Raw genomic sequence first — 576,716 nt, forward strand, 5'->3', positions numbered from 1 at the left:
AGAAGGCCTTCCTTTTAAAATGCTCAGGACAAGTACATTCAGACCACTGTGTTTTCTATTTATATATAAATTCTTTGGCAACAATTTTCTAGAAAGCAGAATGATTTTTTTGCTATATAATACTTTATTGTCTCCCCATGAAAAACTGGTATCTTAGAAAATCTATAGCACTTTCCACTATAAATAGTATTGTTCCAGATTAAGGATTAGTTCCTCCCTGAAGAAAAACAGATTTTAAAAATCTGGTCATTATCTGATAACTGTTTATGTAGTAACACTAAAATAAAACAGAAAAAGAAAATAATTCAGTATGTGGTTTGTTATTGTCTAGAATGTTAGTGTATGTTTATACAATAAAAACAACATAAGTTATCCTAGTTTGTTTTAAAAACTTTAGTAATAGAAATAAATTGCTATCTGCAGATTCATAAACAGAATGCATTTTTTTTCCATCTAAGTTCAAGTATTATTAGAATATTATTATTACTATTATTATTATTATTACAGGAGCTCTAAATCCTTGTGATTTTGCCTGTCTTTATATAATTTTGGTCTTTTTGAGAAATAAGTTGTGATCATTTGTTCAGGAGCAAAATCAACGTGGAGCTTCCAGAAGTTTTGCCTGGTGGAAGACAGCCTGGCAATCCTTTGGCTACTGTGGGTAACTTCAGCATGTTTGAGACTAGTGGTGTGGATACAGCAGTTGCACGATTTCTTGGTTGGCTGATGAACTTAATTTCTCCCAGGTTCTCAACACTCAGTCCCGTTCAGAGGAGAGAAGTAGGAACAACCCAACCCAGGCTTGCAGCACATCAGGAGATGTCGTCCTCGTTCCCTGCCGGTACTGTCAGCTGCTCGTAGGTGGGCAGGGTGTTGTTAGGGAGGAAAAGCTCTGAACTGACGCTGCTGTTGCCTCTCTGAGATGATCTGTTGTTGCCCTGATCCCCCTGCTGACGGGAAACCAGATGATGCAGCATGTCTGTGATGAGGTTCAGCTTCTGGTCCATTTGTGTGACCTACAAAGGCAAAGGGCAGAGGTGTTTAGGAGCAGCATGCAAGAAAATTGCACCAAACCGGGTGGCATACGTGTAATATTAATTAGGATCACAGCAACCTCTGTGAAGATACTACAGCTTCACAGAGATCATTAGAAATTTAATACAATAGGTCAGGGTTGGATGGGGACAAGCTTGCTCATACTCACCTCTGGTGTATGCTTTGACACTCATTTTGTATCTGGCTGAACACATGACAAGTGGAATTTTAAAGAGATCTGCTGGAATAGAGAACTAAGTCCCAGAACTGAATTTCTGTGGGTTTTTTTTTTTGTTAGTATTGTGTCCAATTTTTTCTTTAATGATAAACTTGTAGGATGCTTCTATGCCCTAGTAATACCACTGTGCTCTAGTAAATAGCTGCTTGACTTGCAACTCTTAAGCTGGGACTGAGTGATGCTCTTTGCTACATTTGGGTTCAATTAACAACTCAGGCCACCAAATGCCCATTGGTGTTTTTGCTGCCACGAGTGAATAGCAGCTGGGAGTGGGACATGAGTCAGTTTTATGCTCTCAAAACCCAGTGACACAGCATTCCCTAGGATTGCCATCAGAAGTGACATGATCCCCAGCAAGACAGAAACCAAGAATTCTAAGATGGCTGAAAATTAATTTCTTGACTGGGGGACTCCAGGTTCAGCCCATATCCGTAATGCTAATTTTCTTCTTTAGACAGAGGCTCCTTAAATTATTTAATTTCTCTCCTCCCCCCCCCCTTTTTTCTGGTTTTTCTTCTAATGTTTAGGAGAAAATATAATGGAAAAGCTGATGCCCAAGAGAGATTAGGTTATGGATTTTTTTTGGCATGCATTTGTGGTACTCGGAGGAAAACTGGGAATTAGGTGTTTCTAGGAATGTCACTCCTTTTATCTGGCATTGGGAGCCTCCTCTCTGCACTGAGCAAAATATCCCAAGGGCAAGATGGGCACTTCTAGCTTCAAAGTCCTGCCCACTCTCTGACCCTTGGCGTGGTAAAAGCATTGAAATTAGGCAGTAAGACTCTGCCTTATGGCCTCCTAATTGCTTCTTCAAGCATAATAAGAAAGCCTTGATTTTGTCATTGCAGTCTCTGACCCATTGATCCACAGGGATCCCAAAACACTGAGTAAATTCTAGACAAAGAGATGTAGTACTTTTTAGAAAGGGAAAAGAAAGCAAACAGAAAAAAAAACCCTGTGATAGGAATAAATTGTTGCCTAGAATATCTGCTAGAAAGTAGAGGAAGGCACATAAAACTGCCAGAGAGAGCATGAGTGGGAGCAATTTATATGTGCCTGGCTGTCATCCAAGTATCACACAGGATAGTAAAAGACAGTAAGGCTGAGCAGAACATCAACAAACCTGGAGGATTTCAGCAGAGACTAAAATGTTTTTCCACCATAGAGAAAATGCTGGATTTTTTCAAACACTTTGTACAACTGGTAGGGAAGCAGATACAGTGATTTAAAAATATGAGGTGCCAGAGATTTATACTTTGCAGCTGGTTTTGAAAACATTAGGCAAAGCACCCTAGATGGTACATGAAACACTAGTAATTCTGGATGGAAATGGCTGTTGAAAGATGAGATTCTATGAAATGAGGAAGCTGAAGAACAGATAAGTTCAAGATTTCTAGAAGGAAACACAGATGGAAAACTGAGCATATCATCAGGTTCTCATTTCATCACTGTTTATTCTCTCCCTTAAAAAAAAAAGACACATTTTGCCCAAATGGTGCCCATTACAGATGGCAAACTTGTGATGCTCCAAGTGTCACAGCACAAATCAGTGGTAGTGAAACCTACAAAAATACCTCATTCCTGCATCCCTCACTGACCAGGTATTGTTTGTTTTCTGAGACAGCTCTGCTGGAAGGACTGCAGTGAAAGCCTCCACACAAACAGTTATCTTCAGAATGCAAAAGACAACTTTTCCTTCTACAAGAAATGTCTTTTTGCTAACTATTCTAAATGAAGTGGGGGATTTTTATATGCATATGTGTCTTAATTTGTGATTCCAAAATTAGGGATTACCAGAGGGAACACAGGCTGGAGATATATCTGGAAAACGTGCATTCATGAAACTCTTGCAGTGATGAACTATTGAACATGACAGTAGGTTGGACTGAGATCTGGATAGTCCTTCAACAGCTGTGCATCTTGGTGATGAAGTACTGGGGAGAAGTGAGAAGTGAATATTCTTGCTGGGAAATAAATTCCCAGAGATAATTGTCTAATTTCTTCTAGGCAACAAGGCCTGGCTGCTGCAGCTGTGGAGTGCAGGAGGCCCACAGAAGCAGAGGCAGGAGCTAATTGCTATTGAGCTGAGCCAGATGAGATTAAAAGTAAAGACCTTTGTCGTCCATGTTCCTGCTTTTTGGGGTAGGGCTTTAAAGCCACAAAGATTTTGTGGAGGGAGGTCCAGAAAGCTGGTTGTGTTTAGTTGTTGTTTAACCAGTTTTGCTTTCCGTTTCCCAGGGGTTCAGTGCCCCTGAAGGGCTTGCTCCAAGACACACTGGACTCAGTGGTAGATTTTGGCAAGCACAGACTCCCAGTGGCTTCAGTGGGCTCTTTACCAACCTTGGACTGAATCATCAATCCCAAATAGTAATATGTTCTTTGGATGTTACAAGAGTCTGGATTTCTGTACTTGCATCTTCTGCTTTACGGGGCTCTATCAGAAAGGATGACATTGGCAAATGAGGCAGCAGTGGGCCCTCATTTTTAATTCTGCCAAAGGAGTATCTGCTTAAAGTATGAGATATTTTAAAAGGAGAAGTGAGAGCCACCAGAAGGCAGCTTCTACTGTCATCACAGGCCTCTGATGTACCAGAAAAAGAGGCTTGCTGGTGAACAGCCTGGCTTATTAACGTGCCCAATCTGCCTGTCATCATCCAAACACACATCCTGAAATACATCATTCACTTGCTTGCTGCAGAGATAATTATACCCACTAGAAAAATGTCATTGTGTGCAATATCCTTTTTATTAAGCCAGCTTTAGGCAGTTAGCATGGAGAAATGTATCATCCCCCCTGAATCATACTTTCAAACACATTTACTTGATTAGAAATTAGCTCTGATGCCAGAACGAATAAAAGTAAAGCAAACAGAAAAACTGCTGATGTTGCTCTAATCTTAACCGCTTTGAACAACTCTGATCTCTCTACTTAAAACAGCAAACATTGTTAATTACATAGAAAAATAACTCAGACTGATTTGTTTCCTTTAGGAAAAACGAAGTAAGCTCTTTGTAGCTGATTAATGTTTCATTAGAAACATGATGTTTGGATGATCAGATTCTTTATATGCAAAATAATTTCCTTTGTATTTCACAGTTGTTGGGAAGAGGAAGCAGTGTTTGAAACTTCAGAAATTACACACCACAGTTATTCCTAAGTCTTACTGGAATATTGTATGAATACAAAATCTTTCCATCCTCTGAGTTAAGTTTAAAAAAAAAAGTAAAAATTCAAGGATCATAGATTGAGCACAGATGGAGAGGAGATTTAAACAATTTTGAATCTATCTCTTAGAAATGAATGAAATCCCATCCATGCAGTGCACTGAGAAAAAAAACCAACCCAAAACCAAATAGTTCCTCATGAAGGCTGAAAGGCTAGCACACAAATCCTAAATGGCACATCCTGAGGGAAAATTAAAACATGCAGTTATAATGGCCTCTCTCCATCTCTCCTGTAGGCTCCCTTCAGGTGCTGGAAAGCCACAAGTAGGTCATTCCAAAGCCTTTCTTTTCCAGGCTGAACAATCCCAATTCTCATAGCCTTAGTGACATGAATTTACAAAGGTAATAATATTTGTAAAGGGATCAAAGGCATTCCAGGAGGTGCTACTGAACAAGACAGAGGCTGTTCTTGCTGAAAGAGCAAAATAATTTCCAATTAAATTTGTCTATTATTTTTTATCTATTAAAATTCCACAAATCTTCACGCTGTATTAACTTGAAACACTGATTAATTTTAAGCTTCCATAAAAAGTTCATGGTATGATCTGGAACATAGTATGTAGCAATGAATTTATTTCCTTGATTTTAAAAACAAAACAACCAAAACAAAACAAAACACAGAAGCCTGGTTGGCTCCAGGGATGGCTCCAGGGACAGAAGGGTCTCTTTTAAGCTCCCCTGTAATGGAGAACGAAAGGGTAGCACTTTGGAGACCTACTCCCCAAAACTAATTATAGGAATTTGCCAGGAAAAGGCAATGACAGACACAATTACAGAGCTGAGTGGAACAGTATTTTCAGCCATGGGAAGCTGAAGGACAAAATTTTGAGTTCGGCATAATTTCAGCCACAAAGACCACAAATTATTAATTGGTTATTCCAAGTATTGCTCCATAATCTGCAGAGATCAAGGTTGATTAATACTGTTGGTTAAAGCTGTGTCATCTGCTTGTCATTCTCATCCTCAGAGATTTTAAAAGTAAATATTAAGGGTAAAAATCATAGTCCCTTTGAACAGAATGCTGTTTTATAACTACCTATGTTCTTAACATGGTTCACTGATTAAACAGATTTTTTGTCCATAATGAAGAGAATTCTTATCAGCTCATTGCTCACTCAGTGGGTTCAGGGGGGCTGTCCTTGTTCTCAGTAAAGAGAGCCAAGCATGAAGCTGCTAAAGGAAAAGAGGGAAACCAGGATGCAAGCAACACTTGGCTGAATGAAAATGTGATAAGGGAAGATTTCAGCTGCTTTTACAACATTAAACTTCCAAGTCTGCTGCCCTGACTTAGGTAACATTCATTCCTGTGAGTGCAGCTTTTTGGCTCAAAAAGAACTAATTCTTTAAGGCACTTTTTCAAAACAGCCAAAGAAGATTGGGGAGACCTTAATATATTCAGCACTTCTAGTGGCCTCTTACTAAGGAGGACCCTATTGTTCTGCAGTGTAGCAAACTTCTAGGGGAATAAAAAATGATGCTTTCTTTGAGCATCTCTCCATGTTGTATCAAATCTCTAATGTGTCTGCTGTTCAGTACCATACTGAGTAATAAGGTAGCTTTATCTTTCATAAAAACACACAAAAAGGTCCTTTCCGACAACAGAATAATCACCAGGCACACCAATGACTCAGGTGGAGAGAAGATGAAAGGCAAAAAAATATTCCAGAACTTATTATACCTGGTAATGGCAATGTTATGAAGGAATGTATCAGTATTCAGTGGTACTTAACAACAGTGAGACAGTTCTGGAAGAAAACGTGGTTATAAATCACATTTGTCTTTGGTGGGATTTTTCCTATATAAGTTCTTCAGAATATTGAAGAAGCTTCAGAGAGAAACTCCCCTGGCTCCTCTTCTTGCTAAGTCCTCTCATGTGTTGGTATCAGCATTTCTAAAAGTTAATGCTTTATCCTGGAGCATAAACGTTAATGCTCTGAGGACAGGAACAGGAATGATGTTAGGAGTGGCTTTCTAGAGGAGCTCAGGGATAGGTATGGGAATCTTCCCAGAGAACTGATTTTAAAGATTTCTCTGTAATAGTGGCAGGAGAGACCAATGGTTTCAGTATTATTAAGGAACGTTTCTTTCTTCAGGGGCATGATTCTTCAAAAAATCATGGAATGTGCTTCCCTTCCATTTGCAATGCCCAAGATCCCAGATTCTTGCAAAACCCCCTATCGGAACTTCCACCTTTGATGTGTTTATTTTGTTGCTCGAGATGAGGCAGCAGTTTTGCTGGAGGTTATATTCCTGCCCCTGAGGTGTTTAAAGGAGAATGTAATCTGCATGAAGGGAGATTAGCTCTCCAGACTGTCTGTACTTTCTCTTGAGAGTTGGCCAAAGAAGAAAATATGTGTGTGGCGTCCAGGGGAAGGATAGAAGAAGTGGAGCCAGTGAAAAAACACTCTACTGTAAGATTGATCATTGCTCAGAAAACAGGAGGGCTGAGCTTCTGAGGAACAAAATTGACAGGTTTTGAGGGTTACATGAACAAGTCTCTTTCTAGTCAATGAAAACATTACATGAACTCTGTAACCACTGTCTTAACTGACAAACAAAATGGGTATTTTTCAGGAAAAAAAGCATCTTTGGAAAGAAAGGCACTTGCTACACCCTGAGTTCTAAAATCAGCTCTCTTGCCTAAAGCTATCAGTGACAATCTCTGCTTTGAGATACTAAAAATTGTTCTGTTTTTTCAATAAACTGAGACTGTTGCTGCTCTGGTCTCGCTGTGTATTTTTATAGGAAAATATTTACCTTACACTGCTCAAAAGCATAAAAAACCACTTATTTTTTGTAGTAAGAGCCCTTGAACAGCTGCTGAGAATTCACCATTGATCAGTGTGTGCTGCCTGTGCATTCAACAGAGGGGGATGACCCTGGGGAGAAAATTTTGAGACACTGAGCCAGGATCAGAGCTCAGCAACAACCAGGATTTATAAACCAGTTGCTGGCTCTGATTCTCCAGAAGTTATCTTGATATCAGTGAACTATTACAAAGGGCTTGACTTCTACAGTAAATTTCTAATGTACTGCTAAGGAACTCAGTTTTGTACCACAGTTTTTAAAAATTCCTTTGGGAATTAAACTAGCAACACAGCATGTAGCCATTTGGTTACTGACTGTAATACCTGTAGATCTTTAAAGTAATTTTTGTTTGCTTGAAGAATTTTGTTCTGGTTGTGCAGCACAAGATATAGGGTAGCAAATGTTCAATCTATAGGAAATGGGAGAAATTAGATGGTTGATTTATGCATCTGTTCTTTCTATTATGATTGGGAAAGCAATTTTGATTAGCAAGTAACTAAACTGCAGAGAATTATTTTTCTTTTCCAAATGTTCTTTTTCTCAAAGAAAAGCATGTTTTTCTAAAAGCTTCCTCAAAGTTTCTGGAAATATGACACCTCTGGTTAACTATTCACTCAGCTCCATTTCTTTAATGATTCTTAGGAGAGGGGAGGTTACAACTATAATGTCATTTTTCAGGTTAGGTGTCTCCCCTGAATTATATTTGAAACCAGTGGCAGTAAGAGACATGCTCTGATGGGTCAAAAACTGAAAAACTGATATGAAAAAGTCACTTCAGTAATATGTGATGGAATAAATAATATAATATGAAATACAGCAGAACCAAATAAAGAATATTAGCAGCAGGTTATCAAAACTCTCTTCTATGATACTGCCACTTTTCCCTATGAAGAAACAAGCAGCAACAACAGATGTTGTGCTTATGTAAGAGAGCAATTCCTTTAAGATTTAAAAATTTGAGGAATAAGTAGAAATCAAAGGTTACAAACAAATTAGTTTGGTTTTTTTCAGGTCACCTTCATAATTATTTGTCTGTAACTTGCTGCTTGACTAACAGAAGCAAGGTAAGATGAATACAAACCACTCCTTCTAACAAAGAGGTCAGTAGGATGCTGGCAATTGGGAGAATTAAATTACAGGAGAGTGAAATGCTTTTGGTCATGGACTGTTAGGGAGTGTAAGACCTCGAAAGATTTTGCAACAGCACTTTTAGGAATTTTTTTTTTCTGGGCTCAAGCTGGAAGAGGGGAAATTTAGGCTAGGTGTAAGGAAGAAATTCTTTGCTGTGAGGCTGGTGAGGCACTGGAACAAGCTGCACAGAGAAGTTATGGATGCCCCATCCCTGGAAGTGTTTGAGGGCAGGCTGGATGGGGCTCTGAGCAGCCTGGTCTAGTGGAAGGTGTTCCCATGGCAGGGGGCTGGAACTGGATGATCTTAAGGTCCCTCCCAACCCAGGCCATTCTACGATGATTCCATGATTCTTTCAGAAGTGGAGAGGATTCAGAAAGGCTTGAGGGTAAAAATGTTGGGAAGGGATGACCTAAAATGCTAGTAAGTCAAGACAGAAATGAGAACCATGATGGATGGGGCTGCAGGAGATGGTCAGAAGCAGGGCTGGAAACAGCTGCCACTGAAGAAGAGAGCAGAGAACTGGGGTCTCTGTTCAGCGTTTTGTTGCTATTATTAACAACTTGCAAAAATATTTGGCTTCTTTAAAGCAACCAAACTGTTGGAAATCAGCTTTTCCTGAGAGCCTTTCTTTAGTTCTATGTGTAGTCTTGGGCCACGAGGCCCATCTGCTGCCTCACCACTCCCCAGGCCGGTCCTGCTGGCCTCCCAGTGCTCAGTCCATGCCCAGATGTGTGCAACGCTCACAGATCTATCTGGCATCCAGAAAGCTATAGCCAAGCAATTAAAATTTGTGGTTGACTCTTGTTTTAGATAAATCAGACGAGACTTAAAACACATGGAAATTTTCAAGTTAGAACAGCATCCAAAATCTACAGTCTTTGGCCCAGCACTGCCTCAGGATACAGCATTTTTTTTTTCTCTAAAATATTACAAAGGTCAGATTTTTTTTTAACCCTTTCCTCTAAATTAGCAGCTTATCAGTAGATAAACAAGGGAGTTCGGAATATTTTTCCCTCCTTGCATAAAGCCAGGAAAGAGAATGTGAGGGTCTTGTCTCTAAATATAACTTTCATCAGAAACTACCACAGATGATCAAATCCCCCTATCCTATTAACTGAATACTCTGATATTTTCAAGAATTAGCATATCTTCATTAACTATAGCCCCACCTTCAGGAAAAAGTATCTCTCTGACCAGACACAACTTTTCTCCCTCTCTGTTTAAAGATAAGACATGAGTTGGCAAGAAGGGAGGGATTCTTTCTTTACATGTGAATCAATGATACCAGAAGTATTAGAAGTTAATGTATCTGCAAAAATTGCTGGATATCCATCCAGCAGCATAATCATAAACAGCTTCCCAAATTATGCTTAAATTGAAATCCAGCCTTATGGAGGATGGGAAACAGGCTTGAGATAACAAGAAATATAGTGGAAATATTGATCAAAGAAACCAGGAAAAAAAAGCCCCTTATCTCTGTGTAATAGTTTGAATAGTGTTCTAGAATAAATGATGGTCATCTGCAGGGCCCAGGAGTTGGACCCATCCTTGTGGGTCCCTTCCCACTCAGGATGGTCTATGATTCCATGTTTAGTGCATCTGCAGCACTGTCCAAACTTGGGTGCACCTAAGCACAGCAGATGATTCCTGTTATTGCCAGCACAACGTGGGGGAAACTGAGGCAGCACAGCCAGCAGCCCACCTTCAGATACAATAAACATTCTTAACATCAGCTAGGATGAGTGTCTCTAAAAAAGCCTTAAAAATACTCTCCCTGTCCTGGGCACATCTTCCAATCTCAAGGAAAACCTCACAGCACCTTTCTGGTTTCTATGATTGAGACAAGGGGTTGGGAAGCAGGTTGCTCTCTCATTCTCAATCACATTCTTGTTCACCAAAACGTTTCTCCGTGGGGTCCCTCTGGTTGAGCACCCCGGTACCTATCTGCAGGGTAAAGAAAGGCTCTCTCTTTGGCTAACAGGCACTTGTATTTCAGATGCTTCAGCTCCACAGATGTGAAGAAAACTCCCTGTGGCTCTTGCCTCTGGAGGACCCTTTCTGCTGGCTGAGCCACGGCAGTACAGCCTCTGAATATCACTCCATATTTTCCTTGTCAGGAGTTTGGCTGTCAGACAACAGCTTTCCCCAAGCTGTAGATTCCCGTTCCCCGTGTGGAACAGTGGCATATTTACAGCACTTTGGGGTTAAAAAGTGTAGAGTACAAGACCCGACTGGCATAAAAATATGTCCAAAACTCCTCTCCCCAACAAAATAAACCCCATATCAACCCAACCCCCACTGTCCTCCTCCCCCCAATAAAGAAAACAAAAGTGACTAATCTTGACCTCTCTCCAAAGGGGAATGTTTTGCTTCTTGAATCCTTGGCTCTGGCTCTTGTATGATACTGGGACTATGACTAATAACCTCTTGCCAGAGTACTGCTGATAATTTCACCTTTGAGTAGCTGTTCTCATTCTGGACCATCATAGTATGCACTTAAGTTGCCAAGATTTTATTTAAAAAAAAACAAAGAGTAAGATATACACTCACAATCCCCTGTGTTAGAAATACATTTTTCAGTTTTAACTGTAAGGTTTTGCCTGACAATTTTTCCTCCTTCCTCCAAACTGTTATTTTTCAGATGCCTGCTATGAAATGGTTCCCTTTTTCCTTCCTTTCCCTCAAACACTTTTTCTAATTCAAAACAGATTTGAGACTGCTGCTCTTTTTAAAGCAAATCTGCCATGTATCATGTCGTGTTAGGTCAGCACTGCTTATGTTATGCTTTGCACTTCACCCAAATGAGGCATCCATGCTGCTTTTCAAAGGGAATAAAGCCAGACTAGGTGCAGTGGCTTTCATGGCTGGAATAGATCCACAGGTTAGGGATCTGATCTTACAGCATGGCACTGGGGAGGACATCACTATCTGCCTTTTTGCTCAGAAAGTTAAAAACAAAGATAACTTCAACTGTTATCTCAAAAAAGTGGGTTTTTTTGGCCAGCTCCTTTTTCAGCATCCAGATTCTACTAGTTATTTATAATTTGATAGTTACTATATGGGCAAAATAGGGCATAAACCCCTTAGTACTTAAAATGAGCTTAAAAAATGAGTAACCATATGATGACTTCTGCAGGAATCAAAACTGGAAAGGTAAAAAGAGTGGGGGAGAGAAAGGGAGAGAAGCAATTACAACAGCAGTGAGTTTTGAGTGAGTTTTCCCTGAGGGCTGCTGGTAATTAAACTAACGGCAACATGAATCTCTGTTTGATGTGGTCATGAATTTGTTTTCAAAAGAAAAATCTTTAAAAAGATTCTTTCAAGAGAAATTTTTAGAGAACAAGCTCAGCATGAATAATTAGACCAGAAATACTTTGATAAATATTATTATGGGGAAGTAATTTATGGGCCATGGCATCTGAAGGTTAGAAATCCTGGTGATAAATAAGGTGGCAAGTTTGCACCCATTTTGAACACACAAAACCAGGGCTGTGTTCCTGTTGGCTTGAGCCTGCTCCTCAGAAAGGAGGCGGCCTCTTGTTTTGCCATTGCATTAAGCTTTACAAAGACACAGATGCAAGACAGAAAATTTCAGTGGGAAAGCTCAGTGGAACGAAAGAAAACCACACACAATTCCAAAGGCACTTTTCATTCCCAGGGGCTGCACAGAGATCAGAGGTGAAATTCAGTGGTGATAAAAAGTCTGTGAGCCCACTCTACTCCCCCAGCCTTTCGAAACATCATTCAATTCTGCTGAAATCATATCCCTGGAAATATCTCCTTCAGAAACTTCTAAATATGAAACCACTTGCATTTTGTAGAAATTTAAGCATCCAGCAAAACCCCACTGAAATCCAGAGAAGATGCAGGTGATCTGCACCCTCTAAAATCAACAGACATCCCAAAAGCACATTTCATTTGTTTCATTTGAGCACTTCAAAAAGTGGAGGCAGATACAATCAATCACAAGCCAGCAAATAACCAATGAGTGAACTAGAATGTAATATATTTACCAGTGGAAACTCATGTTTACAAGGAAAAGAAACTGCTTGTTGGCTGTCATGGTGTTATTCATAAAGGCAAACTAGGAGATCTTAGGGATACCAGGAGCAAAACTACAACAAAGGCAACCAACTGCTAATGAAGAAGGGTTTTCAGTCAAATTTCATGGGTCATACAAAGTCATTACCATGCCTGCAGGAGTTCAACAGCTCTGCCAGTTGAATTCGGGGGGAATGAAGTGATTATTTTGTTATGCATTTTGTAGTTTTAGACATTTTTGCTTAACATTTAAAATCTGAAGCCAACCAGCTATGCAAGAATATCAGCTTCAATTTCCAGAATTAACTTCTGACCAACTTTCTTGCAGAGGAAACCTCAAAAACAGGTCTTCTGTATACACCAAGGTCCCAAAAACTAGATTTTAAAGACTCATATCTGTTCCCTTTTTTTCCTAATGCTTAAACAAAACCTTATGGTGTTAAGCCAATTTCCCAACACTTTGGAGGCTTCATACATTTTGAAAACTAAGAGACAGATAATTTGACTGCTAATGGTGGCAAGTTCTGCATGGGTTAACTTTCCCAATTCATTGCAGATTTCCCTCTGGTTTTGAGTCAGTTAAAATATCAAGGCTCTTTTCCATAACATTTTAAGCTATAATGCCTTCAAAAGTAAGCAAATGTTCCTGACAAAATAATATGGTTGAAAAATGTAATGGATGACAAAGATAACAAAAAATCCTTAGTGCATTTCTTTGTCAGTAACTTCTTCTAGGAATACAGCCAGGCTGGGCATTTGTTTGGATGGTAAACCATGACTCAAAAGTAGATCTCTTGGCAGCACAAGCAAGTGCTCTGTGGTGGAAGCAAAAGGCTCACAGTCTTTCCTAGCTGATTAATCATTGTGACAGGCTTGAAGACTAAATGATCTGCCCAGCTCCAGATGTTAGATGTGCATCCACCTCTTACTCTTCTGGTTCTTAGGCAGTAGCCTGAATTGCTCATTCTGAAGATAATGATGACCATTTACTGCTCAAAACTAAAAAGAGCTTTGGGCTTTGTAATATTATATTATGATAGAGGAGGCTACTACACAAGATCACACAGCACATATAGTCTAGACATGATGAAATGCTGGAAGACTCTTCAGGCAGAGGTGGTGACAGTCTTGACCATAAAGCTTTGTGACATTCCCCCTCTCCATTTCCCCCTCCAACCAGGACTGTTGCAGTTGCACAAAGGCAGAGCATGAACACGTGGCTGGCTCTCTCCCACCCAGCCCCTGCCATCGAGGGCTGCACTAACCCTGTTAATAACAAAATGTAGCTTCTCAGTGATGGGGAGGCAGCATCTGTTTCACAGCACAGGGTAACACTCCTCAGCCTTTACAGAGAGGAACAAAAAGCAGTGATACAGTGAAAGCAGGGGAAAGCATCATGGTGGCATAAAGAAGGTACTGAATCCTGTCTGAGACAGCCAAAGAGCTCTACAGGATCTTCAGTAGCTGCAAGTCATGGGAGACACCACTTTAATTGTCACATAAAGGGTGGTCCTTCACAGAGGGACCAAGTTTGCCAGGGAGACCAGTGACAGTGGCACTCCAGGAAGGGAACAGCAGAGAATCAGCATCCTGTGTCTGAGGCAAGCTGCAGCCTGCTCCTCCTGGAGACTGATCACTGGTGTTCACAGGGGCCAGACCATGCTTTACTTGGGAGATCTGGGTATCACCACACAAACTGGTTTGGCTGCAGGCATTTCCTATTTTCTCTTTGCATATTTTCCTTGAATAAGTGAAAGAGGTTACTCTGGAGTAATTTGTTTTCTTTGTTCTGCTAATCTCTTTTGTTAAGTAATATTTTTTCCCCAGTCCAATAGAGAGACTAATCAGCTACTCAGGAGAAATTCATTCTCCCCTAATCATGCAACCTTTGAAAAAGTTGCCACATAGTACCTACTAAGGACTTTACAGATTAAAATGCTAACATAATTCAGAATTAATAAAGATTTTTTCATCCATTTTCATGGATGACTGCATGTGATTTGACTAACAGCTTTAGCTCTGACACATCTGCTCTGAAATGTGAAAGAGCTCTACTTCAGTCTCAAACATTGCAGCTGCTTTAGGGTGGAAGATGCTTCTGCTCATAGTACCTGAACTGTTGATTTTTATTTTCACGGAATCACAGAATGTCCTGGAAGGGACCCTAAATACCATCTTATGGTTCCAACACCCCTGCCACGGGCAGGGACACCTTCCACTAGACCAGGTTGCTCAGAACCCCATCCAACCTGAACTTGAAAAATACCAGGGCCATCATCAAATAAAATTTTCAAGTTATATCTAAGTTTTAAGATAAATCCAGAACAGCAGTGGGAATAACAAAGATTATAAACATGACCAAGTGCTTCTGTTTTCATTTTTGACCTCCAAGCCTCAAAATGTTTATCATACCCAGAACTCGTGGCTGAGGAAATGGAAACAACAGAAAGTGAAATGGCTTGCCTCAGGTTCTGCAGAAAACAATTTCTGAGCCAGGAACGGCACCCACACTGCCTGAGACCCCCACAATAACCACACCAGTGCATGTTTCTAGAAGGGACAAGGACTGTCATGATGACACAAGTGTATGGCACTGCCTTTTAAAAGCTGATTTTCAGAGAGGACGCAGGAGGTCTGGTTGCACTTTTCTCTGGCTCAGGGAGTACTCACAGTGTACATGTGCAAGTGAGTACACCATGTGGGACCAGCTCTGATATGCATTATTTATACAACAGCTCTACTGACTTAAAAACTAATAAATCCACAGCCTGCAGATGATGTGCAGACACACAGACACATCATCACAAATACAATTTTATCTTGATTCTTTGTGTTTTTCCCCCATGTTGCTGCACAACAGAGCATCTAGTACAATAGCAAAATAAGCCTCTGGCTAAAGCTAAGCTTGTTCAAATCACAGCATCTCTCCAATGCAATAGAAATAAATGCCATTTTCCAGGGAACCGTTTCTACAGGAATATTTCATGCAGAGGAAACGCTGTCAAGCTTGTTTGCAATGCATTGCTACAAAATGCTCCACACTTCCCTTACTCTCTGAGTGCCCTCGACTCCCGGGGAGCTTTTCACTGAGGAAGATCCATGTATTTGGATAGAAGTGAAGCACATAGTCTGTAACTTTGCACAATACAAGTGAAAGCACAATACAAGAGGTCAAAATGAGGTTTCTCTCCTTATGTATTGTAATTATGGTCTGTTTATAATTCTACAGTTAATTTAGGGCTTGTATGTCCCCGCTGGACAAAGCAGCCTGCCCTGTGTGGAAAATGACATTAACTCAATCTTTGCAGACTGTCCCTGAGCCTCCAAATGCTTTTGTTAGTACAGTGAACACCTGTACTAATTACGCACTTCACTCACTCGGGGGTCACTGCTCATGGCAAAGGTTTTAAATCAGCCACCCCAGGAGACAGACATCATTATATTTCTGGGGCAGTCATTCCAGTGCTGCAAAACTAGGCAACCCTGGAAACAGATTCACACTCTGAAGTCTCTAAAGGTGAAAGACCGGGATACCCCATTGCTGGACACAAAATATTGGAATGAATAGAGAAAATGAAGAGAGTAATCAGGAACTGCTGAAATCTGTTGAAATCTGAAGTTTAGCACTATTTTTAGTGATTCTGTGATTCTTCTGATTCTCATGTTAACATTTTTTTCCCCATCTCTCATTATATACCAATGCCTGACACAGCAAAGCATGTCCCTTGTAAGCATGGAGGAAATGCCAAATAATTTAATTTTACTCACTTTGTGATTCACATCTGCTATTTATGCACCTACAGTTATGCTGGAACTCAAATGCCAAGGTCAGCATTCATTTCTTTCACTGATGTAGTTCCCCATGAAGTCATGTTCAGTCCTTCCCAGAGAGTCCCTGTTCACACTGATGCTAATCAGCACTGGTACTTCCCTTAGCTCAATATGCAAAACATGCAGAATCAATGGCACATTATGTGAAAACCAGCATCTAAGTGGCTGCAGGGGGCAGAGATATCTGCATTTCACATTTCACATTTCTCCTAATCACTGCATGTAAAAGCTGTCAGCAGGTTTGTCACTGGGAAATCACAGAGCAGAAGGTTACTTTAGGTAGGTGCTGCCTTCAATTAAACACACGCCAAGGTGTCATGCTGCCCCCAGTACCCAAATAACAGCATTTTTCAAAAGCAATGAGCACTGAGGGCGTGGGCAGAGCTCTCCATCCAGCTTTTTGCAGCTGCTCTGCGCCCCAGTGCCATATATGGGGTAAATAAAAGGGAAGCAGAGGCAGGATTGTTTCAGAAATAGCAAAGAACAGGAGCCAGGGCAGAAAAATAATGGAGAGCCAGGGCAGAGAAGGGATCCTTGAAGGATTTGGCATCTTCACAACTGCCTCCTATGTGAATGCTAAAAAGGATGCAAATGACCAAATACACAAATTCTTCCTAAGGTGCCTAGGAACTCTAACATTCAAGCTAAAGGCAATGAATCAATATATTTTCTATCAAATTATCTCCAAACTCTTTAATCTGTACTTCATCTTTACAAGCACACAGCATAAATTTTCATGGACATGTAGATGCAAATTTTTTCTACCATTTGTGTGACCCTTTTCAGCCAGATTCATTAGGCAACGTTGGAAAAACAATAATGCCTTGAGCTCTGTGTACTGCATGAGCCCCTCTCTCTCCCTCGGCTGACTCAGGAACGGGACATGTTTTGCAACAATGTCGCCTAAATATACAATAGTCCCAGTTCACTCCTCTTTCATTCCAGAGTAAATGAGGAGTAAACTTATTGATGTCAATGGGATTAAGGTAATATAAATGCCCTGAAAAGATGGATCACAGTTAGCACTCTGAAGAGCACACTCCAAAGGTTTGTCCACTTGCACGCAACATATCCCCTACAGTAATAGAATCTAGTAAATGACACATGTCACTGCAAAGAACTCCTGTGACTAAATGGTGCATTGTGTAAAGCAAACCTTTCTTCAGTGCACAGAGACAGTCTTTTCTTTTACTTTTTAAAACCCAACCCTGTCATGCAAATTCTAGTCAAGCCTTCACTGTTCTGTTATTCAAATTTCTTAAAACTTCACAGCTTCATAGAAAACATACTATTAAAAAAAATACAACTTAAACAGAAAACACCAAACTTGGCAGGGACTATTCAGACAAACTATAGTCTTGCAAAAGAAATTGCAAGGTTTCTAGCATACACTGTAAAAGTAATGAAAACCAAAAGTTTATCTGAAGTGTAATTTAAAGAAATGTGTTTGCATTGTTTTCAGATAAAACAATCCTGAGGCCATGTGTAAAAGTCCTGAACTGCAGGACAGTAATGAGTTTGTGAATCAGGACTGTAAATTCCCTTGCTGTGAATGTGGGAGCCATCAGGAGCACACAGGATTGAGTCAGCACTTACCAAGGCACATACATACAGCCCAGGCCACTCAAGTCTCCCAACTGCCATTTATCATTTCCTGACAGAACAGTTTCTTGGCAAGCCTCCTTTAAAAACAAATTTTTTCCAAAACAACCAACCATTCCAGCAGGCTATGAATACCACTATAATTTGGTCTATTTTTCATATCAAGTAGACTATGGGCTCTGGTTTTCAGTTAATTAAAGAAACCTTCTTTTCAGATTTCCAAATGTTGTTTGCAGCAGGCTAGAACCCACAGTGAGCCAGTCCTAAAACAGTGCCAGTTACAGACTGAACTGTATGGAAATGGAAGGAAAATCCCCCAAAACATAAATAAATCCAGGGTCTGAAGTTGCAAAGCCCAGCTTACATAACACCAAATTTGGTTGGCCTGCCAAACTGTTAAGTTTGGTCTCGGATGAAAATTGCTGTCTTGGGCTTGACTGTGTTTCGTTCTCCTGAATGTGTAATGGCTCTGAGCTGTCTGTCAGGATTTGAACTCCAAATGTTGTTGTTGTTGTTATTATTATTATTACTATTCCTACTACACACTAATAGTACTTTAGGTCCACACACACAGAGAAGCAGCCCTTGCCTTGAAAAATGCATGATCTAAAGAGATGAGATAAAACAAGGGGTGGAGCAAAATCAGATTTTCATTCCTGTTTTAAACATATGCAACTGAGATATGGAGGGATTAGATGCCTTTCCTGTGCTCACACATAAAATATCTGGGGCTAAACCTAGGAACTGAACCAATGTTTTTCCATTCAAACCAACTTCATCTTCCTTCATTAACCCTTTACTCACAAGTATACTCCAACCTATGTTTATAAGCTGAGATCGCAGAGCTATGTTCAGCCTTTGGGCACACAGGCTCCAAGCACAGAAGGGGAACAGCAGCCCTCTAACCTCTTGCAAGAATATATATGCTCATATAGCAGTAGTTACTCAGGAACTTATCACTTGAAGCTTTAGAAAAATACAGCTTAGGAAATAAAGTCCCATATTCTGATTTCTTATTTGGTGAAGGAAATCTGGATTCTGCTGTTTCTCTGCAGAGTCCTCTATGCAAGCAGCCACAGAAACAACAAACTGTGCCATGGTTCAGGGAAAAAGTAAATAATCACTTAAGGGATTTCTCTAAACATCTGACCTGCAGCTCACACATTCTTACTAAAAATAAGAAGGGAAAGAAAGAGTAGTTATGCATCTTTCAGTAAAGAATTCTATTACTTGGTCTTCAGAAGAGTTTTGTCAGGCTTAGTGATGTGACCATTTAGCTGGGGAGCCTGTTTCAGTGTCCAACTATCCCCTGGGTGAATTTTTTCCTCATGTCCCACTTGAACTTCCCCTGCTGCAGTTTCATTCCATTTCCTTGTGTTCTGACACTGGCAGCCAGGGAGAGGTGATCAGCACCTCCTCATCTGAGCATTCCTAATAACGTCTGATTTTAGATGCTCTTACTTTGGTCAAATAAACAGTCAAGGTGCTGTTGTTTTGTTGTTTTTGTTTGTTTTTTTTTTTTTTTTTGGTTGTGGTTTTTTTTTGTTTTGTTTATTTGTTTTTGTGGTGTTTTTTGTTTGTTTGGTTGTTTTTTTTTTTCTTTTTGTGTTGGTTTTTTTTTAATAGAAAGAGTAAATGTACCAGGGATTCAACTTCCAGATGAATTTCAACTCTTCATTCCAAAATATGGATATAGGAGAACATCACAAAACACTTACTAGGTTTGAAAAATAACTACAATAATATGCAGAAAAGGATGTGTCTCTTCCTATCTTTTTGCTTGGAATAGCTGAAGCTTTTCAGCTGAAACATGCTCAAAATGGAAAACTTCAGGTCAGCTGGCTAAATATGCACACAATTAAAATAAAGTCTTATAGTAGGTAATGTCTTACAAAGTTTTGGTAAGGATCTGAAACACTCCTGGATAGCCAAAAACAAGAGGTGTTTATGCATATTAAACCCTAAAATACAGTTAATGGAAGACAAACTGCATCACTACTTGGCTTCAGTACCCCATTTTTTGGTTACTTTTACAGAAAAAAGGGCTGCCATTACATGCTTTGGTCAGAAAATAGAATTTCTATTGTATGGGAAATTATGGCATATCACAATTGTTTTAACCTCTGAAAATATTGAGATATTTCAAGGAGTGAAACTGGCAAACTATTTTGATTTGGAAATGCATAAATTACTTTAGCTTAATAATGAATGTTGACAATACTGAAATGTTTCATTAAAAGACTAAAAACTATCACTATTGCAAAGGGCCTGAAAGGAATAAAAAGACAATAAAGCAGACTAAGTAGAGCCTTTCAATGTCCTTGGATTAAAATGCTGACCACAATGAAAAAGTCTAAATCAACGATTCCAAGAAGGTTCAATGGAAAATATTATTCAAGTAGTCTTCTTCACATAAGACAACACAGAGGTTTCTAATGGAACTTCTTTTCCCAAAAAGGCTGATTTTTGCCACCTCTAACTAAAACAAGGTGTTTAGGACTTCCTACTATTTGAATAACACCTCCTCTCCATGACAAAGCCCATCCATTTCTCAGTCCTTACTTGCCACCAGCTTGCCCTCCTAAAATGTTGCCCCAAGTACCTGCACACTGGGGAAGCACTTTGGAGAGGCTTCTGAAGAACCACCTGCCACAAGGGCTATCAATTTGAAAATAATTTACAAGACTGCAGATTTTCCTGTTTCTCTAAGTGGCTCCAACTAGCTCTTTCCAGCAGAAATCCCTGGGGAGAGGAACTGGTTTTCCCTGTACCGAACTGCAACTGCTAATGCTGTGGAATAATAAGATTGCCAAAAATCCTTTGAGTTTTTAGATGGTTGAAGTGCACCTTTTGATCTCCAGCTTTGCTCAGGGTGAACAGGCAGCATGTTTTACCTGGGAGTCTGACATGCAGACTGTGCTGTGGGGTCACTGTGAAAATACAGTGGGATGGAAGTCCTCTAAAGCTAGCTAGACATTTGCCATTGACTTTAAAAGCAGCAGAAGCTCAGTCAAGAATAATTAATTTTTATCAACAACACACTTTAGGATTACTCCCAAAAGCATCCAGGTCAGGGCAGACCCTGAAGGTGCTTCAATCTGTACAGTCAATTAGTGTCAGTGTTAGTCTACGTTTTCAAATTTTGACTAAAAAAGTCTCTCCAAGACTTTTAGTAGAAATGGATGGAAAATATAAATCCATCCAGTGATTAGAGGTGAAAATTTTCCATTAATCTCTGGTCTTACTCAGTTTCAGTGACACAAGAAACCATCTTGATCCTATAGCTCAATTTGTTAAGCCAGTTCTTGTACACATTGATCTGATTACCAGGGAAAATACAGAGGGAAAAGAAAACAGTAAGAGCTGGTCATGTGGTTTTATGAGACATGGATCAAAAATCTTAGCCTTGGTTGCCTCTTGAGGATGGTAAGAAACTTGGGTTTATGAAGGATATCCCTGCTAAAGAAGGAATGCAGAGAGATCTGCAGGCTGCACAGGGAAACTCCACGCTCCATGACACACCTGGCAATACCAATGGAGGATCTCAACCACTCCTGACAGGACCAGTGCATGACCAGAAGCACCATGTGAAAGGAATTTAACAAAGGCAAGGAAGATGTTGAGGACCAGTGCATGGAAAACCCACTTGCACAGGGTAATTCTGGAAAACAGAGGGGCACTGCCCTTTGAGGGAACTTTGCTTGTGTTCCGGCACATTCTGGGTGCTTCCCAGGAATACTTGCACCTCAGCTTGCATTCAAAGAGTTAATAAGGATACTACCTATTTCCTGGCAATCAGGATGTGCCTGCTGACTGTCTGAAATGCTTTCTTAATGAAACCTTAACCTCTGCTTCCAGGAGGACTCTTGTATCAGGCCACTGACCCAGCTGCTGCACACCGTCCTCCAGCATCCACAGGAATCTCCCTCTTTGGCTGTAAAGATTTCTGTATAATGTATAATTTCTGTATTCTGTATAGTGTTTAAAATCCTCTTTTCTAGACAGGCCCTGTAACTCTGTGTAATTATGACGCTGCTTCTGACATGAATGGCTCTCCTTGCCACCAACCTCCTCCCTGACTTTCCCCCAAAATAAAAAATCCTGGTTGGAAACCAAAACAAATAGTAGATTTTTATCATGCAGAATTTGTTAATAATACTTTCCCTGAAATAGTTCCCAGGCCTTTTTTAATGCTCAAATAAAGGCCCAAACATTTACAGCCAGCACTCTAAGCCAACTAATAATTTATTTGAGCCATACTGAAAAGCTCAAGGGGGATTTTGAATGAAAAATCTAGTGAATAAACTGATAGCCAAACACTGCCTTGGAGTCCTGCCACTGTAATACACAGGATGCACGGAGCTCTGTCAGTGACAGAGACATACACTGAAAAACAGTCAATGAGAGGAGAGTCAAGTCTTGTCAATCTAAAGCAGAAAAGATTATGTCTTTGAGTAAACCATGAGCTTTAATATTTCCCAACCTCAGTAGCACACAGATATTAGGTGATAAATGTCTACTGCCTTAAAAACTAAAATATGTATATATATATTTAATCATTTAACAATAGGATAAGAAAGGCAAAACTCTACTTTCAGAACTTCATGTGAAACATAATACATGGAGAATTCCCAAAGATTCTACTGACTGTTACAGAATCTGCATGTACAGACCAGGACTAAAACTCATAGAATTAGAAAAAGGCAGAATTTTTTTCAAAGTCACTTCAGAACTATAAAATTGCTTTGAAGTATCTAAGCCAAGCTGATTTTCAGGACTCAGCTGCCATCTTTCCAAACATAAAATAAAATATATATCTAGAAGTAAAAAATTTTAGGGCAAGAAAATAAACTATCTTCTCACTAATTTGCAACATAAACTTAAGAACATGAAAAAAATTATTCTGTAACCGAAAAAGTTTTCCTTCCTCCTTTTGTCTCATATTTTTCACCCGAGTTCATAGCTGAAAGAAAATGAATTCATATAAGAGTAGCAACATGAAAAAATAGTCTTCACAATTTACTGCACAGTAGTTTGTTTCCAATATTGCAATAGATGGGAGTTTGAAGCACCCTGTGGCTTTGGCTGGAGCAAGAGCACTGGTTTAGCCTTGATTTGAACCTGCTGTTTACAACACACTCTAAGCCCTTCCCATATGGCTGACTTTTAGTGAGGTTTATGTGAAAAAAAACCCACTGCCAACCGAACACAGGAAAAAGGAAAATATTTTGCATGTGTGTATTTATTTTTACAATTACTTTGGAGCGCAAAATGAATGAATTTATATTACAGAAAATGTACATTTTACTCTGACGAAATAACTGTGCTGCTCTTTCGCTTGTTACTTGGCTTGCATGCAACACACAAAAAGATGTGGGATGTTCCAGTTGCAGCCTCTGAAGAGACTGCATGTCCAGACTGCTGAGGTTTTTGCAGCTTTCCTGAACTGGGCTCCTGGTGCCTTTTAAACATTTTGCCCCATTAACCACCTTGGGGATATTCTGTGCAAGTGAGTATGCACATGAGTGTATTAAATTGATTGTTTCACCTTCTGAACTACTCAGAAATCTGGAAATTACTTTCAACGAGCAAACAAACCATTGGAATAATCTCTGGAACTTATCTCAACCTCTGGAGACTCCAACGTTGAGCTAAACACACCAGGAAGGCTGGATTTGTATTTCAGCACTTCTGTTTCCAGCTACGACCCAGAATCAGAGATGAAATTTAAGAGGAAAAACAATTTATAGCTAGAAACAACTCAAAGCTAATTTAGCAAGGCTCACTTGTGTAGCATTTCATGTGTCCCAACTGTCCCTTTGCTGCACAGGCTTAAGCCCCAACCAAGACTTATGGCTGTGAGCACATACGTGCACTGAGATCATTCCTCATCCCATTTCTCAGGGAGCAGGGGGACAAGCACAAAGATACGTCTTGGTGATACCTTGGCTCCAGAGCACACTCCATCTCACAGCTGCAAAACAACCCAAAGAAGAAAGATGCTGTCATAATTAAAAGTATACAGCATGGGCTCATGAGATTTGGGTCTGGAGTGGATTGTTTGAGAGAGAGAGAGCTCTGAAGTATGTAAAGAATTTAACTACTAGTCCCATGGTTTCTGTTCCATTTTTCATCCCTAGCTGTGCACGTTTTTGCTGTTGCCACAGTTCCCAAAGTGTAACACACCTCTCTGACTCACAGTGACACTGTTGTGGACATAAATACATCTTCACAGAAGGCAAACAGATTCCAAGCAGCTACAGAGCTGGGAGGAGAACAGATTTACAATTGCAGAAGTGGAGTTGAGCCTCCCAAATAGAAATGAAGGGGATGCAAACTTCTGAACTTTGGGAAAGTTTAAATCTGTCTTTTCTCAACTCACAGCACTCTGACTCAATACTCATCTCAATGCCTCACTGCAGTTTGGGGAGACAGGGAATAATATTTTTATTATTTCCATTCTACAGATGGTCGAGCTGAAGCACTGCAAGGTTTATTGACTTACTCAGAGTTGCACAGCATGCTTGAATGGAAGCAGAACCCCAGCTGGCCTGATTCCTGGGCTTTTAGCCGTTACACTCTCCTGTATTTGCTCCTTTTAACATCTGATTATTTTACTGCTCTAATCAGCTCCCCATTTTATACTCAAATTATTTCCTTAGGTTACATTAAACCCTTTTGTCACATTACCCAGACAAGACTATAGATATATTTTTTCAGCCATGCATAGGCAGAAATTTAGTTTCTTTTGTTTAAGTGCAAACATGCACAGGGTCAGTGAAAGGATCCAGACTCCGAGAAATTTTTCCTCTGCTCATTTTCATGTTCACAACATGAATTACATTAAGAGCAGAAATTAGTCATTAGCATCTCCCTGTATTTACTGAAAAACTAATAAAACATCACATTTTAAATGCTTGTTACTGCATACTTTTGTTAGCATATCACCTCTCCCACTACCAATGACTAAACAACTGACATAGCTGGATCTTGGCTGAGGCTGCTACAGAACAGCAGGAACACTGGTGAAGCATCTTCCAAAACTGAGTTATTTATCTGGCCAGGGAGATTTTCCCCCCCCTTTCTCTCTCTCTTTCTGTGCGTGCTCATGAACCTGACCCAACACGTTTCCAGAAGAGACTCTGCGGTTGTTGTTGCCAGACAATGCCTGCAATCATTTTTCTCCAGCCGTACATCCAAACTCGGGGGGGGAGGGAAGGGGGGAGGAAGAGAGAAAAGCTCTTTTGTTTGGAAGTGTGAAGAGCTCTGTCGAAACACGTCTCTTCAGGGTAGTTTTAAGTTGCAGAACTGATAAGAAAAAAAACCCAACGTAATGATTTCCCTCTGCTTGCTGTGCCTACCCTCAGAGCACTCCCCTCTGCTTCTGGTGCCCATTAGGAATGAGACAACTCTTGAGGAAAAGACCCTCCCTGTAGGAATACATTCACTCCACTTCTTTTTTTCCCTAGGTTTCACAGAATCATAGAACCATTTGGGTTGGAAGATGACCTCTAAGATCATCGAGTCCCACAGAAATCTGGTCTCCGTAATTCTCCCCCTCATCACCACCAGGTACTCCCAAAGGGGCTTCTGTGTCCACAATAAATTGATGGAGTATCCCAGTGCAGCTGACAATCTCTGCTGATCAGGTTCTTGTGTTCAAAACTGATGGACTGTGGGGCTCCCAGAGGGGAAGGCCAGTGCTTATTTGGAGGCTCTCTTCCATGCAAAGTATGAAACTTATGAGCTGGGGGAACTGACTCTGGCCAGAACCCAGTCCAGGGAAGGTTTAAGCGAAAAATAAAAAAGTCTCTTAATGGCTTAGCAATAAAACCATGGGATCTGCTGGAGCATCTGACAGTCAGAGAGAGTTAGTTTACTCATGATTTAATTTGCTTCACAAAATTGAAGGAAAGACATCGTGCATTAGCTTAAAGTGGGTTGCAAAAGTGGTATGTAAGAAGCAAGGTAGCATCCACCAGGGAAAAGCTCTTGATTGCAAGGAGAGCAGGAAAAGAAGCCAAACTGTTCTTTTCACGCTAATTAATTAAATAAATAATATTCCTGCCAAAAAGTTGCCAACTGCCTTCAAACTGCAGAGCAACGTGTTCACACTGGATTAGTCCAGGAACGTAGCAGTTCCTGTCCATTCCTGCTTACAATTTTTTTAATTTTTTTAATAGAATAAAAAAGGTGCCTTTGCTTTGGAAAGAATTTTTTAATGTGTGACTACTGTAATGCATAATAAAACAGCCAGCTTAATCTTTTTATGAAAGATGAACAAAATAGATTGGTCTTTGTTCAAGTTTGTTCTAGAAAAAAGCTGGACTTAATCCTTTCAATAACAATCCCTGAATCTGTTCCTACAGTACTTTAGACATTTTTCCAAGGAAAAAAGATACATACCTAATCTCCAAGGTACCCATACTGCAAATCTGGATCCTGCTATGCTAGGCTACTCTGTTACATCAGGTTTCTTTTCTCTTTAGAGAGAAAAAAAAAAAAGAGAAAAAAAAGGAGGGAAAAAAAGACTAAATAATCAGAGGAAAACTACAGTTAGCTCGGGGAAAAGGGGAATTTTCCAGTTTAAATAGATGTGCAACCAGTAACAAGCATAAGCTGTTTATGCAATGAGCTTCATCATTTTACTGTGCCTCTGCCAGGTTACACTGTCTCACTGTCTAAAACTGAAATTTACTCTGTGTGCGTGTTACTCAGCCTCTCTGGTGAAATGAAAGAAGAACATGTTCAGATCCTCTCAGCTCTTTATCTCAAGAACACAGGTTTGCACTTCTACATGGTTAAAACCAGGTATGAGGTAATTTTCAGCATTCCTCATGTGGTAGAGAGGAAAATACACCTAGAAAATATATCTCTCACCAATCCTAATCAAATAATCAGTTACTTCTGTGGATTAGTGATTTAAGGAATGTCGCAGACATTCTCTTTGTGAAAAATCCTTTCTTTAGGATTTTTCCTTCTGAGAATCTGTAGCCTCAGGGAGAGACATAAACAATAGGTTATTTGCTGCTGTAGAATGCAACAGGTCAGTCTGGATTGGCCCATCTTAGATGTGTGTAGTTGATGGCCAATCCAGAACTGAGCTGTCTCAGACAGAGTCGGAGAGAGCTGCCTTGTTATCATTCTTTTTCTATTCTATTCGTAGCTTAGGTAGCAGCTTCTAGAAATCTCTTTCTTTTTCTTTTTAGTATGGTTATAGTATATGTATATATCTTAAAATAATAAATCAGGCCTTCTGATCATAGAGTCAAAGATCTCGTCTCTTCCTTCACCCAAGAACCCTTGTGATAACCATCACAAAGGAAAAATAGGCAGGCTGAGATAGGGCCTCATAGACAAAATTATATATCACATAATGAAGAAAGTCCACACATTCTTCCTTTACCAAATATGTCCCAATAGTCTGGGGCCATCTGGAAATTCATACACCCCTTTTGAAAAGCTTTTACTTTCACTTTCTTCAAAATTAATAACAATTCTTAGGAACCTTTTTTCTTTTCACTTTCCCAATGCATTAAAAAACCCATCCAAAACCCAGAAAAAAATCTCATGGCTTTAAGGTACAGCCACATACAACTTCACTGGCTTTTTTTGGACATCTGATGCACACAGACCCTTCTCCACAAACAGAGACAGTGAAAGTAATAAGGACCTTTGGCACTAACCTCAGAATGGTTTGGTTTGGAAGGCACACTAAAGGTCACCCAGTTCCAACCCCTTGCCTTGGGCAGGGAACCATCCACTATCCCAGGTTGATCAAAGCCCCATCCAGCCTGGCCTTGAAAGGGCATCCACAGCTTCTCTGGGCAACCTGTGCCAGTGTCCCATAGTAAACAATTTCTCCCTAATATCTGATCTAAACCTCCTCTCTTTCAGTCTGAAGCCATTCCCCCTTGTCTTGTCGCTACATGTCCTTATAAATAGTCCCTCTCTATCCTGTAGGCTCCCTTGAGGTACTGGAAGGCCATAATTAGGTCTCCCTGGAGCCTTCGCTTTTCCAGGCTGAGAAATCCCAACTCTTTCAGCCTTTCCTCATGGGAGAGGCGCTCCATCCCTTTAATCATCTTGCTGACCCTCTCTGCAGCTGCTGCAGGAGGTTGATGTCCTTTTTGGGCTGGGGACCCCAGAACTGGGCACAGTGCTTCATGGGGGGTCTAAGCAGAAAAGAGTAGAGGGGCAGAGGAGCAGAGGGGCAGAATCCCTTCCCTTGCCCTGCTGCCCACACTGCTTTGGATGCAGCCCAGGATACATTTGGCTTTTTGGGCTGCGAGTGCACATTGCTGGCTCACGTTCAGCTGGAGCCAAAGGAATGCATCAGTTTGTACTGCTGCTGATAGCAGCTTCCTGTTCAGAACTTCTGTAAAGAATATGGGAGAGGATTAATGTCCCTATCCCTTTATGCTGATCCAAGGAGCAGATCAGACACTAGGCAGCTGACAAGCATTTCTTGAGGGCGGGGAAGATTGCTTTTGTTTCCACACGCAGCCCAGGGTCCTGGCTTCTGAACAGACCTCCCTCCTGTGACATCTCTTGGGCCAGCGGATCCCTTGCTTACCTAGATATGAGTCAGAGGCAAGCAGAACTCAACTAGAGATCAATATTTTCTTATTCTTAGGTTTTCTGGGAAAAATTGTTCAACAGCTTTGTATATTGGGCTCTGCAGATGTGTCAGCATGCTTCTGTTTTTACACAACATGCAATGATAAATCACTCATCCCAAACTAGCTTCTGTCCTTCACAGCCCTCCTGTGCCTGATAGGTTCATCAGCTGCTGGAGAGATTGTGAATAAACTGTTCTTTATTTATGATGTGCTGTTCACTTCTCTGGAGTTGTGTCCTGCTTTGTTTTACAGCTGTAGAGATCCATCAGCAAACAGATCCCTGTTTAATCATAGCAGGGACAAAAGAGTCCAAAAATACTCCAGGAGCAGGCAAGTGACAAATACAGGGGCTGAGACCTGAGGCTCATAGAGTGTATACCACCCCAAACAAAGCTCATGTATTTCTCACCAAATACTGCCTTTGACAGACTTACATGTTGTGAACAAGCCACTTTGTGAATTTTTGGATTAGCTAAATACGAGAGTGGGAAATAACACTGTAAATTCCCTGCTCACATAGCTAATGGCTAGACATTATGAAGGGAGTTATGCAGATAAGTAATAGCCTCCAGCCAATCTTTTCCTTAAACCATACAGAAGGCAATAACCTCGGACAAGCCCGGGCATGCTGTCCCTTCCACTTAGATCTTCAACTCTCTTGACAGTAAACTTATTTTTCCTTAATCAAAGCACCCCTGACTGACCATTTCATAGGGTCTAATCCAGATACCAGTGAAGTAAGTGGAAATTAAACTGTAGCCCTGCATTTAGAGTAGGAAATTAAAATTAATCATTAAAAACCCCATATAGGAAGGAAACTTTGCACTGAGTACATGCATTAAGCAAAGTAACAGGCACATACAACACGGTGTATAATTTCCAAAGGACAGAGAGGTAGGTTCAGAAGTTGTTCTGGTTCCATGTGATAGCTCAAGCCAAAGGTACACTTACTTTCATCTTAGTTAAAAGACACAGAGGAAAACCCCTTCTTAATCATAAGTGAATAACTACAAGATGGTGTCAGTGACAAACACTTTAGATTCCAAATGCTTTCTTAGAAGTTAATTTCACAGGTATGACTACATGTCAATGTCTGACCTAGCTCTCCTTTGAACTTAGTTTCTTTTGACTACAATGACCTCTTGTTTTGGCAGGCCTGTTCCCAACAACAGTAAACCTGGAGAAGCTGAAGAAGCCACAGAAAAAGTGCTGTATGGAAACACAGTGTGAATGCACACTGGAGGAGACCTTTACACACTTATACCATGTGCATGCGCAACAACAACCATTATAACCACTTGGATTATGTATTCATTATCACCATTTCAGGAAAGAATAATCTGATCAGGATTTAATGCATGCTACACTCCATACTAAAAAGGGAAAGAGAACAAGGGAAAAGAGAGACCCTGCTTCAGGTGTCTTCTAGTCCAAGTAGTATAGAGTGACAGCAAAGGGGAAAAAAGAAGGAAACAATAGGCAGCATGATGGGTACTTTCTCCTGGCACGAGTTTTACAGAAGGATCTGAAAAAGCAGAAAACCTTTAAGATATTTATGGAGACCCTCTCTGAGCAGATGCACATGAATATGTTCGTGTATATATATATTATAGTGTGTGGGATGAAGTACAAATGGGCTTCTCTAGGTGATACAAGCTGGTGTAAGCCATGAGACAAACAGGAAGGATCATGAAAGATCTTTAAAATTAATCTAAGGACCATACACTCAGTATAATGGCAAAAGTGTTAGAAGGATGCAAAGAGGATGATGAAACCTCAAAGCTGAGGGCTTGGAAACGTGCAAACAGCAGCAGATACCTCAGTGAATTAAGACAGGGTGAAATGATTGCATTTACCAACAGATAAAATAATGTTGCAATAATAGAAATTTTGATGCCAACAGCCTAAACAAGTCTTAATATTAATTAAGAACAATAATTAATATGGTTTTACCCAAGTGAAAACAAAATGCTATTTTCAAAACGGGAAATGCTATTTCCCCTGAGTAAATGGTGTAACAGAAATAACCTGTGTCCTCACAGTTCAACAAAATAAGAACATTTCAGAAAAGGTATCAAGCTTTTGAAGAAGTTACTCTGTCTTGCTTGGAAGTGGATAGGCTGAGTATGCTTTTAACATTGTGGAAGAGAAGTCATATGAGTTTCTATGCTGTTACTCAGTTCTGCAGTATTAAGTTCTGGATAATAAAAACACACTCTTTAAAGATTACAAATTCTGGCATCCCATGTCTATAACTCATGTTATAAATGTTTACAATTACAGCTGTATTTACTTTTCCTCTTCAATTTTTCTCCTTACAGTGAAACTGATTTATGTTAGCACTGACAGTAAGACATAGAAAGAATAATAACATTTTTGTAATTAGTTAATCCAGTTTGTGATGGCTATTAGTAAGGGAGATGAAAGCGTGAAAGAATCATCCATGGATTCTTCATAATAAATTGGATTTTAGTAGGAAATGGCACAAGTACTCTCTGGTAACCTGAAAACTCAGTTGTTAAAGATTTGAAGCTCTGAAGAAGATTTCACCATCTTCTTCATGCCTTGTGCTTTGTGACAGGTTAAGTGCAGTCTTTAAAATCATCTGTACTTGTGTCTCAGAACAACATACTCCGTAAGACTGGATTTAATACATTACAGTGTATTGGCCTTTAAAAGCACATTTAAAAAAAAATATTTGCATCCACATGCAAGTATTTAATGTTTTAAGAAATATCTACTTTACTTAAAAAATTACAAAATGTATCATTTACTTAGAAAACACCAATAGTCAAACCAAATTAACTGAGAAAGCTTCACTGATGAAATAGCCAATAAAAACCCCAAACATGATGTTTTTGAAATGTAGAATAAATTTCATCCATCCAACTTTTATAAACTAGCAAATAAGTTATGAAGACTCATTCCATAAAGCTTTATGTTTCAAATCTAAGAAACACTTCTCATCCCACATACTCAAATTCTTAACAAAAATACCCCGAGATGTTGCATGTCTGAATTTTATGTACATTAATAAGTAGTACATATGTCAAACATAAATTAACAAATCTGCAGTTCTCAATGTTGCACAGTGCACGCTTTTTTGTTTCCACACTTTTGAGGACACTGAAAGATTCAGCCATCAGATAAAAACACGGTGGGTTCTACTTGGTACACTATGAATTTGTTCTGAATCTGACAGAATTCAGCACCTTTAGGGGCAGTGCTATATGAATTGTCTAGGTTACTGGCAAAGTTGTATAAACAAGAGTGAATGATTTGCCAAGATCAAATTGGAGAATAACCTACTACTGAAATGACCCAGCATTCAAGATGTAAAGCTGTGCCCTCAGTAACCCCAAATTTAACTAAAAATAGATTGATATTATGACTTAGAGCACAAGCTATACAACTTCTTGCATGGTGGAACTTGTTTTAAAATGGAGATTACCTTGAAGTAGCCTCCGTTCCTTTTATAAGATTGTGTTTCCAGCCACACTGGCTACTACAGTTCACATGGAAAATCAGCAGTGGAACAGTAAGTGAAGATTTGAAAATCTGTGTGACTACTTACAGGATAAACCATCACAGTTTGAACAGGCTATTTTATGTGCCTTATTTACAATACTTGGCTATTCATACAGACAAGACACATAATTATCTACCCAAGAAATCCAACCTACTGACAATGTGAGTTTCTATCCCTTTATTATCTGAAAGAAATTGACTGTGATACATCCTTCAAATTCCTACTATAAAATTAGTACTTAGCACTGTAAAATATCACAGGTCTTTACACCAGAGACTCTAAAGCAAACTTGAGAGTTGAACAAGAGATTTCTTGGATTTAGGGCTCTGGAGTCATATGTTACTTATGGCTCTTAACTACATAATATCTCAACTGATTCCCAAATTCTGAGAGAGTTCAAGCCCAAGTTTGGCTTGTCACCAATTCATGCTTAAAGAGAGAGCATTTATTAAAATCATTGAAGATCTCTCCTTTGACTTCAATCAATTTTGAGTCAGACTTATAATCCATCAATGTCTGGTCTTCCCCCTAAACACAAAATTACCTGCAGGAATACATTTTTGCATCACAGGCCTCTGTTTAGCAGAGCACTGGCATGGCTCCACAAAGCTCACCTCAGAGATGATACAAGTTCTTACCTTTTCCCATCCTTTTATGTTAGAAGAGAAACACATTACTGAGTTCAAGGCCCTCAGAGTAAGAGCTATGACATGCACAAAACAACAGTATATTTACATTTGGTATTGCAGATACCATTTGGTATTGCAGATTTGAAAGTCAGACTGTGCGAGAGACTGGAAGTGGGAGAGGGGAAGAGAAAAAAACCTCCTATGGCCTGAAATACATGAAGAAATACAATATTAACAGTGGGCTCTGAAAATTAGTGTCTAGTCATGGTGGAAAAGTCTAAATGCTATGTATTTCTAGAGATTAAACAAAACCTGGTTCTGTTTTGAAGTTTTAAGTTTTTTGGGGTTTTTTTTGGAACCTGTGAAAAGCTGGGTTTGACAGTCAGTCAATACAAATGAACTGAGTTTCTGAAGTCAAATAGGCTGTGTCAGGACTGCACCATCTTTTTGCAATAAACCATTACCAACTCTGTCACATTACGCGTGACAAACCAAACCCTTGGGTAAAATGGACTTTTTTTTCAGTCACATTTTCTGCTAAGCTTCTCCTTCTTTCTTGGAATATCAGTTTAGTCTTATAAATATTCCACAGCAGAAACAGTTGCAATTAATTACTGGGAAATGGGTATCTGCATCATTAATTCTTTTAATGGCAAAAATATACTAAATGCATTCCTCTACCCCATATGAATATATAACAACGGTCAATTACTCCACAACAGACAGGCACTATAACTTATTTTGGAGGATTTCATTCCTCTTTATCTATCTCTCAAGACTCCTGTTTTGGGGCTGGAAAACAGTGCTCTGTTATCTTTACATTACTTGACAATTTACTTTCCATTTCACCTGTTTCTTCCTGGAGTTACAGCTGCAGGCTCACAACATTGCCTGAGCCTGGAGAGATAAAATCAAACCCCAAAACAAACAACTCCCCCATCTTTGCCTCATCCTGAAATATCTCAGCTTGATAATAATGCAAATAAAGGGAGATAAATCTCTCCCATGAATACATTTTTTCTTTTCTCTCTGTGCCAATATTGGCAGCAGTGACAGATTTTATTAAACTGTGTCTTACAAGATTCAGTAAACAAAGTGACTTGGGCATCATTGCAGCTCAAGGTTTTGAGTCTTTTCAGAGAATCAAAAAGGTTGGAAAAGGCCCTCAGGATCACTGAATCTAAATTTTGACTAAGGCCTTCAAGATCATTAAATACAACTTTTAATCTAACACCATTATATCAACCAAACTATGGCACTCACATCCAGTCATTTCTTGAACATTTCCAGGGATGGTGACTCCACCACTTCCCTTGGCAGCACGTTCCAACCCTTGACAACCCTTTCAGTGAAGAAATACAGTCAATAAGCATGCTTTCCTCCAGGCAAGAAGGAACAGATGAGAAATCCTCTTCCTCCATCTCCTGAAGAAACGCCAGATCTGAGCTAGGGAATGAGCTCAGTTCTGCAGCAGCACACTTCACCTAAGTCCAGACACTAACCTCCTTTGTGACTGCAGCCCCTGAGGTTGAAAGTTTCATTTCAACCATAGTAGCCATTCCAGTTGTCATAAAATTCAGGGCACTGGCTCATTCAAGCAACCGACGGCAGTTCCATGTGGCAGCATATGGTTCTTGGTTTTGGAAAGGAAACTTTCACATTATGACCCTCATGAGGGAAATCAGCCTGGCAGTCAAGAGCACCATTTCCTATCATTATGGGGTTAAGGACATACTAAGTGGGTCTCATGATCTATAGAAATCTCATTAAGTGGACATAGACATAAACATAGGAGTAATGAAATACTTTTGGTGGAAATGTGGCAGCTCCAAGCCACCCTATGTTTCCGCACTGATTGTGATCTTGAAAAGCAACACCTGCTTGTCAAAGAAACCTCTTCCAAGAGAAGTGGAATAAAAGCACAGAAATAATTTAGTGATTCAGTGGTTCGATTAACACAACAATCACCATCACCAGTCATGGCCCCACCTGGTATGTCAGACAAAAGCTCAAACACAGCAGTTTTATAACTAATGTAGACTTCCCATGATCAATTTGTTTCAGTCCTTTGGATGACATAATTTCCAACAAATAATGGGGAATTACTAAAGTGAAGCCAAGAACAATTTGACTTATAGCAGGGTGTATTTTAAAATTTCCAGTGTAAAGAAATAATCAAATTCATAAGTTTTCAGAATATTCCATCCTGACAGAATTAAATTCTGGAGCAGCAGTGTATACTTGCTTGCTGCTTGCATTCCCTGTCCAGCTGGAAGATTCCCTTTCTCCAGGAGAGTCCTGGGAGGTGCAGAAAGTTGGCATAACTGATTATATCACTACAGGGAAGTGCTGTGTGGATGAAGCACAACCAAAATCCAATTATTATCTGTGGAGCAAACTGCTCCATAGCTGCTGCTGCAGCTGAGGTTGGAGGAAGCTCCCTGATGGCTGCTCTGTGCGATGCCAGCTCCAGGGCACAAAGCACCTTCATACAGCTGCCTTTCCACACTTCCAGGCAGATCAGAGGAAGTGCCAGCCCCAAAAGAGAAGTGATAACTTGTTAAACATCACAAAAGATGTTACAGGAGTTATTTAAAAGCAGCAGAGTACAGTACCCGCTTCTTAGAGGACACACAAAGACAGTAAGAAATGATGCTGCTTTCAGAAGGAGCTGGGCAGCAAATAGCTTTCCTGTCTGTTTCAGGGCATAAAATATTTTTTCTGTTTTCCTTTCTGCTGAGAACAACCTCAAAACCTTGCAAATTTGTGAATGTAAAGCCAGAGGGAATATCAACCCCTTTCTCCCTGGGACAGCAGAGTCTACTGGTGAGGAAATGATCAAGATGTGGGGAAGCCAGGCCTTCTGTGTTCTGTGCAGTCCCAACAAAGAATCAACCTTTTGGCATCCCAGGTAATGGCCCTAGTCATTGTGACATTATCCAGTAGCACAAGCTTGTCTTTATGCAAAACTTTTGCTGGAGCAGAGATTTCAACCACAGCCTCCTCCAGTGCATGAGAACAGTACTGGCTCTTTTAGAAGAGGTGAGAAAAGGAGGTCACTTGCTTTCTGTTTTTCCAGGAATTCCAATCTGGGCCCCTGAATCATCTTCCCAGTAAAGCTTTGTCAAAACTGGCATGCTCTTGGTTTTTTTTGGTTTTTTTTTCCCTCCTTATTTTCAGTTTTAACTAATTTGACACTCTCTAAGGAAGAAAAATCAACAATATGTTGCTGGAAAATTTTTGAACAGCTCTTGTTACAAAGCACAGTGGTGCCAAAGCCAGGAGCAGGACCTGGGAATGGTCACAGTTCTAATCACTCAGCTGTGTGCTCTGCTACTACTAATTTGTCATAGGAAAACAGATGGTGATGGTGATGCACAGGGCCAGATTCTTACACCTCTTTAACATTTACAACTTGCATTGCAACAGCATCTTTGGGACCTCAGGAAGCCTGGGGCCCTGTTATGTTAGGCACTGTACAAACAGAGTAAGATACAGTCTCTGCTCTTGGGAGCTTCCTGAGAGACTAAATAGACAAGACAGATAAAAAGGAGGGACAAAAAGCAGAGAAGTGATTTGTCCAAGGTCACACAGGAAGAACTTGCAGAGCTCAGAGTAGGTCTCACATCACAGGTCAGTATATTTCCACTTGTCCAAATCCTGTCTGCAAACAAACAGCTGTGACCATTAAATCACTTGCTGAGCCTCCAACAAGTTCAGTGCAGCTCTCTGCTTGTTTCCTACAGAGATACCACGAGGAGCTCACCAGCACAGCACAGATGGGTGTCATTGCTGCTGGACTCACCCAGGACATACCCAATCCCAGGGCAGCAGCAAAATTCTGTGCAAAGGGTTGGGTGGGGTTTTTTTTGTCTTTATTGTTTTTTCCCCCACAACAGAACAGCTTTGGATAGAAAGTTACATTAAAATACACTTGACACTGAGCACTAGAAAAAATGCCTGCTTCCAGCAGACCCCAAATACTGTATAAACTCATCTGGTCAAAGGCTGAGGCACCCTTTACCTGCTTGTGTTTTGCTCTTATACCAGGTTCACTAGAGAGGCCATATGCGCTTTAACCCTTTCTATATCATGCATTCATAAAAACACTCAGCAGATGCAGAAGCCTGTGCACAAAGCCTCCATCTTTCAAAGGTTAAAAGAACTGTTTCACAATTAAGGCATTCTTTTTCACGTGGAATAACTGAGCTGTAATCTAATGTGAAGCCACAAATTCCAAACTGCAAGGATGTCCATTCTATTCCATGATGCATGCACTCTACTCAGGCTGACAGAAATTATTTTTTACATCAAAATTCTAGTAGAGGTCATTTAACAACTGCTTTTCCAGAACCTCGTGAAAAATACATATATTCTAATGAATTCAAGTGTAGTTCAAATGTTTCACTGTAGGCTTGCTCTGTTCCATGCTGTTCCTGCTGCAGGCAGGACTGTCAGCTGGATGGATTTCCTTTCTGATCAATCCATCCTCTCTCATGTCTCAGGGTAAATAGAGACCTGAGGAATGATGGCACCGAGGCCTGGGCTCATCCTGTCCAGAAGTGGAACTGGTTTAGATGCCCAGTGTGGTCAACGGCCTGACTAAACAAGACACAGGTATGCTCACCTTCTCTCTTTTACCCTTCAGAGTGAGTTTCCTGAATTTGAGCACCAGGGGTTGTCTCTGCCTCAGCACGTGAGGCAGTGCAGGTGAAGAAGATCTCTGCAGGAGAGAAGAGCTGCTGCTGAGGCAGAGCCACCATCATCCCCACGTCCCTCTGGAGCTGGGTTTGCTCCACACCAGCTCCACTCCAGACCCAAGGAGGGAATGCCCCTCAGGGGCAGGAGTGTGCTAAGTGTGCTCCTGTAGCATACACACACAGTTTGATTTCATTCATAACTCTCCCATGTTCCAAGACTGCTCTCAACAAAAACAAAACTCTAATTAATGGGGATTGTCAGATGATTGTTTCAAAAGTGCGTTCCTGTTCTGAGCTAAAGCACCAAGGCAACCAGCAAGACCTACACTGCACTAGAACCATTAATTTTTAAAAACCAAACAATATCAAGTAATTTAGCACTCAAATTGACAGTAGGTTTTTGTTAAAAGCAGAAAGCAAACAAAATCCAAATTCTTAATATCCTTAGGAGTGTTTTCATCGCTCATTTAATTGACTTTCTCCCTAGAGCTTTTGCAATCCCACTGCAGTAAATTGTGAAGAAGGAAAGAGGATCTTCACTATAATAAAGCCTGACAAGTTAAATTCTCCTAAACTGAGCAAGCAGAAAAACTTAAACAAGATTTAAAACAACCGTATTAACCCAGGATATGACAAGGAAAAAAACCCCAGTTATGGGTACTGGTAGCACACCTTGCTGGGAAGTTTATGTTTCCCTGTCACTATACACTGGACTGCCCATCCTAACGTTCCACTCAGCATGTCAAAAGCAGCAGCAAGAGTTTAAGAAAGATCTCTGGCTCTCAGTTAACAGCATTTCATTTCTTCTCCATTTTGCCAGTTAGTGTTGCAATCCTTGCAGCACATTAGGCTATCACTAGACATTCCTGAATTCTTTTAAAAAGGACTGTTCTTGGCACTTGCTAGAAGGCAGCAAGACCATTCTCTTCATGTAAGGACACTGCCACACATGTAGTGCAACTGCTGCACTTTCAGGCAGGGCATTCACCCCATGCTCCACCTTGGGTACACTTTAAAAGCCTCTGGATACCTCTAGTAATGCAGAAAATGACTGGTTGTGCATTGAACAGCTTTTCATGGAGCGAAACATTACAGATACAGATTTTAATCTATAAATTGCTATGCAGCCAGGAGAAAAAGGGGAGGAACAACCATATTCCATAACTGCCTGCAGCCCAAAAGGCAGCTGGCATCTGAGTCCTAGCAAGAAACGTTGCGCAGATTGTGGGTGCTGGCTACGGGGCAGCATTTTCTTGCTGGCATGGAGGCTGGGTGTTGATTCAGTGCTGGCAAAAGCTTTCCTCTGCACCCACAGAAGTTAAATCCTCCATCACCTCTCAACAAGTACATTATGATGGCAGAAGGCTTTTTTAATCTAGCTGATGACAAGGAAGCCTGTGAGGCTTTTTGAGGATCAGAGTTAAAAAAACACAACCTGATAATGCCTTCTGTTTCTCTAAGGTGATCCTCAGCTTCACTTAATCTTGTTTGGGGAGTGGCTGAGATACCAGGGTGAGCTGGCAGGGAGCTAGGCAGAGCTCCTCTGGGGGGAGCAGGGAGAGGATGGGTGGGCAGCATGTCACATGGGAGGCACCACTCACAGACCACGCCCGAATGACTCTACTTCCATCCTGTGCCACTGAAACAAGGCAAGTGCCAGTATGGATTTCATATTTTCAGAATTTATGACATGTGTTTTAAATTTAGGGAGGCAACAAAGAGATGGAGAAGAACCATCCGTTGTAATAAAGCACGGCAAGTCTCTCCAAGAGCAGTCACCTTGTGCTGGCTTAGAGAATACCTGGCAGACTACCTGATACTTACATTAGAACATATAAAAAGTGACTGCAGGGTTGAATTTGATACATGCACACACGGACCATGCCAGGAGCTGTGGTTCTGTGTCCACTGCTGTTGGGACCCAGTGAAACTACTTTCTGCAAAGTGGGGTCAAACTCAATAGCAGAGCTGGGACCAAGAGAAAGATCATGTGGCAAAATGCTGCCTGAAGGAACTAATTAGCCAACAGAAGATGAGACTAGTTTTAGTCTCTTCTGCTACAGCTTAACGTTTTTACCATACGTCTATGGATGATGTAAGACATTAACTGTATTTCAGGTGCAAAATTTCAGTATAATTTTCTGACCAAAAAAATCAATAATCAGGCTGTTGTAATTAAAAATTGATGCTTACAGAGAAATTTAGCTATCTGTCAAATTCAGCACCGAGGGATACAGCCTTTGTGAAAATCTGCTTTGCTTGAGTTTGTGGGCTGAGGGCTGGGTGTCCCTTGTTTGAGTTTGAGATTTTGACCCACAAACCACGTGGGACCTGGATTTTCCTCATGTTGCCATGTGAATCCAGAAATCAGCTCCAGTCTGAGTGCAAGAGGGCCCAGTTTTGCTCAGCAGCCCTGAGAACAGTCACAAAATTTTCCACACACCTGGGCTGAGCTTCGAGTCTGTAACAAAGCTGAAAGCTGGCCAAGTTTCTCCTGGCTTTGTTACCCGCCTTTTTGCACTGATCTATTATTCTCTGCATATTTTTTTTTCTTTCAAACCCAAACCATTAGGGAAAAAACGTTTGTGGAGGGGGAAGAGAGAATGTAAAAGAAACAAGAGCGTGTGTTTGCCTGCAAGAGGGAGATGCAGCACTACAGCAATCGGTATTGCTGCACACACCAGCAGCTACAAACAGGCTGAGAGCTTCAAATGTAGGACAGCTCAGGGGAAGGGAAAAAAAAAAGAAAATAAAAGGAAAAAAAGACAAAGATAGAAGACAGCAGGAGCGCTGTTTGTCTTGGCTGGTTAGCACTCAATGCCCACCTGCATTTGATTCTGCTCAGTCTCTGGACTCCTCCCCTCACTTCGGAGTTAAGGCAATACAGGAAGGCAGGAGGGGAAGGGAGACAGAACACTTTGTACTAGCAGCCAGACCACTGTTTAACTTCTTCAGCCAAAAAACAAATATGAATATGGAAAGATTTTATGGTGAGATACATCAACAGACTGAAGCAGTTCTGAAAATCCTTCTGCAGTTGCTCATTCAAGGTTTTCAACCTGCAGACCTTTCTTGTGATTAATCCCAGTGTTTGCTTTGTAGTAGTAGTGCTAAGTATTTACCAAGTGAGGTGAACTGTCAGTTCTGCCACAGACAGTTCTGTCTGCTGGGAGTATTTTATGGCCTTCATAATTTGCAGTTATATCCATCCCTTGTTGCTTTTTCAGTTTCATTATGGTTTGAAAATGAAATCCAGAAAATAACCCCTGTGCTAACTAGCAAAGAAGCCTGAGTACTGAGCAGTAGGAATACAGCAGCTGTGAGCATTTCAAAATGCAGAGAGCAAGAAAAAATTCTGCTGCAAACTATACTTGCCTATGCATGGTAAACTTTGAATCATTCATTCGTTTACTTAGAAAAATTCTTCTATGTCAGACGGCTTTTGCAGATATTCTCCCTCCAAATTCAGAACATATTTTAGCAGCCCAAATGCTATGCACAGGCCTTAAGCATGCTGAACCTGGCAGTATGCCCCCAAATTAGGCTGTGCTGAGCAGAGAGAACAACAGACATCTTCCTCCCTTGTGCCATAAGAGATTTCAGAAATAAAAGTTCCTTTTTTTTTTTTTTTAATTAGAAATGCTTCATGTAAAGAGACATCATAAAGTAAACTGCTGATAGCACCTGATGCTGCTATGGCAAGCATTTCTTGTGAACCAGAAAGTCGCAGAAGCTGACAATAGCAGCTAGAGCATAACAAGGTGCCTCTGCATCCACAGGCATCACATCACTGAAATATCCTGATGTCTGCTAAAGCCTTGGGGATCGTAAACCACTGTCAACTTTCCATCTCACACAGAAAAAAGTTACAGCCTTTTGGAAAGCTTGAGAAAAACTGAATTGGAAATGTAAAAAGCACTATTTGCATTTTGTACAAAAGTCTGCCACTGTAAAACCATGATACCTAAAAGCAATTTCTTAAAAACTGTTGAAAGTGAATATCTAAATAGATATTCTACTACAACTTTTTAGCTATCCTGTGCATTACAATTATGAATTAAATTAATTAAAGTGTTTTCATTATTTTATTCAGAAGTGAGGGAGGGAATGACATTCTTCATTGGAAACAGCAATGTTAAATTCTAAACATTTGGAAATGGGGGAACACAACACTAAGATAGGAGTTAAATGAAAGCAAAATTTTAGGAACAGAGGAGGAATCAGGAAGACCAATTCAATGCCTTTCTCCTTCTGATCCCTCCTGCTTTATCAGCACAGGGGAGATTGCAAACAGAGGGGTTAAGAACCACAGAAAACCACTCCTGATCTCTGAGTCACTCCTGGGTCTCACAGAGGAGTACTATAGAATATTGCTATATGTACTGAATTGTTGTCCATAAGGTAACAGCACTGGGAAGGTGGATTTCCACCCAAATACCATGGATTTTTTTTTTCATGTAATTTCAGTCCTCTCCAGCAAACGATCTTTCTGTAAGTGTCAACAGAGATGTTGTGTTTCGGAGCCAGTCATACTGATCCTTCTTATAGTCAGCACAGAGAGAAATGGGCAACTACATTGTAGTCCACACAGTTTATTTTAGACGTCTGTTTTAGGATGAGATGCATCATGCTCTAGATATGACTTCCACAATACCCCCCACCCAAAACATTGAGTCTAGACTGGTAAGATCAGAGATTTTAGAGTAAAATACCAAAAGAGACAAGATGAGTCACCTTCACTCTGGCTTGAGTCCATTGCTCTGCTGCAGTGAATGAGTTTCTGCCCTGACTTTGTCACAAAACCGGTATCACACTGATCATTGCTCTGTCTCCATTTCAGCCACCATGCCACACCATGCCCCATCACAGTCACCAGGCCAAGAGTTAACAACCTTTGGAGGCTGTGCTTTTCCATTTGAGAAGATAAGCATGTTGTCCAAACCTGGTTGGGAACAAGGATGAGCTTCTAGCAATAACCTGCCTTGGCTAAGGCAGTGGTTCCTACAGACCTGGACCTCAAAGGGAGGCAACAACAGGGGGTCAATGCCAAGGTTAAAACATCACAGCTCTCAAAAACAATAACGCAAACCTTTACATCTCAGCTGAAACTGAAGAAGCCTACAGTTCTCACCTCTTTTCTTCTCTGTTACAGGAACACTCACCAACACAACTTTCTACTATCTCCAAGAATCTGGCTTTTGGTAGCTCTTTAACTGGAGCAGATTAAATGCAGCAGTGAAAGACACAAATGTGGACTTTCACAGGACAGCCATTTTTGTGACAACTTTCCAAAAAACCATGAAAATAGACTAATTTTTCTCCAATCAAAATATCTATTCTTATTTTCCCAAAAATTCATTATCAAAGCTTTTGTGGATGGGATTGAGCATAAGAAATGTGTGAAGACTGAAGTCTAAGGAAAGTTGCAAGAAGAAAAAGTGGCTTTTTAATGAAAAAGTTTGACATAGTATTCAGGAAAGAAAAGTTATGGGATCACAGTAATACACGATTTTCAGTCAAAATTTCATTGCCTTTCACTCTGTTAATTATGCTTTAAATTGCCCTAGATTGTGCCAGAAGCAGTCATAGAAGTAGAATAAAGGATAATAATAACACCAGTTTGGTTTTGTGGAGCCTCCATAGCTGGGTGGCACCTAAATAAAAGCATTTAAAGTGCCAGAAGCCAATTTGTGGTTTGGTTTTGGATTCATTTACAATTTGGTTTGGCTTTCAAACAGATCTAAGAATGATTGGGGTAGGGTATGAGAGCACAGAACCCTCTTATTTCTGTGAGGTGGGGAAGGCTTCAGTTTCACCATTACTGATTTGTGGTTAGCCTCTTCTTTTGGCTATTAAATTTAATCAAGATTATAGAACTGCTGTTTGCTCAAGGCACCACTAGAGTCAAAGATGCTCTGCAGATGTACACATTTAGGCCTGTGCACATGTGACTGCAGAATAGCCTGTAAGTATAGAACAGAATATAGTGGTATTTACTAAAATACAAGACTGGTACCTCAAGTAAATGCTGAATGCCTTAACAAGGTGACCCAGGAGAAGTCAGTCATTCAAAATATCCTTTTAAGTCTTCCACAACACAGCGGTTTCAGTGCACAGCTTTCTATCAAGAATTTGCAGCTAATGAAATCGGGGGAGTACTGACAGCTATATGAGCATTTAAGCCGTATGCATTTATAGGAGGCTTAAATAATGAAAATTAAAATTAGAAGGGCATTACAGAGTTAAGTGCTTTTGACAATGTTTTAAATATGAATAAGATCCTTATGATTTATGAAATCCCTTAAGATGACTGGAGTATGAAAAGTGACATGCTAACAACATGCCTGGTTCTAGGGTTTCTTTATGCTGGAAGCCATACATGTAGGGGCACATATCAACTTTCTAAAAACATAACTAGGTCAGGTTACGCAATTCGCAGAAGAAGAGAGAAGGTAGCTATTTTTTATTGTATTTAGATCTGCTTTGATTCTCTTTGTGCTGCATCTTCCATCTTGCTACTTAAACTGAGAAGGACTCCAAGAGGTCTTTTGACCCAAGCAGTAGGAGAAGAGCTTGGCAAGAGCCTGAACTTTGATTTTTTTTTTCCAAAATACATGTGTAGAGATACGTGTGAGAGTGCATCATTTATATGTTTTAACACATGCACACAGACAACTTATTGAATGTTCATGGTCTCACGTTTCCCAGATACCCTTCTTCTAAGTATCTTAAGGACAACCACACATTGAAACCAAGTTTCAAAGAAGGATCACAGAATTTATTAAGGGAGAGAAAATGCATCCTTTTATAGGAAAATAGGAGAAGCTGACTTGTTCAGCCTCGTAAAGGAAGGGCAAAGAAAAGATATCATGGCCTGGTGTAACTATGGCCATAGAGCAAAAGATCAAATTGCAATAAAATGGTCATGAATAAATGTAGTTTAAGTTAGAAAAAAGGTTTTTAGCTGTCTGAAGAGTGAAATTCTGTAAGCTGCTTACACATGAGGCTCATGGTGACAAGTTGCCTAAATGGCTTTCAGATGGATTTTGAGGGGATTAGGGAAGGGAATGATTAATTTATAGAGAGAAATTCCCAGAAAGTGGTTCTGAAGCAGATCTGTAGGCATCCAGCATATTGGTGCTAGGGAGTTTAAAGGGGACTGTATCTCTGTTTGTAGTGCAGTTATACCAAATAAACCTCAAGCTTTCATGCCTTGTAAAGAATTAATCACCCTGCTGCCCTTGTTTCTGATATTTTCCTCCCTCTGCTGAACAACTGGATACTGCAATAAGATGCAGACACACTCATGCTTTAAGGCATTACATTCCCTTCAGCATCTAGTTGGCACATCCCACTGGTACTCAATGGAACAGCACACGTTGTTCCTTCAGGTCATACTGGCAGGTACTTTACTGGGTTTCCCTATTTCCTCAGAAGAAATGGTTATTAGTCAGCTTTTTTTTCCACCTGCGAGCTGTATTTCACACACAATCCCATTTTGCAATACCCTTGATCTCTCCTATTAGACTCCTATGGCACATCATAGCATGACTTTTGACCTTCCGCTACAAATATGTATTTTTGAAGGCTAATAAGTAGTGCTTTGTGTGCTGTGATTGCAGGAATGAAAGATCTGTGCACTCCTGAACTGGGCATCTGTCTCATCTGTTGCAACTGTGGGAGATCAGTCTCAAAGGTGGTTCTTTCTAACCTGTTATTCCTGAATACAATTTACTATAAAAGATCTCCGTGCTCATGAGCACAGGGACTGGGAAAAAAGTCAACAGACAAGTTCTTTTTGGCTTGGGTAGCATTTGGTAATTGCATCTGAGAAAACAGCCGAGAACAGGTTTAGCATGGATTCATCTGAATTAAGTAGAACATTCAGTTCCTTCCTCACTTTGGCCTCTTGGAGGGCAATTTTCATCCCAGACATTTCAGAGCCACAGTTTTGAAATGCATATAAAGGGAGATAAAACAGACAGCTATCTGGCAGGCAAGAAATGCAAGTGGAACAGTGATAGGAAGTAGGATAGGGAGAGAGAAGTCTGGTTTGGGAAGAGAAGAAATGAGGTTGGAACTGCAGTACCCTGAGGAATGGAAAAGCCAGGAGGGGCCTGGCATTTTGTGACATAACTCCAGAACAAAAATACCCTTTTTGAATCATTAAAGAAACAGAGAAGCTGCAACTAGTTACATTCAGAGATATGCTTTGAAACAGGTATTTCATTTTAGTGTTAGGAGAAAGCAACAGAGAGATTTTCCTACCAAGACATGAAAACCTACCCAAAGCAAAGATCAGAACTCAGAAGCTTTTTCTCTCAATCCCATATTTAGTCCTCTAGTGGACACTGTCTAACAAGAGCAGATGCACAGTAAATGCTAAAAACACCATTTCTATTTTTTTATAAGACGCATGACCCACAAACATCTGTATCTCAGGAAAGTATCACTCTTGAACAATTTCTGCGGAACACAATTATGTTTCTTGGGATAATAACTTGCTGAAGCTCTAGGTAGGTACTATGAGAATGTTCCTCTCTGTGACAGCATACTGTTACTGCCATCAATAAACCATCCATGGAGCTGCCACAAATACAACAGAGCCTTCTGCCTTCAGAGCACCACCTTGCCATCCTTGTCTTTTTGAGGGGAATTGGGCTGGGTGCAATGGTCGATCCTTTCTGCTTCCCTTTCTAACTTAAAACCGAGCACAATAACCACCTAACTGCACCATGGAAGGAAACGGGTAGAATTTATTAATGGGAAAGAAAAATGAAAGAAAAAGCTTGCAGCTTCCTCAGGTATTAGGGTGGAAATGGGGTGGAGGCTAACTTGGGTACAGCTCTTTAATGACTGAATAAATGGCAGTAATGAGGCAGTTCCAAGGTTTATCAGATGACTGCATTCATTTGCTCTAAATATCATATTTAGTGATTTGTGCTGATTCGTCAGTTTGTGGGATTAGTTACAGTTCATTGTAAGTTCTAACTATATTCTATGTATTGTGTTAAGACCTGATTCAAGAGTAGTTTTATTTGATAAAAACCAGATGTTCTTAAAAGAGAGTCTCTCCTTCACAGTACAAAACATTATTCTTAGCAATTGTATGTACCTTACAAAATTAATAAGCACAGCATCTCCCTGCATGACATATGACATTATTATATTTTTCCCTGTTGAGGGACTTTTAAGCCATTGGGGTCGTGACCTCTGTGCCTTATGAGAAATGGAAAAGCACATGGTTCCAATTTTATCTTCAACCCTGCCCTGCTGCTGACATGTATGTTTACAATACGGTTCATCTGTTGACCCTTCACTCACATTTAAAATATTAGCTAACATTTTTTGGTCCCAATCTCAACGGTGCATGGCGATTAGCTTTTAAGACCAGTTGTTTTCTTTATTGCCTTTTGACATGCACATCTTATCCTAAAGCCCTTGACTGTTTTTCTAATTTGAAAACAGCACCAGCCACGAAAGCAACTCCGGTTTGTCTGGATGCTCCCGCTCTCCTGTGATGCCAGGCACTTCAGATCTTTAAATACACAATATCACCCCACTTGCAGAGATGGGAAACATCCTGCACTGGTCTGAGATATCCCTGAGGAGCTGTCTGGCTCTACCCCTGCTCTTGGCTGCCTCCAGTCCTGGCTGAGGTGGGTCAGGCTGAGCTCAGCCTGGTGTGTCTCCTGGGGGACACGGTCTGTCCCCCGAGTTCCCCTGCACGAGACTCCCTGGAGAGGGCAGCTGGATCATGCTACAGGCAAGTCAAGAAGAAAACTCTTCCAGAGAAACCAGCCCTTTTCCCAGTCAGGCTGGGTGCTGAAAGAACACACTTTCACTTTTCAGCATGCAGAGAAAGAAAGAACAATCAGCTAAGACTGACTTTTTGCAAGGCCTGGGCAGGGGGGGGTGGGGGGTAAAAACTGAGAAAGCTGCTTATTTTTCATTCCAATTTCCCTTACATCAAAAGAAAGGTGAAAGAAAAAGGGAAGAAGTGGGGGAGGAGGTATCTCATTTAAATTTCTTTTTAATAAAGGGGAAAATTTGAACTGGAAAAATAAGTATTTTCCTTCTAAGTTAAAATGACAGACAATTTAGAAAGATACCTTTAGCACTTGAATTTCTTCAAAATTTCCCCCTTTGTTTTGTTTTAAAAAAAATTCTAAATTTTAAACAACAGCATAAAATGTGGTCTGATAGCATGATTGTGAAAAGGAAAAAAAGAGCACTTTCATTATACAAAAAAAATTACTTTGTTATTTTCACCATACTGTATCATATGATACCTTATTAAGTGAGTTCATATACATGGATGTCTTAGCTCAAACTTCATAATAGGGCATCACATTCATCGTTTGCACAGTTCAAAATCTTTTCATAATTCTGAAGCTTGGCACTCTCAGTTTTCCTATAATCCACTGTCCTAGTAGATATTTGCAATGTGCTTATTGATGTATTTGGCTTCCCATAAAAATTCTGTAAATAACTCCCAGACCTGAAATGTACTAAGCTTATTATGCTGCTAAAGAGACCTTCAGAAGTGTTAATGCTTTCTTTTCAGGGACTGAAGCATGGTTTCTTTTCAGTGGTTGTTATGGGAAGATATTTCAGTGACAACCAGGCAGATTCAGGGACACTGTTTCTTGGAGGAAGGGATATGGATATGACAGGCTCTGAAAACACCTACTTCCTTCAGGTTTCGACCATCATACATGTACTCAAAAACCTTGAGAAGGGCCAAATAATGACAGAGTGAAAAAAGCTTCTGACATCCATAGGCTACAGCCACTGCATTGCACTGTGGAAAGAACTGTCAGAGAAAGCTGAAGTGAGATGCTGTCCTTCCCTTAATGAGCACAGAAGCACACCTCAACACCACAGAGCACTGCTGTGTACAGCTATAAGCTCATGATAACTGCAGAGGGATTTCCTCTTCTCTACATTTGGGTAATCCCATCCACTCCCAGGTAATTTGGCTACACACAAATACAAATATCCACATGTACATTTGTTTAATAGCAAGCTGATGTATTCCCAAGCTATCCTGTAAGAGTCCAGTCCATAAATAATCTTGTTAAAGTGTTGAAGTCTTTGCTGTTCACAGGGAGTTGATACTAGCTGGAGAACCAGACCTTAAAATTATCTTCCTTCGTCACTACTATAATTCCTTTAATCTTCTTCCTTTTTTTTTCCTTTTAATTTTTTTTGATGGCTCCAGTTGCCAGAACAGCAGATATTGGCCAGGACACTTGGCAACCCTGTGTCTCAGGAGCTGATGCCAATGGCAGTTGGGGGAACAGCACTGGTGTTCAGCATAATTGGCTTTTTTCCTCTGGGTAATGAAGACATCATACTGCTTCTGCCCTCCCATCCCTATAACCTCTGATCTGGGATGTGGAGTCTCTGGGAATGAAACATGGAGCCTCTCACTGCTGCATAAAATCAGTCAAAGGCAGTGCCACCAGGGAAGCTGTTCCTTGCCATGTTGGCAATTCACTAATCACCTCCATTATCGCGCCAGCAAGGCAGACAGATGGAGGCAGCACTCCTGAGTCATCTGCAAACCGAGGTCCATTTCCACATACGAGTATTTCTGAAAGCCTGTAACATAGCCCATCTTCACTTATTTGCATCTTTGACTCATGCAGGATTTAAAATTTTATCACGAGCATGTTGGATCAGTGCCAGTTAGGCACCACAAAGCTGCATTTTTCCCTTCAGCAGTTGTGAGCAAGTCAGATTTTGAAGGGAAAAAAACAACCCATAAATTCACCTGCTCAAAATTATGCTGTAGTTTATTAATATGTAATTTTAGGAGGCTGGATTTCCTGCCTTCCACTCCACCAATACATAGCAGTGCAAATAGAATGCTTAAAGCTTTCTTAATGGCTCTTTGCCCACAATTCCTGTAACCTTGCAACAATGAAGAGCAGAAAAATTTGTTTCACAACACTATCAATAATGGTCAAATCATTAAAACATGGCCATACAGTAATTCTTTACATCCCTAAAAAAGGCTCAGCCGCAGTGAGGCATAGTAACCAAACAGTAAAGCTCTTCATACTGCACCTTTTCCATGATTTCTGCCCTCACTGTGGAAATACTCATATTTTATCAATAAAGAAAAGAAGACAATAACTTTTTCCAATGTGACTACTTTTGCAGCATGACAATGAATGACTGAGTACAAGAAAATCTGTTATGTCTCAGCATCAGTTTTCTGCTATTTGCTTTCCACTCCACTCCCATAACCATAATTTAATGGTTCAAGATATGCGAGAAGCACTGAAATGTATTTGACCATCCAAATCAATTAAACTTGATTATTTCGGATTCCTCTGACACATGTGGCATCATCACCACTACTTCAACTCTTCTTCTGACCTGTTCCAGCTCACTGTTCTCCCTCTCCATGCCTGATTTTCAACTGATCTTCTGTCTAGGAAAAGACCTTCTCTTTATTTTGTAAGAACTTAGTGAGAAGAGGGCTGGGCCTTGAGGTACTACCATAACTCAAATATTATGATTACTATTAATAACAACAAGAGCAACAAGAATAGGCATATATGTCATATTAATGTTAGAAGTGCTGTGTTGACAGCTTCACTTATGCAGAGGTAAACACTGATGTTTAAAACCATAAAAAGCAAGGGAATGTCAAAGTGTACACTGACTTAAAAGAAGCTTTAACTGTTACAGCATTGTTGAAGACATAACAAGAAATGCTTCATATACTACATACATACAGATTTGTGCACACGTGTACTTCATCCATTTTTGTGTGAATGATTTTCACACAAATCCTTTGCTGAAGTTGAAAAAAAACATTGAGTTTTGTGTTTACTCAGATAAAATGGTTACAAAACAGTAACTCTACTGAGGGTGACTTCAGCAGAGAAAGGAACTCTACAAAGCAAAAAAGCACTTTCAAATTCTAACTGTAGCAGATGTTGTTTTGGTCATTTCTAGCTGGCTGTGAAGTTAGAGCCTCAGAACTGTGGTTTCATGTGTGGTTCAAGCATTGGCTGCATTTATGCTGGGAGAAAAAAAAGGATTGTTGCATGCAGGATCTGGCATGCATTGTTTAAAAAAAACAAAACAAAACAAAACCCCAAACCATGTCTGTCTTCAATTATTTTCCATTACAGCATTGTCTGCATATAATTGCTCCATGTTTTCCATTAAGGAGTGCCAAATAAATGTGCATGTTAGAGTATAGGATGCACAAATTTCAGTGGTGATGCTGCCCTGTATCAGTGAATAAGATGAAACACAATCCCCCTTGACCTGTGTGACATTTTCATTCAATTAATCTGTGCTTTTCAAGTGTCCAGCATTATTTACCATAACTTCCATCAACAGCTGAGACTGGGGACTCAGAGAAAATCCAAGCAATGCAAACTTATAGAGTGCCTTCAAAGATGTTTTAACTGAGGCTAAATGGTCAAATGCCTTGTAAATGGACTGTTGCCAGAATATGCAAACAGGATTTTGGGGTTTGTCTTTTTGGTCTTGTTTATAAAATTTGAGAAAGCTACACCTCACAGAGCATTTTTTGTGTATGTAAGAAAAGCACTGTTTCCACAAAGGCGAGGCCTCGCATGGCAATTTGGTTGCTCCCCAAAATCATCCTTTTTATCATCAGCCTTTCTGCAAGAGGCTTTGCCTGCTTCCATATCCTGGCTATGTGGATCAGACTCATTAGGCTGGGGACAAGAGGAGCCCCCAGGAGCTGGCACCTGGGGATCCTGAGCAGGGCTTGGGCATCCCTTCCCAGAAGCAGAAGGCATGCCGGACCAGTGCACACCAGGAAGGAGATTGTGCCAAACAAGAGGCAGGGTCATTTCTAAGATGGAAGAATTCAGGAGGCACATTGTGATTTGCCAGCTGTTAATGTTGTCCTGCAAAGAGCTGCTCCTGGGCTCAGCTCAGCTACAGTGAAGGTTTGTCTTTTTGCATCAATACTTATCAACACCTTTAATCAGAAAAAAATAGTACAGGGCCCAGAATAATTCCATTGTACAGCAGGAGTTAATATACCTGGTCTGTAGCATACATGTGGCTACTTCTGCCAAGGGGTCTTAGTGAGCAAATTGGTCAGGTTTGGCAGTTCATAAATAAGCTGTAATTATCCACTGGAAACAGCATAGTTAAACCTTAACTACAACACAGCATTACCATTCCCTTATTAGTCTGATCAAGCTATTAAGATAGATACATGTAAACAGAATAAATCCATGACCTTCACATTGCTAAGGCTGTGCTACTGCCTCCTTTCCCTTTTCCTCCCCAGTGCACTGCCCCCACCCCAGCAGTGCTAGCTGTAAACTCGAGACTGCACACTCTTGGGTATAGCCAGCTGTGCTGCTAGAGGGGAAATCTGAGCATATGCACACTCCAAAATGAAACTCAAATAACAGCAGAGAAAACAAAACAAAGCTGCTTGTGTAAGAGAAGACAGAGTCACACTCTTTCACATTAATGAGGGAATGATGCCCAAGTGGAGTCTGACACTCCATCACAGAACATCTGCAGAAGAAGTTTTGAAAAGGTCAAGAAGTTATGATTTGCAATGGAAAAATACTCAACTGCTATCTGAGCTATTCTTAATTGAATTTGACAGAAGACATGTGCACTGACACTACGAGGATATTCAGGAACTGAAGCTGGATCAGCTTCCTAATGGAGCAAGAGAGAAATGTATAAACTGTTAAAGAGGCTGAACTTTCACTGGAATAGCTGTTTTTTTAAAAAAAAAAATTGATGCGATGAGGAACAAAAGCAATTATAGCACACATTGAACAGAATACATTTTAAGTACAGCTGCTAGTTCTTACTCATTTTCAGGGGAAAAATCACTTATTTTGATGGGACAAAAACAAAAATACAAGATAAATGTAGTTTTAAACCTAATTAATGATTGTAGCTGAGTATTTGGTTAATAAAAGCAATTGATTTTTTTGTTCAGGCTACATCCAAAAATAAGTGATTAGTCTGAAAGCAAAAAGCCATTGTACTAAGAGAGCAGACTTTTTCTGTTACCAGTACAGCAGCTTTCTGTGGTCTGTGGGCTTCTGCAGCCAGGGTAACTGCCTTCTAGGCCTTTGAGTAACTCCTAATGGGCTCCTAATGCTTACTGGGTCCTAGAAAAAAGAAACTACAGAGCCTCCCATCCTACCCTTATTAAAAAACCCCATCTATATATATCTATATATATCTATATCTATCTATATCTATATATAGATATATATCTCTATATATATCATCTATCTATATATATATCTGAATCTATTTGATTACAAGAATCTACTTAAAAAACACACTCACCCTGCAAAATGGAACCAAGTCCTATTCTCCTGCCCATTTCACATACAGCTTGCACCTAGTTAGCAGCTAATACCACACTCCTTAAATATTTGCCTTTCCAGAAAGAAGACACCTCCAGCATCAACTTTCTTTAGCCCATACCATAGTGAAGTAGCCTTTCCCAGAGCTTTTAATTCTACCTCAAATACTGTATTCTGTGAGCAATCTTTCCCACTAGAGAGGAAAACTACTGGTACTGCTCAGCACGTTGGGATGCATGCCAAGTGCCTGGTAGCTGTGGGTCTTTGGTGGAAGGTGCTTACACCTGCAGAGTCTTGTAAGAATTTATTCTGAGAAAGGGGTAAAACTTCAGTTTAACTGAAGTTAAAGGAATTTTTTTCCTTTAAGTTAATTTACTTACATTAGGATCTCCCAGTCACAAAATGGGAGTAGGAGAAATCAAAGGGTGGAAGTGTGACTGACACATTTTGAACAGTGCACATAAATGAGTTCCAGTGAAATGCAGAAGTGGCACAAGCAGCATTCCCTGACATGTCTGAGTTCAAACCTGACCTTCAGAATATGGGATTGGAAAACAAGAAGTAAGGAGCTATATAATCCATAGTGACCTAAAGAAGAATAAGAATAAAAGCCCCATGTTTTCCTCAGTAGATGGGAAAGAAGGGAAGTAAAACATGTGCTTCCTTTTACCCCTAGCTCTACCAGTGCCTTTCCATGACTTTTCTGCATGCAGGAACTGCACGTGTAACTGTGAAGTAGTAATTTTCTAGTGCATGCCTTTTCAGCAGCTGTTAGGACATCTGGAGAGAAATCCATCTGGTGCTTAGCATAGCAAACACCACCATAAACTTTCAGAGTCCCCTTCATTTTGCACAGTTACATGAACATGAAACAACAGTGGGGCTCAGAAGTAAGTTTTGCCTCCAGAATAGGAGGTAGGGAGCTGTGAAAAGAAGGAAGATTTTTCAATGTGGAGCTTCAGAAAAAATCTCGATTCCCTTCAAAGTCTCAGGGATAAACTTTTGACTCCCCAAAGACAGCAGCATCTCTGAAGAACTGTGGAGTTTGATTTCATCCCATCCCATCCCTTCCTGGGTATTTTTCCATTAGGGTTTGCACACAGCCTGCAGGATTAGGGAAGTGCCAGCTCTGAGTCTGTCAAGTTCTGGTTCTGTTTTCAGTAGTTATATATATTGTGCTCTGTGTTGAATTAAAACGACAATAAAAGTCCTCTCACTTGTTACTGTATTTGTGTAATGCTCAAATTAGATGGGAAGAGTTATTTGAGAGAAACTAATCCAACGCACATCCAAAACCACATCAGGTTTCAATATAGCAGCTATCTACTAACACACTGCATGGTCAAGTGGGGAAATTCAGCCAGACCTGTCTTGCTCAATGTCAAAGACAGGCAAAAATTGCACTTCTGGCTTATCAACACCCTCACTGCCCAGGACAACAAAAAGAACTCTTAAAAAAATTGTGAAAATCTTTTTGGTAGGATGATTTTGTGCTTCAGTCATTCATTTGCTCTTTACATTCCTAATAGAAATTCCTTGCACCTGAGAAGTGAAATATTGGGAGGTTGCTGGGCTACACAAGAGCTACAGATGTGTGTCACTAGAAGAAGGAGGATCCTGTTTCAGGTTCCTGACCTGTGAAAGAGCCATGGGTAGAAGATATGCAGAGGAGTTTTCAGGCTTCTTGCAATACTTTGGCCCTTCATTTTCTGTGTATGTGTAGCCTGGCCTATACAATTTGGATGATGTGCAGAGTACCATGTAACTGGTTGCTACAAGAGATGCTCCTAACACAGAATCTGTTAATCAATTTATGGTTTTAAGCTAAAAAAAGATTTGCTAATTTTTTTCCAAGACCAATGTGGATTACCTTGTGTACACACAAAGCGTTTGCACTGCACTCACACAAGTCAGGTATGCAGTGTTAAAAATTTATCCTTCATATTTACATTATACCTATTACAACAGTTTTCAATGTTTCAATTGGTACTAAATCACTTTTCACCTTTCATCATTCATAAGGAAGTGGAATGGCAAATCTACCTCGACCCTAGAGGCAGGGATATGTGAGTTGCAAGGAAAAACAACCTCAAAAGGGGGTTCTTCCTGAAAATTGCTGCTTGTTGGGCCAAAGGGCATGGCACTGGGTGGGTCCATTGCATCTCCTCCCATGCACCAGCCTCTAGAAAAATTGAATGATATAACGGACTGTTAAAAACTACACTGATAGTAATGGGTGTGGGGACATTCAAACATTGGGGTACACATTTAGGGAAAGCCACCTGCTCAGTCAGCACTAGGGGATCTGCCAGTTGCACTGGCCATGCCCAAACCAATTTATTACATTCTAAAGAAAGGGACAAAGGCCCTATAATGCACAGAAAAAATATGCTTGGGAGGACAGGCTGGGTTATTCCTGTCAGGCAAAGGCAAATCCATCCATGGGATTGCTTTTTGCTTTTGACCCAGAGGCACATCATGGGTGATTTGGGATGGTGAGGAAGTCTGATATGTTCCTCCAGGGGATTTGGTTTTGGGCGAGAATAGCCAGTGACTTGAATTGTATGATGCTTATTCTATATAATACTATATGCCATCCCTACAACGGTTGCTATATGCAGTATCAACAGCATTACAGTAACAACTGCCCAGATTAATGAAGAATGAAATAATAGAACCAGACAAGCACAATGGTGACAGAACCAGAAGTGGCTTCGGTGCACAACAATCCAACACCACTGACCATTTCTCCTGCCCTTTGGACTGCTATGACAGAGGGATCCCAAAAGCATTGACTAAATAGACTCAATGGAAATTTTGCAGGGATGGCCTAGAAAGGGAATGATGCCTCTGTGTACATATCCAAAGACAGGAAAGGATGCACTGGAAAGTGTGGGGCCTGGGCATGAAATAAATGGTATAGAAGAATGAACAGGTGCTATGCTGGTTTCAGTTCAGAGAGAGTTAATTTTCTTTCTAGTAGCTGCTATAGTGCTGTGTTTGGGATTTAGGAGGAGAATACTGTTGACACATTGTTTTAGTTGTTGCAGTGTTTACACTAAGTCAAACACTTTTCAGGTCCCCACACCACTCCATCAGTGAGTGGGCTGGGAGGCATAAGAAACCGAGAGAACACAGAGCTAGGACAGCTGACCCAAGTGGCCAGAGGGCTATTCCATACCACAGAATGCCACACCCCATAAATAAACTGGGGGAAGCTGGCCGGGAGGAGCCAATCAGTGCTTGGGTGCTGGCTGGACAGCAGCGGCAGGTGGCGAGCAACTGCACTGTGCATCACTCGTCTCTATCTCAGCTCGTGGATCTCACTTTTTCCCCAGTACTCTCCCCCATCCCACTGGGGTTGGGGGGTGAGTGAGTGAATAGAATTTGAGGAGGGCGTGTTCAGAGTCCCATATAGTTGGGGACAAGGGCTACTACAAGGGATGCTTCTAACACAGGATCTGTTAATCCGGTTTTGAGATCAGCTATGTTAAACAACTGACTGTTTTAACCTAAAAACAATTTGCTACTTTTTTCTAGAGCACTGTGGACTGCCTTGTGTACACACACTGGATTTGCATTGCACTCATAGAAGTCAAGTATGTGATTAAAAAAAAATTCTTTATATTTACATAATAGTAACCATTTTTGATGGTCAAATTGGTACTAAATTACCTTTCATTAATAAGCTGTTCACTGCAAGCAGAAAAGAACAGAAATTCTAACTGCAGTGGGAAGCTAAAGATGATTTGGGGGAAGTCCATAAAGTTTAAAGCTGAAACTGAACTGCAAAATTAGGAACATATATGAAATGAGCTTTGGTTCAACCAGAAGACTGATAAAGACTGAGGGGTGTTTGCATTGGCAGTTATGAGTTGAGGATTTTTGTGGACTGGTATATTTGTAAAGTTGGATCAGAACTTCAGTAAATTACTGATATACATAAATATACACACATATACATATTCTGTCTAAACAGTAACATCTCCAACCTGAACAAGCCTTTTGGCAGATCAAAACTGGGAGGGTTTTGTTTTTAGAAAGAGAGAAGTAAAACAAGGGCTGCCCAGGACTACATTCTGCTCTGAAGCTCTGACTGAATTTATTTCTCATAAATTCATTTCTCATGTTATGTAGTTTATCAGGATCTTATCCATGGAATAGTTTGCTAAGTTAACAGCTCAAACAGAATAGATTGCATTAAATGTTGTGGGTCAGGGGAAAACTAATTCCAAAGTTTGAAACTCCCAAGCCCAAATCCTGCACTTACATTACTGTGGATTTACGCCAGTGTAAATGAGAGAAGAATTTGGCCCCTGACCTTCTCCAAGCAGGTCATTATAGTTGAAATAGTAACTGATCTTAGAAAAACATTTTTGCTGCGAGGTATTTATTTCTGTATAAAGGTTTATGGAACATCATATTCTTTGCCCTTTAAGACTGATACTCACATATGTAAACACCACTGGGCCATAGCTTAATCCAAACTCTCTAAATCTGGCTAAAACAATGGAAATATCTTCTGAAACCATTGTGGGTTGTATCCAATATAGTTAAAAACATCTGACTGCAACCGCAAATATGCTGGTATTTGGTTGTGCTATAAAAACATTTTTATGTCAAATACAACTGGGACTAATACAGTAAACTACAAGTATGGTTAACCCTTGGAATGAACCACATTTAGACACATGAAAGTTAAGGTAGTCTGCACTGGTTACATTTTCTTATGAAGAGCATAAAATGAATGTAGGGTATAAAAAACTAATTACTAGTATTAATAGAGTAATTGGCACTTACGTAGCACCTTCCATGCTATACTATAAACATACCAGCAATGTGATCAACTTGGTAGCTACTTGCTCTCCTGAGTGCTCAAGACAAAACCGAGCCCAAATGCTGCTTGTTAAGTGAATAAGCCTGTGCCCCCTTTCCCCTGCACACCTACATGTGCTCAAGTGCACACACACACAAGGAACCATTTCAATGCTCACCAACCCTGGTGTTACCAGAGGGGTCTAATCAGTGCTTGGAAAAGCACCAACGAGGACAGAAAGGGAAAGCTGAGTTAGGTGGGGCTGCAAGGGGAGTGTTTAGCTGGCCCAGAATGGTATTACACAGAAAGGCAGGTCGGACACTTGGTTACTACAAAAAAAAAAACAAACAAAAAACCAAAAAAAAAAACCCAAAAAACAAACAAAAACAAAACAACAACAACAACAACAACAAAAAAAACCCCAAACAAAAAACGAAACAAAACAAAACAAACCCAGAAAGCATTTAAATAGAAGTAATTGAGAACTTTTTCTGAGGAAAACGTTTTCCAACTAAGTGGTGTTCCAGGACAAGACAAAATAGTACTGAGTATAATGCAGGGCCTTGGATTTGCTGCCTGGGCTCTTGTGACAGAGCTGCTCAGCCCACCGTCTGTTTAACACACAAATAATGGAAATGTTTGTGGTGCACGTGTAAAATGTATTTGTAAAATAATGTATATCTTTAAATAAAACTGGTATCTGAGAGTTAAACTCATATAAATATATAATGTAAAATAACAAGAGATGCTCAGGAACCATTAACTAAATGGACTCAAGAACTGTAAATTCTACATCTCATGAAAAACCTTTTGGACAGAGACTGCTGACAAGCCTTGCTATGGTGATGAAGAAGATACTACCCCTAACTGCCCCCTCTGGTGACACTGCTGGACTTAGAGCAAAACAGGCAGAAGGGAGGAGTGTGCCACTGCAGGGACATTTCCCTGTCAGTACAGGCATCATGGCTCAAAGGATCTTTCTTCAGGACAGATTCTCAAATACTTGATTAAGCATGGCTTCCACACTTGCACCATGTCCCTGCTTTGGAAATCTAGATTTGTTCTGTATTATATTAATAAAATATTTATGATGTACAAGATGTTTGTTTCATTCTCTGTGCCCTTCCTAATTCTTCTCTATACAGCATCTGGGGAATGAATGGAAGCTTTCATCTACAGGGACTCCTCATCTCCTCCCTGAATGGTAACAGCTAATTCAGTGCACGCCTTGTAGAGAGTAAGAAGGTTTCTCTGTGTATGCATTGCTTCTCATTTACTGACACTGAATTTCATCTGCCATTCAGTGTCATGCACACAATTAATTTTAAATGCCATTAGCTAAAATAATGTCATGCCACTGTTGTGCAGATCACTCATGAATATGTCGACCAGCTCAAGCTCCACACCAGATCCCTGTGGGAACACACCACTACCTTCCTAGCTATTTCTCCACAGCCATTGCTTCCCATCTTTCAGATCTATGGGGGATCCATGAGACTGTTCTGAGAGGGTTTAAGAGACCTTCAGCAGGGAACTTGTCAAGCTCCTCTGGCAATCCATACCCAGCATTTCAAACGGGTCACTCTTGTCCATGTGAGTGGTGGCTCCTGTATGTCCGATAATTACACTTTTCCCTGGCTGGGAAGTCATTAAAATATTGTTTCCTACTATAATATAAATGTCAGTTTTACACTTTCAAAGTAAATAAACAGGGCTGCTATGGATTTCAGCAGTAGTCATTTTACAGTTATGTGTAGAAACAGTGCAAATAAGATAACCTTCTCCAGCTGCTGGATAATCCAAACCTGCCTAAGTTTCCTTGACCTTCACTAGGAAGTCATCATCAACTTATTTCCATTAATTTACAAATATTAGTGCCATCTGTTTTGGTAGGAAGCAGCCAGTGTTTTTTATTGTACATTCACTGCAAATCTCTTTATCCTCACAGTCTAATTACTTGCATAATTTTAATAAGACCATATATATGTGGCTAAATGCACTAGATACTTAGAGCAGGTCATCCAAGCAGGTACACAAGCAGGTTCCTCACTTGACTGCTGTCCCCATCCAGCCACACACCAAGTCTCACTGACTTTCTCACACATGTACGCCTATGAAGACTGTAGACATCATCCAAACTTGGACCTGATCCTACTCTATTCAATTAAAGGGGAGTGTTTTCAGCAGTACTATAGAAGTATAAATGTAGTACTGTGAAACTTGTCAGCTGCTCAGCTACAACTCTCAGCACCTTTCAGAGTGAAGCCAACATCTTAACAGCCATGCAATAAACCTGTACGCTAATAATTCAAATTGCCATATCTGAAAAGATTAAAAGCAAGCACAGTTAATTGCGACTTAGCTTAGCTCAACATTCAGCCTTTTCCTTCCACAACAACATTGTGATCACATGGTGAGCACTGAGCTCCTGTCTTAAATGGATGGTCAGTATCCACCACAGCAAGATAACAAATAACATCCCTTAATGCACTTCATTATTAGGCATCCTTTTAAAATGACCTGCCAGCATTGTTAGCTTCCAACTCTCTGATACCAGATTGGTCAATCCTTATTTTCCAGGTGGATAAGGTAGAACAGACCAAATGAAAAATGTTCTGAGTTCACATTTTGGTTTATCAATAACTTCAACTGCATTTTGTTACTCAAGAAAATGAACATCTGGTTTAATACACAATATTGAAGAGCCAATGTTATTCTCTACAAAATAAACAACAAAGTTTCAGCAGCCTATTATAGTATTTGGTTATTTCATGTTTTGATCTGAGTATTTAAAATTAGATTGATACATTCCAGTATAGAAAAGCTTTATGAATTAGGTAAGAAAGCATAGTGTGTATTTTACTTTTGGATATCAATGAAATACAGAAGAAGCCTTAATCATGTAACTCCTCTGATCTTCATAATTGAGACCATCCCACTTGTACTGTATCTCATATGTAACAGACGAAAGAAAATGTGTGGGTGTAAATGTGTGGGAGGTGAATTTATGTGTTTTTCAGAGCTACAACAGCAGCTGGTCAGCAGGTTCAGTCCAGTCCTGTCTAGTCAAAGTAGCTCAGGACTAGTCAGATTGAGATCTTTTATTAGGAGAGGTTTGGGAGGAAATGCAAATTGTTATTCAAAAGCAGACAGCTGGAGGGCAGGAAAAGTGGGGAGCAGCCATGAACCATTAATATCCACTTGCTAGTCTGATTAGTTTACCAATGAGAAAAGAGTGGGACACGTTGGGTCTCTTACTCTTTACGCACATATATTTTAGTATGAATATACATCCTACTGTATCTATATGTGTTTTTAAAAAGGGACAAATTACACCAAAATAAAATTCCTGCCAAGTTCTGATGTGAAGTCCTCCCCCTTCCTGCTCTTCTTCCTTCCCTCAAATGGACACTGCCAGCGCGTTACTGCTGAGCAACAGCTGAGAAAGGGACAAAGAAAGTGCAAAACGCCCTCAGTGTGACAGCAGTCAAGCACTCAGACACAGGAGGGACCCCCACAATAAATATCCTTCTGGCTTCCAGAGGAGAAGTTAGGAGGATGAGCTAGCACAGCTGAGCCCATGTACATAGAGGACACCACCACATATCCCTGTAGGAATGGAAAGCATAGCCAAAGCCGTTTCTGCACTTCTCTGATTGCCAAATGCCTTAGTTGTGCAGGGGCACCTTTGGTTTTTCCCCAGGCAGAGGGTAGGAAGCCCACAGCCTTCTGCTGCACCTGAAGAGAACTTTAAAGCAGACTGCTTTTCAAAGCTGAAGGTAATTTTTCCTGTATTATCTCTAGGCTGCCTTCTTGGAGAACATGTACAGAAAATAAACTGCACAGTGGAGGAATACCTTTCATGCCTTCCATACTGGAGTGTACAAAGGCTCCAAAGATTTTATTAATTCAATTCATCCGCACTCCCAAACCTTTAGGCAGTGGGGAGTAAGCTATTTATCTTCTGGTTTCTTGTAAGGAATTCACACTAGACTCGCTGCTAAATCATTTTCCCTGTACTACTAGTACAGGAAATTAACTATAAATGAACTCTGAAAACAAATAATTCTGCTGCAATTTTCCACTGATATTACTTTACAGTTTTAGTACATTTAGGAAAAGCAATATAGATTCAAAAAAAGAGTTACAACTTATTTATATACTGATCCTTAAGTTATGCCCTTTCCTCTTTTAACAGGCCTTACTTATAAGATTTTTCTTGTTTATTCTGCAGAGGTATACTGAAGCTGGAACCATCCTTATGACTACAGCATCATAGCATGGTTTCACAGTTGACACTGAAGATAATTTCATTCTGAGACTACTATTTACTGAAATCTGTGGGGGAGGAGATAAAAGTTAGTTTCTTATATTCTTTGTTATAAAGCAAACAGCTTCTGATGTTTATATAAATGGTGATATCGAGATATTCTATGCTTTTTCAATAGTTATTGTTTTTTTTTATAATTTCCTTTCTGTGCAAACACTACTGCATTTCTTTAGAAAGACTAAGCACCAAGGATTTATGCCTTCATTAGGGTCCATGTTTTGAAGAAATAAGAGATGGTGAGATTTAAAGGACTATGCACTTTGTTCTGAAAATGCTTTTTAAGCAACACATGGGTAATTCTGGTGAATTGCAGTTTGGGGGGGGATCTACTCCATACTGCTTGAAACTCCCTTGATAAAGTCTTACACCAACAGATTGCCAAATTATTTGACAAAGAAAATCTGCTGAGAGATATTTATTGAAATATGGTAACTAAGACTATGTATTCTGCAAGTTGGGGGTTTCTAATACATAATTACTGGGCAAAGAAATTAGAAATAACAATGCTCTGAGCTAAACACAAACAGCAAAACTTCAATTTTGCTCCACTGTAATGTGTTTATTTTAAGAAATATAAATCCTTTAGCAAATCAATGACGTGCATACACATCAGGGCTGGATTCTGAAGCACTAACTGGGAACTGGAGTGGGCAGCAAACTGAGTATCTGACTTGATGGCAAGGGCAAGTCTGTGCTGCAAAAAGCAGGCAGTAAACCTTGTCCTTGTTCTTCACACTTTACAGCAGAAGAGCCATGTAGAAATGAGGTTTTCCACCACTACAAATTGCAGGCTACTGTCATACCCATCAATTTTAATGCAGTTTACCATTTAAATAGCTGGGGCCAAAATCTACAGTAAGGATCTGAAGCTGAAGTCTTTACAGGATGAGTGGGAGTAGAATGTGCTCCTGGCTTTTTTGTAGCAGTACAGTGGTAGGTGTTAGAAGTGAAAAACCAATTTTCTTTTGTCATGAAAACCATGTAAATCTACAAATTGAAATCCCAATTCAAAAGGAGTTTTCTGTAAGAAATCTCAAACCAGCTGTTTTTGTGTAAAGTCCCAGCCTCACTGAATTGAGTGGATAAAACATCCATTCCTTCACTAGAGGTACCACTTCACTTTTTGTTCTAATTTCTTCCAAATTAACATTTCCCAACAGAAAATATTGAAAACAACTGTTTTCCCCCCCTACTTTTTAAAAAAACTTTTAAATTTTTTTTTTAAACCTCCCCCCTCCCCAGTAGGAATCACTTTTTTTTGCCAGAAGCACTTTGGTCAGACCTACAAAGGAGCTGCAGACAGAAGCCATGAACAGATGTCCTCTTGGGAACCCTGCTGTGAGTTGGAAGGGGTTACTACTCTCAGCTGCTCAGCACCATTCCATGCTCTCCTCATTAAGGATCACCCCCACTGATGTACTCATTGAACAGTTTGTATGAGCACTTCCTACACGGCGCAGCTTCAGGCTGAGCCTGTTATCTTGGTACAGACCAACGATGAGCAAAACAAACGGAGCTGAGTTTTGCTTAAAACAAATGAGGGAGCTCCTGCACAAGTGGTGTGAGTGAATGGAGAGGGCAGCAGCCTTTGGCAGGGGAAGTGCAGCAAGTAGCTAAAGACTGGGACTTATTCTGGTGACATGGCTGGATTTAGAGAAGCCTGTCCATGGCTCAAACTAGCAGCACCTCCAGTGTGTAATGGATGCAGAGTTACCCAGACATCAGGAGGAATCTGGCTCCAAGACATTCAACCAAAAGAGCATTTGTCCCAAAAGCGGTATCACAGAAAGCTACTAGGAATTACAGAAGACAGCTACCCAAGCTGCAATTCAATAAGAATCACAAGTAAATTAATGACAGTGTAACTTCCCTACAAAAAACATGTTCTTGTAAATTCCCAAGCATCAGCATCCTCTGACTACAACTCTTGGGTCTATTTTGGCCCGTGAAATCTGCCTGATGTGCTGGAACCCAACTGCCCTCACCAGACAAGCAAACAAGCAAACCTCCTCAGCCATGCAATTCTTTCAGGAATTAAGAAACATTCATAGGGGTTCTCACATCTTCCTAACGACAACAAACAGTTAGTCAAGTTACCTTTGTTAAGCAATCCAATTTTCATTGCTTTCATTCAAACGGCCTTAAAATAGAATTCTTGCCTGCTTTATTTTGTCAGATGCAAAGAAAACTGAGAAACTGTATCCATTGTTCCTTAAAAGAGCTTATTAGTGAAACAAAGACCTTTTTTTTCCAGTGAGTGCTGTTTGTGCAGTTACTTCATGACATTTATTTGGATTCCGTCCCAGGGGAAAAAGGCCAAATTCAGTTTCAGCACTTGCCTACTACAGCATAAACAGTCATTAGTTAACAGATCTTTTTTGGCGGTCTTTATGTAGCCTCCAACATCAAAGCACGTGATATCCATGAAATAATCAAAGCAACATATGTACACTGAAGCACTGTACGTACATTATTTTTCAGTAGCCTAGCAATCCTCAGAAATTTGAAGAGGTTCTCCTAGGCCTTGAGCCAAAGCCCTTGGAAGCTGATGCTGTTTTTTTTCCCCTTTGACTTCAATAGATGCCGAGTCTGGTTGTCAGATAATCACTGCCATGTTAATGGCAAACTACTTTCCATTTTTGTATTAATTTCCTGCTCAAGGAAGATCCAGGACAGAAAGCACTGGAGAATGAAATCATTTGCCCTATTTCTACACAGGGCACAGAAAGCCTGGGTAACAGCAGCCAGATCCTCTCTTAGAGCTTCACTGATTCATCCTAACCGTGGCATGGAAGAATGAGTGGATCCTTCCTTTGCCACAGCTTTTCCCGTTATGAAAAGCAGTACAAAAACCTGGAAAAATAATGGTATTTTTTGTGCTGTGTCCACTAGAATTGGGAACAAGGCCAATTTATTTTTTCCTCTAACGCCAAGCTGCTGGCAGTAATTTCTCCTCTAGGTGCAAGTTTTTAGGGAAATGTTGGGTATCTCAATACTGGCTGTCTCACACCCGGCTTTGCCTCCCATTTTTCTACATCCTGCCACATTACTGGCACTGCCTATACTTTCACGTCTTGTGTAACATCACAGTTTTTCTCCAAGTCCTTAAAAAAAATAAAATTCAACCAAGATGAACAAAATAATGCATTGGCCAGCCCCTCCTAACACAAACAAGTGGCATTATATGAGATGAGTCAGGGGGATAACCTTTTCCTGCTGTTAACAGCAGAGTCCTCCTGCCCTTGCTCTGCATTTGGTCTTGGGCACTGCGGAGATCTGGCTTTTGAACAACAGAGAGATGCATCTGTAAAGCAGCAGGCCAGCAGGCCAGGGAGGTGATCATGTCCCTCTGCTCTGCCCTGGTGAGACCTCACCTGCAGTGCTGCATCCAGCTCTGGGGTCCCCAGCAGGGGAAGGACATGGACCTGTTGGAATGAGTCCGCAGCAGGTCCACCAAGATGATCAGAGGGATGGAGCACCTCTCCTGTGACAAAAGGCTGAGAGAGTTGGAATTGTTCAGCCTGGAGGAGAAAAGGCTTTGGGGTGACCCAATTGTGGCCTTCCAGTACCTGAAGGGAGCTTAGAGGAAAGTCCTTATAGAGAGGGACTATTTATAAGGACATGTAGTGACAAGACAAGGGGGAATGTCTTCAAACTGAAAGAGGAGTTTTAGATCAGATATTAGGGAGAAATTGCTTACTCTGAGGCACTGGCACAGGTTACCCAGAGAAATTGTGGATCCCTGGGAAGTGTTCAAGAGCAGGCTGGATGGGGATCTGAGCAAACTGGTCTAGTGGAAGGTGTCCCTGTCCTTGCCAGGGGGGTTGAAACTGGATGATCTTTAAGGTCTCTTTCAACCCTGGCCATTCTACAATTCTGTCATCCTATGAAAAGTTCACTGTCAGAAATGGTTGTGAGTATACAGCCTGACTTGATTAAATGAAATCTATTTTCAGGAGAGAAATTTGCAATGTGTACTGGCAAAGAAACACAGCAGACAAATTTTGTTGAAGCTGAAAGAGGTAGTGAAGTTGGCTTGGAGGAACATGGATACTTCTGGAGAGTGAAACCAAAAACTAAACCCCCATAAGAAGAGACTGTAAGTAGTTTATTGTTAGCTGAGTAAAAACAGAATTCTGAAAAAGAGTGTGAGAGAGCAGTAGAATCAGTGCATGGGTAAAGGACTGCAATAGGGTTTAAATTTTACAAGGAGCAACTGATGGAATAAAGACAGTATTCAAAAATATATAAAATCCATGAAGGTCAAATAGCAAAACATAATTAATTTAAAAATAAAATAAATTTGAGACATACTTGAAGGTTGAGAATAAAATGAATTCAGTGGAACTATTAAAGGCAAGATCCAAATCCCATTGAAGTTGGTGGAAAGACAATCACCGACTCCTACAGCGTTGGAACTGGACCAAAGAGAACAACAAAGAAATTTCCAATGACTGAAAAAGTATCAAGAAAATCTCAGTGGTTTCTTCACATCTGTGTTTGATAACAAAGAACACTGGTGACATTCATGAAGGATGTGTTCCTGGGTACTAATGAGGACAAAGTGAAGGAATCTGTGAAGTAACCAAGTACAGGAACAAAATAAAGACAGATAAGTAGTAATGGATTATACCCACAGATGAAGCACAACATTTTTGAGTTTATCTGTGCACTGTATAATTTTTCCTGCCATGTTGAGGGAAGTCTTGGAAATTGGTACTCTAGAGCATTTCTGAGTACACTGGGCACCAAATAATTCTATGTCAGTTGCTAAAAATCAAATAGATGGCTAGTATTTTAAATTATTTTCCCTTTTTAAAGGAATTCTATATATTTTGGCCAAATAGTAGCAAATGAAATTGACATTTTGGGCTATTTCTTCTATAAACACTCCCTTCACAAAAAACAAGCCATGACATGATTTGCAATGAGACACAGAGTGTTTCAGCTGAAGGTCTGGACTCTCTCTTGTTTCTGGTTACTTTTATAAAGAAACAAACAAACAAGCCATACCAACAATAAGCAAACTAAAATATTTCTGACTATTAAACACTATGTGTATTGGACATAGAGCATACTCACTGGATTTAAGTATGTCATTATCAGTATGAGCTTAGGCATGTCTGAACAAAATACTCAGTATCTTTGTGTATGAACATACCCACTGGCAATCCATGGTTCCTTGTCTCAACACATCCTTAGGCATTGCAATGAATTGGAGAAGTAGAATTTTCTAGGCTATCACCTTAATCATTCTTTCTTGTGTGCTCGGCTATTTCTTTGTTCTCACAGGACACTGTCACAGCTGAATGCAGAAGTCTGGACTGGTGAATTACTGGGGGTTAGTTCAAGTTGCTAAGGGTGTTTTGTACACTACTTTGTTGTTAATTGTTTTTTACCTGCCATGCCTGTTCCAGCTGGAGAAGCTGGGGAAAAACAGGACAGACACCAGAGAAGCTGCATATGAACTGCAGTGGAAGAAATAAACTGGCATTTGCAAAGTCAGATGCTAAGGCTGTTTAGGAGAAAACCTTCAGTATGTTCTTCCTTTGGGTAAAGCAGATAAAACCAGGCCATGCACAATATAAACATGCAGAGCTACTCCACGAGCCCAAACTGGCTGCAATTCTTCCATCAGTCAGTCTCTGTGAAATCTGCTAAAATCTCATGACCCAGCTGTGAACTGTTCCCTTAAAAAACAATTCCTCTGGGTATTGGGTTTCTGATTATCCAAGACAGCCAGATGCAAACAGAAGACCTGCAACATATTTCAGGTGCTATTGAAATGCAAATACATATAAGGTATATTCTTTCTACTTCTTCCAGAGACACATATTTCAAGCAGTTTCATTTGCAATGCAAATGTATTATGGGAAAATATTGTGCTCTACAGTTTGAAAGAAGTAACTTACTCTTGAAGGTCTACCTGACTTCATCCTAATTTCTGTCTGCTACGAACCAGGAAGACTTTAGACCTCTGTGGTTGCACAGATAGGATTGCAAAAATGCCCTGCAGTACAAGCTCCTATGCTTCAGTCTGAGCTGCTTTTAATGTCCAAAAAGATGTAGCCTCTGGCTCTCCATCGTTTCCTCTGGGAGACAAGTTCTATTATGTCAGAGCTTTTCTCCCTGTTCTGTAATACATAGCCCCTACTGATATTTAATGATATAAACCACAACAGATGGCTGGCAGAGCATTGTGGTAAGTTAATAGCAACTCTTGTAGGCATTTAGAAGCTTGAAAAACCTTGGAAGAATCCTCTAGTGTGGACTGAAACTCAAAGAAAAGGGAGCCACAGAGATAATGTAAGAGATATTTTTGTCCTACTTAAATGTAGGACCTGTCACTGGTACCAAAAAAGAAAGATTTTATTAATAAACTGAGAGTTAAGGAAAACCTCTCCTTTCACATAAACTTTTGGCTTGCTTTCACAAAAAATACACAAAAACAAAACCAACCTCTCTCCCTACAACATTTTGTATATGCTGCTCTTTCAAAGAAAAGCAGAGCAGCAGGTGATAGTATTTCATGGTGTCACATGTCCCATCTGCAAATTCCTGAGGGAACCTCCCAGTCTGGGATTCTAACAGGGAGCACCAGCCCAGTGGCCATTAGCAACTAGCTGACTGTGCAGATTTGGCAGGTGCCAGGTACAGGTATGGGGTTAGATGCCTGACTGAAGAGGCACCCCACTCAATTTGACCACGAGACAAAAGCTTCCAACTCATTTGCTCTGCAGAGGTGAAGTTCAATGTCTCTAAAATCTTTCTCTTGAACTCTGACATTAACCTCTGAAAGGTATTTAAGTGTTCTACTCCCACTGACTACAACAGCATTTAAATACCTCTCAGTCATGAATGACAGCTACTTGCTTGAATAATTTAAAACCCAACACCAAGCACTATTTATGCCTTTCTGTCTTCCCAGCCACTCCAAACCCCTGATATTTCACTTGCTTTAGACCACAGCTACCAAAACCCAAGCACAGCTTTTGCAAATCCTTTTCCCTTAGCTGCTCATGTTCCCTGGCTGTGAAGGAGGACAGTGATGTACGATGTGCTTTGGCTGACGATGGCCCAGCTCTGGCAACAGCCGCCACTTCCCCAGCTGCGCCCGCTGCAGGGAATGCCGCGGGATTTCCCCCATGGAAAACAAACGGTGCCCCCGAGCTGTGCCCCGCTCCCCAGCAGCGATGCTGGCCAAACTCCTCAGCTCAGAGACAGGAGCTCGAGGTGAGTTTTTGTCCTTGTTATGCTAGTGCTGATTTCTGAGCGAGAGGGTATTAAATAGAATTCTACAGCTTAAGGGTCAGGGCACAACGACTTCTGTGAGATTTTAATGAATGAGATATTACAGCTCAGACTATAAATAAGTCACTTAGAGGACTGGTATGTACACACACTAGTGTAGCATTCCTATTGATTTTATTTCCTGCAGTTATGGCCTCAGGGTGAAATGACAACTCCCAGTAATGGGGTGGGGACTGGGTTGGCCAAGCCACCACCTCTTCAAGGTGGCAGCTCTCCTCCACACAGGCTTGGCATACAAAAAGGATGGGCTAAACTCAAGCACATGGAAGGTAAAAAAAAAAAAAACCAACCCACTTCAGTACTTTCAAAATTTCACGGGATTTATAAAAGGAAATATGAAATGCTTGTCTATATTTAGGCCACTTATACAGGGCTGCATTGACACTGGAAATCTAGCACCTCTCTTTTCCCCCCTCCCCCAGGCCTCTCCATTCAGGCCAGAGGCCTTTCATTTTTTCCTTCATAGACTTAAAAGCACTGTTTTGGTGTCTGGCATAATCTTCTGGCACTTCATTCTACCTTAAAGCTTTGGTAGGGCAAGCTGGAAGGATTTCCAGCTAAAAAAGCAAGGAAGTTCCCTTCTATAAAAATCTCCTTTCAAATTCAAAATTTCAGAAAAGTAGCAAAACTTGTATCATATGGGTTTAGATCCCAGGTCCACAGCAAAGGCTGGAGGACCATGGGGTCTGAACCTTCTCCTTGGAGCCTTTTCTCCAAGTTACCAGCTGGGCTAGAAGAATATTCCAGAGATGAGGGGGTAAAGCTGGTGTACTTTGATAGAGATCTCCTCCTTTTTTGTGTTTGCTGAACCCAAAAAATCTAGGTCATGGAGGAATACCAAAATCAAACAGGAAACTGAGTTGGCAAAGGAATCTAGAAATTACCACACCAGGGAAAAAAAGATGTGACTAACACATATACCAGTCTGTTTTATGACTTTTCTTGTTCTTGGGGACACCAAGGTACACGCAAAATACTTGTTTTGTGAGAGATTTGAAACACTGATGGATCAGTAAATACATAGTAGTTAATACAAAGTACGTTATAGGGCTTTTCCAAAATATGCCTGAATTTTTATATGCTCAGCTTTGAGCATATAAATATACTTATATACTGAATACATGACTTATATTTTAAGTAGTTGAATTAAACAGGAGTTTTGCCAGCAATGTCTGACTGACTAGGGCTTGACCACAGCTTTGTCACACATTATTAAAGGCCAACTTTCTAAAATATGGTTTCTTGTGCCTTTCAACATCCATGTAGCCTAAAGGAGTTCCCTTGTACTGTCACTGCATTTCTCTTTGCCACTGACTTCTAATAATTTTCTGTGTTTCTAAAAATTTTTGGACAATATGTACTGAGTATCTCTGAATCTTCCTACAGCTCTGACTGACAAATCTACGGGGAAATCTAAAACCAGTAAGGACTCCATGAGAGTTACACACCAGCTGGGAAGTTTCTTTGTGTCTTGCTATTGCCAAATGTAGGTGCAGTGCTACAAAATATTTAGTCTCTTTCATTTTTATGTTCATCTAATAGATGCCAGTACCCATTTACTCTTAATTTAAAAATAAAACTCATTAACACATGACAAAAGTATTCTTCAATATTATCATGATGTAAAATGCCTTTGCCTTCATAATCTCTGAGCTGCTGCTGAATGTAGTGTGCAGTTTTAAAGCTAGATTAAAAAGAATGAATAGCAGCAAGCATTTAGCTTTAGTTTTAGCAAGGAAAGTGTTGTTTTCTTGGTTGCACGGACAGGCAACATGAAGAAAAGGGAGGTCATCCTCCTAGAAAGTCAAGACATGCTCGGCACACTGCACAGCAGGGCTCTTCTATAAGAAGATAAAATAACAATGCTAAAAGCACAGAATAATGTCCATTATTTTTTTCATTTTAAACACAAAAGTGAACTAGCATCAAGCTAGGATATCAGTGAAAAAAACAATTCTTGTCAATAACATGCAACAATCACTCAAGTAAATTAAAAATCTTGCAGAACTAAGGATTATTCTGGTCAGGGAAACTGTGAGCTGAGGCAGCCTCTCTGGAGCAAACTCAGCATCGCCACCTGAAGCTAGATTTAACAGAAACACAAGCCCTGTGTGCGGTAGGTAGGGCCAGCCTTAGTTTGAGTGGTCTCTTTGATGTTATTAATTTTATGCTGTATTTTAGAATTCATAATAAAATGGTGGCCAGTTGGCTCTTTGATGAGGTATTATTCATAAGCAAATGGGGAGGTTACTGTGAGGATGTGCTGCGTGTGGCTGAGGTTAAACACACCAAAACAACTGTTCTGGTTTCTAATTTGAGCAACACAGCAATTACTTCTCTCTGACCTACCTGGAAACCAAACAGAAGGGTTCATCCCTTCCTTTTATTGACCAGACAAGTTCAGTCACACACTTTACTTATCCTATCATTACCACCTAATTGCTTACAAATCTGCAAAATTAGTCTGATACTCTGACAGACTTAATATGGAAATGTTAACTAAAATACATTATAGAGATGCTGCCTTCATCCAAACTAAACGAAACATAACCTCACTTTAGGGTCTGCACATTCCCTTAATGTTAATGCAAAATTGCTTTTCAAAACAAGACTTTATTCAATTGACTGCTCTATTTTTTGAGTGCAGGATGAGCAGGAACAATCCAGGAGGCAGGTGATCCCACACTGGGAAACTGATCTAGGGGCTGGTAACTGCATGCTGCAGATAGGCAGGATGCCAACAAAACAACAGGCTTTGAAATTCACTTATTCCAGAGCCCTGAAAAGTCACGTTTTCTGAGGAAAGGCAAGACACTGAAAACTAGTGGCTAGTATTGGAAGGCAAAGAGAGAAGAAATCAAAGAACCAAAGCATACCCTTGGATGAGAAGATCACAACAAGCCCTACTCATTTATTGGTGACATCTGGGTCAGTCAACCCTTACCACCTCTGGTCTTTGCTCTTGCTGTTATGATAAATCCTGAGCCCATTATTGCGAATGGTTTTGTGAATGACAGACAGCTGTGGGCACTCACAAAAACCTGTACTTGTTTTTGAGAAGGCACTGCCCACAGGCACATGTACAGGTTTTGGCCCACTTCGCAGCACTTGCTGCTAAGTGTAGAAGACATGTCAGCTTAATTCAGTTTCTAGCACACACATTACTTGTCTGCTCCTGAAGTAAACAATGCTGATGTCAAGGTATGCAACTCTGATGTCCCAATCCTGGAGCTTGAAAAGTACCCAGGGATACTGAAGAACCTTTTCTGGAGGTGCTCTTCCCTCAGAAAGCAGGCTGACATTTTTTAAAGCATTCCCACTCACTACCCTCTTCAAGTTTTAACTCTTCTACAAGCAACAACACTCCAGAAAATGAGCAGCAGATGGACCTGATGTACCACATGGGCTCCACAATGTTGGCCCTGGAACAAATGCAACCCCTTCAAACTGCAGTTATCAGCTGCTGGGGCCAGAAAACAGAGTTCTCTCTACTGCAACCTGCCCTGGCTTGCCCAACGTGGATGTGAGCCAGAGGCTCTCTGCTGAGTGCTAGGGAAGGATGAATAGTGTGGAGGCCAGTGTTTAAGCTTGAACTTAGAAGTGGCACTTCCAATTCAAAGCACAGGTCTCACACTTCTGCTTTCAGAGGCCATTAACAAGCCAAGCCTGTTAGACTTCCTTGGAAATCCAGGCTCCTGATGTACAGAATTGCATTTATGCCCTATTTCTGACCATATTTTCTGCCTTTGTATGACTTGCTTCCAGCCCAGCAGTACCTGTATTAAAATCCTGTTCACTCCGGAATTCACACACTGTGATGAACTCCCTGTGATGTGGACATTGTTCAAAGGTCTTTCCAAAGAAGACACTCACTGCAGTGTGTTTCACTGGTAAAAACAGTGAACTGTGTTACCATCTGACCAATTGCTGATATGCCTGATTTTCCTGTCACTAAGTAAATTCAAGTGTTCTGGGCACAGTCTCAGCATTCTGGCAATTTTCTTACACTTTGGCTTTCTTAAGGAAAAAGTAGAAGAGTACAGAAACTGTTTCATGGATAGAGTACATGGATTCAGTTCTGCAGGTTCAGATGGTATTAACAAAACTAATAAAACAGGAAACCATTTCATATCAGTATTTCAGTACATGCTTCTCTTTTTGTAGTGTTATTTTCATCCTGTGTCAGACAAAAAGGTACTGCAATTCTGAAATGCTGAAAATATTTTCAGAAGATGTGATTAAACAGAAAAGACCCCAAACCAAACAGAAAATAAAATCCACAGAAAGATAAATAAGACAGCATTCCTCATGGTAGACTTGGCTCTGCTGGGTTAATGATTGGATTTGATGATCTTAAAGGTCTTTTCCAACCTTAAATGATCCTGTGGTTCTATGAAGCAAAAACCTTGTTTACCTAGACACCAGAGCAGAAGCTTTACAAACTCAGGAAATGTTTGCATTTTAAAGCCTCTCTTATAAACATCCTTTTCTAATACTATCAAAACACAAAACAGACTCAAATTTTTAAATTAACTTGTTTGCATTTGTGAGATGCTAAGCTAAGGAGAAAAATACAGAAGCTGTATGTGGCCACATACACAGATTTTGTGTATTCATGATGTTTTCTTTTGCTATGTTGACAACCTCAGTCCTTCACTCCTAGTAACCACAAGAGAGATACACCTGTAGCAACTCAGAGCCTGGAAATCAAGCCTTTAAAAATCAACTTCAATTAACGTGCCTCCGTGTCACCTGATGTACCTTGGAGGCGAAAAAAGTGGATATGAAAGTGTGTTTGTTTTCCTTTGCCATGCCTTGCAATAAGAAATTTCATTCAATATTTATCTAAGGATTTCAGTAGTAAGTAGAGAGTTTGTGGCAATTCAGTGAATGTTTTCATAGTGCTGTTGTTACTGCAGTTGTAAAGTTTCACTTATGATTGAATGTTCAGGGCTGGTAAAACCCTGTGTCTCTTTACTGCTCACAGATGTGTCAGAAAAAAATGTACTAAATGCCTGTTTTTTATTACTGCTCTGCTGATCCTTTTTCTGTGGACATTCCAAAATGCAAGTTAAATCCGATGGTGAATGTATCTTCCAGATATTCACATTAAGGAGCGTAATTCATCTAACATAAAACATACTACCATAACAAAGCTGTAAGATTTAAAAACAGATTTTTTTGGAAGCAAGATCTAATTTCATCCCTCACAAATGTTCTCAATTCAATTACTGAAATAAATATATATGTGTGTGTGTGTATATATATATATATATATATATGGTTTTTTATATATTTACTTTATAAAAAGATATGCAGGTAAATGCTATCTGCAAAAGGTACCCAGAAGTTCTGCCAGTTGGATGCAGATGTAGATACCTGAAGGAGTGTGCTACAAATTTTATGTAGACATTGAAGTCTATTTTGGCATTTTGTTCCTTTACTTAATCTGAATCATTTACGTAGTAACTCCTGGCATTTCTTGGTATCACAGCTCCATCTCAGAACGCCTCATACACCCACTGTAAACAGTCCTTTGGTTGGACAAAGCTGCCAGGAATTCTCTGGAAGTCAAAAGGTCAAACACACACTGACTGTTCAAGGTCCTATTTTCATAAACATTGGTGACCAATGAATACTGTGAGTTTCTTTTCCAGGCTGACAGTACACCTTTTTGGGTAATAAGTTTTGGAAGGAAATCAGAGCCTGCCATTCCATCCTATTCCACCAGTGACACGCACTGGGTCACATTTGTTGGGTTTTTAATTCTGTTACAACTTCTGTGGCTAAATGCAGAGAACAGATACAACTGGATACAATTTTTTTTTCTGCGAACAGATGAGGCAGGAAAGAAAGGCACTTTTCTGATAATCAGAGTGAAGAAATGATTAGCACCTTGCAAGAACAATTAATTTAATGTACCATACTCATCTATTACACATATATTGGGAGAAAAATTGATTTAACTGTCAATACAAGTCCTTGGGTTCTTAATTTTTTATATAATTGAGATGAGATAACTGCACAAAAAACAGCAATGTGTTTCATCTGATTAAGTACACATAAGACTGAAACTAAAAAAAATGCCACTACCTCAATTCAGATCAGAAAACGCTGGATGTACCACAGAGCAATGCTACAACCAACATTTTGATTTTATGACTTTACTCTGCTTTTGTGAACGTACAACCAGTTATTTACATTACCAAAATGGATTTTCCTGTGATGTATGACTAATAAACACTGACGCTTAAGCACCTGCAAAAGAAATGTCACTGCTTTGTAGTCTCTGCCATGAACATTTCACCTTCTACCGTCTGAAATGATCTAAAAATTCTTCTCATCAAAGTATATCTTACTGAGGCAAGGAGCCTACTTTAGTACTTTAAACACATGTTGTAAATCCACTCTATTTAATCTTCCTGCCTTTTCCCTCTGAAAAGGATGTTGTCATGCATGAATATACTGCTCCTTTATGCAACTCCTGCCACAAAGCCAACCATATCTTCCACGCAAGCTTTTGCCTTTGTTGTGGTTCACTGTCTTTTAAAATAATCTTTTCAGCTGCACTGGAATTAGTCATCATCCATCATACTGCAAACACAAATAACAGATTTAATGAAAACAAAGCCTAATTTTATGGAGTTTGCCCAGTGGAAACAAATCTGTTTTATGCAGATTTGGTGCTGTTGCTAACCAGATGACAAGAGTCTCAACATCTACTGAGGTGCCAGAAGGGCAGAGAAGTAGCACCTCCTTCCAACTGCCACAAAGACATTCTGTGTTGGGATTATGGGAAGAAAGTAATGCTGACTGTACTGATGTAAACACCATTTCTATAGTGATAGCATACGACAGAGCTGTCTTATCATATTCAGTCTCTGTGATGGAGTACCTGCTTCTTTCAGAGTGCACATACTGTCCTACAACAAAACCAGTTGTGAAAGCCATCAACTGTTACGAGATGAGATCCACCATATACAAAAAAAGTGCTGCAGCAGTTCAGTATTAACTGGCTTTGACACAAATTACATGTGGCATGCACCATCTGGCTTCCAAAAAAAAAAAAAAAAGAGCAGACAAGGCAAGGAATAAGCAGGGAGACCAGTCCCTTTCGTGACTGAGCAGGATCAGAGAAAAGCAAGCTTGAGCAGCAGATATTTGCTGCAGGTAATGGCATCAGGGTATAAAAAATGGCAGCTGTCAGAGAGATCCTGAACTTATTTCAAAAGGCTCAGAAACAGAAGGACCTTTACTAATTAAATATTCTATAAAGCAAAGAAAACGTACGGGACAAACAATAAATCACACAGCTCCTTAGAAGTGATTGCACTTTGAAAAAAAACCTAAAAAACCCAGTGATTTTTATGTAAGGAAAAACATTTCAAAGTGAGTATTCTGTGCAAAGCCATATGCAGAAAGTGTTTCTGTGTCGTGTAAACTTCATAGAGTTCTTCTGTTCTCTGCTCTGTGCCTCTGGGACTCTGTCTGGCACCATTTGACCTCCAAGGAGCTTTAATGAAAAGCACATCAAGCCCGAGTGAGGGACTTTTTGATGTTAGCATTGCACATCACTAAAGAAACCAATACTTTTCAAGTGGTGTTTCACCTCCTCCAGTAAAAGCAGCTTTTCCTCAAGACAGCAGTGTAAGGGCTTGAAAACACAGCATCTAATTCTTGCAGTTCTGACACTTGCACAGAAATGGTCAGGAGTCCACTCATGACAATTCCATGGGAAAAGAGATGATCATTGCATTTATCTTGCAGGCAAGATACATGCCAATCCTGAACAGCAAGTGCCACAATGTCACAAATACAAACTCCTTTCTGAATGAGTAAAATAGACACTGTCAGGATACTATTTCTGGGATTGGCAAGACATTACACAGTGTGCAGCTGGAGCAGCAGAGATGCCCTTGGTAAAAGCAGTTCTGATGGTCAGCTCCCCCCATCATCTTAGACAGATCGTGCTCTTTAGCTGAAATATATTCACTGTAAAGAAGCAGACCAACCAGCCCTACAGCACACAAATCCCTTAGCACAGAAATTCAACATGAATGGTCAACATGATGGGCTGGGAGAATTAAGACACACCTTCCTAACTGCAATTAGATAAGGCAGCAGCTCACCTGCACAGGCCAGCACAGACTTAGCTGACCTCTAGGTACATTCTAAATGGCACTTGCACTTAAGCAGCAGTCAGAGTTGCCTGGTAAACAGAATTTTAGACTGATCCCTCAAATGAAATTTAAGTGTTTTAACAAAAATGTACTTTCACAAATACGAAATATGCATTGCAAAATGGGATTTCACTTTTTGTTTTTTCTGATGGGAAAAATACCACACTAAAACTTCCTGGGACAAAATTCTCAAATAGCTTTCAAAAAAAAAGTAGAAGTAACATAAAATTTGAAAAATATACTGAGACATTTAAAATCAGCGACCAGTTGCCCTCAGAGCTGAATACAAGCCCTGAAATTTACTGGCTTTATAGGTGCTACTGTCCTGAAGTGTAACATTGCCTAACTGCTACTTGTGATCCTATTTCTGATCTTAGAAGCAAGGTCACGATCCTACAACCTTAAAGTTAATTGCCAGTTTTTCTACACACTTTGATGTGAGCTGAAGTAGGGCTCAAAGCAATCATGGATATACTTAAGCTCCTTTAAATCAAAGTGACTACGGGAAGGGGAAGATGGCAGAAGCGGCGCCCTTGGAAACACCCTGTAAAAATGGAAATTCTCCCTTCCTGAAGCAACTCCCATTCTCTGCATATCTGCAGACTTTGTCAGCAGTTAGTAAATTAGCTGTACTTTTTCCCATCTTTCTCTTTTGACTCTAAGACAGCTATAAAAGATCAGAGGTTGAGCTATGAAAATGTTCATGTAATACTATTCAGTGAAAAATAATGAGCATCATACTCAGTATGTATTATCATCATACTCAGTATGTTAAATACATACTCAGTATGTATTTAACAAAACTATTTTTGATGGACAAGGAATTACTACATTTAGGAAAAAAAAAAAGAAACCAACTCATTATCCAGAGAACAGATGGGAGAAATGCCAGATTACGTACAAGCACACAGATGAATGCTTTCACTGCAAAACTATGGTTGGCTTAGGAAGAAGTGACAGATATTGATATAATCACATTAAATGCAGAATTTTCCATTTCATAGCTGTAATTATTATTGTTTTCAATTTTCAGTATTTCAAGCCTTTGTGGGTTGTATCTTTAGGAAGAAGCTCCTGAAGGAACCTCCTATTTTCAGTAAAATAGGGATTTCATTTTAAATTAAGGACTTTTGATGTTCAAACATAAAGTTCACAATAATTTAGCTCATGGGGTTTTCCCCTCCACTGTAAACTTACAGTGACTGCACATAACCAAACAACTCTACATCATTTCCATGAATTTGATGCATCTGGGTTGGGACAATCTCAAGCTCAAATACAGGCTGGGCGGAGAATGGATCAAGACAAGCTCTGGAGATAAAGACTTGGGGCTGTGTGTGGATGAAAGCTCAGTATGACCCAGCAGTGCACGCTTCCAGGCCAGAATGCCAACTGTATCCTGGGCTGTATCCAAAGAATTGTGGCCAGCAGGTCAGGGGAGGTGATTCTGCCCCTCTACTTCATTCTTCTGGGACCCCATCTGGAGCTCTGGGGCCTCCAACACCAAAATGATGTGGACCTGTTGGAGCAGGTCCAGAGGGAAGCCACTGAGGCGATCAGGGGTCCGAAGCACCTCCCCTGTGAAGACAGGCTGAGAGAGCTGGGCTTGTTCAGCCTGGAGAAGAAAAGGCTCCAGGAAACCTTACATCACCATCCTGATGCCTAAAACTCATCTTACTCTAACACTTACACACCCCAAAAGAGTGACTTACTTTTGTAACAGATTTCTTTCTAAGTAGAACTTCACAATTATTTACACCATGAGGGGTCTGGTCCTCAGACTAAAATGTGACAAAACCTTTTCATTACATAAAATAAGAGAAAAATTACACATGCATGTGCCTTGCAGGCACCTCAAAAAGCACTTCCAGCTTTAATCATACCCCATTCTCATCAATCTGTACTGCTATGTGAGATTTATCAGTGACTTCCTAAATCCTATGAAACAGTGCTGATTGGTGAGTGAAGGACGGGAAGGAAATCTCTTGAGTCCTGCATAAATGAATGGGATACAGGAGACTGCTGCTTTTCACCAGTCAACACTATAAGACACAACTTATTGGCACATAAAATGAAGTTGTTTAGCCCCGATTTCATTGCAGTGACCTGGTCTTTGGGAATCTGAAGTTTTTGTCCTGGCAAATTGTCTGGTCCTTATCACCAGAGATAAGAAAGTTAAAAATTTCTAGACATACATGGATTTTTGGGCATGTGGTTAGGGTCCTCTGCTTTCACACACTAAGCAGGGTTTATACATACAGGGACAAAAGGCCATGACAGTTGTGATTCCACTCTCCTTGTAAAAGCTGTAAACTTTTTTTAAAAAAGTAGAGTTGTTTTTAAAGTTAAGGAAAAAAAAAAAGAAGAAACCTAACTACAGATGAGGACCTTTGTTCAACAAGCTACTCAAGCAGAACATAAATCTAAAGCAACAGTACTTCCAACTGAAGTGGACAGTAATCATTTATACTTACACATGGCACATACTTAAGTACCCTGATGAATTAAAGCCAAGTGTGCAACATTAAACTTGGGAACAGTCTCTTTCAAACAAATTTTTTAAAAAATGAACAAATAACCATGAAATGTACTGCACCTTAAATGTACTACACCTTAAACTTAAATGTACTAGACTTGCTGGAGAAAGCAACCTGCTGCAGGGAAGGTCATTGGAGTCCATTGGGTTAAAGAAGCCTAAATAAAGAGATGTGTAATTGTTCACTTCTGCTTCAGCCAAACTTGCAAGCAAAAGCCAAGCAATTCTGTATTATGCTGATGTCCACTCCCTGCCTTTGTTAAATTTTGCCATTCATGTGCATTTTATTTCTTTCATGTTTCAGGGAAGTATGTAAAGAAGAGCATGTCTCCATTAGATTAAGGGTTAAATACAACTATTGCTGCTCAGTTCTTGGTACTTTCCAGAGCCAGTTCCAGACACTTACTGCCTTTTCCTTGAGCCTGCTTGTAGTCACATTGAGATTAATGAGATTTACACACGAGAAGTTGGAGTGAAAACAATCTTGAAAACAGCTGACTGATTCTTAAGCATCACTGCCTTGCATCATCCTTAACTCCAGACAGTTGGAATCAGTGTCCCTAGTGGTATCCTCCAAGTTTCAATACTGGGTCCAGTCTTGTTTGACTTTTTCATCAATGACCTGGATGAAGGGACGGGTGACTGAGCCCTGGAACAGGTTGCCCAGAGAGGTTGTGGATTCTCCCTCCCTGGTGATATTCTAGAATTGTCTGGACACAATCCTGTGCCATGTGCTCTGGGATGGCCCTGCTTGAGCAGAGAGGTTGGACCAGGTCACTCACTGTGCTCCCTTCCAACCTTACCCATTCTGGGATTCTATGAATACTGAGGAAAGAACCTGGCACTTTTACTCAGCTGAATTGTTGTAAAAGTACCCACAACAGTAGCTCATGGCAAATTTGCTTTTATCTTTTTTATGTCCTGGCTTCCCCTTTGCTTTTTAATTTGTGTTGTATCTCAGCCTCCTCTGCAGATGCTGTCTGGCTGATTACAAGCAGACACTTTGTTTTGCTTAGGACAGGGATTTGCTGTCTGACACAGTCCAAGAGGACCAGGACAGATTCAAGGGACTCACAGCTATATTTATTTACTTATTTATTTATTTTTCCTACTCAAACCAAATTCACACTTAGCTAGACATGTATATGCATACACGCACTCTTAGTAGAGAGCGGTTTGTTCATTTCACTAAAACTTCCTAATTCTTGAGCTTTCCTGGAATTAGATCCCTATCTACCCAATGCAGCAAACTGCTTGTTCACCAATAAATAATATCACCTCACCAACAGTGCATTTATGGAAGCAGAAATTATTACAGGACTTAAAAGACAAACAGGAAACTCACTTTCTAAAATGAAAGCCTTAAGAGAGCATTGCCTTTTCTCATTCACTCAGTATTTGACATGTGCTTGATTGGAAAAGGTTTTATAATAATCATCAAAATGTATATTTAAAATTGCACAATGGATCAGATGTTCTCTCAGATAATAAGGAAAGTTGTAACAAATACATTAGGAGTTGTATAGTCTATCCTATGCTTCCTGTGAAATGATAACTCATCAGTAGTTCTGCCAAACTACAACGCTTGGCCTGATTTCCTTAATGCTGAATATCAAGGTTTTTTTGAAACATCAGACAAATTAATTGCCTTTTCTAAAAGCAATGACAACAAAAATTAATTTCTGTCCAAAAAACAAACAAAAGACATTTTAGGGAAAGCTCTATCCCTCAATTTTCTGAAGCAGAAAACTTAATTCTGATAGACAAAATTTTGGGCAAAGGATGTGATTTCTTGCTAATTATGTGAAATCCACAGTATAAGTGTCTGGAAAATGATAGGTTTTACCTTTCCAATACAGAGATGCCAGCAGCAAATATCCCTTAGCAGTTGTTTAGCCCATGCTCCCAAGCAGCAAAACCCCAGGACTTTCACTTTGTGGGATATTAAGGCCTGCTGGGGGTGATGCCAAGACGGAGATCAACACAAATGAGTGCAGGAGTCTTTCCCAGCACTGCCAATTAATCCTGTTTGAGCCCAGAAAACACAGAAAAAACCTCCTATTCATATGTAAACAAGAGAAAAACAAGAGAAAAAAGATGAGCGGGGGAAGTATCTGGAAAAAAACATTATGGCTGAGGTGAGCTTGAGAACTGCATCACAGATCTCTGTAAGAATGTTGCTGTATTCTCCTTACTGAAGCCTTTATGTTGCATTTAATGCACTTTGTGACCAGGAATAATTCCACAGTATGAAAGAACCCTGCATTTTTAAAAAATCCTACTGTGTCAAGCAAGTTATTCAAAATCAACCCTTAGAAAGGCAGAATGATAATCGATCAAGGACTTTCTTTATCCAAAAATTATTAGTCACTTATATCCGCTGAGAATTTCTTTAGACCAACAGAGAACCCCAAATCTAGGTATGTCTAGACATTAACTGCAATAGGCTTTGCAAAATTAAGAAGGAAATGTTTCTTCAACAGGTGATATTAAATTATTTCCTTCAGAAGTCTATTAAGATCCTGGACAACACCATAGTAGGAAGTGACTTAATGGGAGAAAAGATCAGGCCTGTGGTGCCTGCATGTGATATGCTGTGGGCTTTGTCCCCAGAGGAAGAATTTGGAGCTAAACGTGGCATAGTCTGGACATAGCTTGGCTATTCCCACACATCTCTGCCAGCAGCAGGAATGCCTCACCAGTACTTTCCATCCCACTGGTGATCATGTGCATTTATCCCTCCTGTCGGTCATCATTTATCCTTAACCCAGATACTCTGCACTGACTGCCTACAAGACTCAATAAAATACCAATAATAAAGAAGCTGTCTATGTGCTTTCACTTCTTATTATCTATGCATTCACACACTAGAAGAAAAGATTAAGAGCCTGAATTGTGTGACTGACTGATCTCAACTGGACCTGAGCAAAGTCCACAGGCTGCCTTAGAGAAATTGGTGTTGTACAGTGTGCAGCTCAGTATTGGCAAAACATTTCATTATGTTACTGCCTCAGAACAGAAAAAACTGTAGCTTTTTCTAGACAAATCAAAGACTGGGGGGGCCTCCCAAAACTAATAAGAAAAAAAAAACAAACCAACATCAGAAACATTCAGCTAAAGGTTGAAGATAAAAATCTCATGAGTTCTACATTTGTGTAGTTTTTATCAGGATTTTTGCCCAAGAAGAGAACAGCAATAAGAAACAGATGAAGGACAAATTATATATAAGCCAGGGTAGGGCACAGCTTCTTTAATTCCTGGCAGATAGAGGGAAAGGTAGAAAGAGGGTATCAAGAATGATACTACAGGAACTCAACATTTTAATGCAAATTCTGCTAAAGGCAGATCAAAGGCCTTTTTCCCCTTCAACTTGGAAAAGTCATGTCTTTCAAACATAGCAGAAACTCTATTCTGATGAGAAATAATAATTGTATTACAGTTATTGTATATGTGAATTCAGAGTGCTTCTCTAATACCATTATATGTGCTTTATTGAGACAAGTTGTATCATTGCAGAGCCAGAATCCCTTGCCTCTTCCCTCCCAGGGAACTCCTCCTAGCAAGGCATTTACAACATAGGATCAATGTAATTAATTTCATTCATTTCCCAAGGCTGTTCTGACTAGAACAGTTTTGATATTCATATAGACACTAAATTTGCAACCTGAGATGTAGGTAGATACATTAGTGCTGAATAAACATCACTCAAGTGCAAAGAAAAACAGGATGAATTCTAGAACTGGGCCAGAATTCCCTGCTATAAATACGTATATTAACTGTGTGTATATCTAAGAAACTGCTGACACAGCACTGTGGAAAGCACTGCTAGAGGGCTTTCTGCTGCTGCCAACAATGTCATCATAAATCAGAAGGATTCTCAGGAGCAACTCTGTGGTTAACCTGCATGAGGATACTGAACAACAGCCCATTGTTGCCAGAAAAGGACTCTTTGACACCGCTTGGCATCACCTCACACACTTAGTGAACAAGACTTTATACCTATTTCTTGCTTAGCTTAAGCAGAGAACAAAAAAAAGTAATTAGTATTCCATAAAAATCACAACAAAACAGGCACCACTCAATATCAGGAAAACCCAGTGCTCTCACCCCAATGCTGAGCACTTGTCCAGCCCATTTGTTTAAAGACAAATATTTGAACAGCTTTGTATCAGATGTACCTTTAGAAAACCAGAAACTGAGAGGGGAAAGAGCACAAGAAATGCTTACTTCTGGAAAAGTTTCATTGCAAGAACGACCATCTATGGAGATCCCTGCAAAGATCCAGCTCACAATGGAGCTGCCTGTAACATGAGAAAAAGCAGAAAATTGCCAGGACCTCACAGAGACACCCGGCAGTTGCTGCTCCCCACTGCACACTGCGGCAGGATTGGGTTCACCCCACCTTCTCTGCAGAAGCTGCCTTGAGGGTAAAGACTTTCTCAGCTGCCTGGAAAGGGCTGTTAGTGCTATGGTTCAACATAGCTAAGATTACATGAAATTAATGCAGGCCTCAGCCTCATGGTTTCACCAAAAACAAGGTCCCACAAATACTCCAGAAATACTGAGGCATTCATAAGTTTTCTAAATTAACCATGATTGCTTTGTTTCTGCTCAGGTACAGTTTTCTAATGTTTTTTTCTAATGTTTCTCAACATGAGGTTTTCTAATGTTTTAAAGCTACATACTGAAAGTGGCAAAGTTTAGACTGCTGTGCTGGGGGAGTTAACTTGCTGATATTTAAGGATGGACTTACACACATTGAGACAATTTGCAAACTTCCCTAAACTGTGTGGAAAGATGGTCAAAATCAGATGCCTAACATTTTCTTTTCTTCTTGATGGAATTTATTCTGTAAATTACTGCAAGAGAAAAGAATCAAAGAGCATGCTACTGGAAAGGCAACAGTGTACCAACAGATAAATGAGCAAAGCAAACAAATGATGCATTTCCTCACTAATTTGATGGAATCAGGAAAACAAGATTATAAAAACACAAAGCTTCACTACTGCATCTGTCATAATGCTGTTAAGTTTGCTGTTTCTTGAACTCAATATTTCTAAGAGTCTGCTTCTTTTCTTCCTGTCTTTTTTTTTTCTGCCTGAGAGCTTTAGAATGAGTATGATTTACTAATTGTATAGTGACACCTTCAGCATCAGGAAACATGGTGAATATCCTGTTTGCAGGAACGGCTATTGAAGATCCCTAATTCTCAGACTCAAGGTGCATTGGTGCATTTGCCCCCAGAACAACAATGCACCAAGATATTTTGCATGAGATACCACTCTCCATGGGTATGCATGTGAGCAGCCAAAGCACACAGGACTCACTGGGAAGGAAATGAAGACATAAGTAGCTCTCACCTCCTCTGATTCCCGAGAGCCAGAAAACTTCATAAGGATTATCAGACTTGTAGGAATTTTTTTGCTGTTTAGTATTTTCTGAAGCTTTGTTTTGTTTTCTCAAGGGTGGTTATTTTGGCCCTCTGAGGGTTTTTATGAATTTTGCCTGCTCAACACTGTCTTGAGACAACTCACTGCTGGGATCTTAAAGACCCCAAACTGATTTCATTGTTGAAAGAGCCATTCACCCTGCAGCCTTCACGTACCTTGCCTGGTTACCTTCTGACTGAGTACAGATCTCTCTTTATACAGGAAACTTGAGACTCCATGGCCCTGTTCCAGGGACTAAACAAAAAGAGGTTGTAAACTTTAACCAATCTGCCTCCCTACAACTAGCTAGAGAGACTAATTTTCTGAAATCAAATCCTCTTGCCTAGAAACAAAACACACTTTTGGAACAGCTTTGGGTCCACTGGCTACCATGAACCACAACCAAGCTGTCCTCCTCTTCTTGCCTCTGGAAACCAAGGATAACTTCAGAAAGTCTTTGACAGCAGCAGTCAAACCTGAGTGATTAGGGAAAGCATCAGCACCAGCAATCACAGGAAATACATAAATCTAAGGTTAAAAGGAAGAAGAGAAAAAATGGTTGCAAAATACTATGGTAACATTCCTATGGTAGGGAAAAGCCCTTTCATCAGAGTTGAGAAATAAAAAATCACTGACAAAATTGGAACACTTTTGATCACAACCATTTTTCAATATTGTGTTTAAGAGTAGTTGGCTACTGATGCCTAGGAAATAGTTAGAGATTGCCAAAAAAATCCATGCACAGAAAGTTCTCATTTGCAATAATCCAATACTACTGTGGTGGATCTCTAGCAAAAAATCTTCTAATAACAGCTCACTCATTCTCCTTTTTTTACTTTGTATTCAGAAGTTATTCTTCCTCAGTTGTTCATCCTTAATAGCATAGGTAGGCAGCATTTACCAATTTCATACAACGAACAGAAAACAGGAACAGAAAGGTCCCTCCCTCGTGGTTACTTTGCAGTTGAAGTTGGGTCTTCTGTTTGTACTTGAATGGAGCCCCATCCATGCTTATCCATTTCATGCTATTATCATGAGGTTAATTACATCATTATCCTAAATTACAGATTGTTTGAGAACCTTATTGAACTCTACTCTTCCTGTTTTCATAGAGATTAGCAAGGGTAGGTTTAGCTTTTCAGGCGCTCAGTGTCCTCACTGTGAAAAGCTGCTGCCTCTTCAGCCCTGTACAGGCAATACGGCATCAAATTCCTTTTCAGAGCAGAGGTAGGGGCTGACTTCTCAGTGATGCTGAGCCCCCACAGTGCCTGACACCACCTTTGAAAACCAGGCTACTGGGACATGAAGTGGGGAGTAACAGAACTAGATCTTCCCCCTTTACTTTTGCTTCTTTGAACAGCACAAAAAATGGAAACCAACAGAATAAACATTAGACAATTCTCTCAGACTAAGTCAGCTCATCAGAGCACATGCATGGCTTTTCAGGTGTTTCACAGAAGGATTTAATTTATTTCTCACTGTCCTTAGTAACCCAGTCACTTTAGAATACTACCAGAGAACCAAAATCATGGTAGAAAAAAATGACTAACAAAACACCTGGACAGCCTTGCCAAAAAAGCCTCAAAACATTTCCCACAATCATAAAGTTTCTTTTCCCTTTTTTTCTTTCCCCAGTAACTTTCTTTGTTCTTAAACATCTATAGCTGTTGGAAGGAATACTATCAATCTAAAAACAAAGAATGTGTTTGTTGTTGTGTTTTTCTTTTGAAAAAAAAATTCTTATATACTCAGTGGAGCTTTTTGATTCTGTGCCCAGATACCAACATTACAAAACATAAGACAAAATTATAGGTACACAGCATGCCAAGAAAATCAACTCAGCGTGGCTTGCCCAGGCTCTTTGAAAGAAGGCATGCACACTGTGTCACTATTATGATTTAAAATAGCTGGGTCTCCAGAGCCAGCACACTACTGTAGCCCAGCTCAAGGTGCCTGCAGATGCCTGTAGCAGCAAGCCAAGTGATTAGCTTCAGCAGTGCCCTGAAAGCACCACTGTGATTCCTGCTCAGTGTGTATCTCGAAGCTTCATTTGAGTACAAAACAAACCTCCAAAGAAATGAAAGCAAGCTTGGGAGGGGGGAGGAAATAAACCGAGTCTTTTACACTAAAGCTCATTATTATTTACTAGGGAGTGCAAATTTCTTGGGTCCAATGGAGAGGGGGATTTTCTACAGCAAAGGAGAAGAAAATGGCGTTTCTCATTGTAGGACTTCTGCTTCTTTTGGGTATAAAATGGGTAACAGAAGCTTACAATTCCCTGAGCTCAAGGTTTGCTAGAGGCAAGCAAGAGTCTGTACATACATGCACATGCACCTCCCTGCCAAAGAGAGCCCTCTCAAATGCTTTCCATGTTAACTTCTCCCTTCTGCATCACTAAGAATCGGGACAACGCCCAGGAAGATTCTGGATGTGCTCTGACACTTCCCCAGACAAATTTTTTTGAAACTGGAAAGGATATTTTTCTTTGTTGGCATCAGTTGTTGGGTTTTTTTACAATGCCCTCCAGCTGCTCTGGTATCCAGGTTGGAATCAAGGTTCAAGCTGCTGCTAGTTCACAGATGTCACAGGGTCCAATACACCCGGTGTTCACCAGCACAGAGAGGAGACACACTCTGGCCCCAGCTCCCTCAGCCTCCTGTGAGGCTGAAGGAGGGAAGATCCCCATTCCATAACTTATTGCCTGATAATTGCCAGCTCAACTTAGCTAAAAAAATTTCATCCTTAATTAAACCTCTAATTAAGCCAGTCTCTGCCCTTACCTTCATACCACCTTCAATTTGTGTTAACTCTTTTAGATAATTTCAAAGAGATATCTAGCTGTCCCTTAAACTAATGTATACCATATTCTTCCAGGATCTTCCTTGATGCTTTGCTGACTAAAATATTGGTCCTGTTCCTACACTTTTCCACCCATATTCTAAAAGGAAAGTATTTCTGAGTGTGGCCAGTATGCACCTATTCTGCAGGCATCCCTTAAGTTATTTAAAAGACTCACTTTTATTGTGAATTAATAATAGCCTTCAAGAATTTTTTACTAGGAGGAATCTCAATCCCTGTCTTTTCCAAGGTTAGCAAGAGCTTCCCCTAGAAGAAACAGTGATCAAAACATCACACCAAATGTTTGAAATAGTACCGTATATACAGAGATTATATTCTTCTGGACTTACATTTAACCCAATTTACCTGTAATAACTCATCTTGGTAACCGGTTTCCTGTCCCCCCTACCCTCAGTACAATCCCACTAGAAAAATGAATGAATTCACATTTTTCTACAATAGTTTCTGAAGCTCTCTCCTTTTTTTTTTTTGAGTTCTCCTAGCTCTCTACTAGTAATTTATCTAGCATAGAAAATACTTGTTTCATTACTGCTGTATTTACATTGTTTTTATTTCATGTTTAAAAGCCTAGGAATCTATAACACACAAATCTTCTGCTCTACTGTTTCATTGTTTGCCATCGATAATATCCAAAATCCCAGCACCACTGGAAATCAGAATAGTCCCACCCACACACATGAAAAGGCTGGAGCTCTGAAAGCTTTCAGCCCACATGAGCATCCCAGTTTTTACACAGGAGCTGGACCCGAGACATTTGAAGATGTCTTTTTAAGGTTACAATACAGGTCAAAGCTTGGGGGGAAACACAGGGCAGCTGGAGAGAAAAATTAACTTGAATTATTATCAAGTGAGGGCTGGATTAATTCCATTACATTATGATGATTCTGCACTGCAAAGAGGCCATAGATTCTAAAGACTTCAACTCCCTAAGTGCATCTCTGTGTCTCTGAAGACAGAACAATTAAATTTTTTCTGAAGTTTGTCTGCTGCACTTATGAAGTTAACCCTTATTTGCTTCAGTTATTAATCAGCACAAGCCTCTCTCAGGAAGCGTGTATGGAGAGTACAGATGAGGAACTTCACTGCATTAAAATCTGCATCAGTTGTTTTTAGGACTTTGTTTCACAGTATAATTTACACTCCTCTAACATGTAGCTCTTCAAAATATATAAATGTAGCAGTCACTGATAGATCTAATGAATTTGTTTGTGTCCTAATTTAATTATACCTTCAGTTATGCCATACAGAAATACTGACCTTCTAAAGGCTGTGGCTTTCCTACTCTTATCTCACAGCCCTTCCACTGGCAGTAGAAAAAAAGGAGCCATCAAAATACTGAAGCACTGCACTTGGTCAGTTTTTATTAAAGCAGCCACCTCAGGACTGACTAGGGACAAAAATTGGAGGAAAAAGGAAATTATTTGCTTGGTCTTAGGCAAGAGACTATGCAGCAGTTCAGTCTCTCTTCATTTACCACAACCACTCATGACCAAAAAACCCACCCCAAACCACCAACAAAAGTAGTTCTCATTTTGTTTCAGGTCTGATGTGATGTTCTTTAACTGATTTTTCACTGAAATTGTCCAGCCAGTGCAGAGAAAACAAAATGAAGATGACCTTGTTTGTAGGAATCACTGTCCTTTTCATTCTCGAGGGTAGCACCACTAACTGATAATCGTCCTCCTCCCCTTTCTCTATTCAAAGGAAATTACTTTCCACTAGCTTTTTTTCTAGCTGCTATGAGATTCATAAATTCCTCTGCACAGAGATTTCAGAAGGCTTGGATTCAAAACCCGCTTTGTCAACAGCTATCTTGGAGCAGCTTTAGAATGACCCATTGATTGTGAGCACTGTGTCAAGTCAGCTACAGTCAGAACTATGCTGCAAGGACAGCAGCACCAGAGCTGCCCATGCTAAGTCCAGACACAGCTGCATGTTTGCAGAGCATCATGCCCACAGCAGTAAGCCACGTGTGCGTGCAATGCCACCCAAATGCTGCCTGATGGATCCCTGGGCCCCAGGCCAACGTGCCTGCAGGGCATTGTGTTAACCAAAAGAGTGTGAACTCTGGGCTACAGTAGAAACTGCAGTTCTTTTGCATATGGGAAAAGGCGCTGTGCTCCTCCCCATCCACTTCTGATATCAAAATTCTGCTGAGAGATTATGGAGAAATCTCTTTGGGACTGGCTGGTTGACTTCAAAGTTTGGCCAAAATTCCTTTCTGTAACACGGAGCAAACACAGAGGAAGAGGATCTGTGATTATGGCTCAGACAGCCTCTTTTTGAGAAGAAGCAAAAACTTTCCCTTGACCATTTTGTTTCTAAGGTGTTCTGCTGTAAAACTCCTCTGCTTGAAGCTCTCTAGAAACTTGGATAGAAGCAGCACAAAGGCTTCCTTCAGTACCTTGACAACCACAGCATGTACTCACAGACACTGGTGGCACAACTGGAAAGTTTCCAGACAACTTCAGCTATGATGAAGCAAGGACCCCATCTCCATTCAACTTGATATTTTGAATGTATTTTACTCTTGGGGTTTTTGTTTTGATTGCCTCATTGGGCAGGATTATCCTACATAATGGCCAAGTCAAGTCAGATGTTTCTGTTGCCAGCATTATGTGGAGTGGCAAAACTGGTGTTTACACATCCCTCTACCCTGGGACAGATAGGCTGTGATAATCAGAGACAAAGAACTGTCAAAAGAATCTGCCCCAAGTGCAAGTGAACAGGAGGAAAATCATACACGAGTGGTGGCTGCATCATGAAATGATAAAGCAGAAAAAGGACGGCCCAGGCAGGGCAAAGAGCCAAAGCACACTGGGACTGGCAGACATGTACAAACACAGACAGAGATGTAGATGTAACTCCTATTGTCAACATATATTTTTATAGGGATAATTTTAGAATACTTAACAAGACTGTACATATTTTCAGTTTGGAAACACAATCTATTTGTTCACTCTTTTTCTATGACTGGACAAAGAGCAGTATTTATTAGGTGAAGTGCCTGACAAAGCCTTTAGTGCTGTTAATCACACCAGCTTCCTTGATATATTAAGGCTATTAGGACTTAACTAGATAAAGATGCACATGTTACTAAGTGAATCACCTTCTATCTGTCTAATGGAAACCAAGTGTTGATTTAAGTGGAGTCATCTGTTTAAAAAAGAAATTGAAATAAACCCAAGATTAACAGATGTCACAAAAGGGTCAATGGTGAGCAATGTTGGATCCAAGGCTTTTAAAATAGAAACTTATATGAATATTTTAACTCACTAGAATATTGCTCTCTGCTTGACTGTGAAAATACAGCATTTAATATAATTTGTTTAGCTTTCAAAACTACATGCATAATTATCTATATGTATGACAGTTTCTGTGTCATTTAAGCATGTTCAGTCCTCTCCACCCCTAGGTTCCTGGGCTACAAAATGATGTTAGTAGATTAATTTATAGATGATTTAAAATGCACTGTCTAAAACAGTCCCAGTACATTTATATTGGCTGGGTTGGTGTGGTTTATGTGTTTATATATGCTGTTCTCAAGTACTGGATGGTTTTAGTATTAATGGGATATGATTATGTTGAACCCTGCACTGGCCAATATAACTACTCAAAACGAGATGGGTGTTTAAACACAACAACAAAAAGGAATGCTGATTTGTGGTTAAGTCCCAGACATGGCTTAAGTTGAATTCCTGGCTCTGCCACAGATGCCACTGTGATACTTCAGGCAAGTCACTTCCTGCACCTTAGCTGTAAAGGAGGGAAACAATATTTTTCTTCCTTCCCTTCTCTATTTTGTGTGCTTAACCTGTCAGAGCAGGAGCTTTCATGCCATGATGGAAATAACAAAGTTGCCACAGAGGTCTATCCAAAGGGAGGCAGCTGATCAGACTGTTACACCCATGGCATGCAAGGTCAATCAGACTGCGCCAGCTGGAGCTGCTGGATGGAACCACCAAGTGATGGAGCATCATTTAGTTTGGGACAGAAAGAGAGCCTTTGACAAGGGTTCACAGCCCTGTGCAAACTGCTGAAACAGTGGGATACTTAAAAACATGTAAATTGTTGTTGTAATCAACAACAGTGGGTAGGACACAAGAACAGAGATGGATTTGAGAAAACTGTATTTGTCCTCTTGGTTGCCTGAGCTCTAGGAGTGGTAGGTATATTTTGAACCATGTGCTCATATTCTCTTTTCCATGACTGCCTATTTTTCTTATCTTCCCTCTGACTCCCCTAGCCCTAAGTAGGAGTCAGACAGTAAAGGCTTCTTCTCCTATTTCTCTTCCTGGACCAGTTTTGGTTTGCAATTTTTAGCTGAGGGTGGGGAGGGGTGGGGGGAACAGAAGGAGCAGATAGGGTGTCAGAAGCTATGGACGTTGTGTAAGAAAGGGAGTATACCTCCCTTTTCTCTGAATCTTTTCCAAGAGCTGAATAGATTCCAACCCTGAAAAGACTGCAGCCTGAATAGAGTCCTTTCAGTTCCATCCACTTTCCCTCCCTGATACTCAACTGCAAATGAAAATAAAGTATTTTAATGCCAGCAAGATGACTCCAAAAACAGATCTTTGACAAGGAACAATTTCAACTTTGATACATCCAATTTCAGTATAGGTCCATCCTACTGTATCAATTTGCCATTTATGTTGGACTGTGTTTTGGTCACTCATCTGCAACACACATACCAACCCAGGAAAAGCAGAGATGATCTTATGGTCATTTTTTCCCCTTTAACCTATAAGACAGACAAATAAAAGTTGTCTGTGTAGCATGCTGTGCACATGTGCGGTTCACTTAAATGCCTTTTCTCTAATCAGCTCTACAGGGTAGTCCATACAACTGTTCCACATTCTCCCTTGGCATATGCACCATGCATTTCCATTCCACATCAAATGTAAACACTCTCTGCACAAGAATGATGGAGGCTGCGTTTCAAATCTTGCTTGGGTTTATCTTTGAATGTCAGACAAAACAGGCTTTATGTGGTCTGATAAAAGATCGAGTCATCCCCATTTGCAGACCTTACATCCACTTGCATACCTACTCAAATATAAACACCACCAGCAGATTCCCAAAACAGCAACTAATCTGAAGATTGTTTAAAAGATTATTAACTGGCAAGGGATTATTTAATTCCTCCAATTTCCCCCCTTCCCCAAATTCCTAGATTTTATAGGATATATTGCATGTTAGCTAAAATTCCTCTGGGATTTCCACTCTTAATAAGCAAGCAGACATCTGTGGGGATCATAAGCACACAGCCATTGCCAGTGTGAAGAATTATATATATATATATATATATATATGTGTGTGTGCGTGTGTGATGTGTGTCTGTATACGTATGTATATGTGTATGTATATATATGTAACTCTTTGAATTTGTAAAGGTTTACACTCTGTCCTCAGCATTAGCAAGCATTATGCTTCCCAACTGCTGTCTGCATCCAAAAGTGCTAGGAATTTGCAGTAAAATCTATCAAAACTCACTTAAACAGGAATTGTTCTCTTTCGGAGTATTTTTTTTTCTTTTTTACTCTTCATAAAATCTGTAGAGGAGTATCACAGACAAATCATGCAAATGAGTCACCAGAGCTTAATTAGTCATTGCTTTTGAGTACTAGCATAGCCTCTGTGTACTAGCTTGAACTACCTTCAGCCAGTCTTGAGAGTAAAGATCATGTTTTGTATAGCTTAATTGCATTTTTCAGTGCTGAGGAAGTGTACACTCTCATTTCCAGCAAATAAGCTGATAAGGTGCAGTTCTCTCACTATCTGTAGCTATTTATGCTCAGTACGATTTATTTTTTTATATATAGAATCAGATTTACTCTGATCCAAGAGCTGATGCATTAGAAACAGACCATAAAACACAAGTGTTTGTAACACTGCTCTGGAGGCCAGGTAACTATACCTAAGCTGCTACACCTAGAAACTCTCCTACAGGTTATAGAAAGCACTTAACATAGCTTATACTAAACCATTTCAAAATTTATGCAAAAAATTGACTGGTTTGAATTTGTGCAGTGATAGGATCTAATAATCTTCACAGAGATAAAATTGGTGCTAACAAACAAATGCAAGTGAAGGCCACTCCAAAGACCTTGAGGTCTTTAAGGTATGGCTCTGCCAGCCCTCCCAGGAGCAGGGTGCTGCTCACATAGCCTTTGTAAACAGATCAGATCCAAGACACAGCACAGCAGTGTTCCATGAGGCAGTGTGGGGGACCAGATCCAGCAGCAAGCAGCTGTGTATAAAAAGTTAGGATAAAAAGGGTATCCTGAACAAATTTCTTTGCCCCAGTCTTGTTTCTAGTGCAAAGCTTGTAGTAGAGTCTTAAAAATAAAAGCATAAGAAAATACATATGCATAAAATCATAGTTTTCCTTTTTTTTTTTACCAACTCATCCCTGACTATTGTTTAAAGTATTTGCTAAACTGGAGTTTATGTACAGACATCCTGTTTAATAATCTTCAAGTGAGTCTTTCTCCATGGCTTTGCCTAATCTCTCTCTCAGTTTGTTTCTATTCTAGCTACTGAAGCTTCTGGCAGCAGTGAATCCAGCAAGTAATTATTTTTTTTTTATTTTTTACCGTGTAAAAATTTAATTTTTTACCATGCCTGATGATTTTAATTTACTGTAGCTGGCAAGACGGGAAGGGTAGGACACTGGACACAGAAATCTGTAGTTTTCCATTGTTTACCTACTGAAATATTATCAGATTGGTAAGAGAAAAGCTATTAAAACTGTAAGGCTGCCTAATGACCCAGGCTGTTGAAGGATGTGCTTAGTTGTAGTCCAATTTATAGAAAATGGGCATCCTCATCACAAAGTTCAGCATGGAAATTGCTTCCGTATGCTTGTACTTCAGCATCTGGAAAAAGACTAAGGATTAAATTAATAGGGATACTTAATCTTCCATATGCCTCAATATTCCTCCACATCCCCCAGGTTATTACTTCTGCATTATTGCAAGAACTATGAACAAGATGAATAACTACTTGCTGGTGTTCGTTTTGATTTTTATTGATTTCCGGTATCTTTTAAAACTCCCAGCCAAACCCACAGCTTTTAGTTCCATGTCTCAGTTTTGGGAAGGCAAATCCTCACACAGCTATTGCAGAAGCTGACAATATTTAATACCTGAAATGCCTAGTGCATGCTCAGCCTGTAAAGCGCTGAATATTTCCATGCCAGACACTTTCTGAAGCCATCTCTCCAAGTGATGGTTTTAACCTTGCTTTCCAGCACTGGCCAGAAAGTTGGGTTGTTTGTCAGTCTTTGGTCATCAATATCTATTCAATTAAATTCAATCAATTAGTTCATTACTATCCAATTAAAAAGAAGTAGAAAGCCAAAATGTGCAACAAGGGCAACATAAGTCAAGGCTATTCTGGTATTTGCACTAATTGTTCTGCTACGCAAGGAAGCATGGTAACTGTTCCCAGGCTACAGAATGACATTAAAACAGAGGAAAAACCTACCAAGGTTTGATCCTCTGTTAGATAATGCAGTTGTTTCACATGAAACAGCAAAACTGGCTGCACATGAAGAATTATTTTAGGTGAACAAGCTGTCAACATGAAACTTGGTACTTTTGAACTCAGGATGATGTAGATGGTATAATACTTTTCTAAGTAAGAGGTCAAACTAATTTGTGCTCGTTGGGTTGTAAGAATGAAGCTTTAAATAATGAGACATAAATAAGTACAGATCTATATTTTCATTTATGACAGAAATGCTGTCATAAAAGTAACATATCCATGATGCTGAGCAAAACTATGTCACAACAACCAAAAGAAGTACTCTCAAAGGTATACAACTTTAATAAAGCTTAATGCTTCTGCCTAACCATGATGAAGGAAAACTAAAATGTTGGCTCCTCAGGTCAAAGGAATAACCTATCGCCTTTAAATCTCTGCAACATGTTCTAAACTTTTCTGCATTGAATGGGCTGAGAGTTCATTATCAGAAATAGTATTATTAGGATCTGCCTTATGATACACTAAAAAAGTGGATTTATTCACATTACAGTAAGAATCCTCTGCAATGCATAACTCAAGTTCACACATTTTTAAGCAAATCAACAAGATCAATAAATCAGATTTGAAACCTTTTGCAATGGGGAACTGTTAGTTGATTAGAAAGCAAGAGTGGAAAAGAGCAAGAATGAAGTCACAAACTAGACCTAGACTTGTCAATGGTCATTCAGTTCCTTGGAGCTGCCTTCAACATGGTCTCAGTCAAGCTGGTTTCTAACACATGTATATATAAAATCCATACTAAACTGAAAAAATGACAGGAAATTATTTATCTAGAAGAAAATGTCATACCATGTACATAAATGTTGTAAGATACAGCGTTCATCACTTTTTGAAAGCCACCTTAAACAAGCCTTTGCACTTATTTCCCTTTAAATCTTACATAGTCAGCACTCACCACAAAAAAAGTATCAAATATTTATTATATCCTTACAATTTCACTGGCCTCTATATGTTTAGCAATCACAGACATGGTAGATGGAAGACAGGAAACCAAATCAACATAACCAGGACTCAAAAGGCCTATGAGAAGTACACTGCCTTCCAGCTTTGGCTTCCAAGATCAGTTCAAATTTCTACTAGTCAACTCAACAAGCACAGCAGCACCTATTTTAGGGTAGATGTTTTCATGTGATAGATGAGTTTTTAACTGATTTTAAAAGCGGTGCTTTCTGCTTTCCAAGTAAATCTGAGAAAATGCAATGATGTCTATGTTGCCCTTTGGGTTAGTACTGGTTAGAATATAAGGGTTCACCTTCTCAGCTAGAAGCATGCAAAATGTGTAAAAGCTCGGAATGAATATTGTCTTACAGAGCTGTTTGAGTCACATTAAAAGGTATTACATGTCTCACTGTCACCACATATCTCCTGTACAAATAGAAATCTCCATTTAAATCTCTACAATACAAAGTTTTGCAACAGATAACATAACTCCTAATGTTTCATGCAACTGAAAAAGACTATTACAAGGTTTTAATTATGACCTTGGCAATCCTGGTATTAATACTGTACTTACTGTCAGATACAGGAACAATTCTGAGTATATAAGAAGGGATGCCCAGAAAACTGCCTTGGATTGCAAACATTCTTGAAAGGCAAACTTTAAAGGGTTCAAGTCATTGCAGAAGATTAAGTTTTATTTTCAAAACAAAATAACAGAAAGAGAGGATAATGTCTACTGCTCAGAATGGTTTTAAATTTTTTTTGTAAATCTGGGTTGTGTTATTCTACTCTGGGAGGTCCACAGGCAGGACTTACAGACACCTGGGGCAGTCTGGTCTGCAAGGACAACAGGGAGAGTCCAGGGACTGACCACTTTTAGCCTTCACTGCATATTCTAGATGATTTTGTGCAGTGCTCATATTTGAGACTGAATTTCCTTCGGGCAGCCAAAGCAGCAAGCCTGGCTGATCACCTGAGAAGTGCAAACTGCGCCTGTTATAGCTAAATTAATGGCTGGCCAAAGGCTGAAAAAGAACAGATTAATGTGAAAATTAAAAAGCTAGCATTGCAGTCATTTATAGCCAAGCTAAAATTAGTGCAGTGAAAGGAAAATAGGAGCTGCAGGACACAGAATTTCCCAAGTGTGCTGTGGGCTTGCTCCTTGCTGGAGCTGCTGGGCACACCCAGAATTAAGCCCCTGGCAGGCAGCGCTTGCGGCATGAGGATGAAGAGTGCTGTGTGAGGAGGAAGGGCACTGTGCACACACAGCTGGGCCCATCTGGAAAAACTGTTTTTGATTTTGAGCTTGGTAGCAAGCCAGCTGTGGCCAGGTTCCTTGAGGGCAGGCTGAATAGTCACTCACAGATGTTTCAAGGATGAAAAGAGAAGGCTGGTCACCGCAAATAAATTGATTTGCTGCTGCAATCCTGCTCAACCACATTCCCTGAGGTATCTGCACGCACGCTCTTGGACCACTGGCACTTGGCAGAGGGTGTGAGCCCCTCTGGGTGCTGCACTCCTGCTGGTACATTCCCACTGGATCACTGGGCAGCCTCTGCACCCAGCACACCAGGACACCTTTAGGAGAGCACAGCACTTGCCACCCTCAGCTTTGTAAGCAAAAGAGACCAACATCAAAGTCAAAATATGCCGTGATTACGTGCTGGATTTCTTTTCACAAAGGCCTACCAGGCTGTGCAGTCTCTAGTCACATTCACAAAACCACCTTTTCAGGGTCTTGCCAAAATTACAGCATTCAGCAGGAAGGAATCTGCAGGAAGGTTCTTGCAAGTGTGATTCATCCCTTTGGCTTTTGTACGAAACGATCTTTCGGTCCAGGACCACAAACTGCGTATATCACAAGGTCAAAGTTTCAGTGCACAAGAAACTCTATCCCTTAAATGAGCATACTCCTAAATTTACAGCAGAAAACACAACATTTTGCTGATGTCAATACTTGAAAATTCAGTTTTTTGCCATAAAGGATCATAATTCCTGTCAATACACTGCTGTTTAAGCTTTTTATTTTAAAATGTCCCTTTTAGGTGCCATCCCCTCTGTAGTGCTGGCTGTACATAGCCCTCCTCTGACTTACAGGAGATTTTTCAAATGCACAAGAGGTATTTAGATGCTGACACTAGCCTGCAGCACTGAAAATATCTCCTCCTGAAGTCCAAGACTGAAAACTAATTCACAAACCAAATGGGATGAAAATGTTTAAAATATTTTGTCATCTTAAAAACCACCTGATATCCTTAACAGAGTGTTCAGCTCAGGAAGGATTTAACTGTATGTTGAAAGCATACCAAGCACCATGTACTTTATGGGAAAGAGAGGGGGCCAATCTCTGAGAGCAAAAATACCAAAAAATTAGCTTTGGCCACCATCTAGAGCTGCAGCAAAAATGTGATTCTAGCATTGCCTGTGTGTTTTTATGTTAACCACTGTTTGCTGAGTCCAACTGAAATTCTCTATTTTTAGCCTTTCAGCTACTTTCAGATAAAATTCCTGCAGATAGGACTAGCTGTATAGGGCAGATAACATACAACTCTGAAACCACAGATGACCTCATGCAACTGCAAAGAAAGAAGGGTCTGTTACTTAAAACAAGGTTAAAATTTAACCCAGCTATACTAAAATTATACAGGGAGTGTTTTACAGTCCCATTACAAGACATAAAAACCCAGTCACCATAAATTCACGGTGTACTTATTTGTAAGGATGTAAAAAAGAGTAATTAATAACTCCCAAACAGCTTATCTCTGAGCCAGTACAACACCAAGGCTTTCCCAGACTCGCTGGAGATTTTACAAATAGCACTGAGAAGCTGCTTTAGCTGCCATTTGAGAATTATTTGTCCACACTGAAAAGTCATTGCTCTTTGTCACAAGTCACAAGACATTTCTTAGTGTTCCACACTTTTAGTTGACATTATGGAGAGAAAATAAATAAATGTAATCCAAACTTTCTGGAAAGGGCTTCCATGTGTAAGAACACATATTAACCACAGATGTGAGGTAGCACTGCACAGTGATTCTTTTTTGGGCTAAATACACTCTCCTTTCCTCTCTTCTACTTCAACTCTTCCCCTGTGTCCCCCATATACCAAAAGACACCATTTCCTTTAAAACACGATTATTTCCAGGAGAGTAAAGTGCAGTTCTGAGTACTGTCATTCAAGTTTATTAAAGTAATTCAGGAGAAGTGTGTAAGGAACAGGCATGTCACAAGTGAATCAATGCAGATCAGGCTGCTGGATTGTAGTCCTTGTGATGTATTGCTCACACCTCTTTCAGTTTGCAGAATATTTGCTGATACTTCTTCAGAACAAAACCTTCATGATGTTACCAAATACTTCCAGTAGAGGAAGAAACACTCTGAAAGTTTTTTTCCTCAGGAAAAAGTTTCAGTCTTAATAACTAAAGAACAGATACTAAGGTCAGATACATGAGTGAAATAACTCTAAAGTAAAGAAATGCTTTCACTACCTCACCAAATCACTCTAAGAGATCAGTAGAAGATTAAAACTATTCTTCTTAACTCTTCCTTTCTTTCCTACATACCAGCATAGGAAAACCTGTATTTTCTAACAATGACACAACCTCTACCATGACAATGAACCTCTACCTGTCATCTATTTTCTCAAGCACAGCCAGCATTGAAATAAAGGCTTACAACGCACTTAACTGTTGTAATTATAGAACAAGTCTGATTTTTTTGGATTCATGTCACTTGGAAGGAGAAACTCCACTTATCATAAGGAACGAAAACCAGGATGGAACAAGGTTTGCTATTTCCCTCTCTAAGGAATTGTAGGTGGACTTATGTAAACAACAGAACAAAGATCAAAGGCAAATCTTGGGGACCATAATATACTGAGTTATTAAAGGAACAGAGCCTTTTATCTATTGTGGAGCAAGGAAGTAAAGCACTGAGACATATGTAATATATGCAATTAAAAATAAAATACCCAAGCGAGTCCCAAAAGTGACTGAAATCAATTAAATTCAGGTTTTTTTCCTTATTCTGTTAAAGTGATGAGAACCAAAAATGCAATCTGTGACAAAAATTAGACTCCACCACCTGGAAAAGCCAGGCATTCAACTCTATTTTAAGTTGAATTTTCCTTCACATCCTATGAAACAAGCACTGTTCGATCACAAACCATGTCCTCATTCACTGCCAGTTCAACTGAGCCTTACCTTGTCCTCCACTCTGTTCAGCCTGGCACCAATCGTGTTATTTCCTCGATCTTTGCTTTTCTCTGTGGAACAAGAAACACTTTCAAATTAATATATGGTGGTATAACAAAATAGCAGCAAACCACAACAGGGTGTGTTTAACTAGCCCACCAACACCGTGTAACTGAACACCCTTACCAGGCTGATAGATCCATTCCTTAAAAGTAGTTTTCTGTTTCTTTTTATAGCATTGGCCCACGCCAGGGCTTTTAATAGCCCTGAGTTTAAGGCATTTTTAATCTTAGTTTTATGCTTCAACCACGGAGAGCAAAAATGTTCCCAATTTAGTTAATGTTTTAATTGCCACTTAAAAACAATCTGCCACTATGCAAAGGACTCTACAGCCAAGTTGAATAACACATTTGGTAACATTTTCTCTTTTTACCCCCACTATAAACAATACAGAAAGATGAGTTTGCAAATGACATAAACAGGGAGCTTTCATTAGCCAGACTTGTCACAGACTAACGTAGTCCTTTATGCTCCATTTCCAGTGTCTTTTCAAAGCTATCAAAGATCCATGTGAATATTACAAATTTCACAGGAACTCTGTAATCTTAGCACACCAATTTATTGAATATATGGTGAGTCTCAGAAAGACTAGAGCCAATATTTTAAAGACTTCAGTGAAAGTAGGTGCTTTAAGAATCTAAATAAGAACAACCCTAATTTAAAAGTGTTGATGACTAAATATAATTGCCAATGCTTAATCTTCAGAGCACAACCAGTTGGCACGGTTTAGAAATTTGGCAATAAAATGAAAATGATTTGAGCAAGTATTTTCCATTAATTATATGTTCATCAGATTAATTTAGACACATTCTTTGTATTGACTTACCTGAGACAGAGATAAAAAGAGATGGCTTTCCTATGGACTGGTCCAACCTATAAAACAAAAAAGAAACATTTTTGTCTTTTATAAGTCTGAACCAGCATCTTCACTCTCTCTAGATGGAGCAGGAAGGCCTCTTCACAAACAAGCAAAGTGAAGTTCAAATAATTTTGGTTTGTCCTGTGAGTGAAGTGGTTGCTTTATGCTAAGAGTAGCTTGATATGAAAAATTTAGTAGCAAAATGGGATTTGAATTAGATTGCTCTACAGCTTCTTGAACTACTGTAAAGTTTTACAATGCCCATTTTCCATATGCTCAGCATTGATTTGTCTTTTCCTTGTTCTTCTGCAGCTTTCTTTTTGTATCAGTCATGTCTTAGTTGGCTCTTAGGGGCAATTCTTTGAGAGCAGGTGACGGTATTGCACTCTCCAAGTGTAGAACAGCCCCTATCATATAGACATTGCAGTCTATAGTCACAGCTAGCAGGGACTGAGGTAATACATCTAAGTCCCAATCATCAGATTTTTAAGCTTTTTGCCTTCTCCTCCCTGTGTGAAAAGAAAACTTTATGCAAATGCCATTTTATATTCTCTAATTGTGCAGAGTCCTGCCAATATGGCACCTTTAACCCTGGCATTTTTTTAAACATGGGCCCCTAATTTACAAACATCCTCCTGCTGCTGTTCATGGGGGGCTTCATTGACATACCTCCTCTGCAGCTCCTTGATTCGCACCATCAGGTTGAGGTGGCCCTGAGAGTACTGCTCAATAACATCTCGGACATCGTAGGGCTTTCTGGCTTGCTGTAAGAGACAAAAAACGTGCCCTTAAGTGACAAGAATGGACAAAAGGTCTGTGGCAATGTAGATGTTTATGAAGAGTAAACAGTAAGTTCTTTTAGCACTGTGTAAATATGTGAGTTATTTTGATTGTTGCCATGATCACACATTTTTGGTGGAATAATTCTGACAGTTCTCATTTCATCCACCTTTTTGTTACTGCAGGTCTGTATGCCTTCCAAGAGATAATCCATCAAACTGGAGTTCAAAAGGACTTGGAGCCAAAAAAAAGTTTATCTGGCACTTTGTTCAGAAGCTGGTGCACACTCTAGTTTCTTCTGGAAACAAGGTTCATACTCCTTGGCCACTGACAAATATTGGGTCTTGCACATGCACAAACCCCTGTTCTCAGTCAGCACCTGGGGCTCACAGTTCAGGCCTCACCATGGGAAGTTAAAACACAGTCCTAGATGAAGGTGCAGGACTGATTTCCTCTTCCAGAAAGACTGGTTAAGTTTTCAAAACTGCTAGGAAACACTGGTGCAAGAAATGGCCTGTGTTTGTAACTTACTTACATGGGAAAGAATTCATCTGACCTACTATTCATGAAACAACTTTTGTGTAGTACAGAGGCACTAGTATCAAGATAAATGCAATAGTATTTACCTGTAAGACACCAAGACTAACTGGGAAGCAAGTTAATGAACATGTTGAAGGGTAGCAACAAATTAAAGGTATCTTAATCCGACATCTAGAATCTAGAGTCCTATCAGCGCCAGAACTGGTGTTTCCAGCACAGGAAAGACATGGACCTGTTAGAACAAGTCCAAAGGAGGCCACAAAGATAATCAGAGAGCTGGAGCACTTCTGCTATAGACAGAGTGAGAGAGTTGTGTTGCTCAACCTAAAGAAGAAAAGGTTCCAGGGACACCTCATTGGAGCCTTTCAGTATTTGAAAAAATACTTTTAAAAAAGATGGGGACAGATTTTTACAAGGGCCTGTAGTGATAGGACAAGGGGAAAATGGCTTCAAGCTGAAAGAGGGCAGGTTTAGATTAGCTATTAGGAAGAAATTCTTAAGTGTGAGGGTAGTGAGACACTTAAATGGGTTGCCCAGAGAAATTTTGGATGCCCTGTCCCTGGAAAAATCCAAGGTCAGGTTGGGAGGGACCCTGAACAACCTGACTGTGTGAAGATGTCCTTGCTCATGGCAGAGGGTTTGCACTAGATGACCTTTGAAGGTCCCTCCCAACCCAAATTTTTCTATGATTTCTGACTCATTTGTTATCCTGTTTATAGAAACTCTGCAGATAATTTTCAAGGTTTTGTAAACACCTTGGTAACACTGAGTTACAACTTCTCTTTTCTCGCATTGTTTGAGAACAAGGAAAAGAATTTTCAGTGGTAGCTTCTAAGATACCAGAATTTGGATTCCTTTTGAAGTCTCAGAAGTATTTTGTCACCTGTACTTCAAAAGCCGATGTCTCTGCTCTGCTTTATCTTATTTCCCAAACTTCAGGATTTCCTCAACTCCATGCCATAAATACTGTTTTTTCCTAAGCCAATGGAAAATGGGATACTATACAAAAACAAGCTGTGGAGACTGTGGTATCTTCATGCAGTCCCCTGCACCTGCCTGGGAAGCAGCTCCCACATTTCAGGAATGATTCCTTTAGTAACATCACTTCACCAAACAAACTGTATTTCAGTGTCCCAGATTCCCCATGTCAACTGCAAGCCTTGGGTGAATGTGAGGTTCTCTCTAGTGGGAGGCTAAGCAGGACTGGGAATTGCTTCAATCTAATCAAGGAGCACAGAAGATTTCCCAAGCATCCCAACTGCTTACACACACATAAATCATAACTAACATCCACAAAGAAAGAAATATGATTCTGCCATGGCATAAGCCTGTAAATCTTTCCATGGACTAGCACTGTAAACATGATAATATTAACAAAAAAAAAATTCTTGGATTCTTTTTGTACTATAAATAAGCAAAATAGAAATCTGCAAGTTTGAAAACTGCAGGTTCAGAAAAGGTGTTCAGTAAGAATAAAGATGAAAGATGTAGAGGTTTCTCCTGCCATCCTCATCCTCTGACACAGGAGTCTGACAATAGTGTAAGTATTTCCCTGCCTGTTTTACATTTACAGGGCTGTTTCTCTCTCTTTAAAACAAGAATTGAAAACCTGGAGTAAATATATTTTAAGAATGAGGCTAAACTTCTGAGTAAGTCTGAGTATTTAAGTCAGTACTGATTTTTCTGTAACTGCTTCATATTGAAAGCTGATCTTCTACAAGAAAATACTCTTGCTGTTGACCATATAAAAAACCTGCAGCAGGCAACAGATGAGTATGGAATAGACAAAAGTAGAAGCCAGTCCCACAGCCTTCTTAACTGCTTCTCTTCCTTACTTTTGGTCCTCTGCTAATTAAGCAAAACTCATGGCAAAATTCTTTTTAAATGCCTTAGAATTTCCTCCATCATAAATGACAGTTTTTAAAAGGCACAAAATCCAATGCCAAACATTAAATGTGCACCACTGGCTGTGGCTGTTGTTGTTCCCTAGTAACTGCATGGGCAGGGAGGCAGACCTGGGAAAGGGGAATCCAGGAAAGGGGAATTTCTGGGAAATGCAGCCAGGTAACATCAAATAAAATGGGCAAAACACTCTGTGAAGCACAGGACGCTGAAATACACAGTTTAGTACAGTCCAGTATGGAGATTAGAAAAGATTACACACACAATTCATATGAATCGCATAGTATGATGAACTACAAGACTATAAATGTAAGATTTTCCAGGGAAATTGTAACGAGTCAGGCAACAGTTATGTCATCGGTAGAACTGCAACCTGTATTTTTAATTTATGCTATGTATAGAATATTTGCCATGGTAAAAATCATACCACAAGTTAAAAAGCTATTTTAGAAGGAAATTAATTTACTCATTTGGAAGAATTTACATGGAAAGAAAATGTAAAAAGTTTTCAAAATGAAAATGGGAAATCAGAACCAGTTCCTGGTCTCTGTATCTGTGATGGATATCACAGTTGCATCTATGTACATTAGTTTTAAGACTTCTAGAAACATTCATAATTGGAAAACAAAGGTTATTTACTCATAAATTAGGCAAATAGGTTAACTGAGTATGGTAAATTTTTTTCCAAAATTCATTTGTAATATTAGATAGTGTCAAAAAAATATGCTTTACAACTAATATATAAAATTAATTTTTGGTAGGTAGGGTGAACAAAGCCTAGAAAAGCATTCATTTCTAAGTCTGCTTTCCCTATAATCAATAAAATCCCTCCTTAACCGTAAGTCATTAATCTTCACTGATGCACGGGACTTGTGTAGAATGTGATCATTTGTATAGAATTTGAAACAGTTCTACAGACTTTACGAGAACATAAACACATCCATAAAAAAGGTATTAATTCTTTATAATATTATGCTGGGTTCATGGGTTATACATGGGCATCCTCCTAAGGACTATATTTAAACCTTGACTTTAAATACAGCCTAAATTTCTCTCCTTCTTTTAGAGGAAATGATACTTCACAAAGACTTGCTTTTCATGTCCTTTGAACATCTTTGTATGCCTGTTTATATTTTCTTTATTTGTTTTATTTATTTATTGAGATTTAAACAGGAAGGCTTTGCTTTCTGAGTGGCTTTTGTCCTTCTGATGCCATCATCCCCCATTATTAACTGAGCCCTTTAAAAAATATATCTAGTCAAATTTAGGCCTACAGGTGTGTCCTGCAACCAGCTGGTATAGTTTAAGAACCATGCTGGGTTCATGCTGGGACCTATTTTGCAAAACTTTCCTCTTCCTCTCCTTCTTCCTATGCTGTCCTACTAAAAGGTTCAGAGGCATCTCTAAAAAATACTCCTTTAAAGTGCTGGCCTTCCTTAGTGTTGCAGCTAATTTTAAGCATGAATTGCCCAATGGACTTCCGATGAAATTGGGTTGTGAGTTTGTTGTGGGTTGTTTCAACAGTTACAGGAAGAAAATATCTGAATTTTCTTTTTTTGGAACTTATTTTTTACATAATTGTAAAGCTTAGAAAGAAAACACCTACTGAAAACCAGCTGTACAGACCTCTAAAATGCTGAAAGATATATTTTTAAAATGCATCTTTCTGCTTTACCTTATTTTTGGACATTACATTAGTCTGCTTATTAGGAACAGTACAGTCATTACTTGGCACATGCTAAAACAATTTAATTTATTATGATTATTTTATATGCATAGAACAGATTTACAACTTTTGATGAAAGAATAATGACAGTGGTTATCGCTTAATTACAGGAGAGATTTTCAAAATCATCTTGGGGCTTGAATTTCAAGGTGACTTCGTGCATCAATTTACTTGAGTGCTTTGGAAAACTGTGCCTTTGGTGCTCTCCAAATTTCTAAGCTTGATCGTGACCTTATATTCAGAAATTATGGAGAAGTATCAGATATTCCCCTACTTTCCTACTGGGGATTCTGCTTCTGAAGAAACAACAGCCTATCACTTGTACACAGGAGTAGGGACCTAAGATCCACCCCACGTCAGGCAAATGACATTTTTAGTTCTTTAGTAGCAGCTAATATGGATCCTTCAGGAAGAAGGAAGACTGCTGAGCAGAGATGGGAGACAACCCTGTCCAGGGATTTTGTAGATGGCCGGGACTGAGCCTTTTGCAGATGCAAAAGTGAGAGTACAACTGAGAAGCCAGATTAGCAACTGAGATACTGAGCACAAACAAGTTTTAAGTATGAACTGAATAGTCCCATTCTATTCAGTCAAATGCTTTTTCAGCTTCTATCAAATCATCTGCCGCAGGGGAGTCTCGTTTATTTGCCAGGTGGATAACGTTACACACAGTGCTCAGGCATTTTCAAAATCTGTTTCTGACAAATACCACTTGGGAGGTAGATCTACAATATGTGGATTTCTTGTTACTAAGCAGTGTAGTTAATACCATGGCAAATATTTTATGATCTAAATTTATGAGAGCAATGATTCAGTAATTACCGCAGTGCAAAGGATCACAATCAAGTTTTAGAATGAAAATAAATTAGATTTTAATGGAACTGACCACATTCAGGCAATTATTCACACAACAGCAGCAGACACATCACTGGACTAGGCCATATCCCTTGCCCAATTTCAAGTGCCGACCAGCAAGTGCTAAGAAATTTCTCAACAAAACGACTATAAATATTATCTTCAAGTAGTTGAGACTATGTCTCTCTTAATTTTAGTCTAATAATGATAATAAAAGGTGAAATGGCCTAGCAGAAACTTTTTGAAAGCCCTCTCTTCAAGAAAACTCTGGACATGGGACATTTCAGCCTAAACGATACTGATCTGAATACACTATACATAACTAAATTTTCTGACAACTTTAGCCATAAATTAGCTCATTAGTAAAAATTAAAATATTCAAAGTAGAAATTTGCTAAAGAATTCAGGAAATTCTTCTGAATTTTACAAGGAAATCAGAATTGTGGGATTGTAACAGCAGCAAACTTTGCCTTACACACATATATATTGGACTGCTAGTCATCATCATCATGATCTTTTTGATCTTAAATTTTGTAGTCTTCAAATATGAAGGAGAAAACACACTCCACCTTTTTGGAGGGTCTAGATTAAAGGTGGGATAGCTTTTTAGTTTATTGGAAGCAGGAATAGCTAGGTTGTATATGAAAATAGATGTAGGCAGTTAAGCCACTCTCATCCTTTGCATTTTCAGTTGTGAAGCCTGCTCTCTAGAGATTATCCCTTATTGATTGATTTTAAGCAAGGTAATAGATTTATTACCTACATATACATTCACCTGGTTTAAATCAAGCTGAAGGCTCTTGACATGTGTTTTTACTGGATTAATGAAACAGATTTTTAGAATGTTTGCAGTCTGAAATTTTTATTCAGACCAGGAAACAAGGTTAATTAGCTACTGTTAAATGCTTATGACATCACAAGACCACAGCAAGTAAAGTGGCACATGGGAAATGTATCAGTGAGGGCCAGAGGAAGAAAGAGCATCAGTATCACACTAACTGGGAAGGAGGTCTTCTACTATGCAGAGGGGAGAAAGGAGAAGAAATGAGAAACCCTCCAATACACTAACAAATTTCCACCTTGGTTTCTTATCAGGACTTCATTATCATTGAGTAAGAGACAGAAACAAGGCTGAGGTAGTATTTTAATCTCTAATCCTACTGACTGGGCATGAAAGCAGCACACAGCTCAGAATTAATGGAGACATATGAGAATGTTTGCACTGCCAGAAAGAGACAGCGATAACAGAGGGCTAAGGGTCAAGTCCATTAGCAGAAAATAACATTTTAATTCAGACTGCATTTCAGGAGTTTAGCCTATTTCCAGTGCATCCATAGTTGACTAACCTGCTGCGAAACAACCACCCTATTGAAGGAGGGAGAGAATAGTGGGTGTAGATCACCGTTACTGAAATGAATTGTGTTAGCCTCTCTTAAGTTTCTAAAAGAGACAATGAATCAGGAAAATAAAAGGGTTTATTTAGAAAAGGAGTTTTCTATTCACAACTCACCTGGAACTTTTTTTTTGCCACAAAATACTGCATCCTCCGAATCACCTTGATGGCAGCGCGGTGGTGTTCCCGCAGCCTGTGGGAAAAACAAGGAGGGTCAGGGGTGAAAGAGCATCTCCATCCACACAAGAAATACAGCAGGCTGCAGAAAACCCTTCCCCAAAACATCAATGTGCAATGTAAGTAGCTGTGATCCAGCTTGGCAGCACAACACACTGTTCTGCTGACCTTCCTCACCTTTCAAGAAGGCTCTGAAAATCCAGGGTTTTATCTGACCCGTGCTAGGTTTGCACACCATGTCACAGCTAAAAGAGGTGTCCACACAACCTCTTTCTGTGTCTAAGCAGACCTCCATGCATCCCTCCCAGTTTCATTTCCACAAAAAAAACCCCAAATCTCAAGTTCTTGCATATCCAGCCATGAACAGCTTTTATACAGTCACTCCTGTTTTTAGGATTTTTTTGGTTTGTTTGGGTTTTTGGAGGTGTTCACCCCGCAATTTCTATACAATATGTTTCTTCACTTAGATGATTTTTGTCCACAAAGAATTATTAAAATAAAAAACACTTGAAAGATCTTTGATTTGCTGACTGCTAAACAAACAATCCAAATAATCTAGAAGTTGCTGGATATAACATCTACATACATATTTATCGCCAAATGGAACTGTAGCTTAATATAATGACAAAATAATCTGACGGGTCTTTAAAAAATATATGCCCCCCTTTGTGCATATGCATATGACCTGACAACAGAATAGAGAAAATAAGTTGCTCATTGTGCTTTTAAATTACAGACTTTCATAGAACCTGACATGATTTTTCAAACAGTGCCTTAAAACCAACAGTTATTTCAAGTTTTTCAAAGCTTCCAAAAAAGAAGCATTTTCTTCTTAACATTAAAATATTATATCAAACATTAAGCCAATTATTCAGACTGTTCATTCTATTACTCTTACCAAGACGTACTTGAATGACATTACAGCACCATCTTTATTTCCTTTTTAACTGCATGAACATCTAGTGTTTCTAACTCTCATCCCAAACACACTTCTAGTGATGGCTTTGGGGAACAGCTGCAAAAGCAGTTAGGTGTTCCAGATGTTCTATCTTTATAGACTTACTATTAGTAATACAGATAGAATGGCATATTCAGATGTCACCATGCAATGCTTTCTTTCCATACTGAGCATGACAGCATTCATACTCACTAAGGGATGGAGAAGTCATATAAGTTCTATAAAAGAACTATTTTAAGTTATATAAAAGTTTGTGCAAGTTTGGGTCTTTAGTATGTTACAGTATGGTATCACCCAAGCCTCTGCAGCTAAATATAACCTGGAATTTTCGTGAGTATTCAGGTGTTTCCTCAGGATAGATCTCCCCCAATAAATAAAAGTTCTGCACATGCAAGTGGTGGATGTCTGTCCTCTGAAGAGGTGTACCTTCTGAAAACTCACACTTTTTAGTAAGAAAATCAAAAGCAGAACCAAAAAAAAAAAAAAAAAGCCGTAATTTCCTACTTCTAGCTATTGCCTCTCAGGTGGGTTCTTTCTGTTATAGAAATTGTTCTGATTTAGCAATGACAGAAAAGATTACTTTCTCCAGAAATAGCTTAAATTCATTGCTTTTCAAGCTAATACCATACAGCTTTTCACTGCAGGTCTACAGATGGCTACCCCTAAGTGTATTTATATAGATCATCTGTACCTCAATAATTATGCACCAAACCTGCAGTTAGATCTGCACAGGAAGCTCTTTCCCTCTTAACACCTTCCTGAGGTATCTCAGAGACACTCTCTCCAGGTCCCTGCTCCCACAGATCTGACTGCAACATCACGGTTCAAGTTACAAAAATGAAAATTTGCTCCTCCTGCCTGGAATGGCTGTGTGTTTGGATCAGTTCTCAGTGGACCGAGTTAGCCTAATGCTGGTTCAGGGCACCCCTGTTCTGTGAACCTGTGCTGCATCATTCTGCTGCTAAGGACTTGGATGACTTCCCCCAAACCCAAAGGAAATAAAGTGTTTGTGCTTTTAAGTTCTGCTTCACAGAGATGGGAGCCAAAAAGGTAAACACTGTTTAATTTTCTAGTAAATATCAAAGGTATGATATCATGCAGCTATACATCCTATACATAAAAGCACACAAAAACATCTTTTGACAAATAGAAATATATTTTAATTGCCTTAAAACTGCTTGTAGTATTTTGGTTTATGCCTCATTTCCTCTGGGGTGTTCTTCACAGTCCATTTTTTCTGAGTAAAACATTTTTCTTTGGCACAGCCAGTCACCAGTAGAGCACACCAAATCCCTCATTCTCTATCTAGAGGACAAGTTCCATCTATAAGCAAGGCAGGCAGATAATAAAAATGGTATTTGCCATTCAGTGAAATAACAAAGCTACATGACCAAAATGATTTTCCAATGCAGCTATTCACCATCAATCATTTTTCAGTGCTAACATGAACTACCATGCCAGGAGGAAAAGTTAATATTCTCCTTTTAATCCTTCCCATTTCCAGCTCCAGTAGGAAGCCTTACAGTAAGCTTGTTTCTGCTTATGCTGTAAAATGCAATTCTGCACAACAGGCTGTCCTGATTCCCCAAGATAAAATGCTTCTGCGATGAGAGAAGGGAATAAAGGATTTAATTAGTAGCCAAGGCTGTGATTCACGGTTGTTTGATCTCTTTGGCACACTGGTAACAAATGCTTTAGTAAATTGAGAGCTTAACCATTAACTGGTGATATTTGTTTGTTCAGCCACTTGTGACATCTCTGAATTTTGGTTACAGAGGGGCTCTCTGCAGCCTCTGGGCACAGGGAGCACGCTCAGACATCAGAAAGGTGCTCAACATTTCACCGTGCCCACCTCTATGAATATCTGGGTTTTTTTAGGAGTGTGGCTGGAAATGACCTCACCTGAGCGTTCTGCCAGAGCACAGCACCTCTCCTTGCTGCTGTCTCCCTCCCCTGCCCTTTGGAGAGGCACTGCTGTGCACAGTGGGTCTCTGATGGCAGCCTAGAAAGGGTCTTCAGGGACTGCTGGGCACCTCCAGAGAGCCCTTTCTGCTGCAGAGTAGCTGTGTGAGCAAAGCTCTCACGCAACTGCAGTCCCTCATTTTCAGATGTTTAGTTTTGCCTGACTTTGGGGAAAAGCTTGTTGGATAAATGCATTAGCAGCAGGGTCAGCAGGCCTTTTGCTCTTTTGGCAACAAAGCTATTTTCCTCCCCTAAGCATTCATCAGGCTTTGAGCCTCATCATCACCATACCCATTAACACCATAACTGACATCTGAAGGAACTTGCCAAACACTGTTTGACTGATTCTAACAACCAGCAGCATGTTACCTTAAAAAGTAATATACACAGAATGCCTTTAAAATCAAACGAAAGGTATTACTTCTGATACTGGATAACTTCTCAGCCTGCACACTTCTGAAGAAAAACTGCCAATAGCTTTCACTGGCTACCAGTAATTTCCTTTCACAATATGAAGAGGACATCAAGATCACCTTGAATACAGCACATGCTATGTGACATTTCTCATGGATTTAAACTCACAGAATTAGGTCCTGAAGCCACCAAGGAATCTACAACACTGTTATAACCCTTAGGAATCCAGAAGGATGAAGAAGGATGTAGAAATTCAACAACAGAAGACCATCCTGGTTGTAATAGGGCAAATAGATTCATGCAAACCTACATTATTTGCAGGTATAAACTAGAACTGCTTTGTACATGCACTGAAAAACAACCTGTTGTGGATTCAGGCACTCTTCAAAGCATAAGAAATGAGGATGAAAAAACCTGGCAACAAAATGCAATGGATTGAGCACCCACATTAAAAAAGAAAGCCTGGCAGAATTAAATGACTAGAAATCCTTAGTTTTTCCTGCCTTCTTTAGTTGTTAAGATACTTAACCTACAACCAGTCACTTGGAGGAAATCTGATCTCAACATCAGTCCATTAGAAATCTGAACAGGAATTTCACTTAAACTGGAAAACAAGCTTGATGAAATACTTTATGTAATTTAACTGACATTCCCATTTGGTTGGAAAGTTATTATACATTAATAAATGCTCTGAACTGTTGCAATTCAGACTTTTGTTCATTTGACTCCATATTGTTCACTTTCCCCAACACAATCAGCCAAAGCCTCAGCAGGTTTCCGAAGTTGTGGCTCATTCCCCAGTCCCACACTCACTGGCAATGCCACTGTTCAGTCAGGACCCACCTGCCTTCCTCCTGTCAGTGGACATGCAGGGTCACCCCAGAAGAATGCTCTGGGACGAAGGCTAAAACTTTTTAGTTGCCAAAACTGCGTGGCTTTATCATTCGGAGCTAAGCAGGTGCATGGTTCAGGTGCTCTATGATTCAAGACAAATAAAACCTTTTTTTAAATTAAGCTTTACAAGATTATTCCCCTTTCTGAAATAGATTAATTTTGATAAAGAATCATAAAGGAAAAGCAATTATTAATTAGAAATATTAATTACCCTTACAAAGCTGCTAAAGTTTATATCAAACCCTTAGTAATTCCATTAGAAGTTTGTTCCCCTTTTCATCTCAGGAAGGTGTTCTACATATTGGTTTAGTGTTAACAGAAATATTAAAGCAACAGGGCAGAGGAAAGGTGGTGCTGATTTCCTATTTATAACACTTGCCTTTTTGTTCATGTGCAGAACATTTCATTATGAGGACTGTGATGTCTGGCACAGACCTCCCAACACACACGGACGCTGATATTATCAGAGCCTAAAGGTCAATGCTGTCTGTTCAGAATGAGTCCAACAGGAACGAAAATGCAGTTGGAGAGAGCTACAGATTTATAACATCTTTTACAAAATGCCCATTTCTCAGTAAACCTAATACTGATTTGAAGTCAGGCTCAGTTTTTAAAACCTATTTAAATTCTCCGCAGTCATCTTAAATTTCTGACTTGGGACAGGGTAAAGTATTAAGAAAGAAGACTGAAGTTGGTTGGCCTGAAGCTTTTGGCAGTAATCATTATTTAGATTTGAGCTTTATCTTTAATGCATCAGTTTTCAATCATATGTTTTGCATGTGAGATGAAGTATTTTTTTCCATTCAGGCCCTGAAAAACATTCTTTGTCACAGAGTCTGGTGGAAGAGATTCAGAGTAACAACATTAATCCATTTCATTAGTGCATTTAAGTCTAATGAAATCTTCCATCCTTAGTCCTCCAGGCATTTTAGGTATAGAATTTGCTGTGGCTCAAGCTTATTCTGTCATTCCCTGCCTACTCCCAGTTGATGGAAATCTCTCTGCACTGAGCTGCATTTTAGATGCTGAAAATTGGAAGAGATTAGGTTGCATTGCTGTGGATTCTGAAACAGGAAATACTTGATCACCATACCCAGGGATAAAATCAGAATCACTGATTATTTCCAATATCACAGACTACCCAGTTTCTCCTTTCATTTGTTCCTAGTTTAGCAAGTGTTTTTTTGCCATCATTATGATCAGTTTAGTGAGGGCTGTCTACAAATAGCCTGGCCCATAAACGTTTTGCAAAAATTATCTTAAGGATAAACCAGTAAAAGCTGCTCAGAAATGTTAGAAAAGTATGATGGCATTTGAAGAGCAAAACAGTTACACATCTGAAGTTTAATTAAATGGGCTGAGTTTACACAGGACCACAGAATGGTTTGGGTTATAAGGGACCTTAAAGATTGTCTCATTACAACCCCCCTCCTGTGGACAGGGACACCTTCCTCTAGACCAGATGGCTCAGAGCTCCTTCCAACCTGACCATGATCACTTCCAGGGATGGGACATCCACAACTTCTGTGGACAACCTATTCCAGTGCCTCATCACCCTCACAGAAAAGAATTTCTTCCTGGTACTTCATCTGAACCCACTCTCTTAATCTGAAACCATTTGCACTTGTTCTGTCATTACTTGCCCCTATAAACAGTCTCTGTCTTTCCTGTAGGCTCCCTTCAGGTACTGGAATTTACTAAATGCTCCCATAACATTTTCAGTGTAAACAAAGTTAGAAACTTGTGACAAATCAAATTTGTCCCCCCATGGTTATCACTTCTGGTGTCTTCACAGGTTTAAACGCAATAGAGCTACAGAAATAATAGATACACATAGAACAAGAAGAATCACAAATAGAAGGTAAGATAGCTTTAAAAAATTTCTTTGGTCTCAGCATTCAAAGGCATTTTAGTAATTACTGGCAAACAATCTGTTTATGAAAGATCTACATCAGCTGAACTCCTGTTCATGCTTGTAAATTAGTTATGAATGGGTAAGATTTCATCAAATGAATTTGTTCATCTAAGCACTGAATAATTCAACAACAATAGCTAATTATTTCTATGAAGACATTTGATGAATAATTTTTATAGAACAGTATGTCTCAAGGGTTTAACTTCAAAAATAAAAGTTTCTTTGACTTAAATGCATGTCTTATAACGTAATTTCTGTTTTCAACCTAGGGAAATGCAGGGGCTGACTTCCATAGGAGTATCAGTGATTCTAAATTAAAAAATTGCTCTGCAGGAGTAATGTCAAAATCAGTCTTTCGGTGAACCCTTCAGGCAGTAAACAATGATTATTTACTAATTGTGAACATTGGCCCATGGGGAATAAGTTTAAGTTGAATTAATATTTGTACTCTTCTTCACCCACTATGTAATTTCTCAACTATATGTGGTTGGTCTTTTTTATTTAAAATATGTAATTTTAAAACCACAGTCATCTTTTAATGGATTTACATTTTATTCTACAGGAGCTTTCATTTCTCCCTTCTCAAAAGTAATAGGTTTAACTGAGAAATCCTTTAATGTAGTTATAGCCATCCTCTTTCTCTCTACAGATAGTCTGGCTCAGTTTGATTTAGTTTGAAGATTTTTAACAGACTTACAAAGAAGGACAAGTTTAAGAAATAACATCTCCTTTGGGGGGGGATTTTAGTATTTTAAACAAAAACAAACAAAAAATGCTTTCCAGCTAGACCTAAGAGGATCCAGAATAGCTGAACAGCATAGGATTCTGGAGTGTCACACTTAAATTTGTTCAACTTTCTTTGGGGGAAATGGTCCAACATGTTGTATGTCTAGAACAAAGACAAACTGCTGAAGCTAGAAGGAAGACCAGGTATAGGTTTTCAGAACTAATGGCATGCTGGAGCAAACAGAGGTAGCAGCAAGATATTTCCTCTGTGGCCTGCTCCACAGTGATGGTAGCTAAGAACTCAACTCTTACAAGGGTAGTTTGTATGGAAATCAGGCAATAGCCAGAGATTTCTTGTACATCCTTAATTGCCTTTGCTGTATATTTTCACAATTCCATTTTAACTCATGCCTGTTACTAGGACAGGAAGAGCTGCACAAAGAACATGGGAAAAAAATAGGAAGACAAAATTATCTTTGGTCAGGACCAAAAAGCCACATCAAGAAAGCAGGAAAACTATACAAGCCAGTTCCCATTTTGTCAGAACAAATTATTGTTTGGCAGCTTTGGTGATGTCATTATCAAATACCAATTGATATTGATGTCCATATCAAATCACAGAGAACCTTTATTCAGCTCTTCACTCTCTGCATCTTATTGAGTTAGAGGGCTGCTGCTTTTTCACACGGTTTCAAGGCCAAGCAATTTGAAAGTAGCGAGACACAAATGAGATCACAGATAAGTAAATAATAATGTACAGCACTCTTACAGATACAGTCTGACACATTAAACTCCTTTTCTAAAGAAGCTGAACTCGGAACACAACAGAGCTTTTTGTTCAGTGCACACAGGAAGCCGTAGGCATTATTATTTTGCCTCCTCTGGTTAAAAGCCATCTTTTCAGATTAAAAATAATATTTTTTTGCTGAGCTTTTCATTTATGGTTCTGAATTATACAAGGAAATGCAGAGCTACACTGAGAGGCACCAAGAAGAAATAACCATACTTCCCCTGGCTACTTGCCTTTCTATTGTTTGACTATTAAACTTACAATAACCTTTGAATATTTAACTGTCTGATGTTACACTACTTCACTATGCTCGAGAAGTTGCTCACACTACACAGTAGCTTTTTGCTGTGCTCATTGTAGGGAACTACAAGGCCCCTGCAAACTCAACACTGAGTTTGACGTTTCTATTTGGCTTAAATTACATTGCTCAGAATGCACCTCAGATACAATCTGTACACAAAAATATCCAGCGCTGAATATGAGATGTAAAAGCATCAAAATTATGTAACCCATTGAGATTTCTCAACTATATGTTTCTATTCCCAATTATTTGCTTCTACTCTACAAAACACATGCTAATTTAACATACGCTGTATCTCACATCTTAATTAGGACTCATCTTGTGGTACTACTGCTGCCATCCCATTTAACCTTTTGTTTTGAGACAAAAGAAATAAGCTTTCATTGGGTCAGCTACTGATGCAGTTCATAGAGGATCCATGAAAGGTCAAAGCAATCTTGCGTTACTTAAACCTCACACAATGACTTTAGCCAGAACCCTCCTCAGTTTTTTCCTCCCATCTCAGTGATATGTGAATTTTCAATAATAGAGAATAGATGCAAAAACATGGTCCCTTACTTGTAAAACCAATCATAGGCAAGAGGTTAGAGTCACACAACTTCACAAATTCAACTACCCTACCAAGGCAAAGTTGAGAGAGTATCTCAGCTGTCCCACGCACATGAAAGTCATTGCATGGTTGTGACTGAGAAAATGAAGTAGGTCTCCTGTTGCAGAGACAGGAATTACAGCAGGAAAAATACCTGAAAGGAATTGATGTGAATACCAATATTTAAATAATTACCAAATTAAGTGATGATACCATTTCAGAAGTCTTAACACTTTCCATGTGTTTTTTTACTACAGAGGTGATTGGCAAATTCTCCTGCTCCTCGGTAACGAAAAGGAGAAGGTAGAACTCGCTGCTGTGAAGCTCTTTCTAAGCACTGAATTCTGAGAACAAACTGTATCCAAACCCCCCACCATTGTCACAGAAATCCACTGAAAAACACGAAGCCAAACCCTGCTCTCGTGTTCACCATGGGTAACAGAAGGGACTGGGAGCTGATGGACTGTGAGGTCACCTTGGCTCCTGGCCTGCCATCTCTGTAGGGGCTCTGGATGTTACTTGTGCACAGTGATAGAAGTGTGTTCTCACAGCTGCACTTTTTAGTGGGTGTAGCCTCCAAAAATAAACTGATAGAAGACTGGAAATGTGAGGGTGCTGCTGCGGTTTCTGTGAGCTGCAAACAGTGAAAGATGGCATTAGGACAAGGGGACTTCACTTCCCTTGTCAAAGCCATCACTTCAGGGAAAAAAGGCAGTTACAAATGTAGTTCAAAACTGCAATTTTTGCAACTGGAAGCATTCTCCAGGATTTGTTATTTTACAATAGTGGGGAAACACATGGGATTTCAACTCGTGGAGAACAGCCTTTCCCTATAAATCACAGAGTGTAATCTGAAACCTAGAAACAGCACAGGGACTCACATTTATGGATTTAAAACAGATGAAGAGCAAGCATGCTCTTAACCCTTTCCCCATAATTCCTTCCCAGTACAAAATAAAAATGAATATACAAATACCGAACAGAAATTAACTTGGCAAAAATCAAGATTAATACAATTCTGTAAACACTGAATAGTTTAGACTTCCCTAAGGACACAAGCACAGAATTGTGCTAAAGCAAAGCACTGTAAAACTGTTAGAGCATAATCCAGTCTTTGGACTGTTCTTTCATCAACTTTTATTTAAGCAGTTTATCTTACTGAGATTAGGATCTCTCCTATAGAGCAAGACCTGGCAAACACAGGCCTCTGGTTTTGAATATCAGGCTATATTTCAGTGGGAATGAAGTAACTAGCAGCCTGTCGTCTCACCATAATGTTATAAACTCCTTAATCAGGCAATAGGAGAACTAATACTAACACATTAGTAATAATTTCTCTTCAAAAATATGTAAGAGCATTAAGATGACATATTGTTTATTTATTGTTCCTTAAGAGCCCAAATAATTTCTGTATCAGTTTAGCTTCTCCTATGGCTTGCTGGAAAAAAAAATCCGAAAACCAGCAAATCCTGTCCAATTTGACACAGCCTCCTCCTTGATTTTTTAAAATTTAAATGAAAAAAACAGTGTAAAAGAATGGACTGGAATCTCAGCATTGCCAAGATGCATTAGTCTCTACCTTGTCAGAGTCAGAGCTCCAGTACTTCCAGAAATTTACTCACATACGTAACACAATGGTGTGATTGAAACCAGAAATGGGCCCAGATTGAAATAAAGTATGATGGCATGTCATGTTAAATCTCTACCCAGTGTAATATTTTAGAGAAAACTAAACCAACCATCCCAAGATGGTTGACAGGAGAAGACTAAAAATAATTTTAAGCTTACTGCAAGATCACTCATCTGCAGACACAGTATTTGCCTGTGGTAATTCAAGCTCTGTCCCTTTATTGGCTGCAGTTCAGTGAAGTGGTACTTTTGTCCATGTCTCCTAATGAAAAGCTAGAGTGTCTCTGGGCTTCACTGAAAAGGTTGCAATTGATGGGAAAAATATCTCCGAAGTTGCCATGATGGGCACCTGAATCCTTTTCAAGTGAAGAAATCAGCTATCTAAGAACAGCAAAAAAATACATCATGAAAAAGAATTTAGTCTTAGCCACTGGGCAAGTTGTGGAACATCCAGAAAATATAGTAATGGCTAGAATTTTGTGCTACAATAATCAGAGGGGCAACCTGAAAAAAATCTGAGTGCTTTTGAAAAATTCTGCTAAAGCTCTTTCATGTAATTGTAGTTGCAAAGAAATTACAAATAGAGTGTAAGTCAAAAAATTATGTTACTAGCCCAATTCTGTCTTATGTATCAACATTTGGTATGTCAAATGGTGTGTTAGCAGATCTCCACAACCACAAGAGCCATGCCTTTTACTTTTAAACCATTTCAAATCAAAGACTGATTTTTCACAAATACATACTTTGTGGAAAACTTAAGATTAGACCATCAACAGCTCCACCTTCATCCTTTCATCACTAAAGCTTTTTCAAGCTACAGTCCAAGTCCAAGTAGGACCACCCAATGCTTCATGTTATTCCTGCAGATGCTCAGATCCACACATCATCTCTTGTGAGCCCATGATGGTATTGGTATACAAAGGCCATTGAGATTTCCAAATATGTGCATCAGACTATCTAACTAGGTTGGGATGGATACATGCTTCTGAAAAATCTCATGAGACCATCTAAATTATTGCGATAACCCAACTTATTCCATATGTACAAATTCTATGAGTAAGAAGGAAGAGGCACTTTGCACCTTAAAAGCCACTAAAAATAGGGACTGCATCACATTTACTGAAGCATGTATTCCAAACAGATGGAAAAACCCTTCTTTAAAGCACATTCAGGGCAGAAGTTCCTGCCTAAATGTACCAATTGTGTTGAAGTCCCCATCTGGCCACAGTGGGTGCAGGACTACATGCACAAAGTCAAGGGGAGAACACAACCCTGAACCTACACATGGGCTTGGCACACCAAGGGATCAGTAGAAACTTGGAAAACTCGTAGATACAAGAAGACATTTGAGACAGCAAATGTAGATTATATATTGTGTAGGACTCTAGATACACACTTCTTAATTAGGTCTTTTGTGTGGAAATATCTGACCTGAAACATCCAATTTCTCTTGTTCAATCTAAAATTAAAGAATGCACTGTGTTATTAGCATTGCAAAAAGGCAGGGAATTTTATGAGCTGATATGCTGGAGACAGAAACTGGCTGGGACTGACTACTTTGGTATGTGAACTCTGTTTCTCTCTGTAGCTTCAAAGCACAAGCACAATTCAACAATATATTTTTTTACTAGAATTACCCTCTGGAAAGTTAAATTTGGAAACCAGAATGTGTTTTAATTACTTTTTCCCCTCTTAATTAAGAAACTGTTAACAAGCCCAGCTGTATATTTCAATTTAATTTCTGTTACATAAGAAAAAATATTTTTCTTAATATTCCTGTTTCATTGTGTAAATATGTGATGATGTGTACAGAACAATTAACAGTTGAATACTTTGTTAGAAATATCAGATTACTTTTCCTTACAGCTTGCAACACATTTTTGCAAAGGAATAATTCCTCAGTAAGGGTTGAGCATAAGCTCAGCTACACACATTGTAGGGAACAGAAATGCCTTGATCCTGGCAAGTTTTAGGTGGGCTTTATTTATTCTAGAAATACTCAAATTTTCCTTTTTTGTGTGTGAAATAGATGCACACACAGCTCTCACTCTCAAGTGTCTTTCCTACAAAAGAGGTAGAATCAGGAGTCAGCCAAACCCTCAGCTGGTTCAAATCAGAACTCCACTGATTTAATTAGGCAATCCTGAAGGTCTTAGAAGAGCACTGCATCAGGCTCTCCTCTCCTCTTTTCTCTCCATATCCCTGTGAGCCAGCTCTCTTCCCTACCCCACCTTCCTTCACATTAGCTCTTGGCCTCTCTCTCTTCCTCTGACTTTCCTACACTCAGATTTTTCTACTTTATATTTTCTGGATCTGTCCTGGGGTTCCTCCTCTCTCTTTTATCACTCAAAAGTTATTTTTCCCCATTTTCACAGCCCTTCATAGCTTACTGTGACTTCAGCCATCAAATCTCAGAGCTGTCTTCATCACTCTGTGTGCCCCCACTCAATAATCACACAAACGTCTTTCAACATTTCCTTCGTTGTTGCCTTTTACCAATTGATTCTGCAGCAGAACCTTTTCCTACTTCTCCTTGCTCTTTAGTTCCACATAATTTTCTTAACAATTGAACACAATTTGGAGAATATAATCCTCATATCTTGATGAGCACAAATGCTGAAGAGGACCATAGTAAAATTAGGCTGTCTTTGTAGCTATTGGTTTTGCAACCGTGTTTTCTGTGCTAAACAAATGATACAGATGTCTTGACGCCAAGCAAAAACTCGTTCTTTCAAATTTTTTGCAAGACAAGAGTTGTTTTGGAAGAAAAAGGACTTACCAAACCTAATTGGCCCTTCCTAGTAAGCACTTTGCAGATACACTGCAGTAAAAGGCAGTAAATTATTTAATTTCTGACTATTCAATAAAAATATCTATTTATATAAGCTCAAATTCATAGTAATTAACATACAATAGATGTCTATGAAAGCAAATTGCAAATAAGAACTGGAGAAAAAAGGAGAAAAATTTGATTTTGAAAACACCAAAACTGAGAAGATATTTTAAAGTGATAAGGAAGGTGAGGAGACTTTCAATAGACACTTCAGTGATGCCTCACTGAAAATCTTCTGGGAAAGTGGGAAAGTGTGAAATGGGAAAAGTGCACTGAAAATCAGTGGTAATTTTCTACCAGCTACTTTTACACCTTGCCTTTATATCCCTGAGTTCTTCACAGTCCAAGAGCAGAGAGGAGAGCAGACTAAGTGTATGCAGGAACACTGAAACAAAGCTAGGTTCATTTGTCGTCTAGAGCTTCATGGAGTGTTTATCAGCACTGAAGGTACTAATGCACAATGCCACCCTCATATCAAGAGCAAAGAGTTGACTTCACAGTCGACATTGTTCAGGACTTTAATTTCAGTCTTCATTATTAAGCCCTGATCACTTTGGGGACTGAAAAACAAGTTATGAGCAGGCATAGCCTTATCATACCCCTGGAAGAGCTTTTTGTTTGGGTTTAATACTGCTTCCCTCCCTGGCTAGGATGGTATGAGAAAACCAGCCAAGCGTATTCCATCTGTGGACAGTGTGGTTTCAGCTAAACCAGGCTCTGAGGCTGTATTTTCTCTTCCCCCTCACATGCCCTTTTTATTCTTATTATTTTCCTCTCCCAGTTTATGAAAGCATGCTCTCACCAGGTCCCTCTACTGAGATTTTAATGAGAGCCTGAACAACATCACAGGTATTTTTGCAAACAGGTAATTATCTAGGCTTTTCCACATATAAAAGCGGAAGTGCAGGTGATATTCTCCCTCCTCCCCCCCACATAATTTTATTACTCAATTTTTGCATGGCTTCTGGAATACAGAAGAAAGAACATTCATTAGAAGAAGATTCAAGTTGCCTTTTCACTGCACACTTTTGAGTTAGTATTGATTTTCCTGGAATTTGCTGATGAACAAATCACGTATCCTGAATTCCACTTGAAAATCCTATTAAATATCCTGTAGTCAGCAAATGCTGGGTTATAAGAGTAAATATCACATTAAAATAGGTTACAAGTAGTAGCAACCTGACATTTATTGGCCTGCAGGTCTACAAGTCCTTTTTTGGCCTTGGGGTGTCTGATCTTGTGTGTGGCTTAATGGGATAATCAAATAATTAATATAGTTGTGTATTTTCTCTTTCTTTGCTGGTTCTTAGAGTGGCTTGGCTTATAAAGACATAGCCTTTTTTGGAGGATTCTGTATGTAAGATATTTGGATCAGGAAAAAACTTGGAGGTTTGATGGTATTTATAGTCTGATTTTGAATTCTATTGTCAGCAGTTTGCTGATGTTTTGCTTTGTGAAAGAACTGTACAGATTTACAACTTTTCCACAGGCAAGTATAAAATGCATTACTCATTGCTTGTTATTATTTAATTATCACTGATAGGATATTTTCTTACCATTGATGGTGGACTTGTAGTGTGGGTTAATGGTTAAACTTTATGAATTTAATGGTCTTTTCCAGCCTAAATGATTCACTGATCACGTTTTCAATGAAATAACAATCTGGTCAGAATACAAGGAAAACCAAGCTGATAAACTGCTTAAAAATTCAACCAAACCCAGACTAACTATAAACAAGTTTGAGTGAATACAGCCTGAGAGACTCCATCCTGGAGTGCCATAATGAGAAGCTCTTAAAAATCTGTGCTTGTTTGCTGGTTTATGCAAAAATGCTGAGCCAGGCACAGCCGGCTCCTTGTGGGCAGAAAACGCCTGGTGACCGTGCAGGACAAGGAGACTCTGCTGTGCCTTTCAGGGGCAGGGACTCAGTGCTGACTTTTTTCAAGCCAGGGCTGATGTATGTTGGGCAGCAGCTGTGGAGCTGTGACTGCAGCTCATCCCATGGGCAATTTATGCCTGTGGCAATGCCAGTGAGAGACCTATGAAAAGTTATGACCTATGAAAAGTTACGGCCTATGAAAAGTTACACGGCTTAAGAACAGCAGAGGTTAATGCACAAGGCAAATGCAATTTTTGCACATAACTGAGAATTTCAGCCTCTAGCACTTCTTGGTACACTGGGTTTCTTTAAACACACTAAATAAATTCCTAAAGATGCAAGCAGACAACTAAAAACACTCAGGTAAACCCTACCAATTACTCATCTATCTCAGAGTTGCCTTATACCGATAAAAGTCTGGTCTTCAACTGAAACAAAAATCATTTCACTTTATCTCAGACCAAACCAGAAACAAATGGTTTGGTCTTTGGAAAACTCTTGGAATTTTACATTTGAAAAGGCTTAAATATATTTTCTTCATACTAATTATTTCTGTTTGCCAGTCAAGACATAATGTATCAATGATAAAATGCCACAATAAAGAACAATTTTGTAGACTTTCCAGTCTGAACTGGAAGCAGGAAAAACAAAAAAAACACCACCAAATAAAAACTCAGCTCAAAATCTTTTCCCTCAAGACTTTCATAGCACAGTTGAAAACCCAAGAGATTTGGATGAGTCTGAGAGGCTCCACGTGGGGCAATTTTTGCTCAGTTCTCTGAATCTTTATCCACTACTTTTTTATTGAGAAGACTGAGATGAAATTGCTCTTTAGAACAGATTATCAAATTTGTCTTATTTTTTCTCTCACCAGATGGCCTCTGCTTATGTTTAAATGCAAGTCTAAATACACCTAAGAATACTTTCTATTTCATAAGTTTAAATATTATCCTCTTTTGAACAGTATTTACATGTGTTGTCTGTATATATATATGCACAAAGCAGACAAAATAAACAAAAAAACAAATAAAAAGTTATTTGTATTTGTATAATTAGGTGATTAAATTGAATTTGTGATTTTTTTTTCCACTTAGTTCTGTTTTTTTCCCAGAGGTATGGAAGGTCCTGAAATGTTTTATCCTGGAAAACAGCCTGTACTGATAGCTGTATTTGTTTTCCAGGGACATTTGATACCAAGCTATTAGGATAATTATTTGTTTGCAGTCAGGTCTAAAATAAAGACCAAATAAAATCCTAAATGATTTTTCACATCAGAGTATTTTCCTGAATCTGGGCTGAAGTGAATGCAGTTACAATGTATTTTAGTGAAAAGCAACTGCAGAATTTCTGAACAGCTCTTGCAGCTTAAGATTCACATTCCAATAAAACTGAAGTGCTAACTGGCTACAGACAGTATTTCCTAGTACAAAGTGCCGTCCTAAAGCTTGTTTTTATTCTGATACTCAAAATTATTAAAGTAAAGCACTATAAAGTTCATCTTCAAATGCAGTAAAAAGTTCTTCTTATATAGTTATGGTGGCATCACAAATTAATTAAGCTATGTACAAACTATAACTGGACATTCCTTCACCTGACTCCTTACAAGGTAAGTATATATAATAAGGCTAAAACCCCCTATCTGGTTTCCAAAAGACAAGTTTTTTATTATTTTGAATTTCATATATGTGAACTTCTAGATAAAAAATGGAATCTGACTTCACTTCACATTAATCAGCAAAACACAAAATGTTTTATCAGTAGCAATAACACAATCCTCACTGTTTTAATAGAAAAAAAAAAGCTTTAATTTCTGCCTCTGTGTATATATGAATAAATATATATTTGCTTGCTTATTATTGGAATACTTCTACTGAACCACAGAGTTAGTTCTCTTCTTTATCGGGTAAGAAGAATATTAAGAGCAGTTGGTTGGAAGAAAAAAGAAATGGAATACAAAATGGAGGAAATACTATATCCCCTAATTGAGGTCAGGCCCTTTCAAGTTTCTTGGATTGTGCAAGGATTTGATGTACAATATATAAGCTTCAAGATGTTTTCCACTTTAAAACATGTAGATCGGCATAAAATTTGAAGGTCCAAAGGCCTGAAGTCCAAGAACCCTCTTCGAGTCAGTGGCAATTCAGAGAATTTTCGTGAGAGAGCTAAAATAACTGGTATGAATCCACTGGAATAAAAAAATCTGCCCTATTGTGTGTTACTCGGTTACTAAGACAGCCTTAAATAAAAACATGTGGATTATATAATAACATATAATTGTTTAGTTTTTGTAACGTACCCTCACCTAAGTAGATAATTGGCAATGAAGACTGAACATGAGAACTTTTGACCTGAAATTACTCTTTTTTTTTTTTTTTCTGGATTCAACAGGAACATGCTCTCTGTTCTCTCAACACTCAAAACAATTTACAAAGGTCATTATTTTTTTACTTAAAGGATGTGCTTAGAGAAGATTCAATAGTTCTTGGAAGCTGAGGGGAGATATCCAACATAGTGGTATCTATCTTTAAACAGGAAAAATGACAACATAGATGCTGGCATTGGCAACACTTAAATCAATATTCTGGAAGTATCACAGTATCACCTGTCAGTGAAAAAGAATCAAGACAATGTCAAGGAAATGTCATTTATGCCTTGTTTTTCTCACACACATGTGTAAAGGTAAATTTTCAAATATGCATTCCCACCAGTTCTTGAAGAGAACATAAAAGGCAGAGATTACATAATACAAGAGGATGTGCCCTAAAATTGCTTCTCATCTTTACCCATTTGTGGAGACCTGTCCCTTCACAATAGTTAGCACAGATCTGACAGGGTAAAATCTTGGCCTGCTAAAGTCAATAAAAGTTTTGCTACTGATGTCATTGGGTTGGAATGTCTTTTATTATCTTTAGACACCTGGACAGCTGCCTGAACATCTGCTGAGGTTGTCTCTAAAATGTCAAAGTGCAGTTTCTTACAATTACTCTGATCTGCTGGTGAGGACAACTTCATCCCATTAAAAAGTACTTACAAATTAGGGTTCATTACAAGTTACTGTGCCTGACTTGTTTGGTAGATTTATTATGGAGCCCTCTCACTTGAGAAAACACAATCAAATACTTTCTTGCTTCCCAGAACCACATTTTTCTTGACCCCCATCAAAACATGGTGTAGTAAACCATTTTTCCAAGGGTACACAGGAAGTCTGTGGCAAAGCCAAAAATTCAGAGTCCTGTGAAATTATTTGAACATATTCCTTTTTTTTTTTTAAGTACCAATCAAGAATGAGAACATGAGGGGAAAAATGAGGGAGGTTTATATTGGTGAACTAACATTTTTCAAGACCAACATTTCCTAGAAGCACAATGAATTAAAGTGCAAGGCAAACACTGTACATGCACAAACATAAGCCAGGTTATTTCCCTATTTATGATCATATATGCCTACATCAAAATATTTGTGTATCTCTGCTTATAAAGGCACAAGGAACAAGTAAGGGTCTGCCCATGAATGGCAACATTTATGTGACCATTTATAGAACCGTGACAAGAAGAATACAAAATCCATATTAAAACAGAAAAGAGTTTAGAGAGATCTCACTACAGCTGCTAAGTATTAACTACTCTGTTCACATTTTGTTTCTGTCTCTCACTTTTTGTATTTAATGTAGTCTTCCTAACTAAGCTTTCCAATTATACAGATTTCCATTTAAATTTGCTATTATGTGGAAAAAACAAATGCATTTTCTAAAAATGACTGTTTTTATAAAAGCAGGGTCCTTGGCAGGAACCCAGCCTCACCAGGCTCACTGATGTTAGATTAATGGTACAGTCTAAGTTCATTAGTCCAAAGCACAATTGCCTGACATACAGATGGCGTTAAACACTGGTTACATGTTCTTGCTATGTTGATGTTCAGGCAGAATTAACAGTACCTGCCTGTCTCAAGGGTACATGCCCTGAAAAAAGTTTTAATTCTTTTAATATTTCACTTTATCTCCAACACCTTACATGCAGCTAATATGAGGAATTTGACAGAATATTTTCAGAAATACAGCAAGAAACATCCAGCCTTGCTACAAGACTGTTCAATGTTTCAGCAGGACACAAAGCCCTCCACCTCCCTCCACAGCCCTGAAATATCCTGTTCCCCAGACTGTGCGATGCACTTGCTTGAGTAAGCACTAGACATTACAACTGCAACAAAATATATAATAGTGTTTAAAACTCTGACTTCAAGGTTAACCAAGTACATTCAAGGCCTCAAGAAAGATCTTGCCTGAGAGTGGGGGGGAAAAAATCTGGGAAGGCTGAGGAACATAAAATTAAAACCTTTTGTAGATGGTCATACTATCAGTATGTTGGATTCAGATATGTTAATAAAAGGCACAGCCAGGTGACTTCCCTGCTCTCAGCATTAAACCATGGCTCCCAGTATGAAGAGTAAGATGTTAGTATTAATTTAATGTAATATTGTATCTATGTGTTGAATTTTTAACTTCAACTTATTTGGACTGATTTGTTACCTAAATATGAACAGTCATTCAAATCTCCCACACATTAAAACTTGTTGTTTATATGAGAATGAGTCTCTCTAGGAATAGGAAACAGAAAATATTCTAATTTAGCTGAAAAAATCTTGCAGTGACAATTTCATGCTGCTATGAGTATATGGACACGTCCACTGAGGGCACTGGGAAATACCTCACCCGAGGTAAAACACCCTTGAAAGATTTGCAGGGACGAGGCCAGAGGCTTTTACCTTCCCATAAATGAGAAACAGAGCACCAAAAGACTGTTTCAGGAAAAAAGATACTAAACAGAGAACTTACACATTAATTTTGCAGAATTTGATGTTAACCAAAAGACTGTGGTGCGCTTGGAGTACAAACTTTCAGCCTGATAATATTTATAGAGTGAAGTTAATACTTACAAAAACAGTGATAAAATACAAAGCACACAAAGCCCATGCAAGGAGACCCTCCAGATAAAGAGGCAGCCCAACATGGCCTATTTTTCCTTAAGGTACTTTTCAAATTTAGTATTTCTCCAACATACTTCCTACCCCAAGTACTGAGGTTTTGTAAGGTCCAAAGCACTTCAAGACAAAATTTTCATCTTCTTGGGAAATGCCGTTGTGAGAAACAATGGCACAGTGCAAGCATTAATATAGAGAAGTGAAACAGCCCTGACCATTCTAAATTCTGATCAAACCGTGGTTACAAGCTCACTTTTAAAGTGTAATGTAGCAATTTGCTATTGCAATGCCAGGCTGTTTAAGCTGTTTACCAGATTTAGAGAAACCTGATGTACTTAAAAAACCTGATGTACTTAAAATAAAATCCCACTATTCCTCCAATGAGTAATTAACCATATTTTCAGCTCTGCCTTCAGCATATGGCTGTCACTGCTAGGAAGGTAGAATTCAAGCAAGAGAAATCAAGACCTTACTTTTGTCCCATTTAATTTGCCAAGCAATTCCGTTTCTTGTGAATTTAGTAACGCATTACAGCCTTCAGTGAACAGTAATCATTGGAAGTATTAGGAAACAGAAGCTAAGGATTAACCTTGCATTAAAACTACTGTTGACCTTATAAGGGTGATTATTTATTAGTCTGTGAAAATCATGACATAACCTCACAGCTCATATAACTATTCAGGTGTATTATAAAAATAAATAAATACCATCCTTCTCCATCCTACCATCCTACCACCAACAGCACTACACTTGAAATCACTTGCATTTAATACTGATGTTTAACAGATCAACACAAATACAGCATTCAGATTATTGTTAATATTAAAAGTTTTATCCATAAACTTAACAACTGCTGCATGAATAAAAAAATGCCCACCAAAAAAAACCCAGAAAGACTTAAGCCTGTTTTGTATTTAAGCTGAGTAAAGAATTTTGTTTAGAATACACAGAGTTAAAAAGCAACTACTTGGTCATACTCAGTTGTTTGTGCAGCACCAAATTTAAATCCAGGAGAGATTATGAGAAAATTTGCTGCAGGCTGTCAGACCTCATTAAGTTAATGGAACTGGTAAATTGGCACATTTCCAGCACATTGTAGAAAGAAAAGCGCTTTCAGCTCAAGAGTGAAGGAGATCTAGTTTCAGTTTGGCAGCTAAAGGAGATTATTAGCTATAAATAATGGCTGCACTGAGATGACTTATATGGGATTGCTTGACCGAAATGAAGTCGAAGAGACAAAAAACATTAACATTTTGAAACGAAAGATACAGTCTCTTTGTTGGATGGAATCTAGAACAGCTTTGTAGACGTTTTCCTTTTAAAGCCTTAGTATTTACAAAATCATCTAAAAGTCTTCGTAACAAGCTTAGCTACCACTGAACTCATTAACGGAGAGAAAATTCTTTTTGTTGAGCCTTTGAATCTCTTAAAAAGATGCTATGAACCAGTGCTTTAGCCTGAGGTGGTAATGTGCTGTGATGTACTAATATATTAGTATAAAATTATTATATTATTTCATCTGAATTACTGCGGCATGTTTTCAGAGCCAGCACAGCAGAAGGATATCAGTACCCATACAGGGCATGGAATAGAAATCAGTAGACCTGGGAGATGCTGGCTTCCTGAGCCACCAGAAAAGACAAAATGCAGAAGAATGCATGTGTAAGTGTGTGAGAGAGAGAAATTTCTCTTGGGACAATGAGATCTGCATTCTCTTACATTTATGTTTATTACATATTTCTTACCTCAAGTTTTGAAATGGTAAACCATCCTAAATGGTGAACTACAGAAAATCAAATTTCATACCAATAAACCCAAATTCTGATGCTTACTTAGATACTGAGATCTGTGAAGTTTGAGATTTCAAATATCCCTATAGCCAGAAGCTGGTTCTATCAATTTCCTTGTCTGATTTGTCGGCTGGGTATTTTTCCATTTTTCTGTGGTGAATTTTTTGGAAACAGGTGCTCATTTGCTGCACTTCTAAAAAAAAGCACAAAGCCCAATGCCTTCTGCATAAAATGAGAACAAGAATTCTACTGTTTTCTTAATTCATTCTTTCTTTGTCTTATTGTTTCTCTGGAACACATTTTAAAGGAAAATGAGGCCGGTTTCTGTGTGTATTTTGGCCTCAGCTTCTTTGTCAAGCGGTCTGTGCAGGGGTGCACGTGTGCCCGTAGAGAGTTTGGTAAGAACACCTGTCACCTTGCAAACTGGATTAGCATCACGTAGATCCTTGTCAGCATTGCACTGGAGGGACATTCAGTCCAAATTGAATCCAACCACCCTTGGTCATGATACAGCAAATTTCCCCAGGCACCAGGCACAGTGGGTACAGAGGCACTTCAGGATCTGCATGCGTCTGCTTTTACTTTAGGTTTACTGGTGAGTGAGTACTGAATTCTGCCCAAGAAAGAAAACATCAGGTTCCCTCCCTATGAATGAAAGCTTTATTATGCTCTAAAAAATTCTGCACAGAAAAGGCTGCCTCCAACAACCAGCTGAGCTAAATGTGAAAAAGCAACAAAAAAAAAATCAAAAAATATTTATGGGGTAACACACAGTGCTTTCACCAGGGATCTCAAGGAAGAATACATCAGAATGTAGAACACCAGTCATGTGCTGATGCTGCAGGGTCAGTTTGAAGAGGCAGGCATACTAAAACAACATTTATTCACTGCACCCCTCACATAGTGGGTAGAAATTCAGCATCTAACACTTACACTCTGCTTCACTCCAAAATACCCAACCTCAAAACACTTCTTATTTTTAATACTCCTCAGAAGTAGCTTACCTCTTCTAGATAATAAAATTCAGTATGTGAATGTTTCTGCAGAAATACTAGGAAAATTTAGGTTACTAAGTTACTCTGTAACAGAATACCAGCATTCCTGCATGAAGTCCTCTCCATCCTTTATGAAAGGATAAATGAAAATCAGAGCTAAATAGTTTATCCAAGTGTTCTGTTTGAATAGAAAACTAAATTGACTGTTCCTTTTCTAAGCACCTCTCTTTTCTAAATGCATAGGCCAAAGAGAAGGCATATGGAAATAACAGCTACCATCACGAAGACCAAAATTCACCTATCTAAAAACACTACTATCCAAAAAAATCTACTTTGGAACAGTTATAACTCTTTTTTCCCCCACACACAAAGAAGTGAAGAATGACTGACCACAGTTTCAATTAAATGTTAAATGTCAATATAATACTTAAACAGCTAAGTAACAAAACTGCAAGAAATTACAAACAGGCAGTATCTCCTACTATCTCTTTTAATAATGCAGAAAAAACATTTTTTTCACTTGCAACTTTCAAAGTATGTAAGTAGATTTGATTTTCTCCCATTAAAAGATTTTATGCTTTATGTACTATAGATTTATACCTTAATATCTCATCAATATACTCAAGCACTGCAGACAGGATCCGGGTCAGCAAATCCACCCCAAGAGACCTGAAGCACTAAGTACCTTCTGATATTCTTCTGTAGGCCCACAAAGTAAATGAAATAAAACATAAATAAGAGGGTTCTCCAAACCAAGGAACATTACAGATTTTGCAGCCTAGTCGATCATCTCTTTTAACTAAACTCTTTTGAACTCCTACAGATTAAACATTAAATATAGGCTAATTGCCTAACTAGCTGAATGTTATAAACCTTGACAGGAATTAAGGATCACTCCTATTTCTCATGATAAAGTTACATCACTGTTTTATTCAGATACTACAAGCCAGAAAATGTAAACTGATGCCTGAAGGCAGGAGTCTCCTAATGAAGGTAAAGAATCAAAATAGGACAAGAGAGGAAGGAGCAGAGACAGACAATTTTTCACTATGATGGTGGTGAGGCACTGGCTCAGGTTGCCCAGAGAAGCTGTGGATGCCCCATTCTTCAAAGTGCTCAAGGCCAGGTTGGATGGAGCTCTGAGCAGCCTGGTCGAGTAGAAGGTGTCCCTGTCCAGAGCAGGGGGCTTGGACTAGGTCACCTTTAAAGGGCCCGTTCAACCCAAACTATTTTATGATTCAATGACAACTGATTGCTACTTGAGCCAAAGCAAAACAATGATTCTATGATTCTAAGGTATCAGAGCACATGAACAGACTTATGAGATAGAGGCTTGTTTATGTTGTTCATTTCTTGGAGGAAGCAAGTTTAAAACAGCCTGAATAAAGTGTCCTAATTTGAATGCAAGATATTCCAGAAATAAAAACATTCAAAGAAGGAATATTGCTGCTTCAATAGTTGCTGGGTTTTTTTTGTATAGCTGAAAGTGACAGTATACTGACTGAATTTTATGGATCAAACCATAACCTCACATACACCAGCAGTACACACTGCATTGTATCCCATGCCTTCCTACTTGGACATATTAACAGGGCGTTTTGACCACTTGTCCACTGTAATTACATTGATTTCCACAGAGGCTTCACTCATTTCCAGCTGTTAACAATGAACTTTTTGTTCTTCATGTACACCAAACTTAACAGAAGCCAGAATTACTTGTTTGCTATCAGTCTTTTGGGTGCATATCAAGACTGATACCCCAAAGACAGAATCAATAAAGTCCTCATCCTTGTTCATTATGACCATGACAAAGAAACAAATAAGATTCTATGGTAAAATTCATTTAAAAAAAGGTCTTGTTCAGTCACAAATTGCTAATCAATTCTTTTCTATCTGACCCTGAGTATAAATGATACATTGCTTCAAACACACCTGGCTGTATATCTGTAATATTCTCTGCATCCTAGAACTGCATATGTGGGCTTTACTTTTCAATCTGTGCCAGGTGATTTTTTAAAGAAAATTGGCTATAAGAAGATATATTTATGTTTTCTAATTTCAGTTTAATTCAAGTATCTCTAAGTACATATCCTAACAGAAAGTTCCTTATTTTTCCTTTCTGTAAAAGCTCCCCTCCACCTCTACCAACTTCTGCAAGGCATCACTTTGAAAACACCTGTGTTTGTCAGCAATTCATTGTTTTATAAGTATTCTTTTTTGTAAATAGTTAAAATATTTTACTCTTAGACTATTATATTTAAATATTATTTATAATTTTTTTTCACTCTGTACTATTTATGAGTAACTGTCTCCTTCACAGAACTTGTTCCTGCACAGAACTTAATTTTTGCCATTGAAATTAATTTTTTGAACTATTCAGGATTAAAGAGAAGTCAATAAACCAATTACTTTGGGCAACGGTGCAAAATCAGTACTAGTAAAGTAATTAATACCCCTTTCATTGTTTCCACATCATGGAGTGTTAATAAATTGGGCTTTTGTCACTATCCAGTAATTTCTTTACAACAAATTTCTTCATTCCAATCCATCTTATTTTATGGCTCCCTGTTAATACTTTAAAATACCAGACTAATTAGGTTTGCATTTACACTGTTAAGTCACAAGCTCCATTTTCATCTCTGTTCAGACTCTCTATTTTCTGATATTCCTAATGAGGCAATACTTTTATTTAAAGGGTGTGATCCTTTAAAGAATTTCTAGTGGCTTATTAGTTATGTGAAGAGGATCTTTCAGGAGTTCCCACGTATATCGTTTAAGCACAGCACAGCAGCACACACATTAGCCATGAACGCTAGCACACCATTAAATCCAGGACCTCCTCTAATCTGGAGTTCATCTTTTTACAGCATCAGCCTGTTCGCAACTGCAGCACTTTAATTACTCCCCTCATATGATATTTTGACCCCTTTCATGCATTTGTGATGTGCTTGACTGTGGCGCAAGTTAAATGTCTTCCTTACCCGCAGCAGAGGTGAAGAGAAAAAGCAAAACTGGGCAATGTCATCACTGAGGATGACTGAGGGCTTTCCCCATATTTCAGCTCCTGCATCTTCCAAGGGTACCATCAAGAAATACACAACTCAGTAAGGAAGCCACGTCACAGGCAGTGACAACAGCAGTTCACCAGAGTATTTCATAGCCACCCACGTGAAAAAGGCACCTTCGCCATAAAGCACAATTTAACCTCTTTCTTTTTTTGGGAACAGGAAAATGAGAAAAGACAGTAATTTCTCTTCTGAAATGTGTACTGATGTGAATTTTTACTCTGAAAAGGACAGAAGTGAGTAACTTGAGCATCTTCCTTTAAAAAGGAAATGGCAACAGTAGGAGGAGCCCTCTTGCTGAAAACAACTGCATAAACCAAAAATTTTTTAAGGACATTTTCTTCCTGGGGGGAGTAAAAAACCCAAAAATTCTAAATTCTCTCACCTAGCTGCTACTCCTGAGATTTACAGAGAGAAAACCAATGCTGGTCTTGGCTGGTGTAGAGTTAATTTTCTTCATAGTAGCCAATATGGGCTGTGTTTCAGGTTTGTGCTGGAAACAGTGCTGGTAATACAGGGATGTTTTCATTGTTGCTGAGCAGGGCTTGCACAGAGCCAAGGCCTTTTCTGCCTCTCAACCCCATCAGTGGGGAGGCTGGGAGAGCACAGGAGGTTGGGAGGGACACAGCCAGGACAGCTGACCCCCCCAGCTGCCCAGAGGGACATTCCTCACCATGTGCCATCAGGCTCAGTTATAAGGCCGGGCAAGAAGGTGGAAGGGGGGACAACTGAGGTGATGGCGTTTGCCTTCCCTGGTCACAGTTACATGTGATGGAGCGTGGCTGAACATCTGCCTACCCTTGGGAAGGGGGAAAGCAATTCCTTGCTTTTCTTGCACCTGTAGCTTTTGCTTTACATAATAAACTGTCTTTACCTCAACCAACAGTCTGTCCCACTTTTACCCTCCTGATTCTCTCCCCCACTCCACCATGGAGGGCATGAGGGAGCAGCTGTGTGAGGTTGGCTACACCTTGGAGGAATGAGAAACCTCATTTCCAGCAGGTCAGCTAACCCAGCTGGAGAATAACTGAGCTTTCTTGAGTCCCTGAAGAAAACACAAAGATCTCTTCAATCCAGGCCTTATGTGAGAAACAATACTCTGCATGGCAGCATCATGAGTGGAATCAATGGTCAGTATCACTGTACCTCAAATGCTTCTCATGCCTTGGAAACGTGTTTGGCATTAGCCCTCTGTCCTCGGATGCTGAAGTCCTACACATTGACATAAATGCTGTGGTAAGTTAATATACAGGTAGCACTGAGATCTGAGCACGTACTTCAAGCCACTCTGAAGCCAACAAGAACCTGTACCTTAAATGTGCTTCTCTGATTTCTGAGTTGCTTGCGGTGAGGAGAAGGAAGGGGTAAGAGCCAAGCATGCCAAACACAGCCTACATCACCACCTCTGCTTCACTCAGAGGTGAATGAAGTCATTAACTTGAAAATCTGGACTTGGAAGAAGTTTGAAACCACTTACAACCTCCAAAATTCCACCTGGGAGATAATTTGCCAAGGTGCTAAGTGGAGACAGAGCCAAAGTTCCTGGTTCAGCCAACCCAGCTGTATGGCAGAAGCCTCCTGCCAAGAACGTGAAGGTACAGAATTACAAAGTCAGATATAAGACTGAGCAATTTTCACAATCCTACACCCAATTTAAATCCCTACACTGATGTTTGCAAAAGGCCTTGAAGATCAAAAGTACTACACACAATAAGCCCTGAGTAAAATTATTAAAACCAACACTTCATGAAAAGAGATTAATTATGTTATTACTGTTTGCACATGTGAATTTTCCATAAAAATAGAAATCTGGGCCCCAGTTCAACCAAGCATTTTAACATGTGTCTGACTTATAAGCACATGAGTAGTCCCATTTCAGTTAATAAGACCATTCCTGCTTAAAAGACAGGCATGTGCTCCATTACCTGTGGCCATGGGATTAGGGACACAGACACGCAGAGACAGGTACCACCTCTTTAGGCATCTTGACCTCAGATGAGGTCAAGACCTGTTTTCATCATTGACCTGTTTTCAAGGACATCTTGACCTGTTTTCTCATCTCAGAAGCATGTAAAAGGTGAAAGTCTCTGCCCATAAATGTGACCTACACACCTGTCACAAGGATGAGCCAGCATGTCCTGATATTGATCCACAGGTAGGCATCTACAGATCTCTCCGAAGACTCCTGGTGTTAAGGACATGACTACTTGATGAAAACTTGTCCAGACCTCAGCTTTGAAATTCTGCTATTGACTCCTACCACTTGCTGAGTACCTAAAGCCAAATTTTCCTCTTCCTTTTCCCAACTTTGCATACCACAAACAAAACTGCATGGAAATTATTCCACTTCTACAACTGCCCTTAAATCTTTTACCACTCTACTGAGTTTAAAAGGCACAGAGCTACCTCTGAGGAATAGGGTTAAACTCCAGTAAAAGTCAGAGGAAAAATGAAAACAATGGTGAACAATTATTCTCAAGTTTTTCAAATAAAAGATGTCAGCATATCCAGTTCTGAGTGAATACTGCTCTTTAAGGAAACTGAAGGGGAAAACAAATTCTCTAGACAATATATTTCAGAAATTTCCATGACAAATCCTGTTCTTGTAGTTCTTTTATAGTATATACTTTTAACTGACTGGAGAGCACAGCTACTTCTATCTCCCCTTACCTCATTTCTTTAGATAGAGTATGAAACACAATAGCAACCAGAACTTTATGCCCTACCTTATAGTTTATGTTTCTGAATATTTATTAATTTTATGCTCCTCATTCTTTAAAGTATTCCTTAGTCTCCTCTTGAACTGTTGTCTTTAAAAGTTAATTCCAGGTGGAAAACAAAGCACTAAGCCAAAAGAGCTCAAGACTTGACTTTCTTTGTAACGCTGAACAATGCACAATAACTGCCCTTTCCTGTCGTCACAATTATTGCAGAGAGACCAGAAGGAGGTTCTTCCAATTGATTTCTATGCAACTTCAGTCTTGAGAAAGAGACCCTGCAACTGAATTTTCCTTCCTGGAATGACTTATGGATTATGTGCTAAGACATGGACTCATTAAAAGAGAATCAAAGGAAATTTCTCAGAAAAAGAAACATCTATCACCTGTTTTAGTGATACATGTATTATTTTGTGATACACAAAACCTGTCAGATACCTATTAGTCCATCTAGTGAAGTACATACTCTGCTCCCAGGGATTCAATACTTCCTACATTTTCAGATCAATGTAGCAGGAATTTTTACAGTGTAAATAAAACCTATAGAGATGTTGATATTTGGAAGTTGAACTTTCTTTGACGCTTAAATATCTGTTTTGCTTTACAAGTACCCATCAAGTGACAACTGAGAGCACCTAAAAACCTTCAAGACATAATAATACAGGAAAGAAGGCAAATCTGGCATACAGAGAATATCCTTTTAGATAAAGAAACTTTGCACTTGGTGTCCTCTTTGTAAAAAAAAAAAAGTAATTTATTAGAAGTAATTTATTTGAAAGAAAAAACTGGATAAAGTGAATATTAGAGAAAAAGCAAATAATTTATCTTTTAAGCATAAGAACAATAGGGTTCTTTAATGACTGATATTTTATATAGAAATAATTAAAATGCTGCATAATGTAAAAAAGAGTGAAGCACAGAAACTAGCAGGAAATTTGTGAATGCTCCACGTGAAATACCTTTATTACTTGATGTCCTCTTCCATAAAAACCACTGATAAGTTTTTCTTCCTACACTTAATAATATCCACTTGGTAATTTACTCTGTTTTGACATTCTCTTACACACACGTGTAGATATACTCCTTATAGCCAGCACTGTGAGAACTCTCCATCTGGTCTGCAAACTGTAGAATTTCCTTTCCCATCTATCTCAGAAATATAGTCCCATGACCCACGGGTCACCATCTGCTCAGTTACACTGGCACAATGCCTAGTATGCTTGAGGTAATGCCACCATCCTTTCCTCCAATTGTAAACTCCCAACAAGGCAGACATCTACCAGAGTGTTTGCACACAATGAGGCAGCTCCCAGTGAGATTATAGTTAAGACACCACAGAAATTCCCTTCATCTACAGTAGCCTAGGATGTGGGAATGACCAAAGACACATGCAGTCTCTCTTGATCAAAGGTCATTCTAAGGAACAAAGCAGTCAGTGCTGATGTGTCCAAGATAGCATAATATAACACACACACATAATTGTGTCCAGCATGTGTGGTTCCCCCCCAGTTCCTCTCTTAATGATCTTTGCTTCACTCAGTATTCATTTGCGTACAATCTCCTATTCTCAGGATGCCCTAGAGCAGAACAAATTATACTAAACATAAGTGAAATCAAACAAAGTTTTCATTGAGTACCATTCATAACATTTACAAACAAGTCTCTTGTGTTAAGTTTCTCAGAAATAATTGGCAGGTTCAGTTTTACACCGCTAGATTTTCTTTTTTTTTTTTTAAGGTGCATGTATAATACAGTAACCAAAAAAATCTCATGTGACTTATTTATTAAGAATAAAGGTAGCAGAAAATTGAGGAGGTTTTTTTTTTTTTTATCATAAAAACCAGTAGATAGGAACAAATATAAAATTTAACAAAATTAGAAAATGTGTGTGGGAAGATACTTTTCACTTTTTTTCAAGTGCTATTAAATATTTAAAAAACCCTTAGGAACAGATGTCTTCTGGCTTATGCAGCAGACATTAGAGGTAAAAGTCTTCTTTTACAGTGCTCCAGTAGTATAAGTCCGGGGTAACAGAAAAGTTCATTTGAAATTTACCTATATATTGTACTTTCCTTTTGAGCCCCACTACAAGGAAACACTCCATCAATTTTTGCTACACACTTTTCTGTGCCTCACTAGCTAGCAAGTGTTCTGAAGCAACAAGCCAAAAGCCCACTGGCAGAACAAAACCAAAACAGGCCTCTTTCTACAAATTGGTGCCATTTGTAGCATGTGCTTCTCCCTAAGTTACCATTTCAGCTTCATTGCTCAACTGCCTAACACTTTATTCAGGTAACATTACACTGGAAAAGTAACTTCAGCAACATTATGCTTATTAATCTTCAAGAATGCCAAAGCTAAAAATAAAATCCAAACAGTGTGAGAATCCAGGCAGGGTTACGACAGCATTTCTCAAGGGATCAAAATGTCATTATGTTCACTCCTTAGAGGGAATTTTCTCCTCCAAGCCTCAGTCTTGCAAGAGGAGAGGTCAGACCCCTGGCAGGCTGTGAATGTATGTGCTTGTGGGCCAGCGTAGGTGTTTTCCTCACTGCAGCTACACACACTGATGGGGATGAGGCAAAGCTCCACGGGTTTTTGCCTGCATTCTGCCCACATCACTCAAATGGGTTTGAGTGAAAAGAAATGCACATTGAGGAGATTGCTTGCAACTCTCTTCCTTTTTAACTGAAGGGAAATGATTCTGTCATCAGAACAATGCAGAAACTCAGGTCCTTCTTGGGACACTCCTTGACTGCACTAAAAAGCAGCATCTGTGATTTAACCCACACTTATCTACATTTCGCAGAAGAAAACACCTTTTTCTTTCTAAAAGGAACTTAGAGCAAGCAACATAAAGCTCTGCAGTCAAACAAGGCACTTGGAATTCACAGTATGTTCGCCTCCAGAAGGTAGATATCAGCTAGTGGCATAGTGCACAGAGCTGCCTACAATAACCTGTTTCTAAGCAAGCTGAAAACCTAATTAAACCGACTATTTTTGATTACCCAACTAAACATGTACTTTGGTGTCTTAATGTCTTTGACTTGATCTAAATTCAGAAGAAGCAGAAGCACAGATTATTGGGGAGAGCTGGAGCTGGGGATGGTAAGGATGTCTGTGTCATTTCTACATACACATATACAAGAATCATCAAACATCACGGAATAGGGAAGAATTTTCTTAGCTGAAAAATAGCTGTAAGGAGACCTCTTGACTTCTAGAACCTTTTTCTTCTTCTATATTTCAATGTGACTCGTTTTGGCTATTTAAGATCCATATTATTTTTCAGCCTCTGCTAGTCCTTCAGCATGTGACCAGACTATTTTTTCTTTTCTTTGTACTAACTTGCAAAATCTCCTCACTAAATTTTAAATTAAGGAACAGGTATAGCAATGACTGGCTGCAATCTTCCTGATTGTTTCCTGCCCTGATAACTCAATATTCAAGATCCAGCTGTCAGAAAACAAAACAGGAAAACAGTCTGAGTAGATACAACCAAGGACTTCATATGGGATATAAAATATCTTGGATACACTCCTGTGTGTCTCAGATAAAAGCATACTGTAACTGTATGAACACTAAGCAGGTATTTGCAGCAATCACTATAGGAAATTAACTTGGAAAAACTGAAATTGCATGGTAAAGTTATGACAAGCCCTCTGAGAAGAACTGGAAAGGAACCAGACATTTACTTCAGAGCGTGACATGGATCGGCATTCTCACATATGCGCTGGTTCCACACCACGCTCCCTGCCCCAGGGGACATCATGGCTTGACCCTGCTGCACATTTCTCTAAAACAAGTTTCTTACAGAATTAACTGATTAAAAGGAAAGTGATCATACAGAGCAGAAAGAGGGTTGAAAGATGAATTTTATTTTTTCCTGGCTCAGTGTGTTTATTTTTTGGTTAGACCATTCCAGTAATGTCGTTGGAATATAAATGTAATCCACAAGTATGAGACTAGACTGAGTGCTGATTAATTTAAGTGTCTTAAATCCACAGCTTCGTGTATGAGCTAAGCGTGGGTCAGAAATGCCAAATTAAATAGTGGCACAACTCTTAAGAAATAACTTGTGACTTGGACAATCCATAAGGAATCAATAACAAATTAAAACCAGTCAGTAGCAGTGAACTGAATAAATGAGTCATTCTTCCCAAAACAAATCGAATAGTAAAGTTCATTTGTCTATCAGGAAATTAGTGCTGTATTTTTGAAAGGTGCCTAATTACTTTTTAGAGATATCATAAAGCTGATATTGTAAACCAGAACAGTTAAAAGGCAGCTTTCCAAAATGCTTTCCTTACTTACTAGGTAAAAGTACCATGTTCGTGCTTAGTATTTCATTCTTCACAAATGGGTAGAAAATTCTTTTGTTTCACTTTTGAAACGTTCACACAGCACAGCTTTCCCAAAAAGCCTTCTGGAAAATTTTCCAAAGGATTTGGGAAAGATTATAAAATAGTGTATTCAGGATTAGTTCAGAAGCAGTAACTAAGCCCAGAACAGCACTGGAAAATGGGCAAAAAGCAAGATATTTGTTATGCAGCATTAGTTAAAAATGTAGTTTGATAAGAATCAGAGCTAACAATTTTGAAATTTTCCAGGAATTGTGACTAAGTATGAAAATGTTGTTCAGACTTAGAGGACTTCAGTACTGGCTTATCCCACATCAGAATAACATTTAAGTTATTTAAAATTCCTACATATTCAGAAGGCTGGTAAAAACCAAAAATTATTAAAGACTTAATTATTTAAATGTTTATGAAAGGATTTTGATAGCTAGTCTGTGCTAACAAGCTGTGCCTTAATTGAGATTAGTTATATTCTCCTTTTGCAAAAAATTCTGATTAATGCATCTAAAAATACCTTTAAAAATTAAAAATCTTTTGATTTTGCTGACAGTAGGGTTACCAGGAATCACTCAATGAGCTTTGAATCAGTTCCTAACTCCTGATTTTATTTCAAGTAATGGATTGAGCAAAAACTTTTCTTATTCAATCAAAAGATCAGTTCATGTAAAACTGACCAAGAACTTCTTTTCAATTGTATGTTAAAGTATTTCCTCATATCCTCTTATTATATTACACCTAGAGAATAACCTATTAGCTCTACCACAAATTAAAAGAACTGGTAGAGCTGGGTAGGTGAGCATCAACCAAAGACCCAGCGCCAGTGCTCAACCTCTTTTTTTTTTTGCTTGGCACAAAAATGCCAAGCTATTCAGCAACAATCATCCTTAAATACACAGCAAAGGGTCCCACTATGAAACCACTGGCTTTTCCCTCCAATACCCCAGTCTATTTCTTATTACTATAGCCTGAGAAAATTCTAAATATGTTTACACAAAAGAATGTGCTCAGTAGAAAACACTAGCTTTCCAATGCTATTTTTTTCTTCTCCCAATACTCCATTGAAACTTTCTGTAAATAATTTTTTCCTCCAATTAACATGTGTTATAAGATCAGCAGAAAAATCATAAATTATTGTTGCTGTAGGCTTTTCAGTGTAATTTATTACTGAAAAGTCATGAGCACCACTTTGGAAAGGCCAGCCTGTGAATATGTAAACCGAGGAAATTAAGAACTAAGCTGGTCTTTTTACCCTGAGGTCAATTAGAAATGACACCAGCAGACTTCTTGGTGACCTGGGGAGATTTATAGCTTACCATGCTAGGCCTGTGGTTCAGCCAGAAGATTAAGATCAGAACAGCACCTGGAAGACTGTCATCAGTTAAGACAGGCTGGACCAATGGCTCCAGGCTAAAATGTGCACAGGAAAAGAGGTCATGTCAAGTAGCCTTTGTTTTTACCAGGGCTAAGGCACATGTGGAAGGTACCCGTTTGAGAGAGAGCTGGGCTAACAAAGGTCTGATATAGGGGCATTGGACTGTCTTGTAACAGGAACAAAGGCAGCAAGTTGCCAAGGCACTGACTTCTCTCATTGCTAAAAATCACCTCAGAAGATATTTGCTACTTGACGAGGTTTCGTGTGATCTGCGGATCTTGTTCTTTTCTGCTTTTCCTTTGTTATTTTTACAAGTGCAACCATTAGCTGCAGCAGAATGCCTCACACCATAAACCCTCATGATTTAGGAAAAAAATTTGATCTCACTGCTGTGAGAATCTTATAAGAAAACAAAAAAGGCTGTGTCTTTTAGCCACTCATAAATATTTTATAATTTGGTAAGAACAATAGCCTACAAGGTTAAAGTTCAGATCAGTAGTAGTCAACGAGATCCTTGCAAGACAATAAAAGGGAAAGCTACCCTTTGTTTTATAACAACTTTGGAAACAACTTCACCGAAGCAGTGGAAGCTTACAGACTTTCCATTGTATTCAAGTCATTTGTGCAAGTCGCCCTTATTACAGCTTTGATAAATGATGTTTGCAGTGGAAAAGCTGTTTAGGGTTTCTGAGCATCGTGAGCATTTAGATCCATGTCAGGTACTCAATGCAGATGCACGGAAGAGCGCACAGCAATTGTCATTTTCTCAGGTTACCACTGTTCAGGCTCAAAGAAGTATTCCCTAATTTCTTCTACTGCATGTAGGCCCAGGCTGGAGGACAATTAGGTAAGAGGAGAACAGAACATAATCTTTGGGTTCTCAGTGCCACACAGTCTTTAAAATTGGAATAAAAGAGATATCTATCTCATAGAGTTGTGAGGCTTAATTAATGCTCAGAATGCTATTTATAAGGTGGATAACTGAAACTCCTCGGTGAGTCACTACTGACACTTGTTATTTCTGAGAACTCTCTACAACAGGGAAGCTGTCTCCATTTTTCTTCTATCTTCCAAAGTATTAAATTAAGCCCTCAAAAAAACCCCCAAAAACTGAAAGTGGCATAGATGAGGATTTACTAACTTAGCTATGGCGTTTCTTACTGTGTTAACCTCTTTTGGTTTATAAAAACATAGGCAATAACTGTAGATGTGAATCTGCACACTAAGACATATTACTTATCTACCAGATTAAAACACATCTTACAAGAAGATATCATGTGCTCGGAATGTATGAACCCCAAACTGTTGTTTCCAGCTTCAGCTTTGTAGATATTAATTCACAGCCTGACATTTTTTGTGCACAAAGTTTCACATTTCTGCTTCAAAATTTAAGGTTCTTCTGGGTTTCTTTGATGTCCTTAGAATCAAAGAATAGTTTGCTCAATTAAAAAATTGCGAAAAGCTTTCTTACCCTTCCCTCACCTTCTCTCTTGGAAGGACAGCCAGTGCATGCCATGAAACACTTAACATCAACCTGCTAAGCACTGTTGTTTTGCAATGGGTGCCTGACAAGTCCCTCAGGTTCTACACATGCAAACAAACGTGCTATTTATAGAAATAATACTAAAGAACCACCTGTTTGATGGAACTGACTGAGAGAAAAAAACCACATTGGCAAAGTCAAGAAAAATGCAGGTGTGACAGTGGGAGCTGGCTCCAGAGTTTATATGCAGTAGCTTTGCCAGCTGTTTAATTAGAGAGACATCTGATAACAATCCCGGAATACCAGACACAAGCACAGAGTGTAAGGCTTTTCTTGTTGCCTATTTGCATCAGTTGAGACCATCACAAGCCTCTACTTCCCATCTTTGCAATGATCTATTCAATATGGACTTAAACTGCACATAGAATATTATTTTTTCCACAAAACTTGATGTTCCTTACAGCATATTAAATCTCTCCCCAGTAACCACAGTCAGTATAAAATTTAAATGTTTATAAATGTTTCAAGCTGTCACATCTTTGTCCTCCATGAGATTGGAGGAGGAATAAAATCAAACAGCTCTTCTCCTCAGGCAACTTTTCCCAATTGATGCAGTCCAGAGACGGGCTTGTTGGCATTTGTTATTATAATCAACTTTCCATAGCTTTTACCAAGGCATAATCCTTAGTATATGTTTAACCAATGCAGATAGATTTTCAAGTCATACAACATAAAACAAGTGCACAGGGTGTTATGCATCATCAAGAACACAGTGGATCATGTTCAGTTATCCACTTCTTTTCTACTCCAATTCCATCCCCTCAGATGTTCTCAGCTCTTATTTGAATGACCCCAGTGTTTCAGTCTTAATAACCTTCACAGCAGTCCATTCCAAACATTTATTACTCCTGGGTTAAAAAGTATTGCTCAGCTACATCTGTTCTTAATTTGATTTTGCAAAAGTTTTTCTTCTCTTTTTTTTTCTTTTTTTTTCAAATGCACTATTTCCAATGGAAGAAATAGGTCTAAAAGCTCTACTTAGGGAAAAAATTACCCACTATGTAGGAGGGTGTGGCAAGCATGCCTTTTGTCAGAAAGCTGAATGAATGGGCACTGGCTGATATTTAGAGCTTGTGGGCTTTGTTGCCACAGAAAAATCTGTTATTTTTGGGGACATCCTTCACTCAAAATTTGAAATATATATACACACACACAAAGGAAAAGGCTCCTGCTGGGAATCTCACCATTGCTCTTATTTAAGTAAGTGATGAACAAGATATCTTGGACACATCCAGCTCATTTTCCTTCCACACATACCACAGACAGCATGTGGCAGACAGGCCCAGTACTGCTCAGATACCAGGGCAGGTAGGGATCCTGCAGCTCCAACCACTGTGGGCTTTGGGCAGCTACACAGGACATTAGCGATGCTGGGAAATCTAAGGAAAATTAATTTCTCTGAAGCTGCATCAATAAAACTATCCTGTGCTGTGATATCCCAGAGTGTGGTTTATATAAGGCAGCTTTGCTCCTACTTGCTCTTTCCACACACAAGATGTGCTCATCACTACCTTGGGGACAGGACAAGTCTGATCAGTTCAAGAGGGCTGTGAATCCTGGAATGGCCTGAGTTGAAAGGGATTGTAAAGATGAATTTGTTTCAACCCTCCTTCTATGGGCAAGGACAGCTTCCACCAAACTGGGTTACTCAGACCCCCATGCAACTTGGCCTTGAACACTTCCAGGGATGGGACATCCACAAATTCCTTAGGCAACCTGTGCCAGTGCCTCACAAGTATTTTTTCCTATTATCTATTCTAAAACTAAACCTCCTCTTTCAGTCTGAAGCCATTCCCCCTTGCCCTGTCACTACCTGCTCTCCATCTTTCCTGTAGGCTTCCTTCAGGCTGCAATTAGGTAACCACCCTGAAGTCTTCTCTTCTCCAAGCAGAACAATGAGAACTCTCTCAGCCTTTCCTCACATGAGAGGTGCTCCATCCCTCTCATCAACTTTGTTGGATGCTCTGGACTTGCTCCAACAGGTCCATGCCCTTCCTGTGCTGGGAGCCCAGAGTGGGATGCAGTGCTCCAGGTGGGGAGCAGAGCAGAGGGGCAGGATCTCCTCCCTAGAGCTGCTGCTCACAGTGCTGTGGACGCAGCCAGGATGCCATTGGATATCTGGGAGGCAAATGCACATTGCTGGGTGATGTCCAGTGCTCCTTTGGTCATGGGTCATCTGCAATCAGATGGGTTTTTTGGTGTGGGCAGGGCTATCTCAAAGGCAACCATTGGGTATTTTCACACAGTGAGAGATTAAGAAAATTGTTCCTAGCATGTTCTCCCATTAATATGCGTTGAAGGGCAAAAAACAAAATCAAATACAAAGTTCCTGCTAAGCTCCCAAGCAAAACCAGAAGGAGTCACACAGGCACATTTTCTATTCCATTTCACATACAGTTATTAGTAACAGCTTCTGCTTTTCTCTGAGTCATTCTTTGAGAGACCACTTTTTAATGCTTCACAGAGCAAAAAAGACTTTGCCCCACTGAGAGGGAACTTCATGAAAGTTCACATCAATCGACAGCAGCAGCAGCAAAGCAAACCATGCCCCATCTTGCTTCAGTGCCCTTCTGGCACTGCTCTGCCTGCAGTGCAGACAGTAAACAGTAGTGTGTTTGTGTGCAAATAGCATTCTCCTGAATGATGTCTGCACCTGTGTAAACTGACATCACTATCTTTTTTCTAAATTCAGTTTATTTAAGGAGTTCACAAGAGACACCTGTTCCATGCACAGGCACAAATAACATTCAATGAGCTGAAAAACAGTGTGTCTGTGTGTGTGGGGGGAGGTGGAGGGCAAAAGTGACTTGCAGGGCTGTATCCACAAGTGTGTTTATATCTCCTGGTCCTACAACTGACAGCTGCTGCTGCCTTCATTTGTGGCCTTCCTGGTCTAAGCTGGTATTTGCAAAATAAAATACAACTACAGTGAGTTTTCAATACTGGCTTACTAAAGAGAGAACCTAAGTAAATACTGGGGAGGAATGAAAGAGAAGGGCTGGAGCAGGTAGAAAACAGTCTGGCTCCTGCCTCATCTCTGAGAACAGCATTCAAACACTATAAAATAGAGGTGGCAAAAGAGAGCCTAAAAGCTTATACAGGATGTTCTATGGCATTTTCCTGCTTTGCTCTCAGCATTTTAAGGCTTGCGCAATGCCTGTCTTTGGGGTGTTTTGGAGTTTTGGTTTGGGTTTTTTTTTTTGCATTTTAGTTTTGGGGTTTTTGGTTTTTTTTTTTTGAGAAGGAGCACAGCAGGCTTTGAAGGTTTGGTCTCCAAAGCAATTGCACCGTTCTGTGAGAATACTACTCCTGTTTGGGACATCTGCTCCAGATATAATAAAACACAGAAAACCTATTTCTACTTTAGAGTGAACGGTGAGACAGAAGGTGCGCTCACATCCCATCTGACTGAAACCATTTTAAAGAAATCTATCTTGATATTCACTTGTCACCTGGTACATTCTCTCTTACTGAACTAACCATTCTAACAGTATTAGAAATGCATTTCTCTAACTCACTGTTATGATTAATGTAAAGAAAGCCATTTTGAGGAATACTGGATGGCAAGGACAAAGACTTCCAAACAACCATGGTGAGTAATTAATTCCCACCTCCTCTTATCTCAGTGGGATAAGAGCCAGGAACCACTGCTGCAGGAGAGCAGTGAACACCCCATGGAGAAGCTTAAGAGTCAGACAGAAAACCAGAAGTACTATGGCAGAAAAATTAGTTAAAATTGGAACTTAGCAAGCTGGAACAAGACAACAAAATGTGGAAGTCAATGATTTTGAAACACATCACAATTTTGAAAATTAACATATGACCCACAAAGTAGCAGAGCTTGGTTTTCTGTGTACAGCCATTGTAACACACCTGTCACAACAGTCAAATTTAGGGGAAAAAAATGGATTTATGGGTTTAGGCAAATTAGGCAAAAGAAGCCTCCCTGCCTAAAGAACAGCCTTGTTCATTCCAGTGAAATAAAGACGGAAAGCAGATTTTCACTATGCATCCCTAAAACACCAAAACCTTTTGTCTCTTTTCTCTATCAACAAATTGCACATCTCATATCAACACTTTTCAAAAATTAATTTAACCTTAAGAAGGGCAAATGCAAAAAAAAAAAAAAAAGATAACTAGTGGCTTATTTTAAAGGCTATCAAATGCACCCATTTTAATCAGAAAAGCACCTTACACCTCATTCACTCTACTACATCCCCTCTTTGCTGATAGAAAAAGTGCTTTCCTGAGCAAAACTTCACTAATGTTTAAACACTGGATTTTACTTCAATGGAACTCGAATCTTTTAATTTCACAAGCAATTTTCACCCAGGCACAGGATTAGCAACTCCTGTCCCCTTGGTATTTCAGTATCATTCCAGTGTCACACTCTGGACCTCTCCAGAGACTCATAAAGCCCAGTGCCATTCCCAATGCCAATCCACCCAGTCTCCAGGTCAATAATGATGGGAGGCAGACACACAGCTACTTCTCTAATCCCTAGGAAGAGTACATGATAAAAACAGTGACACAGAAAACAGAGGTTTAAAAGTGAAGACCCTCAAATAACTTCATAGTATTATAGAGGGGTTAAAAGAAAAAGCATAAAAAATTAAGTGTGAAGCATGCTTTTTCACAGAACCACAGAATAACTGAGGCTGGAAAGAATCTTTGGAGAATTTTCTAGTCCAACCTTGCTGCTCAAAGCAGGGTCAGCTGGAGAATATTGCTTAAGGTTTTGAATAGCTCTAAGGAGGAAGACCTCACAACCAGCCTGGGTAACCACTCTGTTTGACCAAGTAAAAGTGTTTTTTCTTATGTTTCAATACAATTTCCTGTCTTTCTTGACAAAATTTATGGCCATAAAAATAGAACAAAAATAGTAGAGCAGGGTAATTGTTCCATGTGAAAAAAATAATCCCTTGTAGTTTGTCTATGTGCCCTGACAGCATTTAACAGCAATACCAACATGTTACTTATATGAGAGCCTGGAACCAACAATTCACTTGCAGCTTTTATGTTAGTGAGCAGTATACAGCACAGAAAAAGCCCAAGCAGCTAAACTGCTTTTTATTCTAGGCCTCCATTCTCAATGATACAGCTCTTTCTGCATGTTATATTCAGCAGGCTGTAGATGCTCACGGAAATTGAAAACAAAGTTCCTTTCCTTTGTGCCAAAGTCAAGAGTTTGATGTTTTTGGAGTGATTTGATTTTATTTAGAATTTTTTTTTTAAGATGCAGAATTGCCAAAATCAAGTCCAGTTCTACAGAAACTGCCCATCTCCCTCCTGAGGATATACAATTCTCTGAGATGACAGTTTGGAAACACCATGATTCTTAATGCTCTCGTCTTTGTATTTCACATAGAAACCCTTTTGTGCCCTGTCAATTTTAACACAGTTTATTGGGAAGTTCAATCTAACACAGATGTGTGCTGACAGAAATTTTACAGGTGATGACAAGACTCCATTAACTCAATGTGCATGATGCTAGTTTTTGTGAGTCTCTCAGAAATCTTATTGTACACTCCTGACCCTGTATCCTCATCTACTGCTGTGCAAAGCCCTTTTGCTGAAGCAAAACACAAAAACAATGTTTGTATTAGTTACAGAGATTTACTTACCCATATATTTCTTCCTAAAGTGTGAAAGAGACATGTTACGTGACGGTTTGTGAAACAAACTGCTGTTCTGACAGCAAGATTAAACATAAGAGCACTTGCATGCTTATAGACACAGAACCAGACAGCTGGGGAGGATTTACAAAACCACTTAAGCAAGCCAGGTTCCTAAGTTTCCTCTGGTATTTCCCAGATACACAATCAGCTTTAGAGTGACTCTGCATGACAGTTTGGTCTTACCTTGTATTTTGTGACGGTAACACTCAGGCTAAAGAAGGCAGCAACTTGTTAGTACAGGAATTCACATCTGGGGCTGGACTAGCCCCCAGTACCTGCTCTGCCCAAAGATTTGGGCTGTGAGGGGCAGGCATCACTTTTGAAAACAAAAGCCTCCTTTTTTAACTATCTCAATTCTGCTTGATAAATTAAAGCTGTTTATTGCTAAACTGTCTGAACTATTATGGGCTGGTTTTTGTCCAATGTGAGTAACATTTGCCAGATTCCAAAGCATACACAGTTACTTCTCTTCCATGGTATATCCCCTCTATCACAGTATGATCCAATCCCTCCTCCTCCTTCCTCTCCCTCTGAAGTTTCCTTATCACTGCAATGAGATACAGCAACTTTCACATTACAATCGAGTACTGACACTTGGATTGCCTGTGGCACGAGGCCAGACAGCTCCTAAGGCAGGCCATTATTAGACTGCAATACACACCAAGGCAAGTTTCACCGATGAAATGCATGATGGAAAGGAGCACAGTGAAATGAAAACAAAGGCACAAATTTAAAGGTGTCATGTGAGGCAGGCAGGAATCCTGCAGTGCACAAGAGAACACGCTTCTCCCCGTGTCTTGGAACTCTTAAACACCGGGATGGTGAGGCAGAAGAGATATTCAGAAATCACCTTTACCCACTTAAAATAAAAGGTCTACCAACCACACATGCACCTCAGTCTCATGGAAGTGCAGTTCACGAAATGCGTCTTCTTGAAGAGTACTAATTTCCCCCAAAAACACTCAAAGATGTGCAGGAAATTCGGGTTCTGATTAACATAAATCTTATAACTAAATGAATCACTAGAGCACATCTGACTAATGGTTTAAGGTTTAACCTTCACTGAAAATTTCCTTTGATATAACATTATTTCATTTATTTCAAATTTCATTAGAGTATCTCAAGGGTGCAACATTATGAATATCACTTCTTGACCATTATCCTCTCACATGAAGACAGAAGTTCAACATACACAGTCCCAGAGAAACAGATTATCTCACAACTCTGTCTTTCACAATTTCAAAACTTACATGGCAGTCATGAAAAAAATTGCTTCACATGCCTTGAGAAGGTCAAACAAATAATTTGCTCTCACACCAAGCGCTTTTGCCTTCAGTCACCACAAATTCTGTAAATCAAAGTTGATGGAAAACTCTCTGAAGCAGAAATCCTAGCTTTTATTCTTTACATAAGTGTGACAACAATTGCAGGATTTTTAAAACCTTGCTAGTGATGTGATGAGAAACCTGGCAACTCACACTCATTTTCTGCCCTTCCTCCAGGCTTACTGTAGTGAAAAGTTTTTTTATTAATAAATCCCTACCAAAATATCTCTATGACCCCTTTTTCAGAATTTAGGGGGGGAAGAAAAAAAGGTGAAAATTATCAATAAAATAAGAAGAACTGGAAGTTCAGTTTCTAAATATGTGCAGATCACTTTTTGGATCCAACTATTGAGAATGCACACATGCAGTATGTGAGAATTTACTTGGCAAGGAAGACTCCACGTATGAATTAACAATTTTGCACCTCTTAAGCAGTAAATATAGTGTTCATTTCACAATTCCTAACTCGCTATGGCTGCCCCATTTAAATTAAATATATCCCCAAATCCTGCCTCAGGAAATAAGTTGTGAGTTCAGTTAGTTGCTGAACAACTTAAATACATTAGTATGAAAATGATCCCTTTTTATGAGGTGCTGTTATTTCATAGGATATACTTAATGTTTAGGAATGTGTATATCATATACTGAAATTATGTACAACCTATAATGAAACACATATAAAATTGCAGTAGCACCAGGAGCACCACTGCAGTTAAGACTCTGACAGACTCTCCTTTATAAACTTATTTTTTAATCATACAGAATTCCAAGATGAAATCTGACAAAAACTATCAAACCGAACATTTGGAGGATACAGACTACAATTTGTGTTTGCTTCATACAGAAGAAAAGAAATGGGAATAAAATTTCTGCCCTTATTCTGAGATACGTTTTCTTTGCACATTAGATTTCCAGTTGCTGGATTTGAGGGGGAGAAAAAGAATTATTTGGTCCCCTCCTCCCTCCCACTGCAATCAGTGAAACTCAGCAAATTTGCCATCTGCCATAAACAAAAGCCTGGTTGTTGCTATGCTTTGTTAAGAGACCTTATAGGTAAGAGTGACTGTAATTCCCTATAATTCAAAAAGCAAATGTTTAATGTTTCTGCACTTCACTAGATCAGGTGAGATAAGCAATTCAATCAACCAAAAAGAATGTTTAGGAATATACTTAAATTGATGTGTGTATGAGTGTAAAAAAAAAAAGTCACAGCATACATACACCTTAAAATCGAAGAATCTGAATTGAACTATTTGATGAATTATATTAATTTCTAAATGCATATTTCTGTGAGCAAAAGCAGGATGCTAAATACTTAATCTAAGGTGGAGAAGGACAAGGAATGTTTAAAAGGTGTCTTCATGCCTATAGGTGTAGATGGTTCTTCTTTCATAGGACCATCACACACCCATCTGCCCTGTTATTTTCAAAGCCGCCTTAACCACATCATATAAAGGTTGCATCCTCTAGAGCTAACACTAAAGTTAACTCAGAAAACAACCAACTACTTTGGAAAAAATGACAGACAATCTGTTGGGAAAAGGTTAGTGAAGAACAACTCCAAAGGAGATTTTTTGGCATTGTCTTCAATAAATGCATTTGCTCTAGAAATGTGTAACCTGAAAAAAACACTTTTGTTTGTCTGATCAAAATGAAAGCTATTTATGCCTCATACATTGGAGAAATTGTTCATGCCTACGTAAAGATTGCCCCCATAGTGTTTCCAAGGTCAGTAATTTGCATGGAATTTGCATCAGAACTCAACAATGCTTGTGGCAAAAAGAGACTGCTTTTTCCATATTTTATGATGAAGTTCCAGTATTCAAAATATTTTTTCCAAGTAGAGCCAAAGAGATTTTACACCATCCTGTTCCAGATAAGGCTTCTGTTGATTTTATGGAAAACTGCTTATGTACCATGCAGCAAGCAACTGTCTCACAAACCCCAAGGCTTCATGTCAGCATTTGGTAAGAAGTTAGGCCGCAGAATCACATTCCATCTATTCATATATTTTTTCAAGAACCAGATTTTCTGTCTTTTACTCAACCAGAAATCAGCCGTCAGGGACAAAGGCCCTCAATTAAGAAACCTCTTAAAGTCCTACCACGTATACAAAAGCAAGTGTGTGCTTAAACCTTTTGCTGAACCAGCTGTGTGGAGACAAGCAGGAGACACTGCATTTACACAGCAAGAACTTTCCTAAGAGCAAGACCTACATTGCTCATTTACTCAAGAAGTTTACTAAAATATATTTACTCATATGACCTATGAAGTGAAATACTTACTGCACTTTCTAATTAAAAATAGGAGTAATCTACAAGCCTAAAAATTGGGGTGAACGGCCGTCTAGCCTCATATGTTGTAAGCAATTGGATTTTTTTCAGAAAAAAAGAGTACCTTTCAAAATTAGACCTAGGTTATCACCCTTCCTCACTAATGATCCTAACTTCAATCACTTGTTCATACAAAATGTTCTGTAACAGAAATTCCTCTTTCCAAATATAAATCCCTACTTGTCTTGCCCATTTATACACTGATTTTCAGGGACTTGAAATGAAAAATGCTAAGTAATTATGCACCACATAAAAACATATTTGAAGTGTTACTTTAAACCATGTTACACTCTAATGTAAAGTTGCTTACAAGACCCAGAAGATTTCCAGAATCTGGAAGTTAGTGGTTTTTTCCAACTGTTTCTCTTGTGATTATAATACATACACAGCACTCACAGTAAGCAAAAATAAACAAACTGTCTGTTTACTGCTCTCCACAGCTTTTGAAGCAGGGAAAAGCCTGTTTCTCATGTTGTAAAAGGATAAAGAGGGCCTACATCAAACCAGTTCTAGCTGACAGGGGCATCTGGGAAAAACTTACTCCTGAGCAATGCTCCCCTTGACGGCATCACCTCCAGGCAGGCCAGCTGGGCTCCCTGTATCACTTATAAGTGAGGAAAATAATATGGACTGACAAATTCTGCCAGGTTTCAAACATTGTAAGAAAGTGGAAAGGCCACCAGGTAATTCTTTTTCTAGAGCTCTTAGTATTAAAGATGGTCTTGCAAATTCTATCGCTGGTGACTTTCAGCCCTTAAATGCATGCTCAGGCTGTATTTCACAAGGAGGACTCCAGACCCTGTGCCAGAATATGAAGCAAAGAATTCTAAAGAGGGACTGTGGATAATCTGAAAACATAGCCAAAAAGTTTCAGGAGAAAAAAAACCCAACAAAACAAAGAACAAATCAAAACATGTCTTAGACAGTAATATATCAACAATGCCTCAATGGTATCCCATAAAAATATGATACTGTCCTAAAAATTCTCAACTAAAAATTCTAAACCAGGTCTAGTATTTCACAGCAAAAAGTAATGCAACAAGTTGTATGATATTACAGTTTTAAGACATATTTGCTTTTCACTGTCTGGCTACTGGACTGAGCTATTTCTACATCTAAAGCTAAAACCCAATATTCTATCAAAATTTTTTCCGGCTCTTTCTCATTGTGGTTTACAAAGCGTCCTGGAAGAGCCCCAAAAGCAATGTTTGCCTTGATTGCTGTACTTTGTTATGTTCTGCTCTCTGCAATTATTTAGATGGTTTAAGAAAAGGAGAGGGAGAACAACTGTGAAAGGCATTGTGCAACCGCAGCTGACTTCATGTTAACCCCTGTTCCTGGGTTCCACCCTCGGGTCAAATGCCTATGAGTCAGTGTCTAGCACAGATGAATGATGTCACACTCACACCACCTCTTTAGCAAGAAAATGTGGTGGAGCCTTTCATTGCTGATCTTAAGAGACCCTGGGTTACTAAATGAAGTTCCCAAGATAAAAAAAGAATAGGCTTGGATTTAAAAAGACAGGAAATGAGCACATCACTCCAACAACTTTGAAATGGATTCTAAGAAAAAGACTGTGATGGGTCATATGCGGCAAAAATGACCAACAGGATGCATGTGTTAAAAGTCAGAAAAAGATTTGCAATACCCAAAAAGCCAGTAAACAAGGGACATGATATAATCTACCCATTCTAATACAAGCAAACAAACTAAAATAAAATTAAACAGGGCAGTGGATGTGATCTCTCTTTCAGGTGCCAAGCAATGATAAATCAGATATGCAAGGAATAATTTGATTTCAGTGAAACCTGAATAGAGTACACCTGTGTGGATTTGAGGAGACAGTTCCATATTGTTTCAATACACTGGAATGTGTAATAATTGCTTTGAATGCAGTGCACTTCTTTGGTTAGAGAAAAATTATCTTTGAGATGAGAATCTTGTGGTGCAGAATTACTGCACCTGAAACCATCAATTAATTAATCACCATTTTAAACATGGGAAAACATAGACGTGAGGAAGAAGTGGAATGAGTAACCACACAATAAAATGCACTCCTAGATGAAGAATGCATAAAATTACTCAGAAAATACTTAAGGTGGTATTAGACCAAGCTCAATGAGACACTAAAAATGTTCCACAGCGCCTTTCTGTGAAGCTCCTGTGTATGAGGGCTGGAATGACTTGTCTTTGCAGGAATTGAGATCTGAGAGAAGGACATCATAATTTCCTCAACTCCAAAAATTGGTTTGCCAGGGGAAGGAGAAAAAAGAAAAGCCCTGAGAGGGAATTGTCATATCATGACTTTATAAAACCTGTATGAGATTGCAGGAGTATGGATTTAACAGAGTTCTTATTAAACAGATCCAAGATGACCCAGATGCACATGGAAAGAAACAGTAGCAACTGATTGCTTTCTGTTATATTGTGATAGTAGGACAGGATTTTGATTATTCTCTAAATGTAAAAATCTATGTTATTTCAAAAATTTACTGTAAAATAATGCGACAGAATCACAGAATATTCTGTGTTGGAAGGAATCCACTAGGATCATCAAAGCCCAACTCCCACCCCTGTACAGAACCATCCCCAAGAGTCACACCATGAGCCTGAGAGCATTGTCCAAACGCTTCTTAAGCTCTGTCAGGCTTGGTGCTGTGACCACATCCCTGGGGAGCTGTTCCAGTGCCCAGCCACCCTCTGGGTGAAGAACCTTTCCCTCAGATCCAACCTAAACCTCCCTGCCACGGCTTCAAGCCATTCCCTCAGGAAGTTTGTACAGGTCCTGGCTGACGCCTTCCTGAGGCTCTAGCAAGGGTTAATGTAACTTTCATTAGGGATACTCTCAGGATGCTTGTTCTCTCAAATATCTTGTCTTCTCTTTTACTCTATGCTCTGCATTTTGAAATGAAGCAAACATTAAACCAGAGCAACACTCAAACAAAACATCTTTCAGAGGAATTCTAGTAGGAGTGAAATGCATAAAACTAAGAATATAATGTATCAAATTCCATTTCTGTTTGAGAATGTTGGCAACTAATAAATTCAAATATATACCTATATAAAGGTCTGCCCTTATTTACATTTTCCTTTCTTTTTTGTTCAGCTGCCATTTTTTGGCCTATAGAAAACAATCCTCTTTTTTTCAAGTTGGATTCCACCACAACAATGCTCTTTATTGGTAGTCCTCCCTCACACCCTACACCCACAAACTGTGATACAAAACTGCTCAAAAATCAATCTACACTCCAGCTAACACAGGCCTGTTGTCTGCTTTTTTCACTCCTGTCTGTATTCATGCTATTTTTTTCCCGTCAAAAACCCAATCAATTGCCTCAAAGAAGAAAATACATGTAACTTGCCTGGATTTCCCTTCCCTATTCCCATTGACATGACAATTCCTATCTCTTGTTTCCCTATCCACCTTCAGTAGGTCTGTGGTTATATGGTCTTTACTTCTACAGCTCCTGCAAGTGGCTACAGTCTATCATTCTGACCCTGATCAGATCTGAGTTTCAGTCTTCATGAGAACTAAAAGCCCTCCTTCATTCTTCAAACAGGTTCGTGTTTATGCTAGACCCTCATTATCAAGTTCCTTGAGCTCGCTGTCTTCAACAAGCCTTGGTAACAACCAAAATCAAAGGTCTCAGTAGCTATCAGAATTTCCTGTGCCTATTCTCCAAACTGAAGGGTTCTTCCAGTCCAGAGGGATTATTTCCTTCCTTCTCTCTGCAAGGTCTCTTTTAAAAGATGAGCTGTACTAATAAACAGAGAAGGGCTATTTACAAGCAAGGTTTTAAGTAAAAATGAGCAGGATGTAGCTCAACCTCCAAAGTACAGAAATTGGTCCCAGATAAACGCTCTATAGCCTGGTATGTAGATTGTAAGGAAATAAAAACTAAATAACTGTTGTGGTTGGTGCACCACATTGTCATTTTAAGATGACTAATAACAGCTGAAAAACATTAAGGTTACATAATGCAAGTCATTAGTCTAAATCACTCAGACCAATTAATTTATATGTGCATTTTTTACACAGCATAAAGAATCCTCTTGCTTCCCTCCAACGTGCAAAGACAAGATCAAGAGACAAGTAAGTGCAGGGCCATTTAAAGACATTCTTCCCTATTAATGTCTAATTTTAATATCATGCCAAGGAATCCGAGTGTGCAAAAATTCATTACTAATGAAATGACACTATCATCAATAACTTTTCTTGTGTTTCTGTACCAAGTTTGCTAAAACAGTATAATGTAGTAGTTCTGTATTTGACTTTAAATATTATTATCAGCAATTTATTACGCATAAAAATTGAGCACAATATCAGTTCCACTAGAAAAGTTCTCTATTTTCAGAACCAAATACAAACATCTGAGGTAGCAGAGATTCTGGTGTGGGGTCTGTGGTCATTTTGTCTTTTCACCCAACTTTTTGCATAGATTCCACTTCTTCCTCTTCTTAAAATCTGCTATGCTAAATTGTAACCACTGACACACTAGCAGCAGAAGGAAAGGTTTCAGAATTGCTTTTTCTGTCACAGACATTTCTTTCATGAAAAATCCTCTCTCAGAATTCTTCCTGCTGAAGCTGAGAAGTTCAGCAACAAGACATAAACAGTAGGTTATCTACTGCTGTGGAATGCAACAAGTCTGTCTGGATTGGCCCAGCTTAGATGTTTATGGTTAGTGGCCAATCCAGGACTGAATTCTCTCCGACAGAGTCGGAGAGAGCTCCTTTGTTTTCATTCTTTACTTTTCTATTCTTAGGTTAGGTAGCAGTTTCTGGAAACTCTCCTTTCCTTTTCTTTTAGTATAAATAGATGTATATATCATAAAATAATAAATCAAGCCTTCTGATCATGGAGTCAACCATCTCATCTCTTTCTTCACCCAAACACCCTTGTGACAGCCGTCACACTTTTTCATTCTTAAATCAAAGAAGCATGAATAGGATAAGTCTTTACAGTTAATACATTCAGAGCCTGAATATTCCATAATCTGCAAGTGCTTCAGTGCACTGCAATAACTCAAAATAGCCTAACAACAATAATGTAAAGTTATTACACCAAAAATTCTCTTAGGTCTCTGGGACCACCTTTGAGAAGAGCAGATGCTGTAGTTATTTTTCTGTTACATTTGATGAATTTGGATGATTTTGGTATTGGTAAGAAATCTGGGGCACCTGGTGTTCCTTACCCTTGGCAACAGCATGAAACACTTTGAGAGGGCTTGTTTAGTCTCATCCAAAGAAAAAGAGAGTTTAGCATGGTTGTCTCAAATCTTAGCGCACCTCTCAGACAAACTACAAAACCCAGCTAGCAGCTCTAGCATTCAGCTTCTTTTCTGGAAGCTTCAGAAGACAGTCAGACTTTGCTGCACCTTAGTAGCATTGAACTCCTCAAGCCCCGAAATTGTTAATGGGCATTTTGGACCCCATAGGAAGCCAGAAACTGCAATGCTGGTTTAGAGGCAGACAGGGATGTATAAATAAGGCTATTGTTTCTAGGGAATAAAACTTCAATATTGTTATATGGTAGTTAAAGTAGAGTATAATGGGCTATTGTTTCTATGAATAGGTTCTCCCGAGCACCAATCAACACCTTATCGTTAACATTAATCACTGGGATATCTTCTCCAAGATCAAACAAACACTTCTTGAGAACTCAAACTTTGACTTCAGAAAACTTTCTGTGTAATAATAACAGATTAATTTAAATATCAGCAACTACATCCTTATTCAATTAATCTTATTTTAGTGATTAAATGTTACATAAGGCCCCCAGAAAAGGTTTAGGAAGATTGTGAGTACATGTAAAAAAAAAAAAAAGAAAAAGAAATATCCAGCCACCAAAATTCTATGTTAGGCAAAGTTCTGGTTTGGTTCTGCTCTTCAACATCTGGCATTGGAAACATAATTCTGCTTCTATATGGTAAGATTTTTAAAATTGCTTTGATTAACAGTATCAGCAACTAACACTATTATTTTATACATACACCAAGAGATTTCATTTTACTATATTTGTAAATATGTTTGAATCCTATTTTACTTCTAAAATGAGAAAAGGGACTATAGAACAACTTAGTCTCCAGGGCAGCCAGAACCAGATAGTCCAACCAGGCAGTTTTGACAAAGCAATTACCAAGAGCTCAAATGCTCTGAGAATAAACAGTTGTCTGCAAACTGGTTTTCCCTGAAGCACAAATGTTTAGTGTCTTGGGATATTTTAAAAATACTGACTGTAATTCCAAGCCCTTTTTAGTGATATACATTTCCAATTCAGCTCAATACACTTCTCAGATGGTACAGTGCTCTATTCTTCTAAAAGTAAAAGTCACTCCATTTTCATAATGCAAAGCTTGATAGTAATTTGATCATACTGCACATAATTTAATAGTTTCTGTAATCTCCACACAAAAATTTCTATTGCACATGTTGTGGTGCTTGGATTTATCCCTTAAAGTAATCATTGGTGTAATCCTGCTTTCATCTACATTTTTTTCTGTAGGCCTGATTGGGATCACATGAAGGTTAGTGACAAGTACTTCCAAACAGTTATTTTTAGAAGTAATAATTTTGTTCCTCTGTCTTTCATTATTTTGCACTGAGTTGTTCTTTTTTTTTTTTTCATTTGATAATTTTACAAACTTAACAGGAAAGAATACATCTGTATTAATAGCAGTTGCATCATCTTGCAGAGGTAGAATGCCAACTCCAAATCTGTTACTTTTACCCATCTCAGCCAAACAAAATTATGTCTTTTGCTACACGTAAAGGGGCATTTCCCATTAATGCTGGCTTCAGTACTGTCCTTGAGGCGATGGGCAGCTGCCATGTATTAGAGAGAGCCCAGCTCTGCCCCCCACTTCGTTACAAGGCTCTCACCTCATATGAAAGATAGCAGCTGCCCTGCCTGGTCACCAGGGCACTCAGAAGCACACAGGTCACAGCAGGACAGGGCACAAAGGGCTGCCTTCCAAAGAGCCCTGCTCAGCTCCTGGGTATAACCAGGGCTCATCCCAAGTCAGCACCAGGAGAGATTCCTCCTGTCAGCCGCCTTTTGCACAAGGAACACTGCAGCACTCCAATCTGGCATGCAGAGGGAAGAATATAAATAAATATTATGCTAACATAATACAACATAACATCATTCCAAGGACATACTTTGAACTGATCCAAGGCAATTAGGATAGTTGCAAGTTCCATTCTATCACAGTAAAATACAGATATCTTGATTTTGCTGAGTTTTCTTCTTGAACAGTTTCTCTACATCAGTAATCCTCAGGTAACCCCCCCTCTTTTATTAAGTTTTTTTTTGTGTGTGTGTGTCTAAGGGTACCTGGACGCCAGTTGCACAAAAAAACCACTTAGCCTAGTTTCAGAAATATCTTTTCCTGAGGTAACAGTAGCAAAATTCCATCAAAAAATATTCACTCCCTCCACTTCTAGCAACAGAATGCAAAATAATTGTAGTCCCCCAACTTTAGCCTGAAAATGAAATATTTGGAAAAATTCTTGAAACTACAAGTATAATGATGTTTAAGCCAGAGAAGAGCAAGCCTTCTAGGAGAAAACAGTTCATACAGTATTTAATTTTTGCAATATGTAATATATGCTTAGAAATGAACATTTTTATGCACCTGAATGACAAACTTATTTAAGGGGCTTTTGCTACTACTTATTTTAGCCACAATTCCTTATTTCACAGTGGTTCAGCAGACCCCACAGAGGGGTGGGCTGACTAGGACTGTAATCCTTCCTGAGTTTTCTTTCCAAAGCTTACTTTTGAGATTCACCTTTTTTTTTTCAATTTTATCAACCTGACCAAATATATTTTGCACATGGAAAATGAGCAGCACTTTCAGATCTGCTATACATGGTATACTGCTTAAAATGTAAAGAAAAGAATGAAAGAGAGGATCAGTTCCAAAGTGAAAAAATGAGGTTGAGTTGCTTAGAAAAAAATCACCTAAATAAGCATCAAATAGGGCAGGGAAACAACACGGATAAAAACTATATAATGCAATGGCTTATAACCAACACAGGTTAAGCTCTGATAGTCAAATCTTAGAGACTAGTTGATGCTATGGCAAGGAAAAATAAGGAAATTGAATAATAAGGAAATGGAATAATAAGGAAATGGACTATTCTGTGGAAAAAAAAAAAAAAGGAACCTATATGAACAAACCATCACACTTGAAGTTTAGGCCGATTCTGCATTTTGTTTCGGCAAACAGAAGGAAGAGCTCAACAGGACACAAGTACTTACTTAGAAGTTGCCTTAAACTTTTAAAGCTCTCTAAATTTAAAAAAGAAAATTCTTCTCCATCCCCCATTCACATGAAAGATTCTAGTCCCATCAGGTCCATCTAGTCCCATCTAGGTCCATCAGTTTTTTACTAATCTTTCATTTGTGCTTCAGAAAACAGTGTGAGGTCATAGCAGCTGTCCAGCTGGAAGCTGGCCAGGATCCTTTAGAGAATCCACCAAACAAACTGAGGTAAAGTTTCTCTTTCACAGGATGGGCTATAATAGTGATACAATGATCCAAGAGTCTCCTATCATTCTACAAGTCTTGGCTTTCTCCTTCTTCAGAAGGATGAGGAGGGAAGTGCTGTGGGGCACCAAAACACCAGACAAAACAAGTAACAAACTATCCAATCTAAAACCTCTCAGGTAGGATAGAAGACCATACAGAATTTTTTAAGTTTTCTGACAGAAAAACTCTTAACCTTATCATGATGTCATCTAAAGTTTTGTTTTTGCTGGAAGTACATTTTCCACTGACGAAAGTTTAGCTGGAACTTTCCAACAGGATCATTTTTAGGACTTATGCCAGCACAATTTGATGTCCATGATGTCATTTGGGTTGATTTGTCCAAATGTGTCAAACAAAACTGAAAATTAATCCAGTCTCCAGAAAGAAGTGTCAGTTGCCTCCTGTAGCTAAGTCAGACCAATGCTTATAACAAAACAAACCCACCATATGCCTCATGTAGTTAAGACAGTAAATAAGGGCACCTAGAGCTCTGAAATTTCTCACTGGCTCCTTCATATCCTTATGCATACACTACATTGCTATGCCAAGGACTTAGTAAAGTTTTTTCCATCCCCAGAAACATTTTTTTTGTTATCTACTACCTGTTAGCCACATAAAAATGAGCATTAAAAATCAGCAGTCCCGCTCCCTCAGAGTCTGGACCAAAGATAACTTGGTTTATTACCAGTATGTTTGTATGGAAATATTTACCTCAGCCAGTCACTAAATCCAGTAGGATTTTAAGTAAAAACCTCATTCAAAAGACATCATAGCACCCAGCTCCCAAGATGGCAATGAGTTCTTTATGTTTGTTTCCATTCCTCCTCAGCAGCCAAGAAGAAGTATTTTGCTCTGGAAGTTGACAGAAACTAACACATATTCCTGCTGCAGAAGCTCAGAGCTGCAGGGCAGCAAATCCACCAAGATGCACCTTGCACCCAAACACGCTTGAATATGATTTGAAATAACCAACTCAGGCTTCTCTAAATTGTGAGAAACTGACTCACAAGGGTCCCTAAGATCATGGATTGAGTTTCCAGTTCTGGAATTGCCAAGTGAACCCATTTATCACAGAAGAAAGTTGAAAAAAGGAATGCTAACAGTTTCAGGCTTAAGGCAGATCAAGTTGTCCATAGTCAGGTAAAATGGCAACTATTTACTGTTGTGTCGTAGTCTAAACTTACAGCAGAATGTGGTTTCCAAATTTTAGCCATGCAATGGAAGCTAAAGGTGACCCATGTTTGGAGTGATGCACCAAGAAGTACAGACTGCAACCTTCCACAACAAGGACCATTTGTTATGCTACTAAATCATCATTACAGCTATTTTATAAACCTTAACTGCATTTATACATGCATGTGAAGATAGTCCGAACATTTGAGAGCACCTGATGATTCACACAGTACCTGTTACTGAAGCAAAGAGGGTAACAGGATTAAAACCTTACAGAAGGAACATCAACCAAACTGACCAAAGGGATGACTTCGGTGATACTTTTATGTTGAAATACCAGACACAGCATTTAGCTCTGCCTCTGTTGAAAACACCTCTGACATTTATAAAGCTTGCAAGCTGTCAAAATTTTACTTAATGCTCCCCCCAGTAATGAGACCTGAAGCAACATAGTGCCTTTTCCTACGCATCAGAGCCAAGGCTTAAGCAGCATGGGATTTAGAGGCAAGCACATAGGCATGCAGTGCCATTTTAGGCACTTCAGTAATATCCAAGACACCTGCATGGGGTTATGCAGATATAACATCAGATCCATGCCCTTCTGGAGAGGCATTTGTAGATCAAACAAGAAAAGTTAAGTCAGCAAAAATGACACTAGGTGTTGACAATTGAATCTGTTCCAGTAGAGTCTGCTTCTACAAACTCACTGAGACTACTATTAAATTCTCTGAAGTATAAATCCTGATTTGAGTTTTGCCTTTAAATGTGAAGAGATTTCCATGAGGATGATTGCTGCTGCTCAGAGGAAGCTTGCTCAAAATATTTATGGGCTAAAATGATGTATCAGTTTTGAAAGTATTTTGCCAGTTCCTGGAAGTCTGAAGGACAGCTTGCTTTAACTCTATACACCTGGCTATTTTCTGCAGGGATGCTGTTAAATATAGCTCTTAAAGAGCTGACTTTACAAAAGCACTTGGGCTTGCTGCTGGCGTAAATTGGAAGGTACTGGTGTGACACTGGACAATCATACAGTCCTCTTCTTAGGTAGCAGAAGGGGAAAGGGGGAACAGGGACTGGAGCAGAGAATACATTGAAATGAGTCTGACCCCAGAGGGAGGCTGAAAGATGCTGGCAGCAGTGGGAGTAAGGTGGCTTCCTTCATTTTGAAGAAACTAAAGTAGCAATGTATGAAAAATACGGAGCAAAATTTGTTCTTAAGGGAAAGCAGCACACATGCTTTATTCACAGAGCATCCATGCTTTCTGCAGGATGCCAAGTCCCACATTAGCATCAGTATAGCCACAGGAAAGGGTCGAAGCCCACGCGTTTCACTGTGACCAAAGGAACTAAAGCTTCTCAGTTTCTCCTCTTAGGGAGGACACTACAGGACGCTGGCTGCCAAGAAAGAGGCAGGGTCTCTTGAAACAATGGGAAAATAGACAGTCCAGGTAAGGAATGACCATATCAAAGCGTGGTGGGAACTATCCTGAGGGAAAGTAGGGAGGTGTAAGCGAAAAAGTGTAGCAGCACTGTAAAGCACAAAGGGAGCCTGCTGACAGTGTGTGTGTATACAGGCCAGCTCTATCCTGACACAAAAACTTGGCAGGGTATCTGCTTACCTTTCATCTTGCAAAATCCTAGCAGAGCTTTGCTCGAGGTGTCCAGGCTTCCTGCTTGGGCATTGCCTTCCCTTTGGTCTAGTTAAAAAACCAAGGAGTTTTTCTGAAGATGATGGGTCATTTCATACAGCATATAAAAATCCCTCTGTCACAGGAGCTCTCTGGGAGGTGTGACAAGCCTTTCCAAGACCTTCCCTCAGAAGAGAAATTTGTGTCTAAATCTGAAGTTTAAGAGGCTGTGTCAGCTTGTAAGCCTGCTGCAGGCTCCTACAGCTTTGAACCCCTTTGGAATGACTGCACAAGCCTGTCAAAACAACAGCTGTCAACCTTACCTGAACTGCCTGCTAATGTACCCTGGTCATGGATGTTTTTTTAATTGCTAGTTTTAGTTTTGTCCTTTTTCTGTGAGCATTTTTAAGGCAGAAACAATTACACCAATTTCACTCCTACTGTTGCTCTTGGGTCAAAACCATTTCATAGCAAACAATTTTCACTGGAAATAATACTCCAGGAATAGAGCCACCCAACAGATAGACATCTAAGTGACATCACTTGCATCTACTGAAATGCCACTTTCTGCGAGGGAAAAAAAAGTTCTCATAATAACAAAAAATTCTAAGTGCTTTTACAGATGTTGGCTATACCCCATTTTGCCTGAAGAAACTGAAACTTGGAAAATTGTTTCTCTGGTATTTGACAGCATCAACTCAAAAAGGAGCTAGAAAGGGGCAGAAAGGACTGTACACCATTCCACTTGCACACAACACTAATCACACTTGATATGCTTGTTTAGAGACATACTAGTATACCTCAGAGCTTGGCTATGCATATTTTTAAAAGTCTGAAGAATAATTATTTGTCCGTGGTACACTGGATGTGGCAGCGTGACCTCGTAAAACGCGGATATGTTTTGTTCCTCTGTGCCTGTTCCAAGCCAGGCCACTCTTTGCTCCAAATGCTTGGAATGAGGACATACCCTTTCATATCCTTTTAGTTACACAAGCAGGAGTTTCTATTTCCTTGTTTATCCTCAGTGAAAGGGTGAGCAGTCAAGTCAAGCATTGGGCAATGCAGCAGATGTGCACAAAGCACCCATCTGACAATGGCCAGGGTTCCCACTGAGACTTTTGAGTAGAGAATAATTGTACTTTCTTTTGGCATGAACTGAGGGTACAAAATCACATTTACGTGTGCAAGCCTTTGCCCTCTCAACATGTGTTCTCAGCTGCATTCGAGTAGCTGGTGAAGGTCAGTTTGATTTTCAGTCCTAAAAGCAAAGAATGACAGTAGGAATATGACAGACAGTAAAATTTTAAAATAAAGCAATTTTTCTCCAACTACATATGGGTTTTATTAATTAGGGGTTGCAGGATTTGCAGGGGAAAAATTAGAAATACCACTCAGTAATCAACAGGCACAGGTTTTTCAAAACACAAAAAAACCACCCCAAAACTGCAACCAAAGAAAGCTGATACCGCACAGAATTACTCTTTTACACTATAATTTAAAAAAAAATCTCACAAATTGACATAAAAAATTAGAATTTAGTTTCAGGCTTATGTGATGCTTTCTTGTAATGACTCTTCCTCTGTTTGTTTTTACATTACTTCCCTTTCTGCATCTCAATTATCTCTAAGCATAAAAAACTCTCAATATAATCTCCATCTGTTATGTTTTCTATCCCTGTTTTCCTTTCTGTTTTTCTCCTTCCTTGATCTTGCTTTTTTTGTCTTACCTGCCTTTCCCAATCCACAAATTCTCTACTATCCTTCCCCATTTGGAGTACTGAGCTTTTTTCCATTCATTAATAGCACAACACATTTCAACTGAATGTCACCTCTTGAAATGGAACTGAGTATTTTGATTTTCTATATCCTGTATAAGAATTAAGCTGCAAACCAAAAAACCATCAAAAGAAAACCACCAACCACTCAGCAGGTAACTGTACACACAGTACCCTGGAAATAACAAATCCTAAATTCCTAACATATTTAAGACACAGCAAAGAGTTCATCCTTAAAGCTAAATGTGTGTGCTAGTTCCACATCTGAGTATCCATAGATTCAAACGCAGTATTCAATCAGAAACCAAATAAATTCTGTGACTAAGTTCTCCAGTACCTAGAATAAGGCTTGTTTATTTGCCTTAAAATTAATAGCAAGAAATCATCTGTTTTTCATACTTTTACAGAAACACAGAACTTCTAACTTCCAACAGTAGGCTTAATTTTTGTGCTGTTTCGATTTCTCATAATAATAATAAAAAAATATAAGATTTTTGAGAAGACAATAGCAGATATCCATGAGACTCCCAACTTGCTTACTTAGCAAGACCCCATTACATATCAGCTTACCAAAACAGAAAGCCATAGAGTACTTATAGGTTCATACAACACATCAAACCCAAACCAGAGAAATAAATGTGCTTCTTGAAAAGTAGATGAGAAGACAGAGTGAAACTCCTTGACTATCCAGCTTCTATACCCTCCCTGCAAACTCCTTTAAAGGTCACAAATTAGATCTCTGAGACCAATTCACCAGTTTTCTGTCCTTTTAGTAAAAAATGCCCAACCCTTTAAGTACAAGATTTTGCCTCAGGTCAGTACTAAATTGATGGTACTTCACCCTTCACCCAGCATTGCTCCTGCATGAGATTCTTCCCCTTCTCCCAAAGTAATGTGCTACCCCAGACCACCCTCCCCTGCTTCTTTCTCGTGTGGTTAATGCTGGAATTGTGCCCGCACAAATGCAAGCAACTCTCAGTGGGATGTGCAACAGAACCACCACATCATTTCTAAGTGAGACTGCAAATATTTTAAGCTCATTGGTAAAGGGTGTGATTTGCAGGGACATTTAATTCATTAAGCAAATGTTCAGTGTAAAACAAAACAAATATTGGGGTACCTTTGCTTTGTCTGTTTTAATTTTAAGAGCTCCCTCTGGCTCTGGACACAGCCACACCAATATTTTCCAGGAGAGCTGTTCTGATGCCAGGGTGCACCGGCTGTGCCTGTCCCCTGCTCCCCAGTGACCCAGCACAGGCCCTTCTATGAGAGTGGCAGTTGAAGGGTTAAGCATCAGAGGGCACGGACACCAGCTCCATCCCCAAGCCCTGAAAGATGCCGGCATGGAGAGGGCAGTGCTGCCTGGCCACCACCAGAGGCATGTCACTGCTTGCCACCAGAAGGCAGGCGATCCCCCTTCTTCCCCCCATCATTTTCAAGCTCTGCCTAGGTACAAAGGCAGTAAACAGAACCTTGCTGGGCTGGCAGGGCTGGGACTGGCCCTTTGCAGCTGCTCCCCCAGTGTCAGACCTCATTGACTGCAAAATTAACTGAGCATGCCCCCCTTCATGCCGTCTCTTGCCAAATCTGTAATTTGCCAGGTGCAAATTCCTTGGCATTTACAAGTCCAAACACTATATTTTGGTCTTATCTGGAAAAGCAGGAGCAGGAACAATAGGCAAATGTTACTAAATTGGTCTGATAATTGGGGACTGGGGGGGAAGGAGGTAGGATCAGCCAAACCACAACTGTACAGAATGATGTGCCTTCTTGAACAGCCCAGAAGATCTGACAGACGTCCACAGGGATAAATGCGTCCTTACATTTGTATGTTACTTTAAGACAGAAAAAGACATGCACTCAGAGAGAGACAGACAGAAAGACAGCAGTAACCATTAAAACTCTCAGCTACTGAAATGCTTCTGGCAATTTCTATCCTTTGACAAAAATTGCCAAGCAGGGTGTTATGAAGCTGGTGCATTTATAAACTCAGGCAATGAATAAGGGAACTCAAATATGAGTTAGATACACCGTGTATTTAAGGAAAAAACAACTCACAAAGACAGGGAAACCAAAGCTGATGGAAGCTGAACTGAAGTTGAATTAAGAGTGAACTCAAAGCCTCACAGCATGGGATGGTTTATTAGCAGCCTGAAGACAAAGGCCACAAAGCAGTTTTACTCCCTTAGAGAGAGGAGCCCTATTATGGAGCCTTTCAACTCTCCAAGAATTGCCTTTTAACTCTCCCTCCACAGTAGGACAAACAGGGGAAAGAAATTAGTCTTGGATGATGTTAGCTGTTTTGTAACTTGTAGTGCTAGTCCCACTGGAGCTCTTCTGACTCCTGTCAGATTTATCCTCTTGACATTCAAAATGGATTAACCTAAGGTATCTTTTCATAAGTAATAACAATAAAAAAACCCCAAAACCGTCAATCCACATAGTGCTTTCTCCCTCTGCCTCAAAAAAGGGGGATTAGTTAGATGACCAAATGATATTTCCTGGATTTTGTAGTAATTTCGCCTCCACTGTTAGTGCTACTTTTAAAGGAAATGCTACATGCTAACACAGAATCTGCATAATCAATCTGACATCATGGTGTCACCTACCTACAGCACAAAAATGTAAAAAATTGCCAAAACCCTTATGTGTTTTCAGAGACCTCTAAGTCATTGAACCTGAAACACTATCAATAGTAAAATACGTTGGGTAGTAGTCAGTTCATGAGTATATCCACTTCATCTCCAATTATTGCATTCTTGCCAAGAGAAAAATCTATTCTTTTTTAAAGCAATTTAAGAAGAACTTGGGAAAATGATGCAACCTTATTTCAGCTGTCTGGTGCTGCTTACTGAAGAGAATTTTCTTTAGATGTGCCAAATTCTGTCTTCCTGCAAATATCTCATCTTTCAGTCTTTTACTCTGATGACTAACACACAGCTAAACTGTTTTCTTGTATTATTTTCTTACTGAAGGATTGTTTGAAGAAAAGCAGTGGGATAAGTTGAGCATCAGTTCAGAGCAAGAATAATGAATGTATATATTTTTTTGTTCCCATAAGGGATGGATATACCTTATAAAGTAGTGTATTTCAGGAGTGAATTTGCTTTGTCTAAGCATGTGGTGCTCCAAGCAGACTTTGGTCCACATCACATGGAAAAATATATTTACTGCTGTTTTTGTGGAAAACAAATTTGCATGTTAGAGGGGAAAAAAAAAGCACATGACTGAGCTGCAACATAATGATCACATAAAGAAATTGAAACTGCTCTCACAAGACAAATTTCATGACCCTGCATCTCTGGCCATGAACTGTAATGCCCCACATGAGGTGCCACATTGCTTTAGGAATATTTGCAAGAAATCCCTATAATACTAGAACATGTTTTTCAATTGTAGGGCAACTAAAGATCTCAAAACGACCTGTTTTATTTCTCATTGTCACCATAGATTCTCATGGAGTGGACATGCAGCAAAAAATAATCTGACACCACGAAAAACCTTCAGACTCAGAGCTATCTGATCAACTTTCCAACTTCCATCAGGCTTCCATCTGCTTTTACTGCATGCTAGCACATGTACAAATGATAACTATGAAAATAGTCAATGTGGATTTTTGCCACATGATTAGCAGCAACTGGATTCAAGTAACTAATCCACTGCTCAATGCCCTAAACATCTAAGGTATCAAGATGAGCTCTTGCTCAAGACAAGCTTTTCTTATTCAAAAGAGGAGCATAAATGTTTAAGCACTGAGCAAATATCCAGTGAATTTATATTTTAATAACAAATTCCAAATTTCAACAACAGTACTGAAATATTGGAGTATTTCAAATGTCCAAATTTGAGGTGCCTGTTGCAAGAGACATCCTGAATTGCTGCACTTTCACTATAATAAGATGGTAGAGTCCAAGTTTTGTCAGCAGTCTCAGAAGAAGGCCTGCTGAAGAACAGAAATTAGTAAAGAAAAATGTCAGTGAGGGGAGAATGGAGAAAAGAAAACCCTCACTTGCAAATGCTGTTTCACATTTAAAAAGTATCATGCTAGACAAAGAACTAATAAAAACTTTTCATCACAACTATTCATATGAAAAAACTGAATAAGCAAAAACTGAAAAGTAAAAAAGAGATGCTATTTGCTGAACTTTCAAGGCACAAGTTGCAACTGTATTGAACCTGTGAGCATTTAAGTGAAGAACGCCCACTAGAAAGGACTCTCTGAGACTGCGGCACAATAAGATGAACAGGTCACATAAATCCTATGCAATAGTCCATGGGGGTATTTAGGGCTACATGGCTGACCCCACATCTTTTGGGTTTTGCCAGCAGGGTATGAAATTTGTTTTCCAGCAGCATCTCCTCTCAGGGTCTGATTTGCTGTCCCATCAAAGCATCTCTTCAGACAGTTATTTTCCAGCAGCTCCGCAAAAAGTTAAGGATCAGTTTTGCTTATTAGAAGCCCTGTTTATGCTAATCTCAAGGTTTACAGTAACAATTACTGATCAAGTCTGACACTCATACTTTACAGAAGCATTTTTGCTTTACTTTGCTGATACTTTTTCACATGCATCCATACTGTTACTTCAAAGCGCACAGAATAATCTTTTTAACCGTCTCTGTTGAACGGCTGAGCACATACTTCACATTTGGATCTAGATTCACTGTACAAAGTGTAGCAAAACACTGAAGATTGTGCTATTCATTTGGTCATGTACAAACACACCCTACAAATCATTTCTATGAGAAGTGGAGAGTTTAAAAAATTAATTTAATTTCTTAAAATGTGGGGTCTTCCATTTTTATGACTTACTATAATTGCTTCTCTCTTCAAACTGGTGATTTTGTCTAGTAATGTAGTAGTGGAACTGATCAGTTAAATGAAGCATGAACTGCAGCCTGCAGAGAGCTGGATTAAAAACTGCTGAGTTTTCAACATGATCCTTAATCAGAAAGCGTTTCTTTTAGGGGAAAGAAAATGTAAAACATAGGGGGCAGAGAGAAAAGGGGTAGGGACAGAATAATGGTGTTCTTTTAAAATAGCAATGCATTTTAATTTTTATATAATACATAAACCCACAGAACCACTATTAATAAACACGTAGTTCAATTAATAATTATTTAAGACTACAGTCATGGCTTAATTCTGGCTTTTTATAAGTTCATACAACAGCTTGTCACACAGGGTGCTCACAAGGGTTTTACAAGAAAAATAATTTAACACCAGTAGCAGCCTCAGCCTGATTTTACCCATTCTAATTACAGTCATCATGCACATGCACAGATGTGACATCACAAGATGCTAAATTCACAATGTGTATTTTAGTTTTGGATTGCCCTGGAATGAAGAACCTTAAAAGATCAGGAGGCATTTGTATACTGTGCCTTGTGCACAGATGAATAAAGTCTATTTCTTGAATAGTTGGCAGAGTGCAAAGAATGGGACAAGGAATGAAATGAAGAAAAGAGAGAGGAAATGTCATGTTGCTTGCCCACAAGTGCTGCCAAATGGACAAACTTGAAGGGCAATCCATTTCCCCACTTAATGCTGACGCCATTTTCACTACTCCTGAGCTCCTTTTTCCTTTTGTTAATCCTGTGCCTAGCAAGGTTCATTAAGCCTGTTTACACAGAAAAGTTGGGTCAGTCTGACATGCTAACAAAGTGCATGTCTATCTGCACATACACATATATACACTTCAGTTTCCTCTTAACAAACTTTCCAACTGAAAAACCCCAACATCTGGAATGTATGTTTGTTTTTTTTCCCTCACTTCATATTAAAAAAAAAAAAATCTAGCAAACACAGCACTTTATTTTACGGAGAGCACTAGGCAGGAAGCACAAATCCACAAGAAACTTTTCACTAATACTTGGTCCCTTCCTCTCTAAGGTTTTAGAGGAGCAGCATGCTACTCCAACAGGCAGGTACATGTGGACCAGAACACCACCCCATCCAAGGGGACCTTTGAGCACAGTATTAAATCCAAAGACCAGTGCAATCCCAAAGTAAACACTGAGCTGCCATTTGCTGGTTTACCTGGCCAGAAAAGGGATGCTGCAGCAATTCTCAAGTTTAATGCTCCTAAACCAGTACTGGCATCTGGACTAATTGCTTTGAACATTTCTTATTAAATACAAATATGTGAAAGCCTGAGATTACCTCAAACAAACCTCTGACACGGGGCTTAAAAGAGATTTCTCCCTCATGGGCTGTACTGCACCACATGTAATCCTGTTTATTATAACGGCACTTGCTTGGTGCCTTCCAATGGGTCTAGAAGAGCTTCATGGATATTTTATGAGAGAACTGTGCACAAAGAAAGAGACGCAGCTCAGGTATAACCAGACTTTAAATTGCAGATCTTAACACTTGTGGCTTGAGAGAGGGTGAAAATTCAGAGGTCTACCTCTCAGGAAGCACCATGAAAAAAAAGGGATACAAAGCAGCTCCCCAAGCAGAGAAGCAGCTTTCCCTATAAAGCAGAAAGGTAGCACTGCCTTTTCACTTAAAAAACAGAATTTTTTTTTTGTTCATTTTCCTGACAGAATTGTCCTTTTTTTACGCAGAGACTGGAAGCAGCCAGATTGATAGCTCTATCCACGTGTCTGCAGCATTCTTACAAGCTTGTCTGGTAACATCCAAAACCCAGCCTGTACTAGGACTGCTGTGATCAATACACATTTAACAGAGCTACCAATGAGAGATTCCCAATGCAAGCTTTTGTTAACCAAAATTCCAGTTTTATGAGATTTGCAGGCTTCCTTGTGTGGTAAACTAACCTTACCATGATTTTAAACAATCCAAAGGCTGCTGAGCAAGAACTGGGTGTCTAGAGTTCTGCTGCCCAGTGTTGTACATACTGAGGATGCCATGGAAAGTACCAGGTGTTTTTTTGAAAGTCCCTTTCCCACTGCTGATTCAATAGCTCATAGTTACACAGTAATGCACAGAACAACTGCACCTGAATGTTAGCACAGCAACAACCTCAGTGTTTATTCAGCAAGACTCCTACAATGAATTACCTCAGCCCAGTAAGGAGGCTATTGGTAGTCTGCAGAAAGGCATTTGAAGCATCCACAGAAATCCCATTTATGACTGTGCAATAATGCTATCTGTATGTCTTGATCTTACCAAAGTTCACTTGTGTTTATGGGAAGAAAAGTGCAGTCCAATTCTTCTTAGTCTGCTCCATTATGACAAAGAGAGAAAAGAATAGGACACTGATAGGCAGGTGAGGTACAATGCTGCCCCACATCAGCCTTGTTTTAATTAAGTCGGCTACGATCTCACGGCAGGATAATTTTTAATGTTGGTGTTTAAGATAAAGGCTTACATTGAAGGCTATTTTGGCCCCTTTTAGTTAAGAATGTGATTCATGTGAGTGGGAGAGAACAATGCAGCAAAATCCACATTTTTCTACATACACAAAAAATAGGGGATTTGTACACCAGAGAAAAAAGCAAAAAACAGGGCATACATCTTTTGCTGCCTTACACTGTAAGGAAATTGGCTACAGGAAGCAACAGCTTGTCCCAGCAGAACTATCACTATTCATACAGCGCTAGGTCCATCTGAGTATTCACGTGCCACACGCATTTAGTCCTTGTTCAAACATCTCTCCACCATCTGAACCCTGCGCGTTTGTTTCACTGCTCTGAATTAACAATAGTACCCTGAGCTGCGTGTTTACATTTGTGAACACAAAAATAACACTGACTCAGAATGTGGCTTTTTAAAAAAACCTAAGATTGTCTGAAATTCTTAACAATCACTATAGAGCCTTTCATTCTTTACAAAACATCTCTTTATAGAGAAATTCTGAATATTTTGTTACTGGAGTTCATTTGTTTCTAATAAGAACAGATAATCTAATGGTTTCTCAAATAATATGCTTTACATTCTGAATCTTTTTATGTAATTTGTTTTCAAGGCAATAACATACCTTTTCAAATAGCTAAGCTGTCCAATGAACACTAGATTTCCACTGGTAACTTATACAAGTGAATTGAATAAATGCATCAAGACAGAGTTTACAGATAAGTAGAATGTAAGCACTGAGTTTCACTGGCCTGAAACTCCTGGTTGTAATGAATTTCCAGTGAATTACTTATTTGACACAGGGGGAAAAAATTACCTCATTATAAAACCTAAGTTTTCACTGTAAGGCAAACAGTGTAATAGCCAATATTATTCTGTCACTTAGAATTTCTTGCCTTTACTTTTAAACACAATCAGCTGAAAAACTTATAGGTAAAAAGACCTTAAAGCAATAATCATCTCTTTCAAGCTACTTTTCTAGTAAAGATACTCTAGAAGTGTTCAGACTAGTATTTTTGAGCTGTATTGAAAATTGCTATTTTGCCATACCTTTGTTTTTGGTTTTGAATCATATCTGAAAAAAACAATAGGTATCCCCTCCCCCTAACCTAGCACACAACTTTCATGACCAGCTGGGACTTCAATGGTGCTTTTTTTTCAGAACAATACTTTTGATAAAAATATATAGATTGTCCCTTAATAACACAGGAAACTAAGTCATGTTTTCAGAAATTACTTAAGAACTTGCTAGATTAAAGGACTGTCTACACATGGAATTATTTAGTAATGACTGCTCAAGAACAGCTATTCCCGAATCATTCCATGTGTAGACACACTTATTCCAGAATAAAGTTGCCTTATTTTGGTCTAATTCAGTCCATCAAAGTGTGTTAAGCTAAACAGAAACAAGAGTGTCAGCACATGGAGTTATTCAAGACTTGCTGCTCCTAAATAATTCCATGTGCGGACAAGTGCTTGCGAGAGCTGAAGTTCAGCTCTGTTATCCCTAGCCACGTTATCTCTGCTCTCACAGTGAACACATGGCACTCTGTGGCACATGTACAGCTGCTCATTCTGCTACTTTTCTTATTTCTCTTCAACTAAAAAAAACCCCTTTTTAAATTCAATGATCATTTTTGAACGTGAGCTAAATAAATACAATGATAGAGCCACTCAAACACGATTGTTCTAGAGATTAAGTAAACCTTGGCATAGTTTGTTTTCTGAACAAACCAGTTTTTATATTGGAATTTGTCCTTGTAAAGTGATTGTTCACAAAAATGTCACCTCTTTATGAGGTAGTAGGAATTCTTGAAAAGCATTTAGGATTTGGTTTTTCTGAGATAGAACTAATACGGCCAATTGCTGAATTGACATTTGGCTTGATATTCCACTTTGTTTCAGGTAATAAAATAAAGAATTTGTTCATCTTATTAAAGAGATTAACTACTGAGCAATCAATCACAGCACACACACACAAAATCATATTTTCAGCAAGGCACAAATCTGTCAAAGGTTTAATTATTACTGAAAAACTTTCACAAATCCCTATAATTATTTGACTTAATAAATTATCGGACTTAACAGCAACATGTTAAGCCCAGCTGGAATATGGCATTAGTTGCCTCTAGTTCCAAAGTTCAGATCCAAAGTGATAAGCAGTGAAAACGGATTTTGATAGTCCTACAGCCCCTAGTAGACCAAACTACAAAATCACACCCCAAATGGGTGCTGTTGGAAGCCTGTGGTGAAGAAAAACCCCTGCTGGAATATCAGAGGTAGAGCAGATGCCCTTCAGTGCATCTCTGAAACTCCTGCAAACTGTGCTTGACTCTGACCATTGTTTTAGTGACATTTTCCTTGAAGTGTCAAATGTGAAGAGGTAGACTAAAAAATTATATCTATTATATTCCTAATAAAGTTCTTTCTAATAAACCCAGTTTGATAGCATTAGAGTTTCATCTAACCGGATCACTGCTTTGAATTAGCTAAAAAAAGTGCATGTTCCTAAAACCCCTCATAACTTTGTTCTGATTTTGTGTAAAAGCATGGGTTTATAGCTGAGGATGAACATGTGCCTGTGATTTGCCCTAAATATACTGCAGTAAGAGAAAATCTCAGAAGGAGATAAAGACCTTACAGAAGGAAAAAAACCCCTCGAACATTGTAATTTTTATAATTTTTATCTGAACTTGAAATCAACTACTAGTTTATTTCACTGAGAAGGTTTACTACAGGTGCACTGTGAGAAAAGTGCTTAAAAAGTACATGCCTGGAGGGTTATTACATATAATCTCTTATGCAGAGATGTGCTCATAAACTGAAAAGCTCATGAGTCCTCCTTCCTTTAGTGCTATCATCTAGACTTTAACTAAATGTCCAGTCCCAGCTTTTGTGCTACAGACCTGGAAAATGAATTCACATAGGGGACCACTCATTCTGCAAGTGATTTGCTTACTCATAATAAAGTATAAATACTTTAGAAATATCAATACATTTAGCTTCAAAACACTCCTGGCAGCTGGCTGGTATGACAACACTCTCACTTTGCAGATCAAACCAGAAAGGCAGTGTGGTTGTGGCCAAAAACAGTAACTAACTTTACATGTGTAAAAGCTGGATTTTTCAAAATGAATGTATCTTTCATTTTCCATGCTCTGATTGACCCGAGGGGAACTGCAGACACTTCAGATAACTCTACTGGACTTGGAACCAGGACCTACTCAGCATGTCTTTGTGGCATCTTTTTTAGCATCACCGGACAGAACATCTGCATTTTTGGTAGTGAAAATGAAAAATTAATTGCAATTGGAATCACTTGATAGAGTCAAGTGCAGCTCCCATCGATTTCAATTTTTCTCAAGTTCAGATCTTTAGATCTCATATTCACCCTCCAGAAAATGGGAGTGTTTTACATTTTAAAGAGTTCAGATCACAAAAGAATTCAGAAATAGAGACAAGATAAAAAACAGTGAGTGCTCCCCTGAGGAACTGGAATATCAGTGTTTAACTTTTTACCTTAACATTACCCTAGCACCAAAAAATGAGTGTAAAAATGTTATAAAAACCACATGTACAATATTTTGTTACAAAATCTGATAACACTGCTGGTGTTTCCAAAAGGTTAATTAAGCTTACACAAGAAGATATCAGGAAAAAATGTGATGGCATTATAAGCACTATTTTTGGAGGAATCATGTAAAGAAAGTGTCAGATAACAAACACAGAGCTAATTTTTTTCCAGTTAGCATTATGACTTAATACACACTTTCTAAAAGCTGAGCAAACATAAGATAAAGTACTAACTGGGGGGATTTCCACAAGATGCAAGTCTGTATTTACTTATTCAATCTAGGTATTCACTTAAAAAATACTTCGACAGTGCAATGTGGCATTAATACATTGCTAATTTAAACCCACTGTTAGATCTGTGCTTAGTATAAAACATCTACACCAGATCTTTTACTCTGTCCTCATTGCCACTGATCCCAAAAAGGATCCAGTTTAGTGACTTACATGGCCTTTTAAAATGAAATGCTTCTGCAATCTTTCACAGTTTAATGAAATCTAGTCACATCAGAGTGCTTAACCTGTTCTTTAGTAGAACTGCCATTTTGGTGTTAAAAAAGTGCATTTGGCTTTCCACTTTGGAGAGCTGGGTCTGGATTTTACATTTATGATTTGTTGAGGGGTTTTTTTCCAGTCCAGAGCACTTACTCTGAATAGATGCCTATAAAAACAAAAATGAATTTACATTATCCGCCTCAGTTATAAATCAGAACTACCTCCTCAACTTAAGCTTTGAGTAAATTCCAAGAGATAATATTTGCATAAACTGCCAAGATTTTCTCATGGTAGCATTCAGAAAAAAAGTCAGTGATGGACAATTTTGACTTAAAAATTTCCATGGGCCACTGTGGCACGGAAGTGCCCAAGACAAAGGATACTTTGCTAAACCTACGGGGGGAAGAAAAAAACCAAAAATTAGTCTTAAGTCTCCCCACTTTGGTATCTTCAATGAAGTCAGGACTAAACCTCAAACCACACAAAAAAAAGGATTCTCAGTATTAGATATGCCCATTCTACTGGTGAAAGCTCATCTATCACAGAAGCCTGGCTCATCATAAAATAAAACATGCTTATTTTACAAATGGAATACAACCAAAAAAAGAGGAATCCAACCACCCTAAAAATAAAAGCAGAAAAAAATCTCATGATCAAGTATTTCAGGTAAGTATCTCCAATCTAGGTGTTGGTAGTGACATCCCCATAATGGCAAGTTGGGTTTTAAAAAGCCCAAGCAACTTGATTTTAAGAGCCAACCATATATGAAACCTAAATGGTCAGGAAAACACAAACTTTATCAGTCAGATTATTTTTATTCAGTATCAATAGAAAAGTTTAATTACCTGACTCTCTATTTCAGGTTAGAAATCACTGACTTTCTGTTCTGAAAAAGCTGCCTCACCAACACATGTTCTTTCTCCCCTTTTCATTTCCAGCACCACCACGTCTTATTCCGTAGCTTTCAGGGATGATAACTTTGTGCAACATGTCCAAATATCAACATATTGCTCTCAACTTTATAATTCATAAGGTTCTTTACATTTTTCTCAAACAATATTTAAAAACAAAGGTAAAAAACTTCTGTCCATAGAAAAACGCAAAAACACAGAAAGGAACACAACTTTGTTAAAATACCAGACTTTCAAAGCTGAAGTTACATGTGCAGGAAAGCCAGATCAGTAAAAATTGGTTTTAAAAGTTAACAGTGCCATCTCACTCCTCCTCCATTTTTAAAGTCCCTGTCTTTTTTTCTAGTGAGCAGGCATATCTTTTTTGTAAGTGTTACAGGTCTTGCTGGTAACAATTAACTTACAGATCACTGAAATTAGGGTGGCAAGGACTAAATATTAGGTCTAAAAATTAGGTGTTAAGTGATTAATTTTAAGATATCAACAGAATATGGATTATCCTTCAGTCTACTGAAGTAAATTCAACACTGATTTTTAGGTTAAAATAAAGAGAACAATCAAAAGAATACCAGGTAAATGCTTCTATCAGACTGCACAAGTGGGAACTCATCTGCTCTGTACTTAAATCAGGAGAAGAACATTTATCTCAGCAATGGGCTTCTTCTATCAGTTTGGAAGCTGACAAGGTATATTATTTATAAACATTATTGAAAGAGAAAATGTCAGACAGAAATGTACACATTAAGCACTTTTAAAAGATTTGAATCTAATACAATGTCCAAAATTCACCTTTTTTTTTTTTTTTCAAACATACAAGGCTATATATACACCATTCACTCTGGTTACCTTCAAATATATAATAAAATCAAATTTCCACCTCAGCTGCTACCCTTCAAGCTCCCCTTCAGAATTCTAAGAAATGCAGAATGAAAGCACATGACTCACCCCCACTGCTAGCAAAACTGCTTAGCAAATATATATTAAATCAGAAGCCTCTGCATTACCTCTTCTGTCAGATATGTTTGGAGTTTGCTAGGGTGGGTTTTTTAGCATATAAAACATGCTATAAATTCATACTTAATCTACTAGAGTGTATCTATGATTTACCAACAGTTCAAACAAAAACTAACACAAGGGTGAATATAAAGTGCAACTATTTTATTTCATTATTTTCCCTCTAAGTGTAACAACCACTGGATTTAGAAGCAGTTAGCTGAAGTATCACTCAAGTTCCACAGCCAAAACTAAAGGCATTATCTTTGGAGTCAATGAAGTCTGCAGCTGCTGGAATCTGGAATGGAATGCATCTTTTCATTAGGCTGGTGCCAAATTAGAAATGCCTGCTCATCCAAATGAACCATGAATGCAGCACTTTAGAAATATCTGCTCTTCGCATGTAACTCAGCATGCTAGAGAATGTGACAAGCCTAGTAACACTCAATCTCTGGCACTTGCTGGGGAATGAAAAATGTCACTGCCAGTGTCCTTGACTGAGCCCTTGCACAGCTGCCCTGTCCCAGAGGTGCAAGAGCAAACAAACTCAGCCTCCACTTGCAGCTCCATGCTGCTGCCCAAAATAGAACATTTTATTGTTTGGATGAACTGCACAGAGAGAAGATGATAAAGCCACAGATAACTGAAACCAGAGCTGGAAACCACAGTAAGAACCAACACACTGTTACTCTGCTTAATTAAAGAGCGTGGAAACATGACTGGCTTATACATCATGGCACAAATCAATCCTCCTCAGCCATACACTAATGCTGCTGTGTCACCCTAAGCCTCTATGTGCTCCTCTTTTCTCTCTCTCTGAGCATGTTAGCCCTTCTACAGGCTGTAGAAGGATTCAAAGTACCTAATTAGGATGCTTTCCCCCACAGTAGCCTAGAACTTGCTGCCCCTATTAGCATTATATGCAAGCAGAGGATTCAGTGAGTCCATATACCTTTAACAGCAACAGACAGAGACAGGCAGCAACTTGCTGAAAAAATAAGTGGAGGGGAATGAAGGGAATCATAGGAGAGTTTGAGTTGGAAGGGACATTAAAGATCGTCTTGCTCCAATCCCCTGCCATGGGCAGGGACACCTCCCATTAGACCAGGCTGCTCAGAGCTCCATCCAACCTGACCTTGAACACTGCCAGGGATGGGACATCCACAGCTTCTCCAGACAACCTGTGCCAGTGCCTCACCACCCTCCCAGCAAAGAATTTCTTTCTAATATACAATCTAAACCTGCCCTCTTTTTTGCCTGTCTCTCAGGCAATGTTCAATACTTATTTCCCATGAACATTTTAGAGCATTGAACTTTAAAAGCTTCTAAGCACAGTGATCCCAAAGAACTGCTCTGGAGATTCCATAGGCAAAGTGCCCTTATATAAAAGCCCTATGAATTCCCAAAATAGAAAAAAAACTCTTTAATTTTTATCATGTACATCTCAGTGGATCAAAATGTGGAGTAAGTATGCTCTGGACTGTATCCATGTAGCTACAATAAATTAAAAATAAAAGGGTTATTTAACCCACACTTGCTTGCACGCAACTCTGCTGATATTTTACTGATTATATCTAGACTTATTATTAACTATTAGTCACAGAGTATGATTAAATTTCTGTGACACTTGCACATATAAAATACTCTCACTATCTGATGCAAGAAACTGTAAGGGCCAGAGCATGCAAACTTCTATTACACAGACTCACAGTGTTTATTATCACAAGCTCTCCCACTGAATGTCAAAATTCATAATATTAATTTAAAAAGAAATTGCTACATTAACTAACATTACAGCCATTTTGACTAAGTTCATTTGCAACAAAAATTCATTAGCAATCTTTTGTTATTGCATATATATATATAATATATATATATGATAATTTATACTAGGCAAAAAAATCTTTATATTTGTTCAGTTCTCAGAATGACTGAAAATCAATTGTACATGGTATACCACACTGCTTAGGGCGAAAATAGCAAAAATAAGGGCAAGGAACCTGCCAGCACTTTCAACAAACACCTACAATAAAAGCCAAACAAATATTTACATAACTATGGTTGACAGAACTAAGACAATCATGCCCTTCTCTCAAATCCAACCTTGAAAGCTGCTCACATGTTTCATGTCACAACCAGTTTCAAATAGCAAACCCTACTGATGAGACTTTTCCCTAACATTTAAAATGTTTATTGCAATGAGGAATTAAAGAAGAATTTGTTATAGCCCTTTCTTTGATTTTACACATACACACACAGTGATAAATGAATTCATTGAATCATTAAGGTTGGAAAAAAGCTCCAATATCACCAAGTTCAATCTCTGACTGATCACCATCTTGTCAACTAGACCAGAGCACTGTGTCATGTCCAGATGAAAGCTGCCCACCATTTCTTATTGGCAATAATGTGAAAAACTTGTATTACAACTGACAAAATCTTATGCTTACTGGAACCAACAAAAATAGTGGATATTGCCAAAGAAACAAGGTATTCAACTACTAAAGATGGAACTGGAAAGAAAAGACCTAACAAAAATTTGAACAAAAACCAAAAAAAACCCAGAAAACCAACCAACCAACAAATCAAACCTAAAACCCCAGGCTGTTGCCAACACTGAACTAAGAGTCAATGCACTTATCTCAGTCTGTCGTGTCGGAGATAAGGGCACTCTAAATAAGCCCTCTGTCACTGTCACGAGATCCAGAGACAATTTAGAAACAAATATTCCTTCCATTTAGGAAGGAAAAACTTTGTAAAAGAACATACACACAGAAATACTACTCTGATTGTTGCCGTAGCGCTTCAATGAGTATTAAAGCAGGAAAGATGGCCCCAGTATGCAGAAGATGTATCCCTCCTGTACCACAGTACAGAGGAATCTGTCCTTCTGGTGAGTCATAATCCACTTTGGCCATGGAGTGAAACCCCAAAATCGGCCAGAAAGGCATGCACAAAACTTTGTTCTCAATGGAAAGCCAGGCGCTTCAGAATGTGCCACAGGGTATCTACAGCATGAGTCTAAAATAAGGAAAACCAATTACAAATGTAATGAATTAGTTCTAAATTCCACTCTTCATGACTCTCCAGATTTTGCTAGTTAATTATCCTAATGATAGTTATTATATCTCATAACTATTATTACCAATAAAAGCCCACATATTGCTTTTTAAATATTAAGTGAATAAGAAATTGACTACTTGAATTAGATACGTATGAGATTTAGCAGGTGACAAATCTTAGCTTTTTTATTGCTGTAAAATCAAACAGAATTCAAGAGATATTAGTTCATTTATGTCCCATAAGTTTTACCCTTAGGCATAGAATTATTATAATAGACATCATTCCAATCAACTATGAGCTATAAAGACATTACAGAAAAGAAGTTACAGTCTACACAAATATATAATAGCTCCACTAGGCATAAAGATTAGATCCACATGCAACTTTACTAAATGTTTCAAACGTTACATCACTAATTATATGATACTGTCACTTCTGGTAAACCACAGATGTAATATGAAAAATATTCAGCTTGGTCTCATGTAGATCTTATCACAATGTGCAGGTTCCAAACAAAACTGAACCAACCCTTTTGATCTCTGCACTGTATTAGCTGTTAGCTTAAGAGCAAGCTTGCTGAGATGAGGAATTTTTGCAAGACTTGCCTCAAATCTCCACATGACAGAGGCAAGAGGTTGCACTTAAATATGAAATCCTAACTTTTAGTTAAATCACATATTGTAGCATTTATGTAAATCATCAAGGTTAGCTTATGTTTTTGATATTTGATACAATGTCCCTTAGAGAAGTTCTTCTCTCTTTCATTCCTCTGGATTTTCCATAAACAAAAGCTAAGTTCAGTTCAGCAGCTTGCTGCCATGTAACTAGCTTAAAATTAAAGTTTCTCCAAATGTTTCAGAATTCATCAGCCAAAAAAATGCTACATAAAAACACAGTATTAGAAAAAATTGCAGGTACGCATGATACTGAATTTGTTGTACCTCCTTTAAATAAGAAAGGTCAAAACTTCACCTAGGTTAGTATGTCATTGTTCTGTGTGCCAGCATCATGGGCTTCCAAAATTTCATTTAAAGTGTACATGAATGAAATGTCAATGGACAACAAGACCTCTTGAGCATTGCAGAAAGCAGAAACTAATCCAGCACACGGAACCTAGCTGCCAGGTGGGGAGAGGGACAGAGACAGATGGAGAAATAAAAAATGTGACCAAAAAGGGGGAAGGAAAGGGCCTGGAGGCGAAGCTCTATGAGGAGCACCTGAGGTCACTTGGTCCATTTAACCTGGAGGACACTGAGGGGAGACCTCACTGCAGTTACAACTTCCTCCAGAGTGGAAGAGGAGGGGTAGACACTGATCTCTTCTCTGTGTGACAGTGACAGACCCAAGGGAATAGCCTGGAGTTGTGTCAGGGGAAGTTTAGGTTGGATATCAGGAGGAAGTCATCATGACAGCTGCCCCCTGAGACAGGACACCACACCCTACAGGTCACTACTTTGGATCTGCTGACAGAGTAGCCTCATTCTAGAGCCAGGTGAACCTGAGTTTTCCTGAACAAAGGGTAACAGGAAAAAATGGGATTTTGGCTTTCTCACATTTAGTACCTACAGAGTGGAAATTCTCTCTCCATCATAGCCAGCAGACATTTCCACATGAGTTCAACAGTGCCAGATAAGTGTAAGAAGGTTTTCATCTCCTTGGCCACTAGCTGTAAACACGTACAGGGGAAGAACAATAAAAAGAAGCCATAAAGTAGGGTGCTACTATTTTCTTCTATCCTGGAGAATAAAGTAAACAAAATTAAACAGTTACTCTATTTGGGGTCTTCGACCCTTTTGTAAAACAAAGCAAAGAGGAATAGTGCCAAGCTGTTAGCCAAGCAGTTCAGAAACTCTCCTGAGAACAGTAATCTGTAGAAGAAACAACCATGGGCAGTTTTGCAAGGCCAAGCTGATTTTTGCCAGGGGTTCAATAACTGTGCTATGTCTTCAGCAGCAAAGAGAGAAATAAACACAAGGAAAGAAAAACCTCAAAAAAATATGAAGGAATAAAAAGCTGCACAACAGCAGGTAAAGTAGCAAAGAAATCACATTTAAAAAAGATTTATGAAGTTTCCTTTCTTCCTCTTTTTCTACAATCTATATTAATCAGGGCTCCTATCTCTTTTTGGGACCTTCATGAAGATGAGGTGAAACCAAATATGTTTAATGAAGTCTGAAATGAGGCATGAAATTGAACCATTGTTTAATTCTGTGTTGCCTTTGCTTTCATAAGCAAGGCAGTTCTTGAAGCCTGGGTGGTACACCAGCATTCACTGAGAGACTGCCAAAGGGAAAGATTTTTTGCTTTCAGATATTGTTCTTTTTCCTTTTATAGTTTCAGCTGACCACCTTTGTTACATACATCATGCAAACTGGTTGTATAGATGAAAAAGTAGATAGGTAATTAGGATAAGGAGCTAAGGACAAAGAAATGTCACATTTTCATAACGTGACAGCAAAAAAATAAAATTGGGGCAAGAATGTAAACAAATAAAGGTTAGCCAGAAAAAAACTCACCATGAAGTGATCTAGAACAGACAAATTTTAATTGCACTGAAAAATGTTGAAATTATTTTCTAAAAAATGACTTTTGATGCATTTAAAATAATACTCTGCTATAAAAGCTTAAATTGGGGAAGTCAAAATAAAATGACTAAATTTTTATGTATTTGCTTAATACTTTTCTTGATTTTTAAAGATACTGATAGAGTAGACCTGGAGCCACTCTGCAGTCATTTATTATTAGTTTATGTCAACCTTAATGTCAGGATTAATAACCATATGATGGGACTAACAGCAAGAACCTGATATGGCTCTGGACTTTGGTATATTGTGCATTCAAAAAGAAAGCAATGATTGCCATTTTAAAAAGAACTGTGAAGTAAGGAAGGTGAGGACAGAGGAAAATGGGATGGGGGCAGACTTGTAGCTTTCTGCTGGGGTGGCTGGAGTTAACCCTGCAATTCTGTGAGAGGACAGTAAGCCTTATATAAGGCGGATGCATACATTTAAAAGGAGCAAAAATTATTCATTTAAAGCTTTTTGTTCCTATTTTTGCCACTATGATTTAAGCAATCCTAATCCCACGACACGTTCCAACAGGAGAACTCATCTTGATTTCTTCTCCCAGCTGAACCTTTTGGGGAAACAGAGGTGACACACAGGGTACAGTGTCCCTGAATCTGATAAAGCCCACACGAGGAAGAACTTCCACCACCTGCATTTCTCGGGATTTCAGCACCCACATCACAGAACCACCCCATCAATTGCCTCAAGAGTTATGCAAGTATCAGTCTGGTTCCTGCTGCTCAAATTCCCATTGGAAGGCAGCTCCAGAATTTCACTTTCTTGCAGTTAGATTTTCCCCACCTTCTCAGCCTCAATTAGTTTGTGGCCAGCTGACACCCATTTGAGCTTTTGCTAGCAGTTCCCTCTACAAGTCTCTTAGCTTTTGGCTGCTTTGCCTACCTATGATCAAGAGAACACAGTTACTGGTTGATCTTTTTGAGAAGTTTTTCAGGTTTAAGTCCTAACACCTAAAAGCATCTCTTCTATTTCTGGCTGAAAATCAGGCAAGAGGTGTGTGCAGTTCAGTTCACTGTATAAACCACAGGGGACTGATTACTGCCCTGTTAGAAAAACAGCCAAAAAAAATGTGGTAGAGGTTTGGATAAAAATAGTAGCAAGAGCAAAATCAACTGTTTGAGAATGTTTCAAACCAGTTTTCTATCCCTGTTTAGCCACAGAGTACACACATCAGGGAAAAGCATCAAGTATGTAAGAAATTCATGTTATGTTCACAGTGGCTTTTTTCTTTTTAATGTACATATTTACATTAAGTGAGTAGTACATATGGGTGTACACACAGGTATCTTTTTATATATTAATATATTTTATTATTTTCTCCTGTTAGTAATCCTACATATTCATGCATGCAAATGTAGCAAATTTTCCCATGGACCACAGCAGCTAAATTTGTAGAACTCGAGTGTTGCATGTTTGCATGCATATAAGAAATAAAAACAGAAAAACACAGCAGGAATTGGCATCTCCCACACAAACGATGTGTTGTGTGTATTAACAAATGAACGGCACACTCCCAAGGGAGTTAAAGTACATGGATCAGAAGTTCACTTCCTTGCCAGTTTATTTCAAATATTTCACTAGATGTTCTTGCTGCAAAGAGCACACGTGTATTTAATGTCCAATCAAATATCTTCAGTTTTTAAAGACTGGGTTATATTTTTAGAAAAATAATACGCACTAGAGAAATAAACAACATTAAAAATTAATTATGCCATGCTCTGTGGCAGCATAACATGCATTCACTTTGATTAGCTGATGTAACTAAAGTTAAATGGATGAAAAGGCTCTATTGTGGTTATAATTAATTCATAACAATGGATTTGAATAGCTACCCAAAGCAATGGCAGTCACAACTGAATGTAATAAAGCAATTCCAAAAGTAATTTGCATGCATAGTTTATAAAAGTCCTAGAACTCTTTTAAACATATTTCTTTGATTATAAACAGCTGACATAAAACAGTATATTCAATTTTTCCAGCCATACTTCCAAAAAAAAATATTACATTCATAGCATAGGGTGAAATAAGTCATACTGTAAACACAGGCTTTGTGTGCAATTTTAGCAAATCAAAGACCAGCTGATTTTAAGAAACCAAAATACACCATTGCATAAAAAAGCTCAATATGCAAAAAGTTAATCACAAAATTTCCCAAGCAAGTTCAGTCACACCAACTTTCTTTAAATTACTTGCCTATCAAGTTTTTGTGAGACAGTGACACAGAGACAGATGTATCAGTGCTAAGGCTCCACTTTGCCTACTTTCCTCAGAAGAGGACTGCTCCCTAAAGGACCAGCCCTTGGGAAAAGCAGTCCTGAAACAGATCCACTGCAACTCCAAAGGTTTTTAAAAACATTCTCTAAGGTGTCAGAATATATACTTTTGCCACTGAAGTGAAATGACAGTGAGCTCCTTTATGCAATTTGATTTGAAAGTCAGTATGATGTTAAACTTCATCTGAAGTCTACCTTTCTAATGTTCTCTTACCAAACTAATGACATGAAATAAATAAGTATGTATGGCTGAGCAGGTACAGAAAGACTTCATTTTCTTGCAGCTTTTGATCCTTAAAATAAAGCAGCATAACATCAGTGACTTCTGCATTGTGTCCAAACTCATGGTGAGTACCACTTGTATACAAGGATTTAAAAAAAATTCAGTGTCTATTTACACTGAAGGAAGACTTTCTTCCATGAATAGTTTTTGTGAAATTTTTTAGGCAGCACAAAGCACTACTTGAGCCTGAGCACAGACAGCAGAAAGTGACCCCAGATCTCTGCTGTCTTTGAAAGTGATACAGCAGCCCACACTTCAACAGAATATCAGGTTCACACTTCAAGGGGCTCGTGGAAGTGCACAGGGCAGATCCTCAGCCAGTGACCAGATTCAAGAGCTGAATGAAAGATAATCTTTCTGTTCTGTGAAAACATATATGATTTCAGAAATCGTTCCCATCCCAGAAGATAGTGGGGGAGGAAAAAGAATCAAAAGAGAATTTTCAAATAAAAATGTAACAATGCTCCGGTTTTAGTTAATCAAAGCACTTTAAAAGTTGGTTTGAAAATTCCAAGATAGGTTTGCTTGTACTTCATTACAAAGTGTTGCCTGAACATGAAAGGTCTCTTTAGTAAAATAAAAAAATCTTGTCAGGGACTTTTTAACTATCTCAGATCTTTTTTCCTCACTTTTTTTTTAGTGCAGCCATAGATCAAAACAGACTGTATTGTAAAAGCTTTTTTGAAGAAGAGCCAATTTCTTTTGTGATAGCTCTCCCCTCAGAAATTCACAACAAATTGCTGACTAGTCTAATGATTGAACTTTTCTGTGAAAATTTTCCCAAATCTATAGCTGAAGCTAATCTTCATCAAGAGGCAATCACAAGCAAGCCAAAAGCCTCTGAGTAATTTAAACAACATTCTGTGAGCAGTTGGAATTACCTTCATTGCCAGTAGGAAAAGACATGTTCTTTCCTGGAAAGCCCTGACCAAGTTTCTTAGGAGACCTTTGAACTCAGAATTCTAGACCTCAGATTAAGTCAACGGGATTGTCTTTGTTGGGACTTTTTCAATATGGAATGTGTGATTTAAAAAGACTTAGGTACTTTTTCAAACAGTTCATCCCCAAACTGGAAAGCTTCTGAAGAACACACACAGATGTGTGTTGGACAACATCTCTAGGCTTTCACACCAGTGAGGAAGGAAGCTGAAGGTGCAGGATAAGGCCTGAGTTGAGAGCAGTCCTCATGGAACACAAGGGTGAACAGGAGATAAGCAGTCAGTGTTAGAGCTCATAAGAGGATGAGAGCAACTGTTCTGTGCCTAAGGTAAAAACCCACCCAATGCTGTTATGAAAAATGTAGGAACATTAGAGAAGCTTGAAAGCCCAATATTCAGCAGGGCCTATACTCACCATAAGCTAAATAACCTCACTAAAAAGAAAGTCCCTGTACAGGTAAATATTGGTACAGCACTGCCTACTGGGAGCTAAGAAAAATATTTTAACTCATATTATGTCAGGGATTAAGGGCTCAACAGGAAGCAGTTATCCTGGCCCACCCAACAAAACCCTTGCAGCAGGGAACAACACATGAACTCACCAGACTTGTTCAGTGACCATTATTTGTTAACTACTTGTTATCTACAGAATGAGGCAGGGAATTACAGAAGAAGGAAAAGTCTAACTACATTCATCAGAATATATACATTTGAGGCAAGAGTATATATTCATCCAAGAAAACTCCATTTCCTCTCTACCTCCACAACACCGAGCACAACATTTCAATACAATTTTTGGGTTACAGCCCTAAATTGTGGACGCACAAACTGAGACACCTGGGATCTACTACAGATCTCCAAGGGGAAGCCAGCAGAACTTGTAAGTGTTCAACTCTTGCAGTAAGAAAGGGTAATTTAGGGGAAGTCTTAAATGGACTTTAAAAGGTCTTGAATTTTAAGTGTGCATTTGTTTGATACACTTAGTTAATTCTGAAAGAACTCTTCATGCTGGGGTGACAATATTAATGGAGAAAAACTAGTAATGCATAGAGAGTGATGAGAGGGATGAGGCCTACAACACAGAATGAGGGTATGTGCTCTGGATTCAGTGAATGAATCATTGATATGATCACTGAATGCTCATGATAACCAACTTGAAGCTGTCAATCCTCCTAATGAAGCCCTGATTCTCAAAAGCACTGAAATCTGTGTATCAAACTTCTAATCATCAGCGCTCAACCTTAAAGGTGCTTTTGCACTCAACTGCAGCCCTTCCACCTGACCCTACACAGCCACAGAAAATACAACCACCTCTGGATGTCCCAAAAATCTCTCCCTGTTCAGCTCCAGATCATGAGCCCAACACATTCCTCAACACTGCCTCACCTGGCGGCACCATTTCTACATATCTCCATCTGTTGTGGAAAATACAACTGGTAAGAAAATAATGGTCACTAACAGTGGGTACTTTGCCTTGTCTAACATAACAGTTTCATGGTACAGGTTTAGTTGCACATTTTCTTTGAAAAATGCAGGGAAAGAAGGAACCAGGTGAAGCATAACCCTTAATAAGCCATTTATTTTATGGGTTTAATAATCCCCAACACAAGTTACCTCAGGATAGTGTATTTTTTTAGCAGAGCATCTGGAACAGAGGCACATATTTAAGAGATGGTCTCTGTGTCTGAATGAAACTTGGAAGAGAACAAGTCACCATTCACTGCAGAGATGATCTACGTGCCTGTCTGGCATTCAACAGGCTTGTCCTAGAAACATTTTTGGCATGCTGTTTTATGCTAAGCTAAACTCTCAGTGTGACAGGAAGTTATTTTTTGACCTAACCAAGTAGTCCTTAAAAAACGGTACATCATAATTATTGCTGGCTTTTGATGACTTTTTTTTTTAGCTATTTGGCTGAATCAATTTTGCTTCACTATAGAAGCAAAAGGATGTTTGAAGGGACACTTACTTGAGTCAAAAGCACCTGATACATTTTCTCCAAAACCAGTGTCCTTAAAAACATTAAAACATATAAAAATATTTACTTAACCAACACCATCCCAAAAAATCTAAAGCCCAAATGAATCTGTGAAGAACTGTAAAAGGGTCTCACTGGAATGAAGATGGGATGAAAATATTACTGAGTTTAGCAGTACTTTAAAAGCTGCACTTCAAGTACCTACTCTAGGGATATACCCCACTGCTGTCAAACCAATTAATAAAACCCTACTTGGAGAGGAATTATGCTAAATATTTTATTACTCTTTAAAACATCAATATGCAAAATTCTGTACTCTACACTGGGAAAAACAGTAAAAGACCATTTTTGAAAAATACATGATAGAACAAAGGCAGCACCTTCTGTACTTGTGTGTTAGCTGGGTCATAGCGTTGCTGTTTCCCTGTGTTGGGAGAGCCTTTGCAACAGTGTGAAGTCATTATTCAATACAGAAATATGTATGGCATATTAATAAAGCCTGTTTGATATACTGTCTGTATGCAAATTTGAGAAACTGAATCTCTGGATTCAGCTTACAGATTTTGATTACTTTTCAGAAAGCTTTTTCAGTTAAAAATTTTATAAAACAAACTGAATGCTGAAAGCAAAAAATAAATAATATTAAACACTGTAGCCCTAGGGCAATCTTACCTACTCTGCTATAGTGAAATACACAACTTGGTTTCTGCTGCAGATGATCTGTGATGTCCCCTCTAAGCTTTATTATGAAGCTGATAAATGACTCACTAGAAACATGGTGAAAGCTTTTGGAATTCATTGTGCTATGGAAAACAAATTAGAAACGTAACTTGTTGCATGAGGGATTACCCTTCACAGCATGGCCTTTACAATGTGAAACTAATTATTGCAGGGAAGATTTATGGTGTTTACAGTCAAGAATTCAGGGTCACTTTGACCAAATTCATGTAACTTTAGACCTCAGGCTTGTCTGACTCTAAATAGAATGACGACTCCAGCAAATTTAAAGATGGAAATAAGACCTTTTTTTTTTTTTTTTCTATTGAAAGCAAGAAGCTGGGAAATAGGGGCTTAACAATTTTAGCTTTAGGTATTTACTCTGATCATTTTTTCTTTCTGAATAGGCAGATAATGCAGCGTGTCAGAAAATGTGTTTTAATTTTGGTTAATTTCACAGGAGTTCACTAGAGTGTTAAACCCTGGAACCCTCCAAGTATTTTCATACAATCACTCAATGATGAAAATATGTGCTACTGATCTGAAAATATGCCTGGCTGCATAATGAAGAGGCCAAGCTATCTTAAGTGAATATTAAAAGTGATTTAAATTCACAGAACAATGTAAAAATCAATAGTAAAACACAATATCTAAACGGAAATTGGTTTATCCTAAGTTATAAAGTGAAACAAACACTTAAAAGAATGGAAAGTGATCTGTGTGTTAAGAAATTACTTTCCAATAGCTAAATATTTTTAAGCACAAGTCTTACCACATTATATTGTGTTCTTATGACAAACCCAATGTTTTATATGCCATCTACTGCCTCTTGAAAATTATTTATTTTTTTGCCAATACCTAACTCCCAAGTTTATGAGGACACCTTGAACATGCTTGAAACAAATGCCTTGTACTTGAGAGCCTCCTGTAACATCCTGCTGCAGCTAACCACGTATTTTTCCCAGACTCTTACTCATTCAGAAAAGTATTTAAGCTTGCACTTCATTTCAGTGATAGAGCAGCTCCTTTATCATTATTTAAGAAGATTTTAAAGCTTTATTGAACTAGGGCTGCTGGTACATCCAGTGGGGTACTTTCAACCTCTGTGAACATACACAGGAGTTAGGCAGCTGCGTAACACTAATGGCAGTAGATAATCATGACTGCAGTTGTACTTCCAGCCACATTATAAACTTAACAATTTCTGGCAAAAGCAGATAACCTCTGAAGTGAAATGCAAGCAAGCCTACCAAAATCGGGATCACCATGCTCAGATGCAATGTTGTACCTTCCTGCTGTTGATAGAAAAATACATCAGTCCAACAAAGACTGGAATCAAACACTCTGATTTCTCTCTACCCAGAAGACAAATAGGAAAGTGAATCTCTCAGACTGAAGAGCTGATGCAGAGCTAATCCAATTTAACTGTATCCAATAACATTCCCCCTTTAAAATAGAGTTTACAGTGTTTTCCTTGGAAAACACTAGCTCATAGTTTTAGCAATGACCTAAGCATGACCCAAGTTTTTCCTGTAGCATTACCAGGAGGTGATACCCACTAAGTAAGGAATTTTGAGGAAAGCTGGTCCAAACCAAGAACAAAAGACTATGTCCTAAATCAACACACAGAGAAGAGTTACAATGGGGCCATACTGCTACATTCCTTAAGGCAATGTTAAAGACCTTCTGCCAACACTATAACTTGGCAAATGTTACAAGCTTATAGTAATAATTATACCATGATAGATTTTATTTATCATAACTCAGAGCCATGCAATTGTAGGCTGTCTAGAACTTTATTTTTGGAGTATTAATATCAGATCCTGGTTATAATTTCTTATTTATCACCAGCAATGACACAGCAGTAAAGGAAACAACTCGGCTTTCAGATTCCTGCATAGGCTTACAATATTGACAGTATACAGTTTAGAAATCAAAACATTCAACAGGTGGTGATGCCATTTTTATTTATATCAGTGAATTTCAATAAAAAATGGCCCATGAGTATTGTCTGTTACCATATTAATAGCTAACAAGAAACAGAGAAATCAAGACTTTATAAGAGGTCCTGTACAAATCAGTATTTTGGGAACAGCACAGCAGTAGCATTAACAACAACCAATTCTTTCATCAGAAGCAAGGAGGAGACAGACAGGAGAAGTCCAAGGATTCAAGGCTGCCCAGAGCTGCCAGAATGATTTGGTGAGAAATGAGAGAATAACTAAATTTGATGTAAGGCAGATGAAAGGAAAGAGTAGAGTTTGAGGCTTGTAGGCTCTTTAGGACAACACACAGGAGGACAGGAGCTCTATAGTGGAAGGAGGTCCAGATTGAGGTTTGAGCTACTGCCTCTCCCAACACACAGATTTTGTGTCCTGCTTTGAATTAGGGATTATGGTGGTCTGATCCAGATGTATCCTACGTCTGCAAACTAACAACTGCACCTTGGCCACAAAAACTTCAATAGCTCCATGGACTGAAAACTGAAAGGATTCTCATTTGCTCTATGACTTGTGCTGAACTTCATGTTGATGTATATAAGATTGAGTCACTATTAGAAATATCCTTATTTATATAATTTGGACTTTTTTCCTTCAATGAATTGAAATAATTTAATTTTCTATACAAATGCTACACAATCATTTCTTAAGGAGAGTGCACCTATACTGCAGGTAGATTCTAGCATGTATTAAAAAACAATCCCAAATTTGTCATAATTTTAGAATAGCTGTCAAAGTTTGGTTCAAGGAATTTATTAATTATGTATTCAAGTGGAACATCTAATTTAACCAGACAGTACTGCAGAATCCTGAAATGGAAACACTTCTACTTTAAATGATTTCATGAGGAAATAGCATTATCAAATTATTCTTGCTATTCTCAGAACACTCCGAGCTAAAATAGAATTCCATTTTAAATGCAACAAGAGTAATGAGCACTGTATTTATATATAAAAAAAAATTAATTAATGTTACAAAACATGTAAGAAATTAAAAATCTGAAAACTGCTGCACACAAATGAAGTGTTTGAAGGCACACTATTTTTAATTTACCAGTTGAAATAAATATTTCATAAATGAAACCTCCTAGAATCAGGCTCTTCTAAGGGAGATGTTTCAATGTATTTTCAACACACTGCAAGAGATTTAAGACCCTCTCTTTCAGTATGTACAAATATTCCTCATTTGTTCAGTCTCAAAAACAAAGACAGCAGAAGAGCTAATGCTGTAACAGTTTCTGATAAAAAACAGCCATAAATCAAAGTGTCAGTCTCATGCAGTTTTCCCCTTATTATTTGTAAAACTTATTAAGCAGCACAAACTTAGTATTTCAAAGAACTAATTTCTGTTTAAAATTATCAACCCTTCCCCCCTCTCCATGTGCACATACAATTAAAATTATACTTGCAAATATGATGTCAGTAAACCTGACAGGCCACATACTGGCTACTCCTACTTAGCATGGTATCACACATTTAGGTTATGAATCACCAAAGTCAGGTTGATGAACAAGCACCATGTTGTTCATCTGAGAACCAGACACTTTGCAGCAAATTTCCTATTTGAATGGAAGGAACAATGCTGGCAGAAGTCCCAGAACCGCTCACACCATGAAAGGAACAATTTGACAACAGCATGGCAGGTTTATGATAAATATTTCAGAAATGTGTCTTTTAGCAGGAAGGGATTAACATAGACCTTGGGGATAAAAATATTCCCAGTAGCGTCTAGTTGGCATCTCCTTTACGCAAAATGAAAAGCACAGTTTAGAGGATCATTTCCATTTATTTGAATGCAAATTCATGACTACTAGAATAAAAATAAATTTTAATTAATTTTATGGTCTTTCACTGTGAAAATCTGAAGAAAATTGTGTAATTTAATTTGTTCTTCTGAAAAGCAGACCTGCATTTTTTATTTTCCAGGATTTTAAATATGCAGTGCCAATGAAGAGGAAGGAAAATTGCCTTGATAGGACATAGGTAAACAGTTCACCACTGCTATTTCATTTCTGTATATAATTTAGCAGTTTTCTCTCAAATGGGGAAGAGGGGCCATGCAAAAGACACTAAAGCATGGAGGAACCTAGCAACAAACCCAAAATGCACTGCATTTACAGAATTCACAGAATGACTAGGTTGGAAAAGACCTTAAAGATCATCAAGTCCAATCCATGCCCTAACACCTCAACTAAACCATGGCACCAAGTGCCATACTCCAGCCTTTTTTTAAACGCATCTAGGGATGGTGACTCCACCACCTCTCTGGGCAGACCATTCCAGTACTTCATCGCTCTTTCCATGAAAAACTTTTTTCCTAAAATCCAACCTGTATTTCCCCTGATACAGCTTGAGATTGCGTCCTCTCGTTCTGTAAGTTGCAGCCTGGTGAAAGAGACCAACCCCCACCTGGCTACAAACACCTTTCAGGGAGTTGTACAGAATGATAAGGTCACCTCTAAATCCCCTTTTCTCCCGGCTAAACCACAGCTCCCTCAATTGCTCCTCGTAAGGCTTGTGTCCCAAGCCCCTCACCAACCTAGTTGCCCCCCTCTGGGAAAGTGTGTTTTGCCAGCCACCATCATAAACTCATGAGCCCAAGTAATAAATAACCTCCTCAATACAACAACAGATAAAAGAATCTTTGCAACATTCAGGTACAGTAAAACAAGGTACTGTCAAAGCTGTCAATGCCTCTGTGCATGTAAAGCCAACATTGCTCTGTGTATGATGTCCCCTCTCTGTCCAGCTGGTAATGAACATGAGATTGAGCTCTTAGGCTGTACATCAAGATCAGCTGACTGAAAAGTAACACCAGCACAGACCACATGTAGTTACAATCTGGAGGAGGTATACTGAACATGCAGTACAGATTTTTTTTTAATATTCCTTTCTAGAAAATGAAGGCCCTGTACTGCTCACTCAGGCTCACAAAGGCTTTAAAACTCACTAGACATCTCTGTCAACTAGAGATGTCTCACTAGACAACTCTGTCAGCATTTTGCAGGTCTCACATGAAGAGTATGGCCTAAGAAGAGGCTGCCTTTGACAGTGAAGTTACACTCTAAACAAAATTGCAAGTCTCCAGTGGGGCTTTTTGCTTTTCTTTATAAGATTTAAAGTCAACTTTCACTCAGTGTTAGGCAACATGAAAAAGAGGGAGAGTAAGCTGGTAAACAGCTCACTCTGAGAAAAGCACAAACATTTTGGTAAATATGCTTTACACTGATGCTTTACACTGAAGTTCTTAGAGCAATATTTATTAATAACATTATGATTACCAAAATTTAGTGTGGCAATATATGTTTTAGTACACATTGTTTTAAGGCAACATTCACAGTAAGGAACTATGTTACTTCCCTGCTTGGAGGAGAAGAAAGATTGGTTTTTAAAAGGAAAAAAAGAAGTATTTTAATATAAGCTTTTGCAATCCCATGAGATTTAAGCACAATTAGCTGTTAGGACACTGAACACCACCTACACACTGGTCTCTGTTATTCAGATAAAGAAAATGCTATAGAGGTTTTTTGTGTTTTGGACTACTTTGTGCACCACAGCTCCAGAGGCTTCTTTTTTGGCTAGCTCTACATACAGTTTTAGGCTTTTGGACTGTCTCTACAAATGCTAAAATGTTGATTCTTCTTGCACAGGAAGACTGAATTCAGCTAGGAAATACGTATGTATGTATAAGGTATTCAAGTCCAAGTGCACTTGACATTGCATTTTGAAACTAGAGATAAAATTATTATATATCACAGTAAAGAGGAATATATAAAAGAGAAATTTGCACTCTCTTAAAAAAGAAAATGACAGGAACAGTAACACAAAACAACTCAGCATTAACCCAGTGCTACATTATTCAAGACCAGTCATCTTTGATCACATGCACATTGGTTGCAGTATTTAGTTTATACAGTTTGACTCAACTGTCACTATTGTAGAAACCTGTCAAGTTCAGATATATAGACACTTTATGCAGCATGGTGATATTGTGAATGTGTCAAAACTAGCACTTGTTACTAAAGCTGGGCAAAACTCTTCATTACAGTTGTCATAAGGATAGCTCTTCTTGTTGAGCACTGGAACTATTTACTCTTGTCTAATCTCTTCCAAGAATTCTTCCATGCAACAGTAACACATGAAATATTGACTCAAGTTTGCACTTTTTCTAAGTTTCTATTTTTTTTTCTTTTAGTAACTTGTTTTTCTACACCTGATGGGGTTATTTATTTTTTAAACTCTATACATACAGTGGGAATTCCACAGCTCTATTGAAAGTGCACAATACAGTAGGAAAAAATGCTGGTTTGACAGGAAAGTGTGATCCAGACCTTAACCTAAATTTAATCACCTACTGATTGCAAGAAAACTATTCCTGTTACATCAGGATAAACTTGATTTGTGTGTAAAACAGAAGCAGTACACCAGAAAAGCCAGCAGGTAAGAAGCTCACTTCACCACCAGGTGAAATCAGGTACTTACTAACCCAAGCAGAGGCCTTGAAAAGAAGTTGACAGAGCACATTCCTGTAACTCAGGAGCCAATGTAACTCTTCCTTTTTTGCTCTTAAACCAGCCAACACCACTTGCCCATTGATCAGTGTTTAGGGAATTCTTGTTCCCTTCTGTAACCTCAGCTTGACACCACTCAAACATACCTAGTCGGTCAGTGGAAACATGCACAAAACTCAAACCAATGAACAAACAGGAGGGATTTTTATGCCTCTCAGCTATTGACATCCAAACTATCAAGGAAAAAACGTGACTTATAGTCCCAGCAGAAAAGCTGCTTGCAGTCTTCATGAAAATATGTATTAACTATGGACATGAGTACAGCACTGCACAAAGTGTCATTACCCCTCTTGATGGTATTCTTGAAGCAAGAGCTATAATAATAATAATAATAATAAAAATAAAATTTACCTGTTTTCATCTACCTTATGTCCCAAAAATAACACATTTCACAACTGATTGTTTTAAGTGTGTGTTGCAAGCACAGTACTACTGGTTCTGCTGCTCTAGGCCTATACACAAGGGGTCAGATTCATTTTTTTGTCCCACTGGACTGAGTATGTATTGAAGAGAATGCTCAACAGAAGAAACACTGTGCTTGTACTATGCATGAGTAAATAGGTTTGGAATGTGACTTTGAGAGTAACCATTCATATCAAAGTGATCACTTAATTCTGCAAAATTAATCTAACCCCCTGCAGCAAAAAAAACCCAGATAACATGAGCCCAAAATATTTAGGAGATGCTTGGCTCTGTATGCACTTGTAATCTTTTCTTCTTTAACATGAATCATGGTGGGAAAGCAATCTTTCAATTTCTTCAGATTTCTCTACTCTGAAGTGCTTGGGCACACCAAAACACATTATTGTACAACATCCCAGTCACATAACCACAGTTACCAACTGCCACGACCTGCAGCCAAGGGCTGCACATTTATGGAAGATTGTCCTTTATAGAACAAATAAGCAATTATGCAGTAATTAAAGATGTAAGACCTACCCAATACATAGGTATTAGCTCTGGCCCTGGTGTCTTCTTCTTCTAGACAAACCACAGCTCTGTAATCCCTCTGAGAGGCCTGACCTCACTTTCAGAGATAGCCAGAGCTAAAAGTCATTACCCAGACCCCCAGGAGTTACAGAGCTATTAATATGAGCTGTACAGATTAGTGTTTACCCAGGAAGTCAAATCAAAGTTGCAACATTGTCTTCCAACTTTTCGTTCTCTTCCAAACAAAACAAAAGCTAGAAGCCGTTTGATTTTTTTGCAAAATACAATACTAAAAAAGAAAACAAGCATTTCTCCAGAAATCATTCTAAATGGGAAGAAAGGACACTGACAATAAAAAGCTTGTTCATCGAAAGAAAATAGTAAAAGTAAGACTAAATCACTGCCTAACTGTTGCCAGCTAAATTAAAACAAAAGACGGCCCAAAAATAACTGTCAACTCTATACATCCTCTCAACCTGGGAAAGAAGAGTTTAAGATTTGCAGCACAAGCCCATTTCTAATTAAAATGAATTAGATTTAAGAAGGAGATGATAATAAATATATAACTTTCACTCCTGTGGTGACAGCGGCCTGTGTGCCAAATTCTTGCCGAAGGCAAATTTCTATGGTCAAGCTATAAAGCTATAAAAATAAAGGTTTATAATACAAGTACTTACAGATGCTTAACTCCAGCAGTGCTTTCAGAGAATCCTGTAACAAATGCTACCTTGAAATGACCTATGAAAGGTCCATAGTCCGCTCACCGTGTTTAATTGCAATGCTGATTCAACATTTATCTTCCCAAAGAAGCAACAGGGCATCACTATCAGCTCTGGCATCTCAGATGGAGAACATTCCAGCAATTCTACAATATTCTACTTACACAGCAGCTGCAAGAAGCTTTCTGAACCAAGCTTTTTCCATGAAAAGATAATGATGTGTGTAAAGCATACATGGGTATAAATGAGTTCTTGTAAAGCCAACTATCTAAATTAAGCACAACGATTCCACAAGATGTACTGGATAAACACAGAGAAAAAAAAAGGAAAGAGAAAAGTTTATCCAAAGACATTTCAGAATATGGAGTGTAACACTTTTTATAAGTCTAACTTTGAAGACAAAGCTTTTCATTTTGTAATGAGATACATTGTTAATAGCAGACTGTAGAAAAAAAGGTAATAAAAATGAGGCACTACAACCTTGAAGGTTTTCCACAGCTGCCAGGAAGTTTTTAATTAAGATGAGCCATTTCAGCCAGTAATTGGAGGAGAGGCATCAGGGACACACTATCACATCAGCCTTCTAACTCCAGGGCTCTTATCAGCCCCTCATTCTCTCTTAGGACTCCACAATTATCTCTTTCTAACTCCTTCTCTGTCAAGGAAACACAGTGCTGGGTCTCTATTAGGCACAGAGGTGTGTATTTGAAAAAGACCAAGCACTGCCCAAGGAAGCCAGATCTGTTGTTTCAAGAGCATTTTAAAGGAGTTCTCCTATAAAGCAGCTACAAAACACAACTGCACACATCTTTATCTATTCACAGTCATGCCAAAGGGTGTGAAAGGGTACCTGCAAAGGCTGGGCTGCCAGGCCAGGGCCAGCCATACATCCATGCAATTTGCACAGGCAAGAGGCATTCATGGGGGTTAATGCAAGCGCTGTGAATCCTCTGTTACTTTAGATCTGTATTAGAGACCTATCAGACTCCACAGAATCATTTCCCACATTGCATTCTCTGGCAGCTGGGGGTTGAACATAAGACAGTTTTATAACTGCACTTGGGTGTCTGTGTCCCTGTGTCCTAGAAACAGTGAGTTGGCACAGCTGATGGTTTGAGGCTATCTGCTGGATTCCCACTGAGTTAATAGCAGTGTCAACAAATGTTTGTTTTACCCCTTCTTCCTTCACTTCCTCCATACCTCAGGTCAGAGATGCTGCAGAGTCTATGTACATCTCCTAAAACTGGGAATATGCCAGTCAGTTTTACAGCTCCTCAGAGTTACCAGGGTATTGTAAAGGACTGCAATCCCTTTTAACATCTGGAAGAAAACTAAACAGCCCAATGTGTGATTAAAAAAAACCCCTGAATAACAAAACCACCACAAACCGCCCCTGCCTGCAGCTCTTCACACGTCTTCTGTATTTCAGCAGTGTACACTGTTACCTTTAAAATAAACAGCATAGGCTACATAGACGAGCCAGGAGCTGTTATAAACACGGGGTTGGGTTTCACCACAAACTTTTACACAGTTACAATGGAAAAAATCCAGGTTGATGAACATTCAATTGGTTTTGGGAGAGGCTTTCTTGTTGATTGCGGGGGATTATTTTTGTCTGTTGTTGTGCGGTTCGGGGATTTTTTGTGAAAAAAAAATGTATGCAGTAACACTGTTTCTTTAATAGCATAATTATAAGACTTACAGGTACCTGAATTGTGTCAACTGCCAAGGACAGCAATAGGAATTATTTAGCTTAAGTTCCTAGAAATTTATCTCACTGTAATGGCTTGAATTTAAGCAAAGTTAAATTTAGTTTACAGAGCATCAGAAAATTTCGTAACAGCAAAATATACTAGACTGTGAAACAGTCTCTTAGGGAAAGCATTATCACTTGAGTCAGATAAAAATGGACACCAGAGAAAAATACAGTAGGACACAATCCTGCACTGGCAAGTGTATCAGCCAAGATGATCTAAAGGGTTTTCATCTCTTGGTTTCTGTTAAGTGTGAATTGCTCATAAAGTGATTTCAATGGAATATGTTAAAATAAAATATTCAGGAGCCACAGTAGCCACATCATCTATTAGTCATTCCCTTTCAGCTTTCCCTTCCTACCAAATATGAGAGTAGTTTAAGCAGCAGAGAGGAGCAGAGCCTTTCTGCGAGGCTGCCACGTCACCCTTTGAAAAGGCAGTGCACCCTGGAGTCACCGCATCCTACCGGGAACGCACACTTTGAACTTTTCAGCAATTCTTAACACCTACTGCGTCTCTGCTTGGTCTCTTGTAGTAGGATTAACACAAGTATGTGTGACAGGAAAAGCGCCTTTGATTTGCTTGTCTTCAATTCAACGGTCAGTGCACCAGTTCTGAACTGCTCAGACTGTGGACTAGCAGAGCCCCAGTTCAGAATAACTTGCAGAAGTTAATTATTTTGTAAACAGCGCAGATGGTTTTTGGTTGGTTTTAAGTCAGCATTTTAATGAAACCTGAATTTTTTATCTTTTCAAAACAACAACAAAAAAGACAAAACCCAACAAACTTGGTTCCTCCTTTGCAATAAAAGGATTCTTAATCTCTGCTCAACCAGATACATCACACTGTACATCACACTGTTTCCTTCATGGAGAAGAGTTAACCACAATTATGAGACATTTACAGATGCAAATTATTTATTCCTGTCAGCTTGCAGAAATGACTAAAATACTGTGTCAAAGCAGTAGTGTCAGTTCAGAAAAATATTCAAGAATGTGGTTAATTCTAAGCATGTCAACAATCCCATTAACTGTAATTAGATTTAAAGAGATGCATAAGTTGTTTGCTCAGTAAGGATATGGTTTGTAATGTGCTTAACCTTAAGCATACACCTATATATCCTACAAAATGTACATACCACTTCAGAAATCAACCCAGAAAGAATGATGGAGGTAAATACTAGCAAAAAAGTATGTAAAGGTGCCTCAGAGAAAAAAAAATCATGGAAATAAGATCTTCAAAATAAAATCCATTCCTACTTGAAGATGCTGTTTTGAAAAGCTCTTGCATGTGCTGAAAAAGTTCAAGCTCTGGAAAAGGCACAGGTGATTCAACAACTTTTTACCAGTCAGAGGAAAAACAGAGAAGCAGTAATATAGTTCAGGTACAGTTCTCTGCCTGAGGCCACAATATACAACTCTACTACAAAACAAATTGGAAACATCATTGTTCATCAAAATGCACAGTAAAGTAATCCAGGACAATTTCTGGCATTGCTGTCAGCTCTTTCTCAGGGTTTAACACACTTTGATAATCTCTACAATAGTTTTCCACTAGTAGAAAGTAACGGGTTAGTAAAAATGGGTATTGTCCTTAAAATTAAACAAGGGCATCATCCACAATTTCCTATCCTGAGACTTTTATTCTACAGTTTTTTAGGACAATTTAAATCAAATTTTGTTTAAAAACTTGTTTAATATTTGCTAAATTAAGAATTTAACTAAAAGGTTAAAAACAAGCTCCTTTTCATAATTTTCTTGATTACTTTTTCATATTCAAATGAATGGCTATATTAAATTTCTTCAATTTGAGTTTAATTTTATATCTTCATTCCTAAGTGCTAGGAAGTTCCACACTGCTTAGCAACTGGAATGAACACTCTGTGCATGGTCAGTACTGCATTGCAACCTTTCCATGTAACTTTGTGTTCAGCTGGCATGTGTCATTTACCAAGTACTTTCTATTACAAAGATTTTAAAGTTTTTTTAAGACATTCTAATTTAAAACTATTGTTAGCTTAGAATACCACTTAGGTATCATGAGAAAAAATGAAACCGTAATTGCTGTAAATTTTAAGGAAGTTGTGGCAAACTGGTACTGGAAGAGTTACTAAGAATAAAACCTGTACTTAGATCATATATGTTCCTAATTTAGCATGAAGTCCTTACTTTATTGATGCTCTGTTGAACAGAGACATATCTTTGAACTGCCCTGTTCTGAGGCTTCTAAGCACTTCAAATGTGCCTGCCTTGCATGGAATTACACCATGCCAAGTCCTGACTCAGAAAATTGGATGTGTCAGATGTTTCTCATGTCCCTAAGGAGGGTATATGAAGCTTTTTATTTTGGTCTGTGTCTTTATATCCAGCTTTCTACAGGCTGGTTTTCTAAGAAGCACATCCATCATGTGTACCTGCACTTCTAGCCCACCAATCAACCCCCCATTCCTGCAGCACCATTTATTATCTAGGGACAGCTGTTGGGTTTTTTTCTGGCACGTTCAATTTCAATCCCAGCTTTGGTACTGCAGGAATTCACAGTGCACTGCTTTCAGGTCAGTTTAAAACACATAATCCCAAGCACACAGGTCCTGTTTAGGCTAGCACCGTTTCCACTCAAGCAGCAGGGTTTGACCACGCCATCACACACAGAGCAAAGCAACAACTGAAGACATTGCAGACATAAGGTTACAGCTTGGACAAATCCTGGCAACAAAACAACGCTGAAAACTGCATAAAATCTAAGGCCTGCTCAAATTTCTGGCAAAACCCCCAACGACTTCCATGAAGCCAGGAGCTACCCACCTCCTCTCTCAGAACAAAGGAGTGCTACCACTGAATATGGGTTTCAATGTCGCCTGCCCTGCAGCACACAAAACACACCTCCCTGCTCCACAGCATCGAGCTACCAACTCTGCTGAGGCCACAGATGCTGCTGAACTAAACCCAAGGCAAACAAGTGTCAGCCAAACTTTTCTTTCCTCCTTCCCTTCCCTGAGTGCTCTATTCAACACATGGGGTGGGGGGAAAGGAGAGGGGGGAGGAGGCATAGATTATGTTTCAAATGAAAATAAATGCAGTTGTTCCCAAATCAGTCTCCAGCTGTTGTTTGTCATCTTCTCCAGAACACAATACAAGTTGTCACTACTTGGAGCCACAGATTGCCAGCTAAGAAGGGTTGAAGGACAGGAATACACAGGTTACACTCATGAGATACAGAAAAGCTGAGTGTAGGAAGCCTGTATCAGCCACCTGTACCACACACTTGAAATTTCCTGAGCATGTTTTAGTTAAATTACATTAATGAACCAAAACAAGAAAAGTTGAGGAGAGCAGGGAGGAAAAAAAAGACTGTCAAAAAACATACCCACCAATAGTAAAGAAACAAAAATTAATTATAATTTTAAAGTAAAAATAAGCTCTAAAAGGTCTTTAGGCACATTTCTTTAAAAGGTAGTCTGTGTTAAATACAGTATTTCTCAATGAATTATCTTCTACCAGATTTTACTCTAGTATGTAATGCTGATCATCTCATTTCTGGTCCAAGATTGCTGACTTCCATCAGTGCTTATTACTAGAATTATCATCTTTAGGAACTACAGAAATTATTGTATAATAAATAATGGTCAATGAATCAAGCATGACTTCACCACTGAATTATGCAGCTTCCCTCACAGTTGCCTACACTCACAGAACCTTAAAGATTAGATGGTTTAGCAATAGAATTTAGAAGTGTCCTTGGTAATGAAAGACACATTCAGGAAACTGAAAAGCTTTTGAGCTATTACTTTAGTTTGTTTCAAATCCCAGAGTAAGGCATGGAAAAGGCAGCAACTTTTCTCTCTGAAAATAAAATTACAGATTTTTACTTCTCTTTTTTTAACCAAACTCCCTAACTAGGAGGTGTATTATTTATAGTCCAATTGCTTTCAAGGCCACAACACATATGAGAAATGCAATGAAAACTGACAGCAGTATGGATCTGCACTTTGTAAAAGAGGCTCTGTGGTTACATCTTTAATAATTCTAGTGAGAGAAAGAAAAAAGAAAAAAAAGGAAGCAATTTAGTAACAACATCAACATGCAATTCCACACAGGTCTGATTTTCCACACAACGTTCTTCTTGCTGAGCTAGTGCTTCAGCCAAAGCTGATGGCACAAGGTACAGCCAGACAAGTACACAAACAAAAACATAAACACACAAATAAATTACCTTGAATACTTTAGAAACCACCATCACTGTTAGCAGTGCCTGTATATAAATGCCCTACCATAAATGCTGCAAAGGGACTTTGCTTTCATCACAGCTCAATTTGAAAGGGTAAACAATATTCCTTTGGGAAAGATTTTGAAAATAAATGGGTGATTATATATTAAGTGTTTTGCACTACTGTTTTTCTCTTTTGTGAACTCTGCTTTGGCTGGTTTGCCTTGTTAGGGAGTAAAGGGGAAACCAGCTGAACATAAACTGTTTTGAAAGTTTGCATCTGTAAACTTCTGAGACAGCCTGAGGGAGGTGGTGATAATTCAGTATCTTATAATAGCAGGCAGCACAGAGATCAAAGAGAAGGAAGACTTGGCTGAAACTAACTATGACTGTTTGACTGTGTGAGGTTCTAGTAAAAATAAATTATTTTTTATGCCTAAGGAAGACTGTCTGAACTGCAGCCCTGTACACCTTCCACTTTTCTGGGCTTTGTTACAGCCACAGTGCAGTAAGAGCCTCCTGCTGACAATACATGTCTTTGATAAACACTTGGAATAGATGTGAAGGTTTGGCTACACTTGCGCGGTCTTTTCCTTGAAAATACAGTTTTTGTTTAACTAAAATTTGGGGCTTTTTTTTCCAGCAGAAAGATAGGAAATGATTGAAACTGAAGCTCCTTGATGTAGAGACCATCTCACTGTAGAACACAATGATTTTTCAGATGCACCATCTCAGCATCTGAACTAAGGTCTCAGTACTGAATACTAACTTCTTATAAAAAGCTAAAGCAGACTCTGCCACAAAATCTGTGTGGGATTTTTTTATGATGTTCATTAATTTTGCCAGACTGCAAGTGTCTGGCTGTGATTTTGTCTCTGGGAAGACTCTGGAGGCTGGCTGACCTGTACACAAAGACACTATTTCTTTCTGTAAACCTAACACAATTGTACATCTAGTACTGAACATAGCTCTCCAAATGCTACTTGAAATACTGTTGTGCAATTTTTTTCAGAGCATTTATTGCCAAAGAGCAGCTAGAGTACTTGACTTCAGATTTCTATCTACGTCCTATCACAAGAGCAAAACAGCAAGTGATGCAACCCAGAGGCAGATATTTCTTCAGCTTAGAGAAACATATTCAGACAAACTATATGGTGTTTGTGCTGTCTATTCAATTTCATACAGGCTTTATGCTGCTCCTTTTTATTCATTAAGTATCCAAAAATATTAGGGTCTGATTGTCTTGAGGTGCTCTTTCTTTTACACACCCCACTGTATTGCACAATAGTGCTGTTAGGACAGGCAGGTCTTGCAATGATCAAAGGGTGTCAAACAGATGTGGAAATGGCTTTGGACTTAAATCATATCCAACCTGTTATGGGCATGAGCCCAGGGGAAAAAAATAGTGTTTTCTTATCCATAAGCTACAAATCATTTGATACTCTAATAGCAATTAAGCTAGCGCTTAAATCCTTCACAAGCCAACAGCTACCTAACTTTGAGCAAGCACATCAAAGCATTTCACTGAACTATGGCTTTGGAAAACAATGCAAAGCCCACTGTGGATGTCTACCTGGATTTCAGTAAAGCCTTTGGTACCTGTCCCATGGCATTCTCCTGGAGAAGCTGGGACCCCGTGGCTTGGACAGGGGCACTCTTTGCTGTGTTAAAAACTGGCTGGATGGCCAGGCCCAGAGAGTGGTGGGAAATGGAGTTAAATCCAGCTGGTGGCCAGCCCCAAGTGGTGCTCCCCAGGGCTCAGTGCTGGGCCCAGCCCTGTTTGATCTCTTTCTCAGTGATCTGGATGAGGGGATGGAGCAGCCTCAGCCAGCTGCACACACACCAGGCTGGGTGGCAGTGCTGATCTGCTGGAGGGCAGGAAGGCTCTGCAGAGGGATCTGGACAGGCCGGATCGATGGCTGAGGCGGCTGTGTGAGGGTCAGCCAGGCCAGGGGCCGGGGCCTGTCCTTGGGGCACAACAGCCCCAGATAGGGCCACAGGCTGGGCCACAGGGGCTGGGACCCTGCTGGGCAGAAAACGACCTGGGGGTGCTGCTGACAGCAGCTGAACATGAGCCAGCAGTGCCCAGGTGGCCAAGAAGGCCCAGGGCATCCTGGCCTGGATCAGCCATAGTGTGGCCAGCAGGACCAGGCAGGGATTGTCCCCCTGTAGTGGACACTACAGGTGTGGCCTTACTGTACTGGTGAGGCCACACCTGGAGTGCTGTGTCCAGTTCTGTGCCCCTCACTGCAAGAAAGACATTGAGGGGCTGGAGAGAGTCCAGAGAAGGGCAACAGAGTTGGGGAAGGGTCTAGAAGATATCCTGTGAGGAGTGGTGGAGGGAGATGGGGATATTTAGTCCTGGAGGCAAGACCTTATCACTCTCTACAACTGCCTGAAAAGAGAGTGTAACTAGGGGGGCTTGACCTCTTCTCCCAGGTACCAGATGACTGGGAGAGAGGACACAGCCTCCCCTGTGGCAGGGGAGATTCAGGTTGGACATCAGGAAGAATTTCTTCACTGAAAGCATGGTTAAGCATTGGAATGGGCTGCCCAGGGAAGTGGTGGAATCATTTTCCCTGGAGGTGTTCAAGAAACAACTGGACATGGTGCTTAGAGCTATGGTTTAGTTGGCATGGCGGTAATTAGTCTAAGGTTGGGCTTAACGATCTTAGAGTTCTCTTCCAACCTTAAGGATTCCATGACCTCAATAAGTGAAAAAGACCCAGAAAATATTTCCTCCCCCAAAAATAAATAGAAGTATGACAGAACAGATGTGACATTATCCTACATTTGGTGCCAGTTATGGCCTAGGCGCTGAAATGACAAATCCACTAAAAATATCTATGAAAATGTGATACCACATTACGTTTACATTTTTGGAAAAAGAACGCAAAGAGGGTTTTTCACCCTGTATCAAGACATCCAACATCGTTACTGTCAGTTAAACCATTTGTAATTCTGATTACACCACCACCTTGAGGCTCCATGCAAAAAAGAATTAAAAAGATTAAAAAGAATTTACTGATTAATTTGCTGATTCATAGGTTCTTTAAAAACACATTTACTATTTTTACCAAGATTTTTCAATATTATGCTGAAGATTGCATGTTTCAGATCAGTAAGGCTTTTTACTGCCCCCCTTTTTCTGTCTGTTTCAAAGATGCTGATTAATCTAAGTTACTACATATCAGACATTTTAATTGTGAATGCTTCCAAGCTCATGTCTGCCTTACATCTGCATTCCCCTTTAATATATAAATACTACCACTGTGTATAAAGCCCTGAAAAACACATCACAGAGAAGAATAGCCTGTGTTGTATATATACGGCAGACAAACAAAATTCCATGGAAAAACACACACTGTAAACATCAATGCCTTCCCATTGAGGACAGCTGCTGTAACACAATCCAGGGTGCCTGCTGCCAGGATTTTCCACATGAGTGCATCTTCTTTTAACCGCTGCTCAAACATTGGCTGAAAGAGGAGCTGCTAGACTGAACATGTGTCTGCGCTCCGACGACAAACACACGGCACAGCACTGGAATGCAGAGCAAAGCTCGGCGTTTGGGCGGGAAACGAGCTGCCTGCTGCCTACCTTTGGGCTGAGTCCACAAACACTTCTGGGCTGCCTTTCAGAAATGCATTTTATACTTCCCAGTGAGAAATAAGTGAGCGTGTTTGTAAGCATGCACGCAAGGCACAGAGGTTTTAAGGAGAAGTTATCAATAAATAAACCACAAGTTATGACAGCAGTACAAAATATATATCTCCTGTTGCAGCCAAGTAGAAAGGAAGGACTAAGCTATCAGACACACTTTTGCCAGATTAAATAAAATAGATATTGGCAGAATATTTCAAAGCTATAAAATGCTGGGAGGAGGAGGTCATCATAGGTCACTGCAGAAAACTTCTTCATAATATCAACAAAATGCAAACCAAGTCGTAGATTAGATAGAAAACAGAATCAGGTTGCCCTGCACAAAAGGCACCTCAGCTGCCAAAAGTACAAGAGCAATTAAGGAGCACAAATCAGCTTAAAAGCAGAGGAATAAATGGTGTAGAAAAAGGGAAGTGCTCACTTGAATTAATGAGTTTGTAAATTAACATACACACACATTTATCCATACACACACCCACAGCCTTCCACAATGTCAGGGTAAATCATCCTCACTGGACACCAGGCTGAGGGGTCTGATTGACCCTGGGCTCAGATGTCCTCCAGCCAACCCCAGCTCAAAGGGCCAAGCTGATGGTTTTTCCCTTGACTTCTGCTGCAGATTTCCTGCTACACCACTGCAAAAATTGAAGCCTTTTTCCTGAATTTCCTAGGCAATAAACAACCACTATTGATTCTTGACATATTTCTTACAAGATAAGCTCACAAACATTATAGATTTAAAATTTTAGATATGTACCAGCCAAAGTTGACATAAAATTAAAGTTGTTTTAACTGGCAAAATAATAAAGGCTTCCCACGCAGATGAGAACACTCCAGGATACCAGAAATCTCCTCCCTCTCCAAAGCCATCAACTGATCTGGTGTCCTCTCTGAGTGACTGAAGTTAACAAAGACATGGGCTGTGTGTGTGAGAGAGAGAAAGATTACATACAGATCAAGAGAAAGGATTCAAGAAAAAACTTGAAGGATTTAAGCTTCAAGGATTTATGGGAACACCTTCAAAATTTTAAGTGTACTTCTAGCTTTGCAGAAGGGCTTAAAACTATGTGTAGCCAAAGGGCTAAGACAACAAATGGTTAAAAAGAGACGCTGATACTTCCTTAAGTCTTGTGATTCAGCAGGGCCTAACTCACAATTTACGACCTTTTTGAGGCTGGCAATGCTATGATTACTCAACCTGGCTCATAGTTGGCAGACGTAGTCCAAACAAGAGAATTGGAGAATCTCAGTTCTAATCCCTGATCATTTACAGGGATTCAGCTGGATCTGATTCAGCAACACATGCAGGCACATGCTGCATGTTAAACAAAACGTTACCTCCACTGAAGCTATTAACACTCAGAAAGCACTCAAAGTGCATGCTTAACCAATTACCTAAATTGGGGGCTACATGTTCAGAAGACAGCTACTCCCAAAAGTGGTGTATTCTTCCTTTGGCTTAATTGCCTACTCAGCTGACAGTCTCTGCTGTGTTGTGGGAAGCATGCACATGGTCAAGACCAGAATTACTGTCCAATAACATGCATCAGACAATATTCAGTTGAAGCAATAAAAAGAATTATCAATGCAGCTACAAGGCAGAAGAAGCAGAAAGCAAGCCAGGCAGCTTTCTGAAACTTTAGAAAAACCTTTTTGGCTCCACCAATACCTTGTCTCAGAAAATGTTTGCCAAAAACTCTCAGCTGTAGCATATCTTTAGGTTACTGACAAACCCCATTAAGTCTGGTGGCTCCAGTCTTTGCATGATTTAGTCCTGTAGCCTCTCAGCCAAAATTAAGCTTGGGGATTTTTTTTTTCTTTTTGAAAAAGAAACCCAAAACAGACCATGAAAACAAACTGTTAAAAATCTTAACAGAAGCCAGAAGGAATCCCACATTGTTCTTAAGACTCTTTTGGCTATAAATGGCATCATCACATAGGTAGAGTTAACAAACACATGAGCTGTGAGATCTGTTTTAAAAGTCCTGATAAAATTTCATTTTAAAAAGAAAACTAAATGGAACAATGATGTTGAAACATGAAAAATCTAAATACAGGAAATGGACTAAAGGATGTAACATAGAATAGAATATGCACAAGATGTGAAGTTACCAGTTCCAAATATATGAGTTGTTGAACACCACTTGCAATACTAAAAGTCTGCAGCTTTCCATTATGCTAGAATTGCCAGGTAAACACCAGTAGTTTCAAACACAGAATCAGGTAAAGTTGGACATTAAAAAGCCCCCACTTTCTTAGAACATCACCTAAGAAAATGGAAGAGCCTCAAACAGAAAAGTAGCAAGAAGCAAATATGTGGATGGGACCATATTCATTCTGCTGTGAAGTCACACCATTTAGACATCAAATTCCTTTTGAATTTCATAGAAAAATGAACCCCATTAACTTTGTGAACCCCTGCCCACAAAGTTAAAGGGATCATGGCATACTTTGCTGTGAGGAGGACCAGCAAAGTCTGCATCCCTGTAAATGAATATCCACAATATGAGGCAGAGATGAGAAGGTAGCTGGCGGGGGGGAAGCTCAGCATGAGCACACCGAGGGTCAGACATGGCTATGCACAATCAGACATTTAATGAATTTCTGCAGACAGCTGCTTACATAACTGTCAAGCTGTCCTACCAGCCCTTCAAAAGCACTGAGGCATTTCCCTTCCTTTAAGGAGGGGGGGGAAAAAGCCCACTCAGAAAGATAAGAAATGAAAAACTCATAGGCTGCGATAGTCACAATTACTTATAATAGCTTATGACTACATGGATTAAGCTTTAATTATTACACTAATGCCACTTGTCTACTATTGGATGTGCAGAGAAACCAGTTCTAACTTGTCAGATATGATGGACTCGTGTTTTCTAATGTTTAAAGAGTTATAGTTTGCCCTTGCCTTTTGCCAACAATGTATTTCCCCAATTAAAGGAAGTTATTTTATACTATTTTAAACAAAGGTTGAAGAAATTTGCCGTAGGAACAAACTTCCTGAGCTTCATTATCCAGAGCTTTAAAATGACTGGCAAGCTTCACTTTTGAGTCATATAAGTTAATTGATGACACCATAATCAGGTCTAATCAGGTATTCTTTCTTCCTGGTAAATACAATTCAGGATACCCTGAGGGATTCTGCTAAGCACAGATGCAGAGAAAAGCACACAGAAAAAGAGGACAGGAACACATTTTTCAAGATGTCTTTTCCCCTTATTCAACTGTCGAAGAGAACAAACGCATTGTCCAATGGGGATTATAAATGAGCCTCTGCCCAAAGTTAAAACTGAACTTCTGAAAATATACACGCTACCACTTCAAATTTCATCCTTCAGACTTTGACAACTTTTATCCTATAGCAAAGATTTACAAGAGAAAAAGGTAGATGTAAATTATTTTTAAAAATACAAGACAGATTATGAAATTATACACTTTGTCTTTCTGGTGAAAAGAAGGGACAAAAGGGACAAAGGGACCCAGCCACCGATTTATCCACAGATTTACCAAGACTCATGACAAGATGATGAAAAAACCTTTAACTATTTCCATCTGATGGAAAATGTAGTTTAACAACCTTATAAGAAGGCTCCTAAGAACATATCAACTACCTTTAATAAAGCAAGACTAATTAGCACACTGCAGCTTACTTCCCTGCCCATAAGGCAGCAGGACTTTCCCTTTCCTGAATGCATCAAAAACAGAGTTCAGATGCAACAGCTTAGAGGAACAAGTACTGGAGAAGAGTCAATGATGGATTCCTATGAAATTGTTATAAGATGTAATTTCAAGAAAAAAAAATTGTTAAGGCCTCATGTACATCTCACTTATTTTGTCTCTTAATGGAGATAAGTAAAATATACTGACTGCTGTCAGAAAAATTAATTAGCTTCACTGATACTCTAAACCTTACATTGTCAAAGAACTGCTGCAGTACCTTTCTCCCCATCTGTCCCAAACAGAGCTGCTGTATCTACTTTTCCCTTCAATAACCAGGAGTAGAATATACAACATTTCACATTGGAAGCAGACAGATAGATGCTAGAAGAGGAAATGCCTAGTTCAAGGGTAGTGTAATCTCACTAGTTTGGGCGTGAGTGAGAGTGAAATATTCACTCCCTGAACTGAAACGTCCATCAAAGTGTCGTATGAAATCAATCTGAACCTACCTGTCAAGAAGACGAGAAAAATTATCTGGAGGACAGGGGTTGGCTCCTGATGTCAGTCATTCAACTGCTGTAAAGATACTGGCTTACTACAAGAAGTGCAAACAAGGTTGAGAAAACAGCCTGTCATAGCCACCTCCCTCACAATTTCATTGCTCATGTGGAGTTTACCTGTATCTTTACCTTCATAGGGCTTCTCATTTAATTACAGGCATTTTCCAACTCTCAACTTCAGTAACATCTCATCCTTTCTCTAATAAAAGAAACCGTTTTATGCACAGGAGAATTTACAAAACCTGGTTGTTTAACTCCCTTTGTGGGTTGTAAGACTTTCACTTCAGTGGAGGAACCACCTTTGAGCTTTCCCTCTTCCTCCTATCCTACACAACTGCTTAGTTAATGAAATGGAGTATAATTTAGACTTAAATCCTATGAAATTAAGGTAAGGCCAGACAAGAAGTTCAAAAGTCCTCTGGGGATGAGTGACATGGAGACAACAGGATCAAATAACCCTATGCAGCAATGTATGCACATCTGTCCAATTTTTTCTTGTTGATCCACCTGGCAAAGGAAGTTAAAATAAGGGAACTCATGAAGGACAAATCACCTGAATCTTTTTATTCTTTCATGACAGCATAGTATGCCATATCTCATGAAACTATTATTCAGCCAACAATAATATGCACAGCAAAATGCTGTCAGCCATGATAAGGAAACATTTAAAAAAATGCAACTTCCCAAGTATCATAATTTTGCAAGGAAAAAGTCACTTTCTACAATAATGACCTCAAGTGAGACATGCTAGGAGATGGCAACATAAACTTCAGGATTATCACCCCTCTGAGTCACTTACACCCTATTTATATCCAGTTGAGCACTCAGTGGTTCCAGCACCATTACAACATTTTTTTCTCATCTTTCAAGGGTTGCTTCCTTTTTCTTTTAATAGTTTCCAGAAACCAGGGAGATTCTGACATGCTAAAGTGACAGAACACTATAGGTAACCTTGCTCAGCAGCAGAATACTAAAGGTCTATCAGCTTTTAAATATGTGTTCTCTCTTAACAGGAAACAGATTCCAAACTTAGAGTTAGATAACATGTTAAGTTGTTAACTTCTTTTCCACCTTGCATTCTCTACTGAGACCTATTCTCATCATGGACCTATGTCTGAAACTTGTTTGAAAGCTGTGCTCAAGACCCATGCTGCAAGACTTTTTCCATGATATGTTGTGACAGATAAAGAATAAAATCACCTTACTTTAAAACTATAGTTCTGGAACACTGTGCTCATGCAACCTCACCTGCAAGGCAAATCAAACAGTTTCAAATTTGTATTGGGAGTAGCTGGATCATTCAAACACAAAGCAGAATGACTGGGGGAAAATACTATCACTTATCTGGCCAACTTGAAGTTTAAATACTTCCCCACAAGCCCTGATGGCAGTAATGTACTGAATCTGCAGGTATTGAACATCACCCAACTGGTCTTTAGGAATGCAAGGAGCAGGTCCCAGAAGGATGGAAATAAGGCTTCCTGAGCACTGGCCTATCTCATATCCAAAACAAATTTGGAGAGATCTTCTGCTCAATCGTTCTCAGAGATCAACAACTTTAAAACCAAGTACACTTTCCAACTAAAATCCTTTAAATCCAGAGTTTTTAAAATACATATTATGTTTAGATTTCCTCTTATTTCACAATCTTGAGGTGATATTAACACTTGAGTCTGTAGGTGACAAGTGTGGAAAGCACTGCAGTCATCTCATCTAACACTTACATTATCATACACATACATATATATGTATTTTTAACCTTTAGACTGAAACAATTTATCATACACACTCCGATTTTTTTTATCCTTCAAAATAAGGATTACAAATAAATCTTTCCTAAAATTCTAGCAAACACACTACTTGAAGCATCAGTGAAGCCTGTTGAAATGTAAGACTGTACTCATGCCACTCTGCAATGCAAATTTAGTTACCCATTTGTCTATTAATCCATAGTTGAGTAACTCCAAAGTAGGGAAAATTTCATGTATGACATGACTGCCCCCTTGTGCTGAACTAGATCCCCTTCCATTAGAAGTGTGATTTCTCGCATCTTAATATGAAAAAACGCACTAAAGCAAGTAATTAAGCTAGTTTCTTAAGTATGAAACTAGAGCTATTCAGTTCTTGTAACTATGAAAAAATAAAATGTAAGCTAGGGATGATGGAAAGCAATTTGGAAAACAGCATTGCACAACACCAAAGTGACGGGATCTTAAATCACGGTCACATTTATGAACAACATAAGGAAAAAAATATTTAAAGCAAACAGCGTTTTCAATCTCAAAGGCTGCTTTCTTTATGCAACCTCTTTGTTCACAGAATGAGCTGGGTTGAAGGGATTTTAAAGGTCATCTAGCTCCAAACCCCTTGCCATGGGCAGGGACACTTTTCACTGAACTGGGTTGTTCAGATCCCCATCCACCCTGGCCTTGAACACTACCTGGGATGGGGCATCCACAACGTCCCTGGGCAATCTGTGCCAGTGTCTCACCACCCTAACAGTAAAGAATTCTTTCTTATATCTGATCTAAACCTGTCCTCTTCCAGTGTGAAGCCATTCCCTTGTGTCTTGTCACTATATATCCTTATAACAAGTCTCTCTCCATCTTTCCTATAGGCTCTCTTCAGGTACTGGAAAGCTGCAATAAGGTCACCCCAAAGCCTTTTCTTTTCCAGGGTGAACAACCCAAATTGTCTCAGTCTTAACCTGATAGGAGAGGTGCTCCATCCCTCTAACCACTTGGGTGGCCCTGTAGTTCAGTTATGAAATGAATTCAATGAAGTGAAATAGCAGGAGTGTGAGCTGAGCTCGCTGGATCAGACACCCAGTGTGACCCACTGCCAGCTCTGAACACAGAAGCCTGGGTTCAACATGTGAAACAAACTGTACTACCAAGGGAAAATTCCCAAAGGACTTCAACAGTCCAAGTGGGCTCATAGACACATACAGGAGAAACATTCACTTTTCAAATTATTTGGATGGAAACCTAGGCACTAAGAAATGGCAAAGTTAATTTCCTGGGAGTTACTACTTCTGAATATACAGCCACATAGTTCCTAGAGGAGAACCAAGGTGTCTAGAAGGCAGCATCACAAATTTAATACCAGAAAACGATGAAGCAATCAAGCCAACTGTAATGATTTGAGTCTGAAACACATCAATTTGCCAACAGAATTAAAGGCATCACATCCCAAACATAAACACATCCAGTGGTATCACCAAGATCAGCTGACTTTCCTCCCATGTCCTCAGCTCATTTCCTCCTGCCGCTGCTGATACAGCTATTCCTGTTCACTGGAGCTTACATCCTTCAATTACTCTCTTTCCTCCTCTCTCATTCTCTTACAACCCATCTGCTTCTCCACAGTACCCCCAAGACTTTTCCCCTTCCTCTCCAAGCCTCCCCAACCCAATTCATTCCAGCCTTTCAGTGAGCTGACCAAAGGGAGCACAGATGGGACAAGGGGAACACAGGAACTAAGGTACAGTTTTCTGACTCATTTTGTTTTCCCACTACCCAAACCCAACCCTCTTCTCCTCTTTTTTCATTCTCTGTACTAAACCTGTCACTACTGCCACATGCACTTTGAATGTTTTCTCCATCAAAGTGTAACTCTGTAGAGCTATCAATCTCCTTTCTCTACTGCACGTTTTATGTTCAGCAGTCTACACAAATGCCTAATCAGGTAGGAACTGGACTTGAAACTTGCAATTCAGATGTGAATATTCTCAGACTTCATATCCTTGGCTTGCTTTTATCCTTTCCTCCCTTCCTTTTTTTTCCTTGTTGTTATCTAGATCTTTCTGACACAAGAACACCTTGCATGCATAAGGAAAAAAGTTATTAACAAACAAGAGACTCCTGCCATTCAAATATTTTTAATAATACATTCTTCTCTCAGTTGATCTGCAAACTGTACTGACTACAGCTCCATTAGGTATGATCTATATTGAACTGTTTTTGTGAGAAGTTCATACCTTTAAACTGTGCCTCCCTCAGAAAAAGAGCTCCTAGTTGTACCATGGCTCAGATGTGCTATTGGTGGAAATACTGCAAGGTCTATAGCATACATTATTTTTCAGTTCATAACTCACAGGAAAAGTCTGAAAGCTTTCAAGCTTTCAGACAAAAAGACAGAAACAATTAAAAGCTCTAATAATCTGATCCTGCTGTTTGTAGTCATTTAAAATTATTCATGTGTTTCAATATGGAAGTGATTTAACATAATTTAGCAAACCTGAAACCTACATTAAGATGTAATAATGATGAATGGATAAGACGCAGCACACACACTTAGAGAAAACCTCAGAGTCCTGCACAGCAAAGGAAGTACCCCAGAAAACCTGGCAGGTGCCCCAGTGTGGGTGGTCTAAAAAAAAAATCCAAACCAAAAAGCTAACCACCCCAAAACCCCCCCCAAAATTCAAAATTAGCATCTCAAATCTTTACATGGGCAGAATTGGGTTAGGTTTCTAAAATAAAAAGCAGATGGACTGAGAACACTTTCTAAGTTCACTGAAGAATAAACACTATGGTTGCATCCCCCCATTATTTATTATCCCAGCAGCCAATTTAGGACTCAAACACAGCTATTTCTGGTCTACTACCTTCCGGTCCTTGGCATAGGCTCCACATACACTAACCACACTGCAAATCCTCTGGGGCAAAGCACAGTGCAAATCTTCACCTTTCCTTCCAAACAAAGACATTTCTCACAAAACCTAAAAATTTTGAAGTTCTAAGAAATTAAAAATCAAGAATAGTGATTGGAATGCCAACTTTTTAGTGTATTTATCACAGTTTCAACACAGATGAAGTTTTGTAACATCTATTTAATTAGGCACCTGACCTCCTGTTCCGGCTGCATTACCCATTTATTTTATGGGATGGGTAATAACAAGAACCATTAAATGCTGCCCAGTTTTAAAAATAGCAAAGAGTAGAGGGTGGAAAGAGAAAATAAATACTTTTTCTTTTACACTGTAGTGAGGAATGTTGTGATATTTTGGGGTTCTATAATCAAATAAAAATAATGAGCTATTTTTTAAGTATTAGACATTTCTATAATAAAATCACATGCTTTAAATAAATGAAGCTGTTGGTTCCCAATTTTTTTGTTTGCTTTTATTTAAAAAAAATCAAATTACGTACATACTGGTGTGAAAATTTTCAGCAGCACTGGTATGACTTTCGTATCTATGAGCTGCTCTCAAGTTACAGACTGTGCCAAATAGGTACTGATTATGAAAAAAAATAGATACAAGGTCTCCACTGCTTTTTCAATTAAAAGCTGCACTACATGGAAAAAAATCAAGTCATGAGGATAGTTCAAGTACATTTCACTGTCTACATGTTAAAAGTTTCAACAAAGTGAACTTAATGTCAGACAGACAAATAAGTAATTTCAAGTAACGCAAGGACCAGCTTTCTGTTCACTGCCCTTCATATTGATTCTGTAATGACCACACAACTTTTCTGGCATCATCTGGTGTTCTCCAATCTTACACAGTCTGGATTATGGAACTGGCCTCCTTGGAAGGGCCATCCCTCCAAAAAACACTACACCTACAAAATGCATCCTCACAACCTCTCGTTAACCAAGACTCACAAAATGAATGTTACGTTTCTGCTGTCCTCTGCTCACTTCACCAGCTCTCTGCAGGACATTGTGTCATGCTGAACATTCTCTGCCTCTGTTTTCAAGGCTGTAATTTTTAGGGATGCAAAATTCCTGAAAGATCAAGTCCCTGGGAGCCACGCCACTCAACAAGTCCCCTTTTCAGGAACAGTCACATTTCTGTACCAATGACACTTGGCTGCACAGGAGATGGGGTTTGGCTGTTGGGCAGGCCCTGATCAAAATGACATGAGGATAGACCACCATCACCACCAGTTACCACTTTTTGATTCATTTCCCTTTTGACATTATACTCCACATTTTACGTGGGAAGAGGAAAGGGAAAAATGAACACAAACACATCAGTTTTCCTTGGGAAAGACAGACATAAAGGAGTAACAGGCCAAGTTCACAATAACAAGCTTCTGTATTTATTTTTATTCCAAAAAGCACTCAGTAACCACAGAACTGAGAGGGATACAGGAACCTGAGAAAAGCACAGACCAAAACACAACCACAGGCAATAGGTCAGTGCTTAGCTTTAGTTTGCTAACAAGCTGACAAGTAGTGTAATATATTTAAGATATTTTGTCTGCAAGATAGTGAAAATACTTCAGTTTTTCCCAGCTGAACTTCCTGCTGGAAGTAAAACAAAACATACAGTTCTACACATGGGGTGACAAAGTTCTTGAGACCCACAGAGAAACCACAACTATATTCAGTCTTTGTAGTCACACACACACACAAAAAAATTTAATCAAGAGTTCCATGATCTTCTATGAGCTTTCTATCCAGAGCAAGTGCCAAGGCCATGCATGCTGCACTTCACACACCCAGCATCCAGGATGATGCAGAGAACTCCCGATTTTACAGCTCTGCTATGGATTTGGCAAATGTGTAAACCAAATCCTTCCCACTGCAGTAAATTTTGCTACACCAACAGGGTGTTAATCATCCTTGGCCATGTTTTTAACTTCGGAAAAAAATCATCAATAGTGATCAGAAAGAGTAGCTGCAGAAGAAAGTGTTTAATGTGTCAATGTTGTAATTGAATTTCCAGAGAAATACAGCAAGAGGAAAACACTACATTTAGTCTGAACTGGGTACTGGTCGAACTGGGAGTAGCATTTGCTTATGAAAAAACCTGCAACCATTTCTTGGTAAGATACTGTGAATGAAGTTAATAAGAAAAATGTATTGATAATACATTCAAGCAATTTTCAGGTCACTTTTACCCACAGAATGTACATCATGTAATTTCCTGGACAATTACAGTATTAGGCCAGGTAAACTAACCCATTTACACCTCTTGGAATTGTTTCCCTGTGCGTTAACACTTTACAGAAAAGTATTTTCATTTAGCATTGCTGCTCTGGCGCACTGTTTAGCACTATTTAAACCAGCTGTTGATGCCCATTTTTCCAACAAAGTGTACTTTACAACAAAAGATGCTCTAACTAGACCTTATTAAAATCAGTGATCCAGGTATTGAAGCACAAAGGTCACATGTGTTATTGGTTTTAAATACCATAATGTTCCATGCCTGGACTTGATAGCTCAGCCTGGAACTAGATGATTAGGTCAAAAATATATCAGATGAACTATTTCCTTGTTAGGCACTGTTGGTTTCCAACTCTGCCCCAAGCACAGACATGGATATCTGTGACTACACTCACATCCACAGCCATCATTTCACTAAAGAATTATTATTTTTTTTAAACAAACACTAATATTTTGACCAATATCAGAATAATTTTTTTCCTAAAAATGCATTTGCTAATTTGTGTCTGCACATGGAATACACCTCAGTGGTCAATGATGTCTCTTGGCTGCCACATACTGACCTTGACAGGCATTCCTACAACCTTGTACTGCTACCAGGTTTTCCTGCTGGAAAGCTCTGACCTTGAATCCAGTATGCTTGCTGCACAGATTTAGCACAGTCTATGCAGCATCTCTAGGCATAATGCTGCCCATAGATTTTGGAGTATTCCAATCTAAATGCTACTTACAAGTATTAAATTTTGCAACTTCCTAACAAACAAAAAAAAACCAGAAAACCAACTGGTGTTGGCAACAATCCATTAATTTTTGCATCGCTAATAAAATTCTAAATGCTATTAAACATATCCTTTTTATTGGATAAAATAACTCCCAATGAACGTGCATCCATTATCAATTAAGTTTTTAACTTCTTTTGGTATACACAACGTATCTAAACAACAAGTAAAGCAATTCTCTTTCCTCATAACAGGAAAACTTTATTCCTGTCTTGAAATTGAATTCGGGAATTAACTCAAGACAATGATAAAAAATTTAACTTTTTTAATATTAGATAAAAGTAGGATATTTTTATTGTCTCCCCCATTCAATAAAAATTAAAATAATAAAAAGGTTTTGCACTTATCATTCTGCATGATGCCCAAAGTAAACAATGATAAAAGTTAGTAAGTGGGGAGTTGTTTGTTGTTTTTACAGCAGAGGAGCCCTGTACTTCTGAATCACTAAGCAGCTGGAGTCTAGTTTAATTACTCAACATCAATCAAGATGTAAAGCAGCACTTGGAGACCAAGGAATGCAACGTTCATCTGCAATACAAAAGAAATAGCTAAGCTATCTTAGCTTCTGCCTAGACGGTTTGTACACTAGAAAAAGTCAACACATTACTTTTATACCATGTCAGTAACATAAAATAGGCAAACAGTAATTTTGCACTGCACTTGAATGCATCAGTGACAATTTGCAGTAAGGCAGAAAGGACCATGAGAGTCTTATTTCATACAGGTTTGCAACCTCTAACACAGGAGATATTTGGACAGTACTGACTTCTAGCAAATAGCACCAGTATATCACAGCACTCCCCTCTCCAATAAAAAACCAGAAAGTTAACATAATAAAAAGAGGAGATGTGAAATTGCAAACTCTACTTTCCTGCCTTTTTAAATCTTGTTAATTCTTAGATACAAGTCTTTTACTGTGATTATGCTCATATTAAAAACACAGCATAGCAAGGCTGCAGCTTGATGGAGTGCTACAGCCTTTTACAGGATCAAAGGGAACCTGATTATCCCTTCTGGTCTTCAGAGCTATAGACATAAACTGCACACTCTGTCTAATCTATGAAAAAAAAGCAACCACCCACCACAGTACACAAGAAAATCTCCCTGAAGATAAAAGAGGTAAGTAACCACACAGACAGATGTTCACCACACCACTGATTGCACTGTCAGAAGCTGCTCAGTTGCTGCAGTGTCAAGGGTGAAATAAGACACCATGAAAAACTGCCCAAGTCTTCAGCACATCTCAGGTTAATCCACATACAAAAATAAATACTGTAAATAACTGCCTGTCTTACAGAAGACACAGTCAGTCAACTTTAGCCAAGTCTGCCTGGACATCAGATGCAGAACACAGGATTTTGTATGCTGGGATCCCCTCATTCCATATCATACAAACACAGAACGGGCACCAGCTGAAAGGGCTGCCAGGTGAGGCATAGGATGGCTGAATATATATATATATCCAGTGGCAACAGCCCCTGCTAATGTCACACTTGTCTCAGCACAACAATAATAATGCCATTCCACACCAAAGGGAATAACTGAGGGAAACAGTCCTCCCCTTTTACTATTAAATCAGCAGATTGTAAGCAGAATTCCTTAGGGAGCTTGATGACACACTGAAACATGCTGAATGAAAAAAGATGCTGCTCAGCATCATCAAGCACTGAAGACTTTCCTGTAGCAAGTCAAGCAAATGACTGGAAAAATGGCATGTGACAGTAACCAGTGATGACTGAACATTAAGCTCTGGTCTTAACCCAAGGATGTTCTTACATAGCTGCTATCACTGCTCCTCTAATGTGCCCTGTCATTAATGATAAAATGGACCCCATGGAAGTCATGGTTTAAATGTTGCTAACAGCATTTCAAAGAGAATTCTTGTGACAGCAGAAGTCAGCTCTTCCATCTGGCCCTTTTGAGAGTGAAACTGAAATATTTGCTCAGACTTCAGAAGGTCATTTTGGTATAGAAGAAGATAAAAGCAGGAATCTTTTACAATATGACCTAGCAAATCAAAGCAAATAGGGATTCCACTCACTGATAATCCAAAAGAAAAGAGACAGTTATAAGACAAATACAGCACTGTTTGTTCTAGGCAATGTGGTTGTATCTCTTGCCAACAACCTATATACTGGTAATTAAAACACAGAATACTTCATAAAAATATAAAAGAAAAGAGAAAGAAAACATTATTTCCTACAAAAGCCAGTGGTAACTGCAGCAGCACGGACACCGCACTCAGTGTTTACCAGCACACTTTACCTCAAATATTTCAAAGTGAACAAAAGCATCCATTCCAATAATTCAGAAATGTCCATCTGTTATCATGTCCTCTCCTTCTGGAAATTATTAACAAGTCCTAAATCTGTTTGCTTAATTATTACATCTATTACACTGTTTAACAAGGAGGGGTTTATTTTTAAAATGTCACGACAGAATGCTTTCAGGACGGAAATACACTTAATAACAAAAATAAAGTGCTTTTTGTTTTTAATGTAAAGCTTTCATTTGAGTGTAAGCCCACTGTATAAAATCTAAGATCACATCAGTATATCTCTGGAGGAAGAAAATTATTCTATATGTAAATAGACAAGCCCAATGCTTAACTAATTAAATGCATTTTCATCACCCTAGTTATGACATACCTGAAACATCTGGGGAAGAGTCATTAAAACATCAAGAATTATTGTTGTTTTGATACGGCCAATAACAGGATCACAAATATGCCATGTTAGCTAATGCTTACACCCAGAAATACATGCAGTCAACTGGATCCACACTAATGCTAAAATTAAGCAATTACACAAACACAGGGCAAGAGTCTCTTGGTAACTGAGGTTCAGCTACAAGTAGCATCGATTTTCCACTGATTTAAAATGCAAATAAAACAAAAGAGCCAACACAGTGAAACAGAGCAGGAGACAATCTGGGAACACACTGGGAGAAATAAACGAGTGAGAAGTCCAGAGAAGCAGGCTGGTATTGCTGCAGTCTTCTTTTCTATTTCACTTTTACAACACAACAGACCACAGCAAGCATTAAACTGAAGGACCAAGTTCTATCACAAACCACACACTGTGTACTGCATTTTTTCAGCTGTTACAGATCATTTTATAAGCTTTCCTGTTTGAACATCAGGCTTCAATGTCCTTTAATTATTATTTTTGTTTCCTCAAAGGGGCACTGATAGTGGTTAACTGATAGAGTAGTCTTTCTTAATGAAAGACTTCCCACTAGCAATTCCACAGAAATAGGGCTACATTAAATACAACATTTATTTCAAAACAGGTTTAAAATAGAGTTGGACATATGTCCTGCCAAAAAACCCCCACACCTGCATTTTTATTACTAGACACAGAACTAGTCCTATAAAACTCAGTGAGAATATGCATCTACATTTACCAAAAGAGAACAATTTTTGCATAAACAAGCAGGGCTCTGAAATTTAATTTAAAGGGAAGCCTTAAGCCCTTTACCACAAGGGTTGAAATTTGGTATTTACTTTCCAGGACTAGTGAAGGTAAAGAACTCGGCCTCCTTGGTTTCTAAACCACAAGGATGTCAAGTATTTGCTTTTCAGTACCACAGCACGTGCCCCACTCTTCTGACATATCTGTGCTACCTGTCAAAAGGAAATATTTTTCATACTGTTGGCTAAAAGCTTTCTAGTTATATGTCTCAAATTAACTATGTAAAATTTACTCATGACTTTCAAAAATTAATGTCTATTCTGGAGTATTCATGACTTTCAAAAATTAATGTATATTCTGGAGTATTCATGACTTTCAAAAATTAATGTCTATTCTGGAGTCACCTTTCTGTGATAAATGGATAAGTTAATGGACATGTTGCAATTGGACAGGAAATAGTTCCATGAATCCCAAATCCATGAATCCTCAGGTCAAGTATTCTACATTATGCTTCCAATTCTGAAAATGTCTTTGTGTTTCTGCTTCTCTGATAGAGTATGTACTGCTTTTAAGACCTGAAACTAGATATACTCACACTTCATTTGACCTGTCTATACTGTAGCTAGTGCCATAATTTTGTTGAGTACTTGGGTTTGCATTAAAAAACACAGGATTTTCACTAACTTTTTGACTAACCCTCATATCTGGTGCTGATCTGACATTGTTTAAGGCCTTTTAATTAACTGTGCACAAAGTACATGCACTTTCAAGCAAACAAGTCTCAGTATCTACATTTAGGCGCCCATGTTTCAAACAGACACATTTAAATTAATTTTTTATTGATTTAAATTAATATTTTACCCAGTTTTACATTTCATCCAATTCATTTCATTTTGAATCGAAACAAAAAGTCTCAAAAGAACCAATGAATCCTATTTTCTTCCACCCTAGCAGAGACTCAATTCAAGTGCATGGGGGACACATTTTGTACTGTCCCATCATTCGTGCCTTAGAGCAATCCAGGGAAATTTCAACAAAGGTTACAACCAAAAATTAAGGGAGTAAAAGAGAACTATATAAGTTGCTGAAAGTTGAGAGTGTTCATTTGGGGAGGTTCTTCACCTGAAGCACACTACCTATTCAGCTACTACCCAAATTGGACTTAAAGATGATATAGTGCCTTGTGAAATATATCAATAAGAAATAATTACATATTTCCCAGACTCAGGAAGGATAATGGAAACTCCTAGCTACAAGTTTATTTAAAAAAAAAAGTGGTTTTGTTGCTCCATTTTTCTTGTCTAAGGCTTGAGGAAATTTATTACTTCCTCCTCCTGCTTGTACTAAGAAATCTTCCAGAATACAAGTCTCCTAAATCCCCCGTCTACAAACAGATGTACACTTGGTTGAATCAGATGAAAATGACAATACCTTTGCTTGGGGACAGGGAAGACTCCACCCAAATATTTTCTTTTTCTTTAATAAATGCCCTTCCAAAATGGCTCTAAAGAGTATTTTGTAGTATTTAGTATTCTGCTAACTATAGTGTATAGGAAGAAGGCCTGGAAGTTGGCAGCAGGCATTTCTGCATGTTTTGTACCTCAGAAATACAAGTATGCCAAGAATTTTCATCTGTGGTTTCACTGCAGAAATCCTCACATTTCTAGAGTGGAAAAAATTGTTTAATTCCTCTACTAGAGGATATTCTGCCACACATTTACTATGGCAAACAATTAACATTTTTCAGGATTTTTTGAATTACACAGCATCAGAAGATTTAGTTTTAAAGGCATTTAAAGAAAAATCTGCTGCAACTCTTTTTTTTTTAAAGAATAATCTGAGAACCTGAAATACCATTTTAGCATAAAATACAAGTGGAAAATCTTCTTCCAGAAGGGGAAATACCACCCCCCATGCACACCCCCCTACAGGGCTATTTCAGATATTTTTTGCAATAATAATGATCAAAAAGAGCTTTTCTTCCAATGTAGAACATAATTTGACCATTAGAGAAAGTGCTGCTGAAATGGAAAGACTTGCATTTCATATAAGTAGTATTTAAAATTTGCACTTCAGAACTATTCCACTGAAAAATGGTGGAGGGAGTAAGATAACCTTCACCAGGCAAGTACTCCCACACATTGTCTCCACACAAAAATCTTGAGGCTATCAGCCATCAGCTGCCCAGAGACATTAGCTGAAAACTAAAGCCTTGTGTCACAGCCAAGTGAACTTGTCTTTAGGTCAGCATGAAGATTTACTGGCACTCAGAACAGGATACACCAACGTCAAGGCGAAAAGGGTTTGACGCAAACATCTACGATATTTGAGCCCTATCAGCCCCTCCCACGTGAAGTGCCTTCTCTTGTCTTAGTCAACCAATGCCCAGTTCAACAGGCTGGACTTACTGTGAGATGTGGGTTATTGGGGTCAGCAGGGTCTCACCCTCCAGATCAAGCTCATCGGCAAAGCTGCTGGTCCTGATGAAGGGTCCTGTGCTCACATCTAGAAACGCTGGGCTCTTTTTTACTGTGAGAAAAACATGCAGATAACAGTTCAAGCAATAGCATTTGTCTGCAGCTCACCTGGACCTCTGAAATACTGTACATTTTAAAAGAATATTGAAAACAAAAGTTGTTACCAAAATTGCACGTATCACGGAATTCACAAAAAGCAAAATTTTAAACTCTTCCTCTGTCCAAAGTATTTGAACTTCTGGTGAAGATTAAAGCTAATATTTTCTCTTTTTGTGTTCATACTCCTGAAACACTAGAATATTCAGTATGTATATGACAGAGGGCTTCATGCATTATTAAGAGACAATTTGCTGGTTCCCTCTCACACTAAGGCACAAGGCTAACTCAACTTTGGGCTCAGAATCAGGACAGGCGGCAAAATCTCCAGCTCATCCCAGACAAAGTTCTTACTGGAAAGGTTGATTCACAAAACTTCAGATGTTGAAAGTTTTACTGGCAGATTTACTTGCAGATCATAATTTTCACGGATCCAAGATATCAGGGAGAGTGTTACAGTTTTCATTTCTAAACTCAGCCTCTGAAATTCTATCAGACACTGACAATAAGAGCACCAAGTGCTTTTTCCAACACAGCCCTAACATTTGTTAGAGAAGCCACAGCATTTGCATATAAATAAAACTACTGGTGTGAGTTACATGACTGTAAATGAATTTACAGAAAATAAAACTTGATAACATTCCATATAAATCATAGGTAATTGTGACAAGTCCACAGAAACCTTTGTCAGTCCAACTGGCTGGAATATCCAATAAAACAATTATAATGTAGTAATTTATGAAAACTCTACTTATATTTATGAAATATTAAATATTTTATAATACAGCAGTAAATAATGCTCTGCCAAAAAGCCACACAAAACCCAAAGGACTAAAACAGAAATAGATAACTTAAATGTAGCTGATATTTCCTGAGAATAGAAGTGGGAATATCAGGAAACAATTATTTTCTTTTAATGCAACCATTTTACTCAGGTAATTGGGTGATTTCATATGGCAGAAATGGATTTGAATTTAAAAAAACAGAAGAGAAAGTATTAATTCATCTTTAAGCACATGGCTGTCCAAACTACAAAAGGAAAGCCTCTTTACTCCAGAAATTGTAATAGAAAAGGATGACCTCTAAAATCACAGTTTTAAATAAATAAATAAGACAACTGCTAGGGGATACATTTATTACAAGCAAGAGCTACTTATAGCACTTAAAAATTAAGATTTTGTAGCAAGTTTTAGGAAGTACTAATTTCTATTTTTGCTTTTAGCATCATACTAATATTATGGTATCATACTATTTAATCACTTTGCTATAGCCATCATTCAAAAACATGGCTGTGAAACCAGCAAAATAATTCCGGATAGAGATGTGCAGTGAAATGTCTTTCAAACAGACTTCTTTGGGCTTTCACCAAATTAATTTTAACTGCTTTCATTTCTACATGACATAAATGAAACTTTCCCAGTTTCCACAAATAGGGACTTGCAAATGTTTTTGCTTTCCTGATGGCAAGTGATAAAAACTGCTGAACCTAAAGCCATGTAAAGGGTTTGCTGAACACCCACGAGACTGTGCTCACGAGAGACACAGCACACTCCACGCCCAGGGGGATCTGCAGGAACAGCAGTTCTTGGGTCAGTCACAGCTATAGCTTTCCAGTTTTGTGGGAAGGGAAAGAAGGACTGGCACAATGAAAAAAGAACCAGAAGTATAGGGATTTTTGAAGGAATTTTGAATGAGTTAGAGATGGAATTTATGAGTTTTTAGATGATGATTTTTTCTTATTTTCTACACAGGTAGGAAGGGTGAGTTTGTCTCACATCTTTACTGTATGGCTCAGAAGCTTACAAGATTCCTAGTTATAAGACTTTTATAGGATTTATTGACTAATAAAAAACTGCTAATGAAGATATTTATGGTTTTGACCTAATCCTTAAATATTTCATCTTATGGACTTATGTTACAAAACTTAGTGTAAGTTTTTTTAGTTAATCATGTTATGATATATAAACCTACATTACTGCATTCTAAAATTCTTGTTTACTTTTTAAACTATTTTTACTTTTTCTATATTCTAAATTTCAAAACTCTAAACCTTCTTCTTCTTAACGTGTTTCTGCTTTAAACTATTAATTCACATTCTCGCTTCTAGTACCTAAGTTTGGAAGCCTTTTCCAATGTCTCACATCAAATCCCGTGTTTAATTCTAAGCTTTGAAAATTCCCTGCATTTCAAATTCCAACACAGAAGTCAAGACTGGGCTTCAGCCTATTTGAAAGAATTCTTGTATGAGCACATAGCAAGCAGGAGGCTGATTAGTATGAGGCAAACATGGTACCTCCTTCCCTCTGTTTTAAAAATTTCTGAGGTGACCATAACTGAGAAAAGAGCATGGCCTTAATGACAGTTTCTCTGCTTCAAAGTGCCTTGAAACAGGGCTCAAGCAGAACACCAGGGAGCTCATTTTTTACTTATAAAAACAAATAATAATAGCCATTAGACTTTGGACAAGTCTTTCTTAGAAAGCAGTGTTAAAAAATATTCTTTAAAAAGACACAATTTCTACATATGAAGGCTAAAAAGAAAAAAAAAAAAAGATGAAGCTTTAGACACTAGTTTTCAGTGGATCATAATGGGTGAATTTAAACATTTGCAATTTACAACCTGAACAACCTCCAGACTCAAAATTCTACTGAAACATCTCTTTTTAGAAACCAGTTCTACAATTTTTTTGTGCCACAGAAGACCGCTCCAGACTGAGCATTGCAAAGATTTAGTAATTAACAAAGGTGATGAAACATGATGGAACAATGAAATATTATTAGCTTTACCTGGAGAGGAAGGAGCGCTGGAAGACTGCTGGTCTGTGGAAAAGGATGGCCAGGAGCGCTGACAATCTGAGTCAGAGTGAAGATGCACATGAGACAGAGATAGGAGAGGAGAGAAGAAAAAAACATAAAAGAAAAAAATAGAAGCTCCAGACAGACAGCTGAGGAGATGCAGGCATACCTAAAATTTAGTATATTCTACCTGACACAAAATTTAAAATACTATAGAAAACAGTGTATGAAACTGTACAAGAGTGCATTACACATTGGCAAGTGTTCAGTGGCCACTGTGGAGGCGTCATGGCTTTTCCAAGCCCATCTTTCATGGCAGTGTCAACTGCTGCAAGATATTCGTCCCTACAGGCCTCCTCTGTTTGCCCCTTTCCTCCAGACTTCAGAGTTTCTCAAGTCTTTCCCTTTCCTAGCATCCAAGCTCCAAAGGGTAAGACCCCTCTCACTCTGGTTCACACTGTTCACAGAGCAGCTCTCTTCTGGTCAGGTTTCAGTGCTGCCAGGTGGATGGGGAAGTTTGAACACCCACATCTGAAGCTTCCAAGCACATTCCATAAAAAGTTTTTGAAGCTGCCCACTTCAACCATGTAAACCAAGTACCTGAATCAAGCTGAATTTCTTGGAGAAATGTCTCAGGCAAGCAAGAGGAGCCAGTGATGAGAAGGAGTCTCAGCAAAACACACAGTCTTTACATTGTGTTTAGTTCTTTTGAACAGCATTATGCTATTAATAACTATTTCATTAAGAATTGCCTGTGAATTCACACACTTGGACAGGCTGATGCTTCTCAGGAGTGGTGCCTTACTTTTATGCAATGAGAAAATCTCTTAAAATAAAAAATGCATTGGAGTAAAAAAACCCCTCATTTTGCAAGTGTTCTCCCAGTGCTACACACATGTCCTGGTTCCAGCCAGGACAAGGTAAATTTTTGCAGTAGCCAGGATGGGCCATGGAGCCTTTGGGTTTTGCTTTTGCATCCTTTGATGATGCCAGGAGAACAAAAGGAGGGAGAAAAAGCTGGAAATCTCTTGTTGCACAAAATACCGGCAGGGAAGCCAGATGAGGGATCCAGGAGTGTGAAGACTGAAGTATAAGTGGGCAGCCCAAAAATGTACTGAATGTGAGAAAGCAGCATATGGATATGTTACTAGAGGCTTTCTGAAGGCCTAATTAAAGCTGAAAGAGTATCCTTTATCCTTGTACTTTTTAGTTTCTTCCTTCTAAACTTTTTGACTTGGCAGCTCCAGTTTTCTGTGTAGGCAATCTTTTTCACAGAAAGTAAAACAACACTCCTCTTTGAGCTGCTGTGAGAACAGTGTTAGACACCCTCTCAGCTCCACTGAGCTCCGGTTGCCTGGCTGGGACACAGAAACTGAACCTGTGATGATTGGTAAACCTCCTCTGATATTTCCCCAAGATGAAGGAATTTCTTGTTCACATAAAACAGGTGATTTGTTTGGTGGCTCTTACTGCCCTCCTGATCTTGTTTCCACCATGTCCATCCCCAACAGAGATGCACCTTGTGGAATGTTGGAAACTGGGAAAATCAAGGATTGACTGGGTGAGTCCAGGAGATTCAGTTTGGTTTTGCTGTTTTAACACCTTAATTGCACCTGTGTCCCATGTGGGTTTAGGGGTAAAACTGAACTTTGCCATTTCAGTCAATTTAATTCAAGCCTGAGCATCCTTGCACTCAGTCACTGGAAGGAAACCTCTGCTGTCTGCAGTGGATTCAGAGCACAAAACTTACAGGTGGGTCATAGCACTCTCACTAAACCACAAAGGCCTTTTGCCCAGACCTAGCCCTAATCCTACTGTCTTTGGGGAGCACTCAATTGCTAAGAAAGTGCCTAAGCAAGCACATCAGAAACATCACAAGACTACATGGCTGCTTAAGTGATCACAGAATCCAGACAAACAGCAAAATAAATTATTTAATTTATGGGTCCCCATCTGTTCACAAATATCCACAGCATATTTTTACAGGAACAGATGCATGTACTTCAGAATGCACAACACCAGGGGGGTCAAATCTGAAAGTTTTCTCCCATCCTAATTCAGTTATTTAGAAATTAATTTGCATCATGTGCTTAGATAACTACTGGATGAATTATATCTTATTTACTAGAAAATTATATTTTTCTATTGGCAATATATACATGAGCAATTTTTCTCAAATATAAAAAACCATTAGAGGTCCTGTACTTATACAAATGAGTGCTCACTTTTCTCTTTGTATTGAGACTGGGTGCAGTTGTGATTGCAAGTATGAGAATGCCCATTTTCTGTCTGTCTAGATCTCCTTGGCTGCAAAAGATTTCTTAGAAATTATATGGCACTAGACACACATGAAAAGCACTGCAAACATTACACTGTCATAAGCTGGCATGCCATAAACAGAATTATTTTCCTCAACTTACCAGGCAATTTTAACATTCCTGTTTGTCCTGTATACTTGTAACAGTTTATAGAGGAGAACACAGATAAAAAAGAAAAAAGATAAGTGTCAGAAGAAATAAGAGAAAATCCTATCACTGAAAGCTAGAGAGCTGACTTTTGAAATAGCAATAGTAGGCTGCCATCAATTTGTATTGTCCTTAATCAGCTCAGAAATTTAGTGGTAAAAGGTGGGACTTCACAACTCTAAGCATGGTTCTGTAATTTGATTGTTTTGAAGAAAGGTGTGTGTACTCAAATTTTGAGACACTCAGTACTTGTCCACCTTTTAGCAGCTATGTAATTTCTACCACCAGATGCACCTTGCAACCATTCCTTAGCAAAGGCAAAGAAAGAGTGGAAAAGCATGGATGATGCAGAACAACACAACACAAGCACACCAAAATAGCACAAGGAAGGCAAGACTTTCTGCTTGAACTAAAATATGCTTGAACCAGTGCCAGCCCATGCTGCTGTCTTATTTTAAAGCCCATTACATTTATTCGTGTCAGCCAAATTTTTGAGGAGAAAAAACATAAGTACTTAAGGTATCTGTAATCAATAAAACACACCTTAAAAATTAAACCTTGCTCTTGTTGCCAAAACTTGAACAATACATTAAAAACTTCCAATAAAAGTACGCTTGTAAAAATGCCACATTGCAAATTCAGAGTTATTTTGGAAGCTCAGTACAGCAAAAGCAAATATAAATAAGCTATTAATCATAAGGTGATTATCAATGTCCTGTCTTTTTTTTCTCATACTGTACCATTTTGTACAGTGACATTTAATACAGATGGAGCCACATTTATCTTAAGTACTTCTGCTTTCAAAACTTGATTCACAGCCTACTGCACAGAGCAGATGGCATGAGCACATGATGATTTCATGTAGCAGACTATGTTTGGTGCAGCCAAGGCACACCAATCCTTTTTGGTTCAGGTACAAGCACAATAGTAACACATCCTGGGTAAATTTCACATGGAAAAGCTGACAGCTAATCCCTGTAATTTCAATCAATTGCAGAATTGGGGAATGTATGCACCAGCCTAAGATTCTGCCTGCTGGAAGAGCCTAACCAGCTCTTGCAGCAGGCAGAAATGAGAAATTATTTAGTTTGTCTGCAGTGAAGCATGCTCATTAAAGTAATGGTTAAATCTTACCCAGACAAGCCAGCAACCAAAGGCAAAAAAGGAAAGTATTCTCGCTTTAGAATGACAAGAGCTTGTACTTTCCTTATTTACTACAGATACTAAAAAGGACCTGTATGCAAATCTAATCATGGAACTCATCACAGTTACTGCCATTTTATAATGGAGCTTCTTACCAGAATTTTCAAATGGTTCAAAACTGAAATCAGTTTTCCTGTCCTCGGCCACGTGGTCATAGGTGATGTGTGGTATAGCCAACATCCTGTCTGGAGAAGAAGGCCCATTGTCCTTGTCTAACTTAAATTTCTTCTTTTTAACCTAAAGAAAACCCACATAAACTAAATTACTCAAACCAAGTCACACAGAGTTGTCTCTTCAGTGATGCCTTCAATAATAACACAGTCCCCAATGAGCTATAGCCAATTAAAAGAGTGCCTGCATTACATTTTCACGATCCTACACTGTGTTTCTCATTATGTTGCCCCCTCATCCTGCCAAAACTGGCTAATCACTAGATTTCTGCACATTGTCATTTCCAAATCCCTTGCCTGCAGTTAAAAAAGAAAATCTGCTAGTTATGCAGCTGCTTATATAAATCAAACTATTCTAGAATATCTTTATCATTTTATGGATGCAATAAATCACACCTTCAGCACAAAGCCAATGGATATATTGCTACTGAACTCAGACGAACCTTGGAGATACAAGAGAAGGTTTTTGCACAACATCCTCTCCTTCTAGCTTGAGACTGCTGTGCAATACTCTTACAATACAGGGGATGGTGTACTACATAATCTAAAGATTCTGACAAAGGGGTTTTGTTGCTGTATTTAAAGCAAAATAATTCTGAACTTATGGAATCTGTTGATATGACAATATTCCTCTATGTAGGCACAACAAGTCTTTACCATAAAAGCTTAGAAAATCACAAAATCAATAGGTGAGAGAAACAGAAGCTTTTTTGGGTTTTGTTTGTTTGAATCAATTAAAAGTTACAATTTTGAAAATTTTATGAAAGTGATTTTCTTTTTATTTTTTACCTTTCCTTACAGTTTTCAAAAAAACAATGGTAAGCAACTGGCTGATGTGCTTGAGTTAAGTCATTATTACTCTTTTCCTAATCCATTAAAAAAATCAAGTTTAGGGAAATTCAGCAAATCAGTTTCTAATTTATAATGTTTGTATACTCAAACTGTCAAAACTGAAATGTAAATCAAAATTTGAAACCAAGTAATAATCTGTAAAACAAGCAGAACAAATAATCTCTAAAGAGTAAAAAAACTCAATCTGACTTAAAATCTTCAAATAACTGTAATGTGAATCAATTAGTTATTGATACCATCACCGATTTCTTTGGTTTTGGACTGGGTGAGAGCAAATGATAATTCCTGGCAGGTTTTCGAATGTAAATTTTCCATGTAGAAGAGTCTGGGTTTTCTGCAGCGTAGCATCTCCATGCAGTCTGGAACAAATGTTTTAAGCAACAGAATAATTAATCAATCAGATCAGTGGCTCACTGTACAACAGAGTAACTTCCAAGTAGCATGTCAGTCATTCTTTATTTAATGATATTCTTGAATTTGCTCTCTGGAAACAAACCCAGCATGGTTTAGAACTCTTATTTAGTAAATAGAAACCACATAGTTAGAACTGGGAAACCACACAGAAAGATGAGTCCTTTCAAGTGCAACTTTTATTCTCAGTAGCAAAAAACAAATAATGAGAGAGAGCTCTAGACCAGACTCAAAAAAAGGTCCAAATTTTATGTTCTGCCCCAATTTCCTACCTGACTTTAGGCATTTTGCCTATTGCATCCTATGTTACAGACCCCTACTCAGAAAAAGACAAAAATTGTTCTTTCATGCCTCACAAAAATATGACCAGAAAAAAAAAAGGAGTTGTGATGTGGTCAGTAGGGCTATATTCACACAAAGAAATGCAACTGTGGGCACAACAGTGGTTAACCAAGAGCCAAAACCCAAACCCAGACCTCCCTCTTGCCAACCACCAATGACTAAAGTCCCATGTTCTAAGGCAAAACGAAGGAAAAGCAGGGCTAGGAAACAAGACCAACAAGAAAACACTACTGCACTATCTCTTAACTGTGTAAATACCAGAATTGATTAATAATGAGTCTCCAACTTAAAAAGGCAGATCCTCACTTACTACATGAAGAAAGGACACACTTATACACAAACAACCTAAAGCAGGGAAGGACAGAAAAGCCTAGATGAAAGAGACAAAGCAAGGCAGAATGAGAGAGCAAAGAAACAGCAGTTGGAAAGCAAAGGACTTATATCACCATATAAATCTCTTCATGATTAACAGAAAAGTGGAAGAAACAACAACCTCTAGAAGAAACCAAGAAGGAATACAAGGAAAGAAAATTACTCATCTGGGCTGTTCACTTGTCTTGTACCTATTTTGTAAACATCTTGGTTTAAGAACAATCTTTTTATAAGTCATTTGTAGAGCACTTACTGAATTGGGTATTCAGAAGTCTGAGACTATTAGGAAATCATAATTACAACTATTAAGAAAAGGTACTCTGGAACTCATTGTTTGTTCTTTACTCCTCAGCATTTCTGATGGAGCCAATTCTGGACATGCAGTCTCAGGCTTCCCAATAATTTGGTGTTCATTTCCCAAAAGAATCAGTGAGCCCATTAAAAAATCCATTCTTTACAAAACCATACCATACGCATCTCAAGATTTTTAGCTAATCTCTGGCTATAAGCAGGGTTTTTTTCACATTAACTCTGGGACTGTTTAGTTTCAAGCATAAACTTTACAGTTAGCTACTGTTTCCATAAAGATCCTGACCTGGAAACCCACATTCACTCATGAAGCTAAAGAAATAAGTCATACGAGAATGAAAAAATAATAAGGTGTATATCGAGTTTCCTTTCAAATTTGATCTCTGTGCTTCTAAAGCTATGTGCAGGTACTGAGTAGAGGAAGGAAAAGCTGGAAAAACCTAGAATGAAACCATGTTAATACTTCTCCAGGGTGCAATGCTGGCTCCAATGAAGTAAAGGATAAAATCTCTTCTACCATACTGATAACTGAACTGCAATTGCATTTATAACAGGGGGATCAATATTTTCCTACCTGTCAGTTATTCTACATGAAAATACTGATTTTAAAGAATCCCAGTGGTTTCCAGCCACCTATTCTAGAGCTGAAAAGTCCAAACAACATTTTCCTGTTTAAGATTCTGACATATTTCTCCTAAATTTGAAATTTTTGAGAATTTATTTGTACCAACTGAAGCATATTTGACATTTGTCTTTACAAGCAACAATGCATTTTTTAAAAGCACAATTCTACGTAAAACTTCCTCTTTGTGTTTTCATTACTCTAAGCATAACATTTCATAACACTCAGGTAAATTGTTTAATAATTACAGGATAATTATCAGTTTTGATTTTAACCAGCTAAATTAAACAGTTTTCACTGATTTGGGAGTGCACTTTTCTGCTCATTAGTTTACATTAAAGACTGGATTTCCAAAACTTGCATCTGTAATTTCTGTACAGTTTTTAATGGGAATCAGGGAGGGAAAAATTGCCAACAGCTTGGGGGAAAAAAAAAACCCCACAACAAAAAACCTACTATAAATGGGAAGAAATTGCAGCTTGCAATATGCAAGAACTCAGTACCTGTATGAGTGAGGCAGCAGCTGGAATCTGACGGTTGAAATGCTTCTGTCTTTGTTTCTGTTGTACCTTTAGGGCAAAGCCTGAACCAAGAATTCCCTGTGGAAAGAAAAAAAAACTTTATTTTTTTTTATTTTTTTGTAAGAGTGGAGGGAAAGAGCCCCACATAAAATTGCCAAATTATGTTGTGTTAATAAACTTCTATTCAGCATCATAAAACTCAACTAATTATTTTGAGGAAATGACTTAATACAGTGAAATTTTTAGTCTCAGTTATTACTTGCTGAAGCCAACTGTGAATGCTATCATGCCCTGATGCAAAGCCTGCTGGACTCAGACCCAAAAAAGGAAACAGAAATGACATTTCATACCCTCTAAAAGTCTCACGAAGTTTTGTGTAGGGGAATGACAGAATAGAGGAAAAAAACCAACCTGATGGGCTTAACTACATTTTCATAAGAAATAAAGCTTTGGCAGGGCATGATGTAAGCCACTGGACCTTTTAACTGTGGTATGGTAATTTCCATGTCCATATATTAATCCCAGCTGAGAGTGAGGAAAGAGGAAGAAGAAAAGAAAAAGTCATATTTCAAAGTGGTCAACTGAGTCGAATACAAAGCCATCTAATTCACTCTCAGGACAAGGGACATGGACTAATGGCACTGGATGGTATGAAATCTGAACTAGACTACAAATGTAATATAGATATGAAGGCCTAATATAAGTAAAGAGCAAAGCCATTTATGTGGTCATTTGCACAGGTATAGGCATATTTAACAGAAGTTTTAGTAACAGGTGAAAATGAAATCTTTTATAAATTGTCTTACATGATTACACCTACTCAAGAAAGCACAATTCTTTTTCTACACACAGTAGAAGGCATCCGAGCAGCCAGGAATCTTGGCTCAACCTCTAAGAACTCTATTAATCATTAAATATTTTGAAAGGAAGATGAAATGCCCTTCCTATTATGTTGATTTAGTAAAGATCAAAGAGATGATGATGCTCAAACACCACATATTTGGGAAATGAGGGATCATTGCCAGATCCAGAACCCACACCAGTTGCATTTAGCCACTACAATCACTTTTGACTGTGATCTCAGCCAGATCCTCCTACTTAAAACATCAACAAGAAAGCCTACAATAGAGCTTCAAACCCTGAATTCCCCCTTGGGCCAACCCACAGGAACATCTTCACTCAGTAAGGAAAATCCCACTAATAAAGGGGTGATTGGTGTGGTTCTACTTCAACAAAGATTAGGGAAATCTGACAGGTAAACATAAAACATGGCTGCGAAGGCACGGCTGCTACACAATCATTTATAAAACATTTTTGTGGCATTTTAGACTGATTTTATAAAACCCACCAACCAAAACAAAACACCCCACCACCAACATTCTCCAGTCAAAAAAAGTAGATTTTGCCATTTTCCATACCGATCATTTCACTTATCTGATTTCTCTTCTAAAATAAAAGTGGAAGATATTAGAATGAGGAGGGAGGGAAGAATATGTTTTAAAGGCAAACTGATGCTGGAGAATTTATAAAACCTAATTATCCTCCTCTGTAAAAGATTATGTATCTTTAAAGTAGGCAACTAATTTTAAAAGGTCACTGGAGTTTTCATGCTGTGAAGAACTTTTGTGATGGTAGTGGCATAAAAGTATTCTCATCTATTCTGTACCATCCCCACCACTTCTTCATTAGAACTACACAAACATCTGCTAACACGACTGCTCGTGTCCCTGAACTGAAAAAATAAACATGTAAACAGAATGCTTCAGGCGGCACAAACATTTTAACAGCACAATTCAGGAGTCTGGCTAAATTTGTGGAAAACACATCCTTAGCTACACCTGGCACTGAATATTTGGATTTGCAAATTGCAGTCCAAGTTTTGCTGATTTTCAATTTACTCTTGGAAATGAAGTGCCTTGTTTCTTGTTTGAAAGCACTCAGGAACCTGTTCTCAGTGCAAACGAAGTGTCAGAACAGCTTTAAAAGGTCAGTTCCAGGTCACATTGAAAACAGGACTTTTGCCATGGACAGATATTAATTTTGTGAAGAACTGCATCAGTGTCTCTGGCTGCTGATTGCTGTCTTTCTGGCAGTGACATATTTTTGGAAGCTTTTCTAGATGAAGGATGTACATGAGAATTCTCCAGTTCACCTTGGACCTAATGTGTTGAGTAAACTATGAGTGAATGTCTTAAAAAAAAATCCAAAACATCACTAAGTCATCACTAAGAAGTAATTAGAAATAATTTCCTTCAATAATACTTCTGAGCTAGGCTGAGAAAATTACTTGGAATGAAACATCTCTTCCTCAAATACAAATCCGCCTCAAATCTAGTGTTGCATACAAAATCCACTGCGTATTTATTTAGCTACTTCTAGAAGCTCTTTTGTTCTACAAGCTACATAAATTTCAGCTACAATATAGAAGCTTAACATAGAGCTTACACAAAACCAGGTTAAATTAAAGGTTAAAGAATCAATAACAGAAGTTCCCTTGGATAACTAATGGATCAACATCAAATTTTTGCAAAAGTACAAGAGAACCTACCGCAGGCAGTGCAAAAAATGAGATTGCAAACACTGAAAAGCAAGATGCAATTGTCTTTCCTATCCAGGTCTGTGGCACTTTATCTCCATAGCCAATAGTTGTAACAGTCACCTGCAAAGAGAAATAAAGAGGGCATTATAGCAAGTATTAACAAGGCACTTTGGGATTGTTGCTCCCTCTTCCTTTTTTATTCATTTCAAAGAAGCATTAGCTGCATTCCTAACTCTCCCACTGTCAGCCTGTGTGACACTAATGGCACTGTGTGACACTCTTCCTTCCAGGTTTGCTGCCCCACCTAATACTGAATGGAAAAACACACAAGAAACCGAATCACAACAAAACACACATTTAAAATCTTGCAAAGTAAACCCATCAATTTAAGTCTTCATGGCTGAGGCAACTGGACAGCATATGAAATTACTGGGATAGGGGTTGCCTGCCTACATCACACACTTTCTTTAGGGAAAGGCTGCCAGCAGTTCTGAGCTGTGATTTGGTTGATGGGCAGATGTTTGCTGAGAATGCTGCACGGAAAGAGCACACACACACGGTAACCAGGCACTGTGACTGAGGTCAGGCATGAAGCACTCTACAGATAACACTGGTACAAATAGCAAGAGAGGCTGAACATTTCCCATGTAGTAAAGACCCTGAAAACAGCCCAATGAATCACCAATTCATATAAAACACTGAGAGCAGGAACAGATGATTTAAAGCACACATGCAGGAAACATCTGTTGAGTTTGCCTTTCAGAACACTGAAGTAAAGATTACCACCACAGTGATGTAGCATAACAAGGCTTAATAAGTCATTATTTGCATGAGCTAAAGGAAAGAACGTATTTGTTTGAAGCACGAGGATGCATTTGGCATCTGAGAGCAATTTAAATTCACCTATGTCACCAGCTATTTCTGAATTTGTAAATTAGAGATATTTTTATCTGTGACTTTGAGGAAGGCTAAGCAAATCAGAGCATGGGAAACCACATGGAGCCCTCAAGCAGCTGAGGCACAGCTCAGCTGTGGGCTGGTCAGACTTTCTTCTGACCCTGTGGGCTTGGGGACACAGATGTTGGTCCCACAGTCACACACACAGGCCATCCTCACCTCGTCCTGAACTAGCCCAGCCTCTAAGCAAAGTCACTGTGTGCAAGTCAAACACAGGACAAAAGGGGCAGCTTGAGCTGGGGATGGTCATTGCGAGTTTCTCACCAGCTGCTGATACTCAAACATTCATCTGTTAGTTTTTAATTTTTAATACAGGTTTTTAAAACGTGGCCTTGGTCCAAAACTGTTTCATACCCCACAGAAGCACTGTAAGGGTTAGCTAACTACCCAAGCACCTTTGCCTGTATTCTTAAAATTGTTATTAAAATTCTACCTTAATTCAGGACCTGATGAGGGAAGGGAGAGTGATGTTATCTCCTTACTTACATAGGAGGGTGGCTTGGAAAAAAAAAACCTAAAACCTAATTACAATTTCACTTTAAAAATATGGAATAAAAAAAGGAAATATAATTATGGGAAAAATTATGGCCTCCAATGCCTTCTTACAGAGATTATGAGAGAAAATAATGGTTTATGCTTCTGTTTTTGAAAAATATTATAAATCCTTGTAAGTGAAAAATGTTATCAACTATTTTGTGTTACAGTATTAAAATCATGCTGAAATACACACATTAACTAGAAATGTGAAAAGAAATAGGTGCTTCTGAGCTGACCAAAGTATAACTGAATAAGAATTCATATCCATCTAAGTATTTGCCTCCCCTTTCCCACCACATCCTTTCCCCTTCCTTCTGAATTGGTTTATATGAATCATCAGTAACACAAAAAAGTATTTCCTGTGATCGCTGTCCAGGAAGCTTTTCTAAAATAAAAAAGTTTTGGAAATTGGGTTGCAAATCAAAGTCTGAAGTTAACTTTTTCCTATGCCCTTATAACTCTAACCATCTACAAATGCATTGTATTCTGAAACTACATTTTCTTTTTCCCTCAAAATACATGCTGTTGAAATCTTACATCCCAAGTTTCTGCCCTAAGTCATTTTTTACAGCTGGATTAAAACTCCCTAAAGAGCACAATACTAATTTTACAGTTGTAAAAGAGGACATTATAATGGAAATACTGACTCAACTTCTACTCTACCATATTAAATACGTTGGCATAATGAAATTAAATTGATACAAGAGCTCACACATTGAATTTCATTGAAAAGCCTGTAAAACAATTGCTTTAATTAGGAACAAAATCATATTCATCCAACGACTATTTTACAACTTTGATCTGATGAACATCACCACAGATTTAGGCATTAAGACTAATGTTGTTCCTATTACATATGAATCAAAAGTCTGAAGGGGGGAATATGAAGCAAAAAACCCACACAGAAAGAAGAAATAGTAATTTTCATCAGCACTGAGTAGGGAAAGGATTTTATTTTAGGCTATACCAGACTAAACTAAGCACAGGAAATGAATCAGTTAAGTAAGGATGTTCTGCCTATTAAATCCTTGCTGTGTACCTGGGAAAATTCGGATAGTAAACAGCTCTAAAATGTAAGAATCTCTACTTGTAACAATATCTACATCTGTACTTTGCAAATTTTAAAAGGTTTCTTCACAACTTCCCCGTAAGAGTTCCTCGTATGAGAACCAAACATAGTTGGAAGCACTCATAGAGTTAAAGCTCAGTGATGAGAAGGCAGCTGCAAAAGGAAGGGATGCCTTGCAAAAAGCAATTAAAAATATCTGCATCTTTCAACCCCTGCTTCAACAATTCCCAAATTAAACAACTCACCCACAAGACATCCAAACAATCCCCAAAATCAGATTTTAAAAAAGGATGTCACATGTGTATAGTTGGTACACTTGACTTGTAAACCACATAGAAACCAAAAATAACATGCTCCCTTCTGTCAAACATTGAAGTCAGTGTACTGCTCTCTACAGCCTTTTTAATTGAGAAGAGGGGGGGAAAAGACTTCTGAATAATACAAGATCCATGAGATCACTTTTCATGAAGCTATTTTTTAAAATTTATGTACAAACATTTTATAAATTAGGTCAAATTACTTTTAATTTAGCAAAAGTTTTATGCATGTGCAGTTTTGAGTGGAATTTCCTTTAACTTTTCAGCAAAGCTTTCCCCCAACTTTGATTTTCAGCTTACATTTAGCACATACTGATGGGCTTTACTAAACAGGACATTGTTTTGTGTATGCTTAAGAATAAGCAAACTTGTAAATGTTCTGTTGAATTTGGTCCTTAGTGAAAATGCCTATCTTCTAAACTGTAATAATTAAAGGAACAAGAAATCCTCAAGTAAAGCTGTTATTTGCAGAAAACTCTTTGCTTCAATTCAAAGCAAAAGGCACAGAGAAATATCCATGCATGGGTATATTCAATAATTGCTTTTGGAAATAGTGTTCATGATCAAAGAGACTGTTAAGCCCAGCTTTTCTGAGGCATGTTTGTTCCAAAGTGAAGGTTGGAAATTGTGTGTTTATTCAGTTTATCAAAAGCAGAGCTCCTCTCAGTTGCTCTCCAATAGGATTGAAATGAATGCTGAAGGAGAGAGGGAGGGGGACAAAAAAACAACAACACAAAAGCCCACAAGCAAACACTAAGACCCACAAAACCCCCAGAGACAGTGAGCAGGTAATGCTTTCTGAAGGTGGTCATCTCTGACAGATTCAATGAGAACATTTATCTCAATTTTTTAAGTGTCTGTTTTTTAATTTTATTTTTAATGCTTGCCTGGTTTTATTGGTCTTGAATCTATATAAGGTCTTTAAAACTGTCAGTCTGGACATGACAGACAATATATGCAGACTAATTTTGAATTCTGGCACTGGAGAACTGAAAGATGCACCACATCACACTTATTTTACTTGCAAATGCTAAACTCGTTTTTGAAGGATGTACAGATATCCTACTAGTGGCAGAATTTATACAGCTCCCACTGCATTCAAAAGCAGCAATAATACAGACAACCCTTTATGCCATAAGGCAATCCTAGGTTTCTTCAAGAAGCCCATAACTGACATGGCAAATAGCTACAGTCCAGAGTTCTCAAGGAAATTCAAATAAAGCCCAGGAGGCCAATTTACATATGAAAATGGAAAAGCAATATAGACTTACAAATAACAACAATGACAATGAGGAACATTTAATTACAAGTTATGCGCCCTAGGGGTGTGCCTATAGTCAACAAAGCACAGCACTATGAAAGTACCCAACTCCATATGCAGTTTAAGTGTCGGTAACACACTTCAGTTTAGTTGTGGTGACACAGACCTTTTATATGGTTTATCTCAGCTATATTGCATATTCTGTTACTGCTGCCCAAAGAACTTGCTTAGCAGTGCACACACAGACTGAGATAACAAAAAAGCACAGTGCTGGAGAGTGAGAAAAGGGATGTGAAAACACTGTCAAGGACTTTTTGAAGCATTCTCTACTATGTCAGGCAAGGGCACTTTCAGAGAAGAGAGATCACTTATTTATGACGGTGTCTGAGACAGGAGCTGTGAATTATCCTCTTCTGCAGGGTTAGCTGAAAACAGATTTTCATTGACCAGAATTTGTGGTGTTTAAGCAATTTGGAAAATTCTGGCTAAACATAACCAAAGCTTTCAAGATCTAACACTTGAGAAAAGTTTTTATGAGTTTGAGACCTCTACTAGAAAGAATTCTTGTGACTTCCCAGCTATTCATAGAATCATAGAATGGTTTGGGTTGGAAGAAACCTTAAAGGCCACCAAGTTCCAACCCCCTGAGATGGGCAGGGACACCTTCCACTAGACCAGGTTTCTCAGAGCCCCATCTGACCTGGCCTTGAACACTTCCAGGGATGGGACATCCACAGCTTCTGTGGGCTAACTTCTCTGTCCTAACTTAATGGGGTTTTTTCCTAGCAGAAAGAATGAAGAATATTGCACTATCAAGAAACCAGAAATGGATGGACCTGAATCCATCTCAGTTTTCTTCTTAGCAGTTAGTGGAAGTGTGTTAGAACAAGGACACCTAATTCTACTTTCAATATTAAAGAAATTACATTATGTGTTCAGTGAATGCAGTCTCACACTTCACGTGGCATGCTGCAACACAATAGAAGCTATAACAGAGAAAAAATATAATCATAATTAAATGTATTGATTAAATAAGTTTATTGTAATTAGGAAGACAAAATAACTGCCACGCCTATTAACTGAACAATAATTCCCTGAAAGGAGACTATTTCAATAACCTGACAGATCGTGTTGCTTCTATGGGAGTTTTTACTGTATTTTCAGTAAGCCAATCTGGTCTGTCACACACTCAGTTTTTAATGGCAACACCAATGACAGCATGTGTTTTTAAATGCAGCTACATCTGCCACTGTTAATTACTGAGTCATCTGACCAATGTAGTGGAAAATAAAAATGCCATAATGACATGAAAGCACTGAAAAAAGCTACTTGACAGAAAGCCACTTTCTTGGGCTACACAGTAAGTCTTCTGGTCCTAAGAAAGCCTGTATTTAACCATGGCAGACAACAAGAAGAAAGAATTCTACAGCAGATCACAGCAGCAAAACAATACAACAAAACAAAACCTGTTGTATTCAAAAAGGGCTACATATGCATTTCAGCACCAGCAGACCTGCAGTGGATTTGCTCATCAATGGCTCTTTCCTTCCTGAAACAGCAAGTGAAGATTTGAAAAAAGAAGACTATATAAGCACACACATGCAGAGGTTTATCAAAAATATTTCTTAATATACGTTTTTAAATTCATACATGTATTTTATTATTGAAATGGAGGTGTTAGTCCTTTCACTCCCATACAGAAGACTTATTAATTAGTATTATTTTTAACAAAAAAAAAAGAGAAAGAAAAAGAAAAAAAGAGAAACAATGCCTTTTGATTTTAAGCAGCAAAGAAAAAGCTCTAGAAGATCAGCACAAAGATCTGTAGCACTTACTAATGACAGTTTGATTAAGCTAATAGAATTAAAGCAGATTTAAAAAAGCCATTGCTTGAATGCTAATGACAAGAAAAAACAGCTTCCAAAAAGTACCTTTCTTTGAACTGCAATAGGAAACAGAAATGAGAACAATTACAGATGGGAAATCCCAGAACAAAATTGCCAACCTAGTATTTGTATATCCTGTGAGAACAAAAGAGGGAATAGTTACTAGCAGAAGCAACAAAATTAAAATGTTTATGAAAATGTAGTCCCAGAATAGAGCTGCCAAACCAGTAAATGCATATAATAAAGAGACACTGTCACTAGTAATAGCAATAAAGGAGAACTTTACTACCAGAACTAAAGATATATCTACACCTAAATTGCGGCAGCACCTTAGAAAAAGCTGAGAAATCTCTAAAGAAGACAGTTACAATACTGCACAGACAAATGCTGTGTGAAGACACTAAGTGGCTCCCAAAGCAATAAAACCACCTAGGAAGAGTCCTGTGCCTGGATTTCCTCTCTATCTTAGATGCTTCTTGCTCCAGAATTAGTCCATTCTGAATAAACTGGGAATTAGAGTCACAGGTCAAACTGCAAAACACAGATAACTGTTTTAAGGAAAAAATCCCAACCCAACAAAAAGATGGACAAAGAAAACCTAAACACCACAGCCCTCTCAAAAAAGCCTAGCCCTGAATTAGCAAGACTCTTACCATCTTAGACATTTGAACACTACCATGTCAAAGGTAGCAAGAAATAATCCCTGTACCAGTAGGGAAGATAGAACATGTGTTTCTACATTTTTTTAATGTAATGTGGTCACTTTAGATCACTTGAGACTGTAAACACCACACAATATGACTGATCTGCTATAGTATTTTTGTAGGGTCATAGAATTACAAAACCAGAAAGTGTACTGAGGCAGTAAGAAGCTGTTTCAAAGCGATGTTCTTACTCCATGCTTGCTTGAATTTTACTCCACACTGGACAGTTTTACACATAAAATTGCTATACTTACTACTCCCCACCACAGGGCATCTGCATAGCTGCCAAACTCTGTTTCTCCAGAATCATTTACAGCATCTTTCTCAGCCAGGTACACAAAATAGGAGGAAAAAATCAGGCCTAGAAATCCAATGTAGAGCGTAGTTATCAGTTCCTGCAAAGAGAATCAAAATAATGGCATTATGATCTCATTGAGACACCTAAATTTCCTAACACTGATGGGTTATAAAGGATAACTGGAAGAGAAAAATGCAATCTCAGTAATTAAAAAATATTGACACTGAGTGTTGGCTATGCAAGTTAACAAAAAATCCACTGAGATCCACAGACAACAAAGAGTCAAAACAACCTCGTCACACACAGGACTTGTTAACCTTCTGGCCACCAAAAAGTAGTTGGGTAACTTTTTCAAACAGTGCCAGATTCAAAACAACTCTGGAATTTAGATACATATTTTAGGAGATATTAGGACTAGTTTTCAGAAGTCTCATTTTCTGTTGTTGAGTCCAAAACTACAAGTCAAAATTTGCCAAAGTGTCAGTGAACATAAGGCAGAACAACCATACTTGGTTAAAATAAATGACTACCTGCCACCACACTAAATATAAGTGATACCAGCATCAGGGCTGAATGTATGCTGTTCTGAATATAAAAGCTTTGGCATCAGCTGTGCCATTCCTCAGACTTCCCAAACTCACCTGTCTGTGTATGAACACCACTGACCCCAGCAGCCTCCAGGTACCGCCCTGACGGTCAACGTGCAACATCCGTAAGATCTGCAGGAAACGGATGCCCCTGGAACACAATTTTCAAATTAAGAGACCAAACAAGAGAAAAAACAGAGGTCGAAAATTCCTGGCTTCCAAAGCACAGTTTTAAGAGACACAGAGTATTTTATGTTAGATTTAGTAGCCTGTGTCTTTTCACCTCACTCACCCATCTTTCTTCCTGTTTGTTATGAAGACAATCTGGGGAGATCGTCCAAGGGAAGAAGTGACTTTTGTACACATGGCTAGTAAGGATAACTCAAGGATTCAGGAATTTTGGACACAAACTGTAAATGCTCTGGAAATCATTCATCAACTCATATTTGACGTGCTCATCAGGATGGAAAACAAAATATGGAACCAGCTAACTGAAGATCTGATTTCCTTATCTTTGAGGAATTTCATAGGCAATTTGAACCAGACAGTCCAGTAACATTTTAAAATATTCTTTTTATGTGAGTCACTGCAATCCCAGAGCATAGCTTCAGATAGTGTGAATAGCAAGGCACACTGCCACCCATTCAACCAAGAAAACCAAGGGGTGTGACCTTCCTGAGCACAAGGTGGATTCAGTCCATCAGGAATTCACAACCACAGACATTTTATAAAGAGGCAGCTTGAAAATGTCAGAGATATGAAGTATCAACAAATTGCTATAGAACTGAGCCAAGAAACTAAGCCAGGATTTGGGTAGAACCCACCTAGCTGGGGAAAGGGGGAAGGAGAATGAGCTTCTCTATCCCTACTAACCATAAAAGTGTTACAACAAAATTTTATCTCCCCTACACTTCTTGGGATCACCACTACACGATCAGTCATCTGCTCTATGACATGACACTGGGCAGTGACTCATTTTCTCCCGCAAGAATTGAAACAGGAGGTAAATTAAAACAAAAGAAGAAACTCCACCTTGGTCAGATAACACCACTTTCTTTTATGGCATATAATTACCTGATAGCAGAGGTTGCAAAGACTTGACCTTTAGAGCCCACACAAAGAACTATCATGGAAGCAACAACTACAATTAAATCTGGAAAACAAAAGTCAGTAGAAGAAAATTAATTAGCAGCATCTTGCAATACTTCTGCAAGACTACTAGAACCAAAGACCATATCACTTTAACAACCTGAACAGCCACTCCTACTTAATATTTTTGTTTATATATCAAGAGATCTCAATTGTGGCATATAAAAAAAAAATCCATCATGTGATATCATGGAAAGGTTGTACTGAGATGGGTCCAAGCTGGTCACAGTCTAGATGAATGAACAGTTACTGTCAAGCAGCCTGGAATCCTTATTAGCTTAAACCCAGGAGGAATTTCAGCAGTTTCCATCTATTCTCTCTTCTCCAATTCTTATTTTCTCTTCTGTGCTTAGACAGGATTTTAATTGATTTTAATTTTTAATTGACGAGATTTTAAGATTAATTTCATATATAAGAAAATTGCCTTACTATCATTTCATCTGTCCAGGTCTAAAAGGGAGTGAAAATTGAAATTAGGGTATGAGTCTAATTTAGTTTAAGTCAGTCAGTACTGTACTCTAAATCTACATGCCTCGGGCCTAGTAAATTTTGGAAAAGAACTCTGTATTTTGGAGAATTAAATAGTTCTTGATCCATATCTGGGACAGCAGAACTACATTTTGCTTTCCAAACTGATCTAATTTGGATGATGTTTCAGAATGCTTAAGAAATGGATTGTGGCCAGAGGGCAAAGATGCAGTCAAAGTCTTTTTATAGCTGCAGTCACACCTGAGATAGAGTTGCTATTTACATTATATATATATATATATACACACATGGATGGATGCACAGAGAAGCTAAATCAATTCTATAATTGTAAAAATACCCAGGTACAAAATTTTGTAATTTACATTTGACAAAACTGTAAACAGTTTATGGAAACCTATGTCCTGTACTCAACAACATATAATGTTTCTGAGTAGTGGAAAATATCACAGAACAAGAATTCCTATTCTTCCACACCAATACTCCTCTTCCAATGCCTGATTGATTTATTTAGTCCATATATATTTCAAGCACTTAAGTACAGGGAAAGGGTCTTTACACTGTTTTTTCAATGCTGGCTAAGAAAATACAGATTGATTTTGAATTATGTTTCTTTTGGTGAAACTGTTAAATTAATGACAAGCATCTAAAAACACAATGATTAGTGACATATATGGAATATTTGGATGCAATTTCCAAGAACCCTTAAGTCATTTTAGGAAGCCAATTGAATCTCAACAGAATTTAGGTGTCCAGCTCCAAATGCATCACTGAAAATTCGTATTTTAATTCAACTGATAAACAAAGCAACTGCAGTGCATCTATTGCACTCTACCATGTGACACACAGCTCAATTAGAGTGCAAAATAAACTCATAATAAACTAGCCAAATGGCTTCTGAGGGGAGAAAAAAAAAGGCTGCCCAGTATCTTTGAAAAAATATATTTGGGGCTCTTGTACAGTATCTGGGATCCTCAGGTCACAGGAGACAGGACTACGGCCAAGACTTATTCCTGGCAAAGCTTAAGATCATTTCTGAAAAGAAAACACTCTGCTCTTTTGGAAAAACAAACCAAGCTACATTTGTTCTCAAATGACAGTACCATGAGTTCCTGAAAGGAAATTCAGATCTGCATTCACACTAATGACAGGAGCTCCAGCTCTAACTTGGCTTCAACTGCTACAGAAGTTCAACTTCTAAAAGCCTTTAGGGCAAGTTTTACTAACTGTTTACATTGACTTTGCAAGCTTTGCATACTCACCAATGATTGAAATAGGCTTCCTAGCAAAACGAAGCCTTCCCCATACTCCAACGTATTTACTGCGGCATCCTGCTGACCATAGCCGAACCACATACTCTGTTCCAAAGAACACCACTAATACAATTTCCTACAAGAAACACACGGGGAACTAGGTTAATTTTTTACTCCATACATGTCTTTCATCTCTTTTCAGAAGGTATTAGAAAGAAATAAATAAAATGTAACATTAGGAAGGTGACAAATCTATCAACTATACCAAAAATTATCTGAAGTAAAACAGAAACACCTGTAAGAATAGAGAAAAAAAATATTAGGAGCAAAACTAAATACTTTGATTGCATGCAGTTTGGCTTGTCTACATGTACTAAAACTGAAAACCATTCTGTGCAATTCACTTGGTCTAATTCAAACAAAAGATTTCTTGACTGAGCCAAAGCAAACAAGCAGAGTCTGTATTTAGAAGATGAGCATTTTGCCAGTTGATTTAATTTCTGGAAGAGGTGTGCTTCATGTACCATCTACCAGATCAGCTTAACTTCCCCCTTATTTATACTTTTTCAGTCTCTCTTTAAGCTCACATAGATTGAAAAAAGGTTTCTAGCATCCATCACCAATATGTCCATCTCTAGGTACACTCTAGACAAAGTGAGCTAACACACCTTTCCCATCCTCTTGTCAGCATTTAGGGACTTCAGCAGAAACAGAGATCTAGTCCTGCAGCACTGCTGGTACCAAGCTACTTATAAACACTCACCTATACTAAGGTATGACTCTGGAAATGCCTCCAAGGTGACAGACGTCAAAGACACCTGATATTCTTGCTGACTGGACAGAGGTACAGCTAGGTCCTATTTGGAACATCATCAATGTGCAGGTAAACCTCGGGCTTTCCACAGACCAGATAAGCATGGCATACCCAGCATCATTTCCTTGTGTATCAGGGAGCTACAATCCTCCCTTATTGGCCAACTCAATTAATAAATGGTCACATTTTCCATCAGAGCCAACAAAATCTACTTATTGAAATGGTAAGGGTGGCTTGTCATTGAAAACACACAACACATGGCATAAAGTAAGAGTGCAGCTGAGAAACCAGTCTCAACATGTCACAGTCACACAGGTTAGTGCAGGTTAAGAGAATGAGCCCCTTATTTCAAAGTGTGATTTCACATAAAGAGCAACTGCAGAGAACACAATGTGCTGTTGAACATTCTACCCCTCCCTCGCACATGTCTGCAGGGTTCACTGCTGTTTTGCATAACAAATTGGCAAACAGGACTCAAGGTGGTACCTATGGTTTTCTTAATTGACTGAAACAGCCAGGACACAGCCCTAGTTTAGTTAAGAAGAATAGGAATCATTATCACCTTCAAAAATGCATGGGACATTACCCTGAATACTGAGCAAAATAATATGGCTGTACACAGTAAAAATAATGGGGAAAAGGTTAGGCATCAGTTGACTTTGCCATAATATTTTTGTAGCTCTAAAACATCTTGATGGCATAAAAACCCTGTTCATCTCAGGGCAAGAAAGTGTTGAAGTTCAACTTTCTGACATTTCTAGCCGAGCTGGTAGAACATGAGCCAGGGCTCTTTCCCTTAGTTTTGATGTGTCATAACCTATGCAAGATGTCAGATGCAGTAGGACAGCTATCACAATTGTTTATAGTCACTTGTATTCAAGGTAGATTTTTAAGATATAATAGAACTATCAAGAGCATTGGTTGTAATGAACAAGATCTTCAATCCAGCCAAGAATCTCTTCTAGAGCTTCCTTCTGAAAGGAGCTTCCTTCCTTCCTTCTGAAAGGATCCACCAGAACCCTCCACCATTTTTTTTTTTACTTTAAAACTGAACTATTGTTAGATATTTTCCAATAAGTTAAAGACATAATGAATATCATAAATTGAAAGAAACAGCAGCTGCACCAGATACTTTAAGGAAACCCTGTGTCTTCCAATGAAACTCTCCCTTTGTCCAATCTAATGTCACTTATGAATCAAAACTGAATGGGAGAATTATGAGTTCTGCTTGACATGAGGTCCTGTGGATTTGTCACAGAAATTAGAGGATCAGAGGAGCATCTTCTCTGATCAGATGACTGTATTCCTTTCACAGACCCAGTCAATAAACCCTAATATCCAAGTGCTCTTCCTTTTGCAGAGGACTAGTACAATTCCCTTCACCACTACCATGGAGGAAATTCCCTTTACAAAAGACAATTCCAACCACATAGGAAGCAAAAGCTGCCCTTCATTCAAAATAGCTCATTGGAGGAAGGGGTAGGAAGGGATATATAAGGGTATATAAGGATAGATATAGATATATAAGGCTTCACATCATGTGTGATAGCACAGATAATACCATTCAGATACCCCCAAAAGCAATTGCTAAAAGTGAAAGAAGGGGAAAAGGTTACCCTAGTAAGCAAAGAAAAAGCCAGAGAAAAAGTTAACGTTTTATCACAATGGACCCACAAACAGCACTGCGGACTCTCAGGATCACAGTTTCAGTTTTACAGGAGGAAGGCAGGAAGAGAAAGCGCGGATTGTGCCGTAAAGGAGCGAGCGTTCCCCACGCAGAGAATTTGCATGGGAGCTGTGTATGCTTCCTAAAGCCCTCCATGGTTCATTGGCTAACAGGCACACCGGCAAGTATGCAAATGGGGGCTGTCCCAAAGACAATGGGACAGACACGCACTCAATGGTTACTGTCACCCAGCTCTTTGCGTGACATGCAGACAAGCGCAGAGAACACTGATTGTCCTATAGAGTCCGCTGACTGCAGGGAACGACCAGTCGGCTTACACCAAGACACATTTTTCACTCCTGACGTTTTGATAAAGGCTTATTGACCTAAATGAGACCCAAGTTATTCAGGGAACATCGGGGGTGAAAGTGCACAAGTTGTTCTTCATGGTCATACACAAAAACGCCAGGTATCCATTAGCAACTGGCAAATACCCCCTCCCCTGCCCGTGGCTCTGTGACAGACAAAAGTGTTTTTAATATCTTGTGTTGCATAAATCTAATAAGTAGTCTCCTGGGGGTGGGGGAGGCTGATGAATTTCTGTCTCTGGGCTCTTATATTAGTGCCCAGAAACTTGTAGACTATTAAAAAAAAAAAAAAGTACATCAGTTATTTTCCCTTGAGGTACTGAAACATTCCCTGTATTTTTCTGATTACCAATTTAACATGAAATTTACATGCACTAGAAGACAATAACTGCCTGAAAAACATGAGTGAACATGGAAATTAAAGCTCAGTCAAGGAGTTTTCTTGCTTAAAATTACATACACACAAGTACTACACTGTGCAAGGACCCATTCAATCCTATGTAATATAACAGACATCTTCTTTCTACAAGGTGAAAACAGAAATGCAACACTGACATTAAAAACTTACATGGTATAAGGAGCCCTCCAAGATGTGACAGCCACGTACATTCACACTATGGGCATACAGGGGCTGTCTCAAGAGAAAATACTTTTTTTTCCTTTAATTATTGATTTCCACATGGCATCCCCACTTCTGCCATCCTTCCTGTTCAGCCTAGGTATGCCTTGTGCCATATTCATGCCTTCTCAGCCACATAATCCCAGCACAGCCAAGTAAAATATGGCATAGCTTAATCATCTGGTTACAGTACAGCTCTCACCATCCAATGAAGGAACTTAGGCAGGATCAATACAAACACAGTTGCCTGACAATTATACTCATGCTATCTGCTAGTACAGTCCACACCTCCAGAGTTCCCAGGGTATTTTGCTAATAAATGCATCTGGAAAAGCCCTTCCTTTACTTCTCAATCCCCACTGTACTAAAAGAGCTACAATCCTCTGATGGGAGACATCCAATACCTGCATTGTGAAATAAAGTACAGTAGCAACTCCAAAAGAAATGACAGGGCCCTAACACTTAACTGAAATAAATGGCTTTAAGCTATTAGATTAGTAACTTGAGAGGAAAAAAACACAAACAATCATGACACCACAACAACAGCTATTTAACAGATACAGAGATTGACTCTGGAGGCTAAGAATGCATTTGTATAGAGAATATATTGCCTGAGGCTCTGCCTGTAGACCTCAAAACTATAACTAGTCATGGAGCATCACAGACATCCAGGCAACCATTTGATGTAGGAGGGCTAGATGAGGTCATCTGAAATCTATTACAAACAAAAATCTCTTTACTCAGTCCCTAGACTTTTTTCAATGCCCTCCATAAATGCAAGAGAGGTAAAACACATGCTCTAGGAGGAAGGAGGCAATGCATACCATTATGTTATTCTGACTGGCTACAGAATACCCAAAACTGAAGACTACATATAGCTTATTCCATCTCCCATAGAGGTGTCTGCCCTAAGAGGAAGGAGAGATGACAGGCACAGGAAGACAAGAAGCATTGGTGAGGGAGACAGCTTTAAGACTCATAAGTACACATTTCTTGTACTGAAGAATTTCCTCCCATCTCAACATTTCATTGGGAATACAATTTTTACCCATATCTGCAATATCTTAAGCTCTATTACATTACCCTCATAGGAAAGATAAATCACATTATTCCCACAATTTTATCAAATCTGGCTTCAAGGATGATAGAGTTCCCACAGATTTCTTTAAACAATTAAATAATCCCTTGTGTAGCTTATGTAGGGATTGCATGCCAACAACCATTGCTTCAGCTCTAAGATTCCTGTGGCACTACTTGCACTGAAACCTATTTTTTAGCCAAGACAATAGAATATTGCTGCTACAGAGAAGTGGAACCTCCTCACAGTCTCAGGCAGCAATACTGGAGCAAGGACACTGCCACAAGCTTTTTTCAGAAGTCATGACAAGCAAGTCTCTGAAGGAGCCAAGAGAGGGGACAATAGATCTGCTGAAGTGACAAACAGGACACTTGCCATCCATCAAGGGCCGTGTAGCTGGATTGGACAACAACCAGGCTGAGCATCTTAACAAGCAGGGATACAGCATCTCTCTACTCCTCAAAGGTCAAAAAAAAAAAAAAAGCAGGGGCATGTCTCTCATATAGAGCAATCACAGACTCTTAGAACAGTTTGAGTTGGAATGAACCTTAAAGATCACCTAGCTCCAACACCCCTGCCATGGAACTTTCCACTAGACCAGGTTGCTCAAAGCCCCATCCAACCTGGCCTTGAACACTTCCAGGGATAGAGAATCCACAACTCCTCCGGGCAAACTGTTCCAGTGCCTCACCACCTTCACAGTAAAGAATTTATTCCTAATATCTGATCTAAACCTGTGCCTTTCAGTTTGAAGCCATTCCCCCTTGTCCCACCCTCTTGCAGAAAGCCCTCTCCAGGTTTCTTGCAGCCCCCTTTAGGTACAGGAAGATGCTCTAAGGTCTTCCCAGAGCTTTCTCTTCTCCACGCTGAACAATCCCAGCTCCCAGTCTCGCCTTCACAGGAGAGGTGCTGCAGCCTTCTGATCCTCTTTGTGGCAATAGGTTGCATTTACACAAAACCCAAATGCTACAGCCTGTGTGGCAATTCCGAGAGAGCTGGAGCCCACTTCTCAGCACGCTGTTCAGGTGTGACACATCGGGGCTTGCAAAATGCTTCAGACAGCACTTCTGTACAGCCCGAGCAGGGTATGCAAATTAACAGCAGCAAAGGCAACTGTTTCTTCCAATCTCACCCACTTTGTACAGAGAGGCCCCTCTTTGTTCTATTGAGAAAGGCAGGATTTTTTTTCCTGAAAGCTGTACTGTGCTTTCTAAGATACATAGAACAGCAAAATCATACGGCCTAGGCAAGCACACAAAGACTCAATAAAGTAAATATCCCAACTTGACGAAGTACAAAGATCAAAAATAGAAAGACAAATGGTTTCTCGTATATATAAACACTTACTGAGCAACAGAAAGTCTCAAACCACTATTTAGGACTGGAGATTTTTCTCTCCCCTACTTAACCTCCTCACTTCCAAAGAGCTTGTAAATTACATCTTTTCAGAGGAAAACAAATGATGCTAAGTTTTTAAAAAATGGTTAAAGCCAACACCCTCGGTTGTTCCTTTCTTTCAAAAGACTGGTTTCATTTGCTAAAATTCTTTATCTAGCAAATTGGGCACCAAATGATTAAACAGGCTACAGAAAACCAAAACCATGATATCAGTATTAGATTTCCACCTTCAGAGGCCCATAATTAATCCCAAGTTACTGGACATCATTAAAGCTCCCTTATTATGTTTTGAATTAAGATGAAATAATGCTTCCATAAGTGTTCATGTTCTGAAAAAAAGGGATGCTTACTAGGAGACAGAGCTAGAACAGTTGACTGTGACGAAGCTTTTTTATTTTCCCTTAATCGGTGCTGAGAGCACAGAACAATAGCACTGGGACCATTAAACAATACTTCAGGCCTGCAATTTTGGGTTGAATTTTTTCCAAAAGCTCCAAGCAACTAAATCCTATTGAATTTCAATAGGAGTCAGGCACCTAACTCCTTTAGGTGTATTTAAAAAGCCTTTCGCTGATTTCCTTCACTCTCTTCTCACTAGAGTTTTCACCAAACCCAAATGCTGGCAATTGGAATTTTTCCACCAGCCCCAAAAGGCGTCAGATGTCAGTGGTGTAACTCTGCATCTGAAGGCACGGGCTTGGAGCACGGCTGCCTTACAACAGCTTTCCACACCATCACCCCTGCACAAGTCTCTTCATAATGCAGTTGTCTTTAGCTTTTGAACGTGGCTGCTGATGATATCCACCAGGAATTTGCAGACGTGAATTAAGCTGGGCTTGCACATTTATTCTACAGAACTCGTTTTAATGTGCAGCTCTCCCCCATAACAAAGTATGCTCTAGAAGTAGACTTCAAACCCAAAGTAGCTGGCAAGAGACAGAAAGTGTCAACATGCTAACCCTGATACAAAAATTATTAAAATCCCTATTCCTTTCTGTTTATTTCATGAACCTCTTATTCAGGGCTTCATAAAAGTCTCTAGAAGGAATTCATTCAGGACCCTCTCTTTGAAAAATGCTCTGGCTTCTACCCAGTGCAGCATATGCTTAATTTTATATCTTACTGAATTCAAAGGAACTATTCACCTACACTTCAGATGAAGCACACATGAACACAGTTCACAAATATGCAAACTCATTCATTAGTACATACAATATGCTAATACAAGTAGAAGGAACTGCTACAGACTATTTAAAAAAATCAGTGTAAGCCAAGCAAGTCTGTATTTCCGTGTTACAGAGAACTGTCATAATAACACTATTTACACAGTGGCTACTTTCCTTGATCTGAGCATTTTCATCCTGTCAAATATCTTGTTGCATGCTTTTTTATTAAACAACCTTTCTCACTCCTTTTTTAAAAAGCTACTTCATACCCACCATGCCCTACACCAAGCAGCTCATAAGTCTTGCCTTTGCTCCACGGCCAACATGGAATTTATTGAGGGACTTTGGGAAGAGACTGTATGCCTGTTGTTTTCCAGCTACAAAGTACAGGGCAATAAAAGCCACTGTGACTCCCAGCAAGGCATATTTCCTTTATACCCTTAGATTATCACTTTACAACACTACTCCATTCTAAGAGAAAATAAATATTGCACAGCATCTGTTATCTGTAAGCAGAGTCAAACAAAAGGAAGAATTTGGCCATGATCTGCCTAGCTTAACTTGCAGTAGCTCCACTTTGTACATCTAAAAGGGAATATAAGGGTAGATGGCACCTTTAAGACGCAATGGTCAAGTTCTGGTCACCTGCCATAAAATTTGATAGCAGCAGCACCTGAAACCTAGTGGTTTCAGACATAATGTACTTTTTTTTGTTGAGGCCACATTGTAATAGCATCCAGGAAGCATCAACACATTTGAAATTAGAAGGAGCATTGATAAAAAAATATTTTTGTTCCAGTGGTTTTGAAAACCCGCTACTTACCACTCACACAAATGCTTCAAGACAAGAAGCACTGTGGATGGAAGTACAGTGGATATGCACAGAGACATCATGAAGCCTCCACACTGAGCTAATTATTTATGGCCTATTTCAACAACTTGCTCCTGCAAAAGCAGATAGAGAGTTTGCAGAAGAGGAGTTCTTTCTGACGAAGTTCTAACTTCTTAACTCTCTTGTGCAGGCAAAATATCTCCCCGAGGCCCAGTCCTCCCTCCAAGAAGTTAGTTATGGAATGAGCCTGTGTGCTAGCCTTGCTTCAGAATCCTCAGCTCTGGCCTTGCTGCTCTCCTTTATATGGTTTTTGGTTTTTCTTTTAGGGATGTGATGTAATTTCCACAAGTAAGAAGAGTGAGAGGTCACCAAAATCAGGACATTAATTCCACATTTACTCATGATATCCTCTTCTTCTAGAAGAAGCATGCTTCCAAAATTCATCCTCCAAAACTAGGATTTCTGGCCTGAGCAATGAACAAGCTCTTCAATAAGAGTTTAAAAAGAAATAAATCTTAAGGAACTAACATTAATTTCAACTTCTTCCACATTAAAAAAAGGCAAAAAAGAAAACAATTTTTGTCTGGTCTGGCAGGACATAGTTCCAGTATAAAGACATGAAGTTCTGCAACAAAATCCTTTCACACAACTGGGTGACAGCCACCAGTTACCAGCATCAGGTTCAGCACTGATAAGGGTTCAAGTGCCATATTTCTGTTTGACATTCCCATAAACACAACCTGCTTTTGCCTCAACATACTTGAGCTCTCTCCCAGGCCTGCTCCAGGGAATACACATCATGCTCTTCCACACAGCTGCAAAAACAGTCACACACTAAACCTGCAGTCCAGGCACTTAATACTCCTCACAGGAAAACACATGTGCTAGTTTAAGCTAATAAAAACCCTCTCAGATGCCATATGTACACAGCCCATTCAGTCAGCATTTTACAGTTGCCTCTAAAATTTGTGAAGGAGAGGAGAGCTATTTGACATGCAAAATAAACGTAAATGAAGGCAACAAAGTCAGCATTTTCAGCTAAGTGGCAAATACATTTCACATACTGAAGGCAAGTACCTTCCTCCTGGTGCCAATTTCCTGCGCCCCTTCCAGCCAGCAAGCGCAGAACAGTTGTGGCTATCATTCAGCGCATCAGGATTAGAGCATTCCGAAATGGGAACTTAATTTATACCAACCAAAGCACACGGCCAGCACTGTGCAAACTCTCTCCAGGGCTTTGATAGTGTTCCAAAGAGACCAAACTAAACCTACATTTGCAAAATGAAGATAGAAGCCAGATCTCTCTGAAGTTGCGTACCCCATTAACCAAGCTACCGTTATGTGCAAAGACTTATATTTTTATAAGAATTCATGTTTCTATCAGTTTTGGGTCCAACATAAATAAATGGTGCAGAGGCAGCTCTTTGCAGAATTCAAAGTTAGTAAAGGAGAAGTGCAGCTCTGTGAAACTCCACTCACTCACTATCACCTTTCCTCTGCTCCCTTTACAAATAAAGGACAAGTGCACTATTCATTGCTGGAAGAAAAAAAATTCTTTAAAAAGCCACAGCCTTCTCAGTAGCAGCTGGTCTGAGCTTCAAGACATCAAATACCTCAGGAAGCTAATGGGCATTATATGGAATGAATTTTGAAGGAAACAAAACAAATCAAAAAACGAAACAAACAAATCACCAAGCTGGTATTTGGCAGAATTCGGCAACACTGTACTCTAAAGCTCTTTGGAAAAGGAGGGACCTTGTAAAAGCAATGCCTTGGACATGTCAAGAATAAACTCAAGACTCTGCACAATACCAAGCAAAAGTCACACGAGCAGAAGAATTCCCCCAGCAGAGCAGTAATTGAAGAGCTAAAAACAATTGTAACTTAAAGTAATGGGCACAAGGAGCAGGGTTTAGAGACAGATGAGCCTCTTCTGTGCTGGAGCATTGGGCACTGAAGACCAAACTTAGAGTACACTTTAAAATACACACTATTAGAAGAACCAAAGCATTGGTGATGCATTATAAATGCATTAACACATCAGAATGCCCAACTGGTAGCAGTAGAACAGAACTTCATATTGTTGCACTCATTTTTCTCAAGGCATTTGAGGAACAGCTGCTCTTTATGTGAACTGTACTTCCAGGTGATTCATTGAAGGATTTTTTGAGGGACAGCAGAATTTTCTAGGCCCTTATCTCTGATCTGAGATTTAGTGTTGCTTAAATTAGTGATTAAAATAAACATCTTTGTAAACTCACATTTTCCAAAGAATTTTTCCCAGCAAGTGATGAAGGAAATGTCAGTCTTACTCCACAGTTAGATGAATTCTGTCAATAATTATAAAACTTTTCTTGTTTTGTGGTTAGGATCTTTTTAATGTCAAAAGATCATCCAATGTTTTAGCCTTACGCTTTACATCTTTGCAGTTTCCCATACTTACTTTTAAAAAGCTGATTTTTGAATATCTGTCCTGCTTAAGCCTCTCAAGACCCCATTAGATGTTAGATGTGATATCAACAAAAAAACCTTAAGTCTAATCTGGACACCAAAGGCCGTACTCACAAATCAAAGAGCCAAGATTACCCACTGGAACCAAAAACGCTCATCCCACACAAAAATACATGTGTTCAGCAACAATGGAACTAGGGAAAACTCACACTTGTAGCAGTTGTCTTACAGAAGTGAAGCAAGAGGTTATACTAAAGAAAGGCGAGTCCTTTCTTTAAACATACCCAAACTCAATATTTACTAACTCAGGACACAAACCACCACTCTGTGTGAGTGGTAACTGAAACACGTGATATTCTTCGCATCACACCATTACTGAGAGGTTATAATGTTTTTTCCGCTGTAAAAAATTCTTTTATAGCTATATTTTCTCAGTACGCAAAATAAATAATTACAGGCAAAGTTATTTTCTAAAACGAAGTGAGAGGAAGGAGAGGGGCTGTCCTGATGCACAACTTCGAAACACTGACACATGAAGAGTGCATGTAAAGCTCAAACAGCTCTGCTAAAAATGACTTTAATGACAACCTCGTTCTTCCCCTTTCCCCAACACATAACACATTCACATTTAACTTTGTCAATTGCTAGTATTTGTTCAAGGTTTAATTCATAACAATTACATTACACTAAAAAGGGAACTGTTTTGTGTACAATGTGCATTTCCTCATCAACTGGATGGCCAAAGGAAACCTACTAGATATGCAAAGTACTTTACAGCTGTGTGCCATAACTGGGAACTTGAATATTTATAAGCTATTGCACTTGGGATAGCAAAGCTGATGACATGAGTGCATATTTTTAGTAAGCCCAACAATAAAGCTTTCCTCATTAGAAATCTGCCCTTAGCATGTTACATCAGAGAACTCTTCTATCATGTACCACATTACTTGTCCCAAATGGCACACTGATAGAGCCAGAAATGCTGTGCCTATTCAAACATCAAGCTTTACGGTGCTCTAGATGCAGTAGAAACTCTCTAGCAATCCTTTATGCGGTTTCACACCCTTTGAGTAATAGTAATGGGTATTTCGTGCTATGAACATAGACTACGTTCGTCTTGGGCGCTAATTTACTCTGAAAAACACTAAGAAAGCCCTCTTTTTAGACACTTTGTGAATTAATTGCAGACTTAAGGAATTGAATTACATTACTTTTTAGCTTTAAAACTACAGCAAACAATGGTGGCGGTAGAATGAGCAATCAGTTAGAGCAACACCAAGCAGTTACCACTGTGCAATTCCTCACACTGCTATAAGAAATCATCTTTGTTTCAATGTTAAGGGTAACATTGAATGAGGATTTTTTTTTTTTAACATATAGAACAGGGAGAATAAGCTTGGGGAAGGGGAATCTATTGCAAACTGGAGGCAATTGTGTACTGACTACTGTACTGATGTTTTCCACAGAAATTCCAGCCACATTAGCTTTGGCAGCAATTAAAGAGTACTTCTGGAATCCTTAACAACATTCAAGGAGTTCTTTTAACTTCACTTCGTGTTCTGTGGTTCTTTCTACTCTTTAAAGCAGGGTGTTTTTTTCAACCTTCAACTTGTTTTACTGCTAAAATAAATATGAAGATAATTCAGTCAGAACACAGGCTCAAAGGAACCCCACTGAACTATTCATTCCTCTTCAGGAGCTGAGAAGCTCTTCTTTTGCTCAGGTTGTCCCTCTTTACTGCTGCTCAGTACACTGTGCGACTCTGCCTGTGAGCCAACACAATCATAGCACCCAATGATAAAAGAAGCTATTCAGAGTTTTGGCAGGAAGAATACTTCTGACATTTTGGTTTGGGATTAGACTTCAGTCATGAGGCTTTAACACTAAGCTGCCCATGGTACATACACAGATCTGATTTCTGACACCTCTTCACTCTACAACAATTTATTTTGGAATATTCTGATTCACGTCAACAGGATGACCACTGAAGCCAAGCCGCAATCTGTAACAGACAAGCACAGTTGAACCAAGCCGTTGAGAAGGGAAGATTACACCCTTACACCACTGATATCTGAGTACTGAGGCACATAATCAACAATTGATGCTTCCTGAAAGGAAAACACAGAACAAAACGCCAGCATGTAGCCAGGCATCAGAAATGCAATCGTACCATATTCCAAACACCAGCTAAACTCTTAAAAACCTCTACAACCACATGTGATGTGTTTTCAAGCATGTTTTTAAGTATGAAACAATCATACAAACAACATTACTATTTCTACTGATTAACTAAATTAGCATGAACTGCCAGGCTAGAAAGTGACCTCATGGGGACTGCAAACTCCAAGTACTTGAACAAGTTGAAAAAGCCTTTTTCTCCAGTTAAGGGAGAGAAATAGGGATGTACAAAGGGAAATTATGTCAAGTGCCCTAGGCACACTGAGATGTAAGCAGCTATGATTTCAGGAGTACCTACACCCTTTTCCATGAAGGGACAGCATTTATGACTGTCTTATACTACCTAACCTAACTAATAGCTAAAAGCTGCAAAAAAACCCAGTCAGCCTAGAAGAACTGCTTTGAACTCAGCTTGGAGCAACAGTATAAAAAGCAGAGGAAATTTACTACCAGTTCTCACTTGAGAGAGATGTTTGTGTGGGTTCTCTATTTTTAGGCTGCCCTCCCTAAGAGAGGTCCACGTGATTACCTTGTCTACCTCCGGTTTCCCTCTTAAAACTCCCAAATCCATGAGTTGATCTGGACAGATCAGAAGACCAGAATGTCAGAAGAGATTTAAGCTTCCTGAAAATGTTGTGAAAATAAGGAACCCAGTGGAAAAGAAATACCCTCTCTATACTCTGAGAGGAAAGATTTCATGTTAATAACCACACTGACCGGAACTCCCTAATTTTTATCAACATCCAGCTTCAGGAAGACTTACTGCAAGTTTCAGCCAAATCCATTTGGCTTCATAAAAACAAGCAAACAAAATGAAGAAAGGCAAACAACCACCCACCTCAAGACCCACAAAGCACCCTCGCACAGTAAGTCTTTGATAATAATATCATCAATTTGATAATAATATCATCAATTTTCCCTGATTAAGTAGAATTTTTTCTTATTGATTCCTGTAGACAGAAATTTAAAACTTTGAAACCAGGAAGTTTTCAGTTTCAAGGACAGTTCATTTGCCATGAAATTCAGTATGAAGTCCAGAGTGGAAAAGGAAAGCCTTCCTTCATGCCATCTTTACCACCACTCACCCACATGCTGCTTCACATTGTTACATGACTGTTTCCAGGTAGGAAATAAAAGCATTTGGGGAAAAATAAAATCTGACACCCACTTTCAATGGTGTAACTCCACAGAGAGCTGTAACTCTTGGTTCATCAGAGCATGAGCTCAGCAGACAAAGAAAACCAAAGAAGCTTCATTCAATAAGGTACGTGCGTTCATCAGGTAGTCACTTCTTGAATCAACTCAGATTGATTAAACTTCTTTCATTAACTGATTTCAGCTCATCTGGTTTATTAACATCTATATAGCCCACCTGGGGCCCTTGAACATCTGCTGCACTTGTCTGATTGGGGAAGCTCAGGCCCCTTTCTTTATTATAATAATTTCTTGATTTCTGTTAAGACCTTTAGATGTCCTTTAGATGTTTCTTAAGAACTATGGCAGCTAGCAGCTCTTATTCTCCATAAAATCATTTACTGCTGTCGTCCAGCAGAGCTGAACACATTTCTCTCATTCAACCCCACGTGCTCAAACAGAAATCATGGGTAGGGATTCTCAAAGACTGACAGCTCTGCTGCTCTTCCATAAACAGAGACATACGGTTCATGCCTGCCCACACATTTCCATTTTCTAGATCATGATGGTCACAACAACCCACTGAGCTCAAATATTTGTAACCAGGAATGGGTGTCAATAGTGGGTGTGGATGGGGTGGTGGAAGATGAAGCATTTCTCTGTGCCCAACACATTAGGACGCTTCTCTTGAGCTGCTGCAAAGACACTTTCTGCATGCATTATTATTCCAGAAAAGCTATGATCCACTACAATCATTTATTGGCATATGAAAAATATGCAATGATGTCCTAATGTGCAAATGGAAAAAAGTTTCCATTCTTCAATTTCCTCCAAATTTCTGAATGTTACACAGAGCTGTAGTATGAGCTGATAAATTTTATGGTAAACAGGAAAACAACAGCCAACATACCCAACCACCATATCCTCAATATAATCTCTGCCTACTGGAGGCAGAACTTGTTCCACAAAAATCAGTTGGGAATTTTCCTGTATTGTATGCAAGATTATGATCTGTAATTGGTTTAATTGATGCTAAATAGCTCAAGACTTTGACACATATTCAGCTGCTATTTTGAGGTTTATTTGTAGCTGCATAACTGTTCAGAATATTCCTTTTGAAAATGTGTAAGCGTTAATTGACCCAAGATTTTGTGGATGGGGAGAGAACTTTTTTTAGAGTACAGGCCACAGTGCGTTAACACAGACATTATCTCACACTACATAGACCTGCCCTAAGATGAAAGGCATAGATGGCTCACTGTATAATAAAAAGAGCTCTTGTAAGCAGAAGAAGTAAATATTTAGAAAGAGAAAACTATCTTTGAATTCATAAAACCCGCCCCACACTGAAGAATCACCTCATATTAGACAGAAACATCGCCACAGGGAAGAGCGGGAGGTGGGGTAATGAGCACAAGCAATAGCCTTCCTTACCAAAATATTTATCTTAGAGTACTTAGATAATCTTTGACTTTCAAAACTGCGGAACCAGTTGGTTCTATCTCATGTTCAGCATCATACTATTAAACCAAGTCAAAAGTTTCTGTGGTTACTATCAGATGAAATGAGCTAATTTCCCCAGAGAATTGGCTACACTGACCAGATGTCTTTAGCCAGCTACTCCCCAGATCTAGCAGGAGCAGCACATGCAATGCCTGCTCTGTTACTATGGAGACAGGTTTTCCCATCCACTCTGCAGCCGGGCTTATAGTAGCTACCAGCTGTTGTCTCGACTTGTACTCCATCAGGAGAGACTGAGGAAAGAAAGTGGGAGACGTAGGGCTGAGCTTCTCCCAGCCTCAGACCTCATAAACTTTAACCGCAGCCTCCAGCCACCCTCAATCTTCCCAGCGCTGCTTGGGCTCGCTGCTATTGTTCAAAGCCGCCTCCGGGGCTTCCTCTGCTGGCTTTGCAGCCTCGGAAGGGGTCGGTGGCAGCGCTCAGCTGATGGCTGTAACGTGCTCAATTGCTGGGCTGCAAACTTAAGGATTCCCCAACACACGCTTCCAGCCCGACGTTCCCATCAGAATGCTTTATGAGCTTAAATGTAAATCTCCAGCAGAAACCCATTTCAGGTTCCTGACATTATTCTCGCTCCATACTTTCAAAGAAAAACTTTGTGGATTAATGGCTCCCTATCAATCCTGCAAGGCTGGTTAATGCCTTCAATCCCTATTGCTTTTTAACTCCTGTGGAACTTTAATCCTTCTCTGACCATGCTGATGAGCTGCAGAGAAACAACGCTGGTCAGGATTTTCATTCTTGCATTTTCTTTTTGAATGCAGCCAAGTTCAAGTGTCTAATTATAACATTGCAGAGTTAATGATCAATTTAACAAAGGCTTTAGAGTATCTTTGAAGTCATAACAACAAGCCAAAGGGGGGTTTAAAACATTAACTGCACAGGGAGGCTACGTAGAGAGCTTTCTTAGGATTATCTCTCTCACTTAAAGTTTGAGTCATTTCAGAATACTTCAGCAACCCCATGGCTCGATCTGGTTGCCACATAGCACAGAGCTCCAGCTAGTGTTTATTTTATAGCTCTGAGCAGCACCAATCATTACCCTATTAATTCAAGCATGTTTAATTCAATGTCCTTCAACTACTCAGTCATGCCTATTTGTAACTCTTAAGCAACTCCAGAAAGGTACAGCTTGTCACCACATTTATACCTAACAGGCTCTAATCACTGATGTTAGATATACAATGTAAGTATGGTATATATAAGAACAGTTAGAAGTGATATTCACTGAAACATACGATACGCCGCTTTGGCTTGAGGCACGCTTTTCTGCACTTATTGCACAGGCTGAATCTGCCTTCAGATGTACATAACTCCTGCTGATGTCAGTGTGCTATAAATACACATCAGAGGACACACTCTGACCTGTTTACTTTTCAATCTGACATATGTAGCCACTCATATTTTGTATGTATTACACACCGCTGCCACGCTGAATCAGCACATCCAGAAATAACAATAAGGGCATGCTCAGCCCACAGCAGGACACAGAGAGCAGCCAGTCTCCTCCTTGCCTTCCTGTCACAGCAGCCCTACCAGACAGCATCACCAGGTATATTTTGCAGAGTGGTTTTTGTGTCCCCAGTTCAGGTATCAGACAAGGGTGAAGCTGAAAGGCATTAACCTGCCTTGAGGGTTAAGCAAAGAGTTAGGATAACAAAGAAATTACAGATGAGGGGGCAACCATTCCTGGTCCTCCAAGGTTAGCTGAGGAGGAAAAAAACTCCAAATCTCAACCTGCCCACAAGATTCCTAACAACATTTTCCTTTGCATTCTACTGAAGAACAGGGCTGGACATTTTTCCTATTTTAAATTACAAGTGAGGAAAATGTCTCTCCTTTTTGCTGTGGACAGCCTGTAGTGGCAGGCACTCCAAGAACAACATTTCAGGAGTTTAACCAATGAATGTAACAGCCACCCTGTGGCTTGTGCTGAGGGACAGCACTGTAACGAAGAACTTGTAGGCACATAGGGACTTATATGTGGGGCTTTATCAGCAAAAAACACGTACACATCTTTTTTCCTTAGTGTTGCAGTTACAGACACGACTGTACGGTGACACGTAGGGTAAGCAAAAGCAGAAAAACTACATCAGCAAAAATCAGTGTTTCCTCCCTAAATCAGGTGGTGCAATCTGATTTCCTTTCAGATCTCCTGGGAGATTACATTTTATTGCTTTCTTCATTTAAACCCAATTTCCCTAGACCTTATCTACACGGCAATTTCCACTTCATGGTGAGTTTGCTCATTACGTTCAGGTAGCTGCCCCCACAGCCCTGTCACAGCAAAGGATTACGGACAGACGCCCGAGACCAAAGATCACTTAACTCTGAAAAAACGTAAAGCAATAAAGAAGGGAAAGCAGTCAGTCTGCATGACACTGAAAAAGGCTTTCAATGAACCCCCAAGTATACCAGTGCTGCAACTAAACCCATTTTAGGAGAGGTTTTCACTTAAACTCCAAAAGCTAGTTTTCCCAGAGACGATCATGACACTCCTGAAACTTATATTTCACAGAAGTAAACGGATAATTTTTTTGTTCTATTTCAAAGCAATTTTGCTAGAAAAATGCCACAATGAAATGGTATTTGGACACTACATCATAACCATGCCTATCCTCCTTTCCAAGTGTACAATACAGACACTGCACTGCAGTGGCAGTACAGAACTGTGTATATTTAATAAAATACATCTGCATCCAACAAAGAAGAATGAGGTATCAAATCTGTTTGCTTCATCATGCTTTGAAAGCACAATACTTCATTTAAATCAGAAAAACAAGCAAGTTCATCAGCTCTCCTTAAGATGTTTAGGACCCTGAGATCAGGGGGTACATAACAAGGCATGGCATTTTTTAGTAGTATTTTACTGATATAGTTACACAACAGCTATAAATAAGCATTATATCCTGAGAAAAAGTCTTCATTTTGAAATATTTCAGTGGTTTAAAAAGCCCTATCTTCTAAACTGATAAGCACTATGAGCAAAATTTGCACACCTGTGAAAAAGCTGGATTTGTTTAAGCATAAACTGTCAGAGAGATGGTAGTGACAAGACATATGTCAACTGACATTTAAACTGACATCTGCTCTCAGCTGGAACCCCCTTGGTTCCATCCATAAATCTGTGCAGGAGAGGGGCGTCTGCAAAAAGACTGAGGCCCTACTTTTGACATCTCAGCCTCAGGTTAATTGGTGTGAGCTCATACTTGAGCTTCAAGCAAAAGCAGCATTCAGGTTCCTGAAAGCTATGAGGTAGAAACACAAAAAATAAACCAAGTCACACCAAGAAAGAGCTTTGCCATACTGCTGTGAGGTAAATGCACTGATTTTCTGCCAGGTCCAACAGCAGGGATAAAAGTAAAGAGTGTATGCCAACACTTCACAGACTTCTCATTCTACTGCATGAAGTTAATCTGAGACCAACAAATGTTCAAGCTAATGATTCAGACTCTGAACAGCTGCAGAAGCCAAGGAACCACTGCAGATAACTGTCTCCCACCTCTTAGGGGAACAAATCAGACCCAGGGGAAGAGCAGGTGAATTTTTGGCTCCACTGATATTCAACAGAAACCATCTCATAGATTCTGGTTCAACAGTTTCTTTTTCATAAAAATATCCACCACAGTGAAAATCAGCACCTTAGGATCCCTTCTCACATTTATACAGCTCAGATCTCAAACTCCCCAAAAATTCAGAGAGATTTTTCATTTTTAGGCATTATGTTTTGCGGTGCAATACATATTTAAAAGCTGCTACTGCTAACTTGTCACTTTTTGTGCCAATTCATCAAGTAGTTTGTATCCAGCAGATCGCAGCTCTACGTTTTTGGCACAGGAAATCTCCTTAACGTATATATATGACAGTAAGGGTTTCAATGAGTTTAAAATCAACAGTTATGTCTTTCTCTGTCCAAAAGGCACCCTGTTTTCAATAATAATCACTACAGACATTACAACTGCAGATGTGACCAACAACATGACAGCATCTCACAAATATTAGGAAGACAACCTGCAGTTTGAGGCTCTTGTAGCTAAGTCTTCATTATTCCCCTGTGGAAAGTTGCAGTGCACAGGTGCTCCAGACACCATAAACACCACCCAAAGCTGAAATCTCTGTCCAAACAGCAATAAGTAGCTCTGTTCAAGATACATGCAAAAGTTTAGGCAATGTCATAACTTATCTTGAACTTTTCCTTCAATTAAGTGTTTGGTTATGTACCTAAATGATGTATTTATTGCCAAATGTGTGTTGAAATGCACTTAATAGAAGACAGAAACATTGCACTACTCTAATTCTTGATTAACCACCAGGTTCTAAAACATACATATAACTTTTAAAATCCACCTGTTTTGATTCATCTAATGCCATGTACTACAGCAAGACAGAAATAAAACATGTTATTTAAAGCTTTCTGGAACAGTACATTTGTCAACAATACTTGATCAAAGCATTTGCTTTCACTGTACCATATTTGTTTAACTACTAGTGCTTATTTTAGCCCATATAAAGAGTTCTGAAGAACATAACCTCAGTAGATGCCAGAAGAATGCAGCTTTTAAACATAACCTTACATTCAAAGAGCAAAATCAAGCTCTAACAACATAAGCAAGCAAAATTCGCTCATATACACAAACCTTTGCTGTGTGATTTTCTTTTCCTTTGAAAGATTTAGTGGCAAAACCAGGATCTAAGTATTTTCCATGATAAATAATTCACAAGACAGTAGAAAAACTCATGTGTGGTCGTTGCTATTTGGCAAATACTATTTAAATGCACTTAAAATTTTTACTTTATTATTTTATTACCAGAAAATTAAGCATTTTACATCAGAGTAGGTTTTGTTGGCTACTGTGCAGGTTGTCTTCCTTGAAGTCAAGTCTTTTAAGAGGGGTTGGGTTGGTTTTTAATCTGGTGTGTTTATCTGTTTACCAGAATCACATTCTCACACTTCAAGGTGCTTTCTGACTTTACTACATAGGGGTGTACACCCTTTATAGGGGTACACCCTGGCTAGATACCATCAAAGCCACTCCCTTCCTTAGCTGGCCAGGAGAGAGAAAATATAAGGTTCATGGGTCAAGATAAGGACAGGGAGAGATCAATCACCAGTTACTGTCTTGGGCAGAACAGACTGCACTTGGGGAAATCAGTTTAATTCATTACCAATCAAATCAGAGAAAGATAATGAGAAATAAAACCAAATCTTGAAACACTTTCCAGCCACCCCCCCTTTTTCCAAGGCTGAACCTCACACTCAAATTCTCTGCCTCTTCCCTGCCAGAGGGGCAGGGGAACCCCAGGAATGGGGGCTGTGGCCAGTTCATCACACATTGTTTCTGTCCTTTACACATTTATTGTGTAGAAAGACAAAACCAGAGTTCTTTACTCTGAATCAGCAGCAATGCTGCACTGAACTGGATAAGATCAATAGTTCTGTGAATTACAAAGCTCCACAAAAGGCCACAACTTTATTTTGATTGCTCTGAAAAATATAACCAGTAGGAACCAAACCTGGATTTAAAAACCCTTCCCATTCAAGGAGGGAAACAAGCATCTGTAGCTCACCATTTAAATTACAAGTGAAACCTCTGTATATACTAAATTTAACAATAGTGTGGCAAGCATTGACATTTAGGGCTTACAATTCCATTTTCAGGACTGGTCCAGTCCACATATCTTCATGGTGCAGCCGGCAGGGAGGATTATAACAAAATTAGCTAAAAATGCTACTTTTCATCTGACTTCAAGGTTTGTCATGTTTTACTTGGTTTCCACTGCTAATAATAAATCTGTCCCTGTCAGCGAAGTTTATCACACCAGATGAACACAGACTTCACAGTGCAGGATCACTGAATGTTTCAAAGATCTGAAAGGTGCTCCAAATGTCATGTGGGCTCACACGTGAGACTTTCAGGGACAGCTCCTGACCATCACATATGAGACTTTCAGGGACAGCTCCTGTCCGTCATACACGAGACTTTCAGGGACAGCTCCTGACCAGAGGCGGTCACCTGTTCAGGCTCATGAGGGTCACCTCTCTAAAGAGCACCCCATCAAGCCCACTCTTAGTGCAAATCCAAGCAGCAGCACTACAGGGAGGGCAATCAAAACAAATACAACCCACCATTCTTCAAATCAAATCCTGAAAGAAACAGTTTCGTGCAGCTTTTCCAGACCCCTCCACTAGCAGTGTAGCTCTCCTTTGGAGTAATAGTAAAATGAAGTTTTGTACAATTCCACCTCACATATAGAAGTAGCAGTCCAGGAATCAAAAGGAAGCTCACAAATATTTTTCTTTCTTCTAGACAAAACCAAATCTCCTCAAACCAGACTGCAAAGAGCAAAGGTCTTTGCAAACACAGTAAATGCCTTCAGCTACTTAAAAGGCAATGTTTATTTTACTTCGAAGATTTTTAGACTAAATTACCTTAAAGCAAAAAAGTGCAAGCAAAATACCTTGGTCTCCATTTCTTTCCCAAACTCTTAAAACATGCCAGTTGGTCTAGACCTACATATCACAGGCTAACATAAATAAGTGCATCTTTCATGAAATTTATTTCACAAGCAGGAGCTAGACCACTAGACAGATGCAGCAGCTATGTTTTAAACATTCTGGCATCCCTTTTCACCCCTGTTTCCGTTTCCCTGCACCTTCCTTTTGATCTGGCCCCACCCTAGGAGTCAGTCACCTTCCCTGGGGGAGGAAGCCTGTCCTGGCACAGCTTAGCTCTGCCAGATGTTTTGAGGGAAGTTTCATTCCCTCGCTGCTACTTGCTCAAGAGACAGAGGAGGTATTGCTCTGGGCTAAGCTTCCTGCTCATTGGCTCTAGTGGAGCTTCCCAACTTCTGAATTAATACCTAAACTAAGCAGCCAATCCACAGAAGAAAACAGAGGGAGGGTGTATGAGAAGAGATATCCTGTTTGCTTGATGGTTTGGACTTCTGTCATTAGTGCCAACAGATAATTTGTGATTTACAAAATGAGCATGGATCTGGGGAAGTGTCCTCCAGTCAGTCCAGCCTCCTACTGCTTTTACCCTTCAATACTTAACTCTCCATACTATATTTGGGCCCAAAGCACATAGGGACCCTCATTTACAGCCAGCTCCCAGGCACCACCAGGAGCACATGAAATAGGTGCAGCAATCACAGAAGCATGTTCTTCAAAGCTCACAGGAAGCCCAGGAAGGGTATGAATTTTTCTCTTGCTCAAGGACAGGCTTGCCTGCTTTCTTGCAAGGTATTCTCCAGCTAGAACAGCGTGAATTGAGTACAGGCACATTCCCAGAAAAGCCTGGGAGCCATAAAGGCTCTGCAGGAGGTACAAGGCAGATTGCAAATTCTAATAACACTTAGTACATTAACTATTACAGATTTTTCTTTCAAGAACTGACTTTGTCAGGGAGGGTGAGAACCCAGCTGTAGATTCTAATGCTTGTTCTTTGTCTTTCCTGCAATCACATCTTATCTTTCCATACTTTGGCCTTTCTTCTTTAAATCATTAAAGGAGACTGGAGAACTGCTTTTTTTGGAACTGGCCCATGAAATAAAAAGCTATATATTTATCTTAGAGACATGCTCAAGCATAATCCCACAACTTTCTGCTGTACTATCATTTTCCTGACTTTTGACGTGAAGACAATGAATCCAGTAGTCTGGCACAGTTTAACATGTGATACAGTTTAAACAAAATTTCTCTTGGGAAAAGGCTTGTCTGGTGACATTGGCAGCACTAGTGACTGACCCCTAGGGAAGTGGGACAGCCACACACAGATGGGAAATAGCCAGGAAGGGACTACATGGAAGCACTGAAACATTAGACCCTACCTCGTGGCTGAAAACTCAAGTGCGAGGTCCAGATGCTAAAGTCTGAATGTGTTAGCATCACTGTTGGGGAACTGATACTAAGTGACAGATAGATTATATTACATAAAGTTCGATTTCTGGCTGCCCACAATGGCAAACAATTCAAACAAAGGCCTGATAAGCTACTGACAATAAATAAATCAAAGTAAAAAAGCACACTGCTTTGAAACTTTAGCCTTTCATCCAGGAACATTACAGTAAGCTCATTTGTTAAAAGAACTGCTTGATTTTGACCTAATACTACTTTACCAAAGCAACTGAAAATTATTGATTTCCTCTGTTATGAATTGAGATGAATAAAAACCTAAGAGGTTACAAATAAGAAGCCTTCTTTGTTCTGTATATCACTTCTGCTATTGCTGGTCAGTCAGATGCCATTGTTTTTCTTCCTGCTCCCACAGCATGTGAAAAGCATCTTACTAGGAAATAAAACAAATGAAAAGATACAAACTGAAAATATTTCTCAGGATTTTTACTGATTGTTTTCAGCCTTATATCTAGGACTAATAATAAGTAAGAAAAACAGTAGCAGTTCTAAAGAATTCCCCACCCTGGTTCAATTTTCATTTTTGTTTTAAAATGTTCACAATACCTTGGGTCCTGGAGCCTTTTAAGATAAGGGTTGGGATTAATATTTATATAGAAGTGATTAAAATACATTTTAATTTAAAAAAGCTGACAGGCAAGCAAAGTTGTACTGTGCATGAGAGCCTAGATGCACTTCAGGAAGGCAATACAAGCTCCCCCAAATTTTAATTGACATTGGCTTTCTGTGTACTTGGATTCTCCATGCCTTGTAGACTGCTTCAGTCAACAATGATTTTTAAGTTCAAGCTAGGGAAAGAATGATGGAAGATACAGTTCCACAAGAAAATTTGCAATTCATTAAGAAATTATAATACTCAAGAAGTCCCTTTTCCAAGAGATAACTGATAAACAGAAGTGACATTGCATCCCTCATCCAAGCCACCTGACATTTCTTCCTCCGCTTCTCACACCTTTGCATGAAAGGTTGCACTGACAGAATCCACCACCTTCCACCAACTCTTTAAAGCAAACAGTTTTGCTGAAGTGAAAGAGCTCTAACTCAACATCTCCCTTAAATAGTAGGAAGAATTAAATACCTGTTACCAACTTTGTTTAAATACCTGTTACCAATGCCTCACCAAAAGAGGAAGCAAGGAGAAAGAAACAGCTGTTTCAAGGAACACACAACTCAGGTTTCTCAGGTAACTGTCATCAGAAATGCTTCTCCTGCTTGCCTCCTTCTTTTCTCCATAATGAACCAATGTTTCTCCATCTAATACCAAGACTATTTGTTATGCCCTCCTGCACTTTTATTCCATTCTATGTTCCAAGAGGCACAGCAGCAGAACATCCCACTTCTCACCTACTATTTTCCAGATGTTCACCATACCAGATGTAAGTAGCAATAATCCACACATTTGTGGGAAATCTACAGGAACTACAGAGCTGAAGAGTTGTTACATTTAAAAAAAAAAAACTATTATCTGACTCTACTTAATAGAGATTTTAAGTGCCAGAGGATATTTTTCTGAATAATCACTGATTCCCCTTTTCCTAACAAAAAGCACTAGCAATGCTGCAGGGAGAAAATGACCAAAAGCAAACTCCTTACCCTCTATATTTACAAACACTAGTCTCTTCTTTCCAAGTAAAAGCTAATTACAGACACAAAATCAGAAGAAATCAGCAGTTGGGGCACAGATCAGAGAATCACAGAATAGTTTGGGTTGGATGGGACATTAAAGATTATCTCTTTCCAACCTGCCTGCCATGGGCAGGGACTCCTTTCACTAGACCAGGTTGCTCAGAGCTCCATGCAGCTTGACCTTGAACACTTCCAGGGATGGGGCATCCACAGCTTCCCTGGGCAACCTGTGCCAGTGCCTCACCACCCTCACAGTAAAGAATTCCTTCCTAATATCCAATTTAAACCTACTCTCTTTCAGCTGGAGGCCATTCCTCCTTGTCCTGCCATTATATGCTCTTGAGAAAAGTCTCTTTCCATCTTTCCTGTAGTCTCCCTTTAGGTACTGGAAGGCCACAATTAGGTCACCCCAAGCCTTCTCTTTTCCAGACTAAATAAAGCTAATTCTCAGCTTTTCCTCCTAGGGAAGGTGCTCTGACCACCTTCTTGGACTCATTCCCACAGGTCCATGCCCTTCCTGTGCTGGGTGAGAGCTGGGTGCAGCACTGCAGGTGAGCTCTCACCAGAATAGAGCAGAGGGACAGGATCCCTCCCTCGACCTGCTGCCCAGAGCCCAGCTGCTTTCTGGGCTGCTCATTACATGTCCATGAAGATATGACTTGGTTTGGTTTTAAAGACAGAAACAACCCTGCACATAAGCTACAAAATAAATGGAGCTGCTTGGGACTTGAAAGCTAACAGTCCCTTGTGTCTGAACACTTAGAAACCAGAGTTCCACTGCTTTCCAAAAGTCAAATCAACTCATGAAACAGGAGATTCTCCTAACCAGAATTTCTCTTAATGTCTTCACTAGCATTTCAGTACCATGATTTGTTGACCTTGACAAAGTAAAGATTGACAGACTGCCTGTTTGTTTTGGGAATTGTTCGACAGAATGGGCACAGTGTGCATTTTTGTGTGACTTGATGCATGGCTGAGCTTCTCACCTCTGACTCATCGGCCATTAACCTGACATAATCAATTAAGAAGAGGAAAGAAAATTTCACATTATTGCTATACTACTTGAAAGCATTTTTTCTACATTGTAGCATGGAGTTTCCTAGTTCTGTTGCCAAAATATAAATACAGGTCTCTGTTTACAAAGTTATTAATTTCAATTACTGCTGCAAACTTCTGCTGCTTAAAAGGTTTACAAGATCCCAGATCTATTGCCTCCACCTTACCTAAAGTATCACAAATGTATTTGCAAGCACATACCACAGTAAAGTTGACTTGTATAGTCAGAACCCTGCCCCTAATTTTCTTGATGTTTTTTTCCTTGTGGATGAGATAACTTCCTAAAACTGTTCAGAATTAGGAGTAAGGGAAGAATTATTTCTTTAAATCCTTTTCAACTCTGTTTGCTTTAAAAAGGTGTATGACTCACAGTGGTTAAATATTTAACTGTTTCACTAATGAGCTGAATCCTAACATGTGAGTATGAAAACACGTGTCATTGCATCTGAAAAATCCCACTCATATCCAAGGAGCGTTTTAAAATTTTTAGATATATATTAATATATATAGAAACACATGTTAGGAATCTATAAGGTAAGTTGCTGTTTTAAGACTATTCTACACACACATTTAAGTATTCTGTGTAGAGATATGTGGGAGTTGGGGCTTGGTTGCATGGGTATTTTTTTTTCCCTTTTTATCAAAAAAATTGCACTAATTCAACCCCAAATGTGCCTGTTATTGTATTAATAATTACAATGACATAATAGTACAATTATACCCTGTGGGACTAGGCTACACTGACATGTGCAACCACGTGCCTACCATCACTTCAAAGACAGAAAGAGATTGAAGATACTGCCCCACCCTGCTGCTCATTCCTGCACTTCTCATCTTGGAGATTACCACCCACAGAGCTGAACAACAGTAACCTGTTGTGGAAGTGCTCTTTGCCCTCTTTGTTACCTCCACAGTAGGTTTAACCATCTTTGGTGGCAAAAATAAAAAAGGCTTTCTGAGGCAGCTGGGCACTGCAGCAGACCATGAAAGTGAACACAGTCCAGTCCAGCTCTGGGCAGTGGTAAATCCCACAGAGGGCCTGCAGCAAGGAGCTAGCAGATGACTGCTTCTTAAGATTTGCAGAGAGACATGCATCTGCAAACCTACCTGCACCCTGCCTGTTCTACCTGAGCTTGAACAAAACAGCTTTTGTTTGTAGAGATGGCCCAGCTGCCAACTCAGGTTCAATAACCAGCTCTGGATTATGGTAGGCAGGTCTAGACCTGTAGGATAAACTTAATCTCAGCCAAGTTGGCCTTAATCAGCTGTCAGGGTTGCTGTCCTGCAGCAAAACAGATGAAAAGTAAACATAAAATGCTACTTAATTAATTATTCAGTCAAATCAATACATCAGAGGCACAAGCTTCAGTGTGTAAAATAAGGGCCAAAATCTCAGCTTCTGGGGGACAAAAGAAACACCAAACCAAAACCTTCACAGTTCTAAGTTAAGAAATGAGACAAGAAGTTCAATATATTTTCCTTTTCAGTGTTGTGACTGCTAAGGCCCATCACTCAACCAGAATGCTTGGAGCAGGCCAAAGTTGGCACTTGTGGACGTCGTGTTTTCTCTGCCGCAGTGCCTGGCTGTGCAAGAGCCCACTCAGAACTTCCTTCCCTTTACATTTTCAACCACTTTGTTGGGGCTGCAAAACCTATGAGGGTAGGAGCTATCTTTTCGAGCATGTGGCTCCACACTGTACTAGGTGTTGTACTCAATCTTTCAGGCAGGGCTGTAATGGAAACAACAATAATGTCCTTTCTCAGAAGAATAACACATGAATCTGCTTGTAAATTGTGTTGCAGATAAAGTTTCCATCACACTTTTAACTATCAAAACCTAACAAATCTTACTCTACAGTTCCACAAACAGTTTAAGGCAGAACTGTTGCCAAAAGAAGCAATCTCATCTGGCCAAAAAAAAGGTTAATTTGAACCCATCTGGATTCTCCAAGGCAATTGACAACAGAGCTACATAAATGCTTGTGTTGGCAGAAGGAATGGAGCAGCAGGATCATTTCTTCAGGTGGCAGTGCCAGTTCATGTAGGCTGAAACCCCCTCTTGAAAGTGCAGCCTGGGTTCTCTGAAGGATTTATCTCACAAAGCCAGCTTAGAGTGGAAAAGCTATGGATCACCCGATTTTACACATAAAACTGCTAGTATTCACCTCCCAAGAACGCTGCAAGGTTAAGCACACTCGTGTTCGTAAGGCATTGCAGAAGTAAGATTGGTAAATATTTAATTTTCTCTCCTCCCTTTCCCCCAGCCTTGGCCACTGAGTATAACTCGTTCTGAGCTCCAAATACTAAATCAATGACTTGGAGCAGCTCCTAGAAGGTAGCTGTCAAGCTCCCTGCCTGTGGGCCAGATGGAGGTCAGTCATCACACACACGCAATCCAACTAAAAACTGGTCTGCAGTGCTGCAGCCAAAACAGCACCTAAATGCATTGTACCCACCCATGCTGCAGGGAACAGACAAATCACCTCCACAGCAGACACCCTTTCTCACCTTGATCTGGGGAACAGCTGCAGAGGGATAAAGGACAAGTAAATCAACTCCTTCTGCATGCGTTCCACGTGTGAACACATCCTGTCAAACTGACAGAAACAACAGCAAAAAGGAGAGTTTCTGAAAGGTGCCCAAATAAGGATGTTAACAACATGCTGGAGGAAAAAAAGAGGCCAGCCTCAGTGTGATTAGCATAAGGGAAACCATCAAAGTGAGGCAGCACATAGCTTACTTTCACAGACTGGGTGTGAAAACAGGCATTTTGGTTATTTTGTTAGTACTTCAAAGTCTGGCTGTTTCTGAGCACCAGTAACAGCTCTGGGTTCCCCAACATCTTAAAAATATACTCCTGGTGCATGGGTTAGGTGGAAATATCTGATGTAAGCAATGCACTAAGGTACAGGTCCCTGAAATCAGTGACCAGCGGGGATAGCTGAGCAGTGCAGAGATTTTAGGACATTTATCCCAATATTTGTGATCTGTATATAATATATGGTCCCTCAGAAGACTACAGAACTCACTCTGCTGCAGAGCCTCTGGCTGCTGTGGCTGCCAGGGCACACGGGCACCCACCCTTGTTTGCTCCCAAGGCACGGGACACGCCACCAGCATGGAAAGGAAAATGCAGCACGTGGCAGCTCCCTGGGGTATCCAGACTTCTCCAGCAGCTCAGTACAAACACCACGTTCTGAGCTCCACAATTATATTCATTTCTTTTATAAGCTGAGATAAAACGCAAATGCCCATGCTAAATACTACTAGCCACTGAATCAACAGCTCTAATACACTTTCACAAGGCCTTTCTGATTACTGAGATAAAGTAGAATTGGGCCTCAACGGGAGCAATCCTAGAAACCCTTTGTGCAAGACAAGTTTAACACAACTCATGCTTCAGTCATGATGACATTTTTTATACCAACAAAATAAAAGTAAATTAGATAAAAATACGTTTAAAACATTAAATGTGAGATAAATACAGTTTGCAGTTACATAAATCAAACTCATGCTTCCTAGGTTACCCCTAAGTACAAGCAGACTCTGTTGAAGAAATCTTTCCTATTACATCCTGATCCTGTTAATATTTATGCACACAGGAAGCTCCACTGAAGTCATGATGACGACTCATACACACAAAGTTAAACACACTGCACAACTGCAAGTCTTGTGCCATAAAAACTTCACTTAAAAACGTAGAACATAATTTAGTTGCCTCTGCACATATACATTTAAGAAAAAAACCAGCATACAGTCTTGCCTTTTTTCCCCCCTGGAAGGCAAGGCATCAGGCCCTCATCTAAAGCCATGGAATAAACTCTCAGTAGGGTAAAACTGCCAGAGACTCTACTCAATACAAATTAAATCCAGCTAGAAGTACTTTTTTCTTCAAATTACTGATGAAAAAGGAAACATTCTAAATATAAATACATATGTAAAGAAGCATATACATAAATACATATGAAGAAATAAGGGTATTCTCCCATGTTGTTGTTCTCTATCTGTGCGCAAAGCCAGATATTTTGTCACTGTTTTCATAGCCTGGCAAATTTCTAAGAGGATGTTCATTTACTCATTGTCCTTCCAAGAGCAGTTAGACCTCCGTGCCGAGATGCACTCTGCTCCAGTCAAATACAGAAGTCAAGAAACAAAATAATGAAGCTTTTTAGAAAATAAACTCATAGGAGTTTACTTTAGAAACTGCCAAGAAAAAGAAAGCCACCAAGAAGTCCAGTTGATTTTGGGGTTTTAGCCAGTTAATTAAACCCACTTAACCCAACATTGCAAAATAAAGTTCTTAATACACTCAATTTAAGTTACTTTCTCTCGACTAACTCCTGGAAGCTCCTTTCTTCTTAGGCACTGGCACTCGCTGCTTTTCTGCGCTACAGTTACACCACACCTGCAGAGCTGATTCCAGTTCTGCCTACCAAGGGCCACTTAAAGCCATTCAGGAGCCACCAGCAAGTGACAGCTGGCAAATTCAAACCTGTCTCAGTAGTCTATCATATGTAATCAATTGCAAATAGAACTTCAACAGACTCATCCCATTATTTCCTAGCTAATTCCCCCTGGGAAAACAAGCCAGCAACTCCCACTTTGAATCATGAAGCTAGTTTTGCCCCTGCCTCTCCTCCCAGCTTCTCCCTTTCCCTCAGTTCAGGGCCCTGTTTCAGTTTTTGGGCTTGATATCCGTTATGTTATGTCAGCTGTTACACTGCGCTTAAAACAATAGACTCCAGCTGGCTGAGGTCAGATGTGAAAACAAGGACCTAACAAAGCCAGGGACCCTCCAGTTATACTGAAATTGAGATACACACTGAATGTAGCACTTAATGACAAACTACTTTCCAGACATTTGGGCAAAGCATAAAGGAAACACCTGTCACTGCAAACATTACACACTAATCCAGATAAACCCTAAATTTAAAAATCTTTCTTTTCACTGCTTGGCTATAGCATGCACCAGTATTCCACAGTTTTAATTTTTTTTTCCCCTAGATGGAATTTGTATTTCTCTGCTTGTTTACCAAAATAATAAATAGCAAGAAATATGTATAATTTCAAAAATATATTTACTATGCTTCTTTTGGAGTTTACCAAGCTGATGTTCCAAGTTTGATATGAATTTATACCCCAGGAAAGTTCAGTCAAAATTTAACCCTTAAGTAGGAACCTTGACAAAAGTGAATAATAAATGTAATTGTGAATGAAACATGCCATTTTCAGTGATGGCATTTTCTTTTCTGCACCTTTGAACACAATTTATTGGAGTGTACCCGTTCTTAAAAACAAAGAAACAAACCACTGTGTGAATTATGAAGGCACATATGAGCTCTTGAGAACAGGTGAAAAACTAATAACTCCAGAGAACATATCTCTTCCTTATCAAAATCCTCATACACTTTAAAAACAGTGTTTCCTGAAAACTTTCCCATTGCTGCAGCTCATGCCTGACAAGCTGGGCTGCTCGCCCTGCGCAGAAGGACATCGTGGCACCCTGCTCATTTTGGAGTCTGGCAGAGCCCCCGGGCTGCCAGGGAGGGAGATGCCCGTGTCAGATCCCGCGGGCCCCCAAGCAGCCAGCAGACGGCACCCATCCATCACCGGTGCCTGTGCTGGCCACAATCTGTCACCAGCCCCACCTTGAGCTCGGGGGAGTCCCTCTGCCCAGAGCCCATCCCAGTCTTCAGAGTCCGAGTCCCAAAAAATGCCAGGTGCTTCACAGCCACCGCATCCCAATGGGGATAAGCGCTACATTCCTTCATGCACAGTGATGTAAACGCAAACTTTATTTTAAATGGCAATGTTCAGTTATGCCACCACACAACTCCAGGTAAAGAAATCCCAGAGAAAGAGATTTTTCTTTTCAAACGTCATAGAAAAGGCAGAAGTAATCAATTTTCTACATCCAAGGCACTCCATTGTAGCAGACTAAAATAAGAATTCAAACCACAATGTGGACCTTCTAGTGAAATGTATGGATATATGTAAAAAGAGATGTAGGTTTGTTTCTGTACAAACTGCTGCTTATTCTTATCATATATATCTAAAGGCCACTCATGGTGGTAACACTAGAGAAATTTTGAAAAATAAACTTTTTCTTTTATCCCAGCTGAATAGGAAACATCTAATAATACCAAGAGTGTACCTGGCAGGGCGTAACATATTGGAAGTCTTTCTGTGTTTTAACAAGTTTAAGAACTTTTTCTTTCTCCTCCATGCAAACACTTGCCCAATTCATTTCACTGAAAGCATTAATTGTTCTCTTTTTTTTTTTAAAGGCATCCACATGATGAGCAATAAAGTAGACCAAACTGCATGAATTTTGAGGCTCCACCACAAAGCAGCCAGAGTTTTCTCTGGCACCAATGTTTGCACAGCCCTTTTCTCCCATCTCTCTCTCCACAAATTATGATTGCTAATTACTCGTATAAAATTCCCCAATCCCATGTGGAAAAACATTTCTTTATTAAGAGTTCACTTCTTCCAAAATATATTTTTATCTAGTAGAGGACACCATCCAAGGTCAGAAGCAGCCGCCCCAGGAGAACACAGCGCGGGCCAATGCTGCCCTCTGCAGATCTTAAATGGAAACTCCAGCCCTTCTACAACGTTTTGATTTTTAGCACATGTCTAAACAAAACCAGCTCATCTCTCCCTTACTGGTCTTAGCATGCTTTCATTCCATATCACCTCTTCATTCCTCCCTAACTCAGATTTCATCTACACCAAACCATAGCAAGAGGCCTTTTTATTTTTTTTTCTTTTAAATAAGAAAGCACCCATTTAATGAAATTGGTTCAGCTGTCCCGAACAGACAGCCTTATTTCCACTTTAGGAGCATCTGATTTGGCTCCCTTTGACCTGCTCAGAATGGACATAACGCAGAATTTAAGCATGTTCACTCAACCTTCTGAACCAAATGAATTAAATCCTTTTAACATCACATTTACATTAAGTGCATAACTCTCTTCTGCAGGCCAGGGGAGTTGTCAAGGGATTGCTTTGAGAACAGCTGGAACAAGTTAAGATCTTACGACCAGCAACCTTTCAAACCAAGGCAGCTGATTTTGCAGGGAGGCAGATTAGAAGCCCTCACGTTATCTGCCAGCACAGCTCAGCCATGAACATCACAACCAGGGGCTGAACTGCAGCCAGAAACACCTGGGTGCACATTCAGGGGAAGGTCCCTGCTCCAGCTACTCCTCATACTGTTGCCTCATTAAAAGCGGGGAGGGCAATTTTAATTTCTAATCATGTTTTCTGAGCCTCCAAATCGCTCACAGCTGGCATTGTGCCTACAAACTAAAATGTAAAGAAGCCAGCTTGGACTGAAAGCTGAGATTCTCCACATCAGCTGTCAGAGGAGTGACAGAAAGGAAAGGCTGCAGTGAGTGACTCCCTGGACAGGTCTTTCTGCAGGTCCAACAAAGGAAAAAGATTAAAGACCATAAATCCACTAGACACATCTTCTACACCAGCTGGTCTCACTTTGGGTCAGACCAGGGGACATTGCTGAGGCTGCACGGACAAATTTTTCAACTTTCTCAGCTACAGCTGCTCTTCAGAGTCTGTAGACTAGATTAATCTGTAGAGCTGTCACCAGGCACCTTTACAGATATTAAATTAATTTTTCAAGAGGATGAAAATGCACCAATGCAGATGGTGAGTCTGCATTTTGGCCTTCTTAAGCAAGGGATATTATCCGGAAAGAAAACTGCTGGAACCCCCTTGAACTGTGTATTCTCTGTGAAGACCACCTTCCGAAGCAAAAGCTGTAGGTGTTTTTCTCTCTCAGAAGACCCACAACAAACTCCAGCAAACAAAAGCCAAGTTTTACACTCAAAACAAAACATTATATTAAAAAAGCAATATAAACTAGATTTCCTATGGGCCTAGACTCTGCACCAGTTTCTCAGAAGTGCAGGAATAATTTCAATGCCAATAAAGTAAATGTTAATAAACCAAAAATATGGCCTTTTTATCTTAATTTGTATTTTTTAAAGTTTAAATATTGTTTAATCTCTTCAGTAAGAAGAATGCTAAAGTAGAAGAGGAACTTAAAACAGAAAGCTGGAAAGAGTTTATACTTTCATCATAAAAACACAGCTTTTTCTTCTTTTTTTTATTTGGCAGGAATCAATATTGAAATGAGATTCCTACCAGAAAATAGCTTTTTCAGGCACACCAAATATCCCCTGGTTCAGCAGAATATTTAATCCCCTTGGATCAGGCACTTGGATTTTCTTAGATCATGCTGAGATAACAGCATTCTGCTGTGTTCTGGCACCATAAAATCCTTGCTTATGAAAATAAAAGAAAAATATGGCCTCTCTGGGAACATACATCTCTGCACTACTTTTTTCTATAGTTTAGACATTGTAGTCTCAGAATCAATTTTTACCCTGATATACCACATTCTCTTTATGAGTCATGGCAAAAGCTCTCCCGCACCACTGTTTGACACGGGCCAAGCGTACACAGAGCTCTTCAAAATGATGATGCTTTCACAGCCTTGGCTCAGACTCCAGCTCACGCTGGGCAAGTGCCAGCGAGTAACTGGAGTCAAACCCCCTCCGATAGCACCATCTAGTGAAAAAAAAAAAAAAAAGAGAGAAAATAAACACATGCAAATTTAAACAGTTTTCACTGCATTCTGGAAACGAACAAAAGGCCAATTCTCTCCTAATCTCCCATTACAACTGCATTTAGGTATAGCTTTCATCAAGGCTCTTTGCCTCGTGAAGTGTGGTGACAAGTAGAGAAAGATTCAGCGGCTAATTGTAAGCTTTTTGTCTAAATCTGGAACACCACTTGGAACACATATAAACTTGCCCCTGTTTATTTTTCCAATGCTAAGCTTGTGTTTTTCTTCCTTTTAGGAGAAACAGAAGTGTTTTTTAATGCTTTGAAATTATTGATAGCATAACATCTTTTGTTTCATGCTGTGCTAGAGGGAGGTGAGATTTTAAGACAAGCAGCTCCAGAATAAAATAAATTCATATATTTTGATATATTGCAAAATAATATATTTTTAATATGCTACACAAAACTGGTTTTTCCACCCAGTTTTGAACTCAAACTGCCACAACATATAAACTCAACAACTTGTATAGCTTTTATTTTCATATTATTGTAATATCTTGTATGACTATATTAGTAAAGCATGAAATTTCTTCTTCATGAAAAAGGGCATACAGCTTCTATCTGTAACTTCAATGTGACCAGGCTCCCTGCTTTCAAAAAGACTACCTGCTGAAATTATGCAGGTGCTCAGATCTTTTACAGGGTCACAGCTAAATACTTTGGCTATTTAGAGGAAATAAAGCAGTATAGCTATTAATTCTGAGTGCTTTTAATAGTCTTGTTTAATTAGTTTTCCAGTCAGGAGGAAGAGATTCTGTACTTTTCCCAATGCATATTTTCAGTGCCATGCAACTCCAGTTTCATGAGGTTTCTTGAGGTCTCAGACCACAAACTCTTACACGGCCAAAGTTCCTTCATTCTCAGTTAAGCCCAAGCAAAAGCCATCTCCAGGATTCCCATACTCCTGGTAGGCTGCTGGTACTCTGCCGCCCCTTTGAGCTCTGTCTCGTTTAATATTATTTTGCCAATCAAATTGCTTGCCTTCCTTTGCTCACCTACACTGACAACGTTTCCTACTTGAATTGTCCGGCTCCAAATGAAAATCATTACTGTCAAATAATTAAAAATCTTTCTGCAGACACAAAAAAACTAATTAATTCCTACTGCAGAGCAGTAGAAAGAGCACTCTCCTAAGCTTTCATTTCTCCTTACAGCACCATTCGGTTTGGAAGCTTGCACTCGGTCTTTTACAGTTTTGTGCCTTAATCCCTACATGCTGTTACACTTGGTTTTACTTCCTTCTTATCATTTTGCAGTCTCTCTGCAACCAGCCCTCTGTGATTAAATCTCCCCCTAACAATTTGGTTACACCTACTTTTGACAACTTGTAAAGTAAACAAAAGTAAAACAACTCCTTTGACTTTAAGGTAGTTGACTACCTTAAAGTCAAAGAAAAATGTCTTAAGAATAGGAGAATAAAATTTCACTGGGTAGATGCCAACAGGAGTGAGATTCTGAGATTTATGTTTGTGTTTCAAGATGCCACAACTCCTTGGAAAGTCCCACTGAAACTGGATAGAGCAGAGAGCACATTAGCCCATCTACTGCTTTGGATAGATGGCTTCCCATAATCCCCACAGGTTTCATGAAAGTTACCACAGTTAATCCTTTAAGAAAACAGCATCAGCCTCTGCCAATATTGAACAAACAGACAACTGTTCATTTCCTGTGAAACTCATGCAAGTAGGATTTCAATTTTAGAAATTAACCACAGTTTTTCTCACTATGTAGAACAGGAACACTGATACATCATTCCCCAATTCCCTCATTGCTTAGAGAGGATGATAACACAGAACAGTAGAAATACACAACACTGGATATGCCACACTCTGTGTGTGATCCTGAATGCTTTGCATGCACTTTGCACTGTCAGATACAGACAACACACACCGAACACAGAATGAACAAACCAAAACAAGCTCCATGATTTCACAGGGTGGGGGCAGAGAATGAAACCTTACTAGTTATGTTGTCACTAGAAGTTGTTTCACTAAGACAACACGCATGTCAAATATTATGATATATTGCAAAGGTGAGTGAGGCATTACCAGGAGTTAAATTAATCACAGACATTGGCAGAAGTTATGGATAAAAAACCCTACTAGTTATAGATTTAAAAAACCCAAAACAAATTAAATCTGTACAAAAGAGGAAATTCCAAATTCCAAAAAGAAAAAAATTCCAAATTCCAAAAAAAATTGTACTGAATGCAGAAATAAATGTATAGATGCTCTTAGCTGGCACTAGCTATGTTACACCTAGGAGTTCAAATATCTTACAAGTTAAAAATAATATACAGAAATGAAAGCACTTAATGCAGAAATAGTATGATTGACACTAAATTTGATATGCCATATTCTTATTCTTACAGCATTCATATTAGGTAAAGAACCTTGGCATATTTAATAGATAAATAGACAAAAATTATTAGAATTTATGGGGGTCTTAAGTGAACTTTTTCATGTGAATAGTGGTAATACACTTAATGATATTACTGAGGCATTGCTACAATACCTGTTTTGAACAAACATTTAAATTGCTAGTTAGCATTTTCTCTATATAGTGACAGTGTTTCCACAAGTTAAATAATGGTCATTTATTTATAAACAATGGTTATTTCTTTATAAACAAGAAATCAATTATTTAGCAGGGGGTACCCCACTAGTGAGGTACAACAAATTCATTAAAAGTTTGGATGTTTAAAATCATGCCTCTCCAACCTCAAAACTAAGGCTCTTCAATGAAATCTAAGCTGGCAGGACACAATTACTGCTGAGGCATTTGTTCATACATCTATGCTGCAGCACTGGTATACTATAACCATAGTGACTGTGCTTTCTCTACTGAAGGGAAAGAGCATAAGACAGGTACAGCAAGTTGTCTTAAAGTCAATGGACACGAGTTTTCCACTTTTGAAACAAAGCTAGATATGACACCAACTAAATGAAAGGACTTCCACATACTTTTTTCCCTTGCTGTGGCCAGGCGTCTGGTCTTCAGTACAGCTGAAAAAGTATTAACCCAAGCAATAGGAGGGTTTCAAGCTTAATTAGAATAACTGTATGTGTTGGACACACCACAGGTGTCCTCAGTATAGGCCATAGAGGGTACCACTTCATTTTTGGGTTACCACGACTTTTGGAATTTCTGTAGCTTTGCAGACTCGTTAGGGAAAAGCAGAAAAGTCTCTTGTCAATTAAACCACAAGGAGCATTTTGTTTGATATGGTGTTAGCTCAGGAGACCAGAATTTGTACATTGAGAACAAACACACATCAATCACATTAATGTCCACGTACATACCATCCAAAATAGTGTCCCTGTAGCAAGAGCTGCATACTGCTCAATTGTAGAAAGCACACTGAAGATAAGGCATATCAGCACAATAAGGAAGCTGCAAATGAAAAGAAATTAGACAATTAAAAAATTGTACTGCACTGTAATAACCTATGGGGAGAATAGATAATTATACCATCACAAATCATCTGTTTACAGCGAAATGTCATTGGTATTAGATTATCCCTAAACACAGCTGGTAAGTGTTGCACAATCCTGATTCCTGTTGGATAGTTTATTTCTTTTCAGACACTGAGGTTTGGGGTTGGACATTATCAAATGAAACCATAAGGTAAAACGAGCTTTAGCCTGCCTCTAAGATTTGCTGTTTCCTGGCCCCTCATGGAAAGAACATTCCTTGCTCTCTCCCATTTTGAGGACTACTTTGGCTGAATCACCACACAACCCCCAAACAGGTTTCAAATATTTGCCTTCTTGCTGATCCAAAGCCCAATAAACTGGGTGGAGAAAAAAACTACAGCTAAGCCAAAGTTTAATAGGCTGTGATATACTGTCTTTTATAATTGATCCCTAAAAGACCCCAAATAAATGAAGCCTGACATTTGGCATTTGAAAAACAGCCTAGGTCTGATTCCACCTAATTCCAAACCCCTGCAGTGGGCAGTCACCTATCCCTAAACCAGGCTGATCAGAGCCCCACGCAGGCTGGCCTTGAACACTTCCAGGGATGGGGCAGACACATTTGTCCTTAGGGAGGGTGTCTTGGTTTCCAACATAAGATTTGGGACAGCCATGGAAACAGCCCAGCTGTCTGCAACCTCCCAGAAATCCTCTTCCCCCATGTGGGGAGCAAGGCTGCTCAGCCCTGCAGCCTCTACCTTCAAAGCCCTTCCCTCAGCAGCTTCAGCTGTGCCCCCACCCCACAGGACCGCTGCTTCCCCTAAAGGATGTACCACACCTGGGAAGAAATCCATGTAGCACCCAGACTGGATGCCATGCACTACACACTAGCCATAGGCAGCTTTCAGCTCCCAAAGGACTACATGTTTCTTTGAAAAACACAACATGAGCAATCAGCAAGAATGAAAACATCCACTTGTTAAACACAACGTTAGTTGTTAGGGCTATTTCTCACAATTCTGTTGAGACAAGCAACACCAATCCTTTGTACTCAACTGAAACTTGCTGCAAAATTCAATAACTAAATCACCCATCCTGTTAGGCATCTCTAAAACAGTTAACTATTTTTTAACTCAAAAAAAAAAAACAAACCCACAACAAAAGAGAATTGACATAATGAATAAAACTGAACTCAAGAGAAGTATTAAAACAGGACATAAGATTGGCATAGCTCAGCTGAAGTCATCCAGAGCCTCCACCTTTATTCATAGAAGTGAGCACTTCTTTGGGTGAATCTTTTAATCTTTTGAAAGACCAAGCACTCAAGAAAACAAAACAGTGTTAAGGCTGACATATAAGCTACACCCCACAATGATTGCTTTATGATACAGCATATGCAAGTCCAAAGCACACACAAAAAATGATGGCAGAACCACAGAAATATTAAGGTTGGAAAAGACCTTTCAGACCAAATCTGACCTTTGAGATTATAGAGTCCAGCTTTGAGATTGTGCTACTAAATAATAAAGTTTGTAGCTAATTAGGCACAAAAATCAAATAGATAAAGAAATTATTAGGATAGACATTATCACATATCAATACAAGTACCCATATAAAAATATACTTTACCTAAGCAAAACATAAATATTTGGATGTTTGTTTCATCTCTTAAGGCTTCTCATTTTACCCTATATTTCTCTGCCTTTGGGCATTCTTAAGCACAAGTGAGCTGTGCAGACAAGGCAGGAGAATGCAAAGGTGAGTCAGTCATTTGAAACATAACATAAATGTTCCCTAAGTATCCAGCCCTTCTGTCTGCAATATTCTCACAATTGCATAAGAGCAATACACATGACAATGTGAACATAAATGGAGTCAGCTGCACAGAGACAGCTGAGGCTCTCTGCATTCAAAGTCCAACATACACAGAATTAGCAGTTCAAAGCAAACAACGTTTGCAAGGGATGAGCAGTACCACTTCACATTTACTACACCCCTTAATAGCAGTAGGCACGTTAGAATGTTTAACTCCGCACAAGAAACCACAAGGGGGCAACCAAAGCAAAGACGATCCCGTCCCTGTCCCTTTCCTGAACAAACACAAAACCTAATAAGCATTAAAGTTGAAAGTTCATGTGCCAAAGTGACAAAAAGATAAACTTGGGGTCAATCGTTTGCCAAACCTCTTTGCTTGCTCCTATTAGAGAAATTTATGGCTGAGGTAAGAAGTGCATCAAGAGCCACTCACCCCACTACCTGCCTACTTTTATGGCTTTTCATGCACATGGACCCATTTCAGTCCTACTAATTTTTTTTTCACCCCCAGAGAAGCTCTTACAATTCACTGCTGACTCTTTCCAGGCTGATGCATGAAACCTTCATAACCACAAGTACACATTATGCCAAGCAAAACAAAGATGTTTGGTCAGGTACTGCTGCTTCATGTCTGCTCCTTTGGCACGGGAGAGATGACACCCACAAGGTGCCAGCAGAGCACCACAGCTGAGCTACTCACCCTGTTACACTGGCATTGCTGTTTTGCTCAGATCAATTGCACGTAAGGAACAGAAGGTGCAAAATTAAGACATTAAACAAACACACATGGTGTCCTCCTCCTGTGGTATAAGCCTACTGTTTGTTGCCTTCCAAAACTCAGCTTTGTTTTTGTTTTGGTATTAGTGGCTCCCTTCTCCACCTCTGAAGTATGCGAAGGGAGTGAGGCACCAGTAAAATAAAAACCAGGAAGTTTGGCACCTTTTTTTTTTCCCTTTCCCTTTTTTGACAGTTATGTCCTCTTTCTTCAGTCAGAAGTGGAACACAGATCCCCAGTTACTGCCTAGGCAGCAGACAAGTCCACAGGAGTCAGTCACAAACCACAGTTGCAGGAGCAGACTTTGCCTGAAACTTGAATTTGATTATTATGCAAAAATCATCCTGGAGCAATTTAACTGGCCAGCCTCAGAAAAGCAAACATTACAATTTTCATAAAATAACCATATCACTCTTACTATCACTTTACTATGATTGCTACTACTACATTAAAAAAAAGGGAAAAAAACAACCACTTGTCTTGATACAGATGCTAAGCATGTAAACTCTTCATCCAACCAGTAAATATCAGACAAACTAATGGGCAACTAACTCCACTATGGCATAATTTTTTCAATATACATTTTTCCTCTAAAGGAGAGACAGTAGCATTAGGAATTTCCTAAAATCTAGCACTCTAACAGTCAGACAGGGCTTCATCTCTTGCAAACCACGAGTTTTATCTCCTGAAACCCACTGCTTGTTTGCCCTCTATGCACAAATGTGACCATCTTCAGGAAAGGAAGCAGAGCGACGAGTTCAGGCTCTCATCAGCTCTGATCCCTCTCTGTGATTGTGGGGCCAAGCAAGCATCAGAGGTGAGGAGATAGCCTGGGAAGTTTTTCATGCTGTCTCTCCCAGGTTACAAAGCAGCCTCTGCTTGCATGTAGATAAGTCACATCTACTGCATCAGTAGATGCATTCAAGAGTACTCAGCTTGATGGTTAAGTCATATCTAACAGTGCTATGGTTTTTTTTCCAACCAAGAATTTTACAAGGGGCTGATCATCTCTGTACTTCATGATGTGAAACCACTGCTAAAGCAGCATGGACATTACAAAGCAGCAGATGTTTTCCCATCCCTGGGGGAGCCAGAGCCAGAAGTGGAGCTCTCAGTGTGCAAGGAACACCAGGGTGCAGCACTGCAGGGACACTTGGACTCAGGATGTGTCTGTGCCACACCAGCCTCTGGAGAGAACAGCATGAACACAGACACTGCTGTATGGAGAGCCACACAAGGCAGTGCCTGCACAGGTGTGCTCATGTGGGCAAACTTTTAATACATGATAAGTTCTGTCTTGCTTCATTGTGTCAGTCAGACAATTGAGGTAGTTTTTTTATCTCTCACAGGTTTGAGAAGCTAGACCATTTCCACAAAAGAATCATTCAGCCAACAAGGGAACATGGCCAGCCAGCATATGTGCTTTACTTAGCAACAGATAGGAAATATATTAAGAGCTAAAGGTAGATTTAATGTTTTATGACTATTTTAGGATATATTTTGACTTTCAAACAGACCTATGGCTTTTTCCCTGACCTCAGAATCAGCTGCAGGAACCTGATACATTATAGGTAGCTATCAGTACCATGCAGCCTTCAGCCCTGAGCTGCTGAGTTTTTTCTATATTTAACTTTGATTTTTGAACATTAGCATGTCTTTTTTGTGGCTTAAAACAATGCATAGAATGATCAAAGGAACAATAAACCACTTACTGAGAGATAACAATGCTCATTTAGTGAATGTCACAGGTAGGAGAACTGATAAGGGTTTATAAAATATGTCCAGTGATATGACCAGGAACATTTAAAAAAACAGTGTATGAGACGTGCTGGAAGTACTTACTCACCAGATTAATAGTCTCATGTGCATGCAGCTGTTATCATCAAAACCAGCACTAAAATGTGGGTAGATTTCATTCCTCCTTGCAGTGTTTCTTACATACTCACAGTGGGAGTCTTTCCATAAAGCAGGAAAAGGTTGCCATTAGGCTATAAACTGAGCTGAGACCTTAAATACATTTAATAGATGAGAAGGGACATGCAAAGTTCATCTCAATTTGTATCAACTTGAGTTCTAACCCTCCAGGAAGACAGACAGTTTTTCCTTGTTCAATGTCACAAGCTGCCTTAAGTCTGGTTTTTCTAACCATTTTTATCCATTACAGCTATCAGTCTTGAAGATATCCAACTATTGGAGAATACAGCTTATTTTAGCTGACAACTGCCAGCTAAAAAGCAGTTACCAGCATCTGTGCTTTTTTCTGTTTTTGGCATGAGGTCAAGGGCTAGTTGCAGTTCATCCTCTCTGACTACTGGAGAAAACAAGTGTAACTAAAAAAAAGAAATATTCTGCAAAAAAAAGAAAACGCCTTTAGCATGCTTCTATGTGCTTAACATTCTACCTAAGCCCCCTTTCTTGAATCTGTTTGCCCTTATTTTTACACAAATAGATTTTCTTTGAATGCACAACTCTATTCAGTCACATACACAATCAGTCATCTACCCTGTAACTCAGGTGTGGTTTTGTTTTGTGGGATTTTGTTAGTTTGTGGATTTTTTTGCACACTAAATAATTTATTTTTTTTTGCCATTTAGCTTCTAGGTGTGACATGGTTCTTTAGTAAACAATGTAATTTAAAGTTAAACCTCCTCTAAGTGTAAAGCTTTACAAGAACTGGAAGGATGACATTGAGAATGAACAATACGAGTGTGCAGATTGAGCTTGGGCAGATGCTTATCTCGATCATCATAATTTGCAAACTATAATGCTCCTGCATATCCAGTTCATGTTAGTTTATTAAAACATATGACAGCATCATTATTTCATCTTTCATCCCCATGGCTTATATTTGCTGCCACTTTTCAGACTGTGCACTAAAAGGTCAGTGGTGCCAGAAAAGGACATTTTCATGCAGATTTCCAGGTTACAAAGACTGCTATTGCAATGTGGATTTAGATAGACAACTTCAGGTAAGAGACACACTGAAGACTCTTTCATTTTGTCATACATTCTGCTGTGTTCCATGCCAGCAAAGTAACTCCTTACTGAATTCACATCAGGAAAATCCTCATGAAAATACTACAGGTCAACATAAATCCCTTACCACCTCTCACAGTACCACATAGTCATTTCCACAGCATAAACAAGACAACATTCAGAACTAACCCATATCAAGTAATTTCTTACTGCAGTAAGGCACGAGGTTTTTGTTCTTTAACTCAATGTATTTTGGGACTGCTTGAGAAAAAAAAAATCTAAGAAAAGGTAAAACAAGGGGAACAGGTAGAACTTGTAAAATAAAGGACAGACAATAATAAGAGAAGAACCAAGTCTATGAACATAAACAGCATTGCTAGGAATCTAATACAGGATGGCAATTTATTTTATGGGATCATCAAGGTATAGTGAAGTACAAATACCAACCAGTGCTTTTAACTCAGGAATAATTTTTTTTTAAAGAAGCAGGATTTCACAAGGCAGAGAAAATGTTCATCCTTAATGAAATTCACTCAAGCAGACACCCCATATGTGTAGGCCTTATGCTGAACCCTTTAGCAAGTCTGAACTGAATACTTAAAGAACACCAACTCTGTCATGACTATGAGAGCACAGTGCCAGGCTACTGACAGAAAGCTAAATAAGTATTTAATTATCCAGCTGGTGGACACCAGAGGTCCTCCATCACTTACTCAATTAACAAAAAAAAAGTTTGTAAGAGAATGGTCTGGCGAAGGTACATGGTCAGAAAGAAGGAGCCCTGTACTCAATTCCTCTTTGCCCATACCTTAAGCCAACTTTAACACTCCTAATTATGCATTAATTTTATTAACTACTGTAGCTGCTAATGCATTAGCATGAAAAAAAGAGAAAAATCACTATAGGAAGGAGTTAAGAGACCTGCAACATACACAAACCACACCTGAATAAGAAGCAAGTTTAAAAAAGAATAAATACATAGAAAGTACTTTAGTGCCGATAATTAAAAAAATAATAAAAAAAACCAGGAGGGGTTTACATCTCTGTCCATGCAGGCTCTATGCATGGTTTTCCTCTCAGGATTTGTCATCTCTTCTTCTGTTTTGTTTTTGAGGCAGGGGAAGGAAGGAGGGGTGCAGCCCCTCCCCAGCCTCCCTGTGGCAGGAGGGTGCCCAGCAGAAGGGGACGTACACTCACGTTCATGCAGAGAAGCATGACTCCCTCCAGGAGCTGCCTACAGCAGTTTCCTGCCCAACACACGCTTCCTCTCTGCTATGTCCAACACAGGTCAAGCCTGTAGACAGCTCACTGTTCCCAGCTGTCACTTACCATCAAAAATCCCTCCACAGACAGAGTGCAAATGCTCTGTTTGTCTTAGCTTAGCTCTATCAGATGGAGCTTCCTGTTAATATGTATTTGTTCCAACTTCTAAGGAAAAGTAGAGTTGGTGCTTCCTGAAGGAAACAATGGCATAATTTTTAACCAGCTCCATGACTCCTTGTCAAAGAAATGCTGTCTTCTGGCTCCCGTGTAAGAAAGCAGATTTGTTGCACAAGAAAGATCACATACAATGCAGGGTTGTCTGATACTAGGAAAAATAGGTTAACTATACAGCTAAATAGGCAAGGCTTCTATCACACTTACCTGGCTCTTCTGGGAGGTTAAAGTCTGTAAAAATGATTTAAATTATGGGCAGTGTACCAAAGCACAAAGCACACAATGAATCAAAAGTCATTTAGGATACAGCACCAGAATTATTGCAGGAAAGGCCTGTAAGGTCTTGGCAAAGGGTATGATTGCAGGAGAAATGCAAACCAGACGTCAAGATGCTTCAAGAGGAAAGGTTAACTACTCACAAAAAGCAATGTTATTGCATCCTGCTAGGAGGTGTTGGTTCCTTTGAGAGCAGGCATGGATTAACAGGAAAAAGATAGGTACTGAGTAAGAAAGTGGAAAATGAATATGCTACGTTTAAAACAAGTGCATGACCAAGAGATACAAACCACTGGACTGCAGAAAATGTATCAGCCCTCCCCAGATAGTTCACAGTAAGCTTCTAATGTGCTCATCATTAATATGAAACCCCAACACAGGAACACGACAGCCATGGAAGGGGTGAGTTCACATGTGTAGTGAGGGCATCACCCCAACACTAGAAATCAAGAGAGTTTTTGCAGTTTTCTTTACATCAGGCTTAATAAGAGGAAATGTGTCATTTTTTATCAGCCAGTTCTGGAGACGCATTCTTTTAACAGAGGAGAAGAAAAATGTTCTAGAAACTGAGTGCCACAATAAAAGTAAAACTTGTTTTGTAGTTGGAGTTTTCTACAGTTGGTCTGAGCACTCACTACACCACTATCCCACTTTTCTTGTGACAGCAGATTTAAGGCAGCAGAGTTTAAATTATTTAGTATCCAAACACTAAAAGAAAATTACTATAACTTCTTGGACTATAAAATGCAGCTTCTGAAAAATTGTCAAGACTAAACTATTCCTCTACTTTGCTGTTGTCAGACCTAAATGAAATAAATCTTTCTAAATAAAATACTCTTTTTTAAAATAAATAATTTTAATAATTACTTTCCTTAAATACATAATATTTCTTTAAACAAGTAAGAATATTTACTTCCAATGGTTTCTCTTGTTTGGGCTGGCTGAACAGTATTTTCTGGCTTCATCTGACAAAGCAATTCAAGAGCTCTATGTATTATCTGGTTTTTTGGGGTTTTTATTTGTTTTTTTTTACTTTCATCCCAGCAGCACTGCTACAAATCACTTTGCCTCCCCCATTACAGATCAGAGAACATTGAATTGTGACTTCTAGAGCACATGCATCTTATAATGCTGCAGAAAACTGGACTTGGTCAACTTTTCAGCTCACAGACTTCTTCCTTAGGGAGCAGCTTCTGGACACTGCAGGTAGCCAAGTAAGTATCCTGCCTCAAAGAAGCAAAACAAGGCAGAAAAAAGGAAACATTGCCTCCACACCAAAGGAAAAAGGCACTATGCCACAGTCCTGTACAGCTGCTGTAGTAGTGCGCGAAAAGTTGGAGGCTAATTTTGTGGCAAGTGAACAAAGACTATGGTTTTAAACGTTCCATAAAGCAATACCCACATTTCTAGCTCTCAAAAAACCCCTCCATGACAGGGAAGCAATGTTTCTGACAGCATCCTCAGTTCTTCAATTGTGAAACAGTGGAAGGGACTAAAAGTCAACAGATAGATAAATATACAAAAGGGGAATAAGCAATCGCACCTTGAGCTACTGACCTGGACAGATGCTTAATGTGCTTTATCACAAATGCCACAAAAGTGATAACCACACCTGAGCAACTGGCCTACCTCCTCACCTGATCCTCCCAAATGACTTTTCAAGCTCCTTTCTGCTAAAACCAGTGTGCCTGAAAGGCACTTTCATCAGTGCTGGCAAGTAAGATGAAGACCGTGAGAAAGATCTGAAGCTGGGATAAGTGCTCTCACCAGGGTTTCCATTATGACCCTCTGCTTTAATTATTTAAAGGTATAGCTGACAGATGCTTTCACAGAAACCAGCCTTGTCATCATCCTTTGAGCTTCTCCACATTCAGCTCTCAGCTACACTTTTCTAAGGGCACTGGGGGCAGAACATGGCACCCTTCTTGTGTTATAGCCTAAAAAACAAGGAAGAGAAACTGCATGACAGGTTAACTTTGCTAAGGTGAAAGCAGAGGAATTCAGCAAACAGAGGTTATTTCCATTTCCAGGGGACAGAAGGTATTTGCTGAGGGGAAGACATGACGTCTAAAAGCTGCAGCAACTTGACTTCTCAGTTTGCTTTAAGCATGATGGAAAGTTCAAGTGTCCCTGGAAGAAAAGGATCAAGAGGGTCTAGAAAGCCACAGGCAGCTTTTAATTTATGGTGAGAGAGCCTTTCTGTAAATACAAAAATCTCTATAAATACATGCCACAGAATATAGGAATGCTCAGTAGTCCATTTCCTCAAAAAAGCCTATTCAGATTAAATGTCCAAAGTGAAATCCACACTGTGCTTAAAGAGCTTTAGCGTTGTGCCCTCACCACACAATAGACTGAAAACTATGAGGATAATTATTATTCCAACAGTCAAGTTGGCTGTTAGTGGAAATTCTAATTGTCTATCACAAGGCTAAAAATTCTGCTATATCATTTGAACTCACCTGCCCTGAACTAAACAAGGTAACATTAAGAGAAAATGGCTCAAGAAAGTAATCTGTTCTGAGACCTGCATCCAAGAGGCATTTCAAGGTGGTTTAGAGTCCAAAACACTTATGTTTCAAAATGGGACTTCAACACTCAATAAGCAAAGGAGTTCCTTGTAAGAGAAGTTAGGATGAAGTAATAAAAAATGTTAGATGCTTCAAACCTTACAGGAAGAGCTCCTAATCAGGAATACAGTGACTCTACGTAACATGAAAAAAAATAAGCAATCAACTACTAATTGGACAACCAACTCTGCTGTGAGTAACAGCCCCCAGCTGCCAGATATGCACTTTACTTTTCACCTGCCCACACACCTTTAACTCTAAAAGCCAGGACACATTCTGGGCATTCTAAACATTTCTGGGAATAGTCTTTTGATGCTTCAGGAAAAAGAAACCCTATTTATCTTGCAGTGAAATCTCAGATTCTGCCAGGTAACCTCCAGAACAAGGATGTATCAAAATTCATTGGTGAAAAAGACCTGAGAGATGGTAACATTTTGTGGCACACCTAAAGGCCACAGCCTTGGGAGGGGAAAGCTACCATAGTACCATAATTCTGATATATCATTGCCAGGCAGCATGAGGAAGCAAAAGCCCAGTGCCTGAGAGCACACCCAGCGTGCTATTCCAGTGTTAATACAGACATAAACTTATTTCTATTACAGCTCTCACTGGGGCAAACTATACCTAGCAAGTGCTTGCTAACAGCATGCAATACATTTCTGAAAACAGTGGTAGAAGTCAGAAAGAGGCAAAACAATTGTTTTGCACATTGACTTGAATAATAAATGAAATTCCAGTTAATTGTTAACATTGCAAGGCCCAACATTACATATAAAAGCTTGAATATTAAGTAGTTTCAATTGCATAAAGGAAAGCATGCAGTATATCATTAAGCTCTCAAAACTATTAAATTACACAAACTTAGGACTCAATAGAATTCCAGAATCCTACCTCCTTAAGGCTTTATATATAGCAGAAAAATTTAGGGCATTAAACCATAATACATATATTTTCTGTATATATCCCTTTCTGAAGTGCCAATATTTCTAAGTGCCAATATTTCCATGTGTGTATTTACTTTTATATGTGGCACTGTACAACGACTAATAATAAACATAAATTTGTAACACATAAATTGAGTACAAGGGAGCAAGACTTGATGAGAAGCAGACCTGGAAGGGTTCTCTTCTGGAAGTCATCATTTCATGGCTAAACTACCAGGAAATATCAAACGATGACTTTCTGTCGAAATTCAGTGCCCTTGAGATTAAGCTGCCATTTCAAGTGTATGTTTAGAATGTGTCTAAAATGTATTGATATGATCTGCCAACATATTAACAACATCCATCCCAGTAACACATGACCTCATGGCAAAATTATGCTCCAAGATACCACTCTTGGCCCTGAACCACCAGTCATTTTAAAAGAGTATTGACAACAATTCCAGTCATATCCAAAGCCCTAAAGGAACCACGGGGTCAAGTTCAGCCACCTCTGTGACACTGCACTAATGTATGTCATTCCATACACACAGCTGGCTGCCAACCATGATGTTTAATAAGAAACTCTCTGGTAGTCATTTGTTTCTTGGGGTCTACTAACTCCAGCAGCTGACTTTTCAGCCATGGGAATTCATTGTTTGGAATCCTGTAGATTCTGGTAGCACTGCACAGAGAGAGAAAAGGCAGAGCTCAAAGATGCAGAGAGAAACAACATAGAATCACCCGCCAAAAATACTTATTTCTGCTTTGCTTTTTAAAAAACAAGGATTTCCATAGTTATAACAAAGGCAGCCTAAAATTTTGAAGGCACTTGTGAAAGGGCATCATAATTAAACCATTAAACTTCCCATGCATCAAATCATCCATAAAATCCTGCAATGTAAGGAACAGATTTGCAGGTGTGCTCTTCGTCCAGGAACACAGCCATTATTCTTATGAATAAATTTTTAACTTAAAGCACTGATCCCTTTTGAACATGTAGTTCAAGTTACAGATACTAATTGTTTCTGACCAATCAATCCCTAGCAAATTTATTAACTACAAAGTTAGTCAAGTGGAAGATTCAGGATCCTTATTCTATGCTAACTGAAAAATTTCACAATAACTAAAAACAGCGAAAAATTGTGATATGGAGGATGTACTAGTCACCTTACAAGTCACAAGACAAATGAAAGAAAATAACAAAAGATAAAAATAGTTTACCTCCCTTTTGAAATTGCAGCTTTAAAGAAATACTTACTTCTTATTTCCAAATTATTCTAGAAACAGGCTTGCACAGATTAAAACACAACTATATTTTTATTAGAATTTTTTTTTCAGAACAGGCTAAATCCTATGGAGTTCAGAATTTCAGGCCTGACCATTAAGACTTTTAATTAAAAAAAAAATAAGAAGAAGCTTGAAAGCTTGATTTTTTTGTAGTCCTCAGGACTGACTGTAGACAGAGGGGATGAGAGGGGTCACTCTGTCTGTATATCAATGTTAAAACCTGATCTGCAATGATCAATATTGTTTTTAAAGATGCAAAGCGCTGAGGAACACCGAAGTCATCAGTGCAGCACAAGGCTGAAGGACACAGTTTGATTACAGCCATTATTGAAATGGCACCTGTGCCATTGGAGAATGCTTTTCTCTGCAGTTTCACCTTCGTCAGTACAAACAAAAGCATTGTTCTACTTGGAAAGTCTTTGGCAGCAGAATGGGGAAAATAACAAAGTATCTCTAATGTGCACGGCACATAACATTTGTTTCATAATCTGATGGAGCAAATTAATTTCTTGACCAGCTGACAGGATATGCTTAATTAAAAGGGGAAAAAATGCATGGAAGGGAGCTTTCTTAATCTGTGTACTCTTTTTTCCTTCTCCAAGGAATTGCTGTGCAGATTCCTGCTCCACACAGTCTGCGTGTGACTTTCACCTGAAACAACCCTGGATGTCATAAACCCAGAACCACTGAAATCCTGTTGCTATTATGTTTCTTAGATATTGTTTGTATTTTTTAATGTTTCTTAGAAAATACAGTAGAGAGTGACACACATTTTAACTATCTGCTGCTCAAAAGGCCACAATCTTTAAAAGAAATAAAAATAAGGAAACAAGTAAATACCAAGGCATCTTTCCCATAAAACAATCACTTTTTGAAAAGATAGTTAGCACTACTGGCCTCAAAATTTTTAAAATGGTTCTAAGGATAACTAATTTATGACAACTATTTATAGCCTAATATTTTCCAGATTTCCTTTTATATACTGTTTCTCACCGCTCAACAAGTATCAAAATAAAGCCATGCTACTCTGAGATATCCTAATCAATTCTTAATTGGGAAGAAGGATGCAACTTCCCATCATCCACCTCTGACACAGACTTCTGGGAGAACAGTATTTTTAATTTAAAAAATTATTATTTTTAGTATGACTCTGGCTCCAGACCTACATTTGAGTTCTGAAAAATCTGGTATTGCAGATCCATAAAAAGTGGGGCACACCAGCAAAAACAATATTTGTGATGGAGCACTGAACTACCTCATAATATAGACTTCAACACAAAAATCAAAACCAAAAGAAAGCAAACAAAAAACCCCACAATTATCCTGAACAGTGAGAAACTTCTTCATCTGAAACAACAATCCCTGAACTTTTACAAGTGATCTATGGAGCTTTTGTTCTTTACTCAAGTTGGCAGACATGTTTCTCATTCACCTCAGCCACTTAAGCATAAGTTAAAATAATATTATCACACCCACAATAGACAGTTCCAGAAACAGGCTCCTTTTTAACCAACTAAAATTCCCTGTTTAAAAGGTTTTTTTGGGTTTTTTTTCCTCCTGAGACCAACTCCTTTATTCAAAAGTAAATTGTCAGATAAATTGCTGCTGCTCCCTGCCATGGTTAAGGCACAGGAGCCCAGGAACAATCTGGGGATGAAAACTGCTTCAAGTCAAGCATTCATCAGTCAGGGGAGAAAAAAGATTCACTGGAGAAACAAATGATGTCTGTCTGGAGAGAAACAGGTGAGGGAGAATCGAGGCTCCTGAGGGAGGACTCCAGCAGGTGGCCCCAGAGCAACAGCACAGCTCATGCACAGCGAGTGCCATTCCCAGTAGCTTTCCCAGCAAAGGCAACCACAATCCCAACTCTAGTTAGGTCTGCTGGTACTGATGCATTTAAGAATGCACAGTTGTTTTATTAAAGTTGAGTAAAAGCTTGGTTTAATTTTTTTAGTTAGTTAAGAACATAAACCGAGACACAAAACGAAATCTGCTCAGAAGTTGTGATCCCTTAAATGGGCATTTATTTTTTTAAAGTTAATTTTTTCCAAGGACAATGTTTCTATATTTTATGGTTACAGAGCTGCACAGCTTTTCAAAAGCTTCTTCCATTGTGATTTTAAAAATTTCAAATCATTGCAGAAAGTATTTTAGGCAGACATTTCCAGTGTATTTTAGGAAGACATTTCCCATTAATAGAAGGTCACAACGAGGGTAGAGCACATATTTCATTACATGTCATTACTCACACACTTCCAAAATTAGTTGTCTCAAAGCCCTGTTAAGAGACTTAGGTATGGTTTCCCATATAAGAACATTAAAAAAGCACACGCTCAAAAAGCAACACATTTTGGTTAAAAACTACTGCATTCTGAAATGGCACTTTCAGGTCCCACATGCAAGTGTCTGCCTTAAATCTGTCCCTTCAGAAAATGTTTCACTAATCACAGCTGAAAAATCAAACTGGCCTTCCTCCATATGCAGGAAGGTATCCTTGGACCCAAGGAGGTGTACTGATTAATGAACTTGCTGATTAATGAACTTGCTAACTTAATAAAAGTAACAAGACTAACTTTTTAATTCTTTTTTTAAGTGAGACAATAAGATAAAGAGTATCAGATCACAGAAGCATAGAATCGTTGGGGTTGGAAGGGACCTTAAAGCTCAACCCGTTCCAAACCCCTGCCATAGGCAGGGACACCTTCCACTAGACCAGGTTGCTCAGAGCCCAGTCCAACCTTGCCTTGAACACTGCCAGGGATGGGCCATCCAGAACTTCTCTGGGAACAACTTTTAAAGAAAGAGCACATGCTTTGGTCAGGTTAACACTGAAAAAGAAAGAAGAAAGTGGATGCCAGCTCCTTTCTATTTCCTAAATGCATGTAAATTCCCACTGCAGTGACCCATGGAACAATTATCGTCTCATTGGCCAGCAGAGAGAACCGAACAGCAGGGAGATTAAGTGACTTGTACAACATCATACAGCACGTGTGATGCAGAGCTGAAAGTAGATCCCAAAGGATCTGGCTTCCAAGAGTGAGTTTGACACAGCTGGGCCAGTTCTCTGTGCTGAAGTAGCCAGCAGGCAAGGGGAGAGTAGCTTCATGTAAGTCATAGTGGGCAAAGACCAAAGTCAGCACCTCTGGGCCATTCCCCAGTCCCAGTAAAGCCACCACCAGGCCTCAGCACAGACACTGCAGGTGTGGTCAGAGCAGAAGGGACAGAGCTGCTGCATCCCAACAAATCCAGCACACCCAGCAGCTTGCTGGCCACCTCCCCTGGTGCCCAGTGCTGAGCACCCTGCTGGTCAGCCAGCTCAAGGGGGAAGGCCTGAAAAACTGGGACCACCCTCAAGAAAGACCCTGACCCAATCCATACGCACCCCTGGTGCTCTCTTGTCTTCTGAGGAAGGGCTCCATGCGGGGAGAGCAACCCCTGCATCCCCCACCTTGGCAAAGGGGAGACATCCTGCCTGAAGGGCAGGGGCAGAGAAAACGTGGGACAAACACTGAAACTGCTTTGGCCATGCCAAAGGTCCTCACCCTCGTTCCTAATTCCATCTTTCCTGCCATGACAAGCTATGTAGCTGCTTAAATAGTAGGAATTTTGCTTCTTCTTGAGGAGGCTTACAGAAGAGTCATTTCTAAGCATGAAGAAAAAGTATTTGCTTGATAATTTCACTTAAAGGAGTGAAAGAAAAAGTTGATAAAAGTCCCTTAAAGTTGGCTTTACGATATTGAGAAAATTCTACAGAGTGGATAAGCTGAAGGCCTTAAAAACTGAAGTCATCTAGCTTAATATCTGAGACCAACTGAAAGGAGGAGACCACTGGTAATGATAACAGAATAGAAAAAGGCCAAAATAATCCAATTTTAAAAAAAGAAAATAAGTGCTTTATAGCAGTAGCATGTATGTTTTCAAGCAGAGCAAGGCTGCATCTATCAAAGATAAAACACGGTAGTACTTCAAATACAAGATGATAATAACTTATCTAAGTTTCATGTGCCAAAAGGGACCCAGAACCCTCTATCACTCCTTGCATCTCATACTAGAAAAATAAGAATCAGCGTTGAAGATAAAACTCCGTGTAACAATCCAGAGCATTAGGGAAGATCAGTTTCCTATCAGAGACAAGTCTGTAGCACTGTAGCCAGGCGATTTTTTCATTATAAATATGTTGAGATTTAGCTAACAAAGGGTTAAAATGCACCATTCTCTGAAGAAGCTGTTTCTATTCCATTAACTTCCCAAATACCAAGGAGGTATTAATTATGCACGCAACTTTGCACACAAGCCCATTGTTTGATTCAGGATCTCTACTTACACATAGGTGAGGACTCACACCACTGCAGTGGGCACAGACACAGATCCCTTTGCACCACTCACTCCTTGCAGCAAGATAAGTCCTCACAGGAGCATTCTGGACCGACATAAATTCATTCTTATCTGTTATAAGGCAGCTAACCTCTGCTGAGGGTTCATTTACAAACCTGTGTGAACTTTCAAATGTTACAATGGGCAAACCTTCCAGTGTTTCTTTCTGGCCTTGTTAACACTGAACAAGGTGGGGAAGGTGGCAATAAGGAAATGAGCATTCAAGCAGTGATCAAGCCCAAAGACATCCAGAGTGCCAAGACCTTCAGAGCCGTATCAGGTACACAAGAAATCAAGTGTGAGAGTGAAATATCAAGAAAGATCTCTCACTTCTCTTAAAGGACAGGAAGATCTGGGTTTCCAATTTTACACTGGAGGAAGGGGAACAAAGGAGAAAATCTGAAGCTGTGACTCCAGTGCAGGTATTTTACCCACACCAGCAGTAAAACCCTCCAAAGCAGTACAAATACAGATTCAAAGGTATTACTGCACACCATACGGAGAGAAAAAGAGAGTGACTTACAGTCATTTCAGTGTAAGATAATACAGCATTCTACCACATCATGTAGCACCAATATAGAACAATTAGCCACTGCCTTCTCATCACTCAGAATGAAGCTTAAAGCTGAATTTGTTACATGTTTAAGGATAGAAGAAAAGCAGGATTAGAAACTTTATCCATGCCATTTGTGCCATCAAAGATTAAGCTCTATAGGAAATTACTGAATAGCTCTAAATTTATGTTAAAACTTACAGATCAGTGTCTCAAGCCAAATTTATCTTTTCTCAGCTACACATCTCTGGTCTTAGAAGGTGAAAGACACATTGTTTTTTGGAACTGCACAGAGCCTGAATGGGAAACCACAGCACAGCCCTATGCAGGCACACACTTCCTTCAGAAGCTATGGGATTATTTTATTCTCTGAAAACACGTAACATTTTTCAAGTTTTACTTCTTGTGGTCCATTGTCCACATCACGACATCACCCTCAACACCCGATATCAGAAGCCTTGGCACCTAGACAGGGTCAGGACAGGAGAGCTCGTGAACACCAGGAGCCATAGCTGCCAGCTTGGCTAGAACTGGCACTTGGAGACAATGCCAAGGGCATCCAGAAGAGCTTCTGCTCCCACAACAGCAGCAAAAGACTAAAAAAGGGACACTCAGGCTTATTGCTCAGTGGAGTGGGGGATTTGATGGCATAGAGGCACACAAGCCAATGCACCCAGTGCCCTCTTTGCCTCAGACTCTACCAGCAACATCTCCCTGACTTTCTATTCTTGGATGCAAGGTTCAAGGAGGAGATACACTACCAGGAAGAACACCAGATTGAGTTAGGGATGACTTGAGAGAACTCATCCTATACCAGGACATGGAACCAGACACGTTGTGCTTGAGAGCCCTGAAAGAAATGGTCTATGTGACTGTGACTTGTCACTCAGGTAAGGAGTTCCCCTGACAGTTGAAAAAGATAAGTCACACCCACAGCCAAAAAAAAGAATAGAGATATTTCTCTATGCTACAGCTCAAAAAGTCACAGCCTACACCCCTGTTTCCAGTGTCCTGCAGTAGCTAAGATTGCCACAGACTACACTCATTCAACTTCACTGGAAGTTCACCCACAGAATCTACACCCACCAAGCCACAGACATGAGGGCAAGAAGCCAACAATGGAGCAATCAGGAAAAAGGAAATCCCTTGCATCACAAAATTCATCTGTCTGAAACCATCTGGAAATTGACTCTTCAGGATATAAAGTTCACAGTATACTTTCTAAAGAAATGCAAGCAAAAAAGATTCACAAGTTTCCTGGGCTTTGACCCAGAAGACTCGAACATCCTTGTCTGGTTCTATATAGTTCAGAGGAAGATTTAAGTGAGAGGTAAAAAGTTTCCATGCTAAGACAGACAGCCCCTTCCTCATCCTTCTCCAACTATTCCTGCTTAATCTTCTAATTTCTCAGAGAAAGAAATTCTGTTGTTTCCTATCTTTGGGGTGACATGGTACAGAACAGAACACCATAAATCCAAAAATCAGGGACAAAGACACAACAGCTACTCCCTTCAAACAGCACATTTAGAGGAATACCATTAGTGACTTGTCAGTCACCAGGCAATCCAGAAGCCTGGCTTCCTGAAAGATCCCTGCTGGCATTTTACAAATTCTAACATTTTTCTAGCATGAAAGATGTGGAGGATTCACGGTGCAAGACTGATAACACCAGTTAAGTCTCACAAAATCCTAACAGTCTCTTCCCACAGATTTTGGGAATTGGTAAAGGAAATTTATTTCCACCAGGAGAGAAATCCCTGCATGAATGAGTCCACTAAATTTAGTAAGAGAACAAAGTCACTGGTTTTTACTTTTGTCCACAACCCCAATACAAACGTAATGTGGAAGTGACAGTCACTCCCTTGTTCTTCCCATGTGAAACAGTCTTTGTCAGTCCTCATATGGTCCAGAAAACAAAAAATATATGCATTGAGTGGCTCAATATTTTTCTTAAAGACATCATCTATTGATGGAAACCTATCACAATTGCTGCTACATGGTGGGGGGGGGGGAAGTAAAAAAAAAAATACACTTAAAAATGAGACCATACTTCAGACTAAAGAAATGAGAGTGAACATAATGTGCTTTAACCAGCAGACCTCACAGAGTGCCTGAGAGGGAACAGGACAGACTTGTCAGGTAACTTGCAGGGGTTAAAAAAAAATTGCATCAAGAATTTCCTAACTACCAGTTATTCTTCCAGAGAAGATCAGCCTGGTTACTGTCAGGTCACAAACGTTCCAACACACACTCCTTTGGCAGCAGATGCTACCTAAAGGTCTGAAAGAATAGTTCAGTTTCCAGGCTTCCAGGGACTGCCTCTGTCATGTTTTGAGATATTCCACCACACACTGTGATCAAATCCCGCTCAAGAGACTTGCAGCTTTCCCCAAAAAGCTGTGGAATTTAAAATCTGGCTCTGCCATAACTTTAGGGGGAAGAGGTTAGTGATGTTCTTTTCTCCCTCACCCATTTTCTAGTCTTCTAAACTCACTCTGAACTTTTTTCTCCTGATCTGTTACTTCTGCAAAAGGATCAAGCAAACATGTAAAAATGTCCAATTCAAAATATTTTTCATGGCCAATGAAAATTTAAAAAAAAAAGAGAGAAGCAGAAATTTTCAATAAGATTGAAATAACGGGAGGATATTTGGAGGTTTTCAGTCTGTCTTGAATTTTAATTAACAGCATATTTTAGAGTTAGGTAGTTTTCAAGAAAGGTTAAATAATGCAAAGTCCAAGGGGGTGTCCACAAATGATCATTGTTTGGTATCTCTGAAAACAATATCCAGCATATTTGGAGAATTAATGCAACTTTTGGGCAACGAAAGGTAATTAATCTAGTTCTGTCTGATGCACTGCTGTTTATTCGGTCTCTCAAGCACTCTTCACTGCACTTTTGACTCTAGGTCAAAGAGCTCATCAGCTCAAAGTGAGTTCCCCTTTCACACAATTCATCAGCTGCACAGAGCGGCTCAGAGAACGGGCTCAGGTACAAACAGATCCACCGTGGCCACAAACCAGCCAAGACGGCAACCATGGACCACTCCACAGCTCTGCTGGGCTCTGGGCTTTGCAGATGCAAAGGATATACAACACCTCCCCCAAGCTCACAGGGTAACACAGGAGTATGTCCATTTGCAGAATGGCACACATCTTTTCCTCCCAGGTGTGTTGACAGCTCCATAACAGCCCAGTGTGATGAGCACACACCAGAACAGCCCGTCCCATCTCCCTCCACGTGCTGTTGTTCACACACAGAGCTTCTTCCTCGCTGGGTCTAAATACACAACACGGGAGCTCCTGACGCACACAGCCTTTGTTCCTCCGTCACAGCATTAACTCATTAGCTGTAAATATGCGAAGTGCAGCTCGTAACACTGTTTCCCCTACAACGCTTTCAAGCTTGTGTTTTATTTGAATGGCTTTTTACCAGCGGCTCCCGAATTAAGCAAGGAAGCAAGTCCAACACATTCAAGGTCAGTGTTTGCATGTCCGATTGCACTGATGGTTATAACTGTTGTGGTTTCCCACCTTGAGGGGGCAGGAAGCTAGAGGTCTTCTGGGTAATCAAATGCACATGTAGAAACAATAAAATACACCCATAAAATGATGAGTGCCAAGCTTATTAATGCAGACTGCCTTGCCAGAAATGGCAGCTAGCTCTAAGTGTTCTTAAACACCTTTTGCCTCTATTTTTTTGTTTCTTTTTGGTAGTCTTGCTTTGCTTTTTGGTGGGCTTTTTTAAAGTGCTCCAGGAGTGCAAACAATCAGTGTTCCTAGAAGCCACCACATCAAAAAGCAGAGAAAAAGACATCTGAAATTATTTCCAGTGTGTGAACTGCTATCAGTATTCTTCACTCATTCCTGGAATATTGTGTTTAATCAAAAAGAGATGCATAATGAAGGCTACTCTTGGCTGTCATTTCTGCCTAACACTTGCTAAACAAAAGGTGTTACCAACAGGTTATTCTGAACAACAGGTGTGCAAAACCAAGCAGAGCATCTTTGCAGGACAGTTTACCCATTTCTCATGTAGCTGCTTTCCCAAAACACCATCTTATTGTTGCTGTTATTTGAAAATACACTTATAAATTATGATAAATTATGATAAAGATATGCTCTCCTTTGAGGAACTCAGGAGCCTAAGGAAAGAAACAACTGCAAATAAAAGGAGATGGGGATTGCAAAGCAAGACCATGCTATTTGCAAGGTGGAATTGGTGGGATTTCTCTGTGTCATCAGGTCCTCTTCTAGGCATCACAGAGCAAAATACATAAAAAAGGACTTGAACACTGAGGTAGACTTGGGAAGAAAACATTCAACATCCCACTCATCTCAAGAAGAATTTACTATTTGTGACTTCCCCTCAAAAACATTCCACACATATTAAAAAAAAAAAAGCTATTTTTTAGCAAAACAAAGTTTTTGTCTTTCTTGAGGATTGGGTTTTGTTGGTTTTTTTTTTTGCTCATTATCTGAAAGATACAAGGGTTGAACTTGAATGCATACCCAAAGCTCTTCAAAGAGATGAACACGAGTATCTACGAGCTACCCAAGAATGATTTCATTTCCCAATTACTTAAACTGAACAGATTATTCTAGAAGTTCTCATCACAAGACAAAGGCTGTCCCAATTTCTACTTGTTTTTCCTTTTCTTTCCCAATGTACCCTCTCCTAAAAGAAAAATGGATGCTGAACATAGATTTTAAAAGGTAGGCAAAATATGATTTAGTTTTTCTGGCTATGGTTTTATGTTAGTCTAGAAAAATATTTTTTTAAAAAATAAAACATTTTGAGACAGTTTTTGCCATCAGCAAGATTGTCTTTACAAGAGCCACAATAGGGTGTTCTGGTTCTAAATACCTGAATACCAAACTATAGTCACTCAGCCTAGGTTATTTTAATAGAAGGGTTTTTTTCTTCCCTCCAAAATTTTCACCTCAGCAACTGTACATTTTGAAACTAGATTTAAACATAATTGTTTCCATCATCCCAAACAAATGGCAAAAATAAATTATACCTGCAGATTATGCAATGACAAGTAACCTTCAATGTTTTAACTGTCAGGATTTAAGTCAGCAACATTAATGATTTCAGTCTCAGTGCAGCCTGGCAAGAAAAATCAGTATGTGGCAAAAAAATCAGAACCTTCTAGATATTTAGTATATGCACTAGAGAAGCCATTAATAATTAAAACATTTAGTTACTTTCCTGTATTAGCTTTAATGCTGAGCATTGAATTCTTAGGTGAGGATTTTAGGGTTTTACCTTGTTTCATGCTTCTTTTTCTTAACTCTTTAGTATTCTGGCTTTAAGTTGTTCAGGATGGGTTTTTTTCCCAGACTCTTAAGTGCACAGATATCTCATTGCCAGCAGAACTGTGTTGTCTAAGCAGCAATGAAAATGTCACCCACAGTTCATAACACTCAATCAGAAAATCTGTCCAGTACACACAATGTATTATTTATATTCTAGATAGAAAAGTACAACTACTACTTTAAGTTCACCACCTGAGCTTTGCTGACCCAAAAACACACCAAAAAGCAAACCCCTGGCCATTCTTTGCATCAGGCATCACAAAGGATCTGATCTTTGCCTCAGTTGATGAACTCTCAAGTAAAAAAATTTGGAAAATATCCCTGATTTAATAGTACTTCATATATATATTGGGTTCCAAACCAATTTTTTAGCTTGATCCAAAAGGAAACAAACTGCTTTCCTCTGTTTCTGGGCACTTTCTCTCAAAAAAAGCAAAGAATAGGTTTACACAGGGACTCAAACACTGCAGACAGGAGGAGTGAAGGAGTAGTGATGCAGAGAGCAAACTTATGCTTAGGATGCTTTGTGTAATGGGAGGTGATGATCAACCTAATTAAGAGCTTCACTGCAATTTCACGCATATGCAAATCTATCTGCCAGGTAGCACAGAAATTTACAGCACTGAATTCAAGTTGAGCTAAGAAAACCCTTTGCCAGCCAGTAAAATGTTAGTCACATGCCATACTGAACACACAGGACACACAGCGCCCAGTCACCAGCAAATAAATGAACAGTCACTCTAATATAGGGGCAGGGATGTTTTAAAGAGATGTGAGAGAACGTACATGCAAAAATTAATTATGGGTTCTGGGCTTCTTTAAGGTCAAACTTGGCAGAATATTTTTCTAGGAGGAGGAGTCAGTTTGATTTTTGGAGCCTCTCATTTACCGAAACTTTAGACTTACAGGAGAGATGGCTCCTGCCAGCTGCCAGAAAACCACATAGTAATAGATTCATAAAAGCCTTCTTCACATGCCTGAAATCACAGCTTTTAAATGGCTCAGGAGCCAGAGGATTATAAAAGAATGCAGGCAGCACTCTTTAGGCGTGGTAGCCCCATTCAGCAAACACTGAGGAGGCTTTCCAAGCTTTTACACCCCTGCCTCAGCCTCCAATCACACACTGGAGACTTTCTATGCTGTGGAAACCCGTACAGGGCTGGTAAAGGAAGAACCACAAACAAGTGCTTCCCAGTGTGTTACTGCAGTTATCCAGCCAACAATGTTTTGGGAGCTTGGAGTGCCCTTCATTAATAACCTACCTGCCGGGTTAATGTCACCACCACACTGATAACTTATCTGTTTAACTGCACTGCATTAGCTGGTGCTACACAAACCTCTGCCCCTTCTTCACTCTGTATTCCTCCTCAGCTTTCTATCTGTTTTTTCTAACAATCAGAGCAAACGTGCACTCGGCAGGCCCTTGACTCACAGGTCAAGATGACGAAAAATAAACCAGAGTGCATCTCATCAGAGAACTAAGTATGCTTGAGTACTCTTTGAATGAACACTTCTACAGCAAGTTTTTATTACTCTTTTTTTAAATACTCAGCATTTCAACTATTGTATTACACTGAAATCAGCAAGACTTCCACCTACAAAGAATTAAATCTGAAATACAAATTAGCATAGAAGAAAAAAAATCTCTGAAAGCATGACAGATTGTCTCGCATAACCCCCAGAAGAGCTCAGAAACTGAGTTTCTCAGAAGCCCCATCCTGGTGGCTGGGCTGCAGGGTTCCACATCCTCCAGCACACAGGCTGCAACTCACTGGGCTGGCTGCAAACAAGGTCTCTTTCATGACCATCCACCACTAATGCTTTTAGTTGCTTATGACACCTTTCATTCCATGCACTGCACTCTATTTTAAAAGGATGTGTCCCTGCCTTAGAGATAGTTCTGCTTGAGGCCAGCAAAAAAAGAGCAATTACTGTGAAGGCTGTCTCATGTTACACTTCATCAGAAGACTCCAGCACGATCCCCATTATTTATTGTTTGCATTGCCCTAGTACCTAGCAACCTCCACCATGTAAGCAGTGTGGTTTTTTTGCTCAAGCACTGCACACACACACAGAAAAAAAGGCGATCTGACAGTAAAATTGTTTAAAAGGTCAGCTGTTCTCAAAGCAGATTACAGAACATCACTATCATTGCAGGCCTGAAAGAGCTGGTGCCTTTCAATAGGTGCCAACATCCACCCAATTATTCAAAATAGGGATTCATAGCTATGTGCACCATACCTTCTGCAGAGTTCATATTTCTTATAACTCCCAACAAGTCTCCTGGCTAACAAGGGGACTTATGTAGATGCATTTGTATTACACACCGGGTTAAGGAGAGATTTTCCAGTACAGAAACAGGGCACATATTAAGCATTAAAGTTTGCTGTTCAGGATTTATTTCCTCACCAGAGCTTACAAGCAATTCAAAAAGCATTTGGTTGTCAAGTTGCTCACAATACAGAGTTGCTGCACTGGTTATTTTATGGTAATTGCATAGCAGAGATCTGGCACCTTTATTAAAAGGCCAGTCCTGTTTCATGAGTAACAGGAACTGCTTGCTGCACACAAAACTGCAAATCCATTCCCTGGCTGGAGCTGTGAATGCTTAGAAAGACTTTTTTCTTGAAAGGTAAACATTTCCTATTTCATGAGAAAAATAAAAAGCTAACAAATATGAGGAAACATCAAGATAAATAAAGGTGAGAAGTGAAAAAATCCACACCTCCCATCCATCAAAGCCAAAGGCAGCAGCACAGTAACACTGCCAGGATACTCTGAACTAAAAGACTTGAACTGGTGACCACTTGAAAACCAACTGACTCCAGCTCCTGCTTCTGTTCCATCACACAGAAGCAGCCAGCCTGTAATAGCTTGGCTATGCAGTATTCCAGCAGGAGTGTTCCTCTCCATAAATAAACCATAGACACATCAATAGCTCAGCGTTTCATAAGCCAAAGCACTTTCAGCTATGAAATTCCTCATGCAGGAGGAAAAAGAAAAAAAAAAGATAAAACAAACACAAATCCTGGCAACTGGCAATAAGGAAAAGCAGTTTCCTTCCACTTCAAGTGTGGACAGACTTCAACACAGAAAGTAAACAACTGCACTAGCTTCTCATTACTGCTTTTCCTAATCTGATACACAACTGCTCTCCCAAGAGTCCAGAGAAGTTCAGAAACATACACACACACAAAAAAAAAGGCTGAAGGAAAAAGAAGAATTTCAAATGAAGACAGATACACACACAACAATAAGAAAAATTAAGACGTTATTTCTTTGCTACTTCAACAGAAGTGTAGGAGTTTGGAGGAGATGCAATAGTATTTATTCTCTACCTGTACTTGGAGAGCACCAAAATAAGGATGTCCTTATTATCAGTCACCAGGACTGTTCTGCATATTATTTCTGTTCCCCTTGCCCAATTTCTTTGGGAACAGACAGCTGCCAACAAATTACCCACCAAAACAAAGGGCTTCCTTGACCATCTCAAGAAACAGATGAAGCATTAAATGCAAACAGCCGCAGTCACACTCCTACAATTGGCTATTTCTGGTCAAGTCTCATTTATAACTTTCAAAGCTGCTACAGAAACAAAGTGAATTCAGGTCTCATTCCACGTCAGCTGGGGACAGTCCAACACATCTTCCATAGTCATGTGTGAAAACCACAGCAGAGACAGATGGGATACAGCTGCTACTTAAGGAGCAGACCTGAGGTCAGAGAAGCAGTTTCCATTGCAGCTACTCCTGATTAGCTAACTGCTGTCAATCTGCTCCCTGTCAGCTGCCATAAAATACACATATTTTTCATACCAGCTTCTTGTTTTTAAGTTGTGGTTTTCAGAGTAATTTTCAAGGAGTTTTCTTACTGGTCTTTTGTTTAAAAGTGGTTCAGATGCACTTTTAACTGCATTTAAAATGCTTGCTTGGTATCTCCAAAACCTGCACATCTACCAGTTTCTAGTGATGCAGGTGTAGGCCCTCACGGAATCTGACAACAGCTCAACTCCGGCAAACTGATTTCAAAACCAGAATCTCACAGGCAAAGCCATATACAAATGTTGATGCAACTGTTCAAAGTGATTTTGTGTCTGGCCCAGTTCCCTAAAGGTGGCATGAATTTTGGCTAATAGCATGTGCCAGGAATACAGGGTCATTCAGAGAACATTAACCCTGAAGTTTTTTTATTTTCAGTACAAATGCATAAGCACGACTGCAACATTTTAAAAGGCAATCTGAAAGGATTAGGGAACACAGAATTTAGTTTCAACAGCAATGAAAAGCAATTACAATATAACAGCATCTATACTTTTAAACCTCAACTTTCTAAAATTTAACATCTTCACATTGCCCGATGCAATCTGTTGCATCTCCAGTCAATCTGTTCTCAACATCCTATTTTGCATTTCTTTACGTGTTAGATTCAATTGTTCAACCTGAGCTCTTCCCAAAACCAAAGGATTTCTGCTGAATTTAATTTTGCATTCAGCAGAATGCTGCTGGCCAGAAACATCTCTGCACCACAGTGTCAGAGTTGCTAACACCAAATGACGTTAAACAAACGGCAGCCCTCCACTGCCCAGCAATTAAAATTGATAAGAAGCCTGTGTTCTTCAGGACTCCTTTTCAAGTCTAACAGAAAGCTCTGGAATTGCCAGCCACTGGAGATTTTTATGGCTTTGCTTTTTATGAATGCACAGCCGAGCAGGCGATAAGCGCTTTTGTGCACTTGGCTGGTGTTTGCCCACGATCACGACTGTTGATGGGGGTTTGCTGGTGTGAAAGATGCCAACAACACCCCAAGGACAGACTGGGACATTCCAGCACTTGTCAGAGAGGTGCCAATTTGCCCCTAAACCAAACATGCCACAGCAATGCTGATAACAGCTTTAGACGGGTGCCAGAGGAGAGGGCAGTCAGATTGTGTTATTTACCACATCTAGAACAAACAGCCTCCAACTTCCACTGAACTTGTGACTCAGGGGGTAAGAAGGCTAAAAACCTTATTTATGATAGAGCTGTCAGCCAGTCCCTGATGTCACTGCACTCACTCACATCCACGGGTGCTGAAAGCAAAGCGCTCTGAGGCACCACAGCAGTGCCAGGGGCAAACTCAGGAGCACAGACTGGCTACCTACGTGTATGGTCACTTCATCCTAGAGGCCAGAAACATTCCCAGAGCACTAGATGATGTAAGGATGCACAGGGCACGGGGATCCCGGCTCTAGAAGGTCATGCTATAGCACATTGCAGTGTCTCTACCCAGTTAGGTGCAGTCACAGCCTCTGCCAGGCTTTGGTCCCAGTGCCAGCCAGGACTGTTGGTGCTCACTTGTGCTAAGGAGCCCTTTGCCAGCACAGGCACAGCCCTGCACTGCTGCAGCTACTGAGCTTTTGGGCCAGAACCAGCTCACACCCCACCAGCTGGTGCAAGTGCAGGGTTTGCTCATGAATTCCCTCTACCTCCATGCTTAGCACAGCTTTATCCAGGCTGATCTAGCAGGCACAGCTCAGCTGTAATCCACATCTAGCAGCAGAAATACATCCCAAAAAACTATCTTGATTAGTATCAAATTTGGTAGAGATATGAAGTGCAGGGAAGGTTACAGCCAGTAAATCTCATGCTTTCATTCAGGTCCCTGGGATGTTGATGGAGCTCATCTGGTCCACTCCTCTCTGTAAAATGTTAAAAGGCAGCCAGTAACACTGATCTGGAGGAGTTGTGAGGAAAAAGTAAATTTACAGGTGGTCCTTCTTCCTGACTGTCTAGGCTATTTTCCTTCATTTCATTCCATGAATTCAAACTTGTTTCAGCTCATTACTATGGAGCAGTCACTTTACACTTTGGGAAAGAAAGCACACATTGTCTGGCTTTCCCATGACTATTTATCTTCATTGCATTGCAATGGCAGTGTTGTTCCTAGAAAATATCCTGGTAAAAATGAAACAGTAAAAAACCATTTCATTCTTCCTTACATTTACCACAAGACACAGTAAAGTGAAGAAACTACTTTCATTACCACACCATATCCTAACTATGTAGGAAACCACTTATTCAAAGCTGAGTTCAATTTATAAATGCCTTTTAAATGACATGCTCCAGAATACCAATTTTATTTTACCAAGGTAGGTGCTAATCTCAGTGGTGAAGCCAAATTTTATTCTGGTTAATCAATAGCTGCCTATGGGACGCTTTGCTCCAACTGAGTTCATTTCTGCCCTCAGTTCCTGTCCAAAACTTGCACAAGTTTCCCATGGTATTTCACAGCCACTAAAGTTCAACAGAACACAAAGTCTCTTCTACACACCAAAATGCCTGAGACACAGGGAGGCTGGGGAGCAGGCAAAAAGAGGCACCATAGGAAAAAACCAGTGACGACAAAGTCTGCTTCAAACTGACAGAAGTGGTGTTTGAGGGGGATGGAGAGAGACTGCAATTCCAAAGAAAACACAGCACTTCACTTTAGCAATCAGACAGTAGCATCATCAGATTGCATTTGTTACAGGGAGGAGGAGGAAACTGAAGATGAAACACATGGCTGTGGCTTTTGACCACAGCTCACACTGACTGCTGGCACACATTGTAAAAACAGACAGACTGATTTCCTCAAAGCACTGAGAAACAGTTTGATTACTTACCAAGTCACTTCCAGCAGAACTCCTCAAGAAAATAATCCCATGGCATTTTGCATTATTTCAATAATATAATAATATATAATGTTGTATATTTAATATTTAATTATTACTATAATATTAATAATATAGCAACAAATACAGACCATATACAGGTTTCCTGAAACAAGCACTGTTTCTTTCAAGAGAAAGATATCTGACAGAAAACTTCCCTTGGAAACAGCAGACAGCCTCAGCAGAGGTTAACAGCTAGTATCAAAACCAGCTTGAATTTTATCTCTACTCTTTGATGTAAGAGGTACAAGCAGGTGGCCCTTTACTCCTACAGATACAATCCACTGAAAATTTCTAGAGATCAGGCTCTTCTAATTGTACATCACATTTTCACCATCAGTTCAATTTCTCTATTTCACTTTACGGTGAGACTTGATGGATGTGTAATGTTTCCTGTTAAAGCCAGACAACAAAAGAATGCCACAGAAGTCGTCCAGAGATAACCTCAGTGCTTGAAAATCAGAGTGCAATATGCAATCAGACACCCAAGAAGGGTCAGCATTAACACAAGCACACCTACAGCCTTCCACATGCTGCAAAACCTGCAGGATTCCAAAGGTCTGTTTTCTCCCTCACTCTTGTAGCTTTTCTCTCATTTCTGTGGTTCAATATGTAGTTGCCCAAAAAAGATCGTGCCACAAAGCTAAATAAAATGTACAGATGGCTGTCTTGAATGAACAGAACTATGAAGGCATACAATTGACATGACTGGGTAACACTCAGATGCCTGTGCCTGGCATACTTTACATGCTGTTGAAACAGGATGCTCACACAGCTTAGTGCCAGGGTGCTGGATGACCTGCTGACACAGAAAACATCAAGTGAGCCGGTTTATTTTGAGTGAAGTGCTGAGATAACCAATTATCAATAGTTTCTGGGTCACAGCCAAGATAACAGCATACAATCACATGAAGTTTACTCACACTACAATAAAGCAATACACGTTTAGTTATTTACTCATTGTCACGTTTGACCACATTTTAATGTCTTCTAAGACGGGTGAAAAACAAATAGCTTCTACTAGATCTATTTATGATGAATATCAGGGGAAAAATAGGACCTTATTTGCTGAAGTTTGTAAAGATCAGATAAAGCCATTGCACAGAATACAAACACCACTGATTCTTAACAGGGTCGGCAGAGGACATTCTCTACTTATTGAAGCCACAGGATGAAAGATCTTTGCTCTTGTCTCTTCCCCTATCTCCACTGCCCTGCACAAATAATTGGGCACAGGCATTTGAAGGGTGTAAGAATGAGATTAGCAGCAGAAACCATTTCCTGCATTCATTCTCCTTTGCTCTACTTGTCAACATCCGTGCAAGAGATGAGGCACCTTCAACTGTGCTGACATGCAGCTTACTGTGAAAAAGAAGACTCTACCCAATCCCAGCTCATTTTCAGATGACATGGGGAAGGGGACAGCTGCTGCAGGAGCAAACACACTCTTGGAAGGCAGTTCCTTACTCTGCAGGACGAAAATGCATTCAGTACAAGGGATGAGCAAGAGCTCTGTAGTCCTTGCCTCTGCTATTACACCTGGTGTCTTTGGAGAGAATCCAAGGAAATTACCTGGCGGGTGATTTACATTCTGTGCTCAGACCATGACTCAATTTTCTGTACTATCCAAATAATATAAAAGTGTGCAATATTAGCACCGCAATGAGAAAACACTGTAAAAAACTGAAACAATTTAAAAGTATCCTGAGGTTTCAGGAATTCATTGTAGGTTTGCAGAGGAAACCCAACAACTTCTGAATTTCTACACATCCAAGCCTGCCCAGTCTCCTTGTGTCAGTTCCAGCTGTCTGACAGTGAGCAGCATACTGCAAGGGTGACCACACTCTGGTCTAAACAGAGGGGATAAGCCTTTGTTCTTGCCCAGCCTAAAACACATAAGGAGGGACAGAGGGAAGACCACTAATTGTCAGAAACCTACAACAAAACTACTGGTGAGATGGTAAAAAACCTGCATACAAATGGTATGTGATTTGACATATTTACAAGAGACAGCAGTCACCTGGACAAAGTTCATACAGAATTAGCACCATAAGATGCCTAGTGTTAAAGAAAAATCAGCCTTACTATAAATAAAATAATATTAAAATATTTATACACATCTGGTGCACAATGCCTTGCAAGTAGTTTTAATTGCCCTAATTTTGGAGAGAAGTATATGCAAGTTTTTCCCTCTTCACTAGTTGGATCCCTACCTTTTACCTTTACAAATTGCTCCCACTAGGAAGCAAACAGCTGTCCACAGAGTTAAGTTAAACACATGATGATAACTTCTTAAGAATCAAACCAAATATTACTCCAACAAATGTATGATATTTCCTATTATTGCAAAATAAAATGTATGCTCTATTTCTGGGGTAAGAGTAAAAATAATAGGTTATTATCAAGAGCACAATTTGTTAGGATAAACAAAGATTTTCTACTATTCTATGATCTTAGCTGACTAAAAACAGTATATTTCCCATTTGAAGTAAATACTAGTGTAGTTACATAACAAAGCATTTACTTTTTAAAAAACCTCAGCAGATTACAGAGGGATTTTATAGTTGAGAGTAAAAAATTCAGTTCTCTATTACAAATGGGACAAAACTGTGTTGTCAAATGAGGTCTCAGAAGTCCACTGGCATTAGCAAAACATTTATGAGATGTATGTTCCTAGCAAGAGCTTTAATATGAAATTCAAAGATCCGCATTGATATTTGCGGAAGCAGAAGAAACTTAAAAGGATCCAGAAGCCCTGTCCCAGGTTTATTTTGACTTTGGTTAACATTTTTCATAAAATATTAAATCATCACAGTGATTATGAAGAGCAAGACCTAAAATAAAAATGCCTACACTGGACACTTTGCTAGGAATATTTAACACTGAACAACCTACAGTGTAATTTCCTATTTTGGGGAATTTATTGCTTTTAAAATGATAAAATCCCAAGGCTAGAGAGTTGGTGCTTGATGTATTCCTTGCAAAAAGTACCAGACATTTTTTTTTCTTTAACTCAAAAAGGATTCAGTCAGTTCTGAGTAAATGTGTGCTCATTATCTCACACAACTGGAAGTTCTGACACTAAAGCAGTTCAGAGAAAAAAAACCCTGGCTTTTGTCATGGTGGTTGTACTAAGCTTCAATAAAACACTAACTTCCCCTGTGCCTATGTTTTATTGTAATGTTTCCAGGGGTCACATTTTCTGTTATAGAACGTGGCTATTAAAGACAGGACTACCATTGAGGAAACGTGGGACAGTATTTTCGGGTTTTGTGAAGTTTTGTTGTTTTGGGAGTTTTGTTGGATTTTGGTGTTGTTTTTTTGATATTTTAAACTACTTACACTACACTTACACACTTACTCAGGCCCTGCTTTGCATTGTGTGCAACTTCTTACAGCTCCTTGAACATAGAAAATGGCTATTATTTTAGTATTCTGTACCAGAGAGTAGGAAAAAAAGAAGAAAGTCTATATATCCTCAAAAATTGGTCATATCAGACAAGGGAAAAGCTCACACCAAGCACCTCTACAGTCCTCCAGGTATGCACACCCTGGAAGCCAGAAAGACTCTTCGTTGAGAGCAGCTTTAGAATTTCATATTAAAAAAAACTACATAAAAATTTACAGTAAAATTAATATTAAATTTGATTACTACAGCATTGAATGCTCCTACTTACAAACAGAGATATAAATACACTCTTACATGCATATCTTCCTGGTAGGAGGTAAGAACTCCATACCTCAACTACTCCTGTAGCAGAGCCTGGCAAATGCCTGTGCTCTCCCATTACCATGCCTGGTATTATAATGGTTCTCCCAGGCCATTATGCCAGATGAAGCATGACTGCACGAGGAGGCTGAGTACCCCACCTAAAACCTCACCAGCCTAGGCATTCTGCTGTAACTCAGCCTCCCCACCAGGTTTATTTGCATCTGGCAGCTCTCCAAGGCATCTGAAACATGTTGGACCTCTCGTTGGCAGGCAGAAAAACACCTTGCCCCCAACAAGACACTATTTTCCATGTGGAACTGAATGAGCAGGTGTTCACAGCTTTTGTGCTCAGCCACTAATGCACATTAAACAATCTATTAACAGACCAAATTAATGAGGTGGTGCCAAGTTTGAAGTCAGCTAAGCCCTGTGCCTGTGCATAGCTCCCTGCAGCATATGTTGGCACCGTTGTTTGTAACACATCCAGCACTCAGGCACTTGGAGCTCAGCCTAATTAGTTCACTGCAATTGAATCTCAACTCTAGCCTTGATTCAGCTGCAATGGAAGTTTTGAAAGAGGCCTAGCTACACAGCCTTGCATGGTTTTTCCCTGGCACTTGAGGAGTCAGGGCAAGGAAGTGTGCCAGAATTGCCCAACCAACCATTTGACAGAGACACAGAAATGTGAATGCTGAACTTACTGGTTTTTTTAAGATCATTCATGGGCAACTTTTAAAGGCAGGATAATTATTTTTCTACATTTAAAAGCAAACATGAGAGAAGGACTGAAATGTCATACTGGAAGGATGATGGGAAAAGAGAGAAGGCCAATCCTAGGAAAGCCTGCCCAAATTGAAAAAATGCATAACTTCTATGTGTGCATTTCACAGTTCTTTATTTCTCCACTGCACACAACATGTCTTTACTGAGCACTAATTTTTGCCAGTTTACAGTCTTCTGCTTCCATTTGTTTCTAGAAAACCTAAACACCAATACAATTACAAAGTCTTTTTTCTCCCCACAAAACTGCCTTGACCCAATGAATTTTTTTTTTCCTAGTAGCCAACCATATCCCACTATGCATTTCAGAACAGAAACTGGATTTTCCCAATTATTGCTAGAGGCGTCTTCAAAAGGCATTTTAACTAGAAGGTACCCGGGATTTTCACCTCCCTTCCACTTCAACAGTCAAAATACATTTCCACAATAATTTTCATGCAACAATCACTGAATGTGACAAATAATGCAAAGAAGTGATTTCATCAAAGTTTTTTTAAAGTCAATTACAGTTATTTGTATCTACATTTCTTAACCCAAGAACTTCTACTGTCCCACTGGGAGAGAGAAATGGGGACCCCTTCTAACACTTGAGCTCTTCATGGCACAAACTTGGACTGCTCTCAGCCACAAGACAACCAGACAGCCCCGAGCAAAAATGAAACTTCTGACAGGCTACAAATTGGGAAACAGGGCAAGAGGGAGAAGCTCTGTACTGGCCAGCCCAAAAAATACTATTTCAATTACATGGTCCTAAAGAAGCACAATTATTGTGCAATATTGTTGATTGTTGTCATCTTATTGCAAAAGTTCCATACCTTCTCAGTGATTTCTCACATGCAGCTCCTCATAGCACTGACTCCTTCTTCTTCACAGCACAGCCAACAAACTCCATCCTCTCTCTCTCCCCAACCAGCTAACCCACTCTTTTGTAGCACTTATCTTCTTATTGGACACAGCTGCGGCCTATTAAGAGCAGCTTGTTCCTGATCTTTGGGGATTAGTACAGCTGCAACTCCCCAGGTGTGAGACTACCTTCTGCACTATTTTCTTACATTCTATCCCCCTACACAATATTGTAGCTAAGGGGCTGCACTGCAGCATGCAGAGAACAAAGGGGGAACAACAAAACCCTTAAGCCACTTCTCAGTCTCACCTGCCTCCAAAAATCTGCCACAAGCCCAAGCTTCACCATCAGGCTCATCAGCAAACAGGAGTTGCAACTCCTAAAGATGAGCACACCTTCTTATGTGGAGTAGGCAAATGGTCTTCCCTCCTCTCTGGGAATACTGGAAAGTCAGCTTTCCAATGCCTTTTCCTCTCAGGTAAAGCTTTACCAAGCACATTGATAGATATATTGTGTTAGGTTTCAAAGGTGTCTGCTCTGCTGCAAATTGGCCTCAACTAAACTACCTCGGTCATGATGAGACAAAAAAAGTTAAACCTGGGTCTTCCTGCTATTGACAGCAGGGAATATGACCCTGACCAAGTCATATTTCTTTCTTTCCACTTGGAAAAGCCATGCTTACCTTGGAGGATTTATGTCTTTTTTTTTTTAACAGAAGTAATAATCTGGAAGTCTACAAAAATCTCTAAACATACAAACGTTCATACCAAAACCACAGCGTTTCAGTTTGCAACATTCTTTAGTCTGAAAGAAAAGTCATGTGTGAGCAGTGCACACAGTAATTGTTTTATGGATCTTTTTTCCTCCTCAACATTTTACACAAGTATGAACCAGTAGGTTTTGGAAGTATGTTTGCAGCAAGTCTGGAAACATGGCAAAAATGGGATTTTAAGTTGGAGTTAGGCTTTTTCTTCACAATGTAATGTACGTAAAGAGCCTGGTGTAAACACTGCTTTGCCTTTAATAACTGATTACTGTGAGTCCTGATTCAGGCAACTGGAATATTCTATCTACGCTCACTCCCTATCTCTGTGTGCACACACATGCAGCCATGCTGCTCAGAGTCTGCCTGTTTCCACAGACCACTTTTCCAAACCCCAGCCACTGGCCAGGCCAAGCTTATGTAAACAACTTGGGATTCCAACAAACCCAATGACAATCATTGCTGATTAAACCAAACTTATACAAAGGCAAAGTAAATTGAACCAGGTACAGGCATGCAAAGATAAGACAGAAGCTGATTATCTTGCATGGCAACAAAGGAGAGGTGCCACAATAGAACAAACCAACGGTCCATCAGTTTCCAAATTGTTCGCTCTGGTTACAGCCAACACTTCAAAGAACCAATACTGCCAGAAGTCATTATTTGCCACACCAAGAAGAAGAGAAATCAGTTCATAACTTCAGTTTCTTCAGGCATATTTTAAGACGTTTATTTTAAAATTAAGAGGTGAGAAGAACCTCTTCTGTTGAGTACCTAAACCTAAAATCATTCTTTTTAACATCTGACAACTTCACTTATTCTGTACAGTCATTTCCAACTGTGGGACTACCCAAGAGTTTCAGCAGGCCACTATGAGAGCAGAGTTTCTTTTTCCACCTCTCCTCAAAGAGGCTGAAAACTCGATTTGTTCAGGCTGCAGAACATTTCGCCTCTCACAGCTGCCCTCTCAAGGTGCACTGCTATGATAAGTGTGATAAGATGCCCTAGCCTGGAAGGTCACTGAGAACAGTGGCACTCAGTCATTCCCTTGCTCTGACAGCCAAGGCAGATTTGGTGGCCCTGGCAGGACACTGCCGCCCATACAGCCCGGCCACAGGGCAAGCAAAGCTTGCAAAGTCTGAGTCTCCAAGCAACCACCAACTGGGTTTGCAGAAGCCATGCATGTAGGTCCTCAGCCACGAAGCACAATTTACTTGCCCTGGTAAAATCAGGTGTATGTACACTGTATGCTTCATCTATTTACATGAAATTTATTACAAAATCAAACCAAGTCAGGCAGCTGAACTAAGAGGTTCCATCATCTCTCCTAGTACTTTTAGGCAGGTTTTTTGAGTTAATTAATTAATGGTTGATTAGCCATTCTTTCTCCCCACAGAGACTATTTCCTCAGCCTTCAAAAATCAAGTATAAGTGAGGCACAATAATTCATTCCCTATTCTGCTCACTTTGGTCTAAGCAAATAAGAAAAATTCTTAGAAAATACCTGTCTAGAATTAAATTGATTTAATCAGAGACTGGAGTGTCAAATTACCCTGGAGACTGAAAATATCAACAAGAGAGAATATACATTTTGCATAGTGGAAAACAGATATTTCTGACACCTTATGAAAGAAATAATTCAGAAGAAAACAGGTCATGACCTGACCTGTGCAAAACAGCCAGATTCCATCCTTTAAGTCAAGGGTACACAAGGGCCTTTGCTACTCACCAGAACAAGCAGCAATCAAAATAATATGAAACAAACAAAACAACCTAGAATCTGTGGATTAAAGCTTGGTGTCCAACTTCCCTTTTCTAACAATATAATACAAAACCAAGGAAAATCAATCCTGAGTATCAGTTCTTAGCTATTAGTATTCTACATACCACTGACTAAGATTCCTGAGCAGGAAAAGGGTGTGACAGGCAATCAGTAGATGTAGCTCTTATCTCTTGATAAACAGTGTTTTAACAAGCAGCCAGAGATACAGTTCCAGAGTAAGTTACATGGGCTATTCCAGGAGTTGTTTCTAACTCTAATAATTACAGCATATAATTAAGAACACAGCCACACACTCCACACCATGCAGAAAACAGAAAATTAAGCCTCCAGCGGTTGCTCCCATCACTGCGCTAGATCTTGGCCAGGGCTCTCTACTCAGCTTAGGTCTTCATGCCCTGATTTAACACCACTCCCGTTTCCTCTCCTTCCCCTCTACACATTGAGGACAGCGACAGAGACCTCCCAGGCAGCTGAAAACCCCAGAACAGAGCAGGAGGCAGACTGCAGCGGGAGTCAAAACGACTACAGGCAAAATGAGTTCAGTTTCTTAAAGTCGTTTCGGCAGGAGATACTAACACCAGGGTCCTTGCACCCCCCAAGGTAAAACCAGGCTTAGCATTCTATGAATGACTGTTTGTATGCTGACAATAGAACAATCAAGTACTTCCTCCAGGATGACTCCAGGTCCTTTCCAGCTCTGCACCTCATCCCTTGTATCCAGCTGCCTGCACAAAGCAGGTCCTGTGCCTCCTCCTGAGGAGATGCTGGTGCCCAGCAGCTTCTCTGAATCAGACAAATCTGCCTCATCAGTTAATTTTAGCAACAAGTCATCTGCCAATGCTCAGCACCTGGCTGGCAGGGATTGTAGTCCAAACAGAGCATTCCTTAGCACAGTAGAATGTTGCTTTGCGAGCTCAAAAAGAGCTGGACAAGTATGGACCAAAGACCAGTACCTTACACCATGATTTAATGGGCACAAAAAGCTTATATACTAAAAAAAAAAAAAAAAAAAAAAAGGCTGGGCTGAGAACAGTAAAGCCTCAATTCCCTCTGCTGGTGGGAATCAGAGTTAGGCTGCCTACATGGTACTTGAAGATTGCCTTGTGAGAAACATACAAGGGTGTCAGTACCCTCTTCTGTCTCTTCAGTGCCCTAAGGAATTTGAACAATGCTTGGTAAGAGGCTTGAGAATATTTACTGCCACTGTCATTCGTCATTGCATCAGAAGAGTTCTGGAAAGAAGGGAAATGCTGGGGCTAATGCTTACACCATGGGTGTGTGTCGAGGGGGGAAACACGTAATGACTTACACAAATTACAGAATCTTAATTCTTGCGCAAACAGGATTAATCCACACTGCAAATATTCGCAAAAAAAAAAAAAACACAAAAAACCAAAATCCCAAAAAAACCAGTTAAAAGTCAGGCTAGAGCCTTAAGTATTGAAAGGACTATAAGCTTGGGTTTTGTTTTTCAGAGTTTTCCTAGACTTGCTGTTTTGCTGTTAAGATTTAGAGAAGATTAGTTAAGATATTGAAAACAGTTTGCTGCACGATCCAAGCATAATTTGAGACACCTGAAAGGTCAGAAGCCATAAAAGATATCTACCTAAAACTCCTGGTTAGGGGCAGGAAAAAAAAAAAAGGGGGGGCTCCAATTCCCAAAAGTGTTTTACATTGTTCAACAACAGCTATTAGGCACTTCATCATTACAGTCATTACTCATTTTCTCATCTCATGGCATTATCATAAGGCTAAAGAGAATGGAGCCCACAATTATCTCAGCAGTTGTACCCAGTCATCTCCCATTTACATACACTCAGATGACAGCTGTTTCCCCTCCACTAAAATAAAGTTGGTACCACTTAACCTGTTGACCTAAACACTCCAGAATCCTCAAGTGTGGAACAGAAGCACAAAATCCTGCACTGACTTTAGATAACAGTTACTTAGAAATAGAACTTAAAATCAGAATACAGTAACAAAGTCATAAAAATGGACTTTGGTGGCTTTTGTCTTAGGATTTTGACCACAAAATATCTTTCTGTTGGAATAAGCATGTATACACGTTATGGATATACACATACATATATATATATATGTTTGTGCATGAATACAATAAACACACACCACATTCCTACCTGACCTTCTCACCTAGTTTAACACATGCCAATTGCCCAAGAGGCCACACAAGCCTTCAGCAACACCTCGATGGAAAAGCTGATGCCTCACAGAGACACCTGCTGGGATGCTCGTGCTCCACAGATCTGCTGGCTGGGGTTTGACACTGCACTCTGCAGACAGTACTACAGAAAAAGGAACTTTCAACCTACCCGCGGCTCAACAGCACCCTCCGAACACCACCTCCTTCCCATCGTAATGGATAGCACAAGGAGGTAGAGCCGGGGCAATAAAAGAGGCAAGGAAAATGAGCATCACCTGTTTCTCATCCTCCTCTGACAAGACTGCAGCACTGATAATCGATAGCACCTGTTCAATTAGAAACTGCTGCTATGCAGTGAGCATCGGCATCACACAGGTGTCACTGCTTGAAATCAGGAGCCATGCGTCAAAAAGTAATAAAGCATGGGTGACACTGCTACCTACTTCATTTCTACGATCAGTATGAACAAGGCTCCCTGGGTAGCCTTCTGAAGAAAATTGCCTGAAACCAGCTCCCGCACTATCTGATCTCAGTTCACCTAAGGGCTCCTGAACTGAGATACAGCATTTCTCTTAACTAAAAGGGCAAACTTTCCCCTAGAGGGTGACTTTTGTTTTACTTCACACCTGCAGGGAAAAAAAACACCAAAAAAACCAAACCACCCACAGCCCAAAGGACCGTAACTGCAGGATGTGTAAGCCCGGAGCACCGGGCAGGTCTGGGAGGCTCGGTGCCCGAGGAGCCTCCGGGGAGGGGGCTCGGCAGCAGCGGCCGCTCAGGGCACGGCCGGGGCAGCGCTGCAGCGCCGGTAACGGGAGTGCGGAGCAGGTGCCCGGCGGCAGCGGGGCGCTACTCACACGGTGAAGTGGTACACGAAGCACTTCCATCCCGTGGGCCGCTCCAAGAAGTTGTAGACCCTGCCCTGGACGCTGCTGCGGCTGAGCAGGGGCTTGCGGAGGCTGTAGATGGAGACGCGGGGGTCCAGGCTGACGGGGGGCCGCGGGCAGTCGGCGCTCACCACCAGCACCTCGCTCCGCAGGCGCGGTGCCCGCTCCCGCTCGGGCGCGGGGCCGCATCCCGCGGGCGCCTGCCCGCCCTGCGCGGCCGCCAGCGGGGCGTAGTGGGCGTTCGGGGCGCTCTCGGCCAGCTCCAGCGCCGCCAGCTTCTTGCCGGGCGTCATGCTGCCCCTCCTGGGCAGCGAGAGCCGGCCCAGGCTGCGGCCCTTGGGCTCGCCCGGCGGGGAGCTGGAGGACATGGCTGGGGCGGCGCGGCGGAGCCCCGGGAGCTGCGGGCAGCGCCGGGCGCCCCGTCCCGCCGCAGACACCGCTGGCCCGGCCCCGCGGGGCGGCTCCGGCCGGGAAAGGTGCGGGGAAGCGGGGGCGGGCCCGGCGCAGTCCCGGTGCGGCCCGGCGGGAGGCGCTGCCCGCGGCAGCCGCTCCCCCTGCCCGGCACCGGCCGGAGCCCCGGCGGCGCCTGGAACATCCCCGGGCTGCGCTCGAAAGTGTCGCTGTCCTCATTGCTGACCTTCGCCTGTAGCACCTGTGCCTTGTCACCGCTATGGCTGCGTGCAGGTGGCCTCTCACCTGTGTGAGGAGCTGCCGGGGCAGAGAGCAGGGAGCAGCCTTCCAGCAACCCAGAAGCCCAGCAGACTTCCCTGCCTTCTCGGCCACTCCGGTGTTTCCCAGAACTGTGGCATTGTGTGTCTTGAGATCCTGGGGTGCAACCCATTACTTCAGGTTTAGGACCTCCAAAGCCTTCTGCACCTGCTGCTCCACTCCTTTTTGCAGAATTTCAGCACCTGGGAGGAGCAGAGCTCTGCCAGAGTTTGAATGCTCGAGTAGGCTCTTTATAAAATGAGTAACAAGAACAATGAGCCCAAACAATGGGTCTTGCAGTCCTTTGTGTTATTGTAACCAAAAGGAGTGAATAGCTGAAGAACTGGGGAAACAGTAGAACTCAGCAAGCACAATCCTGCAGAACTGCATCCTCTACAAGTTGGGTCCCTCACCGGCATCATTCTGGCTTTTGTGGAAAGTTTCATATGTTTGGCCATTGAGACCAGGTCATTTTGAGGCCCTGGATAACTTCCCTGTGTGGTGGAGTTAGTTATGACTCCCATAACTGTGGTGTGAATCGATTTGTCGTGACTTTGGTGCACCAATTAGTTAACAATTTCTATTCCCAGAGTGAAGCAAAAGGTGCTCTTTGATCTGGACTAGTGGGTTTTTTCTTCCAGCTCAAAATAGAACAGCACTAGTAAGAGTTATGTTGAGTTCATGGTTGATACTGGTACCCGGACAAGAATGTTACAGGGAGATAAGGTGCTAAATAAAGTTAAAAGAAAACAGCCCTGCTAATTGCAGTTCCACTCAAATGTCAGGCTGCCCAAATTGTAGGGGAGAATTTGTAGGGGAACCAGGCAAGATCCCCCACCAGTGTAAAGGAGAAAAACCGGTGGGCTCTTGTACTTATTTACACCCCTGAGGGATCTGGCTCCATCTTAGGAATACAAAACCAGAAGTGTTAAAATGAGACTTTGAAAAACTTGTTTCTAAACCAACAACGTCCTAACCAGGCTTTTCCCCCCTCCACCAGAGCATGAAGAACAAACCAGCTTAATAAAAACAGCATTTCAAAGGAAAAATTTCCTGCATCATGTCAAAATAGAGCCTGATTCTTCTATTTTGACAAACTGTTCTTTTTTGAAACAAGCCTGCAAGAAAAATGGCTAATGGAAGAAAGAATGTCACCACTACCCTTGAAGGCTCACTGTTTGAGGGCCAGCCTGATAAAGTCTTGATATTAAAGCTAACAAATGTGTTTCTTTATGTAAGTGTTCCACTTTGCTTTATAGACCAACATAACATTGTCTGGGTTATACAGAGCCTTATCCGGAGCCAGCTGCAAAATATAACGCACAGAGTTCAGCCAAACAAGAGGCTGTATGTTCATAGAAAAATGATGTTTTTCTTCATAAAACTTGTCAAAATCTTTAAAAAATATTGTGGCATAATGTTGTTATTTATCCACTGATTAACAAAACAGAGAATAGAACCTTCACTCTACCTGAACCTAGGAAAATGGAATTTCTGTATTACTTATGCAGTGTCCTTGCAAGAGAAAAGTTGGGGGGTATTATATACTTAAATGGCTGAAGAGGGAGGAAAACTGGGAAGATTTAAATTTGATCTTCAGTGGTCAGTGAGAAACTGTTCCAAAGAACCAAAATTTGCTTTGATAAATTTTTTACTTTAAAAGAAAAAAAAAATCTCCAATATATTCCACAGCCTAATATATTGAATTGTTTTTCAGGACAGAAATATTTTCATAAGGTTTTAGGTTGGAATTCCAATACTGGCTAAATATTTCAAAGAATTGTCACAAATAAAGGAATTTTAAAGTATTTAAAATTAGGATTTAGTAATATTTAAAGATCTTTTCCCAGAGTCAAGGAATTAATCAAAATCTACATTTTAAGTGAGTTGCTGATAAATTATAGTATTTGTTTTATGTAGGAAAAAATCATTGTTAGATGATTGCCACGTTGTTCAAGGTACTGAATGGTAAAACATGTCTGGAACAGGTGAAAGCAAGTAAAAGTGTCAAATAAATGACCACTTAGTGATGAGAATCCAGGATATAATTAACTTTATTGTATATTAAGTTACTAAAATTGTATATTAATTTGCAACATTTTCAAGATGCATATTTTAACATAGTAATGGAAATTCCCTTTTTCCCCCTTCTTAAGTTGCCTTTTCTTGATCTTCTTGAACTTAATCATGTATATTTTACAAAACAACAGAATTATGTTAAGTGGAAGAAGAGAAAAAAAGTGAGTGTGGTGTATAGATGAAAGAGTTAAAAATGGGAAGAAGAGGGAGATGAGTGTTCAAATATATTTATGGAGCTTGGTATCTAGGCTTTGATAGTGAAGAAGGTAGGAAGATATGTTGAATAAGGAGGATGTGGGTAATAAATATTAAGGTGGAGCTACTGTGTTGAATTGTTTCTTAAAATAATAATAATCTACTTCGAGTATTTACACAACTGCAGTGAAATGAGTAACCCTAGTACATTTTCATTCACAGTTTGCTAGAACTGTTTTAAATCCTTATGTCTTTAAGAGGACTATGATTCTAAACATGAGATATCATAAGTCACTATGGTATGATGATAATACAGTGAAACTGGTGGCAGAGCTCCCAATTTTAGAAATTTTATTGGAGCAAGACTAGTAAATTATTAGTTAAAGGCTTTTTTGATCAAAAATGTTTGTACCATCCTGGGCCTCTGTCTGTCATCCTGTACCAAGTTATGAGCAATATTATGCCTGCAGTGACAGATATGCTCCTGACATGCTGCATTTTCACTCTGTGCCTGCAGAGTACCATGCAACATCACTGCTAAATCACTGATGAATGTTTACAAGTAGGAATTGCTGCAGCCAGTTAGAGACACCTTGATCTTTAGCCTGATTTCTCCCCTGTGGAAGCTAAGACTCAAACAGTTTGTGTCTGAATGTTCTCTGTCTTCTGAAAGCCTTTAACACATTGAAATTACAGGTTTCACCACTTCTGGCATGGGAATCTTCTTGTTTGCTGTTAGATTACTTTGTGGGATGGTTTTTGTTTGAATTATGTTTGGTTTATTTTTTTAATGCCACTTCCATTTCTGCCCAGCTACAGTAGGAGACATGTTGAATATCAGCTTTCAAGCAAAGGAAAGAGAGAATTGTGTTGTCTCAATTTTTGAACTCTTTTTCTTGGAGTAGAGTAAATATTTGGTTGTGTTCCATATCCTGGAGAATCCACATTTGGATTGAGTGAGTAGATCATTATAAAACACAGTCAATGGTGAAGGTAAATGTCACTTGGACTAAGAATAAAGTCCTAGATTGTTTATATATTTTCATATAGCAAGGTAGGACAAAACTTTTGAAATATTCTCCATCAATTAAAAAAATTTGCTCACAGACTTGTCATTACTTTAAAAACATTCCTATTAAAAGCTGTAAAATAACTAAGTACTTAGACCTCAGACAAAAGCAACAGTTTGAAACCACAACAATAACAATGGTAGACAAATAAACCTCAGCCTTAAGATTCAAAACAAAAGCAAGGGGAAAGAGACACAAGGGTTTGCTTCACTTTCTAAGTCCTGAGAAGACTATGGCTTAGCCAGTTCAGTAGAGAAATGGAGAGACATCTGTAGGTTTTCATTCATTCATCAAATTTCAATTAAGAACAATTTTCTGAGTACGTGTAGACATTTTCCATTGGACACCTTGATAATCTCATTTACCATTATTTTTAATTAATCTAAATCTATGAATATAGAACTTGTGTGCCTTCATGCAAATTAACTTCAGGTTTTAAGTTTAAGCAAAATCTTTGCTGTGGACTCTTGAATACATCCATGCTTCCTTCCCCTGTGTAAATCCAGCAGGTTTTCCCTGTTGGCAAGCATTGCTAGTCAAACTGCTTAGCACACCAGCAGAAACAGAGAGTGTACAGAGAGTGTATTCAAAACTGCAGTATGTCCCAAAACACTGACCATCAACTTTCCATAAGTCAGAGATCACATTAATTAATCACTTCCTTAGTAGACTAATCACTGCCAGAAAGACACACTTCCAACAGGTGTTTATGCAGTCTGCTTTCCTGCCAGTCACTCTCAAACAGATGGAGCAGACAGAAAAGAGCAGATATTCTACTCAGAAAGTTGAAAGTGTCCTTTAATTCCCTCCCTTCTTTACTGATGGGTTATTTTTAACGGTGGATGCAGTCTGCTCAGGAATCTGGGCAGCAGAGAGAAGCAGCCCTGCAGGAGATAGCGAGTGGCATGCACCAGATATCTGGCATATGGAGGCCATGCAGCCCTGCTGACATCCCTGATTAGCATTATCTGTTTGAATGCTAGCTGAGTGCGTGGTTATGGCTACATTTATTTTATGTGTTTACATTGTTTCATGGGATTTTAAAGCATATTGGTGCTGTTCTGGGAAAGAATGTTACTGTCCACCAATGCTCAGGTTTGAAGTCCTAAAGCAAATAAAGACTCTGAGCATATTTATTTGGGCTTATGCCTCACAAACACTTTCTGTTATGTTTTCAAACACACTGGGAATTCTGAGCCATTGATCTCTACCCTCTGGATGCAGCTATCCAGACATTTCCTTATTCACCTCACAGTCTAGCCATTGAATCAGTCTCCAATTTAGAGAGAAGGATGTTGGGAGGGACCATGCCAAAGGCTTTGCAGAAATCCAGATAAATGACATTCCTTCCTGTCAAATGATATCCCTGTATGCCTTGCCTTGTCCACTGACGTAGGCATTCCATTATAGATGGCCATTAGGCTGGTCAGGCAGGATCAGCCCTGGGTGAAGCCTTGCTGGCTGCCTCAAATCACCTCCCTGTTTTCCATGTGCCTTAGCAGAGCCTTTATGAGGATCTCTTCCAGGATCTTCCCAAGCACAAAGGTGAGGAAAACAGGTCCTCCCAGATGGGTGCAATATTTCCCTTTTTCCAGCCACATGACACTTCACCTGACAGCCAGGACTATCTGAGTATCACAGAGAGGGGCTTGGCAGCTGTGTCAGCCAATTCCCTCATTCCCTGGGATGCATCTTATCACGTCCCATGGACTTAGGTACATTCAGATTCCTCAGGTGGCCATGAACCTGATCTTTAGTACTGTGTGAGGTACTTTGCTCCCCTAGTCCCTACCCTCTGTCCATCCACTTAAGAGCTGTGAGAAGAGAGGTTGCCGTTAAAGACTGGGGCAAAAACCTTGGTAGACTCTTAATTTCTCTTGTTAAGGAAAATTAATTTATATGAAAGGCTAGAACCAGCCAACTGGAATTTTGGTTTCCTGTTGCAGTGTGATGTAATGCACTGTTTCAGCTATCCCAGTTGCTTTCCCAGGTGTGTCAATACTTTCTCCCTTCCCCTCCCATGAGAACTGTCCGTCAATCTTAACATTCCAGCAAGGGCATCGTCTGATTGGCAAAAGTTCAAAAGATGCTTCTCAGCCCTGGCAACATTGGGCTATCCAGGTGCCACTTGTCTCCTGAGACTTCCCCCTCCCACCTGGTTGGTGGCATACCTGCCCCTTTCTTCCCCCTCTACCTGGGCTTAAAAGACATGGGGACCATGCAGTTCTTGGTTCTGTTGGAGCTGTTGCAAGATTCAGAGATCTGTGACCCAGGAATAAAGCTCTGGATGAAAACCCTCCAGCAGAACCCATCTTCTTTTCCCTTCACCATCGCTTAAAGCCTTTCCACCAGAGGTAAAACTGAGTTCCTGCTTGCCTGGACTTGTCCCAAGGGCCAGCTGCAACATACAGCTAGCCAAAGGTGTCTCTGAGGTAAAACCACCTCAGTTGCCACCTCTGGTCAAGCAGCAAGAGCCAGATGAGCCCAGGCACGTTCCATCCTGTAATATTGGGATCACATTCCAATAGTTTCCATCAATAAAGATCAAAATTTTTTCCACAGTGTTAGCCTCTCCTATTTGCTTTCTGGCTGACCAAAATCTTCCGTGTGTGAGTCTGAAGAATTCAGGCCCTAAATATTTACATTTTTAGGAACAGGACTTTCGGGCATTAAGAAAAAAAATAAGAAAGTGGTGCTAGAATTCTAACTGAACCATGTTGATGTATCACAGCTTGAAAGGTCCCTCACAACATTTTCTTCCTGCTACCAACCTACTTGCAATCTTCAACAAAGCAGTAGTAGGAAAAATAAAGATCTAGAACTTGGGAAAGCCTTATAAAACTAAGAGAGGATAGCTTTAGGAGATCTTGCTCCAGACATACTTGTAGATCCATGCATGGATCCAGTCTGTTTCAGCAGTTGCCCATAGTGTCCTGTCCTCCTGAGTTCTGTAATGGAGTTAATTTCCAGCAATTTTTGTAGCTGAAAAAGATTCTTTTAGGTACTACTCCATAAGAGAAAGCTAAAGAGGCTGACAACGCCTTGCTATGTTCATTTTCACCATTGTGGCAGAGGTGGTTATTTCAGTCTCAGGAGCACGTGAGACTCAGCAGGCATTTGCTTGCTCACCAATGCCACACAGGGTCCTGTGTGCACATTCTTACACAGGCCAACACATCTGAGGGCAGAGTGACTAACAGCATTCTCCAAATGAAGAGATTGTTACATCACTTTCTTGCATCAAAAGCAAATTCTCCTCCTCACATTAGTCACAAATCTTCTCTTTGTTAGGCTAAAATCAGCCCCAAATAACACTGCTGAGCAAGCTCCAAATAAATTAACTGAGATTCTGAAATACCCCCCAAATTTTTGCCCCATGGTTGCTTATGGAGAGAGGTCTGCCCTTAATGAAAGGATGTCCTGGTATTTCAGGGAGGGTTTCACTCTCAGCAGCTGAGAAAGAAATCACTAGCTATCACCAAATCTCTTCCTGGTCCAGGAACACTTCCTGCCTGTGACCACGTTAATCTGTAACATATAATATCCTACCTCACGTGTAAGGAATGGCATGGGACAGATGATCATTCTTCTTCAGCAGGACCCACTTGGCAACCCACTTTTGATGCCAAGCATCATCTGTCTGACAGTTAAGCCTGCCGCTGAATGTCTTTTAATTGCAGGTAGTTCACTGGGAAACTTCAGTGGGAGGTAATATGCAATGCAAAGAATTTAATGCCAACTCTGTGGGAGAATCAAAGGTTTTTCAAACAATAATCCATCAAAAAGCTTTCTAACGCTTAAAAAAACCCCAACCACACAGCAAAGAGTAATAGAACAAATACTAGCAATGTCTCCTCCCCTCCCACTACACCTTTTCTTACACAAGTAACCTCTCAAGGCAAACAAATTGGAAACTATAAAACTCAGTGGATAGACCACAGGAGACCTGTGCAACAATCAGCTCTGCCAAACTGGAATTTCAGGTTGCTTTCATCTCACAAAATAAGAGTTTTCATTTTGCTAGGACCATTCTAATAGGTAAAGCTAAACAATGCAACGTAATTTAAAGTCTTGCAAAAATAGTTTTAACCTGTTCTATAATTGTGATTTAATGCCAAATTCTAGAGACATGCCTGACCTTTTTCTAATTGGGTTAATTGCAATTCTTATCTCAGTGTCCTCATCTCCAGTGTCTCAAAAGCCCAGTTGCCCAGCAGGATTTTGTGTTTTACAGTGCAAATGCTAAAGCTGAAGCTTGCTGAGCTTGTGGAGCCCCAAAACTTTGTGTGTGAAGAACGCCACAGCTCCCTTTGTATTTTTGTGGAAGTGAAAAAGGGAACATTAGAGCACCCTCATCATCTCCCTGATTGATGGCTAATTACAAATCCAGTGACCCAGGCTGTAGCACAACTACTTTTTAGAGACCATTTGCATGCATAGCAAGGCATTAACATTTTTTAACTGGGCTATTAAACTGCTGTTAAAATTTGACATCACTTGAGGGCTCCGCTAAAGTACCACCCAGTGGGAAAAGGAGGTTACTGATTTTACTGATTTCAGACTCTGCGCCACGTCCAAATCACATTCTTCTCAGAGACTCTGGAGAGAGAATAACTGCATTTGCTTTGCACTGCCCAAAAGAACAATCCATAACCTTCCTGGTAAATTACTTCATCTACATCTTCACATCTTCAAAGCAGATGTGCTAACCTCACTAAGTCAGTGAAGAGGAAACAACCTACCAAAGTCATATCTTACCAGCAGAAAATTTGGTTTTTTCTTGACCAAATTCAAAAAATAATTACTTAACTCATGTTTGCTGTTATTTCAGACCTCATTATAAGCAAACACTTTGGTCTGCAGAACTTTTTTGTTTTTCTTTAAAGACATCTAATGCTTCAAATGTTTTTTGTAGTCTGTTTCTATATATTCTATTCCTGGAGTTCCCTCTAGTGGCTAAAGTATCAAGTTCATCTGGTCTGGCTTAAAAGGACACAAATGTTTTGTCTAATTTTCTTTGGTAGCTCTTCCTCATAATAGACAAAGATTTTCCTAACGCTTATAATTCCTCCTACTAAATAAACGTCAAATTGAATAAAAATATTTTTCACGTTACAAAAAAGGAAGAATAATTGGACTAACTTGATACATTATCCGTATCTGAATAATGAATAATAGGAAGCTGGCAAAGAGAGGATCAAATTCTTGTAAATACATTGACTTTATGAAAGTATTTTCAGTCCCCCATCAAAGAGAAAAGCTTCAGACTCTGACCTCGGACTTGAATGACCAGAGTTCAGCAGCCAGTTCTCCCACAGACTTCCTGTGTGACCTCTGTTGTGACATTGTTCTTATTTGTGCCTCAGGTTGTCACTTTGTAAATGGGATAATGGCACTGTCCTCCTTTGTAGCTGTGATGATAAATGTGATTGCAGGTCAAGCACTCGGATTTGCTGGGGAAGAAGAGAAGCAGGAGCAGTCACTAATGAGGCAGGGATGCTTTGGAAAACTGCACAAAATTCTGGTGCACAGATAGAACTAAGAACACTGGAATTCTTAATCAAGACATGTTTTGAATGGAAACACAGACTTGAATGAGTGCTTTAACTGTTGCTATATAGAGAGATAATATTATATATATATAAAAATATAAATATGCTATATTAACAGAGATTCTTTCTTGCATTTGCTCTTGTGGTGAACTTCACCACGTGAACAGACTTGGAAAGGGACATTACCTGGCTTATCAGCTACTTAGTAAAACACTTCAGTGTCACTGATAAACCTGATTTTTGAAGTTAGAGGCCAGCCATTGCACACACACCCCCTTTTCCACCCCTTCCCCCAAATACAGCCCATCACCACATCCGTGGCTGGTTTTAATAATCAGAAGGGCAGAAATGGGAATCTGCTGAGGATGCAAAATCTCAAATTTTGTGTTAGAAGACACAGTTTAATGCAATGAACATTCCAATGAAAGTTCCACCCTATAAGATAAAGGAATAATTCATTGCACATACACTGGCAGGGTGAGCAAAGCAGTGGAAAGAGCTGAATAAACAGTGTCATGAATTGGCAGGTGCATTTAGCAGCTTACAAGATTTTTAATCTGAAGCATCTGTAAGATAGTAAATAATTATGAATCTTCACACTCAAGAATTATTTCCCTCTTAGCAGATTGGCATTAAGGCTGGAAGGCTACCAGGAAGGGAGATAGATGTACAGGTGTCATGATGGGTCAGAGTGGCCAGCAAGTCCTACTAGGATTCTCCAGAAAAGTTAATGGAGCTGTCTGGGGAATGGGTTAATAATACACACACCTGTTTTGAGCAGAAGGGAGAAAATGCAAATAAAAGATAACCTGGCAGCATCCTGATGTTTAAATAGTACTTAGAATGATAAAAACGTGCAGGATTTCAACAGAGACACTTGTAGAGTCATAGCCCAGGAGGGACTGAGATGGTCTTAATCAGGATCTGGTACAGTTTAGCCTCAGACCCAGGACTGCTATTAACTGCAGATTAAACTAAACAAACCACTCATGTCTAAATTGGAGGGAAACTTCTGCTTGGCATGTGACTTCCACAGTCCCAGCACCTCCTGGTTTCTGACAAACCATTACTCAAGCCTGGACAAAAACAGCCACTAACTTCAACACTTTCACAGAACATTTCTTGATTAAGGTCCTGCTTAATTTCAGGGTTTTACACTTCAAGCAACTGTCTCTGCTGTAACAAAGATCAAAGATTTTTTATGACTGTGATGTTATGGAATTTAACACAATTATATTCCTAGAAATATAAGCATGTACAGAAATATGGATAGTTAAAAAATACTGACATATAGAGGTACAAAAGAAATTTTTAAGCAATTCAGAACTATTATAGTAGTTGTTGTGAGAGAACCAAAATCTGCTGTTCTCTTGAACAGATAGAATTTGGATATCTGACTGCTTTATGTCATTTTGTAGTCTCACAAAGGGATGTATCAGAGACACATTTTATAAGTGTTTTAGAAACAAAAGCACAAAGGAATGCACACTCACAGAAGAAAGGTGAATTTAAAGACTATGAAAATAGCAAAATCTGTTTTAAGGACAGATAATATTTATGGCATATATCAGCTCATGCAAGAAAACCCAAAGCCCCAGCACAAACATATAGGAATCATACCACTCATTTTAATAGTGAAGAACAAAAATATTTGAAGAAACACATTACTTTAATCATGAAAGAGTTGGGCATATCTTTGATTTCTTCAAAGTATCTTTTATTCACAGCAGTCAACTGAATTGCAATAATTTATACCAAATGTGATCTGTTACATATCAAGAAAGGCCCTCAGGCAAGTTACCTAAGGAAACATTGTAATGCAATTTTGTACTCTAAATACAGAACAAATCCTTAAACAAATTCACTTTTAAGTGAAATTATCAGTGAGGATAAGTTGCTTTGGAAACCTAAATCACTGAGAGAGGACCTTGACTGCAAACCTGTGCTTTGGGAAATTTGTTCAAGATTTCTGTAGCCTGGGAAAGCACATGACTCTTCTCAAAGGGAATGAAGGAATAGTTACTGATGCCTTTAGTCAACATTCAATTATTGCAAAAATCTGAAAAGGTAATTTAGAAAATACATTCACAGTTAAGTCTACTCCTGCTTGATTGCTCCTGATACCTCTATGCTCCTCCACTGCCGGAGAGAAGTGCTAATTATTTGCATCTCCATCCATTTCACAGAGCCTATTTCCATCCCAAAGAGCTGTGGATACCATTCTACACCAGCAATGTTTACTTTCATTGTCATAGGGACCAGTGTGGCAGGTAAACTGGCAACATCTTCATCTTCCCAAACAGGAAAAGGGAGCAGCAGCAAATAAAAGCCACCTCAGAGCATCTCCAGCCCTGCAGATGGATGGCCATGCGGGCTGCAGAGGACAGCCAGCAGGTAGGATCACAAAATATTCTATGTATGTTAAGAGATGCTTGTGATTCACCCAAGAAGGGATCATTGCTTAATTCACACTTTCTTTCCCCTTTATCATTTTTCAGTAATCATCAGCAGCATACACAAATCATTGCCACTCTCTCTTCCCCCTCAATAATGAAGTACATGTAAATTTTAATAATTTCTGGCAGTAATTTCACAAGTTAGTTGTTGCTATCCTTTGTCCACGATCACTTTCTGCAGTGTTTTTCTGTTCAGTAATTTGGTTACCTCAGATAAATGGTAGCTGACTTACTGTATTTGCCCTGCTCTTCAATTAGACATCAGCAGCATTCCACTAGTGCACTCTCCACTGTTCAGACAATTTTTAGCTTGCACTAGGAATAATCTTAACAGACTCATGTACTTAGCTGATCCTTGCATGCAGTTTTGGCCTGATATTAGCAGGCTGCAGAACTGCTACAGTCAGGCAGCCATCTCCCATACAGCTCCTCCTGAGACAGCCAAGTGCAGAGGCGGACACCTGACCTCTGCTCTTCTGCACTGTGGCTCCCTACACTGTGGGATTCTCCCACCAGCCCCACGAATTTAGGATGTGGATATGCACTAACAACTTTTTTTCTGCTACTCTGCCTTCTTCTTTCATGTATTTGCTGTTCTCATCCTCAGCCCCTGAAGACAATTCCCAGCAGTATCTTGGGGTGCAGATGACTTCTGCGGTTCTGTGTTTGTTCTAATATTTGCTTTTCTAAATTTTGAATGCAATTTTTATTTCATAAGACTGCATTCAGAACAGTAGATTATCTAAATGCTGGATGAGAGAATTAAGGTAGAAAAAGCCTTCTTTGTTTGATAGTCTCTGACAAAAGGTAGTCAATGTCTGCAAAGATTCTATATTCAGACAGGATAACAGGGAACACAGCCAGAAATGCTGCTAAACCAGAGTTTGGCTAAATTTATTCTTCGTTAACTCTTCATCTTGGAAAGACCAGTGAATTTTGAAAAATAAAGTCAATAAATTATAGCAGTCAAAACCATCCTGGTCTTTGGTAAATTATTTCAACTTTGTATTTCTTTTTTGTTCTAAGGGGCAGCTCAAGGGAACCGCTCATGCCAATAGAATGAGGTACATGCATTCTAAGAGTACTAAGTCTACTGTCTTCAAAACAGGCTTTTTAAAATCTTCATAAAAGTAAACAATACCTGGCTATTAGTACCACCCCAGGTGAATATGTAACCTATTTCATTTTAAATTTACTAATATGCAGCTACATATATTTTAGATTCATCAATATTAGAATAATAGTCAATGTGGAATAGGAAGCAGGATACTGACAATAGCAATAGTAGAAATTACACATTTCTATAGCTACTTTTTAACCTTGTATTAATTTGTATTGTTTGCATAATCTCATATAGTTGTAGTTTTTAGTTGTTTTATGAGAAGTGCGGCAAGTGAGAAATTGACTTTTACATTTTTCCTGGCTTGCATTCTGTCATTACCTAGAGGTTACATTTTCATCCTTGTGGATTTTGCTCTTTCATTTTTTTTTAACAGACAGCCAAAGAGCAAATTGACTGTGATTTGCTGTAACTGTGGGTTAAACATCCGTACTATCCACAAGAAAAAAGACAAAGCAGGCTTCCTTGTTGTGGGCAATAGTCATACACTTAAAATCTAGGGTTGGCAGGCTTGCTATATGCAGGAACCCTGAATTTCTGAGGGGAAAAAAGATTAAAAAACAAAACAAAAAAAAAAAACCCAACCCACATAAAAACCAAACCATCATAGGGCATTCAGTAGGTCTAAAGGCACAGCACAACCCAGTGAACCCAGGTGCTTAGGTCCAAGGTTTCCTGCAAGTCACAGACACATCCAAATGCAACTTCAGTTGAGCAGTTAATGGAAAAGACAGAGAATTTGTGTCTAATAAAGGAAAAACTTAGAACATTTGATAAACCATTTTGCCAGTACTGTTTGTGCACAATGTACTAACTTCAGAACTGTGTCTGCAGTATTGTTAATATAAAAGACAAAAAGCAAACTAAGTTATTTTCCTAAGGCTTTGAATTCTCAATGTATATTTTGTATACGGCTTATGCAAAAGAGTTTCTTGGTTTTGAATATACTTCCCATTTGAGCTCACAAAATTTGCCTGAAGCATTGAGCAAGCTCTTGTAAACATGAGACCATAAAAGTGGCCACACAAGGAAACATAGCAAAGGGTTTTTTTCCACTGTAAAAACTGCTCTTTTCCATACAAGAATGCATATCTACAGGCATGAAATTGAAAAAAAAAATTGCACGGATGACAAACTGGAAAAAAAGTAAAGAGATTATTTTGGCCTAGCTTGTAAATATTAGTATGTGTTTAATGCTAGGAGTTAGTTTTGTGAAGTCAGCTGTTGGCATGAAGAGAAACATTTGGGAACTTTTGCAGATTCTCCAAGTATGATATATTAAGATCCTAACAAGCCAAAGTGGGGAAAACCACTCTAAGTTGTTTCAAGTCTTTCCATTTCCCAAGTGGCAGTCGTTTTTATTTTCTAACGTTTTGGCTTTCAGTTGTATTTTTGTGTCCTTTGCTTTTAACAGTATTTATTTACCCATGTCCATGCACAATCCAGTTTCAACTAAAATTTTCAGTTCTAGTTTTGTCTGCCCTGTCTGTGCATTGCCCTTCCTGAAGCACTTGTTTTGAATTGGAGCTACCCCAAATTTCTTGTATTTTCTTTCAGTATGAACTATGGCTGCAGTTTCTCAACACATTATTTCCAGAGAGTTGTGTAGCATGCTGTACACCACATCAGTGAACTGATTTTGCTGAAAAATGACCTGGCAAAAACGAATTCTTTTTATGTGAACTCGGTCTGATTGACTGTGAGGCCACACAAGGAGTTGTGCTGGCACAGCTTCAAAGTGTCGTGCCATGCTGTGGGAACAGAGCAGGGAAGGTCCAGGAGCATTTGAAGCTGTGTCAACCTTCCCCCACACCCCATACACAACGTGCTGTGCAAGCCCTGCCAATTCCTTTATTTTCATCCAACAGCCTTGCTGTGTGCGGTCTCTCCTCAGATCCATCTGCTCCTTACATTGTTTACTTCCCCGGATCTATGTCTCCTTTTATCACCTCTCCAGCCTCTCAGGTTTTCTCCCCAGAAGAAATCCACCTCTATTAAATTCGCTGGCTGACATCGATATGCAAATATCTGCAGATTCACTGAAAGTGAAATTACATTATTCAAATAGCCTCTGGTCCTCTTTACTTTGTTAAACAAATGAAGACAGAAACAAAAAAGACTGAGTACCTATATTTGCATTAGCATTTTACACATTAATTTGTTAAAGACTCGGTGCTAACCCTACCCAAACCAAAGCACTACCACTTTCCTAGGAAACAGTGGGAAGACTCCATTGAATACCTGGTTTGCTTCACACCCTTGTGTCCTGGCAATTGCAGGAAGCATCCAGCTCCAGAGCCATACCTTCAAAATGGTCAAACAAAGCCTACACTGCTTCAGTAACAGGACTCTCTTCCCACACATCTATTTATAGATTGCGTCTGTTCATGGGGATTTTTAAATAATTCTTTCTCTCTTCATTCAGTTGTTCTGATTTTTGACTATGCACAGACACAAAAAAGAGGAATTACTTGATAGAACATTCTTTAGCAACTAGAACTGCAGTTCTAGAAAGGAAACTGTCACCCTGATGCTTTTAAAAGCTTCTAGTGGGGCCAATGCACATAAATATACCTGGAAACTTAAACCCCCTCTGTTTTACTAGGACACTTCAATGCTTCACTTCTCCCCACAATTTTAATTCAAGTTCCTGATTTCCTGTCTGGCCCTGTGTCTGCAAACACATAAAAGCTCTGGTTACTGAACATATTCCCAAGGTTATCAAGCTGAACTAGCCTCTCTCTGTCTCTGTCCCAGCCAAACTATGGAGAAACCTTCCCATAGGTCATTTTTGTATCCCTCCAGGTCTCATCTCTGGCTGGCTTTCCTTAGCCCTCCTCTCTGAATGTGAGAGAAGTGTAGCACAGCATAATTCAAGCTGGACTTGCCTTGACAGTCATGTTTCTTTTGTCCTCTTTTTCTATTTGTGCCATGCTCAGAGACTTATTTTGCTACAGGCATGACAAAGCCCTGTGCAGGACAGCTGGCCGTGATTTCTGCTGGTGTGTTTCACCACCCCCAGGTCTTTACACTTTATTTAGCAATTCCTTGGCAATCATGGCAGATGATTCTGCTTTGTCATTAGGCAGAAATGTTTCATGCGTTCTTACTGGAATTTGAATGTGCTAATTCCTGAGAAACACTTTCCAAAGCTGCAACATACGTAAGCTAATATTTGTAATTGCACACAGATGTATGTACATCAGTTTCTCACACAGGTATATATGTATTTATTTTCCATAGCAAATACTTTTTTTGTTTCACATTATATTTTTATATTCCCACACAATTATAGATATTTTTCCCTTCCTGGATTCTAGTTAATACCTAGTTATACCTCCCTTTCTCCACTGCATTTAAGCCTGATTTAAGTACTGGTTTTGTTTCTTCTCACTTAAATGTGCACACCAGTTAAAGTCCATCCAATTCACTTTCAAGCACATGTTGAAACTGAATATGACATTTGCAGTCTTTGCTGTTCACTTCTCTGGTATTCTTTATTCTGATCCTCTGCATCAACTTTGTTCTTCATATTTAGTAAGTTTTAATTCAAATCAGGAATGAAAATGCAGCTACTATTGGAAGCAAATAATTCCATTACATTGTTGCTGGCATTGGCCCAGTGAACTCACTGATGTAGTTTTCCTGGAGTGAGTACTTGCAATAAAATCAGCAGGAGCATTTCCACTGGAAAAGTTACATAAGCGTATGTGTATCTCAAGGATCAGAGCTGCATATCCAGCTCTTAGGGTTTAAGGTCAAGTTCTTTGGGTCACAACAGAGAGATGCCATTGCAATCAACAGCTGCTGTCTGGTTGCTTTCCTTGTTCCCTACCCAGCAGAGAAAGGCTTTCATTCTTTCCAAGGAAGTCTTTCTCAGAGTGTGGTTACTGCTGTACCCCTGCACAGCCCTGACACCATTCTTCCCTTGAGCCTGTTCCTTGCTGTCCTAACCACAAATATAAACAACAAATCTTTCCTATCATCCTTTTCCACCGGCAGACTATTAAATTCTCTTTTGTCTCCCTGCATTTTCCCCTGCTTTTGGTAGCAAAGTTCTAATTTGTCCAAGCTTTCCTTCTCTTTTAGCACAAGTTCTCTGCTGTTCTTTGCCCTAGCTCAAACCTCCTCCACCTAGTCTGTAATTCCCCTGAAACCTGGCACCCAAATCCAAACATGATGTTGCAGCTGAAGCTGTTCTGATGAGCTGCTGAGTCGCTTCACACAGGCTGTTTAAGCTCTCCCAGGAGTCATTTCTCTCGTGCAAGACCAGCACAGCATTGCTCACATCTGCTCTGCCTGTAACTCTCAGATCCTTCCCATCAGGGCTGCAGTTCAGCAGAAGGGATCCCATCACCGGGATGGAAGCTGACTGTTCCTGCCCAAATGAAGTTCATTGTTTTGGTCTTCATGGAGTTTTCCCCCTTACTACTCACTTCAATTTGTGTGACCTTCTTTTTTTCTGATCAACAGTTGAGGCTCCTTTTTTGCTGGGATTGTTAGGTCACCCTGCACCAGCAAGGACAGGGGAACTGGTGTAATTCTCTTTTGCTGCACATGAAAGCATACTTGAAAGTTTATAAATCAATAGGTTTGCCTCATCTGCCACTGAAGCTAAGGGCAGGGGGGACTTTGTGACTGGTTTAACATCAACCATACTGCATTACTATATTTAATCATTTCACCTATATATTCAAATGTACACTGTGAGTGGGTGAAGGAATCTGCTGTGATTCAGAGTCAGGGTGTGTCCCAGCCTGCTGATCAGCATTCAAGTATGAAGGAGAATTCTTAGTGCTTCTAAGTCAGGAGAGCTAATGACTGCCACACACCTACTCTCTTAATGGAACCATTGCCCTGGAAGACAACAACTGAGGTCAAACCATCCCTTGACTGGGCCCATTTTCAAAAGACATGTTTGCAAGCCTCAAATTTGACCTCTCCCTTCCATGGACACAGCCTAATCCTGGTCAAAATCTAAAGGGAGGGTGAAGCAGACCCACATTCTTCTCACCCTCTGGAGGTGAACAACCTGTCCCTGTGTTACCACACAAGGAAGTAGAGATGCACACTCACAGTGGAGCAGCTGGCAGTGACAGGAGGTGGAAAGAGGCAGTGGGAAGCTGGGGGACACTGTGAGAGAAGCTGTAAGAGAAAGGCATGGCAGGCGAGGGGCAGAGGAAGCAGAGACAGGAGGGAGGAAAGTAGAGAAACGGGGAACACAGGGGTCAAAATGTTTCCCTGTGGTTCTGTTCCCAACACTTTTTTTTAATAAGTCCATTAGAAAGGAATCTCTGCAAGGATTCTCCTTGTGGAGCTTCCCTAGAGCCATCACAACTGGCCCCTGAAGTGATACCTCCCTGACAATTTCCTACAGCCCAGAAATCTCGAGTGCTGAAATCAAGTCAGGACCATACAAAAAGAAGGAATAAAGAGCATTAGGACCTGCAAGCTCCAGCATCACTGGTTCATATAATGTTACAACTCTTACAACTCCCGTTTATGAGGTTAAAAAAATAATGATTCACAAGACTGGCTGTCACCTGGAATGATTTAACCAGGCCATCCCTAATGTAAATGACATTGACTCACATTTCCAGATGTAGGTGGAACTGGCAATTGTCTTTTCCTCATAATTGTCTTAACTTGCTTTGCTAGTTAGAAATAGTTTCCTAGATTATATTTCAAATCTGGTAATCATTAGAGGTGCATTCTTCCCATAGATGTTTGTATTTGTAGTTGATGGAACATCTAGGACAGAATTTGACCTACAAACTTAGATATGTAGCAGCAGCCTAAACAGAAATACATGTACTTAAATCTGAACCAGAACTAAAGTAAGATTTCTTGATATATACACAAAATTTAAAATATGAATGTACATGTTGGGGCAGACAAGATTTTTGTGAGGGCTTTTTTTTCCCTTACCCCTGAAGTTTTTCAGGTTACTTACCTTTAAGCAACCCTTTAATTAAATTTAATACAATTGTCAGAGGAAAATAATAGCTAATGCAGAGGAAAAACCTTTAAATAACAGGATAAAAGAAATGTTGGAAATCTCTAAAAAGTTTACTCAAAAATAGTACATGTAAACTGAGCAAATTATGAAATATCATCCCCCATTGGTTTTCATCCAAAAAGTGCTTGGACTCTCCTCCTCCTTCTGTCTGTCTATTCAATCCCAAGGCATAGGTTTATCCCAGCTTCTACTGTGTGACGTTGCAGTGACATCAGTGGCTGAGCTGCCTGCAGCCACTGATGTCACGTATGTCAAGACTTCCAGCACAGAGATTCAACCCAATTACTGTGACCTGACACACTTGCAATCTAGTACAGCCTCAAGTCTCAGAGCAACAGCCCCTGAAACCACCAGAGTCCCATGTGAAAGCTGAAACCAAGCCAAACAAGACTGAATTAAACCCAGGAGACAGGTATTCTGATAAACCATCATTACATCACACAGTTTGCTGATCCATGCTTACTTTGCTTGTTGGAGGACTTTGGGTGAGATACCCATATGCTTTTTAAGAACAGAAGTGTTGACAATCCAGGAGGAAATGACAGGGCTGATGATATCCTGCCCTCGAGCACCCATCAGGGACTTAACACAATCAATGGGTGGACTGATGGGTGGGGAGTGAAGCTGCACTGCAGAGCAAAGTGGTGGCAAGGTGAGGGGCAGCCCCCAGGCAGATCCATGCAGTGTTTGTTGATTCTGCCCCTAACAGGGAGGGGTTACACTGCAGAAGCTGAGACAGCTTAAAGGGGAGGTAAGGAAACATCAGACATGGTCACTCTGTGTTTGAGAACCACATGTACACATCTTATGCACCAGGATTTTGCAATGTTCATAATAAAACAGAATTACAGAACAGGTCAGGTTGAAAGGGACCATGGTGGGACATCTGCTCCAAGCTCCCTGCTCAAGCAGGGCCATCCCAGAGCACATGGCACAGAATTGTGTCCAGATGGTCCTTGAGTATCTCCACTGAGGGAGACTCCACACCCTCTCTGGACAATCTGTCCAGTGCTCAGTCACCTGCACAGTAAGGAAGTTCTTCCTCATGTAGCTGCCAGTTAACAGGTGCTTTCCTCACTTTCCAGCTTTATAAAAGCTTGTGAACAAAGCTTCTGTTTCTGCACCTTTCCTATTTTTGCCTCCTACACTCTTTTTAACTACCATTGAGAACCAGAACCCCTAAACTGAGAATACAATAATAATGTGCTATTTTTGGGGGAAAAATAATTACCCAAATGCAGGAATGTACCCTATAAATCTCAGCAGCCTAGTGTCTTTATTCCAAAAGAGAGGTCACAGATAACTGGACTTAAAATGAACCACTTGAGGACAAATTAACCATTAGATTACTTTGTAAATTGCTGTCTATTTCAAGTTCATTGCTTGTGTGTTGATATAAATAAATGTGTACTATCTAGGACAGTGATGAACAGTGACTGCAGTACCCTGGAAATTTTTGTTTCTAATCAAATCCTTTGTTCTGTCATCAAGTTTCAGAAAGTGATTTGTGCATAAATATTAATAAATAACAAATTATGTGTTATTATTACTATATATTAACTATTTTTTCCCATAATATTCTTTTCAATGCTCTTAGGAGATAAAGCCAGTTCTCCTGTGGAAGAGTGGACACAGACTGTGACTATCACTATTGAAGATCCAAGAGAAGTTCTCTTAGATAAGACTCTTAAGCAGACTGATCTGGTATCTGAGTGTTCACAGTAGTCACTCTGTTCTCTCCAGAAGGGAGCAGCATGCAGGCAGGGAGAATAAGAAGAATTTTTAAAGCAGTGATCTCTGACAGGAGTTTGGGGGTAGATACAAAAGTGTGACATAGCTGTACGGGAAGCAAATCATCAGAGGGTCCATAGCCTCTCTTCAGAGGCAGATCATAGGGGAAAAGGCAACTCATAGGAAAAAACATTTTCACAGCAGACAGAAAAGAAAATAAAATACAGAGGCAGCTGTGGTGAAGCAGCCAGGATTCAGGCTCCCAGGAGATTTCCCAGCCCAAGGGAACAGGGGAAGCAGCCGGGATGCAGGCTCCCAAGAGCTTCCCAGCCCAAGAGAATGGCTGGAGGGCTTGCTCCCTCTACTGGAGCATCCTAATAGACCCACAAGAGACTTGCTGGTTTGACACACTCTCAATCCCACAGCAAAGCTCTCAGACTAGGAAGTAAAAATTAATGCTGTGTTGATTACTATTGCTGGCTTAGTGCCACAAGAATTTTTTTAAAAGAGACTATGTAGCTCAACATGCAGCTGAAAGCAGAGGAGAGAAAGCTATTTCATTGCTTTTGTTTTGAAAAGAATCAAAATAAGGCATACAAATTAAAATCTGTATTTTTCACATCATAATTCTGTCAGTTCAGTCGAACAGGATCACAGGAAAAGCAGGCAGACCTTTCCAGTGTCTCATGTAATGCAGAAGGGCAGCTCTTGCTGTATGACCTTTGCTCCAGGGACAGCCTGGCCTTAAACACTTGGGCTCACAAATAAATAGCCTATTCCTGCAGGAAGCAGAGAGTAAACCTCTCCCAAAGCATCTCCAGACAAACACAACGTCACCACTGGGGTATTGAGCACTCACATCAGGTGAGATGGGTCAGGGCAGCCTGAGGCACAGTGACAGCAAGAAACCATGACTCAGACACTCGCTGACACTGCTCTACTCTTGCTTGAAAGAGTCGGTGGCTGAGACTCCTCTTTCTCTTTTGTAGAATCAGGGTCACCTTTGGCTTCTGCCATTGCAGGATGTTGCACTTTGCAGCTCAGCTTTCTCTCTGCTGAATTCAGGAAGCCTTATTTCTTCATGCCTTTTTAGACCTTAGGTTACACAGTGTTGGTGTGGAATCTGCCTTCTGTCTCCAGTATCTGACATTTGGTACAAAGACTGCCAATTTCAGCTAACCATTACAGGCATGAGAGTAAAAAAAGTAAAACATTTGGCTAAAAACTCATCTAGATATATTTTAATGGATTTTGTGGCCTCTCCAGTTTACATGGCTTCTCATTTGCCAACTTTCTGTCATCCCAGTGAACATCTTGGTCCTCTGGTGCTCCATCACCTTACGAAGTCAATGGAGGAAATGGAAACCAAGCTCTGCAGCAGTGATAAAGAGGAAGCCTTCAAAAGAGAATTACCTTACTGTATAGGAGAAATAGACTTCACAGCTTCTGGGAAGAACCTTGGAAAGGTATGGGCACTGAGGAGTTTCAACCCTCTTACAGTATTGCTGTTCTTAGCAGTAAACTCACCATCTCCAACAGCGAGAGTCAGTGTGCCAGAGTGAGGCAGCACATTATGCCCCAAGTGAGGACCATGCCATCCTGAACATGAGTGTGGTCTAAAACATGGCCTTTTAATATTCAGAAATCAATCACTTGATTTGCAATTACATGATACAAGTACAGGTGATCACTTTTCCCTTTAAAAGAAAAATCAGTTATGTACCCTGCTTCCTTCATTTTGTATCCTTTCCCTAGTTTAACCCACCAAAAATTAATCACTATTTTTACATTTTAGACGTACTTTTGAGCTGTTTCAAGGTTTTCCTTAAAGTTCTCTCTCTGTTCTGCTGATATGCAAAGAGGGATGTGTATGGAGCACCTCCTCACTAGTCCCATGCATAAGTTAGTACTAGAGCAGAAGGAATTCCTAGGAATTCCTGAAATCTGTCCCAAGGTTTTGTTTCACCATAAAGTCTTCAGCAGAAGACCAAAATATACACAGAACTGGAAGAAGCAGTAGATTCATGTAATGTGTCTTCAAAAAACAGATATGAAATCAGGGAAATATTTCAGCTTTTGCAGAAACAAAAAACACCTACAGAATTTGTTGACTTTCCTAGGCTGCCATGAAACTGAAGGCAATTCAAGAGAAAGCTGTATGGGAGAGTGTGGTTTGTCAGTCTGCAACACAGAACAAACCCATGGAACTGACCCAATTAGTGAGGTGGCAATTACACAGAAGTCTGCTATGTTAATTCAAGTATTCAGTTCTCTGTCAAATCTTGCTCAAATAATTTTTTCTTAAATATCCAAGTTGATGATAACTTCCCGTTTGCCATGAACAGACACTTTACTGTATTTTCCCCTGCTGTTGTTATTTATTGGATTTTTTTTTGTGTTTGTTGAAGTTTATGAAGGTCCAGAGTACCATTCACCCTGGAATTATATTTGAAGTTATGCTCAACAAATGGAAGTTACCTGCTCCCAATTTGGTTATCTCTTTAGTAGGGGGAGAAGAAGATTTTCAGATGAAGCCTTGGCTACGGGACACTTTAAAGAAAGGGTTTATAAAGGCAGCTGAAAGCACAGGTGAGTGCTTTAGGCCTTAAAGAAGAAATTTGTATTCCTGATGGATTCTCACAGCTAGCCCCTAGCAGTGATCTGGAAATTACAATGGGCCTGCTCACACAATTATTTTTGAAAATTCAAGACTTTGCTGAATGCAACCTACATGTAAATACCTTTGAAAATGAAAGTGATTGTATTATACTAGGAAAAATAAGTTCTTTCAAATCAAATCACTCTAGGTAACCATTTCTGAAGTGTGAAATTACCTGATATTATTCCCTCAGAGGTGACACTAGAAATACATCATCAAAATGGACCAAATACAATTGCCCCTCTTTTGTGCCATCATAAAATAATTCTGAGGAGAACACAGCAATTTGACTTCAACCAGAGTGAATTTAGGTCAAAAAAAGAATTTCTACATTCTTACATGCAAAATACAGTGAAAATATCTGTGAGCATTTCACAGCAAGCTCTTGGTTTAGCTTCACTGCTCCAGACAAGATTGTACCAGTTTTGCTTTTTGTAATGAGACAGCCCAGTACCAGAGCTCTTTTTGGTACTTTTATGCCACACAGATATTCTCTATCTCCATCCCTCTGTACTTCAGACTGGGCACCATCAAGATCCCCAGTTTCTTTATGTTACATATTTGAAAAAGGTCAGCCTGCTTTTTACCTAGGGTTCTCCAAATTCCTTGTCACTGTTACAACACTGCTGCAAATTCTATTATCCTGGAAAATTCATGCTCCACACACCCACAAGAACAGGAGAAAGAACTTCAGTTTAGGCAGGTTATGCCTGAGATCTTCTGCTAACAGGTGATTACGTGGGACTTTTTAGGCCTCAATTCAAGTCAACAACTTCCCTGACTCTGTCCCTTTCCTCTTCCTTGTAAACCTGGTACAGGGATGTTTCTGCTCCCATGTAGACTGTGAGTAACTCCAGAGTGGACACAGCACTCTTGATGAGCATATTAACATCAGAGTAAAAATGGCCATGTTGCATCACGTGATATATGAAGAATGTCTGCTTGAGCTCATAATTTCTTCTTGCTTTCCTTATTAAATTCTTATGTACTTTGCATGTATTTTATTTCTCAAAGTTACAGTCCATCAAGACCTGTCTTCTTGTTATCTATTTTGGAAAACCCTTAAATCCAGTACTGTAAGTAATGCTACTCGACACACAAACACATTGCAATACAAAGAAATTCTCTGACTGCTTTTTAAAAATAATTTCAGGCGCCTGGATTTTCACCAGTGCTCTGCGTGTAGGAGTAACAAGACACTTGGTGCAAGCAGTGCGAGATCTTGCCCTGGCCAGCACCTCATCCACCCTGAGTGTGATTGCCATAGGAATAACTTCACTCAGGGAAATCCAGCACAGAGAAATCCTGGAAAACACAAAGGTACTGCTCTCTTATTCTGTTGTTCGGATGGAAGCCCCACCCTTACAGAATTTGTAACTTGTTGGCAGAACAACTTTGATATACCTTAAACAAACAGAAGTGGGGCTTGAGCTGTGTTTTGGGAGGAAGCAGAAAGAGAGCTCAAGGATTGTTGGATGATTCTGTGCCCTCCGTGCCCAGCGGGTGGCAGCATTAGGCATCAGCAAAGCCAGCAGCGCAGGGTTGAACGTCAAGAAAATATCCCAGAATAAGGGACTTTGCATGGATTTCTCCCTTGTCCATTGTCTGCAGAAGCACTTACTCCTAGCTATTACATAAACACTGCAAAAAGCATATTTTATATTATGAGACACCAGACATAAATATTCCAGGACAATTTTTTCTTTAAGTAGCCAATGAATTGGTATTTACTACACAAAAAGTTGCTCAATACAACAGGTCAAAAATACCAGCCATGCTGGATTTCACCTAGTTATAGGGAATCCTCAGACTGGGTCAAGGGAATCAAAGTTCTTGGGAAGAAAACAGAAACAACACACCAACAAATAAAAAACCTCACCCAACAAAACTGTTGCTGAAAGTGTTGCTGCTGAATGGACACAGAAGTGGAGAGAAAAAAAAGAACTAGCATTCCCTTCCTGTCACTGGATATACAGTCTGTCCTGAGTAGGACATTATAACAATAAAATAGGTGTTTAATGACAGTGAATGACAGTTTCTCTGTACTAATTTATTCCCTGCAGAAGCTAAGAAACAAATGACAAAGATAGCCCTCTGAATTCACATCAAGTTGTTCTCTCAGACAGGCCTGAAAGTACCAGCTAGAGGCTGAGAGACCATAGCCAGATCATACCAGCAACTTATTGTCATTGGTCTTTTTTTCTTTTTTTTTGCCAATGACAGCTACCTGTGTGTTCTACCAGGTGGGACTCTTTAGCTGGAAGACTTTAACCTATTTGTGTGGCAACTGGGCCAAAAGGGCCTCAAAGGAAAGAATTTGGTTCATTGTGTTTGTGAATTTTGTTCAGGAAAGCTTTCAAATGCAAACTATTTGACCTCTCTTCTAGGCTAAGTGATCAAAATGCATCTGGATCTTTCCCTATCAGCAGCTACAAAACAAGTGCACTCTCTTTTTATTTTCTCCCCCTCAACTAAAGCCCAAATTTTTTGTCGAGGGATATTTTGCAAAGAGCATTCCTGACCCTATGACTTCTGGCACAGCTTACACCCAAAGATATTTTGGTTTTTAGTCAGTAACTTAAAGACAAAGGAACTACAGACAGGGATGTTGATCTAAACCCAACTCTCTTTATATTTGGCACCAACACAAGCAGCTTGTTGTATAAAATAGGGCTAACAACCCCCACTAGCAAGGAGAAAAACAAGCCCTGAAATCAGTGGATTGCTCCTGTTGTAGTAAAGCAGATGGGATTTATTTTCTTTATGTAGGAAAACCTAATTTTCTGTTTACATAACTAATTTTTATATAGTTTTCACAGCTCTTGTGTTCAACTCTACTACTACTCTGGTTAGTAGTTTTTTGCTACCTAATGTATTGGTTAGTAAATGGTGTCTTATGTGTTTACCAAGTTTCTCTAGTCTTGGATACTTTACATAATTTTTTACAGATTCTGATGGGGCAGATTTCTTGTTTTTGTAGGTGTGAATGGCTCTGTTACTAGAATAGTTTGTTTTGTTAACTGACTTTTTATTCCTTTGATTCTTTCTTATGGTAATTTATAGGCTAAGTTGGTAATTCAACAGAACAAAGTCTAATTTTATAGAACCTTTCTTTTATAATATCTTTACTTATGTGTAACACCCTCCCATCTCTTCTGTGCTAATGGTATGCTTTAAACATCATTGAAAGATCACTTCCACATTTTCAGGGAATAGAGAGGAAAATCCCCAAAGGCTTTTTTTCAATTGGTTGTTGTGTCTCGGTGTCCTAATCAAAGGCCAGATCTTTGGTGAGGAGGATTAATGTTACATGGCAGCAGAATAGGGGCACACCCTATGTCAAAGCAAAATCTGAAGGAAATTAATTATGGCAAGAAGCTTTCCCCAAGGAAGGAGAGACAGAGAGAAGAAAGTGAAAGAAACGTGCAAGTTTACTGCTTTTTAGTGCAGGGAAAAATGCAATACACAGTGACAACTGCCAAGATTTTAAACAGTTGTGTTAATCTACCTGCTTGCAAGAGGACAACGATTAGGAAAGTGAAAAAGAGTAATCAGACATTCACAGCCTGGAATGCTGTATCAAAGTGGATGGGCAACAGATAGATTTGTTAAGAAAGAAAGGAAGTTTGAAAAAGTGTATGTATAGAAGCCCATATGTAGTGCAATATTCAGAACAAAAAACTGTAGCATGGGTTCTGTTTTACCTAGAAGATGAGTTTGTGCAAAAAAAAATTAACAAATTTTAAAGGTATAATATAATACCACTCACCCAAAATAAAAGAGGATTCCCCTTTCTAAAATCTATCTGCCACTGCCTCTTAGAATGCAATTTCCAAACTGAGAATAACCATCAGATTACATATAACCCTGCCAATTGAGTAAAGCTGTGTATAAATTGACAGGGACATGGAGCAGGCTAACTCATTCACTGGCCTAAACATGGACAAAGCACTACTGAAATGAATAGTTTGCCCCTCTTTACACCAGCTGAGGCTTCCCATCTCCATACACAATTATCAGGTCTCATGGCCCCTTTCCATTCATCCAATAAACCATTCCAAAACCCACATTCCAGAGATGCTGATTGATCTCACTATATTTTGCAGAGGCCAAGAGGGAAACTTGAGGGGCTCCAGCTATCAGTCCTGCCAAATCTGCCTGCTTCCAGAAGGAACACATTTTCTCTCTTCATCCTTTCCAAGGGTCTATCAAAGTGTCTCACAGGTGGTGAGCTGTGTCAGGGTGCAGACAGCACAGAAATGGAGAGGAAGGATATCAAAACACGGGCTGGGCTTTGCAGAGAGCACTGACATCTCCCCTCCTCCCTCTAGAGTGAAAGCCTTGTACACTACCAGTCAGATGACAGCACCCAAGGCCCACTGTATTCCTTGGACCACAACCACTCCCACTTCATTTTGGTGGACCACACCACGCCAGAGGAGCCGGATGGAACCACCAAGCTCCGCCTGGCCTTGGAGAAGCACATCTCAGAGCAGCGCACGGGATACGGGGGTGAGCAGCCTCTGGGGAGCCATCCAACCTGAGCAGTGCCCCTGGCCCTAGCTGTGCCCTAGTTACCCCCAAAGGTGGCTCCAGCTCTCAAATGAGCCTACAGAGGCAAGACCAAGTCAACACATTTGTCATCGTGTGAGAGGCACGACAATGGTAACTTCTGAAGTTGAGAAAGGTGCTCTTTGAAGCAAAATCTGGGCTTTTATTGCATCTCCTTAAACATAGCTCAAAGCTGGTCTTCAAAGCACAGCTCAAATTGCCTTAAAAGATAACATGTGGAAAATAAGTCCAGCTTCAAGTGCCTTTACCAGTGGTTCCAAGAGATTGATAGTCATTGTTGTACACTTTTATCCCCTCACACACACAGGGTCTTGAATTGCTCCCACAATGGCAGAAAAGACTTGTTCCAAAGCCCTCTGAAATATTTTAAGCCATATTTGTTTAAGGATAACATCTTATCCTGGGTAAACATCATAGCATCTAATGTCCATCTGAATCTGTGATCTTTTTTAGAATAAGAACTGAGTATTGGGCAGGTCTCCTACTGCTATTTGTGGAAAAAACCAGAGTTGTTGAGAGATAATAGTTACTTTTTTTACCTTTGCTTTGTGTCATACATGCAGTGCTAGCACAGCTGAAACAGGAGGGAGAGCTCACTTGTTCACAGCTATGTGCATCAATGGAATATCCACTTTCACAGCCCATGGGGTGGTAGCACAGAGGTACCTGAGAGCACAAACACACCTGAAGGATCCTTACCTGGTGACTCAGATGGGAACAACCACAGGCAGGCTGTAAGGGTAGCCTGAGGTTGCAGTGCTGAGAGTTACAAAGCAGCCGCTTTCTGCTCACCAACCAAATCTGATTGAACAAATCTCAGGGGAACATAATTCTGACAAACAATGCTGATTCATATGACAAATACTTTGCTGGAACATACTGAATTCAGTGTTATCTTCTATTAACAAAACCAATGTCATTCCTTTAAGCTTACTTGTAAACAAGCTGAGCAAAGCTATGTGGCTTTCCTGAAGTACAGCACTTGAATAAGGTCATGTGGAATTTCCCTGTTTAAAAAAAACACCACCTAGAAGTCTTTAAGAATTATTCTTTTATATATATATATATATTTACTGAATATTTTTTACAATTGGGGACTTTCCAGATTCACAGTGTAAAGTCAGAATCCACCTGACTCTCCTCTAGCTAAATTTTAACTAAATCTATGGCAAATGAAGAATATTTGTAGCCTTGACCGTACTTGAGGAACCTGCAGTCCCAGAGGTCACTCTTCAAAGAGCATCACATTAGACATATGTGACAATGCCACGCCATTCAGTAAAACAAATTAAGTTTCTTGCCAGCCATATTCTGGCTACAGCTCAGTCCAACCTTATCTCTGTAGTCATCTCAAAAGAGATAGAAAAATACCAAGCAGCGATCTGTACTGAGTTTTGGGAGATCTACAAAGGGAAACATCAAAAATTTGTTTGAAACAAATGCCTTTTATCTTCCATCCTACAGAGGCATTAATCTCTTGATATTACTCTTTTGATTGAGTTCCTTCAGGCCAATCTATAGTCACCTTTGCGTTGGAGAATTCAGCATTTGCAGTAAAAGCATCCAAAACTCTGTGGGCCCCTGTGGGAGGATGGCTTAGGACAGGGACCCTGACCTCCTTTCTTCCCTCAATACCATGACATGTTAAATATTTCATTAGCATTTCTTTTAAAAGTATCAGACCGTGTTATTATTAATCACCACACCAGGCTGTGCTGAATGAAACTTTAAGCTGTTTAAGCAGAGTAATAAATAGATAGTTCCTGTCAACTTTTGTCTGACTCATCCTGCCCAGTCTACACAGTCAGCCTCTTCATATTCTTACATCCTCCTTTCAGAAGGTTTTTGTCCTGCATTCCAGCCCCTCTTCCAGCACACATTGGGCACATGCATAACACCCAGGACAAGGTGAGAACTTCTCATCTCTAACTGTGTCTTGCTAGAAGATGCTTCTCTGGAAAACCACCAGCCCTGTGCTGCACCCTAGTGCAGCTCCCTTGCTCCCCAACCTGACAACCCTGCAGTAAATAAATAACTTAAAAAGCCAGCAGTGGCATGACACACAGAGGTGCCAATATCCATATTTTGCAGCTGAGGTCTGGGAACAGCCTGGACTGCTTGCCTGGGATCACACAAAATTTCCAAGGCAGAGGTTCCTTTGTCCTGAATCCTAGACCAGGACCCCTCTGTTAGGTCAGTGTTATTCTCTTCCCTTGCCACATCCTTCTGCAGCTTCATGTAGAGACCAAAACAGCACAAAAGGGGAGAAATATTTTCAAGGGGTCAGCAAAACAGCAATAGGCTTGTAAAAGCTGTTACTTTTTAAAAATTAAACCTTCTGTTTCACAGGAACAGGTAGCATCGAGATCCCTGTGCTTTGCTTGCTGGTAAATGGAGGACCAGGCACACTTGAGGTAAGAAGCTGTTTTCAGCTTTAGAAAAATAAATTAACTGGTGCCAAGTAATTAATGGAAAATTTGGCTGTATGACAAACACATCTATTGACACTTTACATGAAGTCAAAATTCACATCTATACACCATTAAGAACTGAGTTCTGTTAATATTAAATTTGACAGTATTTGTTTGGGAGAAATATTTACTTTTGAATAGGCACCAGCTGATCATTAAAACTTCTATTGCCAGCTTGTCCAGTGGGATGAAAGAATCCAAAGCCAAAACAAACCCACAAAAAACAGCTCCAGATCTAGGGAAACAGAAATACTCTGAAAATACACCAAAAAAAGAGGAATCGTTTAGTGCTGTTCAGCAACAATGACACAACTGTCTGTCCCAGAGCTCAGAGGAACACAAGACCAGGTTTGCTGTACGTGCCATTTAAAATGGGAGTGTCCTGGTTCCACTGAGCAAAACTACACAGTAGGATTGAAGACGGGAGTGTTGTCTGATAATAATCCCAAATCTTCTTCAGCAAAGGATCAGTTTCGATTTTTTTTCCTGAGTGGTTCTACAACTTAAAGAACCTGTTAACAAGGAGATAGTCTTTGATTTTTATTCTACTTTACTTATCTTTTTTATAATACTGTCAGTCTAGAAAACCTTTAGCAAGACTATAATTTAAGATTTCCAAGTGCTGAGACTGTGACATGCAAGCTGGTAACCCCTTTCCAGAATAATGACTCCTTTCTGGGGATGTTTTCTAGTTTCAGTTTCTTGAATCTTGCCACTTTTGTCAGCTGGACTAAAACACACTCTCATATTAGAAATCTCTCTGCTTAAACAAAGATTACATCACCTCATGAGCTTACTTCCGTTCTTTCATGAGAAGCTAAATATTGCAGTGTTTCCTGTATCTTTGGTTTAGAAAAATCCCATGTTATGACATCTAAATCCTCTTTTCAAAGTTTCACAGAACAGTGTGACTGGAAGACAAAAAGTGAATGGCTGGAGTTCCTCTAAACTGATATATGCTGGGAATGGATGACTAGCCACACTTTTTTAGAATACCAATTTCTTAAATGGATTTCTTCAAATGGATAATACACACCAGAGACTACAAACAGTTTTTAAAAACCTCAATATCTAAACTAAAGAAAAAAATGCTTGCACCACAATTGAATCAATGCAGTCTTGTCTCCTCCACAACTCCAGAGGAAGAAACAGACTGGCAGCAAATAGACATTTTTGCAATTATGATGCCATAGCCTCTGCTTTCCTCTCTCAACAACCTGCCTGACTCATTCTAATTGCACAAGTAATAGAATTAGTAGCATTTAACTCTTGTAGTTGCTATGATTCAGTGTTTTTTTCCTGTAGCTCAATGTTGTAACCCCACAGTAAAATTCCTGATTTTCAGAACATATTGCCAGGTTTAGCAGAGAGAAAAAAATGCCTATACAAAAAAGCCTGCTGACAATTTCTGTACAGGGTTACTCCCTTGCACTTGACTATGCTGAGACAGAGACTTCAGGGGAAAAAAAAATGTCAGGGTCAAAGAAATTTTATGCATTGTTTGTCCAAATCAGGTTGCTTAGCTACTCAGCAGATGTGTCACGAAAAGAAGCATAGTCAGAGGCCTACACATGGATGGCCTGCTACGGAATTCCAAAAATCCTAATAGCTTAGAGGACTCTGGACTGATTCCATAGTGAATCTGATTTAGGTACACATTTATTCCTGGTTTGCTAGAAGTCCTTCTTTTGAAAAACATTTCCTTTCCACTCATGAATTTTAAAAACATCTTATTTTAAACTACAGAGAATTTGCAGCGGGTTGGAAAATTCTGCTCCCTGGCTTATCTTAGCAGGGTCTGGAGGTACAGCTGACATCCTAGCAGCATTCATGAGTGACCCACACCTTATCATGCCAGAAGCTGTTGAAAAGCAATTTAAGGAGAAATTCCCTGCAGAGAGCTTCTCGTGGAAGGACATTCTCCAGTGGACAGTGACAGTGAGTTCACATGTTTGATAAGCCATCATGTTCACAAAGCCATCCCCTAACACTTGCCACTTTGGTAGCCCCTGCAGTACAGGCTTGGCAAGAAGATGCTCAGAAGTTTTGGGAACGCCAGTGCTTTGCCACTGGTGTCATAGAATGCCTCTCTAGCATTAAAAAATCAAGTGGTCATTTGATCATGCAAACTGCTTTGCTGCCCCCGGAATTCACTGAACACTGAGGGCTCTGTCCTTCCTCAGTTACTTCCTCAAGTAACAGCCAGCACCCAGGAACCCCACAGTCCTTCTGTGGGACACCAAGCATTATTTATATTCACAGCTGTGCAGCTTGTGCAGCTGTGACAGAAGAGACCTAATTCATGACCTACAGCTGTTAAATGGAAACCTCGCTGTGGATGAGCATGAATAAATTAAGTAGAATGAAGCGTGTTTAGAAATTATCCTATCTATTGTTATAGGATAACTGTTATCAGTTACTTGTTCTTAAAGTATCATTGTTCTTAAAACAGAAAGACAAAACAGATTCAGAGATCTTTACTCTTTGTCTTGGGGTACAGTTGCACAAGGCTTTTAGGAACAAATGCCCTCTCTGAGACTGTCCTTGTGTGAAGAGTGAAGAGCACTGGGTGCCTCTGAGATAAACCAAGTCCTCCTGACCTGGCCCAGTACTTATTCTTTGCATTCCCTGCCATAATCCTCAGCTTTAAAAGTTCCTCATATTAATTCCATTAGGAAGAACTTTACCAGATCACTAACAAAAGGGGATGAAAAGCATCTGGAAGCAATATTGCCAGAGGCTCACAAAGTCTCAGTGCAGCTGCACTGTGAGAAAGAAAACTCAATAGAGAAGCAGAAGGAAAGATAAGAGTACTGCATATATATCAATATTTGAGGACTTCTACTCAGAGAAGAGTTAGAGACTATGCTTTTAAATAAACAACTCAGAGAGCAAAACTTAAATGTCAAAGCAGGATGAGTTAAAATGAAACTAATGTTATACTGGCTATAACGTGACTTTGAGTCAAATAAGAATGTAAGTTGAGGAAGGATCTTTTAATTAAAGCATTGCTCTGGTTCTCAGAATATCCAAGTTCTGTTACTTCTATCCTGGTAGGTCACTCAGAAAAGGCAGTAAAAATCCCTCCTTGCCTTAGGAGTTATTTATATATGGGAAACAAGTAATATTGGCCTTCTTGCCAAACCTCAGCTTTACAACTAGAATGTAAATTTTTGGGAAATACTGTCTGGGTGATCTCTACTGGGCATTTGGGCGCTATTGTGCATCCAAAGGACATTATGTAAAATGACTTTTGTTTCGACTCCAAATAGATTCAGAATATTATTTCACACCAGCATCTTCTAACTCTGCACAACTTTGAGCAAGATGGTTCAGAAGAACTAGACACAGTCATTTTGAAAGCCTTAGTAAAAGGTAATTTACAATAAGCAAACATTGTAATGTTTGTCTTACTTGACTTCTATGACGTAAATATTTTTCCTCTTTTTCCAGTGCAAATTCAGTTGACTGTGGGATCAGATTTCATTTCTGATGCACTGTTCTTTTGTTTATTGACAAATTAACTGTGTCAGTTACTGTAACTCTTGTAAGCTTCCTTTAAACTAGTGTTTGCTTTTAAATTTCATGCTATTGTATGGTTCTATTTTAGCCACTCCTTTATTTCACTACTTGCTTCTCTTAATAACATAGGCTGTAAAAGAACTGAAATATACTGGAGCAGTATATTATTGCAATTAACCATAAAAAAACCTCCATGAAAACAAAACCAAAACCCACAAGTAGACCAAAACTACCTTTGTTTCAGAAACAATCCATTTCTCCTATAAGAAATCTCTACTATATCTTCTGAAAGAATACATTACTTGTGCTGCCATCTATTTCAGTTTCTGTTAACTTAATGGTTTGTGTTAGCTTAAACTTAGCATGGGAGCAAAAAAAGAAAAAAGACATTCTGTTCCTGATGTGCTAAGTGACACAAGGCAAAACCAACAGCCAGTCCTGTCCCCTGCTTTCTGCAGGCCAGAGTCACTCTTAATATCCAACAGCCATTAATGCTTAATGCTGTTAAATCGAGTTCATCTAGAAAAAAATAACATTTTTGAATATTAATGTTTCTTAATTTAGGAAAACATGGCTGTGAAGGGTTTCTGGTTAAGCAACCCACAGATGTGTGACAGCTGAAGGAGAACTTGCATTGCTAATCAAAGTACCTATACTAAACATAACTGTAAAGTATTGACTTTATTTGCATTTCCTATTTTTTTTCCAGCCTGTAAAAGTCAGAGTCAGGAGGCTCAGGAATATCTGGATGAACTGAAACTGGCAGTAGCCTGGAATAGGGTCGACATTGCTAAAAGTGAAATATTCAACGGTGACGTGGAGTGGAAGGTACCAGGCTTTTTTGCCTTAGAGGACACTCAGTGTATGTTCCACTGTGTACAGGACACTGGACCATCCCAAAAGATGGCTTCAGTTTTTACCACTACCTGCACACTCTACTGAGAGAATGGGCAGGGGTATTATACTTCCTGAGGCTGTTTGTCTTTCTGGGGCCCTGTATGATAATAGCTAAAGACAGAGGAATAACTCAGTGGTCATCATCCCTTCATCCCTTTCTTGAGCTGTTTGAGAGCAACAGTCTTTCTCCCCTTCTATATAGACCTTTAAAGCAAACAAACCAAAGTTTACCAAGCGCAAGAAACAGGCAGATATTACTGTTAGAAGGTGGCATGAAGAGTCTCACTGTTTTCAACTGCTGTACAAATATCCAAGTGTGGTAGGTACCTCACACTGAGTCCTACAGTACACAATTTATTTTGATGTTGTAACATTAATGCTAGCACAGACATTTTGTCAGAGAAAAATGAAGAGAGTTCCACCTCTTTCTCACTGTACTCACTGTTGACTGGTGGAAGACAAAATGTTCCTGTCCTCATGTTCAATTTAACCTGTCTCATCATCCATCCATTATTAACCCTCAGAATTTCCTTTTTTGGTTTGGATTTTTTTTTCCTCTTTCATCAATCTAGTCCTGTGACCTGGAGGAAGTGATGATGGATGCTCTAGTCAACAACAAGCCAGAATTCGTGAAGTTATTTATTGACAATGGGGCTAACATATATGAATTCCTGACCTACAGTCGTCTGCAGAGACTCTACTGTTCTATTTCTCAGAAATGTCTCCTCTATGAACTTCTCCTGAAGAAGCACGAAGAAAGCAAACTGACCTTGGCAGGGCTCACTGGTCAGCAGCAAAGTGACCAGGACATCTGCCCCCTCTTCACTCTCAGTGAGGTCTCTAGAGTTCTCAAGGATTTTCTTCATGATGCATGCAAAGGTTTCTATCAAGACCTCAGACATGGAGGCAAGAAGAAATCTGTGAGTCACAACTCTGCTTCATTGCTCTCCTCCAATTTAGAATTTGTACAATTTTAGCTGGGTCTAGTCTTTGGGATGGGGCAGGGAACAGATTTAGTTAAAGATGTTTGGGGAATACAAAAAAGATTTACATTTACTAAGGACTAATCAGACATAAAAATAGTGGTCTGCTTTTCTCATACAGAACTTCAAGAAGTAGTACTGGAAAGGCAATTTCTTTTTAGGAGAAAGAAAAGCAGGCAATGGAGATTTTCAATCCCAGGTCTAAAAATGGTCACCTTTGTAAACAAAACTATTCTCAGATTTATACTCTGTACAAGTAGACCGAACTCAGGTATTGATATTCAGTAATATCCAGTATTTGATATTTGCCTTTAGATAATTTTAGTCTTTTTATGGAGTGCCAGAATGCAGAGCAAGAAATAGGAACAATTATGTGATGTGGCCCTGGCAAGTGTGATGGCCAACACAGGACAATGAGAATATGTGATGCCTATAATCCCCAGTGGTGCAATAGCTGCATCATCATTTTTGCATTTTGACAGTGTATTTAACATTAAAACTCCTAAGTACCAAAGTGCTTGCAAAAGCATTGAAAGTAAGTTTGGGTGCAAGGTTTCAAAACAAAGATGCATAAAGAAATTTCATTAAAGTTTCAGACAAACTAAACAAATTAAGCCTTTTGGTATTTGCCAAGTTCTAATTACACCTAAAAACTGTTAAAACTAGAAACCAATTTTAAAAAATCTTATTTGAGACGTTCAATTACTTTTGCTTTGATAAAGCCTAGCTAAATAATTAGTAGTAAGAAAAGTTTGAATCTACTCAACGTTTCTTCATTCACAAGGATGAACAACTTGAGACAATACTTCTGAAATCACCAAGCATACTCCAGACTTACAAACTTGCCAGAAATAAAAATTTGCCCCCAGAACCTCACTTAACCTTTCTGGCATTTGGCAGCAAGTGAGCTGAAGTCCAGTGCTGTAGATAAGGCCGAGTTCAGAGATCAGTTCCTGCTGCCTACTTGCTTTTTCTTTTTAAAGCTTCTTCCCATGGCTGAATCCCATTATCACTGGCAACAGAAAAAGCATCACAGTACTGGGAAACCAGCATCACTGCTGCCAAATTGTGTGTCTTTTTTCAAGTTAGGAACTAGTGGTTACAAAAACAGATGAGACTTTTAGGATGTCTTTGTCTCCTGCAAGTCTTTCAATACAATTTAATTGACTCAATAGCTCACTACAAACTGAAGAAACAACCCCCCCCCTCCACAATATCCCCCAAAAGTCCAATTAAAATAAATTTGAACAGAATCCCATCATTTAAATTATCAAAAAATATATTCTCACAAAAACCTGTTTAACTGAAAATGAATATACCCTGGCTGTTTCTAACCAACACAATAGATTAAAAGGTAGTTATTTTAAAATATACTTAAAATTCAGAACTTGACCTAAGTGGCTACACTTCCTCTAGACTATTTTTTTAAACAAGTGCTAAAGGAATAACCAGTGCTCTACTTAAACTGCTCTCTGCATGAGGGAAAGGTAATTTCTCAAAGGAAGGACTAAAAAGGGGTATTGACGTACTCTATTCTTGTCCTGTACGGGCCTTGGCGAGATTTATTTCTGATGAAATAAAATGCCTTTTGTTCCCTTTTCTCTGAAGCCTTGTCCTCTGTGGCAGCAGAGCAGAGTCAGATATAATTGAAGGCAAGCTCAGATTAGTTAATCACAGGTTTGTCTTGTCTGATATTACACACCAGTGGTGAGACACCAGCCTCAATAAAGCCAATGAAAACTTTAGCATTGGCTTCAATGGAGTCACCATTTCATCCAGAATGTTCTCACACATATTGGGTTATATTGGGGACACAAGGATCCTTTAACTCAGTACAGAATGAGCTAATTACCTTTTGGTCCTACTAAAAAGTCCAAGAAATGTGAAGTAGCCAGCGAGGCTGAGAGCATCTTAGATCGTGTCATTTGCATGGAGCGAGACTGCCAACCAGATTTTAAATTCTTCAAACCATATTTCAGGACAAAACGAACACAAAGCAATTACCTGGGCCCTTGGACATGAACCAGAAAAGTGAAAATCCTTGGAGGGATTTGTTTGTATGGGCAGTACTTCAAAACCGGCACAAGATGGCAAACTATTTCTGGGCTATGGTAAGCTCCGAGCCGTAGCTGCTTCAGGTGAAGTAATGCCATATTTCAAGTTTACGAGATGTTTTTTTGCTCAGCCTTGCAGCTCAGATGACAGATGTGTTCGTTTCCAAAACACAAGATGTGGCATTTATGGGCCTGTTCATCTCTGCGTGGCTCCTGCCCTCCGGGCCAGGGGGAGCAGGAGCAGGTGTATATCAGCCTGGCTCCCGATGAGTCCCAGCTCCCAGGAGCAGGGTTTGTGCCTCCGACAGTCGGCGATTGTTTGGCTCCGAGCGTGACCCGAGGGAAGTGGGAGCAGTGAAGCATCTCCAGCTTACGTGCTGGACGCGTAGGGAGCAGCATGACGCTCCCCAAGGCTGCCCTCGAGCTGGCATAATCGGCTCCTGTTTCACAAGCCAGCCCTGTCCCCTGCATCTGGGAGCCTCCCTGCCCCCATAGAGAGAGAGAGAGCTCTCAGCTCCATCCCTGACCTTGCAGAGCCACGCATCTGGGCCAGGGCTGCCGGGCTGTGTGCGTGCAGACACATCGGCACCTTGCGGGGCCCTGCTCCGGGCCAGGGCTGCGCCTCTGCCAGCTGGGCTCCCTCCTTTCTCCTGCATCCCTGCCCCAGCACAGCCATGCTGGATCTATCTCGACACAGGGAGAATGTGTTGCTCTATTTCCAAAGCATATTGTTCTCCTTTCTGAGCTCGATTGCTATCCCAAGTCAGGTCCCTCTAAGAGCCTGGGCCCAGGAGTCTTCAGCCTTACAAGGCACAAGAACTACCACTAAAGAATCATGGACTAATTTGGGTTGGAAGTGACCTTAAAGATCATCCAGCTCCAATCCCCAGCAACAAGCAGGGACTCCTCCCAGTAGACAGGTTTGCCCCATCCAGCCTGGCCTCGAACACTGCCAGGGATGGGGAATCCACAACATGAGGTTTTAATTCTCAAATATCATCAAAACTGTCATTTTGATCATGATTTTTGGCTTTCAAATCTGTGTTGGAGGGAAGATTTTTCCTGAAAGGCATGAACTTTTTGCAGCTCAATGCGCTGCATAGCAGAGTCTTCCCCGTTCAGAAATGCCCTCCAGTGGAGGGTGGCAGCAGCGCCCCTTTCAATTCTACAGGGTCAGGAGGGTGTAGCTTCAGCTCTGGCAGCCTGCAAGATCCTGAAAGAGATGTCCCGCCTGGAGACAGAGACCAAAGCAGCCTGTATAATGAAAGAGGCCAAGTATGAGCAGCTCGCTGTGGGTAAGTAATGGCACTTTTTGAATGGCCTTGAAAATTTATGAAGGAACTGCCATTGGAAGGCAAGCAAGTGAAAAAAAAATACAGTTTCAGTCGTAAAAGGTCAACTGTCATGAATAATTTAACAGCCTTGCAGCACAGGCAGTCCCAAACATTCAGATACAGAGGAAAGATTAAAAACCCACTCATTTTGGAAAAATCTCTGTTCCAAGACAGGTCCCCTGGGATGCATAGATTCTCTCCTGCTGCTTGTTGGTATTTTAGTTGTCTGATCTTAGTGCAAGGTGTGTTACAGTGATGTGAAAGATAGCCAAAACACTTCCAGGCTCACAGCAGCCTGCTCTTCCTGCAATATCAAGCTTGCTCTGTAAGGGCCACTAGAGCAACAAGTTTTAAGTTTTGTCATTGCAGCTAAAAATAATTTGAGATTACCTCACCCAGAAGAGGGCCAAGTGCACTGCGAACTGCAGTGAGGCTCAGGCTGGTTTTGCAGCAGAGGAGATGCCCCTCCCTACAGCAGTCAGATCAGGCATCCGCAATGCTGGAATGCTGAGCCTTCGCCCCTCTGCTTGCTGTAGGAACAGATGTCTGCACACAAGCTCCTCTGCTGATCTGACTTCAGTCCAATGCACACCTTCACTGCTGTGAGGAGAGGGCTTTAAAATGTGCCCCACATGGAAACAAACACAGGGGCTCCTCTTCCTTTGAGGCAGTTCATCAAGTAGCTGAAGGCTCATGCAGGTGTTGCTGCATTATTCACACAGAGATCACATTTTCCCTTCTTCTCACAGGGCCATTATTATTTACAGAAATTAAAAATTAAGTTCTCATATAATCACAGGGCTCGAGTAATTTAGTCACGGAATTATGAGGCCTAATCCAATACATAGAACTTCTGCTTCTCAGCTTTGATAAGTATTAGATCAGATCCTCAGTTTTAATTTCTGGCCTGGATTATGCAAAGCAAACTTTCTTTAAGAATGATAAATACCACATCAACTAGAAAAGCTGTCTATATATAATTTTAAGTGCACTTGACCTTCCTGCCCAGCCTCACAGTGTAGCAAGGTGTAGGCTGGCTTGGGAAAGGTACTGAGATAATCAAGTGAATCAGTAGAATGGAACAGACATGAGAAGTCAGATCTTGTCTAATGAGAACATCTTGATTTTGGTTTTTTTTGACTCATTAAATTTATCCTGGTTTCTAAGCTCCAGGACCAGTTTCTCTGGAAACAATTATGCCATAACACTCCACCAAGTCTAATATTATTTTGTGTCAAGTAGCTCTGTCTCAAAATGAAGGATTTGTTGTCTACAAGACAAAGCTGGGCTGCTTATCTTCTTTAGTCTGTTCAGGAAAGTGAGGACAGCATGACAACTCATCCTTCAAAGTGTAAGAGGATCACCCAAGAGATGCATTTTTTGTCTGTGTTTCCTTCATATGGCAGAACTGTTTAGTGAATGCTACCACAACAGTGAGGAGAGAGCATTTGCTCTGTTGGTGAGGAAAAATCAGTACTGGAGCAAAACCACATGCCTTCAGCTGGCCACAGAAGCAGATGCAAAGTCTTTCTTTGCACATGACGGTGTCCAGGTAAGTTTTACATGCCCCCAGGGCCTTGAGTTGGACACAGAAGACAGTAGCACAGGAACTGAACAACCCCAATGAATGTATTCCCCTGAGAACCATTTTTCAGTGAAGGGACTCTTCTCTCCCCCTAGCAACAGACAAAAAGGACATTCTACCTTGTCCTTGCCAAAGCAGCACAATTCCCCTTTCCCCACCTCTCATCCAGCTGGCACACAGACCAGCGTGCTGAGGAGAAGGTTTAGCCCTTAATCCATCTTGTGCTTTTTTGCTTTTTATTCCTTTCTTGCTCACAGAGAAGCATCAGAAAAGCACTATAAATCTGCCTGGGGCATAATGAAGCTGCTCCGAGATGTGAGGTAACTCTTTGTTCAGATTCAAGAGAGAGCTCACTGATAAAAGTTAAATTAAATTACTGTTCAGCTTTGCTCTCACAACCTGACTTCTCTCTGCATACACAAAGCTAAATTAAGAGTGATGCTGCTTTTATCTCCCAGTGCCTGACTTGGGCTTCCTTAGTACTACAGATGTTGCTTAATTCCATTTGGCTTGCTGTTCTTTCCACTGGTCTCCAAATAACTCTTTGCATACTCCACATCTGCAGAAGGACACACAGAGAACCTGTTTGCTCTGAAGCTGTGAGGTTTTCAGAGCAGTCACTGTTTTAGCAGTCACTGAACATAGGTGTACTTCATCTACAAGTATCTTTTTGTGGTATTAAAGCCATCTCTTCTCTTCTTGACTTTCAGGCCTTCCTGACAAAAATATGGTGGGGAGAGATGTCTACAAGCACACAGATCCTCAAGTTAATCTGTGCATTCTGGTGTCCTTTCCTAATCTACACCAATTTAATATCATTCAGGTATAAACATAACTATGTGGGTGCAAGAGATAAATAAGTAAATGATGAAAAATAAGCAAGTGATAAAAAATAAGCCATAAAAAATATTCAGACTCAAAATTTCTACCTGAAGTGATTAGAACAGTAACATCACCTAATAGCACCTAACCAAATCAGTTTTCTTTGGGGCTGAGTGATTTGTGTGTCCTGTGCTAGTGTCTGTTACCATACTTAAAACATCAATGCCACAGTTTCACAGAGATCGTTCTGTTTTGCACCATCCACAGGAAAGCCTGCTGGAATTCTGTCAGCTCCAGATTCTACACAGCAATGTGTAGAATATCTGCAGCTGTAGCACCATTTGTTTCTAGATTTGGAGATGCCTGGCTCAAACCTTAGTATCTTATCCAAGGAAAACAGCCATCACAAAGCAGTGTTATCAGCCACAAGCCTTGATAATCATAAGTCAAGCTTAAAAACATGGGACTGACATTAAATTATCACTCAATCAAAATCAATTAAGATTTTCAAATTCAGTGCCTTACAATCTTAGATTTTCTTGACAAAGAGTCCATGCATTATAAACATCAAGAAAACAAAACAAAACACCCTGCACTACAAAAACCAATCAACTAAATAAAATTAAAAAGCAGAAAAGAAAAAAAGAGCAGCCAAGCTGCTCAGGTGGTCGTAAAAATTATGGATCTGAAACTTCAGGAAAACCTCAAACATTCAGAGAATCATATACAAATCATAAGAATTAGCAATATGAAATGACATGTTATGAAATACATGTTTCTTAACTCTTAAACTACATAAAAAGCAAGAGGAAAACTTGTTTGGCAATGCTGATTTAAGATTTGCTTTCTGCCAGTATCACTAAAGATGATCTTCAGGCTGCCAGATTCACAAATTCATTTAATGTGATATTTTGTCAAGGTTTTTGTGGAAAGGTTTGAATGATTATACATAATCAAAGCAATCCTTTCCAAATTTCCATATTTTTGCTTCCTTTCCCTGGAAATGCAAGAACTGTCACATGTCCCCTACTGCCTCTGGCATCTCTCTTCTTAATTGCTACTAAGAGTAACTAGGAATGGAGCATTGAGCAATTCTCTTCTGAAACTGACTGAGGGGTTTACTTCTGCTCAAATCCTAACTATTTTGAGGAAACTGAGCATTCTGCTCCATTTTTGTGAAGCACACCAATTATCATTTCTCTGAATCTTGTGGGTGACTTCAGCCTCCTCCTTAAAAATAAAGAGAATTTGTAAAGATAAAGTTTATGCCCAATTTAATAGCTCCCAGCAGAGCAGATCCAAGATAAGTACATGCTAGCAGTTCGGTATCAATACCAATTCAGTAGTGAAAAATGGCTAAGCACCATCTTTCAACTAATGAGTTTATTTCCTTACAGTGAGGAAAAACAGTCAAAGAATGAGCCAGAGCCATTCAGAGAGCTGGACAGTTTGGATTCAGAGAGGACTCTGTTTTTCTCCAAAGAAGAAGATAGGTAAGTTTAACACCATCAGCCAATGTAGCTTTTATGACAACAGTCAAAGAACAGGACACTTCTTGCATATTAGTGACCATCATCCTTAGAGCATCAGTTAATGCTCTAAGGAGCAGCTGAAGGGCCAAGAAAGTCATTACTCCTCAGGAAGTGCCCTTTGATTATTGCTGTGCCCTTTGATTACTGCTGTCATTGATTTCTATAAGGAATATAGTAAAATAAACAGGGATATAGCACTGCTGTAAGGAGATACCAGTTTAGTTTTTCTGAGCAGGTAATTTCTACAAGAAATTAAGAACAAAGAACAAGGAATTTACTTGGGAATCACATAGTATTTCCTGAATTCCCATCAGCTCATGATGATTAATACCCAATGGATTTTAGGAAGTTATCAGATTACTGAGCTGAGCAGAAAGAAGATTTTCTCAGCAAAGCCTTGCATCACTGCATACGTTCTTACAAAGATGCACTTGCACCCATCAGTACCACGGAATTTTACATTGAGTCAGCGTCTCATGCTCTTAATTTATATTTAACAGATGAGCCCCAAGGAACCTTATGAGTTAGAGGGAGCATCACACAAATGGGTAACTGAGCACAAAGGTTTTGTCAGTTGCTTGTGGTCAGTCAGATCTTTGATTCAGAACAGAATCACCCCTATATCTCTACCACACACTTATCGCCAAAACCTGGGAGACCACAAGGACTTAAGTCAGGATAAGTAGACTTTTGATTGGCACAAAGTCCTCTTAATGGCTAAATAGTGCTAAATAGCCACTTAGCTTTTCCATGATTTAAAGAGAATTCCAGAAGTGTGTGACCAGTGGTAGAGAGGAAGCATCAGCAGCAGTACAAAGTCCTGGACCAAGTCAGAGTTATTAGGTTCTATTTTTACCTCTGGCATTTAACTGCTAGTATATTGGAGAAAATCATTAGTTCTTCTCTCTCCCTCCCTAACCTATAAAATAGGTGTAAAAGCATCTGCCTCTTGGGAGCTATTTGTAAGCAATATCATAAAGCACTTCCATATCCTGAGTGCAGCATGGCTTGGTCATTATATTCCATGTTCCACTTGCTATTATCCTACCAATTTATTTTAACAAAGAGGCTCTCTCCATCCCAGATCTATTTCAGCATCTTACAGTAAAGTTGCAATTATCTGTTTATGATATTAGCCTGTTATCGTGGGAATGTATCTCATGATGTTGTAAATTGAGGGGTCGTACAGAATCAGGCATATAGAAAAGATTGGCCACAAAGAGAATTTTCCCTTGTAACAAATGTATTTAATAATTAGCAAGATTGTCAGAGGAAATTAAAAACCAGTGAAGAGTCATTGTTTATTTTCTGTGAGGTGAAATTGAAAACATACCCTAGTGTGCACATCCTTTGTTGGAGATCAAACTTCTCAGAGTAAGAATCACAAAATTAAAGGTCCAATAACATTCCTAGCTTACACAGGAGAGCATTTTATGTGGAAACAAATCCTCACATGAAGATCAAATTGCTATCAAACTTGCATTTTCTGCACAGGATATTTCCCATTGCCAATAGATATCCCCTCATGTTCCAAAACACAGCAAAACAGCTGTAAATGTACAGGTCAAATTTCCCTTCAGTTACCAAAATACTTGCGTCATTCCACACCACTCAAAGACTACCTTAGTACATATTTTATGAGGTCAACTCTTTTTCCTAAAAGGCTTCTATATTCCAATTTTGCAACTTACTCTAATTTAATCACAAAGGGCAAGATGCCAGTTATGCAAAGCAACGTGGTATTCTTCAGTGGGTCTATCAGATTCCAGCAAGGATAGTCAAGAAACACAGGATGAATACGATCCAGCACTTAGAGACTGGGTCAGAAGTTCAAAGTCACAGCAACAACAAGAACTTCCACAGACAAACACTGCAAGAAATTTTAAAGCCAAAATCATTAAGAGCTGACTCACAAAAATTCATTGGCCATTTTCTTTTCTTTCCTATTATTTAGGTTTATAAAGGCCAATTACCCCCCTCCTCTCCTTGTGCATTTGCAGTCCATGCAGAACACAATGAAGTTAACAAATAAAATTAATACAACTAAACTGAAGTAATAAACATGCTTATATAATTCTGATGTGGCTTTGTTTTTCAAAACCTTCTTTTTTGATTTGAAGTATTTCTGCTATGGCAATATGATTGCTCTGACTTCTACAGCCTTCCCCCTTGGCCAGCCCCAGCATCTGCCTGTTACTATCTTACAAGAAGCTTTATATAGAATAATATTGAGTCTATTCCCATGAACTAATTTTAGGAGATTGTCACCAAGCATGTATTCTTTTTGGTTTGCAGAGGAAATGACACATTGGAAAAACAGAACACTTCTGCAAACGCAGCATGGGCAACATTCATATTTACCCGGTGGAGAAAATTCTGGAGTGCCCCTGTAACTGTTTTTATGGGGAATGTTATCATGTACTTTGCTTTTCTCTTTCTATTTACTTATGTCCTTTTACTGGATTTTAAACCACCTCCGCCTCAGGGTCCATCTGTTAAAGAAATTGTACTCTACTTCTGGGTGTTTACCCTTGTCTTGGAAGAGATCCGACAGGTGAGTAACCTGCATCAACTCAGTGCCAACACAGCAAAAGCTCCCGCAATATTTGCAATAGATTTACAATCTGTACAACTGTACAGGTTTGGACATTTCAAGTGTCAGGTGCACAGAACAACACAGAACTTATCCTAAACATCTCCCCTCTCTCTCCCAGAGCAAGCTCTTCCTCCCCCACATAAACCTGTATCTCTACCTCTGTTTTTCCATCCTACTGCAGCCTTAGCCAAGCGGGCAGCCAGCATTCAGATATTCTCCAGTTTGTAAAGTCCCTCTCTGATTTCACTCCACAGAATTAGGTCCTCCCACCACAAATAATATAAGTTGGAAGTTATAGTCTACACCTGGAAACAAAGCAGACAGCTCTACATCCTTTTAGGAGATTCTTCCCCACTGGGGACTGTTTGAAAAATCACAAGTAAATAAATTCAGATTATTTGTGGCTTTTCCTAAAATAATTTTCAACTCAAAATATTAGCAGATCTCTTTTAGGCTTGTTTTTCTTAAAAAACACCCAACCAAACAAAACCACCAACCCCCAAAAGCCCTCTTCCATTAGTCTCCTATTACTGGTTTTGGAAAATCTTCAGTTCAAAAAACTGAAACAATAACAGTGGTGCAAGTGTGTTGCAACTGTGGGTTGCACAAAGCTCCTCTCTTTAGATACAAAAAAAAGCAGTTACAATCATTTACTCTGGAAGAACCAGTAGGTGTTCATTATTTAAGCAAAAGACACAGGAAAGTTTGTCACAATTTACTTGAAATTACGCAGCAAGACCATTAACAGAGAAGAACATGGAAATATCTGGATCAAAGAACATTTCATTATAAACCTGTAAAACATGAAGACTGCCAGGCTAAAACCAATTAAGAAAGCCAACTCCTTGCCTAGATAATCAAATGTGCCTTCACTGACAATTCTAGCACAGAAATGCCAAATCTGTTCATAGGAATACCTAGAAACTGAACTCTGACTGGAAGCTGTATTGTTTAACTGCTTTTTTTCCCCTTATTACACTCATAATTTGTTTTTGCTCTTTGCAAAAACAGAGAAAAAGGCAACAGGTATTATGTTAAAACTCAGAAGGAAATATTCCATATAAAGTGGAAAGCTATCAATACCAATGGTTATTTCTCTTTTTCAGAGTTTCTATACAGATGAAGATACAAATTTAATGAAAAAGTTTAAACTGTATGTGGAGGATAACTGGAATAAATGTGATATGGTGACCATATTTCTCTTCATAATTGGGGTAATCTGCAGGTATATATTTGCATCAGTAGCAAGGACTGTGTATATCAACTGACAGTTGAATCTCATGTGCATGAGATGACAGGGTCTAACATTCATTTTTACAGGCTTTGAGATGTGTTTCTACAGTAGGAGCCTCTAAAATTGATATATTCAAACACATGTACTGAAAAGCTCTGCTTTGTTTGTTTTCTGAAATCCCTTTTACTCAAAGTATCTTATTTTTCATTATTTGTTAATAAATCTCATGGAAGCCAAGAGAGAGAAAAGAGTGTTCCTGCATCTTTTGGTTATTTCTCTTCACTGTACAGACATGAGCAGTATTTGCTGAGAGCTGATATTTCATTCTTCTGCAGATTGCTGAACTCAACTTTCCAAGCTGGCCGTACAATACTCGCCATTGATTTTATGGTGTTTACACTTAGACTTATCCATATTTTTGCAATTCACAAACAACTTGGACCAAAGATCATAATTGTGGAAAGGATGGTAAGTGTGCAGTTTGTCTCAGATAAATACTTGTGCCTTCTAAGAAATGGAGAGTAGGAAACCTTGTCTTTAGAAAGGAAATAACTTTACATATAATCTGTCTTTATTTTTACACTTTTAAGACCTATCATTTGGCATATTCTTGTATTCTATTATACATGGAATGTTTGAAGTAGATCCTTTCACAGACCTCTGTAATGCAGTAAGCTGGTCCCAATTTACTAATCCTTGTATTTTACCTAATAATTTATCCTCAGATCTGGCTAACAAAGAGCAGTCTTTGCCTTACTGCTATTCCTCCTACTTCTAAGCTGCATGCATCCGGGGCAAAGACCTCAGGCAGATGACAGGCCATGTACAGAAGGGCAGGGCTTCCAATAAATGACTTGGGGAAGCAAATCATGGTTTTTTCAGCAAGTGTGGGGGAAAAAAATAATCAATGAAAAAAGATAGTTACAAGCTCCCTACAGGAGTTATTTTTACTTGTACTTTTTAGCTCCCTGTTACAATGAAAACATATTAGTACTTTGTGAGCAGATGTTGGAAGATGTTGATGAAATATTTTTATTTATTACTGCTCTCCTGCAAGAAACACAACATTGGGATTACAGTTACTGTGTTTGGGTATGCATTTGTATGTTGAAAGAGCTTTTTATTTAGGCATGTTAATCCTCCAGGTCAATTAGTTCATGCTAACTGATTAATAGAGTTCATCTAATTGTAAGTACCTTTACAGAATCTACAAATATTTGATTAGTGACTCACAGCAGAACTCAGTAAAAGCTCTACAGTCTAAACAAGCCTATACATTGAATAAACATAACTACCAAGCTATTTGGATTTGTCTACAAATGCAATAACTGGAACTCTAAGATGACATTTGGTTGGACTAGCAAAAGGGTAAATGGCAAATAAATATTTGTCCTTGTTCATTATCTAGCTTATGGCATTAGCAGACTTCTATTGTGGGAGAAGAAGTCAGAGCTACAGCTCCTAACCCTTCCATTGCTGCCTGCCAAGCCAAACCAGGGCCTTGAACAAGTCCTACCTGTGCCCACTCTGCTGGCACCTGAAGTCCTGCAAGATAACACTGGGGTTGGGAAGATGCAAACAAGAACATAAACAGCAGCCTAGAAAAAGCCCTACCAGGGACCTTTCATCTTTGCCCTACCCAAGCCAACACAATGCCTCAGCTTTGGTATTTCAGTGTTGAACTTTACATCAAAGGATGAAACCATGAAGCTTACTTCAGTAAATGAAACCTGCCTGAAGAGTTCAAGGGTGTTCAAGCAAAATCATGTCCCTTATTTTAGAGAGCAGCAATCCCAGATGGTCTCTTACTGTCTTTCCCCTTTATACCCTTGCTACAAATTTGCTGAAACAGGTCTGGTAATTGCTAAAATTCCAGAGAAATACTCATTTCCAGAGAGACGGCAGATTGGAAAAAAATAGTTCTGGACTTGTCACCACTCTCCCATCACCATGATACCATTACAGCTCCTCAGCATTTCTAAATTTTAGATCATCCAGAAAACAAAAAAGATTAATGGAAGTCAGACATCCACTCTGTCTTGCCTGGCTTAGAGATGATGTTTCTTATCAGAACTCCAAGTAACATCCTGGAGCTCTGAAATGCCTATGCTTTTGGGTAACTGTACAATCCAATAATCTAATTGAAAGGAATCTACAGTCCCTAATGAACTCTGTCAGATCAGATGGGGAGAGGATGAAGTGTTCCTCTTCCACCAGGGAAAAATTATTGCACTTGATATTCATATTAGATTTTTTTTTAAGTAAGTGTTTTAGGATTCAATTACTTCTGCTTCTGTAGAGAAACACAATGTTTAAAAGCAGGAAGCCCCAAAAAGAATCTTTCAGATGCATCACTTAGCTTGAAAACTGAAGGCAGAAGGAACCTGATCCTTGCAGCCTTCACTGCCTGCTGTATCAGTGGCTCAGCACTCATCAATGAGCACTGACTGCTACCAGGATTCTCTGCTGCAGCAGAACTCTTGTAATTCACAGGAAAGCAGTCCGTGGTACTAAGATAGCTCACAGAAAACAGGCACTTAAAAGATAAAATGCGACAGTCACTTAGAAGATAACATGTGTTTCATTTTAAATGCTTGATTACTGGAAAGCAAGACTTTTAGTTTAAAATGTGTCTTTATCTAAATAAGGTATCAAAGAATGCTTACTATAGGCCAAGGACAATATGGTAACAGCAAGGTCAGATGAGGAATTCCGTGCATGGAACTGTATCCTAGTCTACCTCCTTTATCCTAAACAAGCTCGTAAAGAAACAATTATCTGAGCCATATTCATACAGAAAGACTACTGTTCCTTGACTATGCTATCACAGTCACTGCCCCTCCTTTTCTCCCCTCCCCCTCTGTTTTGTAGATGAAGGATGTTTTCTTCTTTCTGTTTTTCTTGAGCGTGTGGCTCATTGCCTACGGTGTAACAACTCAAGCTCTGCTCCATCCCGATGACAGCCGAGTGGAATGGATATTCAGAAGGGTTCTTTATCGTCCCTACCTTCAGATATTTGGCCAGATTCCACTGGATGAAATAGACAGTGAGGAAACTTCTTTCCCCCTAACTTGGCCATTTTTGAATGCACACTTTTGATGAGAGCATGGAGTTCCTTCCAAGTATTGCCCTTTTTTAATTTTGCTTTTTTAAAATCTCTGTCCTACAGGCCAAAGCTTACACATTACTGCCACACAAATAACGTATTTGCAAAGAGATAATGGACATTGTGGAGTTACATTAGAGCGTAAGGGCTGGTCCTGTTTAGATAAGCTCTCAGAAATACACAAGGATTTGCAGTTTTAAAGGCTGGCATACCTGCTTTCATTTCAATCTATTTCCTTTCAGTTTAACCTAGACCCAGATAACTCTCTGTAAACTCAAATATTATAAATAACACCACCTCCACACATTTTGGCAGTAGTTTAATGCAACAGTGTTAAAGCCGTACTGCTCTGCCCATAAGCAAACACATGTTTTAAAATAAAATTACTCCAGAGCATTTATTTACTCTGGAGATAAAGCTGCCCAAATCAAATAAAGCTAGTAATTGCTTATGTGCAGCATTGCAAACAAAACATCATTAAAATAATCACAAGACACTGAAATAATTAGACATAGAAGTTCAAAGGCAACATTTCTGATTGGTAAGCAGGTAAAATACAGAACAGGTCACCCACCTCCCAGGGAAGTCTGCAGTAACACCACAGCATTTAGCCAGTGTTAAATGTCACAGCAATAATGAAGTGGGAGTCAAACTTGGAGCAGTATAAAATAGAACCCAAAAAAGCCATAAACAGAAGCAAACCAGTAAGCATTCTCTCATGTTCACTGTGCTTAGTAAGAAAAAGCACGTCTTCAAAAAGCCAAAATACCTGAATGACACGAGAGGAAAGTGATTCATGTCCATTTTAAATACCTATGGTGTAAGCATGTACAGCACAATCAGTCACGCCTATTTCCATTAAAGTAATTGGAAAGAAATATATTTCTGGAATATAATTCAACTCATTTGCCAAAAAGCCAGGCAGAGCTCTCCCTAGAAAGGTGTGTTTCTCTCCACTGAAATTCCAGTGGGTGTCTCTACCTGGGTAAATAACTGGTTAAGAGTAACAGAGGAAAAAAGAACCAATTACATGGGGAACTTCCAGAAGGGATTAATTAGTCCTAGGGCCCTCTGGGTCTTATTCTGTTTAAGATCTTCATGAAAAATATAGAGAGGGAGAGGGGAAATGAGGAGGACAATATTTGCTGACAAAACTACACCACTGAGTAGCAAAGACAAAAACTGACACCTAAGAGAGGCAGAGGAGCTTCGTGAGTGCTGAGTCATCAAATGAAATTCAGTGTAGATAAGTATCAGCTGGTGCCCTTGGTGAAAGAAATCCCAGCTTGGTGAGCTTTGAGATAACCATGTGCTCTAATGAATGTAACCAGGGGGTTAGCCGTAGCACCAGGGAAAAGGATTACAGGGAAAAAATAGGGGGAAAGAAGTAAATATCATTATGCTACTCTAAACTTGTGGGTTTAATTCACAGCTGGAGACAAAATACAGCACTAGGCCTCTAGTCTGATGCAGTAGAACCAGACCTTCTTCCTAACCTCAACCTCAGATACACAAAGCACTTTAAATTTAGAATGAGGAACCAATCCCCTTCCCAGCTTTTACTGAGTTTTCTCTTCCAACCTATGTGCCAGGCATGAGGACACAAGGCTGTGGGGGAACACAGCCTCAGAGGAGGTTTGATTCTGAGAACTCAAAACTAGTCTAAAAAGGATACAGCCTTTTCAATACAATCCCTTTTATGATGAACACTACTACAAAGCCAGCTGTGACATCTTGCCACTAAATGAGCAGCCAAGTTGTGGAGGTCTGCAGAGTCCTAGGGCTGCAAATACCTTGCACAACAATCCAATGTCATTTTATGTACACAACACGATTACACTTCCACAAAACCAAAGAAAGAAACACAACATTAGGATTTGCCATAACTATGTTTTTCCTTTGCAGCATCACGAACATATCCCAGGAACTGCACATTTAACCCCCTGCAGATTCTGCAGGAGAACACTCCATCCTGCCCCAACAGCTACGCCAACTGGCTCGTCATACTCCTGCTGGTCATCTTCCTGCTGGTCACAAACGTCCTCCTCATGAACCTCCTGATTGCTATGTTCAGGCAAGAGGGATTTCACTACCTATCAGGACAGAGGCTGCAAAGCCTTAAGTGGATGCCCACATACTCTACCTCACTGCTGGCTATTCCTTTTAAAATACACTTGTAATTTTCCTAATGAATATTACTTGGGGGTTGATAGGCAGAATCCTGTGATCAGACAGCTCTAAAGTTTTCATCATCCTTACTCTAGTCACATGGGAGACAAGGAGAAAAGAAGCCTCTTTACTGCTAAAAATTCAATGAAACATGCACAGAAGGGTCTGAGTCCCTGGCTGTGTGGAACCACAAATCTGCAGGTGCACAGCAGCCTTAAACTTGGCAGGCTTTACAGTGGATGATTTGTACATCAGGGAAATGCTTGTTGTCAACACAGTTAATAATGATTCATTTGGTTGAAGAACTGATGTGGCATGTTTGCTGATCTTTCCTCAGAAAAGTAGAATTATCTGTCTTCAAAAAAATCAAAAATGCCAAACAAAACAAATGTATCTTTTAACATTTGAAGACTGCAACTGCAATTCTTGTAATAGCTAAGAATTTGCGCAAACTTTAGATTAAATTAACACTACTTGCTGACCTTGCTGTTCCTTTTTTAAAGTAAATACAGGACTAAATTTTGTTATATTCATCTTTAGCTTGTTGTGGTGAAAAGAGTTACATGCTTTTATTCCTCCCGACCTCAAATTACAGTTACACTTTTCAAGTTGTCCAGGGCAACACAGACATCTTCTGGAAAGTGCAGCGCTACAACCTGATTGTTGAATACCATGGCCGGCCTGCCTTAGCACCACCATTTATCATTATCAACCACATTACTCTGGTTCTCAGAAGGCTCTTCAACAAAATGGAACACAAGGAAAAACACCTGGGTGAGTTGTTAACAAATGTGATCAAGCAACTGGAGAGCCTGATTCTCTCCAAGGATATGGTGCATACACAAAACACAGAGCGAGATGGATTTCCTTAAGCTGAGAGTCACAATTTATTTTTAACAAAGAGTGCCAGGAGAATACAAACAAAAAATTAAGGTTTATAATTTAAACTATGAACAGTTGCCCACAGTGCATTTCTTGATGCATCATAGTTATTACAACAAATGCAGCAATATAAAATGGGTTATAGGGATTTGATTTCTGAAGATTTAACAATTTATAGGTTTAAGGAATAGTTGTTTCATTTGCTTCTGAGTTTTAGCAATTATTAACCCTAAAAAAGCCTCCTTTAGCATAGCAACTTTTCACTACTAGTATCAGAGAAAAAGGGGTAAAATATAATTCTTATTTTTCCTACAGAAAGAGATCTTCCAGTGGGCCTAGATCAAAAAATCATAACATGGGAGCTGGTGCAAAAAGAACATTATCTCGTAAATCTTGAGCAAGAAAAGAAAGAAAGCAATGAAGAAAGGCTGAAGGCCACATCTAATAAGTAAGTTATTCTGACCCACAGGAAGAGTAACTTGCAAGCCTTCAGCTTTCAGTGAGTTCAATATTGAAGTTCTTGTAAAGCTTACATAAAGGGTCCAACTGGAACGCAGTTAGGAAACACAGAGCCATAAAAAATGTGAGGCCAGCATCACCACAATGTTAAGAGTGTTTGTCACTCCTGAAGTATGTACAATTATAGACCTGCAAGTTCCAGCCAAATCTGTGGCCAAGCTCAATGAAAATCTTATTCATGAAGAAAATGGTGGAAAAACAGTTTGTTTGCTAGACTGCAGCACATGTAATTTCTTCCCCTGTAGGAATACAACACAGACTTCTGAATGGAAGTTTAAGATACCTTGAATTAGCCACAGATGCAGAAGAACAAATATTTATGATTTTATGGCATGGGACTCCATTCATGTACCTCTCTGTATTTCCCCACTAGGAATATCACTTGGATTGGTTTAGTCTGATAAAGTATAAATCCTAGATTATTATTCAGAGTTTTAAACCTTTAAGTGAGACACAAAGTAGTTATATGCAGGGAGAACAGAAACATCTAAGACAGAAAAAGCACTCCTTTAAGAAGCTTTTAACACATATTCCAGCTGTTTTCTCTCACAATAAAACAGACTTCAAATAGAGGCGCAACGGGTGTGAAAGTTACCATAATAGTTCCATGGAAATGTTCCTATGCTGTCTGCTTTTTTTCAAAATAAACCTCCAACTCACAGAATAGTTGGAAACCAGAACAGCATACTTCCATTCTTGGAAAATACTCCTCTCCCTCTAATTCCCATAGACCCTTAATTCATAATAATTTAGAATGACTATATAGATTTTAACTTGATTCTCATAAGCAGGTCACTGACAAACCCCAGGAGCAAGAGCTTAATTGTTGAGATAATGCAATAAATGTATGTGCAATTGCTTCCAAACAAAGGGTACTATATCCTTTATATAATAAAGATGGTACATTGTAGTGAAATTACTGGAGGGGAAAAGTGAAAATCCATCTGGCTTCACAATATTGCAGGTATAGCAGAGCAAGAGAAAGACTGGAAGAGATTTCAGACAAACACCACAACCCCCACGGTTATTTTTGCTCTTAGGTGGTAGCAGTGTGGTTTTGAAATCTTAGGAAACCCTCAGGTATTGATTCTTTGAACTTTGGCTGCACTGAACCAATGTCAAAATGCATTAGACCCACCCAGCAGCAGGTCTTTCACATAGATGGGATTGGAACATTGCCTGTGAGAGGAAAACTTTGAAAGAGTATCTAGGAGAAACCAGAGAGGGATTTGCCAACCCTATGAGGAATCAGATGCTAGGAATAAGGAACTGATGGGAGAACAGGTGAAGGATGCAGAAAGCATGGGGATAAGTCAGCAATTTGGAGGCACCATGTGGAAGTTCCCTAAGCAATCCCTGTGGACTGCAGGAAAAAAAGGGATTTGACTGTCAAGCCAACCTCCAGAAATTAAAGTTGTCGTAAATTTTAAGTGGCTTATCTCTGTTGTGGCCTCAGTTCTCACACCAGGATCAGTTTCCATTGGGTACTGATGTTTCCAGGTAGGAAAGACACGAGTGGCTCAAAAGACAGAGCAGCTCCTTTCTACTGCCCTTGATTTCCACAGCAACTGAGGCTACGTGGCCCTCACCAGAAGCTGAATAGCTGCCCTGAGCTGTCAGTTGTGAGTCCCTGGGCAACAGGTGCATGAGTGTTCCAGAGATGCTGTTCTGCCTAAAAAATACTTCTGTGAGCACCTTAAAAGGAAAAAACTTTTAGGGGCCTGTGGGATGTCTAAGCAGCACAGAGCTGCAGTGAAGGGCCATGGGTATGTGGTGGTGTTCACAGGGGTCCCAGGAAGAGGCGAGGACCTGACTCCATGTTTCAGAAGGCTTGATTTATTATTTTATTATATATATGATATTAAAACTATACCAAAAGAATAGAAGAAAGCATTTAATCAGAAGGCTTGCAAGCAAAGGGAAAAGAACAGAATAATAACAAAAGCTTGTGACTGACCACGCAGTCTGATACAGCTAGACTGTGATTGGCCATTAATTAGCAACAACCACATGAGACCAATCAGAGATCCACCTGTTGCATTCCACAGCAGCAGATAATCATTGTTTACATTTTGTTCCTGAGGCCTCTCAGCTTCTCAGGAGAAAAAATCCTAAGGAAAAGATTTTTCATAAAACATGTCTGTGACATGGGTATAGTAAAGTTAGACATGGTTTGTGTTTTATGATTTCTTCTGAAGCCTCTCCTTTTTGCTCAAGGTGTTTGCTTTGTTTCCACAGGGTGGATAATTTGTCTAAGTATTTTAGCGGATTGAAAGAACAAGAAAAACGATTTAAAATTCTGGAAGCCCAGGTAAGTAGTATTTTCTAGGCATTTATATCAGCTTTAGAATTTCACCATCTTTCTCTCATTTAATGGTGGTTTGGCAGACCCTACTTAGGGATAAAGGGACAGAAAAACAGATCTATATTATGGTTTCACTTTCCTTATTGCTTTTTGGTGATGAATGTATGTAAAGAAAAATGTCTAAACTCCTGTAGAAAGGAGAAAAGGGAATACAACATTTCTTGCTCTCTTTGGTAGTTTACTTGAGAGTGTTTATTTCCTTTGTTAAGGATGCTTCTGGAATGAAATGCTTCATCTTCTCCCCTCTCCCCCCTCCTTCTTACTCTTCTCCTAATATTTTCTTTTTTTTTTTTAATGTCAGCTTGGAAAATACACATATTCTGTCTGATCTGACCTAATCTTCTCGTACATCTAATTTTCTTAAGATACCAAGTACCACCACTCAAAAGGGAAGTGTCCAACATACAATTATTAAATCCAGATAATAGCAGGAAATTCTGTCTCGAGCTTTTGATGACAAACCCTCACAAGATAAACAAACAACATTTCTTACACAGCCTGAAAATGTTAAACCACCTGCTATGTAGCACAACTCTTATGTTTTCTTTATCTCTGCGACTCTCCTGTATAATTTTGGCCTCGCTGAAAATTCTTTATCTTAATACTCCTGCTACAGTTTCCTGCTCCTTTCTTATCCCTTTTATGGCTTCCTGAAAAAAGTCAGGCTATACAGGTCCAACAGAAACACACAAGGAATGCTTTATTAAGTTTGTGCCAGCTTGAGTCTTGCAATATCCTCACAAAAGAGGGCAGGTATTTAATCACTACCTATTTTGTAGATTTGCTACTGTACAGCTGTTATCTCCTCCATGGCAGAGGTTTTAACCAAAACCAACCTCTTTTGCACTCAACCGGCTCCAAACTATACATGTAAGTACTGAAAACAATCATGGAAAAGCTAATTAATACAGCTGAACAATGCAGTTTAAAAATACAAGGTGGAAAAATAAGATTGGAAAATAACCCCATAAGGAGCTTCCTAGAGGTAATGGGAATATATACAGGGAACAGAATATTCTTTGTTCAGAATGAAAAAATTACCTTTTGTAAAATACATTTAGAAGCATTGGGGCAAGGACTGTCACTCAGAGTGAGTTAGAATAACCTCACCCAGTTCAAACACATGAACAAGTATCTATTTGCAACAGAGGATTGCCTTGGGGATTTCTTGGGTCCATGAGATAATCCTTACAAAAGTATTTAAAATGCATAGCAATAATAATTAAAAATAAAAACTGAGCAAGTCCCCTAGTATTTTTTTAATTTACAGAATTCATTTGCCTTTAGAGCTGCACCCATTTCTGTCAGTTAAGAATCATGTCCTGTGTCCCAGGGCTCCACTGCATGGAGTTTTAATCATTAGAGAGAAGAACAAGCTATTTCTCAGCCACTGCAGGATATCCAACACAATAAAGATTTTGGATATCCTTCTTAATTACCTATTTCAATATCAACCTAATGCTACTACACAAAACAGCCTCCAAAACCCATAAACTGAGCACATATATACTACACAGAAACAAGTAGCTGGAAAACTCAGTCACAACATGACAGAACTTCAAGTCGCTCAGATTGAGCTAACTGCAAGCTTTACTTAATTCTGTCAGAAGTTTATATAACACTTATGTGAGTTGTTTCATTATCAGTATTCCAATAAAATAACTTCATCCCATAGCAGGCTTCCCAGACATTTTGATACTGTAACTGCATAAAAACCCAGAAATAGCTGAAAAATAACCCTGTGTTTATAATTTACTGAGCAAATGCAAAGTAACACAATCTTGTGTCTTTTTTTCAACATTTTAAAGTTTCTTAAGCAATTACTACTATGTCCTCTTGTCCTAAGGCTTTTAAACGAGTACATGACTTTTCCAATCCTATTAGGTGTGAAGAGTGCCAACACAGAAGTGCCTTTGCCACAAAGAAGGGAAAGAGAAGAGCATGCAGATCAGTTTGAGACTGACACTGAATACATTGATAATTAAATTTTATTCTATTTCTTCACATTAAACCTTTTGTCCTACTGAACTACTGTAGAAGTAAAATCCTAATCTCTTGAAGGCCTAAGGGCAACAAGCTCTCTATGCTAAGCACTATCAGTGTCTGACATTCCTAAGGATTTCTTGGTCTTTCTCCTTCAATTTCCTGGGCTTTGTTTCCTGCTGCTCCTGTAGCACTCAATCCTTTCTCCAAAACCATTCCACAAACAGCATTAAAACTTTCTCCTCCAGGGTGACTCTACCACCTTATTTTCTAAATACCATTTGTTGTCCAGATACCACACCCTCAATTCACCATCACCTCTGCCAAATTCCACACTTCTCTGTTCAAGGGAGTCTCCCTTTGGAAGGGCAGTCACTTACGCACTTAAAAACAAGCTCCTTCCTTGGCCAAGACATGAAGCTTGTACTCCTGAGCTGCTTAGAAAAAGGAAATCAAGAAATAGTTTCCAAGGAAAGGGCCTGAATACTGAAACATTACAAAACGTACAGTTCCCGGAGTTCCTACAACTCTCAAACAATTGCACTCACCAGCTTCTCTTCCCACACTGGCTCCTGTAAGGGATTCCTTTGCTGGTATTCCTTCTTAAGGGCTCCTCACTCAACCTCACAGAGTGGAATCACCTGGTTTTTGTTGGTCCCATGCCCCATCACAGCTGCTGCCAGTTCCCTGCTAAAAAGGAGCCTTTGCCTCCACGTATCACACTGCATGGAATACCTTCTCTACATCTAAGCATCTGATTTCATTTTACTTTTCTTTCTCAAGGGTCAGGGGGAAAAAGAAATCACCTAAGAGTCTTTAAAACAAGAATGTGTACCAAGAATTATCCTGCAGTCCAAGAATTTGGGCTGTTTGTGGCTTTTTCCATTACTTAAACTGGCTTGTACATTTTTAGCATATAAAAACTCGACGGCTTTATTAGAATTTTGCAAGATATACCACAAAAACATCAATACCATCCTCTAAGGGGAAATTTCTTTGGAATAATATAAACAGCATCAGAAGGGGAAAGTATTGGGCTGTGTCTGACTCTGATACAAACGTCAACTGCATTTCCTCACATGTATAATATTGTCTCTATGCAATGTAATTGTAGATTGCACAAAAGCTTTCTGTTACCAGAGGTGGAAAAAAAAATAAATCTCAGCTCTGACAAAAATGGGCCTTTTATTAACAGATATTAATCTTGTTATGATGGCTTAATGAAACAGGCATTTGTCCAGTTTATTCAGCTGTGCCCCAGACCTGTGACTCCATTAGCAGTGATGGAATTTTGATAGTCCTACCTGTTCCTCACCCTGGGCAAGCAGAACTCATAAACCCAGTAAGTTTGTACTACTGAGCTGCGTTTTTTTGTTAAGAAATAACAGATATCTCACAACAAGCATTCCCTGCTCTTGGCAGCAGTTTCCATTTTGAAATGGCTGCTATTTTAATGTGATCAGTACACTAATTATCCGCTGGAACCCAAAATCTATCCATTGGGACCTGCTGTGTGTCCACTCACATGCACTGGAACAACCAATGTATTTACCAACGACCCACTAAGCGATGTGCATCCAACTGCATACGCAGGAGAAAATACATTCTGCTCTGAAAACTAAAAGGTGATTTTAGAAAAATGGAGCACAACTGCTCCTTTTACACTGTTTTCTGCTTCTGCTACCAAATGATGCATCAGTTCAAATACAAAGCCCAAGTGATTTGGGCCTCTCAGTTAATTACTGTTAAGATGAAGTCACCCCCTCAAACACCCTTCAGAGTTTGAGCAAGCACAATCTACCGAGAAATATCACAAACCCTTCAAAACTAATCTTTCACTACACAATTGTAAATACTACTCTTGGGATTGGTTCATTTAGAATAATGACCAAAAAAATATCAGTCCAAAGTGACCTGAACTAATTTGAGTTTCAAATCATGTAACCTTTCAAAGAATTTAATCTTTCAACCTTATTTATTAAATTTACTAGCACTGTGGAAAAAATCCACTCTCTTTGACATTCCCTACAATGTGATTCATTGTATGAGATGACTCATCCTATGAGGGGATTATACATTGTAAAATGATTGAAAATGTTAAAAATGTGAGCTTTAGAATCTGTAAGACTTGAGGGAGAAGTTAACAAGATGGCAAAGTTAGAGTAACACTTTAAAAGGTTTTCAAGGCAGTTTAGGAATCAAATAAAATGTTTGGTAAAACTCCTACAGCTGCATTACTCAGTGTGTTTCAGACAAGAAATCAAGTTGCAACCAAAAGTTTATTGTATCACATAGAAAAAAAAGTCTCCAGTTCTGGTATAAATATCTGATTCCCACAAATACCCCAACCAGCATATAGATCAGTATGGAAGCAGCACCTCCTGGAAAGGACATACAAAGGTGCAGATCCTCACATCATGTAACTGGGCACTGTTGTGCTTTCACCCTCAATGGCAATGACAGAAAGATGTTTTTAAACAAAAAAGTTAAAAGGTTTTCCTTCCTGGGACAGGGCCAGAAGAAATCGCATCCAGTGGAAGACTAGGTTTTGTTTTCATAGTTTAAAAATCTCTACATAATGAGCTCATCACCTTTTCTCCAGGATTCCACAGGATTTGGGAACAATTCCAAAACTGGGAGTTACTAGGAAGCCCTGCAACCGTTTAGCTAACACTTCTGTTTCTTTGGATACTTCAGCTCTGGAGTATCACACTTATTCTATCCTGCCAGGATGCAACTATCCTGTGCCCACGGAATTCTCATAAACAAAAAGGCTGGAGTTTATTTTAGGTAGCTTAATTTCTAACAATATAAAACATTCTTGGTGGCTATGATGCAAACCGTTGAACAAAAAGCTATCATGTGGTTTTCAGACCAGAAAGGGAAGAAAAAAAAAAAAGAGAGAGGGAAAAAAACGACCAAGACAAGTCCTGGGATGTCTCCAATGTGTTTCATCCTTCAGGACTCTTCCTCCTCCCCTTCATCATCTACTTTAGGTCGGAAATTTTTCCTACTCTTCTTCTTACTGCAGTGGAATCCAACTGTTCCCAGCGATGGCTCTTCACCTGCACCACTAAGCCTTGCATCAGGTTTATGTTCTGTGTTCTGGTCCCCTTCCATCATGCACTCCTCCTCCTCTGCTGCCTTTCCACTGTCACTGTCTAAGTGCCCCAGCTCAACCTTATCTTCTTCCCTCAAGCCATCAGTCTTCTTAAGAGATTTTCCTTTCAGATCTGTCTTCATCTGTTTCTTATCATCCTCCCCTGTTGATATTTTCTTTTCCAGTCCATCAACACCTCTTTTAGTTGGTTTGGTGAAGACAATCCTCCCAGCTCCACAGCTGGAAGGGTCCTGGTTGAAGGACTGGGTGTAGCTATCTTGGGTAGCCGAGCTCTGTTGCTCCCCTCTTTTCTTCAAACCACCTAGAAATTCCATGGCCACTGCCCTGTTAGTCTTGTCACTGCACTCTGAAACTCCCTCCAGGCTGTATTTGGTCCAGCGCTCCGGGTGTGCCACGTAGTCAGGCACTGCAGGAGAGGTTCTGGGAGCCTGCACTGCTCTGGCTTGCCTTCCCATGTTTTCTGGGACCACGTTACCTGAAACTGTGGTCGGAGGCAACGGGCGCTTGAACCTCCCATCAACAACATTATCTTCAGGCATCGAGGGCACAGACAGCTTGGCTGCCTCTTCCAGGCAATCAAAAATGCTCTGGCTACGGAGAGAGAACGTAGAACTCATGCCCTTCAGATGGAATGGCTGGACAGGAGATCTGCTGTTTGAAGAGTTGGGTGTCTCTCCCGATCTGGAATCCCCTTCATCTACAGAAGGCTCCTCAGGAGATATTGTATCAACTTCTGCTTCACCCGCCAGCCCCAAGTCATCAGAGTCAGAATCGCTGAGCGACACCGTGTCTGAGGGCAGAGCTCCTTCAAAGTCTCTGCCATCATCAGCCACTATCCCCAGAAATGGTTCACCTGCCTCCTGGTCTCCCATCTTCGAGCTGTCACTCCACTGAGGTCTTTGATGTAGGCCCAGGAACAACTCTAAGTACACTCTTCCAAATGTCCAGAAAGTTTAGTGCCTAGAATACAAAGGAGCATAAAAACTTAACTGTGAAATGAGAACCAAGAATGAGACCATCACTCTGTGTCCTGCAAAGTAATTATAACTGCAATATAACAGTTAGCTGTGCTTTAGGGATTCCCAAGCAATTTTGCTTCAAATGAAAACATTATTTAAGGAATGAATCCACATTAAAATTAAAGATTTACACAACACTGAATACAAGAATATGAAGTAATTGAAAGTAATGCTACCAAATTTCATTACAGGTAACATCAGGTCCAATTACTAAAAGATGAACAAAAAGCTCTTGAGTTAATCTGAATCCCCCAAAGCTGTCTTATACATCTTCCAGGAGACAGCAATGAGCTCTGCATATTACACCCTGTGTTTATTCACACTGTAAAAATCCACAATAACACATCCAATTTCTCACACATTGATTTGGCCAGTACAACCCTTACTGGACTAGCTCTGTACTTGCTGTCCCAATAGCCATCATGTTGTGCCCATTACAAAGGACACTATCACTGATCCCTATCAGTGACAGAAAACCCACAAAAATATCAGGGCCACTGTTTCAAGTCTGCTTTAATGTGGCATAAAGTACAAGCTCCACTCCCTCCTTTGGCTTCATGCTCTCAAGTCATTGCTAGATTCTAGGAATTGGAAAACCAGCCAGCTCAAGAAATTGATCCCATTGGATTAAGAAAACTAATCACTCATGCCATGCTCACACATGGAAATGAGGAGAGATTGCAACCACAGGCCTGCAAAAGCTGGCCCTTCAGTCAGTAAATGACAGCGTGATTTGAAGCCTGACTTCCAGGAGCAGCTGACAGTGCCACCTGCTTGAAGGGAACCTTGGTGAATTCAGGTGGTTGATGATGAAGCTACCACTTGCTGGGCAATTGGAAACAGAGCTGGTGCTCACACACATTTTGGTTCAGCTCATGTGACTTATGGAAACAGCTCTAACATATTATTAGAAGAAGCTTGACTACCTAATTATAGGCGCTTCTGAAACGATGCAGTAAACAGACATGGAAAGTCTGTTAGTCACTCACTTTCTCTTGAGACTGAGTCAGCTTCCCCTCCTGAGGGTCAGTTAAAGCCACCAAAGATCTCAGCACTTCCACCCTAGAAAACAAACATTTCCATCATGATGCTGGAAATGTAGTTTTAAAAATAATTCTGTCCCCCTGAATCATCCAAAGCTGCAGAACTGCGTTCTAATTCTGACAGAAACTCATGCTGGTATAAAAGTCTGTAGATATTATTGAATTTTTGGCAGAAGAACAGCACACAGCCTAATAACGCAGGCACCACTATATTTACCCAGCCTCCACATTCACACTGCCAATTTTATCCTGTAGAACAGAAGGGAGGTTTTAAAAAAATTCAAGCTGTAATTTTCATGAGCAAAGGGCTAAATAAACAGTATTAAATACAGCTAAGAAGATATAAAAATTATAGTTAAGCATTGCAAACATTAAGCGCTGCTAAGTATTAAGACCATGGGTAACACAGGCTTGTGTTTTCAAAGAAAGGTCATGTTCAAAGTTAGGGGTAGATTGTTATGAAGCACAAAACACAGAGAACCTTCTGAGGAGTGCTAAGTTCCATGTCAAGTCTGGCTGTCTTTGACAGAAAGGATCTGACGGCTACTTTTGAAAACACTGCCCTCCATGTAACCCCTAGCGGGAAATAATCTTAAAATGATACAGCCTTCTGGTCAGTTTTGCAACACATGAAAAGTAACAACTACAACTCAGAAAAGGCATTGAAGTGCATAATGAAATAAAATAGCTATTTTCAGATGGCAATAGAAGTGTCCATCAGGGCCATCTCTTGGATGAGGGCACTTCCACAGAAAGGAGAAATTCTGCTCCTAAGGAAATATCTTAGCCTTAACAAACTTACTGGCCAAACGTGCTGGCCCTCACAGCACCCCAGCCTCACTCACAGGTTTGTTATGGTGACGTGACCACAGCACGACTCGGGAAGGATGACGTCTCTCCGGATGGGAAGGTTCCCAGTGGGCTCCTCCATCCTGGCGTTGCTCTTACAGACTCTGTGCGTCTTCCTTCTGCCTCCTGTGAGGGGGACGGACACCTCAGTCACCGCAAACCACGGCCACGGGCCCGCTCTCACGGCGCACAGCGCACCGCAAAGCCCACACAGTCCCTCGGGACAGGGCCCCGCGCCAAGGAACAGGGAAGAGGATCAGGGAAAAGAACATCGGCCGCTGGGCACTCGCCCCGCGTTGGGCCAGGTCACGGTGCGGCCCCAGCCGTGCTGCCCGTCGGCCCCGGGATGCTGCTGAATGCGAACCGCCCGCTCCACATGCGGCCCTCGCTGGCCCTGCACCCCGGGCACCGCCACCCGCCCGGGCACACAGCGCGAAGCGCCAGAGAAGGGAGGGGAGAGGGGGAAATAGAAGTGGGAGCCCCAGTACCCCGATACCGCACAGCCCAAACACCTTCCACAGCAGCCGCACGCCTTGCCCGCCTTTCCCACCTCCGCCCCTCCGCCCGCGGCGCGTCGGGACACCGAGTCCCTGCCAGGCTCTGCGGAGCGGCCACAACGGCGGCAGGACCACGACTCCCGGCGGGGAGAGCGGCGCGGAAACGGCCGGAGCCTCCCCACTCCGCCTCTCTCGGGGCTCCTGGGAGTTGTAGGCGGCCGCCTTGCTTCAGCGGAGGACATTTTGCGAGCCGGGGAGCGGAGCGAAGCGGCGCTGAGCGGCGGGACTACAGCTCCCAGGGCGCACCGCAACGCCGACATTTCGCAGCCTGTGCGGACCGTGCCCGGGGCTCGGTGGCCGGGACTTGGTGGCCGGCCGGGTGCGGGACTCGGTGGCCGGCCGGGTGCGGGGCTCGGTGCTTGGGGCTCGGTGCCCGGTCGGGTGCGGGACTCGGTGCCCGGCCGGGTGCGGGGCTCGGTGCGGGGATCCCCCGGGCCCCCCCGAGAGCCGCGGTGCCGCCCCGGCGCTGCCCGGCGCCGTGAGGGGCAGGCACGGCACCGTCGTCCTCTTCCGCAGTCGCAGTCTCGAAAGCCCCCCCCATGTCACAGCTTTTGTTCTCATCGGAAAAGCAGGGCTTGGCCACCACGAACACATCTGAATTTTTCTGTTTGTTTTGTTTCTTTTTTTTTTTTCGCTTACGTATTTATTCTGAAACCAGAAAACTCCAAGTCGCTTGAGGCATAAAACCGCTATCCATCCAAATAAAAAAGTTTCCATTTCCATCCCAGAAGAACATTTTTTGTGCGTGTGTCAAGAAGTGGAGCTCTGTCTCAAAATGTTTTATTGGTGCTGGCCAAAGAGGCTCGATTTTTGTTTTTCCCCTTATTTCAGCAAAAAGTTCAAATTTTCAGCACAAATACATTTCCCAAGAGGCTTCAATATTCATCTTGTTTTCCCTATGTTTAGGGAAAGGTTTGCTGTGCCAGGTGGGTTGTGCCAGACAATGCGGTGGCTGCAGAGCCTTCACTGGCTCCCTTCAAGCTGGGCCTCACCGTGACTCACCCGTAATATAAACTGCAGCCACTTCATATGCATCCTCAGTTTTTAAATACATACTTTTGCCTGCTGGAGTGTTGCTAATTACAGTAATTTATGACACGAGGTCTGTGTTCGGAACACACTTGGCAGCAGTGATGAGGTTATTGCAAAATGTCTTCTGTCTAGCTGGAGTCATGCAGTTTTAGAACAGCTCTAGAGGTGTTTCCCCATTTGGTGATCCTATTTTTTTTTTTTAATGTGTACTCATATGGTAGTACGGTCACAGGCATCCAAATGGGTATCCAGATGGGGGGATGAAAGGAAAACATGAAGTAGGTGAGTAGGAATGGAAAGGAGGAGAGCAGTAAATGGGCAAACAAAAGCACGAGTAAACCTGGGTAAAGGCTGCTGGTGCTGTGTAACACAGTCTAGGGTGTTGGGGAGACAGCAGGAGAGTCTCTGAGCTTAATAAGGAGCAGGCAGAAAAAAGGATGTGGAGTCATGTCCCATTTCTGTAAGAGTGGAGACAAGCAGGGTACAACAGAGTGATGCAGACAATGGCACTGTCTTGTTTTGAGCCGTGGTTCTTTGTTAGATGAGGGGCTTAAAGGAGCAGGAGAGGGCAACACCACCTCCAGTGTCTCTGACACCTGTGGATGTGGGTGCCTTCAGGGACAAGCCCCATGACTCCCTTTCCAGAGGCTACACGTTCTCACTTTTTGCCTGGATGCTGTGTGTATTGATAACTAAGGAACCTGAATGTACCCTTTTCCTCCTTCCTGGTTTTTTATTAATGAAATTAGCTCAGCTGGTTAGAGCATGGTGCTAATAAAACCCAAGGCTATGGGTTTGATCACCATACAGGCCATTCACTTAAGAGTTAGACTTGCTGTCCTTGTGGATCCCTTCCAGCTCAGCCTATTCTGTGACAGAATCTGTGATATTTAGTATCGCACCGGAGAACTGAGGCTGAGCTGCTCATTCTCTGGTGGCTGAGGACAAGGCAGCTTGCCGCAGTGGAAATGTTGGTGTGTTGGGACTTCCGCTATTGCTTGGCGACAGCTGAAATAAAAATAATGAGTCAGAGTCTGAAGACCAACAGATGGGAAAGTGTTTTCCCCTCGCTGGCCTGAACTGAGTGGCTTGAAGAGGGGGCTAGAAGGTGGAACTGGGCTGCAGGACAGGCCATCATCCAAATGAGCGGGCTGCATCCAGCGTGCAGGCTCCGAGGGGCCGCTCATTTGCGGGGATGGCTCCATGTGTCTGCAGGAAGCCAGCGCGTCCCTGTGTGTGGGGGTGGCATGTGAAAATGCACAGCAGCCTCAGCCCCATCACTGGCGCCTCCACTCCTTTCCTGCAAATAAATCTGTCTTTTGGCCCCATCCAGTAGCTGTTTCCGCTGCTCCCTGGCAGGCTCCTGCTGCTGCTCCTGCCCTTGGAGCCTGGGGCAAGGACTGCTGGTCCCCCTTCCCATGGCTATAGGAAAGCAGCAGGCCATTCCCCAACAGCCACCCAGCTCCTGAGAGCCAGATAGAGCAGTAAGATGCATTTTTCCATATCTCCTGCATCTGGAAGGGATGTGGAGGTTACCCAGATGTGGCCACATGCAGCTGATGCTGGAGCTCTTGAGGGGAGGTGGGTTGGGAAAGGAGCATTTTCCTGCAAGCAAAAAGGAAAAGCGGAGTCATGACCACCGCAGCCTTCTCTGCTGGGAGAACGCAGTCACACCAAACCAGACTGGTGCAGCCTGAAGGAAATAAATGAGTTGTCCTCTCCCATTTGCCAGAATGAAATCCTACAAATGGCCTTGAAATCCCTTGTGGGGTGGGTTTTCAGAATTCAGTGCTTGATACCAACTCTCTTCTACATTGAGCTTACCTGTTTTACTTTGTACTTTCATTTGGTCCTGCAACAGATTAGATTTATTCCAATGCTGTTTACCCATGTTGGTGCTATTTTCCCCTAAGGTAACTACATGAAATTAGTTCCTGTGGAGTGAGTTTTAATGCAGGCAGGCTATGAAGGTCTTTATCAACTCTGTTCTTCACAATAACAATGTTACTGCCAGCCTATCGAGGACCTGCAGGGAGACGCCACAACCCCTTTTTTTTTGTTAGAGACATTGCATGTGTGGGAGGGAAGTCCTTTATGAGCAAAATTAATACCCTCTGCAATTACTCCAGTTGTTTAAAAGAAACAAAAACAGTTGGGGGTGTCTGTTCATTTTGATTTAACTACAGAATATTTGCACCAAGAAAACCCTTTTCCCAATCTTGCTGCTTTTTCGTTTTTCCTATCCCTGCCCCAAAGTGCTTGATACTAAAAAAAAAAAAAGCATAACGAACGGCTGAAAAAGGTCACTGGAACCAGCTGAGTGGCCTTGAAGCTAACATTAACAAAAAAACCCCACAGAAACCTAAAACTCCCCAGATCTCTTGTTCCAACAAGACCCGTGGGAGCATCATCAACCACCACCGAGCCTTGCATTGACAGCATGAATCCTTGCTGGAGGAAATCTCAGCAGTTTGCTTGCAGCCAGCAGGCAGGGTGTTGTGTGCATGCCATCTCTCCTGGCCCAACACCAACACCTCTCAATACCCAGCAAAGCTGTGTTCTGGCATGAGGGAATGCCCTAGCAAAGCAGAGCCAAGAAACACTTTCTAAAAAAAAAAAAAAAAAAAGTAAAAGGTGTGATTATACTGTAATTAGAAGTGTTACTTGCAACCATTGGCACTTGAGCTGGGTCATCTAAATCCAGTGAGAAACACCAGGAAGACCACAGTGGTTGCACAGTTTTTATACCCTCTAATGTGTCTGCAAGTGTGAAAACAACGTGGGTTTCGGTTATGCAGCAGTTTTAGCACCTGGGAGGTATTTTCTGTTTGCTCCAGGTCCCTGAGCACTGAAGTGAAAGCATCAGGCCGCCAGAGGTCAGCTCAAGGGGTTGCCCCGAACAGCACTTCTGCATCCCATTGCTTAGGCTATGCCCTGTGCAAGGCAGTGTGATGTTCTGCGTCCCATTGCTTAGGCTATGCCCTGTGCAAGGCAGTGTGATGTTCTGCGTCCCATTGCTTAGGCTATGCCCTGTGCAAGGCAATGTGATGCTCCCCAGGCTGAAACTGGGGAGTGGTCAGGAAAAATATGCAGCCTCTCTCTAGTTCAGGTGCAGAGCATGATACTTACAGGACTTGGAGTTCCCAGCTTGTGTGTACCACTTGCTCAAGAGCTGGTCAGCTGGGTAATTGTTTCCCTCTCCCCTTCAGCACCCACTGGTGGCAGATGGTTCCTCCCCGGGGGCTGTAATTTCACTGTCACCGACTCCCTGGTGCAGCCACAGTTCCCAGCCCTGCCACAGCCCCGACAGTGAATGAGATTGTTGAAATAGTCACCTTTTTCTCCTCCCCTAACTGGAAGGACCGTGCTGTCATGCCCAGCAAAGGAAACAGTGGCTCAGAGCAGGAATGTGAGCACAGCCACCAACACATCCTTCATCCCTGAGCCCAGCAAGCGGAGCCGGCAGGCAGAGGAGGATGCAGCCACATCCAGCAGTCAGGGTGCTTTCCTCTGCAGAAACCTCCACCATCAACAGCTCTGGCATGAGAGAGCTGGCTGGATTTATTCCCTCCTGAGAGAATATTGCAACTCTTGGTTACAGCTTTGACAACCTCTGATTAGGAAATGGCATGAGCAATTTATGCATGTTAATCACAGTAGTCTTAGTACCAGACAATTAGGCTCATTGCTGCTTAGAAAACAAACAGCCCAGATGAAGCTTGCAAAACAGAGATTGCCAAAGCAAAAAATACCTCCATAACTTCTCATTAGAAACACTCTAGGAGGTTTTAAAAAAAAAAAAAAAAAAAAAACAGTTTGGGAGAGAGGAGGAAAAGAATTTCCACTGGAAAATATCCTGGCATGGTCTAGTTTAGAAAAATTCATGCTTGTATTTTTAATTCCTAAAAAATCTTGTTTCACAAGAAAAAAAAAAGATTCCACAGTCACATTCCTAGGCAGTGGAATTCCACAGTAAGGTCTCCAGTGACTTTCCAGGTCCTTCAGACCTCTAGAGAAAAATGTTAAAGAGAAATGTAAGCCAGGGTTGTCTGTGCAATATGAGCACAAATAAGCTGCAAGCACTGCATCCACCCTTCCCCTCACACTTGCTTATCCCGGCGCCCTCACATGCTCTGACATGGAGGACTGCTGTTCTCCAAGGATAACCCATATCTCCACACAACCTTAAAGGGGCCTGTTTCACCCAGTCCTCTCCCAGTATCATATTCAGCTCATCTGTTTCAAGCACATCAATGCTCATACTCAGACGTGAAGAGCAAATAAAGGGGACTGAAGTGCAAACAAAGGGGACTTTCCCCATTTGGCTGGAGAAGGTTTAAGATCCCAGCTATAATTCCAGGCTGAGGTCCCAAGGCACACACCCTGGATGCCAAATACATGCTGTGTTTTGCCAGTTAGTCTCCACTATTGTTTCTCCACTCAAACACCAGCCTGACAGTGACTCACATCAGCTTAATCCTAGCTCCAGAGGCTGGAATAATTTTATCCCCATCTGGAGCAACAATGCAGTGCCACAATCCAAACGTTTTAAGGCATGAAGCAAAGAGCATCACATTCATGGGAAACCACCTAGAGGGTCAGCTGAGGACAGTCTTCCCTGCAGCCCAAATTTTGCTTGAATACAAGAATGAGACATGCCTGTTCCCTTGGAAGATGTGGCAGAAATCAGTACAGGATAGAAGGAAACAAGATCTGACAACACATCATTAAAAATCCACTAACAAGGGGGAATTGCTTTGTTTCTTTTTTTTGTTTATTGTTTTTAAATATCACTTTTTTTTTCTTTCCAGAAGTCATTATGTCCGACTCCATTAACATTCAGGTAAACAAGTGAAAGAACAACAGATGGGCATGATCTCGCAGCACAGGCACAGCCGCTGGGAGCAGGGCTTGCCTTCCTTTGCAGCAGCTCAACGTTGTGTTCCCTCCCTGCCCTCCCTCACCCTGTATCCCCTCCCTCTCTGTACCAGCACGGGTGATGGCTGGCAGCTGCTGCAGGACATTCCTGCTTCAAACACAGTGCAAAGTCCACGACAGAGGAAGGCAGGCAGCTGGGGGATCACAGCACCTGGCCGCCCACCTCGCTCTCAGCCAGGCTTTCCTCTGATGGTGCGGAGGGGCAGGTGGGAGCAGCAGCAGTGGCATTACCAGCCCAGTCCCCATCCAGATGGCAGCAGAGGGCATTTTGGGCTATTTTGGTCACTTTAGGAGGAGCCCCTCAAGTGTCCGCAGGACTACCACCACGCCCCTCTCCACCCCGGGCCGAATTTCAGCACAGTCGCTTTCTGCAATCCACATTAGCTGCCCTCCAGCTGTGCCCCCCTTCCCGTGGGGAGGGGCACAACTGCAGCAGGCACCATTTCAGGCAAGCAACCTTTTTGCCTTCCCTCAGCACCAGTCCGGATGCATTCTCAGCCTGCTTGCAGGCCCCCCTCCCAGAGGCTGTAAAATCCCATGCTGTCAAAGCCTGGTTCACAAAGCATCCTGGTGTTAAGGTTAACTGGTTGTAAAATTGCAGCAGTTCATCACACTATGCACACTATGAGAAATGTTTATTAAATTGATTTTTGTTTCATTTCTTTTTAAAAAAAAGGCAGAAAGAAGTTAAACACACTGCTTTGTGGCATGCTCCACAGTATGAAAAAATCCCAAGCATTCAGTTAAGCTGTCAGCGGCTCTGTTTGACCTTTGGATGTGGTCTTTGAACTCAGACCTGGACAGTTGACACTCCTCATCCCCATCTCAGCTCACAGCCATTTTCTCAGCTGCCACTAGCTCCAGGAGGGATGCTTCCATGGAGAGGGAGGGGTTGTATTTACAGCCTGCAATTCCATCCTTTTCTTCCCTGGGGCTGCGGAGAGGAGCAGTACAGACTGCCATGTTGCACACACAAAGGCACGGTATGCAGGAGAGGCACTGGGCAGAGCAGGGGTGCTGCCTAGTGGGTTTTCCCCCTTCACCTCAGCCAGCTTTGGGACTGACCAACTGGCAGAAGAACCCTGTGGCTTTTGGATCCTGAGGGCTTGCAATGGGACGAGTCCCCTCAGCCCTTCATAGCTCCCTTTCTAGCTTGTGTTAACTCAGGTCCAGCTTCACAGGAGACCCAAGTGGGTATTTTTTTTCAGAGAGGGTTTCTCAACGACTTCACTGTTCTTAAGCATGATGGTTCCTCTCTGTCCCTCTTCTCCCAGGGCTGACTCCTCCAGCTGAGGACCATTCCATCAGTTGTGGGGACTCAGCTGGTAACTAAAGAAAGCATTGTCCTCTCTGCAAGCATCCTTCAGTCCCTGCTCCCATCATCCTCCTCTAGCTGTTCCCCTCCTTGAGCACCTTTCCTGCAGCAGCCACAGAAACAGGAGATGGCCCAGGAAGCTGCCTCTGCAACTCTCCACAATGGTAAGCCACCTCTGAAATGAGCCAGAGCTGGAATAGTACCCCCTGTGGGACACAGTCTGAGCAAACTTCCTGTTCTTCCTCCTCTCACAGCTCTCAAATTCCCTCTTCAAGTACCACTTTCTCCCAATTGCTCCTGCCTGGGACAACTCAAACCCTTAAAGTACAATGTCTGAGGACACACCTGACCTGCATCGAGACCCAGTCTGTCTTCAAACAGAGCTCCAGCTATGTACACAGCATCAACTGAATACTGAACAATATCAAAAAATACGGTATAAGGAAAAGAAAACAGAATTGAAATGCTTAATGGCATATTTATACACATTTACCAACAGTCAACAAAAAAGGTGGCAAGTTACACATCCATTCTGTACGCTGACAATCCTGATGCACATAGATGTAAACACACATGCTTGGATGATGCATATACATATGGCCACGTAACAGAGTAGATGACCTGAAGGAGCTACGCTGGGGAGCAGGGGAAGGGGTTACCTACTGCAAAACCTCATCTCATTCTCAATGTGCACAACATGGACATTCAGGGCAGTGTTGCTTTAAGGCTATTTCTAAGGCTGAATCTTTCCTTGTCCAACCTCTCAATATGAAGATCTGTTGAAGCACTTCCTCCTCTTTACCCAGCACAACTTGATATATATATCTATATATATTTACCTATATACTTTTTAAAGGCCCTATATACTAAAAGGCAGGAAGAGGAAAGGGGGGAGTAGAAGGGAAGAAAAGCTTCTGAATGGATCAATTTGCCCCAGTGCAGGAATCTTCTATCCTGTAATGGCAACAGCCATGACAGCCACGTGCAGTGGACAAGGTACTAGGTTTGAAAATGATTGATGATCACAGGCCTCCCTCCCTATCAGATCTGAAGCTCTCTGTTGTGACAAAGGGGGAGAAAAACTTTAAGAAACAGAAATACTCCTGAAGTGGGGAAAGTGATCACTAATTTAAACTCCTCCCCTCACCTGCTTCAAGGTGGCAAAAGAGCTGAGATATTATAATTTCCAGCTCAAGTGCCCATACGGCTAAGGAAAAGGCTTTGCTTAAAAATATATATCTATAGAACTATACATATAGATCATCTTTTTAGTGACACTCTGATTTTATTACATAGCTCCTGGGTCACTCTCCCCCTCTATCTACATGGTGACAGAGTGGCATATAAAAGAAGCCACAGACATCAAAGTGATAACCAAAGTTACCAGATCACAAGAATGTGTTTCAACTGGTGTGATCTAACATGCTAAATTACCTTGATTTTATAAGCTGATCTGCTGTTAATATAACTGGAAGGTCTTAAAAATAACCTTTTTTTCACAATCAGATTATGACAATTTCTCAGCAATATTACAGTGTGTGACAATATGCTATAATTAAGAATAATTTCACTGAACAAGAGAGTGATGCAAAGATGAAATTTTAAGCATGTACACATATGGTTGGGAACACCCAAGCATCATCCTGCAGTACATAAAAGCAGGATTTCTAAAGTCAAGGACTTTTTTATGTTTTCTTCTTTTTCCAATATAATTTCTATGTGAGCATTAGCTTAACAGTGGAAACTTGGTATAGGACTAGATTCTCCTTGAAACATATGTCTATAATGAAACACTGAAGGACATTAAAAAAGTAATTTAATTTTCAGGTTTTTTATATTTGAAAAACTGGGACTAAAATTCACCCCCAGCCACTGACCTTTTAATGCAATGAATCAATGCAACTGAGCCAATTTATAAAATTATAGCCCCAAGGAAAAAAAAATTACTAAACCAAAAAACATTTTTAGTCATTAGAGAGTAAAAAAGTTTCAGCATGACTTCTGTTAAGGACTGACCTACCAATGGAAACAGGCTGGAGAGAACAATGTCTGTGTTTCCCCTGGGATACATCGCACCCAGGCGATGGAGGCTGCATCCTTTCCCCTCCTCTCTCCCAGGCTCTGGACAGTCAGCCAGGCTTCCCTATGGACAGCTTGGAAACACCAGGGAGCTGGGGTGATGGTTGGAAAAGATGAATACAAATTAACAAAAATACTGAATTCTACTTCAACATCCAATCAAAAAAGTTGGTAAAACCAAGGCAAAGTTTTCTGAGACCAGGCTGCACCCTTCTCCTCCACACATCTTCCACCAATGTTACTTCTGAGTTACTGGGGGTGGGGAAGGAGGAGGAAGGACTTGATCTCCTGCTACAGCAGCTTTCCCATCACACAAAACTGATGTGTAACTAACTCAGCCACAAAGATATGGGAAAGTTTTATTTATTAAAAAAAAAAAAAGTACTTCAAAATAAAAATGATAAGTACTGTATGGTAATATTGGAAGCATTTATATACACAGTTTTCTTTGTCTGTTGTTGAAATGTCTCCTAGTCACTCGGTGGCACTTGAGGTCCCCTCTAGCGCCGTTCGCCCTGATCCCCCCTTCCCCTGCCCGGCTCTCACGGCTCAGTAGACGGAGCTGTTCCTTATGCCACAGCACAGCACCATGCTCAGGATCATCTCAAAGATCTGTTGAGAGACACAGGGGCACCACTGAGGCAACAACCAGTACAATGCAAGACTTCCCCTCATCCCAAGGTCCCCCACTCCACATTAACACTCTCATGCCAGAGGTAAGGGCAGGGATGCTACACCTTTGTTGCTGTTTTCATATGGAGTTGGCCAATTTGAGATAAGGCACTGTGCTCCCTTCTCTCACTGGCAGCAGTGGTAGTACCTGACAAACTTTTTGGCTGACAGCTATGCAGCAAATGCCTCGAAATCCCTCCAGCACTACAGCCCAGCCTTTGCACAGATGCCACAGATGCCAGATACCCCCACAGCACCCAGCCCTCACTAGGGGGCAAACCCAACGGAACAAAGCAAGCAAATCCCTTCCCACTGCAGATCCCAGCAACAAAACATGGCAGCCTGTAGAACAAGTGGTTTTGGAGGAGGTTTCAGTGGTGCTCTGCCTTTTTGGGTGGGTTTGCAGGTGCTCTTGCTCTACTGAGCTTGCCAGGTGCTTCGCCTAACACCCTGACTCCCCAGAGGGATGATGAAGTCCTTGGTCTCGCCATGTTCCAGAGCCCTGTGGTGCATAAGGCTGGTGCTGCATGTGGAGTTCCAGGGGCATCCAGAGGAGAGGGACAGATCCAGCCCAGCTGGAAGAGGACCAGGTTGCCCTGAGGTGGCTTTTCCCTGTCCCACTAGGCTGTCACACTTACCATGATCACAGCAACCACGACAGCAGCGATACCAATCAGGTAGAGCTTCCCGGAGAAGAGCTCATCAATTTTTTTGTGACAGTTGGCGTTCTGAGGCAGACAAGCACACAAGTCAGTCAGCCTGCTTTCCCCACAGCCACCCCCAGCACCAAAAAAGGCAGGTCAGCTTCCCCCTGGTTCCACTTATGTCCCCAGGTCCTGGCCTCAGGACTTCCAACTAGACTTCATCCCTCTGCACCTATCAGTGCCCTCAAGCAGGGACAGCAAAGGAAGAACCAAATGGGAACCTTTAACATCCTTCTACACCATCCCCAAATAAATGAAATCTCTACCCTTCATCTATTTTCCAATAAATCCCCAAATTTCCTTGGCAGCAAAGGCTTCCTGAAGCAGCTGTGCCTACCTCAAAAAAGCTTTTCAGGGCGTCCTTTCGGCACAGGTCATCCCTCCACACAGGAGTGAAAGTCGCTGTCACAAAATCAGAACCACAGCAGTTCAGCTACATGGAGAGAGGAAAAAAGAAACAATGGAAAGCCAACATCAGCAAACAGCAAACACTTATGCAATGCTCTCCCCACCATGACGCATTCTTGAAGTCACCCAAGATTGAGGAGGCATCTTGGAGGGGGAAACAAGGGTGGGGAATAAGTCACCAAACTGACTTTTTTCTTTCCATGCAATGCAGCTGCTTCCTACAATAGTCCCAGACAGATCTGGCATAGATTTTCTGGAGGAGAGTGAACCCAGCTCTCTCCAGGGATTTTGTTTCCTGCTGAATGGACCAAGTATCAGGATTAATATCCTGATCCTGTATCCTCAGAGCTACATTCCTCTTCCATTGAATTTTACTTAAATCAGGGGTGCTGAGGTAAATGAAAGGCAACTTAATCAAAGTTTGGTCCAGACTTCCCAGCACCATGTGATGGAGAGAATACTGAAGAGAGCACAACTCTGCTTCTTAAAATGTAACAACAACAAACTTGATAGGCTAAGACCCGCACGGAGTATCTGCACTTTAGACTCTGCTTTTCCCACCCCTTTTCCTGACTTCCATTATTAATTCTCCAGCACAACCACCACCTTACCGTTTCATGGAAGGTCTTCACTACAGCTTTGGCATTGTTTGCATCCGGTTCTCCCATGAGCGTCTGCTGAAGCGCTTGATCGTAGAACTGCTTCACATCTTTGGCTATCTAGGAAGGACACAGGGAAAACTCCTTTTCAGCCAGAGGAGGAGGAGGAGGAAGAGAAAACCTATCCAGCAGATGTGCCTGAAGAACAGGTTCCCTCTAATAGCACTTGGAGTAAGATGAGCAGTTTTTGAATAGATTTGGACAACATTTGTTTGCACATGAAAAAAAGCATGTCTTGCATAGGGCTCCAGCTGTCACAAGTACTAAGAACCCCATCCACCAGCCAGCAAATTTCAGACAACACTATCTGAGCCCTCCACAGGCTCTGTCTAGGAGATAAAGACAGCCAAGGCCTGGAGGGTGAGCCAGAAGGTGAGATAGCCTTCAGCCCATGTGGATGTGCTGCTGGGCTCAGGAAGGCAGAAACGTCTCATTTTGAACCACACATAGACAAAGCAGGCAGGCAACACAATTCCCACTGAGGCTGCAGAAGCTGGACATGCTGGAAAAGTCAGGAGGAGGTGGGGTGCACAAGCAAGGCTGTCTGTAAATAAAGGCACCTCAGCTTACTGAGTGGCTCAGAGGGGATGGCAGGAATTTGGGAGAGATTGCACACTAAAGCCTGGTCAGACAGCTCATTTGGGTCAGGAAGCTTAGGTGCGTTGAGATGGATTTAAAACCCTGGCTGGGTCCCTACAGACACTACTGTCCTGTAAGTGCTTATGTGAGACACCTTATCCAGACTCTAACCCTGCCACCTGGCTGGTGAACTGCAGCCACCCATGAGGGCCTGCTCCACAGTGCAGAAATCTCCTAACTTTTAGGGAACTGGCCTTATGACTTCTCCTCTAACACCTTTCAATAATTTGAGAGAGAGAGGTGAAAGAAGGCCATGCAGGAGAAGCAAAAGAAAAACATAAAAGCAAGGAAGGGAAAATGCTTTCTGGAACATCTGCTCTTGGCAGCACAGGCCGGATTAGCATACGAAAAAAGAAACTGCAGCAAGATGATGCACGATTTCAATCAATTATCCCAGAACTCTTTCATCACTACTCAAAAAAGCTTGGTTTGGAGGATGATATTCTCCAACCAAACCATTTCATTCTTGTACATAAAAATAATTAAAATAAAAAAATCCTATTTATTGCCTCCCCATTTTGAATTTACAGCATCTCCAAGAAGGCAAGCTGAGGGAGAGATTGCCTTCAGCTTTGAGAAAGTGTCCCTCGTGAAGCATCTCTTGGTGGCTGGGGTGATTCAGTGCTTCCCTCCCAGCCTGTGCTGCTCCCAACCAAGGCAGGGAGAAGCAAGCCTGCTTTGTGAGCAGGGATTTCAAAATAGCCCATTCATGATCAAGGCTGCAAAACTAGCTGATGCCAACAGACTGCCACCCTTCATTTTAAACTGCAAAATTAATTTTGGGGGCTGAGGTCATCACTTCTGTATTGGAAAATCCTACATTTCTCAGCTAGTGGCCAAGCTCTTTCTCCCCAGGATGGGACACAACAGCCATGGGGTCCCTCCTTACTCAGCCTTCACTTTTTTTTGCTGTCAGTTGCAGTTGCACATCTTGGACTCTTCAGGATTCACAAACTAACATCTGCAGGAGGCACAGCCCCTCTGCAGAGGTTAATTAGCTCACTAAAGTTACTAGGAAACAGCACTGTGCCTGCATAATACTGTTTAGCCACAGAAGAGTTTATTCCAGTGAAGTCGTGCTCTCTCCCGAATGACTACAAGGATGTTCCCATTCACACGGAGCCTGGGAGCCACTACTCACATGCAATAGAAAGCTGAGCAGGCCAGCACCTACTTACACAGCTGGCTAACGTCTCTCAGGAAAGTAAACACATTTCCTACTCTGCCAGAGAGTCTAACCTTGGCTTTGAGCACAAGCAGTCCCCTTCTCTCCTCCAAACCCCTGAGGCTCAGTGATCAGGCTTGCTACTTGCTGCAGACAGCCACAGTTCCCATGCACAGGCAGTTCTGCATTTTGAGACCAAACCTGTGTGTGTGAGCACATGTGACCACAGTGAAGGGAAGGTGAGCAGAAACAGAAGGGGAAAAGCTGCAATTTCCAGTTCTACCCTTCAGGTGAGCTCCTCCAGCCAGGAAATCTTATCTGAGCAGTCCCTAGCAGGGTGCCTAGCAGGGACAGACACAGGACATGGACCCCTCATGTGTGCAGAGCACATGGATCACAGCAAGCCCAGTGCTGGCAGACAAAGGGCTGAGGCAGGTTATATGACACTGGAGAGGAGCAGGAAGCACCAAGCAATGCCGTTACTGCAGGCTCTCCTGGAACGGCATTCCCGCCCTTTGGCACTTCCCGCCGGGCTCGCTGCTGTTCCCTGGCACCGAGGACGTGCAGATGGCTTTCCTTCACAACTCCATGCACGAATCCACCCCCCCGTGACTGACAGCGTGGAAGCTCGGAGGAGACCCAAGCGAGACAGGCTATTTTTACTCGAGACATCGCACCACATACCCTAAGGGCAGCTGCTACCATCAAGTGCTCTCATTTAAAGTTCATCAGCCCAGCCAAGAGGAGCGAGGTGGCCTGCCCAGGTCACACTGCTAACCCAAGCCCCTGTTACCCAGTCGGGAAGCAGTCTGTGAGCAAAACAGCTCATGCTGGGATCTGCTGCCGTTCTGCCCCAGCCTCCCAGTCCCACAAACACAGGTTTTAGAGTCTTACTTGGTCTTTGTTGACAAAACCCCAAATTCCAGCCGCAACTTCACAGGCAAACAGGATCACCAGGCAAGTGAAGAACTGCAAAGACAAATCAAGAGAGGGATCTTTAACATATCTGGAGCAGTTAGGTGGGGAGAGGTGTGGAGCAGCACTTCCACTGACAGAGCAAGGTGTCATCTGACTTCAAACCAGTTTCTCTCTCATACATGCACTGAGCCCAAACACATTTTCCTGTAACTCATCACACGCCACCCATGTACAGATTGTTGAGCAGGGATTAGCAAAACCTTTCCCACAAAGGGACTGGCAGGGATGAATGAAGATGCCCTGTGTAACACAAGATACATTGCTCTGCTTCATGCACCTGCAGGACCATCCAGACAAGGTTTCTGCTCTGCCACAAATGCTCTGAGGAGTGGAATTGCCAGTGCAGGGTTAAAAGCACATTTCAGCTGCTAAGGAGCTGGGGATGTCAGGGTGTAATTTATGGCCAGCTCTCTGGCATCCACAGCCCTGCAAGGCTACTGCAGTTTTTTGCATAAATACTAACAGTGACGTTTTCCCACAGTCCCACCCTGTTTGTGCAATTCCAGCATTCCTCGCTGCCATCCTCCCTTTCTGTTCAGATCCCAGGAACACATTGTGATGGTTGGTCAGTTGGACTGGGAATGGGAAGCTGTAAACTCATACATCAGGGTCACATGAGAAGGCACAGAGAGGCGTGCTCCATATGCAGCCAACATCACCTCTGTGACAACATCACTCAGTGACTTCTTCCTGGGAAAAGCCCCAAAGTGGGAGAAGTCAAGAAGCAAAAGAGGTGAATGCAGTCAAGGACAGACAAAATTACAGTACAGCGTGGGAAAACAGCCCCTGGCTCCTGAGCAGACTCTGTTCAAAACACAGTCAGCACATTTTCTCCAACAACAGATGAAACAGGAGCTATGACCTGGTTCTCACATGCAAAAGCAAAGGGTTATCAGCAAAATGGAAACAAAACTATTAACCTGACAGGAGGAAAGGACTTCCAACATCCTTGTCCAGTTCCTGAACAATCAACCCCTATGTGAACATCTAGCTATTCCTAATTTTGCAGGAACATCTTTGAAAGACTAGGTTCCACATCCCCTCCAAGGACTCACACCGCCCTAAACCTTGGGTGCAATGCCACTGTAAGTCTGGTTAAGCACTAGGGCTCACTCCTGCAGTGGTTACCCTTCAGTGAAGGGTGCTTCATTTATCCCAGATGTGGAGGTACAACTTTGTGCAGATTCAGTTCTCCTGTAAGCCAGCTCCAGAACACCAGGAGATGCAGCTTGATGCTACAGGAACATAGTGGTGGTCCTGGCCAGGCAACTGGCTGTGTCCCAGCCCCTTTCCAGGGAGCAGAGCCTGCTCCATGCCAAATGGCTCCCTCCTGTCTTCCTTAGGTCTTGCTGCTCAGCTTCCATGCCACCTTTGGCACAGGATTTTTTTAGCATGGAGCTTCCTGTACTTCTCCCTTTTGCAGTAATCCCAAAGTCACTCCCTCAGCTAGGTGGAAGAAAGGGGAGCACGGCTGCTTCCCTAAAACACCCCAAGGACACTGCCTGGAAATGTCCTTGGAACACAGTGGGAGCCTTGGCCAGCAGAAAGTGTCCTCATGGGGCATCTCCAGACTTGTCTTGGCAAGCCAAGGTGTGAGCAAACACAGGCAGTGCACAGCAGCTAGAGCTGCTAATTTCAGCCAGAGCAGCCGGCTTCCCTGTCGGACCTCGGGTACCTTGTACCATCTGCCCATCTAACTGTAATATCTGTACCATCTAATCCTCTAACTTCAGGAGGGAGTGAGAGGTAGTTCAGGGTCTGTAATCATTGAATTAACAAATCAAAATAAAAATCCAAAGCTGCCAAACTGTGCTCCAACAACCCCTGTTAGATTTGTGTGCAAGCTCCTTGTACTCCCAGCAGCTGGGATAATGCCTCCAAACTCCTACTGGAGCTCCCATCCACTACATTCAGAACTGTTTTATCAACAGTGGGGAAAAGCATCCCCTTATTATTGGGAATCAGCAGCAACCAGAGGTGAAGTCATCTGTGAGAGTGAGGCAAAGCAGCTCCATTTCCCTCTGTCCCAGCTGAGCCCACACCCATGAGTTGTTACACCACTACCAAGAACCCTCCAGCCCAATGAAGCCAAGTGCTGGAAAGTCATTTGAATAAAAAAAAAAAAAAAAATTACGTTTTACCCTTCCAGTTTTATTTTTTATGCATCAAGTTTAAACTGAACCACATGTGAGAACTTGCTTTAAATAAATGGGTCTCCCTTGCTCCCAAGGTAAAGGCTTTTGGTGTGGCTACAGTTTATCCAATTAGGCTCATCCTGTGCCAGGAATCCTGAGCTGCTGCCTCACATCAAGGACGCCTGTAGCACTTCAGTAATGGATTTTCCAGGATATACCTAGATGTTCTCACTAAGAAATTATGGAAAATCTTTGCAGTTTCCTTGTCCAAACAGATAAAAATAGTAGATGATTCCTTAAGAGAACCAGAATTGCTACAGGCAGCCTTGAAACAGAGTGAGAGGGGATGCTGTAGGGGACACCAGGTAAGAAAAAAGGTTTAATGGGTGCTTGGTACGACAGCCAGACCACAAAGGGATAACTGCAAGGTGGGGGTTCACATGTAACAGAGAAAGAGTCTCTAAGAATGCTGCTGATCTCAGCCCTTCTGCCCTGCAGCCAGGCACAGAAAGGACACTGCAGCTCAGCCAGAGCTGCACAGGCTGGGCAGAGACACCCTCAGCCACACAGCACTGCCTTGCTCCTTGCAAAGGTCACCCAGCTCCCACGTTTGTGCTCACACATCCTGCCAGCCCCGCTCGCTGGGAAAGACCCCAGCAAGGGAAGCACAGCCATGTGCCATGCAGCAGGGAGATCAGGGTGCCAAGTGACTCCAAAGCTTTGTGTCTCCTACCGTTCCCAGAAGACACTGAGACTCCTGAATGGCGCCGTAGCATCCCAGGAATCCCACGAACATCATGACAGCCCCAACTGCGATCAGGATGTAGATTCCTGCAAGGCAAAGTGAGAGGCAGACACATTACTGCACAGCTCTGTCCAGCAGCACCCTCCTGCCTGGCTGGACATTCTGGCTCCTGGGGTGCATAATTATGGGTGTGCAGAATTAAGGCTCAGGAGGTGTGATGGCAGCAGACATAGCAGAACACAATGTACATGAGTTGGGTCTCAAAGTGTTTGAAGCTGCCAACACTGCAGCTCTAATGTCTCCATCACCCCAAAACAAGAGGAAACACTGAGAGTAGCACTAGGCAGAGGATGTAGGAGGCATGACAAGAGCTCTACAGTATCCTCACAGCTGTAGCATGGAGTTACCCTGGCACGGTGTTTTAAATATTTAAGCAGAGATGGAAATTATTAGTTAGCATATCTTGTAAAATAAACAGTAAGGCACATGGTTTATTTATATTAAACATCATACAAATATTTATCTGGCTAACATTTTAAAGGCAGATGAACCATAAAACCAAGGGGAAAGTACTGCTTAAGCATCTCATTTAAAATCTGGTGCTTCTTTTTTGTTATAGGTTCTTCCACAGAGAATACAACATTTTTAACTTATTGAATTTGCACAGGCAAGTTGCACCATAACTAGTTCAAAGCTTGAAATGAGGCATTGGGAGTGGTTCAGAAAACAGAGGAATAAAAGTTTATTCATTCAGGAAACAAGAGCTTATCTCAAGTCTGCTGCCATGAGTAATCACCATGGTCTCACCAACCACGAGACTGGTGAAGCCACAGTGATTACTCAGCCAAACACTACCAGCTCAGTTAAATTTGACACAGCTTTTTGCTGGTGTATCCCTTATATTTAGTGCATTTTTGGTTAACTAATATTCTCAAGTATTGTGGTTCTACTACTCTCTAAGTGAATCTTATTTCCCATTCAAAAGCAATTTCATACATGCAAAAATTACAAATCAGGTACAACTGCAGTCACTATTTCTAATGGACAGCGAAGAAAACAAAATAATCATGATGAGGATGAAAGAACATGGGACATCCCAGAGGTAACAGCAACACAGTGAATCTTACTAGTGGTTGGGAGACACATCCCTTCAATGAAATGTTTTCTTCTGCTATGAGTGAAAATGTTTTATAGTTATTAATCAGACTGTCAGCTCTCCTTTAGGAACAGCCCTAACATATAAACAGACCTCAAGATTAAAACTGTTTGTACATGCTTGTGATGTTTAAGGTTTTTCTTATCTCTGCAGCTTTTAAACAATTTTCTGATAATTAGAGTGCAAAGTCTAAAGGCCATGCACCGAGAGCAGAGTGAAGTCAAAACCCTTCTCTAAAACACCAGATACAAAATAATGGTCTCCACTTGTTTAACATTGCCTTACTGATCTTTCAAACTTGGGAAAGGCTGGACTTTGGCTCCCGCTTCTTCCCTCTTTGAAACAAAGCCCACCAGCAGGCCAAAAGCACAAGCACCAATGCCAGGGCTGACTTGGCGAGTGGCGGTGACGGAAACGCCGCCCCAGCGGCTCCGGCACTCTCGGTGTGTCCCAGCCGCACCGCACTCACTCTATTTTTAGGCCCTGCAGGAGGGAGGAAGCCAGCTGCAGGGGAAGTGCCACAATGGAGCATGCTGACCCTGCAGGAAGCCCCTCATCACAAACCCTGACGGGAGCTGTGGCTGGAGACACCAACATCCTCGCGGCAGCACTGTCAGCGACGGGGCTGGAGGTGCGAGCTGCACCTCCTGAGGGGCTCTGCAGGGGCTTCAGCAGCGCCCAGGAGCCATGGAAAAACAACAGGCAAAACGCTCCGCGAGCGGGGATGAGACACCTCCTTAGGTGAAGGTGAAAGAAAGGAAAAACAAGCAAAAGAAACGTCCCAGGAGAGTTCCTTGGAAAGGATAGGCCAGCAGATGAAGTTCTGTAGGCCTGCCTGAAGGGACAGGAAGTGGTTTTGTCCCAATGGCTGGAGATAGGATGAGGTGAAACAGCTGGGCAGGGAGACAGCATGGCAAACAGTGGGCTGGGCTGTGTGCAGGACAGAGGGGCCCCAAAGGCCCTGGAGGTGGTGGGAAGGCATTAATAAACCCTGTACAAAGAAGGCAGTCTGCTGGACACCTGCCAAGCCCCAGAGAGACTGATGGAGGCTGTCAGACACCGCATAACTGCTGTCTCACAAAGAACAACATACCAGCAGTGGTGTCCCAAAAACGGTCTGCTCACTGTCACCAGAAGCTGCTAATGCCCAAGAACCAGCCCTCACCACTCCAGCTTGTACCAGTGAAGCTGCTGACTTGGGTTTTCAACCCAAACCATGACAGATTTTTCTAATTTAAGTGCCGGGCAGTTCAACTGACAAGTCTTCATCACAAGTCAGAAAATCAACTTTCCTTGTCTCTGAGTGCAGCAGTTTCTGACTCCTTCTCCCAGTAGAGAGAAGACAAAGCTGTGCTAGGGGCAAGTCATTTCCACATCTGACAAGTCACTATTCATGCTAACCTCCCCAGTATATGGGTAACAAGCAGATGCAGCACATTTGAAAAACAAGCAGAATGATGCTGAGACCCCCACAACAAGGTCACCACAGACAGAAGGTTTTGTTCTAATTTTTTTCTAAATAAACACTGAAGGCACCTTCTGGGCTGAACAAATATTGTCAGGAGATCACAGTCACAGGGCAGCCCAGACTGAAGGGACCTCAAATGATCACCTGGTCCAACCTCTTGTGAGACTGGGAACCTTAGGAGAGACCATGAAGAACTCTGCCCAATTATATATTGAAAACGTCCAGTGATAGGGACTCTATCATGTCCCTGGGGAGGTTTTTCCAGTGAATGATTGCTGTCACTGTAAAAGATGTTTTTCTGATACTGAGATCATCAGGAAAACACTGGTGGCTAGGAAAGTTTTGCTCTGAAAACTAGGAAACGAAAGCCTAGTGAGGCCCTCAACTGATGGAGAAGACTAAGAGGAAACACAGACATTTGCTGCTTTAGAGAAGTTTTCCAGTGACCTCTGTACTTGCTTCTTGCTGGGATTTCTGGCAGCTTCAAAAAAACAAAACCAATCCTGACCTGCTGAACTCCCACCCCAGGCAGGCTGTGCAGACCTTGGACTGTCAAGTGACATCCTGGCTTCCCACTTCTCTGCCTGCTCTCACTTCACCAGCTCCTCGTCAGAGCCAGCACCGCTATCAAGTGAGGAAACAGCAAGAAGGAAAGGAGGGGAGGGAAGAAGATGTGCACCGCGTGCAGCTTCCTGAGCAGAGCCCAGCGGATGCAGCCAGCGCGGTGGGAGCAGCAGGAATGTGCAGCCAGGCGGGGGAGAGGGCAGCAGCGACTGGCCTGAGCTCGGCAAACCACAAAAAACCCCTGGAAGGTTTTTGGAATAAAGGCCAGCTTCATTCCCAGGCACAAACAAGCGGCTGTTATGGAGTCGCCTTTTGTTACTGAGGGCCAGAACACGACAGCCTCTCCCGGGAGGCAGCAGAGCAGGACTCTGAGCCGAAGCTTATTTAAAAACAAGCACAAAGTATTTACTGCAAAAATAGCATGTGCAATGAGGAATGCCAGCGGAGTTTCGCCACAGAAATGCCATGCTGAAGGCTGAGAAAGCAAAGGAAGGCAATCCAAGTGCCCAACCACATGCTTTGGATGGTGTTTGTTTTCCCACACCCATCCTTCCCCTCAAGGAATGGGGCTGGTGGGAGGGTCTCCACTTTCAGACTGGGTGCCAGGCAGCTGGGGGACTATTTCACAGCAATCACGGTGCAGACTGGAACGACCAAGCCCTTTTCCCAGAAAGCAGCCTGACACATCTTAGCTTTCATTCCTGGCACACAGGGACCATGACGCCTGCTGTGGTTTTGGGCTCCGTCTCTGTGAGCAAGGCACCTGTCATCCCATCCTGGGATGACACATTATCCTCCTCAAAGTCAGAGGAGATTCCTCACAAGCCTCTCCCTCATCTGTGTAAGCATCAGAGACTGGTTAACCCCTAGATCCTCTCCTGGGTGAGGAACTCATGACTAAAATGGTTATTTGCTCCTTCAGGGCTCCACCCAAACTGGTACAATTTGGCAAGAGCAAGGCTCCATCTGCCTTTCACGTGCCACTTCCCAGCTCATTTTTTCTGCAGCTTTCTCTGGGGTTTTACAACAAGCAGCGCTGTTTGCTGTAAACAAAAAGTAAAATGAGAGAGGTATAAACTGCAATCTGCAGTGCCTACAGCCATGCTGCCCCCTCACTCAGCAGCAGTACATGAGAGGACAGCTGGAGCTGCAGCCACAGGTACAGGGAGCAAATCATGTACAGGTGTTCATGGTACCAAGGCACCTCCACATCCCTGAGCAGCACTACACTGTGATTTCTAACCCTATGGCACGGTTCTCTGATAAGGCAGCAGCAAGAAAGATTGCTACAACTGCCACAAACAACCAGCCCCACACCAAAGCAAGCTGTGAGCCTCAGGACCTGTATCTGGGAGTTGGAGAAGTCAGAGGAGGGGTGTCAATACTGCCTGGAGTCCTCTATCTCCTTTTGAGATGGAGCCTTTGAGCAGAAAGCTTTAGGAGAGAGACCCATCACTCTCAGCTTCACCTCCTCATCTGAATTCAGAGCAGGAGCACAGGAGCCATGATATGATCTTCTCCCTCAAGAGCATCATGATGGGGACGTGATGATCAGAAAAAGCAGCAGCAGTGGGCCAAACATGATCCCTCTTTCCTCAGTACAACCAGGGCATGCACTCCTTGGGGCTGCAGGGATCTTGTCAAACTTTAGGAAAGCCCCTAAACATCAGAGACAGGAAACTGATAGTAATTGAGCACTTCTCTTAGTTTGATGCTAGGTGGGAAAGAAGAAAAAAAAAGCAGCCAAGAGGCCAGCTTAGCTCCCAGCTCAAGAAGATGATACCTCCATGGAGGGCCCTCAACCTGCAGGCCAGGTAGGAAGCAGGATACTTAGTTCTGGGAGCAGGGAAGGGAGCAAAAAAGGCAGTATTCAGTGTCAGTACTTGCTTTGGCATCAAAGCAGCATAGCTGGTGCCTGCAGAGTTGTAAAACCCATGTTCTGTCCCTGCTGAGAAATAAAGAAAACAGGAAGAAATAAACAGTCTTTAAAAAAGGACACGATGAAAAAACAAATAAAAGAAGGAACAAGCACCAGAGTGTCTCTCTAAAACAAGCAGGGAGCAGGCCAGCCCTGGCTAGCTCTCCTCCCATGCCCCACCATGGCCATCAGAGATGCTGCACAGCTCCAGGCATGGGCATTCCTGGACAGCACCCTACTTCTCCCCTCATTTAAATCCTTTCCCAGCATCCTTTTAATCATTTGGCAAAATGGAAGCCAGCCACTGCCTCCAGGTCACCATGGCAGTATTTCCAAAAGACAAAAAAGAAATCAAATAAGAAATCCCGTCCCCCCAGCATGACACCATGTTTCCTGGGACGCCCAGGCAGCTGTCCAAGCTGTGCCTGCCCTTCCCATGGGATGGGCTTTAAAAAGGGGCTGAGGACAGACAAAAAAGAGATGTTTATTCTCCCAACAGGCTCCTGCGGGGAGACTCTGCACATCCAAGAGTTTTGCAAGCCTCCGAGGAAAGGAGGGAAGCTTCAGTGCCACCCTGCTGCTGCTCCTGGCCTGGAGATGCTGAACTCCACTGGGCTTATCACCACTGCTGCTGCAGGGAAGGGTGGAACCATCAGACAATGGCAGGGAGCCTCCCTCCTGCCCCACACCCCCCATTGTGGAAGAACACCCTTCCCAGTAGCCAAACAAATGACCATGATGTTCCTCCTGGCAGCTCGGGAGCAGTTACAGGCACAGTGGAAAGTCCCTCCAGGGCAGGGTTGGGGCAGGAAAAAGATGGTTGTGTGAGCCAGCCAGCAAGGCAGGGTCTCCCAGACATTTTTGTCCAGTTGCCTGGTGGAATTGGCCCAGCAGAGCTGGCAGGGCTTTCTTCAAAGTGGGGTGAGAGAAGAGAGGGGCTGGAAAAAGAGAGGGTTTGCTGGAAGATGACAAGTGGGAAGCCCCTCCATTCCTCTCCACCCCCTTTCCCAAGGAAAACATTGCTGCTCTGTAGCTGCTAATGACTTCCAGATGGAGCAACAGGGTCACAAAGCATGGAGAGCTCTCATGGGGGAAAGCCTGGACATGCTGCCCTCATGTGCAAGAACAAGGCAAGAAGAAGCCACGAGCACCCCTCTGTCAGAAACGCAAAGGGGTGGGGTGGGGAAAGCCCCAAAGAACATCCTTGTGTGCACACACTTGTACCCAAATCCACTCCACACAGATGCCACAGTCAGGATTCTTCTCCTTTGCCTACCCAGGAAACACTGCAAGGAGACTCAAGTTTTGTAACTCCAGCACACCTGCAAAAGCTGGGAGGAAGTCCATGGCACATCTCCAGGACTGGGATGGACAAGGGTGGCACAGCACAGGTAAGCCAGGCTGGAATATGCCGGCCCATCCTCTGCTGCCCCAGCCTAGGGCACTTCTGGGCATTTCTATGAGCCCTGGGGTCTCACCCACAAAAAAAGCACAAATCCCACTGGAGGATTCCTTCACTGCACGTTTTCTAAGGAAAACTGTCCAAGCTACAGGTTTAAACAGCTCTGAAGAGCAAGGAGCCACCTCTGGCCCAGGTCCAGGGCAGCAAAGCCAATGGGAAGGGGCAAAGGAAAAGAACAACTACATTAGTTGTAGTTGGATAGATCTGAACCCAAAATAACCTGATGGTACCCATGTATTTTTAAAGACATAAGCAGCTTTAGTCTGCAGAGTAAATGAAGCACAGGGGTTGGTCATGACCAAGGCAGAATGAATTACAATTAAATGGAAATGCAATGAAATAACATGTTGCTTTCTTAATAGAAACTGAATTCTGTGACAAGAATACAAAAAAAATATCCCCTATACTGTCAGATGCATGGTTTCCAGAAAGGAAAGTAAAACAAAAGTGTTTTGCCTTAAAACTACTATTTTAAAAATAATTCCAGTATTATTGAAGGAGTTGATCTGATAGTGATTAGAGGAAAATCTAGAACAAGTAAAACTCAGCTTTTGGTTTTTTTCCCTTTAGGGATTAAATAATTAAATTGTTGTCCTTAACTGTAAGTAAGTTTATTTCCAAGACAGAAAAATGCATGTACTTCTATTTTTAAAAATCCACATATATTATTTTTTAAATAATCCATTTTGCTCGGTGTGATTCAAGGCCAAATGCAAACCTTGGTTTCCACTGCCAAGCACGCAAACCTGACCACAGCTCATGTGTCTGGTGGAAAATCTCCAACACAGGGGGCCTTGACAAAGTAGAGCACAAATGGGTGAGAGAGGAAACCAGTCCTGAACCAGCTCTATGTATCCACAGGGATCCCTGCAGCGCCTCATGCCAAGACTGAAGGTGCTTTTTGACTGGTGTTTTTTACAGAACCTACAGACCAGGAGCCTCAGGCTCTTCTCTGCCTTTCACAACAAGTCTAGCAAAAGATGTGCTGTTGAGTCTAACCCCACGATGTATGGAAGTTGGCACCATCTCTAGAAGAAGCCTAACATTTCCAGAGGGATGGGGACAAGGATGGGAGTGGGAACAGAAACCAAGACCTTCTCATTGTTCATGGTGGATCCACAGCCATTGTAGCACTGCTGACCTCTAGAACCTTTGCAACACACTGGATCTCTGCTGAGCCCACCCTGCTCAGAAATCACTGCTTCTCATCCAAGGCAGTCCTGAAAAGGCTACTTAAGCTAAATTAGCTAGACAGGCTAATTAAGTTATGGATAGAAGGGATAGCTCCTCCACAACCACTTAGCCAACACAAGTCTGTCTGGGTGATAGGCTGGCATGCTCTGCACTGCTGATCACATCTGGGACCCATGGCAAGGGTGGCCAAGGCATCCTCATGTGCTGCAAGGACAATGGGCAAACCTGGGAGAGCTCAGAGAGATGTCCCCACTATGCACTGCCACTTGGCAGTCCCTCCTCTCTGCAAGGGGCAGATTTCCCTGAGCCCAGCAAAATCTCATGACAGGACTTCCAAAATGCTGAAGACACCCATGAAAAAAGCTTGTGAGCAGCTGCAGTTCAGCTCAGATATGTACTCATTTGTAAGGAAGACTTCAAAGCCTCCCTGTGCTTTCTGGCCCATTTATTCTAGACCAGCCTGCATGAAAAGCAGCTTGAACTTGTTTCCAGGGCAGAAATCATTATCCTGGGTTGTATTTGTTCCGGGGAGGATGATGAAGACAGTCTGATTCACCTCTTAAGGAAGCCTGTGTTCCCATTAGCCCATGTCCCTTCCATACCTCAGCAGCACTCACAGGCACATTCACCACCTTAGCCCCAAGCCATCACTGCCCTCAGCTGTCCCCCACCTGCCTCCCCCAGGCTTTGCTGCCTTACTGGCTTGGGAGGTGGATAAACATTACCTAAGGAACTCCTCCACCAAAAAAAATCCCTCCTGCCTTTCTGTTGGGACAGTGACACTCACCAGGATGACAGGGAGAGGCAGCAGTGGCAGCAGCCTCAGTGGCCAAGTTTAGCCCACCACTGTATGCCTGTCCAAAACCTCACACTCCTCCTCTCTGCCACCATGCTCCAGGGAGGAGACACTGCCCAGCAGAGGATTTACTAATAAAACACTCAAAACCTAGACACAGGCAAAGCAAACTCCTTCCTCACCCCAAAAGCTATGTGGAAAGCCGCACCCCAGCTCAGGAGGGTTTTGCACTCCCCATCCCAGCTGGCCCTGCTCCCAGGGCCGAGCTAATTAGAGCCACAGGTCGTGCTGCCCTGTCACTTGCTGTGAGCAGCTGGAGGCACATTGCCTATTTTGGAACTGGCAGGAGAGAGCGAAGCCGAGTCCATCCGGCTGCTGTGCTCCGCTCCTTGCCGGGCAGCTTGGGGAGAGCACAGGAAGGGCAGCAGCAGGGACCAGCACCCAGGGATGCTCCAGCACACAGGCAGCCCAGCAAGGAGCAGGTGTGAGGTCCTGGGGTGTGGATTTAAGGCAAACAAAAGCTGAGGTTTTCGTTCCTGCCCACCTCAAAGCATTTCTTTCACAACACCATCTCCATATAACCAAATCTTTGAAGGATGGGGAACCTGGCTTTTTCATCCCACTGTCATCCCACCAAGAAAGGGCAAAATTGGTAAGTCCAGGGTCACTTGCTTTTTCAAGACCCCAGGTGCTCTTAACAGCAGTGACACCACAGCACTAATTTATTGTGAAGAGATCAGAACTGTTCCAATCTGTACTGGCATCTGCACAGAGAGACCAGCTCAGCCTTCTGCGGGCTCTCATAACACCCTGAATCACAGTTTTGTTATTTGTTTGGGTTTTATTCCATGGTACTTTATGTGTAGGATCAGTAAATATCTGAGAAGTGGTTAACCAGTTGTTAGCAACTTATCAATGCCTCTAGCTACCCTGGAGGATGTTTTTGGCCTTGTGACCAACATCTTCCCAGTCTCCAGACAGACAAAGCATTCCAGACACAGTGTTATCCAAGAGCAAGAAGGATTTTGATTTCTGAACTTCAAATAAAGCAAATAAATGCCTATCAGACCATAAGCCAAGCTCAGACAAAGAAGTATTTTCCTTTATAGTTATGAAAGCATGGAACTAAGGTGCTCCAGCTATTCCCATCCCTGGTACTGCTTGGTCTTTACAGCGCTGAAGCAGTTAAAGCATTTACTGGAGCATTGGATCCAGAGCCAAAATGGAAGTGTCAAAAGCCAAGACTGCAACAAGTGGTTAGGGGATCAGATGGTTTGCACGCCATGCTGAGGAAAAGCCCATGAACACGGGCCTGTTTAATAACCCCCCAGGCCAGCCCACAAGACAATTTGTGCAGGCAGTGCCAAGCTGCTGGGGAGGGGGGTGGTGCTTGTGGGAAACCCCAGCCCGCAGGAGCCCCTTCCCTGGGGCTTGAAAAGCCAGCAGGGAACATCTGCCTGTGCCCTGGGGCTGCAGGGGTGGCTGCTCTGATCTTCTGGTCTGGGAGCTAAGGGCAAGGACTGCTCCTCTCCTGCTGCAGCCTGAAGTATCATGCCTGGTACTCTGCAGCCCTGCTGTTCCCCACAGCTTCTTTCTCCCACTCCCCTGTTGCCCTCAAATCCATTATTTTTCCTCTCCCATAACACACAGACACAGCCTTTAACAAACAGCTCCAGCTTTGGGGAAGAGAAAGAAACCAGGAGACACCAAATCCCTGCTTTCCTACTTCCCTTCTCGCTCAGTACACACCCTATGATGGAAGTGTTCCTTCTCTGACAGTGTTTATTGCTTCCCCCTGTCCTGCAGCAAAGCCTGGCTGGCCTTTAAAAGCCTCCTGACAAATCCCGGGACCAGCACCCTGTGCCAGACACCAAAAAGTGGTATTTGCAAAGGAAAAAACAAAACCAACAGAGCTCTGGAGGCCAGGCCCAAAGAGGTTCCCGTTCCCAAAAGCAGGAACATTGTGTGCATGTGTATACTGCATGCCAGAGAAGAAAATGGAGGGAGTATCAGCTGTAAGAGAGAGGAAAAATGGGGGGGAGCAGGGGTGGGGGGGAAGCAAAAAGAAATTCCAGTCTTCAGACTCCAGAGGTCTGGCTGGGAAAGGCAGCAACTGAAAGAAATGCTCTGCTGTTGTTACTGCATGGAAATTACAGCTGCCAGAAGGAATCCAGGCCAATCTGTTGCTGAATATAACTTTAAAAAGACAGCCAGCCTCAAATCATGGGCTGCTCATGAGTGTTGGAAAGTCAGCGTGGTGGTGGGACCCACAGTCCTTCCCCAATGCCTTGTGAACAGCAAAGGCTGAGGACAAAGACAAAATAAGGGTGGAAGAGTAAAAAGATTCTCAACAGGCAGGAGGGAGGGACCCTGCCGCATGTTCCAGGTCCCCCAGGTTTGGAGACAATGTGTTAACTAGGGAGGTATCAGTTGTTAGCCCCCCAAAAGAAGGAGAGGTTTGGACTGGTTCCTGGAAAGGAGAGAGTTTAACTTCTTGTGAGCTCCCTTTTCTGTTTCTAAAGATGAGATCTACAAAGGGGAAATGCTGCAAATAGAGCTCTGGGTGCAAGGCAGGAGAAGAGAGACAGCAAGCGAGAAAAACCCACAGCTATCTACAGCAGGAGCATCTTCTGTAGCCAGGGACGGCCAGGGAGAGGGCTCAGGCATGCTGTTCCATGGGCAAGGAAATGAGAAGGAAAACCCTTTCCAGAAAGTAATTTTAGCTACAGGTGAGAACAGGACATGGGATCAGACGATGCTCCCAGCCCCGTCAGCTTGTGCTCCAAGCCAGCTCCTGACTGGCAGCCAGCCCCTCTTGCAAGCCTCTCCCCCTCATCTGTGAGGGATCATTGCAGAACAGGGGAAAAACAGGGGGTTTCAGCTTCCAGCACACTGTCAAATTAACAAAAATCATGCTCAGCTTAACTGTAGCGCACAGAGGCTCCACCTGCCCCTCCTGGAGAACATGAGTCACACGCTCACCACGCTGCGCCTCCACTGCCAGCCACTCTGCTACTTTTATGTCCCTTTGGACAGGAAACAAGACACACTTCCAAGAAGTCCCCCCTCTTCCCAGCCGTGCTCTGGAGAACACCCACGACACCACAACACGTCCTCTTGCATTTTTAGCTGCTGTGGATTTGGACTCTGCTCTTGGGCCAACGTTTATCAAAGATTCTGGCTGGCAGAGCAGGGGATATTTTGGAGAGTACAAGGGCAGCGGGAGGTATTTGTATTGTGACCTCCTTGGTGCTCACCTGGAGCTTTCTGGTCTGTTTTTGGGTACACTGCAGCCTACCCTGGGGCACACAGCCATGAGCAAGAGCAGCACCCCCAGAGCTACTCACCAACGTAGAAGGTGTTGGGGGCCTGCTTTTCCCCCAGCTGCAGGTACAGGATATTCGTTGTCTGCGAGTCATGGCGGAGCCACAGGGCCACTCCCAGGATGATGCCTCCTGCCAGCTGGGGAGAAAACAGAGGGAAGGGTTATCCACTGCTCCAGCCACATCAGACCCAGACTGGCAGTTTTCAGCCAAGAGCTTTGCTTTTCATCTTCCCACAAACATACAAGAACATCCTTTCTAACCATCACCCCTGCAACATGCTTTGTGCCCCACGGATCACAAGCCACATGATCTTCCTTGCTTTATGAGAAGACCCCCTCATTCTGGGGACGTGCAAAGCCCTTCCCAGTTCCTGCAGGAGATTTCTTTCCCAAGAGGTATTTTATTATGCTTTATTATGATTTTCAGTGGAAGCAAGCAGGAGGAGATGTGCCATTAAGGTTTTCAGGAGAGCTTTTCAACAGAAGTTACAATCGGCCCCAGTTGATAACTGGGATGTTATCACCCATTTCATTTCTCTGTGAGGTATAAACAAAGTTGGGGAAGGGTCCATTTTTCCCCTCTGCCCCCAAGTCTTGCATGCACTCTACTTCCCATCCAGGGTCAGGCTTCCAGTCAAACACACCTAGTGTTCCTCAGGCACACAGAGCTTTCCTTAATGTCCTAAAGCAGGAATTGAAGTCGAGCAAAGCCTGGGGTCAGGCTAAAGCACCACCACACCATTTTTGGGGGCCTCCAGGCCAAGACTGCTGCCTGCCCATGCTGTGAAACAGCAGAAGAGCAGCGTACCCACACCCACGTGTGCACAGTGACACGCAGCACTGACCAGGGCAAGGACAAAAACACACTCCAGATGTGGGAGGAGATGTGCTGCACATGGGACATCCACTCAGCCACTGGGAGATTTATGTACAAACAATGGGAAGTTCTATGAGTGACTTCCCCACTGTTCTCTCTTTCAGGAGGGGCTGGGAATGGCCATGGGAGGGATATGGGGCACTACAGCAGGGAAGGCGTCACAGGGAGGAACTCAAGGGAGAGCTTTCCCAGCACAGCTCACTGTGTCCTCTGTGACAACTCCCTTCCATTTAAAAGTAAAACCAAGAAGGGGAAAAATACAAACATCTGGGAAAAAACCCAAAGCCTTAAGAATTTCAATATCACTGGTGTGAAATGCTGAAATCACCTGTTCAAATGCCAATTCAATTTTGAGTGTCCTAAATCCTTGAAGCCATTCACCTTAAAAAAGGGAAGAAAACTACCAAAGAGTATAGAAGTGGAAACATGCTACTTCTAAAAGAGTCTGAATCAGGTCAGCTACAGGCATGACAGGCACCATGAAAGTCACATTAAAAAAAAAAAAAAAAGGAAAAAAGCAGGGCTTTTTCAGGAAAGGTGTAAAGTCTCCAGTTGTGCAAGCACAACAAGGAACACAGGAGGACTGGGATCTGCAAGACACGCCGTTGATGGGAGCCTGGTTTTCCCCCTTGGGAGCTCTGCTGGTTTCCTCCTTGCTCATTTCTACAAATCCCAACCACAGGATTTTTCCAGGAATGCCACTGAAGCTGGGGCAAACCCACACAATTTCCAAACTCACTGAGGGCAAACTGCTCTCGGGGCTTTTCCACTATCAGAGGGAGAAAATCCCCACCAGCTCCTGGAGAAGAAGGGAAATATTTGCTTTTCCCCAGTCTGCCAAAGTAATAGGCTTTTAGCACTTCTCCCACAACAACCAATGCAACTTCCCTGCTGGCACAGTCCCTCATCCCTCCTGCACTGAGGCCAGCCTGAGGTTCTCCAAACACTGGCTATGGAGAAAAGTCACGAAAGCCAGCCTGTGCTCAAGTCCAGCTCCAAATAAGGCAGGTTGTGGCTTTGCACAAAGTTACCCAAATCCAGCCTGGAGTGCCTCGTTCATTGTCTGAGGGCATAACAAAGTTTGTGCTTTTACTCTCAGAGGAAAGAATAAGCCCCCTAATTAATCCATGCCACTCAAAGTAAAGCTCTCTTGGTAGCTGCTAGGAGAGAAGACATCCCAAGGAAGGTTTGGATTTCTCTGGCTGGAAGAGGTAAAGAAAAAAGGCTGCAGCCTTTTTGGTTTTTTCCCTGCAAGGACACTTGCTCTGCCCTGACATGCTGCCCTCCACACCCAGCAGTGCCACCCCACCACGCCCTGTCCAGCCACCCATGGAGAAGTTGGGGTGATACCAGCAGCTCCTTTCCAACCAAATTTGCCTTAAAATGCCTGACAGAACTGAAAGCAAGCTGCAAGTGCTCCTCAAGATATTTTTTAATCATTTGAGAACACTAGCTAGAGGGATGGAGCCTCTTCTACTGCATCAAACCCACCCCAGCAGTGAGGTCTGCCTGAGGCAGCCAGCTGAACCAACTCCAGATGTTCCTGGTTTCATCCTGAATGCACCCCAGGAACATCACACAGCCGTCCCGCACCGCCTGACTCCATTTGCATTTTTAACAGAGCATGGAAGACCTCTGAATGGAAGTTTTAATCCAATAGCAGCTGTATTTCTTAAGAGAAAATGACATACACTTACTAATGAAAACAGCGTTTGGGCTACGATGAGTAACTTTTTCCATGAGAACCATACATCCTCCCACCACCAAGAAGCCCAGAATGGAATTAGGGCTCTTTCTTCCCAAAGCAAAGAAAACAACAGGGAGAAAACATTGTCAGCTTGCCACGGTAACTCTGCCTTCCACCATACCTTGCTTGGGATAATCTCATTTTTAATAGAACAGCTTGTTCCAGATAAAAGCTTGATGTTTTCTCCCCCTTCCATCCTACAACTGCTGTTTGCCAGCACGAGAAGAGCTCCAACCACTGATGGCAGCATCACGCTCTACGCTGCACATCCTCATACATATCACTGTTTTTTTCTGTCGTGGATATCTGTAACCTCACACAGGTTATCCCACTGATCTTTCTGTTCCCAGCTTGTCAAACAGCAGTGCTGCAGAGGCTGGGGCCATCACCCGTCATGATATGGTCTGAGTGCCCAGCACAGCTCTCCATTTAAATTTTTGGGGACTGCAATAATCTAAAAGCTGCAAATTCAGCAACAGCAGCAGTGTGTTGGACTTTGACCTGCTTTCCAAAAGCTGACCTGCCCAGCCTGCTGCTCCGCTGCCAGCACCACGGCACTCATGGAAGGCACATCAGTGGTACTCCCCAGGATGGGGCTGGCCCCAGAGCTCCCGCCCTGAGCAGCTTCCCGACACAGCAGAGGTGGTGCTGCAGGCTCCAACGTTTCCTCTTTACTGCTATTTTCCAGCTTCCAGAGATTTATTGCTTCTTCCACAGACAGCTGGACTTTTCCAGCTGGATCCTCCCTGCCCAAGGCTTGCTTCTTCAGGAACGCTATTCCTGGTTGACACAGGGGGGAAAGTCCCCATGGAATGCTGCCTAGGGGCAGGAAAAGGCATGTCCTGTGTCCCCAGGGGGCGATGGGACGGCAGCCCATGTGAGGAGGTATCACCAGATGAGCACCATGATGAAAGCATGTGCGCAGTCCTGGTTTGCTGCCCAATCCACGGTGCACATAGTGAGGCTCCTTCCTGGACTGAGCCTCACCAATGGACATGCTGTTCACCCTAAAACTTCCAGATCCAGCTGTGGGGCAAGGGAACAAGCCCATTTTTCACAGCTTCGTCGCTCCTCTCCACAAGAAATTCTTATGAATTAGGGGTGCAAGACATAATCCCATTCTCCTTTTAATGCGCTATATCCCGCTTCTGAGTTGCCCCCACCTTAACCTGTTGCTCCCTAAAACTCACATATGCCAGGATGTGCATCACCTCCCCGGTCCCTTCCGCTGCCCCCAGACTTTTTCCTCCTGCTCCCTTCCCTCCACCCTTCTCTGAAACAGATTTCCTGGAAGGCAGGAGGAGAAGAAAAAAGTTCTGGCTATAGGGCAGCTTGCTGGGCATGCCAAGGCAAAGCAGACAGACATCCTGTGGAGGTGCCAGCAGTTTGACGATGCTGTATTTTAGCAGTGCCACTTCCCACAGCCACAGCTGGCCCTGCCTCCAGGTCCTGCTTCCCAACCTGTGAGAGCCCAAGGGCTGGGAGAGGCTCTCGCCCTGCTGGAAAAACGCTGCTGGCAGAGCTCACGCCACGGTGCCTGGGAAATACCACAGTTACTAACAAGAAGCAGGAGGCTGCCAAAAAAGCTTAATGAATTTTAGCTGGTTTATGATTAAGGCAGATGATTGGAGATTTTTAACAGGTTCTCATGCTGCAGAGGTTTGCAATTTCCCTTAAATCACCTGGAAGCAGAGCCCTTTGTGAGGGCAGCACCCAGACCCCACCCAAGAAGCCCAACCAGGGCTCCCCATAATTCCTCTCCAGCACCACCTGCAAAGCAGCTGAGATGGAGTGACAATGAATGCCCCTCCTTTCACATGTCGGGAACCAGGATGCAGAAAAGTAAAGTGGCTTGCCAAGACTGAAATATGCAAGAAGCCCCTCATATGGCCAGGAACAAAGGGTTCCTGGCTAATTTGGGGTTGAATGCTTTACTCCCAGGTAATTTGTGGGTCTCTAGGTGAAGCAGCATAAGTAGAGAAAAAGTGAGGAGATAGACACTCAGAACTTGATGGAAACTACCTTTGGAAGGGCAGTACAAGCCCTTGCAATATCCCTGCTAGCACATTACAGGTCCTGCACTGCCAGCCTGAGGACTGAGTCAGGAAAGAGAGGGACACATGGAATGTGCCTAAGCAGCACCACACCTTCCCACAGCCTGCACCTCCCCTCCTGAAAAGCAGAAGATTAACTTCTTTTCTACTGAACAGCTGCACCTCATGGAGCTGCTGAAAGGGCGTAGGGTGCAGCAAAGGGCTGACAGCTGAATGGTGGCCCAGGAATCTGGGAACTTGGGTTCAATGCTGAGACTATCTCCATGTTGCAATGTCAAGGCTTCACACGGAAGAGTCAGTTGAAATTTTAAGGTGAGATGTGCTGGAGATCACTGCTCGGCGGCATGGTGGGGCGGACTCTGGGATGCCCTGGAGTCCCCTGGGACAGTGTAAGCAGGGGAAGGGACTCCAGTACGACACAGAGTTGCAGTTTGAGAGGCACACAACGCAGAAGGTTATCTTGGCACAGGCACTCACAGGCAGCACTGGCAGATAGGGCTCTGGGACAGCACAGGCGAGAGCTTCCTGCTGCCTTCCACAGCCATGGTGGTCCACGGCCACCAAAGGTCAGGCTGAAAGTTTGCAGGCAAGGCCTGCCCAGGAATTGCAGGCAAGGCATTTGGGAAGAGCACCATGCCCTGCAGGCAGGAGGAGAGCAGCCTGCAGCCCTGCTCCCAGCAGCACACCTTCCAGCAGCGGCTATTAATAGAGCTGCCTGCCAGAGAGAAATTCTCCGCTGGTGCCTATAGTTACCAGCCCTACAACACTGCAGAGCTTTTCAAAACAAGCTCCAGAGGAACACTCCCAGAGGAGCAGCATGCCAGAGGCCAAATAAAGCTTGATGGATGGCAGGAGAATGGGAATCCAGCACCAAAATCCAGGAGCAGGGTCCTACGATGGGGAGCACCATGCCCACAGGCTGCTGCCAGCCTGTCCCAGCCTGATCCCTGCTGCAGACAGAAGCAGCACTTCCCAGGCTCTAACTGCCCTCAGCAGAGAGGAAAACAATTTCAGATATTGCTTTAAAATTAATTTGGTCCTGTACATAAGCATTTAACTACAATGGGGATACAACTGCTTTCCCTTCTTAATAGTACAGTGAAAGGCACTTCCACAGCGCAGGATCAAAGTGTTTCTCAGTGTTAATGCTCTTGCAGAAGATAAGCATTACAGTGGCTGATAGCAGAATAACGTGAGGAAACAGAGCAATCCCCATTCCAGCCAGCAGCTCCCTCCTTTCATCTGCAGCACAGCCCATTAAGTGCAATCAGGTACCCCCATAGGGCAACCTTCTGCACACAGAAACTTCAGAAGAGGTTTTGTAGGTGATGGAAGGGCTGTGCTCACTTGACAGAGTGCCCTAAAACATCCCAGAGAGACATCAGCAACAAAACTTCAGTGTAGGTACTGTGCCTGCTAAGGAAACCTCTCCCTTGCCCTTCAAAGACAGGTATGAAGCAGCTGCAGGGTCAAACACACAGAAATACGCTTCCCTGTACGCTGTCCCGGGATTCCAAACAAAATTTGCAGAAGGAAATGCTAAACCAGCATGAGGTCCTTGCTGCTCACCAGGCTCTCTGCAGTTCCCAGGGAGACCAGCAGCCCAACCAGCCAGGCACTGCCGCCAGTGGCACTGGAGCAGTGCTCAGCCCACACCTGCACCCACAGCAAGATCCAAGCTACTTTGTTAGTCCACAGTTATTTCAAACCCGTGTTTCAGAGCTACAGGAACCCTGAGATCTTCCATTCTTCATTTAAAGCTGTGAGCAGTGGTACACAGCCACCCTCCTCACCACAATGGGAGGGTCATGTGTCACCCAGCAAAAGCAGTTACCATGGGACAACTGCCACAGAGAGCTGCCACCTCCCCACAGTGTCACCTCCCATCACCAGCACCAAGCGTCTCTGAGCAGCCTTTGCAGACTCCAGGCTACAGTTAACAGATCTTCCGGTGTTGCACAAGAAAATGCGCAGCCCCTCTACCTCTTCCCTTTCAATCACCCCTCTTGAGACAGACTCTCACTTCCACCCTCCCTCTGTTCTTGCCCTTCCTTCCCTTTGCACCCAGGCTGTATGGCATCCCCTGAACACACAAAAGAGTTAGACAGTGCCTGGAAAATGGCATTAGGAGCAAGCTCTTCCTTTTAATTAGACACCTCTCTGCTAGGGCAGCCAGCGGTGCTCTCGACCTGGAAGGCTGCCATGGGCTGTATTAGCTAATAAGTTGAGCAATCCTTCTCCAAGCAAGTCAATTCCTCCTTGGTTATGTTTAATTATATTTTAAAATAGCTTCAGCCTCCCCAGGGACCCTTTGCAGCATTGGTCAGTTCAGCCCCACACACTGAGCTCTGCTATTGGGCTTGGAAAATCCAGGAGAGCAGTCAAAATCCAGCCATCCCAGTCCTAGGGATGGGATGGAGAAGCAGCTCCCTGCTCAGGCTGCCCACCACACCAGCCAAACTGCCCAGTAACAGCTACTGCTCCCTCTCACAGGGCACAGTGACCACCCACCATCAGCCACCCCAAGGTTTCAGGACAACTTGGCAGCACAGAAAAACTTTTGTCTTTCCAGCCCAGTGTTTTGCTACCCAGGTGAAGCCTGCAGGTGCTGACCATGGCCTCCTCCACCACTTCACTGTGAAACACATGGGGACCTCTCTCCTGGGACAGGCACTCGTTTGTTCATGTGGTCCATGCAGCAGCTGCTGCTCCCTCAAGAGCCACCTTGGAGCAAGCAAAATTTTGGCATCTTCTTCTCAAGAATGCATGCACAAAGGAAAAGCAATCCCAAAAAATCAAATAAAACTGAAATGTCTCAGGTACAACAAACAAGGAGCTGGCAGCAGGGTCACCTTTTCCTTTTGCTTCTTCAACACAGCAGCTTTGTGAAATTCCCCCTGTGCTGCCAGGGGAAGGCAGGGGGAGGAAGCCAGAGGGGTGTCAGTTTATTTACATTCCAGCAGGATAGCGGGGCTATATAAAAAAGTTATCAGAGTAACTAAGGCTGAGAATTGCTTCCTTCTTCCTCTTGGGCACTAGAACAAGCTCCTGTGCAGCTCAGCATGGTGCCTGCCAAACTTTGGGCTCTGATTCTGGCTTGTTTTCATCAACGGCACTGAGCAGCAGCTGCACACAAGGCAAATCATAAGCAAATAAGCACAGGGAGCCCATGGGCCCTTGCATAATAACCAGCTGGCGGGACTAAAGGGCTGCAGGTGCCCTGTCTCACACCTCCCTGTGGTTAGAGGTGGTTTCCCAACACAGCCAGCCTGCAGCAAGGGTGCTCAGCACCACGTTCTGTCCTTAAATGTCACCCCGAGAAAAGGATCATCATGCTTTGCTGTTAACCACAGAATCCCTCCCCAGCTGGGGGTGCCAGGTTGGCAGCTAACCTGCCTTTGTGGTAAACCCAAAATTCCCCTCACCTACTAGTTTAAAGAGCAACACAAAAGAGCTTGAAAACTCCAAGATCTGGTATTCAACCACCATTCAGCAGGCCAGCCCCACAGAAAGGATCGTTAATTCTAATGAAGTCCAGGCTCCCACTCTGCACAGGGGACAGTGCAAGGGGACCAGCAAGTCCAGCACTGGGAGCTGTTTTGGGAGCCAGTGGGTCCCAGCTCACAGGCACCCCTCCTGGGGAGGAACTGAAGCATCTACCCCCACTCACAGGGAGCACCTTCCAAAAGGGTAGGGAGAGGCAACAGAGGTCATAACGGGGAAATTACACAGATTGGCAATTCCCCTTGGAAGCAAAATGTCCATTTATAAAAGATCAGCTCTTTTGCAAGACTCTGAGGTGAACAACTGATCTTGCTGAGAAGTGGTGGCTGTGCAGAGCCCCCAGCATCCTTCCTGCCACCCAGGAGACCCTTCCTCGCAAGCATAGCCGGCAGCTTCTTCGACAAGAATGGCAGGAAATCGAGACCAGAAGGCAAGGAAAAGAAACTGGGATAAGCACAGTAACTCGGAAGGAACACCACTTCACAGACAACCATACCCGCCTCCATCCGGCCATTTTAAGGGTGGAGGAAAAGGTTAAAAAAAACCAAGCCGGAATTATCTCTCATTCACGCAGCTGGCAACACATCAGGTATCAATTAACGCCGCTGTTATCAGAGCTTGTCACCTCCCCCTTGGCCAGTGTTATACCCAGACACAAGGCGAACAGGCCTGAAGTGAGCATCCCCTTGGTTAAGCCCTACACCCCAGGGACGGCGACCCCCAAAAGAACTTCCCCAGGCACCCCAGGGAGGATCCGCAGGCAGAGGCCCCAGCCAGGCAGTGCCGCTCCAGGCGCCAACGCAGGGTTTGCTCTGGAAGCCATCGGTCCCCTTCCCACTTCTCCAGCCCCACTTGATACATTCGCTGCTCTAAGCAAGCACTGAGAAAAAAACCAAATCCCAAATCTTCGATAACAGAGCGGGACGTCAAGGGGCACAGGGCACTGGACAAGGGGCATCCAAGCGGTGCCTTGCCTGCCAGGGTGGGGCTGGACTCACTTCCAAGACAAAAAAGCATTCCGTGGAATGGAAACCAGAGTATTTAAAACGGGAAACCAGCAGCCTGCTCGGGCATATCTCGCTGCCCCCGAGCGCAGGAGCAGGAGAGGAACTCCTGCCAGCCAACCTCGCGCTGCCGGAGGCTGTTTCTAACCGGGACAAACCTGGTTCGCAGGGAAACCGGGATACGCCGCCTTTTGCTAAATTAGCCGCATGTCTGCATTGATTATTTCAAGAAAAACTTTCTCAGGAAAGGCAGCCTCTTCGGCCTGGATAGAATTTGCATCCTAAAATAACTTCCCGGGCGGCGGGGGCAGCGGTGCCCGGCGCGGGGCCAGCGGAACGGGGCCGGCCGGGCCGGGGGGCGCGGGGCCGGCGCCACAGCGCCCGTGCGTGCTGAACGCCCCTGGCCAGCCCCACACCGCCCGTGCGTGCTGAACGGCCCTGGCCAGCCCCACAGCGCCCGTGCGTGCTGAACGCCCCTGGCCAGCCCCACAGCGCCCGTGCGTGCTGAACGGCCCTGGCCAGCCCCACAGCGCCCGTGCGTGCTGAACGGCCCTGGCCAGCCCCACAGCGCCCGTGTGTGCTGAACGTCCCTGGCCAGCCCCACAGCGCCCGTGCGTGCTGAACGTCCCTGGCCGGCCCCACAGCGCCCGTGCGTGCTGAACGGCCCTGGCCGGCCCCACAGCGCCCGTGCGTGCTGAACGGCCCTGGCCGGCCCCACAGCGCCCGTGCCTGCTGAACGCCCCTGGCCAGCCCCACAGCGCCCGTGCCTGCTGAACGCCTCCTCCTTTGCGGCGGGCGGCACGGCCGGCGCCTCCCCTCCCCTTCCCTCCCTCCCTCCGCCTGGCAGCATCCCTGCATCCCTCCCTCTCTCTCTCTCCCTCCTTCCCGGGAGCGCCGCTTTCCCCAGCGCAGACCCGCAGCAAGAGGGGCTGTGGGAGCGCCCCCAGGCTCTGCCCCCCGCCCCGAAAGGCGCCCATAAACATCTGCAGCGGCTGGACGCGAGTATCTTAAAGGTCTTCTCCAACCTCAAATCATCCTACGAGTCTACCTCCCCCTCTGCATATCTATTAAAAAAATATACATAAATAGATATACGTGCAGAATTACACATATATGCATGCATTAAAATAAAAAAGCAAAGGCTGATCAGCCACTCCGCCCTCCAACAAAAAAAAAGAAAAAGAAAATAAAGACAAGAAAAATAAGCAGCCCCTAAGGCACATCCCAGACAGCAAGTCTCAGCGCTGGGGAGCAAGAAGGAGGCTAAACCCAGGCGCAGGCAGACGGGCCATACTGCAGCCCCCTTATTTAAAGGCCGGGGGGGCTCAGCCCCGCTTCCCGGCGCCCCTGTGCTCACCCAGAAGATGAAGTTGAAGACGAAAAGGAGGTATTTGATGCACTTGGTGCAGCCTTCCACTCCCATGGCGACGGCTCTCCCAAATCTGCGCTGCCTGGCTGACCGGGGCGGCGGCGGGCGCACAAAACCCGCCCCGCGCTCGCGCCCCGCCCCGGAAACGCCTCTGGGACACGCCCTGGACACGCCCCTGGGCACGCCCCAGGAGCGGGGCTGGCACAGGTACCCCACTCGCCTTCCCGAAACCGGGGGTCGCTTGCTGTTTCCCCGTTTTTTTCTTCTTTTTTCCCTTTTTTCTTCCTTTTTCTTCCCTACTTTTCCCAGTTTCTGTTTTTTCCTAACTCCTCTTTTCCTTTTTGCTTTCCCCTCCTTTTTCTATTATCCGCCTTTTTTTTCTTTTTTGTCTTTTGAATTTTCCCTTCCCTTCCCTTCCCTTCCCTTCCCTTCTTTTTTCCCTTTCTTTCATCTTCACTCATTTTTTCTCATCTCTTCCCCCCATTTTTCTTTTTTCCCCCTTTTTCTATGTGCTCTTGTTTATTTCCTTGTTTTTCCCTTCTTCTTGCCCTCCAGGGGCAGCTCACAATAAAATTTCCTACACACAGTTAGGAGCCACGGGGGCAGGTGTTGGGGGGCTGTAGGAACCTCCCAAACCTGACCACCATCCCTTAAAACTCGCTGCCACCTCCTAAATATCACCAGGCAGCCTGGGGTGCAGGGAGAAACCTCTGTGAATAGGTTGCAGGAGGTTTTGTATTTCTGTACAGGAAAGTTTGAGGGTGCCTTCATGACATTCATGAGGGGATTCCCCCTCCCCCTCAAAAAAAAAAAAAAAAGACCAAAGGTCTTTTGCATTAAAACCATCAGCCTGAAATTCAGAAAAGCGTTTCCTCATTTCATCTTATTTTATCTCTAAATCTGCTCTGCTGAACAATTTTGTCTTAAGTTTGTGGCTTCGGTACTGCAAGCAATAGCATCAAGTTCAGTAGAAGCACTCAGGATGTTTTCCTTTGGTTATTGGGTAACAAGAGCATCAGGGGGGCTTCAGGGCTGTCCACCAAAGAGATTCCCCTCTTTTTTCTTCCTTTTTATTTATTTTTTTCCTTTTCCTTCTCTACTTTTCCCATTTCCTTTTTTCCCACTTTTTCCCCAAGGAAAAAAAATAAAAAAAGAAGTTCACACATATCAACAGGCTTGGGAATTTTAGTTAACTCCCTCCCCTCTCAAAGCTACCAGTAGAAGCAGGATGAAACTTCCCAAGCTTTTAGCTGAAACCCGCTTAGGCCCACTCGCTCATCCTTAGAAATATAAATTGTTCTCACCCCGTGTTATGCTTCCAGGAAGCTCATTCACTTCTCCAGGGGCAGGGTGGTAAGTCACACAACCAGAGCACAGGAGGATGCCTGGAAAAGGCATCAGTGAGCAGCTCCAGCCAAGGTCAGCACCTCACCGAGCTAAATATGAACCTGGCACCCACCCACAGCGTCGTGTGGGGAAACCTGCCCTCTTCCTGCCTGGGCACTTACCTCCACTGAAGGATTTCAGGGAGCAGCGTCTGAGCCAAGTATTTGCACACTCTGATAGAGTCTTCCCATCCATGCATCCCATAGTCGGGAATGAGCTGTTAGCTATCACACATTTCCTACACATGTATGTAGAAATCAAGTCAGCTTCTTCCAAAATCATCCCTTTGGTCCAGGGCTTTGTGACATTCACCAAAACTATCTGTGTCCCTCAGTAACAGCCCATGCCCTACAAGGCAGCAGGGACCAGGAATGAATAGAAGTTGGCTCTGTTCCCTAATTACTTATGCTGAGTCTGTCCCTGATTGTGGGCTTGCCATGGATTCATAACCCCTTTGTCTCTAAGCCACATTCACTCATCCAGACTTACCAACAAAGCTGGAGGTTCACCAGGCTATTTATGCATGTAACTGCTGTCCTGAATTATCAGCATGACCCATCTAGTCATGGCAATAGCTGTAATCCTGTGTGGCTCCTGCTCATCAGCCCAAATGATAACGGCAGGATCCCAGAGCTGCTCACTTGCTCCAGCAGTGTCCCACAGTGATATCTTCTTTTCTGCACCTCCATCCTTTACAGCTATAAATAGTAAAACACCCCCACCTCAAAAAAAAAAAAAAAAAAGAGAAGAGAAGAGAAGAGAAGAGAAGAAAAGAAAAGAAAAGAAAAGAAAAGAAAAGAAAAGAAAAGAAAAGAAAAGAAAAGAAAAGAAAAGAAAAGAAAAGAAAAGAAAAGAAAAGAAAAGAAAAGAAAAGAAAAGAAAAGAAAAGAAAAGAAGAAGAAAAGAAAAGGAAAAGAAAAGGAGACTATATGAACAAAGAAGCCTCTCGTGCACTTAGGCTGTTCCCAGGAAAACTCTCAGAGATGCTGCTTGGTGAGCCTGTGAGTGGGACAGGAAGGAACCAGCAGCAGTAGGGCTTTCAGCAGCGGCAGCCCCACCGCCTATGAGGGAAAATGACTCTCAAATCAACTTTTGTGCACTGGAGAGCAGTGCAATCACTGCCACAAGAGTGGCATTGAAACTGCTTCCAGGGAGCTTAGGATTGCTGTTTTTTTCTGTCATATTTATCCCCCTCACTGTGGCTTATCTTCTCTTGCTTCCTGCCCTTTTTCTTCCTATGTTGGGGAGTGAAGGGAAATGGGAAACAAGAAATAAACTTTTTTGTATCCTCCAAAAATTCTATTAGGCAACAATTTGGTTTGGAGCCAACACAGTTCTGTTTCTGGAAGTTTCCTTAAGGTTCTGTTGGAGCACATGTTGCTCAGGGACAGCTGTGGCAGGGGCACAGTCCCGCCATCTCCTACAACAAGAAGCTCCCAGTTACAACCTAAAGCCTACTGGGTTTAAACTGGCCATGCCAAGAGTCTTCTCCAAAAGTTGGAAGTGGAAAAGTACTTCAAGCTTTGTCTCTTGTTGTTATTTTAAGCAGCTCAGCTGGGTATATTTGAAAACTTTGGCCTTTAGGTACCGGAAGAAAAATGTCATCACCACAGCAGTGACAAGATAACAGACACTGTTTCCCAGGACTGTGTGTAATTTCAGGTGTTGTACACTCAATTCTCATGTTTTGTACTCATTTCTCACACTGCATTACTCACTGTACAGCCTATAAAGTACCACAACTACCTTTCCAAGGCTCTCAGTGGCTTTACCAGCTCTTTATAAATAAGTAAAGCTAATTTGCAAAAATTCAGTTCGTGTCTGGGTGTCACATGCCAGCATTGAGTGTGAGTGCTATGAATAGGGCTGATGACTTCCCTCTTCAGGAGGAAAAGCTGGTTCAAGTGCTCAGGGTGTGAAGTCGTTCACAGAGCAGCCAGCTGCAGGCAGGGCTGTGAGAAAGCTACCTACCTCCCCCCAAGCCTTTCATCCCTGAAAGAAAAAAAAAAAAACCTCTAAAAATGTTTTTATTAAAAAATTCTCCAAACCCCAAATTAAAAAAAATAAGCCCATCCCCAAGAGGCTATTTGAATGTGCTTCTGCAATTGGGTTTGCAGGCAGAGTGAAGCCGCTGAGAGAGGAGGCACTTGCAGTGGTTTTTTCTGTTTGTATGTCTTGGGTTGTTGGGGTTTTTGGTGAACCTGTTTATAAAAGCCAGTGTCATGCCTGTGGGTTTTGGCACCTCTGGGTGTGACTCACCAGGGTCCGTTAGAGCAGATGCTGCCTCCAGTCCCAGTTTAGCTGAACATCCCTTTCCAGCGGGACTCAGCTGGTAACCCAACCCCTGGGGCTTTCAGCCTGATTATCCCACAGAGATGCCCACCTGCCTTCCAGCAGCTTCCCCTTAAAACCCCTTTTGTTTTATAAAAAGTGAGGGAGGGGGATGAGGGGAGAGGACAGACACACATCCTCCCCTGCTCTTACACGGGCCTGAAGAGCTGGCAACCAGGACATGAACTGATGACCATCAAGGCAGGCTCTACACACCTACCGAGGGTCTCCAGGAGGTCTGGGAGAGCAGAGGGGAATCCCTTATCCACAGGATGGCTGCTGATATCATACTCTGCCTGCATGCTTTGGGCTTGCATGACAATCCCCCTGCCCTCCTCAGCCAGCTCAACACTGACAGATAAACCATGGGAAAAAATGCACATCATTTTGCTGATGAAGTCCTAGTTAGCTTTTAACCACCACTTCTTATTTTTATTGCAAAATACTACAGAAATAGCCTAAATTTTCAATTTACCTCTGGTGGTAAAAATAAAAAAAAAAAAACCCAAAAAACTCCCAAAACCAACCAAACAAAAAACAAAAAACAAACCAAAAAAACCAAAAACAAAACCAAACCCCCCCCCTAACAACAGCAGCATTACCGAAGATCTTTAAATAGGACATTTTGGAGATGCATGATAAGAAACTCAGAAATTTGTTCCGTGGGAGGTTAACAGTCCCAGAGCACTCAGGGGTAACTTCCTTGCCTGCCAGTGCTCCACAATGCTGTTTTTCAAGGAAGAGACTTGAGCAAAGGCAAACTGCAGTGTGTGTACCGGCCTATGGAGCTCCGTCACCTCAGAAGAGATCTGTCTACACCCCTGGGGAGCAAACCAACACCTTCATTTTGAATAGAGAAAAAACAACATGAGGAATCTAATCCCCAAGTCTAAGGGGACATTTCCAGAATACATTTTCTGTGCCCCAGCAGGAGAGGATGGTGCTGCTTATCCAAAAATCCCCATGCCCATCTCTATAAGCTGAGTCGAAGCCCTGTGACAGTGCAGGGGGTTGTGCTTGCCTTGCAGCCTCTGGGGAGAGGGATGCAGCAAGCAGAGACCTGTAGCTGAGCCTGAACTTTCTGTTTCTAATAAACTCAACAAATGGTTCCCATCTGCCTGACCTGTCTCTCTGCCATCCTTAAATATTTATACCAATGTATCTATGGTGATAGGTCAGGTTATATAAATGGTGGGGGAAGGACAGCATCAGCTCCTGCTGGAGCTCCAGCCGAGGGAGTGAAAACCCAGGCAGGCTTCCTATCCAAGCAGAAGCTCTCTCCTCTTAGCTCATGAGCCCAGAAAGTGAACATTCATTTTTCTCAGGGCATCAAAGAAGACTGAGTCACAGCTGGGCTGAGCTGTGCTTTGGGAGGTGTCAGAGCCCAGCCCTTCGATGCAGAGAGCTCTTATTGTATAATCAATGTATAATTCATTAGTAGGTGAATAAAGACTGGAATAGTTCATTGCTGATGTAATAGGGCTAAAAAGAAACCCAGCACACCCGTGAGCAAGCTGCTGCACACAGGAGTTAAACAATAGCACTCAGTGATGCTGAGGGGAGACAGGGGATTCTGGTTTGGGATAATATAAACAACCCAGCTAGCTGATTGCCAGTGACTCCAGGGTGAGCAATGCCGGGATACGCATCTTCCTCCAAGAAGTGCTGGGAGGGACCTTTCTTCTTTGCTTGCTGGAGTCTAAGGCAATAGAAACTGGAAGACAGCAGGGCTTTAGCTGTTGGTGGGCACCTTCAGGCTTGTCTGAACATATTTCTCCCAAGATGTGCCACTTCCTTGCAAGGTGAACATCCATCACATATATCCCTTCCAGATACAGAGGTGGATTTTTCCCCTTGACCCTCCTGGCAGGGGTAGATATGCAGGTTGCCTCCAGGTATAAATCTGAGGGACCCCCAAACGCCAGGTGATGAAGGTAGCAGTAGTTTTGCGCTGGGGGTGAGAGGGATGGCATGGTGGGGAGTGGAGAGGGTTCACCAGCAGGCCTGCAGTCAGTTATGGGTTTGACAGCTCTGGCCAAAAGCTGCAAAACACACACAGCCTGTGTTTTTCCGAAACAGCCTCTGAGACTTCTCCAGAGCTCTCCCTCTTAACCCCCAGGTTCTTCCCCTCTGTCCCACGCATTGTTATATCTCTCAGTGGACAGGTTTGATTCTTGCTCCCAGTTGCTCATTCTCCCAGAAGAGGAACTAGACAATTAAGAAATAGATCACTTTTCTCCCCAGCTGCATTTTACCAACAGAAAGAGCTGCAATGACACTTCATGTGAAAGTTGCAGGATGTGTGTGATCTAACTGTGTATTCACAGCAGCTTCTGACCTCAACTGCTTTCAGCTGTGCTAGCTGAGATCTGTGTGGGGCATCTTCCCCCTCTGGCTGCATTTCTAGAGGAGAATTATAGCCAGCTGCTTTTCCAAACACATTACTTCTGCACCTGGTTAGAAAAACATGTGTCTATCAACTGTTACTTCCAAAAATATTTTGTGTGTCTGCAGCTTATAAACACAGCTTTACCTTGGCAGGAGTTGGCTTGCTTACACTCCAGCACTGCAAGGTTCCACCTAGATTTGCCGGCTTCTAAGGCTTTGCAAGGACTTGCTCAGCAGCGTCTTCTCTAGGAGCATGCTGCAGCCATCAATCCAAGCTGCATAGTGAAGGGGCTGCTGCATGAGGAAGTTGTATTTCAAGGACAGTAGGAACTTTCAAACACACGATCAAAAGGGCAAGAAATAGCAAACCAGTTTAGAGTCAAGACAGCACACCACAAGGTTGAAAGATTCTCATTCTCCTCACCACCAAATGTGGTGAGGAGAGTGAGAATCTCTCCTCACCACATTTGGTACAGGGTTACTGTATTATTTAACCAGTGCTTTCTACAAGTGCTCTAAGCATCGTCCACTGCCATCAGAGTGAGTGGAAAAGCTGGAAAAGCTCATAAGCAAGCTGTGGTCAGTCTAGCCACAAGCATATGGTGAGCCCCATGTAGGGTCTCTATGGAATTTAATGCCCCTGTTGGCAGAGCAGCGCCTGAGCAGTGCATGGGCAGTGAAAGGTGGAGAGCAGCACAAAAAGTGCTTGCTGCTCCTATGGGCTGATGCTCCCTGGCCCCCACAGGCTTATAGGTAGCCCTAAAGGTGGCCACACAGACCACAGCAATCTGACCTGATGATAATCTCTCTTCCTGTGGCCTCAGATAGAGCTGGGGAGTTGTCTAAAGTAAAAGGAAAAAAGTAACTCATGAGCAGAAACTAATGCATCCTCAGAGAGAGGCAGACTGCAAGTGCCCACATGATCTTACTGATAATTGCTGCAACTTAATTGACAAGTAGCTGGAGCCAATTCACAACTAAATATTTAACTTTGCACCTGCTGGCTCCAAGGGTGTGGAATGAGAAGTGACAGCCCTCCCTCAGCCCTCCACAACACAACTCTTTCCAATGCAAGGTATTTGCAGCCCAGGTTAAAAAATTCCATTTTTTTTCCTCCCATATATGCCTACATAAATAGGATTTCTTTCCTAGCAGAGTGTGAGTGTTGACATGCTTATAACAAACAGCTTCCTCTAGAGCAAGCCTCAGGAAGGCTCACTGCTCTGCAGGTGTTTCCTTGTCTGGCTGCTGGATTGCATCCCCAGTGCTCAGCTCCATGCTCTTCTCCCAACAAAATCTCTCTCTCACTCTTCTCAACACTGTGTAAATCTTTACACCACTTACCAATAAGTTCCTGGGGTTTTGCCCTTGTCACACAAGAGCTGTAATTTGCCCCTAGCCAGCAGAAAATTAGGGACTAGGAAGTGCAAAAACATTCATTGTAGGACAGGGATATTTTGTTGGCAGAGGTGTAAAAACACTGTTTAACACTCACTCACCCTGTGGGTTCCATCCAGCCATCCCTCGGCATTGCCACTTCTACAACTGTGAACAAAATGTTAACACTGCACATTTCTGTAACGGGTTTCTAAAAATCAAGGAGCTGAAGGTAGCTGCTTTTCTGCTTCTGAAAATCACAGCGGGATGCCATCACATCCCTGCTGCTACACACAACACAAACTCTGGGAGAAGAGCATGTCCAACTGGGCATGGCTCTGTCAGCTCCTTGTTGAAGGTGCTGCTCCTTGCAGGGGAGCTCCAGCAGCCAGTGAAACGGGAATAAAGCTCATGAGATGGCCAGCGGCTGGACACACTCTTCTCCCAAAGCTTGTGTTGTGTGTAACAGCAGGGGCTCCTGCCACCCTGCAATGACATCCCTCTGCAATTTTCAGGAGCAGAAAAGCAGATATCTTCATCACATATATGGTACTCCTGTCCACAACTCTGCCTTTACATTAAAAACTGACCTGAGAAGGTGGAGCACCTAAAACTTCAGCAGTCCTGGTGGTGATGCTTTAACAGAGATTTTTTGTACCTGTTGATGAGGGTTGAGCAGGTAACCCACGCTGATGACATTGTCTCCTCCAATTTGTCCATGATGTTTTTTGATATGGTAGAATATCAGCAGTTAACTAGCCAATGCAGAGCAGTGTGCAAGACCTGACTACCTAATCCTTAAAAAGTGAAACCACAGACATTGCTTCCATATAAATACTCTGGTCATTACCGCTTAAACATGTCCTTAAACATTCTTCCTGCCTCTGATTGCATTACTTCCTGAGAGGTGCCAGCCTGCTGGCCCATCAGCTGGCTGAGGTTGGTGAGCTACTCCTTTTCCTCCAAAGGACCAAGGCCATCCTCTCCCTCCAGCACGCTGCTGGGACTGGCAAGCACAAGCTGCCTGGGGAGTATCTCTTCCCAGCACCGGAAGAATTACTGAGTTCCCCCCATGGTGTAAACCCCCAAGCAATGCAGGCAGCTTCATGCATGGCACAAAAAAGAGGAGGAATGATGGTCTTTTGCAAGAAATTCATCTTTATTGAAGCAACCATGAGTCACATGAGCTGCCAGCTGGCCTGAGGAACAACAGTAGCAGTAGCCTGACAGTAGCAGCTGGAGCTCACAAGGGAGATTATCTCTTTCCAGAGATCAATATACGTGATGAGACATATACATGTATAAGTGAATACTTCCCCACTAGAAAGTGCATATCATACCCAATTCCCTACCAGACTGAGGTGTGTTGGTGACTGCCAGAAGGTAGCTTGAATATACACAGGGGCAGTTTGAACTTCATCCTACTTCCAGTGAAGTCAATGAAGCTTTGCTGGCTCCAAGGGTGTGGAATGAGAAGTGGCAGCCCTCCCTCAGCCCTCCACAACACAACTCTTTCCAATGCAAGGTATTTGCAGCCCAGGTTAAAATGCCAGCCAGGTGCTGTACTGCTGTTGTACATGCAGCAGCCCCTGCCAGAGGGCCAGGACTTGTCCTGAACATCAGCATAGGGTTGTCCATTTTTATCAGTAAACAATTGCTACTTACAATTTTTCATGCCTAAAACCCACTATGTACAAGAGAATTGAAAGCTGTTGCTGGTTCAACAGATATTTCACACAGCTGTATAATTTACAGCAGGTGCTACATATATTGCAATGATGAGTTTCAGCTCAGAAGCTGCTCTGCCTACTCGACATGAGGGCAAAGCATACCAGGGAGCTGTTGTTTCAGCTAGACTGACAGCTTTTTACAAATTCTGTTTATTATTGATAAAGTGATGTAAAAAGGACGTGGAGTTGGACATTGTATTGTTTGAGCTGGCTGGGGATCAGTCCTGTTCTCTTATAGATTTAAACTTCTGTTTGTGTGTGTAATATCAAAGTCCTTTTACCACAAGAGCACAGTGGGTTAGCAAAGCCTGATAAACACAGAGCTGGGGGCGGAAGTTACAGAATCACAGAATCACACAATCAGCCAGGTTGGAAAAGACCTTGGAGATCACCAAGTTCAACCTATGACCTAACACCACCTTATCAACTAAACCATGCCACTGAGTGCCACGTCCAGGCTTTTTTTAAACACCTCCAGCGATGGTAACTCCACCACCTCCCTGGGCAGCCCATTCCAATGCCCAATCCCTTCTTCTGTGAAGAATTTTTCTTTAATGTCTAGCCTAAACTTCCCCTGGCACAGCTTAAGACTGTGTCCTCTCATCCTGTCACTGGTTGCCTGGGAGAAGTGACCAACCACCACCTGGCTACACCCTCCTTTCAGGCAGTTGTAGAGAGTGATAAGGTCACCCCAAGACTCCTTTTTTCCAGGCTAAATAACCACAGCTCCCTCAGACACTCTTTGCAGGGCTTGTGTTCTAGACCCCTCACCAGCCTTCTGGCCCTTCTCTTAATGTGTTTGAGTCAACATCCTTCCTAAATTAAGGGGCCCAGAGTTAGACACAGGCGTGGCTTAACAAGTCCCCGTGGAATCAGTGTGGCATCAAGATTTAGGAGGCTGACTAAATCCTAAGAATTAAAACAAAAAAAAAGTTGTATTGCATTAGCAAGGAGGAATAACAGAAATACATCCTTCTGTTGGTCAGTTGTTTCAAAGCTCATTCTCTACTTTCTGACTTTTTGTCCTGATCTCTGCCAAAAGTTCTATACATTTGGCAACATTTGAAAACAAGAAAACTAACTGACAGTCATTGGATGCCTATGTAGCATCCACCATGATCAGAAACATGCCCAAAGTTAATCATTGCAAATTCCCCTCTGGGAGAGCACATTTCGCATCAGTGGTGACACACTTCCTGTCATTTATTTACTGATAGTGCAACATTGATCTTGGGTTGTGATCCAAAGCCATCTTCCTAGAAACATTGCATCTTTGGGAGTCACAGGGAACTGTTCTGATGACAGCAGGAGAGAAGTTTGTTTAATGCTGTGATTTTTGCTGGGCTTTTCTCTCCATTTGGTTGTAAAGAACTCCTTGTGTCCTTCTTGTGGAGCCACAGCCCATATGTCTCCCATTGAGGGAATCTGCATCTCTGAGCCCAGTTGTAGTGCAGAAAAGGGAAATGTGTGACATATATCCCATCACCTGACCCCACACAATACCTTCCCAGGGCATTTTGTGGGTGACTTCAGACATCTTCCTGTGCCAAGATCTGGCTCTGCCTGGTAGGGATGCCCAGGCAGCAGGTTTCTACCTCTCTCGCAGGGTGTATTTGCCTTTCCGGTACAAGCTGCTGCTGAAGTGCATGGAGAACCAGAGGAATGAAGTTAGGAACATCCCATAAACCTAAAAGGAAATAAATGAGAAAGGCATACAATGAAGTGTGTAACTGATTATGATGCTCCATCTGTGCAAATAAGCAATCATAAATATTGCCTGTTATCACATTTTGCTGAGGAGAGCTGGTTTTCAGTGAAGTGCTGAACACCATTTCTCACATGGAAATTTAAAATAAAGCAACACATGGTTAAAACATCTGATTGGAGTTAGCATAGCACAGCTCAAACCTGGCCCTAAAAATACCAAGAAATAAAATGAAACCAGGAAATTCAGATTTAATTCCTGCCACAGAACATTTCTCTATGCAAACAAACATACCTCTCATAATAGTAGCCTTTTTTAAAGAGAAAAAACCACAACACACGTCTTGTTTGAAGAAAAAACCCCAACAAAACAAAACAAACAGACAAACACCTAAACCAACACCAAATAGTTATAAATGCAGAGGACAGTGCACTTCCTCTCTATTGTGATACTCTGCCTGGTGTATCAGACATCAGGATTAACACAGGCAACATAGCCAAGGTAAGGCTGCTGTGGGAAGGATAATGAGGGCTGTAACAATGTGCTCTTTCTTCAAGTATGCCCTAATGTGCTAATGCCTTTGCTTGCAGCTTGATCTGGGGATGCGTGTGCATTGTTGGCCGAGGGACAGTGACATCAGAGCAGCTACAGCCTTCTTTACGTGCTTCCCTTGCATCCTGCCATCACAATAGCAAGCTGCGCGGTGAGATTTCCTCTAGCACAAGCTTCAAAGACAGCTGCCTTATCTGGCTACATCATCAAGCTGTGAAAAAAGTGTATCTGTTATAAAAGTGCTCCTGCTTTTATCTGAATATAGCTGCAGTGAAATTCTCCTTATACTGGAGAAAAATTGTAAAGTGACACCAAATATTCACACATGACTTTACATTTACAGCTCCATAGCAATGCCTGATGGTTTTCCTAATCTACTGGTATAAAATACAAATCATTTGTTCCTCTGGGTTTTATTTAGATGGAGAAGAATCTTCTAATCCATAAATGTGCCAAGGTGGACACAAGGCATAAAACAATCGCCAAATAACACTTTCAATCAAGAAAGGTCATCCCATCTGGAGAGCAGCATGGAGATATCATAGCAGACCAAATCTGCCCTCTTGGTGGAGAAAGGAGTCTCCTTTCACATGCTCTTTTCTGGTGTGCATCACCACTTGTTCAGAGTCCTTGTGTACAGGTAATTACAGTGATACACCTCTGCCAAGCAGTGGAGGGGCAAACAAGAAGGCTGGGTTTAATTATTGGCCTGCTCCAGCTACGAAGAGACCACCCCCATGCAGCCCCAGAGCCCCCTCACTACAGAAAGATATGCTTCTCTTGCAGCATTTAATTTTCTCTTTTGTTCTTCCTCAAATTAACTTCAGAACCTTTCTACATGAGCCATCATCGGAAGATGATTTCACCCCTCCTCCACGTTACTCCTTCAAAGACAGAACCTTGGAGCCCAGACAACACACTCTTCCCCTTTCCTTTGCAGCCTGCTTTTTATGAGCCTGGGAGTTACCCACACATTGTCTGAGATGTTCCTCATCAGATTCATATAGTGGTCATTAATAGGATGAGACCTTCCCCTTCTGCACAGCTCTCCAGCTCCACTGCTGGTGCTCAGTAGCTTTCAAGACCTTCCAGTTCTGGCTGCACAAGCAACTTCCCAAGTTAATCTAGGAGGCAGCAAGTTTGCTAAAATATGAAGGCTTTACTGGATCTCCTTTTCTACCCCTGCTGCTGGCTTCCTACATAATCCACAAGCACCCAGGGAGGTGACATGGCCTGTCACTCACAGGAGAAGTCACACAGGCAAGCCTGAGTGGATGAAATGCAACTGCTGCTGCATCCTGCTCCCCACTGCCAGATGACATGCCTTGTTAGGGCACAAAAACCATGCAGGAAGCCTCCTCCTGCAGGAAAACCCCTCCATCTATTATCCTGTCCAGATTCCTGACCCTTTCCCAATTTCCATGGTAGAGTCCACCACTGCTTGTTTTTCTACTGCTAGCATCCAAAATCACCCAAAATTCTACCTTCTGGGGGCTAATTTAAGATACTTTTTCCTCACTGGATCTTGCCTTTCCGGGCCAAAACGTGAAAGGACAGACACTGTTACCGTGAAGCCAATGGCGATGCCCAGGAGCGAGAAGACAAAGTTCATGTGCTTCTTCAGAAAGTCCTGGATCTCTCGCAGGCAGTCCTGGGAAGAGAGAAACAAATGCCCCTTGCAGGACAACTGCAGTTTGGTGGGGAGCTTTATCCCCACAACAGCACTTCCACAGCCTCAGAGAGAAAAGGAGGCAAGAAAGGGGTGCAGCATTGCACAGCTGAGCAGTTCTCCCTCCTTCTGCTGCTGCAGCTTGGGAAGACAAACATCTGTGGTATCTTTTCTGTTACTACAACACGCCTACAATTTTATTGGTGTGATGCATTTTGGACTGTGGAGGATGTGTGCTTAAGTGTGGTCAAGCAAAAACTTTTTTCTTTTCAGCCACTGAAAAATGGAAAGAAGGACACACCGTGGTGCCAAATGCATTCCCCAAGGTTACTAATGAACAGCTCGATTCTGCAAGGTGCTGCAAGCATTAATATACATTAGCCTTAAGCATACCAATGGCCCTACAGAAATCCCTGAGGTGTTAGCCAAGACAGCCATTTCAGAAATGCAAGAGCATGCCCCTGATGAAGGGATTTGCAGAAGGAAGAAAGAGCATTCAAAGCCAGGAGTGAATGCAGTGCAGCCACCAAACTCTGTGGTTTCCTGTGTCACACAAAGCACATCCTCCCACTCACTTCCCCGGCTCCCAAGCGAGGGAAAAAGACCACTAAGTGGGAGGAATGAGTCGCTCATACGGTGCCCAGCTTTGTTCTGCTCTCCCTTCCTGCTCTTTGAGCCGAGTTCCACCCATCCCTGGGATGTGACACTCCTGGAGGCTGTGCTTTGAAATGCTGCCCCTGAGGGCTGACGTGTGCCTGTGCATCACGGGTGCTGCCAGCACTTGACATCTTCACCTGACAACGTGCTTGTATTGCTGCAGCTGCGTGGTTTTGATTTTCCTAGAAACACCAAATATTGATGCTGGTGGCTTTAGCTACTCTGGTGGAAGAAATATAATCGTGCAACAGATATGCTCAGAAAGTTGTAGCTTCAGTGCACAACGGTCTAATACTGGTGGCTTCTCCAGCAGCCTCACTGAGATGCTTGAAAGAGCCAGAATGAAGCATACTCGAGGAAGCTACTGCTGGGCATCATCACCCTGCTTCATGAGCTTCTCATTTTAATACCTATTTAATGCCCTGGAGAAAAAGGAATTACATCAAATTCTACATTTGCTGTTAACTGGAACACATTTTAAGTGTCAGAAATTAGTGTCATGTGGAAAAGGCAACAATTTTTTTGTGCTCTGGTACATGCCTGTGATATCTCACTCTCTGCAAGCACAGGAGATGAGCAGGAAGCTGGAGGGTAGTGACAGGCTGCAAACACAAGCATGTTGAAAACACAAGCATGTTGAAAACTTTCTACAGCAGCAAAGGAATCTCAGGTCTGTTGATCCGCCAGGGCTCTTCCTCCCGATTCACACAATCATAGAATGATTTGGGTTGGAAGGAACCTTAAAGATCCCATCCAGTTCCAACCCCCCAGCCATGGGCAGGGACACCTTTCCCTAGACCAGGTTGCTCAGAGCTCCACCCCACCTGGCCTTAAACACTGTCAGTGATAGGGAATTCCTAAATTCTTTGGGCAACTTGTGCCAGTACCTCACCACCCTCACAGTAAATATTTTTTTCCTAATATTTAATCTAAAACTACTGTAAGTTTCAAGACATTCCCCCTTGTCCTGTCATTACATCCTCCTGCAAAAAGCCTGTCTCCATCTTTCTTGCATCTTTCTCCTTTTCTAGAAGGACACAATTAGGTCACCTCTGTGCTATCTCTTTTCCAGGCTGAACAAAAGCAATCCTTTCAGCCATTCCTCATAGGAGAGATGCACCATCCCTCTGATCATTGGTGGCCTCCTCTGGACTTGCCCCACCAGGTCAATGCCCTTCCTGTCCTGGATCCCAAAGCTGAATGCATTACTCCCATAGTATGTCCAGTCTTATTGAAACAACAAAATCTCAACAAAACAAATCCCAACCTGTTTCAACCCCAAACCATCAAAAAGCACAATTCTCATTATCACTTTATCACCAGTGAGGTATTGATAGCTAGGAAGTAGAGGCACAACCCCACTATGGTGTGGGAGAATCCTTTCCCTTACCTGTCCTTCATTGTGCACTTGGTCAGGTGGGCATGTCTTGTTCTCAACATCGGTTGTGTCCCCAAAAGGAGAGTGTTTCCCACAGCAAAGGAACTGCAAGAGAGGGAGAAGTTTGCCAGCTGCTTGCCAGGGCTCTCCCCTTGCTACCAGCTGCTGCAACAGGAGGTGCTGGCAACGGGCCCCTGCTGCCCCAGGCAGGGCTACCCAGCAAGGGTGGCAAGGAGCACAGCCCATAGGAATCAACAACTGCAGCAACGCAGGCTAAATTCAGGGGAGGTGGATAGATCTGATTGAGATCTGTGGATAGTCTCAAACTTGCTCATGCTCCCCCAGGACTCCTGCCCGGGAATGGGGCCGAGCCCTTCCTCTGTGGTCATATTAATGCTCTCAGTGGCTGCTCCAGAAAGCCCAGGGATGCATAGACTCATGTTTCCAGTGATTGTTATGGGCTGAGGGGATCCCCAGCAACGCCCACCAGGGAGCTGGTTTCCTGTAGCTGTGGTGCACTGGACAGTTTGGAGCTCTGGCAGAAGGAAAAAAAAAACAGGAGTAGAAAAACTGCTTCTCTCTCCATCAATTCAAGTGGCAACTAAAACAAGTAACTGGTGAAGCCAGGCATTGTGCCTGGTTCTCCTTGTCAAATGGGACCCTGGGAGTGCTGCTCCACAACCCTGAGGGCAAGCACTTCCATGCCTGGGCATGGCTCAGAGGGCCACCACCACCACTGCAAAAAGGAACATTTGACTTCTTCTGTGTTTTGAGAAGCACAGATAGAAACAGCTTGGAAATGTGCTTGTTATGATGATTTGAGAAAACACAGAAGGATACAGGGAGTTGTGTGGGAGGTGTCTGGAAACAGCTGAGCAGGGCTGACCTCCCCATCCAGCCTTGTGTGTGCCATGAACTCACTCCCCAAACAAGCCCTGCTGTGCGAGGGAATGGCATCTCCTTTACTCAGCAGGGATTCAGGAGTTTCTCACTGTGGGGGACATCCTCACTCATCTCCTGCAGCTTTGGGGGCAAGTGTCCTCCCTGTGCTCTGGGTAACCACCCTTGCCCACCTGCTGAGCTACAGAGACCAACAGCATCCTGGGTAGTGGTTTTTGGGAGCCTGATAGCAGTCTCCAGTTCTGTAAGAGGCTATGTAGTCTCCAGTTCTCCTCAGACACAAACTTGAGGATAAATAGGAATAACCACTTGCAAATACTACTGCTGGACTATGTGGAATTTCTGCCCCTTCCTCTCTACTTGACCAGGTGCATATCCACACTCTTGTACCACAGGCAGGGAGCAAGTCACAGGGGCTGCTGAGACAGAAAATACTAAGGCAGCTGCAGGGCGGAAGCTTTGTAGATCTTGCACCACAGTGATGCTCAAAGAGGTGACCCTTTGTTCCTGTTGGTAATCTGGTTGGTCAGATCTGAGAAAGGAAGAATAAGAAGGGAGGAGCAGACTCCACAGCAGGCTGGAGGACTCAGTTCTTGAGGAAAAATGGCATTGCAGCATTCACGAGACAGAGCACAGGTGTCAGCCCCAGCCTGCCAAAACCCTCAGGAAGATACCCTAGGGCAAGGTTTTCTCCTGCAGGTAAAAGACAACTTACTGCTTCATGGATGGCAGTCAGTTCCTGTCTCCTGAAGCTGGAGGTGTTCCTCCTCACCTCCTCGTACACAAAATCATACACATCCATCATGCTGTCTTCCACCTGCAATGAAAGCAGAGGTCTGTAGGTACAAAACACCGACCACAGTCGTCTCTGGGGGGAATTGTGCTCTTCTTGATTTACCCAGAATCTCTCGCAGGTATAGCAATACAGGCAGTGCAGCTACTAAAATGACCTCCAGGCAGCAGCAGGAGCTGGTGTGTGACCCATCAAGCACTAAGGAGCTAGGATGTCACCAGCTGATGGCTGGAGCTTTTGGTCAGTTTTGGATTTCGTGTCAGAGAAGAACTTGGGTGCCTGCGACCAGTGTGCCTCTGAGTCCCTCTGCCATCCAGGCCTGATGCCATCTCCCCATCCTGAATGTGGTACTGTGAGGACAGGCACACGTGACCATGAGATGCTAGAATACAAAAAGTGAGAGGACCTCAGAGGGTTGGTGTTATCTAAGTGGCAGAGCCATTTCTCTGAGCAGAGTAAAAAAAATAACGGGAGTGATTCAGTGGTGAGTCAGACCCTAAATATTTACCAAATGTGTGAGAACTTGAAGCTTGACAGATCCCAGCCAACTCCCATTCGGGTGTCAGAGAAAAAAAAATATGACAGTTGTGCTCAGTGCCTGGAGTCAAAACCTTATTTCTTTGTTTCATTTTCCCTTGCTTCCTCAGCAGCACCGGTCCGAGTGGGCCTGCAGTCAGTGCTTGTCTTTCAGGAGGGAAAATCGATGGCAGAGACAGGCAGAGTGGGCGGCCACACAGGGAAGTCTCTGGGAACAGAGCCATCCCTCAGCGAGGCTTTGCAGCTCAGTCTGAGGGTTCACACTTGGAAATTCCTCTAAGGAATAAAACCCCAGCACTCTCTGCTCAGGGGTGAAACCAGGATCATTCAAGGTGGTTGCATCTATTACTGCAAGGTTGCTCTGTCCTGCCCAGCTGTCCAAAACACAAGCAACAACAGAGGGTGATAACCAGGGAGGTGGGGGGGTTGAGAAGATTATTTGTATCCAGATTGGCTCTGTGCCTCCACCAACAGAGTTTGAAGGCACACATCAAAAGATTTTCCATGGCTATCAACATGGCATAAGAGTGACCAGTGACAGAGCTCACATATTATGGGCCAAGAAAAAATACTCCATAGCAAAATGTGTGACACTGAGCTGTTCCACACAGGTGAGGAAGGAGGATGCTCCTTTTGTCCCCCTGGGGTACCAGAGTGCATAAAGTGAGGTGGGTGCAACAATAAGACCAGATTTCTAAACGACTTCTGCACCAACCTTCCCCACAGCAAACCTTATAACCCAATAAAAAAGAAAATATCCAAGCTTTTCTAACTTCTTGTGGGCCATGAAATAGCTTTCCAGAAGCAGCAATTAAATAAATGGATTCAATAAAAAGAACATCCATTTCCACTGAAGAACTGGATTAAGAATAAAGAAAAAAAGAATGATCTTTTGAGCTCCTCTTGTGGAGAAAAGAGCAACAGAGCAGCAGGTTTCTTAATGTAAGCAATTATTACATTTTGAATATCCTGATCCCAGTCTAAGATGTAGGAATAAAAAACTATTTTGTTCTGTGACAACATACATATGTGTTTTGGTAAAGAAACCAGTGCTGCATGCACAATATTTGTCTTTTCATATTTACCATGAGGGTCAGGATGCTGAGCTTTCATCCAAGAGGCCTAAATTTGGATGACTTAAAAAGGAAAAAAATGAAAGGTTCAAGCAAGTGGCTATGTTCAAACAAGCGTTCAAGGGGTGAAAGCAATCCAGAAGTTTAACTACGTTCTAAAGGTCTCTTGAAATCTGGGCCAAGGAATACTGGGAGAGGTAGCTGTTTGAAGAACAAGAGTGGATAGGAAAGATCTGAAGGAACAAAATGCCTGTAACAAAACGGTGGCTCAAAATTATTTCAGCTGTTGGAAACAATAATTGAAAAAACCACAAGCAGATATAATTTCACAGCCAGCTCAGCTACAGTGATGGAAATGATAATGGTAATCTCCAGGTACATAATGACTACTAAAGACTTCAACTGCACCATTTCTGAGCTTGCTTGTGAGCTGACTTCTCAGTTACCTACTGATTTTTTCATTCTCATTTTGTCAAGCAGCCTCCAAGAGCTGAAAACACAAGTCATTAAATGGAAAATGTTTAATAGCAATAATTTCCTTTTAGAATGTGTGTCTGGGCAAGCCTAAGAGTACAATTTGCTGATTAGTCATTCTCAGCATTTCTATCTAGCAATTATATCTAGCATTTATATCCAGACATTATCTGAATAGGCTATTCAGATCCTAGTAAGGGAATATCAAACTCTAAATCCATTTTTTAAAGAGTGAATTGCCTGTAGTTCCTCCACATCCTCTTTCTGATTTTTGCTAGGATCATTTGATTTTGGAGGGAAAAACTGCTGTTTTCATACAACATAATGATCTGTTTTCAAAGACTACTGCAGACAGCTTTCTCATTTAAATACTTCAGAGGTAGGTAGATGGTAGAAAATCTCAGTATTTATCACTGGCTGTTTCATTCTGTGCAGAAGACTGTGCCACAGAGCATACAAGAGGTCTGCTTTAATAAGAGAAGACATAGGAGAGCAAAACACCACACTTAGCTGCCTGGGATGGGATTACATTTACATTCAGAGCTGCAGCGCTCTGAAGCATGGGTCATGCACGGCAGCATCTATCTAGCCCAAAATATCATGCTCACTCATGCATGCCTGATGATGTAAAAATTAAAGCCTGAAAGCATGAGACAGTCACCAGGTGGTTTCATGACTTATTTGCAACATTGCTACATCCAGCAGAAGTTCACCCCTGTATTTTCCATTGATCCAGCTCCTAACACAGTGAAGAGCTAGACTGCAGCACTGCTTTATAGTCAATTGCCATCCTCAACAGATTCCCATCACACACTCCCCTGATGGGCAACTTTGAGTCCATTGCCTCAAGACAATTCTCTTTTTCTGGTTGTTGGAAGAAAAAAGTATTAAAAATACTCAGGGTGCTTTCTCTGACGTTTAAGCAACAGGATGACTGTTGAGTTTGATGCTGTTAATAATGACCTTTAAGATAAAGAGCTGTGCCCCATCACTTAAACAGTACTTAGCATGCAATGGACAGATACAGCTGGAGAAGAGAAAGTCCATCTGTTTTTCAAAAGGTCTTTCACTCCTCCCACACATAAGCATCATAATAGTCAAGTGGATTTTCCTGTTGCTAGTGACATGATGTGATCCACTGCTGGAAGAGTTCTGCTGGACAAAGCTCTCCCTTGGAGGGAGACTGAGCCTGCAGTGCTCATCAGTAAGAAACACCATGAGCTGAAGGTAAAGCATCAGCTGGGCTTTGGTTAAGAAAAATCTCCAGCTTGAGTGATATGGAGGTCACAACTTAAAGTAATTCTTTTCCTGGAAGAAGCTGGGTAAAATGTTCCAGCTCTAAATCAGGTAAATAATTGCTGCCTCCCACTTCTGTCTGCATTCCTTAATGAAATATTCATTTAGGAATGATATTGATGGGTTGCTGGATACAACAAATGGAAAATCACCACTGAAATGAAGGCAGCTGACTCCAACTGACTCGGTAAGTACTATTTTTCACCTTAAGTAAAAGAAAAAAGGAATTTTGAGATTATTTATCATCCTCTAAATCCTTTATCCCCCAAGAAGCAGAATGTATGACTGCAGGAAGACATGTACTCTAAGCAATTGGAGTTCTTGCCTTTGGCTATTAAAACTAAAGCAAATTTCCACCTTGCCTCCCTCAAGCGGAAAATTGACATTTTTGACTTTGGTTATTTATCAGGATAAGTTTTACCTGTAACTGGATTTGGGACAGAAAGATGACACAAGGTCAGCCTTCAGTTCCTGATGCCTTTGCAAGCCAAAGATGCCAATGAATCCCAATCCTGCTGCCAGTGAATGCCTGTGTCTAGGCAACCTGGAAGTGTCATTTCAGTGGAAACTAATGCAGACTTGTACCAAGAACAATGGTCTGAGTCTTAGTGAACCACCTTTGCAACTGCTGTTGGGTAAAAATCCCTCTGCAAACCTCAAGGAGAACATAGTGAAAGGAGATATCAGGATTGTGTCTAAGACAAAACCACCTTCCCTCCTTTCCAATAAATAGGAACAGTCTTGGCATGGCAGAGGAGGAAGACAAGCATGGGAAGCAGGAGGAGGATCCTCTGCTCCTATGAGTCTTTGTGCCTTTGAGGAATCAAACTAAGCAGATGCAGTGCAGGCTCAGAAGAAACTGCAATCTCAGCGCTTTGTGTTCTTTCAGCATCACCACAGAGGATGCACTCACCAGCCTCACTCAGAAATGTCCCACTAGAGGTGGCTACCGCAGACTCCCACACTCAGCTATGATCTGCAAGCTAGACAATTAAGAAGTGAAACTGTAATAAAGTAGTGAACTCAATCAAAACGCTTCCTGGTTCAAAGAAGAAAAACACTTCTGCATTTTGCTGTTTCTGTCTTCCCTTTCCTCCCCAGTGTGCATGCACAGCGTGTCAGAAACAGGGGTGGGGCAGATGCAACAGCTTGGGTTTGGGCAATTAATGATGCAACTGCAGTGAAACGGGAGATAAAGCCACTCTGGGGGCATTAGCCAGGTTGCAGAGCAACTCCCACGACATGAATCGAACACACAGTAAGATGAGCTTGCCCCATTCATGCTCAACCAAGCCCCATCAAACACAGTCATTGCAGCTTGCTGAATGTTTTTATTTCCTTCACTGCCCATCAGCTTCTCTCCTTCAGAGCCTTCCTCTAACCAGTCATTCCCAGATGCAGAAATCCAGCCAGTGCTGCAAATTAGAGCAGCCTTTTAGGTCTCCCATGGAAAATGGCACAAGATAAGAAGATGCTGCTCCCCCTCTGACTGACAGTGGTCACTGGAGACCACAGATGACACAAGCCACATGAGGCTTTTAGCCACAAGTGGCTTTTAGCCACTTTTTTCCCCCCCAGATCAGATTTTGTATCTATCTATACATACATTAAAAAAAACCCAAACCAAACCATATGGGCTTCCCTCTACTTTCTGCTATATTCACAAAAGGAGACAGGCCAAAAACTGCTGTGGAACAAAAATTTCAGAAAAAGAAAAAAACTCTTTTTCTCTAGCCTCAGCACTGTTCTTGCACAAAACACTTCCATCCTGTTCTTGCACAAAACACTTAAAACATGAGAAAGTGCTGAGCTGTGACACTGCTCACCTCCTCATTTCCTATCTCCATATCCCCAAAAGAACAGCAGATTCTAGCTGTGTGGGTGCTACACATCCCCTCCTGGCCCATGGGCAGGGGGACATCACAGCCTCATGCGCAGCCAAGCCATAAAACCCAGAGGCTACCTTCGTGCTACTCAGATGCAGCATTGCTGTGTCTGTGACAGAGTACCAGATGCCTTATAGGGAAGTGCAGAAAACACAGGCAGGCAGTTAATCAATATCAACAAGAATTTTTTTTCCCTAAATCCTCCTAATCTGTGGCTGCAAACCGGTGAATGTCACAAGTATATCAAGGTCCTCTTGGAATTTTTTTTGGTTTAGCTTTTTTATGTTTGCTCTTTATTGTTTTTTTTAAAAAAGAAAATTAAATTTTCAGTCCATTTTATAACAGAACTGCAAAGCCAACAAGCTGCCAAGGGCCTACAATGACAATGTTTCTGTCTTTCAAAACACACAACCCACCAATTTGTGAACACCCCCTCCCCAAAACTGTGGTCAAATTATCTCAGCCATCCCTGACCCTTCACTTGCAGCGCTTGAAACCAGTATCAGGCAAGACTTGCTTCCCAACAGAAAGCACTGAACTACACTGAAAACAAACAGTTTTAGCTTATAAACCAGTGGCATCAGCAATAGAGCCAGTGCCAGGGCAGCCCTGTCACCTCTGACAGGGTGGTGGCTGTCCTGCTGTGGTGAGCACCCTACAGGTGCATGAAGGCTGGATGTGCTGCAGCAATGGCAGCTGAGTGGCCTCAGGTGCCCTGGCTGCTGCTGCTGGAGACCGGAGCTGCAGCTCCAGCTCTGCCACAGAAAGCAGCAGAAACGGGGCCGCATGGGTTCAGCGCCGGGGCAGCCATAAATTATAGAACCCGTGAGTGCAAATGCCTATGTGGAGCTCAGACAAAGGAGAGCAGTGTCTCGCTGGGGGGAGTGGGCTGTCGCTGGCTGGTGAGAACATAAACACTGGGAAAGAGGCACAGGATTTAAAAACGTTAAGGAAGAGGGAAGGGTTTCCCCCCATTTTTGTTTTTTTCCCATGGAGTTCAGAGACTGGGAAAAGCTCAATGGTTTTAAAGCGATTGTGCCTCCTAGATCAAGAGCAAGAGCAAGGAGCATGCCAACTAGTTCACAGTTTTCACAGCAACATCAGTGACTTTTGTAAATGCTCTTGGAAGCTACAATCTTGATCCAGCCTCCCTGAATCAAAGTCCAAAAGGAACCTACCTGTGTGCTTCAGGTCTGGTTTCAGAAAACACCTGAGCACACCTTCAGCTTGTATTTAAATCCCATTAAAATCTCTAGGATTTCAGCCTGCATTTAATAATTTAAGTCCCTGCAAGACTTTGCCCCAACACAGAGCAGAGGCAGCAGCTGCAGACATACACACAGCCTAAGAAATCCACAGAGGAAGGACCTCTACAGTCCCACTTAAGAAAGTGATGGGCCCACTTAAGAAACTGGGAAGTGATGGGCTGTTCCTTACATACCTGCAGAAAAAGATGCATATGCTGGTTTTATGCATGGTATGAGATGATTTCCCTCCTGGAGACCCAGGCAACGCTGCCTCTGGCTTTGCAAAGGAGCTGCGTGGAAGGGAGACCCACAGACAGAAGACCAGCACTGGTTCCATAGGCAGAGAAGGGAGGAGGGAAGCTGCTTTGTTTAAGAAGACTCAGGTGTGGCAACGTTTGTTATTTAACAGCTGCAGCTGTTAATTCCAGCTGTGTACTCCAGGCTTTCTAACAGGTTAGAAAATCACCATCTCAAAAGGTACCACCTGGCTTGCCAGCAAAGCATGGAAGACTCCATTTCCACTTCCCAGCATGAGGAGGGGAGACCAGACAAGTTCCTCTGAAGGAAGCAGAGCAAGGCTGCAGGAGAATCACGATGTAGACAAATGGCTTATATTTATTCCCTGCCCATAAAAAGCTAAATCCTTGCATTTATTCTTGAAGTACAAGCAGTGCAGCACAGAGGGGCTAATGCCTTTCCACTCATGTGGAGCTAAAAGCCACAGGTGAAACTCATTTTGAAATCACCCAACAACCTGAGAAACCACTTGATAATTAAGAGATTACCATATCATTGCAGCTAGTGCAAATTCAAACAACATCTTCATTCAGAGGACATGGGGAATCAGGCCTTTACAGAACTATGGACAACTATTTGCACCAGTTTCAAATTCCTGAGTTGGGAAATTGTAATTTAATCCATTTTAAGCTTTTACTTATGAATAAATCTCTGTAATTAAAATGCTCATTCTGTTGCAAAACTCCTTTTATGTTGCAGCAATTTTAGCATCACTGACCCACCCTACCATCCAGGCTTATGGGGCCAGGGCCACAGGGTTCCTGGAAGAAGCTGCTCAGAGAAAGGGAACAGCAGAAGTTGATGTGGAATAGAAACTCTCTGGCCTCTTTCACAGCAGGCCCTACAACATAACCCCAAACCTCAGGCTCAGCAAGGCCAAATGCCAGGTCCTGCACTTTGGTCAAGTGAGGTCAACAACCTCATGCAGCACTACAGGCTTAGATAGCAGTGCCTGGAAAGGGGCCCAGTGGAAAAGAACCTGGGGGTGCTGGGTAAGAGCTGAAATGAGCCAGTGTGTGCCCAGGTGGCCAAGAAGGCTTAGGGCATCCTGGCTTGTATCAAGAATAGTGTGGCCAGCAGGGCTAGGGCAGTGATTGTCCCTCTGTACTGGGTACTGCTGGGCCCAGCACCTGCATGGCTGTACCCAGTGCTGGGCCACTCAGTACAAGAAAGACATTGAAGTACTGGAGCATGTCCAGAGAGGGACAATGGAGCTGGTGAAGGGTCTGCACAGGAAATCCAGTGAGAGTGAGCTGGGGATAGTTTAGCCTGGAGAAAAGGAGGCTCAAGGAAGACCTTATTGCTCTCTGCAACTACCTAAAAGGAGCTTGTAGCATGGTGGGGGTTCATCTCATCTCTTAGGCAACAAGTGACAACATAAGAGCCTCAAGCTGTTCCAGGTTCAGGTTGGACATCAGGAAGAATTTCTTCACTGAAGGGGGAGTCAGGCATTGGAATGGGCTGCCCAGGGAGGTGGTGGAGTCACCGTCCCTGGAAGTGTTTAAGAAATAACGGGACATGGCACTAAGTGCTCTAGTCTAATCGACAGTCAAAGGTTGGACTCAGTGATCTTAAAAGTCTTTTCCAACCTTAATGATTCTGGTTTTGTGTTGGTTACTAAGGGTACCAAATCTTCTCTATGGCAGCTGCAAGTACAGCTTTGGTCCAGCCTCTGCAGACAGGTTTCTACAGCAGCAGTTAGTGGGTGAGGAGATAAAGGAAGCTGGGGAGCAGGAGGAGGAAGCAGCAGCCCTCCCCACCAGCTGTGCTAGATGTGGCATGTCTCTCCTACATCTCTCTCTGCATTCCACATCCCTGATCTTTTTGGCCATGCTGTGAATGACAGAGGGACCTCACTTAAACAGACAGCAGTTTGTGGCAAAGAAACTGCCATAAAAATAACTTTGGAAAACAAGACCCAGCTCTTCGGCTTCAGGAAGCAGGAGTTCCTAATGTGGCTGAAAACCACACGAAAACATCATGATTTCTGTGGTTACTACAGCAGTTCCAGCAAAGACCTTGCATAGAGGTCATCCCATCTCCTCTGCCCTCCCATGCACGTCAGTCTCTTGTTCAATTTGATTGCACCACTGTCCTTCCTCAGACAGGTTTGCAACACTTCCCTACCAAGACAACATCCCCCACTGAGAGGAGGAACGACTGGGATGCAACCTTTCACGATAAAGCATGATAAATCTAAGGTTCATGACTGCTGCATGTCTGGCATACATCACAAGGAAACAGACTATGGTGACATCGAGTCCATCTGGAATGCGGATAACTTGAAATTAAAACATTCAACATCTGTCTGAAAGAATTCATCCAGAAGCTACAGAAAGTCATGAAAGCAGAAAAGAATGGGAAATGAGAAGATTAATTTTGTTTACAGTGCCCAGGTCTGAGAATATCAAATATTTACAAATAACCCTTTCTCCCTGCCCAGCTTCTCTGTAGGAAATACTGTAAAAAAGGCTCTAAAAGTGCCACACAGGCAAAAAGGGCATCTTGTTTTCATCATATTCTAACTACATTTCTACCTATTGTCTCTTGATAATAGCCACGAAAACAATTTTTCAACTGAGTATTGGGGTTTACTGTTTCAGATGATTTTCTGTAAGAGGGTTCTGCTTTATGAAGAAAATATAGGGGTTTTTTTAATCTTTTTTTTTTTACCAGCAGGAGTGAACTACTGAAGCATCTGCCATGGATCAGAGCAGGGGAGACCTCCCATCCCCAGCTTGCAAAGGGAGGGGAGGACTCTGTTTTCAGTGCTGCTTGTGTTCGGAACCTTGCCAGCAGGGAGGGAGAGGACAGGAACTACTGACACCAGCTCCCAGCTGGCATTTCCAGAATGAACAGCCTAATTTTCTGTCTGGCATTCCACTGGAAATTTTTCATGAGAAAAATTGAAATTTTTGTTCTAGTCATGAACGTGGGGGCAGTACTCCTTGGTGCTCTTAGTGATTCAGGCACGTGTAATGGCCATATTCATCCATATTCAGTTTTACATCCTCAGTTCCATTCCTTTCTTGATAGCTGTGTACATCCCATCAGGCTTACAAGACACCCACCCACATGGATGGGTTTGATTTTCCCTCCAAGATTGCCACAATTAACTATTTTTGGGAGTACTGACATGCAGTAGGCAGCAGAGGACACCTGCTTGAATTTGGTTCTTTCTTTTGAGAAAGACAAGCAAACAACCAGCTCTATAATGAGACTTCAGAAGTCTTATCCCTACTTCATTCAATTTTCTGTATCACTGTGCTCCTGTCCTGGAGGGGCAGACACATCTGCATTTCTTTCAGTCACCTGTATTTTTCTCTCACATCTGCATTTCTCTCTCTAGTGAGACAAGTTACTTTTCAGTCGAAACTAAATTTCCACACGTTCTGTACGTGACACTTCCAATTAAATCTTCCTCATTTATATTCCTTGCTTTTCCTTGGATTTTAGGAAGCAGAGAAACACAAGATGGTATCTAAGGGTATTTTTTTCTGTTGTCAGAAACACTGCTGGTTTTCTTTGCCCAGAAAATCAACCTTTTACATAACCCCCTAATTTTGCCTAGTGGAAGCTGTTTTGCTTACAGAAACCCAAGCAATTACCAAAGCTAACCATAACCATGGGTGCTTTTGTGGGCAGGGCACTCAGAGCAAAAAAACCCATGAAAATAATTTGAAGTAAAACCAGATGTACTGATTAAGAGATATACAAAGCAATACTCCTTATAATATTTTCGGCAAGATATTTTTGGCATGGCACATCCCTGTATTACATAACCCAACATACAACCTTTTTCTTGCAGTCTTTTTATGCCCTACACCATGTATGTGGATGAACAGTAAAACTAAACAATCTATTTAGAAAATACAATTTCACAATGCCAACTAGACAGTTTCTGGTGCCATTTCTCCTTTACTGACATGGCCTGTGCTTCAATCTACAATTTAATGTCTGCAGAAGAAGAAGGAAAGTGTGCTCCCTTCTCTGTTGGTCATGAAAACCAAATTATTTCCACATTAAACTGTTACTGGGAATGTAATAAATGTTGATATTTTTGCCTGAAACAATAAGGAAAAAAAATAAAGAGGCTGTGGAAAGACATATTTTCATGGATGCCTCAGCTCTGATTGATTCCACTTCAGCCAGTTAAGCATACAGATAAAAGATGCTGTTGTGCCATCAGGACTCACCCTAATGTTTCCAAAGCAATTGGACAAATTCACAGAGGAAAAACCCAGGGGGAACATTAAAGGCAAAGGCATCAGCAGTTGCCACCAGCAGACACCTGGGCCACAAGCTGCTGGCATCTGATAAAGCATTGCTTTGTGCTTGATTGGTTTTTATGCTGCTACCTTGGCTAACAGCATGTCAGCCAAAAATCTCCTTGGTCAACAGCTCCTACCTTGGCCAACAACTTTAGCCTGGTCCAGTGTAGCCACCTGCACATTTCAAAGGATTTTCAAGTACTTTGGGCACTGGCCGACTCTGGGAAAGCTTTCTAGAGAAGCAGGACCTTATCCCTCTCCTTAACCTTGACTCCTACTTTCAGAAAGACTGGATTTTAATTTATGCACAGGACACTGAACCATTACAGGGCAGGGCTCCTTGTGCCTGCAAAAGCAATTGCCACAGTCCTAGTGTGGACTGAGTCTCTGGGATTTTGATGGAGTTGTGGTCCTCCATCACAGAAGGAAATCTCAAGGCCAGCTCCTCCATCACAGAAGAAAATCTCAAGGCCAGCCTTCTGACACTTCAGACTGGTCTTTGATCATCCCCAGTACATGTAACCAAAAAGATGAGCTGGCAGCATCAATCCCTAATTCACTGGGATGATGTTTCATGTTACATCCTCATTGGTGCCCAGAACATTGCAGGTTATGGCACATGCCCAGGGCTGGGGAGGAGCAAAATAGAGACAAGGACTGAGCCACTGCATGAAACACTTATCAAAGTCCCAAGCACTTCTCTGAATTATTTAGGTACTTGCCAAAAATACCAGTGTTCTGCTTTCAAAAGAAAGATGTCAGGATTTTTTTACACTCCCGAGTCTCTTAAATTTTTTTTGAGTGCAGGAATGCAAAAGGGGGAATAAAGACCAACTTACCCAGCATCTTGCATCTCCCAAATCACCCATCTGCCCCAGCATCAGCAAGCTCTGGGGTAAAACTTCAAACCCCAACTTTCTTCCAAATTCAGCCTTCTATAATCTTTTCTTTCTGGTCCAGCATCATAGTGACCCAAAATACCATTTTTCACTCTTGTGTTTTTCATGTACCACTGCTGCATATTAATAAACACATCTCCTGGGTGCTTCTCCTGGACACTGCCTTCAAATAGAGGCTCCCAATTGACGTTAGCAGGAATTAGAACCAGCTGGAAATGACTTTTCAAAAGTCAAGTATCTCATAAAAAACAAAACAAAACAAAGCAAACATCCCCTGAAAAAAAAATCCCAAAGCTAAAGAGGCTTGCATTTTGTTTTGTTTTCAGCACAAATCATTTGCCCTGCATGAGATTTTCCACGGGCTTCTCCCTTCAGATGATCCCATTGAAGAGGCATCTGATGAAGGTGACCCTGTTCTTCCGAAAGATGGATGCAACAGAGCATGGAACTGATAGACCTCAATATGGATGGCTTAATTAACACCAGATGTCCCTTTTATGGGAGGAATATTTGCTATGAAAAAAATCTCTAACGAGATGCTGGTGGTATTTCCTAGCAGCCAACACTTACCTCCATGCTGTGTGTGTATCTCCAGCAGGCAGCTGGGATCAATCCACAAAAGGCCAGAGCAAAACAGAAAAATCCCTGAGGATAAAGAGGAAAAATACCAACATTCAGCATGGGGAGAAAAATACCCATTTGCAAACACAATCAGGACATATTTAATATGCTTGTTTGAGCAAGTTTCATTAAAGTTTAAACATCACCTTCTTTTAATATCCCTTATAACGTCAGTTACTTAAAAGAAATTAGATGGACAATAATGTGGTTCTCCATCAGGAGCCCTCTAATTACACGGAGGCCAATTGAAGAGTTTGACCAAAAAACCAGGCAGCTTCCAGCAGAGCAGTTAATCTATTCTGCCCAAATTCCTCTTGGACAAAGAAAAGGACGTATAAAACACTATATTTACAGTATGCTTCCCTTCTGCTGCAGGACTGTGCTCCATAATCATGGGATTCAATCCCCTGCATTTAAAACTTGGCTATTGGCTTCAAAGAGGGGAAAACCCACATAAATAGTCCATAAAGAAGGAAATAACTGGGATAGAGATAGAAATCAACCTGCTCTAGAAGAAGAGCTGGACTTATTGTGTGAGCAAGGTGGCAGCTGCACAGCCGAGCTGCTTTCCTTAGATCAGCACCATCCTAGTTAGACAACAGGATGACAGAAATATAATCAAGGCCAGAAACTGACCCTGAAGTGTCTAAACAATAACAGCAATGATGCAGGACATGGCTTGACTTTTGTCTTCTTCCTTAGGCTTGCAGAGCTGGAAGTTACATGCTTTGTGTTTTTATTTGAACAAATCTGGACCAAAAACCCCACGCCCTGATATAAAAAGCACTCGCCTGCTGTGACAGCTGGACCAAATGATCTGGTTCACATTTAAAAGAAAAAAAGGAAGGGAAAAGTGCCTGTAAAGCGTTTGAAAGCTAAATGGGCTCATCCAATATGAATCCGCAGCTTAGTCTTGGAATGACAAAAGGTGATGAATAAGCATCAGTTGAAAATTAATGCCCTTACAAGTTTTTCCATTAAACTGTGCCTCTTTCAACACAACATTATGTGGGAAACTTACCCAGCTGACTGCATCTTATTTTGATTTCTGATTTTTTTTCTATGACTGTTTTCATTGTATGATATAGTTGAAATAACTTGGAAAAGTTTAAAGCTTTACTGAAATTTTACCAAATTCAAGCTTAAGAGAGGAAGAAGAACATTGCTTCTACCAGTTCTGCTTCACAAAACAAAAATTGCTTAAAAGATATGGTTAAAAAAAAAAAGCTCCAAACTCATGCATAAGCGGCAAGAAAGGAAAATGTGTTACTTCAAATCCTGGAAATGAAAGTGAATGTGCCAGTAAAATCCTTTTGCTGGCTCTTGTCCATCTGCTCTGTTTCTCTGCTCTGCCTGGGGACTTTGCTCCTGGAACAAGACTGCCACTGGTATTCACCACTTTTTTTGGGGCTGCCTTGTTTCAGGCTCTGCATCAGACACTGGGGAAAACCCTGGTACAGCTCTTACGAAAAATCTTAAATTATGTATGTCCAGTCTCTCCTTTCATTTATTTTTTGGCATCTGCCTGGCCATACAGCTGATGAGATCACTCGTTGCCTTGCTAGGAGCTAAAATGAGATTACCCGAGACCCTAAAGAAGATGAGAGGAAAAGTCTGATCAAACACTGACATGACAAGGTGGTTACAAGTAATGAAGATGTGGAAGAGCTCGCAGGGCAAGATATCTCAGACCAAATCCCAGCTGGAGTGGGGGGTTCAACCCTGAAGGTACAGCACAAACTGGAGGGAGGAGGTAAGGTTACACAGGCATGTCAGGATGCTCCTCAATAGGACCAGACCCTGCTTTTTACACTGCCTCCAACAACTTCCCCACCAAACAAACAGCATTTTCACCAAAATCAAGTTCAAAGACAATAACATTTAAAAATAAGAAAATTAGTCAGATGGTAAAACCAGCACTGACAGCAATGTGACCACTCTTCTGCATATCATTCTATTAAAGTTATAATTCAGGTGACCCACCATGAACCCAGAGAGTGTGAACAACAGGATGCCAGTGACAACCCAGACTTCTTCCCCTGTGCTCTCCCTTCCTTCCCCACTGCCTCCAGGACTTACAATACTTCTCTGGGGCCAGAACCCCCAGCAAATCAGATAAAAATCCTCCTTTTCATCTTCCCTTCCTTAGCTCCACCCCACATCTCAGTCCTTCAGCATCAGCTCTCCCTTTATTTCTGTCTGGTTTCTCTGGGAATACCAAGATGCAGCCCCTTGGAAAGCTCCCCCTCCATCCAGCTGATGCGCAGCAATTACACGGCTCCAAGAACATCTTATAAATGAATTATAGCCTGCTTTTTCCCTTCCCAGCCAAAAGGCTTTTGGAAGAGCAACTTTCTAATTACATTAGAAGACATTTGGAGGAAAAAATAAAAAGGCAACGTGCAGTTTGCATACAAAATGTGGAAGGGTTGAGGCTGGTTGACCATCTCCCAGACCCTTGGAGGGCCTCAGAGCCGGCCACAGGCTGCTGCCTGCTCCCTTTGCAAGAGACAGCCACATCAGCCCTGTGGAGGGCTGTCACCAGGCAGACATCAATTACTCTTTTATGAATGACTTTGCTTCCATCCTTGCTGCAAGGAACAATTTCTCTTTGACAGACTCGGCAGAATCCACAGGAACAGCACCCTGTCTGTTGGCTGGTGTTTCTTTTAATTCACCTTTCTGATGCTTCCTCTTTGGTGAAGGGGGCCTGTTTTGGATGAGGGATGGATCCTTTAGCTCATACTGTGCTCTGTAGCTGTGTTCTGCCAAACTCCTACACTTCCAGGGAAGGAGCAAACCTCTGCCCTGCTCTGCTCCACCTCTTTTTTAGTGCTGCTGTGGTCATTGCAAAGGCCAGCTCCCTGCCAGACTGCAGAGCCCAGGGGCAGGGAAAGAGGGGGCAAATTTCAGATGGCATCCATCAGGTTGTGTCCCTCTCTGCCTTTTAGTTCATCTAAAAGCATGCAATGTTTTTGCCCTTCCACAGAGCAAACACGAGTCAGTGACATCAGTCCGAAAGAGGAATCTGTCCTTGGTACCAGCTCTGCCACTGGAACACAGATGCTTCACTCAGAAGCGTTGCACCATGAGGGAGAGCACAGGAAGCAGACTAAATTAGAAAGGAAGATGCTGAAGTGTGCTGCAGTGATATTAAGGACCCTCTACACACTGGCCTACACCTGGGTATAATAAAGCAAACAGCCTGTGCTGTGTGCTGCCCCTACTAGCTCATCAATCTTCATAAAACCCTGGGTTATATTGGGCATTCACTGAGGTTTTTTCCACTGCATTTTTTGGAACATCTGCTCCATCCCAATCACAAATTTTCTTCTATACTCGTCAGGTTTTAGACTGTAAAGTTCAGGTGTGAGAATTTCAGCTGGCATGTTGCTCCCTGTTTTTTCTTTTCTTTCCTTTCTCTGTCTGACCAGGTAACAACACATGGTGCTTTAAACCTCACTGATACCAGAGTCTTTCCTTTATGCAAACAGGAAAGCTGCTGTTTTCCTTCCTTTTCCTCCCCTTCAATAGCAACACAGCCACCAGGGGCTATAAAGCTGCAGGATATTTACATTCAGGATTGACTGCATGATGGGCCATGGATCACCAGAAAGCAGAGTTTGCCTGGTCTGGAGGACAGTGAATAAGTCTGTTGCTATTCTCCCTGTTTAAGAGGAGCTTTATACGTAATATTGCTGGATTTTAGAACATAATTTTTTATCCTTAAGTTCTCAATTACTTTCTTGGAACCAGCTTCCTCAGAAGCAGCATTGGATGCACAGTAGCATCTGTCTGGTCTCATGATGCTGCTAATGCGGCTAGAAGACATTCTCCTGAGACCTGTGGGCTTAAACCAGTTTGACCTGTCCTGGTTTCTAACCACTGTGCACCCATTACTGTTACTAGAACAGCACCAGTGAGGCCTCCAAAGAACAGGGCCTCCTCCTCTGTAGGCACACAAACCTCCAGATAGCCAGGCAGCATGACGATTTATAATCCAAACAGACAAAAAAAAGCTCCTGTAAACCCAATCTGGATCCTTGTCAGCTTTTCCCTAGGGTGGCTGGTTTACTAAGTGGCATTGTGGTGGACCAGCCACATTGATGCAGACATCCCCTACACATGGCTCAGTTTCCTGGACAGCCACAGATGTCAGGCAAATAGTCTGGTGTCTTCCCTCTTTGATTAAAGAGTTAATTAAATGGTCTTCTAAATAAGACACACACTATGCAGGGAGGAAAAATCCTTTAAAATCAATAGCAGGGGAAGATGAAAGATTCTCTCTCTTGCAGAAGGAGGAAAAAAGCTCCAAGCAGCAGGGCTGATCACTCCTGTGAGCTACAGCACAGTAGGGATCAGGAGGGCTGGACAACACACGGACCAGTTTAGGAGCCCCACAGGGCCCAACCCCACTCCTGCCTGTGATTACACCTCACTGCAGCCGTCAGGGCTGGCTCTCCCTGCTCTCGCTTCTCGCTGGCAGATCAAAGATTAAACGTGTGCCTTTGGAGTGGGAACTGGGGGCAAAACAAGCCGAGAGCTGGCCCTTGGTGGATAACACGGTTGGGAGGGGAGGGGGCAATTTATAACAGGCGAAGTCCCCCCTGTGTGATTTAAGACGCCAATGAGCTCCTTCAACGACTTGGAGCCGAGAATACGCTTGCTAGCGGACAGCTCTTGAGCGCCTCCCAGGGTTCCCGTTAATTCCTTAGGGCCGGGGACGTGCCGCCACCCCGCAGGGGTCACGGAGGCTGCTCCGGTTCCGCGGCATCCCCGGCAGCGGGCGGGCGGCCGCGAGCCCGCGGCCCCTCCCGCGGCGGAGCGCGGCGCTGGAGCGGCCCCGCGCGGCTGCCGGGGCCCGTTCGCCTCCTGCCCCACGGCTCGGCACGGAGCCGGCGGACACCGAGCATAATGACAGCCAAGAGGCATCCCGTTATCCCCGCTGAGAGCAGCGTGGCATGAAGCCTCGTCGCCACAGCTGCGGGGAAGGCACCTCGCACCTTTCCTCTGCTCCCCGCAAGGCAGCGATACCGTGACTGCCCTACAAATGTGCTATCAGGGGCCCAAAATGCAGATGGCCACATCCCCCCAGAGGACCCAAACTGTGGAAGCTAAAGACAAGCCAACAGGGTGCACTAGGAGCCACAAAAATAAATAGCCAGTTTGAGGCTTCTGCCAACCAGAGGCTGCTTTGGTGGGTGAAGCTTGGCTGTGATACCCCAAACCAGCCGGGCTGTGGGAGATGATGGGCGGCTGGAGGAAAGGATCGCCCAGGTTAAAATAGGAAGGGAGGGCAGCACTGTGTGGCCCTTGTATAATGCTCTTTGGACAGAGCTCTGGAGTTCACTCAGTACATGTTGGCACTCTTTTTAACAGCCTGTTCTATGGAGTGGCATGCTCCAAACTATACCAGAGAGTAAGGCAACAAATAAGCATTACAGAGAAGTTTGACTATATCTTCAGGCAGCCAAGACATTCTCCACTGATCTGTACATACCCATCTGTTGGTTTAGATGTGGTAATTGCAGGCACACATTAAAGACACTTCAGCAAAAGAGAGGGGAGTTACACATTCTGCTTAATTCATGGGAACTGAGGCCCGTTTGGGCATCTCAAACAGAGAAAGGAAGATGGTGTATTGAGAAGGTGAAAACATTAATTTCAGTGGCTGCTTTGCACTGAATTTTCAGGTGTCAGCTTCTCATTTCTGCCATCAGTATCATTTCCCCCAGTTACACAGATTAGATAAATCTCTTTAAAGTTAGTGTATGACAGCAATGCAATTATTTTATATTAAGCAAGATTTCATGCTCAACAACCTATCTGTTAATTTCTGCCCTTCATATGGGAAAACACACCTTGAGCAGCACTTTACCACTTATTCCTCCAGCTCCAAGGCTGGAAGCTGCTCTGTGCAGGCTAAGCCCCACATGCAGGCTCTGTTTCGAAATGGAGCTTATCTCACAGTGCAGTTTACTACTGTCAACGTGGTCCAGGCCCAAACAGGCTGATGGAGAGGAGAAAGGGGGGATTTCCACTCTTATGCTACTTCTCCACCCTCTCCTTGTAGGCTGAAATTCAGGGTCCTGCACAAATCCCCTATGCCTGCTGCCACGCTTTGTATGAATGTTTGCAGTGAGGTGGGAAAAAGAGGGCCTAATTTTGCTGTCACAATTCGGGGGAAGCATGTGAGACTCAAAATCACACTGCTAAGGTTTCCTCACACAAACCATGTGTTGACTTGATGAGGAGAAAAAAAATACCCTGGGTATTGTCATCACCATAGTTGCTTGGCAGATAAACACATTCCCTCTGAAAGTTGCATACACAGGACCTTGGCAAAAGAAACTAGGCACAGAATGATGCAATACTCAGCCTTAAGAGCTCTGCAGGGTGATGCTTTTTAAAAAATGTCCCCTAGCAGCACAAAGTGGAACAACAGGACCTCCTTCTCCAGGCTTGCACTCTCCTGGGCATAAGGCAATGCAGACCCCAGCACTGGAGGTTAAGGGTGCCAGCCCCAGGTGACAGAAAGCCTCTCCCAGCCAGTCCCTGCAGGTATGGATACGCACCATGGCAGTGAGGCACTGCGATTCCCGCACTGTGGCAGCGGAGCTCAGCAGGGCTGCCAGGATCAGGGTCATGCTCAGGCAGATCCCAAAGTAGAAAGCTGGAAGACAGACGTGGGAGTTGTGGTCAGATGCCAGAGGCCTAGTATGATGCTTCATCCAGAGAGGGACCAAAAAGTGCATTTTGGGGAGCTAGCCCCAAATGACCAGGTTGCAGAACTGAATTTTTTCTGTAATTTATTCAATACCCCCTGTCTGTGTGTGCTTTGCTGTGTATGTCTGGCAAGGCTGTAAGCCTCTGAGGGGTTCTCACAGTTCCAGCAGAGTGAAGCAGACTAAAACTGTGTTGGTCCATCCAACAGACCAGAAGCTGCCAATTACTTCAGCATTCTGATAAGGATCCCCCCCTAATGGGGGGTGCTGGTGCAGCAGCTGTCCCACAGCCTCTATCAGGACTCCGGGCACTGCTAATCTGGCGCAACACTCACCCTCTGGTTTCCTCCTGGCTCAGGCAGGATCACAGCCAGTACCCTGGAGCGGGGCTCAGGGACCACAGCGCTGCAAAGGGCTTTGCTAGCCTAACCACACAGAGGTAGTGCCTGTAAACAAGGCAAGTGGAAGCGTTGCTGGAGATGGGTGATCGGGGGTGGGAGAGCCTGCAAGGCTGCAGTCAGTGCCAATATATATGTGTAGGAACAGGGAAGGAATACGCCTTAGCCTTGGGCTAATATCGTTTTTGCACCTGCCTTGTTAAACTGAAATTGAGAACCAAGATCTTGAGAGAATATGAGTGTGTTTAAGACCAGAGTGCAGCTTGGGAGAAGCAGCAGATGCAAGTGCAGTAGTGGTAAGCAGGGCGTTTTAGTATCTGAGCTATCTTTGCTCTAGCCTTGTACCTGAGACTCAGTTTATACTTCTCCCTTGTGAAAGCAAAAATACCACACATTTCCTCAGAAAAGCTCAAGGTGCTGCCATGCATCTCTCCTCCCAGCCTTAATTTTCTATGTTCTGCTTCAACTCCTGTAGTTCCTCTCCTCATTCTTCCAGTCTCCTGCCAGCCCCAGTGCACTTTTAGTGACTGAGGAGCTCCTCCTGAGCTCTTACCACAGCACAGGGGTCAGAGAATAGAGGAACAGGTGCAAACACAGAAGCACCTGAGCACCCCATGCACCCACAGCATCCTTTGGTTACAGGCATGCAGGTCTGATAAGGGGAAAGAAAGTGCCTGTGGGACTGTGATAGTCCTAATGCATCCTCCAAAACCCAACTCCTTCCTCCTCTTGAGATACCCCTGAATTTTCTTCTACAGCTTTAAGGAATTTTGCAGCTCTGGGTATCACCAAAGGTCTCACTGGGATGTGACCACAACATACCTGTGTGGTGGATGACTTTGTAGGCGTTGCTGTCCAGGGAGACGTTGCTGATGAGGGTGAAACGGAGCCCGTAGTGGGCGACTGTGCTCAGCACGGCGATGGAGAGCCCCAGCAGCTGGAAAAGAGGGGTTTCAGGAATGGATTTACAAGGCAACAGCTCTTGGCTGGGTGCACACAAAGATTTGAGTGTATCTGGATACTCCTGAGCCCCATGCAAATGCAGACAGCCTCATCATCCAGAGATCACCACATGTACCCCAAAATGCACATAAAAGGACAAACCCGAGACACTTAAAAATACTAAAGCTGTTTTTTCTCTCTTGCATTATAAGTGCATGTATCACTGTGCAGCCCACAGTCTCTTGGCCAGTGCCTATGGGTTAAATTCCCATCACATGAAGAAAACTGAGAGGATCGATGCTCTTGCAGCACACCTGTGCAGTGCCACCCTACTCTGTGCACGTCTGGCTGTGAGGGCTGCCATCATGTCTGGCTGTGAGGGCTGCCAGCTTCAATAGGGGTTTTGAGCAGGGGTGAAGCTCTCTGCTCTGCTCTTTGCAATAGTCTCAGTGCCTGCTGTTGCCTCTGTTTCCTATGGCAGAGCACAAAGACCTGAGTCCTGTACTACTCTAAGTTGTCTGTGGTGGTTTGTGTCTCTGCAAGGTGTTGTCTGTTTCTGTACCACCCCTGAGAGCACCAGTATGCCTAAGGCATGGGGTAACTACTTGCATGTCCATACCTCTCCAGGTGATGGAGAGGGAACATTTCTGATGGCACCTGGCTCTAGGGCTGGGCTCCTTTCAGCATGACTTGTGGCAGAGCTGGGACAAAGGGACCAGCAGCAAAATGAACTCCAAATCTAGTGCAATGAGCCTGGAAAATACAAAATGTAAGGCTACTCCCTAGCTCTGAAGATAAGGCTTCATCATTTTGTGCCTTTACAATACAGAAACATGAGGCAGCTATACCTGTGTCAAATGTGACAATGTGATCTCAACATAATCCCCTCTGTGTGACATTTTCTAATAGCTTTTGCTGGAGGCTTACAGTCTCAGAGACTAAATCCATCCAAAACATAGCATTTTGTCTAGCCTAATTTGTGGCACCTTCTGATCATTCAGACTGTGCATTACTGCATATCTTGACCCACACCCAGCAAAATATTATGCGCAACATCAGTTAGCTCAGATTTCTGAGAAACACCAGTCTAAAATCCTCCCAACAGCGAGAACGTGATTCTAACCATTCACAGCAACTGTGCCTTAATGTCTGCTCTAAACATGCTTAGTACCAATCTTCCTTTCATTTCCTCCAAGTGGCATATTCTGTTATTTGGAAGAGAGAACAACCTTACAGCCACTGCAGTCCTGGAATGTTGAAATTTGGAAAAACTACAAACTTCATTTGTGGCCCAAAATAAGGTATTACCTTTTAATAACCCTTAACAAGCCACCAACCCTCTTTGAACTAAATACAGATTATTATTATTACTGTTGTTATTATTATTTTTAGGCTGGCAAGTTTTGATGAAGCGAAAAGGCAACAAGAACATACAAGTCAAAGCATCCACAAGAAGTCTTCTCCAGTTTCTACCATTTCCCATCAGCTTTAACAGCAGATGTCCAGAAACTCCCCTTGAATTTGCTTCAAGAGCTGATAAAGAGAGTCCCTGGAATTGCTTTCGCTTTGTAGTGCCGATCCACATGTTTCTCACACACACTTCCACCAAAGCCTTGTGGTTTCATATCCTCACTGATCCCACCTGCAGTCGACCACCCTCCCAGCAACAAGCGTGACTCTCTCTTTTGCTCCAAGGAGACAGGAGCAAATATCTTTTTAGCTCCCACCCATTCTGCCAGCAGTGACATTTTCTTTCTCCTTGGAGGAAGCTGCTGAGTTGTGAAAGGGCTGCAGTGGTGTGACAGCCATGAGAAACCAGAAGTCTATCAGAGGAGGGGGGGGATGCTGGTGGCCAGCGATAACCACCCATGGTGCAATGATAACTCAGGCAGTTGGCTGTGCTTGCCCTCCACCCGCCAAAAACAGAACGTGGGAAAACCATCCCCTCTCGGAGTGGGGATGGGAAAGGCAACAGCTCACCTCGGTTCTGCAGAGATCCCCCCAAACCTGCCTGCTCACCATGACACAGAGGCTGGTCACCAGCAGCTGGCACTTGGTGGTCCTCATCCCGCACCTCAGTTCCATGGCAGCTTGTCCCCAGAGAGAGCTGGCAGTTGGTCCCTCCAGCTCTTGATAAAACCTGGGTTTCCACCAAAGGAGGCATGGCCACAGTGGGGCCTCTCAGGAAGTGGAGTCCCCACCACGTGCTGATGCACCTCCTCCTGCCTGATTATTAAATCCTCTTTAGGGCAGTCACCTTCTGCACAGGCCCTCAGTTAGCTGCTGTCAGCTCCCATGCAGCCAGCTGGGGAAGAAGGAAAGGCATACAGAAAAACAGCCTTTCATGGAGTTTGGAGCAAAGCTCCTTTAAAAAATAATTAAACTGATTAGTCAAGAGTCAGTGTCAAAATATCCCAATTTTGACTTTAACTGGGATGCAGTTTTGCTTAATAAACATTCTCCATAACATTTTTTTCATAATAAATATAAATAATATTTTGTAAAAACATCTAGGAAAACACTATTTTTAAAAAATAACCTATTGTTTAAAGAAAATATTAAACCCCCCAAACATATCTATTTAAGAGTCTTCTCTCCCCATGTAATAGCACCACATGGTAATAACCTTTGGCTGAGCCTCTATTAGAACTTGTATTTGCAGATAAGGGAAAAAACCACATTTGGTAGTATTTTATTCAGGAAAATAGTTATACGGAATATAACCCCCTACTCACGAGACCCTCACTTCCTGTGGACATTTTAACTCTTCCTTTCCCCTCTCCTAGCACTGAAGACTCCATGGACCCATGGCTGCAGAAGACTCAGGTGATTTCTTCAAAACCAGCTGTCTCCTGAATGCATATTTCTTAAAAGTAAATTGCAAAGAAGACTCAAGAAGGATCTGGCCGAAGTGAGCCTGAATGACTGAGTGCCTTAATTATCCTTCCTTTTGGAACCAGACTGGTGGAGAACAGGTGAATAATTGCATTCCCGACAGGTGGCAAACAAAGGGAGTAAAAAAGTAAAACCATCCCACAACAGTAACTGCAGTAACAGGAAGATGACAAAGAAGGAGGAGGAGAGGAGTGAAAAAAGGAAGGAAGATGCATTTTGTAAAGCAAAGAGAAGAGAAAGTGAGTTGCACAAAGCCATGAGCGTGGGGGAAAGCATGTTATGATTTTCTGACTACATCACTACTTTCTTGCAAGTTTTCCTGCAGATCATCTTGGTTGCAGCCTTCCCAGACACCAGTGAGAGCTGTCACAGCCAGTGCCAAAAACAGGTATCCCCATGGGTCCCTGCCCTGATGCCCAGGAGGAGACACTGACATACCCATGTGCAGAGACCTTCCTCCTCTGGCCACCAACTGGAGACCACCTGAGGAAAACCAACGGATAGACAGCAGGGCAGGAGGGCACTGGGGAGAGGACAACAGGCTAGTGAGGCAGCTGATGCCAAGCCACCCACATTTAGGAGCTGGACCCTTGGGAACAGACCAGGTGGGGAAAATGCCTTATAAAACACTGACAGTATTAGGATTGCATCAGAATTCAGAACTGTGGGCACTCATCACTTCTTCTGTACTAGAGGACAGACGGGGGTGCTGTCACCTGCATTTTCAAGGGGAAGGATCCCTGGTACAAAAATAATGAAGCTGGCCCACCAGTGGAGTTACAGGTTAAATCTGGAAGGGCTGCAAGAAAGTATGAGCACAGCTCTGTGTGTAACACCAAGCCACGTCAGCCCAGCCACGAGCGACACTCACCGTGTCACCTGCCCTGAGCACACCCAGCGACTGTTTCACAGCTGCGGACAGGGGAAAAAACCATGGAGCCCGCCTCCGTTTCCCCCTGGATCCCACTTCCTTCCCCAATCCTAAACACCTGCCACCGCAGAGACCTGTGCGAAGCCATGTCTCACACTAGAGGTCCCCACAGGCCAGCAGAACCCTTTCCCGAAGGGTGAGATAGTCGACGTGAGCTTTCTGAAGGGCATTTCCCTCCCCAGTTCCCTAAGTCTCATCCGTTCCTGCAGAAGCCTCACACCTCACCTCATGTCCACCTGAGAGGTCTCAAAATCGTCATCTGCACGCCTTGTGAGGGCTGCTAGTTTTCCCACAAAAGATGTCCTGTCTCCTTTTGTCTCCAGCCATAAAAACGGGTACTTTCACTGACTCGCGGAGCTCTGAAAGCAGGTCTGTAACTTCAAACACCTGTGTTTAAACAGCTCCTTCCTCTGTTTTGGTTGAAAATTACTATTCCTGAGTAGATTGGCCATGTCTTCTGATGCTTCTCCCACCTGCAGTGCTTGGTGCCTGCCTTTGTGCCCACCCTGCCTGCTGGGCTCAGGGGTGGAGGGATTTTCTGCTGTTCCTTTTTTCTCTCTCTTACCCTCTATCCCATACAGGTATGCTTTGAAAGTTTCCTGTTTGGGGCACAGCATATGTGGATTTCTAACATCACAAAAATAACAAGAGCAAAAGGAGTTGCTGCCTCATGTTCACAAAAGCCAAAAGGAAAGTCGCTCCCTCACCCAAAAGAAAGCAGGAGCATCAGTAGAGCTGGGATATTAAGATGTTGGGCTGTGATTAAGGGCACATTTGGCACATGGAAGGGCACTGCTGAAGGGAGAACAGGGGACTCTGTGTGCTCATCCTACCTGTGCCCATCAGCACGGCAAGCTGTGCAACACTTCACTTTCTATGGGATTAACCTTCCTCTGGGTGCCCTGTTGTTGGAACACACCTGCCTCAGCAGGCACACACCGACCTCTCTGCCCATAGAGGTGAGAAGCAGGGTGCCCCTCAACCTCATCCCAGTGAGAAGAGAAGCAGGGCTGGTGGCATGCCAGGAAATCACCCTCACAACCAGCATGTGAGCTGGGTGGCAGCATGGCTCTTCCAGCAAGACTCGGACTCCTGCCCACCCTGGCAGGTTTCATCGATTGATTCCCTTTGCAAAAGCCCAATTTATCACTCCCAAAAGCGGTGCAAAAACCACAGGTGACCACAGCTCCTGCCTGTAGCTTCCTACCTTATCTCTGGTTATCAGCTGGAGCATGGAAAGATGGTAGTGAGTCTGAAAATACCCCAGGGAGCACAGGTGCTCTCTTTCTAGCCTTGTGGCAGCTTGCAGATTTCTGTTACGAAAAACCTCATCCCCAGCTGCATAGGTCTCAAAGGGATGTGCCATCTCATCCAGAAGGGAAGGCTTGATTTAAAATAGGGAACAAAGCCAGATCATATTTTTTTGCAAAGCTATAAACCCCCAACCCTCTTCTGAGCTGGAGGAAAACGATGCCCACTCTGTCAGAGAGATGTTCTGAAAGAGCTGGGGGATTTGATGTGTTAATGCTGCATGGGGTGAACTTGGGACACTAAACACAAATGGACAAGAAGAGGCTGAATTCATCCTGATGCTTTCTTGACATCCACTTTTCCAGCTCTCACTCCATCAGTGCAGCCACCAGTGATGGAACAGCAGCACCCCAGCCTTGGCTGCTTGAACTCTGTCAAGAGAAACTTCCCCCTTGGCTTTGGGGCACTGCTACTCATGCTCCTGAGAAAGGATGGTCTGGAAGCAAGAAGGAGGATGCCACCCAGGAGCCAAAACTACACCCATCATCCAGGCAGGACACACCTGTGCAGGTCTCTGCTGCCTCTCAGAAGCCTCCTCCTTTTCCAGCCCGCAGCACCATTGGGGAAAATTCCTCTCCTCCACAGCAGAAAGCAGCTCCAAATGTGTCAGATTTACAAGTGTCAGTGGCTCAGCCCATTCGGTCCCTCAGCTACTGCCCATAACACGGCTGGATTCACCCTAAAGCTCGCTCGTAAATAAACATGTCCATATCAAACCGCAGTGCAGCCGTAGGCATGCTGGGAGGCCAGGCAGACCTCACAGCCTGCGCCTGTCTTCCCAGCACATCACAAGGATGCATTGTAAAGGCTGCTTAGCATTCATATAGCACATACACACAATCAAAGCTAAAAATCAACTTTTAAACCCGGGGCCATCTCTTTTCAAGAAAGGAAAGAGAGGAGGAAAGGGGGGGGTGCTGGGCTTTGCCAAGCTTCAGATGCACCATACAGCTCCACTGTGAATGGAAACAGGGCTGGCTGGAGGCTGCAGTGGAAGGCACAAAACCAGAGAGAAATCATAATATTTCCAAAGCACTTCTTTACTTATTATTATTTTCAAAATGTGTCTCAGAAATCCTCTAGTGATTCCTAGGCAATTTAAAATTATTATAGGTGAACAAATAAAATGTCAGAAGAGTTATTAAAAATAGTTCATCAAGCCAGAGAAAGAATACATTGGAAAAGAGCATAAGCTGAAGGCAGGGAGCTCCCTTCAAAGAATAAACTCAAATGAACTTCTTTCTCCGCTGAAAGTGAAAGAACTGTACTCATAGCTATAAAGCACAGTGCTCTACTCAAGTTAAATTATTTTTTCTTTTTCACATGCTATCTAATTGCAAACCATAACTGCCCAGGAGCCAGCTGTGCAGGTGATAGACCTGAAGATACAATGTGAGCCATGCCCCATGTAGCCCTGCTCCTGGCAGAACCAGTGTGAGCGCAGCCCAGCCTGGTAAACAGGCTCACCAAGAACAGGGCTGCTTAACTGCCCATCATCCTTTATTTCTCACATTCATCCTCTCAAGCTTTATTGCAACTGGACCTCCATTGCCTTCCACTGTAGTCCTGAAAGTTTGGGTAAAATATCCTAAAAATCTCATGTCAGCTGGCTGTAATGCATGGGTGGCACCAGGACTGACCCAGCACTGCACCTGCAGCCTTCCTGCTGACACACATGCCAGCCAGGGGCAGCGCTTTGCTCTCACCTTTGGCAGGTGCAAGAACTAACATATAGTGTAGAGGCCCTTTTCCCTTTTCCCTGAGCATCATTTGGCCACCTTGCAGCACATGAAGTTAAAAGGTGCCCACACCAACCATGCAGTTACCATTTTGCCTTACCTGCTACAGAAGAGGAGAATTTCTTCTCCCCACTCTCTGGGGATGGGTAGCACATTGCTGGATGCTCTCTCTCCCCAGATTATGATCAGGAAGTTGATTGTGAACACAGACAGTGTTTAATGATGTCTTGTTCTACTGGATCCTTACATAGTCATTAAGTTTATAAAGAGATTTCAAAGGAGATTGCATTTGTCTGAGTACAAGATGTACTTACCCACCTACCTTCCTGCAGACTGTTGGGAAGCCAGCTGCACTGCTAGGAAAGTGTAAGCACTTGCTGTGTGCTGTGCTCAGGCCCAGACCCGATGGTCACATCTGGATGGAAAAATCAGCAGCCCTGAAGCCAATTTGGACAAGTTAAACTCATCCCTGAGCTGAGTGTAGAATCTCTGTGGCTGGAGGCTGCCTGCTCTCCCTTGAGACTGGGTGTACTGGTGTGCGTTATTAATGAAAAAAATTCCCTGTAGCTATTTTTGTATGATAAAAATCCAGTTATTACTCTTGAGTGTGGCATTTTGATACAGAAGGCTTTCTCTTGAAAAGTTTCAAGGGCAGCAGCTTCCCCTTTCCTGTGTGAAAGGTTTTCAGCAGAAATTAGAGACAAGGTAATAAAAGAACATCAGCATTACTCCCCTGAAATAATGCTCCTACTGACTAAGCTATGTCTGACAGCGAGCACAAGGGAAGCCCCTTGCTCCAGCCAAGGCACTTTTGCAGATGCTGGAGACAAGTGCATGACATGGCCTGAGCTGAGCAAGCAACCTGTGCACTCCCAACAAGGCACAGGCAGCTCCCCTGTGCTGCTGGGAATCCACCAGGAAAAACGTTCCTGCCTGCACTGCATGCCATGGGCTGCTCCTCTCGGGTTAAGTCCATCAGAGAAGCTGTAGGGCTGCTCGTTGCTTTGCCCCCAGGTCTACAGCACAGCCAAGAATGTCTCAGGAGCTGCTGGATTTGGGTGCTAAGGCTCCTGTGTGTCTGACTACCAGAAAATCAAAGTGCCCACAGGATTCTTACTGTCAGGAATTTCAGCTCGGCTGCCTGTGACACTGCAGTGGGGCTGGTTCCTTCAAGCCACTGCCATTGCAACCAATCCCCAGGGAAAGTATTTGTCTTTCAACACAGTGGAGCCTTGCACTCCCCAAATACCCCACACAGGTACAAAAAAAGGCCCCTCCATGTCACATCAAGGAATCATGGATAGCTCTTTGAACAACCATTTTTGGCTTAGATACACCGGAGCACCAGCAGCAATGAGGTTCAGGGCAGCCAGGGGAATACAGACCCTTTGATACCCAAATCGTGCTGCAGAGCCTTGCTGGCACCTGTCCATGTGATGACACATCCTCACCACCAAGTTGGTCTCAAAGACACCAGCTCGGAGCATTTTCTTGACATTGGCTTATGTTCGCTCCCAAAAAGTGAAGCCTTGTAACTGAACTGCCTCACACTGTTGGATTTTTTTTTTTTTTTTTTTTTTTGAAAGGCTGGGTGGGAGCAAAGCCCTGAGGACAGCTCATCCTGAAGCTGTGAGAGTGGACACAGCCCCAGGGCAGTGGGTTCATGTAGCTCCCCCTCCATCCATCTTGTTTATTTCACAAAACACCATGCAAGTTATTTCTTCCCACAAGTTCCCAGGACTCCAAGGGACAGCTCCTTTGTCCTCCCAGGTATCAGAATGCACCTTACCCTGCTGCTCTTCCCGCCGGAGCTGGAAGAAAGGCTTGCTTGATGGAGAGCCAAGGAGGATTGCTTGGCATGGCAGAGAGAAGCCGGGCTGCAACCCCCCGAGCTACAAAAGCTTTGCATTTTCCTTCTTGCTTCTACGTCTTTATCCTTGAAACTCCCATTGAAGCCCAAAAAGCCGGTCTGTGGAGAACGGCGTTGGTAAGAGGACCCACGCCACTACTATAAATCTTTGTTACTATACATTTTTGGTGGATGTACCAAAGCAGAGCCCCGGTGCGTCCCGTCTGTCTGTCAGGCAAGCACGGACCGGCGGCCAGGTGCGGGCACTCAGCGCTCCGCAGGGAAAGCCAGCCCTGGGAGCAGCGGGGCTGCCGCCTCCGGCACGCTGGCACCGCGGGGTGCCCGGCCCGGGGAGGGGGCGGGCTGCTGGCACACCTGAAGGGACAGGACCCGGGCCTCCACCTCACCTGGGGCAGCGGGGAGCCCGGCTGCTCCCCAGCGCCCGCCGTGAGGCGCGGGGGAGGCGGGGCGAGAGTGCGGCCCCACCCCCGAGTAATAATAAAAACTAAATTAAAATAAAATGTTAAAAAACTGCCAGGGCAGGGGCGGTGATTTGAGGGGAGGGTTGCAGCGGGCCCGCGGACGGCGGTGTGTGTGTGTCTGTGGGTGTTTGTGTGTGCGTGTGAGGGGAGGGGGGGCGGCTGCCGGCCGCCGGCGGCGCCACGCGCCGGGCGCGCGCGGGGGCGGGTGCGCGCGCGGGGAGGGCGCGGGCGGGGGCGCGGCGGCGGCGGGCGCGCGTGGCGCGGCGTGCGCGGCGCGTGCGGCCGGCGGGGGCCCGCGAGCGGCGGCGGCGGCGCGTTGATAAGGGGCCGGCCGGCAGCGGGACTCGCCGCAGAGGCGCGGAGCGGCGGCGAGAGAGCTCGGGCATAGGGGTGAACTGCCCCGCGCCGCCCACCCCCGCCTCCTTTGCCTCGCTTTAAATTTAGTTTTGAGATTTTTTATTTAGTTTTAAAGTTTTGGTTGTTGGGGGTTTTTTTTGTTTGTTTGGTTTTTTTGTTGGGTTTTGGTTTTTTTCCGCCCGCCGCCACCGTGGCCGCCCGGCGATGAACGGCGGGGCTCTGCCGCCGCTGCCCCCGCCGCAGCCCGCGGCCGCCGGCGGCCCGCCTCCCCGAGCTGCTGCGCTGCAAGCGCCGCCTGGCCTTCGCCGCCCTGCCGGGCACCGGGGCGGCGGCGGCGGCCGCCGTGGCCCGTCGGAACGAGCGGGAGCGCAACCGCGTGCGCCTCGTCAACCTGGGCTTCGCCGCCCTCCGCCAGCACGTCCCCCACGGCGCCGCCAGCAAGAAGATGAGCAAGGTGGAGACCCTCCGCTCCGCCGTCGAGTACATCCGCGCACTGCAGCGGCTCCTCGACGAGCACGACGCCGCCGCCTCTTTCCCCGACGGTCGCGGACGGGTGGCCGTCGGGGAAGTTGGCGGCGGCGGGTACTCCTCCGCGTCGCCCTCCTTCGCCTCCTCCGCGCCCGGCTCGCCGTGCTCCTCCGAGGAGAGCGGCTACGACGTGGCGCTGAGCCCCGAGGAGAGGGAGCTGCTGGACTTCACCAGCTGGCTGGGGAGCTACTGACACGGCGGGAGGTGAGGGGCAGCGGAGGGGAGGGGGCACCGCTTCCTGCCCCGGCGCTCGGGGGAGCGGGGCACGAACCCACCGCGGCTCTCCTCACGTCTCTCCGCTCAGCCCGCAGCACATCGGCACCCGCGGTCTCGCCGGCGGCATCACCCGAAAGTACTGACCTCCACCCCGGCGTGGCCCCGCTGGCTGCTCTTCTCGCCGGGTTCAGCCGTCGTCTTCTGGCTGTGGAAAGTGCAATGGGGTAGTTGACTGCGGGGTCCCGCTCCTTGCGCGGGGACAGCGGCTCCGCCTGCCCGCCGGGAGCTGCCGACCCCACGGGAGGATGCCCGAGCGAAGCTGCTTTCCCCCGCCGCTGCTGTCTGGTGTTGCTTTGGAGGGGTGGAAAAGGGAAAAAAAAAGACATTAGAAACACTTGATACTTCCTTATTTCTGGAGGGGGAGGGAATTTTTTATCATGTCAGATTCTATTTTATATGTAACTTGAACTGCCTATAGGGACATTGGTGTATGAAGACTTATTTTTGTACAACAAACCTTAGAGAAAAGGGATGAGATGGTTCTATTTTTAGCAGATCCTATCCATTTGTTCTTGAACACTACCAGCTGGAATGTTTTGGGAACATACACCTTATAGATGCAAAGGTGTTTCTTTGTTTGTTTTTTAATTATTCTTTCCAAACACTTTGGTAAAAGACTGTAAACTTATGTTGTGTTTTAACGTGGTGTCTGAGTTTGCCTGGTGTGAAGGTCCACCTCTCTGAAAACTGAAGTTTTTTTAAAAAAATGTATTGAAGGCATTTTTGTATGCACTTGTTAGGGTTTCTTATGTTGTACATATGCAGTTTTTAAGAGAGTATCATATTTTATGTAAATTGACTTTATAAATAAAAATCTATTTATAAATGGCTTCAGGGCTGTAAGATGTATGTGTGTATTTGCCAGAATTGCCCAAGGTGACTTAACTGTGGCCTGAAGGGGTGGAAGAGGGGAGTGAGGAGCAGTACAGCAGAGAGGCAGTTCTCCCTGGACCAGGTTTCATGTGCAGAAGGGAATAAGGAGCAGCCTAGCATAATCTGCAGGGTTACTTTTTTCCCCCATTCAAGTTTTATAAATTCAGCGCTTGCAGCAGGTCCTGCCGGGAAGATGGGGGGAGCTGCAGATGTGCGTAGGAGACAAGGCAGGTTCGGTGCTGCTAACCCCTGTCCTGAACATGCAGAAAGTGCAGCTGCAGGAGGCTGTGTTGCCCCTGCCTGGGATGCTGGGAGATTCAAGGGAAGGTAAAGAGGAAGTGGGTATCTGAAGTTTGTTTGTTTGTCCTGGCAGCAGCTCTCAGGAGGTAGGTTGGGGTGCCTTTATTCAGGGAAGCAGCGCCTCTGAGAACTGTGTTGTCCTTTAAAAACCACCTGTAATCACAGTGTCCCACCTTGTCCTACTCTAACCTGAGCTGCGTGTTCAGAGTCTTTATCTAAAGGCAATAAGCAAATGTGAATCACTCTTTGGAAACTATAGGCAGACTCATCAGCTCTGTCCATTACTTTTGGGCTCATACTGAAGACCTGCTTCAGGGCAGGTGAGCCAGAGGGAAAAACTGTGTGGGTAAGAATGCTGTGAAATAAAACACAGGGCTGATTGCATGAAAAACTATAGCAGAGACTGTTAATTCCCTTAGAGAGCTCTAGTGAATGTTAGGAGTTGAATGGAGAAAAATGGGCTCGCGTGTAGAATATGCTGAACGAACACAAAGCAGAAATGGTTATTAAAATTGACCTACTTTACAGGGACCCTGTGTGTAATCTCTGCTGCCTTATTACTGTGAAGGTAAAATTTTTCAGGAGTGTCACTCAGCAATTCCAGATTCAGTAATTGCAGTGGATGCTCTGTAATCCAGATCTGTAAGAGTACTCCACATACATGATTCCATTGGAAGAAGAAACAAAAACCTCCAAAACAAGCCATGGGAAAATGAAGGCTCTAAGAGCAGGCAGCATTTAGGAGCCTGCAATCAAGAGCAGTAGTTACTGTGCTTCAAGTTCATTCCCTAATAAAAGTTGCTCTAATAAACCGTCCCTTTGAAAGACATAGAGAATTCAAGTGCTTAATAAATGTCTTGCAAAGGTTTTATACCCTTTGTGGCTCTTCAACAGTACCCCAGGCAGGTGCAAGGGCTGTGAGCTGACCTGGGCTGTGCTTGGCAGCAGCAGGGAGGGCTGGTGGAATGGGGGAGTAATGTGGTACCTTTCCCCAGAGGGAGTTTAAGGGCTTCATCCTCACAGATGACCTCCAGAAAATTACCAAACATAAACTCATATAGACTCCCACATATTTATTCTCAGTCTAAACCAACATCATGTCATCTTTTCCAAGGAGCTTAGAAATCGGGACTGCTGCATTGGTCTGCACAAGTGTCCCATTATTGCAGAATGCATTTGTTTAAAGCATGTTACTACTGCTGAGCAGGGTGTTTGTTTTCCTTCCTTAGATGCACTGATCATTTTAGTATTTCCAAAAGCAGTATTTGGCTCTCAATCAAGTAACTCCCAGCATTGTTACCATGTTCATCTGATCACTGAAGATACCATAGCAGCAACTTTGAAGCAGTATCAGCTGTAACTCTATTGGCAAGAAATCAGCTGTAAGCAATTTTCAGTTAAGCAATACTAATATTAGGGGGAAAAAGAGCTTAGTCAGCATCACAAGTTACCTTAATGCTGCCAGTCAGTGCTTCAGTCAGAGCTAGAGGGAAATCAGGAAGGTACAATTTTATTTTAAAAACCCCACAGCGGTCATGAGTCTTCCAAACATTTGAGGGGGAAGAAGGTGCAAGAAAAAGGGTGTATGTGTGTTTTAGAAACACAGGTTGGGCAGAGAGACTCCTTTCCCCAGCCATGGTCGTGGTGACAAGTCACTAGCAGATTCTCAGATCAACCTGCTGAAGAGAGCTCTGTCACACCAGAGAGAAGGGTACTGAATCATTGTGCCCTCCAAAGGAAGCATTAGGGAGGATGCAAGGGAGGTTCTGTGGCAGTTGCAGGAGGTACCTTCAGCCAGCCCAGCTCACTCATCTTCAGCACCATCTGAAGACTGCTTGGACCTGGTTGAGAAGACTTCTGACCCTAAAAACTCACACCTAGAACTCTATTTATGCACAATACTTGCCAGTTCAAAGACTTGGAGATGAAAGCCCTCTGACCATGGGAGTCACCTGTCAGCAGTAACAGTAACAGCAGACCTGTCTCTCAGCCAGGTACTTCCCCTGCTTGGAGGAGCCAGCTGCACTTGCTGACGGGACCCTCAGTGTCTGGGTTAGCTGCCATCAACCAGGAGCTCCCCTGAGGGATTCCAGAAAGCCTGGGTGCCTCCTAAACTGCTACACAAAACGCTTGTGGCCAGGATGGGAAATGCCTCTGATGAGAACATCATTTCTCTTTACATGTACAACTAGAAACTCAGTGCCTAAAATGGAAACCCCAGCTCCCAGCAAGACAAAACCCCAGCCCTAAGGTACAGGGCTGCAGGAAAGTCATTTAGTCAGATTCAGGCAGAAGAAGATATGCTGAGGAATTCTGAGAATTAAGGAAAAAAAAGGCCGGGGACTCCAGGGGACACACTCTTGTCAATGTGCAGATGCAAAGCATGCTTCTGTAAACCTCTCACATCTCCATCCACCCATGGGTTCCCATTTTCCCAAGCAGCGCCTCACAGGCCACAGATATGGCTAATAAAGCAATAAAGCAGAAAGAAGTTGCAGGTTGGTGTCAAGATTAGCTGCCTCCATCCCCAGAAAGAAAGAACTCTTCCATTTTCAGCCACGGTCCCCTCCTTGGCATTTTTTTGTTGCTCAGGCTGAAGCTTTTCTTGTTACCCAAAGCACTCAAAGCCCAGTAAATGGTAAAAATACTCCCATGCATTTTGGCCTGGTGGTGTTTAAATGATGATGTTGTCCATCATGGGCAACCTCTGCTTCGGTTCCATGGCTACACTCTTTCCAAATTTCTCCACAGACTAATGAAAATAATTTTGAAGGGAGGGCCTGTGCCGCCTGTTTGAAGGCTTGTACACCACAGGAAGACCTAGGCAGGAGGATGCCCTGCAGCATCCCCATGGCAGAATGGCGCGGCAGGTCCTCCTTGCAGGGAAAGTGGCTTGAGCAGAGCCCAGCACCACAGAAAAGAGAACATTTGGAGATAAGAGTCTAAGGGAAAAGGGTTCCTAACACCACAAGACATCACCAGTAAATACCCTCTTTGCCACAGATCATCGTGCAGAAAATAGCCCACGATTGGTTTCAATGTAAAACAACTCAATTTACATTAACACCTCATAAAGACCTTGTTACGGACAGCAGGCAGCGAGGGAGCTCCTGCGAATCAGCTTGTTGCTGCCTCCCCGCCCATCCGTGTGGAGCAGCCGCCAAGAACATGCTTGTCCTGCCAGCCTTTGGTCTGAGTAGCGAGGCTTTTCGGCTGCCACGGCTTGTGGGCAGACGGCTGTGTGCCGAGACTAGTCCCGAGGTCATTTCACTCTTTTCATGCAGGTCGCAGAATAGCTGGCTAACAGCAACAATTTTCAGGCATTTCTTATCTGGATTGGATGCGGGCCAGGAGGCTGGGAGGGTGCACAGCTAGGAGTGAAAGGCAGCCCCTTGCACAGCTGACGGCAGCAGAGCTGCCCTGGCTTTGCCCAGCTTGGGCACTGGCCAACGAGGGCTCGATTTGCTCCCCAGAAACTGCCACCAACAAAGCATTAGCCAAAGGCACGCCTGGGAATAATGGGGCCAACAACAGGAAAGCAGCACCAGGTGTGATCACAAGTGAATGTCACACCCTAAGGAGGCTATCGGGCACTAACAAATGGCTCAGAATTCCGGGGACACCGTACACGCCCTGCTCCTTTGGAGCTTTGTGCACACAGGAACAGAGGAGCTCTGCCAGGTGCTTTTAGAGCAGCCCTGGGACTCACTGCAGATCTTCTCAAGCCAGTTCCTGGGGCTTGCTCTTTGGAGAAGTGAGTGGATGCTCCTGTGGCTGAGTCTGAGAACATGGAGGAGTTTTACACTTACAGATTCTCTGTCTTTTTATTATATTTGAGTACTTTCTTCCACCCATTATTTTCCCATAACAAAGATCTACTCAGAATAAGGGTAAAGTTGGTACAGAAAAGAGAGAGGTGGCATGGTTAAGGCCCTTCCTAGTAACAGAGGCTGGTTTGCACCTCTGCTGTCACCATCTTCGAGAAGGAAAAATTGAAGGGGAGCATCAGCATCCTTAGTTTAGAGGAAGTGTTGCAAAAACATCAGAGACTGAGATTTCTGCTGTAAATTAAATTGAGAGTATCTCCTGTTCTTGAGAGCCTACAATCAGACAAAGATCATTGTTCAGATCAGGATGGCTAAATTCTCATTTTCTGCAGGTCACTGCCTGCCCCATTACTCCTTCTGTCACCTCTCTTTTGTCCCCACAACAAAGTGGCAAAAGAGTAAATGAAGTGATGGCCACAAGTCCTATCACAGCTGTGCTGCAGGTGAGGCAGGAGAGATACTCAGAGAAACCCCAGCTAGATGGTAGGCTCCAAAACCAGCATCCACACATGGTGAGCAGGAAAAACCCAAGACTCGACACACATTTGTTATCTGCCAAAGCCATCAGTGTTGTTGTAAAAGAGAGGAGAAATAAACAGTCATGTAGAGAAACATAGAAACGGAAAGGAGAAGCAAGTGTAAGAAAGTGGTCAGCAGTGGAGAGCATAGTGCATTAAATCAGAGCAAGAAGTACAGAGAAATGATTTCAAGTATTGGTCTGTGACACCCTTCCCTCCCCTTCCATAAATGCTTTTGTTTATGGGTAGATGTTAATAACAGCAGAAGCATAAACATCAGAAAAAGAGAAACTTGTGGTAAGGCTGCAGGGACCAGAGCAGTACTTCAGGCTTTGACCTGTGAGCATCCACTTTGCCGCTGGAGAAGCCTCAGTTCTCTCCTTTCATCTCCTGGCCTCAGCCCCAGCACTCACAGCCTGCAGTACAACAGTTATCCAGTCACCAGACCCAGTAAAATTGTGCTTGCTTTTTAAGTTGTTTGGTTTTGCCTTTTTTTTTTAAGGGAAGAGAAACCAACAAAGAGGCATGATAGCCCCAAGGGGAATTTTCTGTTGAAGTCACTGCCAAAAGAATGACCAATTTGTAAGTGAAATGTTGACACTTTTATAACACAGCAAATATCTTTCCCTTGAATGAAGCACTTCAAGATTTTTTTTTTTTTGTAGAAAAGATGAATTTTGTCAGGATGTTAAATACTAGTAGGAAGTGTTGCAATACTTTAACACATTTTCCTTTTCACTCTGTTTCCCATGTACAATTCCTTCAAGGTTCCACAAAGGAGCCACAGTCACTTTAGCAGAACCATCCAGAGAAAAAGCAGGCGAAACCCACTGGGTAAATAAAAGCCTAGCTTAGAAGTATTAGTAAATACCAGCATCCCCTTACCAGCAGAGTACCTGCAAAGCCCTCTGCACAGGCTGCTGACTCCCATTTTCCTGCTTTCACCATGGGCTTGTTTTTATCAAAGGAAAGCCAGAGGGTGTCAGTGGAAGCAACTGGTCCCCTCAGTGAAACACCTGCATATGATTCAGTGCCCAGGGTTCTCCTTTGTCCTCTTCTCCTCACCCAGGAGACACCAGAGGAAACTGGGCAACGGAGAGGGTGAGATGTGCTTCAAGCAGCTTGAAGTTTGCAGCACACACTGTGTTTGGGCCTGATTCGAATGGAGGCAAGGATGGGGACGGGGTCTGGGTGAAGCAGCACAGCTCTGTACCATCTCCTTGCCTGATTCCTCATCCCTCTCTCCAGCAGCCCCAGGAGTGTCCCACAGGCTGCATCCCTTCATGGACCCAGAGTCTGCTGAGATAGTTTATACCCTTTGGTCTTTGGTCTTGCTAGAGGACAGCCAGTAAAGGGAGGTGAGAGCAGAGAAGCTTTTGAAGTGGGGAGACCACAAAGCTCATTTAGGATGCATACACCACCAAAAAAACCCCAGCCACCAGACAGTAATAACTTCAAAACAGTGCTGACTGGAGTTGAAAACAGTGAGGTACTGGCAGAAAAACTGGTGCCTAAGCCAAGTTCAGACGTGGTGCAAGCTGAATTTGATTGTTTATGATGCTTAAGAGCGCTAATGGTTGCCGGCAGGCAAGTCTCGCTGTTAAACAGAAACACACAACTTGTTAAAGGGACCTCTGGGCACTCTTTCAGGCCTAGCAGAAATCATAACCACCTACTCTGTGCAGTAAAACCTGCTGGAGAAAGCGAGGGCAGTGTCATGTTCCTTAGTGGGATCTGGGGTGCAGAACACAGGCTGCATTTAGTGTGGACATTGCAGAAATCATGGGAGGAGCAGAAAGCTGGAAAGGGCGCAGAGGAAGTGGGACACAGACTGGGGCAGGAGGCCTCACAGGCTGCCTACAAGATATTTTTTTCTGCTGTGTTTGGGGAGACAGGATTTGGGACCATTCTTTGTAAAAAAGCAGATGCAGTGAATAAGAAGAGTTTTAGAAGTGAAGCGTTGGCATTAGAAAATGGCCCATTCTGGGAGTTGTTGAATGCAATGATTTCTCATTACAAAATGTTGAACACTTTATTGAGATTGACAAATTTCTCCATGGTCAAAATATACAGCAGACTGTTTGTTGAAGAAAAGATTTCACTCTGGGTGAAACTTAGTTCAAACTTAGTTTAAAATTTCATTTTGAGGTACCTCTGAATTATAGATACATCAAAGTACAGTGATGACATTTGAGCTACCACAAAGATTCTGGGCTCTGCTTCTTCCTTAACAAAGTGATAGCAAGTCAGCATGAGAAAAAGTCAGGTGGCCAGCTGAAAAACAGCAGGTTGGAAAGAGCAGAGGTACAGATGCGTGTGACAGCTTGTCCCCAAACCCCTCCAGCCATGGGGGTAGCCTTGATGTTCAAAATATGCTCCTAAAAGATCCCAGAGGGCAGGATCTGTGTGGCATTAACAGCCCTGAGTGCTCTTTGCCCAAGATCCAGCCCTGCTGTAGGATTTGCAGCACACAGCTTGGGGACCAGAAGACTCTGCTGAGACACAGGCATCACGGCTTATGTATAGGGAAGCGTTCTCCCAGAGGGTCCTCTCCAAGCCCATTTGTCTCCAGTGCCTTTGGATGCTCCTCCCCATCTCTACTTAAAATTAACTTTGCATCAGACATCAACCCACTTTCTTTCTCAGTGCTTTCACCATGGGAAAAAGCTGGAAGTGGGAGGTGGAGCACAGGGAGCAAAGGAGAGAAAAGAAAATGGAAAATATGGAAGAAAGTGAGAGACTGAGGAGGGAGGGGAGGAGCAGGGAGGAAGGGTTTGAAAGGGCTGCTGAGGGACAGGGGCAGGGTGGCCCCCGGCTGCCCCACATTGTGCTTGGCTCTATCCGTCTAAATAAAGAGACTATCCTGACTTGTGTCCCAGCTGGGAGAGGTTTTGTTGCCTTTTGGGTTTTGGTGTCGTCCCCTCCCCCTGTTTTGCTCTCCCTCCTCTCTTCCCTCCCCTTCCCTCTCCGCTTTCATCCAGACTGCATCAAAGTGCCCCGTGTCTCCCCGGAGGCACAATGTCCCCCTTTGTGGCCACCACTCAGATGACCTTTTCTACCTTCTTATCCTCATTTATCCCCTGCGCCCCCGCCCCCGGGTAAATAAACCCCGAGGCAAGGGATGGGTAGAAGCTGGGACGGGGAGAGCTGGCCCTGGGGCAGGTGCTCCCTTTTGCAGCCCCACTAGCCCCAGCGAGGCAGGGGTAACGCCAGGGAATGAGCATGAGAGAGTTATCAGGAACTGGCTTGTGCATCAGGGATGCTCAGCCTGCCCAGCATCCCACAGTGAGGCGGACATGCAGATTTCACCCCAAAAGGGAATGCGTCCCTGCTTTCCACTTCATTTAAATGCCCACCTCAGCCAGCCCCATAGGAGGGGCACAGCCAGGCTTGAGTTGGGGTAGGCAAGGACAAGTGGACACATGGGCCTTTGAAGAGCAAATGTCCAGCACAGCCTGCACTGGGGATGTTCACAGGGGAGGAGAAAAACATTTGCTGGACCCTGTGCAGCATGAGTTTACTCACAGCCCATCCTGTTGTTCCTGGGGTTTGCTCACTTATCTCCTGGCTTTTCTCCCCTCTGCATGTTTCCCTTCAGTTCCTGCTGGTTTATCCATATTTATTAGTCCCTGCTCTCTTTGGCAGAGCTCAGTCATCTGCCAGGGCTCTGGTCCTGCATGGGGCTTCACCTCTGCTCTCTGCCATGTTTTTCCAGTGACCCCAGCCTGGCACATGTTCCCGAGCAATCATAAATGCACTGTGGCTTGGTACAGTGTTCCAGCCATGAAATCCCAATGAAAACCTTTATTCTGCATGTCTAATGCTTTCAGGCCTTGACATTCAAGCAGATGTGCCTGTGCTGAGTCCTGCTCCAGCTGTGCTCACTGCACAGGCAGGTCTATGATGGACACGTGAACACCCCCTATTCCCCAGGGCAGACAAGGATATCGGAGAGGGCTCAGGTGGCTCTCCCTGGCAGAGCATCTGGCTTGTGTTACTTCACCTTCTACTTCAGCTTTATTCATAAAGGGAAAGCTCAGATCCACACAGTGCCCCAGGTTGTCCCAAATGGAGAACTCTCCACCCCAAAGCCCTAGTCTCCATGTGTTTCAGATCCTATTTTGGCTGCCCAAGGTGATACAGTCAGATCCTAAATTAGTCCCTTATAATCTAAATTGAATTTAGACCCAGAAAATCCCCAGCTTTCAGATGTTTCTGGTTACACAATAACTCTAGGTCTTCTTCTCAGAAGAGTGAAATGGCAGGATTTTGAAATTCCTTGTTGGTTCACGTTTGCATATAAATGCTGATTTTATCTTTTCTGTACACAAAGTAAACACCAAGCTGTTTTACAATAATGTTGCCGTTGGAACATGCACCAAGGATGGCAAAACAACTCAGAGATGTTTCCAGGCCCAAGGATCATGCCGCCCTTCACACAAAGAAGCCGCCCGCTCCAAGATGCGCGGCACACCCTCATCCCTGTTTATGCAGACCAACGGGCAGGTTTCATTAGGCACTAGTAAGATCCCCAAGGAAAAGTTGGGTGGAAATGACAAAGGATGTGCATTCACCCAGGCTACCTAAGCACAGGTTCCTGATGGAGCTGAATTTTTCCATAGGTCTCCAAGAACTGTGGAGCCTGCTGGAAGTGCCCAGAATCACTGCAACTGAGAAATGATGGCTCTTAGTTAAACTGGGATTTACATCTCTTATAATGCTGGTCAACATTACAGGGACTGTAATTCAGATTAAAATAAACATTTAAAGTAATGTAGTTATTGATGATTAACTCTCTGAGGGGAAACTCCTATGCTGAGAGATGCTCTTTGTGAAAGAGCTAAATGTAGTCATGGCCAGAAGCGGAGAAAGGAAGATGTGCTGCTGGGAGGAGATAGCCATCAGAGAGTAAATTAATTCAGTTTAATCCCAGATTTACAGAGCCCTGCTGGAGATCAGAGGTGGCTATACTTAAAAAAAAACAACCCTGTACACAAGCCTGACAGCCTTAGTTACGGAAAGAATAATGTACAATCAAAAAAACCCACAGTTTCTGATTATTTTTTCTTATTTGTCATTGGATATTGCAGAAACTCTGTTTGAAAGTCAACAGTCTCTGGTGAAAGAGGCGTTCTTGGGTATAAAGGGAGAGGATAAAAATCCAGCCCAAATACCTCCCTTCAGCCATCCAGGAGTGCGGTGTCTGCTTTAAGTTAGTCATTTGGCTACTCATCTGCTTAGCAGCCCACGAACACAGAGGCATTTTCTGGGAGCAGTTCATTCTGCTTGCCCTAGGATGAGTGTTTGACATGGGATCAGCTGCCCCTGGGTGAAGCCTGGCCCTCCCAACATCCAGAGGTGGGTCTGTGGTGAGGAGATGCGTCAGTGGCAGCCAGCTTTAGGTGGTCACGGGTCGAGGAGTTGCCTCTTGCCCTATATACCTGGATGCTCATGGAGGCTGAAGCACTTCTCCCATCCCAGAAATCATCTCTGAACAAACACCTATTCTCCCCAAAGTTCACTGAAATCCAGGTTGCCGTAGGTTCCAGTGGCCTTTGTATCACCCTCTGAGACAGTAGCAGAAATAGAGCCCAGCTCCCTGCTGGTGGTCACCACACCTGATCAGCATGGGATAGACTGAAAAAAGCCCACAGCCTCATGCACTGGGCATCAACCCTTCATCTTGAAACAGCACTAAATGCATCCCAGAAAATCTGGGTGATATATTTATCGTGTCCTAGGAGTCATACCAGTTTTGAATGTTACACTGCCTTTGACAGTGCAAGAGCAAAACTTAAATTGTCACACCAGCTGTTTAGAGGGAAACAAAAAAGTATACTTGCAGGATATTCCTATTAGGAACCATACTTTCCTTCTTGTTGCTTTGGACAAGAGGTTTAGGAGAAGGACTGGTGTGTGTACACGTTCTCAAGACACTTGTGTATCCAAAGCAAGAGGCAGCAGAAGGTGGGATGAGGAAGACAACAGAGAAATGTCACATTATTTAGTAATATGGGTTGTTTCATAGTTGTTCCATGTCAGAAGCAATTGCAGTGGGACAAAGAAATCATCCCAAGCCTCCTGGCACAGCTGCCTCAGCCAGGCTCATACATCTGCAGTGCAAAGCACAAGAAGTTTCTGTAATGCAACAGGTCCCACTGCAGTGTGTCAAGCCCTGCTGCCAGTCCCAGCTGTCATTTGCAGCCAGGTAGGTAACACTACTGCACATTTCATTACTACAGGCAGACCCTTAGCCTGCCTAGAAATGTGAGCAACAGCTTGGGTCAGTATGAAAGAAAGAGTATATTAAATTGTCAGGAACGACAGAAAATGTGCATGCCAGTATCTTGTCTCTAAATGGAGTCACTCGCCCACACAAGCTCCTCATCCGACCTCATTTGGGTGGCTTTTACTGCCTTCATTGTTTCTGCAAAATCCTCAGAGGCATTTCAGTCCATAAAGAAGATGGAAAATCTATTAATTGCCTTATGGCTGCAAGACAAGCCCACCCCTACCTTGCCCTGAGCCCTCCTCCTTGCCAGAATCCCCAATCCCTATTGCCCACTGAAGCCAGGGGCACTTGTAAAAGGCTGGAGAGATCTTCTCCTCTCTGCCTCCACTCCTGCCCTTAGCTTTGCAGGAGGACATGTATCTATGGCACGGCAAGAGAGCGGGCAGGTACACTTCTGCTCCTTGGGGGAAGAAGCCCCACCATGTGTATTTTCGGTAGGTGAACAGATGTGGACGTTCTGTCTCCCAACCCGTGCTGATCTGGTGTCACTGCTCCTGTCCTGGCACCGTTTCCCTGTCCCCAGAGCTCGGCCACCCCCTCCCTCCTGCCCCTGCTCCTGCCTCACCTCCAGCCTCTCTGGGCAGTGATTAATGGTGCCCATCAATCAGGCACGGCTGCGATGAATGCGGCAGCAGTTTGCGATTAACCTTGGAGAACCTTGTCCCCCTGTCCCCCGCCATCCCCCTCCAGAGCCCCCCACTGAGATTATCGGGTGAAATGAGGCGGGATGGGTTCGTACGGGGGGGGGTGGGCCCTGGAAAACAGGTCCCCTGCTCTTTTCATATTGAAATGGAGAATTCTCAATCGCTCCTTTGAACTTTGCTCGCAGGGGTAGAAAGAAATCCAAACCCCAGTGTTTTCATTCAGTAATGTGGAGGAGAATCAGGATTGGGACAGTCGGGGTTAGTGACAACAGTGGTGCCAAAAGAGTTGTTTCACCTGCCTTGTGGGAGAAGAGAAAGTGTAAAACCACGGGGTAGCTGCTCACAGGGGACAGGGTTTCACTTGACCTCCTTCTATTTTCTCTGCTGTCTGTGGAGCAAACCCTGGCTTTGCTAGGGCTGTACTGACACAGGATGGAATAGAGTCCTTGCTTTCAAGAAGTGATGGCAATGATTTCTTAGTTTCTTATAATGCCTTTTCATGGCTTCAGCTGGTATTCAGGTTATTCATCCCTGCCACTGGAGGAGAGTGGAAAGGGAAGGTGTTCCCATTCCTGCTTGTGCCAAGTGCTTATATTTGGATTGCTTGGCTGGAGCAGACTGACATCCTTGCAAAAACACCAGTGTGGCTCTCCCCAGAGCAGCAGGGTGCACCTTGTGCTGTGGTTTGGCACATTGCAGCAGGCTGAGGAGGAAAAGCCAATGACACCATCTGAACTGCACCTGCACTTAACACACTGCCACGGTGTGAGTTGATGCTGGGTGGTTTTGATTTGGAGGTATTCAAAGGCAAAGTTTAGGCCTTTGGGTGAGAGGGTTTGCTCGTGGTGGTGGCTCATTGCTGGGGTTGGCATTTCTCAGGCAGGCAGTGCTGTCAACTTGGTGTGATCACCCCATGGGTCACACACTTGTTGTGACAGCAGGGGAGGAGCTGAAACAACCAGCGCCTTAAGTAGAGACAACATCAATTTAGGGCTTGTAATTCCAGGGGGAAAGCTCTGGTGAGTGAGGTCATTCTCCAGTTCTCCGTTTCTGCTTTCACTCCTCCAAAAGTCCTTAGTGTCCCCTCATTTGCTTATAATCACCAAGAGGCTTTGTTGGTAAGAAATAAAGCTTCACATGCTCCCATTTAGAGGCCCATGGGGCCCTTTTTAGTCTTGTTCCTTTGCAGATAAGGATGCAAATTACCAAACGAACTTCAATTAATAGCCAAATCCCTTTAAAGAAACAGCTTCATACTCAAGCATTTCTGAACAGGGTTTTACCCATTATTTGTCTCTCGTTTGAATGGTCCTTATGAACATTTTGAACTCTGTTGTTCATACATTTATATACCCACACATATACATGTAGTCCTGCATGCATGCAAATGTTTGTGTGTCCAGCCAGTGTTTTCAATCTCAGGAGGAAGAAACCTTGCTCTGCTCATGGATTTGGCAGGGAGCTACTTGGGTTGCCATCAGTTCAGGGGCTGGCCTCCAGCATTAGCCTGTTTAATCTTCCTCTGCAGCCATCCCACCCCTCCTTATCCCAGACTGTGGGTGCTTGAAGGGTGCCACAGGGCTGCCCCTTGCAGGAGAGCTCTGGTGGGGAGTGGACAGACTGGCTGCCCAGCAGCCTGACAAAGCAAGGCTGAGCTTCGCCACAACTCTCAGGGAGGAGGGGCAAGGCAGGGAGGGCACATGACTACTAAGATCTCCCTTCAAATGTTATTAAATAATGTTTTGCTGCTGCAGCACAACAGGTGTGGGGAGGCACAGGCAGGTAAACCCAGCCCAGGGCAGGGCAGCCTGCCAAGTCTGTTTCCTTACATAAATCTCTCCACTTCAAGATATGCAATTAATCCCGGCTCCAGCCTCCGTTTACCACAGACCTTCTTTGTACACATGATGTATTAATCACCAGAAAGGACTTTTGCACCTCTGCTATCATCCTCGCTTTGCAAAGAACTTTGAGAACCCACAGGGACCAAAGGACGTGGTGGCAGGGGCGGGTTGGTGATGACACCAGACAGCCAGAGGACGTGTGTGAGTACACACAAGTGCAGGGCTGTGCACCTCTGCCATGCTATGCTGTGCTGCAGCTCCTCTGACGCTGATATTGCCAGCAGGTCCCCTGCTCCTCTTCCCCTGGAGAACATGGACGTTAATCAGTAACAGCTCCCCACCCTGAGTTTTACAGGGCTGATTACAAGGAGTGCTCATTAACAAGCCAGGAGGACAGCAGATCCCCATCAGGAAGCCTGATCCTGCAAGAGCCTGCATGTAGTTCTTCATCCCTGGTGTACAGAGGCAGCAGCAGCCCTATCTCCTGCATCTCAGTGGAGGGAGAGGGCATGGCTGGCCCACACTGGAGCCTGCCCACACCAGGCTGCCAGAGCACCCCTCTCCTGGCCCCGTTTTGGCAAGCCCAGACTGTTTGTGCTGCCCAGGTTGAGTTCTGCTGGAACATGACTCTGCAGCCACCAGTGTCCAGCTTGCACCAAGAGCCCAGTTAGGCCAGGCAGCTCAGACGTCAAGAGCCCTCAGTTTTCCCTTTTACTGTCTGTTTTGCCCTCCATGAGGTGTGCACTGTGTGTTTAACATCCATTTCAGAACCAGCAGCAACAGGAGCCCTGAAGTCACACACTCACCTGGATCCTGGCACCAGCTCTGATGGCCTCTCCTGTCCACACTTCCCCAAAATCCTTTGGGGTAAAGCAGAGAGGGAGGGCAGCAGATGGCCAGTGTGGTTTAACGTGTACATGGAATGCTGCTATCTCCAAGGCCTCACAAAGATTACAGATGCTCTTCTTCAAAGCAGCAGAGAATGGAGTGTGGGGCAGGCAAATGCCCACCCTGCTCCCACCAGGGCCATGGGAGCCCGTGCGGATGCCTTTCCTCTCCATCTGCCTGGGAGGGGTCAAGGGCTGAGCCTTCAGCCCCCACGATAAGGGAGGGTGGGAGGGAGCCATGAGCAAGGCTGGAGTTCACTGCTGGCTTCCAGCTGCCTCAGCTGGGCTTTTGGTGTGGCCAGTGCCATGTCCCTGGCTGGGGATACACGTGCAGGAGGTGGCTGATTCACAGAGCTCCCGCTCCAGAGACTTTACCCAAGCGCTGCTCAGCACCCATCTGGAACCTGGCTGTCACCCAGGGGACACAGCTGGGCACTCAGCACCTATTGCTGGGCTCCCCAGCTGTACCTGAGGTCTGTTGGATGTTGGCAGCCAGTGCCTGGCTTATGCTGAGGAGGCTCTGCAGCCTGCAGGTAACCCCTGCTCCTGAAGCTATAGTGCTGTGCCCCTTCAGGCCACGTTGTCCCTTGTCCCAGGGTGCTACCAGCTCCTCTCTTCAAGCCATGAATTATTTTCTGAGCCTGATCACTCAAAACCTTTCCACTTCTTGTTTTCCTTTGGCTGTAATGTTTGTCCTTGGATGTACTACGACTATCCACAGCAAGGGGAAAATAGCTACTGGGCTTCTCTAGCTGCTCTTTCTTTGGCTGTAGCCTTACTTTCAGGTGACAGGCAGTCTGCAAGATGCTGGTTCAGAGTCATTTGGTAGGAGCTTGAGCAGAAAAGAAACTTTCCCCTTTCCACAGTGAAGAGTTGCCTGCCCCAGCCACAGAGGGAAAGGCACAGTGTGAAGGCAGAGTGCCAGCAAAGTAGCCACTCACCTCAAGATAAAGATGCTGAAGACTGATGTTAATTAAACAGAGAACGTTTTTGTTTCGGCATGCTTATTAATTATAGTTATGGCTATTTGCAGTTTATATTGCAGTAATGCCTACGGGTCTGAATTAGCAGCCTGGAGTCACTACTGTCCAGAGAGCAAGCATCCAGGTGGGCAGAGGCCAGGCCCTGAAAGCTTACCCACAAAAACAGCAGGACCTCAAGCTAGCTTTTCATCCCAACAAAACTGTCCTTTTCTCCTTGAGTTGCAGCTGAACTGTGCTGTTTTAGGCAGCAGGCATCAGGGGGCTGTCCTGAGGACCATGCTGGGCCACTTCTGCCATGAGGCCACCACTGGGGACTTAAGGTGGGGGAGACCTGCAGAGCTCATAGAGTGGCTGGGAACCAGGTTCAGAAGGGACACTGGGTTGCCACATTACCTGTTCTTGTTGCAGTCAGTAACAAAGGTCTCCACAGTGCAATGTTTTCTCCCTTCAGGCTGTTTTTCATTGTTCTGTGATGCAGGGGCCACAGACAGGAAGAGGAAGGTAAAAAAAGAAAGGAACAAAGAAAGAAAAAGAAAAAAATCAAAGAGGCATGATCTTCTAGCTCCTGAAATCACTGCATAGTCTGGGAGCCAAGGGATTCTTTTCTCTTTCCAAACAGGGCCAAGACAGGAGCAGAAAGTGAGAATGGATGTGAGGGCATCCCAGCAGTGTGAGCATGGTCCTCTCAGTGCCCCATCACCACTGGCTCCCACACAGGACAGAGCACCAAGGAGAACCTTGCAGGCCAGAAAGTGGTGATGTGGCTCCCTTGCAGAGGAGGATGCATTTTGTTTCTTCTGAGATTAGGAAGGAGACCGCAGCTGTGCCTGTGCCCTGGCTTTTGGACAACATCCCTGCAACTGGGGCACTGCTGAGGATGGGATGGACACTGCATCTAATGTTATCTGGGATCTCTGCAGGAGGAGGCTAGGCAGGAGCCCCAGGTTCCCTGGGCACAGGGCTGCTGAGCAGCTCTGCGCTCATTCACTGCACATCTCTGCATCTCCATGTGAGACAGAGCTGATCCCAGAGAGGGGCACCCACTGAGATCTGCGGCTGGGGACCCCAGGAACGAGCAGAGTAAGAGTAAGAGTATGCCTGTCCTTGCTTTCATTTGCCTCCCTTTGTCATGCTTACGAAGAATTAGATTTTGCTTTTGAAGTCTTCCTTCTCCAGCCCCAAATAAGCTGCCTCATCACTTTGTCCCCCCTCTCCCACCACCTGAGCCTTTCAAGCATGGCTTCATGAACCATGGCTGGCTCTGGCTCTATATCACCAGCCTGGAGCTCGAGGATCCATCCTGCTGCCTCCTTTGCACTTCTATCAGGTTCAACCTGTTCAATTAGTGGTGCCCCAGGCACTATGGGTTCCAGCTTTCTCTTTCTGCTTCATTTAATTTGAACACACACACCTCTCCCTCCCTTCTCCTCCCTGCTCACTTCAAGGCCCCAGGCTCTGCACTGTGAAAGGCACAAGGCAGGGCATCACTTACACACCTGGAATATGTTGCAACAAGCCCAACAGCCTTTTACAAGGAAGTCTTGGTCCCAGACGATGAGTTAGAAAGTCCTTTTGCAAAGCCGCCATTCTTGGGTAACAAAATGCACAGCTAAAACCCATTCACTGATTCCCAGTGCTCCTTGGGGGATTGGTTTTCTGAGCTGCTTTCTTCTCTTTTTCCTTGGGTTTAACATTGCCCTGTGCACACGTGGAGAGCCAACCAGGCATGTACACAAGCAGCACACACAATGAGGAAAGGATTAGCTGGGGCTGCTCGCTGGCTTTTATTCTGGTTTCAAAAGGAAGCCGCTTTTGGAGCACCTCAGCTGCTTGCCCCATCATGGAGGGCATTGTAATGGGCACTCTCTTGCCCCAGCCTGACACTGGCATGGGGATGCTGAAGAAGCTGCAGGATGGCAGGTCCATGTTGTGGGCAGGGTCCCTGCTGCTGCTGCAGTGTCACATAGGGTATGGAGGAGGCCAGGTCTCGTTTCCCTCTGTGTGTGCATGGACAGCACTGGCTCTGGCACAGGGATGGATGCTGTGCCTGTGCACAGTGTGCTGGAGAGATGCTCTTCCTGCCAGGGGAAATGTGGTGGCAGTGGGGACAAGCTCTGGGTGCTCTGTGAGAGCAACGCGAGCTGACAAGCATCACGCTGCTGCTGGGGACTTGGCCCTGCCACAGGGACCTTTGGGGACACCAGGCTCTCCAGAGGGGGTGACTTGGAGCATCTGAGCTGTGCAGCAATCCCCCACAAAGGCACAGCCTGCTGTGCTCTGGGGTGGGTAGGAAATGAAACTTAAAGCTAAAAATAAAGAAAATAATCTGATCTGTGAAATTGCGCATTCAGGTGCTGTTGGTGTTGACAGGGAAGAACTGCAGCTCCGGGAGCCTGATGGTGGCTTTGGAGCTCCCTCAATGCCTGCAAGGCCAGCTGAGAGCCTCAGCCAAGCAGAGGAGCCCTTTGCAGTTTCCTGGGCAGCTCTTTAGTGGCTGCAGCGGCTGCTGGGCAGCTGCCCAGGGGCCCATGGGGCACTTGCCCTCACTGCCTGGCTGTTTGGATATCTCTGCCATGACAAATCTGCCAGAGATGTTGATCCCAGCTCAGTAGGATGAATGGGACAAAGAACTATCAAAATTGACACAGACTTATTTTTGTCAGCATAAATGCTGACTGCTGTGTGAGGACCAGCAGCAGCAGCAGCAGCAGCAGAGAAAACAACATGACAATAATGAAGTGACAGAAAGTCATTTGGCCTGTCATTTCAAGATGAAGATTTAAACATTTCTCTTACTAAAGAACAGCTGGAAATATTACCCCAGTCTGTGTTAAATCTCTTCTCTGTGGCCACTACACTCAGCTGTCCCACTCACATGTTGGCTGCACACTGCAAAGCACAAAAGTTTTCATGTCTCTTTTTGCGCTGGACAGTTTCTCCACGTGGTTTCTTAATGCCTCGGGAGTTTATTCTGCAATATGCAATTTTTTTCATTCACCAATCAACTTAAGCCGTTGGCTGTTTGCTAATTTTACAGGCAGAGAAATATTTGGCCGAGCTATACTGCAGCAACTGTTTAACCACAGCATTCATCATTGTTTACCAAAACTCAGTGACTGGGTAGAACAAGAGCTCAGCCTGACCACTGCTGAGCCCAGAGGAGGTGCAGAGTGGATGCAGATGCCATTCAAGGTCACCACCTTCCTCTGAGTGAAAGTTAGGGATGTTCACTCAGCATTTAGTGATGGACTCCTTCGGGTGGGGAGCTGCTGGACACCTTCCTCAGCCCTGCAGGGAGGATCACAGGCTGCTGCTGAGCAGAGCCATCCCCAGCACGTGGAGCAAAATTTTGGTGGAGATGAAATAAATGGGATTTTTTATGACAGATTTCTGAGTCAGTTTTAATTTAAAAAAATAATTAAAAATTAATGCACTGTTGTCTTTTGTCTCAGTCTTCTGCAACCTTCAAACACTGCCTCAAACCTGCTTCAGCCACTTTTTGTTTTGAAATGGTGAGAAGATGGCAGCAAAGCTCCATATAGTCTGTCTGTCTCACTGGGGTGACTCATTCCAAAATGCCACAGGTCCGGGATGGTGACTGTGTGTTCCCTGACTGGGTCTCTGAGTGGGATTTAGTGGGATTTAGAGTGAGGACCAGTCAGGGGTGGACGGAAGTGTGGGGTACCCCCGTAGCCTCACCTCCATCTGCCTGGAGCCTTGTGGGGCTCATGAATACAAATGTGCAGCCAAGTGAGTGGATTTGAAAGGCAATAAAGACGTTTAATGCAGGAACTTGTTTAATTCTTTGTTTGTAAATCCCTGGGTTTGCTGTACCTATCCCTCAGGAAGGTGATGCAGCCAGCTATCTAATTTTTCATGCATTTTGCCATTAAAAGGGCATGCTTTCAAGAGGGCTGGAAGAAAAGAGGCCGTGCTTATTCCATTGACCCCGTGCTATCTCTTTATAAACATGGCTGAAGGATTTCTATGGCTGAGATGGGTAACAAAAGGCCCTGCACAGCCACAGCTGGGATTTTTCATGCTCCAAGGAGAGACGAGCATCTTGCATCCCACCGAGGATTTTGGCTGGAGCTGCTGCAGTTGTTTCCGCCTCTCTCCGCTCTCTTTCACCCGGGACATCCTGCACGGGCGCTCCCCGAGCTGAATAAGGGGGAGACAAGGAGGATGCTGGGCACAGAGCGAGGGGGAGCAGGAGGAAGAGGAGAGGAGGAAGGAGTGGAGGGGCGAGCAGGGACAGGCAGCCGGAGCCACCGCCAGGGAGAGGAGGAAGGTGCAAGGAGGGGGCGCAAGGAGGGGGCGCAAGGAGGGGGTTCGCGGCGAGGCGAGCGGACGGGAGCTGCCCCTTTCCCTTGAAAGCGGCTTTTCAGATGGAAATGGAGGGTCAGCAGCCGCCCTTGGACAATGGCCCCGTTCGCTCCGCTCCCCGCGGGCACAAAGGAGCGGGGGTCGCTGCCGGGGAGCCCCGCTCCGCTGCCCCCGGCCCGGGCAGGGCGAGGGCGGCCCAGTCGCAGCTCCCGCCGCCGCTCGGGCTGCTCGCCCAGGGGCACGAAAACCGGCTGGAAGAATGCTAACAAGCTGGGGGAGGGGGGGGAAAAGACGGAGAGAGAGAAAAGCTGAAAGATTTCAACACAAATAATCTTCAAGGAGTGTTCTGTAAACAGAACGGAGGGCAGGGCGCCAGGAGCACCTGCCTCTCCGCATTGACGTTAATTGTTCGGGGAAGAAGGGAAGAGCCCCCTCCTCTCTCCGCGCGGTGCTCGCTGTGTGCCCGTGCCCGGGCGGCTGGGGAGGCTCTGGGGGCTGCCCGGCCGTGGGTGCTGTAGTAAAGGCACCCAAACCCCCTCCAGCTCTTGCACCCAAACCCCCTCTGCCTTCCTCTACCGCTTCATTCCCGAGTGATGCCCGAGGATCCGAATAATTGCTCAAGGTATTGGTGGTTTAAACCTCTTAGTGTCTTATATCAGCCTTGGTTCCTGCTATTGTTTTCTCTCCCTGTACCGTGTGTAATCCCCTGCCCGGCGCTGCCAGGCTCCTGACCTCGCAGCTCCCCTGCATCGCCGAGTTCCTCAGGCACAAGTTTTGTCCTGTTCTGGGGGTGGGTATAGAGGAGCTGGAAGGCTCCTGCACCCACACAAGCAGTGGAGAAGGATTAGACCGTGCATGAACAAGTCCCTAATCATAGAGTTTGGCAATCTCACGGTAAACCACCTCGCCCCTCCCAGCAGGGAGCTAATCTCCGGTCTCAAACTTGTGGCAGCTCCCTGCAAAGCAGCGCCTGTGCTGGCAGGGGCTCAGGGGAGGATGGTGCTGTGGCAGCTCTAGTGCCATGTCCCTCTGCCCCTTTCCAGCCTGCAGCCTGTGCCAGCCTCGGCTGAAAAGCTCTCTGCCTTTTATGAGCACAGCTGCTAAAGCATGGACGCACAAGTGCGCACATTTTAGGTTGAGATCCTACGGGTACCCATTATGCACAGCATCTCCAAACAACAATAACCTGGGGGCTGCTTCTTCCCTTGGAGCCATGAAGGACATCAAGGCACACAGCGTTATTCAGGGGTGGTGGGGATGTGGGTGGGCTGGACACCATGCAAACGCAGATGGGACACAAGGCTGAGTCCTTGTTTGGTGCTTGGAGTGTAACTGAGGCTGCCAGAGCTGCCTCGGGGGCATCTCCTGTCTCCCTGCTTAAACAAATAATGCTTGCCTGAGGCACACAGCAGGCCCAAGCAAAGCAATCCAGAAATCATCCAACGGTGCTGATGGATTTGTTAGGTGGTGTAAAGGGTATACTGGTTTCATCTGAACACCACAAGGCTGATTACAACTTGCTAAGGAGCTCTCCTGGCTGTTGCATTCAAAGATCTTCCTACAGATGCAGCTAATATCAGCCAAGGGCTGAGGCTAATGTTTGTTTGCTGCTCTGCCTTGGAGCTAGACGGCATGACCGAATTTTGCAGGCATTGCTCAATTACCATGAAACAGCATGTCAAAACTTCTGCATTTGCTCACCTTATGCATGCAGAAGAGTCTGGATCGAAGTGTCACCAGAGGTGACTCTTCAGCTCGGCAGCACAAGCTGGGCAATGACCAGCCAAGGCTCTGTGATGGGAAGCAGCTCATGCAGTGCTTCCTCAGGGGAGAGACATTTGCAGCGAACTTGTGTTTGTCACAGGATCACCCACTTTAAATCAGGGTTATGTGGGTGCAGCAGAGCACTGGGAACAATATGGTGTTCTGTTGGTGCTGCATTACTCCAGGGTTTTGGCATTGACCAGGTCTCCAAAGCTGGAGGAGGTCTGCTGGAGGAAAGCATCGGTGAAGTCAAATACCTCCTGTTCCTTGCTTTTACCAAGGTTTCGTTATTTGATACCCAAGCTTTCATTTTTCTTTCTCCAGCTGCCTTCTCTTGATAGCCAATATTCCTTGGGACACTCTTAAACCTCACTGTTAAGTCAGTCAGGCTTCAGACTGACTTAGCTTTTTCTGTCCTGCCTGATGTCCTCCTGAGTACATCCTAAAAGAACCTCTCTGCCCCATCACTCCTCTTTTGGGAATGGCCATCCTACCTTAGATCCTGGCCCTGGATGCTTCCCAGTGAATTGCACATCCCTAAGCAGTCAGACCATGCTTGGTGACCCCAGCTGACATCAGGGACCCAGGCAGAGTTTCAAGCCCCCACAATGGATGGGTAAACCTGCAGGTTTGGAGGGAGGAAGAAGAAAGAGGCAGCCCATGGCCAATGCCTCTCCCCCCATGCTGCCCTCTCCCAGTTTAACCATTAACAGGCTGGCTGGCCCTGCTGAGACAATGGTCTGTTTGTTTAGCATGGGGGGAGCTCATATCGGGGGCCTGGCAGATTTATCAAAGCAGAGTGATTAGCTCTATTAGAGAAGGGATTTGTGTAAACAAAAAGACAGGTGCAAAGAGACTATTCCAGCTGGCAAGGGCTTCACAGAGCATGAAGCATTTCAGTGGCAATAAAACTTCTTCCAGGAAACAAGAGTCAGACTGGAGAGGGCATGTGTGGTTTCAGCCTATTTGACTGGCCCTCCCGACCACCGACCCTCCCAGCCATTCATCCTCTCTGCCCCAGGCAGGGGGGATGTGGCCTTTGGTGTGCCCATGTCTCTCACTGCTCCCCTGAATGTCCTCCTGTGGATGGGTTGCTGTGTTGGCACGTGATGGTGGAAGCTGTCCCTTGGAGATGTGCCACTTGTCACCCCGAGCCATATCATGGACTCCAGTTCACAGTGGGAAGGCTAAACCCTGTCCTGCCATCCCAGTGGTTTTCCTTCCTCCAGCCTTGTCCTGCTGGAGTGATGCTGGGCCATCATGGTCCTACCAATTGTCAGGAAAGGTGATTGTCATTTGCTGACAAATGTGGCTTGGAGCAAGCCTGGTGCCAACCTCTGCAAGTAGAGACAAAGGCTGAATCCCAAAATGCCCAGACCTTTACCTATTTTGAGAGCTTTCTTTGGAAACAGGAGAGGAAAGTCCTATTGGCAGCACACATACCATAATCTACTCATTCAAAACACCTCTGTTTACTGCATTTACAAATTTATCCTAATAGCTGCTTTGTGAAATTATTATTCAGTTTAAACTGCACCAAGACATAGGCATAATTTTCACCCCACTGCCAGAGTGTTAAAGCTTTGTCACAAGAAACACTTGAATGCAGAGCATGCAGCTCCCCCAGCCCACCTCTTTGGAGTATTGCTGAGCAGCAGTTGAAGTTTTGATTATGAAAGGTCATGTGAGTGAAGCACATCAAGGAGACAGGAGGAAGCTCACCATGGGCTGTGGTTTAGCTTCTCTGATTTGAGAATTCACCAAATGTGACCCGGGAAAAGAGAAATTTTTCTCCCTCAGCTGCAGTTCACTGTCACAGCAGAGGACTGGTAACAATAATCTTTTTTTTTCTTCTGCAATAACCTTTCCTGCAATAGCAGGTATGTTTTCTGCTTCCTTTGCTACCTGTGTCCTTAAATGATCTCTTCAAAGGAGCTATACTGATGCTGCAACCTTTTACTGAATGCAACATGCATTAAACAGTTTCATCAGACATGTTAGATTGGCCAAGAATGTATTTGCAATGCTGGCTGAGGGCTGGGCTTTGTAGATGATTCAGGCCCATGAGGCACATAAGCACCTACTGGGATTTTTAGAAGCACTCTAAATTATAGTCTGCAATTCTAGATACTGGCTTGTTTATGTCTTTAGGTGCCCAGCAATGCTTGACTTATTTCTCTCTATTATTATTATTTTAATTTTATTACAATTTATTATTATTATTATTCTTATTATTACTATTATTATATTTTGCTTCCATTATTAAGCTGCTCTTATTCTAACCTATGAGTTTTCTCGCTTTACCCTTCTGGTTCTCTTCCTGCCATCCCACTGGTTGGGGGATGAGCAGCTCTGTAGTGCTCATATCCCAGCTGAGGTTAAACCACAACAAGTGCCCAGGGGAAAATCCAGTCCTCTCTGTGGCTCCTGAGACCTCTTTTGTGCACAGGTCCCCAAAGGCTGCACCCAAGGTGCCACTGCACACCACTGATTTCTGCACAGCCTGTGGAACTACAATCCACCTTGCCCTGCCTTGGCTGGTTTTTATATGCCAACAGAGATGATAAGGTTGGTCTCTGTTTGCAAAGTATGAAAGATTTAATGAGCTGTTGCTCTGCTTGCAGCTGGCCACGTGTAACTGCATTCTTTGCCTGCTTGGATGTACTGGTTATCACTGAAGGTAGCTATAAAATTAAGCCCTGGGGCTATGTCTTCAGAAACAGGTGCCTCAGATGTGGGCCCAAAACATGCACATCCCTAAGGAGAGCTGTGCAGCAAGCACTGGGGCCTGTGCACACACTACCCATGTTTCTTGAACAGTACATGTTTCAGCTGCCCAAAGTCTGGTGCCACTAAAAGTTATCCTTTGAAGCCCAGATTTGTATGGTTTTGATGACGTTGCTTTACTGAGAAATCCAATGGCTCCCTCACTGCATCTGTGTCTCTGCTGCACTTGCTGTGTGGATGTTCGGTCCCTGGATGAGGATGATTGTCATTTGTCCTGCGGTGTTCCCTCCCACCCTGCAGCTGTGACCTGCTAGCATTCTGCTCCATACTGTTTCTCTCTTTGTGGGACACATGGGGCTGATAATGACACAGATGCTACAAACAACTCTCTAAGCCTGAACAGGTCCCAGCATATGAGTTCCCTCTTACCAGGTTTGTGGCGGTGCCTTTTGCACCTTCCTTCCTGATAACACTGTTTGACCACCAGGAGCCTGCATGTCCTCTCTCCTTCTCCCTTGCTGTCTTGCTGGTTTATGACCATTTGTTGTTGTTCATCTCAGCTGAAAACAAAAGAGCAAGAAAATACGCGTGTGTGTGTGAAATCAGAGGTTCAGTGAAAGCAGAGCTGGTGTAGGACCTAAGTAGAGCCCTAAGCACTACACCTGATTTCTCATATTCATGCTTTCCTCACAGCAAACAAGCCTCTGTGCTGCTTAGAGCTACAACCTTGCTGGTTGAAGTGCTCCTGTTTCACCAGTATCACATAATTTGCATTGAGGGTCAGTTCCACTTTCTCTTGGTATTTTGTAGCTATTGAAAGGAGAAAGCTCAGAGGCTCTGCTCTTGCCTCTGACTTCAAGGAACAGAGCATATTTCACCCCACTAATGTGAAAGCATCAATTCCCTTGTGCATTCAAATGACAAAATAGATCCATCAGTGTGACAGAACTGTCTGAGGGATCTTCATTTATGCCTTTTCCCCAAGGGTCAAACATTGGACATAGGCGAGAGTGGAAAGAAAACTGGGCTCATGAAAATTCATGCAATTATTTCTTGGCAAGTCATCACTACCATTTTGCTTTTGGGTCAGGAGGGTGTAGAAATGCTGGTGGCTGGGCAGAGATCCTGTGAACCTGGCCTGCCTGCCGCCTTGCACACCCCAAGGAGCCTGAACACAGCACACTGCAGTGAAGAGATGGCAAACCTGTGATTTCCCCTGCTTTGTGCTCCTCCTGGGCTCTGCTTTGCCAAGGGTGCCTTTTGCTGCACCATCACTCAAATTTAGTTTGCACACAGGCAGGAAGTGAACAAGAGGAGAGGCAAATGAGATGTTCTGCCTCTGGCTTCTTAACAGAAAGGCTCCAGTTTACTTTGCCACATAATCAAATCCATGCAAATGCTGGGTGTCAGCAATGTCTAATGGTGGCTGTTTCAGAGAAGGATGAGGTAGTGGTGTTCACTGAAACCTGCCATGTGTTGTGACCAACAGATGACCTGCTGACAGTCCCAGCAATTGCAATGCATGTACAAAAGGTGTCTTTTGGCTTGCCTGGATGTCACAGATCTCAGTGCTTTGATGAAAGGACAGCAGGAGTCCTGCATGTCAGTCACAGCCAACATGGCTCTGGGTGGACCTGGGCTAGCTGAGAGGGTGCCAGTGGCCCTGTGCAGCCTGTGCCTGATAGCCAGCAGTGTCACATACTGGCTGGTCACATATTGTCCAGCTAGAGAGACAGGGCTACAGACCCATCACTCTCACTGCAGTCAGAGGGCTGCCAGCTCAGGACACCCTTTGTCTCAGATAGCTCTGCTGCCATGTGTAATGCATTTCACCCTCCCAGTGCCAGGCAGCAGCAAAGATTGGCACTGTTTCTAGGAATGGAGGAGGGTAAACTTACAGATGCCTTATTTCTGGGTGCCCTATTTGTATTTTAGCCCTCCTTAGGCAAGGGCAAATAACAGAGCTGGAACTGAGCCTGATGCAGCCTCTCTCCTTGAAAGCTGTCTCGGTGCTTCCCAGCAGCACGGAAATGCAGCAAGACTCCCAGAGCCCTGCGCACCTCTTGTCTGGAATATCTACTTGTGTGGAGAGGTACAAGTGCTTCCTATTTGGTAAGTGCTCTTAAGAGCTGCTTACAGCTTGCAGACACCAGCAGAAATCCCTGGGAGGAAGGAAAGGGAGCTGCCACCCGAATCCCTTCTACTTGGGATTAATTTGTGCTCCGCAGCATGTTTCGCTGATGGAGCAGCAGTGGCCCCAGGGATTATTGCTGTGCTAACCAGCCCACTGGCTGGCCCCAGCCCCACTCCTCCTGTAGGCAGCACTGCTTCTCAGCACAAGGTCTTGCCCAGGGTGGCTCCATGGCCTGCAGTCCTGGGTTCCCATCAGAAAGGATCATCTGTGATGTGTGGGCTGCAGGCAGGCAGCACAGAGAATTAATGCCCTTTTCTTCACTGGCTCAGAGGAGGGAGAGTTTCCTGCCCTCCGCATCGTGCCATCGGGATTTGCTATAAGAAAACAAAACTAAGAATACCAACAGCAACAAAAGCCAGTGCATATATAAAGGAGACTCAACTCATGTGTTATGACAGCTCTCAAGGACAGCCCTAGACCTCAACCATCTCTGGGGACATTTGTGGTCCTCTTTCTCAGAGGACAGCCTGGGTACCAAAGAGCACCATCTCTGCAGCTTTGTGACAGAGAGGTGCAGTGCTGCTCTGAAACCCTCCTCCCATGCACTCAGCACCCTTAGTGGCCACGGAAAGACCTACTCAAGCCATGACAATTAGGAAAAAATACCTTCAAAGAAAGGCTTGAGTATGTGGAAGGACACAGAAGTTCTGAAGGCTTCCTTCACTCTTTGTTATGTGCTGACTTATGAGTCTGGGTGGCTGTCGAGATGGTTTGTACAATGGAGGAGCATCAGTGATTGCAGCGGCTGCTGCTGGGCTTCATAAAAACCCAGCCTTAGACCAGGAGTGTCTGTCCTTGCCTAGGCTTTCACCGAATCCCAGAACGGGTCAGGTTGGAAGGGACCACAGTGGGTAATCAGATCCAACCTCCCTGTCCAGGCAGGGCCATCCCAGAGCTCGTGGCACAGGATTGTGTCCAGATGGTCTTGAATCTCCAGTGAGACTCCAAAAATTCTCTGGGAAATCTGTTTCAGTGTGCAGTCATCTGCACAGTAAAATCCTTCCTCACATCTTTCCTTGCCTTGCCCTGCCTCCTTTTCCTTTTCCTTTTCCTTTTCCTTTTCCTTTTCCTTTTCCTTTTCCTTTTCCTTTTCCTTTTCCTTTTCCTTTTCCTTTTCCTTTTCCTTTTCCTTTTCCTTTTCCTTTTCCTTTTCCTTTTCCTTTTCCTTTTCCTTTTCCTTTTCCTTTTCCTTTTCCTTTTCCTTTTCCTTTTCTCAGAGAAGGGTTCACAAGAGGAGCACTGCAGCCTGCTAAGTTAAGCTGCAAGTTAAGCTGCAATGGAGTGGCAATATTCCTTATGCCTGCTGGTGCAGCAGGGCACAGCTCTTCAGAGAGGGCAGGTTCCCAAGTTCCTCTTCTGTGCCAGGAAATCCCAGTAATTCCCATTGCTTGGTGTAGACATCAGCCTAGAGAGCCAAAACTCATAAGCAGAGGCAGCAGCCCCAGGGCTGAAGGCCACCAGGGAAGAGGATGGCAGGGTTCTGCTGCACCATGGTGATGGAGACAGTGGCCGCACAGCTCTGTCTTCGTGGCTGTAAAGGTGTCTGGGTGAAGCAGTGGCCCTTGCTGAGGCAGCAGGCAGCTTCTCCTTGCTGCAGCAGGAGTTTTTAGCCAGCTTCCTCATCCTCAGCAACCCTGAAACCCCTTACACCTCTGTCCTGCCATAAGCGGCTGATTAATCCTTCTCCTACACATCTGCCATTGGCTTACCAGCCTTTTTGGTGTTTTAATTTTTATTATATTTTATTTTATTTTATTTTATTTTATTTTATTTTATTTTATTTTATTTTATTTTATTTTATTTTATTTTATTTTATTTTATTTTATTTATTTTATTTTATTTTATTCTATTCTATTCCATTCCATTCTATTCCATTCCATTCTATTCCATTCTATTCCAGGTATCTCCCCTATGGTTTGGCAGTAGTTGCAGTGAACCCTGGCCCATCCTAGGGCAGGGGGCACCTGTCTGGTGCGGGCTTTGCCGGGGACCAGCTCCGTGCTGCCGGTGGAGCATTCCTCATGCGCCCTTTCCACAGAGGTGTGCACGCCTTTTGTTGCCTGCCAGGGAAGCGGAGGAGCAGGATTGCTCAATTAACATATATGTACCTTGGCAGGGCACCAGCCCGAATCCTGGCTCCACCCTGCCTTCCCTTCCCTCTAGCCATATCGTTTCCCCCCTCCTTCTTTGACATACCATTCCTCCTCGCTATCTAGGCTAATCTTCATCAGTCATTGCCCCGATGCTCTCCTGCTCTGACACGCTCCGAGTTTCAGTACAATTCCTGCGGCAGGTCGTGTCACGTCCTCTCACGCCGGCTGCTTTACACGGATCCCCGCTGAGGCACCGCACAGCCTTGAGCAAGACTTCTCCTGCTTGCAGTAATTTAGGGTGTCTTTCTCTATTGCTGGCCCGGGAGGAGGAGCCGAGGCTCTCGGTTTGCTGCGGAGAGTTGGCTAAAAGGCGGCGCGGGGCAGAAACCAGCCAGCGTGTTCCAGCTTGAGCCGCCGCCTGGGTGATTTAGACACTGAGGGATGCAGATTTGTTATTTCTGGAATGTCAGTGAGTTTCACTTGGGGTGGTTTTTTGTTTGTTTTCTAGAAGGGCCAGACTGATACCCTGTTTATGGCCAGCACACTGCTCTTTTAAGCAAAAAGGGTCTGGCTCTGCAGGGCTCTTTGCCACATCTGTGCTGCTGCAGGACATACACCACCTCCCTCGGTAGCCCGGGTGTGCAAACGCAGAAATCAAGGTTCTAACAAGGGAAGGAGTCGGTCTGTGCCACTCATCCCTCCCTTAGCTCCCTATGGCCTGTGCTTCCTTGCCCACCTCAGTCCTGTCCTTCATCTCTCCAGGCCACACCAACCCCTTTTTCATCCTTCACCTGCACTCTCTGCTTCCATACATCCCTCCCTGTTCACATCCTTGCAGGGTTTTGTTGTGTTAGATGACACCTTCCCTTTTCACCCTGCAACTCAGCTGTGCAGCCCTCAGCACGGCACAGAAAGAGGTGCCACTCTTTTTTTGGTAAGAGCTCTGTGAAATCTCCCTCCTGCCCACTCAGGCCATGTCTTGCTGCTGGAGGTGGGTTTTGCAAAGCACCTGGCAGTGCATTCCAGTGATGGGGAAAACCTTGGTAGTTGTAATTGTGTGGGTGAAGGAGAAGTACCTGAACCACTGTAAAGATATGCCTGGAGGAGACAGAGGTGAAACATCTCCAAGTATGGGCCACAGGAGCAAATCAGGAGGCTCAGTGAGACCAAGGCAGTGTTCCTGTGTCCATGATTGCCCAGCCTGATCGGTTAACATGCAAAAGAGATCGTGCAGCTTTTGTGTTTACATCTGGTATTGCTTCCCTGGGCAAGTCACAGAGCTGGGCCACGGCCTGTGATCTGTAGTCTCTGTGCTTTGTTATATAGTGGTTACATGAGCTGATATTGCAGGGCACTTTGAATACTAATTAGGTGTTTGCATGTTATCTTTTGCCCTAAGTAATTGCCATAGAGCTGACAGATGAGATGGGGTGAGAGAAGGCTGTGCCAGAGAGAGGACACACTGCATGGAGAGGGGTGAGGCCATGGAGACTGGGACTTATCCTTACTTTTTGGTAAGTTTCTAAAGCAAGTTTAGAGTCAAGCTGAGAAATGTAATCAAACCAAGTTATAAATATACTCAACTACAGCAGTCCCACTTTGAGTTTCCAGGCATTTCTTTCTTGGTGTTGTTACTGCTGCTGGGTAGCAAATAAACTCATGGAAATGTGAGAAATCCTCTTTCATTAGGGACTCTGGGTTTCCCAAATCTGTGCCCTTTCTAACATGGTGCTGTTCTCCCTGTAATTGTTTTATCTTGGCTGAAACACTCCAGATTTATACTCTTTAGGGCTATATCTCTCCAATGACGTGTAAAACTTCAAACTGAACAAGGTGGAGCAGGCCCTGAGCCCTGGTGTCCCTGGCTGTCTCACCTGCTCCATCAGGGGAGGGAAGGAGCAGAGCAAGGAGGGAGAGGATGCCCCATCCATGATGGGCATCATTTTGTGCCTCCCCTTCTTATTTCCATCATGGCAAACAGCTGTTGCTTTTATTTTAATTGACAACAAATAAGGAAGAAGGAAGTTCTCAATTCAGGCGTATGGAAATGCTTGGCCAAAAAGCAGAAAACAGAGAGAAATCCGTTTGAGGAACTTACTTCCTTTCACCGTGACAGTTTTATCCCCTCCTGAAAAGAAAAAGGCAAGAGCGAAACATGTCTGGTGTAACCACTAAACCACTAAAAAGGCGAACAAAAATGGGTTGCTTAACAACTGGTCTTCAAATAAAGGTGGAACAGAGCTGTGCTTGTTGCAGGCCTGTTCCCTGTCTTTGGTCCCATGACTAAGACATTTATCACGTGCTAAGCCAGGGCAAGTTATTGCACTGCATAAGCAACGATGACACCAAATCTGAAGGCGCTCTGCAGTGGTGTGTTCAGGGATGCTATGCCCAGGGCAGTGTGGTGCAGCTACTCACCTTAGGCTCACCAGACAGCCCTGAGTACCTTTAGGGTCCCATGTGCAGCCTGGCTGCAATCCCGACGGCAAGGGGTCAGCTGAGTCCTGCTTCCCTTTGTGCCTGCTTGAGTTTTGGCCATGCCGGGGCAGCCCAGCTCTGCCCCAGCCCCTCTGCTCCCCCTCCCGTTCGACCGGCTACTGCCTGGCCCCCGAGAGAATGGGGAGGAGGAGGGCATTAGGCAAATATCCCCGGCTTCTTAAGATTCCTGCTTAATGAGCACATTTGCTCTGTGCCGCATTGCCCCCCTATCAGTAATCTTATCAGGCTGAGCCTGCCTCTGCCACCTGCAAGCAGAGATATCAGAGTGGGGAGGTGGGGGGTATAAATCAGCTTGTTTTAAGTTCCTAGGCACTAAAGGAGTTTCAAAGTGAACTTATCACTTTATTTTTGTCATTAAAAAAAAAAAAGGATAAAACATGACGGGCTTGCTTTATGATTGCAGATGTTTCCTGTCAGGTGGCAGCAGTGCTTGGCTTTCTGTTTGTCACTTCCAAAAGGCCAAGGTGCTTGGCACCATTTGGAGCACATGCTGAGCCACCAAGCCATACAAGCTGCCTCCCCAGGAGGTGCCAGGTCCGAGGGCTTTACGTCTCTACGTGCCTGCATCTGTGCCAAAGGACTTCCATATCTGTTCTTGGGCTAAAAACACATTTCCAAAAGGAGTCATAGGGACTCACTGAAGAAAACAAGGTGTGGTAATGGGTATCTGCCCACTGCCACTTCAAGTGGGTTTTAAAGCATTTTCTGGCCAGCTGCTCAGACATCTTACTCATACCAGGTTCGGGTTGGGTCTTGACCAGCGAACAGGCAGAGAATTACACCTGACCTCACCTGTGACCTTAGCAAATCCTCAGCCTGGGTGCCCAGACACCGTCCAGGGGTTCAGTCCTGGCCCACTCCTGACTGCATTAATCTTGGAGCCTGGCACAGGCGTTACCACATTCAGGCACCAAACAATACACAGCCACCCTCTTCATCATTAAAGAGCAGGAAAAAACATAAATCTCCTATTTCTACAAATGTATTACAAATATATAGGACCTCAAGTATCTGAAAGTAGTCTTGACTATGTTAAGATGAAAATTCTGTTCTATTAAAAAGGTTTTGAAGCCCTATCCTTTCTTCAAGTGAGAAGTTGCATCAAAAATCTCAGAGATCCTGAGTAACAGAAATCCCAGAAAAGCCATGTGCTGGACAAAGCACTGCTGACACAAAAAATGTGATTTATCTCTCTTTTGACTGTTTATCTTATGGATGCCAAGAGCACCATAGCCCACTTCCCTCATTAGCCATGCCACAACTGCATCAAGGAGTCAACACGGGGTTTATGGAAGCAGTGAGTGTTTCCAGGGTGTGTTTGGAGGAACAGGGATGCTCCTCAACAATGTGTGTGCACTTGCTGTGCTGCCATTGATGGCTGTCTGCTGTAAATGTCTTCCTTGGGGTCTGTCAGAGGGTGAGCAGTGGCAGGGGCATGCAGAGGCAGATGATGAAGCAAGAAGGGCATTTCTGCATCCAGCCCCTGCTGCTGGGCTGTGCCTGTGCCCAGTCAGGTGTGCCAGTGCCGAGCAGCTGGGCTGCAGCTACACCAGAGCACTCCTAGCCCCACAGATTTGTGTGCGCAAGCTGCTGACATAGGTCAGGATGAGAGATGCCAGACTTACTGTGGAGATAGGGAAGGAGCCTTTTCATCTCAGGGATTGCTGTGAGCAGCCTTCACGTAAGGGCTGCGGTCTGGGGACAAGGCCCTCAGGTGAACACACTGCTAAACACACCACAGAGCCCTCTCAGAGCCAAGACCTGCATCCAAATGCCATTGTGCTATTTTTGATGCTATTTTTGAGGGGGAAAATCCCACCCTGAGACAGCAAAATGTAGAGGCTCTAAGAGTTATTTTGCTCCTCTTTCTTCCCTGCTGAGCCATGAGGATGCAGGGTAGCTGGAGGCACAGCTTGCTCTGGGTCTGTCAGCTCCCCAGCCCTACCCTGTGCTTTAAACAGGACAAACAGGTTATGACATTAAAGTTTCAAAACCTATGGGGGGTACCTGACACGGGAGAGGTTAATGCAGGGGCACTCTAGGCCCCTGGAGAAGGGGAGGGGATGCTTTCAGGCTTGAAATGTAGACACAACTTTTCCAAAGTTGGAGCTGGCCCAGAAGAAAACCAAGCTCACTCTCCCCTCCCACGTCTCTCCTCTGGCAGCTCTGTGAAGCCTGTGCCTTGGCAGGCAGAGGCTCCAAAACACATTGCCTCAGGCAAGGCTGTATCTCACCCTGATCAGAGCAGCCCAGGGCCAGGATCCCTGCACTGGCTGCAGAACTTCTGAGCACCCAGTTGCCAACCAGCTGAGGGGGAAAACTGCACTGCCCTGCCTAAACACCAACCTGAAACAGCTCAGCCATACCCAAAGATCAATGGCCTGAAACCCAGAGCCTGTGGAGATGCTGCTGGCGAGGTCTCTGTCCCATTGCCATCACCTTGCTGGAAGTGAGGCTGGAAGAAAAAAAGACACAGGTGGGTCTTGGGTTTATTGCTCCAACTGGCATGTTGGCATGGGAATGCTGTGGGCAACCCATGGGACTGTGAGATGTGAGATTTTAACAGGATCAAGGGGAAAACTTGCCCTGTAATGAAATAAGCTCTTGTCCCTGGGCATAAGATCTCTCCCCTACCCTGATTTCCTTGCACAACCAGCACTTTATGGAGGGTGAAAGGAAGAAAAACTCCTTTTTGGCTGCCCCATGGCCTGGGGAGCCCTGGTGTTGTGCCCTTGCCTCCTGACTGCGGGTGCTGGAGCACTAAAATTAGGCTGCAGCACCCACCATCACAGTACAGAGCTGCCCTGGCAGGCTCAGCAAGAAGAAGCTGGAAGTCAAAGCACCTCTGTGCAGGTTCCATCACTGTGCCTGCCCCGGAACCCCAGAGCAACCTGCAAAAGAAGCAAGCACTTGGGAAAAGGTGAGGAAAGCCTTGGAGGACTTAGAAAATTTGCTTGTGGGCTCTTAACTGAACTGCAGATAGGCAACACACCTTAAAGTTCCTGTAGTGGGAATCCAAAACACTCTCTAAGAGTCCCCCCAGGAATAGGGGTGTCCAAGCACCCAGCTGGTGTTAGCACAGGTTCTGGGGCTCAGGAACTGCTGTGCTGCCTGCAAGGGAGAAGGAGAAAAAGCAGCTTTTTGGGACTGGAGTAAACACTTAGTATGGGCAAGAAATGTTTGTTATACTCCAGCAGCAGCCATGCTGTCCTTCATTTCCTTAAACCTGCTAGGAGCCCTCCCATGGGATTTGATATACCATTTTACAAGAGAACAGGATGTGTCCACCCACTTACAGTGCAAAGGTGAGTGGCATCTGGAAAGTAACAGGTGTGCCTTGTTCCCAGGGCTGTTTGGTGCTCAGGGCATGGGGACCTGAGTGGGAAAACTCCCAGGGGCTCATAACAGGAGCTCCAGAGGTTGACCATTGGCCTGGGCTCCCTGCCAGTTCCAGCACAACTCGATGAAGTCCCCTTCTGTGCTTTATCCTAACTCAGAGATGGTGTGGCAGATAGGGAAGTGCTGTGTGTAGGTGTCCCTTGGCTCAGCCACCCTTGTGTGAGGGATGCAGGGGCTGAGCATCCCAGCTGCTCTCCCACCCCTGCAGTGGACAGGGCGAGCGGAGAGAAGGGTCCACACTGCTAGAGCTCCCCCCACAGCATGTGCTCCCCATGGCTGACAGGTCCCCAGACCCTGGGAGAGTGACACCCTGGCATTTCCCCTTCTCCTTCTGAGTGTCATTTCTCAGCATAGCCAAGCTCTCTGTCCCCCGTGGTGCTCTGGAGGGCACCCGCTGCAGTCACTGCATCCAGCAGGAGGGAGGAAAAGGGGGATGGGGAGGCAGTGGAATGCAGATGAAAACATTTGGGAACCCCTCCATCTGCCAGAGGGTCAAGGTTTCACTCACATCCATTGTGGGAACTTCCTCATGGATCCACATACTATATATTTTTTAAAATCGTTTATTCTAGCATCTGAAGCCCTCCAGTGACAAGCTGTCATTTTGCTCTTTTAATCGTATTTTGTGCCTCTGCTGCTCTCTAGGCGAGTCTCGGAGCTGCTTCCTATCTCTCCCAACACTTAACCATTTAGAGCCTGAAAGGCATGCAGAGATGTTTTTCTCTTTCCTGGAGGATGAATTCATTCCCCCTTTTGCCTTCCTTTCAGCAGGTCCTGCAGCTGCCGCTACAGTTGCTGTTTATTTGCAGAAAGATCCGCGCAAAGGAGGAGGGAGAGCACTCAGAGAAGAAAAGGATGGCAGTCCTCAAGGAAACCCCTTTGAGACTCCTGGTTCAGTTCAGATCTAGGTCCAAGGGAAGTAAAAACTAAATATTCTTAATTATTTGCTATTCTCAGCAGCTCTCTCTAGGGCTGAAAATATGGTCTGGAAGAGAAAGCTACTATGGGTTCAGTAATGCAATTTTGTTTGGTGGGCAGCACTTACCAGGAGCCCTGAGAAGAGGTACCCAGCCCCTGGAATCCCTGGGCTCCTCTGGCTGGGTTTGCTCTGGTGCAAGCTGTACATTACCAGCAGAAATTCTTGAAGCCCAAATGTCTGCCAGATCAGCTGGAAGCCTGAGCCCTTCCCAAGGAGCCTGGAGGCAAGGAAGCAGGATGCTATTCTAATGTAGAAGGCACTTTTACACACAGCACCTGCTTGAGCAATCTGCAGAAGTGGCACTCAGCTTTCCTGGAAACTTTGCAAGTGCCAGGGAAAATCCACCAGAGAGATATTTTTAAATGGTGGAAGAATTGCCTCCTTACAGATGGAAAGCAGGTAAGGAGGTGGCCCTGCTGCCTCACCTTTTGTGCAAGTCAGTGGCTGTTGTGCATCAGAGAACCTCTGAACCCACTGCTTTGTACATCCACAGGGACCCTTCTGACTGAATGGAAGCAGGAGGAGCTCATCATCAGTGATGCCCACAGTCACCATTTATATGCTGCAGAAAGAGGGCTCTCAGGGACTGTAAGGGAGCTGCTGCCGTGCCTGAGAGGGGTTTGGTGGGATTTGTACCAAATTTACACAACCTTCCCCTGCCCTTCTTTCAGCTGTGGGTCTCCTCTGCAGAGCAGTCTCTGCCAAGGGGCTCCTCTCAAAGGAGAACTCTGCTGCACCTGGCTGCCAAAGTCCCCTCCACTGGCTGTGGCAGCAGTGACATTTAATGCTCCCCAACCTTGCAAAGGCAACACCCTTGGGGTTCAGTCCACCACATGGACCGAGCAGTGGGCTTACACTGCCATGAGCAGGGACAGATGGTGGGGACGAGCATGTGGCTCAGGTACAAACAGCAGCAAGAGGTGATAAAAAGGTTGTGTGCACTTGCTGAGGGAGACCTGCTACAAGCAATTGCCTGTAAAAACTCCTGTGAGATCCAGGATGAGTTTGCAAGGTTGATAGATTAATAATGTTCTCCCTCATGGGACAGGAATTTGCCCCGTGGCAGATCTCAGCCTCCAGCTCTGTGAGATGCACATGCACATATGGCTGTGTGAAATGTAGCTGGATCTCATCCATGCTCGGGTCAGCAGCAGGGCTGGGGTCAATGCCTGGACCCCCTGACTGCCACACAGCCCCCTGCCATGGAGCATCACTGCAGCCTCTGCTGCCTTCCCGCTTCTCTTAGTTATACCCCACATCTTCTCTGTGAGCCTGATAACTTTGCCTGCCCCTCCAACTCTGAAGTGAACAGTATGTTCTACATTTTCATAATTAATGCTATTCCTATTATTAAGGGCTACCAAGAATCTGCCTTTGAGGGATGTATTAAAGGAGATGATGGCTAAATATGTGGGATGGGACAGGCCCTATCCTACAGGCTTGATAGGCAGTGGTGTGCATCTTCCCTGACTTGGAGATGTGCTGGTTGCAGTTCTGATTGATCACAGGTGCCAGTTTGGTTACAGTTGCTGAACACAGCATGTTCCTCCTTTCAGATTCTGATCCCCACTTCCCTGAATAAGTCACAGATAAGATGACCTAATGCTTGCCTGACAGTTTCCAAACCTGTTTACTCTGATCTCTTCCTGGTCATCCCAGGAAAGCATTGCTGGGATGGAGATACTCTATGTGCAAGCCCATGCAGCACGAGCAGAGCAAGGCAATGACTCTTCAGACCTCAAACCATGGGCAAGGACACCTCCCACTAGATGAAGTTGCTTAAAGCCCCATCCAACTTGGCCTTGAACACTTCCAGGGGTGGGGAATCCTCAGCTTCTCTGGGCAACCTGCTCCAGTGCCTCACCACCCTCACAGTAAAGAATTTTTTCCTAATAACTAATCTAAAACTGCTCTCGTTCAGTCTAAAGCCATTTCACTCCTTGTCCTCTCACTATATGCCCTGGTAAAAAGTCCCTTTCCAGCCTTTTTGTTGGCTGCTTTGGGGACTGGGGGGCTGCTCTGGGGTCTCCCTGGAGCTTCCTATTCTCCAGGCTAAACAACGCAACTCCCTCACTGGAGAGGCACTCCAGCTCTCTAATCAACTTCATGGCCCGTTTGCAGCACATACATTCAAAGGAAAAAAGCCAGCCCTTGTATCTTGCAGCAAACCATGAAACGCTTCGGGTGTGGGCTGCTGCGGGCCTGGAGAGAGGCTTTGCAGCTGTACCCTCCCACTGCCCCAAGGACAGCCACAGCCCGAGGCAGGGACAGCCAGACCTCGCTGAGGCGGGCACGGACCCTGGCGCTGAGCCGCTCTTTGGGCAGAGGGGCTCGCGTTTGATGGAGCCCGCTTCGGGGGGCAGCAGCGGGGCTGCCCGCTGCCCCACAGCCGGGGAGAGGGGAGGGGTGCGGGGCAGGATGCCGGGTTCAGGGAGGGGTGCGGGGCAGGATGCCGGGGAGCAGGGAGGGATGCGGGGCAGGATGGTGGGGAGCAGGGAGGGATGCGGGGCAGGATGCCGGGCTCAGGGAGGGATGCGGGGCAGGATGCCCTGGCTGCCGGCGGAGCTGCAGCGCCGCCCGGTGCGCTGCCGCCGCACTGCGCTGCAGCTCCCGCCCCTCCCGGCACGGCCCGGCCGCGCCGATCACCGAGACCTCCCGGGACCGCATCTCTCAAATCTCCGGCCCCTCCTTCGCCTTCCCCGGAGTGAAACAGCAGCGGAGCAGCAGGGCCCTCCTTGCCATTGAGGCACAGCTCCCGCCGTGCCCTGTCTGTCACTGAATTTGTCCGTGCCCCTGATTTTGTCCAGTGTCACCGGGGCAAAGCGTGTCAGGTCCAGGTGGAGCCCCAGAGCAGATCACGGGCTGCTGGCACACAGCAGGCTGGGGATACCCACCCAGGATGCAGTTCACAGGAGCAGGACTGTTTTAGTGAGGGTCTCCTCATGGCTGGGATGGCACCTTCCAAGCCCAGCTCCTCCTCCCACACCTTGCAGCCCTCACGGTGCACCCTGCGAGGAAATCACTGGTTCGTCACAGCCCACACTGTTCTGATAGCCTCAGGCATACACAGATCATCCCTGTCTTGCACGGGTTATCTATTTCACCTGTTTTCCACCTTAAAACACTCCACAGAAAACGACAGATTTCTCTGCATTCACTGCACCACCAGGTCGTTCCTATCTGTAAAGTTTTCCACCATTTTCTTTCAGGCCCATGGTTAAGATTTCAAACTGCCTTGGCCAGAGAGGATGCTGTCCTCTCTTCTACGAAGGGTGCTTTCTTTAGGGCTGGTTTTCCATTGTTTTTAACTGCACAACTAACTCCTCTTTGCATTTTAACTGCTCATGTCCCTAAACAGAAAAGCTTTCAGTCTGTAATTTGGGGTGCTTTCAATTAAGACTACATTATTTAGAAGGATTTAGCATAGAACTGTCCCAGACCAGCTCAGATGCACTGCTACCCCAAGGTGATGGTACCACCAAGCCCTGCCTTTGCACTGGGGCAACAACCCTGTCTTTTTTCCCCATAAAGAGATCACGTCCTGCTGTTTGCTTGTGCCTCCCAATTCCACCTGCCTCCGGTGTCACCACAAAGCACAACCAAAAATCAATACTTCTTCAATCCCCTGTGCCTTGCCGGGGACAGTGCTAATGGGAGAGGCAGACCACTTGAGGGGCTGATCAATAGCCCTGCCTGGGTTTGATGGTCGGTGTCTCAGGGAGCCAAACGATGTCTAAACCCTCAATTACCCTTCCCTCTGCCTGCCTCCTGACAGCCACGGTGGTTAAGCCCTCTTCAGCACTCACAAGTGGGCTGCTGCTTAATAAAAGGCTGCAAAATGCCAGCACATCCCTGTGCCACTTCAGCAGGTCACTATTTAATGCTGAAAAGAAATGCAGTGAAGCAAAACTGACCCATGCCTCCACTTATAAGGAAAGCAGTAACAACAGAGAAAAGAAGGAAAAAGCAGGTTTAAAAAATGCTTTAAAAGGAACAGGGGATTTAAGACCTTTTCAAACAGTTTCAGATGGAACCTGTGGCCCTATTTTTCACAGCAGACAGATAATTTTTCAAAAGTGACTAAGTGTCCAGCTTTTCCAAAAATTGGGCCCAGAACAGTCACTTCAATACAGGGGTCTGAACCGAGACCTTTTTGGGTGGCATGGGTTTTGAGTGTGGAGAAAGGGAGAGGGCAAGTGGCCAGCCCTGCCCTGCCCTGTCCTGCCATGGGATATGCTCATCTTTGGAGCTGTTCCCTGTCTGCTGTCAGGAGACATCCCCAGGCTGCAGGTGGGGCTGATGGGGAAGGAGAAGCAGATGCCCATTCCCAGAGATTATTGTCAGTCACCGTGAAGTGAAGCAGGATGCCATTGGAAGTGTGAAAATGAGGGTGAAAGAGGTGAGCAAACATGCTGTCATGGGAAGACGAGGTACAGGAGGTTTCTGTGGGCTGGGGCTGTGTGTCCAGCTGGACCCAGCATGCTTGGCTTCCTGGAAATTCAGCAGGGGAATGAGATTTCAGGCTCCCTCATGCCCATCTCCACCCATTAAACAAATGAATGTTTACTGAAAGGCAGAAAGCTATTCCCAGTCCCTCTTGTTTCAGGAAATAACTTCTTTACAGTCATCTCCTGAGTTTGTAAGAAGCATCTGTCAGTGGAAAGGAGGACAGGAACATGCCTGAGTGCTGCCAAAGTTCTGCAATCTTCCTTTGATGTGTCCCCCTGTCAAGGCAGAGCCTGCCTGCCTTCCCTGGCATGAGGGCCCTCGGGAGCAGCTCCAGCCTTCTGCCTCCCAGTTCAACCCCTGGCTGACCACCAGAACCTGGGGCAGAAGGGGGGCCTCAGAGAAAGGGTCAGGAGAAACTTGCAACATCAGGAACATTTTTGACCAATTCCTTTTGTGGATGGTGAGTCAGGGGTGCTGAGAGGATGGTTTGGATTTCACTTCCTCCCGGATGCCTCTCTGATTACATCTCCTTGAGACCGAACAGAATTCTGATAGCACTGAGCAAAAGGCAAGTGGAGATGGCCATGGGACTTTATAGCTGATTTGCATACAAAATAAACACAGAAGGTTTCTACATCAGCTTTACCTCCTATTTTAAGGCAAGATGGCCCTCAGAAGGAGATTCCGTGTTCAGGACTGTCTTGCAGACTTCTCCAGGCCACCAGTTCTCAAGAAACACAAGAATGGAGTTTCTTTCAGCCATGCAGAAGGGAGTGTGAGCAGAAGTTAATGTCCTGCACAGCTGTGGACTCTGGGAGAAGCTGGTCTGCTTTTCAGGCCTTGCTAGCAGGAGTAGAAGCCCAGGGACTGACCTACCCACGGTCAATCCTACCACCTACAGTGAGACAGAAGAATAACACAGGGATCAGGAGAGCTGGTGAGGCACCACTGGGAAACTCAGCCTGTTTTTCTTACCCTGTGTTGGAGGCCTGATAGAACAACTATTATGGGAGACAGGGAAGGGAGCAGTGTGTGGTGCCATGATTACAGAAGAGCCTTAGAAAGGATGTAAATATGACTTTTAATGCTACTATTGAACAGAAATGCAGCACCTTCCTGTTCTAGGAAATCCAAAGCCAGTGATGGACGAACAGTCACTTCTGAAGAATCACATGAGCCACCATTTGTCCTGGTCCACCTGTGCTAAGAATGGCTGGAGGATGTGGGGGAAGGGTCCCTGGCTGTGACTCAGCGTGGGGCCAGCCTGGAGCACTGAGTCACTCTGTGCCAGTGCAGAGGACAGGCCAGCAGGCACGTCACAAGCAGCAGCCACTCACCCGCTCCGTGCTGGCCTGGCCCTGCCAGGAGTCCTTCTCCACAGCTCGCAGCTGCCCCTCGGGCATCAGGGACCCACTGGGGCTGGGCACAGAGCCCACGGCTGGTCTGGAAGCCACTGCAATGTGTCATGGCAATCAGGAGAAGGTAATAAGGTCTCATATTATTAGCAAGGGCACTAAGTGGTCCTTATATAAAAATTTTCCCAGCAAACTGAAAAGTGTGTTGACCAGCTGTAAGGAAGGAGACTTTCTTTTTTTCGTTCTTTTCTTTTGCTTGCTTTTGGGTTTTTTAAATTTTTGTGGGAGGGATTGTTTCAGGTGGACTTTTGAAGAGGATTTTTTCCAAGCACTGCTATTTTCCTTTTCTTTTGTATTCTCTGCATTGACGATCCCAGAACGGCAGAGTGGTTGAAGTTGGAAGGGATTTCAAGACTGGCTTGTTCTGTTCCCTGCTTAGGCAGAGCAGCTGCATGGGACTGGGTTCAGCTGGGCCCAGCAGTACCTCTAGGGCCTTTTATGCAAAGCTGCTTTCCAGCCAGTTGGCTCCCAGTATGTGCTGGTGCCTGGGATTGTTCCCCTGCAGGGGCAGGACTGTGCACTGTCACTTGCTGGAGCTGACCACTTCTTCAGCCTGCAAGGGTCCTTTGGAAGGGCACCATAGCCATCTGGCCATCCAGTGTGTCACATGTCACCTGGGATAACCTCACTTCAATTCTAGTTTCTAAGCCCTTTCCAGCAATGAGGAGTCCTCCAAGTCCTTTTTGGGTCTGTAGAGGTGACCAAAAAGAGACCAGTGGGAGCTACCCACAACGTGTTTTCTGTCTTGGAGCATGGATTTCTCTGACAGAGAAGTTCTAACACCTTGTCACCTGACTAGCCCCAAACATGCTCTGAGCTGCTTGCACAGAAGGCCCTTCAAATAGATCTGGACCAGATGGAGAGGTTAATTTGTGAAAAAAAGAAGCCAGGAAGGATAATCTAAGGATAGCTGGTCTCACTCTTGCACTCAGGCCCCCATTACGTCTCTGTGCTTAAGCTCCACTTCTTTGGCTGTGGTTTGGCGGCTGCCTGCTGCTCTCTAGGTGGGAGAGGAGGAGGGGAGGTCTTGTGCACAGCCAGTGCACAGCTGTATCACACTGCTGGGTCCCCAAGCTGTGCTGGAAGAGAAGAGCACTCCTTCTCTGGAATTTTATCCTCAAGGAGTAAACCAGGGAGCAACATTTTATTTCAGCTATGACCTTCCACTGCCTGGCAGCTGCCATTTGCCATGAGTGGAAACAAGTGCTTAAGCTGGGGGGACCACAAGGAAGAGCCCAGGTGTTCTGCCCATCCGAGGTGTGGCATGGCCTATACTGCCCCTGCCCTGGATGATGTCCCTGAGTTCATGTGAGGAAGATCTGGCCCTTGGGAAGGAGTGACAAGGGTGGGATGGTGACACAAAACAGGCAGGGGAGTCACACCAGCTCTGCGCCATGTGCTGCTTTCAGATGCCCCAAGCTGTCATCCTCCTGCAGCAGGGAGGCATTCCAAACAGTGCTGGTCCTGATCAAACAGGGGCTTAACAGAGGCCTTCTCCAGGGCTGAAAAGCAGCCCTGCATCACAAAACATGGGGAAGCACAGGCCGTTTTCCCTGCTCCTGGCCCGCGCTGCTTATCGGTGGCGCAGCGGGAGCAGCTCCATTAGGGATGTTTGCTCTGCCCGACTGCAGCAGTGTGATAGGGAATGTGTGAGGCATCAGGGCCCTGACACTCCCCACAGACACTGCCAGGGCTAGGGACAGCCTCTGCAAAGGCAGATCCTTGCTCCCATCATCAGCCTCACTGCGTCCAGCCCACGGCCCACCATGTGCCCACCTCTCCCATGCTTTCAAGCACATCTGCTCTGCTTAAATTTCCCCAGTGCACCCACCCTAGCCTCCACAATGGGGTTTGGGAAAGCCCCCTGCCCACCTCCTAACCCCTCAACCTCTTTGAAAAGCAGAAAGGATCGCTTGTCTTTTGCTCAGTTGTTTGCAAACCCCAGTACAAGGGAAGGAAGCTGGTCCTGCATGTGGTGCTGGGATTGCACCCCAGTCTAGACCCCCTTTTGAGCTCCCCTCGTCTCCTCCTCACCTCATCCTCACTAGTTTCTCAGCCAGTTTCAGGAATAAACCTCTGGCTAATGGCAGGGGACTCTGACTCAGTGCATGCCTTAATAACAGGTTATCAGCCATATTGATCCTGCTCCCATTTCTGAGTGCTGGAGAGGAGGCTGCAGCTCTCCTGCAACTCCAAGAGAATGATCCCCATGACAGCCTTCTGGAGCCTGTGTACCTTAGAGCATCCTTTAGGATGTGGAGAGCTTTTTTGGGATGATGGGGACTCTTGGAAGAGTTGGGACTGGGTGTCTCTTTTGCGCTGTCATGAAGGGGACCACATTACTGCATTTTGGACACCATATTTAAGCATGGAAATGGGGGGCTGGATGGGGTATTACTTACTTGCTGCGCTGTCCCTTGCCTGCCAGGTAATTCCTGAACTGATGGTGAGCTCTCATTCGTGCATGTTCTCTCCCAGTGATGCTGCACTTGTGTCTCTTGGGGGTCAAAAAGTGCCCTGCACTTTCTTAGAGGTTTTTTCATGGAGAGGCTTCTCAGCATCCCTGTGAAATGAAATCTATTCTGGTGGACAGAAAACTGCTGTAAGATGGAATGCTTGGGGACCTGGAGGGATGTAAGGGGCAGTTGTGCTGAAGCCAATGGGATGAGTCCTTTTACACCCAAAGCTGTCAATTTTCAGGTATGCTAAAGCTCACTCTGGAGAAAAAATTGGAAAATATGACAATCTGGGGAAAAATCCTTGTTTTTTATGACAGGAGCCTTTGATCCTCCTAGTTATGCCACATGAGTGACTTGGGAAGCAGAGGTTTGGTTACAGTCCTGAAGAGTACGGGATCAGTACCAGCCAAACCAACCATAGGAAAGTGTTAAACTAACCTTCTGCCATCCCATTATCAAAAAAGAAGAGAATAAAAAAGGAGATAATCCTTGTTTAAATATCACAAGCAGCAGCTGAGTCAGTGGGAGCTTTAGACTGGAAATGTCAGGGAGGAATTTAGATTTTCTGAGCAGTCGCTGCTCTGCAATTATCATAAGGCACTTACAAGGACCCCTTGTCTCTTGTTGCCCTCAACACGCATCTGCAGGGAGGGGGAGCAGAGAAAAAACACATGGCCCTACTGGGGACAGATAAGGAAATCCAAACTCCATCCCACTAAAGGCACAAGGCAAATCCCTTCAGGCTATGGTCAGGCTTCTGCTGCTGTTCAGGTCAAACGTAAGTAGGGAGGAAGGGAATGGGGAGGTGGGGGAAGGCAAACCCACAGGAGAGGCAGGGAAGCAATATATATGAGAAAGAAGAGAAAATCACATCCTGCCTCCTCCTATAAAGGTATTTATTTGCTTTTGGTGATGTTTTAGAAGTAGGAACAAGAAGGGAGACAGAACAATGAAGATCTGGGGAGTTTTTTACCCTCTTTGTAGTGCTTTTCCTCCTGGACCATCCCACCTTGTTGCCATCCAGCACGTCCCTGATGTAAATTAAATAAGGGAAAGTACTATTAAACCTCCTGATGCAGGCACTGCCAGCACTGAAGGGAAAGGGGAAAGGATGAAATTACAAACCACATCATTTCTACCACATTAAGTGATGCAGAGAGATGAATTTTCCTAGCTGGTACCCAGGGAAAGGTGAAAGACTTCTTCTGCAGGGGTGATGTATTCTTACCTGTCTTTTCTCAGGAAAAACGCCAGGTTTCTGAAACCAGTCTTGGCCAGGTGCAAGGTGGAAGAACCTCAGCCATGCAGTGCTGGTGGGTCTGGGGAGGGGTCTGCCTTCCCTTGCTGGGGCTCCCTGGCTGGGGACAGTAGTGCCCTGTCCCAGCTTTGTGCCCAGTGGGTCACCAGAGCTGGGTCCCCTCCTGCACAGCACACAGGCTGTCCATCCCTGTTAGTCTTAACCTCTCCTGTCTTGGACAAACCCTTCGAGGGAGGCACCTGCTCTGGTGAGGACAGCTAAGGCAAAGAGGAACATGGCATTCCCAATGCCCATTTGGCTAGCTTGCCATCACTATTAAAAACACATGTTCTACTGCTGGCTTGAACTTTTCTTCTTTGACTAACTTTCAGCTATTGATCTTTTTGTTCTCTTCTCCACTAAGACCTGTATGAATCTAAAGATCCCTAGGGATCCATGTGTGTAACCGACAGTCCCACCTTTTGGGAGGATAGGAAAAATAATCTCATAAATGCTCTTCCGTGACATCATCCCAGCAGCTTAATGGCAGAAGTACTGAAGTCAGGCATATTGTTCCAGTAGAGATCCCAGACTCTTTTCTTTCTTTACTTTCCATGACTGTGAATCAATAAAACATTGTTGATACACCTTGAAGATCCAGAAGAGAAGCACAGGGCTTTGATGAGTCATCCCCTTAAGCCCGCTGGGTGGAATGAACCTTGCCATGGATGATGCATTTACGTCCATCCTCTGAAAAGGAGAGGAAAATATTTTCTCGTGCTCTTTTTCATGTATTTATTTACTTGATGGCTACCTGTTAGGAATAACAGATGAGATCCCGAGCATATGTGAATCAGTAGGAAAGCACTGGCTTCACTGTGAAAGGATGGTGGTAATTTCCAGTAGAGATCTGGTTGTGTCTTTGTAATAAATCTCACTGTTCTATGCTGAATGCAAACCATCTTCCTGTGTATAAACAGAGCGAGGAATAAACGTTTGTATGAAGTCAATATGGTGACATTTTCATAGGTCTGAGACCCTCTGTGTGACACGTAACGCTAAAATCACATCAGACCTTTTGTTTGACAGGTGGATGGTTTTTATCTTCCAGTGCCTGAGGAGAGAGGGAACTGACTGAAGTAAGAAGTGGATGATTTGCTGTTCACATGGAAGTAGCACTGAGCTGCATTTTGCTGGGCCACCTTGGTGACCTGAGCTGTTGTTACAGAAGATGAGAAAAGGGGTAAGAGGAGGGGGAGGAAGATGTATCTATGTCAGAGAAGGTACACGTTCATGAAAATGGAGTGTGTTGGGCAAACACTGACAAAGCTGTGATGGAAAACCCTTGTCCTCTTCTAGCATCATTTGCTTCTACAGCTGGAACAGCAGGGATGAGTGGCCAGGAAACTGAGGGGAAAATAACGCCCAGAGGAAGGGACCAAGAGCTGATAAGGGGCCGAGACCCATCCCAGCCACACTGTGCAGCCTTGCAGTTAGGTCCTAAGTCACAGGTGACCGTGGGCTGAAGTCCCTTCAGGTTCCATGTCATCAGCTTTGGCCATGCTCAGACCAGTCCAACACACAGTGCAGGTTTCCTTCTGGAAGGGCAGTGGAAACTTGCTTTGGTACCTCACCAAGGCTTGTCTTTCTCCTTTCTGCTGCTGCTCTGACTTACATAGATTCTGTCTTTCTCCATGGCATGGGTGAATGAGCAAGAAGGTGAAACATGCCAGACACCATGGTCACCAGCAATGAGGAGACTAAATTCCCCAAAACCAAAAAGCTTTCAGGGATGAATAGAGCCGGACTAGGACTTAATGAACTTGGCAATAAAATGGGGACATGCCCTTAACTTTCTTTTTTCATCTACAGGAAGAGTTGAAAAATTGAGGTCGCTGCAAACGTCTTAGTGCTGAGGCTTCCGAGGGTCTGGAAAAAAATAAGCAGTAGCAGGAGTCCCTTTTCCACATGTTTTCAGCAATGTAAAGACCTGATGGACTACCAGGCATCAAGTGAGAGGAATGAAAGGAGGTGAGAGCCAAATGTTTCTATTGATTTCTGCATCTCTTGTCCACCATTAACTGGTTCTTCACAGCTGAAGGTCACAGCAATTACCAGCCTGGTGGCAGAAGGCAGGAAACAAAGCAGTGAGTCAAATGACTTGCCCACGGCCATGAGCTGAGCTGTCAGAAAGGCAGTCCCTGTTTTCTGTGTTCATGGTTGGCAATAGAATTAGCTGTAGACATTTGATTCCTCTTGTCATAATGTTTTGGATCTTTTCTGGCTGCTCTTTAGATGCACAATCTTTTTTTTTTTTTTCCAAAAAAAAGCAAATTCATTGTCAAACTCAATGTTCAAAAATGCTGTGCCAGACCTCCATATGATAATTACTGTTTCTTGAAGGTTTTTCCACCTTTCTAGGAACTTGTAGAATCCTCTTCAGTCTTTCCTCACTTCTCAAAAGGTTTGCATCTTTTTTTTTATTTTTTTAAATAAAGCAAACTCCAGGAACTGGGAGTAAAATATTTGGTGTCACAGACTTATATAAAATCAGGAGCACTGGTGGTACAGAAAATCTGTTGCAATACACATAAATTACCTTTCTGCACAAAGATGACATTCTCTGACGATCTTGTTAAAGAAATTGTCCACAAGTTGAAATACAGTGGGCCAGAGGTGTCATCAATTAATTTTACAACACCACTAAATGGCATGTTTCAAGAGGTGTGCATTATATTTCACCACCTGCTCCTGACTCTCTGCTTGCTGGCCACATTTCCGAAGAGAAAATTGCTCCTAAGTGCTTCCCCATTGATCTGAGACAAGATGGTTGTTTTGGATTCTGCAATGGCAGGTGAATCATCAATACAATATTTCTGAATTTTCACTTGCCTGTTCCAGGTCCATTTTCTGAAATAGAGAGCTGGGTTTGCTTCTGAAAACTCATGTCTTAATTCTCAGTTCCTGAGAAGAGTTTGTTCTCCTCCTCCGTCCAGGTAGCCTCCAGTGCCTTTGAAAACCCTTTCCCCAAACAATTCACTGTTTTCCTGGAAATCAGGTTATTTTCCTCTGAAAAGTTGATTGCTGCAAAAACTTCCCAGAATTCGATTTTCACTGTTTTCCAGTGAGTGGAAATTCAATGGGTTTTGAGGCAAAGTTTGAGCAGCATGGGCACAGAATTTTGTGTCTGAATGTGAAGATGAAAACAGAGTTATGAGACCAACCCCATGCTTCAAAACAGGGGGCAGAAGGACATTTACAGGAATATTCTCAGGTTTAGCTAAAGGCTAATCTGGCCTTCTGGAATGTGACATCTCTGACATGGACGTTGCATTCAGCTGCTGAGAGTATTGGCCTTGATCCTTAAACCATTGGTTGGCATCTGTGGAGCAGAACTCTGCTGTACACTGCATTGTGAAAATGCACTGGCACACACTGAGGCAAAATGTCATTGGAGGAGGTTGCACAGCCCTACTTCATCATCTCTAGAAAATTCCATGCTTTGCTTTTTATTTTTTTAAACATAATTGGCTGTCTTGATTTTGCCTTGGAAGAACAACCCCTGCACAGAGACCCATCACATCCCAGAGGTTGCCTCTGCAGTGGAGGGGATGGCAGAGCTTTTCTCCCAGGGTGGCACAAAGCATCTCTCTGCCCTGCCCTGGATGTTAGCACATCTCTGCTGCTTGCAGCCCCCCTTCACCAGGGCTCATCTGTCGTGAGACAGCCTGAGCACAAAATCCACGTTTTCTAGATAATAGGAGGCTGCGAAGTTAAGAGGGAGGTGAGCATTTTAATTATCTCTTTTATTTTTTTTCCCTCCTGATGCTGGCCCAGTCATAGGGAGGGTGCAATGATGTGAAGGCCTGAGGTGTCATTATGGGTTATTAAACTCCTTTGTGGCACTTGGGGATGTTGAGTGGAGCTGTGAAAGGAGAAGAGGAAAAAACATCTCTTGATGGAGCTGGCTCACCCCCCTATAATTGCTTCAAAATTACAGCAGACTGTAATTATTCATGCTGTGGAGGGGAAGAGGGAGAGAGAGCAGAGGTGGAAGAAAGAGCAGCAAGGGTGCCTGGGCACCCCTCATGGCTACCAGGGTTACCTTGGTTGTGATGGGAGATGGCAGCTTGCCCTCACATCAGAGTACACCATCCCTTTCTGGGTCTTGCTGGGGGACTGTCACAGCACAAACCCTGTCCCTGCAGCTCCCTGGCCCACCAGAGAGACCCCCCCCCACTCTTGCCCAGTGCCTTTGCCACTGATAACACCCTGGGGCTTGCATCAAGATGACAGGTTGGTTCATGGAGATCTCTTCAGCTCCCCACAATTAGGGGTGGATGTTTGGCAGGTGGGATAACCCCTTGGTCCCCATACCTAAGGTGCCCAGAAATGGTGATTATTGTAAAAAATGCTTGAGGATGGGATGTGGTTGGATGATCTACTCAATAAACTGAGCCTTGCACCATGGTGGAAAGAGATTTTAAAGACAGGCTTGTATATATTGATTGTTATCATAGTTATGCTTATGGCAGTGCCTGGCCTGCTCCAATGCAGCCACAAATATTAATATCTTGTCTCTATCTCTGCACCACCAGTCCCACATCCCGTGGCAGGTGAAACCAGCCTCCACAGGACCAGCAGTACTTTGCACCTTGATGCCTTTCCTGGCTTGTTTCTGGGTCTGCTTCACCCTTGAGAGAAGCACAGTCAGAGCATCCCAGTCTATGGACTTCTCTGTCTGGGGACTAGTGCAGGGAAACAGTGTCCAGCCATGTTTGCCATGGCTGCTTTATGTCAGATTAATCCCTAAAAACACACAGCTGGATACACATGGCACCCACACACATTCAGAGACGGTCATGTGGTTGGAGTATGAGAAACAAAGCAGTGATGGAGACCCATCCATCTGTTGTATTTCCTTTGTAAATCTTCCTAAAGGCTCCTCTTCCTTATTAGCAAATCTGGTAATTAGTCAAACATGACAAAAGCTGAGACAAACCTATCTTGGTTTAACCAAATAGGCTTACACCTCCCCAAAATTCATGTCTGATATCAGCAGAACTTAAACATGGACCCAGGCAGGTGGTTTAGGGAGATGTAGACAGACTGAGAGACGAAAAATTCTAAGATGTGTGTCCAAAAAGATGGGAATTTGCCTGCAAAGGACACAGGTGGGAAATGTGTTGAACAGCTTTGCACTGGACTGTCTGGGAAAAAGTAAAATCCTTTTGCAGGCATGCTGATAATTGCTCTGAAGGACATCCACCCACCTTGCTGCCCAAAAGGAGGACCTGCTGCCACATGGTTCCTGCCAGCTTCCCTCCTCTGTCAGCTCCTCCAGGACAGAATAACCACTCTGAATTTTCACTCTTATCAGAGTGTAAAATTCCTACCATGGCAATCCCCTCACGGCAATCTGGACATTTTGCCCTTGGTTGCATGGGAAGCAGAATTTTGGCTCCATGCTGGACAGCATTTCCATACAATGCAGGACTCTCATCACCAGACAGGGATGGGGCAAGCAGATTAGCAGGGTTTAAAGAAGGAGAGAGTTGTATGCCTAATTTGCCAACAGTAGGAAGACAAGGGAATAAAAATCAAGGGCTTTGGGATAAGTAAGTAGAAGGACTGATGGTCTTGAATAAAGTACTGGATTTCACAAGGGAAGTAACAACATGCAACGAGACAAAAGGAAAAGAGAAAATACATTCAGAGAAATTCCACCTAGTCATACAATAATCTTGAGAACTTGTCTGATGTTATCAGCACATTTTAAAGCCTCTGCTTGTCAGAAGAGCTTTCATATGTAATCTCTGAATAGGTTACAGCCTGCAGGAAGGCTGAGTGGCTTGTTCTGTTCCCATATTTACTATTTTTCCAATTTTCTCAATTCTTTACATGAACTGACATTTTAAGGCTATCCTCTTAGCAAATTTATTACAGATTTGGATAACTGGAGCTTGCTGTGATGGCTGATCTTAGGTTTATCATCACTGGCAAATACTTCTCTAAAGAGACCTTTAAACTAAGTCAGTTTCCAAAAACAATAGGTCTAGCAAAATGATTTCTCTTTCTGACTTTAACATAAGAAAACAGCATGAAGAAAAAGGGATTAAATTAATCAATTAATTAAAATTTTGTCTTTGTTCTTAAATTGAACTGAAAACCTCAAATGAAAAATGTTGTAATTCCATATTCTATATGCTGTTTTAAAGGTAGTGCAAGCCAGAATAATTAATCCACAGTTAAAACTTGATTGGGAAAATACATTCAAATGCAATTCTTGTAACTCTCCTCCTACCCAAGTCCCTATTTCCTTTCCAAATGAAATCCCAGTGAAGCTGTTCCAGTCCTGGCAAGACCCTTCATTGACAATGCTTCTTTTTAACAGGTATTACTCTAGCAAAGTCTCTGAATAGTTTTAACTAAATATTTCTTGACTACCTAGTGTAACTATGGCTTTCCATCCTAAATACCTTTGCAGCTTCATCCTATATTGTGAGGAAGAGCCATGCCCTTTGCCCTCTTTCTATGCCCCCTTTACTGGCATTAGTGGTGTTACAGAATCCCCACTGAGGTCTCTTCACTGGTGCCTCCCATGAAAGATACCTGGGCATTACTTTTGTGGCCTCTTTTGGAGTGGGTTCTTTTCTACCTTACAATCTTCAGAGCCCTGTTCCCGGCATCCCAGCCTGTCCAACAACCATGGCTCACCTCAGCAAGGGACACAAAAATAAATCAACCATAGCATTCTGCTAATTTATATCCCCCAGTAAGAGGGTCCTCAAAGCCCCCCCAGCAGACAGGAGGTGGCTGAGCCTGCAGTGCTGCTCCTTGACTGCCTTCTGGGCAGTAGAGTGCCTTGGAACCTGCTCCCAAAATATTTTCTGAGAAAATCTTGCAACACCAGGTAGCTTTACCCTCCGCTGGTTTGGTGGGGTTTTATCTTGTGTTTTGAGCATCCAGGGTTTAGCAGAGAGCAAATAGACAGTTTAGGAGACTCGGAGGGGATTAGGGATGAAATTAAAGCAAAAGCAAGGGCTGTTCTCAGTGTGTGAGGTGATACCACACATGAGGACACAGAGGCTGGGGACAGATGAGCCACGATGGCTGCTTAACTTCTTCCTCTGGTTTTTACTGTACTGACCAGCCAAGTGCCCTCAGCACTTGCAATAAGAGAAGATACTCCACATGACTTAAAATCAATTTTGTCTCACTACTGGACCAATCTTTAGCTGCTGCCAACCGCTTACTTCAGCTTCAACTCCCAACAATGAGCTTCCCCAGCTGCCTTGGTGGGGCAGGCAGTGGTGGTCACGCTGCCTGCTCCCTGGTGTTTGGTAAACATCAACAGAATGCATCCTCAAGGATGTTAATGGGTTGTTGGTCCTCCAGAGCTTTTGGCATTGCAGAAGTCATCAGCAGGCTGGGATGAACTCAGCTGTCCTGCTGAGTGCAGGATGAGCCAACAACCCTACCAGATGTCAGTGCTGTGGTCAGGAGAGTTGCAGGTGAGCTCTTGGGCAGTCAGCTGGTGAAAAGCCACCAGCTTCCCCACCACAGGGATTTGTGCCAGTCAGTGGCCTGTCACCAGGATGGAGGTGGCTCACACAAAGCACGGCCATGCATTCCTGCAGCGCTTGTTTGGGTGGGACAGCTGCTGCAAATCCTATCAGAGAAAAATGCCAGTTTTACTCACAACAAAGCAGAGACCCTGGCATGGGTCTGACCTGTCACACACTATCAGTCCCAGCTGCACTCAGGCATTTGGTCCCTTAGGAATTACTGCAAGAGGAGCAAAGCACTTAGGAAGGCAGGACTGCAAGGGTTTTTCCAGGTTATTTCCTCTAAAGCCTTTTTCATTTCTGAAGATTCAGATTCTGCCCACCTGCTGTCAGAGTGACATGGCCAAAGGAAGCTCTGAGGTGGTGGGGGAGCCCTGGAAGGCACAGCTGTGTTCTCTATTCTGACACACAGTTGTCAGGAGCCGAGTGCCGGGAGGTGCTCACACGAGAACGGCATCCAGTCCCGCAGCTGCCTTGCGGGAATCACTGTTATTTTCCTATTACTTTACTGCCTCCATGACAAGGCAAACAAGGGGGGAAAAGGCTGGAGAAGGCTAAATCTCTGCCTTCCTTTTATTTCATCCTTTCACAGATCAAAATCCTTTCATGCAACTCCCAAGCTGGGGAAGCAAATGTGCCGGACTGAAACATGTAATGAGAATTTACTCCATCCACAAGTGAGGGGGAGGGGGAAAAGAGAGAAGGGATCTTTTAGAGAAGAAATCTTTTGGATGCAGGCGAACAGGTGGGGGATTGTCTGGTCTGTGAAGGCAGGGTGTCTGCAATCTTTGTAGCGATTAGATTTAATGGGACAGACACGTTTCTCTCCTTCACATCCCCTCCTCCTCTCAGCCCGAGGGGGAGAAAGGAGGGAGGTGGTGATGGGGAGGTGGCAGGGGAAGAGAAGATTTGAAAGAGTCTTTGACGTCAGCCCTGCCCTATAAAAAGCTGGCAAGGAGCTGGAAAGCAGACAGCTGAGCTCGTGGAAGAGCAAAGATGCCAACACCGAACATCTCCACCTCTGCAGCCAAAGGCTTCCGCAGGGCGGTGTCGGAGCTGGACTCCAAGCAAGCCGAGGCCATCATGGTAAGACAACCCTACCCCACTTCTTTCCCTCCCCCTCCAAAAACCACAGCCTCTTCCATAGCTATAGGCAGAGACAGGCAAGGATAGATGGACCAACACTTAGTTTGTGGGACTTCCCCGACATGGGCACGTCTGGGCTCCAGGCTGGCAAAGGGAAATTACTCCAACAGTTCTCTCTACATACTGATACATGTGAAATGAAAACATTTAAGGGGGTGACAACTTGAAATAATCAAACCACCTCAACAAAAAGTAAGGTGAACAACCCACAGACCTAAGGTAAGAACAGCAAGGAATCCTCCTGTGAAAGGCAATTTGAAGATCTTAATTTCCAGGTTTCAAGGCATTAAACTGCAGAGATTTCACCTGTTTTAGCATAATAAATAAAGTGGGTCTGTCATTTCAGACAGCACACAAGGCACAGGCAGGTTAACTTGTTTGTTCATGGCTGCTGTATCCAGTTTATCTCCCAGAACATCCTTCCCCCATTTCTGTTCCCAGTCCTCCTTGATGTGTTCTCAGCCCTGTGTTTAGCCCAGGGAAAGCTCCTGCACACACCAGGTCTGAATGTGTCAGGGAAGGGAGAGAAGTGTCAAGTGTCTTTAGAAAGCCAAGCCTGGCCAACCCGTCCGACTTGCTGTAGGGACATTTCAGCTCTTAACTTTGAAGCCTTGCCAGGCAGGATGAGCTTGAAGACTCCCAATATTGGACACTCCCGTGGGGCAAAGATGTGAATAGGCAGCAGGTGACAATGCAGGAGCCAGAGCAGCCAGTGGCAATGGGTGCACCAGGAGGGACCTTAGGAATAGAGGTGGGTGAGGTAGCAGATATGTTTGGCAGGTGTCTGCAGTGTGACTCCAGCAGGTCACTCTTGAGCTCCCCATTCCTCTCCCTTATACCTGCTGCCTTTTTCACCCACTCTCCTCTTAGCCCTGTGCAATGCTCTGCCTCACTAAAATCAACCACTACATTGGCAGCAAGGTGTTTTGGAGAGTGGAGTTTGCTGGAAAAGAAGGGAAACATTTAGGAAACAAGGAGGTAAGCTTGCTTTCTCTAATAAATGGAAATCAGGGAAGGCTTCCCTCTCATGCAGTCCTTTTCATCCCACAAAATAATGAACACTTGAGTGGTCCTTGAAAATCTGATATTTTCCAGGCAACCTGTAAAATCCATACTTGAGATGCTCAGTGTCTGGAGAAGTGAAGAGTGTTTGGTTATTGCACCCTCTGGGGTGCTGCTCTGTGTTTTATGAAAAAATGGACCACTGAACATAGGGGCCAGGGGAGTTCATGTCCAACAAGTGGGCTGACGAGAGTGAGGCAACCTGCTTGGGGTGAGCGGCTCCTCCAGCCTGGAGGCTACATAAAACCTTAGCCTGTGATTGTTTGTGAATGAAAAATTTCAGAAAAGGGAAAACAAATAAAATTACAACTTTGCCCTGTGAGGATCGCTCTGAGAGATGGATGCATGAAAATCTTTTCTCTTTGCTCTCACCTAGCCCAGGAGATCTCCACAACCCTGCCTTCTACCAGGCAAGAGGCATGACTCTGCATTTGTATGTGACATGGCATGTCCCTGGCCCTTGTGTTGTCACTGTGATTGTGGGTGATCTGCCCCACAGCCATCACCCACCATCACATCACCTCTGAGGTGTTCCCTTGCCAGGGGACCTGCAAACTGGGGGGGAAATCCAGACCTTTGCAACCCCAGAACTCCCCTACACCTGCAAATATTTTACATGTCAGCTGGGCCAGCCAAACATCAAATTCCGTGGAAAAATCTTTGGTTATGTATTAAGTTTTCCTGCTGCTAATAGGTTTTGCAAGAGACCCTGAGACTGTAGCTTGGGCAGAGTTTGGCTACAGAGCCAGGCAGGAGACAGCCATTGGAGCCAAAAAAGCAGCAAAAAGCACCCAGGAAAGCAGGGGTGGGACATTAATATCCTCAGTCTTTACAATCCTTCCTGATTGCAGCAAATAATGAGCCGGGGGGAAAAAAAGCAACAAAATCACTCAGAACACAGAATTTTTAATAACAATATGCAGGCTGGGCACTTTGACTTGCAGCAAATTCGAGGAAGGAAAAATGAACAAACCCTTCATAAGAGGTGCAAACTAACCTTCAGAAGAGGTGAATGAGTCAGGCCCTGGTTAGGCAAATAAATGCTTTGCAAAATCAAATTACAGTTCTCACTGTAGCCAGATATGCACTCAGGGAGAGAGTCTGCAAGGCAATTCAGAAATATCATATAATGGTGCCTTTGGAAGAAAGGAAGGCATTTATCAAGAGATCAGTTTGGTTATTATATATGCCACATTCCTAATTTCCAGCAAAAGGAGAAAACAGTCCAATGAGCATAAATGTGAGGGGCAGATTTAAGGACAGTGAGGTGGGGAACACACAGCCAGGCAGCCTCCAGGTGGCAGAGGAGGCTGCAGGCAGGCAGATTCCTCCCAGCCCTCTTCTCCCAAGCAAAATTCAGCCTTTTTCTGCTTTGTTTTGATTTTTTTCCAATTTACCCACTTAAACTATGCCATCATGCAGCTATGAACAGGAACCAAAGCCCCCACCCGGTCTGCCATGGGCCACCCAGCTCCAGCACATGTGTGGGACTGGCTGAGTCTACTTCTCCTGGTGCAGGTGCCAGTCACCCAACCCTGGTTTTTTAAACCCCACCCAGCTGGATTTTAACCTGGTTTACACCCTAAATATGGGGGTCTAATTTCCCTCCTCTCCCCTCCTCCAACCCAGAAGTGAAATCCTGCTGCACTTCGGGGCACAGTGTGACAAGACACCCTTGGGTAAAGCACTGCCTGGCTTGGGATGGCTGTGGAGCTCATTTTCTGTGGCTGCCACAGGGCACAGTTTGCCCTGCTTATTGCAGGCACATTAAAGTAAACACCAGCTTAGCTTAAAACACTGCACTGATGGAAAACACACACTTAAAGCTGAGCACATGCTCACAAGATTTTTAAAGTTACTGAGGTCACTTGTTAGATGTCTGCTCTCTTTGGGCACGAATACCACCAATTCAGACAAGGAGCAGCATGCACTTATTTGTTATAAGGTGTTTTTCTGTGCCCTGAGGAATAAAGGGGGGGTCTGGAAATGCCATTTTGGAGGGGTATCTTTACTGAAACAGGAGCAGATAGAGGTGTGTGGGCTGGTGCCTCGATGTGCTGAGTTTTTGAGGCTGCATTTAAAGTGTCAGCTTTACACCGCTGAAGCATCCAAGAGGATTCTTGCAGGAAACATGAGTTACTGATAGTGGGCTTTGAAAATCAGAGAGAAAATAAACGTAGTAGTCAGTCAGGCTGTCTTGTTAAAAGGAAAACACTCTTAATTTTCACAAGGTAGGGAAAACACTGCTTAGCTAGCATGTTCTAATTTTTTTCAATATAATCACAGGGAAAACTGCAGCCAGTCCCACTCTGTGTCCTTCTTCAGTGCTGCGCCAGGTTTCTTTTAGCAAGCTCTGGAGGTTTGTCATCTGGTTTGGGTCTTGAACACAGAAAACTGGAACCAGATGCATTGCCTCTGAATAGAAAACTGGTTGTAAAAAGACCAAGAACAAATAAGTTGGTATATGGGCTATTTGTACAACAAAAGAAACATCAGTGATTGAAATAGTTCGTAGTTCACTATAAATGTAAACAGGTGTCCTGACATGACCTCAGGCACAGAGCTGCATTTTAGGTTCAATTCCAAGTAACAGAAATCTGCAGGAGTTTGTTCAGACAAAACAAATCTACAGATAAGTGGGAGGAATTTATTTTCTGGGGTATATGGTTGTGGTTTCAATTACACTTCAATGGATAAGCATCCACTTAATGTCAAAAGTAAATGTCACATTGGAGCCTGGGAGAAGTTTTGCTAAGCTGCCCTGCTAATACACCTGCAAACAGTTCCTGTTTCCTGGCCAGGCCACAGCTATGGGTTTCACCTGTCCCTCACAAAGTATCTTTTCTCAGATGACCTCAGATTTATCTGATGTCTCTCCACTTGAGTTCATCAGACATCTGAAAACCACATAAGGTTGTTTCTGGGTTTTGTTTTTTTTTAAGGATATTGAAAACTGTTGCTAGGGGACGTGAGGGGAGAAGCCCACTCTCCAGTTATGCTAAAAAGATATTTTACACAGTTTTGTTTTTTTTTTTTAACCAAAGATTCACATTTCTGAAAGTTCAGTTCTAAAACCTCAATCCTCATTAGCAGATCTTCCTCTACAAAGCCAGGCAAGTCAGTCCAGGCTTTCCCTGCTTCCTCTGCTGACACGTACCAGTCACATCTCATCCAGCTACTGGGAATGCCTCTGATCTCCCCCACTCTGTGAGCAGTGTTATTTATTTCTGTTCTGCCTTCAGTCTCCACGGTTCATTGGAAGACGCCAAAGCCTCATTGAGGATGCCAGGAAGGAGAGAGAGGCTGCAGCTGCAGCCACTGATGCTGCAGAGTCCACAGAGACCATTGTATTCGAGGAGAAGGATGGGAGAGCCATGCTGAACCTCTTCTTCATGCTCAAGGGAGCCAAGACCTCACCACTGTCCCGTGTCCTTAAGGTATTTGAGGTGAGTACCTTGGTACTCAAGGAACACACTCCAGGTTTCGTGACTGGGCTGTGAGAAGTGTCACTTGAGTGTAATAAAGAAGCCTCAGACTAGGTCTGCCTACTTCAAATTAACAGTGAATTGTCTGGTATCCCTGAAGTCATGCTTTGTTCATGGCCCAGTGTGTCCTCACTTGCCATCACCAACAAGGAGGCATACCTCTGTCTTGCAGCGCTGTTAAGCTCTGGCCTTAATTTTGCTTAATTATTTTCAGTTTCACACTCAGGTTCACAACTTTATGGTTTGTAGTGTACTCTGACATCCTTCCCTGCTCAGCACTTCAGGCACAGGGCTCTGATCCCACATTCAAAGCAAGCTATGTGCCCTGCCTGTCCACAGACCAAACTCACCTCACTTGTGGGTCATTACCACTGGTCCTCAGTCAAATAGTTACAGAAACAACTTTGCCCTGGGCATAAAACTGGCATATTGATTTCAAAATTACCTTCTCTATTCTGATTCACATGTTAAAGGTTCTGTTGGTCCCCCTCAAGAGATGCATCCTGTCTATGCCTAATACCAAGAAAAACTGGTAACTGAGCTTTCTCCCTCTAGCCAGCAATGTAATGTTGCATTATATAGGATCTCACTGCCATGAATGGAAAGACTGAGATAAGTGCTGCCTATTTAAACAGTAATCCAAGCATGACAGCTTGCATTCATGTAGTGTGTTTTCATCCAGAATGATTCAAAAGTGTTTTGCAAACTGATGTTCTGAGATGTGTTTTATCTATGGTAGTTTAATTTCATTGACTTCAGCAGCGAGAGGAGAGGACAATTTGTTCCTATTAATCAGTCACATGGCTTGTAAGGGGCCTCTGGAGGTCTCAGGTCCAACCTCCTGCTCAGAGCACGTCCAGTCCCAGCAGGTTGTTTGGGGCTTTGTACACTATACAGAAAACCTGCTACTGAAAAACTGTAAACATACAAAAAGTGTGTTTGGGGCATAAGTATTTCCCTGAAATTGTAGGGCACTCTAGCTATTCATTGCCCATTTAGTATTACTTCTGATAATCTTATGAAAAACATTTAGACCTTCAGCAATTACAATTCCTCTATGAGGACTGTTGAAAGAAAAGCTGTTTTCTGGGCAATGTATGGTTCTTGTCTCCAGACTGAAAGAACCTTTATGACAAATTTTCAGACAAAACCCATGTGTTGAGATGACTGGGGTCTCCTTCTCAGGACACACAGATGCCAGATAAAGCATGACAAATCCACCAGTGTAACATTCAACAGGCTGCTGAGTGGGTATGAAACAGATGTGTAAGCTCTTGTACTTCAAAGAATTTATGTTATACTGCATTTAAACTCTGTAATTCAAACAATTTTTAAAACATCAAGCGAGAAGCTGTGGCAGCTTATGTTCAAATATTGTTTGTTTCTTCCTGGAGCAAAAAATCTCTTTGAGCTTGTCACAGAGAGAGCTTTAAATATAATAAAAAGACAAGCATGTCAAGTCCCAGCAGAGGAAGATTCATTTCCCAGATCCCTCTGGCAATGCAGGTACAAGATATGAAAGCAGACGGGCATAATGACATTTACCTCATCATGAACCAGGCTGCAGGGAAGCTGGTTTCACTCTTCTGTATGTGTTACATGCAGCTAAAGCATAGGTAATGCAATCACAGCTGTCACATTAATGCAAAGGTATCGATTGTTGAGGGGACAATGTAATAGTGAAGTTGGTAGGTACATTAAAAAACACAGGTAAATTTAATTTACCTGTGGCATCGCATCTGTTCCTTCTCATCTTTTTGCCTCTGATTAACAAAAGAAATCATGTCCCTTCCTCTATCAAAGGTCCTGCAGGAACTTTGGGAAGGTTACGTTATTGTCTAGCGCCTTGGGCTTGTACTGCCAGTTTTCACTGAGCTACAGAAAATACCCACAAATCTACCAGGGCCCTTTGCGAGACTACAGACATCATTTGCCTCCTTATTCCATGGGGGAGGTCAGTTCCTACAGCGAGCCCAAGTGACATCGGTGCTGGTGCGGGCGAGCCGCGGCAGCCCGGCGTTCAGCACCACGGCCAGCGCCGCGCCGCCGGCCCGCCCGCCCCGCGGGATCCCGCTGGAGCCGTGGGACCCTGCCGGGACCCCGCCGGACTTGCGGGACCCTGCCAGACCCGTGGGACCCCGAGGGACCCTGCTGGAGGCGTGGGGACCCCGCGAGAGCCTGCCGGACCTGCAGGACCCTGCCGGAGCCGTGTGACCCCACCAGGCCAGCACCCCACCCGCCACAGCCCCCGCCAACACACGCCTCGGGAGTGGCTGGGGTGGGAAAATGTAACGTGGCGCTCTGCCACATCAATTGGTCTTCTTTAGCATGGTGGAAGTCTTCTGTCGGTAGTTATTGAACGGCCTTGGTGTTTGTGCAGAAGGAGAAAATGTGGAATTAATGGGCATGGGTGTTTATGTGGGAGGGAGGTGGGGGCTTGAAGAAAACAACAAGAAGGAATCCATCCCAGACTGGGATTGTTCATCCTGGAAAAGAGAAGGCTTCTTGGTGACCTAATTGCAGCCCTGTAATAACTGAAGGGGGTCTAGGGGAAAGATAGAGAGGGACTTTTTATAAGAGCACGTAGTGTCAGGGCAGGGGGGATGGATTAAAACTGAAAGACAGTAGGTTTAGGTCAGATAGTAGGAAAAAATTGTTTACTGAGAGGGTGATGAGGCACTGAAATAGGTTGCCCAGAGTTGTGGATGCCTGGGAGTGTTAAAAGTCTGGATGGATGGAGCTCTGAACAACCTGGTCTGTGAAAGTTGTCCCTGTCCATAGCAGGGAGGTTGGAATGAGACAATGTTTAAGGTCCCTTCCAACACAAACCGTTCTGTAATTCTGTGTCCATATGGACATCTTTGAGTAGTAGCAGAAGGTGTTTCAAATATTGCTTAATGTTTTGGTTTTTTCTTCCTTTCCATGTCTCAAAAGACATTTGAAGCTAAAATTCACCACCTGGAGACCAGGCTTAGCCGAAAGGCCCGTGAAGGGATCGCTGAGCTGGAATACTTTGTGCGCTGTGAAGTCCACAGCTCTGACCTCAATACTTTCATTAGCTCCATCAAGAGGGTAGCAGAAGATGTGAGGACCACTAAAGAAGACAAATGTAAGGAACTTTACAAACATTTTCACTTGTGCTGAGAGACTGAGCTCTCCCTATAGAAACAGGGTGGAGGCTTTGTTATTCCCAGTAAAGGGAAAGGGCTGCTGTGTGCTGAATTTGAGCAAACCAGAAGGGACTGCCTCTGGGATACCTGAATCCTGAAAATAATTTCCCTCCTTGTCCTTTTCTCAACAGACTCCATTGTTCATAGAACATTCTTCTGGTAAAATATTGAAAAAAAATTGAAATAGGAGGTTGAATTTCATGCTTTGCTCACACCTCTCCTCATGAGTTCTCCATTCCTATTCCAGCATTTTGTATTATAAGTACAGTGGTATTGTATTTTGTATTATAAATACTACAAAGTAGTTTCCTTCCTATGTGTTAGGACCTCTGTACAGATTCAGCACTAATCTACAAGACACTTCCTGTGCCATCCTGTTCTGATGATAGGATGATTATTGTAGAATAATACTGTAGGAGAATATCCCTAGAGAACTATGACCATTAGGATCTCTGGGTGTTTTTTGATATGAATCATTCAGTAAAATCTAATTTTCACCTTCTTCAATTTTGCCACAAAATATTCTGCTGAGAGATGGGCAAGGAAGTAATGAAATGCAGATCATGGCATTAGGCATGACTCTAGGAAAGGAGCACTGAGATTGTGAAACTACAGCCTGGAAGTAGCTGTGCCATGTTGTATGTGTGCATTTGGTACACCAGATCAGGTGTATCTAATTCAGAGCCCCTCAGAGCCCCTTCCCTTTAGGGGATCTTCCCTTCCACAGACAGACTGTCACTTTCTCTCTCCCCATAGTTCACTGGTTTCCCAGGAAAATCTGCGAACTGGACAAGTGCCACCATTTGGTCACCAAGTTTGACCCTGACTTGGATCTGGATCACCCGGTGAGTCTGTCTGTGTGCACCCTGTGACACTGACCTCCTGAGCTGTCACACTGACCTCCTGAGCTGTCCCACAGTGAGCCCGTCTGTGTGCACCCTGTCACACTGACCTCCTGAGCTGTCCCACAGTGAGCCCGTCTGTGTGCACCCTGTCACACTGACCTCCTGAGCTGTCCCACAGTGAGCCCGTCTGTGTGCACCCTGTCACACTGACCTCCTGAGCTGTCCCACGGTGAATCCGTCTGTGTGCACCCTGTCACACTGACCTCCTGAGCTGTCCCACGGTGAGTCCGTCTGTGTGCACCCTGTCACACTGACCTCCTGAGCTGTCCCACAGTGAGTTTGTGTGCACTCTGTCACACTGGCCTCCTGAGCTGTCCCACGGAAGCAGGGAGCTGAGAACACCCATCAGTGCAGCTGATCAGGGGACTGATGTGTGACTGCCACCTTGAGAGATGTCTCTACAGCCAGTGGTGAATTTTCCTGGGTGAGAAACTTTAGTGACTGATTAAAAGTCCTGTACCTCTGTTCCTGTTTGTCACCACAGGGCTACTCGGACCCAGTATATCGGCAGAGAAGGAAATCAATAGCAGAGATTGCTTTTCACTATAAGCAGTAAGTCTCCTTCCTAACATTCATGTGGGGATAATGACATGTCAGTGAACCTATTGGGAAGTCATTGTACGTCACCTGTATGACACTTCTCTTCCTTTATGTTTTGTCTCCCCAATCAGCCTTTCCAGCTCCTTTTGTGTCTCTCTTCTCTCTTTGCATTCCAGTCTCTCTTTAATTAAAATTATCTGTTGTAATTAATTAATACATTGGTAAGGGTATAGTAAGAATAAACCTCCTGCATAGCAAAAGCCAGATATATATCCATCACACCTCAAACTGCATTTGGAAATGTGGCATCTCTTTAGAATGCCATCTAGTTTTGACTTCAGTGTTTCAAGTACTGAAAAAGATACCCATGCCCAGAAAATTTGTTCCAAAGGTTCATTTATCCTGGTCGTGAAAAAATGTGGGTTTTATTTCTAAGCTGGACCTCAATAGCTTTAGCTTTTACCCAATGGATCACACATGCCTTTCATCTACTAGATAAAATACTGCTATCAGATTTTTTCTTTTTTGCTATGAGGGTATTTATAGGCTAAATGATTTGCCTCCTAACTCTGCTAAATTAAATAGATTCCAGAAATGTTCTCACCATTGTCTTATACAGATTTAAGACTATGCCTTGTACTCTTACTTAATACTTCTATTCTGATACACGCAATGATAGCACTCAGCATGTTCACTACAAAATCAAATAGAGTCTGATATTCAGTTAGGTTTGTAAAATCTTCCCCAGATCCTATTCAGTGATGCTGCCTTTCACTGTAGCATTCTCTCTCTGAGCAGGACTTTAGGCGCTGAAAGCAGACTACAGAAATTATATGGGTCACCTGTTTGAGCTACCCCTGCAACTGGTGTGATCCCAGCAAGGGCTTGTGCTCTTGGTTCTCATGTACCTTGCCAATTTGAAGCCCAGAATATGGACACTGACGGTTTTATCCTGTTCAAATACTAAACACACAGAAAGTCACAGTGCCAGAGGAAGAGTCCCAAGTGACACAGGGTTAAATTCTGTCCTAAGATGAAGCCCCAGTTTAAGGGGTCTTCTGTAACATCTCACCTGCAGGTTAACATTTATGAGCCACTGTGTAGCATCCCTTCAGGCACCTCTTCAGGAACTGTGCTTTAGAATATATGAATATCACATTTGTCCAAACACAGAAAAGAAAGACTTAGGAAATACAATTGCTAACTATGATGAGAAAAAGCAAAATTGTCATTTCATCAATGCCCATTTACATCAATGTTGAAATTTTCTTTTCCTGCCATCCTTAACCTTATTGACAATATATTTTTCTACAGGTCACACGCATTTAGTTTTCCTTATTAGCTGCTTTTATTTCCCAGACACCGGTTCATTCTTGGAGCCATCAGCTCCCTGAAGTTCAGACATAAGAAATGAATTTATTTTCACACATGAAGTCTCAATTTTTTCCAAAGAAACCCATTTTTTTCCCCCCTGGTAAATATTACACCTGCTAAACTCTTGCTCATCCCTTGTTCATTCATAATCTCTGACTAGACTCATGCTTTTCTTTGCATCTATGTTGCACCTGTACAAATGACCCAGTTCTAAGGCTTTGTCTTTCCTGTCACCCCCTTGTTTGGTTTTTAAAGAAGATTTAAGAACATCATGCAGAGCTTCTCCAGAGTGCTTCCTTCTCCTGGGGAAGAGGGGCCTGGCTGGGGCTCTGCTCAGTAATGGTGCCTTTGCCTTGCAGCGGGGATCCAATCCCTCACGTGGAGTACACGGCGGAGGAGACAGCTACCTGGTGAGTGCTGATTTCATGACTAGGGCTGATTTCACCAGTACTGCTTCACCATTAGAAGCTGGGAATCAGAACCCAAACATTTAGGGCATGACCTCTTGAAAAATATATCAGGAGTGCAAGCATCCTACTTAATGGCTTGTTGTAAAAAACACTTTCATGCTGCAGCCTCCAGGAGTTGCCTCCAAAGGAGCCTCCCCACAGAGCAAGGTGGATAATTTGGAGCCCCACTTCTCTAAGGGTCCTGACCCAGTAGCAGCCTCTAAAGAAAGAGCAGTTATCACAGCTGCAGGAAGAAGTGTGAGGCCCATGGTGAATATCTGTGTGGTACCTCACAGGCCTCAGTTAGGAAAGCACTCCCTTTGAGCGTGATTTTTTCCAGGAGTGTTGCTGCAGGAGTGTTTCTGAAAACAAGGCCAGCTCATATGAGCTGAGTACACAGGCTTCTCAACAAGGTCATCTGGTTCTATTGACTGTCTTCACATTGCAACTTCAGGAGTTAACCTACTGGGAATATTTTAATTCCAGCTTATACCTTTCATACAGTCTTCTGACCTCCAAGTCAGAAATAGGTCTGTGCAGACACAGACCTGTGCTGCCTTTGCAGGTTCATTTGAATGTGTGTCTGTGTTTACATACCTCTATCAATGTGCAGAGACATAGACTTAGGTGTAGAAAGGCAAAAGGACACAGAGCCTAAAGACATGAGTCCCTGATAGTGCCTAGCCAGAGCACAGGAGGGGACTGAACACATTAACCACTGAATATTTGCTACCTCTCCTCTCGAAGGAAGGAGGTGTACAGCACCCTGAAGAGCTTGTACCCCACCCATGCCTGCAAGGAGTACCTTGAGGCTTTCAGTCTACTGGAGAAATTCTGTGGCTACAATGAGAACAACATACCTCAGCTGGAGGAGGTGTCCCGCTTCCTGAAAGGTGGGTACGAGCGCGGGGCACCCAGGTTCAGGGTCTGCCAGTGGGGGGCAGCTGCAGATGGGAAGCCTGAACCCAAAGGAGTAGTGAGTGAGCTGAGATTTAGGAGGAGAGCTGGAACCTTGGGCATTGCTCACAGAGGTAGAGCCCAAGTGCTGGGGCCTGCAGCTAAACACAGCGGGCTGCGGCTGAAGGGCAAGCCCGCGGTCAGACGATCCCGCTGAGCACCTGAAGAGCAGGGCCTGTTCCCAGGAGGAGCAGATGGATTGGGCTGGTGCAGCTCCCAGCGCGGGGGGCAGGGGCCCAGCCCGTGGGCCGTGCGCCCTGCGCAGTGGGTGTGTGCTGTTTCAGAGAGGACTGGCTTCCAGCTGCGGCCGGTGGCGGGCCTGCTCTCAGCACGGGACTTCCTGGCCAGCCTGGCCTTCCGCGTCTTCCAGTGCACGCAGTACATCCGCCACGCCTCCTCGCCCATGCACTCCCCCGAGCCGTGAGTATCGCCCTTGGCCTCCCTGCCCACAGAACCCCAGCTGCCAGACATCACCCTCTTCCCCCAGCAGACACACTCTGCTGCTGCTGACCGTGTTTGCCTCCTTTCCCCCTCCCCTCGCAGGGACTGCTGTCACGAGCTGCTGGGGCATGTCCCGATGCTGGCTGACAAGACATTTGCCCAGTTCTCTCAGGTAAGGTGCTATCTGCTTTCTCCCCCCGAGAAGTGGGAATCCAAACCCCGGTCTTGCCACCTAAACTTTTCTTGCTGTTATTAACCATGAGTTCTGTGGTGGACCAAGACCCTGAATACTAACTCTGGAACAAAGTGGTTTTAGTCTGATCACGATGAAGTCCCAGCAGATGCCTGGCACTGCAGGGCAGAAATATGTGTGGTCTTGAGCCAATAAAACAGAGCAATCTATGTCTAAGGCCCTCAGTCCTGATGTTTGCTCCTTCCCTTCTCCTCCTAGGACATTGGGCTGGCGTCTTTGGGAGCAACTGATGAAGAAATTGAGAAGCTAGCAACGGTAAGTTTTCCGCTTTGCTGGTTGGGGAGCACAACACCTCCAGCAGTGCTTCTGTGGTATCAAGGGGACTGGTCCAGTTTGGTATTCCGAGATTTGCAGGCTCAGAGCTCTCACCCAAGCTGCCCCATGCTCTTTTCATGATGACTGTGCAGAGCAGAGATCAGTTAAACAGCAGAGCTCACTTGCACATTAACCCAATTTTCTCGGGCACCAGTAGTATCACCAAGCATCGGATTTCCAACAGCAGCACTGCTGGGACTCTTTGGGATGGGATTAAATGACATCTGCTTCCTTTGGCTCTCCCTCAGCAAGGTGACCTGTCCTGCTCCAAGGACACCAAACAGCAGCATCTCACAGCAGATGGAAGAAGCCCAGAGACACAGACTCTGTCCTGGTGTAGCAGCAACTTAGTTTAGCACTTTTCTCTGAAAGCAAAGTGTGGAGAGGGGGCAAAGAGGCAGGTGCCTGTTCCTTTAAACAACCCCAGACCCTGGCCATGGTGTAAGGGCTCAGAAGTGACAGGGAGATTAGGATGAGGAGCTGTGTCCCTCAGGAATTTTTCTTTTTCTTTTCACAGCTTTACTGGTTTACAGTGGAGTTTGGGCTCTGCAGACAGAATGGAATAGTCAAAGCCTATGGAGCCGGGCTCCTCTCTTCCTATGGAGAGCTCATAGTAAGTCCCACCATAACCTGCCTCTGCTCTAGACCCTGTAGAGAAAAATACCTCCTGCTTCTGCACAATGACTTTCCTCAGTCTGTTCTCCACGTCTGCCTACCCCATATGTGCTCTCCAATGCCCTTAGTTTCACGCTGGATTTTCTCTGTCGTGTTCACAGCACTCCTTGTCAGATGAACCAGAGGTGAGGGACTTTGACCCTGATGCTGCAGCTGTTCAACCCTACCAGGACCAGAACTACCAGCCTGTTTATTTTGTGTCTGAGAGCTTCAGTGATGCCAAAAATAAATTGAGGTAGGACTGGGCAATGAGAGAGACCCAAACAACAGGAGATTAAGATGTTATATATTGAAATAGGGCTTGGCATTATGGCTGCTTTCAGTCTGAGTTCTCAGAAGTGCTCTGAAAACTTTGATCAGGTCTTCCAAAATAAAGGAGTTCTCCAGATCCTACAGGGAACCTGCTTGACATGAATAGATCTAAGCAGGGGAAAATGTTAACTTCTGCCACCTAGGCTTCTTAACATGGGCTACTGGGCCCCAGATACCATCCCACCATGGTAATTGGGTTTCCCAATCCCATGGGACTACAAACAGGATGGTAAGGGTCAGCTCTACCCACTGACATCTGTTCAGAAGAGCATTTTCTTGGTCATACCCAGAATTGCCCACAGGAGGAAAGCTCAGTCCTTGGACTGCTTTGGTTGACAGGGGAAAACTTTGCCTGTACCACTTTTATCCTCACTTAGGAAAGAGACAGGATGAGGCGAACATGATGTACAAGACTTTACAGTTCCTGCAAGAGGGGTATTTAATATAAATAATGTGGTGAGGACTGCTATATTTCAACTTCTGCTTTTATTACCCTCACTTGCACTGTTCGTACAACCTGGAGTCCAGCTGCTCAAAAGCAAGCATGGGGGAGCTCATGCTCACACACACACACTAGGCTGCTTTAAAAAAACCCCAACTGCTGCCTAATGAGTCATTTCCTTGCATTTAAAACGGGAAAATACACCACATACACAGCCAAGATTAGGCTAGAGTGTCTTGACTGTGACAAGCACTGTAAATTATCCTCTCTAAGGAGCTCAGAGACCACACAGATGCTACTCTGTGAGGTGAAAACATTAAAGCATCGTCCCTTTTGCATTACTGGCAGCTGCCACCACCGGCCTGACTATCAGTGTTACTTCTGGGGAAAAGCCTATTTTCTCAGAAAGGACACACTCCCCCAGTGCCCTTCCAAGCAGCCATGCTGTATCTGGTTGCTTCAAAAAGTGTCAAGCGAGCACACCCATTTTGGAGGGCAGGTTTCTAGCCATTAGCAGCTCTACTACGAGCCATTGCTGTGGCTGCTGACATTAACAAGAGAGTGAGCAGGACTTTGCCTGGCAGAACTGCAGGAACCACATCTTTTAGGGGGAGGACAACATGAGTATGCAGGAACCGCCTTTGTTTATGCTTTTTTTTGGTTGTTTTCCTGCAACGGCATGGCAGCTCCCTGCCAGCGCCAGCCTGCGCCTTGCACCGTGTTTCCCCTTGGCCCTCTGTGCTGTGTTTTCCTCCAGATCCCTCCAGTTCCGGGCTAGCCATGAAGTACCAGCTGGAGGAACATCTGTCTCCATCTGGGGAAGGGCTGCGCTTGCCCGAGCGCGGCGCCGGAGCAGCCCCGCGGTAGCCACAAGAGGGTAGCCTAAGCTAAGCAATCCAGGAGCAAAAGGGTGAAGCCTTGGCAGAGGACAGGAGCATGCCTGTTGTTAGCGCTGTTTGTCCCTTCATGTTCCCAAGCCTTTCCAGCGTGAGACTGCAGCCACGAGCACCTAACTATAGATTTTCAGCTCCCTAGTCACACAACCCCCAAATGAAAAAACCCTGCCTTGTCAAGTATACAAATCTCAGCGCTGGAAGTGAATGTGGGCAACTTTGGGGAAGCCCTACCCTTGATTAGCTTTCACTTGACCACATGCTTCTCCATTAGAAAAACAGCAACAAGGTCTTGCTCTTGAGAGATATCAGGTAGAGTCAAGCTCATCGCTGAGATTCAGGCTGCATTTGGCTTTGGGTACAGCAGTGCAGCACAAGGCTCTGGTGACACTATTCTCATCCTCTAGCTCTGAGCCACTGCCTGTCAAGGCTATCCTTAATAAGCACACAGCTAGTTCCCCCCTCCCCAAGCAGAGATTAGTCAATAAATGCATGTCAGAAAGGATTTAGTAATATGCTACGATAATACCACAGGCTTTCCCTGCAATTAGCTTCTAAATCTCCTTGGCCTTTTTTGAAAAGGGAATTGCAGCAGAGGATGCCTGGCAGTGGCCATGGAGGTGACCAGTTTGATGTGCCCTCCTGTTTGGTACAGCCCACAGAGAGCCACAGTCAAACTCATGGTGTTCCTTGACAAACAGAAGGGATCTCAACTACTGCTGCAGTGGAGCTGGAAAGTTGGAAACTCTGCCTAAAGGAGGCATTAACCTGTGGTGATCTTCCTGGGTAAATGGTGATGAGTAGGAGGGAGACTGAGGACCCCTGCCCTGTACCCATCCTTGTGCACCTTCCCCTTGCAGGAGCTACGCGGCGCACATCAAGCGGCCCTTTTCGGTGAAGTACGAGCCCTACACCCACAGTATCGAGCTCCTGGACAGCCCCCAGATGATCTGCCACTCCCTGGAGAGCGTGAGGGATGAGCTTCACTCGCTGATTAACGCGCTCAATGTTATCAGTTAATACAAGAACTGAGCCCTTTCCGTCCCCTCCCAGCCCCCAGAGTCCTGCCCTGCCCTCTCCTGGTTCCCAGCTGATCATTCCTACCTGTCTGCTCCAAACATTGGCACTGCTGCCTGTCACCACGCGACCCCAACAGCTTCCCACGTTTGTTTGTAGGGCCAGCTCGGAGGAGGGCAGCAGGACACACCCAAGGCCTGCTGGCTTTTTGGGTAGCTTTTCTACTGACTGCTGGAAGAGGCTTAGCAGATACAAAAAAGCATGGCCAGGCTAAAATTTTGAAGACAAGAGCTGTGTGCTAGGCTCCTGGGTGCAAGGAAGAGGAGAAAATCTACTGTATTCAAAAAGAAAAAAAGAGAAGCAATAATTTTTTTTTAATTGCAATTTGAGAGAAAAATTTAATCTGCCTTTTTTTCTATCCCCAAAGCAACTCTATGAGTCTTGTTCTTAGTTATCCTAATATTACTATCACCTGATGTAGCTCAGGTGTGTGACTAATGCTATTGCTGGCCATTTCCAAGGAAGGTAAACATCTGGTTTGGATGCTCAAACCTGGTTTCATGCAGTTTTCAGTGTAGATATTAATGGCTTGATCTGACCCAAAGCTCTTGGTTTTCCTCCCCCTGCTTTTGCCCTTCTTATCTTCTTGCAGGCTGTCTCATAACTTAGCGGTTTGCTCAGAAGTTTGGCCCAAGGTTATGCAGCTGTGCAGTATCAGAGCTGGGCTTGGGATGTGTGGAGGCTGCTAAACAGCTGTGGGGGACAGTGAAGGGGAGAATTACACAGAGTTGTTTGCATGACCATTTATAACATTTCTGTGTCGACTTTTGCAGTCCTTATCCACGATATATGATTTTCAGAATTTCCTCTTTAAAGAACTGCAAGACTTGGCAGTGAAGTTTTGGCTATTAACATGGCTAACATTGTTCTCCAGTGTTACTTCTACTGTGGCTCAGTCATAATAGTTTACAATCCATTACTCTTTATCCCATTTCAGACCTCCACATATATGTGCTTTAACCTTAGTTCTCTCAAATATTAACTCCTTAGCTACTGATGGCACTTAGTCTCCTGCCTGCTTCAGTCTCTCCTTTCTGTTTCTTTTCTTATTTGACCCTTCCTCCTAAATTCCTTCTAAATTGCTTAAAAGGCCATTACTGAAATCAGTAGTTTGACACCAGAGCTAGCTGCTTTTCCTCAAGCTGTTTCTCCTCTTTGGATTTTTCTGTAAACCGATAAAACTACTGAGTTAATTCAGTTATTGTCATTTTAGAGCCCTTCTTCCAAAGCTGCAGCTATGATTTCCCAATCTGGGTGGATCCAGATCATGAGCTGTAACTCTCAAGGCTCCCTTAAGAGCTGTAACAATTTTTCATTTGGGTTCTTCAGATGTTACTATTAGATTAAGTAGCTGGAGCAAGCTATGCAAGACTAAGGCAGGCTAGGCCATAGTTTAGTAGCTAGCCGTGAAAGTCTTACTGGGGACTTCAGTAAAACTGACTAAAAAAAAAAAAATCCCAAACCAAAAAATTAAAAAAGGGGAGAAAACAAACAGGCAAGCTATAACATTTTTGTCTGTATAGTTCATGCATGGGTTATGTTCTTGTTAACAAGAGAAGTGCCACTTTGCTGGTCTTCAGGTTGCTGTTTCTCCTCTCCTTTGGTAGTGTCCAGCTCCTGGCTTGCTGCCCATGAAAGCAGCAAGGATGCTCCAAACCCTGCAGCAGTGCCAGGCTCCTGATCAGGACTGGGCAGGAAATCTCTCTGTGGAGGCATTTGCTCTCCAGAACCATAAAGGTCTGAAGGTGATCATCTCTAGGCCTCCAAAGCACTTCACAGTCATTATCTGCCTTCTTAAATATCTAAAATTAATGCAATTTGTAAAAAGACCAAACTCATTAATATGGAGTGATAAGCCAATTTAGAAGTCCTTACAACTGCAGGAGACCTCAACTCCTCTGCCTTGCCTTGGAGTTTGCATTGCTGCTCTCTGACTCTGTCAGCTGCTGCTTTTTTGAGGACCTGTAGTAAAATCTGCTGTCCTGCAAAAATAGCAACTAAGCAAAAGTTGCAGCATAGTCCAGCCCCATGAGTATGCAAGCACACAAACAGATGTGCTGCAGCTGGGGGAAGGTGAGCACCAGGAGGGTTGCACTCCCTTGCTTTTGGGACACAAGGCTGAGCTGGGGCAGGCTCTGAGTGTTGGAGCTCAGGCTGCACAGGTGCCAGAGGTCCCTCTCTGACCCATTTTCAGTGTCTCTGTTCTTCACAAATTCATGACAAATTCCAGAATTTTTTGGCCCCTTATGGAGACGTGAAAACATGAACCTGTTTGTATTTACTATTCCCCTCACCTATTTAATATCTTAGAGGATTTATCTTATTAGTAACTTAATATGTCCCCTTTCACTTTGTCTCTAAGCCTTGTTCCTTTTTATCTGTTTTCAAATACATTACTTGGTTCCTTATTTCATAAACCATATAGGAATTGGATCCTTGCTCTCTCATCTTACACATTTTTCTCATGTTGCTTCTTCTACCAGAGCATTGCTTTTTTCTTTATCTTGCCATAATATTTTAGGCTCTTGGACATAGAGCCACTAAGAGACAGGCTATCCAAACAAAATATGGTAGAGTTGTAAACCAATTCATATCCTATCACTGCTTTTAAAGCTACTGATAGCGAGGTTAACTTTTTAACCCATAATTTTGGATATTGGATATAATAATCCTATTTTTGGATGTTTTAATATCCTATAATTTGGATATATATAATCCTACAATTGTCTTTAGATTATTTTTAATAGTCCAACTAATTTCTTTCTACCATTCTGGGAGATTGCAGGTGGTAGAGTTTATACAGTCCTTGTTTAATCCCCAGGCTAGTTATTAAGACTCAAATTCTTCACTTAAAACCTCCCCCTTCCCAACCCTCCCCTCTGTTCATCTTATTCTGTCTGAGGTGCTGTTCCACGCCTCTGAACAATTTTCTGTAACAGCGTTGTTACATTTCCAGCAGTTATATTCCTTTTAGGTGGAAGAACTTCAGCCTGCCCAGGAAAAGGTATTTATTGTGGCAAACAGATACTGATTTGTGACAGTTTATTGGGTGATCCCTTGCCAGTATTTGTCACAGTCTTTAGTTTAGCCAATGCAGTAGAGCTGGCAGCTTTCTTTTACTAACCTGCTTTTAGAAACCTCATGCAGTTTTTATTCATGTCTTATGTTTCTTACTTCATTTGACGACGACTATAAACTCTTTGCACTCTTTTCAGAGTACCCTACACTTTTTTATGTAGCTCATTATGACAATTACCTTAGACAATTACTTAGCTCATAATGAGCTACATAAAGAAGCGTAGAGTGCTCTTATTTGACTGGCCACACTGTTCATCCCATCTTTTTTTTTAGCTGACACCTGATTGGGACTGCAGTAAACAAAGTCTGAGTTAATTTATCTACTTGCTCACTAAATTACTTCTCAGTATTGCTTGTAGTCTTCACATTACTTTAACATCCTTTATGTGTATTTTATTCCCACTGTCCCTCTAAACTTGTAAAATAGAACTCCTGCTTTCTTCATAGGCGTCCCACCATGTGCTTGCCATTGCTCTTCTCCCCATTATGCAACCAGTATTTTGTTCTACTGCCAGAGAGTAGCTGTCTGTAGAGAGATGTTGGTAGAAGAGTTTGTCATCTACTCACAGCCTGTAAGCTCCTTGGCATGATCCTTTCTCTAGGTTGCCCACTATTTGTTCCCTCATTCCACTGATAGGAGTGTCTTGGGTTATTTTTCCTCTTTGATCAAATGCAGCACTCCCATGAGTGTGCAATACCTTTGGTTCATTCCTGGTTTCCATTCAAAGGATATCCACATTAATATCCATTTCTTCCCTTCGTGTGTAAGAGCAGAGTAGGAGCAGACTGGGGTACGACTGCACTATCAAGGGGAAGAGCCTCAAACTCCATCACAGCCCAGACTGCCTCTAACCAGGATTTCTCATGGCCAAGGAAATTTTGGTCCAGCCACTGGAGAGGGCTCATATGCTACTGGTATCCATTTTCCTCCACTTTCTCTGTAACAGCGCTGCTCCCACAGTATCAGCTCGTGTTGAAATTCTTGTTATGAATAACTTTCCCTTAACTGAGAATTTGAGTGCAGAAGCTTTTCAAGCAGCTTCTTTCATGTCAGATAAAACACTGTCTTGGTCTTTGCTCCAGCTCCCTCCCTGATTCTTTTCCTGTCATTTCCATAATGCTCTGCTGCTATTAGCAAAGATAGATACACTGCCATAAGATACTAGCACAGCTATAGATATGCTGCCATAAGAAATTAAATTCTCCCAGCACTCTTCACAGTTGGGATTGATTAGTGGGAGTATTTATTTCACAGAAAGCTTAACCTTTCTATCATTTATCCATCTTCTTGTTTCACCAGTTTCAGAGTCCAGGCATTTAACTTGAGGTTGTTTTAATTGTGCCATATTCAAGTTGACATTAAACACTGTTTGGTCTATTAATTTTAAAACTCAGCTGCACCTCTCTTGTACCTCTTCTTCTGTAGCTGAGGTTCCCCGAATATCATCACATAAGGCAATCTCTTTTCTTTGTCCCCCACAAACATCATTCAAACCCTTTGCTCACATGAGCATGTGCAGCAGGGCAGGTGCTTGGCCCTGTGGGATGCAAGTAAAGGTATCTTGTTTGTCTCTTAATGTGAAAGCAACTCTGTTAATTGCTTCTTCCCCTGCATTTTGCCATATGGAAGCTTAGTGTGAATCGTGGGGGTGCATTTGTGTCACTACCTCTCCTAATTCATCTGCTGTCCAAGGAGCCTGACTCAGCCTCAGGGCTGCCAGGGACCCTGGAGCTACCTGTGTTCTGCTGGGAGTGGTTGGTTGGTGCATGGTATCACGTCCTGCTGCTCATGTCCGCGACATTCAAGCAGGCCTCTATCTGTTTACTAAAGACTTTCCATCTTCCTCGAGCTTATGGACTGGTAGTGATTGTGCCAATTGGATCCTTGTCTTACCATCCTGCTGGGCAACTTGATTAAATGCCCATGGTGGCAAGAGTAAAGGTTTATCAAGGAGGTGTCTGATGTACAATGGATAAAAGCTGGTGGAGCGCACACTCTAATCAATTTACCACTTAATCCCCATTTAATTCTAAATATAAGCAGTTTCTCTACTGTTGTGCTTCCTTTCAGTGCCTTCATATCTGCAGCTACCTGCCTTGGGGTAAGTTTTTTTCATTTTAACAGCTACAGCAGTTTGATCTGCCATACCCGTCTACCCTGGGACAGCATTTGGAGTCTTTGGGGAATAGGCTACTATTCTCAACTTCTCTTTCTTTTCCCATTTGCCCATATCATCCTTGAAATCATCTTCCTGTGATGGCTCCTGATTCAGTTCTCTACACCGCTTTCTGGAACTCCAGCAGTTATTTTTAATTTTTGCATCCCAATCTGCTTTTGCAATTGTCTAATTTTAGCTTTGCATTTACTATGATCAGGTCCCTTTTGAGCTCTCCCTTGCTCCAGGGCGAACCACTGCACTATATATGTTAATCACCCTCCTTAATTCTGTAGTTTTTCCTTCTCTTTTTCTAAATTCATCTAATTCTCTAATTGCCATTGCACATCCTTATTGCCTTTTTGGGCCACTAGATGGTATTCCTTTTCTAAAGACAAGCTTATTTCAAGTCACTGGATAGACCCTTTCAAAACACAGTTTTCCCATTGAAGCAGCTGATGTTCTGGTGTTGCCTTGGTATAGATTATTGCTGTTTCCCATAACAGGCCCATTAATAGAAGCAGTGAATCCTTGAGTCTCTTTTCAGCCACTCTCTCATATTGGGAAACATTTGGTCTCTATCACCCATCGGCTTCCTGTGGGCTAGAGAGGCGCCCACAGCCCCTGCTGTAATCTCTGATATTGTTGGGATTTCCTGCAGCCCTTCAGTATTCCCGGTTTTAGGCTTTTTCCTGAGTTGTCTTGGATTTTTCCCATGCTTTCAATTTTGTCTTAAGGTATCCCTCAAGCATTGTGCACAAGGCTGGTTAGGTTTGTAGAGTTGCCTTGAACGAGGTCACAGAATCACAGAATGGTTTGGGTTCCAGCCCCCTGCCATGGGCAGGGAGCCTTCCACTAGACCAGGTTACTCAGAGCTCCATACAGCTTGGCCTCAAGATCACTCAGAGAAAAAAGACTCTGAGGATCTACCCAGTCACACCCTTCACCAAAAGATGTTGTGAATTCTCTTTTCCTGACTGTGGAGCAGATTTGTAGGATTGCGTGGCTGCTTAGAGCTAAGCACGAGCTCATGTCCTTTGGGTGGGTCACGGGATCCTTCACACCATTCCCCCTGACCTCACCAAACGTGACTGCAAGCTCTGTTAGAAAGTGACTGGGGAAAACCAAAGTGATGGGTCAGCCCAGGTTAAACCCTCCCCTAGAAGGAGCATGGGCTGGCAAGGGAGGAAGAAGGGGGAAAAGCCTTCCTCAGAGCCAGGCCCCACCACCCCTGTGGTGTGTGCCTGTCTCGGTGCCTCGCTGAGCGGTCTCACTATTGTTGCTGCTGCTGCTGCTGTGGGTGGATCTGTCTGTCTGTCTCTCTGTGTAAAGAAATATGAAACAGAATTATTTTTCATTTTGGAATTGTGCTGCTGCTCACATGATATTAAGAATAAAAAAAATATATTTCTGGTCTAGCATCCTGAGTTTGACTCTTGAATCCTTCTGCTGTCCAGATTCAGGTCAGCTGCCTTGCCTGCGGGCAGTTTCCAAAATCCAGCCTGGGGCACGTTATGGTGGAAGACCTGCGACTTGTGCTCGTGCAAAATGTTTATTTGGAGGTGGAAAATGCTTTGCAGACGAGATGATCTAAGCCTTTCTTTGGCAGGATATTACCAATTGCACAATTATGCATGAAACGGTAGTTGGGAGGTCTCTTTTAAACAGTGAAACACCAGGGGACTTGCCTTCACCAAATACATTTTCCCCCAGCATTTCTCACTGTTTCTGTGTCTGCTGCATCCAAGTGGATGGGATACAGGATGCCCAGGAATTGGGATGCAAGTCCAGAGACCAGAAGGTATGCCCAATCACATAAGTGTTTCCTACTGTGGAGTTATCCTCATGTTAGAGGAAACTAATTCCAGTCACCACTGCAAGCTTGGTTTCTACATGAAAGCCAGACCCTTTCTGTTGTTAAAATCCCTTCCAGAATCATGCACAGAGGTGGATTAATATATTGCCGGCACGGATCTGGGCCATGCATCCAGGCACCTCAGTGCACTCTGAGAGGGAGTTTCCTAATTTAGGACTTGTAAGGATACCCTGTATCTTCACAGTGCTCGTTAAAGTGTTACAGCTGTAATGAATTCATCTTCATTACATGCTTGGGAGGTAGAGGAGTACTCTTGTCCCTGTAAAAAGCTGACAGATAAAAGGAGGCAGAGAATCAGAGACTCAGACCAGGCACAGAGCCGGAAAAGTAATTACATGCCTAAACAGCTTTGGGAAGAAGTGTCTAAGTGGCAGATCTGGGGCTTGAACCTCTGTCAGCCCCCTCAGGACCAAATCTTTCTTCTTGTGCCGTGGTGGCAGGGATCAGAAGAACTCAATTATTTACAAATCCCGTAGCCGCAGGTATGCACGCACACACGCACCGCCTCCCCGGAGAGGGGAACCGATTCAGTAAGGCTGCGCCTGACCTGAGCTGTCATTCCTGCTGCTAATCCACCTCAAAGCAGACTTGGCTTTTTCCCCAGGGACCACAATAGGTACTGCACTTTCCACTGCAAGGAATTTGTTTTCAGTTTTCCAACACTTGTTCATTACAGTGTTTGGAAGAATGCTAGGTTTTCTAGGTGGAGGGATGATCTTTTGACATTTTTCTGGCACAGCTGAAAGCAGAAAGTATCTGAAAAGCCTTGAAAACTGATCAGGAGGGGGTTTTGGGTGGTGTTTTTTTTTGTTTTGTTTTGTTCTGGTTTTGTTGTTGTTTTTAACTGAATAGAGAGGTTTGTAAAGATTAGGTAAGGGGCTGAAAAACCCCACGTGTCTGCACCCCAGATGTGCTACTGTAGCCTTGCAGTACTCTCCTTGTGCAGCTGGTGGGGTTGGCGGTGACAGGTCAATAAAACAAGCTTTTGGAGATTAGATGTTTTTCAGTCTAGCAAGTGCTGTGCTCCAAATGGACGAGGATTTCTTCCTCTGTCTCTTAACCCATTCACTTTGAACATCTTGTGTGAGGTGTGAATCACTCAGGGGCAGCTGCATCACATGCACGTGTTTACTTCTGTACACAGCAAACCTCCCAAAAGCCATGCACATCCCAACAGGGATGGGTGGGACCCATACAAAATCCTTGTGCATCCCCTGAGTGCTCTACTCCAGAGCTGTAGAGGGTTTGCATCTCAATCTAAATGTTCCCAAATCCAAAATACTCTCTCCAGCTCCAACCAGCCACTTTGTATGTGTTTCTGTATATTATGTTCAGAGGTTTATCTTCAGTTACTTGTGATGAAGCAACTGCTTTTCAAACTCGTGATACAAAGATTTGAATTAAACCTGAACTACAGCAATGCAAGACTGAACAGGCTAAATGGGGAGCTCCATTCTCTGATGGATTCAAGGCCTATCCTCATTGATTTTTCTGGAGAAATAATGACACAAAATCCTTTTTTTTTACTCCTGACATTAGTTCTACTTGGTATCTTGTGATTGTTTTCTCTGGGCACAGCAGGATGAATTGATCTACAAAATATTTTCAGGGATGGTGGAGGATTAAGTATCTTGCACAGATATTTCAATGCAACAGTTGTTACCAAGGACTGTGAGAGAAAAACAGGGTGGGGTAAGGGAGTTGTTCATTTTCCTTCCACTAAGGTCAGCCTTAAATAACTCTCCCACCTCCCTCAGAGGCTGAGACAAGATAATAAGACAAAAATGTCAGAGCAAAGCAGGGGCCCCTCTATTTACAGCAAAGGCCAAATCGCTAACCAACAGATCGGAGCTTGCTTTCTAAACACCGATAAGCGGCAACTTTGAATTAACAGCCCCGGTTCCTCTGTTGCTGTAAATCAGCCTGACCCCGACTGCCCGCAGCACCCCAGAGCCTCCCCCAAGCCAGGGGCTCTCCAGCAGCAGGAGGGGGCTGCAGCGGTGGGCTTAACCCTCCCGGCCCTGGAGATCCCTGTGCCTGGCTCCAAACACCCCCCCTTCTTCCCTTGCCCAGCCCCCTATCACTAACAAGCCTTATCAGCAGGATTTACACCTCCTTGTCTAGGAACCCATAGGAAAGCCTATGGACTAGTTACCGATGTGCATCCAAATCCCTAAAGTAGCTTTAAGTGCTCCAAACAATCCACTTACCCAGCGATAATTAATAGTATCAGAGCTGGGAGTTCCCGTTCCCTGGCAGGGGAGATCAGAGCACTCTACAGTGGGGTCTGGCTGACCACAAGCAGGAAAAGGGGCAGCCCTTCTGCAGGTCCTCGGCACCTCCTGGCCCCAGTGGAGCACCCTGGGAGTGAGGAAGGACAGTGCCAGGAAGATGGATGCCTGGGAGCAGCCACAGCTCATAAGAGCAGTGGTGAGCTGGGTGTTTTTCAGGGCCAGATGCAGCGTTGGGAAAGGTGCTTTGGCACAGAACTGTGCCAGCTGGCAAAACACCAAATGCCACATGGATGATGCTGTAGGAGTGAGGGGGAAGGAGGAAAAAAATCACAGCTCCTGTCTCAGGTCCCAACCCAGCTGGAGGAACCTGAAGTGCTGAAGCTCGAGGTATGCCCCGTGAAGGTGAAGGAGCAAGCAGCACCTCCAGAAGTCATGGAGAAAAATGGGATTTTAGATCAATATGCAGTGGCAAAAACCACAGATGTATGTAACACAATGATTTATTTTCAACCCATGAGACCACTTTACAGCTGGGACAGATCCAGTCTGAGCCAGTAAAAACCATTCCTTTGTTTTTTGTCATTTCCCTCCTTAGTCACTTGCTGCTTTGACTGCTTAGAGCACCCAGTTTTAGCACCCAGCATCTTCTGCTATGTCTGCCCATCCTTTCCAGCACCGTGACCAAGGACCAGGTCATCCTCTCCTCTGTTTCACCAAAGGCTTCTCCAGGTCCAAAGGGCACCTGTGATGCTTCCACCTGCTGTGGAAGCCATGGTGGTGATGCTATGGGACTTCAGTGCCTACAATTTTGGACACTGGAGAAAACTCCCTGACAGACTCGATGTCCCCTCTCATGGCTGTTTCCTGAGGACTGGGTCAAGATCCTCTGTTTGCTCTCATGGACTCGATGACACAAGGACAGATGTGGTATCAGTGCTGAAAATGGGTATTTTTAGATTGGTGCTGATCAGGCTACTTTTCCAGTGCTCCTCCACTCAGTGGAAGTTATTTGTTACTTTTGTTTCTCGGTACTTGTCCTCTGGCAGTGTGTCATCACCTCTTCTAATGTTTCTCCATCTCCACCAAGGATTACTTTTGGGCCATTAATAGCCACAGATTTAATCTTCTCCTCATTGATAAACAAACTAATTTGTTCTGCTGTGTTTGCTAATAGCTGTTTCTAGGAACTAATAACAGCTCTTAGGTGCTATTTTCTTCTTTACCTTCTCAAAAAACATGTGGCTGTTAATATTTTCATAGGGTTAAAAGAAGCATAGCTGGTTTTTCCATCCCTATTTATAACCTTGCATATGCTCTTCCCAAAGTGGACGGGAAAGATTTTGGGAGCTTTACTCTGGAGATCGTTACATTTGGTTGAGCTTACTTGGGTAGATGCACTTGTGGAGGGGTTTGAGACTGCAGAGGCCAGCGGGATTTGAACAAGGTACAACCAAACTGATTTGCAAATTCAGTGGTCCCTGGTGGGCTTGTCAAAGGTCACCATGTCCCTGTGAGAGGCACTATGTACTCAGGAGGGGTGGCCAGAGGGTTTGAGCCTCAGGAGGCTGTTCTCAGAGCTACAGCACACCTGGGAACCTCCCTTGTGCTCTAAGGAAAGCTACTGGCTCTTTGGAATTGCCAATTGCATCTTCTGCTGGTGAGCTGCATCTCCAGGGGGGTGCCTGTGCTCACAGTCCTCTCTGCCCTTTGCAGCCAGCCCAGAGCTGATGGGAACTGATGGTTCAGACCTGCTGGGCTACACTGAGCTTTGGGACACCCCCTGCTCTTTTATAAACCTGTCCTTTGTGCTCTAAGCAGCAGGATAATGTCCCTGGCCTGGAAGAGCCTGGAAAATTGTGAAGTGCACAGCGCAGCAGGAGCACGTTGCTTGAGCCTGGTGGCTGGAGGGGCAGCGGGGGTGGCTCACACAGCCACCAGCCCCTCCGGCCTGCATTAGGTTATGGAAGCAGCCAAGATTACTTGTATTAAAGTGAGCACCGTGCTGCTCTGCTTGCACAATGCCCTCTCTGAAGCAAGGGCATCTCTCATTGTGTGACTCCAGATAAGCCAAGGCCTCACTCTCTGCTACAGCAGCCCCTTCTCTCCCCAAGGCAACGCACCTTTGCAGGCATCTTTGCAAGTATTCCCAGAATTAATGCCCCTCCTCAGTGCCAGGGTCACCTCCCTGCCCTTCATCTCACACCCGTGCCACTGCGCATGTGCTTGGACATGTCCCTGGGAGCAAAGCAGCTGGAAACCACGTGGAAACAGGGAGCACCAAGGATGCTGGTCACCCCCAAAACCTGTTCTTGGGAGTGCAGATTCCTCAGGGTGACTGGGGCTGTGTTCCAGCAGGCTGCTGGCACAGGGCAGATGAGCACTGGGGCTATTTGCTTCAAAAGCCACTGAATTCACCCCACAGGGAAGAGGAGTCTGTGGTCACTGCTGTGTGGATCCCTGCTGCTCCTCTGGGACAATGCACACGCAGGCATGGGAAGGACAGTGGCAGTGACCACAGGGCATCAGAGCAGCAAGGGGGATGTGGGTGGCATTTTGGGGTCCCTGGGTGCTGAGAACTCACTTGGCTCCAGCCCTGACCTTTGCTGCCACTAAGACTTGCACAAACTTGTAATTGTTAACTAGTTCCCCTGTAGTGGGCTTGGTATTTTTTCAGGACAGGGTTTGAAAATGCGAGACATCTACAGTAGTAAAGATTTTATTGTGCTGGCAGCGGACTGTAAAACTCGATTACATGACACTGGGGATTGCCTAAACCTTGTTCCCACTGATGCAACTGCTCAGGCTTGGGGGGGATGTGAGGAAGGGAGGGGGTTTTGAGTCACGTCTGGAGGTGCTTTAGCATGAAGGGCAGGAGCAGCCCACTCCCACCCAGCCGCTCCCACCCTTCAGCCAAGTGAGCCCAATGTGGACCTGAGGATCTAGGGGGATCACAGGAGCCATGTATAGCTGAAACAATGCATGAGTGCTTGGCTCATCACTGCCTAATGACATAAAAATCATGGGGAAGCCCAGCCTGGAAGGAGTAAGTGGAGATTTTTTTGTAGAAAAAGATTTTCCATCGAGAAATGGGTTCCCCTGTTGGCCCCTTCTCTCAGTTCACTGCTGACATGGGAGTTTTCCCTCTAAGACAAAACTTTCCACAGTTCGTATCCGTTTTATATCCATTTATATGACTGCTAGCATTTTTCATATTCCAGAGCACCATTTATGGTAAGAAAATACGTTTTCCAATAAATAATCAAAGTGATCATATTTTGGAAGGGGGAAAAAAATCGTAGTAGGAAACTTAAAAAAAAAAAAAAACTTGGCCTGTGCTGAACATTGAGCCAGCATGATATCTTTTTTCCTTCCAATAAATCATCTGGCTTATTTCTGTACCCAAACTAGAGTGAGCCAAGAGGAATTCCTGAACGCTCGGGTACAGTCAGCCTTTCCCTGGCTGCGGCATGCTGCAGGAATGCCACCAGCTTTTTGAAGCTACCTCCAGGATTTGGTTAGCCAAGAGTAGGAGAAGAATTGGGCTAAGAACATGGCACTTTCAAAGCAAAATAAAGCAGCTTCTTTTGTGACATCAGTGGTGTAAGGCTCAGGGAAGGGGAGAGTCCGGCAGGGAAGCTGCCTGGAAGGGAGACAATAGTGGATGGAGGAGTCGCCTTACAAAGCCCCTCTGTCAATAAAACTTGAGTTCAGGTGAGCTCAGGTAACATTCAAAAGTGCAAGCAGGAAAGCCCTAAATGGCAAATCTCAGCATGTGATTAACCTGGGGAACACCCTGCTCAGGAGCCTGTCCAAGGCAATCACTTGACTGAGGTCCATGGAACCCGGAGCAGTTGAAACTGCAGTCAGCAGTGCCTGATGACTGCAGGCAAATGATTGCCAAGGGGATCTGGAGGGCAATTCTGAGGGTTGTCCTCTCTGTGTGAGATTCCAGGTGCAAGGTCCCTGCTCTGGAGGAAGCATGAGTCAGACTAAACTTCTACTCTAGGCTCTGGCAACCCACTTCAGTTGGGGTAAAATGCCAGGTTTTATCCTATGCAGCTGCTAATTTCCCACTAATTTACCCAGTAGTAAGAAGGCCTCAGTAAGTGAATTCCCTGAACTCCTGTCTTGCTGAAACCCGAGCCTCTCTCCATGGGTATACCACTAGGTCATTCAAGTACATCTAATATCTTTTTTGAGGGGAAGAGAGGCACAGATAATGTTACACATTGTGCAGAGATGCTATTAGCTGTAGTTGAGCATCACAACTTGGATTTATTAGCAGGGGGCTGAGAGACCTACATGGCAGGGGATGTAACTGATAACCTTGTCTTGCATCCGTTTGAGCAAATGGGTCCTGTCCCTGTGTGCTCATCAGAGATTTAGTGCTTCTCACGAGCTTTTTTGCAATCACAGTCATTTAGCAAACATATGATACTTCACACTCACAGCCCTGACAGGGGCATATGGCACTTCCTACCTCCTAAATGTTGATGGATGGAATTGCTTTGACTATTCAAGGAATCAAAGGCCTGGTTTGAATCTCAAGGCCTTGCATTGATTTCGGTGAGCTTCCTTCTGATTTGTCCTGTGTATGGAGAATCAGGCTGATTCTGAGTTAAACAAGCAAGAGAGTTCAAACAGAAGAAAATGTCTCCTACTCAGTGGTCCTGGACACTTGAAATCTCAAAAGTTGGAGCAATGGGAAGTTTGAAGATGATCTCATCCACAGCATTTAAAATGTGCCTTTTCAGGCAGAAAAAAATACAAAAGGAGAAAAGAAAAAGAAAGTATACTTTAAGCAGAAAAAGTACAAGCTCGCTATTGGTGGTGGAAAAGTTGAGCACAAAGGTACTCAGTATAATGTTGTGAAAAAGAGCAAGAGCTAGATCTGTTGCCAAAATCAGACCCATAAAAGCCAGTGGGCCGCTGCTGACCCACCATCTATCTCCTTTTAAAAGCAAACTTAGCAGCCAGAATGGAGATAATCAGATATCTCCTGGTTTTCACTGGGATTTACCAGCAATGTTTCTTGGTTGTGAAGACATCATTTTGGACAGAGCTCCAGCGAGAAGAGCTGAGATGCTCAGAGCTCCCAGCTGCACACGGCAGAGACTGAGCCTTTACTCTGCTTAATCCCAAACAGGAATCTGAAGGGGCAGGTGAAAGAGGGAACCTGCCTTTCAGTGGGAGAAGCGAAAAAGGCTTATTTTTTTTCATGACACAATTTCAAATGTTCAAACTCTGGCCCTGTGTTGAGCCAAAAGGACCACCCAAGGTCTCCTGCAAAATGCAGATGTTATTGCTCCCCCTGCCCAGGCCGTGGACGCGTGTCTCTGGCTGAGCACCGCGTGGCCAGTGAGCCTGAGCACAATTACGTGTTTTCCTTCTCCTAACACCTGACAGTAGCATGATTTCACCAACCACTTGGTCCCATTGCTGCATACTTTCCAAGGTGATAAAAATCAAACAGATTAACGTGTTTGCTTTTAATTTTACATTTTAGAAGCAGCTGTTGAACCACCTCAATGCCAACAGTGTCTATTGCCAGCATTAGTGTCATTAGTAGCCATTGCAGCTGTAATAGCACCATTATCTCCCGCTAAAAGGGTCACTGATGGCTTAGGACAGAGCCTCGGGGAAGTGAAAAGAGCAGACTAAATGAGATGGAAACAGCAAACAGTTGCTTCTATCTTCACCTGCATAAAACCTGCGGATGCTACGCAGAGGGAAATTAATTTGCACAAGTAGCAAAAATTTTGGCTGGAGTGTCATCAAGGAGGAGGGGCTCCTGGTAGCTCTTGTGTCACTTGGGCGAACGTAAAGCATATAAATATGGGAAAGAGAGAATGGGGACATTACTACCAACCACCTTCATCCCTCAGAGTGAACTTCTCTCCACCTCTTGCTGCCTCCTCTTAGGTAAGTTGGATTGCCTCACTTTTACTTTCTACCTGTTGTGCAGATCTGTCTTCTTAAGTTGATGCAGCAGGCAGTGACAACTGTGGCTCATTGACCCAAGAAAATGAGGCCTCCTCAGGTCTTTGAGGACATTGTGGTGGTTTTGGGCCATCATCACACATTACAGCCCCTTCTGAATGGGCAGAGAGGTTTTTTCCTCTGAAGGGGTCTGCTGTTGGCTCTCCAGGGCATGTGAGGGTTTGGTGGGATGGCTCTACCAGCCTTTTCAGGCAAGACAGCAGGGAGCCTGAGATTGATGGAGCATGGAGATGGACTTATGGTCATAGTCAGTAGTCATTTACTTCACTTGTAAATCCTGGTGCACAAAGCTCTCTTCCTTCTCCAACCAGAAGGTCCATCTCCAACTTTAGTCTCATTTCCATGCCAGAGGATCTGAAAGACACAAGATGCTTGATTACAACCTATTTTTACCTCCTACACTTTCCTGTGTCTGCTCTGCCTCTTAACCCCAGGCCTCAGGCTGCCTAGCATGGCTCTCTGGATCCGATCTCTGCCCCTCCTGGCCCTGCTGGCCCTCTCGGGCCCCGGGAGCAGCCACGCCGCCGTCAACCAGCACCTCTGCGGCTCCCACCTGGTGGAAGCTCTGTACCTCGTCTGTGGGGAGAGGGGCTTCTTCTACCAGCCCAAAGCCCGGCGGGATGCTGAGCAGCCTCTAGGTAAGTGGGGCTGAGCGATGGAACAGCCGCCTATCCCTGACAGTGACACCAGGAATGTCCTCTGTGGGGAATGCCAGGAATACCTTCGGCATACCAACAGCGTCGGTTGCCAGTGAAAAGCTCTTCAGGTTAAAAAGGCAGATGAGAGGGCGGGCAGGGAGAGAGGATTTATGAGGCAAAAGGAATTGTGCCTGGAAGCTCAAACTCGTCTATTTCTTTGCGTGGTTGTTGCACCAACCTGGGAGTATTTGTAGAAAATAAAGGTGGGAGGAACTCAAGAAGCCTCTTTCTGCCCCAAGACAGGATCCCCCTTGTCCCCATTCTATTTCTCAGCCATGTTTGTCTGCTATGTTCATAAAAACCTCCAGAGAAAAAGCTTCCTCTGCCTTCTGGAGCTGCCCATTCCTAAGCTTAACTGACCTTCTTCTTGAGTATTTCTTCCCAATATCTAACCTGAACATCCCTTGCTGTAAATTATTTCTTGTCTTCTCATTAGTGGACAGGGGGAAGAGCCTAGTTCTTTCATCTTTATGATTGCTTTTCAAAATATTTGAACACTGTTCCCATGTCCAGTTTTGACCTCTCCTCAGCTGCACAACTAGGTCATATTTTCTAGATCTCTAAACATGCAACTCTGCATTTGTCCACATCCTTGCTGGCTGATGAGGCCTGGAGAAGCACATTGAACATTCTGTCTTCCAAGGTTCTAATCAAGACTGTGAATAGATGAAGAAGAGACCCCTGTGCAAATTGCACCCATTTCAATCCTCTCATTTCAAGACTGACCTTCACTTAACATCCCCCAACTGCAATACAACTCTCCCACCATTTCTCTTCCCATCACATACTGTTTTCATTCATATCCAATTCTCTCTCCTGTGTATGTAACCACCCTGTGAAATAGTCTTAGGGGTTTTTGTAAGGTGAAACAAGACAATGCCCTAGCAGAGGGTTTGCCCATTATTTGTTCGGGATGTAATTTACTGCATTCTCTGATTATTCTTTTTGGGAGACTACCACAAATGGATTGGAGGTTTCATTAGCCAAACTACCTAAATACTGTACAGAGAATTTTAATAGTGTCAACAAGAATGCAAGTATTTGAGGATTTTCTACCTTTTTTTTGCCTGAGCTGCCACCTCTTTGTCACACAATCTGGTTATGTTTACAGTCTGCTCACAGCTGGCTTGAAGGATGAAGACAAGTAAATCACGAAACTTTGACTAGCTATTTCCTCTTCTACTTAACACTGGACCAAATTTTCCCCAAATTTCCCTTCTAGCACACTAGCATAATGATTTTGTGTTACTCTTGCGCCTTGTTCATTGCCTCACGCTTCGGGGGCTTGGGGATTTCGCATCTTGTACTGTACTTGTATTGCCCTAGAAACCACATCTGATTCTCACTTTCCAGGCATTTTCTCTTTGCTGTTAAGGGCTCTTTTCTTCCTGCAGGAAAAACTCACTGATTTATTTGCCATTTTCCATATTTTCATTGGGCAACTAAAACCTGAACAGATCCGCGCACAAGTTTTCAAGTTCTCACTAGCAAATAATCATTCTGTTGAGTGTTATCTGTGTCCAAATACCCTAATTTATCATTGCTTCTAAAAAGTTGCCCCCAGCTGTGAACACAGACACACACAAATGCTTTTTCTGTCAGCTTGGGGCTATATCCAGGCAGCCAACTGAATCAGGCTGTTCAGGAACAGCTGGGAAATTCACCCAGCCTCAGAACTGGACTGTCCCTGCAATCCCATGAACATACCAGTTGTCTTCCTAGACTCCCAGAAGAGTGGGTAACTGCCTAAAGGGCTCTGTGGTCCCAAACTCTTCTCTATAGAGCACACAATCCCATTTTTACATCTCACTTACTAGTTGCTCACCCCAGAGAGGGCTTGGGATTTCTCTTCTTCTCCACACAACTTCCCCAATAAAGCCCCTGTATCCCTGTATCCCTCACACTGCCGATAGTCACTCAGCTTGGCATCTTCTGGATGCCACAGGATTGTTTTGGGAGAGGAAAAAGGGTGCTACAAGCAGCACCAACCTGGGGAAACCTGTGCAATTTCCTTCCCATTTTCCAGCCAACTCTGGATTAAAAATCTGGTGCCTGCTAAGGGGGTGTCTGCAGGGCTCAGGAGCCAGGGCTGGTGCTGTGTGATGTCCCACAACTTCTCTTCTCCTCCCTTGGCAGTGAGTGGTCCCTTGCACGGCGAGCTGGGAGAGCTGCCCTTCCAGCAGGAGGAGTTTGAGAAAGTGAAGAGAGGGATTGTTGAGCAATGCTGCCACAACACCTGCTCCCTCTATCAGCTGGAAAACTACTGCAACTAGTAGCAGGGCTGGCACTGGGGAGCTCCTGGGCGAGAAACATGCACTTATGCTACTGCACCTTCAAAGCAATTGAATAAATGTTGTGGATCTCTTGGAAGGACTGTGCTGGTTCATGTGTCCACATCTTCTTGTCTGCTTTAGAGTGTCAGTGTCAGTGTCCATGCTTGGGTAAGGCACTTTTCAGCCATCACTTCAGATTATCCTTCTGCCACAGGAATGACCTCCATGGGAATGAGGGAGGGAAGGGCATTACGCAGCTTTGGAGCAGGTATATGGAGCATCCGGCACACCCAGTGCTTGGAGAACCAGAAGGAGAAGGCAGAGAGGTTTAAACAAGACTTCTCTTGCTAGGGAAACATTACATCTGTAACAATGTCATGCTGATCAACTTCCTGCAGTTCACAGCCCAAATATAGCCAGGCAGCTGGAGACTGAACTTCCTCAGCTACATAATGGAAACAGTAAAGATTAGGCAAAGAATTATGTCACCTATTCATTGTACTCAGAAAAACCATGGATGACCACCATGGCCAATTCAGAAAGTGTGTCTAGTTCCTACTTGTGCTCGTGGGAAGCCCAGGGAGAGTCCCTGCTGTGGGATGTGCTTGTTGCTCACAAGGATATCACAAGCCATGTACTGAAAGTAGATTTAATCCAAGAAGGAGTTTTGAATCTTTTGTCCATGTGCTGGGCAGTATCCTTGCTCCTGGTGCTGCAAACCTCTTTCTAGTATCTGGTCCCAGAATAGCCCCTTTCTGTGAGGAAAGTCTGCCCAGCAGTGCCAGAGGGTCCCAGGGCATAGGGAAGGGCTGTGTTCCCTCTGCCGAGGGACTCCCGTGGCACTCTGCTGAAAGCCATGCAGAGGGGCTCTGTGGGATGGGCTCAGCCTGGCAGAGGTGACAGCAGCAGCCAGGGCTGCATTTTGCTGGTGACAGATTTTGAAAGTTGGTCTGAGAGGAGCCTGTGGTTTTAACAGCCTCATTTCCCAAACCAGTTCCGACTGCCTCCAGTGGAGCTGCACAGATGGAAGCTGCCATCTCATCCCTGCCAGGATGCATTACTCCCAATCCTATCACAAGCACAAAACTGGCCAAACCACTACAAACTGAAAGGCTGGAAGAGCAGCTGGATGAGCTGCTGAAAAGAAGATACAGACATAAAAAATGAAATCAGAAAGCACTCATGATTCCCCGTGGTGACCTTCCCTACAAATTCCCTTGATGCAGCCAAAAGCCCAAGAAGGGGCCTCCTCCTGCAGGTGCCACACCAGTGCTGCAGTGCTACTCAGCCAGTCCTGCTCTCCCTGACCACCTTCTCATCCCTCTCCATCACCCCTTCTGCTGGGCCCCACTGAATATTCCCAGCAGCAGAGCTTTCAACTGTGACAAGCAGCTTCAGGCCAAAATCATGTGGTTATGAAAGCACAGCAAGATTTTTCTGTTCCTGAGCTACTTGGCTCCCACCAAACCTCACAGTGTATAGCTCCAGTGATTTCTAGAGGGGACTCCCTAGAAGCAATTCTTCTCCCTATCCTGGTGAACCATGAGGTCAGGACAAATGTTACTGAAAAAAAAATAGGAGAAAAAAAAAGCAGAGCTATTGCTCATTTTAAGGCCATCAACATAATATTCAGGCATGCAGCCAAGCACCAGCAATCCCATGTGTCCAGGAGATACCACCCTGATTCAAAAGGCAGATGTTCAGGTCTGCTTGGATGTTCTCGAGGGGAAGGACATCCAGCCATGGTGGTTCCTCCATCTGGCATAGCCCTGTTTATCTGCTGGCACTCCTGCCCTGGCAGCGATGCTCTGCTCGGGTGAGGACAGCTCTTCAGAGATGCCCAGCTCATTTCCTGCCCTCTGCCATTGTTTGGTCTGATCCTTTGTTTGTTTGCTTTTTCTGAGTGCTCTCAATTAGGACTTGTTGGGAAATTGCAAATGCCACTTTTTCTGCTGGAAAATGTTGATTCATCAAGATCAGCACACCCCGCAGGACCGGACTGGTTTTAGCAAGGCAGGATTTGAAAGAATGAAGGGACATAGAAGGTTTAGGTGCCTGCCCTTCATCCTCTGCATCCAGTTGCTCAAGACCCCAAGACATCACCAGGCTCTGGGCTACCCATGTGTGGATGCTTTTGCTTCTGCTGAAAGATTCCAGAAGGTGAGCACCCAGGTCAGGGAGGGACAGATGGCCCTATGCCCCAGGTGTCTGACTCTCTGCAGAGCACGTGAAGGTGCTGTTGCTTCCTTCCTCCCCAAAGCAAGAGCTGTCCTGGAGATCAGTGGCCTATGGTGAGCTACGCTGCTCTCCAGGAGGTGCAGGAGAAAATAATGCATCAATTTTAAAACTGTAGAAAGCCTAAAAAAAAAAAAAAAGTTATACACTTTTGCTTTCCAGAACTGAAAGTAACATAAAGGGCCAGCTCTTCACTTTTTAAAAGCTGCAGTAAGGTGAAGGCCAAAGGAGAACAAAGGTACTTTTCCCCCTTTTTCTGGAACTCCAGGGAAGAAACCCTATGCATTTTCCACAATGCAGCACACGGTTCCCTGGTTTGCAAATGTGCTGCTGCTGGCTTGCTGACCCTGTGTTGTGGCAGGACAGGCAGCTTTAGCCCCCTACCCCACCCAAACCCAAGAGCGGGTGTCCCAAAGGTCCTTCCCGACACATTTAATGGTGGTCCAGGATGGAATCTCTTTATAAAGCTTCCCTCAAATCCTTGTGCCCTTGCCCAGGCCATTCCCTGTTCTCAGATGTGCTTGGGAGATGCCAGATCTCATGAATTCCTGCAGGAGAAATGATTCAAGGACAGGGAATGTCGCATCCACTGACCTCCCTCCCTGCTTCTCCTCTTGCCAGGCTTTGCATTGTGATCTTTGGGAAGCAAATGCATCCAGTCCCCTTTATTCTGACTCAGCAGTTGCTCTGGAGTGATTTTTGCGGTAGCGGTGGGGCATCATGCCTGACTAAAATATCTTGGCTCTGCTACTCTTGCAACAAACTTCCAAAGGTCTCATGCTCGTGGTGGAGGGCAATTTGAAGAGAATGCAAATAAAGGCTTTGGTTCATTCATGCTTCTTGAATAGAGAATAGAAAGCTGAGCCACAGAGGGGATTGCAAGGCAAATTCCTTGGGCTGCTGAGCTGTTAACACTGCCTAGAAAAGGAAGGACCGAAGTGTCCCCTGTCTGCCACGTGCACCAACACTCATCCAAAAGGGCAGCGCTGTGGTTTCCAGGAAAAGGGAGTGATGTGCACAGAAATGGGAATGAGGGGAGCCTCTGCAGGGCACTGGCCATTGGGTCCCTGGTGGCTGGGGATCAGATCATGTCCTCCAGGTTGCTGGATGGGCTCTGCTGCTCCAGCTTATCTGGAGAGGAAGGGAAGACTGCCACTTTCCCGGAGCTAATCCGACTCTATTATTTCCTTTCCGGGAAACCAGAGATAGAGAGCTCTCTGTTACTCTGGGAATTTAAGAGATCCACTTTAAGAAATAGTCATATTACATTCTGGGATTTATGTCTTTTTAACCATCTTATCAGCATTTTAGGAAATTTTAAACCTGCTTACAGCATCTCTCCTTATCTGCAGAGTGAGCCCTAATAACAGACTAGCAGCAATGACTTGAGTTGGAAAGCATGCACTGAGCAGATTCTGTGTTAAGACCTCACATTCACTCCAGTTTAGACCAACCTCACCAAAGACACCTATCTTGAAAAAAAAAATAGTCTTTCTTCCTTCTCCTTTCACTCTGGGCAGGCAGAAAACTTTAGGTCAGGCTATAAAGTGATCTGGAAAGTCACTGCCAGTGCATTGTCGCTGGCTGAATTATTCCTGCACGTTGTGGGGAGGAAGGAGGGTGTTTTTTTCCAAGCCCAGTGCCAGGCTGGCTCTCACATGCCCCCCAGTCCTGTTGGGCAGAGCAGGCAGGAGCAGATCCAGGACAATAACGGGAAGCGAAGCAAGCCCGTAGGAGCACACAAGGAAATGATCTGAGCCTCAATCATTTCCCTCCATCCTTCAATCCTTTCCCTCCATTCCCAGTCGTCTTCAGGACTATCAAGAAAAGGTGGACAAACCTCCTGAACTCCTCCAACCTCCTTTCTGTTGCTGAAAAGAGACATCCAAAATACCACTTTATTTATTTATGTTTTTCATGCCTGGTACATGCCAGGAGTGCCAGGATCTCCAGAATGCATGTAGTTGCTCACACTAAAATTTCCCACAAATGTTTTCAGATTTTGGAAGAAAATGGATAAATTTGGCTTTTGATTTCCAGGTTGTTGTCATTTGTTGTCGTTTGGGCTTTGTAATGCTGGATTTTGGCAGTGGGGATGTTTTACATAACTGCCAACTTCTGAAATGTAACTTTTTGTCAGAAAATAATGCAGCTTCCTCTTTTCTAATCAGAAAACGGAAAATCAAGTATAAATGACACCACCCACCCTATACTGACGAGAAACCCTTCTGTGGAAGTTTCAATGGAAAAAATTCTACCCTTTTTTCCCCTTATCAGAAACCTCCTCCACTTTGGAGTCTGAGACCCAGCAGGGTCCTGGCTCTGCAGACTTCCCTGCCAGTGGGTCTTGCACACCCAAGTTTCAAGCTTTTCCTATGTGTTTTGGGAGATTTTTAAAACTTATCCCAAATAAATGCTGTCTTGACCCTAGGGCTGCTACTGATTTCAGTGGCAAGAAAAAGAAATCACCAAGTGAAAAAAACCTAGTCAAAGCACATCCAGGTTGCATACCACAGCCTGCTCCTGTCCTGCTTCTGAAGTTGTTTTTTTTTTTAGTACATCTGCAGCCTAAACCTGGCCACATTTTTTGCCAAAAGCTGGCACATTGTCTCAAAATAATGATTTTCAACCCCAAATAAGGAAAAAAAAAGCTGCCCCCATGAAATTCTGATGAAAAGTGGAGAGGTTATTTTTCAGCCCTAGTTCTGGTGCAGATGTTCTGAGGCAGGGGTTCAATGTGCAAACCTGTGCTCTTGGGGCATTTTGGCTCACCAAACCAGGTGCTTCTCTCAGGTGTGGGAGCTGTGACAGGCAGGGGATGAGGTCACCCTTCAGTCCCTGCATCCAGGGTGAGAGGGGTCATCTGGCTCAGCCTGGCTTATGCCTTAAGCCTGTGGGAGGACCACCAAAGGCTGAAGTCCCTCTTGTTAAGCACTCCTCCAGCAGCAGCAGCTCCTTTGCCCTGAAAGATCCCTGACCTCACCTCAGGAACAGTGAGCAGCACTGAGCACTGACATCATGCCCATTTTTCCTTTATGGTTTTGACTACAGAGCCTGCATATCATTCTGAGGATGTTTGCCCTTCCTCACCCTGTGGAGCTGTTGCTTTGACTGCCCTGTTTCTCTGTGCATCCCATTTAAGAACACAGGACTGGGAGCAACTTCCAAGCCAGTTGCCTTGTTCCTTGCTAACCTCACATCACTGCCTCCTTCATCTCCAAAAAGACTTTAACATCTCAAGTTCTCTCTTTAGCTTGTGTGCAGTTTTGGTTTCTGGAACCTTTCCTGAGGAATTCATCCTCTCCTGTTGGGTTTCACAGTGCTCACAACCTGGAAAAGATCCCGAGGTTTCACATATCTGTTCAGAGCAAAGCAATTACCCGTGGCTCTGTCACTAATATAGGGCAACACAAAAATGTTGGGAATCTGTTAAAGCCGGATTCCTGCCACGGCTTTCCCTTCTCCTGCAGTCCCGGCTGCTGCCAGGGGATGGAGCGCAGGTCAGCCCACAGCTGGATCCGCACCCCTGCCCGCAGCTGCCTGGCACCGCCGTCCAGGGCAGGGCACGGGGGCACGGCCACCGGGGACCCGCAAAAATAGGGGAGAAAACCTGATAAACACAGACCGTGCTGGAGAAAAGCTCCCTGGAGATGTGGTGCTGGAGTAAGGCTTTTCACCGAGGC

General features: G+C 42.3%; 8 protein-coding genes across 16 annotated transcripts; 4 read left to right on the forward strand and 4 right to left on the reverse strand.

Moving 5' to 3' along the window:
• Positions 1-512: 512 nt before the first annotated feature.
• KCNQ1 (potassium voltage-gated channel subfamily Q member 1) lies at positions 513-329,517 on the reverse strand. 2 transcript variants are annotated; one of them, XM_030949999.1, is made up of 17 exons: positions 329,070-329,517; positions 289,061-289,151; positions 251,294-251,420; positions 249,471-249,549; positions 248,451-248,547; positions 247,766-247,906; positions 240,790-240,900; positions 238,224-238,319; positions 235,901-236,023; positions 234,738-234,879; positions 230,966-231,031; positions 228,015-228,135; positions 109,118-109,193; positions 102,474-102,568; positions 101,772-101,818; positions 100,895-100,956; positions 513-1,016 (listed from the first exon to the last, which is right to left on the reverse strand). In XM_030949999.1, the coding sequence occupies exons 1-17, from the start codon at positions 329,465-329,467 to the stop codon at positions 813-815; spliced, it is 2,076 nt and encodes a 691-aa protein (XP_030805859.1). In that variant the 5' UTR covers positions 329,468-329,517; the 3' UTR covers positions 513-812. The 2 variants fall into 2 exon arrangements, with proteins under 2 accessions (XP_030805859.1, XP_030805860.1); XM_030950000.1 differs by lacking the exon at positions 230,966-231,031.
• A 21,861-nt stretch (positions 329,518-351,378) lies between these two features.
• On the forward strand, positions 351,379-387,611 carry TRPM5 (transient receptor potential cation channel subfamily M member 5). The gene is made up of 24 exons (XM_030950019.1): positions 351,379-351,495; positions 352,438-352,618; positions 353,842-354,008; positions 357,020-357,200; positions 359,610-359,674; positions 361,478-361,669; positions 363,004-363,106; positions 363,963-364,081; positions 364,723-365,070; positions 367,113-367,244; positions 368,359-368,482; positions 369,928-370,073; positions 370,817-370,929; positions 372,326-372,421; positions 374,756-375,014; positions 376,163-376,281; positions 376,626-376,758; positions 379,162-379,336; positions 381,302-381,470; positions 382,161-382,339; positions 382,763-382,895; positions 385,205-385,277; positions 386,111-386,201; positions 387,216-387,611. Exons 1-24 carry the CDS (start codon positions 351,379-351,381, stop codon positions 387,314-387,316), a joined length of 3,516 nt encoding a protein of 1,171 aa, XP_030805879.1. The 3' UTR covers positions 387,317-387,611.
• A 1,963-nt stretch (positions 387,612-389,574) lies between these two features.
• On the reverse strand, positions 389,575-393,992 carry TSSC4 (tumor suppressing subtransferable candidate 4). 7 transcript variants are annotated; one of them, XM_030950026.1, is made up of 4 exons: positions 393,897-393,992; positions 393,343-393,472; positions 392,444-392,516; positions 389,575-391,395 (listed from the first exon to the last, which is right to left on the reverse strand). In XM_030950026.1, the coding sequence occupies exon 4, from the start codon at positions 391,305-391,307 to the stop codon at positions 390,273-390,275; it is 1,035 nt and encodes a 344-aa protein (XP_030805886.1). In that variant the 5' UTR covers positions 391,308-391,395; positions 392,444-392,516; positions 393,343-393,472; positions 393,897-393,992; the 3' UTR covers positions 389,575-390,272. The 7 variants fall into 7 exon arrangements, with proteins under 7 accessions (XP_030805886.1, XP_030805883.1, XP_030805884.1 ...); XM_030950023.1 differs by having other exon boundaries at positions 393,835-393,903; XM_030950024.1 differs by lacking the exon at positions 392,444-392,516.
• Positions 393,993-400,489: 6,497 nt separating this feature from the next.
• CD81 (CD81 molecule) lies at positions 400,490-433,925 on the reverse strand. The gene is made up of 8 exons (XM_030949444.1): positions 433,799-433,925; positions 423,278-423,392; positions 411,361-411,458; positions 408,409-408,483; positions 405,663-405,770; positions 404,981-405,076; positions 404,578-404,667; positions 400,490-403,879 (listed from the first exon to the last, which is right to left on the reverse strand). Exons 1-8 carry the CDS (start codon positions 433,862-433,864, stop codon positions 403,817-403,819), a joined length of 711 nt encoding a protein of 236 aa, XP_030805304.1. The 5' UTR covers positions 433,865-433,925; the 3' UTR covers positions 400,490-403,816.
• Positions 433,926-444,539: 10,614 nt separating this feature from the next.
• Positions 444,540-473,427, reverse strand: TSPAN32 (tetraspanin 32). Its single transcript, XM_030949757.1, has 8 exons — positions 473,362-473,427; positions 471,223-471,337; positions 469,853-469,950; positions 463,227-463,301; positions 450,599-450,700; positions 448,996-449,088; positions 446,847-446,930; positions 444,540-444,709 (listed from the first exon to the last, which is right to left on the reverse strand). The coding sequence occupies exons 1-8, from the start codon at positions 473,425-473,427 to the stop codon at positions 444,614-444,616; spliced, it is 729 nt and encodes a 242-aa protein (XP_030805617.1). The 3' UTR covers positions 444,540-444,613.
• A 7,683-nt stretch (positions 473,428-481,110) lies between these two features.
• On the forward strand, positions 481,111-482,442 carry ASCL2 (achaete-scute family bHLH transcription factor 2). Its single transcript, XM_030949758.1, is given in 4 exon segments — positions 481,111-481,138; positions 481,141-481,170; positions 481,173-481,638; positions 481,739-482,442. Coding segments are annotated over 3 exon segments (513 nt in total). The 3' UTR covers positions 481,628-481,638; positions 481,739-482,442.
• A 53,535-nt stretch (positions 482,443-535,977) lies between these two features.
• TH (tyrosine hydroxylase) lies at positions 535,978-552,615 on the forward strand. Of its 2 annotated transcripts, none has more exons than XM_030949621.1 (13): positions 535,978-536,073; positions 540,438-540,641; positions 543,615-543,789; positions 544,607-544,695; positions 545,240-545,307; positions 547,029-547,079; positions 547,866-548,011; positions 548,360-548,495; positions 548,619-548,688; positions 548,968-549,024; positions 549,602-549,697; positions 549,861-549,994; positions 552,267-552,615. In XM_030949621.1, exons 1-13 carry the CDS (start codon positions 535,984-535,986, stop codon positions 552,424-552,426), a joined length of 1,476 nt encoding a protein of 491 aa, XP_030805481.1. In that variant the 5' UTR covers positions 535,978-535,983; the 3' UTR covers positions 552,427-552,615. The 2 variants fall into 2 exon arrangements, with proteins under 2 accessions (XP_030805481.1, XP_030805480.1); XM_030949620.1 differs by having other exon boundaries at positions 535,984-536,133.
• Positions 552,616-567,676: 15,061 nt separating this feature from the next.
• Positions 567,677-570,798, forward strand: INS (insulin). Its single transcript, XM_030950153.1, has 3 exons — positions 567,677-567,749; positions 568,262-568,465; positions 570,662-570,798. Exons 1-3 carry the CDS (start codon positions 567,677-567,679, stop codon positions 570,796-570,798), a joined length of 414 nt encoding a protein of 137 aa, XP_030806013.1.
• The last annotated feature ends 5,918 nt before the right edge of the window (positions 570,799-576,716 follow it).

Source organism: Camarhynchus parvulus, chromosome 5, assembly GCF_901933205.1.
Source record: "Camarhynchus parvulus chromosome 5, STF_HiC, whole genome shotgun sequence".
In the NCBI taxonomy this organism is placed as follows: Eukaryota; Metazoa; Chordata; class Aves; order Passeriformes; family Thraupidae; genus Camarhynchus; species Camarhynchus parvulus.

What these genes read in the sequence shown, in the direction of transcription:
- KCNQ1 (XM_030949999.1), bottom strand. Translation starts at nt 329,467, where the DNA reads ATGTCCTCCAGCTCCCCGCCGGGCGAGCCCAAGGGCCGCAGCCTGGGC. An exon ending in CATTTTTTGCACTGCCTGCG is followed by an intron (nt 238,320 to 240,789) that starts GTAGGTTCTCTT and finishes TTCTTTCCACAG; the next exon opens with GGAATTCTTGGTTCAGGCTT. An exon ending in CTGCTGCCTCACTCATACAG is followed by an intron (nt 236,024 to 238,223) that starts GTACTGAGTTCT and finishes CATTTGTTCCAG; the next exon opens with ACTGCATGGAGATGCTACGC.
- TRPM5 (XM_030950019.1), top strand. Translation starts at nt 351,379, where the DNA reads ATGGAGGAAATGGAAACCAAGCTCTGCAGCAGTGATAAAGAGGAAGCC. An exon ending in TTCTCCAAAGAAGAAGATAG is followed by an intron (nt 372,422 to 374,755) that starts GTAAGTTTAACA and finishes TTTGGTTTGCAG; the next exon opens with AGGAAATGACACATTGGAAA. An exon ending in ATAATTGGGGTAATCTGCAG is followed by an intron (nt 376,282 to 376,625) that starts GTATATATTTGC and finishes ATTCTTCTGCAG; the next exon opens with ATTGCTGAACTCAACTTTCC.
- TSSC4 (XM_030950024.1), bottom strand. Translation starts at nt 391,307, where the DNA reads ATGGGAGACCAGGAGGCAGGTGAACCATTTCTGGGGATAGTGGCTGAT.
- CD81 (XM_030949444.1), bottom strand. Translation starts at nt 433,864, where the DNA reads ATGGGAGTGGAAGGCTGCACCAAGTGCATCAAATACCTCCTTTTCGTC. An exon ending in TCTTCAACTTCATCTTCTGG is followed by an intron (nt 423,393 to 433,798) that starts GTGAGCACAGGG and finishes TTTTCTCCCCAG; the next exon opens with CTGGCAGGAGGCATCATCCT. An exon ending in CTCAGTGTCTTCTGGGAACG is followed by an intron (nt 408,484 to 411,360) that starts GTAGGAGACACA and finishes TTGTCTTTGCAG; the next exon opens with TTCTTCACTTGCCTGGTGAT.
- TSPAN32 (XM_030949757.1), bottom strand. Translation starts at nt 473,427, where the DNA reads ATGGAACTGAGGTGCGGGATGAGGACCACCAAGTGCCAGCTGCTGGTG. An exon ending in TGACCAGCCTCTGTGTCATG is followed by an intron (nt 471,338 to 473,361) that starts GTGAGCAGGCAG and finishes CCTCTTTTCCAG; the next exon opens with CTGCTGGGGCTCTCCATCGC. An exon ending in AAGTGCACAATGAAGGACAG is followed by an intron (nt 446,931 to 448,995) that starts GTAAGGGAAAGG and finishes CTCTCTTCCCAG; the next exon opens with GACTGCCTGCGAGAGATCCA.
- TH (XM_030949620.1), top strand. Translation starts at nt 535,984, where the DNA reads ATGCCAACACCGAACATCTCCACCTCTGCAGCCAAAGGCTTCCGCAGG. An exon ending in GCGGAGGAGACAGCTACCTG is followed by an intron (nt 547,080 to 547,865) that starts GTGAGTGCTGAT and finishes CTCCTCTCGAAG; the next exon opens with GAAGGAGGTGTACAGCACCC. An exon ending in CCCATGCACTCCCCCGAGCC is followed by an intron (nt 548,496 to 548,618) that starts GTGAGTATCGCC and finishes CTCCCCTCGCAG; the next exon opens with GGACTGCTGTCACGAGCTGC.
- INS (XM_030950153.1), top strand. Translation starts at nt 567,677, where the DNA reads ATGGGGACATTACTACCAACCACCTTCATCCCTCAGAGTGAACTTCTC. An exon ending in CTCTTGCTGCCTCCTCTTAG is followed by an intron (nt 567,750 to 568,261) that starts GTAAGTTGGATT and finishes TCTTAACCCCAG; the next exon opens with GCCTCAGGCTGCCTAGCATG. An exon ending in GGATGCTGAGCAGCCTCTAG is followed by an intron (nt 568,466 to 570,661) that starts GTAAGTGGGGCT and finishes CTCCCTTGGCAG; the next exon opens with TGAGTGGTCCCTTGCACGGC.